General features: G+C 37.4%; 4 protein-coding genes across 6 annotated transcripts; 1 reads left to right on the top strand and 3 right to left on the bottom strand.

Moving 5' to 3' along the window:
• Positions 1 to 4,683: 4,683 nt before the first annotated feature.
• LOC120528711 (transmembrane channel-like protein 2-A) lies at positions 4,684 to 71,694 on the bottom strand. The gene is made up of 21 exons (XM_039752867.1): positions 71,604 to 71,694; positions 71,102 to 71,334; positions 70,592 to 70,633; positions 62,753 to 63,068; positions 57,666 to 57,818; positions 54,416 to 54,506; positions 54,230 to 54,311; positions 52,234 to 52,340; positions 52,025 to 52,123; positions 48,803 to 48,945; positions 37,005 to 37,152; positions 34,624 to 34,812; positions 23,676 to 23,855; positions 21,074 to 21,226; positions 19,384 to 19,512; positions 18,505 to 18,572; positions 13,580 to 13,819; positions 11,079 to 11,204; positions 10,143 to 10,221; positions 7,875 to 7,995; positions 4,684 to 5,666 (listed from the first exon to the last, which is right to left on the bottom strand). Exons 2-21 carry the CDS (start codon positions 71,145 to 71,147, stop codon positions 5,422 to 5,424), a joined length of 2,757 nt encoding a protein of 918 aa, XP_039608801.1. The 5' UTR covers positions 71,148 to 71,334; positions 71,604 to 71,694; the 3' UTR covers positions 4,684 to 5,421.
• A 19,405-nt stretch (positions 71,695 to 91,099) lies between these two features.
• On the bottom strand, positions 91,100 to 205,208 carry LOC120528712 (transmembrane channel-like protein 2-A). The gene is made up of 21 exons (XM_039752868.1): positions 205,108 to 205,208; positions 204,622 to 204,846; positions 203,165 to 203,206; positions 171,807 to 172,203; positions 169,884 to 170,036; positions 167,004 to 167,094; positions 166,822 to 166,903; positions 166,133 to 166,239; positions 165,934 to 166,032; positions 164,447 to 164,589; positions 149,406 to 149,553; positions 144,956 to 145,144; positions 129,297 to 129,476; positions 126,239 to 126,391; positions 122,285 to 122,413; positions 121,544 to 121,611; positions 109,027 to 109,266; positions 105,904 to 106,029; positions 98,219 to 98,297; positions 96,477 to 96,597; positions 91,100 to 91,344 (listed from the first exon to the last, which is right to left on the bottom strand). The coding sequence occupies exons 2-21, from the start codon at positions 204,659 to 204,661 to the stop codon at positions 91,100 to 91,102; spliced, it is 2,832 nt and encodes a 943-aa protein (XP_039608802.1). The 5' UTR covers positions 204,662 to 204,846; positions 205,108 to 205,208.
• Positions 205,209 to 209,231: 4,023 nt separating this feature from the next.
• On the bottom strand, positions 209,232 to 308,106 carry LOC120528713 (transmembrane channel-like protein 1). Its single transcript, XM_039752869.1, has 22 exons — positions 307,626 to 308,106; positions 306,922 to 307,454; positions 306,591 to 306,831; positions 268,638 to 268,700; positions 251,193 to 251,519; positions 249,328 to 249,478; positions 238,017 to 238,107; positions 236,759 to 236,840; positions 235,331 to 235,437; positions 234,945 to 235,043; positions 231,543 to 231,685; positions 225,033 to 225,177; positions 223,380 to 223,574; positions 222,333 to 222,512; positions 221,186 to 221,338; positions 219,292 to 219,420; positions 218,858 to 218,925; positions 217,919 to 218,158; positions 215,886 to 216,011; positions 214,586 to 214,664; positions 212,916 to 213,042; positions 209,232 to 209,467 (listed from the first exon to the last, which is right to left on the bottom strand). The coding sequence occupies exons 1-22, from the start codon at positions 308,104 to 308,106 to the stop codon at positions 209,232 to 209,234; spliced, it is 3,996 nt and encodes a 1,331-aa protein (XP_039608803.1).
• Positions 308,107 to 488,851: 180,745 nt separating this feature from the next.
• Positions 488,852 to 539,561, top strand: LOC120527377 (AN1-type zinc finger protein 5-like). Of its 3 annotated transcripts, XM_039750726.1 has the most exons (7): positions 496,728 to 500,825; positions 503,274 to 503,390; positions 518,055 to 518,236; positions 523,590 to 523,701; positions 525,297 to 525,400; positions 532,314 to 532,442; positions 536,918 to 539,561. In XM_039750726.1, exons 3-7 carry the CDS (start codon positions 518,077 to 518,079, stop codon positions 537,064 to 537,066), a joined length of 654 nt encoding a protein of 217 aa, XP_039606660.1. In that variant the 5' UTR covers positions 496,728 to 500,825; positions 503,274 to 503,390; positions 518,055 to 518,076; the 3' UTR covers positions 537,067 to 539,561. The 3 variants fall into 3 exon arrangements, with proteins under 3 accessions (XP_039606659.1, XP_039606660.1, XP_039606658.1); XM_039750725.1 differs by lacking the exons at positions 496,728 to 500,825; positions 503,274 to 503,390 and adding an exon at positions 488,852 to 489,019; XM_039750724.1 differs by lacking the exon at positions 503,274 to 503,390 and having other exon boundaries at positions 496,729 to 500,825.
• The last annotated feature ends 37,155 nt before the right edge of the window (positions 539,562 to 576,716 follow it).

The raw sequence follows: 576,716 nt of genomic DNA on the forward strand, positions 1-576,716 counted from the left end.
TTTTGCAGGCATTTATAAAATGTTTTAGTGGGCTTTAAAAATTTTTTTGGGTGCAAAACAAGAATACTGCCCTGTCAGCCTCATTCACACTTCTGTATTTACCTGTGTTCTTTTCTGTAGCTCCGTAAATCATGTAATTCATACCACGAGGATAAAATCAATTCTATTTATGCCGCTCATTCACTTCATTGCACAGTAGTACAGTGTATTTTTTTAAAATGTGATATGCCACATATTTTCCAAACTAAGATGCACAATCATGCAGACTACTGTGTTTTCTCTACAGTCAGGAACCAAGAGTACACAGATAATCTCTGTAGCCAAACCACCTCCATTCAATAAAGAGCAATCACCTTTTCCATGTTTCGGATATGCACACTTCTGGTGATTTTTATTTTACTAGAAATCTTTATTTAAATACTAAATGACAGGCGACATATAGAGAATTAATGTATAAAAACAGTTCAATATAGCAAATAAAAACCTTTCTTCTTGTGTGAAGGGAATGAAGTTTTTTTGGAAGTGAAATGTAGTTTGTTTCACAATTTTTGTTGTGCAGCAAAACATTTTGCTGCAAATTCAATTTTGCAGAATCATTTTACCATTAGTACTCTAGTGTATTTATGATTTAACACTGAACTAGTGCTTTAATAAAAAAAATGCATAAGATCCCCTTGTTACTGATCTAAGGTGGGCTGAGCACTTTGATAAGTCATCCATTCTTGAAGCCAAATTGTTCTGTAAGCATACTTTTAATTGTAAATGACTTCAACACTATGCCACAATTAGAGAAATAAATTAGAAAAGATCAAATGAATACAACAAATGTTTTCAATGACAAGCAGAGGCATCATATCATCATTTAAAATTATTCTCAGCAGTGAAACATCAGTTGCATTCCTGATTCAGACCTCTCGTGTGAATGGAACACAAATGAGCACAGGCATCCTGCTGTACACTACACATCCTTTTTAAATAGCAAAAACATGAGCACACTTCAGACTTGTTAATTTAAGAGAACATGCTTAGTAATAGTCCTAGTACATGCCCAATGACAAAAGACTATAGTATGTATGCCTTTAACTCACTGCTGGTTGAAACTTTGAAAGGTATTGGTGATGAACTTCTTTTAGTCAACTACTCAGTCTCTAGAAAAAGTTGTAAAACATGGTTACAGTCACCTTCCTGTATTAGAATGGTTGTAACTATGGACAGAACAAGACAATCCTCAACATATGTAATAAAGGCAAGATGAGTAAAAGAAGATTTCAGGTTATATAACATATGAGTTGTGAAGCAACATAACGTTTGCCTCCATTCTTAATATGCTAGTTTTTCATGACACTGCAGTCATGAAGTTTGCTGTTTTATCAACAAAAAATGTAATTATGTTTCATCTTTACATTAAACATGATTTTATCAAGATCATACTTCTGTCTTTGTCTTGTTAGTATTACGCCTCAAATTAAGGTAAATTAATGTAAAATTAACAGAGTAAAAACTGATGAATTATTATATGTTGGGCCCAGTTACAACACTCTTTGCTGCTCCTGATCAATCAATCAATCAACATTTATTTATATAGCACATATTCATACAAAAAAAATGTAGCTCAAAGTGCTTTACAAAATGAATAGAAAAATAGAAGACACAATAAAAAATAAACATTGAATAAGAGTAAGGTCCGATGGCCAGGGTGGACAGAAAAAACAAAAAAAAAACTCCAAAAGCTGGAGAAAAAAATAAAATCTGTAGGGGTTCCAGACCAAGAGACCACCCAGTCCCCTCTGGGCAATCTACCTAACATTAGTCAAACAGTCCTCTTTGTATTTAGGGTTTTCATGGAAGGACCTGATGATGATGGTCACGTAGACTTCTGGCTTTCAGTCCATCAATGATCACAGCAAGTCTACTGCATTTGCATATTGACGAGTGCAAAAGCTACCAGCATATCACATCAGGCATGAAACTAAAGACCAGTATAAAAATGACATTACAGTTCAGATATCCTTACTGTGCATGGCATAGTAATATATTGTATCTGCATAATGTAAAAGTATCTGTTTAAATTTTATCTGAAATTTACTTTGCAGTCATTGTGGGCCAGTGACTATGACACAGAGCTATAAGCCATGGGCTTCCCAGTTAATTTCTCAACTCTGATTCACTGAGTAACCCTACATGAATCACTGGGTCCCTTTGTAAACTAAATGTAAAATGTACACAAATTCTTTTTCAATTATACAGTACTTTAATTTTAAAGGAAGCAGCACAAAGGAGAGAGAAATAGAATCAGGAGATGGTTGGGTAAAATAAACTAGCTAAAATCAAAAATAGGAAAATAAGAATCGAGTGACAGAGCCAAGAATGTGAGACAAAAAAAAAAATAAATCGGTCAATATTTGAAAAAGAGAATCAAAACTAAGAATTTACACCTAAACTGAGTCAAACTGTAACTCGAATATTGCGATGGTTACAAAGAAAACAGTATTAAGATTAGGATTAAAACACATAAAGCAGTCATTCAATAAGTGAATGTGCCTAAGAGAACAAGTCATTGTTCAAGTCAAGTCAAACTTTATTTATAAATTACATTTACAACAGCAGAAACTGAACCAAGTGCTGTACAAGAAAGGGTAAAAAAAAGCAGTAAAATATACATACATATATATACACATCACAGCACTGCAAACATAACCAGCCATTACATAAAAGATAAACTCAAAATACCCACACCCATGCTTACATATTTATATTGTAATCATGAATGTACATGAGCTAACATACACAAACATACAGTAATGTCAACCTCTTGCAGGGTCAAATGCCAGCAAGATAAGACTTTAACGATGACTTAAAAATGGCCAGTGTTGGAGCAGATCTGATATAATAAGGCAAGGCATTCCAAAGAAAAACGGCAGCTATTGCAAAAGCCCAATCGCCCCATTTGCTTCAACCTCGAACCAGCCACAACTAAGAGAATTTGGCTAGTACACCACAGTGCCCTTCCTGGCTCATACTAGTGAAGAAGTTCTGAGAGGTACAGTTGTGCTTGAAAGTTTGTGAACCCTTTAGAATTTTCTATATTTCTGCATAAAGATGACCTAAAACATCATCAGATTTTCACTCAAGTCCTAAAAGTAGATGAAGAGAAACCAGTTAAACAAATGAGACAAAAATATTATAGTTGGTCATTTATTTATTAAGGAAAATGATCAAATATTACATATTTGTGAGTGGTAAAAGTATGTGAACCTTTGCTTTCAGTATCTGGTATGACCCCCCATCCACCAACCCCCGAGCTTTGCAGCAATAACTGCAACTAAACATTTCTGGTAACTTTTGATCATTCCTGCACAGCGGCTTGGAGGAATTTTAGCCGATTCCTCCGTACAGAACAGCTTCAACTCTGGGATGTTGTTGGGTTTCCTCACATTAACTGCTCGCTTCAGGTCCTTCAACAACATTTCAATTGGATTAAGGTCAGGACTTTGACTTGGCCATTCCAAAACATTAACTTTATTCTTCTTTAACCATTCTTTGGTAGAACAACTTGTGTGCTTAGGGTCGTTGTGCTGCTGCATGATCCAGCTACTCTTGAGATTCAGTTCATGGACAGATGTCCTGACATATTCCTTTAGAATTCTCTGATATAATTCAGAATTCATTGTTCCATCGATGAAGGCAAGCCGTCCTGGCCCAGATGCAGCACAACAGGCCCAAACCATGATACTACCACCACCATGTTTCACAGATGGGATAAGGTTCTTATGCTGGAATGCAGTGTTTTCCTGTCTCCAAACATAACGGTTTTCATTTAAATCAAAAAGTTCCATTTTGGTCTCATTCATCCACAAAACATTCTTCCAATAGCCTTCTGGTTTGTCCATGTGATTTTTTAGCAAACTGCAGACGAGCAGCAATGTTTTTTTGGGAGAGCAGTGGCTTTCTCCTTGCAACCCTGCCATGCAAACCATTGTTGTTCAGTGTTCTCCTGATGGTTTACTCATGAACATGAACATTAGCCAATGTTAGAGAGGCCTTCAGTTGCTTAGAAGTTACCCTGGGGTTCTTTGTGACCTTGCTGACTATTACACACCTTGCGCTTGGAGTGATCTTTGTTGGTTGACCACTCCTGGGGAGGGTGACAATGGTCTTGAATTTCCTCCATTTATACACAATCTGTCTGACTGTGGATTGGTGGGGTCCAAACTCTTTAGAGATGGTTTTGTAACCTTTTCCAGCCTAATGAGCATCAACAACTCTTTTTCTGAGGTCCTCAGAAATCTCCTTTGTTCGTGCCATGATACACTTCCACAAACATGTATTGTGAAGAGCAGACTTTGATAGATTCCTGTTCCTTAAATAACACAGGGTGCCCACTCACACCTGATTGTCAACCCATTGATTGAAAACACCTGACTCTAATTTCACCTTACAACTAACTGCTAATCCTAGAGGTTCGCATACTTTTTCCACTCACAAATATGTAATATTTGATCATTTTCCTCAATAAATAAATGACCAAGGATAATATTTTTGTCTCATTTGTTTAACTGGTTTCTCTTTATCTACTTTTAGGACTTGAGTGAAAATCTGATGATGTTTTAGGTCATATTTATGCAGAAATATAGAAAATTCTAAAGGATTCACAAACTTTCAAGCACAACTGTAAGATGGGCCTGCTCCATTCAAATATTTAAAAACAAGTAACACACATTAAGATGTGTACACTCTCTTACTTCCAGTTGGAGCACAGGCAGTTTAGGTGAGTTACACTATTAAGTGGAAGCAAGAATTGAGCTCGTCACCTTGCAGTTTAAAGTCTGGTGACATAGTCTTTACTTTACAGTGGCTCAATCATGATTGAACAACTGTGAGTGAGCCTCTCAGTCTCACACATTTTGTATTGGACAAAATATAAATCTTACTTCACGGCACCTACATATTTTAGATTTCATATTTTCCTAATACCTTACCTTATATATTATGATTTAGTGACACTCGGCATGTTAATTTATTCATACCTTAAGTGAATAAAAAGGCAAAATGGATGCATTACAGACAGACATATTATAGTTAGACTATGTGGCGCATTAGCAATTGTACTTGAAGTCTGATTAAATATCATAATAACAAGGGCATTGCAGACTTCATTACTATAGTGCTGCTTTCAAATGCTAAAAGAAAACTATGATTCTGGCCACTCCAGACTCCTTCTGTCCGAACTTCAGTTTTTCTGTATAGTACAAAGAGATTAGCTTAAAATGCAACTTTGGTTTTGTCCTTTTCTCTAAAAAGCAACTAAATTTGATCTTCCGGTATCTCAGAAATAATTTTCCCTTGATATAATTTTCTAAATTATATTTGGAATTTGCTTAATATAATGCTGACATGTTACATCCAGGTAACAGAGATGTTTTAATGTCTTGGTTTTCTTCTGCTTTCACTTTTCTGTGATGGTGGTCCTCGACTTGGTTCACCTGGCACTGTTAGGCGTGGGTTTCCAGGCAACGGGCCCGGTGGGCGGGGTCCTGGAGGTCTTGTTACTGCAATGCGAGGATTTTGTGCTGATAATGACACTTCCTTCTCTTGACGTACACTGTTTCCATTTCGGCTTTTTCCCTTAGTAGGTTTGGCTAGATCTTCACCAGTGGTTTGCTGATCTTTAAAAAAAATACAGAAGAAGAAGATACCAGACTTTAAAAAATTCTTCTACCACAATGTAAACCTATAAATAAACTACAATTACCCCAGGATCATTAAAGTAAAGAACCTCTGCTTTAGAAAATAAAACATAATCAGTATGTTAGAATGTACACATTAACACTCCTTCAGTCAAAAGAAAATGTGAAGGAAATGATAAAAAATACAAAAGATCAAAAAAAAGGTGTCTGATGTGATTTTACAAACTTTTTAAAAAAATAACCCTAAATTTGAGTATACAATAGGCCTAAGTGGCAGAACAAAGGCATACCTATTAATATGTCGACAAAGATTGAGTATCTATTACATCAAAAATACTAAGACTAGTATATAAAATATTCATCAAAAGAGCAATACTTTTCCTTAATTATAAATTATCCTGTATATTCAGTGACATTTTAAATAGATAGATAGATAGATAGATAGATAGATAGATAGATAGATAGATAGATAGATAGATAGATAGATAGATAGATAGATAGTGTAACAGAATGCGCTTTATTGGCGCCGACCTGACACAGACTGACACGGAAGCATGTGTAAAAACAACAAAAGATTTATTGTTATTTACCTGTGGGGCACGTCTTCCCTGTGATCCCCACAGGCTCAACACAGTCCCAAGTGCACAAACACCAAATTAAACACACAACAAAGTATTCTTTTTCTTCCTCCACCACTCCTCTCAGGCAACCTCATCCTCCTCCTCCCGATTCTGGCTCCTGAGTGGTGGTCACTACCTCCTTTTATCAGGCAACCAGAAGTGCTCCAGGTGCTTGATTGGTGACACCTGGCTGCACTTCTGGGTGTGACGAAATAACTGCCCAGAAGGGCCCAGCAGCTCCCACTGCAGCACCCCCTGGCAGCGCCTGCGGAACCCAACAGAGCTGCACCAAACTCCAACTCCCATGAAGCCCTGTGGGAGTCCGAGGCACTGCTGCAACCCAGGGAGGCTGCCATCTAGCGCCCAGGAGGAGTTATTGGGTTTCCCATGCCTGCTCCCCCGGAACATATGCTGCAGGGGCATCCTGGTCAGGCATGGGACCCGGCTGCCTGCCACAAAAGAGCTCTTTAAATAAATATATACATACACAAATAGATGGATAAGTAGGTAAATAAATAAATGTACACATTTTAGTAAAAACTAAAATGGACATATATTGTTTTGGAGTTCATAGTGACTTTGAGAATTTTCCAAAGTCCTCTCAGACTATTGTTTAGCAAAGTAGAAAAGATCTTATTTTATTTTCTTTTACTAGCATATCAAAAGAACTCATTTTGAGGTTGACATTAAAGAAACTGAGATTGGCAACCAAAGTTGACAGGACAGCATTAAATTTGAAGTCGAACATAAATGTAGTAAAAACTATAAACAGGGTTTAATTATTTGATCAAGGATCCATCCATCGTTCCAACCAGGTAATTCCAGTTCACACCATTACACAAAGAACCATAGACACTTGAAATAAGCTAACCAAGTAGTGTGGTAGACAGTAAAACATTAGGAACTTTCAAAATTCGACTCAATGTTTTTTTGGAAGAAATAAGTGGATCGGACTCGCGAGCTTTGTTGGGCTGAATGGCTTGTTCTCGTCTAGAGTGTTCATATGTTCTAATTAATAATAATGCATTTATATAGCGCTTTTCTCACTACTCAAAACGCTCAGCAATTGTAGGTTAAGGGCCTTGCTCAAGGGCCCAAACAAAACAGAGTCCCTTTTGTCATTTTTGGGATTCGAACCAGAAACCTTCCAATTGCCAGTGCAGATCACTAGCCTCAGAGCCACCACTCCACCTGCAAAGTAACAAAGTGCAAAGTAACTCCAATTGTATATGAGCACCACTCATTTTTCACATCCACAATCACTCATACTGGGCCAATTAACAGTTAATAATAATCCTAATATGCATGTTTTTTATTATATGGGAAGAAAATTTGAGTACACAGAGAAAACCCAGTCTAACATGAAAAGAATGTGCAACCTACACACAAAACACGGTTTGTGCTGAAATTTGAACTTAGTTCCTTGGAACTGTGAAGAGGCAAAGTTAATGACTGTACCACCATACCGTTCATCAAAATATATTTAAAGAAAATGTAAAAATATGTATATTTCTGAGTAATTTAAAGTAAAGAAATTAATTTCATAATTAAATGAAGTATGAAGTACCTAATGCTGTAGTGGTGTTGTTAACAGCTCCAGAACTGATAGGTAGCAAATCTTCCAAGTCTTTCAGGACAGGGTTGGTTGTGTTCTGGTTGTTTCTTCGGTTTTTCTCTTCATCCCGTTGCTGTTCAGAGATAGCATAAAAAACATGAATATCTGTTTAAAAAGGTACAACAATTTTTCACCTAGCAGTATCAGTCAAGGCTGCAAGGTATCTAATATAGGTTGCTAATTTAAGTAATACTGCTAGAGAATTGCTTTTATATGTGTATGTTTACTGTTTATTCCTTCATTTGTTTTGATTATTTATAATCATTGTTTGCTTAAGCTGAAAAGATTAATCTTCTTTTAACTTAAGTCACAACACATATGATTTAGTTTTGGACTGCATCAAGCAGAAAATCACTAGACATTTTGTAAGGTTGTTGAGTACAAGATGCAGTCATATAATAGACATTTTAAGTATAACCATTGTCAATTTTAAACTTTCCACAGTGTTTTAATTAAGTTCACTTTTTCCTCTTCTTTTTTTTTTTTTTTGCAAATATATGTTTTTAAAAACATATGAATCTGTTAATGGGACCAGGTTTGATGGTGAGCTGCTAATGTTTTGTCATTTGCTCATAGGTTCAACACTGCCACATATGCAGAGTATACTGAAATTCTTAACTTGAATGTGCTAATCAACATACCAGGGTACATCATTGTTAATTGGCAGCAGGTTAAAAAATAGCAATTAAAATGTCAGTTCAACACAATAAGAAGGAATAAAGGATACAGAACCAGTTACTTTTATACAGTTGCTTAAGTGAATTAGATAGTTTAAGAATAACCTTTGTTGAATTTAACTTCTATAATTCTGATATATTATTGGTTCTTTGACACCACAATAGTTTACAAAAAATATTTAATACTATTTAATGAAACTATTTTAATAAGGAATGATTTTGCCAGTTGTATGAAAAGGTTTCATAATTGTACACAATGGAACATGGATGGAACCTCATTTTTAGAAGGATGCTTTGTTATTCAACAGAATCCTTAAATCCTCTGAAGCAGAGGTACTCAATTACAGTCCTGGAGGTCTGCAGGGGCTTCAGGTTTTTACTCCAGCCAGTTTCATAATAAGAGCCCAGGCCTAACAGATAATGAAACTTGGTATTTAATTATATCGCTTGTTAGGGATTTCGTTCTTCCAAGATAAAAATTATATATATCTTTTCTTTTCTGAGAACTTTATGTTTTCATATGTTTTGTGGTCCTTCCCTTCTCTCTCATTTACAGTACTTCAGAACATTTTATTAAAACAGATGCTTCATGATGCTTATATTCAGGTTTAAATGGAGCCAGAGCTGGTGGTTCCTTAATTATTTGCACCTTCTTATTAACTGATGGCTGGTTAAGAAAGCAGCCAACAATAAAAACGTAAATGCAGCTGTTTAAAATTAAAAGAGGAAATTTAAAGTTCTGAATTGTAATGAGCATGTTAACTAATATTAAGCCAAATTTTATTTGTCCTGATTAAGAAACTCATTAAATGGAAAACCTGTAGCCACTGCAGACCTCCAGGACCACTGGACTCTTTGGGAACTTATACAGGATGGGAGGGAAGCAACTAATCAGAGTGATGATAGAGAGAAGAGCTCATGCATACATTCTGAATAATAACCAAAGGCTGAAGAAGGAGAAAGATGTATGTGGGCAATTATACACTATATTTGAAAATTTAAGGATAGATAGATAGATAGATAGATAGATAGATAGATAGATAGATAGATAGATAGATAGATAGATAGATAGATAGATAGATAGATAGATAGAGCATCAGTGTTGACAGTCCAGTCCAATTTATCATCCAGCTGCACTCCTAGGTATTTATAGGTCTGTACCCTCTGCACACAGTCACCTCTGATGGTCACGGGGTCCATGAGGGGCCTGGTCCTTCTAAAATCCACCACCAGCTCCTTGGTCTTGCTGGTGTTCAGGTGTAAGTGTAAGGCGTAAGATGTAAGTGATTTCGCATATAGTAGATGGTAGATAGGATAGGGTAGGTAGTTGTAGGATGTCAAGGTCTGTACATTTTATAATATCAACCTGGTAGCAATTTTTATAGTTGGGAAAATTGTTAATGTTCATATGTAATCACACCAAAAATAAATATTATAGTTGCAAGATTCATACTCCAATTATATTATACCAGCAGGGCTTTATGTCTGTCCTAGCACAATACAATACTTTTATGAAATTCACCCAGTACTGCTCAGTACATACCATTTGCATCTTCTTCTTTAATTCTATGTTTGAATTCTTATATGACTTAGATACAGCATTTAAATAATAAATTGCCAACCTGAAAGAAAATTACATTATAAAACACATAATCAGTATACACAGTGCTTTACTTTAGAGTTATCAAGTGACTGCAGTATATCTTATTGCTAAATATAAGGCACTAGAGATACTTTTAAGCCAAACTGGAGTTGTAAGTCCACCAAACCTGAACAGTTGTGGGGATATGGAAGTAAAACAGGAGTCCCCAAAGGAAAGCCCATACATACTGGCAATGACAGGGACAGTATTTGAACCCTGGACACTGGATTCATGAGGCAGCAGTAGTAAACATTGCACCACAGTAGCATCCTGGTATTCTATATACAGTTAATTCAAAACATGGATGCAAGGATGATAGATAGAACTAAAAAGTACTATATATCTTTAGTTCCTAATATTCAATATTGGCTACAAGTCAGTTTTAAAACTCCTCTTTTGACATTCAAAGCTGAAAATGTTCTGTAATATAAAACTTACTAACCGCTAAAGCTTTGAGTGTACATTGAGATCACAAGATACATGTGTACTCCAAGTTTCCACCTAAAGCGGAGCCTTCACCCACAGGGCCAATGATCTGCGGAATAACCTTTATCATATTGTACACCTCAACAATTATGGGGTGTTCTTTATGGGACTGGGCAGCTACTTGAGTTTGGGGAGGTAAATTCAATTTTGTTTTGTCTTGTTTGTCATTTGGATGCTGAAAGAACTTACTTAATATTACAAAAGTTGCAGATATACTGTATGAACTATAGCAGTAAAAGCTAAATTACATGGAATTTTGTGTTTTCACTTTAACTACAGTTTATAGTGTAGTAAGCTTATAAGTGGAAGTGAACATAATAGACCAAACTCAATGAAATATTCTGTACTTACACCATCAGCAAAACTGCCGGAATGATCAGCCCAGGGTTGGCAGCATAACTGAACAGTTTTCCAACAAAAGCTGGAAAATCCTGTTGGATTGTTTCCATTATAACTTCAAACATGAGTGTTTTTCCACTAATAGCAAAAAAGATATCATAGGGTTACTGTGCTGTTTAAATTTTTAAAATTACTGGATATTTTTATTTAAAAAGAATTCAAAAATAATATATATTAATGCTTTACGTAAATCAAATATAAAATTGCACCATTAATTTTCATCGTAGAATATGTTGGTATGATTCTAGAACAGCAGATACCCATAACAGTTCTTGATAATATACAAAGACAGACCCGCTTTCAGAATAACTAGTTTTGTTCAAACATTTTTAAAAGTAGCAGACATCTTGAAATACAGATCCAATAAACCTGGTAAAGTTCAAATGGCATGTAATTTACAGAAGAACTACAACGACTATTGATTTTTAGATAAAATATGTTGTAAACTAAGTAGCAATTGAAGCTTTTCTTTTAGTTTAAATCACTTAGAAAGATCTGCTTATCTAAGACGACTAGTAATTATAAGTACTTTTTAATTAAATGTAAAATTCAGAATTGTGTTTCATGTCTTCAGTATAGCCTCAATGAGGCTACCATTTTTTTTTGTTAAGTACCTCCTTATAAAGCAGCTTTCACAAGCAGAATAAATACAACATATAATGTGTAAATCTTTAGCGCAATATATAATGTAAAATGTGTTTGGTGCAGCAGCTAAAATTTCTAACCCAGGATCATTCTGTATGTCGGAATATTCCGTGACACCAAACCTGTTGTTGTGGATGGGCCTGAGGGGACCATGCTTGCCCAATCAAACTGCTGTGCCAGTCCAAAGTTTAATAATACAGCTCACTGGTGATATTTATCAAGCAGACAGAATTAATTTTATTAAGTATAGATAATCAGAAAAAGGCTGAAATCACCCTGTTACTTTAACTCCAGAAAAGACGTCAATGGACTATGCAGTTAATGCCTCAGAAGCCTTTCCATCTGTTATTACTGCAGAATGAATTAAAATTGATGGTGACAAAATCTCATTAAAAAGTAGCAGATGCAGTACCACTAGAATTAGTTATGAAGAAGGCCTTAAGTACCAACCCAAATCGCAAGTGCCAAGTTCTTTCATAGTGCATGACTTGCACACTGAAAGTCCCAAATATGTTGCACCAAACAAATACCTAACGAAAATGTATGTCCATATAAAGTTTTCCAGTACCTGGCACAGAAACATCGTTTGACTTGAATACTTGGTGAAACAGGACACGTTTTTTTGGTAAACTTGCAGAACATTCAACAGTTCATCGTCAGAATATTCAGTATCAAACTATTTTCTGACTGGAATCTTTCAGCATAAGTAAATAAGGGGCTTACTAAACATACATCTTCAGAGGAACATCTTATATGTGATGACAAGTGAAAAGAAACTGAGAAATGCAGGGAGATGTCTATACTGATTAATTACAACCACTAGGTACGTAATAGATATTATTTGACAGCCATTACTGATGTGCTTGTGTATCAGCTGAGTTAATCAGTTACCTTTAATGGGAAATATTTGTAGTTTTTCTTAGTATGACCGGGGATGGTTCAGTGGGACCTTTCTTTTTGTTGTTCAAGTATACAATGCACAAATATACAGAAATAGCTAAGATTGCCAAAACAATGTTAGATAGTGCACAATACACCAGGCAGAGCTACATAATGAATTACTTGAGATAATGAGCAACATGATCATGGAGGAAATGGTAAAAAAAATAGTAGATTAGTGGTACACAATAAAAGTTGAAGTGATCCTACAAAGCAGGAGAATATATCCAATTTTGTGTGGTTTATAGGCAAGAATTATGAGGCATCAGAGCATCTGTTGATTATGGCAAATTCAGATAAAGGTGATGTTGAGAAAAATGTAATCATAGATGAAATAAAGAAAGCTTTTGATGCAAATGCTTGTCCTAAGATATGGTTTGGGTGAAGGATCTGTGTGACACCCATGATCCTAAAATGGACTAAACAAGTTTGATGAAGGATAGATTACTAACCCATTTGTTTGTGGTAAAGCTGTGATGGCTATATAGCAATGCTTCACTTTTCGATATAATTCAGTTTTGTTGTCCATATACTATTTTAAATAAATAATAGAACTTTTGTTTATTTGTCTGTCTATCTATTATACACATCTGTCAATCTATATTCTGAACCTACCTCTCCTTCTCAGGTCCATAAGGAACTGTGGTGTTAAATGTAATATAATGGAAGACATTTAGAATAATATTTGTCTCCCTGTCACAATGTATTTATTTCAGTAAATGGATGGATGGATAGATTGAAGGATGAGCTGAGATAGATCAGAATATGCCCCAAAATGTTATCAAAATTATAATTTTAGGAGAGTGAAATTTAAAAATGCAGTACAATGTTAACAAATCACATATCTGATATAATAATTAATATCCTACCTGAAAGGCCCACAGTCAAATGAAGGGGGTATTGTCATAATGGTGTAGACCACTGGAAACAGACTGAGAAATAAAACTAGCAGCAGCAAGCCCATGTAAAAGTTATTGGATTTAGAAGCTTTGAAAACTCTTTCATGGGGAACATTTGAACTCATGACTGCCCATGACTGATAGTACATTGATGTCAATAGACGGAGCACATTTAAACCAACTAGACCTGGGGCATAGAAAGATCCCATCCTAAAAAAAAAACCAAAAAACAGTTAAATCATTAGAATATAATTTGTCTTATCCTAAGAACTCAGAGAACAAAAATGTCATCAACTGTAGTCTCCTTTATTTACTGTTTTATTTCAGTAAAAGTGCTATATATATATACTGTAATATACAGATCTACTACATTGAGGGCGGCATGGTGGCACTGCTGCCTTGCAGTTAGGAGACCTGGGTTCGCTTCCCCGGTCCTCCCTGCGTGGAGTTTGCATGTTCTCCCTGTGTCTGCATGGGTTTCCCCCGGGTGCTCTGGCTTGACATGCAGGTTAGGTGTATTGGCAATTCTAAATTTTCCCTGGTGTGTGTGTGTCCTGTGGTGGGTTGGCACCCTGCCCGGGATTGCTTCCTGCCTTGCGCCCTGTGCTGGCTGGGATTGGCTCCAGAAGACCCCCATGGCCCTGTGTTAGGATATAGCGGGTTGGAAAATGGATGGATAGAAATCTTTATTTAAATACTAAATGACAGGTGACATACAGAGAATTAATGTATAAAAGCAGTTCAATATAGTAAATAAACGCCTTTCTTCTTGTGTGAAGGGAATGACGTTTTTTGGAAGTGAAATGTAGTTTATTTCACAATTTTTTTGGAAATTCAATTTTGCAGAATCGTTTTATTTTAGTAGATAATGCAACATTTATACTTGCATTAACGTGCGTAATGATTGGATTCACTTGGCCACATTAAAAAATCTGGTGTATATGCGCTGGTGATGGAGCAAAGAGACCACATTAGGAAATGGTCAGAAAGAATTATCAATTACATTTAACACAAGTGGAAATGCAAGTGTTTTCTCTCCACATACAACAAACGAGTGTGGCTTTAAAACGTGATCTGAGTGGTAGCAGCAGCATGTGTGAGGCTGAGCTACCATCTTCTACATGATAGTGTCATGTCTTTGGCATTGTGCTAAAACACTAAAGTTCTTTATAGCAGTGTGGCATGTTGCCTTCTTTTTGCTTTTACATGCTGGGCAGTAATCAACAGCCAGTTTTTGTTCCAACTGCAGGTTATTGTGCTGTGCTGCGTAGATAAACGTGAGCGGAAAAGAACAATCTAAATATGAAACACATGTTAAAGGGGTCTTTAAAAATGTCATTGTGGGCCAAATTAAACATATTTCAAATATTGATGAGGGTAGCCCCTTTAAAAATTTCTAAGGCTTGGATTTGGCTCACATGTCTTGAGTTTTATACACTAGATAAATATAATAAAGTTTTCATTGCAGGTACACACTGAGTGACACAAAAGTGTGCATAAATCTGGTCTTTCCAAAATAATTAATAATTAATGACATATTTTGATTTTTAGGCTACCTCATAGAAGGTTGAAAATTTTATTTTAATCAAATATAACATTGGGACATCCCCAAAACAGGGAGCCAGGTATTGAATGACATCTCTCATATGTCCTGGGCACATTTTGATAATCTATATAGTGAGAGATGTGTACCATGTGTAATTCGGAGCTAAATTAAATAAAGTTTCACACACATTCCCAAAGACTATGATATATGGAGTCATTTTATCTTCATTATCAAAAAATGCCTAAGGATACATTATTTTCAAGCTATTGGTGTAATTTTTAGATTCCTTTTTGAAAGTATATTTATCACAGCTGATGACTACAAATGTTTAGGAAAGTTTTCCTTCTGCAAATCTTCTAATTTCTTGTAATAAAAAATCATGCTTTAATGAATGATTGTACTTGAAGGAAATTTGCTTGAAACAAGAACATATACTGGGGATAGTAACTGTCTCTTGCATTCATTAGAGAATGTTGAAACACTGATTTCTTTTAAGTGCTTTTTCTGCATTCCGTAACAACAAGACTTCAGGAAGCCCTAATCTAGATAATGTACAATTTTACGCACAAAAATTTCAGAGTCATCTTCGGCACCCTGGAAAGTATGGCTGCAACTAACAATTATTTTGATAACTAATTAATCTGGTGATTATTTTAATTGATTAGTTGGATTGTAGAGGAAAAAACTTTGTTTGAAACTAAACACATAAAGTGCACTGAATGGAACTTTTCACCAAATAAACAGGATTGTATAATTAGTTTTTTTTTTAAATGAACTACTTGTTTTTTATTGTTTTTTGTTTTTATGCAACATTTTTATAATAATGCATTGAAAATAAATAGTAATAAATATAAATAAAACACTTAGTAGCACTTCTGACTCTGGTTGTACAATGAACACACATACACACACACAAAATGTCCTTAACCCCCAGCAGTTTTCAATAAATTAATTAAACTCACAATATGGCCTATGTATTCAGAATCCAATTAAACCAACACTTCAAAATTAAACATGTAATTTATTTGTTTTTTTTAGTTTCTGTGGAAGAAAAGGTTTACTGACGAAGCATCGTGTAATCTGACCACCACAATATTCCACCACAGAAGAATCTGTTGCACCATCATGACTTTTTTAGTAATGTTTGAAATTAGTTCAGCACAATGTTGAACATTGTTATTAAATGTTGGGAAAATGTCCATACTATTTTTCTGCTGCAGCAAAACAAGGGGTTTCATTTATGTGAAAGTCAGTTCTTCCTTTGCTATGTAATACGACCAGTTTTTTTAACTGAAAGAGAGTAGATGTAGAGGTGGTCCACTCCTACAAGTACATGGGGGTCCATATTAATAACAGGTTGGACTGGTCTTGGAATGCAGAGGAACTGTATAAGAAAGAGCAGAGAAGGTTCTTTTTCCTTAGATGACTGTTTTCCTTTAATGCGGGAAGTGACATCCTCCACATCTTTTATAACTCTGTGATGGCCAGTGTGATCTTGCTTTGCTGAGGTGTGCTGGTCTGGTAACATCACTTTAAGAAAGGTCCACCAAATCAACAGACTAATTAAAAGGACAGACTCAGTTATAGGATGCACTCTGGACCCCATGGAGGTCATAGCAAAGAAGAGGATTAAAACAAAAGTGAGTGCCATTATGAACAAAGCTACACATCTTCTCTGTGACACACTAACACTGAGGACTTTCAGACAATGAATTATTCAGAGGAAGTGTGTCAAGAAATGCTACTAGGGCTCTTTTATACCAAAAGCAATACATCTGCACAATGCCTCACTGGGTCTGTGAGAACCAAGACATAACTTTTCTTTCTTTTGAATTTTCTTGCTTTATAGTAATTCCAGTGTGTGTTAAGAACAAAGTGTGTGTGCATATTTATTTGTTTACTTTTATTTATCTATCTATTTATGTTTTTATTTATTTAAACAGCTTCTGTAAAAAGCCAAATTTCCCCCAGGGGAAAAATAAAGTTCTATTTAATCTAATCTAATGTTATCTATCTCAGGATCATATCTTTTTGCATCATCATTCAATGTTTTATGTGTCTGGAAACTTTTACCACCACAGATTCTTTGGCACGTTCACCAATCTGCACCTTCTCATGCATCCCTCTATAATTTAGGTGTTATATTTGATCAGTCTCTGAGTTTTGATGCTCATGTCAGGTGCCTCAGTGGTTCTTGGTTTTTTTTTTTTCATTTAAGAAACTTATTCCAAGCTCAGATCTGTTGTTTCTGGGGCTGAGATGGAAATGCTTATCTATGATTTTGTCTCATCATGTCTGGATTATTGCAATTTACTTTTTTACCTGTCTGAGTAAAGTTGTCTCGTCTTCAGGCTGTTCAAAATGCAGCTGCTAGGCTTTTAACACATTCATACAAATGGATCAACTGCTCCCAAATTTGATTCCTTCTACACTGGATCCCATTCAAAATTCTAGTACTCACTTACAGAGCTCTGCATGGACAGGCTCCCCAATATATTATGAACCTTCTCCAGCACTACACCTCAGGCCATTCTCTGAGATCTGCTTAGTTAAATCTTCTTTCGGTTCCTTGTACCAGACTAAAGACACATGGAGGTCGTGTATTCCAGTTTATTGCTCCAAGGTTATGGAACAGGATTTGAATGACATTAAGATTAGCAGAATCTACAGTATTGAATTGTTTAATCTGTTTAAACAGGTATTTGGGTAGCTTTACTGTCTGTGGGTGACTTTTATATTGTCATTTTATTTTATGATGTTTTGATATTTAATTTTATTCTGTGTTTTATTGTACACTGCTTTGTGACTTTTGTCTGCAATAGGCGCTTTATAGATACATTTTTACTTTACTTTGTTTCTTTAAGCAATTCAAATTTCTTGATGGTAAGATTGATTATTTCTCAAAAAAATGGTCTGTCGATGGTTGGCTATTAGTGAGTTTTATATGCTGAACTGTGCTATCAGTAAAGTTCATTAGTCAAAAGTTAAGCAACAATGTTAAATGCTGAAACAGCTCTCCTCACATTCCATCTACATGCACACAATGAGTAGGAGAAGAAGTTATTCTTTACAATTTGATTTGGTATTCAATAAGTAGCACACTCATCACTGTAAAATTTTAGTCCCAATTCCATATTGCACAAGTTTTGGGCCAAATCATTGATAATTAAATCATTATTTGTAATAACAATATTACTACTAATAATAGCTATTATTCTATTTTATTAAGGTGTTTTTCTTTATAAAAAACAGTATACTGGTTCCCACTGCAATACTTATCAAGGAATAGCTACAACTGGGATACATTCAACTGAAACAGTACTCAGGCAGATTGTTCTAGAAATATTACCAGATCATTCCTTGATTGAAGACGAGTCCCAGTACATTTCCACTAATGTCAAATTCAGCATATGATGGCTTGGAGATAAGAAACAAAAAACAGGAATATAAATTATTTAAGAATATTGAAATAATATACCTATCATCACCAAAATGAATTGACATATTTTTATTTTATTTTGGTACAACCAAAGAATTAATATAAATATCCACTTTTGATGATGCTAATCTAGTAAATAAAAGAAAAAAAAAATCAAAGTCTTAATAAAATTTCAGAGAACTGTGACTCAGTACATCCATCCATCCATCCATTATCCAACCCGCTATATACTAACTTCAGGGTCACGGGGGTCTGTTGGAGCCAATCCCAGCCAACACAGGGTGCAAGACAGGAAACAAACCCTGGGCAGGGCGCCAGCCCACCGCAGGTCATTCAGTACATTTACTGTTATTTGTATAGCTTAATAACAGTGTCCATGACCGAATGATCACTTAGATTAAAGCTATTGGTATATCAGTAAAGTCACAAGAAAGAAAAAGCAAAAAGTAACAGACGCAAGAACCAGCCTTGGATGGGATGCCAGTCCATCTCAGAGCACATTCACACACACATCTGCACTGTCGTACAGTAGGCCAATTTTGAGTCAACAATTAAATTTATCAGGCACAGCTTAAGGATCAGGAAAAAAATTGAAGTATATGGAGAAAAACAAAGTGACCAAACTTTAGTCAAAAATGGCCAGGCCAGGAATAAATCCTGGGTCTGGAGAGCAATGAGAAACCAGGACAATGCTGTGCTGCCAAGCTATCAAAACCAGTGATTATTTGTCACATAAAATGAACTGGAATTATCATGATGGTTACAGTTACAACATTAAAGTGATCTTACAAATCCAGCTTCCAGGTCCCAACACCAGCAGTAGTTAAGGAATCTTACAATTACAGCCCGTAAGAAATCTCCAATAAGAATTGTAATATAGAAAACTTGGATATCAGAAACGGTAAGCTTGACAAACTCCTGAAAAAACAGAAAACAATAAAAATATTACAAAGATACTTTGTTCCATATGTGTGCATCGATTTGAAATCTTTAGACAGCTAATCAATGTTAGGATTTACAGAGGCAAAAAAATCATATTTCAATGGAGCTTTAAGTCAAATTTAGACTAATGTGAGAGAGAGATGTACAACTGGGCAGGTAGGTTTATATTTTTTTTAATTTCTATTTGGATTGTGTTCTACTGTCTGTATTGTGCTCAAAATAGTATTCTGTGCAAACAAAATTAAAGGAAAAATACTGTATTTTATTACTTTCTCAATGGCTGTTATTATCACCATCACTTAAACCTGTGACGGTGGACTAAAAAGGACATACACACATACAAAATGAGACTTTCAAATTTGTATCACAGGTGTATCTGGAGACATATTACACATTTGCATTATAAGAATATCCTTAAAAAGTGATCAGTAAAATAACAACCTGGATTAAAGTAAAACAAAAAAAAAAAACCAGAGTTGAAAAAATAGGCATACATTTCAGTTGTTTTTCAGCAATGGGTTACTGGTGGCAATGGCCAAGCTGCCAAGTTAACAACAGGCTAAAAACAAAGATGCCCTAATTCAGAGTGGTATGTTGATACCAGGCATTTCCCTCAAGTACTGTGTTTTCTAAGATAAAGTACTGTTATTTTTAGAGTACACCATGCATTATAAAAAAATCTGCAACTCTTACTCTACTGTGTGCTGCATATACATAATGAATGGCAAAAGATGCCTAGCAAGCATACACTGTGGATATTAGTTCTGTTACCTGGTGCAGGCGGGTCAGAAAAAAGACTGAAACTTGTAAAGTAGACAAATTCCTCTTTCAATCAGTGCAACAATTGGGCCAAGAGTAGCTGTTTTGTTTCTTGCCTCAGAATACTTATGAAGGTATATGTACTACTTACTACTACATCATACTATTTTAACATTCAATCTGCTTGAAGAAAAGTAATTCAGCTTCATTACAGTAATCAGCTTGTCAAAGGTAATACAGACACAAAATACCTTAGATACATTGGCTTTTCCTGCTTTAGTAGAACATGTTTTTCTTCAGACCTTTTTTTTGTGATTACTTCAGCCCAACAGCCACATCTAAATTAAGTATTAATGTTTGCCATCTTTGTACAAAATATAGTAAGAACTATTAAAAAGCAGTGATTTACAGGCAACTCTGTGGCTAAGACCTTTGACCTGCAGGTTTCATCCAATCATCAACTGCTTTATTCCTCACACAGTATCTGTGCTCTCAGATTATTTAAGATGCTTTTGTTTGACATTTTTATCTATGCTACCCAATACTTAAAGAGTAACCTCAAACATGGGATGGGGTAATTATTAAATCAAGAGGCAGGGAGACACCCCACAACATAACGCCTTGCCACGTGCTGCTTCTTGACAGTTTCAGACATCAAAAATGAACTGAAAACAACATTTAACACATTAATTAAAGTCTTCTACTTTTGCCACTTTATGAAGTTATTGTATTTAAAATCCTTCTGCTACGGCATATTAATGGTTGAAAATTATCTTACAATTCCCACAGCTGTTTCCCAGCATGGTCCTCTGATCACATCTGCAGGGTCGATTGGCGGAGGAGTAACTTCTGTTCCATTCAGTGTTACATTGGCATAATACATATTTATTGCACTTGTTGTCATATTCATTATACTATGTTCTTCTTCTAGCTGAAAAAAAAAAAATATATATATATATGTATAAATGAATCTGCAATGACATTGAAATAGTTCATCTTGGAAAAAGAAACTAATTAAATAAATACATACGTACACTACACATATTTCAGTGTATTTATATAGAAGAACTATCACCAATGTAGACAATAACATTTTCATAAAGTGTTAATTTTTTGTTTAGCATTTACTTTTTTTCTGTATACTAATCTTTTATAACTAAGTCCATCCACCATAATAAAAGATTAAGTGTCTATGTGTCTGTCTGTGTGTCTGTCCGGTTTCTTTGTCTCTGTCATTCCAACAGATGTTGCATCAAACATTATCAATGATTTTATGATCCCATACCAAATGGCCTATAACTGAAACATATGCATTGCATTTGTCATTCCAAAAGACAGCACATCACAAACATTTGTACCATTGCATTTTTTTACTGCAACTGCTTGTGATGTACTATCTGTTGCAATGACACATTCAATGCATTTTATTACAACATGCATTACAAAATACATTCCAATAACTAGAGCACCACAAACATTAACACTGGTGAATAGTTCCAAAATAATTTCATGAACAATTACTTATTTGCACATTTTTCAAATATCATCAATGTCTTTTCTGCATATTTCATCTGGTATAAACTAGCTATATTTGTATTAAACATGAACAAGACTGGGTAACCGTTGTGTCTGCTTCTAAGAAGCATGTAAAGCTGTTATGTCAAAGGAAGTCCTTCACAAATACTTTCTGCATATATACATACAAAGAGTCTTTTTTGGGGAAATCCTGGAAGTGCAGTAATTATTCTGCTGCTTTGCAATAAGAATACCAGGGTTCAAGCCCCAGGTACTTCCTATGTTGATTTTGAATGCTCTCCCAGTGTCTGCATGGGTCTCCTTCCTACTAAAAAGATTTATGTTAGTGAGTTGGTGTTGCTGAAAATTGGTTATGTGTGTTTTCATGCTGCCCTGTGCCTGATTATTGTGATGATGGGCTTCACCTCTCCTAGATAAGTGGGTTTAGAACATGGGTGGATGTCTTTTTACTTAAAGTTCTGTAATCATGTGACACAGGTTGTCTAAGAGAGGGTTTCCAAGTAACACCTTATAGATGTTTAAGTCTCAGCTAAAACACAGCTAAGGGAAATATGACTTTATAAAGCAAGCCATGTTAATCAAAAAGGCTTGTTCACAGTAAAACATTTTACTGTGTTCTTAAGCTCATCTTATGAGAGTTTGTAGAAAATAATAGAGAAATGGGCTAAACATGAAAGAGACAGAGGTAGGTCAACAAGCACCTGGAGCACTTCCGGGTGCCTTATAAAAGGAGTAAGCAGCCACTACTCGGGAAGCCAGAGTCGGGAGGAGGTAGACGAAGCGTTCCTGGAGAAGTGGAGGAAAAAGAAAGAGAAAGAAGAGACGTTGTGTGAATTGTGCTGTGAACTGTGATGTACCAGTGGGAAACGGGGAAGGTGTTTTCCCAAGGTAAAAAGAAGGAAAAATAAAGAGCGTGTGTGCTTAACTTGTGTCCTGCGTCTGTCTGTGTTGGGTTTGAGTGGCAGGAGCGCCCTCTGCGGGCCATAGATGTCAACTATATTTACAGATTGAATACCAGATCTCCAGATCTTTCTTGTTAATCTGGAAATCTGCTTTTCTCAGACCCCTTCATTTATACTAAAACTACATAAAATAATTCACATGTAGACCAGGAGCTTCAGTCATTTGTTAAAAATAGCAATTAAGTTTGAAAATATATATTTTTGATTATTTTACTATATTGAACCAAGATAACATGGCAGGAGAATATTCCTGAGTAACTGGGAATGTCAATGAAATTTCTGCCTCATGCTATAAGGTGGCATGTGTATCAACTGTGGCATTCACATTTAAATTTGAACATTTTAAAAATCAAAGACAGCAGAACTATACTCTTAAGCCAAACATGGTGTATGCATGTAAGATGGCCAACAAAGTCACACTAAATTGGGACATCAACTACAGAGGAAATACAGTGGGAACGGCTTAAAGGCTGCATTGTTACTATGACAAAATGTACAGCTATATACCAGATATGGGGAAATAATCATGCTAGATAAAGATCATCATGTGCACAACATCACTCAGGGAGAACTCCTCCATGGCCCTTACCTAACAGGACAAATGCAGCAAAAAAGATTAATTTGGTTAGATAAGAAAAAAAGGCTATCATGGGTCTGATTTCTTTTGGTTTGATCATCCTTTCCACATTCAGGTTTCTTTTGTAAAGATTTGCATCAAACTGATACTACTTTGCAAAATTTCTGAGGATGCCCACAATGTATTCCAGTAATATATTGTGACTGACATATAATTCGGCACAACGTGAAGTAACTTCACTAGTAACTTATTGTATTGTATACAGAAATACCTTCTCTTTCAGTGATTTGATAAGTTAGACATACCTTCTGATTAACTTCATCTATAAGGGCAAAAAGAAATGTATATAAATTTCCAAGAAACAGAGCAAAGATTCGTCCCAGCTGCCACTTCAGTGCAATACGTGGGTGATAATCCTCCAGTTCAGCAATGGTCTCAAACAGTGGAGGACAAACCAGTCCAAGCAAGGACATAACTATCTCAACCTACAGAAAAATAATCAAGGAGTCGACATGTCACAAGATACACCACAAAACAATTACTTTAAAATATAACCACATACGGTACACGTTAGTTTATGCTTTTTATGAATGGTCTAATAATGAGTACTCCTCCTGATCATCTTGCTTCACTTATCTTTTTAAATAACTAATTTTGAAGACAAGCAAAATGCAAAATTGGCAGAACATGAGACACACAATTTTGATAGATTTTTCCTGCTATCACTAGTTTAATGAATAAAACAGAGGATGCATAAAACACAATAATTTATAGTTGTAAAATAACGTTTTGTGGCTTGAAAAGAGGTAACCTTAATAAGTGCACTGGTTTTGGTCAGAAGATCATAACAAATAATTTTTCACTTTTGCTATATGTGACAGGCGGTCATGGTCATTACCTGGCCGGGACACCAGCCGAAGGACTAGGAGAGAGAGTATCGGCAGGGCACCATGGATTCCCACAGGGCACACTAGGAGTTGGAGTTTGATGCAGCCCTGTTGGGTCCCGTGGGGGTCACCGGGGGAGCTGCAGCGCCCTTCAGGTGGCTTTCACCACAGCTGGGGGCGATTCCAGGTCTGATTAATGAGCCATCTAGAACACTCCTAGGGTTGGCTGAAAAGGTACTGCCTCACTCCATTCGGAGAGCCAGAGTTGGGTGGAAGAGTTACAAAGCTTGCCAAGTGGAGGAATGAAGGTGGATGACAAGGAGAGAAAAAGAAGGGACTGTGCTATTTTGGTGTTTGCACTGTGCTGCTGTGGGGAGCGAGGGAAAAGCGATTCCCTTGTGAATAAATGTGTGTTGTGTGGCAAACTTATATCTCTGCCTCTCTGTGTCGGGGTTGAGGCAGCTGGAGTGCCCTTGGTTTCCACATATTGTATATAATAATCTGAAGTTTTTCATACCCTACACACTGGCATCATGGTTTTTAAAGATTACAATTCATAAGGTAGAATATAACAGAGTGTAGAAAAACATTAAAGTTATGTCAAAGAATACAAATATTTCTTTAAAAATATTTAAAGGTCAGAACACTACTTAACTGGAATAAAAACCTGCAATCATGGGAGTCCTTACGACTGAGCTTGAAATCCACTATTGTAAACTTATTATTATTATAATTATTTTTTTCAAAGGCTGCTGAAACATACCTGGCATTTATACAATTATTTTCAGTCTATATTGTTAAAAACTTGCATGGTGAAGAAGAAAAATGTTAAGAGTAAAAGGAGTTAATTGTCAGCTGATAATGTGGAGTCAAGAACTGAAATGTGCTATGTGCGCTCATCAAGCGTACACATTCCACTGCACCCCTCATGGGGACAAAGGGGCTTCGTCTCTGACGTCCGGATGAGCCCAAATAAGGGTGAAACACATGTCGCGCACTCTTTGCATTATTTGACAGTAAGCTATGTAACACTCTATGATCTGCTTCTTGCAACTGAAAGGACGTGGCTGATGTTTGCCGACTGGCAGACCAACCACATGCGTTACCTAGTAGGTAACCAGCCATACAATCAGATCAGGACTCAGACTACGGATGCTATGAATATATATATATATATATATATATATATATATATATATATATATATATATATATATATATATATATATATATATATATGTGACAGATAAGGGGTGCTATCGCTCCCTTGAACCCTCAGACTTAACTCCAGACACCAGGTAAAAGTCCAATAATTGACTTTATTTGAACTGCACAGTGCACAAAGCACCCTCCTCTCCAAAATACTCATAAATTCACACAATACAATAATCAATAATCCTTCACACTCCCAGATGCGTTGCTACCCTTCTACCCAGCTCATCTCATCGTCTGGGAGTTCCCAGAGTCCTTTTATAGTTCCTGACCCATCCCATCCTTCAGTCCATGACTCCTTGTCACTTCCGGGTCAGATAAAAAGTCCCTTTCTTCACCCCGGAGCACGTCATTCCCCTTGTCCATTTGACTCGAACGTACTTCTGGGGCATAGGGAAACTATCATTTGCTCCTCCCTGCAGCGTCCTTTAGCAGCCCCCCATGGTATCCAGCAGGACTGTGGATAAAAACTCCATTGTCCAGGATTCCCTGCTGGTCTTCGGGGCACCTCCATGCTGCAGGGAGGGCTCCATCTGGCGGCCTGGGGGTATAGGCCGGGACAAACGACCGCCATATGTCACTTTATATATATATATATATATATATATACACAAGAGGGCTCTGTCCTCTGCTCTCCTTGCTTGCCAATACATATGGAAAAGCAGATGTACAATTTAAACAGATTGTTATTTTCATGGGAATTGTTACAAATGCATACTAGAACAAACTATTTTACGTTACAGTGAGTAATTAACCATAGTAAAAAATAGTAAAATGTATTAAATTGAAAGAAAATTATGTTTCAAGTTGCATTAGAGGTATTCGTTGCATTATACATTTTCGTTCCGTATGGGTTTGAAATTAACACGCAAATACAGTACTTTAAAACTTTTACTGTAAAATTTCAGTTAAAAATAATTTTTTGAATTAACTTTTCATCAATATTGCATTCAATTTTGATTCCGTGTTTGGACTTACATCATGACACTGCACTGCCCATGAGTGAATATCGTTTCTTTCTCTTTACCGTGTTTCCCAGAAAATAAGACCGGGTCTTATATTATTTTTGCTCGAAAAGATGCACTAGGGCTTATTTTCAGGGGATGTCTTATATTTATTCATGTACAAAAATATACATTTATCCAAATAATGATAATATTTAATGATAATAATAATGGCGGCATATTTGAGCCACAGAGAAAAAAATAAGGACATAATGAAAATGTCTATTTTGTGATTAAAGTAAAAATTTAGGCTTTAACCTCTAAATGTCCACTTTAACCTTACAGTTTACTTTATTAAAAAGACCGTCGTAAATGTCATCTTAAAACCGAGCCAGTTGTTAAATCGCTACACACTACTGGGGTTTCCTCCTGACGTGACAGCAGAGGCAAGCAGAATATATCGCCACACAGAACACATTACATTTATAATATTCCAGCTCTCTGCACATTTAGAATTCTTAGATTTATACTTGATATCACTTTCATGATGAAATGCATTAAAATACGTATGTTACATTTTACAGATAAATTGTTAACTTTGTTTAAATAATGAATACTGTTAATAGTTACACATATGGGGTGGCATGGTGGCAGAGCGGTAGTGTTGCTGTCTTGCAGGGAGTCACGCCCCTTGTGATCCCTGCCTGGAGTTTGCATGTTTTCCTGGTTGGTTTCCACGGTATACTCAGTTTTCCTTCCAAAGACATGAAGGTTTGGGGATTTGGTGAAGCTACAATGCCCGTGTATGTGTGTGTGCTTGTGTTCACTTTGTGATGATGGATTTTGTTTCTGTCTTGGGCTGATGCTGCTGGAATGAGCGCAGTCCCGAACTGATGGATGTAATCATTAAACATCCTTTTCAGAGATATTGTAGCAAAGGTGTCCTCAGAATTTAATGGATGTTTCGGGCACACGTGTCGTATCGAGTGAAGTATAAACCTGGCCTTAGGTGCCTTACTTTTCAGCTGACGATCTTGACTAGGGCTTATTTTTGGGGTAGGGCTTATATTACAGAGCAGCATGAAAATCATGCTAGGGCTTATTTTTGGAGTAGGTCTTATTTTTGGGGAAACACGTTAATAAATAAACCAACTGTTTCAAATGTTTGTTCCTGTGATTTGTTAATTGTCATATCAAAAGCTATTCTAACATGAAACTGTAAAAGTTTTAATACCAATGGCATATCAAGATCTCCTTTGGTGTCTAATGTTATCTTGTTGCCTGTTAAAATTTTACATGTCAGAATTGTTCGACCAATTTTGAATACAACTAATTTTGTCCTATTGCATAACCCATCACTCAGACATAAATTGTGTTAACAGCTGTAGATATTCTTCGGGATATTGTAAGTTGATGTAATCATCATCCGCACCATCACCTCCAAGTGTATGAGCATAGTCTATTGATACACATTTAACTACTTTGCCGTGTAACTGATCAACAATTTTCCCGTTAATTCGTTTGACTTCATTGTTTCTCTGTGCTAGGATTGCCCGTGTACTCATTTCTTCTGTTGATAACCCATTGGGATGAAATTCTTCAATAAGATTTGGACATAATACATCTTCTTTAATTTGGGAACTTAAAGTGAGGAAAACGTAAAAATTTATTAGAGCTGAGAGCGCAGGAACTGTTAATCTTTTCTGCTCTGAAGTTAATGTTGTCCTCTTAGTGGCTTCTTAAATATGACTGACCCTCATTTCTAGGCATTGGCTGGACAACATGCTGTCTATTTCATTAAAATGACTAATACCAGAATCTTCTAGCTATATGCAAAATGTGAAAATGGCCCTTTTCAACGTTCTCTCTCTAAATAGCAAACCAGCTTTTATTGTGGACTTCATTGTGGAGCATAATAGTGATGTTTTGTGCTTGATGGAAACCTGGCAACAACCTAATGATTACTTTAGACAAATATGATTGTCTCACCATACTTTTGTTATCTCGTTAAGCCACATACCACTGGCTTTGGGTGTTGTGTTGCAGTTATATATTCCTCTAACTTTAGAATCATGCCAGTTTCTGCTCATGATGTTTCATCATTTATCTGGCATTACTGCTGTCTGGTGCAAAACCTCTGTTGATATTACTTATTTATCATCCTCCCAAACAGCCATCTGCCTTCTTGGCAGAACTCACTGAGTTGCTCACCCTTCTGTGTTCTCTATATCCGGCAGTGCCGGCCTGGTGATTTTAACTTACATGTAGACTCTGTAAATTCTTTATATGTGGCTGATTTTCTTAATGTACTTCAGTGCTTTGATTTTACTCAGCATGTCAGTTTTCCTACACATGCCTGAGGACACACACACACACTTGACCTTGTGTGTACCTTTGGTATTGCCCCTGCTAATTTGTATGGTATTGATTTATCTATCTCTGACCATAAGGCTATTTTGTTTGATATGCTAATCTCTGGTCAGTCACATGGGCAACAATCACCTCATAATATCACCTAAAATATCAGTGTCGCTGCTCTTGTAAGTACATTGAAGCAATGTGCTCCTCCAGCTGGTGTTTCTTTATCACCTGCTACTTTACTAGTCTGGATCATCTTGCTCTGCTCAAAACTGGTAGTGTGACATTTACACTCTCTGCTCCTTGGTTTTCTCCTGAGCTGCCTCACATGAAAGCTTGTGGGCAAAGGCTTGAATGACTTAGTAGAAAAACAAGTTTAGATACCCATGCAAATGCCTAAAAGGAACATGTTACCCTCTACTAGTAGACACTACAGAGAGCTAAGACTGCTTACTATACAAATAGAATTCTATGTGGTCAGCATAATACCCAAATGCTTTTTGCTACTGTGGATAAACAACTTAAGCCTGCAAATAACTTTCCATTGGCTGCATCTTTTGACCTTTGCCAGCAACGTCTGTCCTTTTTTAATAACAAAATTGATCTGATTTATTCTGAAATTCAAAAGATCCATTTGTTTAGTCAAAACTGTGTCCATCCCCTATCTTATCTAGAAGCTATTTATCCACATTCCCCATTGTTTGATGATCCTGCAGTCCATAAGCTTGTTATGACTGCCTGGTCAACTACCTGTATTTTAGATCCCATTGTGGTAAAGTGAGGTCTGCGGTTTTGAAAGTATGGCTTTTATTATATAATCCATTGGCCATGTCAGTCTCCATGGGCACACTCGCACAGCTGTGGGGAACTGGTGAAGTAATTGGGATGAGGCGCACCTGCATGTGAGGGTGTAATCTTTCTGAATTGCTTCATTGGCTTCCTGTGATCCGTGATTGAGATGCTGCGCCCACGGAACTTTATAAGTGCAGACTGGCACAGGAAAGAGGGAACGGAGAGTAAACAAACAGAAAGAGAGAGAGAGAACACAAACAAACGAACGAACGAGTGAGCGAGCGAGACATAAAGCTAGAGAGAGAGAGAGAGGGAGAAAAGGCAGCAGGGTCAGAGGTCCCACAATGGAACAAAGGATCGGCACTCTAGGGATGTATCATCCACACTGAATGTGCAGCGAAATGGGAATGATTAAGGTTGCGCCCTCTTCAGGAATCCGAAGGACGACTGCGTGTGCGAGAAGGATGACAAGAGGACAACTGACCCTGAGCGGTCTGGCAGACACTGACAGAGGCAGCCAAGACAGGGGTCAGGATGGAGATGACCACAGCTGCTGAAGTCTCTGCCAGCTGAGTGAGCAATGGGTGAGCTGGGCAGACTAAGAAGGAGTTGTGCTCGGCTGGTGTGACTCACTGACTGTTGGTTTTTAGCTTTGTTTTTAACCACCATGTTTTTTCACTGCTTTAAAGATTAGTTAATTATGTATTGGAAGCACTACACTTTTGGTCACAAATTGCTTTGTTTTTTTAATTTAATAAAAGCACTTGGAAACTTTGTGTTACGTTATTGATGGTGTCCTGTTCAAGAGCCTCCCAAATATGGAAGACGGAGCTTAGAGCTAGAACGACAACGTCACACTCATGAATTGAATTCTTTTTTGGTTAAGGCTGATTTGCATTTTCTTCTCACTTTTATCACCAATATCATCAACACATCTCTTTATACTGGCTTGGTCCCTGCCAGCCTAAAGATGGCTGTTACATCTGTCCTCAAAAAAACATGGACTTGACCAGGTTTTTGAGCAGGTTGTGGTCTTTTAACCCTAATGATCTTTTTAGACCTCACTGTTGTTTTTGATAAAGTCAATCATTTTTTTTTTCAGAGTTGAGAATGAGTTAAATATTGCTGGAAAAGCTCTTGCATGGTTTAAATCGTATCTTAAGGGCCATTAGAAATATGTTGCTGTCGGTAGGTTTAGGTCTGGCCCATCTTACTTGCTTCAGGGTGTCCTTCAGTGATCAGTTCTTGGCCCTCTGCTTTTTATCATTTATATGCTTCCTCTCGGTGCCATTACAGCACAGTCTATGGTTTCACTGTTACGCTGATGATACAGATTTATCTACCCGCAGTGCTTATACAAACATTACCTCCTACTGCATTGGTTGCCTGTTTGGCCGACATCAAACGCTAGCTGTCCAAAAACTTTCTCAGACTAAATAGTGAAAAAAACTGAAGGTTTAATTATTTCATCTCCAGGAACTTTAAAGAAAATATACAATTCCTCAGTAATAATCCCTGGTTTTATTACTGTACATCCTTGTGTGCACAGTTTAAAAACAGTCTCATTTGATCTTCATATTAATAATATTACCAAGATTGTCTTTTTCCACCTTAAGCAAATTTCAAGTCTGCATCCATTGCTCTCGAAAACTGCAACTGAGATGCTTATTCATGAATTTGTCACATCACGACTTTACTTTCACAAAGCATTGCTGTTTGGTATCTGTACTTTCAGTCTAAATAAATTACAATATGTAAAGAATTCAACAGCTAGAGTGGTTACCCACTTAAAAACCCTGGGAGCAAATCACTCCTACACTTCTAAAACTGCATTGGCTACCCATTCCCTTCTGTATTCAAAATAAACTCCTCCTTTTAGTTTTAAAAGCTCTTCATGGTCTAGCCCCACCTTAATTGTCTTCATTAATCTGTCCTTATACTTCATCACGTTCACTTGGTTCTTCTGACTCCACCATTCTATTATGCAGACTGCGCACTATGGGTGACAGGGCTTTTAGTGTATCAGGGTCACGGCTATGGAATGCCCTCCCTTTGGGGCTCTATGCATGTACCTAATTTTCCATTTTTAAATCTAGACTTAAAACCTATTTTTTTAATATTGCCTTTTGTTGTTCTTAAATTTGTTTGTACATTGGATTGTTTGATTTTAGTCGTATTGTTGTACAGTGGTTTTTGGTACCTTGAAAGGCAATTTTAAATAAAATTTATTATTATTAACATGATGCATTTTTTGTTTTTTGAAAATGAACTTGAAGGTGGCCACAGAAGATAAAAAGATGTTCATATAATTTTATTTAGATTTTCTAACCTGTCAAATTTTATCACCCTGACTTTAAATTATTGTAATTGTCATAACTTCCCTCTAATGAACAGTGATGCCTAAGCAGATTGTAGATTTTTATGTGTAAAATGTGAGACTGACTTTAATAGAACACACAAAGAGGTCAGTGGTAACCCAAATGTACAGTTAGGTCCATAAATATTTGGACAGAGACAACTTTTTTCTAATTTTGGTTTTGTACATTACCATAATGAATTTTAAATGAAACTCAGATGCAGTTGAAGTTTAGACTTTCAGCTTTAATTCAGTGGGTGAACAAAATGATTGCATAAAAATGTGAGGCAACTAAAGCATTTTTTAACACAATCCCTTCATTTCAGGGGCTCAAAAGTAATTGGACAAATTAAATAACTGGAAATAAAATGTTCATTTCTAATACTTGGTTGAAAACCCTTTGCTGGCAATGATAGCTTGAAGTCTTGAACTCATGGACATCACCAGATGCTGGGTTTCCTACTTTTTAATGCTCTGCCAAGCTTTTACTGCAGTGGCTTTCAGTTGCTGTTTGTTTGTGGGCCTTTCTGTCTGAAGTTTAGTCTTCAACAAGTGAAATGCATGTTCAGTTGGGTTAAGGTCAGGTGACTGACTTGGCCATTCAAGAATTTTCCACTTCTTTGCTTTAATAAACTCCTGGGTTGCTTTGGCTGTATGTTTTGGGTCATTGTCCATCTGTATCATGAAATGCCGCCCAATCAATTTGACTGCATTTAGCTGGATTTGAGCAGATAGTATGTCTCTGAACACCTCAGAATTCATTCGCTGCTTCTGTCCTGTGTCACATCATCAATAAACACTAGTGCCCCAGTGCCACTGGCAGCCATGCACGCCCAAGCCATCACTCTGTCTCCACCGTGTTTTACAGATGATATGGTATGCTTTGGATAATGAACTGCTCCACGCCTTCTCCATACTTTTTTCTTGCCATCATTCTGGTAGAGGTTGATCTTGGTTTCATCTGTCCAAAGAATGTTTTTCCAGATCTGTGCTGGCTTTTTTAGATGTTCTTTAGCAAAGTCCAATCTAGCATTTCTATTCTTGAGGCTTATGAGTGGCTTGCACCTTGCAGTGCACCCTCTGTATTTACTTTCATGCAGTCTTCTCTTTATGGTAGACTTGGATATCGATACGCCTACCCCCTGGAGAGTGTTGTTCACTTGGTTGGCTGTTGTGAAGGGGTTTCTCTTCACCATGGAAATGATTCTGTGATCATCCACCACTGTTGTCTTCTGTGGACGTCCAGGTCTTTTTGCGTTGCTGAGTTCACCAGTGCTTGCTTTCTTTCTCATGATGTACCAAACTGTAGATTTTGCCACTTGTAATATTGTAGCAATTTCTCGGATGGTTTTTTCTGTTTTTGCAGCTTAAGGATGGCTTCTTTCACCTGCATGGAGAGCTCCTTTGACTGCATGTTGTCTGTTCACAGCAAAATCTTCCACATGCAAGCACCACACCTCAAATCAACTCCAGGCCTTTTAGCTGCTTAATTGATAATGACATAACAACGGACTTGCTCACACCCGCCCATGAAATAGCCTTTGAGTCAATTGTCCAATTACTTTTGAGCCCCTGAAATGAAGGGATTGTATTAAAAAATGCTTTAGTTGCCTCACATTTTTATGCAATCGTTTTGTTCAACCCACTGAATTAAAGCTGAAAGTCTGCACTTCAACTGCATCTGAGTTGTTTCATTTAAAATTCATTGTGGTAATGTACAGAACCAAAAATAGAAAAAAGTTGTCTCTGTCCAAATGTTTATGGACCTAACTGTATGCTTGTTAGGACCTCTTTAACTTATGCAAGCATCGTATGTTTTTGGCTTTATCTTTATGGCGCCTACCAGTAAAAAATTAATTATTTTAAAAAAATCTTTAGAAAGTTAATTTTCAATGAAAAATACATATTGGTACAATATGTGTGTCATTTAGTTGGAAATTGATGGTTCATTACAAACACTAGTACCAAGAATATGTGGCAATCAAAATGAATGCATTCCATTTTTTTGTAAGTGTAAATACAAAGTGAACATTTGATTTAGGTATCATTGCGCTATTAGAAAAAAGCAGCATTTTTATTTTTTTAGGCAAAACTCGAAATCAAGGATGTTACTTTTACATGATGATGAAGCACAACTGCCACCCAAGAAACCCCTTCCATCTGTCCAGTCTGTAAGCTCTGTGAGGTGAAGGAAAAAGGTCTACCCTCTTAACATTTTACAGTCTAAATTCCTATGATATTATCGATCACCTATGACACAGCATTGAAATGAATTTATGTACCAATTTCAGTGTAACTCATCCTAAACATCAATTATAGCATGAGCGGGTGCTTGAGCTGCTGAGTTTCTGTACTTACACAAAATATCAAATGAACTTGTCCAGTAAATGTGATTCCGGATTACATCTTTTCAAAACGCTTTAAATTATATGGTTTCAGAAACAAAGATAATTCATTTCAGTAGTTATTTAACGCTTCAAAGTATGCAATGTACACAGTTATTGTTATCCTTGATATGCACAATAAGAAACAGACAAAAATAATATAGTACTAATCCTCCTGCAAACATTTTGTTTTTAATAGTTTGCAGTGCTTTTCCTTTTGCAATGACACATGGAAGGCAAAAAGTAAATCATGTTATAAACAAGCAGGAGGATTAAAGATTAAAAGTTTTGCTTCCAAACCAAACCAAGCATTTACTTACTTCATTTTTTTCATACCATCCCAGATTATCCATATTTGCAAACTTCTGTGACCGCCTCACAACAAAATAAATGAGATAACCGCTGCCTCCTAAACCACATAAAATGAGAACATTTGCCAAAACACGCAGAAATCTTCTCAGGTGAATGTTTTCATCCTTCTGGTTTTCCTCTTCATCTACTATTGATTCCTGAAATATAAACATATTTCATTAATTAAAACAAATATTGTTAGTATTATGCATTTTGGGTGTAACTTTGTTTTGAAAATAAAATACAGAATTTTGCTTACTTCAGTTTTAATAGTTAAACACTGTTCTTATAACAGGAGAGAAAACCTTGAACAAAATGTTATACTTTAAAAGATATGAAACCTTAAAACATACATTTAATCATTTTGAAGATGACACTATTTTTTCACAATTGTGGTGTGCTTTCTTTTGCCTCAGAAACTCACTATTTTCGTTAATTAAAAAAAAATCTTTCAAATTACATTTGCAGCGATTGAGCTTAAGACTAAAGGTTAAATAAAACCTTTAAATCTTACCAATTACTTCCAGTTCTAAAACTAAGAATGTTCCTGGCTATTGATTCACTTGTTGAGATGTTCATTTTTGTACGGCTCCAGAATTTTTAATTGACAACTGCCAGCTTTACTTCATTCCTTCACTACTATACATAATAACATTCCTAAGGGAGATGTCTACTTGCAGCTAAATAGCTTTATGGTTACTAAATGTACTTTGATAGACATCTGAGTTATACTGCTTTGTAGATGATTTTTTACATTCCATGCATTTATATAATAACAAGAAGATTATTCCTGCACTGTGTTCCACAAATTCAATGCAACTAAAACCACAAATGGGTTACACAAAAAATATTAGCACACACACAAGTGAATTTGCAAACTCATCTATCTTAAAACTAAGAAACATTCTGTGTGATTTAAACTACAAATTACTTTACTGTTTGAATTTTACCTTGACAGCAGTTACACTAACATGTACATTTTGCATATTTTCCTCTTTTTTCACATTCAACAGCTGCTACTGACAGTGAACAAATCCCCAATACAAGTTCATGAAAATCATCAGACTGCATGCACAAGTAGAACACTACCCACAAATAATGGCTGTTTGTGAGATTGGTTAACGCAGCATGTTGTTTCTTTTTTATGAAACCTTGCCGGCAGCTTGACAGGAAACAAAAGAGAACCAGTACACCAATATTTCAGTCCTCCTAAAGCTTTAGGGCAGTGTCTCTCATGGACCTGCACAGGTCTGTAGATGTTTTTTGCCAATCCACAAAAAAGTCAGGCATGACAAATATATTAACCATGCTATTGTTTATTACTAGTACACGAAAAGCTGGCTATGAATCGTTACCAGTCTGTATAGCTCCAACAGTAGTAAAAATGGAAGCAACCTGCTCCTATATCTATTGTATTATTAATTGACTAAGCTGTTCAGACCGCACAGGGGACCCCTGGTCTTTGAACAAATGAGCAGCTCAAAATACCAAGGAGAACCGACTAGTCCACAGAGATTCACTAACTAAAAATGGACAACTTGTCAAAAAGGTTGAAAACCACTGTAACTTAAAAGATCTTCCTAACTGTATATGATATGTATCAGTTACCCTGTGGGCGTGACTATGTCACCGACACTATAATTTACACACTAAGGTTAGACATTCACAAGAACAGAAGGAAATAATTACAAAACATTTAATTTATTTATTTAGATTATGTTAATTGCCACTTGCAAATTGAAACTACATATGAATAAGGGGTTTATTCTTATTATATTAAAATATTGTGTTTATGCTTATTTGTGTGTATGAGTAAGAGTGGTACCTATGATAGACTAGAGTCCCACCCAGGTTTCTTTTCAGCCTTTTGCCAAGTCCAGGTGGATAGCATCTGGCCACAACAATCCTGAAATGGACTGAAAAGTTCCTAGAACCTACCACCCGAACCCTAGTCCATTAAGGGCTAAATCGCCTGCACAGCGCTCTAATGCACCTTAATGTTATTCCATGTATGCGTTTTCTAAATTATTTATTTTTTACACTGAAACCACATATGTTAAACAGTACCATACAATAAGCCAAAGGTGACAATGGAACCAGTTTCTTTCTAGCTTTAATTTCAGCATTTTGAAATCTCATCACTTGTTTCTACAAAACAGTGCATCCAGAAACATTATAGCATGAGGTCAAAATGACAAGTAACAGTACCACTGTATCCTAATGGATAAGCTATTAGACTGCAGGTATAATATGTGTAGTGACTTATTGAGTACCAGTAAATCATTATACCTGTAGGTTTCCCACATATTGAAGGTCCTCATTATTGTATTGTAAGACTTAAAGTTGTTACCTTGAAGCTAGTTGTAATAGAGGCAAATTTGTTGTCAGCAGTTTCTGAATTGCCAATTAGGTAGTCCCAACTTGTAAACAGTTTCCAGCAGAAATTAAAATCAGTGTCTTCACCATCTCCTCCACTTTCATTGGCATTCTTTGCCATTCTAATTAACAGTATAAAGAAATCATTAATGCAAACATATAACAAGATGGTCCTGAAATGTACAAAACACATATTTGCAGTTTACATACTATAGCACAAACAAACATACAGTATACAAATCTATAAGACATTTTATGATTTTCCACAAATTAAAGAAAGGTTACTGAACTGGCCATGCACTATTATAATGATATTCACACTTTCATTTATATAAAGCAATCTGTGTTAATAGATGGTTAATACATTCATCCATCCATCCATTATCCAACCCGCTATATCCTAACTGCAGGGTCACGGGGGTCTGCTGGAGTCAATCCCAGCCAACACAGGGCGATGGTTAATACATTGTTTTGAAAAAGTATTAAGCCCCCAATCCCTTTTACACATAAATGGGATTTTGATTAATTATACAGGAATTTTAATAGGTAAATCAAACACTCTTTTTCACAGTGCTGCTTAAAAAAGAAATATGTGCATTTTTAAAGCACTAAGGAATTAAATTTCAAAAACTGAAATGTCAACAATTTGTAAGTATTCATCCAGCCCATTCACAAATTTGTTGAACCACCTTTTGCAGCTACAGCGCCTATAATAAGGATTTACTCCCTTGGACATGGATTTCATTTGGCTCTTTTGACAATGGAAATAAATAATTTTCAAATTTCACAATTTTTATTTTTATTTTTTTAGCACATTTTTGAAAAGTCCCTTTTGATTGAAGCATACTTTTTTTGTGGATCAACTGCAAAAATTCTTAATATATTGTAATCTTAGCATCTGAGAGAATAAAATGTGAAAATATCCTGTAATAAAACAACTTCCTGATTCATCTGTATAGTTTTGTATTTTGTGATATTTTGTATATTGCGCAGATCACAGAGTTACTAATGAAAGAGACTTCAGTTGGCTCACACAACCTCCAAGAACAACCAGTTTTGCAAATCTAAAAATGCATTTTTGATAGTGCATGTAATGCATAAATAATGTATAATCTATACTAATAAAAGGCAAAGCCCTCACTGACTGACTGACTGACTCACTCACTCACTCACTGACTCATCACTAATTCTCCAACTTCCTGTGTAGGTAGAAGGCTGAAATTTGGCAGGCTCATTCCTTACAGCTTACTTACAAAAGTTAGGCAGGTTTCATTTCGAAATTCTACGTGTAACGGTCATAACTGGAACCTACTTATGTACATGTATACTGGCCATAGCCTGCAGCTTGGTCGCCGTGTGAGGCGGAGTTGCGTCTCTTATCATCACGCCTCCCACGTAATTGAGTGCCTGCCCATATAAGGCCATTCATCAGCGGCAATCCAATAGAAACACTCTGCCGCTAAATATTTAAGGAAGGATTGTGCTTATCCAGACGAAGATGAGATGGTCAGGGTGGCGTTTGGCACAAACTCAGAGAAACTGCGAGAGAAACTTTTAAGTGCCGGGTCTTAGCTAACATTAAATAAAGCCATGGATATTGCACGAGATAGCACAAGCACAGCTGAGAACCTTCGGTGCATGTACTCTGAGCAGCTCACGTGAACTGACTGTGAACGCAGTACGCAGACAACAAGAAAGAACTCCAAAGAGTGCTGAACAAAAACTCATTATACAATTGAGAAGGCAGCAAAAGAATATGAAGTGAGTGACACATACAAGCATATTCATAAGTGCAGCTACTGCGGAAACAAAGCACATGGTGGAAAAAGTCAATGTCCAGCTAAAGGAAGACAGTGTAAAAATAAGACGAGATATTTATCGATGCAGTAAGAAAGGAATCGATGATTGAAACCTGTTATCTTTACAACGGTTGACAAACATGGAATGTAACTTAAACACAATACATCCTCCAAATATGAACCTGATTGAAAGAAATAATGATAACCAAATCCTTGATGACAGCAACACTCATAACAGTCACAAAACAATTACATTGACAATCATGTTACGTTATTTTTAAAATGTTAACTTCTTTAACACACTACACTTCTCTACTGTGAAGCGTGGGTATTTTGCTATATATATATATATATATATATATATATATATATATATATATATATATATATATATATATATATATATATATATATATATATGAGGGATATCCAGAAAAAAGGTTACAAGTGCCCTGGAAAAAAACTTTTTTTTTTCGAAGGTTGGCATACCTGCATGTAGGGGGGTCCTAACGGTCAAAATAAGCCCAGAACCGCGTCAGTGAGTTGTGAAATGTCATCACAGCAAGCGAGTTCGTCAACCCTTTGCTGAGGCCGTTTGCTCCACCTACTGCCGATGCAAGATTCGTTCGGTCATCAAGTTCCTCACTTTGCGTTGCAAATCCGCGGCCGAGATCCATCATCAGCTTGTAGAAACTTATGGACCTGAGGTAATGTCACGTCAGCATGTTTACAAGTGGGTTAGGTCGTTCAAAGAAGGTCGCACTGACACTCATGAAGAAGAAAGGAGTGGGAGGCCGTCTCTCGTTTCAGAAGAGCTTCTGCAGCAAGTTGATGAAAAAATTTGCACTGATCATCGTGTGACGATTGACACCCTTCATGAAATGTTCCCACACATCTCACGAAGTCTCATGGGTGAAATTGTCTCAGAAAAACTTGATTACAGGAAGCTGAGTGCAAGATGGGTGGCAAAAATGTTGACTCCAGAACATTGCCAAAATCGCGTTTTGGCTGCACGTGAATTTCTTCAGCGTTATGAAATCAAGGGTGAGGCGTTCCTTGGCTCTATTGTAACTGGAGACGAAACTTGGGTATGTCACTATACTCCTGAGTCCAAAAGGCAGTCCCAACAATGGCGCCATACCCATTCCCCATCAGCCAAAAAATTCAAAGTGGAAGATTATGGCATCTGTCTTTTGGGACAGAAAAGGGGTTTTGTTGGTGGATTTCATGGACAAAGGGACCACCATCAATGCTGAAACATGTGAGACCCTAAAAAAATTGAAAAAAAAGATTAAAGACAAAAGGAGGGGAATGCTGACTCGTGGTGTGTCCCTCCTTCACGACAATGCCAGACCCCATACCGCTCGTGTGACTCAGGACCTGCTTGTGTCCTTTGGATGGGATATTGTTACCCACCCACTCTATTCCCCGGACCTTGCGTCCTCAGATTTTCACCTTTTCACCAAACTGAAAGAATTCTTGGGTGGGAAACGTTTTTCCAATGATGAAGAGGTGAAGGAGACAGTGGAGAAGTGGCTTTTGGAGGTGGAGCGGAGTGTATTCGACGAGGGTATAAAAAAGCTGGTGCCCAGGCTGAGGAGTGCATTGAAGTTGACGGCGATTATGTTGAGAAATAAACACATATTTTGGAACATGCCCTGTAAATTTGGTTGAAATATATTCATTTTTTTGATTTTTAACAGCTGTTGTAACCTTTTTTTCTGGATATCTCGTATATATACCCCCATCTACATTTTGTCAAATAAACGAACCACACGCTGTGGCGCAACGCAAGAAGCTTCGCCTCTAGCTCAGACATCCGAGATTCGATTCCCGAGAGGGGGTGCAGTGAGTGTGTACGCCTGATGAGCCCAGATTTAGGGCGAAACACGTGTCGCGTACTCTTTGCATTATTTGACAGTAAAACTATTTCAACCATTCTATGATCTGCTTCTGGCAATTGAAAGAGGGCACCGTGGCGGATGTTAGCCAACTTGCTGACCAACCACAAGCGTTACCTGGTAGGTAACCAACCATACAGTCAGATTGTGATTCAGACTATGAATGCCTTGAATGTAATTACCCGATCTGGATACTATCAAATAAACGAACCACGCTCCGTGGCGCAACGCAAGAGGCTTCGCCTCAAGCGCTGACGTCCGAGGTTCGATTCTTGAGATAGGGTGCAGTGAGTGTGTACGCCTGATGAGCCCAGAATTAGGGAGAAACACGTGTCGCATACTCTTTGCATTATTTGACAGAAAAAATATTTCTCTATATATATATATATATATACACATGCACACATACACATACATACATATATCTATACTAATAAAAGGCAAAGCCCTCACTGACTGACTGACTGACTCACTGACTCATCACTAATTCTCCAAGTTCCCGTGTAGGTAGAAGGCTGAAATTTGGCAGGCTCATTCCTTACAGCTTCCTTACAAAAGTTGGGTAGGTTTCATTTCGAAATTCCATGCGTGATGGTCATAACTGGAAGGTATTTTTCTCCATTTACTGTAATGGAGTTGAGCTCGAAAGCCATGGGGGGCGGAGTTTCATGTGACATCATCACGCCTCCCACGTAATCACGTTAACTGACTTAGGAAGACCTCCGCTGAAGAAAACATGCATTATATAATTGAGAAGGCAGCGAAACAATAAGAAGCGAGCGAGTCACATATAATGTACAAACATATTCATGAGTGCTGCTACTTCGGAAACAAAGCAAGGTGTAAACCTAAAGTTTAAATTAAGTTCATAGACAGGCTGCCGCTGGCGTTTGTCATGCCCACGGGTAATGCGGGATACAAGTTTAATGAGAGGACGCAGGATATAAACGAGTTTTGATCACTTTGTAACTAAGTTAAAATTGCACGTGAAGGGCTGTGCTTATGCAAATTCCGAGAGACTGTGTTTGTGGGGGATTGACAGTTGAGGCGGGTGGGGGAGTCACGTCATCATCTTCCCTCCCATTCACCTCATTTCGCTCTGAGCTGAGCTCCGCAGCTACCGCACGCAGTGTTACGGAAGCAACTTTGTGACGCTGCCACCAAATACTCACAGAAAAATCCACAAGTTAAAACACACGCTGTCTCTACAGTTTCTCCACATTGAATCCTCCAGGCACTACTTACAAAAGGTTACATTGACAATCGTGTTACGTTATTTTTAAAATGTTTCCTTTTCTTAGCACAAGCACAGCTGAGAAGCTTCAATGCATATGCTCCATAACACGTTAAAAAATCACGCATTTAATCATACTTTGCAATACTAGCAAAGGGGAACTTCTGTCAATGCATGATTTCATGGTACACCGATTACATTGATCAGCGCTTCCCGATTCATTTTACCCTCGCACACCCTTGGTTTGAGAAGAAGTATGAAGAAATATGACGTTAACACAGAAAAACTGATCACCAATTGAAGCTTTATGAATAATCGATTCGCCATCAATAATTATTTTGGTAAAGCCATACTCACTGTAATCCTATCCACAAGTTAATACACACGCTCTTTACAGTTTCTCCACACTGAATCCTCCAGGCACTACTTACAAAAGGTTACATTGACAATCGTGTTACGTTATTTTTAAAATGTTTCCTTTTCTTAGCACAAGCACAGCTGAGAAGCTTTGATGCATGTGCTCCATAACGCGTAAAAAAATCACGCAATTTAATCACACTTTGCAATACAAGCAAAGCGGAGCTTCTGTCAATGCATGATTTCCTGGTACACCGATTACATTGATCAGCGCTTCCCGATTCATTTTACCCTCGCACCCCCTTGGTTTGAGAACAAGTATGAAAAAATATGAGGTTAACACAGAAAAACAGATCACCAATTGAAGCTTTATGAATAATTGATTCACCATCAATAATTGTTTTGGTAAAGCCATACTCAGTGTAATCCTCCTTCCATTTTATAATTTTTCCGCCACTAGCCATGATTAAATGAACGGTAAAAAGTAAGAGTGAAGCAAGGGTAACTTATTCAGGCAGGCAGGCGACGGCTCAATAGCTCGAATTTGGATATAAGTAGGTTCTATTTAGTCGCCAGAAATATCTTTGTTAGGAATGGAAGTTGAATTTAGTCTTTAAATTTCTATGGTAAAGAAAAAGTTATGCCATGATGACTAAATTTAACTATATAAAGTCAAAAGTTTTATATGTAAAGTCATTCCAGAATATATAAAGTCAAACCTTGATTATATAAAGTCAGTGTCGGAATAAATAAAGTCAAAACTTGAATATATAAAGTCAGCGTCGGACCTTCCAGTTATGACCATCACACGTAGAATTTCTAAATGAAACCTGCCCAACTTTTGTAAGGAAGCTGTAAGGAATGAGTCTGCCAAATTTCAGCCTTCTACCTACATGGCAACTTGGAGAATTAGTGATGAGTCAGTGAGTGAGTGAGTGAGTCAGTGAGTCAGTCAGCCAGTGAGGGCTTTGCCTTTTATTAGTATAGATATGTATATGTATATATGTAGATATGTATGTATATGTGTATATGTATATATATGGAGATATGTATATATATATGTATATCTATACTAATAAAAGGCAAAGCCCTCACTCACTCACTCACTCACTCACTCACTCACTCACTCACTGACTCATCACTAATTCTCCAACTTCCCGTGTAGGTAGAAGGCTGAAATTTGGCAGGCTTATTCCTTACAGCTTACTTACAAAAGTTGGGCAGGTTTCATTTCGAAATTCTACGCATAAGGGTCATAACTGGAAGCTATTTTTCCCCATATAATGTAATGGAGTCTTGAGTTGGAGATGGCCGCGGGGGGCGGAGTTTCGTGTGACATCATCACGCCTCCTACGTAAGTACGTAGAGAACAAGGAAGAACTCCAAACAGCGATGAGCACAAAACGCCATTTCACAATTGAGAAGGCAGAAAAACATTATGAAGCAAATGATGCATACAAGCATATTCATAAGTACAGCTACTGCGGAAACAAAGCACGGCGTGAACCGTAAGTTTATATTAAATTAAGTTCATAGACAGGCTGCCACTAGCGTTTGTAATTTAGTGCCTGCCCATATAAGGCCGTCCATCAGCGGCAATCCAATACAAACACTGCGGTAAATGTTCACGGGTGAAGGACTGTGCTTATGCAGAGGAAGATGAGATGGTCAGGGTGGTGTTTGGCACAAACTCATTGAAACTGCGAGAGAAACTTTTAAGTGCCGGGTCTTAGCTGACATTACACGAGATGGCACCAGTACAGCTGGGAACCTTCGATGCAAGAACACCAAGCGGCTCCGTGAACTGGCGCAATGCAGACAAAAAGCAACAGTTCCAAAGAGTGCTGAACAAAAACCGAATTACACAATTGAGAAGGCAGCAAAAAAATATGAAGCGTCTTATACATACAATCATATTCATAAGTGCAGCTACTGCGAAACAAAGCACACGGTGGAAAAAGTGAATGTCCTGCTAAAGGAAGACAGTGTAAAAAAAAACCCGTGCATGCAGTTTGTCACATCACAGATAAAGAGGAAGACGAGCTGTTTATTGATGCAGTAAGGAACTAATCGATGAATGAAACCTCTTATCTTTACAGCGATTGACAAACACGGAATGTAACTTGAACACATCCTACAAATACGAGCCTGATTGAAAGAAATAATGATAATCAAATCCTTGATGACAGCAACATTCAATAACACTCACAAAACAATTACTGTATATTGACAATCATGTTACGTTATTTTTAAAATGTTCCCTTTTCTTTTCATAACTTCTACTTCTCCACTGCGATACGGGTATATATATAAATGTATATATATACCCGATCTACAATACATACTTTAGCATAGACAAGCCACCGCTGTGGCTAATTGTAGAGTCTTAAGCCTCTACGCCGACATTAGGTTCGATTCCTGAGAGGGTGTACTGACTATGTACGCGCTACCGATTCATTTTACCTTCGCATCTCCTTGGTTTGGGACGTATGAAAAATATTAGGTTAACGCAGAATCATGTTACGTTATTTTTAAAATTTTCCCTTTCTTAGCACAAGCACAGCTGAGAAGCTTCGATGCATGTACTCCATAACGCGTTAAAAAATAACGCATTTAATCACACTTTCAATTCCAAGCAAGCGGGAACTTTTGTCAATGCATGATTTCCTGGTACATCCATTACACTGATGCACACATCACAGCTACAAAAATGTTAGAGTCGGAATAAAGCGCGTTCCTACGACTGATCATTTCGACTACCCGAGCGAAGCCTTGATAAAAGCATGGTTTTGTGCACACTGAAAAGCAAGCAAAATTAGATGCATTACAGAAAGCGGACTTTGTGGCTCTTACTGGGGATCATTGGACTTCCGTGACCGTTAGTAATTCTAAATACATCTAATTACAAAATGTTCAATGATCACACTGTTTTAGCCTAATGTACAAAATAATTTTGGCTAATGTTACTCAGAGTTTAAAGAGTAAGCTGGTCAAATTACCTTTTATGTTTCTGACTTATTTTTTAAGAAGAAAAACTGCACTTTATGTTGAAATTTTGGTTATTATTATTTAAAGACAATACTATTCTGAAAATGTACTTAAAGTACTTAAACTACCACTTTATTTTTAAGTCTGCCCAATTTTAACCAGGGATGATATTTTTGTTTCTGTTTTGAATTCAAATGCAGTTTAAAAGCTTTTTTTCAGAAATTAAAACAGCTTCAGTTTACAATATTCATGTCCATGTCTATTATTTGATTCTGTCGCCCACTAAAACCGTTTTAAATTAAAAAAAAATTTGCGATTTGGGGCAAATTTACGTGTCGATTACATACGATTAATCAAGATTAATTCTTACACAGCCTCTAATTAATTGGATTAATTTTTTAATCGAGTCCCACCTAATATATATATATGTAGATATATATATGTAGATATGTATATATATAACTGTATATATATATGTGTATAGATGTGTATATATATATATATTTATATATATGTTTATATATATATTTTATATATATGTTTATATGTATATATATGTTTATATATATGTCTGTGTGTGTATATATATATATATATATATATATATATATATATATATATATATATGCCAGCAACACTCATGACAATGACAAAACAATTACATTGTCAATCATGTTACGTTATTATTAAAATGTTTCCTTTTCTTTTTACTTCTCCGCTGCCAATCGCAGGTATTTTGCTATATATATATATATATATATATAATATAAATAGATAGATACAGTATGACAACAACACTCATATCAATGACAAAACAATTACATTAACAATCATCTTACGTTATTTTTAAAATGTTTGCTTTTCTTTTTCATAACTTCTTTAACACACTACTTCTCCGCTGCTAAGCGCTGGTATTCTGCTAGTATGTATATATATGTGGATGTATGTATATATATATATATATATATATATATATATGTATATATGTATGTGTATATATATTGTCGCAGTAGGGGGCAGTATCACTCCCTTGAACTCTCAGGTACCATGCCAAACACCTGGTAAAAGTGCCCCAATTATTCTTTTTATTATAATAATAACGTGCACTAAGCACCCTCCACTCCACACTACTCATAAACAACCACAATACTCCTATAATAAATCAATAAACCAATCCTCCACTCCCAGACGCGTTGCCCTCCTACCACCCAGCTCAGCTCGCTGTCTGGGAGCTCCCACAATCCTTTTATAGTTCCTGACCCAGAAGTGTTTCTCATCCTTCAGTCCATAATTCCCTATCACTTCCGGGTCAGATAAAAGTCCTTTTTTTTCACCCCAGAAGTACATCATCCCTTCCACTCATGTGACTTTGAAGTACTTCCGGGGTATAGGGCAAAAAGAAGTCTTTGGTCCTCCCTGCAGCTCCCTCTTGCGGCCGCTGTGGCATCCAGCAGGGCTGAGGATAAAAACTACAAAGTCCATGACTCCCTGATGGTCTTCGGGGCACCTCCATACTGCAGAGAGGGCTCCATCTGGTGGCTTGGGGGACTTGGCCAGGAAAAACTGCCGGGCACAGTCCACAATATATATGTGTATATGTATATATGTAGATATGTATGTATATGTATATATGTACAGTATATGTGTATATGTATATATATGTTTATATGTGTGTGTGTGTGTATATATATATATATGACAGCAACACTCATAACAGTGACAAAACAATTACATTGACACTACTTATTACGTTCATTTTAGAATTTTTCCTTTTCTTTTTCATTACTTCTTTAACACACTACTTCTCTGCTGCGAAGCGCGAGTATTTTGCTAGTAGTTTATAAAATGATATACCTAGCTGTGTGACCCAGATCTCACCCAAGAAATTTCACAATACAATGTGAGTCAGTTATAGCGCTGTTGGTTAATCAATTGTATGAGATATACTCTGTGTCAAAGTGCTTTGCTTCATACAACATTTGTAGTTTTTTTTTTTTTTTTTCACCAAAGGCTAATATTATTTGTCAGCAGTGTGATAGTTTGTAGTGATTAGGGCCTTCAACTTCAAACTCTGAGGATGTGGGTGCAAATCTAGCTACTGACCATAAGCAACTCACTTCACCTGCCTGTGGTCTGAATAAAGAAACAAAACAAATACAACCAATTGTATCCCAAATGTTGTAAGTCTCCTAGGGTAAAGGCATCAGATAAGTAATAATATTATTAGGTCAGTAGAACCGCTTAGTCTTAAACATATATAAAATATGGAAACATTCCTACATTAGATCCATTCTTGCTTTTCCTAGTGACATGGCTTTTGTTGCTGGTTATTGCAAAGCACAATATGATAGGAAATTATGTTGTTTGATTTTAAATGGGTAATCAGTAGAAATAATTGAAAGTTTGAGTATATTATTATAATTGTTTTGTTTACACTGCCCACTTGAGTAAAATCATTTTTTTTCCTTTTCTTCATTGATTGTAGTACCCCTTTAAAGTGCTTGGAGTGGATATACATAATTTTACACTGATGTATTAATGTGAAGAGCATGAAACATGGAACATTTACATTTTAGAAATTAATGTGCCACCATATAATGCTGGGCACACACTGTGCTTTTCTGGCATGACTTTAAGCCCGATTTGTAGTTGTTGATTAATTTTTTTGAGCCGTCCTGAATTTCAGCTTCAAGTAAAGTAAGAGAGGTTATGCAATGCTCTATTGCATCTTATGAATGAGCTGTCATACTATTAGAAGAATTCATGACCCATTTTTCTGATGTGACTATCAAATTTCACTGTCTTGCCATTGTCATACTCATTTTCACATTTTCTAAATCTAAATGTCATATAGGAACACACACAGAGCTAAATAGCCAATGACACAAGTATCTTAGGAGACATTAATGCAAGAACCCAAAATAAACTCACACAATGGTAAATTACATAGACTATGTACCTCTAATTCTCTGTGTATAATAGACAGAATGGATTGTCTGTGCCACAAACATATGTGTGCCTAGTACTTTTTTTCTTTTCTTTGTAATTTCAGAGCACAGTGTGTGGCAATTGTCAGGAATGCAGCTCTTTTTTTTGTTAACATCTTAAGAAGCCTGTGGCCCTCATGTATTTTTAATGGGTAAAATGCTCCAACGAGAAAAAAAGACTGCCAGTACTGTCTTGGAGTTTGCACCACTGTGAACAAAGAGTGGAGGGTATCGGTTTTCAGCATTACAACCAGGGGCTGGAGGGTGACAGAGAAGAACAGAGAACCACAATGAGAGCTGGTACACAACTAGGAGTGCCAGTAGCCAGCACCAAAAAACTCATTTTCTAACCATTGAGCTTTATATCTTGGAGATAAGTTACAAAACAAAATAAAAAAAACTTCCTCACCTCCAGAGTGTTTTAGACATAATTAAAATTACAGAATACCTTAATACTAATTTACTTTAAGATATGGAGGACACATAAGCTAAAAGCCTACACTTACGTTTGTATAACAACCATCAAGCTGTATCCAAAAGTGCCAATTCCAACCATGAAATAAGCCAAAGGTAATCTGTATTTCAAGAAGCCAATTGTACGTTGATTGTTATAATAGCCATAGAAAAGCACTGAGTACTTAGCATACCCCTGTTCACAAAAACAAAATAAAATTAATATAGATAAATGTATTTGATTCAGTATTAAATGCATACAGTACATAAAAAGTGTAATACACTACACAAATCAAAAATTTGCAATTAAAAGGTACGGAGATTAAAAATTACCAATAAAAACTTATGCATGCAACTGCTTCTACTTTTTTGTAATTAGCATTGAAATTGTAATGAAAGATAATGAAACCCTTTATCCTTAAATTTAACAAAATGCATTTTTTGTAAACAAAAGGAGACAAACCAAATGAAGCTTTAAATATTTAAAGTCATATATGCTAATTGTTAAAAAAGACCAATCTTGTGCATTGTACCTGCCTTTTACACTTATAGTATATTCAAAGCTTACAAAGGTTACTAACTTACTCAACGATATGTACAGTACATGTTTCTATCTTTGGCTGTTTTAATCTGCTATGGCAACTTTTAGATTATTGTGCTCATGTTTATGCATTTCTAAATGCAAGTAACAGTGCTCATGTTGTTTTATAGCACCAATAAATGTAGCTATCTTAAGTAAGACAGACATTAATGTAATAATTTTAATTACCTACCATAGGCTATAATTAAGTTTCAAAACTGTGCAGTAAAAGATCTACAGTACATGGAAATGTATTTTAGGAATTGCAGAGGAATATAAAATCTCTACCTAGTCACTTTATCAAGAAACAATTTCTTTAGTTTATACACTATCTCTGTGTCATTGTGTTTCTGATGTTAAAAACATTAATAAAGTGCATTTAAGGTGGAAAAAAGTAAACACATCTGTTAGAAATGGGTGGTGGGAATACAAAATTAATTTCCCTGTCAAATTCTTGACAGTGACCCTATTATCAACTAATTAATAAAAGCTTTTAGAATGAATGCTTCTCTCTTGCCAATACTGTAAATTTTATGTTTATTTGAACACTCTAGCTAGGGCAATACATTTTATATACAGCAGTACTGATATTTGAACACAGTACCAAGAATATAAATAATAATTGTTACTAAAGTAAAAAGTCCTCATATGTCTACATGTGTATATACAGTGCATCTGGAAAGTATTCATAGCGCATCACTTTTTCCACATTTTGTTATGTTGCAGCCTTATTCCAAAATTGATTAAATTCATTTTTTTCCTCAGAATTCTACACACAACACCCATAATGACAATGTGAAAAAACTTTACTTGAGGTTTAAAAAAACTGAGAAATCACATGTACATAAGTATTCATAGCCTTTGCTCAATACTTTGTTGATGCACCTTTGGCAGCAATTACAGCCTCAAGTCTTTTTGAATATGTTGCCACAAGCTTGGCACACCTATCCTTGGCCAGTTTTGCCCATTCCTCTTTGCAACACCTCTCAAGCACCATCAGGTTGGAAGGGAAGCGTCAGTGCACAGCCATTTTAAGATCTCTCCAGAGATGTTTAATTGGATTCAAGTCTGGGCTCTGGCTGGGCCACTCAGGGACATTCACAGAGTTGTCCTGAAGCCACTCCTTTGATATCTTGGCTGTGTGCTTAGGGTCGTTGTTCTGCTGAAAGATGAACTGTCGCCCCAGTCTGAGGTCAAGAGCGCTCTGGAGCAGGATTTTATCCAGGATGTCTCTGTACATTGCTGCAGTCATCTTTCCCTTTATCCTGACTAGTCTCCCAGTTCCTGCCACTGAAAAACATCCCCACAGCATGATGCTGCCACCACCATGCTTCACTGTAGGGATGGTATTGGCCTGGGCCTGGTGATGAGCGGTGCCTGGTTTCCTCCAAATGTGACGCCTGGCATTCACACCAAAGAGTTCAATCTTTGTCTCATCAGACCAGAGAATTTTGTTTCTCATGGTCTGAGAGTCCTTCGGGTGCCTTTTGGCAAACTCCAGGTGGGCTGCCATGTGCCTTTTACTAAGGAGTGGCTTCCGTCTGGCCACTGTACCATACAGGCCGGATTGCTGCAGAGATGGTTTTCCTTCTGGAAGGTTCTCCTCTCTCCACAGAGGACCTCTAGAGCTCTGACAGAGTGACCGTTGGGTTCTTGGTTACCTCCTTGACTAAGGCCCTTCTCCCCCGATCGCTCAGTTTAGGTGGCCGGCCAGCTCTAGGAAGAGTCCTGGTGGTTTTGAACTTTTTCCACTTACGGATGACAGAGGCCACTGTGCTCATTGGGACCTTCAAAGCAGCAGAAATTTTTCTGTAACCTTCCCCATATTTGTGCCTCGAGACAATCCTGTCTCGGAGGTCTACAGACAATTCCTTTGACTTCATGCTTGGTTTGTGCTCTGACAAGAACTGTCAACTGTGGGACCTTATATAGACAGGTGTGTGCCTTTCCAAATCACGCCAACTGAATTTACCACAGGTGGACTCCAATTAAGCTACAGAAACATCTCAAGGATGATCAGGGGAAACAGGATGCACCTGAACTCAATTTTGAGTTTCATGGCAAAGGCTGGGAATACTTATGTACATGTGATTTCTCAGTTTTTTTATTTTTAATAAATTTGCAAAAATCTCAAGTAAACTTTTTCACGTTGTCATTATGGGGTGTTGTGTGTAGAATTCTGAGGAAAAAAATTAATTTAATCCATTTTGGAATAAGGCTGTAACATAACAAAATGTGAAAAAGTGATGAAGTGCTGTGAATACTTTCCGGATGCACTGTAGAAATTTGCATTTCTATCTTTGATATTTTGCATTTTTATGTTATGTTGTATGTCGTATCTGTGGTGGGCTGGCGCTCTGCCCAGGATTTGTTCCTGCCTTGCGCCCAGTGTTGGCTGGGATTGGCTCCAGCAGACCCCAGTGACCCTGTGTTAGGATACGGTGGGGTGGACAATGACTGACTGTATGTATTATTTACTATGTTGTATATAGTATTTTGTGTCCTTGCTAATGTGTGCTGTGTTCTGGACTTGTGAATGGTAATGTGTTATATAAATCTATTATTATTTAGAAAGAAAATGAACATGATAAAAAACTAAATAACAAAAAGGAAGACAGTTTTCACAAATTACATCAAATATATAATGCAAATTAATCTCCAGCCAATTGTATCTTCATCTTGTAAACCTACTGACATTAAAGTCCCAAAGAGTAGAAAAATCCATTGCTGTGGCTTGCTCATCTCTTGGTACTGTTTTACGGGGAATACTTCCATGAGGTAAACCTAATAGGATCTATAATGAAAAATGTTTTTTTTCAGTACTCAGATTAACATTTAAATTTTCTATTGTTAGAAGTAAATAAAAAATTTAGAACGGTTTTTATCTCCAAAAATATATTTTACCTCTGGAATCACAACAAGCCCAAATGTTAAGCCAAACAGTACCAAGTTCATTCCATACATCCACCTGAGAAATATAAAGTAGGATGCAACTGAAGATCCAAAATGACCTGTAACAGAAATGAAAACAACAAAATGAATTAAACACAGTAAGGAAAATGAGTTAGTCTGCTCCGGAAGGGTTAATGTCCCTTATGAAACAAGAACAAGGGGCTAAAGTCCTCTCAGACAGCATTAAAGTTTCTGACATGGTAAATGTCCATGGCTGCTTTGACTTCTAGGGGTCATAGGTTGAGACTAGGCTTATCCAGTTTCCAACCTGCTGAATCCAAACACAGGGTCACAGGGGTCTGCTGAAGCCAATCCCAGCCAACACAGGAACCAATTCTGGGCAGGGTGCCAACCCACCACAGGACACACACAAACACACACTAGGGCCAATTTAGAATCGCCAATCCACCTAACCAGCATGTATTTGGAGCACCCGGAGGAAACCCACGCAGACACGGGGAGAACATGCAAACTCCACGCAGGGAGGACCCAGGAAGTGAACCCAGGTCTCCTAACTGCAAGGCAGTAGCACTACCACTGTGCCACCGTGCCATCGTTGAGACTAGGCTTAGATGTAGTAAAATAAAAAAAGGAAAAGAGGCTGTGGATGGAGAAACTAAAACAGGATGATAAAATTGGAGTTTATGACCCTTGCAGGAAATTCCAGTTTGGCATAAGTTGGAGGATATCTCTTGTGAAACTTTGTCCACTTTAGCATGTATAATTATAATGGAAAGATGGCAGCAATGGGATATGCAAATGGAGAAAAGGAGGGCTTGAGTTGCTCCTGAACTGGGGTTCTTGTGGTTAAAGTCTCTGAGTACAAGCAAGTAGGGGTCAAAGATGGTGGTTAAAGTCCACTTAGATTAGGGGAGGTTTAAAGTCCCTCAAAATGATTCGCCTTTTTCATAGTACTTTAGAGTATCCAGGGTGTGATAATAATTTAACAATGTATTAAATAATGCCATTTGTGCCCGTATTTAAGTAAGAAAGAGATTATGAATTGCAATTATAAGTTCCTTAAGGTAAGTAGTTACTGTTATAAGGCAACGTCAATTGCACTACGGCACTCTATATCACACATGGATCTCATAGGGTTGAATCAATTGATTGGTGATCCTAATTATTTGCAATATGTGCAAATGTCTTGGGAATCATGACTGGAATAGAATTAAAATGTGTACTTCTCATAATGACCTGTAGTAAAAAAAAAAGCTTAGCCACCTAGGGCAGCTCCTAGGGCACGGGATTTATTTATAATTTATCATTGGACTGACTTGACTAAGAGATTTAATAAGGACATTCATGTTAAGGCATTATAACCTGGCAGTGATAGACAAAGAAAATTCTCAGTTCCAAATTTCTCAATTGGTTTTAAACAGAGCATCAGTAACATAAGAACTGCACACTAAAACAAAAGTTAATGCTGGAAAAAAAGCAAAGCATAACAAAAAAACACAATAGATCCCTTCACTCAAAGAAAGTCAAGAAGGCTGTTGTTTTAGTATCTCAAGCTAATGAATTTGGGATGAGAGGAATTTAATAAGCTTTTAATAACTGGGGATGAAATTTAGAAATATAGCTTGGCCTAGAGTTTATGCAACAGTTGACATAATGGAAGCATATTAATTTCAAGTAGTAAATGCTAGTACTAGAGAGATCATGTGTGATCTATAAGTTGAAGATATCCATAATGATTTCATGCATCAAAAGATCCACATAACTATTATGCTGATTTGTTTTGTCTATTGCTGCCATCAGTCAGGGCAAAGTGGTATGTAAAGCTTTCAACTACCAATTTTCTGTTTCTGTTCAATGGCCCTCTAATCTTTGAAGCTTTGTATCTGAAAAGATGGTGCACATATTGTTTTAATCTCAGCCAAAAATTCCAAAATGAAAAAAAAAGTACAAGTTATTCTAGTAAAAATTATTTTGGAGATATGCTTACTCTCAACCTCTTTAATCTTCATTTCCCAGGGGATGCAAGCAGTTTTAAAATTTTCAAAATCTCTTTTAAACTTGATCCATTTCTTTAAAATATGTCAGAAAACAAAAATACATTATTAAAAAACTATGAATAACTAAAATATTTTAATGAATATTTAAAGTAATGTAACAGACTTTTAAAATGTACCTTTGTCATCATTACTTTGTAAGCATAAAATTTTCTTCCTTTACCTTTACCCAAAGCCCCTTCAAACTTTTCCACAAAGGCCTGGGCTTGTCTAAGATGAAAAATAACATGGAAAGAAAATTTATATATATATATATATATATATATTAGAGATATAAAATAAGAATACAGTATTCTAAAGAAAAACTCAACTCAAATTTCTTGTTTCACTCAAAGAATAAAGCAAAAATCTAAACTAAAAACAACAAAACTACTATATTTTAATATAACTGTTGTCTCTCTATTAAAATAAAAAAATTCTGCGACGAGACAAAACTTTTTGGAAGACAAGACTTTTTGGAAGATTTCTTCATGTCCCGTGAGTTGAGACTTTGGTCACAGAGTCCAAAATAATAATAATAATAATAATAATAATAATAATAATAATACATCTCTCTATTACATAAAAAAAATCCTGCAACTTTTTCAAGTCCCGTGAGACTTTGGCCATGTGATTTTTTCAAGTCACGCCCTCCTTTCAACCATATTCAACCATGCACACAACACTCTCACCTCTCATTCGTGTGAATGCTTTTGACAGATACAGTTCTTGCTTTCTCAGCTCTTATAAATTTTAATATTTTCCTCACTTAAGTTCCTAATTAAAGAAGACATATTATGTCCAAATCTCATTGAAGAATTTTATCATGAAGGGTTATCAACATTAAAAAGGAGTACACGGGCAATCCTAGTAACGAGAAACAATGAAGTCAAATCAATTAATGCCAAAATGATGATCGGTTACACTGCAAATTGGTTAAATGCGTTTCAAGAGACTATACTGAAACAGTTGGTGGTGATTGTGCGGAACACGAAAACTTCAACAATATTCTGAAGAATATCCACCACCGTTAACACCATCCGGTCTTCTTCCGCACGAATTACTTTAGAACAAAGGATGTATCCAAGAAAGGTAATGTAGTACATCTTCAGGGAATAACATTAGACAAGAAAAGAGATCTTGATATGCCATTCATATTAAAACTAACAGTTTCCCATTAGAATAGCTTTTGCAAAGACAATTTACAAATTTCAGAGCCAAACATTCGAAAAAGTTGTTTCATTTAATAGAGAGAAAGAAACAAAATTCAATCAGGGGAACTTATATGTGATGTTGTCACGAAGAAAGTCCAAACACAGAATCACAATTCAATGCGATATTGATGAAAATGAAATTCAAAAAATTATTTTTGCTTAATTTTTACAGTAAAAGTGTAAGTTTAAAGAGTTTTTGCACGTTAGTTTCAAAGCCAAACAGAACAAAATTGTATTATGCAGCGAATAACTCTAACGCAACATGAAACATAATTTACATTCAAATTATTATGTTTTAATATTTTTAATACGGTTAATTCCATCCATCCATCCATTTTCTAACCCGCTGAATCCGAATACCGGGTCACGGGGGTCTGCTGGAGCCAATCCCAGCTAACACAGGGCACAAGGCAGGAACCAATCCAGGGCAGGGTGCCAACCCACCGCAGAATACGGTTAATTACTCGCTGTAATGTAAAATAGTAAATTGTACATCTACATCCCCATACACAAGCAGCAGAACTGCAAAGAGGCTAACAAATAGTGAGAGCATGGGGGTTGGCCCCCTAGTTATTAAAGGTTATGAACTGGTTTTCAAGTTCAGTTGTAGGGGATCCCCATAGCTTTTATTATATAGTTTTTATTTCACCCAATTTCACAGTCAACATTCTTACTTTTATTTGAATTTTACTGTTTAGTCCTCTGCCAAACAAATCCTTCTAAGAAATTCATAATCATTTGCATTATTTGTCCTGACTTTAAATACTAAGATTTATTTTGCCATTTTATTCTTAACTTACTCTTTTCTATAGAGTTTGCTCCCTTAACTGTACCCATGTAACAGTGATTAGCAATAAACAGTGCAAGGGTAGGACCAAACAAAGGGGAACCAGTCAGTCAGTCAGTCATTGTCCAACCTGCTATATCCTAACACAGGGTTATGGGGGTCTGCTGGAGCCAATCCCAGCCAGCACAGGGCACAAGGCATGAACAAATCCCAGGCAGGTTGCCAGCCCACCGCAGACAAAGGGGAATGAAATTCTACAAATGAGCAGACAAGTGAATATGACACTGAAGTAATTTCTTGCCTTGAACTTTTAGTGTTGTCAGCATTTGGATATAATTAATGAAAAAACATTGCAGAAAAAGGTGAATTAAAAAGAAAATGGTAAACAAATCTTTTTCTAAAAATACAAATATTTCAGAATTACTTATAATAAGAGAATTAAAAAGGACAACCAATTAAACAAATGTGTTCATATTTCAAAAATATTTCTCAACTCAACTTGAATATAATGTGATTGACTAAGTTAGTAGACCATGAGTGCTTGATATTGCATAATCTAAAAAACAATCTTTTTTATATATACAATCATTTTTATATACATATGGACAACCATAATTCCTGCCTCACATTGCTCCATCTCTGGAATTTGAATGAAGGTCCTGTCTTCTCTTTGTAGCTGAAAAAGAACACTATCATCTATTGTTTCTAAATAGACTGTTTTTAAATATCCATTTTTGCATTTGACTTCATGTGCTCACTCGTAACTGACTTATATTTTAAAAAAAGAGTGGACAGATTTACAGTCTAGAAAATATGAGATGAATCTAACTTGACAGATTACTCCATTGAGTGAAATATTCACATAAAAAATGCATAAATACATACATCATTTCTTAAACCAGCTTAATGCAGTTCAGGGTTGCAGTGGGGCCAGAACCTCCCGATTCTATTTGGTGCAAAGTGAGAAACAACCCTGGACAGGGAGCCAATCTAATGCAGTCAAATAAAACATTTTATATTTACAGATAAATGAAAGCAATCTGTTTTTTAAAAAGGGGTTCTTTTGGCCAGTTCATCAACCCACATTTCTTCTATACTGTAGTCAGGTATTAAGGGCATCACTACATCAAGTTTACAGTACATTGAATTTGCTTTCTAAGATGAATAGGAGAGCAGAGTAATGAATCAATTTGAATTTGCCACTACATACTGATTCACATCTACAGTATACTACATAATGAGAATCAACATTACACACCTATATGGGTTAAACCAAATTTGGGCCTTCATATATATTGGACATCATTTCAAATACAAAAATATAAAATAGGCAGATTAATTTAAAGCTATGCATGCTGATAAAATAATGTTTTAATTTTAAAATATTACTTCAGAGCATGCAGTCTTCTTTTCATGCGCCAAGGTCTGTTCCTCATGCTTGAAATAACCTTTTTCTTCTCTTCAACTTCTTCCAAGAGCTTTGCCATTTCACCCTCTGACAATGATTCTTCGTCTGAAGAGTTTGAGTCAGAGGAAGAAGAGCTGCAAGAAAAGTAACATTAATAATTATGATAAAAATTATGATAGTAACATTTGCAGGGTGTGCTCTTGAATTTTGGAGTTTATTTTTCTTCATCTTTCCTGTGTGTTAAATTATTTAATAAAACATTTTTTTCCAGTTGAACAAAATGCAGCCTGAGCTAGTCTTGTAACTAGGGAAATCAATGGATGTGACACGTAGAATAACTCCTAAAAAAAGTCAATCAGGGTGTATTAAGAATTCAAGGGAGTCAGAGAACAAATTAAAAATAGATTTCCAGTACAGTCTAAGCTGAAGTCAAAGTAAAATATATGGTCAAGGTGTCTAGTTGTATTCTTCTCAGGTTTGGTGTAAAACTATAACAAAACCATTACAGAAACTCCAAAATGGGAATTAAATCTTTTACATTTCTCAAAACTAAACTTTTTATCTTTAAATTGTTATAGATTTCTAAGAAATATATTACTATAGTTATTGAAATCAGATGCCTCTTCATTTTTCCTGATAGTGAGCAAAGAAAAAAAAATATGAGGAAATCATAGATACTGAAATACCTAAAGGCCTTGTAATGATTTGACATGCTTAATTAAATAGAACATTAAGAAATTCCTGACAAGTTTAAAAAAAATGGATTGATCCATATGAGATCTTTTTTTTTCAATAATAAGTAAACTACAAAATTATTTTCCAATTGTATTACGGTAGGGTTGGGATTCGTCTAGCTGAACAAAGTAAGCACAGTGTAGTGTAAGTTTTCAAAATACTGTAGATTGATCTTTAAGCAGGAATTTCTTGTTTCATGTTAAGTGCAAATAACAGCAGATTAGGGATTATTATGGATTTCTAGCCAGTCTGATAAATGAGCAAATATTTTATTCCAATATTGTCTAAGCAAGGGACATTCCCAGATCATGTGACCTAGGGAAATAAACGGTGATATGGATCACTGATCCAAAGCATTGTTTAATACACAGTGTCACACATGGACGTCGGAGGACTCTGTCAGAGGGGGACATTTTTGTACACTGGGTCCTTCCATTTCTCTCTTAGGAAAAGGAACATGTAAATATTACATTTAAAACCCAGCAGATGAACAGGCAATAGGCACCCATTGTTGGGACTAGGGGTGAGAAGTTAAAAGGCTGTCTGCAGGATGTAAGTATTTGCTGTATTGCAAAGGAGTCACCACTTTGAAGTTTTTACAATACCAAGTTGTGATAACAGAACTGCTACTTCCTTGGAGGATGTCTGTATTTACCTGACTTGGAAATTAACATGTTTGACAATATTGGTTTCTAATCAGCAGATCTGTACTCATTAATGGTTGGAAATTTAGATATGCCATTGTTTAATCTGATTGTCCCGAACTGATAATGGCAGGGACTGAAGGAGATTTAAACTTCTGGGCAGGAGAAGGCAGGGAGAGGGACAGTCCACTGAGAATGCTGCCAAGACACTCGGACAGAGTACAGGGGCTCACAGACAGACAAGGGTATGTGGCTGGCATGATGTGAGGCACAAGGATGGCAACACTTACTTCCAGGGAGGAAGAGAGAGTTCCACAAGGAGACGCAAGTTGTGGGTCCAGCGAGAGAGGGAAGCCACATGAAAGGACCGAGCAAAGCTGACAGATGAGAAATGAGGCGTGCGTGGGTCACAGCAACACAAGGAGCCCAGAGTGGAAAAAAAAAGAAAGACAGGGATTCCACGATTTTGATAAAACTCCTGTTGGGAAATGAGTGTCCGGTGAACAGAGTGCATCAGTGGACAGTTGGAAGATTAGTTGTTGGGGTAACAGTGCGCAAACTGGACTCTGCACCACTAAAAGTTGTATCCTCCAATCCTTGTTTTTAATGGACTTTTAGAGTGTGGACTGTATGCTTTCCTTTCTAAAAAAGGAATTTTGTTCCTAATATTTTTAGATTTTGTTTATGTTCATTTATCTTTTTAATGTACTTAATATTGTTTTGTGTAATAGATGTTAATGTTGCTTTTCCTGAAATTATTGTAGTGTCCTCCATTGTGTGTTTACTCACCACCCAATTTAAAGACCCTATGTGCTATTTTCTGTAAATCTCAAGAGTTCCCAGTCTTTTAATAAAACTGGGTGGCGTAGTCAGATATATTAAAAGTTAGATTTCCTGTGAGTGTGACGGGACACCTGTCACATACTTGTAAAGACTGGGGTTATACTTCACACGACGCAACACAAGCTGCAGCGGACGCTCTTGCTACGCATGCGTTGTACTGTTCATACTTGTGCGCGTACTTTACGTAAATCTGGAGGAATCCACCAGGTGGCAGTGCGAGATATTATCATAATGAGAACAGGTTCGGCTTCGCTGTGTTGTGAATTGCCTGGAACACCCTTTAAATTCCGATGACATCTTACCGCAATATCTCTGAAAAGGATGTTTAATGATTAAATCCACCAGTCCAGGGATTTGTCCATTTCAGCTAGCATTGGGCACAAGACAGAAACAATCACTGGACGAGGCATCAGCTCATCCAAGGTGAATACAAGTACACACATACATCCTGGCGCCATTTTAGTGTAATCAAATCTGCATATCTTTGGAGGTAAACCAGAGCACACTGTGGAAACCCAGCAGGAAAACATATACACTCCAGGCAGGGAATATCAGCGATGTGAATCCCTGCAAGACAGCAGCGCTAACGCTCCACCACCACGTCACCCCATGTGAGTAATTATTAACAGTATTCATTATTTAAACGAAATTACAGATTTATCTGTAAAACATAACATACACACTTCAATGCATTTCATCATGAAAGTGATATCAAGTATAAATCTAAGGATTTTAAATGTGCAGAAAGTTGGAATATCATACATTTAATGTACTCAATGTGGCGATCTATTGCTGTTTGCCGCTGCTGTCAGGACCGGAGGAAGCCCTAGAAAAAAAGACGGCATAGAAGACGGTATGTGAGACTTTTAAAATGTATCGTGTCATTATGATCGGGAGTATGCACCACTTCAATATAAAAGCACCACAAATTCATCTGTATGTTGGCATTTTGTTTCACCGCTTTGAACCATTCATCAAACATCGAAGCATGCACACCGATCTTGTAGGATCCGCAAAACGGGTTTCTGTCTCATGACATGTATATAGTAAACAGAGACTCTGATGTCACATTCCAAGTTTAAGTGCACTGCACCCCGCCCGACTTTTGCTAGTACTGCACCTCATGCACGCGTCGCGATACTTTCTGAGGACCTGCTCAGAGGACACATCAGATGAACGCTGGAAACACGTGGCAGCCATGTTGCGGGTATGCACGCTTTCTGAGTATGAAGTATAAATGAGCCCTAAGGGCCAGGGAAAGGTACACAATAACCCGCTGAGATGAGAAGGTGGGGTTACCATTGACTTTGTCCTGTTGTTCTTCTTCCCTCACAGCTCCAAGAAGCCTCCTGGTAAGGGCACTTAACCCCACTCCTTCCGGAAGTTGCGCTATAAAACAATCGCCAGCAAAGACAGAGGTGTCTTTTGCCGGGAGACCAGATCGAGCCCCACGGCGGTGCACGTGACTCATGAAAGATCCTTTAGAAGAAAGAGATCCTTGATTGGAGTAGCACATTGGCGCTGTTTTCATTGCATTTTCTTTATTTTGCTTATTTCATCTAGTGATGATTAAAAGGTACAACCCGGTTGGCGTCCCAGCATTTCGACTGTTTCCAGTCTGTCCTTCTATTACCCGACCACAACAGTTACAATTTCCAGGCATTATGTTTAGATACTGAGGGCTAAAAAAAAATCTTTATCTTCCCTATTAGTTGCAGAATTAAATAAGATACATTTTACCAATACAATAACTTTATTAACTTATGAGTGGTGACAAAGTAAATTACTTAATCAACTAATATTCCAATTAGTGCAGTGTAACATAATAAATGAATGAAAACCCTTTTCCACTCCATCCTTTCTTTAACCTAAATAGATCTTTAATATTTAAATTTTTCTTCTGTAAGAAAGCCTTTTCTGACTTCAATTGACTGTAAATGAAGTATCCTATTAAGAACTCTCCTTTGTAAAACACTTGAATCATCCACATTGCTTTCTTTGTTATTTTTCCAACAGAGTACCATTATTTGTGTTTTGTTTCTTGCTATTTAGCACTTAGTCACGTTTTTATGAAGCATTGTCAATCTTAAATAGCCACCCATGTGATTACAGATACATTTGACATCCATAAATTTTTCTAAACATTTTCATGTAAATGTAACAATTATTTTTCTCTTTTTGAAAGAATTTAATCACATGAGCAACATCTTTCCCTTTCTGATAAAAGCAAATATCTGTCAAATGTAAATAGTACCAAAACCATAAAAATGAATCACACAAATGCATTTAAACACCCCAAGAAATTGACTTTTTTATCTGCTTACTGTAAAATATTTTTTTTCTCAAAAAAAAAGACAACAAAACAATTGGTAGGTAAACCTTGGACTCAATGTCTCTATTTTATGCAGCTTTTGTTATGTATTTGTTCACCAGAAAGGTAAATATTTTGGCATTTAGGTACCACCTAAGCATTTTTTAGATCAAGAAATCTATTAATACACAAAACATTCTATAATTTCATAGAATTTTTAACTAAGCAGGACATTTTGTATTTTTTAGATCACACACAGGGCATATTCTCCACTTCCACAGAATATTTCATTTTGTAACTGCTTTTTCAATATTTTTGCCCAGGAAAAGGAAGACAAGGTGTACGTATAGATTTCCCACAGCCAGCATTATCCCTGAAACAATTATTTTTTAAAAAAAATGAATTGATATATTGCCTTTAACAGGAAATATTACAAAAGATAAAGAAACCCTACCTGCTGTCATTCTTTTTTTTCTTTTTTTTCTCCCCACCATCATCTTTATTTTTATTGTTTCCTTTTGCATTTTTGTCTGACTGCTTCACTTTAGTGTTTTGTTCCTCCTTCTCTGTTTTGTTAATGACGTTTTTATTGATTTTTTTCTTGGGATGATCATCCTCACTGTCCTCCTCACTGTCTTCCTCTTTGACTACCTTTTTTCTGTTAGCTTTTCTTTGTCTTGGAGCTTTCTCTTCTTCTTCCTCTTCGTCTTCAGATTCCTCACTGTCCGTATTTTTACCCCTTCTGCCATTTCTCACCCGTGTTGCTGCACGGCTATTATTCCTGTTGTTTCTCCTGCTGGCAGGTTTATCAGCTTGTCTTTTGCCAGTTTGTCCAGGTTTTGGTCTATCATCTGTATATAATCAATGGTAAAGAAAACTAATGTCATATCTGTTCATCTTGAATCACCATACTTTTCCAAACAAAATACACAAAATAGTAATTTCATCTAGGCAGGATAAAGCAAAATTGAACACCTTGAAAATATTATGTATGCATAACCCTTAATTAGACACTAAGTCTTCGTACTATGGTATTCATATTTAATGTAACATTAGCAAAGTACTCTCTCGAGGGAGCAATCAGATAGATGGAGATAAAAGCTGGAGTTTTATGCTGTTTTCACTTATCAGAAGAGAAGCATCAATGTGCATGTGCTGAGAAAAAATATGTGAAAAATTTGTATCAATCTGTACAATAAACAGAAGGTTAAAACATAAAAGCATCTTTGGAAACAGAACATGATTTTCTTTTGAGTTTTTCTTGAGGCCCTGTCTTTTTTTAGCATGCTATTCAATGTATGTTACTTTTTGATTTGAATATATAAGTTTGTATGGAAATCTGTCATAACTATTAAGGACAACATTAGCGGTATTAATACAAAATGTTATTTTTTTGTATTAAAAATATTGGGTAAATTGTGTTTATTTTTGTCTCTTGTTAGAAATTTTACAAAAATAGTACAAATCTACTTACAGTTACTTAATAATAATAATAAACATTAAAATAATAATCTGGAATATTTTCCAGAATACAGTAGCAGTGAAGCTACTATAAAATTAGATTTGATTATCATGTGACTTCACACAATATCTAGCCTAATGCATATGAACAGAGTTGGAAAAAAATACTCAGAAATAATAATTAAGTAAAAGAGACTTTCAAAACTAGACTTGATGTTTAGAAGAATTAAATGTAAAGGACTGGTGAGCTTTGTTGGGCCTGTTCTCACCTAGATTGTTCTAATGTTAAATTTTTATTTCACTTTCAATGTAAAAACACTGTAGTAGAAGGAAAAAAGTACTTGCTTTCAAAAGTACTGAAGAACGAAAAATAAAAATACATTGTAAACAATACTCACACAATACTTTGCTACAGAAATGCAGTACAGAATAATGAATCACACAAATGCAATCCTCCCTTTGATCAGTGCATAACTGCAGTTAGTGTCACAATGATGACCTGAGGTGTGGTACTGGTCAGTGTGGCTATGACTTACACTGTGCCACCCCCACTGGGATACCCAGCAGCAGTAAATGAGGCAACCCTACTCCAGAGAGACAAAGACTAAAATTAAATATAGAAATAAGGATAAAGAATGAAAGGAACAGCTCAAAACCCGATCACTTGAATAGATACATAATATAACAAACTGAGTGGAAATCAACACAGATTAGGTTTATTATACTTTACTGAAGTAAAGAATTTAGATTTTAGAAGGGCAATTATTACAATAAATAATAATACAACACTTTCAGAATTGCAGTATATCTTTAATAAGAATTCTCCTTTGAAAGCTGTGGTTTTCTTTTTTCAGTTTGGTTCAAATCTTTATTTAAACTACCCATTCAGGAAATCACATAAACTAAGGAAATGACCACACATAAACTTGGATGTAAACTGGTTGTCTTAATATCAGTTGTTTAATGTATATTCATATTCTAATCCACTCCAATTGCCAAATTCAACAGAATTGCAGTTTCCTACACATACAAGCATTAGGCCAACTTGCATCAATATTACACTACAATTATTCAACTTCATTACAGCATAATAAAATGGCAATTTCAAATCTGAGAGTCAATGTTCTATTAAACAATAGTCTAAACATGGGTCAATTGTGCTAAATTTAAATGCTCTCTCATGAACCATGTAAAAAAATAATAAGGGTAGCATGGAAATAAAATAAGTTGCGCTCTTTGCAATTAAGTAGAATACAGAATAAATAGATGTATAATTGTCCAATAAAAAAATTAAATATTGAGGTGGGCTGGCACCCTGCCCAGAGTTTGTTTCCTGTGTTGCGTTCAGTGTTGGCTGGGATTGGCTCCAGCAGACCCCCGTGACCCTGTAGTTAGGATATAGCGGGTTGGATAATGGATGGATGGATGGAAATATAAAATATTTTTAGAACCAAAGCAAAATATATTGCTGTTCAAAGTTCACCCTTGCACACAAAACTGGAATATTAACTTAATAAGTCACTAGTACATTTATTACTACTCAGATAACAAGGGACCCTCAATCTGTGCATTTGGAGCTCATCTGACCCCTCACAAGACACAACATCTCATTTGAACCCTGAACCCTTATCTTCTCCAGTTAATCATCAACTTTTATAGCCAAGCTCAGTCTAGCTTTTCAGTAACTGGGCTTGTAAGAATTCCAATACTCTTTGCGTACAACATAAGTATATTGCTCGGACAATATAAAACTTGTGATCTCAAGACATTACTTGAGCCCGTACAATCTTGTTTGCAAGAGATTAAAAACATACCACTTTTGGGATATCAGGGGCTCCACATCTGATAGCTTTACAAGAGGGAAATACGCTTAACCTCAATTTTTTTTTAATTTGAAGGGGAATTCTTGAAAGCAGGGACTACTTTAGGTGCTGGCAGGCACAAAAGGCACTGCATTATATATTAATCGCCCTTGCATCTTACATATGTGAACATCATTTTCAAATATAACCATGGGTAAAATGCACATTCAGTTTATTTGTTTTAACAATGAGTGGAGAGAGTATGTGAACAACCTACCAAATGAGCAGTGCACGGCACGCTACAGCCAAATCTAAAGTATAGCAAAAGTTGATAACACAACTAATAGGTCTGTGTAAAGACTAATGAAGTCTTGATAGAAAAAGTGACGAGGTAAAAATTATGCTATTTAACCCAAAAATGTAGTAAAAAGTAAAAGTAGCCCTAAATGAAATTTACTCAAGTAGCATACAAATAGCTGAAAAATGTATTTAAGTAAAGTAAAAAGGGAGCTGTAGTTATTTTACACTTTTGCATATGAAATCTTTGGACAAAATGGCAATACAATCTTCTTCATTAGTTAAAGTATTATTATCTAATTCTGCATTCCAGGGATGCACAAAGCTAGCTACAGAAAATTTCCGTATCAATATTAAAAAAGACCCTCTCTAAAGTTAACCCTAGCCAGTGGAAAAGTAAGAATTCTCTATAATTCTGGATAAACCTTCAATGAAAATTCTGAAATGATAAAAAAAGAAGTTTAATCTGGACATCACAAAATATACATAATTTGTATACTGTATTTGTAAAAATTTTATATATTTATGTAAAAGGCATGTGAAAACGAATGCAGACTCTTTTTCAATTCTGTGGTTTTGCATAACAGGACATAATTAGCTGTCATCGAGTTTTCACCTAAAAACCTAAAATAAGGTAAATCATATCTCCTCTAATCCCAAAGCCTCAGTGAACAAACAAAACATAACAGATTTCATTTTGTCATTATACAACAAAAGATATATAGTCAAATACACAGCCGTAGGGAGCACAAAGTTTCTGTTTGACTAATATGGGGAAGGATTTGAGTGTGACACCACCTGTAACATTTGTTCTGTTTGTTGCCCCTGATCGTAGTCGCACAACTGTGTGACTTCTTTTTTTTTTTAATCTTGGATATGAATATTAAACAGGATATTCTCTGAGACCTCAGCCCTTCTCACATTATCCTTTGTTTACTCATAGTATATTTACACTATATACAAGATGTTTATTTATCCAATATAAAAAGTACTGTATAAATAAATATAAAATGGGTTCCAGCTAGTGTATTCTTATCCCTATGACTGTGATCTTGGCATGGTATGAAGAGACATCTGAGCTTCAATGATTCTTAGAATTCTGTTGTTGGTGATATGAGCTCCTGACTGGATTACACATTAGAAATATCAAGTATGTGTCATGTAAGAGTAGAATTCTTCATTATTGATTATGTTTTAAATATCTTGCTTTGTTTACTATGATGTCTTTATATATTTGAGTTCATGACCATTTCTTCTATGATCTCCTGGGGCCTCATGTATAACGCCGTGCGTAGAACTCGCACTATAACATGGCGTAAGCACAAAAGACAAAATGTGCTTACGCACAGAAAAATCCAGATGCAGGAATCTGTGCGTACTCCAAATTCCACGTTCTTCCGCTACATAAATCCCGATCAGCGTGAAAACTAACGCTCGTGCACGCGCATTATGTAACGCCCCAAATCCTCCCAGAATTACATCTCTTTGAATATGCAAATCAATATAAATCGCCCTTAAGCGCAGCCTTCTGTAAAAAGACAATGGGAAAAGCACGGGGGGAAACATAAGAATTTCAGCGAATACCAAGTGGAGGCAAAGGAAAAACATACTATTTGTTCAAATAAGCTGTGGTATAATCAACAAAAGGAAGTTGATCGAGTGGCATAGCGTGTTGGAGAAACTTGAAAGCTCACATTCACAAAATCACACAGTGCCGGAAATAAAAAAGAAGTCACATATCAAAGTCGCCGTGGAAAGCCGAGTTGTAAGCCCACTGTCTGAGTGTCGTATGAAAGCTTATTAGGGTACAGAGAAAAAAGCCACACGGTGGGGAAAAAGCACAAAATGTCAACTTCAATCTCGACATTTCCACTTTAATCACGTATTTTATTTTGTCATTAAAGTAGAACATCATAAAATTCATCTTAAAATAGTTTAATTAACCAGTTTCTAAAATCATATCGTAATTAAAGTAGCACGTTAAATGCTTTGTTTTGTATTTGATTTTCTATGTGCTCTATGTGTGTGAATCACTACTTGCTTCTTAAACCGGCTCTCTTCCTCCAACTGGACACAGAGTGACATGACATTCGTGATATTACAGCTCTCTGAATAACTAAAATACTGAGATGTATACGTGATGTCATTTTCATGATGATAGGAGTTAAAGCACGTTATTAAACATGTTTCACTTCAATGAAATAATTTATTGCAGCAGTACTCAGGGGTGGCTCTAAGCTTGTGGTGGCACTGGGCAGAGGAAGAATCGGTGGCTCCTTCGCCCGCCAATGTCATGCACGGTGGATGGCCACGTATGTTGCAGACACTGCATAGTCGCCTCGTGCTCATGACACAAGCATTTAACTTTTGCCGAAATTTGTCGCTGCGTTTTTAGCTGTGTTGTTATTTTATCTTTCTGTTTTATATTCAATATATATTGGCGTAGCCGTCACTGCAGTCAGTGCTTTTCTTTCCCCATGTAAGCAGGAGTTCATATCAGGAAATTTCAATAAAGTTAATTGATAGATTGCTTAAGGGAGGAGAAATTTGGTGGGTGGAGTAGAGAGATAAAGATAGAAAAAAACACAGAAGTGGTTTTTGTGTAGCTCAGTGCGGTATGTCCACAGTTGTGTTCTTAAAGAAATAAATATAACTGGCAAATAGTCCACAAAACTGGGGTGACCATCTCTTTGTGCCTTTCCACACATCGAAGACTCAGTCGACTATGCTACCGAGGTCGCCCGCAAGACAAGAAGAACTGACGCCGAATTCTGGTAAGGAGAGTAGCGGATTCTTAACACCCGCTCTTACACCCAAGTAACCGATCGCCATACAATCAGCTCTGTAATAGACGTTAAGCCATCTGTAAGCTTAGCGCCGATTCTTCAAAACGTTTAAAGAACATTGAAATATCTTCGTAGTACATGTTCAATTATTCTATCCTTAAAGACACTCCCAGTGAAGAATATAGATTATTTAAATGAAGTTAAAGTTTTATCTGTATAATTTAATAAACATATTTTGCTACATTTCACCTTAAAAATGATATTGTCATCATATGTAAATACGCGCTTTATAAAGTGGCTCAGGTTGTGAGATATTATAACTATAGTGCAAGTTTACAGTGGGGTGATTGTACTTATAAGTACAAACAGTTCTACAAGGAGCACTTGATTGGCTGCATTTAAAGTTCTTGGGATTAAACTGTTTTGAACCGCGAGGTCCGTACAGGAAAGGCTTTGAAACGTTTTGCCGTGGCTGAGACAGCGTGTCCTTGAAGCTGTATACCGATAATTCTCTTTCCGATCAGCTGCTGCTGTGATTCACACTCAGATACAGTGATATAAATACTCCGAGTGGTGCAGTGAGAGAAATATGGAAAAAGATGATCCGCTGTGGTAACTCCTAACGGGAGGAGCTGAAAGAAGAAGAAGAAGAAGGAGAAGTGAGAGTAACAACGCTAAAGCAGTTATGGCATTTGGAATACTATGGCTGTTCCCTGGACCATTATATTGTTACGAGTTAATTACAATCAGATGCATTACACTAATAAACAATATGCGGTTAGTTTCTGTGTATTTATAAAGCCGCGTCATGAAAATAATGAGTAATCACACAAGAACAGTACCATTGCTTTGACGCTGGGTGCCGCCAGTTTGCAAAACCGAGCGGAGAACTTGCGTATGACAAGGCATGAGGTACCGTGGAAAAGTGCGTGGCTTTACGCCAAGTGTAGGTTTTATACATCGCGATTTGAACGTGGAAAAGTTCTTACGCAACATTTCTGTGCGTACGCACCGTTTATACATGAGGCCCCTGGTTTTTTCACGTTAGGCAATTTCCTGATTATTATTGTAGCCAGCACATGACTATAATTCACCCTATGGTCAATATATTCAGAAATTCTTCAGGCATTCCTTCTCTTTCTCATGAAATTATTACAAAACAAAGCACTAAATTGGTACTGAAGTTCTGTGTGAGTCAGAAAGTTGCCCAATTGAGTACCTTGGGCCAAAGATTAGTGATAAAATTTGTAGTCATGTCATGTGACCTGTGGCAAAATATGCTGGACACTCATGTAAAAACAGGCTCTGTGCTGTAAACTAATCTCCATTTGGGGATGGGCCTGATCAAATGGATTTGATGCCCACTGAATAGACTTGTAGCTTACAAACAAATAGTGACAGTATGATGGAAATGACTAGTTGAATGATCTATTTAGAATGATTTAAAGTTTCAGCGTTAAAAGAACTTATGCATTTCAGGAGAGATCTGAAACATGGAATATAAATGGCCCCTGTCTAAGACCTCATTAATGGAGGTAGATGCTGCACATTAGTGGTGGTTGAAGTGGCTCCCCACTTGCTATTTAAAGAACTTTGAGTACTGAGAAAAGCACTATACGTATGTAAAGAATTATTATTATTATTATTATTATTATTATTATTATTATTATTATTATTATTATTATTATTATTCAGGCATCAAGTACTTATACTTAAATAGCATTATGTGTACATAAATGTTATCATAGTGTTATTAGTTATGTGGGGGAGAGTCATGTGTACAGAATAAATTGTCTATTAAGTATATAATAAGTGAAATCAGATAAATATTTACAATAATTCTAATTATACACAGTATAGTCAAAGTATATTGCATTCAGGATGTTATTTAATGTTAACAGACTACAGTGACAGAGCAGACCATAAAAACTGACAAATAAATAATTAAGAAAAAAAATTTTAAACTATCAAATTCAAGTTAAAATTCAGAACTGGATTCAAACCAACCTTATCAATAAAGACACTCACCCTCACTATCACTTTCCACCTGTCCATCAATTTCAATTCCCACTGGAAAATATCAAAAAAGAATGTGAGGTATTCATGCAGTTATATAAAGTTTCATAACTGTTTTTTATAATTAATATATATGAATATTTACTGTAAGTACAGATAGTTAGATACACTATTCATATAATTATATTTAAATATATATATATACTGTTTATCTAACTGTACTGAGGTCTTATATATCTAACTGAGGTCAACTTGTTTTTACATAAGTTTATCATTATTTTATAATAAATAAGACCTAAAAAGTAAATGAAGTGAAGAATTGGGGTTATTGTTCAGAATGTGGTAATTTATAATTAGCTTCATGCAATATTATAGAACAAATTCCTTTATAAATCTATAGTAACGTTAACTTTTTAAAGTATCACTCAATTAATTTTTATTTATTTATCACTCTTATGTTACTGTATTTCCTAATGGTTGATTAAAGTATACATATAACAAGTAATAACATGGTGACCTCACCATCCTCCATTGTGATCTGTAACTGACTTTTGCCTTTCCTTGGCATGTTTGAAGAGATTTATGATGGTTTATGCTGTTCAATAGCTGTAATTCCTTTATTGCATTTACATCGCAGGCACTTCCTTACAAACAATTGTGCTTTTTTACAGAATAGCTTGTCTGGGTAAGATGATCAACAGCATGCAGCAGCATTCTTACATCTCCATGACAACAGCAAATAGCAGCGCAGAGACCTAAAATAATAAATTGGTTCTTTGAAAACTATTCTCATAAGAAAACCATGTCCATATAAGATAGTAAATAAATACATAGTAAACAGATACATATTGACATTGAACTTTGTATTCTAACATGTACATGTTTGCTTCACATTTGTTATTTTAAAATGAATTTCATATATTTGAAAACACTTCCCCATAGCTGAACTTTTTTTTCCCAAACTCAAATTAAGCATAGTACATTAAAAAACGATACACATATTAGCATTTAACTGTCAACTCACTTTTCTTAATGGAACATGCAGAATGTCAAATGACTCAGCAGACTGAAACTGATGTATCCATCACTGATAAATCCTTTCAGAGGTTGAAGAGAAGATTTTTTATTTTTGGTATTATCTTGAGCATAATCGAGTATTTCTCAAAGTGTTTTGCCTTCACATTTATCTATCTCTGTTAATCTTCACACTATTCTGATGTAAATAATGGTGTAGTCATCTGACACCTAAAGGAAGATGTTAAAGTTTTAATGAAGATTCAAGTTACCTTTCATGTAACATTTCATTTCAGGGGTTTTGATCCCTTAGCTTTACTAATAATTAACAATAGAAATGAAACACACACATACACACACACACACACACACACATATATATATATATATATAAATGCATTTACTAGTCTAACATGCTGTGTATATGACATAAAGTGAACATAATAATTAAGTGAAATTAATAATTTAGTGATACACCAACCTACATGCTTTGTCTCTGTAATTACTCTTTAATAAAGATGCACTGCTCTTTTAAACAATACCACTATAAAAAATATTATAAAAATATTTAAATGTACACCTTCTTTAAAACATTTTTCTAATTGTGATATACCTGTATTGTCATATTAATCACACATTATTTAATTCATTCAAAATTATACAAGGTAAATCATCTGTTTTAGTTACAAAAAATGTTACTTCAAACATGGTTTAATGTTTTAACAACGCTGACAGGTAATACCATTAAGTAATCTTGTTACCAGAGTAATTAGTACATTTGAGAAAACTACTCCCAGACTGAATATATTTAACTGTTAAACTATTTGGGCTATTATGGACGGATGGGTAATTGTAAAAATTGTCTTAAATCCCCTTATTAAAATATTCCAAAATAAAATAGTTGGATGCTACATGTTGTGGTCTATGGCCGGCCAGTCATCCCAGCCAATACCCCTTGGCCGCCAGATGGAGTCATCCCTGCAATGTGGAGATGCCCCGAATTCCAGCAGGGCATCATGGGCTATGGAGTTTTAATACACAGTTCTGCTGGATAACGTCAGGGCCACCAGGGGACGCTGCAGGGAGACACAGGGATGTTTGTTTTTCATACAGCCCGGAAGTACTTACAGGTCACGAGGACAGAAGAAATAAAGTGCTTCTGGGCTGACAAAGAAAAGAAGAGTTTTGATCTGACCGGGAAGTGCTAAGAAGTCACATGGACTGAGGGTTCAGAAGCACTTCTGGGTCACGGACTATAAAAAGGACTGTGGGAGATCCCAGAGTTGAGCTGAGCTGGGTGGAAGGGTGGCAACGCGTCTGGGAGTGGTGGAGTGTATTATTCTGGAGTACTGTATTGTTCAATAAGTATTGTGGAGATGAGGGTGCTTTGTGCACTGTGCATTAATAAAAAGTCATATATTTGGACTTTTACCTGGTGTTTGACGTATTGTCCAAGGGTTAAAGGGAGCGATAGTGCCCCCTATCTGTCACAATGTATAGGACATATTAAAGCAAACATTTTTTAACTTTCACATACTTTGTATATGATTTTGGCTTCACAATCAACAATGAAAATTCTATTCATGTAAACATGTATATACTAAACAACTAATTATGACAGAATACTGCATAATATAAAGAGGCAGTTGAGAAGCTAATAATGTTAATTTTTTTTAACATTTTCATAGAAAATTGTATATTTGAAAGTCAAAGGCACTATAAATAAAACAAGTGCTAGTGAGCTAAAGAGTTTTGAATATTTCAGAAAACACTGTTGTGTGGCTAGTAGAAGAACCCCAACTTCAGTTTACACAATATTGCTTGTAACCTTGTTGGTTTACAAATCTGAATAACTTAAATATATTGTTTTGTGTTTAAAGTAAGTAAACAATTAGCAATTAATATAACATGAAAAAGTGAATGTCTATTGCAACACTTTAAAGCTATTGACATATTCTAGTTATTAATATATTATATATAAATGTCTACGCGTGGAAGTGTGTGTGTCTGTCCAGCCTGGAAGTGACAGGTGGAATCGAGGTAAGGGCTCCACCTCCGAGGAAACAGAAAACTCGCTTAGCTGCTAATAACACAAGCGAGGACAGCATGTCAGCAAAAGAAAACCTCAGAAGAAAGACAAAGTCGTTTAGCCACTAACATTGGCAAACCAGTATCCCTTTTACCTTTCTTCCCGCTGCTAATACACAAGCGAGATGAGCACATCAACAAAATGAATCATCAGAAGAAAGACAAAGTTACTTAGCCGCTAACATCAGTAAAACAGTACCCCTTTTACTTTTCCTCCTACCACTAATGCACAAGCGATGAGAGCATGTCAGCAAAATGAATCCTCCTAGGAGAGAGACGCCCAGAGTAGTTCCTTTCAATTACCTAACATCTCTACATTTCAGTTTTTTTTTTTTCTGACGATTTCAATAGTTTCTGGGACCCCGGGCTTTGTACAGCATGTGCTTATACAGCTAGTAATATAACTGTATAATTGAAGCGTTTCACTTAATTAGCTGCTGTCTCATTGCTACAGGTGCTTTAGTTTGAGTCTGAGTAGTTTGCAAATCCTCTCCATGTCTGTGCAGTTTGCCTCCCAGAGATGAGGAGGTGTCCCTAAAAATGAAAACTGTGAATGAGCTGGTTTTGTGCATTACTGTGCCCCCGTTGAAGTGGTTGAACATTTATAGTTAATTCTTACTTTCTGCCAAATGCTGTTGGGATAGTCTTGAGCTCCATGTGACCCTCAGTAGGACTAATAACAAGGGATGTTAATGTATGCCAAGGGGGGAGACCACTGTTGCTTGAGAGTTTCTGTGATATGGGCTCCACAGGAAGGTGCAGCACTCTAAAATGAAAAAAGCAGGTTCAGAAAATGGATGACAGAGTGCAGAACAAATAAGACACTGGAAGTCGCATATGTAAAGCATTAGAAAATGATTTCTAAAGTGTATTAAAGTGACTTCCCAATCAAAACATGGAAATTCAATTTTAAAATAGACATACATTTTGTTCCTCTTTTTATAACAAGATTAAAAGCTATTGGAAAATGCATTGCTTTGCAAACACTTTTAAAATTATTGTTAGCACTCCGGAATGCATTATTTGCAGCATTCATATTCAGGATGTACACCCAACGTTTCTTTACTAGATAATAAGATTAAGATTTTGGTAACACTTTAATTTAGGTAAGAGCTTAATGTACACTTTTTGGGTGTTCATGACACTTATAAAACATCAGTATAGAGTAGATAAACACTACGTGAAATAAAGAAAAGTAGTTGTTTTTTTCTGATGCAATAAACAGTGACATATTAGTTCCATTTTGTTTCTTTTTTTTTTTAGATATTCTTGACATACAGCAATTTCTTAAGTATTTATTTCCTTTTTGCCTTGTTTGATTAATTTTGTCTGGTGTCTTATGCGAAGAATTCACTAAATTGACTCTTGAGTGTCAGTGCATGAAGCTTCCATTAACCTGAAAAGTAAGTGGATGACTTTCAGGCCTTTGCTTTATTGAGAGGCTATTGAAATAATAATAATTTTTGAGAAGAAGAAGAGGAAGAGGAGGACAAGAAGATTTCCCAGGTACTGGCCACTGTTTCCTAGTGTTAGCTAGGTAAGTTTGGAATTATTTGGATTGTGGCTGTGATGCTTTACATCCTCACAATGAAACACACCAGAGTGCAGTGTCATCTGTTCACTGAGACTTGAATGATACTTTGGTGATTATGACTGGCACCCTCTCAACAACTAGACACTGAAAATTAAAAGAGGAGAGGAACTTGTTGTGGACCTTGAGAGAGCCGCAATCCAATCTGCATTAGTGGAGCACTATAAGAGAATGTAGATTCAGAATTGTTCAGTTATACTGTAAATCTCCAGTAACTAAAGTTATATTGAAGCAGGCACAATGCTTTAATATAGAAAATGACAAAAATCTTGATGGATTTTGAGTGCTTTGCCTAGGCTTTTGCTTCCTGACTGATACATTTTTTCCCTCAATACTCCCATACCAGTATTCTGCTTTGCTGCACCAATGGAGCAGTGCAGCCCCTTGTGCTGGCTCATCACAATTCATTGCCCAAAACCCAGTAGAGTTCTGCACAAGAAAATGAGAACAACAAAAGTAAAACAAACATATCTAATTATTTAAATCCACAGTCCAAAAGAGTGGTCAAAATGAGCAGAAGGTTAACAAGGGATGTGGATGAAAGTCCTAATATAAATGCACAACAACCAGAAAAGATCTTAGATCTGCAAATTCTGATTTGCTTGTTATTCCTAGATCTACGCATATAAGAGCTGGTGAGCAGCATTCTGTTCTTATACACCTAAAATTTGGGATAATTTTACTAATAGAAATATTCATCCATCCATCCATCCATCCACTATGTTATATCCTAACTACATGGTCACGGGGGTCTTCTGGAGCCAATCCTAGCCAACACAGGGTGCAAGGCAGGAAACAAACCCTGGGCAGGGTGCCAGCCCACCGCAGGACACACACACACATTGGGACAATTTAGAATCACCAATGTACCTAACCTGCATGTCTTTGGACTATGCAGGAAACCAGAGCACCCGGAGGAAACCAACACAGACACAGGGACAACATGCAAACTCCATGCAGGGAGGACCCGGGCTACCCAATGTGACATCATGCCGCCCCTAATAGAAATCATAATACTGTATTACATTAAAAATAAACTAAATGTTCAAAGACATTTGAGGTCAGTTCTGTAGGAATAAAAATGTCTGGATTAGCCTAATATATCCTAATTCTGAGTATTTTTAAGAAATGTAATATTATTTCACGAGGTACAAATAGATAATAAACAAGTGTTCCATCAGATATTTGAAATATTACAATGCCTACTTTGATTTAAATGTTTAAAGTCTAGATATTCTTTATAGTAATAGAAATTTGACATTTTCATGCACTAATACAGGTCCATAGAGTGTTAGATTCCTAGTAAAGGATCGAAAAGTCAAAAATAACTTAATAGTCTTAATCATTGACGCTGAAAGAGTTACAATACTCCACGTGTTTATGTTTGAAATCTGAAACCACCAATAAAGAATCAAATACCAAGAATATTATCAAAAGATTAAATTGTTTTATCTTTGGTCGGTTATTTGTTCTTTAAAAACAAAAAAATAAGCCAATAAGAGCATAAGCTTTTTTTGCTAATGATTGTAATTTCATATGCTTACTGGTGTCTATGAAATGTACATAAAACAAAGACCGCACAGGAATGTTTTCATAATTACATTTCTGTCTTTTAACAAGAAACATTACTTTGTAGTCCTCAAATTTGTGTAACATTATTTAAAAGCAAATATCGCCCTCTTGTGGTGATCTGATTGCATGTGTGCCAGTAGCTGAAAAATACAACAGCAGGGCTACTTTCTGAAAATCACAATTCCTGAGATACTGCGCAATACAGTATATGTATTATAAAACATAAAAACAATGCATATACAGTATGTTAGTGAATATATGTATACCTTAATATTTTTTGTAAATACCCTTTATAGACTGCTCTGTATTTACTGGCATTGTCAATTACATTACAAAAGAAACTCAACAAATATTCCCACTTTACCTAAAAAGGCCACAGTCAAATGAAGGTGGGATGGAGAGAGACCTATAAAGATTAAATCTGTATTTTTTATGAAGTTTATAGTGCATGTAACCAATATTTCAGAATGCCCAACTGATAGTTTTAAATATTACTAGAGGGCTTCACCCCTTGCTTGCTTCGCTTGTCAACCCCTACCCACATTCCCCTCCAGTGCCACGTGCCATTGTGAAGAGGGGGGCTGAATGCACCCCATGGAGACTGGAAACAATTATTCCTCTAGAAGCTAAACTTTACATTTCAATACATCTGCATAATTAAAATTCTATGACACTAGATGACACTAGAGGGCAGCCCTCCTGGGCGGTTATGGCACCACGGATTCCTGCCGGGCATGTCGGGAACTGGAGTTTGGTAAAGCCCTGCAGGATTCTTTGTAGGCCGCCGGAGGTAGCTGCAGAGCGCTGTAGAGGACCTCCAGCGCACCTGGGAGTGATTCCAGGTAATAGTGATGAGCTACCTGGAACACTCCCAGGACCTGAATAAGACGAGCTGCCTCACTCCATTGAGGAGCCAGAGTAGGGAGGAAGGAGACAAAGCCTGAGGAGAAGTGGAGGCGGATGGACTTACGGCAAGGAAGGGAATGGACTGTATAATGTGGTGTTGGTAATGTGCATACACTGTAAATAATTACAGGTGTTGAGTGAACCTGTGTCCTGCCTGTCTGTGTCCGGAGGTTAGGGTGGCAGTACGCCCCCTAGTGGCTTACAAAATACACACACATATACACATACATACACACAGACATATATACATATACAAATACACACATACATATACACACATTCACGTAGAAATTGTGGAGGACGGCCGGGATCCATGCCCGGCCAGGACGCCCCTTCTGCTTATGTTCCAGGGGAGCAGCCATGGACTCCTCAGTACCTCCCCCGGGACGCTTGGTGGCAGCCTCCCTGGTTGACGATGATGCCTCAGTTTCCTGCAGGGTTTCATGGGAGATGGAGTTCTCCACAACCCTGTGGGGACCTGGGATGGCCGCCAGGGGGCGTGACAGAGATCGTTGAGCCCAACTGCTCTAATTATCGGCCCCACCCGGGAGTGCGATGGGGAACAGGTGAGAAAGCACCAGGTGCCCTTCTGGGAGAGCCATAAAAGGAGACAGCAACCACCACTCAGGGCCAGAACTGGGAGGAAAAGGATGAGGTTGCCTGAGAGGAGTGGTGGTGCCAGCGGAAGATTGCTCTGTTGACAGTAAGGTACTTTGGGACTGTGTTACACCTGTGGGGTTAACAGGGAAGACGTGCCCACAGTGGAAGAGTGTTTTGAGCTGTGTTTAAGTGCTTGGGACTGTGTTATGCCTGTGGGGTTCACGGGGAAGACGTGGCCCACAGGTGAAGAAAAATAAAAGATTTCTGTTCTATTTACATGTGCCTCAGTATGAATCTGTGCTGGGTCAGATGTTTATATAGCACCTTATTCACAACATATACATACATAATACATATACACACATACACACATACATACATATATACACATACACACTCCTTTTTGTTTCTGCCATGTGTAATGTTGCAGTTTTGCATTTAAGTCTGATTTATTAAGTTCAAAACATGCCAATAATTTTATATATTGAATTTTTGTTAACTTTAAAGCTTCTGCTTCTTCGCGCTACTTCAACTCTGCACTGGCAATTCCATTAAATGCCATCCGCTTCCCATTGCATTGACGTACCGAGTATCTAAATATGCTTGAACGTCATCCTGAAACTGTTCTTTCGATAAAGCTACACATACTCTATCGTGCTTTTTATGAATGTACTTGAAGATGTACTTAATACTCACAACCGATGCACAATACTCCACTTTAATATGACAATGGAATTGTTTGAGCAAATACAAGTTATATGGTACAATCATTGAATTATCAATCATCACAATTTTTCCAGCTTTTTTTCCGTGATAAGTGTATTGTTTGTGAAGATTATCTCTTTGGCAATAATCAGGAAAGCCAGCCTTAGTCTTATCTGTTGATTGAACAAACACTTTTTGAAATTTCTTTTAACACTTTTTCTCTTTGGAGTCCCGACATTCTGAATCTTTTAAATGTGGTCCATGAGACATGTGTTTAATGACTTTGTACCATAATTCAGGATATGTTTCTCTGTTTGGAATTTCAGAACAGACAAACTGATCTACATCATCATCAGTTAATAATTTATTTTGCAAAGTAACCAATAAATGCATGTGAGGTAAACCCTGTTTTTGAAATTCAATCAGGTAAATGTATGCTCTGATTTGACTGAACACCATTTCGATTCTAGGTTGCATCGCTTCTCCGTGATCATAAATATTCACCTGACCAAATTGTGGTTTCTTTGAAATTAATCTTGTCGTAGCTTTAATTATTGTGGGACCACAGATTCTTATAGCATATGGTCCTGAATCATGTAAATCTATGTTTTGAGCATTGAATGATGCAAACGCGAAAAGGTTATCATACACTCGGATATTTTGCCTGTAGTGTTTGTGGATTTCACTTTCAACAAACAACAAATTTTTAAATTCTTGCGGATATGCCTCTTCATTGGGAAGCAGCATTACTTTTCTCTGATGGCAACACGAATTAGACAATCTCTTTAAGTCTCCAACTTAAAGTTTAAAGCCTCACAATATCTACATACTTCTGACATATTACCTGTGTCCATATATTCAATCTCTTTTTGCTGTTCTGTTATTTCAATGAGTAATTATTTCCATTTGTTTGTACTAATGCGATCTTTATTATCTTTTTTTTTGATACTTTCGAATTTTCATACTTTCATATTCTCTAAACTGTTCTACATGTGTATCGCGCCAAAGTTTTTGAACGTCATTATGAAGTCTTTCATTTCTGACCCGGAGTTGACCTACAAGCTTTTCAATTTCACTTGGTCCAGGCTGATTATTACTTTCCTTATTTTCTGAATTTGCACATAGATTATTATTGTTCTCTTATGCATCCTTTTTTGCCTTCTTTTCTCTCCAACGCTTTCGTGCCTCTTATCGACATGCTGCTCTCTTCTTCGCTTAGTCATTCACGTGCCATCTTAGAACATATATTTTTAAGAGCTGAGAGCACATGAAGTGTGTCTACCAAAAGCATTCCAACAATTGCGAAGTTAGATGTCCGTGAACTTGTTTAAAATTGTTTGTAAGTAGGGTGTGATGTGCAAAAGTCACCATCTCACGGGTCTTGCTTCCTAAGGTTGTAGTCTAATCTCAAGTGACGACAAAGTGTCTCTCTGAGATGATCACATCTCGGCCCAAGATTTTTTTACATAATAGATAGATATATTTAAGTAATTCTTTAGAAATGATCATGAGTCATTCATTGGCCTATCATTGCATTAAATAAATATTAACAGAACTGTTTCCTTAGCAAAAATTAAACAATATGCTTTTTCCTCTTGAAATAGTCATAAATCCATATTCCAGATCCCAACACCAACAATAATTAATAAATCTGACAAACAAAACTTGAAGAAAATCTCAGGATTACAGGATAATTATATAAGTGGTCATGGTGTTAGAGACGGTCAGTCTTACAAATTCTTGCCAGTGCAAAATATAGTTATCTTCTTTAACCCATTCAGATTTAATACTTATTTTGACAAGCATAACAAATACATATTTATGCTTATATTGTCATAATATGAAGGAAATCACCCATGAAGAAGGTGCCAATCTATTGCAGGCCATGCTCATGTAGACACACACACCACATTCACTCATACTGCCTCAGTTTTAAGTAGCCAGTAAACCTAGCACAGAGTGTTTGCAAATGAAGGAAAAGGAAACACAAACATGTGGAAAATGTGCAAACTCTGTAGAGGGAGTCCCCAGGCCAGATTCAAATTTAGTTACCCGAAACATGGAAGCATAAGCAGTAACTACTGTATCACCACATTACTATTAGATTTGAATTTCTTAATCTGCTTTAAAATAGATCAGAACACTTTGCTTGGTCATTTAAATGTTATGTAAGTAAAATATAACATATTAATATAATTATCAGTTCAAACCATTTGAGTATGACTAGATTTTCTGTGTGGAAGTATAACAAGTAAGTCATTCTTAATAAAAACACAGTAGACAATTAGAATAATTCAGAATGTTATTCAACCAATAACCAAGCTGCCCAAATTACAGTTTATATACTCATTTATTGTATTGTATAGAAAACAAATAATGCCCCCTGAACAAAAAGCATAAAAGAAAATATAGTTGGGCATTGTATTTATAAAAAGTTACTCTTTTACTTGCTAATTGAATAAACAAAACAATTAAAAATGTCTATTTGTCATTAAAAAACTGTACCTGTCCAACCATTGTCTCCCAGCATGGCCCCCTTGGCACATCAGCAGGTTCAGCTTCAATAGATGGTCTAGTTTAGAGTCAGACAAAAAAGCATGTTACTTTAAACCTACCTTAAAGCTAGTATATCAACAGTTTCTGGACTCCCAATTAAATAATCCTAGCTGGTGAACATTTTCCAACTAAAGTTAAAGCTAGTGTCATCCCCACCACCTTCTTGATTGGCAGTGCTTGCCATTCTTGGGGAAAGCAAAATGAAATATATAATAAAGTGTGCTGCAAAAACAGGTACTGCAAATTGTGAACAAAGTCACCATCCATTGCTTTTCAAATAATTGGAGCATTCATAAAAGTGCAGCCTCTTTGCTAATATAAGCATAAGAACTAAAGAAAATGCTCCATAGCTTCAGACCCTACATTCTTACATAATTTTTCAATTTCTGTTCACCCAAAGTGTCCATAAAGTTATCAACATTTGAAAGTTCCACAGATGTTAATTTAAATAAGGCTACTAGTTAACATGCTCCATATATATATACTGTATATGTTTCTTTTGCAAGTGAATTAAAACTTACCCGCAAAAAGTTTCTGGTTCAGTATTTCCACGTTTCATAGTTAAAGAGTTTATTTTATATTAACAGGTAACTCCTATCTCACAAATTGCACTTTACAAATGTAAAATATTTACTAAATGTCTTCACTTAATCATTTCTTGTTTAAACTTATGATAAAGATATATATCCTTTCATCTTTTCTTGAAAAGTAGTTCATACCCTGGAGATCTGCTGAATGCCTTTTGCTGTTTCTTCAAACATACACTTTTTTATCTGTTTTGTAGAGACTAACAGAGCACCGTTTATCATGGAAGGGACACAAATGCATTTAGGTTAGTATTAGAAGTAGTAATGGTATAGGGATAGAGTAATGTGAAATTCTTATTTGCAAGACAAACAAAAAGTGTTGAAACTATTTGGTGCCTTGATAAACAAGGATAGAATAAGGCATATAATGTTTATTTTAATTAATAGAAAATACTAATCAGCTAATTTATTGTTTCCAGTACATATTAAATACTATGTATTATAACTATACTGTATACCTAAAAATTAGCCTTTAATTCACTGTTGTACACTGTCTAGTTGTGGAAGGTGAGGAGTCATCTTTTAAAGCTCCAGAACTATTATTTTATTAAGGCATTTAAAACCTCTGACACACAACACATACACTGCAGTCTGAATCTCCACCACATGTACTTTAATGAATAGAGCCTCACAAGATACCTTAGCAACAGCTTCCTGAAAGACAAACTAGGTTTTTCCATACATTGAGTCCTTTGAAGGCTTTTTGTTGTGCCCTCATAAATTTTCAGCTTGTAAATTCATCAGGATCTACTCTATCTAAACTCCAGAAATGGTTCCAAGTGATAATTTGGGCTCTTGATGACAATAATGATGTTATGATCTGTTGTTTTGGATTCTCATCTCCTTACCACATTGGTTTTTGCTTATTTTTAACCATTAATTTGTTTTGGCATTTTTTATTGTTACATCTTGATCTTTACTACATCATTTTATGTTATTTTTTTCTATGCCATGACCATATTCTTTATTGTCATTATGGCTTGCCTATATAGGATGGTGACACACACATCTTCAAAAAATACCTTAGGTTTGCATTTTTCTGTTTTGTTTTCCTGACTTTTCCAGTGCTTTACATATTAGGTGTAACTGTGTTTTCCCAAAATTACCAAAGTTCAGCAGCTCTAGCATAAAAAATGTTATTCAACAAAAGCCTGGCACACTGAAATGATTCCACAGACAAAATATCTTTGTTTTTAAAAGTTTTAGTTAAATTTCAAAGTAAAACAGTTCACAAAAAACAGAAAACTGAAATAGCAAAAAAAAAAAAAAAGTTCTATTCAAACCTTGAATCTTGTTACATTTCATATCATTACAAATCACTTCAAACCATTTCAAAACAGTTAGAAAACTGTATGCTTATCCCATTTCTAAGCTAAGTCCCTGTGCATTGGCATCTGTTCTAAACAACTGACACAATTAACACACTGTATCTTAGTTATAGTGAGAAAGTTCTATCTCTTACTAGCTTATAGGGAAAAAAGACTATACCATTGTCTATGACTATAATAGAAAATTATATTCTATTGAAATTAAAAAAACACTAATATGAGTTTAACTCAAAGCTTTCATTTTCTAAGATTGACTCTGCCATTAGGTTTTGGCAAGTGATTTCTTTCTCTTCTTCTCTGTGTACTGCCTGACATCCAACTCTGATTCTTCTATCTTATTCTGTCACTGTCAGCATGTTTACCTCGCAGCTTATTTCTAAAACCGTATAGCAGAGCATCAAAGAGATTTGACCTGAGGCCAAATTCCTGCAGAGCAAATACTTATTGGCAGGGTCTGGACTATGCAGTGTCATATCTTAACTGACTCTGGTTGAAACAGTATCTTTTTAATGATAAAGACCAAGAGATAAACAGAAGATAGTCAGAACAAGTCAAGATCAAAGTCAGAAGTCAGCCTGATTAGAAAGTCAAAACTGAAATCACAAGCCTGAATTCAAAGACCAAAAATAGATTCTAAACACCGGAAAGCCAAACATAAAGGTGATGTGTTATTTCCAGGGTTTATTTGCATTTTCTGTTTTATTAAAGTTTTTGTTGTGTTTGAATTATTGATTTTCATGTAATTTCTGTTATGTCTGTTCATTTCTTTTTTTATTTCACTGCTACTGGATCCTGTCTCTGACTATAAAGGACTGTGAATAGGACAGATCCAGTTGTGGTTCATTGCATTTGGTTGAAGTATGTTTCATGAGTATTGCTATTTCTTTAGATTTCTTGTTTCTTGTGATTTGTTACTGTTTTCTGCATTTGCCATTGGTTTTGCATATTGGGGCTTTTATACGATGCCTTGTTTGCTCTTTTGAGCATTATTTATTGTTTTCTTTATCTAGTTAATTAAATCTTTAATTTATAAAGTTTCATCTTTTGATTTGTCTTTACAAGCCACAATTTTTCACTATTTTTCTCTCTTGTAAAGCATTTCGAATGCAGTTTAACAAACACACACACACACTCATTCACTTCTGGACACTCATGGTTTCATTATTAGTGCATTATAATGATCTCTGATGTTATTATTTATTAGCAAAGCTCCAGACCTGCTCTCCATCGTGATGTACAGCAGCTAAAAAAGTTACCTTGAGATTTCAACACAGAATTTAATCTCTCTGCTGGCTACTTCTTTTAAAAATGTAACATTTAAGAAATTTTAACTACAATTAGTCACAGACCTTCTACAACCAACCACTAACAACCATTGTAGAGGCTCTGCAACTAATTGTAGTCAAAATTTCTTAAACATTACATTTATAAAAGAAGTAGCCAGTAGAGAGTTTAAAGTATCTGTTGAAGTTGAAACTTTTTTTTTTTGTTATTTAATCAGTCAGTCACATTTTTGGAACAACAAGTCATATTCAAGAATAACAGCAACAACAGAATGCAATTACATACAATAGCAGAAATGTATGATTTCTAACAGTACTATGGCATGAAATAAAAAAAATGTACCCCAAACAGTCTTGTGGTGGCTCAAAGGCTTTCATAGACCATAGATTCCAATTCAGGTGATGTAAAAATGATATCAATGTAGCTCCTGTTGTTAGTGAACACAAAGTGGTATATTGCAGACGACCAGTTGACATAAGTTTGTGAAATTTTATGCTTCCTATTCTGCCTTCCTTGTACTTTCTGGATCTGTTTCCAAGGTGGATCTGTTTTCTGACCGAAGCAAGCAGTCATGAGCCTTTGCATACGAATCTGAAAAAAAAAACCAACAAAAAGGGCTTTTCATACCGTGCGATGCTACCAAAATTGTCAACAATTGCACTAAGTTAAGTAGTACTTACCCTAATTGTTGATGTATAGATGCGAATTGCCATCTGTGTTCTGTAGCTAGCTAAGCAATAATAACTGAAAAAGATACACTAATCTTGCTTATATTCTACCACTACGAATGAAGCTTATTTCATTATTTAAGCATCCACTTCCATCTTTTGGCAACATGTGCATTCGCCTCTAAACCCTCTATTGCTGCTACTTGTAGAGCTTCTTTAATGTCAGCTTCTGTAGGTAATGCAGAGTTGTTAATCCTGCCTCATAGTGCCGGAGTCTGAACTATTTTTGAAAGATCTCTGCATGCTTTTATAGATTTATAGTTATTTGTACAAAGCATAATGAAACTCTTATGTGATCCATCTACTATTCTTCGTTCTTTTAAAAAATGAGCTGCTGACTTTAGCAAGCAAGCCTCCTTGATGTACTGTAAACAAAAGCAGCACTCACATCTGCAATTGGTTATTCAAAGTTTCAAACTTTGGCACCAACAAATGGAGCAGCCTAGCTGAATGGTACCTTTTATGAAACAAGCTTCTGAAATAATTTGGTTGGTTGTAAGCATAAAGAGGCATTTCTATGTGCTGAAAATAGTCAGGCACATAACAGGATATCTGTGGCTTTTCTGAGACTTTTGTTGTTGGGTCTAGTCAGGGTTGTCAATCATCCATAAAAGATGTTCATAATTGAAGCATGTCGGTTAAAACATTTGACTGTCCGTAAAGAAAATCGGAAGCCCTACCCATTCAATGCTTGTTGCCAATCAGAAAACTCCACAGTGGAAATACCTTCCACTTCCTACCAGCGTGAAAACTCTATGGGAGTTTTGCTAAGTAGAGCTGGTGTAACATTGTTGCTTTCAGACTATCACTAGATAATCTTGCTTCTCAGTAAAAATACCTGAGTTCTAGAAGTGTTAATTAATTATTAAGAATTAATAAATGCACCAGTTAGATCCTGGTAACTGAATGGTAAAATACAATATTTTAAATTGTAGCTAATCTTTGGTTTTGCTTAACATTTTCAGTAACCCATTTTTTCTGATGAGTTAGTCCAATTTTTAGCCCCTTACCTGCTGTGAAAACAATTTGACTAGCTCATATCAGATTGAAACAAAAATATGAATACTACCTTGTAGGGGTAACATCCTTCTATATAAAAGCGGTCAGGATTGTCCTTCCATCCCGTGAGTGCTACGCAGGAGTGGAGTTTCACACACGCCCCGTCCATGTTGCAATGCATTATGGGATCTGTAGTTTCTTTTTTCCAGGTAAAAGATGATTTTCTACTCCAGACTGTGCGATATCTTCTTCTTCTTTCTTACTATATAAAAGTGGTCGGGATTGTCCTTCCTTCCCGTGAGTGGAAAGCGTAGCGGTATTCCGCTTATCACAGACTTACTACTTGCAGCTTGTGGTACGAAGCGACATGATGTGAGCAGAGTTCTGGTGCTCCCATCGTTCCCTGCTTTTGTGCGCGATGCGCTGGAAAAATAGACAAAATTATGTCTCTGGAAATAATTAATGTTGATGGAGTACAAATGCCTCACCGCATAGTAAATATCAGGGGGGTTCAAAAGGGTGACCTCAATATAGAAAAAAAGTTTAAATTTCATCACAAAATAACAGAACCTATGAGTATTAAAGTAATACCGCTCAATTGCAATACAGTATAACCAAATTAATGAGTTTGTATAAAATATCAAATTGATCTACATATTGAATTGCCTTAAGAAGTGGACAACTTAAAAGTCGGTTGCCTTAAAAGGCGGGTCAGCTGAGTATTAGCCTAAATTGCATAGAGGTTCCTGTTTTTATTTAAAGTAATTTTACAAAACTGTGACCAAATTATTTCTTTAGTTATTTTTTGGTGCATATTCACCTTAGGTAAAATAGGATAAAATTAAGCATAGTACTGCTTGTCTAGGAATAAAGTGGCCAATAATCACTGAACATTTTGTCTGTTGACCATGCAATTAATAAATGCTCCCAGTGGACCACCGCAGGGCCACAATCTTTAATAGTGGTCGGTTAGCCAGCAGAGAAGTGATGTTAACCTGCTGGATGGTTACCACTAGCATTCAAGCAGCTATAAGCCTCTAACAACTGAGTCTTCTTAAATCAACAATGAAGCTGTAAAAACTACAGCACTTTTATCAAATAATAACACAAAGGAACTCAAAATGAACAGGGATAAATGTAAACATTAAAGAAATTACTTCTAATTCTCTGATTCAAAATACAGTTACACCTATAAACCCATAGCACAGTACACTATTATAAATACAGTACAAATGCATCTAAACTTAAAATGAGTAAGAATGCACAAAATGTCGAACACAAAATAGCTATTTAATATATACAGAAATATTATGTATAGTTTATTTAACCACACAAGAGTTTAGAACAGTATGGACATTTAAATTCTAGAATCAGTTTTTAAGGACTGAAACATTTGCAACAAAAACTTCAAACATATGCAGCATTTTCAGACATCTACACAGTACATGTACACATACATTTAAAATGATTTCCACCTTATACATTTAGTATTTTTCAAATCAATTAATATAAGAGGTGCTGCAATACACCATTTCCATTAAAAAAAAAAACGCAATGTATCAGTGGCATTTTTCAGCTTTACTTTTGATTATTGGTAATAGTCAAAATTATTGGGTGTTTATGCCCTCAAATGGGCTGCGTCCCATCCAGGGCTGGTTACTGCCTTCATTTTCACTCCCTGCTGCCAAAATGCACTCTTTCTCTTAGATGCTAAATAACTGATTCATGGAGGTTGAATAAATGAATGGGTAGATGGAGGATTCAAGCATTCAGAGCCATGTAACATGCTAAAAAGGAATGATCATTACAAATAACTGCTGGAATATTAATCCGCCTGCAATGGTTGCTTGCACATACAATGAATATAATGATTCTGGACATTGTCAATTTTCCAAAATCAGTTACACTAATGTAGAAAGTGTGTGACTGCGTGTGTACAGACTTTGTTTCCCAGCAGCACTGCATTCAGAATAGAACCCAGCCTGGACAAGGTGCAAGACCATTGCTGTCCTCACACACATTCTGAACATATTATAGCTGCCAGCTCAGACTGCGCGCCTTTTGGATGTGATCAGCTCTGCCATATCATTTCTCCAGATTTCTCTAACTCGCACATGCACTCTGCATGTATAATTTGCATGTTCTCTCTGTGCGCTTTCTTCAATTTCTCCCTTTTTTAAAAGTTGCCCTTAACTTTATTGTTGACTTTAAACTGATGCCTTGTGAATGCACACGTGTGTCCAGCAATCATTTTGCTTCCTGTCCAGGACTAATCAACATTAATCCCTGGCATGCTGAACCATATTATGTGATCTAATAAAATAAATGTTTGATTAATAACACTACACAATGCTTCATTACCACAGAAAGAGGCACAGTGACTTTGGTCTGAACATTTCCCTAATGAGTCACTAAGGATGGAAGACACAATGAAATTAAGCACCCTAATCATGTAATAATGAACAAACCCTGACCCGCACTTTGATTTTTTTTAGTGTAATTTTATCTTGAGATAATAACTCTTCTTATAAGGTTATATCCTATATGTGACATAGTAACGAGAGATTATCTTGTGTGTACGCTATATTATGTTGCACTTAGGAGACAGGAAGCCGATTTTCCAGTTTCACAACTGTCTTTGATTTTGCAAACTTGCAAATAAATCAAAATTTTACTTGCAATGATTGCACTTCCCATCATTAACACCACACAGATATTGAGATGGCAACAAACTGCAAATATTTGACTGATATTTCAATAAACCAATAGGCTCCATTAAATATTATTAATCTACATTCCACATTCCCCCTGTTGTTGCTAATGCTGCTGATTGGCTCTTTTAAAAAATGATGGAAAATGAAAAGCAACAACTGTCACCTGACAGGTGAAAAATGGATATTGATGAGTGATGGTGTTTCAAATGATAAGTGAGTAGTGATGCAAGATAGGCAACTCATCAGTAGTGATGTATGATGAGTGAGTGATTACTGATACATGATACGGAGTAATAGTGACGTTTAATAAATGACAAGGTTTTAAATGACAACTGATACATGATGTGGAGTAATACTGATGTCTGATGAATGATGAGGTTTTAAATGACTACTGATACATGAGATGCAGAGCAATACTGATGTTTGATGATTGGAGAAGTAAAAAATGACAATGTCCTAAACTGGTCACCATACTGTGACTATGACACAGAGCTACAAGCGACAGGGTTCCCAATAAACTCTTCTTCATTTACACTCTTACTTCTAAAGGCAGCAGCAGTATGGGGAGAGAAAAAGAATCAGGAGATGGTTTTGGTATAATAATCTAGCTAATGTTAAAACCAGGAAAGTAACAATTGAGCAACAGAGTCCAGAATGTCAAACAAAGAAACACAGTCATTATTTGAAAAAAAGACAATCAAACTCAAGAATTTACACATAACTGAGCCAAACTGTAAGTCAAACTAGTGATGGTTACAAAGAAAACAGTATTAAGATTAGGATTAAAACACATAAAACGGTTTTAATAATGCACTCAACCATCTGTTACAATAAATGAATGCACCTAAAAGAACAGTTCATTAAGATGTCAGTACTATCTTACGTCCATCCATCCACTTTCCACAGCGTCTTTTCCATTATGGAATTATGGGAAACAGACGTTTTCAATTTACAAAAAAAATGCATCTTAGTACTTTATTTGTATAGTTAGTTGGAAATGAACCAACTTTACTGAGCCTTTTTAATACCCAATTAGTTCTTGTATGCATTTTTTCATATTCCATGAAACAATATGCTGCCGTTCTGTATAACCGCTATACTCAACACTTGCAGTGCCTTATTATTTGTTACTGCGCTGCACATTTCTCTGATTCTTTTTTTCCAAGGTCAACAGGATACATTACAGCTGCTTACAGATATTGTTCACAGTTGGAGCACAGGCAGGTTAAGCAAGAACTGAGCTTATTTTCTTGTCTGGTTATGCTGTCTTTACATTACAGTGCCTCTATCATGATTGAACAACTGTGAGTGAACCTGTCAGTCTCACACATTTTGTATTGAGTAAACATACATTTTACTTCAGGGCACCTACATATTTTAGATTACATATGTTTCCAATATCTTACCTCATATATCATGTTTTAGTGACACTCAGTGTGCTAATTTATTCATACTGTAAGTGAATAAAAAAGCAAAGTGGACGTATTTCATACATACATAGTATAGCTAGACTATGTGGCCCATTGGCAATTTTACTTGAAGTTTGATTAATTTAAACTGAAATATCATGATAACGAGGACCATTGCAGGCTTCATTATTATAGGGCTTCTTTCGAATGCTAAAAGAACCTGAGACTCTGGCCACTCCAGACTCCTTCTGTCTGAAATTCAGCCTGCTCGTATAGTACAAAGTGCAACTTTGGTTTTGATCTTTTTTCTAAAAAGCAGTTAAATTTATTGATCTACAGTTATCTCAGAAATAACGTTCCCTCAATACAGTTATCTAAATCATATTTGAAATTTGCTTAATACAAAGCTGACAAGTGACATCCAGGTGACAAAGATGCTCTAATGTCTTGGTTGCCCTCTGCCTCCACCTGCCCGTGGTGGTGGTCCTCGACCTGGTTGGCCTGGCACTGCTAGGCGTGGATTTCCAGGCAATGGGCCAGGTGGGCGGGGTCCTGGAGGTCTTGTTACTGCAATGCGAGGATTTTGTGCTGATAATGACACTTCCTTCTCTTGACGAACACTAGTCCCATTTCGATTTCCTCCCTTCATAGGTTTTGTTTGGTCTCCACCATTGGGTTGTTGATCTTTACACAAATACAGAAGAAGAAGATACAAAACTTTAAAAAGTTCTTCAAGAACAACATAAACCTATAAATACACCAAAATTTCACTAAGATCATTAGAGAACCTCTGCTTTAGAAAAGTACATCTAATCCTTACATTAGAGTGAACACATTAACACTCATTTCAATAATGAATGATGGGTAGCAAAAAAATGAAAAAAACAGAAAAGTAGAAAAAGTAGGTGTGTGGTGTGATTTTATGGGTATCATTTGAAGGCGAACAAACTTTTCAAAAGAATAACTGTAAATTTAAGTGTACAACAAGCCCCATGTGGCAGTACAAAGACATACCTATCAATATGTGGACAAAGATTAAGTATCTATCACATCAAAAATACTATGACTAGCATGCAAATTGCTCATCATAACAGCAAACTCTCTTTTTAGATAGATAGATAGATAGATAGATAGATAGATAGATAGATAGATAGATAGATAGATAGATAGATAGATAGATAGATAGATAGATAGATAGATAGATAGATAGATAGATAGATAGATAGACTTCCCCCAGGGGGAAATTTGGTTTTTTACAGAAGCTCTCCAAATAAATAAATATACAAATAGGTAGATAAGTAAGAAAGTCAGTAAATAAATAAATAAATAATTTCTGGCATTTTAGTATAAACTAAAATAGACGTGTATTGTTTTGGAGTTTGTTGTGACTTTGAGAATTTTCCATGAAGTCCTTCCAGGCTATTGTTTAGCAAAGTGATCTTGTTTTATTGTTTTTTTCACTGGCATTTCAAGAGTATTGTCAGATGATGACGAGGTTGGCATCCTAAAAGCAACCAAAGTTGACAAGACAACATTAAATTTGAAGCCAATAATAAATGTAGTCAAAACCATAAACAAAATGTAATTATTTGATCAAGGATCAAATCTTTCGGTAGGTTAAGTCTACCTTTTATATTACACAATGTTCCGATGCCATTAAAATCATAAGCCTACCCATATAAGAGGATTCTTCAAGTTCAGCCCTAGAGAGGTGAAGTGACTGAAAATTTTTGTTCCAGCTTAATTATGTCAGTCCTTGCTTATAATACAGTGTATTATTTATTTTAATTATGCTTCATGAGATACATTCATCTTCCCAACCCTGTAATTCCAACTCGCACTATCAAGTGCAACATAACTCCAAATGTAGATATACACCAGTCCATCAAAAGGCAAATCATGTTCACATCCATAATCATACTGGGCCAATGAAAAGTTAACATACATGTTATTACTGTACTTTAGAACAATCTAGATGAAAACAGGCTATTAAACCCAACAAATCTTGTCAGTCCTATTCACATAAATCTTCTAAAAAAATGTTAACTCTAGCTTTAAAAGTCCCTAAAGTCACTGCTAAAGGTAGCTTATTCCAAATGTCTATGGTTCTCTGTGTAATGAAAAACTTTCTAATGTTTGTTGCAAAATTCACCCTTAACAAGTTTCCAACTGTGTCCCTGTGTTCTTGAACTCATTTTAAAATAACAGTCTTGATTCACTGTACCAATTCCCTTCATAATTTTAAACACTTCCATCATGTCTTCTCTTAATCTTCTTTATCTTAAACTGAAAAGGTTCAGCTCTTTCTTCATAATTAATCTCCTGTAGCCCTGGAATCAGCGTAGTCGCTGTTCTCTGGACTTTTTCTAGTGTTGCTATATCATTTGTAGAAGGAAAATTTTTTATATTAGCACAGAGAATAGCAAATTAACATAAAGAGCCATAAAAAGTAATTAAAAACTTCTAAAACATTAGATTAAGCATAAATTACAATGTTAAGCAAATAAGATAGGTCAAGCAAATAGTTAACTAAAAATCAGTTATATTGCATTATTTTTAAGCTTACAGCAGAAATTACCAGTTTGAGAACGTACAGGAAAAAGAACAGAGATTGACGTACAGAAACCAACTTAGAACAGGATAAGAGTTTGAGAACACCTGTGTCCAAGCCTAGAAAGCTAAGGAAACGATACCTCAGACAGAAGATGGCTCTGGGAGGCACGTAAAGAAACCAGCTGGATTGGGGAATCAGCAGAAAGAAAACAAAAGGCTTTTGCTGTAAGCAAGGTCACACTGATGTAATGCCATGAAGAGAAAGTCTTAGTAAATTCAGGCATTAGCAAAAATATTAGAAGAATATATTAGAAATAAACTTTAGTGTAGAAATTAAGACAAATCAAGCATGCCAAGCAATGATTAAATGAAAACATATACTATATTTCTTTTTAATTAAAGCTTAGCTTTAGGCCACCAATATAGCATAGCATGAAAGGCTAGAAAAGGAAGTGACACCATGAAAGACAAAATATGGAATAAGGAACATCTGCCTAGCTGAAGAACCAATTAAGTATAAGAAAAACAGAAACTGGAGTGAACAATAGGCAGTGAAAATACCAGCCCAGCCAGCTGCAGGGTGAAGTCAGGAGATAATAAGGGTTCCCATGAGAACTCAAGGTATCGGCTGGACAGGAGTAGAGGGGAGTCAGAGAAAATGAGCAAATGAGCTAATATGAGTGAGATTGGAGAAAATATGAAATGGCTATATAAGTTTTGAGTCCGGAACTGCAGGGCTTAATCTCAATCGGCTGAACTGGGTTGAGTCCTTGTTGTTGATTTATTGCAATAAAGTTTTAAAACTCTTTCTGTCTATCCCGAGTCCTAATACCCTTTATTTTTAGGTAAAAAGCCTTCTGATGATGAATTTTTCGCCACAACACATTTTTGTAGCCTGGGGACCAAAACTGTACACCGTACTCCAGATCAGGCCTCACCAGTGCCTTATAAAGTTCACTATAATCTCCTTGGACTTGTACTCTCCACACATCGTGCTATAAAACCTTACATCCTTTTAGCCTTCTTAATGGCTTCTGAACACTGTCTTGAAAGACCAGATAAATAATATCATATGCTCCACTTGCATTGTATCCTTTTGTTGCTTCCTAATGAAATTCTAACATGTAAGTAAAACATGACCTCACTCTTTTGAACCTTTGCTGACTGTTCTTGCCATTTGTTGCTCAATCTTATCCTTAATAATTCCTTCCATTAATTTTCCTATGATGCACATTAAGCTCTACTGGCCTATCCTATAGTTGTTTGGATCTGCCTGATCAGAATTTTTATATAACAGGATAATATTTGCCATTTTCCAGTTCTTTGGAATTCCCACAGTGCAAACTGACTTTCTATTTTCTAATAATTAAAATAATAGTGCCCTGCCTGGGGTTTGTTTCCTGCCTTGCACCCTGTGTTGGCTGGGATTGGCTCCAGCAGACCCCCGTGACCCTGTAGTTTGTATATAGAGGGTTGGATAATGGATGGATGGATAATAATAATAATAATAATAATAATAATAATAATAATAATAGCCATTTTCCACCGAGAGTCCTTTGGAATTTCCCAAGTGCACCGTGACTTCCTAAAAATATGTATCAAGGGGTTATATATGTACTGGGCGGTCTATAGCCTCTTTCCCTAATGCTTTTCCAGGCAAAGCCACATGTCCTTTCTAAGGGTTCATCATCTAACTGAATAGGACTTGTATTTAAATTCTGTTTGACATAAAAAGGAACCCCATCTATTTTTCTGTTCTGTCTATCCTTCCTAAAAATGTGTATCCCTCTTTTATACTCATTCCCATCTTTGTTATTTAGCCAGGTTTCCATTATTGCTATAATATCATAGTTATGCTCCTCTACATACAACTCCAACGCATTTGTTTTATTTTTGATACTTCTAACATTAAGCCAAGCTATTTTTTATGTATTACTCATTTTACTTTTATATTTAATCATTGGGTTAGAACTTACATTATTACACATTTTTATTTGTACACTATTGTTTGTTCCACTATGCACAGTTCTAAACCTGGCCTCTCCTAAATTCCCTGCATCCCATACCCTAGTTTAAACAATTCTCGACTAACCTACTCATACTCCTGCCCAACACATTGGTGCCCCTCCAGTTCAGATGTAACCTGTTGAGACAGAACAGGTCCCATTTGTTCCAAAAGGAGTTCCAACATCCCATAAACTTATACACTTCTATCCTACACAAAATTTGAGCCAAGCGTTAAGCCTTCTAATTTCCCCAGTCCATGCCTCTCTACCCTTCCAGGGAGGTCTCCCACCTGTGCACCTAGAAGGTAACACACTATGCGAGACTCTCTGCCCCTGGAGCAAACCTGGCTTCAATCCCCCTAATGACTGAGTCCCCAACTATTACTACCTCTCTCTATCTGGAAACTGTTTTTTAGACAACCCATTGGGGCTCTTCATGCCTGAATACCACCTCAGAATCTTCAGAGACACCGTCCAACTCTGCAAGGACCAGAAAATGGTTTGATACTTCCAGTTCTGATGTTGAAGACTCTGGACAGTGTGCACCCTTTATCTTCTACCTTGTGACCATGACCCACTTCTCTCTACTTGTCTGGTTTAGAATCTCCTCCTGGGCCACCTTTGGGGTGTACACTATCTCTCTAAAGAACATCTATGCCAGGTCCACAAATTCTCTACTACAACGCAGGCCAACCAATTTCTCCTCCAGTTCAAAGACCCTTAGTTTGAGCTGTTGGATCATCTGGCATCTTCTGTTGATGTAGCCTTCCTCAAAGTCATCATCTAAAAAGTCCAACATTCAACAGGAATTGCATTGCACTGATCTAATTTTTTTTATTAAAATCTGAGTTAGGGTTACTAAAACTGCCTTATCATTTTTTTTATTTTATTAAAACTAAATGACTTAACTTAAATGGTAAAACTAAAAAAACAAAATTAAGCCAAATAAATTAAAGAACTGCTAGAATTATTTTACACCTTATGGTCCCTTAAGCTCCATATTACTGTATATGGGAAGAAAATTTGACTGCACAGAGAAAACTCAGCCTGACATGAAAAGAATGTACCTACATACAAAACACAGTTAGGTCTGAGACTTTTTACTTAGTTTCTTGGAGCTGTAATGAGACAATGTTAATCAATGTACCACCATATCATGCATCAAAATATTTTCATATTAAATGTAAAAATAAGTATATTTCTAAGTAATTGGAAGGAAAGGTGTTAATTCCATTAAGAAAATTAAGTATTAAGTACTTGATGCTGCAGTGGTGTGGTTAACAGCTCCAGAATTGATAGGTAGCAAATCTTCCAAATCTTTCAGGACAGAGTTGGTTGTGCTCTTGTTATTTCTTCGATTCTTCTCTTCATCCCGTTGCTGTTCAGAGACGATATAAAAAAAGACAATTTTTTGCTGAGTTCACATTATAAAATGTACAACGATTGTTCATCTAGCAAAATCAGTCAAGGCTGTAAGGCCACCCTAATGATATGGTGGCCAGCAGGCCACATGAAGCCCAGAAGCAACCTCTGAGTGGCCTAGCCTGTGGTCCCACCACAAACGAATAGATAAACCAAGAAAGACACAGAAATTCCTACATAACTCTAGATCTATCAAGGCCACAAATCAGCAGCTGGAGGCTTTGTTTGCATCAGTGGATAGGTCAGGCCTGCCAGGGAGTTTTAAAGCCTGGATTTATCAGCATTGTATACTTCCCAGGATCTTGTGGCCACTGCTTGGGTATGAGGTTCCACTGTCAAACGTAGAGGGCTTTGAAAGAAGAGTCACCCACCATCTCTGTAAATGGCTGGGCCTCCCATGAACCCTGAGCAGCATCACCTCTGAGCATATGAAAGAAATGTATGCTGAGTTGGAGAAAGAATACTGCTGATGCAGGAGGTGTACATGATTTTTGTCCATAGAGGTGGGCTGCAGAGGTTTTATAGCCCATTCTCTGTGTAAGGCTTACAGTCTTCTGGGCATCACAGGTATGAGTAAGATAAAAGCAATCAAAGTTACAACCAATGTATCAGAAAAAGCCTCTAGATGGCTGTGGATGAAAAACTGTGGTCACTTGCTACTAGGGCACAAGCCAGGAACTGATCACTCCTGGTTAGGTTACCTGGACGAGGGTGTCTGATGTTGAAAGACCCGAAATACCTGATGACCCCAGGTTACATCACTGATGAAGTGTCTAAGTGCATCAATAGATTTATGTTGTAACCTACAGTACATTGCTTTATGCCTGTGAAACATGGACATTGAGAAAGAAAGAAATTTCAGAATTGAATGTATTTGAATGAATTTGCTACAGAAAGATTCTTAATATCATCTGGAGACAAAAGGTGACAAATGAAATAATTCAAACTGATCTTAAATTAGAAAAAAAAAATTCAGAAGTTGTTAAGGAATGTTGGTCTTTTTGAGTATTCATGCATGATGAGAAGGGAGAAGATAATCAGAGTGTATAATCAGAATAAAGATAAGAGAAAAAGAAATTGGTATTGGTAACACTAGCATGTAGATGGACTGATGACATTAAAGAATTGCTGGGAGTAGGAGAATGGATGTCTAAAGAAATAAAATGATTCTGAAAACCACCTGGAAAAATTTAAAAGCACCATCGACCTCCACTGTCCCTTGATGGACTACAGAGGGTCTCTAGATGTGGATATCTCTCATGTACTATTTGAGCTCACACATGCATTCTGAATGATAAACAAAGGCTGTAGAATGACACAGATGGATGTAGCCAATTATACATTATAGTTGATAATTTATGTCTAAATATTTTATAATATCAACCTGGTAGCATTTTTTTAGTAGGGAAGAATTAATAATGTTCATATGTAATCACTCCCAAAAGAGATATTGTAGTTGCAAGACTCATGCAATAGTTACATTATATCAGAAGGGTTTTATGTCTGTCCTAGCACAATACAGCATTTTTATGAAATTCACCCAATACTCAATTTACCTAATACTGCTCAGTACATACCATTTGCATCTTCTTCTTTAATTCCATGTTTGAATTCATATATGACTTAGATACAGCATTTAAATAATAAATCGCCAACCTGAAAGAAAATTATTTTATAAAACACATAATCAGTATAAACGGTGCTTTACTAGTCATCAAGTGCCTGCAATATATTTTATTGCTAAACATAAGGCAATAGAGATACTTTAAAACAGAGTTGAGGCAATGTCAATTGTGCTTGTATTTTATAACTTTAACTGAAATTACAAACATATTGTTCTTTCATAGCATATCATTCTTCATACATACCACCTTAAATTTATAAAATAAATGTAGAATAAGCACAGAACAGCAAGTTTAATTATATATTTCTAAAGTGAAATCTACTGTCTTTTGCATAAATTTTAACTAGATTTAGTTTTATTGACGTACCAACTATTACTATGCATTTAGACTTAAGTGCACTATGCTCACTAAATCCAAAACAGGGCACAGAGCCTATCCGGGTAACACTGGGTGCAAGACAGGAAATTTCCCATTCCATCATACAGCACATTCATCACAGACTTATTTAGCCAAATTAGGGCCAAGTTAGAGTTGTCAATCAGCCAAACCTGAACAGTTATAGGGAGTAAAGCAGAAGTCCCCAAAAGAAAACCAAGGCAAACATGTCCATACCGGCAATGACAGGCATAGTATTTGAACCCTGGACACTGGATTCATGAGGCAGCAGTGCTAAACACTGCACCAAAGTAGCACCCTGGTACTCTACAGTTAATTCAAAGCATGGATGCACAGATGATAGATAGAACTAAATAGTGCAACTACTGTATATAACTTTAGTTCCTAATTTTCAACATTGGCTACAAGTCAGTTTTAAAACACTGATTTTGGAGTTCAAAGCTATAAATGTTTTACTCTTCCTTTTATATTATAGAACTTACTAGCTGTTAAAGCTCAGAGTGTACATTGAGATGACAAGATACAGGCACTCCAAGTTTCCATTTAAAACAGAACCTTTAGCCATAGGGTCAATAAATCAAGGAATGACCTTTATCATATTGTGGACCTGAACCATTATGGGCTGTTCTTTATGGGACTGGGCAGCTGGTTGAGTTAGGGGTGGTAAATTCAATTTTGTTTTGTCTTCTTTGCCATTTGGATGCTGAAAGAGCTTATTTAATTCATATTAATGTTTGTAGCTGTGCACCAGGATTTTTTAATGTACAGCGCCAGCCCTCCACCTTAACATTTAGCGTAAGCTGCAGTCCTGTCTGCACAGCAGTCCACTCTGCATAAGGCGATCCTCAGCTGAATCTCGTCCATCTTATTAGATAGATAGATAGATAGATAGATAGATAGATAGATAGATAGATAGATAGATAGATAGATAGATAGATAGATAGATAGATAGATAGATAGATAGATAGATAGATAGATACTTTATTAATCCCAAGGGGAAATTCACACACTCCAGCAGCAGCATACATAAAGAACAATATTAAATTAAAGAGTGATAAAAATGCAGGTATAACAGAAAATAACTTTGTATAATGTTAATGTTAACTTGGGGTGGAACTGAAGAGTCGCATAGTGTGGGGGAAGGAACGATCTCCTCAGTCTGTCAGTGGAGCAGGATAGTGACAGCAGTCTTTTGCTGAAGCTGCTCTTCTGTCTGGAGATAATCCTGTTCAGCGGATGCAGTGGATTTTTGTAGTATAGCGGTTTCACAGCTCTCGTCAAAGGCCAGTTTTAAGTAAATAATCGCTGTGCTTGCGGCTTAGCGAGGGGGCGTGGTGGTTGTGCGGCTGAAGAGTGTCCCAGGATGATTTGTGGTGTGGGCGTTTCTCACCTAGTGCACAGGTGAGAAATCGTCCATGTCCATGATTGTTCTCGGGGCTACTGATTAGCCACGACTGCCACGTCCTCTTAATTAAATAGAAGCGCAAGGCAGTTAAGGGGAGAGAAAGAAAAGAAAGGAAAAGACGTTGGTTGCTGGGAGGAAGCGAGGAAGCAATGAGGATAAAGCTGGTGTGAGAGAGAGAGCAGGCTCAAGTGCAGTTGGACTGTGGGCCCTAGCGAGGTGTTTATCCAAAACCTAGGGCAGTTGATTGTGGTCACTCCCGCTGAGCATTTTGAGAGGAGCGGAAGTGACCAGTGAAGGGGGTGACTCGGTGAGTCGGGAGACTTAGGAAGATAATCTCCAGCGTGAGAGTCTTGGCCGTTGGAGAGAAGCCAAGTCCCAGTCTGGGTTGAGTGTGCGACCGAAGCCAGGGATCGGGAGGCCTCCAGACCTCTTCTGAAGTGGAAAGAAGGTCAGCTGCAGGTAGAGTGGCTCCTCCTGGATAGGGAGAAGAAGGGGTGTCACTAGTTAGACTAACGCACTTTGCTTTGTGTTTTAAAGAGATTGCTTCCAACGTTTTAACCTCATCATCTTTTAAAGGATTATTATTTTTCTGTTTATTGATTTTTAAACCACCACGTTTGTTTTATGGATTGTTTAATTATTGGAAAGCACTGCACGATTTATTTGAACACTGTTTTCTTCTTCTATTTTTAAATAAAAGCACTTGGCATTTTTGTACACCATCCCCTTGCTCTATTGTTGCCTCACTGCTGTGCTCATCGGTGACATTACCGACGGTGTTGGGATCAAGGGCTCCCGGACAGCAGATGGGAGCATGCAATGAACCCGCATCGTGACAATTCTCCATGATTGACAGGAGCCTGCTCAGCACCCGCCGCTCTGCCACGGATGTCCAGCTGTCCAGCTCCGTTCCTACAATACAGCCTGCCTTCCTCACCAGTTTATCCAGGCGTGAGGCATCCTTCTTCTTTATGCTGCCTCCCCAGCACATCACTGTGTAGAAGAGGGCACTTGTCACAACCGTCTGGTACAACATCTGCAGCATCTTATTGCAGATGTTGAAGGATGCCAGCCTTCTAAGGTATTGTCGGCTCTGACCTTTCTTAAACAGGGCATCAGTATTGGCAGACCAGTCCAATTTATCATCCAGCCTGCGCTCCCAGATATTTATAGGTCTGGTACACAGTCACCTCTGATCACGGAGTCCATGAGGGGCCTGGTCCTCCTAAAATCCACCACCAGCTCCTTGGTTTTGCTGGTGTTCAGGTGTAGGTGGTAATAATTTACAGATAAATCTTAATGCACTAAAATTGATGAAGATTATATATATATATATATATATATATATATAAGTGCAAAATTCTTTTCTTTTTTTTTTTTTTTCCTCTTTTAAAGACTATATTGGTAACAGATATCTCTATCTTTTAACCTTAAAGCGCCACTGCATGGGGGCTTGATGTGCTTTGGACGTGCTCTGTCTCTGGGTATGTCAGAGGACTGGGACTGCATGAAGTGGGTTTTAGCCTCACCTGGGGAGGCAAAAAGGGAGGGTGGGGGTTAAGGGGAAGAGAAAGAGAGCAGGCTTGATCTATATCTAATCTATCATCTCAATCTTTATAATTATAACTATCAACGTAATAATAAGCTGCATGGCAACAACTCTTGGGGGAATAGGAAATTAAGACCTAAACTATTTCACTTCCAGTTAAGACTATAATATGACACCAAAAACTCAGAATCAGTGTCTCCATGATGGGACAGTTAACTTCGTAAGCTGGAATGTTAAAGGCCTGAATCACGAATTAAAGAGAAAGAAAGTACTTTCTCACCTAACAGGTCTAAATGCTAAAATAGTATTTTTACAGGAAACCCACTTACTAAGTAAGGATCAGTTCCGCTGCAAAAGACTGGACTGGCCAAATGTTCCATTCTAGTTTTACAAAGAAAACTAGAGGGGTGGGAATTCTCATACATAGAACAGTACCATTTGTAGCATCAGATGTAGTATTGGATCCTGAAGGGAGATATGTGATGGTCATGGGAGACTTATCTAACTGTAAAATGATTTTGATAAATGTTTATGCACCTAATGTTGATGATAAGGAATTTATACAAAATTTATTTGCATCCATTCCCAATCTGAACACTCATAAACTTATAATGGCTGGGGGCTTTAATTGTGTTCTAAATCCACTTTTAGATAAGACTTCCTCCACAGGGGAACGCAACTAACACCGCAAAGATAATTACAAAGTTTATAACTGATCACAACTTATCAGATCCCTGGAGGTTTTAAACCCAAATTCAAGAACATATTCTTTCTACTCACCAGTACATCATTGCTACTCAAGGATTGATTACTTCTTTATAGATAATAACTTCTTGCCTAAGATTAAATCTTGTAAATACGATGCTATTGTTATTTCAGACCATGCTCCGATGATCTTGGAGCTGAAATTACTAAGCCCCATACACTCACCCCGCAGATGGCGTCTCAATCCGCTTCTATTAGCTGACGAGAATTGTACTGAATTTATATCCAAACAAATTGAATTCTTTCTAGAGACAAATACATCCCCTGAGATCTCTGCAGGAATACTCTGGGAAACTCTTAAGGCCTTCTTAAGAGGACAGATTATCTCATATCTTTCCCACAGAAATAAATCCGCGAAGAAAGTAGCAGAGATAAAAAGAAATTACTAAAATAGATGAAGAACATGCCAGACTACCAAGCAGACTCTACATAAGAGGAGGCAGGCTCTACATTCAGAATTAAACCTCTTGACAACTAAAGAAACCGAACAACTAATTTACAAATCCAGACATCATTATTATGAACATGGAGAGAAAGCTAATAAGCTTTTAGCAACAAATTCACAAGCAAGATGTACGCAACGCAATCTCGTAATTACTAACACTAACGGAGATAAAATCATCGAACACAAAAATATAATGTACACTTTTAGAGACTACTATAAATCCCTATATACTACTGAGTTTAAAGAAGACAATATACAATCTAATGCATTTCTGGATAAATTACAGATACCACAAATTGACGCTTATTAGTGTGGAGGAGCTCGATAAACCTCTGTCATTATCAGAATTACTGGATGCTATAAAGTCACTCCAAGGTGGAAAAGCAGCAGGCCCTGACGGCTACCCTGCAGAGTTTTACAAGAAATTCTCCGCTCAGCTAGCTCCCTCCTATTAGCAACATTTACAGAAGCCAGAGATAACCAATCTCTTCCACAAACCTTTCGCCAAGCACTAATCACTGTCTTTCCAAAACAAAATAAGGACTTATTACAATGTGCATCATACAGACCAATTTCACTTCTGAATAACGACGTTAAAATACTCTCTAAAATCATAGCTAGAAGGATGGAGAAAGTGCTCCCTCAGTAATATCACAAGACCAAACTGGATTTATTAGGGGCCGACACTTATCTTCAAATCTTCGCCTGTTTAATGTAATATACTCACCAACTAAATCAAACACCCCAGAAATATTATTATCATTGGATGCAGAAAAGCATTCGACATGATTGAATGGAAATACCTTTTACTATTTTGGAGAAGTTTGGGTTTGGCCCAACATTTGTGCATGGATTAAATTACTGTATACTAACCCAGAAGCTTCAGTTTGCATCAATAACATTTGCTCAGACTACTTTAAACTAGAACGTGGCACAAGACAAGGATGCCCTTTGTCACCACTGCTGTTTGCAATTGCCATTGAACCACTGGCAATACATTGTCGAAATACTGATCAGATAAAGGGGATTAGCAGAGAAGGACTGGAACAGAAAATCTCATTATATGCAGATGACATGGTACTGTATATATCGGATCCAGAAAATTCTGTGCCTGCAGTCTTAGCAGCACTCACAGAATTTCAAAAGCTCTCTGGTCTCAGAATTAATCTGAATAAAAGTGTACTCTTTCCGTGAATTCAAGCATATAATATTAGATTAGACACCCTTCCTTTTATCATTGCAGAACAGTTTAAATACCTCGGGGTAAACATCACAAGTAAACATAAAGCTCTTTATCAACAAAATTTCGTCGCCTGTATGGAAAAAATTAAACAAGACTTGCATAGATGGTCAACCCTTCATCTCACACTAGCTGGAAGAATTAACACTGTTAAGATGAATATTCTTCCTAAGCTCCTTTTTATTTCAAAACATACCAATATACATTAATAAATCGTTCTTTAAGCAATTAGATTCAACAATAACCTCATTTATTTGGAATTCTAAACATCCACGCATCAAAAGAGCGACCCTACAAAGACAAAAGGCAGAAGGTGGCATGGCTCTACCTAACTTCCAGTTTTATTACTGGGCGCAAATATACAGTCGATAAGAACCTGGACACAAATAGAAGAACATACACAGGCATGGACCGCAATAGAAGTAAAATCCTGCAGTACTTCTTTGTATTCCTTGCTCTGTGCTCCAATAAACACACGTTATCGGCAATACACTAATAACCCAATTGTGCTCCACTCACTTAGAATCTGGAACCAATGTAGAAAGCATTTTAAGACGGAGAAGCTTCTTTCTGTGGCACCCTGCAAAAGAACCACCTCTTTCAACCCTCACAAACATATGCAGTTTTAATATCTGGAAAAATTTGGAATTAACTTGCTTAGAGATCTTTATATAGACAACGTCTTTGCATCCTATGAACAATTACATTCCAAATTTAACATTCCAGCTACAAATTTCTTTCACTATCTTCAAATCAGGAACTTTGTTAAACAGAACCTTCCAGATTTTCCTCATCTTGCACCCTCATCCACGCTGGAAAAATTATTGCTCAATTTCAAGGAGTTAGACTCCATCTCTACAATATATAAAATCCTTTTACAATCCCTTCCTTTCAAAGATCCAAGAGGACACTGGGAAAATGACCTCTCAATTAATATATCAGAAAAGGAGTGGAAAGTAGCAATGCAGAGAATTCACTCAAGCTCCATATGCAAAGCATACAATTATACAACTCAAAATTATATATCGAGCACATCTGTCTCGACTAAAACTCTCCAAAATGTTTCCAGGGCATGATCCAACCTGCGAACTTGCAACCAAGCCCCAGCCTCACTAGGTCACATGTTCTGGGCCTGCTCCAAATTAACATTATTCTGGACAAAAATTTTTAATTACCTCTCAGACAGTCTTGGACTCACAATCCCTCCTAACCCATTAACAGCTGTGTTTGGGGTTCTTCCAGAGGGTCTTAAAGTGGAGAAAGACAAACAAATTGTGATTGCATTCACTACACTGTTGGCACGCAGACTTATTCTGATAAACTGGAAGAACCCAAACTCTCCTCTTTAAGTCAGTGGGAAACTGATGTGTTATATTATTTAAAATTGGAAAAAATCAAATACTCAGTTAGAGGATCTGTGCAGACTTTTTCAAAACATGGCAGGATCTAATCAGTAATATTTTGAAATGATTTTATAAAGCACAGAGAATTTGTTGATTTAGGTATTTTTAAAAGCCTTAAATTTTACACCGTTTGGCTTGCTCTCTCTCTCAAGGGTGGGGATCGATCTGTTCTTAGCATAATTCTTTTTTTTTGTAAAAACTTGATTGCTATGTATGGATTGTAATAAAATTAATAAATAAATAAAAAAAATAAAAATAAATAAATAAATAAATAAATTGTATGATCTATATCAGCACATACTAAATTGTCTTGAATTTTGTGTTGTTTTTTTATTTATTTTTTTGCTTTATTTTAACTACAGTTTATATTGCACTAAGCTTACAAGTGGAAGTGAACATAATAGACCATACTGAATTAAATATACCGTACTTACACCATCAGCAAAACCGCAGGAATAATCAGCCCAGGGTTGGCAGCATAACTGAACAGTTTTCCAACAAAAGCTGGAAAATCCAGTTTGATTGTTTCCATTATAACTTCAAACATGCGTGGTTTTCCACTAATTGCAAAAAAGATATCATAGGGTTACTGTGATATTTCAATTAAAATAAAATACTGGATATTTTTATTTAAAAAGAATAAAAAAATAATATATAATAAATTGTATTAGTGCTTTATTATTTAAATCAAATATAATATGCAGCATTAATTTTCAAAGTAGAATATGCTGGTATGACTATAGAACAGTAGATACCCATAACAGTTCTTGATAATACACAAAGACAGAGTTGCTTTCTAAGCTGTTCTATTTATTCAAACATTTTCTGTTGTGGCTGACTTCATGAAATACAGATCCAATAAACGTGATAAAGTCAGAATGGTAGATGAGACAAACTTATTGTACAACAGTATTGAAGAACTACAACTACTGAGTTTTAGACAAAATATGCTGCAAATTGAGCAGCAATTAATTATATCTCTTAGAGACCTTTGCTTATCTAAGATGTCTAACAAATGCAGAATTGTGTTTTATGTCTTCAGTATAGCTGTAATGAGACTACTATTTCTTTCTCTTTGAGTATCTCTTTATAAAACATCTTTCACGAGCTGGGTTAATACAGCATATAATATGTAAAGTTTTACCTTAATATATAATTAAAAAATATGTCAGATACAGACTTACTGTTATTTCACTAAGAACTTGGTGATGCAGTTGTAACCAAGGAACATTCTGTGTGGAGCCTGTAAGTTCTCCTTCTGTTCACGTGTGATTTCTCTTATGTTCCAAAAGTGTGCCTATTAGTCTGGCAACTCTTAATTGTCCTAATAATTAGGGGGGTGTAAGTGTGCCTTGTGAGGCTGCAGTACCATCTTTAAATGTGGTTCCTTCATTGGGCCTAATGCTGCTAAGATATTCTGTGATACCAAACCTGTTGTTGTGGGTGAACCTGAGGAGGCTATGCATGCCCAATCAGACTGCAGGGCCAGTCTGTTATGCATTTTAAATTTTTTTTAAGTGATAGTGATGAATTGGACAAATAATTAGGCAGTCAATATTTGATTGACAGACAGGTGCCCTAAAATCTTCATGTTTTATAGACTGGTCAATTGGCTCTCGCAATATTTTATGTTTCCAACTGGATTAGGTTAGTTGACAATGGCAGTAACTTACCATTCTATGTATGTCCAAAGATTTTAATGCTGATCCCTGGGGATATTTATAATTTAGAAAAAAAGTATGAATATCAGAAATTAGCTGAAATCAAGACTTGAATACCTCAGCTGCCTCTCTATATAATATTAGGGTAGAAGGAATTAATATTAATGGTGACAAAATCTCACTAACAAGTGCTAAAAGCAGTACCACTAGCATTACCCATGGAGAGGGACCTTAGAAATATTTCTGTTTTTGCTATGGATTTAAATGTTTAACTCTCTTTTCATTAAGTTTTGTCCTTTCTTGGTGCAGTTTGCTCCCTTCATTTGTATCTTAATAAACACAATAAAAAACGAGTAGAGCAGACACCCAGGCAAACGATACTGAATCATGAAAAGCTGCAACTATGTTAGTGTCAGACCCACAAATTAGTAAATAATTGATTAATTAAAATATTGTTAAAAACAAGAAAATACATTATTCCCATATAACTGCTCAGTACATTTTAATATTTTTTTTTAACCACAGTTTTCTAATTTTATATCGTTCCCAAAACATGGAATTTGGGAAATAACAGTTCACTTAATTAGCCCAGGAGTGCAATTAAAAACAAAAGCTGGTTGGAAAAAAAACCTGCAGCCACAGTGGGTTCCCAGGACTGAGTTTGAGAAACCTTGTGCTAAACAAATATCCAACTAAGATGTACGGCAATAAAAAGTTTCCCAGTACAGAAACAATGATTGGTTTGAATATTTAATGAAAATAGACACAGTTTTTGATATCCTTGATCCTCAGACAGAACATTCAGCATGAAAGGATATTCTGACTGAAAGTAAATAAGAGACTTACTAAACATATATGCACAAATGAAGATCTTACCTGTGAGGCCAAATCAAAAGAAATGGAGAAATGCAGGAATGCTGCTACAGAGATTTCTACATGGGTTAATACTGACCAGTTAGCATGTAACCAATACCATTTGGCAGCCATTATTGACATACTTGAGTTTCAGTTGAGTTAATCTTTTAGGGGGTAATATTTGAAGTTTTGCTAGTATGATAGAGGATAGTTCAATGGCTCTTTTCCTGCCATTGTTCATACAATGTACAAAAATTTACATAAATATCCAAGACTGCCAAAATAATGTTAGACAGCTCAAGATACAGTATACCAACCCAGAACTACATAATAAATTACTTGAGATAATGAGCAACACTATTACGGAAGAAATAGTAAAATAAAGAGGAGTTTAGTGAGACACAATGAAGATTGAAGTGATCCTACAGGGCAAGAGAATATATCCAATTTTGTGTAAGAATTATGAGGTATCAAAGCGTTTGTTGACTATGGCAATTTCAGGTGAAATAAAAAAAGCTGGACATACAAATGCTTGTTCTAAAGTTTGGTTTGGGTGACGGGTTTGTGCGATAGCCATGAACCTAAAATGAACTAAACAAGTTTGTAAAGTACAGATTACTAACCCATTTTTTTTTTGGTTATGCTGTAATGGCTATATAACAATGTTTGACCTTTCTGTATGATTCAGAGAGTTTTGTTATCCATATGCTGTTTTCAATAAATAATAGCACTGTCGTTTATCTGTCTGTCCATCTATTATGCACATCTGTCAATCTATCTATATTCTGAACCTGCCTTCTCCATCCCTGGTTCATAAGGTTTTGTAGTGTTAAATGCATTATAATGGAAGATGTTTATAATATTTGTCTGCCCATCATAATGTAGCTGATTCAATGAGCAGACAGATGGATTGGAGGATTAGCTAACATAGATCAGAATGAGCCTAAAAACTCAAAATTGTAATTTTAAAAGAATGGAAAAGGAAAAAAAGCAATACAATGTTTCCAAATCAAATACCTGCTATAAAAATTAATGTCCTACCTGAAAGGCCCACAGTCAAATGAAGGGGGTAATGTCATAATGGTGTAGACCACTGGCAAAAGACTGAGAAATAAAATAAGCAGCAGCAAGCCCATGTAAAAATTGTTAGATTTAGAAGCTTTGAAAACTCTTTCATGGGGAACATTTGAACTCATGACAGCCCATGACTGATAGTACATTGATGTCAATAGACGGAGGACATTTATACCAACTAGTCCTGGAGCATAGAACGCACCCATCCTAGGAAAAAAAAAAAAAAAAGACAAATAATTAGAACATAATTTGGCTAGATACATTTTATCATTGGAACTCGGAGAACAAAATACGATGGCATCTGCCGTGTACTTTATTTACTATATTTCTTTCTTTATTTACTTTATTTCAGTACCAGTAGCCTACTACTCTACTATCTTATGTTGAGTCAGAGTGCCAGTATGGGGCTTCACTTTGTTATTAATAATGATCAATTATATTGTGTAGCAGAGTATAAGAGTGAGGTAAGGTTGTTGTTGTTGTTAGTCCCGCGAGTCAAGCTGCGGATTTGTGAACTAGCTCACGGTCACCTCCTAGGTGCCCATCTGGGAACTGAGAAGACCCTAGAGTAGATTAAATTCTGATTTTATTGGATGGTCTGTCTCTTTTGTGCTTCCTGTCTGGAATGTCAACTGCAACAGATTCCTAGAAAGGGCTGTGCTCCTCCTGTGCCCATCTTGCTCATTGACTTCCCATTTGAGCATAAAGGAGTCAAAAATGTCGGATCCCTTGAACCTTCTGCACATGGTCACAAATATATTTTAGTAGTTATATACTACTCTACTCTGTACCCTGCGGCAATTCCCCTGAGACTTGCCAATTCTAGAAATATTGCATGGGAGTTGGTAGGTGTCTTTGTGCATTTTGATATCCCTAGAGAAGTCCTTACAGACCAATGGACACCCTCAGAAAATTTCAGAGAAGTTGCTAAGTTACTCTGCATAAGCACCTAAAAACTTCAGTGTATCAATCTCAAAGTGATGATTTAGTGGAGTGGTTCAATGAAACACTCAAACAAATGTTTCCTAAGGTGGTCAACAAGGATGGGAGAAACTGGGATCAGCTACTCCCCCTTGTACTTTTTGTTTATTGGGAGGTTCCACAAGCCTCCATAGGCATCTCCCTGTTTGAGTTACTATATGGATGACAACCTCAGGGGCTACTGGACATTTTAAAAAAAGTGCTGGGAAGGAGAGGCACTTCCCTCCATTAATATTTTAGAATATACTGCACAATTACGAGATAGATTTGAAAAAATCCTACCAATCCTAATAGAAAATATGGAGCTTGCACAGTCATCCCAGGCTAGCAGTTATTACAGTGGCACGACACTTCGGGAATTCCACCTGGAGATCAAGTCATGTTCTTGATTCCCACTGCCCACTGCAAATTATTGGCACATTGGCAAGGCCTGTACAAATTTAAGAGAAAGGAAGAGGCCGGTCGACTATTCGGTAAAACAACCAAAACGCTGATCGGCTGAATGAGTATACCATGTGAATCCTCATTCCTACTTCAGTCAAAATAACACCTTTAATTTCATCCTTAATTTGACATCCACTCAGCAACAAGAACTCAAAGCAACCATATTGTCTGTCTCAGAAATGGTGAATTCTGTCACCTTAATCAAGTCCACCAGTTCAATGCCTATCCGATGCTGCAAGTGGATGAACTCCTCAAGTTGACTTGGTAAGGCTCATTATTTGACAACACTTGACAAGATGAAAGGGTACTGCCAAATTCCACTGAGGTAAATAGCGCATTCAGCACCCCTAACAGTCATTGGTAGTATCATGTTCTCCCATTTGGATTACATAGGGCTCCTGCGACGTTCTAGCATCTAGTGGATAGACTGTTGCAGCCTTGCAATAGAGTGCCACCTACTTGGATGACTTTGTCATTTATTTTGCCACCTGGATGGCAGACTTGCATGGTACCCCTGACCCTTAGCAAAGTCGGCCTACTTATCAACCCGAAGAAGTGTTTCTTCAGATTGAGCGAGGCTAAAGATTTAGGCTACTTGGTGGGAAGAAGTACTGTTCATTATCAATGCACCAAAGTAGATGCCATCATGAATTGACCCTGTCCGAAGAAAAAGAAACAGATGGAGGCTTTCTTAGGATTAGCGGGTTACTAATGCCGGTTTGTTCCCTGGTTTTCTGAGAGAGCAGCTCCCTTGTCAGACTTCACAAAAAAGAAAGCTCCTAACAAAGTGGTATGACATGCTTAAACAGAGGCTGCATTCCATGACTTAACACAGGCCCTTACATCAGCACCAGTGTCAATTACTCCTGACTTTTCTTCTTTATTTCACAAACTGACACTTCAGACCCAGGTCTCAATGCCATGCTGAACCAAAGCGTTGATGGTGTTGAACTTGTTTCTTAGCCGGAAATTACTGGATCTGGAGACCACGGGCCTCATGTATAAATGATGCATATGCACGAAAATGTTGCATATGATGTATAAATACTAAACTTGGCATTAAAGCCATGCACATTTTCACAGCAGCCTTGCTCGGCTTTGCAAACTGGCAGCACCCAGCGTCAAAGCAGTGCTGTTTCTGTGTGGTCTCCTTTTATCTTTTAGTGTCACATCCCAGGACACAGGCTCCATTAAATACACCACAATAAACCCCATATCATTGATAAATTTAAGGCGCCTGATTGTAAGCAATCTGTAACAATATAATGGTGCACAGAATGGCCAACCTATTCTAACTACCATGGCTGCTTTAGCGTTGTTAGAGGACATCACAAATGGAAGAATCAGAAGAGAATGCGTTTTCAGAAATCATACTGATTTCTTGGCACATCATGATGACTGGCTGATTTCTATCTAGAGCTATCCTGTTGGAGCTGTGTGCTGAACTGGGGACAGCTTTACAAAGGCAAATTGTGAGGAATTGTGATCTATCTGTTCCTTAGCAAGTTCTGTTCACTGTTGGGTGTTTACCCACAAGAGCTTTTCAGCATGAACTGACTGACCAATCATGCATTTCTCAGTCATGACTGAGTCGTTCAGTGGCAGCTGTATGGAATGGTATTATCTGCTTGTCAAGCAGATATATGATTTCCGTACACTGTGGTTTAACAGGCAAACATCAAAGCACAATTTGCAGCAACATCCAGTTTTCCCAAAGTAATCAGAGCAGTTAACTACACACATGGGTGATAGTAGAACATACTATAGGGGAGCTTAAGGGCTGTTGGTGCTGCCAGGATAAGACTGTTGTAATGCTGCTCCATAGTCCACAGAAAGTCTTGCATCATGCAAGCATATATCGTTCTACATTATGTGGCACACAATTGTGGCTTGCCCGTACCTGAACAGATAAACCAACAAATGATCAGTCACATCGGACAGCATTACAACTTTGACTGAATGTAATTAACAGAATTTAAAAGCAGGTAAGCAGATGCATCATTTATTTTTAACTAACTCATTCAATTTGTGGGCAGTGTTACACAGTACTGCCTTTACATTCCATAGTTCATTGGGTACATCTCTTACTGCATCCACTAATGCATTTCATGATTCCTGAAAAGCATCCGTCACATGTCACACGGCCAGATGATCGCCCAGCGGTTTCCGAGGCAGGGGTGTGTGAGCAGCCAACTCCCAAAGATGTGGTCAGCACAGCAGCAGCACCATTATCACCTGTGGCCACATCCTCAGCATATGGGTCAGCTTTTTTAATATTATCTGGAACTGAATAAACAGTAATTAATGCTACATCTGCTGCCTGATTGTTTGTTTTATTATGCATACAAATTATTTACACGAGTTTGGATAACAGTAAGCAAAAAAGAAATTACAACTCACCGTCACCTGCAGTGATGTCCGAATCTCCCTCCCCCAATGGTAAAATGCCACTATCAAGTGTGCCGCAAATAATTGCAGCAACTCGTTGCTCAAACAACGTGAGCCTTGGGAGTTCGCTACTTCCTCCAATGGTGTTGATTCAGACGGTGGGCTGCAACTCTCCTTTTCACAGCGATGTCTGACCAATTCTTTTTTTATTTTGGGCACAGTGCAATTTTCTGATACTGAACTATTGAGTACATCTGCCATGCTATGCCACTCCATCAATTTCCTTTAATTGCCTATTCCACTGCCTAAGCCACCAAATAGTACAGTTTCCCTGGCAGCTACTTCACTTAGCAGGACCTCCATTCAGCATTCGCTGGACTGGCCATTAGCCCTTGAGCACTTTTCACACACTTCCTCAAGGAACTTCCTCCTGGCTGTCTGCTTGGGTTCAACTCAATGTTGCTACAAAATGTGATGGTGCACGTCAGCTCCATGCTCTCACTTTCATTTTGGGAGTCTCCTGAACCCAACACCATCAATAATGTAACAGGATGAGCCAGGAAAATGAGGACACTCACACACATTGCAAGGGGAAGGTGTAAAGGTGCTAAGTGCTTTTATTTAAAATAATTCAAACAAGCAGTGTTCAAAAGTACAGTGCACAAACTTCAATAAACAAATAACCCATTAAAACCAGGTTAAAACACGGCAGAAAACTGTCCCCAAAAAGATGAGCCTTGGTGCAGTCCTTTAAAATGAACATTTCCTTAGCTTATTTCTTTATGGGATCTTGTAGCCAAGGAGGCGCCTATTCAACAGTTCAGCACTGCCTTCAGCACTGCTCCTGGGTGCTATGACAAATCACCACCCGTGGGATGCCTCTATGAGCCTGTCACTCCACTGCAGCCACGCTGCCTCTATTCGGTGAGTTTGCTCCAACCAAGCAGCTCTTCAGTCACTCCAGCTCCCAGGTAACTCAGATGGAGTGGGCATTAGCCCCCAAGCACTGTATACATGCTCACTCGAGGGACTTCCTCCTGGCTGTCTGCCTTTTCTCTCTCGTCTGCTTACACTGGGTCTCTCCCATAACTGCCTTTCTTTGAATGCCTCCCTATCCTCTGTTCTCTCTTTCCCTTGTTTTCTTTTCCTCCTCATAGTACTCATGCTTTCCTTTTAATATGGGGGTGTGGTACAGTTGTGGCAATCAGCAGCTCCCGGTGACAATTTGGGCCACGGCCGATCCTGCACCTGTGCACCTATGTTCCTGCATCACATATGGTAACCGCTCTTGCCATGCTATCACGCCCATCCAAAGACGTAAGTGCAGCAATTAGATTTATTTTAGTAGAATGCAAACCAGCTACAGACCCCACTTTACCACAGGACCATGCACCTCTACAGTGCATGACACTTCATAAAGAGTCAAATCCTTGTGTGACCAAGTGGTTCTTGGATCTGCAACCATTTTGGTTTAAAGTTATTCATCATTGAGGCTGTCTCCACGTCGATGCTCTGTCTTGAGCTCATGACCTTGTGGTTTGACACACCCATCCCGATGGGGCTGAGCTGAGGGAGGGTTCCTATCACACACATGTGCCTGGGGGACAATTTAAAGGCTTGGATAATTGTAATCTTCCCCCGGAAAGCTAGAGGGTGCTGTCAACTAATGCTTTTTCTCTTCCTCTCTCTGCAGACTGGAAGACTGACAACCATGACACCTCTGACTCCACTTCCAATTTCCACCCACTTAGGACCCACCTCTTTCCTGTCAAGAACCTTTATCACTGAAAGCAACACTATCTTAATCAGTCTATTTTAGAGACTCGCGTTGTTACAATGTTTACTAACTATACTTCACATTTTATTTGACTATTACAGGGTTAGCCTTCAAGATGCCCCAAAGATTTGTTATCGCCTTTTGTCCCTTTATTAGAACATCCATCCATTTTCTAACCCGCTGAATCCGAATACAGGGTCACGGGGGTCTGCTGGAGCCAATCCCAGCCAACACAGGGCACAAGGAACCAATCCTGGGCAGGGTGCCAACCCACCGCAGGACACACACAAACACACCCACACACCAAGCACACACTAGGGCCAATTTAGAATCACCAATCCACCTAACCTGCATGTCTTTGGATTGTGGGAGGAAACCCACGCAGACACGGGGAGAACATGCAAACTCCACGCAGGGAGGACCCGGGAAGCGAACCCAGGTCTCCTAGCTGCGAGGCAGCAGCGCTACCACTGGGCCACCGTGCCGCCCTTATTAGAACATGTAGATTGTTATTTTTTTTTTTTAGTTTCTGTGAAAGAGACAGTTTACTGGGAAAGCATCATGTAAATATCTGACCACCACAATATTCCACCACAGAAGAATATGCTACACCATCTTAATTGTATCAGTAATGTTTATTCTGCACAAAGAACATTGCTGTCATATGTTTTTTAAACTGAAAGTTCATATCTTTTTGCATCATCGTTAATCTTTTTTGTGTCTGGAAACCTTTTACCACTGCAGATTGTTTGGCACATTTGCTTGCAGCCAATACACTATCACAGCCTGCTGCATGTCATTTGTTTTTGGGAGTTTGCTGTAACAGTTTCACGTTTGAAACAGTGTGATCCTGCCATAAAATCTAAACATTATTGCATCTTCCAAAAGATTGTACGAAAGCAAGTTTAAGTCCAATTGCCAAGTAGTCTGGAACGTTTGCTTTTCATCCCCATGTGGTGTTATAGGTCCACAGCTCGCTTAGTAAAGGCCATTTAAATATATTACCAAGCTCGTGGCTTCGTGAGGGAGCGTAGTAGTCGTAGCAAGCCGCAGGGTGATCTGCGGTGTGGGCGTTTCTCACCATGTGCACAGGTGAGGAACTGCCCACATTTGTAATTGTTTCCGTGGCTAATGTGCTGCAGCTGCTATGGCCCCTTGGTGTATAAAAGAAGCGCTAGTCGGTTGAGAAGGGAGGAAAAGGAAAGAAAGAGGGAAAAAAGGAAAAGAGAGGACAGAGGTTACAGGGAGTGAGGAAGCAAGTCAGTGAGAGAGAGAGACAAGGAGCGTGTGGGCGAGCGAACGAGCGCTCGCGGGCAGCTGCGAGGAAGCTGGGTGTTAGGCCGACAGCCAGGCGTTAGAGTTGATGTTGCTTCCGCTGAGTGACCAGGTAGCGGGAGTGACCAGGGAAAGGCGACTGGCCGCTGAAGGCCGGAAAGGCAGCAGGAGTCGGGAGGCTTGGTCGGGGAGTATCCAACGTGCGCGTCCTGGCCGTTGGATTAAACCAAGTCTTGGGACTGGGATGAGTGCCAGACCGAAGCCAGGGATCGGGAGGTCTCCAGTCTCGTGTGAATGGAGGTAGGAGAAAAGGGCAACTGCAGAGAGCGTCTTGCCTGCTGCTAAGCCCAAATGGGAGAAGCAGGTGAGACACTAACCGAAAAGAAGCACGGAGCTTGGCATTGTCGTTTGTTTTAAAGACTGCTTCCTGTTGAACATTTTAACCTGTGGTTTTTAAAGGACTGTTTGTTTTTGTGTGTATTTTAACCTCCATGATTTCTTTTATGGATTATTTATTTATAAGACTTAATAAAAGCACTATGCACCTTTTTATACCATCCCCTTGCTATGTTGCTATGTTGTTGCCTCTACTGTCTAGCTCATCGGTGACATTATCAACGGTGTTGGGTTCAAGAGCTTCGAAATAGCAGATGGGAGCGTGGAGCTGAACCCACATCGTCACACCCCACTCCTATCTTTTTATTCAGAATGAGCAATACGCTTTTCAGTTGTGGTAAATGTGCTGTGGGATTTACTGTTGCAATCTCGCTGAGTTTTTTTTTTTTTGCACATGTGACAAAAAAAAATTTCTGCTGAGACATTTCTTCACAATCATTTTTCATAAACACACACATGTTACATTGTCTGCAAGTGTGTAATTTAGCAGAATGGCCACATCAAAAAAAGTAAAGACACTCAAATATGGCAAGTGAAAATGTGAACATTTACTAGCTAGTGACTAATGACACATATTTTTAGTCAAGTAACATGAAATTCTGCTACATATGCTAGTGTAGAGGGCTGGACAATGACTAGAATTATTTCTCATTTCAAACCGAAAGTCATGTCATTATGGCTAGCCAGGCAAACATTACATTCATATATGCTGAAGTAAGATTCAATTTACTGGGAATAACGCCAAGTCTTCTTATTCCAGTAATGGTAAATTTCTAATTCAAATGTTTGCACCTCTCTGTTGTGCTCTCATGCCACACAAGGTCAGACCTATACATTTAGCGAATCACAACCTTTTTTTATGCATTCAGAGTAAGGTGTCTTTTCTGGCACTTGCTTACCATCTGCCTTTTTTCAAATTTGTTTGCAACTGGAATAAAGCAGTGACACAATTTTGCATCACAATGTACCCAGCCTAATGATGTAATCAACTAATCAATGAAAGTGAATGTTGCTAACATTTTTAATAGTAGATTATTATCGCTTATGATGATTAGTTGTCATAGCCCTACTGGAAAGGAAGCAGTTCCACCATGAGCCAAAAGGGGGCTGCAATGTAATGCATTCTTCTTCCCTATCAACATTCCTGTAGCTTCAGGACTGGAATTGCACTCAGGTCACTTCCACCTGCTCCACCAAGTTTCATCTCTTCTGGCCAATATCACATCACAGAAAAAATATATATATATATATATATATATACTAGCAGAATACCCGTGCTTTGCAGCGGAGAAGTAGTGCGTTAAAGAAGTTATGAAAAAGAAAAGGAAAAATTTTAAAAATAACGTAACATGATTGTTAATGTAATTGTTTTTCAATTGATATGAGTGTTGTTCTCATATCTATCTATATATATATATATATATATATATATATATATATATTGTGAAAGCTGGCCCGGACATATTTACAAGTTTTGTTCACGTGCAACCCCAGTGCCTCTTGCACCGATTCCCCCAAAGTCCAGGGCTCACAGTCCTTGTGCCTTTCCTCTGGCTGCCTCCTGTCCTCTCTCCAGCTCTGCCAACTACCTCCCGACATACACCAATGACTGGAGGGAGGCGGCCCCTCTTATAGGAACCCGGATGGGCTCCAGCTGCTTCCCGGCAATTGATCTTGGCCACACCCCTGTGTGGCAGAAGTGCCGGCTGCGCACCCGTAAGCCATCCGGGTGTCCCCTGTCGTCTTCCCCCCGGCACTTCCTGGTGTGGCGGAAGTGCCGGGCTCCCGGGATAAACCAGCATCGGGGCACCGCCTGCCGGTGGCCACGGGTCCCTACAGGGCTGGGCTTCCAAGCCCTCTACCCGAGGCCCCCAACATAACCAGGACGGACGTCCCCTCGCGGTCTGGAGGAGGCACAAGCCCTCCTCTCGTCCTCCTAGGCGTTTTGTCATTGTCATGAGTGTTGCTGGCATATATATATATATATATATATATATATATACACTCACCTAAAGGATTATTAGGAACACCATACTAATATGATGTTTGACCCCCTTTCTCCTTCAGAACTACCTTAATTCTACGTGACATTGATTCAACAAGGTGCTGAAAGCATTCTTTAGAAATGTTGGGCCATATTGATAGGATAGCATCTTGCAGTTGATGGAGATTTGTGGGATGCACATCCAGGGCACGAATATAAAGTCAAACTTGTTTCTGAATATATAAAGTCAAAAGTTGAATATATAAAGTCATCGCTGGAATATATAAAGTCAAAACCTGAATATATAAAGTCAGCGTCGGAATTTAGAAAGTCATTCCTGATTATATAAAGTCAGTATACTATATAAACTCATTCCTGAATATATAAAGTGAAAGTCAAAATGTATTGATTGAAACGACTCTGAACTGAACTAAGTTAACAAAGACATATTCAGAAAAATAAATTAAAAAAACACTGTTCGGTTAATGTTTTGAAAATGATGCATGTGCCCTGCCCAGGATTGGGTTCTGCCTTGTGCCCAGTGTTGGCTGGGATTGGCTCCAGCAGAACCCCGTGACCCTGTGGTCGGATTCAACGGGTTGGGAAATGGATGGATATTCCAGCGCTTACTTTATATATTCCAACGCTAACTTTATATATTCAAGATTTGACTTTATATATTCCAGCGCTGACTTTATATATTTAAGTTTTGACTTTATATATTCTAGTGCTTACTTTATATATTCCGAAATATTCCAACGCTGCCTTTATTTATTCAAGTTTTGACTTTATATATACCGACGCTGACTTTATATATTCAGGTTTTGACTTTATTTATTCCGACAGTGACTTTATATAATCAAGTTTTGACTTTATATAGTGAAATGTAGTCATCATTGCATAACTTTTTCTTTACCATAGAAATTTAAAGACTAAATTCAACTTCCATTCCTAACAAAGATATTTCTGGCGACTAAATAGAACCTACTTATATCCAAATTCGAGCTATTGAGCTGTCGCCTGCCTGCCTGAATAAGTCACCCTCGCTTCGCTCTTACTTTTTTACCGTTCATTTTATCATGGCTAGTGGCGGAAAAATTATAAAATGGAAGAAGGATTACACTGAGTATGGCTTTACCTAAACAATTATTGATGGCGAATCGATTATTCATAAAGCTTCAATTGGTGATCTGTTTTTCTGTGTTAACGTCATATTTTTTCATACTTCTTCTCAAACCAAGGGTGTGCAAGGGTAAAATGAATCGGGAAGCGTTGATCAATGTAATCGGTGTACCATGAAATCATGCATTGAAATAAGTTCCCCTTTGCTTGTATTACAAAGTGTGATTAAATCCGTGATTTTTTAACGCGTTATGGAGCACATGCATCGAAGCTTCTCAGCTGTGCTTTTGCTAAGAAAAGGAAACATTTTAAAAATAACGTAACACGATTGTCAATGTAACCTTTTGTAAGTAGTGCCTAGAGGATTCAGTGTGGAGAAACTGTAGAGACAGCATGTGTATTAACTTGTGGATTTTTCTGTGAGTATTTGGTGGCAGCGTCACAAAGTCGCTTCCGTAACACTATGTTTGCGTTAGCTGCGGAGCTCAGCTCAGAGCGAAATGAGGTGAATGGGAGGGGAGATGATGACGTGACTCCCCCACCCGCCTTAACTGTCAATCCCCACAAACACAGTCTCGGAATTTGCATAAGCACAGCCCTTCACGTGCAATTTTAACTTAGTTACAAAGTGATCAAAACTCTCGTTTATATCCTGCGTCCTCTCATTAAACTTGTATCCCACATTACCCGTGGGCATGACAAACGCCAGCGGCTGCCTGTCTATGAACTTAATTTAAACTTTAGGTTTACACCTTGCTTTGTTTCCGAAGTAGCAGCACTCATGAATATGGTTGTATATGTCATTCGCTCGCTTCTTATTGTTTCGCTGCCTTCTCAATTGTATAATGCATGTTTTCTTCAGCGCTTTTTGGAGCTCTTCCTGGTCTTCTACGCACTGCATTGACAGTCAGTTCACGTGATTACGTGGGAGGCGTGATGATGTCACACGAAACTCCGCCCCCCCATGGCTTTCGAGCTCAACTCCATTACAGTAAATGGAGAAAAATAGCTTCCAGTTATGACCATTACGCGTAGAATTTCGAAATGAAAACTGACCAACTTTTGTACGGAAGCTGTAAGGAATGAGCCTGCCAAATTTCAGCCTTCTACCTACACGGGAACTTGGAGAATTAGCGATGAGTCAGTGAGTGAATGAGTCAGTCAGTGAGTCAGTCAGTCAGTCAGTGCGGGCTGTGCCTTTTATTAGTATAGATATATATATAGTGGTCCCTGGGGAGACTTGGGCGTACTTCTGGTGTCCTAAAACTGTGGTTTGGGAGCACTTTCCTGTGAAGTTGGAGACCGACAAAGTACGGCTAGCTAGTCCCTTTAGCACCCCTAGCAGTACCCAAGGAACCCAACAGGACTGGGCCAAAGAGCTACAGTTGTCAGTGTACCCTATGAAAAATCTAAAGTGGTGCCATAACCTAAGGGGGCTGCATCTAGCGTGCTGGGGAAGACCATGCCGTGAAGAAATTGTCTTCCCCTGTTCTTCTCTCTCACTGGCAACCCTGCCAGGTGATCCCAGTACAGCTCCAGCAGGGCTACCAGTCCCCACGTGGACTTTGGTAGAATCTTGCCATTGGTGTTTAAAAAAAGAAAAACACTGGCATCCCAACTGACAGAAAAGTTCCATAGTCAACAGGTAAGCAACAATGTTGAATGTTGAAATAGCTGTCATCACATTCCATCTCTAAACCACTGGAGTGTCATCGGTCCCATATAAGGCACAAGATAAGCAATTCTGTGTTCCTGTCTTCAACATGTCATACACAATGAGCAGGAAAAGTAGCTATTCTTTAGCAATTTGATTTGGTGTTCTATAAAAATAATTAGCCCTCTCATCATTGTAAAATTAATTTCCATTTCATATTGCATAATTTTTGGGCCAAATTATTGATAATTATTGTTAATCATTATTAGTAATAGCAATTATATCAATGATAATAATAATAATATCAGAAATAACAATTATGCTATTTTATTAAGTTTGTATTATGTTTTTCTTTATAAAACACAGTATACTGGTTTCCACTGCCATACCTCTCAAACAATAGCCACAACTTGGATACACTGAATTAAAACACTACTCAAGCAGATTGCTTTAGAAATATTACCATATCATTCCTTGGTTGAAGATGAGTCCCAGTACATTTCCACTAATGTCAAATTCACCATATGATGGCTTGGAGATAGGAAACAAAAAGCAGAAACATAAATTATTTAAGAATATTGAAATAATACACCTGTCATCACCATAGCAAATTAACATGTTTTTTGTTTTATTTTTGGTACAACCAAAGAATTATTATAAATATCCAGGATTGCTTATGCTGATCCTAACGTAGTAAATAAAATAAAAATCTAAGTCTTTCAGTGAACTGCTATCCAGTACGTTTACTATCATTTGTATGCCTTAGAGCAACAGTGTAGGAGAGTAGTGATTACTGAAATTTAAATTTACTGGCACATCAGTAAAGATAGTTATAGTATGGTACAGTGGTCCCAAAGAAAAAGCAAAAAATGACAGGAGCAAGAACCAGCCTTGGATGAGATGCCAGTCCATCTCACAGCACACTCACACACACACACATCTACATTTTCCTACAGCAGGCCAGTTTTGAGTCAACAATTAAACTTGTCAAACACAGCTTAAGGATCATGAAGAAAACTGAAGTACATGGAGAAAAACAAACTGACAGAACTTTAGTCAAAAATTACCACACCAGGAATAAATCCTAGGTCTGCAGAGCAGTGAGAAGGCAGGATGCACTGCTGTGCTACCAGTGATTATTTGTCACATAAATTGAAGTGAAATTATCAGGATGGTTACTGTTAAAATATTAAAGTGATCTTACAAATCCAGCTTCCAGGTCCCAACACCAGCAGTAGTTAAGGAATCTTACAATTACAGCCCGTAAAAAATCTCCAACAAGAATTGTAATATATGTCACTTGAATATCAGAAACGGTAAGCTTAACAAACTCCTGAAAAAAATAGAAAACAATAAAAATTTTACAAAGTTACTTTTTACCATATGTGTGCATCAATTTGAAATCTTAAGACATCTAATCAATGTTAGGATTTACAGAGGCAAAATGGCACATTTCAGTGGAGCTTTAAGTCAAATTTAGATTAATGTGAGAGAGAGTGATGTACAACTGGTCAGGTAGGTTTATATTTTTTAATATTCTATTTCGATTGTGTTCTACTGTCTATAATTTGCTCAAAATATAATTCTGTGCAAACAAAATTAAATGGGGCTGTATTTTATATCTTTCTTAATTGATGCTATTACCACCTCACTTAAACCTGTGACAGCGGGGTAAAACGACATAAATACATACAGAATGAGACTTTCAATTTTGTATCACAATTGTATCAGGAGACATATGGCACTTGCACTGTAAGAATATATCAAAAACGTAATCTGTAAAATAACAACCTGGATTGAAGTAACACAAATAAAACAGCTGAAAAGGACAGCATATAATTTCAATGTTTTTCAGCAATGGATTGCTGGTGGCAATGGCCAAGGTGGCAAGTTACCAACAGGCTAAAAACAAAAATACCCTAATTCAGAGTGGTATACTGATACCAGGCATTTCTCTGTGTTTTCTAAGATAAAGCACTGTTATTTTTTGAGTAAGTGTTATCTGCCTCAGGCCTAGGGGAACCTGGGTCAGGTACAAGGCACTTGTAGCCACAGCAATATGGTGCAATGAATAAAAGAAACAGGCAGCAGTCCCGAGTCTCAGACCATACTTCTCTGTTCTCTGGTATTCTGTTGCTAGATCTTCTTGACCATTTGTCGGTTCCACTGCTTCATCAATATTCTCCATTTGGGGTTCAGCAACACTGGTCTCCATTTCCAGTCCTTGTTCTTATGATGTTCCTTGCGAAGGATTTCTGTCAGGTTGCCGTGGTTCTCGTGGTTCAGGGTAGAACTCTCAGGCCTTGGCTCTGAGCCTGGAGCATGACTCATATTCTATGACCTCATATCTGACATGTGCAGGAAAGCATGGCAAGCGACAGGGGCCATATGAGGTTTCTGCTTCCTCATCATAGTTATCAGACACTGAGTCTGGTGTCTCACTATTTGTTCTTGTTGGTCTTTGCATTTTCCTTTTCACTGTGTTCGATTTAGTGTCTCTTTCAATAGGTAAGTCATTGACAGTCCATAGACAGGTGTGTTGCATTGTGGGATCCTCAGTCTGAGAGGATTACTCCTGTTTCCCGATCCCTGCCTCTTGGTACAGCCAACTGCTCTGTTTCTCATCTGACCACAGTGGAAACAGTGGGGGCAAAATTCTTTTCCCTGCTGGACACATCCTCTGCATTTTTGTTTGGGACTACCCCTTGACAACTGAGAGTCCAGTTGTGGAACTGCACAAACATCTCTCCAACTATTGGTATCAGTATATTTCACAATATTTTAAAAATGTTCTGCTAGTTCTGACACTCAAGCTATTAATTGCTTCACAAACCTTTCAAAATTTCTTTCTAGCACAGATACTTGAGCTGTTAGCTGCTCAGTAGTTGTACTTTGAGCTTGAGGTGCACGGATAGCTGTCAGATTATCATTATCGTAGTTTCACAATCGTTTCAAATTTCTTTGCTAGTTCAGACACTTGAGCTGTTAACTATTTAACAGCTGCACTGTCCACTTGCATCCTATCATTTGCCTGACTCAGTTTAGTCTGATCAGCCTGTGTATCGTCTTTTGCCTCCCCTGAATTTACAGTGACTGACCTATGTTTACTCAGTGGGTTGAATCGCTTTATTCTCTCTGCTTCTTCCCTGGTCGATCTAGTTATCTGCTCTAGTATTACAAAATCAGTCACCTTCGGGTCAGTGAGAAATGGTTTTAGGTCTTGTCTGATGTTGTTATTTTTCTCATTCAACCCTTGATAAAGGGTATGAAGAAATATGCCCTGCACTAATCTTCTGTCATAGCTGAATTCAGCTCCATGCTGCTCTGATGCGAGCAGCACATGCTGTCGAAGATCCATTATTCTATATACAAATTCTTCAGGTGCTTCCTTATCTTGTTGCTTCGTATTGCTTAGTTCCTGAAACAGTTCTGTGCTGCTTTTTTCCCTAATGTGTAGCCTAAGAAATCATTTGAGTTCTTCTAATGTGAGATCATCTCTACTCATGAGAAACTTTTTGAAGATACCTGGTTTAACTACTTTTAGTACAGATTTAACAACTTCAAACTCAATAATATCTTATGTAGTCCTACATCTATTTGTTTGCAAAGGTTAATGTACAAAATTTCAGAACCCCCATCATAGATTTGGCCACCATGGACTTTGAACTCCCCGCGAGGCAGAAAAGCAGCAACATCAGTGAGTCTTACCACTTGATCTGAAGTGATATAAGGGAGGCATCCCTTCCCCAAGTCCCCAGAGTTCCTCCTATTTTCAAAGTTTGTGCCAAGATGTTTAGCTAGGCTGTAATGAGTATCTTGATCCAGTCCTGTGGTGATGACACCTGTACAATCCTTACTCCTAGCAGGGGTGAAATCCTTTCCGGTTAGGAGTTGTTAAATTATACCCTGGAGGTGAAGTAGGTGTAACATGCCTTCGTCCTCCAAATTTCTCAGCTTATCACCCTTAACATAATCAAAAAGGAAATAATAAAGTTCTTGTTCATCTAGTTGAGAGAGTTCTACAGTTGCATCCCCTTCTTCATCTTCTATAATTGCAGCCAGAAGGCTGAGTTGATTGTAATCCAGTAATATTAATTTCCTGTGGATATCCCAGATCAGCATCTTGCGTGGTCTGGATGTTGCCATCTCCCTTCTGTACATGAAGCTGGGCTCTCTGGATGACACAATTACAGGAATCTTCCCTGAAGCTTCACAGCAGGAATTCCCAGGCATAGTGATGACTGTCTCCACGACAGGGTGCTGATCCTGGACGACTCCCCAATTGTTACCGGCCTCAGGCCTAGGGGAACCTGGGCCAGGCACAAGCCACAGATGCTACAGGGTGTGGCCACAGCGATATGGTGAAAAGCATTTTCTTCTTACCTCATACTACCTATTGATCCTTACCAAGCATTGGAACTGCTTGAATAAAAGCCATTCAGCTTCACTACAGTAATCAGCTTTCCAATGCTAATACAGAAAGAGAAGACCTTGAATATATTGGATTTTCCTGCTTTAGTAAAACATGTTTTTGGGTTCACAAAAGCTGCTGTCTTGCCATCAGAGCTGCTGTCAGACACATCAGATGTTTTGTTTGGCAGTACTTCACAGATTTGTGAGATCTGTCATTTCATTTGGAACATTGTAAATGAAACACTGCTCAAAATGGTGGTTAACTTTCTTTTGTGATTATATCAATCCAACAGCCATATCTAAATGAAGTATCTATTTATGTTTACTGTCTTTACACAATATACACTAGGTTCTGTTAAAAAGCAATTATTTACAGGCAACCCTTTGACTATAAAATTGTAATCAAGTCCTTTGATCTACAGGTTTTATCAGATCATCAGCTGCTTTATTGCTCAGTATTTGTATTCTACAAAAATGTAAGCTGCTTTTGTTTGACATTTTTATCTATGCTGCCCAATAATTAAAGAGTAAGTCCAAACATTGGACGGTTTAATTATTATATCAAGGGGTAGGAAGACAACCCACAACATAATGACTTGCCACATACTGCCACTTGACAATTTCAGACAGCAAAAATAATCCAAAAACAAAATTTAATACATTTTGGTCTTCTACCTTTGCCACTTTATAAAGTTAAAATAAAATCTTTCTACTACATCATGTCAATGGTTGAAAATGATCTTACAATTCCCACAGTTGTTTCCCAGCATGGTCCTCTGATCACATCTGCAGGGTCAATTGGTGGAGGAGTAGCCTCTGTTCCATTCAGTGTTACATTGGCATAATACAAATTTAAAGCAATTGCTGTCATGTTCTTTATATTTTCTTCCTCTTCTAGCTGAAAAAAATAATAAAAACATATATGTATACTTATACGTGTAATGACACAGAAATAGTTCAACTTGAAAATGAAACTAATTAAATAAATACATATGCACACTAAACTTTAAAAAAATATTTCAGTGCATTTATATACAAGAACTATCACCAATGAAGACCATTAGGTTAAAGTGTTAATTTTTTGCTTAGCATTTTCCTTTGTTACTATATACTAATCTTTCATAACTGAGTCCATCCACCATAATAAAAGATTAAGTGTCTATGTATCTGTCTGTGTGTCCGTCCAGTCACATCACAAATGTTAACACCACTTTTATGAATCCCATACCAAATGGCCTATAACAGATGCATTGCATTTGTCATTTCAGCAGATGGCATATCACAAACATTTGTGGCAATTCATTTTATTGCTGAAAATATTTGTGATGTACCATCTGTTGGAATGACAAATGCGATGCATTTTATTATAACATGCATTACAAAATACATTCCAATAGTTGGTGTACTGCAAATATGAACACTAGCGGAAAGCACAGATAGTTCCAAAATAATTTCATGAACAATTACTTAGTTGCACTTTTTTAACATTTCAGCAGCAATGGCTTTTCTGCATATTCCATCTGATTTAAACTAACTATATTTGCAACGAACATGTAGAAGGTGAACAAGACTGGATAACTGTTGTGTCTGCTTCTAAGAAGCATGTAAAGCTGTCATGTCAATGGACGTTTTTCATAAATACTTTCTGCATACAGTATATACATAAAAAGTCTTTTTAGGGGAGACCCTGGTGGTGCAGTGATAGTTCTGATGATTTGCGATAAGAACACCAGGGTTTACGCTCCAGGTACTTCCTGTGTTGAGTTAGCAAGTTCTCCCTGTGTCTGTATGGGTCTCCTTCCTACTAAAAAGATATAACTTAGTGAATTGGTGTCTCTAAAATTGGTTATGTGTGTTTTCACCCTGCCCTATGCCTGACGATTGAGGTGAATGGGCTTCACTTCTCCTAGATAAGTGGCTTTAGAACATGAGTGGATGTCTTTTTACTCAAAGTTCTGCAATCATGTGATGCAGGTTGTCTAAGAGATGGGTTTCAATTCAATAGATGTTTAAGTCTCAATTTTAATATATTTCAAAATCACAGCTGAGGGAAATACAAATTTATAAGACAAGCCATGTTAATCAAAAGAGGTTGTTCACAGTAAAACATTTTATTGTGCTCTTAACGTCATCTTATGAGAGGTTGTAGAAAATAATAGAGAAATGGGATAAACATGGAATAGATTGAAAGAAGGATGGGGCAAAAAATGAGTGCTATTTCTTACGTTTTTGACAAAAGATGCCAAGATAAAATTTAGGTGAGAAGAGTAATGTTAAGAAAGCAAACTATAACATACAACATTTTTCTTCCATTGCTTTTGTCCACATTATGGCAGTAAAATGTGATAGGGTGGCAAATAATATTGGCACATCTGCATGTATTGGCTAAATGGCAGGAATGTCACTTAGACTATACATGCTAGTAATCTGGTTAATGAGATGGTACTTTGGTTACATAGTACCTAATATTTAATAACTGGTCAGGTTAATTTACTTATTAAAGTAAAACACCTTGATGTAAACATTGCAATCAGTAATGAGTAGCCAGGTTATGGACAATCAAAATTGAATATTAATTAAAATGAAAACAGCATTTTCATCCATCCATCCATTCTTTATCAGGCTTAATTAATCCAGATCTGAGTCACAGGGGCTGAAGCCTAACCTGAGAACATTGGAACACAGCAGTAACCAGTTCTGGGGAATCTACTAGCCCATTACAGAACATACTGCGTTCATACCCACACTTAGCTCTTCTGGTAATATTGATCATAGTACAACAACGTTGGTCTTTTTGAGACTTTATACCAGTTCAAACTAAATTAAATAGATGTATATTTCTTTAATTATTTTGGCTTTGATGTGCATGATCACAAAAGTGTTAATAAAAATGAAATTTGCTATTCAACCCATTTGCTAAATATTCCATTAGAAGTTTACAGAGTCTATATTAACATCATTGGGCACAAGACAGGAAATCAGAAATCATCCCTGAGATTGTGTTAGTCAATCTGTGACAAACTTGCACAAGGCATGGTATTATTTTTCACTTTCAAGTGTGTGCCACTGTTTCTCAGGGTACTAATTATGCCATAGCATTTGTAGAAGCTCAAAACCAGTTCTCCTATATCATATCTACTCATGTTTGACATGTTCTTGCTACTCCAACCTTTGAAATAAAAAAAAAAATCAATAACCCTGCCATTTATTTCACTCTTACACTACTATGATTCTAATATGAAAGGTGTATCAACTGAGGCATTCACATATGAATTTCAACATTTAAAAATGAAAGACACAGACAAGAGAATTACACTGGTAAGTTAAACATAACACATGCATTGGGCTGGTAAAAGAACTGGTGAGTTGGCCAATAAAGTCAAGCTGATTTGGGACATCTACAAGAGCAGAAACACCAGTGGGAAACAGAATCTTCAACAACAGAAAACAATGACAGCTTAAAGGCTTCATTGTGACAAAAATTAGAGCTATATTCCAGACATTGGGAAATTATAGTACTAGATGACGACCATCATGCGCTCAACATCACTCCACGGCCCTACCTTGAACACGATAAAGTCAGCAAAAGTGTTGATTTGAGTAGATGAGGGAAAAAAGGCATGACTTCTGGTTTTTTCATCCTTTCCACATTCAGATTTCTCTTATCAAAATAGCATGAAATTGACAATACTTTGCAATATATCTGAGAATGCCCAGAATGTGTTTTTTAGCCATTTTTAGCAGCTTATTGTAAAGTATACATAAATGCATTGTATTTTAGTGATCTGATAAATTAGACATACCTTCTGATTAACTTCATCTATAAGGGCAAAAAGAAATGTATATAAATTTCCAAGAAACAGAGCAAAGATTCGTCCAAGCTGCCACTTCAGTGCAATACGTGGGTGATAATCCTCCAGTTCAGCAATGCTCTCAAACAGTGGAGGGCAAACCAGTCCAAGCAAGGACATAACTATCTCAACCTACAGAAAAAAAAAATCAAGGCAGCGTCATGTCACAAGATATGCCACAAAACTATAAAATATAACCACATACAGTACGTTGCTTTATGTTTCTTTATGAATGGTCTAATAACGATTACTCTAGCTGATCATCTTACTTTATTTACCTTTTTAAATAGCTGATTTTGAAGACAAGCAAAATGCAAAATTGTCAGAACATGAAATGCAACATTTTGGTAGATCTTTTCCCACTATTACTAGCTTAATGAATAAAACAGAGGACTTAATGAAACACAAGAATTTTTAGTTGTAAAATGAAGTTCTATATGTGACTTGAAGAGAGGTAATCTTAATAAGTAAATAATAATAAATACATGTACTGGACTGGTTTAGGGAAGAATATTATAACAAAATGTGATAATATCTTAATAGAAGGAACATATGTAAACATGACACTGGAAGTAGGAAGAAGGTAACAGTATAATAATAAATATAAAAACATGATTTAGTAGAGTGGGAAAATGTATGTGTGCTATCAGTCTGGTCCCTGAGTCTTATGGCTTGACGGAAGAAACTGTTGCACATTGTAGTAGTAAAGGCCCGAATGCTTCTGTACCTTTCTCAAGTAAGAAAGCAAGAATAGTTTATGTGAGGGGTGTGTGGGGTCCTCTACAGTGCTGATGGCTTTGCGGGTGCAGAGTGTGGTGTCCATGTCTGTGATAGGGGGAAGAGAGATTCCAATGATCTTCCCAGCTGTCCTTATATCTGCTGCATGGTCTTGTGATCTATGACAGTGCAATTCCTGGATCAGACCGTGATGCAGCTGCTCAGGGTGCTCTCAATAGTTCCTCTGTAGAAGGTGGAGAGCATGGTTGCTGGGAGATGGGCTTTCCTTAGCCTTTGCAGGAAGCAAAGAGGCTGCTCAGTTTTCATGGATACAGAGCTGGTGTTAAGGGTCAGGGGCCTCATGTATAAACGGTGCATATGCACAAAAATGTTGCATACACCCGATTCCATGCACACTTTGAGATGTATAAAAACTAAACTTGGCATAAAGCCACACACATTTTCATGGCAGCCTCACACCATGTGTACACAAGTTTCTGCTCGGTTTTGCAACTGGCCGGCACCCAGTGTCAAAGCAGTGATATTTCTTTGTGGTTTCCCTTTCTGTTTCATATTCGCATCCATGATCAAATACACCAAAATTAATTGAACATCACTTACAAATTTAATTCACTTTATTGTAATCATTCTGTAACAATATAATGGCGTACAAAATGGCCAAACTACCATAGCTGTTTTAGTGTTGTTAGAAGAATCAGAAGAGAGTGCATATTTATAGGTGATAATGACTGGCTCCTAAGTCGATTTTGATTTCCAAGAGCTATCCACTTGGAGTTTTGTGCTGAACATTAAAAATGCAGACATTGAGGAATTCTGCTGTACCTGCTTCTTTACAAGTTCTATTCACTTTCTGGTTTTAGCCACAAGAGCTTTTCATGTGAACTTACTGACCAATCGGGTATTTCATAATCATCACTGAGTCATGCCATGCCAGCTGTATGGGATGGTATAATTTGCTTGCCATCCAGATATATAAGATTTTCTTACACTGTGGGTGAACTGTCAAATGTGAAAGTGGAAGTTGCAGCAATATCCATCCATCCACCCATCCATTTTCTAACCCGCTGAATCCGAACAGGGTCACGGGGGTCTGCTGGAGCCAATCCCAGCCAACACAGGGCACAAGGCAGGAACCAATCCTGGGCAGGGTGCCAACCCACCGCAGGACACACACAAACACACCCACACACCAAGCACACACTAGGGCCAATTTAGAATCGCCAATCCACCTAACCTGCATGTCTTTGGATTGTGGGAGGAAACCGGAGCGCCCGGAGGAAACCCACACAGACACGGGAGAACATGCAAACCCACGCAGGGAGGACACGGGAAGCGAACCCGGGTCTCCTAACTGCGAGGCAGCAGCGCTACCACTGCGCCACCGTGCCGCCGCAGCAATATCCCGTTTTCCAAATGTAATTGGAGCGGTCAACTGCATGCACATTGCTAATGCAACGATGCTGGACAAATGACATTAGCCAAGGCTGAATCATCAAAAGAATGAGCTGTATTTACATCATCTCTTATGACATGTGTTTTTTCCAGCTAGTGCAGTAAAAGGCAAGCAGTCCTTTTAAGGTTTGTGAGTCACTGCAAAGAGTCACGTAAAAAGCAGAGAATCTATCCGTTGTGACACACAGCTCCAATGCTACACTGTAAAGAGGCCTTCAGAGAATAAATTTGCTTATGTAAACAGAAGGCATTTCCACTCTATTAATTTGCTGCTCTACAGTCTACAGAAAATGCGTTGCATTGTGCAAGCATGTAGTGAGCTTCATAATGTGGCACACAATCGTGGCTTGCCTGTACCTGAAGAGATATGGTATGATATACATAACTGATGCACCAAATGATCAGCCAAATCAGACAGCATTACAAGTTCATTTGAATGTAATTAGCAGAATGTAAAAACAGGTAATCAGATACAGCATTTATTTTTTTGCCACTTCATTTAATTAGTGTTTAATATCATATAGAACAGCCCTTATATTCCTTAGTTCTTTGGCCACATCTCTTACAGCATCCCCTATTGCATTTTGTGACTCCAGAACATCATTCATCAGCACACAGCCAGATGGTCACCCAACAGTTTCAAAGGCAGAAATGTTTGCGCAGGCAGTGCCTGAAGATTTGCTGGGCACAGCAGCACCATCACTGCCTGTAATATTGTCTGACACAGAATAAACATACGGTTTATAACTATGGTTTATAAGGCTGTGACTCGCCTTTTCATGGCGACTTTGATATCTGACCACTTCTTTTTTATTAAGGTCGCTGTGTGATTTCCTGAAGTTGAATTTTCGTGTGTCTCCATCATTCTGAATCACTTAATCAGTTTCCTTCTGTTGCTTATACCACTGCTTAAGCCAACAAATAGCATGTTTTTCCTTGCCTCCACTTTACTGAAATTCTTCTTTATTCTATGTGCTTTTGCCAATGCCTTTTAGCAAAACACTAAACAGAAGGGGTATTAATATTGATTTGCATACTCAAACATGCTAAATTCTGGGAGGAGTTAGGGTAGGGCTGTAGGCACACTCACGTTTGTTAAATTTCATGTTTATTGCAATTAATAAAGGGGAAGTGCGTAGAACTTGGAGTATGCACAGTTTTATGCATCTGGAATTTTTTTGCGTGTGCACATTTCCACGTTGGTCTGTACGCCTTGTTTTAGAGAGAATTCCTTGCATGTTGTTATACATGAGGCTGCAGGTGAGGATCTCCACCCAGTGAACAATATTCAACTCTTTAAAAATCGAGGCATTTGATGATGAAAGTCCCTCTAAAACGAGAAGTTTTGGGTAGACATTACTGTCTTCGATGAAAATGAAAATCCCACAGTGATTAATCAAAGTGAGTATCTGATATACATTTGGGAAAATTGTCCTGTGTCCACTTCTATTAGTCAGGTTTCTGCTACAGATCCAGAGTATGGAAACAATGGAGTTGCCTTTTATTGGATTAAAAGAAGGCAAAGTGATCCAGATGAGCTTTTTTGAATGGACAACAGATCTGGCCTCTTTAGTCTTACTCTGGACTCATTACTACAAATATCTGGACTATGAGACTCAGTCATACCATGATCTGATAGTTCAATCAATGGATGATGATGCTCCAACAGAGTTTTGCAGTACATTTGTCCTCATCAAAGTGTTAAATGTCATTGACAATGCATCTTCCTCATTGAACTCATGTTTCTAACTGAGTCGGGTGACAGTGAGGTCTCTGAAGGGGCTGTATCAGGGGAATAAGTTGCCAGGATATCAATGTTCAATCCAGATCTTGGTGAACACCAGAAATTTCAGGTGTCATTGGACGGTTGAGTCAGTCAATTTATTTTGAAAACAACACTGGGTTCAATCTACAGTACTATCCATCCATCCATTTTCTAACCCGCTGAATCCAAATACAGGGTCACGGGGGTCTGCTGGAGCCAATCCCAGCCAACACAGGGCACAAGGCAGGAACCAATCCAGGGCAGGGTGCCAACCCACCGCAGATCTACAGTACTATCAATGTATTAATAGAAATTTAGAGAAAGAAACAGCAAGCTTCTGAATATGGGTCCCCAATTCATTGGGAAGAAGAGATATTTCTACTTAAGGTCACTGATGTCAATGATAATCTTCCAGTGTTTGACCACGAAGAGCTTACAGTAAATATATCTGAAGACCCAGGGAACTACATTTCTCCAAGACCATACTAAAAATTCAGATAAAGCAATCAACTCTATTGTTCACTATGCAATTCTGAAGCTTGTTTACATTTTTGTTTTAATGTTAACTCCAAGTCTGGCATGATAACCACAGCCTCTCACTTAGATCATGAGGAAGAATCCATCATTCATTTTGTGGTGGTGGCTACTGATTCTGGACATCCAACCTTGTCATCAACAGCCACCGTTACAGTCGTGGTTGAACACATCAATGACAATGAACCAGTCTTTGAGAGACAAGTTTATAAAGCCTTTGTTAAGGAGCACTCACCAATTGCTGAGTGTTTTATTCAGATTATAGCTTCTGATATGGATATGAATAGTGGTAAGTTTGAAAAACTCACATTCTTTTTGTATGATGGGTTCACTAAGTATGAAAAATTCTCAATGTTTAGAATTGAGCCAGACAATAGAAAAGTCTGTATAGTGCAGAATATTGATAGAGAAAATGGATTATCAAGTTTCAATTCAATTGTCAGTGAAGGTGGATTGAATAGCCAAGCATTTCCTCACATAAACATGAATGATATCAATGACCGTAGACCAGAGTTCAACCCATTAATGTATGGTACAAGTGTAAGCAGCCATACACAGCCTGGAACTGAAATTATCTGTTATCGTTTCTGACAAAGATTCTTGGAATTATAGACAAGAACTTTACAAACTTGTTCCTTGAGATGGGTCATCACTTTTCACAATTGACTCAGAAACAGGTGTCATGTATTTGAAATTTAAACCACCTTGGAAAAACTGTTTTGAAAGTATCTGTGATGGCACAGGATGGAGGTGGTTTCAATGCTTTGCTCAATACCATTATCACAATAAACATCTTGTAAAGTTCTGTTGCTTCTGCAGTATTTGAGAGAAAAAAGTATTTATTTGCTGTTCCTGAAAATGCCAGAATTGGAACACCAGTGGCAAAAGTTCAAGCAAATAACCATTAATATACACCAAGGACCAGGTAGACATTACCTAATCTGTGTGATTGCTCTGTTGGTCCTGATTCATGTCATTGTCTTTTTCATAAAGAGGAACCATGGATGCAAGTATCCAGTAAGAGAAAAGTAGGATCTTCTCTTGTATGCCATAGACCAAAAGGATCAGGATGGATCTTTCAATTACCCTGATGAGGATAACAAGCCTCTGCAGGGCAGCCAGACATCTCTGAATGGAACCATTAAGCAGCCAGACACTGAGGACAGTCTGGTGGACTATGGAGATAGAGGAGACGGACAGTTCAAGGAAAATGGTTCTTTCATTGGCCAGTACGTTGTCAAGAAAGACAAGGAGGAGACGGAAAGCTATGAAAACTCAAAGGTAGCCTCTCCTGTCAATGTCATTAATTCATTAACATAGACTTGCTGTGACATACAGGCAGGTGGAAGGAGGAGAGATGTTTTACATTTTCCCACAGACACCTGAACCAATGTTAAGATGGCAAACAAAACTGAAAACAGAAGGCTATAGTTTAGTTATTACACAGAGTAGAATTCATCTTCAAAGCAGACAGCATCACTAAATTGATAGCTGAAAAATATCATTGTTCTTTTGTAATGATGGGAAACATCCTAATTTTTGCATCTTTTAACAGCTTAATTCTAATATAGGGAGTGATTCCTAAAGTACTAAAAGTAGATTAAGTAGAAGAGAGGCCTTGTTCATGCATGTATGGTTGGTTTTGTAAGTTTGATTTTACTCCTTCTGTTAGAGTACCATGCAAGGTGGGCAGTAAAAGAATTAGCAAAACAGACAACTATATTCACCACTTTTGCACATTTGTACACATTTTGGTGTGTATGACTCCAATCTTTGCACATTGATTATAAATAATTTTTGGTAATTACTTCTGCCAGGTTCAATTTATAGCAAAACGCTTGTGTACCACCATTTCATAATTTAAGCGCAGATTCTCATTGAACTGAGACCAGTGGGTCTCTCATGAGCATTTACCATTTTTAGGTGCTTTCACACATAACGTGCAAAGAACTTATTATTATAGCCATGTGTATCACTCTGTTTTTGTGTGAGTCCACTTGAAATATTGCAAAACATCATAGACTGATTTTGTTTAAATGTGGCAAATTTATTCTTCACGAAAATTTGTAGAATAAATTTGCCACATTTAAACAAAATCAGTCCATGATGTTATTCTTCATGAAAATTTGTCCCCTCCTTGAACTGTCACCTTATCGTGGTGGAGGGGTTTGCGTGTCCCAATGATCCTAGGAACTCTGCTGTCTGGGGCTTTATGCCCCTGGTAAGGCCACCCAAGGCAAACTGGTCCTAAGTGAGGGATGAAACAAAGAGCGGTTCAACAAACCTCCAATGATGAATCGAAACTTTGGACGACGTTTTCCCTTGCCTGGATGCGGGTCACCAGAGCCCCCCTCTGGAGCCAGGCCTGGAGGTAGGCTCGATGGCGAGCGCCTGGTGGCCAGGCCTGCACCCATGGGGCTCGGCCGGGCACAGCCCGAAGAGGTAACGTGGGTCCCCCTTCCCATGGGCTCACCATCTATGGGAGGGGCCAAGGAGGTCGGGTGCAGTGTGAGTTAGGTGGTGGCCGAAGGCGGGGACCTTGGCGGTCTGATCCTTGGCTTCATAAACTGGCTCTTGGGACGTGGAATGTCACCTCTGTGAAGGGGAAGGAGCCCGAGCTAGTGAGTGAGGTCGAGGGGTTCCAGCTAGATATAGTCGGACTCACCTCGACACAAAGCTTGGACTCTGCAACCAATCTCCTTGAGAGGGGCTGGACTCTCTACCACTCTGGAGTTGCCCCCGGTGAGAGGCGTCGAGTGGGTGTGGGCATACTTATTCCCCCCCGACTCGGAGCCTGTTCATTGGGGTTTACCCCAGTGGATGAGAGGGTAGTCTCCCTCCACCTTCGGGTGGGGGGATGGGTCCCAATTGTTGTTTGTGCGTATGCGCCAAACAACAGTTTGGAGTATCCACCCTTTTTGGAGTCCCTGGAGAGGGTGCTAGAGGGCATACCTTCTAGGGACTCCCTCGTTCTGCTGGGAGACTTCAATGCTCACGTGAGTAATGACAGTGAGACCTGGAAGGGCATGATTGGGAGGAATGCCCCCCCCGATCTGAACCCAAGTGGTGTTTTGTTATTGGACTTCTGTGCTCATCACGGATTGCCCATAACGAACACCATATTCAAGCACAGGGGTGTTCATATGGGCACTTGGCACCAGGACACCCTAGGCCTCAGTTCGATGATCGACTTTGTGGTCGTGTTGTCGGACCTGCGGCCACATGTCTTGGACACTCAGGTGAAGAGAGGGACGGAGCTGTCAACTGGTGGGGGAGGATGCCGGTCAGGCCTGGTAGGCCCAAACATGTTGTGAGGGTCTGCTGGGAACATCTGGTAGTCCCCTGTCAGAAGTAGCTTCAACTCCCACCCGAGGGAGGTGGGGGACATTGATTCCGAATGGGCCACGCTCCATGCCTCTATTGTTGAGGCGGCTGACCGGAGCTATGGCGGTAAGGTGGTCGGTGCCTGTCGTGGCGGCAATCCCCGAACCCGCTGGTGGACACCGGGTGAGGGATGCCGTCAAGCTGAAGAAGGAGTCCAACAGGACCTTTTTGTCCTGTGGGACTCTGGAGGCAGCTGATAGGTACCGGCAGGCCAAGCGGAATGCAGCTTTGGTGTTTGCTGAGGCAAAAACGCAGGCGTGGGAGGAGTTTGGGGAGGCCATGGAGAACGACTTTCGGACGGCTTCAAGGAGATTCTGGTCCACCATCCGGCGTCTCAGGAGGGGGAAGCAGTGCAGTGTCAACACTGTATAGAGTATGGTGCACTGCTGACCTCGACTCGGGACGTTGTGGGGGGAGTACTTCGAAGACCTCCTCAATCCCACAACATGCCTTCCAATGAGGAAGCAGAGCCTGGGGACTCGGGGGTGGGCCACCCCATCTCTGGGACTGAGGGCACCAAGGTGGTCAAAAAACTCCTTGGTGGCAGGGGCCCGGGGGTGGATGAGATACGCCCACAATTCCTCAAGGCTCTGGATATTGTAGGACTGTCTTGGTTGACACGCCTCTGCAACATTGCATGGACATCAGGGACAGTGCCTCTGGATTGGCAGACTGGGGTGGTGGTCCCCCTCTTTAAGAAAGGGGGCTGGGGGGTGTGTTCCAAATACAGAGGGATCACACTCCTCAGCCTCCCTGGAAAAGTCTGTTCGGGGGTCCTGGAGAGGAGGGTCCATCAGATAGTCGAACCTTGGATTCAGGAGGAACAGTGTGGTTTTCGTCCTGGTCGTGAAACAGTGGACCAGCTCTTCACCCTTAGCAGGGTGCTGGAGGGTACATGGGAGTTTGCCCAACCAGTCTACATGTGTTTTGTGGACTTGGAAAAGGCGTTCGACCGTGTCCCTCGGGAAATCCTGTGGAGGGTACTCTGAGAGTATGGAGTACCGGACCCCCTGGTAAGGGCTGTTTGGTCCCTGTACGATCGGTGTCAGAGCTTGATCCGCATTGCCGGCAGTAAGTCGAACCCATTTCCAGTGAGAGTTGAATTCCGCCAGGGTTGCCCTTTGTCACAGATTCTGTTAATAACTTTTATGGACAGAATTTCTAGGCGCAGCCAGGGCGTTAAGGGGGTCCGGTTTGGTGGACTCAGGATTGGGTCACTGCTTTTTGCGGATGATGTTGTCCTGTTTGCTTCATCACGCCATGATATTCAGCTCTCTCTGGATCGGTTTGCAGCTGAGTGTGAAGTGGCTGGGATTAGAATCAGCATTTCCAAATCCGAGACCAAAAAAGGGTGGAATGCCATGTCAGGGTTGGGAGTAAGATCCTGCCCAAAGTGGAGGGGTTCAAGTATCTCTGGATCTTGTTCACGAGTGAGGGAAGAATGGAGAATGAGATTGACAGGCGGATCGGTGCGGCATCCGCAGTGATGCGGGCTCTGCATTAGTCTGTTGTGGTAAAAAAGGAGCTGAGCTGCAAGGCAAAGCTCTCAATTTACTGGTCGATCTATGTTCCTACCCTCACCTATGGTCATCAGCTATGGGTAGTGACCGAAAAAACGAGATCGCGAATACAAGCAGCTGAAATGGGTTTCAGCTTCCCTGGTAAGGTGTTCCGGGCATGTCTAACCCAGAAGGAGGCCCTGGGGGGAAGACCCAGGACATGCTGGAGGGACTATGTCTCTCGGCTGGCCTGGGAACGCCTTGGGATTCTCCCGGAAGAGCTAGAAGAAGTGGCCGGGGAGAGGGAAGTCTGGGCATCTCTGCTCAAGCTGCTGCCCCTGCGACCCGATCTCGGATAAGCGGAAGAGGATGGATGGATGGATGGACGAAAATTTGTGGAGACGGTACAAATTTCCCTGGTATATATTGAACAGATTGCACTGTATACAGTTTTATAATTTCAGAATCTCCCATTGAAGAGTATTGAAGAATTTGTGAAGTCTATGCAACTCCATATACAAATCAGTTCACTGTTTCAATTTTACTTTGATGGCTGTTAGACCAACTGGTATATTTTGTATACTTTTCTGTTTTTCTTCTCCGACAGCTGCTAATGTTGGTAAACAGATCCCCAGTACAAGTTAATGAAGAACCAGCAGTCTGCATGCGCAGGCAGCAATTCACCATCACTGGCTGAGCACATGATCCACATGCTGCACACCAATCCTCTATTAGCAAATCGAGCAAGATGTGCACAGAAACCTACGCATCACCACATTTTTGCTGCCTAACACTAGAATCCCTGAAAGCCTACAAAAAACTCATAATACTGGGCCACCTTAAATTCCTTCACACCTCTCCATTAGCGTCTTTTGTCAATCAGTACAAGCAGCAAGCAGCCTACTATCCCATCTCCCCACTGCGGCAGCTCAACTTAGGGAAAAAGTTCTCCTAGCTGAAGTCTTATCTGGGTGTGAGGTGCCTGGAGTTTTACAGGGTAAATAAGATATCGTTATTTGGAACACATGCATTTCATGTGTGTTCCATGTCTATAAAGATCTACGTAAAAGTAGGATGACAGGAAATGTGAGAGATGCAAGAAATGTTAAACACATACCTAAAACAGAAACTTTTTTCATGTTATAGATAGTTATAGTGCTAATGAGAAAATTTTCACATGAAGTGTATAATTTGTGAAGACTGAAGTCCAAATATCAAATAAACACTTTCACAAAAGGTACATATAAATAAAACAAGTACACTTTTATTCAAGAATATAACCGAAAAAAAGAAAGGTACAAAAAGATTAGGGTACAACACTGACATGGCCATTTGGGTGGTGTAGCGGTAAGAACTGCTGACTCATATTCAAGAGGTACTGGGTTAAATTCTGGGTACTTCCCAAAATTACCATTTTGAGTAGTGAGCTGCTCTTATTGTTACTATTGTACAATAAAAACATACATTTGATTTATTAAATTTATGGTACTTATAAAGGTTAGAATTTTTTTTTATTCGGTTTTATTCTCTCAGTCACATTCACGCTTCCCCCATCTGACACTGCAGTTTTCAAATAAGGACGCGGTATAACAGATGTGAACCCAGATGAGGATGAGGGTTCTACATCGGAGAAAGCAAACAGAAGTCCTCCCTGCAAGAATAGTCCACTCACATATAAGAACAATGCAGCCGCACCAGGCGTAAAGGCGAAATATGCCATCATTTGGATACAGCAAGAGGTCAGGTGTCATCATGCCGGTCAGTCTGCCCCACACATGGCATTCAACAAAACAGCAGGGTTTACAGAGCTCTCCAAGGTATTGTACAAAGTTCTGTTTGTGATTATGTTTTGTGATGGTCTTTATATGAAAAATATGTATATGTTACTTCTATAAAAGCCATATCGAATGTTATTTACCTTTATTTATTTACTTATCTTCCTACAACCCTACAAGCCTAACCCTAACCCTACAGCATAAACTCACAAGTAGACTGCAGAGCTTCCTGTGTTTGAGCATCTTACACCTCCTGATGCTTTAATTCAACAAATAAAAATATTTTTTTAACAGTAAAAGTATATAATATAAGCAATGGTTATCTAGATATGAATGAAATATCCTGTGGCATGTAAGGTGTTTTGTGCAGACCAAATACCATCTACTTAGTATTTACTTTACACTAAACCCACCTTACTCACTCTATTATCTACAGATTATAAAGATTCACTATTTCACAGTCATTATAATTTACAATGGTGAACAGACATCCTGGTGATAAAAAACAGTCCCGATTTCAGGGTGTCATACTGTGGTTAAAATTTGTGTTACTGCATCTATTGTCTAATTTTATGCCATTTATTTGTAATGATATCTCTTTCATTTATTATGCGCATTTTTTGTTGTCTGTGGTGGGCTGGCGCCCTGCCCAGGGGTTGTGTCCTGCCTTGTGCCCTGTGTTGGCCCTGTAGTTAGGATATACCGGGTTGGATAATGGATGGATTTTTTGTTGTGTTTATTTGTAAATGAAAAAGACCTAGGTTATGTCCATTGTGCATTGTGGGTTGTTACTCAAAGGGTGAAACCACCTGTCAATCACCGCCAGTAACAGCGCTCCACCCTATTTATGGAAGAGCCTTCTATTGTCCCTGGGGGTTCATTTTGTGCATGCTAGGGAGCAGATTGTTTCTTGTGATTTTCCGTGTCTTTGCTGTTGCCTTGTGATTTTCTGGTATTTCAAACCTGTGCTCTGTTTTTCAGCTATGCCTTTGGATTTTGTATTGAAACTTTGTTTACAGTGGATTGCCTTGCTCTTAAGAGCTTTGTGAATTGCAGAGCCTCTTGGTAAAATAAACAATTTAATTTATAAAGATGTTTCAAGGCCCTTTTGGTATCTTTATTTCCCTCTCTAGTGGACAATTTTTGAAAGCATTTTTGGGACTCCCAAGTTACAAAACACGCTATCCATCCGGATAAATAACTGAAGAATATCAAAATGTCCTGGTTTAAACTTGCTGCCCATTTACTAAAACAGATCTGCTGAAAAAAAAAACATACCCGCAATATATTTAGAACTGTGCATACAAAAGTCCATGAAGGAGCCCGCATATCATCCCTCTCCCTATGACTCATTGTAATATAAATGCATGTAACAGCACAGCCACATCTCTGATGGGGAAAGCATGATTAAGAACCTTGTTAAATCTGAACAGCTTTGAGATGGCAACAAAGAAGCAGACAAAAACAGACAGTAATTTTTTTCTGTGTTAACCACTGTGATCAAACTTATATTTTAATTTGTGAAGGCATTTTTATCTGTGCTCTGATCTAATTCAGATGATGATCAGATAAAGCAGGTATTAAGAAAAAGAGGATGGGCTTTATGCATGAGCATACATGCTCCATAATTGTTCACCCTGAAATTAATCACCAAAATACCACATTTACCTGATATCCATTATGGTCACCTTCTGTAATAAATTTGCCTTTCACTTCTATTATTTGCTAACATTTACCATATTTCATGAAAATTACCATGGCTTCACATGCTCAAGCCAAGAAAGAGTTAATTACAAAAGGTTATATTTGAATATGGGTTATGTGTGTGTGTGTGTGTGTGAGAGCCGCTCCTATGATAAACTACAGTTCTGTTCAGGCCTAATCCTTATTTGTCCTTCACTACCCTGAAATGGATTAAGAAGGTTCTAGAACTGACCTGCTAAACTCAGTCCATTGAGGTCTACAGTGACTGCACAATTCTTAAATGCACCTGAATGTTATGCGATGCATATATTTGCCAAATTGCTCCTCTTGAGTTGCTTTTTGACCATGCTTTGGATCACGTTCCCGTTGAAAAATGTATTTCCTGAACTTTTCAGTTTTTCAGGAAAATTTGCGGGTAGCCTGTTGCATCAAGTTTTGCTTCAGTTGAGGGGCTTATGAAAAGTATCCTCATAGCGTGATGCTACTTCCACCATACTTCATTGTAGGACAATGCATTTCTTAGGGCATAATTACTACACACACTGCTTTGAATGTTAGTCAGAAGATACAGTCTTAATTTTATTTGACCATTAGACATTTTTTGAGATTGTCTAATGATTAGTCAGTGTTTCCCAACCTCGGTCCTGGGGGCACACTGTGGCTGCAGGTTTTTTTTTCCAACCAGCTTCTGTTTTTAATTGGACTTCTGGGCTAATTAAGTGAACTGTTATATGTGAATAATATACTATAATATAATATAATTTTTTTTCTTTTTAACAATATTTTCCTCTTGATATTCATTCTTACCTTTCTAGGTGTTCTAATTGCTTAATTAATACATTATTTACTAATTAGTGGGTCTGATGCTAAAGTACTTGCAGCCAGTGTTGTTTGCCAGTGTGTCTGCTCTGCTCATTTTAATTGGCATTAATAAGATACAATGAAGGTGAAAAACTGCACAGAGAAAAGGCAAAATATAATGAAATCAACAAAAGAGATTTAAGCATTTACATCTATAGCAAACGTAGAAATATTTCTAAATGTCTTATAAATGTAAAAAATCGTGCTGATGTGCTTTTATGAATATAGAATAAAAGAAAATAATAACCAGCTAATTAAATGAGATCAGTGCTATCAGATGTTGTCACTGATTAGGAATCTGGTTGGAACAAAAAACCTGCAGCCAGGACAGTGTGCCCCCAGGACCAAGGTTGGGAAACACTGCCGTAAGTCACTCTGATGCTTTTTGTTATAATCCATTTAGCCCACAAGATGATTCTAGTTGTGTAACAGTTACTTCATTAGGACTCTCCTTTACAAACAACTGTCCTACAGAGCATTCCATACAACCAGCTAATCTTCTGCTGTTAATGTTGTCCTCTCAGTGGCTTCTCTCAAACTATTTGTAGAATATGAATGACCCTCATTTCGAGGCATTGGCTTGGTAACATGATGCATTATTTTGTTTTTTTGAAAATTAACTCAATGGTACCCCCAGAAGATAAAAATATGTTCATATAATTTGTACAGATTTTCTAATCTGTGCATTACTATCACTCTAAGCAGACTGTAGACTTTTATCCATAAAATGTGAGAGTGATTTTAATGGAGCACACAAAGAGATTAGTGGTAACCCAAATAAATCTTGTTAGGACAACACCTCTGATAACTTATGCAAACATCACATCTTCTTTCTTCTTCTTTTGGCTGCTCCCGTTAGGGGTCACCACAGTGGATAATCTATTGTCCGCATATTGATTTGGCAAAATTTTACACCGGATACCCTTCCTAACGTAACCCTCCTCATTTATCCAGGCTTGGGACAGGCACGAAGAAACACACTGGTTTGTGCATCTACTGTGGCTGGGTTATACAGTATGTAAGCCTCACCAGTAAAAAAATAATTGGTTTAAAAAATATTAAGAAAGTTAATTTTCAATCAAAAATACATATTGGTACAAAATTCAATAGATGAAAATTGATGGTTTATTACAAATACTTGTACTATGAATATCTGGCAATTTAATGGATTTATTCCATCTTTTTGCAAGTAAATACAAAGTGAAAATTTGGTCAAGGCATCATAAATGTTTTTCTATAACAGAAAAAAATTTGCATTACTTTTCTAAGCAAAGCTTGACATGAAGGATATATCTTTTACGTGGTGATGAAGCACAACTGCCATTCAAGACACCCCTTCCAACAGGTCAATCTGCAAGCTCTGTGAGGTGAGGGGAAAAGGTCTACCCTCTTAAAATTTTACAGTCTAAATCCCTATGATATTATCGATCACCTATGATACACCATTGAAATGAGTTAATGTCCAAATTTCAGCGCAACTCATCCTAAATATCAATTATAGCATGAGCTGGTACTTGAGCTGCTGAGTTTTACACAAAATATCAACTGAGCTGTTCTTGTCCAGTAAAAATTATTCCAGATTACATTTTTTTAAAACGCTTTATATTATATGGCTTCATGAACCAAAATATTTCAATTAAGTGCCTTTTTAACGCATCAAATCATGAAATGTACACACATACTGTTATCTTTGATAAGCACAATAAGAAATAGACAAAAATAATGTAGTACCAATCCTGCAAACATAACACATTATTGTTTTTATTTTGCTTTTAAATAGTATGCAGTGCTATCTTTTTGCAATGATACATGGAATGCAAAAAGCAAATCATATTATAAAAAGCATGAGGATTAATGATTAAAAGTTTTGCTTCCAAACCAAACAAACAGTTTACTTACTTCATTTTTTTCATACCATCCCAGATCATCCATAGTTGCAAACTTCTGTGAACGCTTAACAACAAAATAAATGAGATAACCACTGCCTCCTAAACCGCATAAAATGAGAACATTTGCCAAAACACGCAGAAATCTTCTCAGGTGAATGTTTTCATCCTTCTGGTTTTCCTCTTCATCTACTATTGATTCCTAAAATAGAAACATTTTTCCACTAATTAAAATAAATATTTTTATTGTTATACATTTGGGTGAAATTAATTTTAAAAATGAAATAAAGAATTTTGTTTCATTTTTATAGTAAAACACTGTTCTTATAACAGGAGTGAATACCTGTTATTCTTTAAAAGATATGCAAACTTAAAAGATACTGTATGTTTAATCGTTTTGAAGATGAAACCTTTTTTTTCACAATTGTAATGTGCTTTCTTTATTCTCAGAAACTCCGTTTTTTTTAAATAAAATAAAAAACTTTTTTTAGCTTACACTTGTGGCGACAGAGCTTAAGACAATATGTAACAACATTCCATCCCAAGGGAGATGCCTACTGGCAGCTAAATAGTTTTATGATTCCTAAATGTACTTTTATAACCATCTGAGATATACTGCTTTTCAGATGATTTTTTTACTTTCAATGCATTTATACAATATATATTATTCCTGCACTGTGTTGCATAAATTCAGCAAAACCAAAACCACAAATGTGTTACAGTATAAATATTGGCACACACACAAGTCTGAAAAGTGTTTTGTTGAGAGTTCTGTGAAAACAGAAAGGAGTGGTGAAGAAGAAAAGGACAACATCATTCTTTAAACTTGTGGTCCACTTTGCACCGTAGAATTTCACTGAGGTATCTCAGACATATTACCCAATATGAAGTTTTTAAATTTTAAATCTCCCATTGAAAAGCATTGGTGAATTTGCAAACTCATCTACAGTGGGATGCAAAAGTTTGGGCCACCTTGTTAATAGTCATTATTTTCCTGTATAAATCGTTGGTTGTTACGATAAAAAATGTCACTTAAATATATCATATAGGAGACACACACAGTGATATTTGAGAAGTGAAATGAAGTTTATTGGATTTACAGAAAGTGTGCAATAATTGTTCGAACAAAATCAGGCAGGTGCATAAATTTGGGCACCACAAAAAAGAAATGAAATCAATATTTAGTAGATCCACCTTTTGCAGAAATTACAGCCTCTAAACGCTTCCTGTAGGTTCCAATGAGAGTCTGGATTGTGGTTGAAGGTATTTTGGACCATTCCTCTTTACAAAACATCTCTAGTTCATTCAGGTTTGATGGCTTCTGAGCATGGACAGCTCTCTTTAACTCACACCACAGATTTTCAATTATATTCAGGTCTGGGGACTGAGATGGCCATTCCAGAACATTGTACTTGTTACTCTGCATGAATGCCTTAGTGGATTTTGAGCAGTGTTTTTGGTCGTTGTCTTGTTGAAAGATCCAGCCCGCGCAGCTTCAGCTTTGTCACTGATTCCTGGTCTCCAGAATCTGCTGATACTGAGTGGAATCCATGCATCCCTCAACTTTGACAAGATTCCCAGTCCCTGCACTGGCCACACAGTCCCACAGCATGATTGTCCAAATGTACTTGAGCATACCTCAAGCGGCTCTGTTTGTGCTGTGGGCGGAGAAAAGGCTTCCTCTGCATCACTCGCATACAGCATCTCCTTGTGTAAATTGCGACGAATGGTTGAACGATGCACAGTGACTCCATCTGCTGCAAGATGATGTTGTAGGTCTTTGGTGCTGGTCTGTGGGTTGACTCTGACTGTTCTCACCATTCGCCGCTTCTGTCTATCCGAAATCTTTCTTGGTCTGCCACTTCGAGCCTTAACTTGAACTGAGCCTGTGGTCTTCCATTTCCTCAATATGTTCCTAACTGTGGAAACAGACAGCTTAAATCACTGGGACAGCTTTCTGTATCCTTCCCCTAAACCATGATGATGAACAATCTTTGTCTTCAGGTCATTTGAGAGTTGTTTAGTGACCCCCATGTTGCTACTCTTCAGAGAAAATTAAAGGAGGAGGGAAATTTACAATTGACCCCCTTAAATACTCTTTCTCATTATAGGATTCACCTGTGTATGTAGGTCAGGGGTCACTGAGCTTACCAAGCTAATTTGAGTTCCAATAATTAGTTCTAAAAGTTTTGGAATCAATAAAATGACAACGGTGCCCAAATTTATGCACCTGCCTGATTTTGTTTGAACAATTATTGCACACTTTCTGTAAATCCAATAAATTTCATTTCACTTCTCAAATATCACTGTGTGTGTCTCCTATATGATATATTTAACTGACATTTTTTATCGTAACAACCAACGATTTATACAGGAAAATAATGACTATTAACAAGGTTGCCCAAACTTTTGCATCCCGCTGTATCTTAAAACAGAGAAACATTCTGTGCGATTTAAACTACAAATTACTTTACTGTTTCCATTTTACCTTGACAGCAGTTACACTAACTTGTATATTTTGCATATTTTCCTCTTTTTCACCTCCAACAGCCTCTACAAATCTTCACTACAAGTTTATGAAACACCAGCAGACTGCATGTGCGAGTAGAGACTTACTCGTAATTATTGGCTGTTTATGCGGGTGGTTAATGAAACACGTTGTTTCTTCTTTATGAAGTCTTGCCAGAAAACTGACTACAAACAAAAGAGAACCAGTGAACCAATATTTCAGTCCTCCCAATGCTTTAAGCCAATGCTTCCCATGAACCTGCACCAGTCTGTAGATGTTTTGTGCTGGTCTGCAAAAAAAGGCAGGCATGGCATGTATATTAACCATGTAAAGTGTATTAACCATGAAAAGCTAGCTATGAATTGTTGGCAATCCACATAGCTCCAATCCTAGTAAACCCAGAAGAAACCTGCTCTTTTATGTATGTATTTATGTATGTATTAATGAATTAATGAATGAATGAATTAATTAATTAGTTAAACCGCTCAAACCACACTGGGGACCCCCGCTCTTTGAACAAATGAGCAGCTCGAAACTCCAAGGAAAACTCACTAGTCCACAAAGAGATTCACTAACTAAAAACGGTATAATTGAAAACTGCTATTTCTTAAAAGCTCTTCCTAACTGTGTATTATATGAATGAAGTACACTGTGGCGTGACTATTTCACTGACACTGCAATTTGCAAGCTAATACCAGACATGCTCAAGCACAGAAGGAAATAATGACAAAAGATTTTATTTCTTTATGTATTGTGACAGGCGGCCGGGATGCCCCTACTGCATATGTTCTGGGGGAGCAGCCATGGACAGCTCAATACCTCCCCTGGGACGCTTGGTGGCAGTCTACCTGGCCGATGGTGATTTCTCAACCCCCCGCAGGGCTCCATGGGAGATGGAGTCCTCCACAGCCTGGTTGGGAGCTGAGGTGGCCGCTAGGAGGAGCTGCCTGGATTCCACAGCCCAGCTGGACTAATCTTCAGCCCCACCCGGAAGTGCAATTGGGACCAGGTGGTCTAGCACCTGGAACACTTCCGAGTGGGCTATAAAAGGGTCCAGCCACCACCACTAAGGAGCCAGAGTCCGGAGGAGGAGGACTAAGTTTGAGGAGGAGGAGTGGTGGTAGAAGAAGAGAGAACTGTGTTGAGGGTCTTTGTTTTGTGCTTTGGGACTGTGTTCGGCTGTGGGATACGGGGAAGACATGACCCACGAAAGAGAAAGAGAAGAGAAAATAAAAAGGTTTTTCATTTTATACGTGCCTCCGTGTCCATCTGTGTCTGGTCAGGCGACTATATAGCGCCTTTTTGTTACAGTATTTAGAAGACATTTATTGCCACTTGCAGATTGTCACTATACAGTATATAAATAAGAGGTATATGTGTGTTTATGTTCTTTTCTGTGTATGAGTAAGAGTGGCCCGATGATAGACTGAAGTCTTACCCAGGCCTCTTTTCAGCCTTTTCCCAAGTCTAGGTGGTTAGCCTCTGGCACCTTCATTTCTGAAACTGACTGAAAACTTTCTAAAACCTTCCTCCTGAACCTCAGTCCATTAAGGGCAAAAAAGCCTGCAGAGCCCTCTAATGCACTTGGATGTTATTCCATACATGGATTTTTTTAATTTGTTACTTATGATTTACACTAAAAACAAATATATGTTAAAAAGTTTCATACAATAACACAAAGGTGACACTGAAACCAGTATTGTTGTAGCCTTCAGTTCAGTATTTTGCCATCACATCACTTGTTTCAACAAAACAGTGCATCCAGAAATACAATAACATGAGGTCAAAATGACAAGTAGTAGGTCAGGACACTATTGTAGCCTAATGGATAAGCTATTAGACTGCAAGTGTAATTTCCATAGTCATTTATTGTGTACCAGTAAATCATTATATCTACAGATTTCCCACATATTAAAGGTTATTGTTATTAGATTGTAAGACTTAAAGTCGTTACCTTGAAGCTAGTTGTAATAGAGGCAAATTTGTTATCAGCAGTTTCTGAATTGCCAATTAGGTAGTCCCAACTTGTAAACATTTTCCAGCAGAAGTTAAAATCATTGTCTTCACCATCTCCTCCAGTTTCATCTGCATTCTTTGCCATTCTAATTAACAGTACAAAAAATATTAATGCAGTAATATGTGAGAAACAAGATGACCTTGAGATGAAAAAAAAAGACACATTTGCAATGCACATACTATAACACATATAAAGTCTACAAATCTACAAAATATAATTTTATATTTTACATGAATTAAAGAAAGGTTACTGAATTATTCATGAACTATTATAATGATATTCTCGCTTATGTTTATATAAACCAAACGGTGTTAACAGTTACTACAGTGCTTTGAAAAAGTATTAAGCTCCCAACCCCTTTCACACATAAACAGGATTCTGATTAATTTGATTGGGAATTATTATTTGCAAATTAAACTCTTTTTCACAGTTCTCCTTAAAAAAGAAGTACTGTACATTTTTAAACCACTAAAAAATTACATTTCAAAAACTGAAATGTCAACAGTTTGTAAGCATTCATCCTGCTTATTCAGAAATTTGTTGAACCACCTCTTGCACCTACAATGCCTACAATACTTACTCACCTCCTTTCAAATTTTCACATCTTACTGTGAGCAATGAATCACAGTGGATTTAATTTGGCTTTTTTGACATTTAAATCTCACAATTTTGAATTTAGGAAATACTTGAAAAGTTTTCAGTTTGTTACTTCTGATTTCACATGATACATACTGTTTTATGGATCAATTGGAAGTATTCATAATATATTGTAAGCTTAACATCTGAGAGAATAAAATTTGAAAATATTTTGTAATAAATCAACTTACTAATTCATCTGTTTAATTTCCTATATTATACTATTTTGTATGTTGCACAGATCACAGAAAGTTACTAATGAAAGAGTCTTCAGTTGACTCTCACAGCCTCCAAGAACATGTAAGCAGTTTTGCAAACCTAAAACTGTATTTTTAATAGTGCATGTAATGCATGAATAATGTATAATCTATACAAATAAAAGGCAAAGCCCTCACTGACTCACTCACTCACTCACTCACTGACTGACTCACTGACTCATCACTAATTCTCCAACTTTCCGTGTAGGTAGAAGGCTGAAATTTGGCAGGCTCATTCCTTACAGCTTACTTACAAATGTTAAGCAGGTTTCATTTCAAAATTCTACGTGTAATGGTCATAACTGGAACCTATTTTTTCATCCATATACTATAATAGACTTCTGGTCAATCGCCGTGGGAGGCGGAGTTACGCCTCCCACGTAATTTAGTGCCTGCCCATATAAGGCCGTCCGTCAGCGGCATTCCAATAGAAACACTGCCGCTAAATATTCACGGCTGAAGGACTGTGCTTATGCAGACGAAGATGAGATGGTCAGGGTGGTGTTTGGCACAAACTCAGCGAAACTGCGAGAGAAACTTTTAAGTGCCGGGTCTTAGCTAACATTAAATACAGCCGTGGACATCGCACGAGATGGCACCAGCACAGCTGGGAACCTTCGATGCATGTACACCGAGCGGCTCACGTGAACTGACGAAGTGCACAGACAAAAAGCAACAGTTCCAAAGACTGCTGAACAAAAACTGAATTACACAATTGAGAAGGCAGCAAAAAAATATGAAGCGTGTGACACATGCAAACATATTCATAAGTGGAACTACTGCGGAAACAAAGCACACGGTGGAAAAAGTCAATGTTCCACTAATGGAAGACAGTGTTAAAAAAAACCCATGCATGCAGTGTGTCACGTCTCAGATAAAGAGGAAGACGAGCTGTTTATTGATGCAGTAAGAAACAAATCGATGAATGAAACCTGTTATCTTTACAACGATTGACAAACACGGAATGTAACTTGAACACAACACATCGTACAAATACGAACACTGTATATTGACAATCATGTTACGTTATTTTTAAAATGTTCCCTTTTCTTTTCATAACTTTTTAACACACTACTTCTCCACTGCGAAGCTGGTATATATATATATATATATATATATATATATATATATATATATATATATATATATATATATATATATATACAGTGATCCTCGCTATATTGCTTTGACTTTCGCGCTTCACTCCATCGCGGATTTTAAATGTAAGCATATCTAAATATATATCACGGATTTTCACTGGTTTTGGATTTCTGGACAATGGGTCTTTTAATTTAAAGTACATGCTTCCTCAGTGTGTTTGCCCAGTTGATTTCATACAAGGGACGCTATTGGCGGATGGCATAGAAGCTACCCAATCAGAGCATGTATTATGTATTAACTAAAACTCCTCAATGATATACGATGTGGTTCCCGAGCGGTGCCTGATTGTTTTTCTTTTCTCGGTCTTTCTCTGACATTCTCTGCGCCTGACGGAGGGCGTGTGAGCAGAGGGGCTGTTTGCCTAGAGGAAATGGACGCAAATGCCGCTTTATCGCAGTGCTTCGGCATACTTAAAAGCCCAAAAGCATGTATTGATTTTTTGATTGTTTGCTTTAATCTCGCGCTCTCTCTCTCTCTGACGTTCTCTGTTCTGACGGAGGAGGTGTGAGCAGAGGGCTGTTTGCACAGAGGCTGTTTGCCTAGAAGATACGGACGCTACTATAAAAAATGCTGAAAGACTACCTTCACATTGCTCCCTTCTTTGCGGCTGCTTTATCGCGGTGCACATACTTAAAAGCCCAACAGCACGTATTGATTTTTTGATTGTTTGTTTTTCTGTCATGCTCTCTCTCTCTCTGACATTCACTGCTCCTGACGACACTCCTTTGAAGAGAACATATGTTTGCATTCTTTTAATTGTGAGAAAGAACTGCCATCTCTGTCTTGTCATGGAGCACAGTTTAAACTTTTGACTAAAGGGTGTTATTTCATGTCTAGAGGGCTCTAATAATGTTAACAGTGTGGGGGAGTTTATAAGGGCTTAAAATATATAAAAAGAACCATACAAACATATGGTTTCTACTTTGCGGATTTTCACCTATCGCGGGGGGTTCTGGAACGCAATCCTCGCGATCGAGGAGGGATTACTGTATATATATATATATATATACCCCGATCTACATACTCTCAAATAGACAAACCACACGCCGACGTCCGAGGTTCAATTCCCGAGAGGGGGTACACTGAGTATGTATGCCTGATGACCCCAAAATTAGGGTGAAACATGTGTCGCGTACTCTTTGCATTATTTGACAGTAACACTATTTGAATATATATATAGGTATATATATACATACAGTATATATACACACACATACTTATATATGAGCACTTCCCAATTCATTTTACCCTCGCATCCCCTTGGTTTGAGACATATGAAATAAGGCGAAATTACTCTTTACATTTCCATGGTGAAGAAAAATTTATGCAATGATGCCTACATTTAACTTACATTCCTACCAAAGATATTTCTGGTCGACTAAATAAAAATTCCTTCTATTTAAAATTTAAATAGAACTTGAACAGATACTGATAGTTCATAATATCCACTCAAACTTGCACGTAAGAGCGGGAGTCATCCGTTTAACAAGCAGCGTATTGCACTGATACGAAATAGCCTGCCCATTTAATTATTTAGGAATGGATAAATAAATTAAGATATTGTACAAATAATGTTTTTCATTTTTCTTCCTTGATGGATTCTGGCACCCCCAGCAACAGTTGCTCGCACCCCAATGAGTGTATATATATATATATATATATATATATATATATATATATATATATATATATATATATATATGTGTGTGTGTATATGTATATGTAGATATGTATGTATACACTCACCTAAAGGATTATTAGGAACACCATACTAATACGGTGTTTGACCCCCTTTCGCCTTCAGAACTGCTTTAATTCTACATGGCATTGATTCAACAAGGTGCTGAAAGCATTCTTTAGAAATGTTGGCCCATATTGATAAGATAGCATCTTGCAGTTGATGGAGATTTGTGGGATGCACATCCAGGGCACGAAGCTCCGCTCCACCACATCCCAAAGATGCTCAATTGGGTTGAGATCTGGTGACTGTGGGGCCATTTTAGTACAGTGAACTCATTGTCATGTTCAAGAAACCAATTTGAAATGATTCGAGCTTTGTGACATGGTGCATTATCCTGCTGGAAGTAGCCATCAGAGGATGGGTACATGGTGGTCATGAAGGGATGGACATGGTCAGAAACAATGCTCAGGTAGCCCGTGGCATTTAAACGATGCCAATTGGCACTAAGGGGCCTAAAGTGTGTCAAGAAAACATCCCCACACGATTACACCACCACCACCAGCCTGCACAGTGGTAACAAGACATGATGGATCCATGTTCTCATTCTGTTTACGCCAAATTCTGACTCTTCCATTTGAATGTCTCAACAGAAATCGAGACTCATCAGACCAGGCAACATTTTTCCAGTCTTCAACTGTCCAATTTTGGTGAGCTTGTGCAAATTGTAGCCTCTTTTTCCTATTTGTAGTGGAGATGAGTGGTACCCGGTGGGGTCTTCTGCTGTTGTAGCCCATCTGCCTCAAGGTTGTGCGTGTTGTGGCTTCACAAATGCTTTGCTGCATACCTGTTGTAACGAGTGGTTATTTCAGTCAAAGTTGCTCTTCTATCAGCTTGAATCAGTCGGCCCATTCTCCTCTGACCTCTAGCAACAACAAGGCATTTTCGCCCACAGGACTGCCGCATACTGGATGTTTTTCCCTTTTCACACCATTCTTTGTAAACCCTAGAAATGGTTGTGCGTGAAAATCAGTAACTGAGCAGATTGTGAAATACTCAGACAGGCCCGTCTGGCACCAACAACCATGCCACGCTCAAAATTGCTTAAATCACCTTTCTTTCCCATTCTGACATTCAGTTTGGAGTTCAGGAGATTGTCTTGACCAGGACCACACCCTAAATGCATTGAAGCAACTGCCATATGATTGCTTGATTAGATAATTGCATTAATGAGAAATTGAACAGGTGTTCCTAATAATCTTTTAGGTGAGTGTATGTATATATATGTTTATATATGTGTGTGTGTGTATGTATATGTATGTGTGTATATGTAGATATGTAATATATATATGTATATATATGTGGATGTATGTGGATGTATGTGTGTACATATATATATATATATATATTTATGTACATATGTGTGTGTGTATATATATATGTATATATATATATGGAGATGTATATATATATATATGTTTATATGTGTGTGTGTGTGTATATATATATATATATATATACGACAGCAACACTCATCACTCACAACAGTGACAAAACAATTACATTGACAATCATGCTACATTATTTTCAAAATGTTTCCTTTTCTTTTTAATTACTTCTTTAACACACTACTTCTCCGCTGCGTAGCGCTGGTATTTTGCTACTATATATATATATATATATATGACAGTAACACTCATAACAGTGACAAAACAATTACATTGACAATCATCTTACATTATTTTTAAAATGTTTCCTTTTCTTTTTCATAACTTCTTTAACACACTACTTCTCTGCTGCAAAGCGCGGGTATTTTGCTAGTAATTTATATACCTAGCTGTGTCATCGGCTCTCGCCCAAGAAATTTCACAAGACAATGGGAGTCAGTTATAGTGCTGTTGCTTAATCGGTTGTATTGAAAATACTATGCATCTAAGTGCTTTTCTGCATAATATTATTGGTTATTAAGTCTTTGGACTTCAAACTCTGAAGTCAGCAAATCTTATCGCTACGCCAAGGAAGCTGTTGTATCATCCTTAAACATTTGTAAAGTGTTTATTTGATCTTTAGACTTCAGGCTTCACACATTGTATAGTTTATACCTACATTTTGTAAAATTTATTACTAAAATATGAAAAAGTTTCTGTTTTAACAATGTGTTTACACAGATTACTGTAGAAACGGAACACACATGAAATGCATGTGTTCCAAATAACGATCTATTATTTCCACTCTAAAACTTCAGCAGTTCACTCACTCCCAGATAATCAAACAAGGCATGAGCTGGGAGAACTTAGTGAACGTTCTGCGACGGTGGGGGGATGGAATAGCAGGCTGCTTGCTGTTTCTCTTAATTGCCACATTTACAGGACAAAAGACGCTGACGGAGAGGTGCGAACAGATTTAAGGTGAGCCGGATTTACAAGTTTTCTCGTAGGCTCTGGTAATTCTAGTGTTAATGTGAAGAGCAAGTAAATTCATGCGCCACTCTCTAATACTGGGCATACACTGTACAATTTTGGCACAAATTTAAGCCTGATTTGTAGTTGTTGACTGATTCTCAGACCTGGCTCGAATTTTAGCTTGAAGTGAAATATGAGAGGGTATGCAATGTCCTATTGCATATTACAACTGGGCTGTCATACAATCAGAAAAACCCATGACCCAATTTTCTGAATTCGCTATCAAATTTCATTATCTTGCCATTGTCATAATCATTTTCACATTTTCTAAATCTAAATATCATATAGCAACACACATACAGCTAAAGAGTCAATGGCACAAGCATCTTAGGAAACAAACTCACACACTGGTAAATTACATAGACTATGTACCTCTAGTTCTCTCTATATAATAGACAGAATGGATTGTCCATTACTCAGCAATTTGCGTGTCCAGTACCTTTATCTTTTCTTTGTAATTTCAGAGCACAGTATGGCAAATGTCAGGAATGCAGCTCTTTTCTTATTGACATCTTAAGAAGCCTGTGGCCATCATGTTTTTTTAATGGGTAAAACGCTCCGTCGAGTGACACAGTGTATGCGTGCCATAAGACCGCCAGTTCTCTCTTGGAGTTTGCACCACTATAAAGAAAAGGCCATGGGCATTGGTTTTCAGTGCAATGACCAGGTGCTGAAGGTTGATGGAGCAGAAAAAATAACTAAAATGAGAGCTGGTACATAACTAAGTCAGCAGCAAAAAATGGCACTTGCCAACTATTGTGCTTTGCTTCTTCCTTGAGCTTTGCCAAACTCATTGTGGTCAAGTCTCTTTTTCTCCTGTTCACAACACCAACCCATCTTCAGTCATCAGTCCATCCTATTGGTTATTGGTGTTATTAGTGTGGCCTATCAATCACTTCTGCTGCATCCTTCATTTACAGAAAGCATGCTTTCAAAGCAGCTGAGAACATGTAAGTTAGCATAATTTTAATAAATATCAAGAAATTAATTTATTGACAAATAAAATACAATGTGTCAACTAATACTCTTTTTTCTATAACATCACCAAATTTCAATCAAATCTGTTAAAGTATTTTTGAGATTTTGGGGTATTTAGTATGTGTATGGTGTAGGGTGGTTACCCCTAAATACTAATATATTGAAATGTCCTTGCTTAGTGGATACCTACTGACTTAGATATACCATCCTGCCAAATTTCAACTTTTTAAATAAGGGAAATAATGTTTTGTTAAACAGTGAGTGAGTGAGTGAGTGAGTGAGTCAGTCAGTCAGTCAGTTGGTCAACTTTGAATTATATACTATATAGCGAAATACCCACGCTTTGCAGCTGAGAAGTACTGTGTTAAAGAAGTAATGAAAAAGAAAAGGAAACATTTTGAAAATAACATGATTGTCAATGTAATTGTTTTGTCATAGTTGTGAGTGATGAGTGTTGCTTTCATATATATATATATATATATATATATATATATATATATATATATATATATATATATATATATATATATATATATATATATATACACACACACACACATATAAACATATATATATACACTAGCAAAATACCAGCTTCAAGGAGAAGTAGTGTGTTAAAGAAGCAATGAAAAGAAAAGGAAACATTTTGAAAATAACGTAACCTGATTGTCAATGTAATTGTTTTGTCACTGTTGTGAGTGATGAGTGTTGTTGTCATATATATATATATTTACACACACACACATAAACATATATATATATATATACATATCTATACATATACACATATATATATATATATATATATACATATATACACACACATATATAAACATATATATACATATACATACATATGTACATATATACACACACAGCTATTCAGATCAGTGCAATACGCTGTTTGTTAAAACGGTTGACTCCGCCTACGTGCAATAACAAATCAAATCATTCAGTTGTCTTTGCTCATATGTCATTTTAGAGCTGGACGCCTGGCATCTTTTTTTGGCCACAAGTTCGTTTCTGTTTGGTGTGAGGTTCTGTGTTGTGGAGATTCTCAGGATGGATTGCAGGTGCTCATCAGTGAGGCGACTTCTGTGTGCTGTTTTGTTAGTCTTTATCACTGAGAAGAGCTTCTCACACAGATATGTGCTACCAAACATGCACAAGGTTCGAGCCGCATGTAGACGGACTTTTTTTGTTCATCAAAGTCACCAAAGCGCCGTGTAAACTCAGTGCGCTGCGCCAGTTTATCAGCAAAGTGCGTATTTGGGAACACCGTAGTGACGACTTGGTTTAACAGTACTTGGCAACAGGGAAAGTGGGGCAAGGTGAACTGGTGCATTTGTGTCTCCCATAAAAGCAGCTTCACTTGAAATCACTTTGTGATTGTGCACGGGTTAAAACGTCCGCTGAAGTGTCAGATTCTTATTTAATTATGCTGTTTTCTGTATCTTCTGAATTGCATTCAGGTTACCCTGATGCAAGGCAGCTGAAGCGCTGCATTATGGGATCTGTAGTTTATTGTGTTACCAGCGCTTCATATACCGGGCTTTAATAACAATAATACAGTATATAAAATGATCTCAGGGGCGGATATAATTACACGCCGGGCGGATGTGGCCCGCGCCCTTGAGTTTGACACATATGGACTGAATAGAACTTGAAAAGATATATTTTTTCAAATGTGATCGCAATTCAGATAGAGTTGACGCGACTACAGCCTGCATGCCTCAATGAGTCATCCTCTCCTCGCTCTTACTTTTTTACCGCTCATCTAATGAATACACTGAGTATGGCTTTACCAAAACAATCATTGATGGCGAATAAAGTATCTATTATTCGAGTATGTAGAGCGGGATATATATATATACATATATATATATATATATACCCGCGTATCGTCGCGAGAAGTAGTGTGTTAAAAAGGTAGAAAAGAAAAGGGAACATTTTAAAAATAACGTAACATGACTGTCAATATACAGTATTTGTTTTGTGAGTGTTACTGAGTGTTGCTGTCATCAAGGATTTGATTATCATTATTTCTTTCAATCAGGTTCGTATTTGTAGGATGTGCTGTGTTCAAGTTACATTCCGTGTTTCTCAATCGTTGTAAAGATGACAGGTTTCATTCATCGATTCGTTTCTTACTGCATCAATAAACAGCTCGTCTTCTTCTTTATCTGAGACCTGACACACTGCATGCACGGGTTTTTTACACTGTCTTCCTTTAGCGGACATTGACTTTTTCCACCGTGTGCTTTGTTTCCGCAGTAGCTGGATTTATGAATATGCTTATCAGACGCTTCATATTTTTTGCTGCCTTTTCAATTGTGTAATTCGGTTTTGTTCAGCTCTTTGGAACTGTTGCCTTTTATCTGTGAACTGCGCCAGTTCACGTGAGCCGCTCGGTGTACATGCATCGAAGGTTCCCAGCTGTGCTGGTGCCATCTCGCGCTATGTCCGTGGCTGTATTTAATGTTACCTTAGTCCTGGCACTTAAAACTTTCTGTCGCAGTTTCGCTGAGTTTGTGTCAAACACCACCCTGACCATCTCATCTTCCTCTCCATAAGCACAGTCCTTCACCCGTGAATATTTAACCATGGCAGTTTGCTATTGGATTGCCGCTGACGGACGGCCTTATATGGGCAGGCACTAAATTACAAACGCCAGCGGCAGCCTGTCTATGAACTTAATTTAAAGTGTAGGTTTACATCGTGCTTTGTTTCCGAAGTAGCAGAACTCATGAATATGGTTGTATATGTCACTCGCCGCTTCTTATTGTTTCGCTGCCTTCTCAATTATATAATGCATGTTTTCTTAAGCGCTTTTGAGCTCTTCCTGGTTTTCTATGTACTGCGTGATTACGTGGGAGGCGTGATGATGTCACACGAACCTCCCCCCCGGCGTTGAAGCTCATCTCCATTACAGTAAATGGAGAAAAACTGCTTCCAGTTATGACCATTACGCGTAGAATTTCGATATAAAACCTGCCCAACTTTTGTAAGGAAGCTGTAAGGAATGAACCTGCCAAATTTCAGCCTTCCACCCACACGGGAAGTTGGAGAATTAGTGATGAGTCAGTGAGTGAGTCAGTGAGTCAGTGAGTGAGTGAGTGAGTGAGTGAGTGAGGGCTTTGCCTTTTATTAGTATAGATATCCATACATATATACATATACACATATATATACACACACACATATATACATAATACATATATATATATTTATATACATACACACATATATATATAAACATATATATATATACATACAGTACATGTCTACATATATACATATACACACACACACACATATATATATATATACACACACATATATACAGTCTTAGGGTGCGAGCAACTGTTGCTGGGGTGCCAGAATCCATGAAGGAAGAAAAATGAAAACATTATTTGTACAAAATCTTAATTTATTTATCCATTCCTAAATAATTAAATGGGCAGGCTATTTCAGTATCAGTGCAATATGCTGTTTGTTAAAACGGATGACTCCCGCTCATCCGTGCAAGTCTGCGTGGATATTATGAACTATCGTTTCTGTTCAAGTTCTATTTAAATTTTAAATAGAAGGAATTTTTATTTAGTCGACAGAATAGTATTCCGGAATAAATCAACTCAAACCTTAAATAACTTATAATATTTTGCTCTCCATAAAAATATATCCTGTCTAAATTATACAAGTTAGAAATAAACATTAAAAGAACAAACATTCTAATTTCTTTACTCTTATGTAATTTTATATAAAAAATAAACTTAAATTTTACATATCCCAAAAGATTTTGCTCTCCATAAAAATATATCCTGTCAAAATTATACAAATTCAAATATGAACATGGTGCATAACAAAACCTGGAAATATAAATAAAATTTATTCTTTTCAGCAATAACAAATCAAATCATTCAGTTGTCTTTGCTCATATGTCATTTTATCAGAGCTGGACGCCTGGCATCTTTTTTTGGCAAGAATTTCATTTATGTTTGGTGTGAAGTTCTTTGTTGTGGAGATTCTCAGGATGGACTGCAGGTGCTCATCAGTGAGCCAACTCCTGTGTGCTGTTTTGTTAGTCTTCATGACTGAGAAGAGCTTCTCACACAGATATGTGCTACCAAACATGCACAAGGTTCGAGCCGCATGTAGACGGAGCTGGAGCATTTGTGCGGGAATGGAGTGAATAAACTGTGCGGGTCCTGCAGTATCGTACTTTGCCTTCAGTGTGCCATTACACTGCAGCTCAATCACCTCCATCTGAATCTGCACAGGTGCAGTTTCCACATTGACGGCAAATGGGTTGCGAAACAACTCAAAATTCTTTTTTTGTTCTTCAAAGTCACCAAAGCGCCATGCGAACTCAGTGCGCAGTGCACTCAGTTTATCAGCAAAATGAGTATTTGGGAACAGTGTTGTGCCGACTTGGTTCAACATTACTTGGCAACAGGGAAAGTGGGGCAAGTTGCACTGGTGCATTTGTGTCTCCCATAAAAGTAGCTTCACTTGAAATCACTTTGTGATTTTGCACGGGTAAAAATGTCTGCTGAAGTGTCAGATTCTTCTTTAACTCTTCTGCTTTCTGTATCTTGTGCATTGCATTCAGGTCTTTCAGGTTATCCTGATGTTTTGTCTCATAGTGCCGTCTTAGATTAAATTCTGTAATTACAGCCACATTAGCACGAAAATGAGACACATGGGTTTACCAGCAATGTCAGTAAACATATACTCAACCTCCCATCGGTTTTTAAAGGCTCTATGTTCAGAATCACCTTTTCTCTTCGGCATCGTGTGGGCTAGCTTCGCAATAACTTGCAGCATCATAAGCTAGACTTGATTAATGCGTAAGTGTTGCAAGGCAGCTGAAGCGCTGCATTATGGGATCTGTAGTTTATTGTGTTACCAGCACTTCATATCCCCGGGCCATTAATAACAATAATACAGTATATAAAATGATCTCGCGGGCCGGATTTAATTACACGCCGGGCCGGATGTGGCCTGTGGGCCTTGAGTTTGACACATATGGACTAAATAGAACTTGAAAAGATATATTTTTTCGAATGTGATCGCGCAATTCAGATCGAGTTGGCGCAAGCACTACAGTACATCGAGCCCGCGTGCTATTGTGGTTTTGCCTGCGTGCCTCAATAAGTTACCCTCCCCTCGCTCTTACTTTTTTACCGTTCATCTAATGAATACACTGAGTATGGCTTTACCAAAACAATCATTGATTGCAAATAAAGTATCCATTATTCATAAAGCTTCAATTGGTGATCTGTCTTTTTGCGTTAAATGCATATTTTTTCATACGTCTCAAACCAAGGGTATGCGAAGGTAAAATGAATAAAAATGCGTGCGTACATACTCAGTGCATCCCGTCTCGGGAATCAAACCTCGGACGTCAGCGCTAGAGGCGAAGCCTCTACTATTGCGCCACGGCCTGTGGTTTATCTATTCGAGCGTAGCAATATAATTCGTTTTTTGTTCAGCACTCTTTGGAACTGTTGCTTTTTGTCTGCGCACTGCGTCAGTTCACGTGAGCCGCTGAATATGGTTTTATATGTCACTCGCTCGCTTCTAATTGTTTCGCTGCCTTCGTAATTATATAATGCATGTTTTCTTAAGCGCTTTTTGGAGCTCTTCCTGGTTTTCTACGTACTGCGTAATTACGGGGAGGCGTGATGATGTCACACGAAACTCCGCCCCCCACGGCTTTCGAGCTCAACTCCATTACAGTAAATGGAGAAAATAGCTTCTAGTTATGACCATTATGCGTAGAATTTCGAAATGAAACCTGCCCAACTTTTGTAAGGAAGCTGTAAGGAATGAGCCTGCCAAATTTCAGCCTTCTACCTACACGGCAAGTTGGAGAATTAGTGATGAGTCAGTGAGTGAGTCAGTCAGTCAGTCAGTCAGTGAGTGAGGGCTTTGCCTTTTATTAGTATAGATATATACAACACCAAATCAGAAAAAGCTGGCCCTGTACGGAAAATGCAAATAAAAAATGCAGTGATTCTTAAATTTAATTTGACTTTTATTTTATTCAACACACTATAAACCCAAAATATTCCATGTTTTGCCAGGTCAACTTCATTTCATTTGTTAATATACATCCATTCCTGTATTTCAGGCCTGTAGAACATTACAAAAAAAGATGGGATGGGGACATATTAGGGCCAGTAATGAGGTAAGAAAATAAATAATGATGTGATTTCAGCTGGTGATGTTAGCAAGTGATTGTAATAACGATTTGATACAAAAGCATTTTTCACGAAAAGCTGAGTCTCAGAGAAGCAAAGATGGGATTTGACAACAAATATGTTAGAAAATTATTGAAATACTTAAAAGCAATGTTCCTTAAAGAAAGATTGGAAGGGATTTGCATATTTCTCCCTCTACAGCGCAGTAATATCATTAAACAAGTCAAGGACTCTGGAGGAATTTCAGAGTACACCCATGACCTCCGATCTCTCAGAGAGCACTACATCAAGAGCCTTCACTTTTCAATTGATAGTATAACCACATGGGCAGGGGATTGTTTACTTTTGTCAAACACAACAATACGGAGTTGCATTCACAAATGCTACTTAAAACTTTAATATGCAACAAAGAAGCATTATATTAATCAAGTTTAGAAGCGGTGTCAACTTCTCTGGGCTCACAGGCATCTGGGGTGGACCATCACACAGAGGAAAAGTGTAGAGTGGTCAGACGGATCAGTATTCCAGAACTTTTTGGAAGAAATGGACACTGTGTGATCCTAACCAGAGACAAAAAGAACCATCCAAACTGTTATCAGCAACAAGTCCAAAAGCCAGGGTCAGTCATGGCATGGGGTTGTGTCAGTGTCAGGTTCTGTGATGGCATTAATGAAGAAAAGTACATTAAGATTTCAGAGTAACATATGCTGTTTCAAGACAAGGTTTTTTCCAGGGACATCCATGCATTTTTCAACAAAACAATAATAAAACACATTCTGCACACATTACAAAGGCATGGCTGAGGAAGAAGAGAGTACAGGTACTGGACTGGCCTGCCTGCAGTCCTGAACTGTCTCCAATAAAGAATGTATGGAGAATTTTGAAACAAAAAATGAGACAACAATCCCGTAGTGTTTCACACCTTAAAATGCCCCTTTGCAGGAAGAATGGGACAAAATAACCCATGAAACACTATCGCTTCCCTAGTGCCAAAACATTGTTTAAGTGTTGTAAGAAGAAATGGCGACATTACAAATAAGTACATGCTTTATCGTCACCACTTATTTGGAGGCCTAAAAACCAGGAATGTATGTATATTAACAAATCAATTGAAGTGGACCAGACAAGACATGAAATATCTTGGGTTCATACAGTCTGCAATGAAAAAACAAGTAAATTTAAAAATCAGTTCATTTTTTATTTGTTTTAAACTTGCATTTTCAATACTGTCCCAACATTTTCTGATTTGGAGTTGTAGATTACAAATATTTGTAAAATATAAGCTACACATTAATATGTGCAATCTACATATTAAATAATATTCTCTATTAAAGTAAATGATTTGATCATTTATGTTTTACATTTCACATTTCTAAAGGTTTTACATTTTCATAATGCCATACAAACTTACCACTATTGCATAGCCTGGGTGTTTCATTTAATGCGAAATAAAATGTTGAAAATGACTTGGAGAGTAAAAAAATAACTTCCTCACCCCCAGAGGTGTTTTAGGCATAATTAACATAAAAGAATATCTTAATACAAATTTACTTTAAGAGGTGTCATATGGCGGACACATAAGCTAAAAACCAACACTTACGTTTGTATAACAACCATCAAACTATATCCAAAAGTGCCAATTCCAACCATGAAATAAGCCAAAGGTAATCTGTATTTCAAGAAGCCAATTGTACGTTGATTGTTATAATAGCCATAGAAAAGCACTGAGTATTTAGCATACCCCTGTTCACAAAAAGAAAGTAAAATCAATATAGATAAATGTATTTGATTCAATGTTCAATGCATACAAAACAAGTGTAATACACTACACAAATCAACATTTAAATACAATAGAAAACTGTTTTCCACAATTTTTGCAATTAAAAGGTGCACAGAATATAAATTACCAATAAAAAATTATATATGCAACTTTAATGAAAGATAATGAAACTCTTTATCTTTAAACACAAAAAAATTATTTTTGTAGAAGGAGACTACCAAATTAAGCCTTCGAAATATTTAAATATTTAAAACCGTATATGCTAGTCATTAAAACAGACCAGTGTGCATTGTACCTGGTACCTTACTCTTATAATGTATTCATAGCTTGTATACCACAGTTGCTAACTTGCACAACCAAATCTACGTTACATATTTTTATCTTTGGCTGTTTTAACCTGCTATGGCGACTTTTAGACGATTTTTTCATGTTTATGCATTTCCAAATGCAAGTAACAGTAATGTTGTTTTTATACCAGCAATAGATGTAAATGTCTTCCACAAGATATACATGAATTTTACAACGTTAATCACCTTCCATAGGCTGTAATTAAGGTTCAAGACAGTAAAAGGTCTACATGGAAATACATTTTACGAATGGCCGAAAAATATAAAATATGACAATCTCTACCAAGGCACTTTAACAAGAGACAATTTCTTCAGTTTCCTAGGAGTCTCCTTGACTTGGTATTCCTTATGTTTAAAGCATTAATAAAGTGTATTTAACATGGAAAAAAGAAAGAACTTCTGTAAGAAATAGGTGGTGGGACTACAGAATGAATTTCCTTGTCAAATTCTTCACAGTGACCCTATAATTATAAAGAAACAACTGTGTAAGAGATTACATAATTTATCCACTAATTATTAGAAGCTTTTAGTCTGAATGGTTTCCTCTTGCCAATACTTTAAATGTAATAATTATCTGAAGACTCTAAATAGAATAATTATGTGAAATTTGAAAAACATGACCAAGAACAGATATACAGTATTAACTGTTAGTAAAGTAAAAAGCCTTCATATGTTTACATACTGTATGTATATAGAATGTTGCATTTCTATCTATGACATTCTGCATTTTTATGTTATGTTGTATGTAGTATCTTTTATGTTGAATGTAGTATTTTGTGTCTTTATAAATGTGTGCTGCTTTCTGGACTTGTAAAAGTTAGTGTGTTATATAAATTTAAATATCATTATTTAGAAGGAATAAGGACATAATAAAAACCTAAATACTACATAAGGAAATGTATAACAATTTTCTCAAAAGTAATCTCCACAGTTGTATTTGCATCTTGTAGACCTACTGACATTAAAGTCCCAAAGGGTAGAAAAATCCATTGCTGTGTCTTGCTCATCTCTTGGCACTGTTTTACGGGCAATACTTCCATAAGGCAAACCCATCAGAATCTGTAATAAAAATTCATTTTTTTTACTATACAGAGATTAACACTGAAATGTTCTGTTATTAGAATTACAACAGGTTTTTACATCCAAAAGTATATTTTACCTCTGGAATCACAACAAGTCCAAATGTTAAACCAAAAAGAACCAAGTTCATTCCATACATCCACCTGAGAAATATAAAGTAGGATGCAACCGAAGATCCAAAATGACCTAAAACAGAAATCACAACAATAAAATTATTCAAACCAAGCAAGGAAGAGGAGTTAAAGTCTCCTCCGGAAGGGTTAAAGTTCCTTCTGAAACAAGGACAAGGGGCTAAAGTCCTATCTGACGGAGTTGGCGTTTCTGAAATGGTAAAAGTCCATGGTTGCTTTGACTCCTGGGGGGGTCATAGGTTGACACTAGGCTTATAAGTAGGAAGAAAAAAAAGGATAAAGAGGCTGTGGGCAGAGAAAGTGAAACATGATTTTCAAGACCCCATGCTAGTACTAGAGGGATTATGTGTGATTTTTTTTTTTTTTTACAAATCAAAAATGTAGACAATAACAACTTCATACATCAAAACAACCATATCAATACTATACTGATCAGTCAGGACAAAATGATATGTAAAGCTTTCAACCACCCATTTTCTGCTGAACAGTAATGGCCCACTACTCTTGAAACGCTATATTTGAAAAGATGGAACACATATTGTTTTAATCTCAGTGCCACAATTACCAATATATACTGTATTAACAAAAATCATTTTACAAGTTATTCTAGTAAAAATTATTTTGGAGATATGCTTACTTTCAACCTCTTTTATTTTCATTTCCCAAGGGATGCAAGCAGTTTTAAAATTTTCAAAATCTCTTTTAAACTTGATCCATTTCTTTAAAATACATCAGAAAACAAAAATAGATTAAAATCTAGGAACAACTAACATCTTTAAATGAATATATAAAGTAATGTAACAGTCTTTTAAAATGTACCTTTGTCATCATTACTTTGTAAGCATAAAATTTTCTTCCTTTACCTTTACCCAAAGCCCCTTCAAACTTTTCCACAAATGCCTGGGCTTCTCTAAAATAAAAGTTAATATGGAAAGAAAAAAATATGTATATATTAGAGATATAAAATAAGAATTCTGCATGCTGAAGGAAATTTCAACTCTAATTTCTTGTTTCACCCAAAGAACAAAGCAAAAATCCAAAATAAAAACAACAAAACTACTATATTTTAATATAACTGTCATTATTAAAGGTTATGAACTGGTTTTCAAGTTCAGTCCTAGGGGACCCCATAGTTTTTATTTCTTCCAATTACACAGTCATCATTCTTATTCTCTTTTATTGTTTAGCTTTCTGGCGTTGAAATATTCCTAAGAAATTCATAATTATTTAATTATTTGTCCTGACTTTAAATACTTTCATTTCTTTTGTCATTTTTTTTTAATGTATTCTTTTCTATAGAGTTTGCTCCTTAACTGTACCCATGTAACAGTGATTAGCAATAAACAGTGCAAGCGCAGGACCAAACAAAAGGGAACCAAATCCTACAAATGAGCAGAAGTTAATATGACACTGAAATAATTGCTTGCCTTGAACGTTCAGTGTTGTCAGCATTTGGATATGATTAACGGAAAAACTCTACAGAAAATGGTGAATTAAAATGAAAACGGCAAAGAAAATGTATTTCTTAAAAAATACAAATATTTCAGAACTTCTTATAAGAAGAGAATTAAAAAGGACAACCAATTAAACAAAATGTTTTGACATCTCAAAAATATTCCTCAACTCAACATGGATATAATGTAATTGACTAAGTTAGTAGACCATGAGTGCTTGATTTTCCATAAACCTTCTCTTAGGCTTTCCTCTTTTTCTCTTGCATGGCAGCTCTATCCTTAGCATCCTTCTCCCAGTATACTCAGCATCTCTCCTCTGCACATGACCAAACCAATGCAATTTCGCCTCTCTGACTTTGTCCCCCAACCCTCCACACCCAATGCAAATCTTAGCATCTTTAACTCTGCCACCTCCAGCTCCGTCTTTTGCTTTCTGGTCAGTTCCACCACCTTGTGGTATAGCGGGTCCACAGCTCACGTCAAGAGGCCAGTTTTAACTAAATAATCACCGCACTTGCAGCTTAGCGAGGGAGTGTGGTGACGTGTGGCTGAAATGGTTCCTGGGGTGATTTGCGGTGTGGGCGTTTCTCACCTAAGTGCACAGGTGAGAAGCGGTCCGCATCCGTAATTGTTCCCAGCTGCTGCTGATTGCCACAGCTGCCACGTCCTCTTCATAAATAGAAGTGCGAGGCAGCTAAGGGGAAAAAGAAAGAAGGAAGGAAAGAAAAGAAATGGAGGTTGCAGGAAGCAATGAAGAGAGAGAGAGCGCGTTGGTGTGGGTGGGCGAGCAAGCGAGCAAAGGCTCGCAGGCAGGCAGCTGGACAGTGAGCCCTAGCAGGGGTGTTTAGCCAACACCTAGGTCAGTGGGAAGGGTCGTTTCCTCTGAGAATTTTAGGAAGGAACGGGAGTGACCAGCAGTAGGACGGCTGGCCGCGTAAGGCCGAGAAGGCAGCGGGAGTCGGGAGGCTTGGCCAGTGAATTCCCTGAGGTGAGTGTCCTGGTCGTCAAGGTAACCATGTCTCAGTCTGGAGTGTGTGCGACCGAAGCCAGGGATTGGGAGGCCTCCAGACCAGAGGAGTGGAAAGAAGGTCAGCTGCAGAAGGGCGACTCTCCTGTTGCAGGGCCCAGATGGGAGACGAAGGAGAGCTGCCAGGTAAAAAGTCACCGGGCTTTGTGTTTTCAAAGGATTGCTTCCAGCATTGTTTTAACCTTGTTGTTTTTAAAGGACTGTTTTCTATTGGAATTTAACTTCCACTTCACAACTGCTTTTATAGATTATTTATTTAAAGAAGATGATTTGAATCACTGCACTATTTATTTGAACACTTTCTTTTTGTTGTTGTTTTTAAATAAAAGCACTTTGCACTTTTACACCATCCCCTTGCTCCATTTGTTGTGCCTCACAGCTGAGCTCATCGGTGACATTACCGACGGTGTTGGGTTCAAGGGCTCCCAGACAGACGATGGGAGCATACAGCGAACCCGCATTGTCACACAGCTCCAACCCATATAACATAGCTGGTCTCACTACCATCCTGTAGACTTTCCCTGTCACTCTTGCTGATATCAGTCTGTCTAAATAAACTATTTTTAATATCCATTCAAGCCTTTGACTTCATTGTCTCACTTGTAACTGACTTATATTTTTAAAAACAGACAGATTTGCAATCTAGAAAATATGGGATCAATCAATTTTGACAGATTACTCAGTTGAGCGAAATATTCACATAAAAAATGCATAAATACATACATCATTTCTTAAACCAGCTTAATCCAGTTCAGGGTTGCAGCGGGGCCAGAACCTCCCAATCGTATTTGGTGCAAAGTGAGAAACAACCCTGGACAGGGAGCCAGTCTACTGCAGTCAAATAAAATATTTTACATTTAATGATAAATGACATCAATCTGTTTTTTATTAAGGTTTTTTGCCAGTTCATGAACCCACATTTCTGCTATTGTCAGGTAATAAGGGCATCACTACATCAAGTTTACAGTGCATTTAATCTACTTTCTGAGATGAACAGAAGAGCAGAGTAATGAATCAATTTCAATTAGCCACTACATACTGATTTACATCTACAATATACTACTTATTGAGAATCAACATTCCACCCCTATATGGGGTAAACCAAACTTAGGTCATCATATATACTAAATATTATTTCAGATTCAAAGATAAAAAATAGGCAGTTTAATGTGAAGCTATGCACACTGATAAAATAATATTTTAAGTTTAAAACATTACCTCAGAGCATGCAGTCTTCTTTTCATACGCCAAGGTTTGTTCCTCATGTTTGAAATAAGCTTTTTCTTTTCTTCAACTTCTTCCATGAGCTTTGCCATTTCACCCTCTGATAATGATTCTTCATCTGAAGAGTTGGAGTCAGAGGCAGAAGAGCTGCAATAAAAGTAACATTAATAATTATGATAAAAATTATGATAGAAACATTTGCAGGGCTTGTTTTTTGAGCTTTGGAATTCATTTTTCTTCATCTTTCCCGTGTGTTAAATTATTCAATTAAACATTTTTTCCATTTGAACAAAATTCAGCTTGAGCTAGTCTTGTAACAAGGGAAATCACACAAGACTGATCATAGAGGCGACATGTAGGATAACTCCTAAAAGAACAAAAAGTCGATAAGGGTCTAGTAAGACTTCAAGGGAGCCAGACAGCAAATTAAAAATAGATTTTCAGTAAAGTCTAAGTCAAAGGCAAAATACATCGTCAAGGTGTCTAGTTGTATTCTTCACAGGTTTGGTGTATAACTATAACAAAACCATAACAGAAATTCCAAAATGGGAACCGAATCTTTTACATTTTTCAAAACTAACCTTTTTATCTTTAAATTATTTTATTTATATCAGTGTTTCATTGCCATGCATATGAAGTACAGATTTCTAAAATATATATTATAATACGTATTCACCTCACAGTGAACAAGGAAACAAAAATTTAATCTGAGGTAATCATAGATACTGAGGTACTGAAATATCTAAAAGGCTAGCAAATGGTTTGCTTGCATAATTGAAGAGAAATTCCTGACAAGGTAAAAAAATTGGATTGATCTGGTGAATTAATTTTTCTTTTCCAATATTAAGTAAACTAGGAAATTCTTTTCCTACTGTTTTACAGTAGGGTTGGGATTTTCAGTGATATTGTAAGTGTTCATTAAAAATTCTTCATTAAGCAGGAATTTCTTATTAAGCATTAACTGCAAATAAAGCTGTTAGCGGATTGAGGATTATTATGATTTCTAGACAGTCTGATAAATAAGTAAATATTTTATTCCAGTATTGTCTAAGCAAGGGACATTCCTAGATTATGTGAGCTACGGAAGCAAATGATGATTTGGATCAGTGATTGAGAAATGTCATCCCAAAGCATGGTTTAACACACAGTTAAAATCGCTGTTTAGACCTCACTCGCGTTGTCAATCTTAAATAGTCACCCATGTGATTATGGATACATTTGACATCCATTAATTTTTCTAAACATTTTCTGGTAAATGTAACAATTATCTTTCTATCTTTGAAAGAAATTTATCACATGAGGAACATCTTTCCCTTTATGACAGAAGCAAATATCGGTCAAAAATCCTTTATAAAAGACAGCACCCATAACAAAGAAACACCATTAGCACATTATGCAAATAGCCTCAAAACCATAAACAGAAACACTTTTTATCTGCTTACTGTAAAATATTTGTTTCTCTCAAAACAAAAAAGACAACAAAACAATTGGTAGGTAAACCTTGGACACGATATATCTATTCTATGCAATTTTTGTTATGTATTTGTTCACCAGAAAGACAAATATTTTGATATTTAGGTAATAGCTAAGCAATTTTTAGATCATCAAATCTATTTATACGCAAAACATTCTATAATTTCACAGAATTTTTAATCAAGCAGGAAGATTTGCACCTATAAGCATTTTTTGATAAAAAATTATTTATACACACACAGATTATATAACCTGTAATTCCATAGAATATTTAATTTTGTAACTGCTTATCAATATATTTTTCCCCCAGGAAAAGGAAGACAAGGTATACGTATAGATTTCCCGCAAACAAAACCAGCATTAGCCCCAAAACAAAAAAAATTTAAATATGAATTGGTACATTGCCTTTAACAGGGAATATTACAAAAGATGAAGAAGCCCTACCTGCTGTCATTCTTTTTTTTCTTTTTTTTCTCTCCACCATCATCTTTATTTTTATTCTTTCCTTTTCCATTTTTGTCTGACTGCTTTGCTTTAGTGTTTTGTTCCTCCTTCTCTGCTTTGTTGTTGCCTTTTTTATTGGCTTTTTTCTTCGGCTGATCATCTTCACTGTCCTCCTCACTGTCTTCATATTTGGCTACCTTTTTTCTGTTAGCTCTTCTTTGTCTTGGAGCTTTCTCTTCTTCTTCCTCTTCGTCTTCATCTTCGTCTTCCTCACTGTCCATATTTTTACCTCTTCTGCCATTTCTCACTCGTGTTGCTGCGCGGCTATTATTCCTGTTGTTCCTCCCGCTGGCAGATTTATCAGCTTGTCTTCTTTTTCCAGATTTTGGTCCATCATCTGTATATAATCAATGATAAAGAAATGTAATGTCATATCTGTTCATCTTGAACCACCATACGTTTTCCAAGCAAAAGACACAAAATAGTAACTGAATCGAGGAAGGACAAAGCAAAAGTGAACACCTTGAAAATATTATATATGCGTGGCAATAAACACAATAGTTTTTTTATTAATGTAATAAATCACTGAAAATGATGCTATTTGGGAAACAGTGGGTTCCTGTTAGAGTAGACCGTGAAAACGGGCTGTGGAATGGAGTGGTAATCAGTACGAACGTGTTTCACACTGAAGTGGTTCCGTCAGGGTTGCATTAAAGGAGTGCAACTTGTACAACGAACTGAAAGTGGTGTGCTCTCATTGTTGCTCCACATTACATATTCCACAGATAGAAGACATCAGGGCTAAGATCCAGATTACATCACCATTGAGGGCCGGTGGAGTTCAGTTCCTGATCTGGTTAACGTAGCTCATCTTCTGGTGAAGGCGAAGTTCGCATACACTTTGGGATTTGTTACTTTTGTCATTTTTGTTGCTGTGGCCTGCTTGTGGGGCCCGTAACATATGCATAACCCTTAATTGGACACTAAGTCTTTGTACTATGGTATTAATATTTAATGTAACATTAGCAAATTACTCTCTCTAAGGAGCTATCAGACAGATGGAGATAAAAGCTAGAGTGTTATGATGTTTTCACTTATCAGGAGAGCTGCATTAATGTGCATGTGCTGAGAACAAATATGTGGAAAATGAGTATCTATACAATTACATTTACAATTTACTGATAATATACATTAAAAACTATTAATCTGGAATATTTTCCAGACATGCAGTAGCAGTGAAACTACTATAAAATTTGATTTAATTATCATGTGGGTTCACACAAATATCTAGCCTAATGTATATGAACAGAGTTGGAAAAATGACTCAGAAATAATACTTGAGTAAAAGCAGAAGTACTTCACCAAATTTTTATTTTCATTGAAGTATTATTTCAGTTTAAAAATGCTTTAGTAGAAGTAACAAAAAGTATCTGCTTTCAAAAGTACTCAAGAACAAAAAATAAAAGTACATTTTACAGTAATGAGAACATGCAAGGATTTGTCTAGAGAACACAATACATTTTTTTTACTTAATTTAATTTTTAAACAATTCTCACAAATATTTAACTATAGAAATTCAATACAGAATAAACAGTCATGCAGGTGCAATCCTCCCTTTGATCAGTGCATAACTGCAGTTAGTGTCACAGTGATGACCTGAGGTGTTGTACTGGTTAGTGTGGCAGCAGTAAATAAGGCAACCCTACTCCAGAGAGAAGAAGACTAAAATTAAATATAAAAATAAGAATAAAAAATTAAGGAACAGGTCAAAACCTTATCACTTGAATAGATATACAATATAAAAAACTGAGTGAAAATCAGCACAGATTGGGTTTATTATACTTTACTGAAGTAAAGAATTTAGATTATATAAGGACAGTTACTACAATAAGTAATATTAAATAATATTAAATTTTAGAATTGCACATATCTTTTACAAGAATTCCCTGAAGAAAGCTGTGTTTTTCTTTTTTCAGTTTGGCTCAATTTTATATTTAAATTACCCTTTGCAGCGCTCATTTAAACTAAGTCAAAAACCACAAATAAACTTAACGAATTTTACTAAATCTTCAGCATAACCATATGTATACTAGTTGTCTAAATATCAGTTGTTTAAAATATATTCTTATTCTAATGAGCAGCAACTGACAAATTCAACAGAATTTCAGTTTCCTACTATAGAAAAATGATTTTGATCTTACTCTAGTAGTTTATTTTGCCTTTAAAGTAGAATGATGTAAACTTCATCTTAAAATCGATGTTTAATTTACTAGAATTTCTCAAACCTAATCGTAACTAAAGTAGCATGGTAAATGCATTGTATTCTAAATGTTCCCTGACCCAATTGTTAATTGCTACGTGTTTCTTAAATGGGCTTCCTCTTACACTGATAGGAGCACTCAGGCAGTGATCGCCACACAGAATATATTACTTTCATGATATTACAGCTCTCTTAACATTTTAGAATACTAAGATGACGCTAGATTGATGCTACTAGTGTATATGTTAGCTCGTATTTACCCTGTGATGAGCTGGTGCCTGATCCAGGGATTGTTCCTGAGGGAAATGAGGCTTAAGCCTAGGGTATTCAAATATAAAGCCGACTGTGTGACTGCATGCCTATGTAATAGAAAGCCAACTGTGTGACAGTGTGACTGAGTCTGTGTGCGTGTCTGAACAAAGAAGCGGAAACTTGAGTTTTGAGATTTGACAGACACTGTCTTGTCCAGTGAGATGAGAGGCTAAATTGGCCAGTTAAAATCCTGTGTATATCGGCTTGGCGTGACAACAGTAAGCAGTTACATTGGTAGGCATAAAACCCTGAAGCATCGCTTTTACCGTGTTGGGACGTTCTTCTCGTGCATTGGCCAATTTAGTGCAGGAGGTTGTAAAGACTTGTTGTGCTTGGGCTGATTTAGTGCAGGCGGCTGCAAGGAGTTGCACAGAATAGAACAAGCCAGGAATTACACTTGTAGAGAAGTATTTAGAATTCTAGACATTGAACTAATTACAGTTAAAAGGCTATTTTGGAGGAAGTATTGCTAAGGATTTTTCCATATCTGGGGTATGAAATAAATGTCAGAGGGGACATTTTTGTACACTATGTCATTCCATTTCTCTCTTAGGAAAAGAAACATGTCAATATTACATTTAAAACCCAGCAGATGAACAAGCAATAGGCACCCATTGTTGGCACTGGGGATGAGAAGTTAAAAGGCTGTTTGCAGATTGTAGGTATTTGCTGTATTGCAAAGGAATCACCACTTTGAAGGTTTTGGCTGGTTCAGATTACAAACAATACAAACTTGTGTAATAAGTGGAGACCAGAGGCGGAAAGGTTTGGGGCAGCCACCCGTTTATTACGGTTTCCCGGCTGCAAAAGTCTTTGAGGCATTGCAATAGTTGTTTACACAACAGAGTCCAAAACAGAACTGCCTGCCTAAGCAAAGGCAGTGAGCTTTATAGCACAGAGGGCGGAAATGATGTCGTCCTCTGGGCGGAACTGGAAGTGACATCATCCTTGGGGCGGAACCGAAGTGACCTCATTCTTGGGGCGGAACCGGAAGTGATGTGTCCTTCCTGGAAATGGCGGTCCTGGTGGGATTTCCGGGTAAGACCTGCAGAGAACTCAGAAAGAGCGTCAGTGCACCCGCCCCTGGGCAGATGTATAAACAGTATTTCCTAAGCCCTTCAGCTGCTTCCCATGCACACGTGTGTGACAAGACTCCCCTCAGCCCAGACCCGTGGGTGGGCGACCTGCACCGAGAGGTCGTGGGCCGGGAGAGGGCATCGGCGTTGGCATGAAGAGACCCCTGTCGATGAGCGGCGTATACTTGTACTGCTGCAGGTCAAGAAACCACCTCGTGACCCGTGGATTCGACTCCTGTGAAGGGCCATCCACTTCAGAGGTGCATGATCCGTCACCAGAGTGAACACGCGACCCAAGAGGTAGTACCGCAGCTGAGTTACTGCCCATTTGATCGCCAGAGCCTCTTTCTCCACCGCGCGTACCTGGTCTCCCTGTCCAACAGTTTCCGGCTCAGGTACATAACGGGGTGTTCAACACCGTCGACGCTTTGGCTCAACACGGCACCCAAGCCTGTGTCCGAAGCGTCCGTCTGGAGGATAAAAGGGAGAGAGAAGTTAGGGGAGATCAAGATAGGTGCTGAAGTCAGAGCCCTTTTTAAGTCACTGAATGCAGCCCCCGCTTTATCAGACCATACCACCGTATTAGGAGCTCTTTTCTTTGTCAAGTCGGTCAAGGCGCGCTCTCGGAGAAGCGAGGCACAAACCGGCGGTAGTACCCGGCCAAACCGAGAAAGGATTGGACTTGCCGCTTGGTTTGGGGACGGGGCCAGGCCCTTATGGCTTGCAACTTGGAACACTGTGGCCTCACAGTACCCGGCCCACTAGGTAGCCCAAATATTTGGCTTCCCTCAATCCAAAGAAACATTTCTTGGGGTTGATTCGAGCCCGCCTCTCCCAGTGTCCGTAATACTGCTGTGACCTGCTGTATGTGTTCCTTCCAGGTGCTGGAATAGATGACGCGTCATCCAGATAGGCAGCACAGAGCGAGTTATGGGGCGGAGCACTTTGTCCACCAGGCGCTGAAAAGTCGCAGGCCCGTGTAACCCGAATGGAAGGACACGATACTGCCAGTGTCCGCTAGGAGTGCTAAGCGCGTTTTTCCTTCGGACTCCGTTAAAGGAACCTGCCAGTACCCCTTTGTCATGTCAAGTGTAGTCAAGAATTTGGCTGGTCCCAGTCTCGAGGAGGTCATCCACGCGAGGCATGGGATAAGCATCAATCTGGAAACTTGGTTAAGCCGGCGGAAGTCATTGCAAAACCTCCAACTGCCGTCAGGCTTAGCAATCAAGGCGATGGGACTGGACCAGGGACTACTACTTTCCTCGATTACTCCTAGTGCCAGCATTCGCTTGATTTCCAGTTCCACTTCTACTTTCTTTGCCTCCGGAGTCTGTAGGGTCGCTCACGGACGATCACCCCCGGGTCAGTCAATATGTCATGCGCAATCAGAGAGGTCCGACCGGGTTTTCACTTACCACCTCTGGGACAGAGCGGATAGCTGCTTGAGCTCTTGTTTCTGCCTGGGGATAGCTGCTCGCGAAATTAAGGGAACTTACTTCCGCGAAGAGAGCAGGGCTGTCGGAGGAGGGATCGGGACCCTCTCCTTCCACGGTTTCAGCAGGTTTACATGATATATTCGCTCAGCTGGTGGCGATTGGGCTGTTTCACCAAATAGTCAACCAATCCCTTCCTTTCCTTAATTTCGTAGGGGCCTAGCCAATGGGCGAGCAGTTTAGAGTGAGAAGTTGGTACCAATACCATGACGCGATCCCCGGTTGGAACTCCGGAGAGTCGTGCCACGGTCATAAAGGCGGGCCTGTGCTGATTGCGCCTCTTCTATATGACTTTTTAGAATCGGTCTTATTGCATCAAATCTACGCGCAATTGGGCGATATATTCCAAAATATTAGTGGAGGGCTGTGCCTCCCCTTCCCAGCCCTCTTTTAAAATATCCAATAAACCCGGGGTTGTCTTCCGTACAGTAATTCAAATGGAGAGAACCCGTAGAGGCTGAGGAACTTCCGATATGCAAAGAGGACAAGGGGGAGGAGTTGGTCCCAATCCCTCCCATCCTTGCTGACTACCTTACGTAGCATTTGCTTGAGAGTTTGATTAAATCTCTCCACTAGGCCATCGGTTTGAGGATGATACACGAGGTCTTTAAATGCTTTATTTTCAGTAACTTGGCAGTCTCCTTGAGCGTTTCCGAGGTAAAAGGCGTTCCTTGGTCCGTCAGGACTTCTCTAGGAATGCCTACTCGAAAAGACTCCTACTAGTTCCGTGCAATATTTTTGTGGTAGCCGCGCAACGGAACGGCTTCAGGGAATCGGGTAGCATAATCCACGAGGGCGAGTATATATTTATATCCTCGGGCTGAGGGTTCTAGGGTCCCTACTATGTCAACCCCAATCCTATCAAAGGGAACGTCAATAAGGGGAAGGGGAACCAGAGGAGCACGGTCCTCCTAGGAATTTGCCGCAGTTGACATTCCGGACAGGAAACGCAAAAGCGGCGAACCTCCTCATTAATCCCCGGCCAGAAAAAACGGAGCTTAATTCGCTCTAATGTTTTATCGGGCGAGATGGCCTCCAAGAAGGTGGGAGTGTGCTAACTTCGCAAACCTGCCGCCGGTAGGTCAGCGGGATTAGCAACAACTTCGGACCTTCCCCTCATGTTCAGCGACCCGATACAACAATCATTATCAACGACAAAGTGAGGTCCCTGTGGCATGGGCAAATCGTGCGTTGGCGTTAACGAGAACCACTGCATTCTTTATGTGTTTCAGAGAGTCGTCATTCCACTGTTCTCTCTTGAAAGAAGCAGGCGTCGCTCTAAACTGAAAGTGCAACTCAGAGAGCGGGTCGGTCTGACCTCAAGGGGCGGAGATTCCTCCCTCGCTGCGGGCGCTAGTGGATGGCGTAGTAGCCAGCGACGGTCCGGGAGTGTCTTCGTCACTCTCTTGGCCTACCGCCCCACTCCCTGTCGGCTGATTACGGTGTGGAAGCAACTTGAGATGAATCGTTGTCATCTATAACGAGGCCATAAGTTTTGGGAATGCTTTCTAAACTACGCCGTTACTATCAGACCAGTCTCGCCGAGGATTACGGAAACGGAGGATCGGATGCACCGCCACGGTAAGCTGTCGAAGGGTTCCTCCGAGACATACGTAACACCGGGCGGTATTGTATGCGGATATCTCCGTGTATACATTTTAGACTGGTCTTCTTTTAATCCACTGTTGCGGCAGAATAAAGCGGCGAGCAACGACAGACCGTTACTGCGGGAATCGAACAGCGCTGTTATCTTATGTCCATTAATAAGAAGCTCCCCGTATGTTTATCCGCCAGGGGATTGCTAAGGGCACACAAACAACCCGCCATTGTCCCCTACGGTCCGCCTTGTTCCCGACAGGTCGCAAGCCAGACGGCCCGGCGACTTCGGAACAAGCTCTGGAATGCGTGGAAGGGACTGCTTTAGTGGGTCATAGCTCCCGGGTAGTCCACAGAGCGGCTGTTCTGCCCTCCCAGGTTTCACAGCCGGCCTCTGGGTTTGCAAGAGCTGCAGCAGCTCGTCCATAGAATGGAATTAGCCCCAGGCGGCTGGGCAAATTCCTGGGGTAGTTTTTCAGCAGCAGAAAACAGGCCACTTGCTGCACTATTTGTAAGGGGTTAACTCGAATGGCGTAGCCACTCACCCACCTGTTGCCAGAGAGCCATAGCCTGCTCTGACAGCCCTTTGCTTGGGTTAAACTCCCAGTTTATGATTTCCTTCACCTGCCGGCCTGGGGACAACCCATCGTTAACTGGGACCTTGGTCCCGATGGGCAGCTCGGCTTTCCTGCCAAGGAGAGCATACTGAGCCACTCGTGTGTGTTCCCCAGAAGCCAGCCCACGCCTGTGGGTCCCCTCTACGTTCTCCACGAGATGGGTGGTCCCCACCGAGTTATGCTCATGGAGCAGAGCCTGCACCGCGTCCTTCCTGACCCTCTGGCGCACTCCCCGCCCTGAAACTTCGGCCCGGTACTCACCCACCTGGTTCCGTGATAGTTCGTGTCCCGGGTTCATCGGGGACACCATCCTGCCGACTACGCCACTGTAATAAGTGGAGACCAGAGGCGCGAAAGGTTTGGGGCAGCCACCCGTTTATTACGGTTTCCCGGCTGCAAAAGTCTTTGAGGCATTGCAATAGTTGTTTACACAACAGAGTCCAAAACAGACCTGCCTGCCTAAGCAAGGCAGTGAGCTTTATAGCACAGAGGGCGGAAATGATGTCGTCCTCTGGGCGGAACTGGAAGTGACATCATCCTTGGGGCGGAACCGGAAGTGACCTCATTCTTGGGGCCGGAACCGGAAGTGATGTGTCCTTCCTGGAAATGGCGGTTCCTGGTGGGATTTCCGGGTAAGACCTGCAGAGAACTCAGAAAGAGCGTCAGTGCACCCGCCCCTGGGCAGATGTATAAACAGTATTTCCTAAGCCCTTCAGCTGCTTCCCATGCACACGTGTGTGACACTTGTGATAACAGAACTGCTCCTTCCTTGGAGGATTTCTGTATTTACCTGACTTGGCAATTAACATGTTTGACAATATTGGTTTCTAAACAGCAGATCTGTACTCATTAATGGTTGGTAACAATACATTTTGTTAACTTGTGTTTCCATTATTTGTTAAACCCAGGAAATTTAGATGTGCCATTGTTTAATCTGGTTGTTTAGAACTGATAATTGCAGGGACTGAAGGAGATTTAATCTCTGGCCAGGAGAAGGCAGGGGGGACAGTCCACTGAGAACACAGCCAAGACACTCGGACAGAGCACAGGGGTTCGCAGGCTGACAAGGGTACGTGGCTGGCACGACGTGAGGCACAAGGACGGCAATACTTCCAGGGAGGAAGAGACAGCTCTACAAGGAGACGCCGGTTGTGGGTCCAGCGAGAGAGGGAAGCCGCATGAAAGGACCGAGCAAAGCTGGCAGACAAGAAATAAGGCATGCCTAATTCACAGCAATGCAAGGAGCCCAGGGTGGAAAAAAAGGAACAACGAAGAGACGCCGACAGGGATTCCACGATTGTGACAAAACTTCTCTTGGGAAACGAGTGTCCGGTGAACAGAGTGCATTCGTGGACAGTTGAACAATTAAGTGTTGGGGTAACACTGAGAATAAACTGGACTTTGCACCACTACAGGTTGTATCATCCAATTCTGTTTTTAATGGACTTTTAGAGTGTGGACTGTGTGCTTTCCTTTCTAAAAAAGAAATTTTCTTCATGATACTGTTAGATTTGGTTTATGTTCATTTATCTTTTTAATGTACTTTATATTATATTGTGTAATAGAAGTTACTGTTGCTTTTCCTGAAATTACTGTTGTGTCTTTCTTTCATTGTGTGTTTACTCACCGCCCAATTTAAAGAAACCTGTGTGCTATTATTGGTAAATTTCAGGAGTTCCCAGTCTCTTGATAAAACTGGGTGGCGTAGTCGGATATTTAAATGGTGTCTAAGTTAGATTACCAGTTAAGTGTGACCAGACACCTATTATAGAAAGAATTGGGATAAATATAATTGAAGGCAGGACCCGACATAGAATAAGGATTATAGAAGTTTACCCATAAATGCGTGTTTGTTGTGATGAACCCAACCTCACATTTTTATGGAAATGAAGGAATTCAGATAGTTGCATGACAGGGATAGCAATAAGAAAATTAAAAGTGGTAGAAGAGCAGTTAAGGAAAGTAGCAGGCTCAGTAGAACAGTATTCTGGAAAAGTACTGTGTAAATGTTGAAAGGCTGAAATGACAAAATTCTAGATCAAATACATATGGGAGACAATAAATTGCAAGAAGGCTAAACAGGGGATTTATGGAACAGAATATACAAAGAGCACAGATTATTGAAAGATAAGAAATGCAAAGCATGGTGTAAATACTCATTTCTGGAAGGAACATTTTTATGAAGACCTACTATCACATACTCATAGACTGACAGAGCAATTACAGAAATTACCAACCTTAGTGAGACACAAGAAGAGTGGCCATATATAGATTGAGATATGGTGATTGCCAGAAATTTGAAAGTAAGAAAGTTGCTACAGGAACTGGTAGAATCGGAAAAGCTCCATTTCATTGTAATACCATTTGAAGGGTATCTGCAGGCTTATTTGAAAGAGGGTATAAACTTTGACTTTGAGAATTACAGGAAAGGTGTTAAGAGATCCTGGAGCTGAGCTCAGTATAATTTTGAGGCAGGTGAACTGGTACCCCTGGACAGGGGCAGGGAGACCTACATTACCCAGAATCGCAATATGGAAAATTCTTTGCAACATAGAACCAAACTTGAGCAGAAATCTAAATTTGAAGCTTGCAGTTGGAAGCCTGAGATTGCATGTAATCGCAATGGCAGAAAACAAAGTGCCTGTACAGATTTTGGGACTTTGCACAAAATGTTTACTAAGGAACTGTCAGAGAAGTGGCACAAAAGGACAAAAGGCCATAACACTCACTGGCCTAGTCTAGCTTTGTTTAATACAGCACTATGTGAAGACATGAAAGTGCACATACGAGATTACAAGTCAAAAGACACAAGCGAGAAGACTGAAAAGAAGAGAAAGGTGCAAATGGAAATAATACAGATGTTTATAGGTGAAACCATGAAAACAGAAACAGTAGTGAACACAGTTATCAGTATTTTAAGTAGGAAAAGGTAGGGAAGAATTACAAGGAAGTAGGACACAATCAGCCCCACCAACAGATGCAGTGCATGAGTGCCCACTGAAAGAAAGGAAAATAAATATTACAAGGCAAATAGAACTGGAAAGTAAGAAAGAAGGTGCCAGTAAACATGATAGCGAGTACAGCCATTTGGGAGCTAAAGAGTTCTCTTTAGCACTGAAGTGACACTGGGGGATAGTGGCTGGATGACTTTAAAACAGAATAGATTTAATAAATGACCGTTTCCAAGGTTAGGTTACAAAAAATAAAGAAGGACTGAGAGAGGAATTAGTGAGCAAAAATGCGGATTATGAATATATGACAAAGAGGGGTTAGCAAAGGATGGAAAAGATAAGGTCAGGGTTGGAGGATGTGAGCAAGGTATTAAGAAATTATCAGAGTCCTGAATGAATACTGATAGACTGTAAAAAATATTGTAAAACAATATGGAGAGAAGGAAGTAAAGTTATAGAAGCTCCAGAAGAAACAGGAAAGTAGAGATGAGGATCAGAAAGGACACAAATTGGAAAGGAGAAAGCAGGAAGTAAGCTCAGTCTGAGAGCACTATGAAAAGATGAATACAAATGAATTAAACGTTATGAAAAACAAAACATAGAAACTGTAATGACATTGAGACGAGGGAAGAGGAAGGGGAGCTGGGAGAGGCTGACAAAGATACAGTAGAATGTCTAGGTGAATGGGAAGAAGTGGATGAAATTAAAATAACTGATGAAATAGAAGGTAATGAGAGTGTTGAGGAACAGTAGGATGACCCACCAAAACAGATGGTAAAAAGGAAGGTTAGGGAAGGAGGAACGCAATAGCAGTATCTCCTGCAAGTACATCATTAAGAGAATAGCTAATAAAAGCAATATCAAAGAGGATTAAATAAAGTGAACTGCATCACCAGAGACCTCCCATAGATGATTTGCTTAGAGAAGAGTTGAAAAGTACAAGGAGGAGTATAGGGAATTTAAGCATGGAAGGTTTTGAGCAAGAAAGTAAAGAAAGAGAACGTGGCATGGACACCCACAACCTTTGTGGCAATTACACGTGTAAGCTACGAGACAAGCTATGAAACAAAAGGCAAGACCACCACAAAGTTAGTGAATGTCAGATTCCAGTATTGATTAAAGGAGATAAAGCCCAGTATCCTCCATGGAGGATACAGGACTTAGAAGGCCTGGTGGCTGGCTTCCCTAGCATACATGAAAGTGGAGGAAAATGGATTAGGGCATTTGAAGACAAAATGATGGGAAAGCTGCTGGCGTTGCGAGATGTGCAAGCACTGCTGCTGAAAAAACGGGGCACTTGTCAAATTGAGTACTGTCAGGGATGCCAGGGGCGACGACCCGACCGGGACGCCTTGAGGGACCGGAGGAGGGCATGCGCCCATCTGGGATCACGTGGGGGCCACCACCCTGGTTGCTTTGTGCGCCACGGGTTGAGGGCTTGGAAGCCCAACCCTGTAGGGGCCTGTGGTCACCGCCAGGGGTGTCCCGATGCCTTGGGAACCATGGACCTCAGCACTTCCGCCACACCAGGAAGTGCTGGGGGGAAGAAAAGCAGGGACACTCGGAGAGCTTCCGGGAGTACAGCTGGCACTTCCGCCACACAGGGGCGTGTCGGCGGGTGATTGTCGGAACCCACCTGGAGCACATCCGGATGTTAATAAAAGGGGCCGCCTCCCTTCATTCGAGGCTGGAGTCGGGTGGAAGCAGGACGAAGCAGAGGAGAGTGTGGAGGCGGCCCGAAGAAAGGTGTTGTGTGGCCAGGACTTTTGTAAATATTGTAAAATAAACGTGTGGTGGTGACTTTGCAACATGTCTGCCTGTCTGTGTCTGGGCCACGTCCACATCTGGCGTAGCCAGCAGGATGCTCCGTCTGGTGCAAGACGGGGGCCTGGCATTCAAAATCTTGTTGTGGACGCCCCGTTGCAGCAGGGGACCGCACCCACGTGCCGCAGAAGCGGCGTGCACACAGCCTCACTGGGGAAAAGTACCCCACGGACTGCCATGGGTCCGCAGGAGAGCCGTTTTTCCCTGAGGCGGATCGAAGGCATGTGGAGTGGGGCTGCAGCAGGCTCCTGTGGGTGCGCCGCTGCTGGAGGTGTCCGGGACGGCATCGCGTCTAGGAAAGCCACGCCAAGGACGTCTCCTCGGTTAGACGGGACCTGGGAGGTGAGTTCCCTGCCTATCGGTAGCCGGCCCTAGGGGGCCGAGCGTGTGTTCTTTCTTGCAGGCAGGGACCGCCCGGATCAATGTCAGTGGCAGACGCATGCTGGTCGCAGGGGCTTCGACGGTGTGGCGGCGCCTGCGGGAGTCATGGAAAAGGAGCCGCTGCAGCACGAAAAACAGCGAGGCTGCAACCAAGCACATCGCCGCCGCAGGAGGGGAGCCAAAATAGCCGCAGACCAGAAGTCCCTCCCCATGTCAGACACGCGATTAGATGGTGTGTCTTGCGTGCCTGCCGATGACTGGAGAGAGGTGGGACGAAGGAATGTCCATCACGTGCCAGGGGGAGACCTGATTGGGCCGGAGGAAGAGGCCCACACGAAGTTGCCAGCGTCTGGGGCTGACGGACAGGTAGGCTCCGCGTCGGTTAACTTCCTGTCTTTGCCGGCTGCTCTGTTGGAGCTGGAGGCGTGCCTTCAGCCCGCGGAGCAGCATTTGTCGCAGGTGCTACGTGCCCTCCGGGCGGATTTGCGGTTCCTGGAGATGAAGGCGGTTGCGTTTATTCAAGAGCTACTGATGGCAATTAAACGGCGCAACGCTGGATTCTTCAGTCGGAGGTGTACGGCGGGGAAGATGAGTACAGCCGTCCCCGTACAGGACAAGGGAGGGCTTGCTGAAAATGACTGTGATAACAAAGATCAGCAACAAGTAGGCAGTCCTCCGACAGTGGATGCGGCGCAGGGGGCTATGCGCGCGGTGAGGGGAGAGACAGCGAGAGGGCTGGCAGGACCCGGGCTGTTGAGTGCCCCAGGTCCTAGCGCCCTCCGCCCCGAGTCGGCGGCAGTCTCGCACCGCTCTACAGGGACACAGACAGGAAGGAGTCTCTTTTTATGCAGTAAGGAGACTCAGACCGTCAGGGCGTCCCAGAGTGACAGGAGGAATCGAAGGGTGGATGCCGGTTCCTCCAATAGGATGGGACGTGGTGCTAGGAGCACCTGTCCGAGTGTTGGCCGCCCTCTGCGGGGGCAGAGGGAACCCATGACGTCAGCAGAGAGGAAAGGACTGTAGGCGGTCCCATCTGTTACACTGACAGGAGAGACACGGAACCCACGGAGGGGGTGCCGAACAGGCAAGTGCTGGATGGAGGGGGGAACGCTGCCAGTGCGGGGCACAGAGGGATGCCAGGGATGGGTGTCCAGGCAGCGGTTCTGCCCCTTTGTTTCTGTTAGTTTTAGGACCGGACCGTTGGGAACCTGCCCTCAGGAGACAGGCCGTCTGCTTGAAGGACTCTTTGCTGGTGAGGGGGTGCCGCCACGGCTGACGGAGACTAGGAGGGTGCGAGTGGCTCCAACCAAAGTGGCACGGCATCCTCGGAGGGGGTGCCGAAGGAGCAGGGCCCAGGGTGGCGAGTTGGACCCCGGTGGCTCAGAAGCAGGACCCACTTCGGGGATAAGTTGCTCTCGTGGGAAGTGCTGTTCCTCCCGAGTGGTCTTCGCTGGCTGTGGGGCAGTGTCAGGGATGCCAGGGGTGACGACCTGGCCATGATGCCTTGAGGGACTGGAAGAGGGTGTACGCCCATCTGGGATCACGTGGGGGCTGCCACCCTGGTTGCTTTGGGGGCCACGGGTTGAAGGGCTTGGAAGCCCAACCCTGTAGGGGCCTGTGGTCACCGCCAGGGGGCGTCCCAATGCCTTGGGAACCCTGGACCTCAGCACTTCTGCCACACCAGGAAGTGCTGGGGGAAAGAAAAGCAGGGACACCCGGAGAGCTTCCGGGAGTACAGCCGGCACTTCCGCCACACAGGGGCGTGTTGGTGGGTGATTGCCGGAACCCACCTGGAGCACATCTGGGTGCTAATAAAAGGGGCCGCCTCCCTTCATTCGAGGCTGGAGTTGGGTGGAAATAGGACGAAGCAGAGGAGAGTGTGGAGAAGGCCTGAAGAAAGGTGTTGTGTGGCCAGGACTTTGGGGGGTTTGTGTGCACTTGACTTTTGTAAATATTGTAAAATAAATGTGTGGTGGTGACTTTGCAACATGTCTGCCTGTCTGTGTCCGGGCCACGTCCACAGTACATATTGGGAAAAGCTAACCTCTTGGCGATTATGGGTACTTCCTTGTTTGATGCAAATGTCTTTGACCCTTATTAATCTGACCTCTGGAAGGTCCTTAGAGAGGAATACCCTAAAGTATTAAAGGGAGAGCTAATTGGGGACTCAGAGAATCCTTGTTGGTTTTGTAGAAAGGCAGTTGAGAAAGTAGAAACTGGAGAAAGAAAAGGACTCAGAAGGGGATCCTATGATGACTGCACTGTTCAGAAGGGGCGTGACAAGTGCATTACCTGAACCAGTCAAAGGCAGGCTGGAAGACATAGTAGGATTAGAAACTAAATCCTACAGAGAATTAATTCTGTGATCATGTGTCCATGCCGTTGAAACGTGACCAGAGAAAAAGAGGTCCAGAGAAAACTGGCTCAAATGCAGCTAGGGGAACTGACACAAAAAAATAAAAATAAAACACAAGCTCTGGTGATCTGTGTACATGAGATGAGTGCAGTGGAGGAGAATAAGGTAATGGCACCAGGACACATTATCAAAAATTGTCAAATAAACCCAGCTAAACTGGAGTTAGCAGCAACTTGCTTCAGGACATGGAAATTCATAGCTAGGGTTTAATCAGGAAATTTAGGGGTACCCAGAGAATCCTACTTGGGAAGGTCAGTACCCAATATTAAAAGGGTATGATTATTGAAATTGAAGGGAAAAGCATCCTTGTAATGATTGATACTGGAGCCACTTATACCTGTGTTAAAAAGAAACATGCAGCACACCCTCCCCGTGTCTGGTAAACATGTTAAGATGGTAGAATTCTCAGGAAAAACACAATTCCTTTGCACCTTTTTGTACAAGGCATAATGACTAAAATTACTGATCTCTGATCATTCATCCATAAATTTGTTAGAAATAGATTTGTGTAAATTGAATATGACCATTTGGCATACTCTGGACAGGGTATTCATTGATCCAAGGGGGCATTAAGGCACAGATGACCTTATAAACCACATTAGCCACAGTTTACATGATAGGAGACATCTCATTCCATTACTCAGGCAGTATCTGAACTTTGGCAAAAATGAGGAGTGTTTATTGCAGCTCATTTGCCAGGAGCTAGGAAGCCTGGAATAGAATATCATTGTACAATGATTTACGACGCAGAATGCGATAATCAATTAGAACAGAGATGGCATTCTGAAACTGATTCTCAACAGTTCTCTTCAATTCACAATATATAATAATTGGGAGGCAGGGAGCTGCTATGCAAATAGACCAAAATGAACTTATTAGATAGAGAGATAGATAGATAGATAGATAGATAGATAGATAGATAGATAGATAGATAGATAGATAGATAGATAGATAGATAGATAGATAGATAGATAGATAGATAGAATACCTAGGCCCCGTGATAAAAAATGCAGAATAAGTGGGAAAGGACAAGTAACCTGTTAGTCAACCAATCTGAGGGTACAAAATACATAAAGATACTGTTTTCAGTATACATGAAAGTGGTACCAAAGATTGAGGAAGTCCCAGCATCCAGACAATTAGATGTTACTTAGACCAAACAGGTAAGGTAGAGGTGGGAAATGGAAGGTCTCAAGTGAGTTCTGGCCCACTCACAATATGGATGTAGGCCTAGTAAAAAAAGATAATCCTATAGAAATTAGGGTTAAACCAGGGTGCAAACATCCTAGGATGATGTAATATCCTCTTAAGCAACAGGCAGAGAGGGAATGCAATAATACAGTGCAATATTACAATAGTACAATAATAGTAATAGTATTTCTAGAGGCAGTAATGTTGAAAGGAGGGTTTGCTTAAAAGCAGACAAATCAAAATGGAGACTGGTACACGATTTGAGAGCAGTAAATTACACAGTACAAGACTGGCCAGCGTAAATTCCTAATCTGCATACACTATTCACCAATATTCCTGAAGGCGTAGAGTATTTTACTGTCATTAACTTATGTTCAGCCTTCTTTAGTATACCATTGGCTGAGGCATGCCAACTATTGTTTGCCTTTACATATAAGTGAAAACTATATACCTATACCAGGATGCCTTAGGGCTTAAAGCACGCACCTCATGTTTAATTAGACTTTGAGAACAGATTTGGAAGATTTGATTTTTGGACAGCACTCTGATTCAGTATGTGGAAGACTTATTGCTTTGCTCTTCCTTGATAGAACAATGCCATAAGGATTAAATGAAAGTACTTGAGAAATTAGAACAGGGAGGGTATAAGCTTTCAAAGGTTAAGTTACAGTACTGTAAAACCTGAAGTTGAGTACCTAAGAAGGATCATAATGCAAGGAAGGAAGGTGATATCTCCATCACAGCTGGAAGGGATTAGCAGAGCACCTAAACCTACAACAGTAAGACAGATGAGGGCGTTTTTAGGAATGACTGGATTTAGTTCAGATTGGATACCAGACTATGCTTTGAAAATTGATCCTTTGAGAAATATGATGAGAACTGCAGGACTGCAAAATTTATAAAACCATTTGGATTGGAAAATAGATGCTAATGTGGTGTTTGACTCCATTAAACAAGAAATGCAATCCGCACCTGCATTAGCTTTATCTAACTATGGTAAACCCTTTTTGTTGTATGCTGGAAATACATACTCAGGGCATGTTACAGCAGTTTTAATCCAAGAAATGCATAGTAGTAGGAGACATCAACCCATTTCATATTAAAGTTCTAAGTTGGATAATGTGGTACAGGGATATCCACCATGTTTCCATGTATATGACAAGGCATCACTCATTACGATGGGATATCCAGTAATTATTTATACTCATCACAAAATTGTTGAATTTATCAAAAAAGGAAGATATGTTTTGACATCAGCTAGGCTGACATCTGCCCTTCTGTTATTCCATCCATCCATTCATTATCCAACCCGCTATATATCCTAACTACATGGTCATGGGTGTCTGCTGGAGCCAATCCCAGCCAACACAGTGTGCGAGGCAGGAAACAAACCCTGGGCAGGGCGCCAGCCCACCGCACCATTCTGTTATTGACCTATCTTTATGTGATAATTCAAAGGTGTGATACACTTAATGTTGCAAAATGTGTTCCAGTAGAAGAAGAACCACATTAATGTATAGTGGAATCAATGGTTTTCATTAGGCTGTGTCCACACTTGGAATCTTTACACCTTCCAGTTGCAGACCATACATATTTTTGTACAGGAAATCATGCAGGTTTGGAATTGTGGAATATGAAAATGGAGATTCTTAAGTGATCATTTCACAAAGGTGTGAAGAGCCATGTTTTGTCCAGCTAGCATGTAAACTAGGAAAAGACAAAACTTTGAACATTTTCACAGGCTCAGCTTACACTCATGATATGTACCATTTATTCAGAGCAGTCTGGAAACAAAGGGTATTTAAGAAAAAGGATGTTTTTTGCTATACAGTGTCATGAACAGATTCAGTAATTAACCATGGCTATGCTGCTACCAAAAAGGCTGGCTGTAATCAAAAGTCAGGCCCACAGTAAGGGCAATGACTGTGAGGTAAAAGGAAATAATTTGGCAGATGAGGCAGCCAAAACCACATCTAAAACATATGTAGCTGTATTAGAACTACTTGTAATTACTGAATTCAGAGTCACTGAAAGAGATATAATTGAAATGCAGAACAAAGCAGAATTGTATGAAAAATTACCATGGGACCAAAGAGGAGCTAAAAGAGACGCTCAAGGTTTATGGCATTCTACTGAAGGCCTGATTGTTGCTCCTTCTGTGCTCTTAAACCTGTTTACATATTAAGTACAAGTAGGAAAGTATTTCGAGAAATTAAAAATCAAGGAGACTGGTCATTTGCAAGCTACAGTTGACTAATTCCTGTTGGAATGTGAGATTTGTGTAAAAACAATGCAAGCAAAGGAATCACCACCCCTTTAGGACACACATAAACACTTGAGGGTCCATTCAAGCACCTATTGATAGATTATGTGGACATGCTAAGGAAGGTACAAAATAAAAGGTACATGTTGGTGTAATTGACAGATTTAGCAGATGGGTGGAGGCAACTCCATCACCGGATCAAGGAGCAAAAACTGCAATTAAATTTCTGACGAGAAGATAAACCAAGATTTGGTATCCCAACAGAGATAATCTCAGATAATGGTTCAGCTCTTATTCAGAAGGCAGTGAAACAAGTTGTACAGATATTGGGTATTGAGCAGAGACTTGATTGTGTGTATCATCCGCAGTCTCAAGGAGTAAAAGTGAATGGGACATTAAAAGCACAACTAAATAAAATTAGTGCTGCAGCAAAAATGAATTGGTTGGATGCTTTGCAGCTTGCCTTAATGAGGGTCCATACTGTATATTGTTGTGTGAGTTACCCCAACAGCTGTCCAATTAGAATGAAGCACAGCTTGATGTCACCTGAACCATAGTCCCAGGCCTGGGAGTCCAGCATGAGGACAACCTGTACCCGACAATGAGGATCCAACAAGTGGAGAATTGACTATTAATGCTGTATCTAGCAATGCTATGCCTAGTAATGCTGGTACTATCAGGACTAATGATGGTCCAGCGAGTCCAGGGCAAGGTACATCAAGAGGATTCCCAACAATCAGCTTTTCAGATCTTCAATGGCATATATGAAAGCGATAACTGGCATATGGACAATAGGGTAAAAAGCGCAGTAGGTTTGAAGAATAATAATAATTTTGGACTGAGAATTAAGAAAAGTAGCATGATTGAATGAGTAATAAAAATTAAAATAATGAGACCATGAAATTATGGGAAAAGGCTCAGAAAAATAACTAGTATAAATGGGCAGTTTACATAGAAGGAACAAAGAAGGAGTGTTGCTTATGTGCAAAGGCGAAAAACACCAAAATGAGTTAGTTTCATTTCCATACTCATCAAAAACATGCCATTAGCATGAAGGACAAGGTATGCTGCCCCTATTAGTGTATCCTCATGAAGGAATCATGAAATTTCTCTAGTGAGGGACTTAAATGGTTACATTGAAAATATGCTGGAATCTGGTCAAGCAATAAGAATCTAGACTGGATTAATTATATATACTATAATCAGCAGAGGTTTATTAATTAAACAGATTCTACTCTGACAGCTTTAGGAGAGCAGGTGAAAGTTACTGCCACATGACCAGGCAGAACAGGCAGGTATTGGATTAGATATTGGCTGAATAAGGTTGAGTTTGTCAAATATTTGGAGATGAGTGTTGCTTATATACTGTATCTCAAATAATACAGCACCTAGGGGATCTTTCACTCAAGTAATTAATAAGCTTAGGGCACTTAGTGAAGTGGTCCACGATAATTCTGGAAGAGATCAGCATTTTTGGAGTCATCTTTGTGATTGTATTTTTATGTCTTGGACTGTTATTTTGCAGTGTCTTTCCCTCTCTAGTGTGCAAAGTACCTGGGTTGAAGAGAATTGACTCAAAACGTAATCATTTGAGAGGTTTACCTGAATTGGTAAGACTCAAAAATGGACTATATTATGTTATTATATTAAGATTTGTCTGCTCTTATTATGTTATATAATGTGCTACTAATTGCTTAAGTTGATCTACATTGATTTCTAATTAATTACACTCTATTATATCTATTATGCTACCTGCAAATTATTGCTACTGATTATACAGTACTGTACTGTGTAACTTGTATACTACTGATTAATACAGTTCTTCTCCTAAATTGGATGACCAGTGATCTTTTAATCCTTCATAGTCAGAGAAAATGAGAGAGATGTTTGGTTTCTATGCTACCAGGAGGAGAGAACGGTGACCAGGAAGGTTATGAAGAGCATCAGTCGCCTGGAATTCAGGAGACACAGAAGACTAAAGTTTGATTCCCCTTCTCTTCTCCTGGGTGTAAAAGTAGTAGGACTTTAGGAAGTTCCAAAGCAGGGAATTATATAGAAATTAAAACTATGAGTAATGTCATAATTAAACTAAAAGTTAAATCATATACTGCGGTGGGTTGGCACCCTGCCCAGGATTGGTTCCTGCCTTGTGCCCTGTGTTGGCTGGGATTGGCTCCAGCAGACCCCCGTGACCCTGTATTCGGTTTCAGCGGGTTAGAAAATGGATGGATGGATGGGTTAAATCACATATTGCAATAGATACTTTCAGCTTGTAAATAGTTAAATATTAAAGGGCTAGACATTTATTTTTATTCTTTACGTTATCAGGGATACCCCCAATATTTACAAGCCAATGGTTAAGAACATGACCAGTAATTAAGACTGGATCACAAGGTAATGGTGGCAGGAGATGGGCAGACAGTAATCATGTCCATTAGGCAATTATTTATGCCCTGTAAGCACAAGAAAATACTGATAATACTTACAACCAAGGTTAAAAATGTGACAGGTAATGATGGCATGTAATGGTTAGAAGGCACTCATGTCCATTACAAAAGTTATTAATGCCCATTAAACATGACAATTGCATCCAATATCCATTAAGCATTAGGGATTATTTGTGGCATAAGCAGACACAGAAGAATGTAGGACTTTGGGTACCAGTTGTCAGATTATGATAAAATATATGCAGAGCAAGGTAATCTTGAAAAAATATATAAATTGAGATAATTTAGTGTTAAGAAATTATAATAAATATGAGGTACCGCCAGACCAATGATGCCCACTTCACTGAACTGAGTTGACTTTGTATTTTATGCAAAACGTATTCTGATTGCTCATATACAGAAACTCTGCATGTTTTTTTCAAGCAAGATCAAGTTTTTTTTCCACAACACTACACATACAAGCATTACACCAACTTGCATTAATATTACACTACAATAATTTAATACAACATAAGAAAATGGCTTTTCAAATCTGTTCTATTAAACAACACTCTAAATATGGGTCACTTCTGTTAAATTTAAATGCTCCCTCATGATCCATGTAAAGAAATAATAAAGGCAGCTTGGAAATAATACAGTATACAGTAAGTCACATTCTTTGCAATTCACTGGAATATAGAATATAAGATGTACAGTAATTCTCCAATAATTTACCAAGACAAAATATATTGCTGCTCAAAGTTCACCCTTGCACATAAAGCTGGAATTCTAACTTAATAAGTCACCAGTACATTTATTAGCACTCAGATAACAAGGGGCCCTCAATCTATACCTTTGGAGCTTTGAACAATATAAAACTTGTGATCTCAAAACATTACTTTTTTACAACACTTTTTGGGATGTCAGGGGCTCCACATCTGAAAGCTTTTCAAAAGGTAAACACGCTTACTTGCCTCAACATGATTCTTTAAATTTGAAGGCAAATTTTTGAAAGCAGTTACTACTTTAGGTGCTGGCAGCCAAAATGCACTGCATTATATATGAATTACCTTTGCATCTTACAAATTTGAACATAGTGTTCAAATATAACGTTTTTTCATAGACATGACTACTAAACAGGGTATTCTCCCAAACCCCAGCCCTTCTCACGTTCTCCTTTGTTTACTCATAGTATATGTACAAGATATTTATTTATGCAAGGTCCTGGTGACTGGATGAGCCATGTTGTAAGCACCCAGGGTTGACTTACTGTAGCTGTAATACCATATATGTGACAGTCAAGAGTAAGATTCATCATTATTGATTTTGTTTTAAATCTTTTGCTTTGTTTATTATGGTTATGTCTTTGCTTTATATATTGGAGTTTATGATAATTTCTTTTTTGATCTCCTGGTATTTTCACCTTAGGCCATTTTCTGACTATTATTTTAGCCAGCTCCTTAGTATAATTCATCCCATAGTCATCATAGTCAGAAACCCTTCAAGAATTCATTTATTTTCTCATTAGGTCATTACAAAACAAAGTAGTGAATTGGTCCTTAAGTGCTGTGTGAGTCAGAAAGTTTCCCAATTGAGTACCTTGGACCATTGATCAAGGATAAAATTTGTAGTCATATCATCTGACCTGTGGCACAAATATGCTGGACACTCATGTAAAAAGAGGCTCTGAGCCATAAACTGATCTCCATTTGGGGGCGAGCCGGCTCAAATGGATTTGATGCCCACTGAATAGACATGTAGTATACAAACCAATAATGATATTATGCAGGGCCATCTTAATGTATTGCTACAATGGGAACTGGCCTGGGGCTCACAATGTTTCTGATGCCTTTGTATGTTTCTGTTTTGCTTTCAAAACAGGGGCCCCAGTGCTATTTTGCCCAGGGGTCTATGATGCTGTTAAGATGGCTCCGACAGTATGCTAGGAATGATTTAAACTTTCATTTTTGAAAGAACATCTTACACCTTTCACAAGAGATCTGAAACATGGTATGTTAATGGCCCCTGTTTAAGACCTTAGTATTGGAGGCAGCAGCAGGTTGTTGGCACATGTAAAGGTGGCAACTCTTATTATATGCTGGTGATCACCAGCAGTAAGGGAGGTTGTCAATGGACTGGATTTTACTATTTGTGTGTCTTTCATCAGGCCAGAAAAGTGGCCATTACTGGTGGCCAAAGTTAAGGCCAAAGTGAGGGTGCAGCTCGATGAGGCTATGAGGAGTTGCTTTCAGACAGACTCAAAGACATATTGACAAACCATTTAAAAATTAGAAAGGGTGGGCAGGTGTTGCCTAGGCTGTTGTCATCAATGGTGGGAAATGTTGACCTTAAATTGGGCTATTTTTGAGAGGAGGAATGCACATTTTGAGGAACTAACCTTGGTGGCTATGCCCTTTTCAGAGAAGGCACAACCTGAAGCTTTGGTTTGTGTTGTTTCCAGTACTTTTGTGGTGATTGAAATGCTTGTTATTAGCAAGGCTGCAGGGGTGGATGAGATGTAATAGGAAATGCTGAAAGAACACAAAATTATGGGTCTGTTTTAGCTAACATACCTCTTCAGTATTGCATGGAAGACAAGTGCAGTGTTTTCAGACTGGCACTCTTTTGTTCTGGTTCCAGTTTTCTTATAAAGAGGAACAATTGGGTGTGTTTTGATAATTAAGGGATCACACTCCTCAGTCTCCTCTGGATAAACCTGTGAAGGGCTACTGAAACTGGGTCTCCAGCAGTTTAAAGTCAGATCCAGTACAAGCAATGTGGATTCTGTCCAGTCTGTGGAACAGTGGATCAACTCTTTGTCCAATCTCAGTCCTACATGCATGTGCTTTGTGGGCTTCTAAAACGTTTATAGCCAAGAACACTGCAGCATCTTTTGAAAAATGCCTCAACAGCATGGTTTTGCTGAATTTGTAGGGTGAGCAAGTACTCTGGGTAAATTTAACTTAATTTTAAATGACAACGACCAGGGGATGGAAGGATCAAATAACATCAGCAGAAATAAAGTCTAATAAACAGGCAGGGTTCTAAATACTAAGAACAGCAAACCAAAGCAAATGTCAAAGGCTTAGAGAAAATAAGTTGTAGTCAAAGAAAGATGCAAATTTTCTAACATGTAATTGTTTTCCTTAATCCTGCCTGCACTAATTCAATATTTTGTTTAGAATACTTTCTTGAGGCTAGTCCAATACACAGATAACAAGCAGCAGTGTGCTGTCATTTTATATAGGCAGAGTGTAATGATGTGGTGTATCACATAATCTCTATGTGCAATCTGTACATAATTCAAACATACTGAATAATCTGTTTAGCCCTTATTTTTTATTCCCCATTTAGATTTTTGTTTTAATTTGTTTTCAAGACTTGGTACTATTATATTTTGGTTTAGTGAATAGTAGTGATGAGTGAACCCACTGAATTTGCTTCACCTCAAGTTTGGTCAAATCGTTGAATTGTTCAGGAACTTTGCCAACTTCAGCAAAATGCATTGAAGTGAAAGGGGAAAGAGGAACTGGACTAGTTTTGAGTGGTCTTTTAAGTGTCACTGAGAGCTAGGCAAACGTCTGCCAGCTATGCTGGACCCAGTATGGTGGCCAATAATATGGTCGTAACTATGAGAAATCGGTGCTAAGCACTGTGCCACCATGCATCTTTCAGATAAAATGAATAGAATTAAATATCAGAACAGTAAAATTTCTTGCAGACAGGAAGTATGAATTCACTGTGGTTTCACCTCACAGATTCAATAGCTGGTACTCACAACTGTCAAACCGGAAAGTGTAGTTTTATTTTTTCCCTGATGCTTTTGCTCATTCACTGAAACTGCTACCAAATGCAAAACATGCAACTATATCCTTCACTCCATCCTGTTTGCATCAACTTCACAGCACCCTGGTTAATACTCTGAAAGGGTTAGGCTTACGTATTACACACAAGTTACATGCAAGTCCACACAAAAGACTTTACCCTTAAGACACAAATACTCTGACACATTTTCTGTTTAAATGTATTTGGAAAATTTCTACTCATTTTTAGCCCACTACCAGGATCAGTGTTATATACTTTGAGACTGTCTCATCCAGCATTGGCTGCTACAGCTCTTTGATGTCATGGTGGCCTCACAAAGCATCATGGGGTGTTAAGTAAAAGCTGGCTGCAAGGCTTATTCCCTGTAAAATATTTTTCACCAGCGAACATGACATATTCAGTATGGAAAATGCTTTGGTGAATTTCGATGACCTTCACTAGTGAATAGTCATGCCTCCAATTCACTGATTTGATGATCTGTTCATATTTAAAAATATACAAATGCATGTAACTAAATTCTTTGAAAAATATACAGTATGTTAATTGAAGCCACAACTGAATAAAAAATGAGCAGTTGAAGATAAATATGTTCTAATTACAATTTTATAATAACATCCACAAAAAAGTAAAAATGCAATAATATGCATAAATAAAATGTTTTATTAGCAAGAAAAAGCACCAAGGTCTGCACTTTAATTAAGAGTGTTTTTATCTGTTGTCATTGTAAATACAGAACCTGATTAAGGATGAAAATACTTCATTTCTGTTTACAGATTTAGGTTTAAAGATGGAAAATTAAACTTTTCAAAGCAGACATTAGGTGCTTTACTGTAAACAGACAAATAACTAGGTGACAGCATCTTCTTTCATTGTGAGATTGCTGGAGAAATAGACTGTATTGCTGTTCAACTCTCAGTCATACATTTCTTCATACTAAAGACATTAGATAGACTTTACCAAACCATACAGTGGCAGGCAGCAATCCCAAATTGGAATGTTCTTTGTACAGTATGTTTCTTTAAATTACACTTTCTGTAGTATAAATATAGCATTAGTTAAATTTACTTGTAACTCATTTCTGTTGTATTAGAAGTCTTGAATGAAACATATGGCCACCTCATTTGGTACAATGACAAGAAAGGAAATATGTCTCCTGTATACCCTTGATTAGGTTGTTTAGGAGACCTTGGTCTCAACAAGATGTCAAAAACTGGTACAGAGATACTGCCTATTAATAATTACAGTGTCTTTCTTAGTTGTTTCACATTTACTGTTAGTGGATGTGTTCTCCAACTAGTTCCTTTCACTTCATCTCATATGCAGTATATTCATTTAGACTGAAATTTGGTGAAAGGTAAAGTGACTGCATTCAGCTGAATTTGTTGTTTTTTTTCTTCTGTACCTTTCCAGGATTAGTGTTTTGGTCGAGCTACTACTAGTAAAGGGACAGACTATAAAAATGTATCTTGACAATGATGTTCACGTATTATACACTCACCTAAAGGATTATTAGGAACACCATACTAATACGGTGTTTGACCCCCTTTCGCCTTCAGAACTGCCTTAATTCTACGTGGCATTGATTCAACAAGGTGCTGAAAGCATTCTTTAGAAATGTTGGCACATATTGATAGGATAGCATCTTGCAGTTGATGGAGATTTGTGGGATGCACATCCAGGGCACGAAGCTCCCGTTCCGCCACATCCCAAAGATGCTCTATTGGGTTGAGATCTGGTGACTGTGGGGGCCATTTTAGTACAGTGAACTCATTGTCATGTTCAAGAAACCAATTTGAAATGATTCGAGCTTTGTGACATGGTACATTATCCTGCTGGAAGTAGCCATCAGAGGTAGGGTACATGGTGGTCTTGAAGGGATGGACATGGTCAGAAACAATGCTCAGGTAGCCCGTGGCATTTAAACGATGCCCAATTGGCACTCTGGGGCCTAAAGTGTGCCAAGAAAACATCCCCCACACCATTACACCACCACCACCAGCCTGCACAGTGGTAACAAGGCATGATGGATCCATGTTCTCATTCTGTTTGCGCCAAATTCTGACTCTACCATTTGAATGTCTCAACAGAAATCGAGACTCATCAGACCAGGCAACATTTTTCCAGTCTTCAAATGTCCAATTTTGGTGAGCTTGTGCAAATTGTAGCCTCTTTTACCTATTTGTAGTGGAGATGAGTGGTACCTGTTGGGGTCTTCTGCTGTTGTAGCCCATCCGCCCCAAGGTTGTGCGTGTTGTGGATTCACAAATGCTTTGCTGCATACCTCGGTTGTAACGAGTGGTTATTTCAGTCAAAGTTGCTCTTCAATCAGCTTGAATCAGTCGGCCCATTTTCCTCTGACCTCTAGCATCAACAAGGCATTTTCGCCCACAGGACTGCCGCATACTGGATGTTTTTCCCTTTTCACACCATTCTTTGTAAACCCTAGAAATGGTTGTGCGTGAAAATCCCAGTAACTGAGCAGATTGTGAAATACTCAGACCGGACCGTCTGGCACCAACAACCATGCCACGCTCAAAATTGCTTAAATCACCTTTCTTTCCCATTCTGACATTCACTTTGGAGTTCAGGAGATTGTCTTGACCAGGACCACACCCCTAAATGCATTGAAGCGACTGCCATGTGATTGGTTGATTAGATAATTGCATTAATGAGAAGTTGAACAGGTGTTCCTAATAATCCTTTAGGTGAGTGTATATATTGTCAGGGATGCCAGGGGCAACGTCCCGGCTGGGACGCCTTGAGGGACCGGAAGAGGGTCTACGCCCACCCTGGATCACGTGGGGGCCACCATCCTGGTTGCTTTGGGGGCCATGGGTAGAGGGCTTGGAAGCCCAACCTTGTAGGGGCCCGTGGTCACCGCCAGGGAGCGCCCCAATGCCTTGGGGACCCTGGGAAAGAAGAGAAGGGACACCCGGAGAGCTTCTGGGAGATCAGCTGGCATTTCCGCCACACTGGGGCGTGTCCATGGAGGAATGCCTGGAAACACCTGGAGCTCTTCCAGGATGATATAAAAAGGGCTGTCTCCCTTAATTCGAGGCTGGAGTCGGGTGGAAGCAGGACAAAGTAGGAGAGAGTGTGGAGACGGCCCGAAGAAGAAGGCATTGTGTGGCCAGGACCGTGTTTGGGGTTTGTGTGCACTTGACTTTCAATTGTAAATATTAGTTGTAAAATAAACGTGTGGTGGTGGATTACAACATGTCTGCCTGTCTGTGTCTGGGCCGCGTTCACAATATATATATATATATATATATATATATATATATATAAAGCAGTATATGTAGCAGCCTTTCCACCTGAAGCTAAGCAAGTTTGGTTCCACCTGGTACTTGGATTAGAGACCTTTTAGGAGAAGGTTGAGTTGCTGCTAGAAGAGATGTTAGTGAGATCTGAATTTGGATATCAATCCCCCAGTGCAAGGATGGGGACACTGTGCGGATGAGACTTATAATTGAGGTCTTGAAAAATTGAGGTCATAAAAATATCCCAGGTCATCTTTCATAAAGAGTAGGGTGTACCCAAATATCCTGGCTAAATTGCCAACCACACCCTTGTCACTCTAAGGCCCTAATCATCTCCTCCTTTAATTGACTAACTATCTCTCACCCCTTCACCACCTAATAGCTAATCTATGGTGAGTGTACTGGCGCAAAATGGCTGCCATCACATCATCCAGATGGATGCTGCACATTAGTTTTGGTTGCAGTGGCTCCCCACTTGCTATTCAAAGAGCTATATGAATGTAAAGAATTCAGGCATCAAGTACTTAGTGTTTTGCCATAAATCACACCTCATGCAATCACACTATCCTCCTCCTTCTTGGATAATTGATAAACGGTAGTACAATCCTTAGTCCATAGTTATCCGTGCGTATAATTCACACTAAAACATGGCATACGGACAAAAGTGGAAATGTTCATATGCACAAAAAAAATCCAGATGCATAAATCTGTGTGTTTGCCAACTTCCACGTTCTTCCGCTCCATAAGTCCCAGTCAGCGTGAAAAGTAACACACGTGCATGCGCCTGCTGCCACTCCCCAAACTCACAGAATTAAGCCTCTTTGAATACGGAAATCAATATAAATACCTCTTAAGCTCAGCGTTCTGTGAAAAGACAATGGCAAAAGCACAGGGGAAAATATAAGAATTTCAGCGAATGCCAAGTGGAGGCAAGGAAAAATGTACTATTTGTTGGTTTAAACAGTGGTATAAACAACAAAAGGAAGTTGATTGAGTGACAGAGTGTCAGAAAAACTCAAAAGCTCAAGTTCACAAAGTCGCACAGTGCCCGAAATAAAAAAGAAGTTGCCAGATATCATAGTGGCCATGAAAAAGTGAGTCGTAGCCCATCGTCTGAGTGTCATAAGAAAGCTTATTAGGGTACAGAGAAAAGAAAAAAAAAAATAGGGACACAGTGGGAAAAAAGCTCAAAATCTCAACCTTAATCTCGAAATGTCTACTTTAATCATGTAATTTATTTCGTCAATAAAGTAGAACATCATAAACTTCATCTTAAAATCATTTATTTGACTAGTTTTTCAAATTCCATTGTAACTAAAGTAGCACATTAAATGCTTTGATTTGTATGTGTTCTTCTACGTGTGTGACCCACTATGTGCTTTTTAAATGAGCTTTCTCTTCCTCGGACAGGACACAGAATCCATTACATTCATGATATGTAGCTCTGAATAATTTAAATACTGAGATGTATACTTAATATCATTTTCATGATGATAGGAATTAAAGCATGTATTAAACATGGGAACACAGTGGCGCAGTGATTGTTCATGCCTCATACAAGATGCTTGCTGCGCTGTGTGTGACCTTCGATAAAATAATTTATTGCAGCAGCACTGTCTTTTTCAAACGTACTACCCCCAATTCCTGTCCTTCCTTTTCTTTCTCCAAATACCCAATCAACACACAATCAGCTCTGTAATAGATATTAATCCATCTGTAAGCTGAGAACGGCAATTCTTCAAAGCTTTTAAGGAATATTGAAATATCTTCGTAGTACATGTTTAATTATTCTATCCATCTATGCTTCCAATGTCGCACCAGCCCCAGCAAGAATAAAGCGTGAGGCAGGAACTATCCGTGAACTGAGTGCCAGCTCCTTGGTAGCACTGTGACACTGTGTCCTCACATGTTTAATTATTAACAATATAGATTATTTAAATGAAGTTAAAGTTTTATCTGTATAATATAATAAACATATTTTGCTGCATTTCATCTTAAAAATTATATAATCATCATATGTATATACATGCTTTATAAAGTGGCTCAAGTTGTGCAATATTATAACTGTATCTCCAGTTAAAAGTGAGGTAATTGTACTTATAAGTACAAACAGTTCTACAAGGAGCACTTGATGAACTGATTGATTTCGTTTATAGTTCTTGGGATGAAACTGTTTCTGAACCGCAGGGTCAGTACAGGAAAGGCTCTGAAGTGTTTGTTGCATGAGAGCAGTTCAAATAGGCAGCATGGCTGAGGCAGATTGTGCTTGATGCTGTATACTGATAATTCTCTTTCTGATCAGCTGCTGCAGAGCTGTGATTCCACACTCAGATACAGTGATATAAATACTCTAAATGATGCAGTGAGAATAATATGGAAAAAGATGATCCGCTGTGGCAATCCCTAACAGGAGTAGCTGAAAGAAGAAGAAGAAGAAGAAGGTGCAGTGAGAGTAACAACACTAAAGCAGCTATGGTATTTGGAATAGTTTGGCTATTCTGTGGACCATTACATTGTTACGGGTTAATTACAATCGGATGCCTTAAACTAATAAACAATATGCAGTTAATTTCAGTGTATATGATTAAGCCGCATCAGGAATGTGGATCTAAAATAGAAAGGGAAACCACACTGGAACAGTAGCACTGCTTTGACGCTGGGTGCCGCCAGTTTGCAAAACTGAGCCGAGGACTTGTGTACACCAGGGTTTGAGCTACCATGAAAATGTGCGTGGCTTTACGGCAAGTTTAGGTTTTATACATTGTGATTTGAGCATGGAAACGGAAGTATGCAACATTTTTGTGCGTGTGCAACGTTTATACATGAGGCCCCTGGCCTTCCAAACAGCTTTATTGAGCAGGAACCAAGAGACATTTTTTTCCATTTTTCAGTGTTTTATTTGATTTAACTCCTTGTGTCAGTGTTTCTCAACCACTGGGTCATGACCCAACCACATCATACATGGGAAAAATAGGCTGTAGAACCAGAAAGGCTGAGAAACTGCACTAAGTTACACCATTATGTTTGTCACTGGCAGAAGGAGAAGCTGTTTATCTTGTTATGCCCACCATCTCGTCCGAACCACACACACAAAGACAGTTCTTTGGCACACAAGGACCACAATTAAATAGCATTATTTGCACATAAATGTTGTCACAGTATTGTTAGTTATGTGGAAGAGAGACATGTGAACATAATAAATTGTCTATTCAGCATAAACTAATTGAAAATAGTTCAATATTTGTAAGGATTCTAATGATATATATTCAAAATGCATTACATGCAAAAACTGTAGAATGCTATTTATAATGTTAACAGAGTACAGTAACAGAGCAGACCATAAAAATTGACAAATAAGAATATTGTAAAATAAAAAAAAGTTAAAAGCCTATCAAATTCAACTTAAAATTCAGAACCAGGTTTAAACTGATATTTTCCAAGCAACCCTTACCAATAAAGACACTCACCCTCACTATCACTGTCCACCTGTCCATCAATCTCAATTCCCACTGGAAAATATCAAAAATGATAAAAGAATGTGAGGCAATTTAAGTTTAATAACTGTTTTTTATAATTAATAGATATGAATATGTAGAGTATATACAGATAGCTTGATATACAGTATATTAATAAATATATATATATATACATACTGTATGTCTATTTTATATATATATATATATATACTGTACTGTTATAAAAAAATCCTGCGACGAAGAGGAGATGAGATGTTTACAAGTCACGCCCTCCTCTCAACCATAGAAAACCACGCCGACGGTACTCTCACCTCTCATTCGTGTGAATGCTTTTGAAAGACACAGTTCTTGCTCTCTCAGCTCTTATGAATTTTAAAGTTTTCTTCACTTTAAGTTCCCAATTAAAGAAGACAGATTATATCCAAATCTTATTAAAGAATTTCAACACGAAGGGTTATCAACAGTAAAAATTAGTACACCAAGAAACGATCAAGTCAAACGAATTAATGCCAAAAATAATGATTGTGGTTACACTACAAATTAGTTAAATGCATTTCAATAGACTATGCTGAAACAGTAAACACCGTCTGGTCTTCCTCTGCACGAATTACTGTAGAAAGAATGATGTATCCAAGAAAGGTAATGTAGTACATCTTCAGGTGATAACATTAGACAACAAAGGAGATCTTGATATGCCATTCGTATTAAAATGTTAACAGTTTCCCGTTAGAATAGCTTTTGCAAAGACAATTTACAAATCTCAGAGGAAAACTTCGAAAAAGTAAGAGAAAGAAACGAAATTCAAACATGTGCAGTTATATGTGGCGTTATCACAATGAAAGTCCAAACACAGAATCACAATTCAATGCAATATTGACGAAAATTTATTTCAAAAAATGTTTTTTACTTAAGTTTTACAGTAAAAGTTTTAAAAGTTTTTGTGTTTTAATTTCAAAGACAAATAGAACAAAATTGTATTACACAACAAATAACTGTAACGCAACATGAAACAATTTACATTCAGATTATTACATTTTAATATTTTTGAATATATTTAATTACTTGCTGTAATGTAAAATAATTAGTAAATTGTACATCTGAATCCGCATACGTGAGCGGCAGAACCACAAAGAGGCTAGCGTGTAGTGCAAGCACAGGGTTTGGCAAGCGAATTATATGTAATTTTTCTGCACCATTTAGTTGAATTTTTAAATAAGTTTACCATTATTATATAATAAAAAAAAGTAAATGAGGTGCAGAATTGGGGTTATTGCTCATTGTTTTAATTTATATTCCGTTTTTTGCAAAATTATAGAAAAGATTAATTTACAAATGCATTGTAATTTTCAGTTTTTAAAGTATCACTCGATTTTTATTTATTACTCTTATGTTACTGTATTTCCTAATGTTTGACTAAAATATAACAAGTAATAACAAGTTGACCTCACCATCCTCCATTGTGATCTGTAACTGACTTTTCCTTGGCATGTTTGAAGAGTTTTATGATGGTTTATGCTGTTTGATAGCTGTAATTCCTTTAATGCATTTACTTCACAGGCACTTGGTTACAAAGAATTGTTTTCTCATAGGATAGCCTGTCTGGGTAAGATGACCAACAGCCTGCAGTGGCATTCTTGCATTTCCATGACAATGGCAAATAGCAGTACAGAGTCCTAAAATACAGCAATAAATTGGTTCTTTTAAATCTATTTATTCTCAGAAGTCCATATAAGGTACAGTAAATAGACATGTTCAAAAATATGTATTGACATTGTACTTTTTATTCTAACATGTACATGTTTGTTTAACATTCATTATTTTAAAATTCATTTCATATGTTTGTATTTAAAAATAATTACCCATAGCAGTATTTTTTCCCCAAATTAAGTACATTAAAAGATGAGAGACACATTAACATGTAACTGTCAACTCACTCAGGTTAATGGAACATGCAGAATGTCAAATGACTCAGCAGAGTGAAACTGGTGTATCCATCACTGAAGTATCCTTTCACAGGTTAAAGAGAATTTTTTTTTCTTTCGTTATTGTCTTGAGTATAATCCAGTATTGTTCAAACTGTTATGCCTTCACATTTGTCTGTCTCTGTTAATCTTCACAATAGTCTGATTTAAATAATGGTCTAGTCATTGGACACCTAAAACAACACCTGAAGGAAGATGCTGAAGGTTTAATGAAGATTCAAGTTACCTGTCGTGTAATGTTTCATTATGCATTTACTGGTCTAAAATGGTATGTATATGACATAACAGTTTTAAAATAGCTCTTAATAGCTAGAGAAAGTGAAATTAATAATTTAGGAATTCACCAACCTACATACTTTTAAATGCTAAGTGAAGCATTTTCTTCTGTTGTTAAAGTTTAATAAAGAAGTACTGATCTATATAAAACAATATCAATATAATAAATAGTATAAAAACATTTAAATGTACACCTTGTTTAAAACATTTTGATAATTGTGATATACCTGTATTGTCTTATTACTCACTCATTATTTCATTTATTCTGTATTGTAGAAGGTAAACAAACTGTCTTTGGATACAAAACATGTTGCTTTAAACTAATTTTAATGTTTTTGAAACAATATAGTAGATTAAATAATCTAGTATATACTTAACTGTTAAATTATCTGAGCTATTATGGATGGATGGTTAATTGTAAAAATTGTCTTACATTTTTTTATTAAATAATTCCAAAATAAAATAGTTTGATTCTATCTCTATAGCACATTTTTGAAATAATCATTTTTTAACTTGCACGCACATGATTTTGGCTTTAAAATCAACCCTGATAATTCTATGACACCAGTTAGTAAACACATATATATAATAAACAATTTATCATGAAGGACTCAAGTGGCAGAAGTAAATTATTTAATGTGTCTAGAGCTTACATTTTACATAGCTCATTAAAAATTAAGGTATTGTTTCTTATCCAGAATACTGCATAATAAAAAGAGTCAGTTGTGAAGCTTATGACATTATATTTTTTCAAAATTTTCATGGAAAAATTTCATAATAGAAAGTCAATAACACTATAAATAAAATAAGTGCTAGAGAGAGCTAGAGGGTTCTGAATACCTCAGAAAACACTGCTGTATGGCTACTAAAAGAATGCCATTTTAACTTTACACAATATTGGTTGTAACCTTGCTGGTTTACATATCTAAACAACTTAAATATATTGTTTTGTGTTTACAGTAAGTAAACAGTTATCAATTAGGATAACATGAAAAGGGTAATGTGCATTGCAACACTTTAAAGCTATTGATATATTTTGGTTATTACCGATAAATTAATACAAAATTGAAGAGTTTGACTTCATGCGCTGCTGTCTCATTGCTACAGGGCTTTAGGTCGAGTCTGAGTGGAATTTGCAAATCCTCCCCATGTCTGTGCAGGTTGCTTTTCAGAAATAAAGGAGTCTTGCATTAACTTGTGTCTCTAAAATGTAAAACTGTGTGAATTAACCTGGTTATGTGCATTAGTGTGCCCACGTTGGACTGGCTAAGCATTTGTCAATAATTCCTGCTTTGTATGCAGTGCTGTTGGAATTTTTTTGAGCTCCATGTGACCCTCAATAGGACATAAAAAGGAATTTTAATGTATGCCACAGGAGAGAGCGCTGTTGCCTGAGAATTTCTGTTATATGGGCGCAGCACTCTGGAATGGAAAAAGCAGGATCAGAAAATGGACAATGGAGTGCAGAACAAATAAGACCCTGGAAGTCCCATATGCAAAGCATTAGAAAATTGCAGCTACAGCGTATTAAAGTGGCCAACATGGAAAATCAATTTTAAAATATACATATTTCTTTCTCTTTTTATACAAGAATTAAAATCCACTGTAAAATAGCACTTGCACATGCATTATTTACAACATTCATATCCAGGATGTACACCCATCTTTCTTTATCTTCTATATATATATAAAAGCCAAATACCACTGACTCACTCATCACAAGATCTCCCGAACCATGAGGACTTGAAATTTGAAATGTAGGTTACCCTTGGCCCATAGGTGCTTGCTAAGAAACGGTTTTAAAAATTTCGTGGTCCAAGCACAAAATTTCTTATAGTATTTTTTAGACCTGTTTGTATGTCTGTCCGCTTTTCATGAGAGAACTACTTAACGGATTTAGATTGGGTTTTTTTTCTATAATTTGCTTGAACATTCTGTTGATTTTGCGACTTTCTCATCGTGCTAAGTATCATAGTCCGCTTGCGGTAATGATTTATTAGCATGAATCCAAGAGCAACTCATTGGGCTGCGGGGCCCTCCTCAGTCACGTGTCTGCCTTGGGGCGTAACCTTAACTTTGCTTAGTTAGAGAACGAGAGAACTACTTACTGATTTAGATCTTTTTCTCTATAATTTACTTGAACATTCTGGTTGATTTTGCGACTTCTCTCATTGCTGTAAGAATCATAGTTTGCTTGCAGGATCGATATATTCGCGCTAATCCAAGACAGAGGATGCGGGCCAAGGGGAGGGGGAAGAGTGACATCAGGAGTAAGAGAGGCCCTCCTCACTGTCCTGTTTCATTAATACATGAGCGAAGCCGCAGGGGATGGCTAGTTAGATAATAAAATTTAAGATATTGGTAACACTTTAGTTTAGGTGCTGCAAAAATGCATCTATTATTCATTTACTGTTATGTAATAAGACCTTAAAGGCTTTTTTGGTCTTCATAACATTTACAAAACATTAGTAGACAGGTTATTCATCTCTGTGCAGTATGGCATTTTGGCATGATGGTAAAATTGCTTGTTAATACGAAGGATTCACAGGTTTTATACAAAATATTTAACATCAAGAGTAATGTGGCTCAGTTAATCCACCTCAGACCACTCCAAATTGAAGTTCTGTTAGTTGATCACATTGCAGAGATGAATAAACAATTTACTGACACTTTTGTTAGTGTTATGGAGACCCACAAAAGTGTATGTATGTTAAGGTCTTGTTACAATGTTATAATAATAAATGAACAATAGATGCATTTTTTTGCAGTACCTAAAGTGTTACCAAGATTTTTGTAATACATAACCTTCAATTCACCATATTCCTGATATTTAATGTACTGGCCTATTGACTTAATACAATATGCAATTTCTATTTACATTTATTAGGTAAAAATATCATTCATCTTTCTTTTTTCTGAGCTTACCTTCCTTTCAAGTTGCAGGAATCACAGCCTATGTAGGCAGACATGTGTACCAAGCTTTAAACAACAACGAATTAGATGGCAGTTCATTGTAAGGTACAATCATACAAGTCCTCACACTCACATTTGTTATAGCTTTGTGACAGTGGTTTCAATGAAATACGCAGTACAAATGAATCATTATTAATAGGTTTATCAGAAATATAATAAGAAAATGCTCTAAACAGTCATCATTTGCCCAGGAAAGGCATGGAGTAAAGTGCTTTCTCTTTAGGGAGTCTGCATTAATATATTAATACTTTTAATAGAAATGTTGAATACTTTGAAATCAGGCTGATACCTATATTTTTATATCAGATGCCTTAATAACACTATTTTATATTTAAATGTGAATTTCTAAAATAACACTTCAGTTTGACCTAGATACATATTCTTTGAAAATGACTTTGTGACAGTGATGTTTGTATGGCTTTCTTTAATTCAATGGCCCTGTGTAAATGTAATCTTTATGTCTGAAAATAGTACGACAATACTTTGATTTACTAGATATTACACAATGAAGAAGAATGATGGCCAAACACTTAAAAACTTTTTGAATGCATTATTTCACGAGGGTGAATCTGATGTTTCTGAAATATCAACTAAAAGTTTTTATAGAGTACTTCTTTACATCACATTGCTGCTATAAATGTTATTACTCAATGCTATCTTTTACAAACTACTGGCTAAAGTGTCTCTAACATCAGTGTTTTAAAAGTCAATACACTTGAGAAATTATTGTTCAATAATTCTGATTTGCAGATATAAAATGACCCGTAAGTGTCTTTAAACCTAAATAAAACACAATTTATGTTTGACAAGGGATGAAAATGAATAGTTCAGATTCCCTGTCTATACTGAGGATGAAGTTGTGATGTTCTTGGTCCATGGTGGTGAGGATTTCCTGGCAAATATCCATGCATTCCAGGCTCTCTTCTTCCTGGGGGAGAAGTCACAGCAATATGTGGAGGATGAAGATTCCCAGGCCGCACACCTCTCTCCCTAGGGGAATAGAAATTTCCACCATTCTGTCCTAGATGGTTCCTTTCAAAGTCTTTGTTGCCTGATCTTTGACCTGTTACAATGAAAAGAAAAAAAAAAAACGCTACATTCTTATATGGGTGAAATAAACAATGTTTTTGGGTTTTTTTCTCTGATGCAATAAACAATCACATATTAGTTCCATTTAGCTTTCTTTTTTTTCAAGATTTCCTTGACATACAGCAGTTGCTCAAGTATTTATTACTTTTTCATGTTATTTGTTCAATTTTGTGTCCGGTCTCTTATGCAAAGAATTCACAAATTTGATGTCTGAGTGTCAGAGCCAGAAGCTTGCATTTAGCTACATTTTAGTTTTATCCCTATTACACCACATGGATATTAAATTATCATTTTTCTCTGGGTTCTGCAATTCCTTACTAATCTGTACTACTCTCTACTGTCTTTTCCAGTCTGCAACCACTTTTTGGTCTTGGAACCCCTGCTGATTTTGTTTTTTTTTTCTCCAGCCTAACTGTTTATTTTTTTTTTTTCTGTAGTTTTTTTAAGTCCTCCTGGCCATTCGACCTTACCTTTTTCTTTGTTACATACTGTATAATATTATTGCCTAATCTTGTTTGTTTACATTTTATATTAACTTCCTTTTATATAATTTTGTATAGCAGTTTGTGCTACATTGTTTGTATAAAAAATGCTATATAAATAAATGTTGTTATTTGAAAAGCAAGCTAATGGCTTTCAGACTTTTTCATTAATGACAGGCTATTGAAATGGTAGTGAACATATTGAGAAGATGAAGAGGAGAAAGACAAGAAGACATCACAGTTACAGACCATTGCTTTCAAGTGTTCTCTTGGTAAGTTTGGAATTATTTGGATTGTGGCTGTAATGCTTTACATCCTCACAACGGAATGACAGAGTGCTGAGTCTTCTGTTCACTGAGATTTAAATTATACTTTGGTTCTTCTGAGTGGTATCTTTTCAACAACTAGACACTAAAAATTAAAGAAGCAGAGGAACGTGTTGTGGACCTTGAGAGAGCTGCAATCCAATCTGCATCAATGGAACACTATATGAGACTTACAGGCTGGTTCAGAATTTTTCTATTATGCTGAAAATCTCTAGCAACCTGAACTGATCCATGTCACTAAAGTTATAATGAAATAGGCACACAGCTTTAACATATAGAATGAAGAAAATCTTGAGGATTTTGTGTGCTTTGCCTAGACTTTTGCAGCATGACTGGTGAAATCTGTCCTTCAGTACTCTTATACCATTCCTCTGCTTTGTTGCACCCATGGAGCATTGCAGCCCCTCGTGCTGGCTCATCAAAACTCACTGCCTAAAACTCAGTTAGAGTCCTGCACAAGAAAACGAGAATAACAATAGTAAACAAACATATATAATTATTTAAAATCCACAGTCCAAAAGAGTGGTCAAAATGAGCAGAAGGTCAACAAGGGAAGCTGACATGAAAAGTCCTGATAAAAATGTACAACAAGAAGAAAATACAGATACATTTAAAGACATGAGAATTGGGCAAGTTTATCACTGATATAAGGCACCAAAATGTACAGTCTTGACCAACACATCTTGAGTTTTCTATTTTTATTTCCTTATATGCCCCCAAAATGTAAGTCCACGCTAATTCTTGACACAGATGAAACATAAATGTACACTATTATTTAAAAACATAATATAAACAAGAGAAGACCCTTCAGTTCATTAAATGTATTTCTTAGTTCTTGCTTTTAAGCTGTAGAACAAGCCCACTTGACCATCCAAACTCTTAGTCTATTGATTTTCATTTGCACCTGGAAGATGAAGCCCTTAATAGAGCAATCTAAGTCTGCTAAAACCTTTTGTACCCATCCATCCTCTGGATTGTAATGCCCCTGTGAACCACTTTTAATATTTGTTTGCTAATTTGTCATCATTTAACCATAACATTACTTGCAGTGTTCAACTATTGTGTACAACTCTGATTTGTTTCCCAGTTGCCTGCTATGTACTCTCTTGCCAAACAGTAGAATATACTGCATGTACATTTGATTTTTAATGTCACCTTACATAATGTCATTCCCTAAATATATCAACAATAATAATGATACTTTGCATTTTGCACCCATCGATCAGAAGCCTTGAGGTAGTAGCAGTCTGATCTGTGCTCATAAGTTTCTTACAGCAAAGTGATAAGCAAACAAAGTGACATGGCTGAAAGAAAAAGAAAATAAGCAACATCTGCTGAGTGCTGAGAAAAGAAGAGTAGCAAAATCTGCAGAGGACACAGTGCAAGAATGAGGAAGACAGGGAAATGCATGACATTGTGTTCAACATATAACTACCAAGGCTCGAACTTAGATTTTTGACTTGATCAAAAACATATGACATCATATGTTCTGAAAATTAAAAAAATTTCAGGTGGCAGCAACCTCAACAAACTGACCTGCACTCCTGGGTTTATTACAGCAAAGTGATCGTCAAATGTAGTAACATGACTTAAAGTAAAAGAAGACCAACAACAACTTCTGAGCGGCAAGCAAATCATTGAATCCACTAAAATTAAGCTGAACACCATAACAGGAAGAGGAAAAAGAAGAGCAGCATCATCTGCTGAGTGTTAAGCACATTACAGAGGGTGATTAAGTGACATTGAACAAGAAAGAACAGATAGACAAGATACTGACATTCACACACAAGCAAGAAGTATATTGCTTTATATGTTCTGGAGATTTAAAAAACTTTAGGTTGCAGCTACCTGCTGGCCACTTTACTGGTGGACAGAAGAATTTGCAGTCCTCGCGCAAACTCCATCTACTAATAATCCTCCAGGACATGGTACATATGGGTTCAGAATTCAAGCATTTGTATATTAACAAGTATATTTCAAGCATTGTGTTTATTAATCATGAAATGTTACAAACAACTTGGCCACAAGCATGAAGAACATCACAGAAGGCACTTAAGATAAAGCAACTGACCAGCAGGCATATACAAGGCTCATTGGCATGCAAGGCATAATTCAAGATACATAATGCAAAAATGAGAACAAGTGAGAAGTGTATGCTGACAAAGGTGTGCTACTTAGTAAAGTTACATCACCCAATGTGATAACTATAAAGCCGTATTTTTTCATGGTGAACAGCAAAAGAATGTGCTGCCAAAATGGAAAAGTTAACAATATCTACAGAGCATGAAGAACATCACAGAGGGCACTTAAGATAAAGCAATTGACCAGCAGGTATATAAAAGGCTCATTGGAATGCACAACAAAATTCAGGATATAGAATGCAAAAACGAAAACGAGAGAAATGCATTCCAACTAAGGAGCACTACTTAATAAAGTTAAATCACCCAATGTGATTACTATGAAGTTGTAGTTTTTTCATGATGAAAAACTAAAGAATGTGCTGCCAAAATAGAAAAAATCAGCTTGCTCTGTATAAGCCCTTTATTTTAGGAGCAAAGGTCTGTGTGTTTCACTAGTATTTACTTATTTTCCTTCAATGCTCAAGTGAGCCTACCTTGAAATCCATTTTGTACTGCTAAGCTCTCCTGTCTTGCTTGGGCAGCAAGATTCTTGGCTTCTTCTAACTCGCTGGCTGCTTTCAGAGCTGCAGTTTTGTTCTTCCTTTTATTTTCCTCATTTTGCTAAGTGTAAATACAAATATGAAATATATCACACAGAATAACATACAAATGAACGTTTCTGCATGTACAGTGCTGCCTTATAATGCTAGGTTGAACAGTGGAGTATCTGGTCACAGATAATGGAGAGGGCTGATGCTTAAACAAACAACAGCTTAAAATAAATATCCAGATAATCCGTTTTCAACTCATACATTGAAATGCCTCCAAGTTATTTTATTATCACCTATTTACATAAGCAAAACACATCTCTCCAGTTTTGATGTGACTACACTGGTTACCTGTGTCATTAAGGATTGACTTTAAAATTCTGCTTATGGTTTATAAAGCCTTAATAATCTCGCTCCATCTTATATATCGGAATGTCTGACACCTTATATTCCAAACCGTAACCTTAGATCCTCAAATGAGTGTCTCCTTAGAATTCCAAGAACAAAACTTAAAAGAAGTGGTGAGGCGGCCTTCTGCTGTTATGCACCTAAAATCTGGAATAGCCTGCCAATAGGAATTCGCCAGGCTAGTACAGTAGAGCAGTTTAAAACACTGCTGAAAACACATTACTTTAACATGACCTTCTCATAACTTCACTTTAACTTAATACTGATACTCTGTATGTTCAATTCATCATAATAACTATTCATAGTGGCTCTAAAATCCGTACTGACCCCTACTCTCTCTTCTGTTTCTTTTTCCGGTTTCTTTGTGGTGGCGGCCTGCGCTACCACCACCTACTCAAAGCATCATGTTGCTCCAACATTGATGGATTGAAATCATGATGATCACCATCATCATCAAGTCCTTCCATGAGAACCCTAAATACAAAGAGAACTGTTTCATTTATGTTAGGTAGATTGCCCAGAGGGGACTGGACGGTCTAATGTTCTGGAATCCCTGCAGATTAAATTTTTTTTCTCCAGCCGTCTGGAGTTTTTTTTTCTGTCCACCCTGGCCATCGGACCTTACTTATTCTATATTAATTAATGTTGACTTATTTTTATTTTTTATTGGGTCTTCTATTTTTCTATTCTTCATTTTGTAAAGCACTTTGAGCTACATTTTTTTGTATGAAAATGTGCTATATAAATAAATGTTGTTGTTGTTGTATTGGTCATTGAAGGGGTAGATTGCTGTTAGGGTTGTCTGTATTTGACCTGAAATAGAAAGTCAGTATCAGGTCAGGCACTTTAATAATATATAAACGTTTCCATTATTCTATTCATACTCTAGGTCCAGGTAAAAAGGATAATATCCCAGGAGTATTAAGGACAAAAGTGGTAAGAACTAAGAAATGTACCTCCATATTAACTCACACAGTGTAATCCTAACATGAAAACTGTTGGAATGGAGGATGAAACTGGGATTGGTAAAGGAACCCACAGGGGGAAAGTGCAGCCTCCACACAGGCACCTCCAGGACAGAAACTAACCTCACTATCTTGATAAACTGTGGCAGTAGTAACAATGCAATATTTTGCCCTTCCTAAATATTTTCAAATATATTTACAAGCATTACAATGTTATCAAAATTAAAATATAGATTAACTTACATTTTGAAGTTTCTTTTTTAATTCAATATTAGCTGCTTTATAGGCTTTTGAAGTAGACTGCAGGTAATATATTCCTAAACTGAAATGAAAAACAATCTTGCTTAAAGTGCACAGTACACAGAAGAAGGCATAGAATATAATGCAAATTTACCTTGAAATTCCATAGCCTTATTTGGTTCAAAGACTATCATATACAACAATGTAATGTAGAATCGATATATGTGGCTCAATTTAATGGTTACAGTTTATAAAATTATGTAGCTAGAAATCCACAAAGGGAGTCACATATCTTAAAATGTTTTTTTTTTTCCATGATTCCTTTATGTCTAATCATTTTCCACTGATGATGGCACCTGTTAGGGGTTGAAAGCTTAGGAAAAAATATATATACTTTTAGATACATGACCCAACTTCTTCTTACAAATATGCAAACTGTATCACAGACTTTTGCTCCTATAGCAATATGTGTAGTTTAAGCATGTTTCAGGTGGTCTTTAGTATTTGGAATTATTTTGTAAACTTTAAAGCAGTTCAGTCAAATATCCTGCTGTCCTAGAAGGAATGGACCTTGCTTTGACTATTTGATATGCCTTTTCAGTGGACTCCACACTACAATACGTTACGGTTCTAACTCTCGCTGCAAGTAATCGACCATCTCCTCCAATCAACAAACTGACAGAATAAAACTAGAAAAGGATACCAACAATTGCAATACAGCAACAAATCACAATAAATTTATATATATCTTGTATCGGTTTGAAATTTAGCAGACCAAGTGTTGTAATGACAGTAACTATTTCTTTGAAAAGTTGTGACCAATTACTACTCCTCACGCCTTCCCCATTTTCAACGAAAATTGGAAGTGTGGAAACTTTTTGAACGTCCCTTGTAGATGCATGGCAGACGCCACACTAGATGGGTTGCCAGTCCTTCACAGGGTATGCTTAAATATATACTTGTAGGAGAAAATTTTGGGTTCCCAAGGTAAACTGAAAATCATGTAGACATGAAGAGAATGTGCAGTCTCCACACTAAGACACATTTTCAACTTTAGAAGACAAAGGAAACTTGCCAGGAATGTTTCGATAAAATGAAAATCCCTGAAATACAAAATATTACAGAATTATCCACCGCTGGCCTTGTGCTGAGCTGTAATTTTGACTAGGCCTGCTCCTTATACAATTGCAGGCAGGACAGGCTCTGCCTCTTGTAAAATATCATTTGAAAAGGAATGCGAATATATGTATTTAAATAAAATAATTTTAACAGAAAGGATGATGTAAATAGATTTTACGCTTACACCATGAGCAATATGAAAGGAAGAATTAATCCAGGATTTGAAGCATAACTGAAGACTTTTCCAAACCAGGCAGGAAAATCGTTCTCTAGGGTTTCTTGGATAACATCATACATTCGGTTTTTCCCACTAAAAAAGAAAAACAAAAAAAACCTGCAATATATTCTAAAAGAGTTTTAATGATATATTACAGTAAAAATAAGCAAAGTCTACAAAGACATTTCTAGTTTGTTACTTAAAATGAATTTTGAGGTCAGATGTGTAGGAATGAAAAATTCCTTTCTAATTTGGTGAGTCTATAAGAATTGCTATGCTTATTTCATGAGGATGAAGTAGATAATAAATAAATACAGTAAGTAAACTTCCATCAGATATTTGAAATATTATAATTTCTGCCTCAATTTAAATGCTTAAACTCTAAATATTCTTGATTGTAAGAGAAATTTGCTATTTTCACATACCAATATAAGTCCATAGAGTGTTACATTTGTAGAAAAGCATTGAAATTCAAAAATAACTTAATAATCGTAATCAGTGACCTTGAAATAGTCTAAAATGATACTCCACATGTTTATGTTTTGAAATCTGAGACCACCAGTAAAGAATGAAACGTCAAGAATATTATTAAATTTAAGATCAGCAACCTCAAAAATGGCATAAAGCACCATTCCCATTGCCTTTATTCCCAATTTTTTTGAAGTTTTGAGAAAAGGATTAACTTTTACCCCTTTGCATAGTATCGTCTGATGTGGCGTACACAGCTTCATCTGTTTCTGATCACTTCTGCTAAAGACAACTGTTGGTTTACTCTTTATCATAAAAGTATAATGTCTTGCAAAAAATTTGTTCCAAAATGGCCTACAAATGAGGGTTTTCAGGGCACAAGGGACAAAAATAGGGGAGAACCTCAAAAAACTTGATGTCTTGAATAAGCAGATATCAAGAATCATTGAACGGTATAACATATGTTGGGGTGTTCTAACCTAGTCAGCCAGGAAAGAAAATCTTAATATGTGAAAGAATCAAAATAGGTTTTTGTTTTTATTCTTAAAATGTATTTATGAGCAAAAGATTGAATTGTTTTATCTTTAGTTAGTTATTTATTTTTTTAAAAACAAAGCAATACGCCAATAAAACAGCATAAGCTTTTTTTGCCAGTGGTTGTAATTCAAAATGCTTAGTGGTGTCTATGAAACATAAATGACACAGAGACTGCACAGGAAAGTTTTCATAATCACATTTCTGTCTTTTAACAATGTAGTGAGAAGTCCAGCAAAATGACACCTTTTATTGGACTTGCCTGAAGAAGGGGCCTGAGTTGCCTCCAAAGCTTCTAATCTTTTTAGTTAGCCAATTAAAGGTGTCATTTTTGCTTGACTTCTTACTACATTTATAATGGATAACACAGTAAAACACTCTACTGTCTTTTAAAAAGAAACATTACATTATATCAGCGTTTCTCAACCTTTAAGTATTTGAGTTTTCATAACGGTTTTAATCGCGCCCCTCCTAACATTTTTTTGAAATGTAGATGAATATATTTTATTATATCTACTTAACTTTTATCGACATTTATCTAACTCTATATTTATTGTTTTAGTATCAGAATGTAGTTTAAGTTCATTTGTTTTTGTTTCAACAGATTTTTTTTTCATATTTTTGATTCTTGTTTTCTTTTTTTCACATCTTCGCACCCCCCTTTTTGTTACTTCGGCCGCCCCACAGGCTGAGAACCATTGCTTTATAGTCTTCATCTTTGAATAACACCATTTGCATGTATATGTCTCCCTCTTGTGGTGATCTGATTGCATGTCTGCCTGTAGCTGACAAATATCACAGCAGGGCTGCATTCTGAGAATCAAAATCCCTGAGACACTATGCAATATGTGTATAATAAAACATAAAAACAAACAAAATATGTTGCTGAATATGTATATTTTAATATTTTTTGTAAATACTCTTTATTGACTGCTATGTATTTACTGGGACTGTCATTTTCATTACAAATGAAACACAACAAATATTGCCACCTTTACCTAAAAGGGCCACAGTCAAATGAAGGCGGGATGGAGACAATCGTATAAACTGCAGGTAACGTCGACAGGAAAAGGATAAACAACAACATTGCCATGTAGAAGTTATTAGATCTGGAGGCCTTAAATACTCTTTCATGTGGAACGTTGCAGCACATGACTGCCCAGCACTGAAGATACATGGATGCATGGAGTCGTAGCACATTGATGGCCGGAAGGCAAGGTGCATAAAATGCCCCCATCCTGAGGATAAAAAATGACAAAACTTTAAAGGCTTTGCACTTGCACTGACCTTCTGAATTACAGTATAGATACACATACAGTATATCATAGAATGTAAAGTATGTATCAGTTGTATTTTCATTGTGTAGTTCCTTAAAATTTTATTAAGTTACAGTTCATCCATCCATTCTCTAACCCGCTGAATCCGAATACAGGGTCACGGGGGTCTGCTGGAGCCAATCCCAGCCAACACAGGGCACAAGGCAGGAACCAATCCACCGCAGTAAGTTACAGTTGTCTATGTTAATTTTTATACATATTTTTTTTGAAATTTATTTCTATAAATTTGCAGGTGATTACAATTAGATCCAATAATTGCAGCATCAGGTGCAATTTACACTAATTTACTTTTATCTAATGACTGTGGACTGAAATAGAGTACCTGGTGTGGCTAAATGCAGAGAATGCTCAAGACAGCGGAGGCGTTAAGAGTCCAGTGCTCTCTGTGTTAGGGATGAAAAGTGTAGAAACAGAGCAGGACTGAAATTTGGAAGATATATTTTGGAAAATTGACACCGTATGTGTATTTTTAAGAGCATTTCATATTTTGGATTTTATAATTGATATCAAAGAAACAAATAGAACAAACATAACCATTTAAAGACAATTAATAGAACGAAGATAACCATTTAAAGACAATTAAACATATAAATGTCTCACCATATCATTCCTTGGTTAAAGATCAGACCCAGCACATTTCCACTGATATCAAATTCTGCATAAGATGGCTGGGAACAAAAGTAAATAAGAAAATGTTCTGTTCAAGAAACCTGCAGCAGTCACGCCTCAGGTTCTTATCATTTAATCTTTTTTATGCATAATATCATAGCTCCATTCTGTATCAATATTTAAACTAGTTTTTAAAACATTATAAAGATTAACATTAATTTTAAAACATAAAGATTAAATCTGTATGTAACCAATATTTCATAATGCACAACTATTAATTTTAAATATATTTAAATAATGCTTTACAAATGATCATGAGTCATTATTTGGCCCATCATTCCATTAAATAAACATTAACTGAAATGTTGTTTCAGCGAAAGTAGCTAAAATTAAGCCGTATTCTTTTTTCCCCTTGAAATACTCACAAATCCATATTCCAGATCCCAACACCAACAATAGTTAATAAATCTGACAAACAAAGCTCGAAGAAAATCTCCAATCAGGATAGTTATATAGGTGGTCATGGTGTCAGAGATGGTCAGTCTTACAAATTCCTGCCAATACAGAATACATCTTATTTAACTCATTCTGATTTTATACTTATTTTTCCAAGCATAATAAATACAGTGGTATTTATATTTATGCTTATACTCTCATAATATGAAGGGTGCATAGCTAAAATAAATAAAAAGCAGTCCATGAATTTAAAATATACAATGCTACTATAAAAATTGATTTTGCAGAAGTACTATTGAAAATTAAAGAAAGCAGTTAATTAAATGGTATATTCATTCTGTGTTTACTATATGAAGAACTCTTGTCTCCTTCTTTGTAGTTTCAATGTTTTGAGATCTAGTCAGCTCAGCAAAGATATATAGCTCAAAAAAACCAAAGCAAGCAATTTACTTCTACTTGACTTAGTTGTTTCAATGATGTTATTCATTAATCTGTTCTTACATTCCATGAGATAAATACATATTTCATCAGAATTGGGCATGAATTAAAAATAAGCTATGAACTAGGTGCCAGTCTATTGCCGGCCACGTTCATGTAGACACTGTGGTGGACGGCCGGCTGCTCAACCTGACTGTGACGCTCAAAGACAAGACAGATGGGGAAAAGCAGCTACTGATGGACACTGCCTCCCACAGGATGCCAGAGGGTGATGTCCCAGCAGCATAGCGGTACTCCAGATTCCAGCAGGGCACCATGGGATTTGGAGTTCGGCTTCACAGCTCTGCTGGGTACCGTGGGTGCTGCCAGGAGACGCTGCAGGTAAACCTGGGAGTCTTTACTTTCCATATAGCCCGGAAGTACTCCCAAGTCATTGGAACGGAAGCCCCAAAGTACTTCTGGGCTGAAGAAAAAGCAAGTTCTCCATCTGACACAGAAGTGCTTGCAAGTCACATGAACGGAAGAGAACAAGCACTTCCGGGTCAAAGGACTATATAAAGGACTTCTGGAGACCCAGCAAGTGCGCTGGAGTTGGGAGGTAGAGGACAGAGCTTGCTGGGAGGTGTGGAGGAGAGATTTCTGTGGATTTATTGTGGTAATAATTATTGTTACTTGCCTGTTTATGGTGGAGGAGGTGCTTATGGGCACTATAAAAACAAGAAGAAATACCTTCTTTGTGATTTTACCCTGTGTTCAGTGTGTCTGTCTATTGGGTTGAAAGAGGCAACAGTGACCTCTAGCGTCTTACAACACATACACCATATTCACTCATACTGGCTCAGTTTTCAGTAGCAAATAAACCCAAGCACAGAATGTTCGCAAAAAAAAAAAAAAGGTAACACAAACATGTGGAGAATGTGCAAACTCCGCAGAGGGAGTCCCCAGGCCAGATTCATTATAGCTATCCGAAGCTGGGAAACATTAAGCACTAACTACTGAATCACCATATTTCTATTAGATTTGAATTCCTTAATCTGATTTAAAGAAGATCAGAACACTTTATTTGGTCATTGATGCATTATGTCAGTAAAATATAATGTATTAATATAATTACCAGTTCAAACCATTTGAGTATGACTATATTTTGTGTGCAAGTATAACAAGTAAGCTACTTTTAATAACACACAGTAGACAATCAGAATAATTCAGAATGTTATGTAACCAATAACCAAGCTGTCCAAATTACAGTTTACAGACCCACTCATTTGATTTATTGTATTGTATAGACAACAAATAATTCCCCTTGAACAAAAACCATAAAAGAAAATGAAGTTGGGAATAGTATTTATAAATAGTTACTCTTTTACTTACTAATTGAATACACAAAACAATTTAAAATGTTTATTTGTCATTAAAAAGCTGTACCTGTCCAACCATTGTCTCCCAGCACGGCCCCCTTGGCACATCAGCAGGGTCAACTTCAATAGGTGGTCTAGTGGAATTTTCTGACAAAGTTCCATTATAAAGATTGGCCTCCCAGATTGTCATATTATACTTAACTACTGCTTCTTCTTCCAGCTATAAAAATAATAAGTTGTACTATATTATATATCTACGATATATTGCCACTTTCAAAAGTAACAATATTTTGACCAATGCATGTATGGGTAATAGAGGCCATATACACCAGTGTTTTTACATAAATGCATGTTGGGATCCACTGCTCTTCATTAAATCAGAAAAAAATGTTTTATGAAAAAATAAAACAAACTACTGACTGCATAAGAAATATACAAAACATTTCTGACAATAAATATAGAGTACATATATACTGCCTGCGGTGGGCTGGAGCCCTGCCTGGGGTTTGTTCCTTCCTTGTGCCCTGTGTTGGCTGGGATTGGCTCCAGCAGACCCCCATGACCCTGTGTTAGGATATAGAGGGTTGGGTAATGGATGGATGGATATACAGTATACTGTGACGGATGGTCGGGGAAGCTGCCATTTGAGGCTCATTATGTTCCCTGGAACTCTTGGTGGAAGCCCTACTGGGTGGTATCAGGGCCACAATCGTAGAACACCAGAGCTCATGCCTTTTGGGCTCTGTGGCCACTGCCAGGGGGAGCTGAACGACTTAACGAGCCCATCTGGGCTGTGATGCAGCCACACCCAGAAGTGTAGCCTAATTAGGCTAATTACCACCTGGAGCACTCCCGGGTGGGCTATAAGAGGAGCCTGCAGCCACCACTGAAGAAGCCAGAGTCGGGAGGAGGGGGACGAAGCTGCCAAGAGGAGTGCAGGAAGGGAAGAGTGTTTTTGTGGTGGTGTTTTGTTTGGTGTGTCTTTTGGGACTGTGTTATGCCTGTGGGACACGGGGAAGACGTGCCCCACAGGTGAAGAAAATAAAAAGTTTATTTATTTTACGTGTGCCTCACGGTGTCAGTCTGTGTTGGGTCGGCCCCCATATAGCACCTTTTCACAATACATAAAATACTCAAAAATATCCACAATTATTTGTCCATACTGCTCTGTACTAGTAAATATGTACCATTAGAGAATTTAATGATCATCTAACCTTCAGGTTTATTTCATCCATAAGAGCAATAATAAAAGTATAAAGATTTCCTAAGAACAATGCAAATATTCGTCCAAGCTGCCATCTAAGGGCAATGCGTGGGTGGTAATTTTCCAAAGCACTGATCACATCAAATAAAGTTGGGCAAAACATTCCCAACAAAGACATCACCATGTTCACCTAGGAAAGATAAAGATGTATGTTTATGTTCATATTTCAAAATGAATTAAAAAATATCATAAAATAATGTACAATTAAGGAGGAGGAGGAAGGTGGGAGTAAGAACAGGAAAAAAAAAAACATCCATGAAATGCAATAGCCACAAACTAAAAATTTGGCATAAAATAGGTCAACAAGAATTAAGCACATTAAATAAATTATAATCATTAAGGGCATTTATGCGTTACATTCTGTCAATAAGGAAGAAATTGTTTCGTTTCATAATATGTTTTAGTACTTATTAGCTAAAAATGAACCTCCATGGTGCACCATAAACAAAAACTTGCAGCATATATAGAAGTTTAACTTAGATACAGCATGTGCCAAGGAACTAGACATTCCACCTGTCAAAAACAGGTAATTGAATAATTTAAAAACTATTTGCTGTCTCTTGCCCTATGTGAACCTTCAGCACCTGTCCTCTGTATCTGTGTGTGTCTAAACTCCTCTTGACCAGCGCTCACTCTCTTGAGCGCATTCCCATGAATCCTGCTTTTCAGACTCTGTCATTATTTGCAAGGCTCCTTACTTGCCTAACGTCTGGTTGTCTACTTTCTGTTTCTGAAGGGACTCTCAGCGTGCTTCATATGCTTTTACTCCTCCTTGTGTGTCTCACACTCACACTTCCTCTTTCGATCGCATCACCAAAGCCAAACTGACCAATCAGATTGCTCTGAGGGACTGGACACACAAACACACACACAGTCCTTAATGTTTTATTATATAGTAGATTGTGATTTAATTTTTAATTACATTGGGTACTAAATAATTCATAAGAAAATTAACCTTTTGTCTCTTCATATTTTAAAATATCTTGCATATACTCACCTCATTTCTCTCCCACCAGCCATAGTTTTCTAGTCCTTCCAGTGCAAACTTTTGAGAGCGTCGCACAACAAAATAAATTAGGTATCCACTCCCAGCAAGACAGCAAAGTACTAAGAAGTTAGCCAGCACACGCAGGAACCGTGTCAAGTGAATATTTTCCTCTTTACGATTTTCTTGCTCTTCCACTATTGATTCCTATACAGAGAAACTAAAGAGATTTAGAGTAAAAACAAACAAACAAACAAAAATTCTTTAGTGAGACTTTCTGAAAATCTAAAGTATCTGCTTTGGCATGGGTTATAGCTTTTGTACTTAAAAACAGACTGAATGTGTTAAAAAGCTAGCATCATTTATTCTCTGAATACAGGCTCATTCAAAAAACCATACATGAAATTCAGTAAATTAACATTATTTATAGAAGATATTCCTTATTAATAATATGCACATATTTTTTGAATGATGTGTTGAAAAAATGCTTTCTTTGTTTATCTTCCCCAATCAAAAGTTGTATTTGCTCCAAAAATAATTTCAGGTTAACAATTTGCCATAGTTCACTATGGTTCTTTAAGTTGCCAAACACATTAATCTAAATGTAATTCACCCATGTATGATTATTGCTTTGAAAATTGTTTTTCAGCAGTTATCCACCATTAAAGCTATTACACTAAGTGATAACTTAATCAGGTACATCTAGGCTTTCCTAATAAATTAGTAAGTTTTTCTATGACGGCATCATATTTGTGACAGTTGTATTTAGGAAGTATGGGAATCCTCTAAAAATTCCATTTCGAGATTTTGATGAATCAGGACATTTTAGACCTCCCTAAGTCCAAAAATACCTTTTTTGGAATTATGGCTGTGTGTGTGTGTGTGTGTATTTAAACATGATAACTTGAGTATGCTTTCACTTAGGTCAACCAAATTTTGCATACACGTATAAGGTACAAAACAGATTTCTATCAACCTTTGGGCTATTTCCGTTAACCGGAAGTGGTACTTCACCTTATATTCAGGCAGCTGCAGAGTCTGATTTATTCAACTTTACTTTTATAATTGTTCAGTATATTATTAATTTGATATGACTTGTTATTGATGGTTCTTTAATGTACATAATATAAAAATATAATCCTTGCCTTGTGTTTTACTCTTCAAATATCCATTCCCATATCTGAGTATTTGAGAAAGTCTGTTTATAGAAATGTATTTAAGGAGAACTATATAAGAATTCAATGAAATGTAATATGGTCTCACATTCTTAAAACACACATTAGTGACATTAGTACATTAACATACACAGATTGGTATGTTATATTGCACACATTTTTGACCTTCCATTATAACATTACCACATGTCTTAACAAAACTAATATGGATTTTAATGCAGCTGTTTAGCCATGGTTTTATCACAGCTATAACATTCAACATATTCAGAATCCCATGCATTTTCAGTTTCCACTGTACTACATCACTTAAGGTTTGAAGCATGCACATCAAAAATTAAAAGGCAAAAATTGCCTTAATTCATTGTACTCTAACACCCCATGCATACTTATCATTACTGCACATTTGTTAGTCATAAGCAGAGTAACTACAGTAGAAAGCTCTCACTATTGCTTACTGCTAGACAAAAAAAACATGTTACTTTAAACCTACCTTAAAGCTAGTGGTAATTGAAGCAAACTTGTTATCAGCGGTTTCTGGATTCCCAATTAAATAATCCCAGCTGGTGAACATTTTCCAACTAAAGTTAAAGCTAGTGTCATCCCCACCACCTTCTTGATTGGCATTGCTTGCCATTCTAGGGGAAGGCAAAATGAAATATATAATAAAAATGTGCTGTAAAAACAGGTACTACAAAATGTGAACAAAGTCATAGTCCATTGATTTACAAATAAATGGAGCATAACAGTGTTAAGATGCCTACTTAAATGAGGCTACTAGTTAACATCCATCCATCCATTATCCAACCCGCTATATCCTAACTTCAGGGTCACGGGGGTCTGCTGGAGCCAATCCCAGCCAACACATCGCGCAAGGCAGGAAACAAACACCAGGCAGGGCACTAGCCCACCACAGGGCGTACACACACACACCAAGCACACATTAGGGACAATTTAGGATCACCGATGCACCTAACCTGCATGTCTTTGAACTGAGGGAGGAAACCGGAGCACCTGAAGGAAACCCACGCAGACACAGGGAGAACATGCAGACTCCACACAGGAAGGACCCTGGACGCGAACCCGGGTCTCCTAACTGCGAGGCAGCAGCGCTACCATACATATACCATTATTTTCAAATGAATAAAAACTTATCCATATCTGCTTTCCATCAGTATATCCACATTTCATAGTTGAACAGTGTGACACCTGCTGTATCTCAGAAATTGCCCATTTTAAATATTTACTAAATGTCATCACTTAATCTCTCCTTTTTTAAGATCATTTATAAATCTTAAGTTTTCTTGTAAAGTAGTTCATACACTGGAGATCTGCAGTACGTCTTATGGCCGTTCTTCAGATATGCTATTTTTTTCTGTTTTCTAGAAGCTAACAGAGCACAATTTTTCATGGGAAGGATACAAAAGCATTATTTATATAATAAATATTATTATATACTAGCAGAATACCCGCGCTTCGCAGCGGAGAAGTAGTGTGTTAAAGAAGTTATGAAAAAGAAAAGGAAAAATTTTAATAATAACGTAACATGATTGACAATGCAATTGTTTTGTTATTGTCATGAGTGTTGCTGGCATATATATATATAACTTGTATCCCGCATTACCCGTGGGCATGACAAACGCCAGCGGCAGCCTGTCTATGAACTTAATTTAAACTTTAGGTTTACACCGTGCTTTGTTTCTGAAGTAGCAGCACTCATGAATATGGTTGTATATGTCACTCACTCGCTTCTTATTGTTTCGCTGCCTTCTCAATTATATAATGCATGCTTTCTTCAGCGCTTTTTGGAGCTCTTCCTGGTTTTCTACACACTGCGTTGACAGTCAGTTCACGTGATTACGTGAGAGGCGTGATGATGTCACACGAAACTCTGCCCCCCACGGCTTTCGCGCTCAACTCCATTACAGTAAATGGAGAAAAATAGCTTCCATTTATGACCATTACGCATAGAATTTCAAAATGAAACCTGCCCAACTTTTGTAAGTAAGCTTTAAGAAATGAGCCTGCCAAATTTCAGCCTTCCACCCACACGGGAAGTTGGAGAATTAGTGATGAGTCAGTCAGTGAAGGCTTTTTATTAGTATAGATTTATATAATAATATTATTATTTATATTAGTAGTAGAAGTAGTAATGCCATATGGACAGAGTAATGTGAAATTCTTATTTGCAAACCAAACAGAAATGTACCGTGTTGACATTGTTTGGTTCCTTGATAAACAAGAATGGGGTATTGCATAAAACATTTATTTTAATTAACAGAAAATACTAATCAGCTAGTTTATTGTTTCCATTCCATGTACAGTGTATATAACTACATACTAAATACTATATATTGTAAATATAAATTTTGTAAATTAGCATTTAATTCACTGTCATACGTCTAGTTGTGGAAGGTGAGGAGTCATCTTTTAAAGCTACAGAACCATTATTTGATAACTGCATTTAATAGCTCTGACTTAAAACTTTCACATAGCAGTCTGAAACTCCACCATATGCAGTTTGGTGGATAGATCTTCACAAGATATCTTAGCAATGTCTTCCTGAAAGCCAAAATAGGTTGTTCAATACACACAGCCCTGTGAAGGCTTTTGTTGAACCCTCATACATTTCCAGCTTGTAAATTCATTAGGATCTTCTCTATCTAAACCCCAGAAATGGTTTCAAGTGCAGTGTAGAGGAGCATGCTGAGGAATTGGTAGGAAACAGTCTTCATTTCTGGGCTGAGCAGAAACCCTAACTATAGGTTAGATACTTTGGGCTCTTGATGACAATAATGGCATTATGATCTGCCTTTCTGGATTCTCCATCCCCTACTACATTTGTTTTTGCAGATTATTAACCATTAATTTTTATCATCACATTACCATCTTCACTACATCATTTTGTGCTAGTTTTTCAATGCCATTGCCATATTCTTTATTATTTTTATGCCCATTGCCATTCGCAAGACTTGGAAGTAAGATGGGGTATTATGTTATTATGGCTTGTTTATATGGGATGGTGGAACACATATCTACAAAGAATACCTTAGTTTTGTATTTTTTATTTGTTTTTTCTGACTTTGTCTTTGCTTTATATTTTAAGTTTTGGTAAGTGATTTCTTAGTCTTTTTCTCTGTGTACTCACCTTCTGTCTGACTTGCAACTCTGATTCTATCTTATTCTGTCAGCATGTTTATCTCCCAGCTCAGTTCTAAAACGGTATAGCAGAACATAAAACACATTTGACCTGAGGCCAAATTCCTACAAAGGAAATACTTTTTGGCATGGTCTGGACTAGGCTCTTTCATATCTTAACTGACTCTGGTTGAAACAGTATCTTTTTAATGATAAGGATCAAGAGATAAACATAGTCAGTACAAGCCAAGGTCAAAGTCAGAAGTCAGCCTGATCAAAAGGTCAAAACTGAAATCACAAACCTGAACTCAAAAAGACAAAAACAGAATCTTAGATTTTAACACAAGAAAGACAAAAGTAAAGGCGCTGTGTTACTTCCAGGGTTTATGTTAATTTCCTGTTTAATTAATGTTTTTTTGTTGTGTTTAAATTATTATTTTGCATATAATTTCTGTTATGTTTGTTAAATGTTTGCTTATTTCTTTTTTTATATCACTGCTACTGGATTCTTTCTCCGGCCATACAGGACAGATCCAGATTGCATTTGGCTGACGTATGTTTCATGAGTATTGCTATTTCTTCAGAATTCTTGGTTTTTGTCATTTATTTGTTACTCTTTTCTGTATTTGCCATTAGTGTTGCATATTGGGGCTTGTTTGCTTTAGTCCATCTTTAATAAAACTCCTTTCTTGGTCTTTTGAGCATTATTTATTCTTTTTTTTCTTTATTCTCTTCTAGTTAATTAAATTTTTAATTTATAAAGTTTAAAAAAAAAATGTCAATTTTCGTAAAGTGTTCGACTCAGTTGATTGAGCTGCCCTGTGGGACATCCTGAGGGTTCGCGAGATCCCCTCAAGGTTTTTAGATATCATGGCCGGCCGGTACACTGGTACTGTGAGTGCTGTGCAGAGTGGAGGCAGGTCCTCTGTGTTTTTCCCAGTTGATTCTGGGGTTCGTCAGGGGTGTGTTCTTGCTCCTGCTCTGTTCAATGCTTGTATGGACAGGGTGTTGGGCAAGGTTGTGGGGTCCAGCGGCTGTGGGGCATCTGTTGGTGAAGAAAAAAACACGGATCTTGACTTTGCTGATGATGCTGTGATCTTCGCGGAGTCAATGGAGGCTCTGATCAGGGAGCTCGAGAGACTGAGTGAGGAGTCTGAGTGTCTGGGCTTGCGAGTGTCCTGGATAAAAACCAAAATCCAAGCCTTTAACAACCTCTTGGGCACAGCCATCAGCAGTGTGTCTGTTTGTGCAGAGAGAGTGTCAACCTTGTCGAGAGGTTTACTTACCTTGGCAGTGACATTCATGTCTCTGGTGATTCTTCCTGTGAAGTCAGTAGACGGATTGGTAGAGCATGGGGGGGTCATGAGGTCTCTGGAAAGGGGTGTGTGGCACTCCCAATATCTATGCAAAAGGACGAAGGTCTAAGTCTTTAGAGTCCTGGTGCTTCCTGTCTTGCTATATGATTGTGAGACATGGACTCAATTCAGTGACCTGAGATGAAGACTGGACTTCTTTGGTACTGTGTCTCTCCGGAAAATCCTTGGGTACCGATGGTTTGACTTTGTGTCGAATGAGCGGTAGCTCATGGAGTGCCAAATGAGGCACATTACCTGCATTGTGAGGGAGCATCAGTTACGGTACTACGGCCATGTGGCGCCTTTCCCCGAGGGTGACCCAACTTGTAAGATCCGCATTGTTGGTGACCCAAGTGGCTGGACCAGGCTAAGGGGTTGCCCACGTAACACCTGGCTGCGGAAGATAGAGGGTTATTTCCGGAGGGAGGGACAGGACCACATGTCTGCCTGTTGGGTTGCCAACTGGGATCTCGAGTTGTTTCGTCGTATAGTGGGTGCGGCAACACACTGTACCAGTGCATGGTCCCCAACTTGACTTGACCTGAGTTGACTTATAAAGTTTCACCTTTTGGTGTGTCTTTATAATCCAGAGCTTTTCACTGCTTTTTTCTCTTGTAAAGTATTTATTTTTAGCATTTAGAGGCTGTGAAGTACTTCTTCAAGCCTAAATTGGGAACTGACTGGGTTGGGTTGAACTTCTTCTTGACTGGCCTGCTTTTTGGGCACTTCCACCATGTTCCTGACTCGTGCTTACAATAAAAAACTTGTAATGTCTGCATTTTAGGTTTTTAATGATCAGCCCTGAATACTGTGTGCCAACTTAAATAGGGTTGCAGTGATAATGTCACATATGTCACACTACTCGGAGAACTTTGGGAAGCGAAAGCCAGGACACAACTGACAATAACACTACAAAATGGTGATGTTAATAACAAGTTCATGAAAGTTCTCGGGGTATCAGTAATAATTTTGAACTTATTCAATTCACCATTAATTGGGACACATGTTATATTTGAAATACCTGAACTTAAAACCCCCAAACAGTGTATACTTATATATACATGCAATGTAAACCTCAAAAAATGAAGAAAAAAAAACAGGTAACAGTAACAGCACTCTGAAAACACCCCCCATTAAACATGGACAAATACACACCACACACAATTTAACAAACACACACATGCTCACTCACTCCCACACTCATGGTTGCATCATAAGTGCATATTTTTTTGATGTTATAATTTATCAACAAAGCCCCAGACCATCATCATGATCCACAGCAGGCAACAATTTTACCTTGAATTTTCAACAGAGATTGATTTATTGGGTGCTTCTTTTAAAAATGTATTTTTTACCTACAATTACCTACAATTAGTCACAGTCTCTCTACAACCAACCATTAACAATAGGATATAAATTGATATTTTTACATTACTTGAATTGGAATCTGCTGTCTATGAAAGCTATTGAGGTTCCCCAAGCCTGTTTGGGGTACATTTTTAATTTCATGACATTGTAAAATACTGTTACCAATCATACATTTAATAAAGTCTACTAATGCATATAATTGCATTCTGTTGTTGCTGCTATCCTTGAATATGACGTGTTGTTACAAAAATGTGATGACTGACTCTTAACAGCAGGAAAAAATAACAACATAAAACCGAAATGCTTCAACTTTCAAATCAGCTAAGTCTCTGAATGCATCTGAAGGTTACATCATGCACACACATTCTAATTTGTTTTGTCTGATTATCTAACCAGATTTTAGATGCCTAAAATAAAACTAATAGAGACTGAATTATTCTCAGACTGCCTGGTCTGTTTTCTGTTTTTCTGTATTATAACTACAATAACAACAACATTTATTTCTATAGCACATTTTTATACAAACAATGTAGCTCAAAGTACTTTACATGATGAAGAAAGAGGAAAAAGACAAAATAAATAATTAAAATTAGGGAAAACTAATTATACCACCATTTGGTCTGTCTCTGTTTAAAGTCTAGAAACCAATCCTTTAAGAGAATAGACTAAAAATGCTAGCTGCAAAATATTTTCAATCAGATTCAACTCCTCTTCTTCTGCCCTGTCATTAATAAGCAATGTATGATTGTTTTTGCAAATGTTTTTTAAAATTATATTACAAGGTAGAATGTTTTTTGTAGCAGCACCACCACAGTCAGAGAAGATACTGAGGAGCAGTTAGTCCACCACAATAACAAAATATGTCCTCTGTTGACAGTGAGCAGGATTCCCCCTTATACGTTCCTCTGCAGAATAGTTTCTTATGCACTAACCCATATAATGTATGCAGACAACTATAATTAATATGAAACAATTACTTTATTTTTTTCATAAAACATAAATGTCCTAATCAAAATGGAGTTTTTAGTCTTTTTGATTAAAACAAAAAACAACAGTACTGACAATCCAATTTTCTAATACAAATTCCAATTTCTTAGATTATTGCTATTCTCAAGATATTACTTTTTTAAGTAGATACTTACGTTCTGATAACCACCATGAAGCTATAAGCAATAGTTCCAACTCCAACCAAAAAATAGGAGAGTGGTAAACGAAACTTAAGCCACCCAATGGCACGTTGATTGTTGTAGTATCCATAAAACAGCACTGAGTATTGTGCATAACCCTAGAAGAAAAAATGAAAAGTGACCGAACTATAATTTGGGGAGCTTTTCTTTAAATGACATTACATGTTTTAGTTCAGATCTGTTCAAAATTAATAACTGCGCCCCTTTTTTTACCGCTCATGTTTATAAATGCTTGCATATACTGTAATAGAACTTCCTCGAGTTGGGTAAATACAGGATACCTCGGGATAATAAAAAAAAAAGAGAAAAATTAACGTTACTGCTAACGGAATTCCACTTCAGACGTTCTTTTCCCATAACGGACAAGACCAAAATTAATACCTACCCTGTTTCTTGTATAAAACAGCACTTTCTTGGCTCTACTGTCATATATTTAAATAAAAAATTAAACCTGAATGTAGTTAGCTGATGATTTTAGGAATTATATAACTGTCAGAATTTAGAAGCACAATGGCACAGTAGATTAAGGTTTATTTGGGAATGTTAGTCTGCATTAGTTTTTCTCCAGCTGCTCCTGTGTGCCCCAGTATTCCTAACAACAGGCATGTTAGGCTAATTAGACTCTAAATTCTCACAGTATGACTCATTTCAAGTTTGCTCTAAAACGAATTAGCACCCTGTCCAGGAGTGGTTCCCGTCTTATGCATAGTGTTGTCAGGATGGCCATTAGCTCGCCACTGTCACTTTAAGATGTAGGGGTATAATTTTGTATAAACTGTATAAATGTACTTAGCTTTCTTCAAAAAACATCATGCTAATGAAAGGAAAATAAAATGGACCATCTGAGATTCCAATTCAACACCCACTCTGGAAAAAGCAATTTTTGCATGTTTATTTTCTTGGAAACATGGGTCCAGAACAACATCCCTGACTCAGCTATTCAGCCTCAAGTACTTAAACCATTTTATGCAGACAAAGACATCACTGTCCCCAATAAGACTCCAGGGGCTTCATGCATAGAATTCTGAGAAAGCCGAGATGTGCTTACGCACAAAAAAATCCACATGCAGGAATCTGTGCGTTCGCCAACTTCCGCGTTCTTCCGCTACATAAATCCCGGTCAGCATGAAAAGTAACATTGGTGCACGTGCGTGCTGTCCCGCCCCAACTCCTCCCAGAATTACGCCTCTTTGAATATGCAAATCAATATAAATAGCCCTTAAGTTCAGCCTACTGTGAAAAGATAATGGGAAAAGCACGGGGGAAAATATAAAAATTTCAGTGAATACCAAGTGGAGGCAAAGGAAAAACATACTATTTGTTCAAGTAAACCGTGGTATAATCAACAAAAGGAAGTTGATCGAGTGACATAGCGTGTTGGAGAAACTTAAAAGCTCAAGTTCACAAAGTTGGAAAGTGCCAAAATAAAAAAGAAGTCACATATCAAAGTCGCCGTAGAAAGGCGAGTCATAGCCCACTGTCTGAGTGTCATATGAAAGCTTATTAGGGTAACTCCATTGAGACTGGACACTTTACTAATTTCTGACTATTTACTGTGTCTCTTTCTACAGTGTTGATGAAGATGTGAGACTTTCTTCCTGAAAATCATTTTTTTAGACATGGTCCAGGCTATTGAAAGTTTCATTCATTTTCAGTTATTTTAACTGACAGAATTTTAACTGACAGCTTCTGTGGAACATTAGCAGGCTAGGGAAGATAAAATGGATACCCTTACCAATTGTAAATGAATGTATCTTTACCTAATTGATTAATTTTAGGTCAAAGAACTGTACTAAATTCTAAATTATTTGAACATTTTTTGTTGAAATGAATACCATTGGCGATCCTAAATTGTCCCTATTGTGTGCTTGGTGTGTGGATGTGTGTGTGTGTGTGGGTGTCCTGTGGTGTGTTGGTGCCCTGCCCGGGAGTTGTTCCTGCATTGCACCCTGTGTTGGCTGGGATTGGCTCCAGCAGACCCCCATGACCCTGTGTTAGGATATAGCGGGTTGGATAATGACTGACTGACAGACTGAATAGAATTTTCTCCATGATCTTTTTTGATTATATTTATTGTGCTCATAAGAATTACTACGTACTGCTTTGTAGTCAGAAGTCAAGCAAAGTGACACTTTTTTATTGACTAACTAAAAAGATTACAATATGCAAGCTTTCGAGGCATTTCCGGGGCCAGAGTTGCTTCGACAGCTTGCATAGTGTAATAAAAAGGTGTCATTTTGCTTAACTTCTCACTACATTCATAATGGCTAACACAGTAAAACACCCTAGTACTAATTACCGCTTTGAAATCATGTCTGTTTTTTTGTACTGCATCTCCTAACTCACCAGCACAAGAAACCTTTTCACATCAACATTGACATCTGACCACATCTTTTTTATTTCGGGCGCTGTGCAACTTTAAAATTATTACATTTTTTTCCTTGCCTCCACCTCATTGAGTAAGACCTCCACTCTACATTCAGTGAAATTCTTCTTTTTTAGACATGCTTTTTCCATTGTCTTTTAAAAGAAAACTGAGCAATTTGTACCGATTTGCATATTCAAATAGTTAAATTCATAGTGGAGTCAGGTGGGACTGTAGGCGCGTGCATGTGCGTTAAAATTAATGTTGATTGGGATGTATAAAGGGGAAATGTGTGGAACTTTGCTTTTGCACAATTTTAAGCATCTCAATTTTTTTCTGCATATGCACATTTCTGCTTTTGTCCCTACGCCACAATTTAATGTGAGTTCTACCCATAACGTTATCCACAAGGCCCTTGAAGTTGTGCATACCGCATCAGCTGACACCAGGGTTTCACCATTCTTTCCATGTGGGTGTTAAAAAGTTATCCATATGAATTTTTTACTGACTATGAAATAAACTTAGGTCTGTGCACTTCAGATATCTGTTCACCTTACAGCATGGCATCATATCCTGGCCATGCTCTGACGTGGCAAGCAGGCTAACCAAATGACATTTTTCCGCCTTTGTCAAAATAAGAAATACAAGCCAGTCTATATACTGTAGTTTGTAGCAAAAAACAGAAAAGATAGTGTAGGCCATGCCACAATATTACAAGGGCAGGAATTTGGTTGCTTTGAACGGTGTTAAAATGATGTATTAAGTGTATAGAGTGTTCATACATTTTCAGACATTTGTATTTTGCACAATAAATACATTTTGACATATTTCACATAAAGTGAGTTTTTCCAAAAAACAATTCAGTCTGAAAAGAGTTAAACAAATCATTTCTTAAGCAACAGTTTATTTTCTGAAAACCTATAATAATATGCACTATATCATCCATAGAGAAAAATATGAAACAAAAAAACAATTTAATTAACAGAACTCACTCCAAAATCCCACAGAGTTGCAAAGTCCATAGCTGTTGAAGATTCACTTCTTGGTACAGTTTTTCTTGGCATACTGCCATAGGGTTTTCCCATCAGTGCCTACAAATTTTATAAAAAGTTACACAGGATTGACTTCAGTAGATCTCACTTTGAGGTAGGCATTAAATCCTTTAAAGGATCTTCATTGATTAACACATTACTAAGATACACAAAGAAGCTAAAAATGCAAAAAATGATCAAACTAGCAAAAACAAACATGACAGAGAGCCTGTAGATCTTGACTTCTTTAAAAATAACCAAGAATACTATTCCACTTGACAAGGAGGATACCAATTGTTTGTTTTGTGTCACAAAAATAAGCGCACAAAAGAATAAAATTTCCATACCTCAGGAACCATGACAAGGCCAAAAGTGAGACCAAACAAAACCATGTTAATCCCGTACATCCATCTCAGAAAAATGAAGTACGAAGCCACAGAGGACCCAAAATGACCTATGGATAATTAGAAAGCTGTTCAACATTCCTACTGTTTGATTATAGATAGTCATAATAAAGGAAGGGTTAATTAAGAAACTATCGATTTATACATTGTAGTCATATCCGTATAAGAAAGTTTAGTACAAACAGCTTTTTAGATACTGAAAAGTGATGCTACATAAAAACACTTTTTTACTTAGTGTAGTAAAATGAAATGTTGCTCATTGATAAAATATTGAAAGCTTCAGTTCTGTTATAGAGTTCTCTCTATAGACACTATATTCTATATAGCAAATGTACTATCTTTGTATCTGCTGACAACCTGGCAGGTTAAGTGAAGGAAATGAACCTGCTAATTTATGATTTAATACCTTTACCAACAGGCAAACAACACTCTTGCTTATACAACCATCTGTTAGACAAACACTGTATGTTAAAACGATGAATCAAAAATAGAAAATATTTTATATGTGTTATTGTTTGTATGTTTTTGGATAACACCATACTATCATGTAAGAGGTCAATCTACACCAGGGGTCCCCAGGTTTTCATTCTAACCCTTTTCTTAATTAATCAGCTGTTTTTTGCTGCTAATTAACTTCTTTTTTTAATTAATTTTATTTGACTTGCTCTTGAAGACTCAGACCCCTTAATTGTTTCTTTCTCCTTAATTAGCAGCAAAACAATAATGAGATACAAAATTAACCAAAATGCGACCAGCAAACTGTGTCTATCATACAATATCTGTTAATAAAGAAAGATGAAGATCTCAGGAATGATCTGCTCAGGTCCCCAAAACATTTTAACAGTGCTCTTAGGAAAAAGAAAATCAGTAATTTCAGAAATGTATGCTGTTGCACAATGAGAGAAACAACAAGTCAACGAATTAAGGAACAGGTTTAATTAACAACAAGAATCAGCAACTGGTTGGAGTTTGAGGCCCTGACTTAGTTGGTCTGCTGTTGGCTGTAAGGAAAGAAATGATGCAATGCAGAGGAACAAATCTTAAAAAAACAAGTCAATTAAAATTAATTCAAAAGAAGTTAATTAGCAGCAAGAACAGTGCACTAATTAAGAAAAGGGTTACAATGAAAACCTGCAGCTACAGGGGCCCTGCAGGACTAGAGTTGGGGACCCCTAATCTACACTCTTTGTTTCACAAAAGGAGCAAAACATCAATTCACTTAAGATTGTCTGGTTATTGACGTACCAGAGGACACTGAGATAAAGAAAACATAGTTATAGTCTTCAAAACATTGTTCTCAATGTTAATGAGGAAATTAAATTAAATTTGACAACTAAGCATGTATTACACAGATATTTTCTTGTTACTTACTTTCTATTTCCTTTATTTTCATTTCCCATGGTATACAGGCAGTTTTGAAATTTTCAAAATCCCGCTTAAACTTCATCCATTTCTAAAATAAACAAGAAATAGTCTTAATAGTTTTCTTGACACAAGTGAAGGGAACTTCATAGTAAATGGCATATTTTGTAATGGCGGGTGATGTAGTGGGTTAGTGCTCTTGCCTCACCATCCCAAAACAGATATGTGCTCTGATTCTCTAAAGTCACTACTTTGTTGTAATTGACATATTTTCCAGTGTGACTGCGGGTAAACCAGTTTTGGTGCACATCCTAAAATGACAGTATATGGTTGCAGATCCAAGTATGTACTGTGAAGGAATGGCACACCATGTGCCTAATTGTGCCAGAGTAAGCTCAACTGACTACAAGTCTAAAATACAAAACATTACATAAAACAAAAATACCAGAAGAGTTTTGCATTCAAATGTTAAATATTTTTGGTCTCAAAGTTCTCACTGTGCTCCAGACAAGTGTGATTTTAATTATACAGCAAGCAAGATGACTTCAGAAACTAAAACTGAATTTGTGCTCTCATGTCTCAATGGAAAATATGCAGTAGATTATCTTGGAGATTATAGTAAAAACTAATAAAGGAATGTTTCAAAATTTATATATTTTAATACTTTCAAAATCCAGAATAGAAAGTATATTAAATGTTATAAGGTACAGTGCTTTGTGATTTGCATGAAATGGTATATGTAAGTAGTTTATAAATATATTTCATATCATGTAGCAGTGCAGATATTAACAACTGAAATCTCATGCTTAGCAATAATGTTTTAAGACCAAGACAGATGTATGTTTATTGTTTAAAAGATGAAAAATGATTTAATTAATAACTAATTTATCTGTAAAATTGATGACAACTAACAAACTTTGTGAAAGGCAGCAATAAAAAGTTATTTTCAAATTGTCCAAAAAAGTGATTAAATAATACAATAGACTGGGAAAAATGTAAATCACTTCATAAAAATATAAACATAAGCATTGCCTACAGTAGTGATCATGAATAATCAACTTAAGCAAAAAAGAAGGTAACTGTATTTTAAAGATTTACAAGACCATCAGCTTAATGAAATTTTAAACACAGTTAAGGAAATTGTTTTCAACATACAGTATATTCATTGTAATGACTTTATCTTAATTTCATTTGCAAAAAAATGAATTAAAGTGAGTAACAGTAATGCAAATAATAAAAACTAAAGTAAATTGAAATTAAAACATACCTTGAGCATCATCACCTTATATGCATAAAACTTTCTTCCTTTGCCCTTTCCAAGGGCACCTTCAAATTTCTCTATAAATTCCTGGGCTTCTCTTAAAAAATTAAGGAAAAAATCTAATTAATTCTGACTTACTGATTCTTCTTGTTATTAATATAATGTATCTGTAACAATGATATAGAACCAGTTTAGTCATTGAAATCTAAGTTTTTGATGTCCTGTTTTATGTATGTTTCTTTTTTTTTACTGATTTTAAATGAAGAAAATTAATTCCATATGATCTTGTCTAACTTACACAACTAAGAAAGTACCATTACATGCAGTCAAATAAAATGTAACAAACCAGAATTCAACCCCCATCTGAGAGAAAGAAAGGATAGCCAACAACAGAGCAAATCTATAAAAACAACAAAGAAGGGAGAATGTCCTTTTCCTTGAACATAAATGTTTATTCTAAAAATTTTATTAATTAGATCTTGTCATATGTATAAAAAGTTTAACATTTTTCCAAATTTTAAACAGTGTAAAACATCACTTACCCACTGAGTTATAACAGATGGGCTGGGATTCCTCCAGTTGAGCAAGATAATTCTACATGCTAGTAGTGTGGAACAGGCAATTACAATCAATTTGTCCATCACCACTTTAAGCTCATTTGGGAGCACACCAAGCTGTTAGTGGATTAGGAATGATTGTGACACCAAGGCTGGCTGATAGGCATTTAAAGATTTTGGTCCAGAATGATGTTAATTTGGTGCATGCTCAAAACATATGGCCCAGTGAGGCTGGAGCTCGATTGCAATATTCAAAGGTTGAGACTTGGCCTGAATACATTTTGGACAATTTAAAATGAAATAATAGTGATCGATAAAAGATTTTAAGTTGAATGACTGTGCATATGAAGCTAGAGTGTATTCTATGCACAGCTGCCTTCCACACCTTTTTTGAAATGTTAAGTGAAAGATCCTTTCCCACCATACCGTAGGACAGTGATGGCAAACCTATGACACACATGTCAAAGGTGACACAACGTTTTGGGTGACATGCCAGCGTTCACCAAGACCCAAGGTACCAAAGAAAGTGAATAAACAAAATATTAGAAATAACAAAAATATAAGACCTTGCATCATCTAGAGCTTAAAATGGATTCTCACCATCCATATCAGCACATCATTTATATCAGCACATCATTTGTCATCACAGCAGTCGCACAGTTGACTTCTAACTGCAGCACTGCAAGCTCATTTTCATGGCACAAGTGCAATACAACTGCAGGCTTCAAAACGAGTGCACTTTTGTCAGCATTTGTGTGAAAATCTGCTTTTACATTTGTTGCTCATGTGAAGTGCATTGAATTATTTTATGCCAGCAGCCAGTTCTACAAGTACGGAAGCTCTGAATCGCACAATGAAGAAAAAAAAAATGATGGGATAACCCTTTTCTTGTTTCATTTTGTCTGAAATATTCCTCCATATTGATTGGGCTATATTTTTTATTATAAATTAATATATAAAGAATTGTTTATCTTCTTTTTAGCGGGGGCGACACACCAGCATGGTCAACAGCTGCCCTAGGATCTTTGAAGGAATGGTACTTTAAAAATGTTTTTATTTGTTATAGAGATGTTGTCTGAGTCTAAAAGACTGAACAGTATTTTTTTGGAATACAAATGGGGGGGGGGATGTGTGGGAGGGGAATTGGGTAGTTCCTTTGAGCAAAAAGTTTCTCATTTGAAAGTAGTGGAAAAGATTGTGTTGATGGGAAGTTAAATTTAAGGCATAATTGTCCATAAGATGCAAAGACATCTGCATACAGTTCTCTGAGTGTTTTAATCCCAGATGTTTTCCATAGGTCAAATACTCGGTAGGTTTGAGAGAGTAGAGAAAGGTCATTATCACGTAGAAGTGCAATAGATAAAAGCTACACTTCCTTAAAGTGCTTCCTGCATTGGTTCCAAATTCCAAGTGATTGATGGACAATTGGATTATTGGTATATTAGTGACAATTTGTATTTACTGGGATCAAAATCACTTTAGATTTAAATAAATTATCCATCACCATGAGATGCTGCCCTTCAGGATCGAATACTACGTCTGACACTAGAAATGAGATTGTTTTATGTGTTAAGACTCCCACACCTCTAGTTTTATTTGTATAGCTGGAGTGAAAGATTTGGGCAGTCCAATATCTGTGCAACTAAAATTGGTCCTTACTTATTAAGTGAGTCTCCTGTAAAAATACTATCTTGTATTACTAGGCCTTTTGGTTGAGAAAATATTTTTATTCTCTTTAGATCTTAATTAAGACCTTTGACATTCCAGATTTTTCCTTGTAACTGTTTTTATTTAGCTATTTTCTTATTGTGATCAGTTATTGAATTATTGAATCTACCAATCATGAATATACAAAAAAAAAAAAAAATCAAAGAACACATAGTAATAATAAAAAGAAAACAAAAAAAAAAATAAAAGCAGATTAATAATGTATGTTTTAACATATTAAACACCCATCACAGTCTATGAGAATGAATCAAGGAACACATCTAACTTCTCCCCAATATGGATGATTTTCACAGATGCTTTACTAATACACACTGTTCTAAAAGAATAAGATTATAACATAAGGTCAGTCATAGCCAAAAACTGGCATTAACAAATTCAGATGATTTCCAACTAGACACTATCAGTATTTTAGTCACAATAACTATTTCACAGGGAGGGAAAGGGATCAAACTAGGATACTATGGACAATGCCCAATGATAATTTAATTAAGAACAATACTGTATGTATAGTGGTTAATTTCAGTTTGCCATGTGTATTGTAAATGTTGTGAAATGTTTATTGTTTATTGTACATTTTTTTCCACCCCTGGCTGCATCCGAAACAAGTTGTTTTTAGGCAAGAAGTTTATTTGCAGGCATACATTAGTTCCTCATCATCAGATTTGTTGAAACAGACACCTACAGTCATCATGTCATTAGGTCGGGGTACTCCAGCTTTTAAAGGTGATTTAAAATTTGAATATCCCTGTCAAGAGTGAGCACAGAATGTTCAAGTCAAGGTTTCTTAACTGCCCAGATCTAGCGAATCAAAAATCTGTCATCTGACCTTAGAGCCATATTAAAAAGTTGGTGGAAGGAGGAATCAGTGAAGTGATGAAATTAAAATGACAAACTGTTTCAATTTTAATAGTAGTTTTACCAAGTTTGAAAGTACATATTAAACTTAAACACCTCACACAGAGAATTCATTACCTATGCAAATATATGACAGTTGTTTGTACTAGCAATCATGTTCAATCACGATGAATAACCCATCTCAGTCCTGAGATATCTAAAATTCTTAGTAGTTAGAATAGTAAGAGGAAAACTGAAAGACTGACAAGAGCTGAAGTGGCTAGTTAATCCGATACCTGGACAACTTTTTAAATTTTAAAAGATTGAAGACACTAGACAGATCTGAATATGCATCACCCATATACAAATGAATATTCTCAATATACAGTACAACAAAATATGATGGTGACATTTATTAATAGTAATAAGGGAAACATTATCTGAATCCCCAAATAGCACTGGCCAGCAGCTCTAGTGGTCATACAAATAAAAGTGGTGGTAACTGGTTGCCCTGTCTAGTATCTCTCTTTATCAGAAATAGGGAAGATGTTATTATTTGGTGAATACTACTGTAGAAGTGGAGGAATATAATGTTTAATCACTCCAATAAATCATAAACCAAATCCCATTCAATGATATTCTATGCAAAATACTCCAGAAATATAACAAATACTGAATATCAAATGCTTTTTCAGCATTAAGGCATAAAACTGCAGTTGATATGATATAAAGAAAACACATCAGTAATACACAACAAAGAACACACAGTGTCTAAAACAAAACAAATTTTGGGAAACTCACTTTTGTCTGGGTGGCAAATTTAAGATAACCAGTTGTAGCCTAAGGGCAACAATTTTATTTATTGTTTATTATCTGTAATTAGGGCAAAGGACAATAACCATAACACAGATGGTAGTATTGTCATATTTGAGTAAAAGGATCATAACTGCAATGTTTAAGTTACAGAAGGGTAATTGGCAATCAGGAGCATTTAGAAATGAGAAAGTTTAGAGAAAAATTCAGCACATTTTCCAACATTCCCCAGTGCCTCACTAGTATTCATATGCCAAGGAGCCTTCTCAGTTTCAGGTAATGTAATTGGAATATTTACATTGCCACAAAAGTTTTAGGAAGTTTACAAAGATTTAATTTCCCTAGAAATTGTTCAATAGCAGTCTCAGAGGAAGCAAGTTTATCAGAGAATATTTATGAATAAAACTTTTGAAACTCTGTATTGACTGGATAACGTGCATTTTATTTTTAAAGAATTGTTAGAGGTAAATGCCTAGTTTCTTTAAAAATGTAAAGCAAAGTCTGCAAGGAACTGCCTCAGATAATAACAAGTAAAAACTTGGTGAACCTGGAATTCAGTTGCTGTACACAAATGGCATTAAGCTCTGCTTTTACTATGGTAGTCTGTTCTTAATGGTATTCTGTATTTCATTTACAAGATCTTACATTATTTTTAACCTAGAACAGGAAATATGGGAAACATAGCCCATCAAATTATTCCTGACAAAACTTTTAAAAGGTAACTAAAGAATAGCTAGATCAGCAATGCCGGCATTATTAAAGGACAAATCAACTAGCATTGAAACAGAAAAATGGTTGCAGAACTATTTTTTTGTTCAATAAAGAGGTATTTAATTGCCCCCTAGTGGCACGCTTCTTGTGTGTCAGCCTTTTCAGCTATAATAAATCCATTGTGGTCAGACAATGTGATAGTTTTCAAGGCTGTGCCAGTCAATTCAGGTACCAAATCATGCCAGGGAAGATTGTCTTTCTAAGGGATTCAAAACTGGAAAGCTGTCTGAATGTCATAAATCTGAATAAAACATCTGGAGAGCTAGGAGAGGGGACGCTTGACATTTTATTTGTCATAATGGAAGAAAAATCTAATGAACAAATGATAGTTTCAAAATACAATAACTTTAACCATATTTTCAAATTAGAAGTCCAGTTTAAAGGTGGTGGATGACCTACTTCCAATTATAAAAAAACAATGACATACTAAATCATCTCAATCTTTTGTTTGTAATTTAATATTAATCGGAATCAGGGGATTAAGCAGAGGATGCCAACAGAACTCTACAGTGTTACTACTGCACCAAATTACATCAGTTACTTTAGGTTGTGTTTCTTGAAGACTGCTGCATTCAGTTTATTGAGGTGAAGAAAATAAAAGCATGTAGCTTGACAAACAGGCAAGTTCAGATGTTTAACGTCTCATGAAATAATATTCAGACCATCCATTTTCCATAGAAAGGAAGATCAAAAGTAAATACATAGTAAAGGACTGTGACGATGTGGGTTCGGCTCCACACTCCCATCTGCTGCTCGTAAGCCCTTGAACCCAACACCGTCGATAATGTCACCAAGATGAGCTAGACAGTTGAGGCAATAACAATTGAGCAAGGGGTTGTGCAAATGTGCTTTTATTAAAAACAGTCAACAAATCAAAAACAGTGTTCCAAGTAAAGTGCAGTGCTTTCAAAAAAGAGTCATTAAATAAATAAACCTATAAAAGAAAAATGTGGGGGTTAAAATCAATAGAAAAAACAATCCTTAAAACCAGAGGTTAAAATGTTCTTACGGAAGCAGTGTTTAAAATCAACAACAAGTCCGGTGTCTTCTTTTAACTGGTGACTCCCCTGCTTCTCCCTGTCCAGGCTTCGCAACAGGGGAGCCACTCTACCTGCAGCTGACCTTCCTTCCACTACTGATCTGGAGGCGTCCCGATCCCTGGCTTCGGTTCCGCTCCCTCCAGACCGCGACTTGGGAATTCCTCTCACAGGCAAGGCTCTCACATGGAGGACACCACATCCCAAATCCTGACTCCCGCTGCCATCCACAGCCCCATGCGGAGTCACACGTCTCCCAGTCACTCCCGTACTTCCTGCAACAAATTCTACGGGAGCGACAACAACTACTACGCCCTGGGTGTCGGCCTAACACCCAGGCTGTCTGCTTGCTCCCTGCTGCACTGACTAGCTCTCTCGCTTCCTGTAACCTCCGTCTCTGTCTCCTCTTTTCGTTTTTCTGATTCTGATCTTTTTGTTCTTTTCTTTCTGTCCTCTCGCGCTTCTTTTTATATTGCGAGGGGCCATAGCAGCTGCAGCACATTAGCCACGGGAACAATCACGGATGTGGGCAGTCCCTCACCTGTGCACTAGGTGAGAAACGCCCACATCGCAGATCGCCCGCAGCTTGCTGCGATTACTACGCACCCTCACGAAGCTGCGAGCGCGGTGATTATTTATTTAAAAACTGGACATTGCTGAGAGCACTGTGGACCCGCTATACCACATTCCACCCTGCCTCATAAGACTCCAGTTGCATGGGAAACCTCCACGCCACTGCCAACCCAGTGCAACTGGAGCTCAGGTCCACAGCTTGGCCACTCTGCACTGCACTAAAACAATAAAAGCACTAAAACAAATAACCCCACAATAAAACAAACCCAAGCCCCCTTCATAAAAAACAGGACATTAAAAGAATAAAAACCTTAAAAGACAATTAAAAACCAGCAATAAATAAATGTCCTTAAAAAGCTCAGTCCATTAAAATGTCCTCCTCTGGCTTAGGAACGTGGGTTCTTCAAAGGCCAGTCACCAATTCCACTTGCTGCTCTGTCTCCTCTTCTAGCCCCACTGCTAGCTCGAGATGAGCTAGACAGTTGAGGCAATAACAATTGAGCAAGGGATTGGTAAAGATGTGCAAAAGTGCTTTTATTAAAAACAGTCAACAAATCAAAAACAGTGTTCCAAGTAAAGTGCAGTGCTTTCAAAAAAGAGTGATTAAATAAATAATCCAATAAAAGAAAAACGTGGAGGTTAAATAAATAGAAAAAACAATCCTTAAAACCAGAGGTTTAAACGTTCTTACGGAAGCAGTGTTTAAAATCAACAACAAGTCTTCTTTTAACTGGTGACTCTCCTGCTTCTCCCTGTCCAGGCTTCGCAACAGGGGACAGCCACTCCACCTGCAGCTGACCTTCTTTCCACTACTGATATGGAGGCGTCCCGATCCCTGGCTTCAGTTCCACTCCCTCCAGACCGCAACTTGGGAATTCCTCTCACGGGCAAGGCTCTCACATGGAGGACACCACATCCCAAATCCTGACTCCCGCTGCCATCCGCGGCCCCATGCGGAGTCACACGTCTCCCAGTCACTCCCGTACTTCCTGTAACAAATTCTACGGGAGTGACAACAACTACTACACCCTGGGTGTCGTCTCAGTTATAACTATCAACGGTGTTGGGTTCAAGGGCTCCTGAACAGCGATGGGAGCATGGAGTCGAACCCGCATCGTCACAAGGACATAAACAGGAATAAATGAGTTTGACCACAGTTCTCATAACATTAATATCTATTTTACAGGACTTAATAACACACCCATATATCCATGAAACACATGCATGTGAAAAGCAACAGCCATAAACCTCAAATCACCTGGGGCCTCATGTATAAACGGTGCGTACGCACAGAAATGTTGCGTAAGAACTTTTCCACGTTCAAATCGCGATGTATAAAACCTACACTTGGCGTAAAGCCATGCACTTTTCCACGGTACCTCATGCCTTGTCGTACGCAAGTTCTCCGCTCGGTTTTGCAAACTGGCGGCACCCAGCGTCAAAGCAGTGCTACTGTTCTTGTGTGATTACTCATTATTTTCATGACGCGGCTTTATAAATACACAGAAACTAACCGCATATTGTTTATTAGTGTAACGCATCTGATTGTAATTAACTCGTAACAATATAATGGTCCAGGGAACAGCCATAGTATTCCAAATACCATAACTGCTTTAGCGTTGTTACTCTCACTTCTTCTTCTTCTTCTTCTTCTTCTTCTTTCAGCTCCTCCCATTAGGAGTTGCCACAGCGGATCATCTTTTTCCATATTACTCTCACTGCACGACTCGGAGTATTTATATCACTGTATCTGAGTGTGAATCACAGCAGCAGCTGATCGGAAAGAGAATTATCGGTATACAGCATTAAGGACACGCTACCTCAGCCACTGCAAAATGTTTTAAAGCCTTTCCTGTACGGACCTCGCGGTTCAGAAACAGTTTAATCCCAAGAACTTTAAATGCACTCAATCAATTGCTCCCCACTGTAAACTTGCACTACAGTTATAATATCTCACAACCTGGGCCACTTTATAAAGCGCGTATTTACATATGATGACGATATCATTTTTAAGGTGAAATGCAGCAAAATATGTTTGTTAAATTATACACATAAAACTTTAACTTCATTTAAATAATCTATATTCTTCACTGGGAGTGTCGTGAAGGATAGAATAATTAAACATGTACTACGAAGATATTTCAATGTTCTTTAAACGTTTTGAAGACTCGGCGCTAAGCTTACAGATGGCTTAACTTCTATTACAGAGCTGATTGTGTGGCGATCGGTTACTTGAGGAAAGAAAAGTAAGGACTCTTGGGGCTACCAATATATATTGAATATAAAACAGAAAGAGAAAATAACAACACAGCTAAAAGCAGCGACAAATTTCGACAAAAGATAATGCTTGTCATGAGCACGAGGCTCATGAAACACATGTTTAATAATGTGCTTTAGCTCCTATCATCATGAAAATGACATCACATATACATCTCAGTATTTTAGTTATTCAGAGAGCTGTAATATCACAAATGTAATGGACTCTGTGTCCAGTTGGAGGAAGAGAGCCAGTTTAAGAAGCAAGTAGTGATTCACACACATAGATCACATACGAGTAGAAGATCAAATACAAAACAAAGCATTTAACGTGCTACTTTAATTACGATGTAATTTTGAGAAACTGGTTAATTAAATGATTTTAAGATGAAATTTATAATGTTCTACTAAATGACAAAATAAACTACGTGATTAAAGTGGAAAATTCGAGATTAAAGTTGACATTTCGTGCTTTTTCCCCACCGTGTGCCTTTTTTCTCTGAACCCTAATAAGCTTTCATATGACACTCAGACAGTGGGCTTACAACTCTTCTTTTCACGGCAACTTTGATATGTGACTTCTTTTTTATTTCCGGCACTGTGCGATTTTGTGAATGTGAGCTTTCAAGTTTCTCCAACACGTTATGTCACTCGATCAACTTCCTTTTGTTGATTATACTACGGTTTATTTGAACAAATAGTATGTTTTTCCTTTGCCTCCACTTGGTATTCGCTGAAATTCTTATATTTTCCCCGTGCTTTTCCCATTGTCTTTTCACAGAAGGCTGCGCTTAAGGGCGATTTATATTGATTTGCATATTCAAATAGGCGTAATTCTGGGAGGATTTGGGGCGTTACAAAATGCGCGTGCACGAGCGTTAGTTTTCACGCTGATCGGGATTTATGTAACGAAAGAACGTGGAAGTTGGAGTACGCACAGTTTCCTGCATCTGGATTTTTCTGTGCGTAAGCACATTTCGGCTTTTGTGCTTACGCCATGTTATAGTGCGAGTTCTACGCACGGCGTTATACATGAGGCCCCTGTTCACTACAAAATGCCAATAGTAACAATGTGTAATTCAACTGGAGATGAAAGTGAATGCCCCACGTTACATAAAAAACAGAAAGAGTGTAAAGAAAGGGTGTAATGATCATTTGACAATCCATGAACAATGTCATACCCTCCACCCCAACCAACTTAAAACAACTTAGTAACCCCAGAGAGTTACATAGCTTTACCTTCTACTATAATAATATAAACATCATGAGAAAAGTACAGTATGCTAAAACATTTCACCAAGAAAATCTGTCTCAGTTTGAGTAACAATACGCAATTTCTAAAGTTGGGTGTTTTCTAGATGGAATGAAGTCATCCACTATCTCCATCACTTTCTAAGGTGATTCAAACACATGCTGAACTTGGCCACACAACAATCCTGTAGACATCTAGCACATTTTGCCTTTTTTGAAGAACTGGAGAATTAATATGTATGGCTTTGTGTCAGAAGATCAAGAGGCACAGTCCCAATGCACATCCCTTCCTGTTCACAAGGAGTAAGGAATGGGTACAACTGGATCGGTATTATTGCAATGTTCAAGCAAAACCTTTCGTGCAAAATTAAAACTCAAAACTTAAACTCTCTTACTTGTCTACCATCTCTAATTTCAAGGATAAAAACTCTTTTTGAGCACTGAGCATAACACAATCACATAACCTGATCTCCCACTGGAGGACATTCAACACACTGGTACTCTAAGCATTCTTGAGAAGGAAGGACACCAAAAGCTCTATGACAATGTTAAAGTAACTAGCTTATGGTACATTATATGACTCCAAAGACTTACGGTTAAGCAAAACACGGCATATGTACCATCTCCCTTTTTTTAGTACTGTGTTCTTCACTGATACTGGTTGAATTGTCATCAAACTGGAATATAGTATGTTTACCCTTCACATCATGGTTGACATTTTTCCTACTGCCCATCTTGTAATTTGTAGCTGTTGTAACCTATGCTGCCATTGTGCACTGGTAGGTGTGTTCCAGTCTCAATATGAAACACTCCTGCAGTCATTTTCTATTTATAGGCTCAAATAGACTTCTTTATATGAGTTAGAGGGGAGTAAACATAATTCAGGACATGTCCTTTAGTGTTTGTGCTATTCCCTCTTGTACACTGAGACTTAAAGATCATCATTGCAGTCAAACAGGAACGTTTCAACTTTTATACTTCTTTACATCAAATTTTACAGCCTTCAGTGGCAGAAACAATACACAAGATAAGTGGTCTTCACAACAAAGGGATGAAATTAAATTATTCAAAAAATTTTCAAATAACATCTCATTTACAATTTGCCAAAAGACAAATGAGAGATTCTGACACCAAATGAAAATTCTGTTATCTGATGATACATTTTTTAACCTAAATATTAACAATGCGTTTTGTGCATGTATTAGATTTCACTCCATCCAAAAAATTCCAACCTCTGTCTTGAAGTGTGGTGGCAGAGCTATACAGTTTTATACAGATGTCAAGATAATTATTTATGCATAAATCTCTTTCTATCAGTGTTGTCTCAGCTACAAAAGAACACACCAGTCCAGTTGCTTCTCCAAACTCCAATCTTTTACTACTCCTGTTTTCTTTCAGTGCGCATCCTCCAACTGTCACAGGAGCAAATCAACAACCAATCCCCTCTGTGTATTTTAATGACCCTCCCAATATCACAATCAGTCCACATTCACTTACTTTAGTGTTTCCAGTTTCTTTTTCATACGCCATGGCTGATTTCGTAAGGTTGTAATTGACTTCTTTTTCTCTTCAACTGCTTCTTTAAGCTTTGCCAATTCTTCTTCAGTTATTACATCTTCGTCTTCTTCTGACGACGAACTTCCTGACTCTGAACTGAGGAAAAGTGTATCACTGTGGGTTCAGCACACTTTATTGACTTTTGGAAACTTTTGTTAAAATTATCTGATGAAAGGTTTTAGCTATACATTGCTACCTATAAATCCAACTAAACAGCTGCTAATCCAGCTCTAATCTGACACAAAATAGAAACCTTTTTGCTTTTAGGATTCCATTGCAGGGCATATTATTTCATACAACCACATACACTCATAGAATACACTTATCTACAAGACTGTAGAAGAAAATAGAGATATTGACTTTGTAAAAACTAATACAAATTTGAGAGACACAAGAACCCAAACGGTGGCTGTCACAGCTCACTGAAATTGATTCCTTGCTTTAATCTCACCTAAAAAATATGCACATTCTTACTACTTATAAGGGATTTTATGGTAATTCCAATTTGCACCCACAGCCCATAGACATGCTGTCAACCTTAAATTGTGCAATATAAAATTGAAGTGCTCAATGAAATGGCATGGACTCTCATTAAAGGGTGATCCCTGCCTTGCACCCTATGCTGACTGAATAGGCTCCAGTTTCCTGAGGATCTGCACTAAAAATCAGGTTCAGGTGCATGAATAAATTATTTGAAAATGTGACATGTACCTCCATATATAAGACAACTGATACACAAAAGAATTTGTCATGGCATAATTCTATAGCACATCAACAATAATAACATTTATTTATATAGCACATTTTCATACAAAAAGTAGCTCAAAGTGCTTTACATAATGAAGAAAGGAAAAATAAAAGACAGAATAAGAAATTGTGGTTGTTTTGGAGTCATGAAGGGCAGGATAACGCTCTGCCCTCTTACAGATTTATTGAGTGTGCAGCGCAGCATTTTGCTGTTAGTAGTGCTACACAACCGAGAAGATTTTTACGGTGACAAATGATGTTAAGGGAGGAATTTGCAGCTTTTCTTGCCAACTACAATTCACGTTCATGTGCAAGGTGAGAATAAAAACCTGTTTTTAACTCAAAAGATATTGAATGAAATGAGAATTGCACTATCTGACTTGTCACATCATTGACGTCATGTCTGTTTTCCGTGCCCGGGCACGTTTAGTGATGACACTGTTCCTGAATGCTACTGAACCGCGCTCAGGATCACCTCTTCCAAGCTAGTAAGGTAATGTTTGACCCGACACAGAGTGATCACACTAGCCAAATGAACTAGACTTTGCGGGGTTACATGCAAACAAATGTGCTTGGGCACAGAACAAATTGTCAATGCAAGTACACTGTAAGTATTGGTCAAAACCCAAAGTTTTAGGTAAAAAAATGGCCTTTACATTAAATATTTGTTTAATAAAAGCTTCATTAATCTACTAAAACCTGTGATCACAAAGTCAGCAAGTGAAGGTATGACTAGATGCACTTTACAGTTGGCAGCTGACTCTAGGGAAATAGATGAGGTAATGACCATAGCACTCAAAATTAGAAACTTTAAAAATTCAGTGTTTAAATAATAATGACTTAACTGTTTAAAGTTTAACAATGAAAGTGTTGCACAATGGAGAGAAAATTTGCATACAATAAACATGTAAACAACTTTCAACCATAAAAATACAATGCTTACCTTGAAACATGTTTCTTTTTACTTTTTTTAATACTTTTATCATTCTTTTTTCTAGTTTCATTTTTGTCCTTTCTTTTCCTTTTGGGTTCTTCCTCTTCCTCCTCCTCCTCCTCACTAACTTTTTTCTTCCCATGTTTGCCTTTATGCTTGTGCTTAGGCTGTTCTTCCTCTTCATCTTCATCTTCCTCCTCTTCAGATTTGTTTTTTGTTTTTTCATTTCTTCTGTTCTTTTTATTTTTTGTAGTGTCTACTTTTAGCTTATCCTCCTTATTTTTACTCCTTCCATGTTCACTTTCTTCTTTGCTCCTTTTACCTGTTTTTTTGGCCACACTGTGTGAGTCTTCCTCAGCATCCTTTATGTGTCTTTTTACTGTAGTTGTGTTTTTTGTAGACTTACTGGGTTTTACTTCTTCTTCTTCTTCCTCTTCATCACTATCCACATCTTAAAAAGGTGACATATTAGGTTAGTAACCATGCATACGACATTACATTTCACAGTTCACTGCAACATATATTTGGAAAAGGGCCTTCTGGGATAGTAGATCTTAAACTATTTAGCCATACATACTGTCTTTTAAGCCATGTGTAAGGCTCACTTAAGAATTTCAATCAAGGAAAATATATGCAAGTGTTGACTTCTAGAAACGTGTCGACTTTTGAAGTAAATACAACTTTGACAGCAAACAAAACCAACAGCATTTTTTTATGAAAATGCTAATGTACAGTTACGATTTATTTGATAAAATGTAAAAATTGAAAAGATTGGGCATCCTACTAACTCAGTATTTAGCAGATGTCTCCATACTTTTCCATGGAACTGTATATGTATCCATATTATATATATATATATATATATATATATATATAGTGGCGAGTTGCTGGGGCTGCGACCCGGCCGGGACACCTGGAAGGACCCGAAGGTGGCATATACGTCCTCTGGGCCATGAGGGGGCAACCGCCCTGGATCAGAGGAGGACCACAGGAGAAGAACAACGAGGCTTATGCCTATTGGGACCTGTGGCCACCTCCAGGGGGCACCCTGAGTCTCAGAGGGCCGGGGACTGATGTACTTCCGCCACACCCGGGAAGATGGAGGAGGGAGCACCTGGAGCACATCCGGGTGAGAATAAAAGGGCCCGCCTTTCTACAGTCTGAGAGTTGGAGTCGGGAGTGAGAGCGGGACAAGGCTCCCGTGGAGAGAGGAAAGGCAGTCCAGGGACAGTGAGAGAAAAGCCCAGGGAAAAGGTGATTGGGGCAAGAAGCACTGTGTATTGTGCGGGACAGAGTTGTGTTGTGTTGGGAGAAAATAATACAAGACTTTTATAAGGATGCGGTCTCTGTCTGATTATGTTTGGGCATGTCTCACTGTATATATATATATATATATATATATACTAGCAGAATACCCGTGCTTTACAGCGGAGAAGTAGTGTGTTAAAGAAGTTATGAAAAAGAAAAGGAAAAATGTAAAAAATAACGTAACATTATTGTTAATGTAATTGTTTTGTCATTGATATGAGTGTTGTTCTCATATCTATCTATATATATATATATATATATATATATATATATATATATATATATATATATATATATATATATATATGTATATATATATATCAAAATACCACGCTTGCCAGCGAGAAGTAAAAGAAAAGGAAACATTTTAATAATAACGTAACACGATTGACAATGTAATTGTTTTGTCATTGTCATGAGTGTTGCTGGCAAATATATATATATATATATATATATATATATATATATATATATATACATTGTGGCATCCGGCCAGGGCTGGAGCCCGGCCGGGACGCCCAGGAGGACCGGAGAAGGGCTTGTGTTGGGGGCCTCGGGTAAAGGGCTTGGAAGCCCAGCCCTGTAGGGACCCGTGGCCACCACCAGGCGGCGCCCCGGTACCTGAATATCCCTGGAGCCCAGCACTTCCGCCACACCAGGAAGTGCTGGGGGGAAGACGACAGGGGACACCCAGACGGCTTTCGGGTGCACAGCCGGCACTTCCGCCACACTGGGGCGTGTCTACGGAGGAGTGCCGGGAAACAGCTGGAGCCCATCCGGGTTCCTATTTAAGGGGCCTCCTCCCTTCAGTCGAAAGTGGAAGTCGGGTGGAAGAGGACAGAGCTAGAGAGAGGACGGGAGGCGGCCAAGAGAGAGGCACAAAGACTGTGAGGCCTGGGCATTGGGGGAATGGTGCCGGAGGCACTGGGGTTTGGGGGCACATTTAAAAACTGTAAATAGTAGTGTATAATAAACAGTGTGTGGTGGAATAACGATGTCCATCTGTGTGTGTCCGGGTTCAAGTCCACAATATATACTGTATATATATATATATATATATATATATATATATATATATATATATACATACATGTGTACATATATACACACACACATATACTATGGGGTGCCAAACAGGCAAATACATTGATTTTATGAATATATAAAGTCAGCGGCAGAATATATAAAGTCAAAACTTGAATATATAAAGTCACTGTCGGAATATATAAAGTCAAAACCTGAATATATAAAGTCAGCGTCGGAATTTATAAAGTCATTCCTGATTATATAAAGTCAACATCGGAGTATATAAACTCACCCCTGAATATATAAAGTGAAAGTCAAAATCTATTGATTGAAACGACTCTGAACTGAACTAAGTTAACAAAAACGTATTCAGAAAAATAAATTTAAAAAACACTGTTCGGTTAATGTTTTGAAAATGATGCATGTGCCCTGCCCAGGATTGGTTCCTGCCTTGCGCCCAGTGTTGGCTGGGATTGGCTCCAGCAGACCCCTGTGACCCTGTGGTCGGATTCAATGGGTTGGGAAATGGATGGATATTCCAGCGCTTACTTTATATATTCCGACGCTGACTTTATATATTTAAGTTTTGACTTTATATATTCCAGTGCTTACTTTATATATTCAGAAATATTCCAACGTCGTCTTTATATACTCAGGTTTTGACTTTATATATTTGGGAATGACTTTATATATTCAAGTTTTGACTTTATGTATTCCAGCGCTGACTTTATATAATCAAGTTTTGACTTTATATATTCGGGAATGACTTTATATATAAAAGTTTTGACTTTATATAGTTAAATTTAGTCATCATTGCATAACTTTTTCTTTACCATAGAAATTTAAAGACTAAATTCAACTTCCATTCCTAACAAAGATATTTCTGGTGACTAAATAAAACCCACTTATATCCAAATTCAAGCTATTAAGCTGTCGCCTGCCTGCCTGAATAAGTCACCCTCGCTTCGCTCTTACTTTTTTACTGTTCATTTAATCATGGCTAGTGGCGGAAAAATTATAAAATGGAAGGAGTATGGCTTTACCAAAACAATTATTGATGGTGAATCGATTATTCATAAAGCTTCAATTGGTGATCTGTTTTTCTGTGTTAACGTCATATTTTTTCATACTTCTTCTCAAACCAAGGGGGTGCGTGGGTAAAATGAATCGGGAAGCGCTGATCAATGTAATCAGCGTACCATGAAATCATGCATTGACATAAGTTCCCCTTTGCTTTTATTGCAAAGTGTGATTAAATGTGTGATTTTTTAACGCGTTATGGAGCACATGCATCAAAGCTTCTCAGCTGTGCTTTTGCTAAGAAAAGGAAACATTTTAAAAATAACGTAACACGATTGTCAATGTAACCTTTTGTAAGTAGTGCCTGGAGGATTCAATGTGGAGAAACTGTAGAGACAGCGTGTGTATTAACTTGTGGATTTTTCTGTGAGTATTTGGTGGCAGCGTCACAAACTTGCTTCCGTAACACTGCGTTAGCTGCGGAGTTCAGCTCAGAGTGAAATGAGGTGAATGGGAGGGGAGATGATGACGTGACTCCCCCACCCGCTTTAACTGTCAATCCCCCACAAACACAGTCTCTCAGAATTTGCATAAGCACAGCCCCTCACCTGCAATTTTAACTTAGTTACAAAGTGATCAAAACTCTCGTTTATATCCTGCGTCCTCTCATTGAACTTGTATCCCGCATTACCCGTGGGCATCACAAACGCCAGCGGCAGCCTGTCTATGAACTTAATTTAAACTTTAGGTTTACACCGTGCTTTGTTTCCGAAGTAGCAGCACTCATGAATATGGTTGTATGTCACTCGCTCGCTTCTTATTGTTTCGCTGCCTTCTCAATTATATAATGCATGTTTTCTTCAGCGCTTTTTGGAGCTCTTCCTGGTTTTCTACGTACTGCGTTGACAGTCAGTTCACGTGATTACATGGGAGGCGTGATGATGTCACACGAAACCCCGCCGCCTACGGCTTTCAAGCTCAACTCCATTACAGTAAATGGAGAAAAATAGCTTCCAGTTATGACCATTACTCGTAGAATTTCGAAATGAAACCTGCCCAACTTTTGTAAGTAAGCTGTAAGGAATGAGCCTGCCAAATTTCAGCCTTCTACCTACACGGGAACTTGGAGAATTAGTGATGTCAGTGAGTGAGTGAGTGAGTGAGTGAGTTATTAGTATAGATATATATTATTGTGACCATTAGGGGGCGTTTCAGCACCCTAAACCCCAGCCACAACTACATGGCCACAAGTTCTGTGAGCAAATACAAGGAATATTAATAACAATACTTTACAATTTCTTCTCGTTCTTTGTATAAACACAAGCATTCACTTTTTTCTCCTTCTCCCTCTGTCTCTTTCTCTTTCATTCTTTCCTCCACTATTCCCAAATGAGCTTTGTCCTTCTGCCAGCTGCTTCCAACTTATCTGGGTGAGGCAGAGTGGCTCCTTTCATCTGAGACCAAGGAGTACTTCTGTTGCCAGGGCATAGTCCGCTGGAAGTAGTTCCGGTACAAATGGAAGTCCCTGGTAGCCACCAGGAGCTCAACTGGGCTTGTCCCATGGGACATCAGGTTCCAGCATGCCTTGACAGTGTCCAAGTGGAAATCCTAACCCAAGGATGCTACCATGTAGCAAACTGGGAGAATAAATAGTCTAAGCAGGATAAAACCCCTCATTCTATCACTGTGTTGGCCTCCCAGCCAGGTAAGGACCCTGTCCCGCCAGTGTAACTAGTTGTTTTTCCTCCTGGCCAGGCAATGGAACCTATCCCGTGCTTGTTCTGTGATTAATATATACACACAAAGGTATATCAACAATTATCTGCACCTTTATGATAATTTTGTTAGGGTTGGATCTGCAGCTTTCCCCCCACACGTGTGAAAGCATGGTGGTTGTTGTACTGTAGGAGTAAACATGGCCACACCACTCTCCATTAGCAACAAAGTAGAGCAGTGAGCAATGATCTGCTTTTTATGGGCTGAAGATGTACCGGAGCTTTAATTAATAGAAGACTTTCTGCATAATGTGGACATAGTATGTTACAATGGAAGAGTGTTAATGAATGGATTGAAAAGTTCAGAAATGGTTAGAGACAGGTGTCAAGCACGAAAAAGGAGAAGTATGCCCGTCCACGTCCACTACAGTCAATACTACCGAGAAAATCAGTGCCATGATTCTGAGGTATCCAGGAGGATTTCGGCACCTGTTACACCTTCAGGCTAAAAAAAGTAGATCACTGCTCACTACTCTTTTTTTGGTGCTAACAGAGTGTGGCAAAACATCCTAACATACATCTCTTTTGGATATGGGTGAGGATGGCAGGTAACTCAGATGTTCTCATATGATTCTGCACTAATAGGGTGTATTGATAAATGGGATGAGACAGAGTATAGGAATCAGGTGGAAAATGATGTTTCTTGGTGTGAAGGAAGTGTCTACATTAGAGAAACAAGGAAATGGTTATTGACTTTCACTGCACCAAAGAGACTCAACATCAGGTCACTTTTCGGAGAGTGGATATGGGGCAGTGCACTGCTACATGTACTTAGGGGTCCATATGAATGGCAGGCTAGACTCGTCACACAGAGGAACTTTTAAGAATGGACAGAGTAGGTTCTTTTTTATTTTTCAGGAGACTGTGCTGTTCTGTGGTTGGCTGCTGATATAACTTTAAGGGAGGTGAGCCAAATGAACAAGATAATTAAGACGGGCTCAGCTACTGTATGGAATGACTCATTGGAGGTTGGAGAGGAGGAAAGAATGAAGACAAAACTGAGTGTCATTATAAGCAATGCTGCATATGCTCCCTCTCATACACTAGCATTAAGTACTTAAAGCTAACAAATAATTCAGAAGTACATTAAGTAATGCTACTGGGGCTCCTTTCTACCAACAAAAATATGCCTTTATAATGTGTCACCATGATTGTGACTAGTCTTTTTATCATTGCCAAGTCAGAAGGTTTTCATTCATTTTAGTAATACTGATGTGTATTTGGGGGAGGAAAGTTGGATAATTTATGTTTGTTATAATATTTATTTACTGAGCTTTTGTAAAAAATTTAGTTTTCCCATTGGGATAAGTACAGTGCTCTTTAATTTGAAGAAAACCATGGCAGACATTGATGACTGTGAGGGATGTGCAAATTAAGCAAAGACAGTGAGTGGGAGAAGATTTGATCCTACATCATTAAAGCTATGAGGTGGCAAAGCAAAACACAGTGCTCCCATGACATAGTATCATTATTTTAAGTGAAATGACAAACTCTGTAACATTTGATATTAACGTTTTTAACAAAGCAATAAAATTTTAACTGCAGTTTGATCAGATTACACTTAAACAAAACACAAGCAAATCCTTACGGATGGCAGGATGAGTGACAACATCCTGGCTGCTGTTAATAAATGACACAATGAGTCTCAAGTACCCAAAGACAAAAGATTGGCTTGTCACTCACTTGAGAAAGGTCAAGACAGAGACTTTCAATTATTCCAAATAAAACACAAACATGAGAAGGGGGATTGATTTCCCTAAGTCTGTTAAGTAGATGGAATGTCTAGTATGCTATTGTGTCATCCATCAAACTAATTTTGCAAAAGTATCAAGCACTGCAGGCTATTTATTTGTAAGAAAACGTGCCACTTTCCATCATCAATTACATAAAAAACTAACTGAAACTTGATGTATACTGCAAAAATACAGTAATTGTACATATGTAGGCTACAGCTCTCCACTACCCTGTACAGCATTAAAGGATTTGAAAAATTGATAACCTCTGTAACTGTGATTCTGATGTGAAAAATTAAAACAAATATGTTCTCAAAGTGCATAATTTTAACATTTGTACACTGTAGTCCCTTGTCCACTAACAGTTCAGATTTCTATAACCTCTCTAGATTATGTTACTTCATTATCTAAGAATTAAACAAAGCACACAATCTCCTGTAAGGTGCTTCTTCTAGATAGTATCATTCATGGCTTTCTGTTCTTGTTACCAGGCCAAAGGAGATTAACCTTTAATCACTTTACAAGCTACCAAGTCTTCATGGAATTCCAGAACTTAAAGATCAGATTTCCTTCCTTTCTTTTCTCTCTCTCCCTTCACTGTACTACTTTGCCACACCTTCTTTGTTCTCCTTCACTCCCACTGCACAAGTCCAAACAGCTTGAGTCGGGAAGGTTATGTATTTCTAAACTTTGTTCCCTCAACACAACTAAGAAACAAATATCCTGGATAAACAGTATTGATTTCTGTTTACACTCCACTTTTTGTTACTTTGTGATTTGGACTTAGTTTTTAATTTTGAGTTTTTAGACTTGGTTTTTAATTTTGAGTTTTTTAGGCTTATAGGTGAAATGCTACATATGGATTCCTGTGCATTTCCTTCTCTGTAAATCAACTTTTTCTGTTTCTTTAGCACTTCATTACATATTGAGCTGTAGCCACAGGTACTTTTGAGCTTTGGGTTCCAAAAACTTTCTCTTTTGTTGTGTGCTGGGCAACCATGTAGCACCATAGCAACCAGAAACACAAAAGACTGTCACTACTGAAAAATTATTTTTAAAATTGTTAACATACTAATGACACTAAAATCAATTACAAATCATTAATAAACAAAACAAAAATAGAGCATTTACGTACTCTCAACAGAATTTATCTCCTAAGGCAGTGGCACTAAACACACCTATTAAGTTCTGAATGAGTTACAGAACATGGCCTTTTTGAAAAGTAAAGATCTACACTGAATCTAGGAAGCAAGGCCTAGAATCTGCCAGAATTTCTGGGAGTGGAATGGAAAGAGGGAAACAGGAGAAAGAACGCAGTATATAGGTGCTCTGACTGGCATACGCTTTAATCAGATTTTTAATTGTGGGGCAGAGAGATTTAGAGATGGTATAGCACCAAAATAAGTCCTGGCTGAAACATTCAAGATCAGTATATCACTAACATTCTTTTATTTTTCAACTATGTTTGGACTCTATTTAATTTGTGCAGTTGTCTCTTATGGCATAAACTTCAATGTTTTACATGTCACATGACATATGCATTGCATGCTTAGCAGCCACGTAGCATCACAGCAACCTGATAAACAGAATGGTGGTGCCCATGAAGACCAAAATCACAAAGTGGCAGCACCAATGAAAAAAGAAATGTTCTAAATAATGATAAAATGATAGCAGTTATATAACAGAAAAACATGCCATCTAATTCTCTACATACAGAATGCAGAATTTTCAGCATAGCAGAGTAATGGCATGAAGAGAAAATGCTCAATTTCTGAAATGAAGATAATTTATTATGAGTGTGATCAATCTTTCCTGGAAAAGGTATACATGTGTTTAGGATTTTTATACCAATGAACATTTCTGGCTTCTCATTTTGAACCTTTAAGAAAATAGTATTTTTGTTTTGCTAGTATTTTCACGCTACCACAACAGCAATTTTTTTTTTATGGATGCAGTGTCATCATTAGGATTTTGCTCCCAGTGGATGATGGGCTTGGCTTTGAAAGTTGAATCTGCTACCACTGATGTAATTTCTTAAATACTGGAAAGACAGGTAATTTGCTATCTGTGATTAAGGTTATACACAAAGAGCTTTTGTGCATTGTTTTTTTGAACTCTGCATTTTTATACCACTTCGAGCAAAAAGTTGGTCAGCATGTTGCCCTTATCTCTATTTTAGAAACGTACATTATAATGACTTTTTTTTTTGTGGCTGCCTGTTATACAGTATCAGTTACCCTAATTATCTGACGACTTACTTGAACTGCCAAACTCTACCACTAAAATTTTTTACTTTGCAGCATTTTCCTCAGAATACTGTTTCCAGTCTGATGATCAGAATTGAAATACCATTTTTCTTACCCCAACCTTCAGTGTTGTTACTTTTACTTCCAATGACGTCAGTTAAACATAAACAGTTGCCGTAAACAATGTTTGCAAACTACTTTGTATAGTTCTTGCTGTTAATTGTATGCCTCATTGTTGATTAAAGTCATTAATGTCATCTTCGTCAATGAAAAAGTGCAAGATTGCTGACGAAAAATGATTATTTCCAGGATAAATGGAAAAATGTATATTTTGTCACAGAGGTCAGAGACAGAGCCCAGTGTCTCATTTGTTTGCAGTTTTTCTCGGTGTTTAAGGAGTACAATGTGCGTTGACATTACAATATACTGGCATCGAGAACATTATGGTGCATTGTGTGGCAAACTGCGGGAGGAAAAGATTCAACAACTGAAAGCATCAATTACTAACAATCGAGAAAAAGTTTTGCTGCTTTGTAGTCAAGCGAAGATTGTGTAAAAGTGAGTTTTATCCTCTGTAATATGATAGCAAAATCTTCATGACCGTTCACTGAAGGCCATTTCATAAAAAAATGTTTATAAAGGCATGTAAAATTATTTGTCTGGACAAAAAGAAACTGTTTGAAGGCATAAGTTTGTCCACAAATACTATTGCTATCAGAATCACTGAATCAGCTAGTAACATTCATCAGCAACTGATTACAGCAGCACAAGGTTTTGAAGCATATTCCATACCACTTGACGAGAGTACTGGTGTAACAGATACTGCATACTGTGATGTGTTCATTTGTGGGGTTGATGAAAACCTAAACGTAACCAAAGAGTTATTAGATTTATTACCTATGAAAGGCACAACAATTAGTCACGGCTTTTTTCAAGAATTGGAAGGTTGTATTAACAGAGCAGGACTGCCATGAGATAAACTCGTGTCCTTGGCAACAGACAGTACACCAGCAATGTGTTCTTAAAATGTTGGTGATGTAGGATTATTGAAAGCAAATAGAAACCAGCTTTCTTTGTCGGGTCCTTTTCTTACCGTACACTGCATTCTGCATCAGGAAGCGCTGTGTGGCAAAAGTCTACAAATGAAAGAAGTTATGGACGTTGTTAAGACAGTTAATTTTATACGAGCCAGAGATCTCAGCCAGAGGTAGTTCAATTCATTCTTGTCTGATATGGACACTGACTATGGAGAGTTGCTGTATCATGCTGAAGTCAGATGGCTGAGTCGTGGAAACTTGTTAAAGTCATTTTTTGCTTTAAGGCAGGAGATAGTGCTTTTTATGGCATTGAAAGATAAAGATGTTTTCCAACTTTCTGATCCGTCTTTTCTATCAGATTTATTGTTTCTTACAGATGTTACAGAACACCTCAACACACTCAACTTGAGACTCCAGGGTCCAAAGCAGGTGATTGCAATGATGAACGACATTGTCAAATCATTCAGATGAAAGCTGTCTTTCTGGGCCAAAAAACGGCAGCCTGGCAATTTGGCTCATTTCTCAGCTATGCAGTTGTTGGTACGTGTCAAATCAGAATGCTTGAAATATTACTCAGATATCATTTCTCAATTACTTGAAGAATTTGGTCGATGTTGTGAGGAGTTCCGGGCTCTTGAACCTCAATTTGCTCTCTTTGCGACTGTTTGTGGTGGATGTTGCTTGCGTTTCAGAAGATTTGGAGATGGAGATTGTGCACTTACAGTGCGACACTGTGCTTAAACAAGTATATAGATATTGGCATTCAACAATTCTACAAGTTTGTGTCACGCGAAAGATTTCCAAAACTTGTTAACGCCATTGCCAGAATCATGGCCATATTTGGCAGTACACATGTATGCAAACAGTTCCTCTTATCAATGATTAACAAATCAGCATTACATTCAACACTTACAGATGAGCATCTGTGTGCAACATTGCGATTGGCTACTACACATAACATCAAGCCCAATCTTGATGTTCATGTGTCTGCCAAACACTGACAACTGAGCAGCCAGACTGCATTTAATGACATTTGAACTGGAAAACTGGATTTTATAATAAGCACGTCGAGTAAACTCGTAAACCTAGCTGTATTCTTGTAGTAATTCAGTATTGTAGTTCAAATAATTGATTAACAATAATATTGTATTGTTTTTGTATTGTTTAGAAATGAATGTTACTCATCGAGTAGCACTTTTTTCTATATGCGGCCCATATATCCTGCTGATTTTGAGACCCCTGCCCTAAGCACTTTAATTTAAACTGTGTAGACCTAAAATACAAAAGTGTTAAAGTTGAACTTAAAAATTGCATCCATCAATGATTAGATTTTGGTTAAAATGCTTTCATATTTTTTGTATTCTTTTGTATTCCTCAAATAAGACATGCTATTGAAAAGTAGAGTAAAAATACATTTCAAGGACATGAGCAAAGACAGGGCATGGAGGAAAACTAGAGGCTACTTGAAACTGACTGGTGAATTGCCAAAAATAATAGATGGAAAGGCATACATTTTACAGATCAGCTTAGTATTAAGGTCCCCCCTGGAATTTCTTGTCATGAATGTTAATTTTTGGAAGTTTATCAATACAAGGTTAAATTAAGTATTTCTTCATATTCAGCATAACAGAGAAACAGAATGTTTAGGAGATTCAGTGTATTTTTGGGAGGAATGTTCATTATTCTATCCATTAAAAAAGGGTTGATTTTATTTTTCAACTGAAATATTTTCTCACCATTGAAGCTTGTGTTTCATTTAGAAATCCCAATAAAGTAGTTTGTTGAAAAATATAAAATTAGTTGTCCACTGAAAATGTATTATTTCAATACCTTTGGGCTTTTCATTAGCCTTCCCTGTTCACAATTCATGAAAGAGCTGTGACCCGACGACAAATGCCAATCAGATACAGTACATCTCCTAACTGTTTTTTTAATTTTTTCATATACTTTATTAATCTCTAAGTGATTTTCGGGAAAATGTGAAAGTAATAGAGCAAGTAAAGCTAAATTTCCTTAAATAAAGAGAAAGATGGAATAGCAGATTCATCTATTTCTTTATGAAGGTTACATCATTTCACAACATGAATATTGCATGAATTAGATTTAAGGCAGCATTCAGCATATGTATAGAATATGTGTTAATCTAGATAAGAAAGACATTATCTAGCTCTGAAGAGAACATTTTAGGATAAATCATTAACACGGTTTCACAAAAATGGATATTATAGAAAAACAAAATATACACCTAATAAAAAGCAGGCAAAAGGTGATCAATTTTAAACTCTATATTACATCAAGACAAAAAATAAAATATACTTAAAAGACTACTGGAAATAAGATTCCTAACAAGTAAGGACACCAAGAAGGCAACCAAGAGCAGTGCTGTTAACTGGTATAAAAGGAAGGGACTCATACTGGAAGTGAACACAAAGTAGGGAGACACAGACTGAGAAAACCTGAGAAAGTGGATATCATTTGAGCATATTTTAAAGATAAAACCCAAATACAAAACAACATTTATTCACTGAAAAACACTTGTAAATGCCATTAAACAGTACTGTGAAGATATTCCATTGTAATGTATCTTAACTATTACGTAATTGCATTGTAATGATGAACACTCTTCATGTACATGTGCTGCATTTTTGGTTCATTTTGTCGTCTCTACTATTTTAAAGAATATACTTATCAGAAGACACTCATGTCTTTACTAGATAAATTTATCAAATTACTGTAGTGATTAAAATAATAAAATGCACTTTAGCCATTGAGTAAAAGCACCTGTGAAAAACTATTTAGTAGTGCATCAATACTGTATATAAACTGACCTCAAAGAAAAATGTTGTGTTTTTGTTGCACTTCCAAGACATGAGATAAAAATTTGGAGATACTGTGAGAAATGTAAACTTAAACCTGGAGACAATATACCATATATATATCAGTTTAGCCATATAACTATTATGTGTCTCTGAAAGAAGTTTTATATACATAGGCTCCTCTCAAAACAATCATGATGAAATCAAAAAGAAACTCACCATGGATTCCTATAGAACACTAATTCTTAAATTGGAAATTAAAATTGCAGGTCTGAAATCAAGAAACATAATTACAGACTTGTTGGACAGCAAGAAATGACAGTGTTATAAGTAAAAAAGCTGTTTTATGACCTGTTCCAAATTCTACTCAATAAAATTTGATGAAAATAGAATTAAGCCTTCAGTACTATTTAGAAGAGCTGCTAATTTGAAACATTGGAAATCTGACCAGCTATGGAAAATTTTTACAAACATTAGCAACACAGATTTTTAGAATTCGTTAAATGATGATGACATAAGATTCCAGATTTCACATCTTGAGAGTTTAGTTCTACAGTCCCACACTTTATATCTCCTTGTGCACATGTAATTTTAACTTCATAATAAAACAGGAAATCAAACTTTAATTTCTAAAATAATACCTTCTTAATCTCCCTTAGATGCAATCTCAGCCAAACTAGCAATAACTTCAGTTATCAAATCAATAAATCTCTACCAATTTACACCATTCAACAAATTAAATGACTCCACTAGGAAGCAGCAGTATGGAGAGAGAAGTGTAATCAGCTTGCAGTTACGGTTAAATAAACTACCTAAGGTCAAAACTGGACAAGTGAGAATCAAGCAAAAGCCCAGAATATGAGACAAAAATTGTAGTCAATATTTTAAAAAAAAGGGAGAGTCAAATGCAAGAATTTACACGTAAACTATTGTCTCAAACGCACATAGAAAAGTTTGTGACCAGAATTTAAACTAAGAATTAAAGAAAGTAATAATAGGCTTTTTAGACTCTATCCACAAACTTGGACAGACTAGGAGGTGTCCAATGACCTTGTTGACCCTGTGATGTCATGCATCGCACACTTCCTGTTGACTTTGCATAACAACTGCCTAGAACGACAGACAACAAAGGGCACAAAATGACAGCATCCACAGCAAAAACAAAATGTCACAACTGGTGAAAACAATTCAGATTAAAATATGCACGAAATACTATATTCATTGACCTCTAAAATGCTCAAGGCAATAACTTAAAAATGTTTTGAAGCCAATAAACTACTATAAAAAACACAAAAAAAATCCAGGTCATGATACTAAAAGTGTCTATTTTCAAATTATGATTGAAAAAATTAGACATCAATGTAATTACAGACCAGTTTCAAAACTGTATTTCTTAAAGAACAGTACTGGAAAAATAGTGGCAAAACTACAGTATTAAATAGGCTTAAAATGTATCTGGACTATGAGGTACTGCGCTTTTGAGACTTACAACAACAACAACATACTTTATATTTGTATAGCACATTTTCATACAAATGATGTAGGTCATAGTGCTTTACAAGATGAAGAAAGAAAAATATAAAAATAAGATTAGTCAATGCTAAGCAACAAAGAATGAAGTAAGGTCTGATGACCAGGAGGACAGAAAACTTTAGTTAATAGTATTCCATTACTGCACTCTGAAATTATATATTGTATCCTTATGGGATGAGGTCTTAAAACAATATTTACTTCCCCTACTGCCGCTGAAAGATATACTTAGAAAATAGCATCTTAGTAAAGATATTATAAACTGTATATTTGTTTCAAACCAGTTGCACCATCCTATGTTTTGACACACAGATTACCAAGTCATTCAAAACCTGCTTTTTCCAAAGAGACATTTTGGAAAAGTATGTTTTTTATGCATACAGGACAGAGATAGTTTAATTAATCCTTTTATTTCTACTGTAATGTGTTGTTTTACATGTTGCCATGACACATTACTACACTGTCAAAACCTGCTCTTTCACTATTAAAATAAAGGGAAGTTACAAAATGTTTTATATGCTCAGGATGCAAATTCATGTATTTATCTATAGCAGAATAGATTACTGTAATATGTTATTTATCGGCCTCTCAAAGTATTCAACTTATAACTTTCATTTCATCCAAAATGCAGCTGCAAGCATCATTAGTAAGACTGGAGAGTACTGTATGACCATATACTGTAACTTCAGATTTTTAGACTTTAAATGTTGTCTGAAACCAGGGTTGCTGATTAGGCTCTTCATATTGTGTTAGGCATTTGCTGAGGAATAAAAGCTAGCTAATCATTATGACCTGTTATTGACCCTTCTCTATTTTGTTTCTCTTCTCGGTATCCTGCTGGCTGAGGAAAATGACACCAGAGATATTGGGAGCCAAGGATTCACTCTGGTTCTCAGTAGAATGTTTAGCTTTCACTTACAGTGTTGTAAAATGTCCAAGAACTGTGACTTTGTCTATCTAATCAACTATGGACCCACTGGGAGTATACTTTCTCTCTTCATCAACTCATCATATTTCAGTTATATTACAGTATATTTTTATGATTTGCTTATTTTCTTATTAGTGACATTAATTTTTTTTACCGTGTCCTTAATATAATGTGTCTGTTTATGTATATACAGCAAATGTTGTATGCAATTTACTGAAAGTGTACAGAATTTAACTTGTAATATGTTTCAGCATGCAGAGTGTGTCCTTACAGAAGAGTGTCTTACAAAAAAGAATTGAAGATTTTCATCAACTTCCTCTGAGTAATCCATTATACTTATAAAGTTGATTGCCAATACAAATTGGCCATATATGAGTCTACTGCCTGTATGGTGTTAAAATATGTTCAAAGTTCTTCTTCTGATGGGCATATCTGTTAATTTCAACATCTCAGATTTACTGTCATCGTTACCTGTAATTTATAAACCTACTGATCAACTGAAATCGTATGAAACCAATAGCCTTCTCACAATTCCATCCTTCCATCCATCCATCCATTAACCAACCCGCTCTATCCTAACTACAGGGTCACAGGGGTCTGCTGGAGCCAATCCCAGCCAACACAGGACGCAAGGCAGGAAACAAACCCCAGACAGGGTGCCAGCCCACCTCAATAATTCCATAAACCTGTTTGCAACTCTTACTGAGCATTAACTTTCAGAGCTCAGAATTTTGAAATCTCATTTAAGCATGTATTTCAATCAGATTGATTATAATTGTATTTTTATTCCTTCTATAATTACTGTAATCATCCATAGCGCAGGTTTGTCATTTTACTTCTTAGTACTATTCTGTTTGTACTTTGCTTAGGCACACTGTCGCGCATGTGCATCTGAGAACCATCCTGACTCTGATGAATGTAAGCAATACCACCCTGGAATTAGAGGGGTCCTGGCACTAACCTTATCTTCTCCTTCTTCTTCCGCAGCCAAGAATCAATTGCCCAAGAGGCATGGCTGGCCCCGCAACCATCCAAAAAGCTTCACCCCTTCCGTCTCTCATAATATATAGCTGGCTCATTCCTGGAAGGTGTCGTCAGATGTTAAGCTGGCTATTCCAGAGAACAGTTTGCCTACTGCAAACCGCTGCAAGAGAAATTAACCATTTAATGCTTTTTTGTTTGAGAAGTTTGTTGCTATCTTCTTAGTTATTATTAAATGGGGGCTACCAGGGTGGTACCCTAACCTTTCTTGGCTTCTCAGAGTAGGCTGCCTGCCCAGTCACTTCTTACAACTCTTTAGCCTTTAATAGCAGTATTATTGAAAGCTATTGCATTTACATTTTACCTTGAAATGTTCCATTGGTTGCTTTGTAAAATGCCTTGTAATTACACATTCAATGACGCACACCTTAAATAAAAATTAATTGATTGATTGGTTTAACACCACTATACTATACTAACTATATTAAGATTTTTATACCTACTTGTATGTAATTGAAGCCTGTAAATGTTTTACCATGTAGGATTGTTGTTATTATTAAATATTGCTTTTTCCTGCCTTGGACACAGACATGTTGCCATTTTTATGGGTATCCAGTGACTATTTGTGATTTACAAATGATATAACTATATAATCTATATATATATATATAAAAGCCAAATACCACTGACTCACTCATCATGAAATCTCCTAAACCATGAGGACTTAGGACTTGAAATTTGGAATTTAGGTTACCTTTGGCCCATAGGTGCTCGATAAGAAATGGTTTTAAAAATTTTGTGGTCCAAGCGCGAAATTTCTTATAGATTTTTACACCTGTTTGTATGTCTGTCTGCTTTTCATGAGAGAACTACTTAACGGTTTTAGATTAGGTTTTTTTCCATAATTTGCTTGAACATTCCATTGATTTTGTGACTTTCTCATCACGCTAAGTATCATAGTTCGATTGCGGTACCGATTTATTAGCGTGAATCCCAGAGAGATTCATTGGGCTCATTGTGAATGCAGGAAAATTTGATGCCTATTTTAACTTAATGAAATCATACTTAGATTGTTGATTATCTTGTATATTACAGAAAATATTACTATTTAACTAAAACTAAGACTCCACCCTCCATTATAAATAAAATTAAAAGAAAGGAACAGTTACCTGTTTCATCCTCTTCACTGCCATCTGAACTGACGTCATCTTGATTGTCGACTTCTATGCTGACTGTTTAAACAAAAATGAATCAATTAAATGGTTCCTAAATTATATATAAAAACACTAATTTCAATACCATTATCAGAAAATAATATACTATACACAGACAAAAGTTAAAAATATGTTTTATTTTTTTACACCATGAAAAATTTCTTCATTGAACATCTTTGTATTTTTAAGCAAAAATGTGCTTTTGTCTTGTACAGAATAAAGATTATGGTCAGTGTGGATCATTAAAGATTCTGATCTGAACCTAGGCTTTTATGCTGTCATCGAGCTTCTAAAAAGTCTTAATATCCACGTGGGGATGAATAAAGTACTATCTATCTATCTATCTATCTATCTATCTATCTATCTATCTATCTATCTATCTATCTATCTATCGTGTTTTTTCCTGAAAATAGGACCTACTCCAAAAATAAGCCCTAGTCAAGATCGTCAGCTGAAAAGTAAGGCGCCTTAGGCCAGGTTTATACTCCACGCAATGCGATGCGTGTGCCCGAAACATCCATTAAATTTCGAGGACACCCTGCCACAATATCTCTGAAAAGGATGTTTAATGCATATATCCATCAATTCGGGGATGCGCCCATTCCAGCAGCATCGGCGCAAGACAAAAACAAAATCTCTGGATGGGGCATCAGCTCATCACAAGGTGAACATCAACACACACACACACTCTGGCATCATTGTAGTTTCACCTAATCCCCAAACCTTCATGTCCTTGGATGGAAAACTGAGCACACTCTGGAAACCCACCAGGAAAACATGCAAACTACAGGCAGGGATCACAAGGGACGTCACTCCCTGCAAGACAGCAGCGCTACCGCATTGCCACCATACCACCCCATATGTGTAAATATTTCCAGTATTCATTATTTAAACAAAGTTAACGATTTATCTGTAAAATGTAAAATACATATTTTTAATGCATTTCATCATGAAATGATATCAAGTATAAATCTAAGAATTCTAAATGTGCAGAGAGCTGGAATATTATAAATGTAATGTGTTCTGTGTGGCGATGCTGCTTGCCGCTGCTGTCAACAACTGGGTCGGTTTTAAGATGACATTTACGATGGTCTGCTTTAATGAAAATGTAAACTACAAGGTTAAAGCCAAAATTTCTGCTTTAATTACAAAAATAGACATTTTTATTATGTCCTTATTTTTTTCTCTGTGGCTGAAATATGCTGCCATACATTCTGATGGTATTGTAAAGGTGCAAAAAAAAAAGACGGCACAGAAGATGGTATGTCAGACTTTTAAAATGTATTGTGTCATTACAATTGGAAATAAGCAATGCTTGAATATCAAAGCACAATGAATGCATTTCTTTGTCGGCATTTTGCTTGACCACATGGAACCATTCATCACACATCGAAGCACACACCTCGACCCTGGAGGAACCTAAAAGCGGCTGGAGTAGCAAGAAATTCAGGCTGAAATTCAGGGTTTGAATGTGGAGAGTTCTGACGATATTCCAGAAGAAGATGACATGATTGTAACTGAATAAATGTATATTGTTGTACATGAGTAAATATAAGATATCCATGTAAAAATAATCCCTAGTGCATCTTTTGGAGTAAAAATTAATGTAAGACCCTGCCTTATTTTCGGGGAAACATGGTATCTATCTATCTATCTATCTATCTATCTATCTATCTATCTGATTATGGAAGAAATCAGAATGAAATTAACTCATAAAAGCCTGGGTAGCTATAGAATGGAAATCCTACATCACCTCTTCCCCACATACTCTGCTTGGTGTACCAGATACTATTAATTGAACTCAACTAAGCAGAAATCTTGTAGTTCGTCGCATACTTAGAAAATTGTACCAGTTCAGGAGAAATTTGAGAAGGCTGTAATATTACTTTCATTAACACCCTTTCAAGGCTGTCCCAAAGTTCCACCACCCCTAAAATGAATAACATTTAATATATGGTATTTATTCCTGTACTGTATATGTACCCTCAGAGTACAGTAGATATATTTACCATTGACAATGGTTAAATTATTTCTTAGTTTAATTAAAATTAGAAAAAAGTGTAATTCACTTTAAAAGGAACAACTCAAAACATTGAAGAAGTTGTCAAGAATTGATCAGTGTTGTCCTTAAAGGAACACTCAATCCAAAAGTGTTCATTTTTGTGTTATTTATCCCCATTGTTTGTAGTGATGGCCAATAAACTTTTTAACCCATGTTACAATGGAGAACCAAGGTCATAAAATTTTTGATATTGTGGGCTTCAATTAAAATCCATGCTGAATAAGAGCAAACAATTACAAAATGTTTATGAACATAAAACACAAAAAAATCCTATATCATATAATGCAAAGGTCAGATATCTAGTGATATGTTCCCAGTGTCCCAAACAAAGGTATTTTGAATAACATATTGTTAAATAAACCACTTTCACAAAATGCTTTCATGCACAAGAGAGACGCAATGTCTAAACAGGACTGAGCTTCTGAACTCAAGACACATCTCTCTCCACTTTAAGAGAAAAATTCAACTGAAGTTCAATTTTCCAGTATTGTTAAGTGCGTATAATACTTTGAAAACCTGTATGTTTCACACAAACTATTAACAGTAGCACAATACCAACAACAGTCAGCAAACAATCAATACAGCACAGTCAACACAACACCGTACATTAAATGCTACATCAGGTTACATGCAATACCATATATAAAAGAAACAGTTGGAATTATCAGTATAAGTAGCCCTATGACTTATGGATAAAAACTGTCCTTGAATACAGTCGTGGAGGTGCTAGTGGTCCTGTACTGTTTACCTGAATAGGGTAGGGAGATATCTATCCTTTAATGGCAACATGTTTCATACAGTATTTGTCCTGAACATAACAGAGGTAGTGCTTGGTGATCCTGACTGCTCTGTGTACACAAAGAAGTTGGGGAACTTTGTACAGTCTCCTGAAGAAGTAGAAGAATTGATGCATAAGCAATGTGACTGCATGTTTTCTTTTTAGAAGCCATTTACTGTTTCTAATGGAAGTTCAATTTTGTGTTGCCATATAATTGAATAAAGTAACATGTATCACTAACAGCAAGAAATTGATTGTAATAATAGGCCTGGATGAAGTAAAAACCTGAAGCCATTGTGGCCACCTGGAAATAAAGTTTGAGACCCGTGATTTACACATTGTTTGATTTCTGTTCAAAAGTATTTAAAGTTAAAATTATTATATTTTGAAACCCTTGCATTAGAGCTTGGCAATGCATATATTCTAACACATAAGATATTATTGTCTTCTTTTGTTGAGAACATCATCACCTGAATTACTTATTTAGGACTTTAATGGAAAAAAATGGAATTTAGGTTTCAGAATGTTAAAAAGTGACTCAGATAAAATGAAATGTGACACACACAATGAAGTATGTTTGGTTAGCAGCAGCAATTGTCTTTGAATGAAAATTGCATTTACTGTGGCCCACCAGTAACTGGGTTTGACTCCCCGGTGTTGACTGATGGCACAGTGGGGAGATCTCAGTGAGAAATAACTTCTAACACTTTTGTGACTTCTTTTATTTTTATTTCACGGGGTTTGAATGTGAACTCCTAAGCCTTATTATCAGAGGGAAATTATATAGATGCCCATTCATATTATATTAAGAAAAAGGAAAAAAGCAATTAAAAGCCTCTTAAGTTAAAAGACTATTCAAAATGTGAGATGAGAAGGGTCCCCATGCTACACATTAAATAATAAATAGCTGTTTACAGACATAGCATTTGTCACTTTGTGTAACCAGATCAGCATCATTACATGGGGTATAACATTTTACAAAGGAAACAAAGAGGTTCTTTTAATGAAATTCCTTTCATGAAAGTTTATCCTATATAAGTAGGGGAAGACGTTATGTCAAAAAACATTGGTATGTGCTTTATCTGCTTGTCACATTGGCTAAGGTTACATGTACTGATGCTACAATATATCAGCTCTTCTGAGTAAACCTCATAAAATAGCAGGAGCATTGCTCTCACAAATTTAATTTCCCTGTGCCAAACCCAAGTGTAAAGATAATGTTTTGTTTTTAAATAAATTTAATTTAGACCTCGTATTCAAAATAACATAACACAGTAGCTGAGTGAACAACTGGCAATTACAGAATCATACAGATATCACAAAGAAAAACCTGAAAATAGCATAGAAAATGTTTAACTGTAAGAACATTTTTGAATTTGGGATTGAAAGAGGATTCCAACAGAGTTTTATGAACTAATTATAAAGAAAGACTTGTAGGATGTCCACTTCAAAACTGAGTAAGCAAACAATGTGGACAGTAGATCAGGTATTTAAAAAAATGTTATTAACTGCATGGATGTACACAGTCTAATTAGACATACAAGAATCAAAGGCAATATATACAGTGGGATGCAAAAGTTTGGGCAACCTTGTTAATAGTCATTATTTTCCTGTATAAATCGTTGGTTGTTACGATAAAAAATGTCAGTTAAATATATCATATAGGAGACACACACAGTGATATTTTCAGAAGTGAAATGAAGTTTTTTTTTGTATCAGTATACTGCTGCTGGATTATGTGAATTTCCCCTTGGGATTAATAAAGTATCTATCTATCTATCTATCTATCTATCTATCTATCTATCTATCTATCTATCTATCTATCTATCTATCTATCTATCTATCTATCTATCTACGTTTATTGGATTTATAGAAAGTGTGCAATAATTGTTCAAACAAAATCAGGCAGGTATATAAATTTGGGCACCGTTGTCATTTTATTGATTCCAAAACTTTTAGAACTAATTATTGGAACTCAAATTGGCTTGGTAAGCTCAGTGACCCCTGACCTACATACACAGGTGAATCCTATAATGAGAAAGAGTATTTAAGGGGGTCAATTGTAAGTTTCCCTCCTCCTTTAATTTTCTCTGAAGAGTAGCAACATGGGGGTCACAAAACAACTCTCAAATGACCTGAAGACAAAGATTGTTCACCATCATGGTTTAGGGGAAGGATACAGAAAGCTGTCCCAGAGATTTAAGCTGTCTGTTTCCACAGTTAGGAACATATTGAGGAAATGGAAGACCACAGGCTCAGTTCAAGTTAAGGCTCGAAGTGGCAGACCAAGAAAGATTTCGGATAGACAGAAGCGACGAATGGTGAGAACAGTCAGAGTCAACCCACAGACCAGCACCAAAGACCTGCAACATCAACTTGCAGCAGATGGAGTCACTGTGCATCGTTCAACCTTTCGGCGCACTTTACACAAGGAGATGCCGTATGCGAGAGTGATGCAGAGGAAGCCTTTTCTCCGCCCACAGCACAAACAGAGCCGCTTGAGGTATGCTCAAGCACATTTGGACAAGCCGGCTTCATTTTGGAATAAGGTGCTGTGGACTGATGAAACAAAACTGAGTTATTTGGGCATAACAAGGGGCATTATGCATGGAGGAAAAAGAACACAGCATTCCAAGAAAAACACCTGCTACCTACAGTAAAATATGGTGGTGGTTCCATCATGCTGTGGGGCTGTGTGGCCAGTGCAGGGACTGGGAATCTTGTCAAAGTTGAGGGACGCATGGATTCCACTCAGTATCAGCAGATTCTGGAGACCAATGTCCAGGAATCAGTGACAAAGCTGAAGCTGCGCCGGGGCTGGATCTTTCAACAAGACAACGACCCGAAACACTGCTCAAAATCCACTAAGGCATTCATGCAGAGGAACCAGTACAACATTCTGGAATGGCCATTTTAGTCCCCAGACCTGAATATAATTGAAAATCTGTGGTATGAGTTAAAGAGAGCTGTCCATGCTTGGAAGCCATCAAACCTGAATGAACTAGAGATGTTTTGTAAAGAGGAATGGTCCAAAATACCTTCAACCACAATCCAGACTCTCATTGGAACCTACAGGAAGCGTTTAGAGGCTGTAATTGCTGCAAAAGGCGGATCTACTAAATATTGATTTCATTTCTTTTTTGTGGTGCCCAAATTTATGCACCTGCCTGATTTTGTTTGAACAATTATTGCACACTTTCTGTAAATCCAATAAACTTCATTTCACTTCTCAAATATCACTGTGTGTGTCTCCTATATGATATATTTAACTGCCTTTTTTTATCGTAACAACCAACGATTTATACAGGAAAATAATGACTATTAACAAGGTTGCCCAAACTTTTGCATCCCACTGTAGTAGGTGAAGGGTGGGGTTGGAGGGGGAGGTTATAAGGCTTTGGAACATTTTCTCCTCCACACCAACGCTTCTATTTTTATTTAATTTTATTTTTATTATATTTTTATTTTTATTTATTTCTATTTTTGATCCCTGTATACACCTGTTAGGTTGTAAAGCTTAGGAATAAAAAACTTTGTAACGTCAAAACTATTTTATATTGTGACTCATTTTCTCCCTTTGTGGATCTCTAGCCACAAATATGCAAACCATATCACAGACCTCGCTTCTACAGTTTAATTAGCATAGAAAAGCCATCTGGGATGTTTTTATTTCTTTTTTAGCGCTTTTATTTGAACACAAATCATTATAATTGAATACAACTCAATTTAACAAATATAAATAATATAACAAGTACAATTAAATTCATAATTCAAGCTCCATCTGAAGATCTGTTTTATTTCAAGGTTCTAAAAACTATAAGCTATGTATTACACATTCAAGAGCTGCGTGAAATGGACTGGAAGCCATTGTTGATTATGTTGATTCTTCTGTTTTAATGTTAACTATAACTGGTCAGTTGTCCCTAAAACAATCTGGTGTGTTGAAAACAGAAGATATCTGTGAGCTTCAGTAAAAACAAAAAACTGCTTCACTAATGTTTTATTAATATGTGGTACATTTGTTAAGTAGAACTGTTGCAAGCAACCCTCAATTCATTAAGCATGCAGTGAAAACTTCAATTTTAAAAAATGTGCTCGTTCAGTTCCGTAAGGGTGCCGTTCAAAATACCCTTACTTCCTCTGAAACGGCTGGTTTAGTAATACGTTTACCAAATATAACACAAGCCACTTGAAAAACAAAAAATACAGTATGCTTAAAAGAGCAATTCACTCCAGTAATAGAGACAACTCAGGTCAGGAAATATGTAAAGAGTGTGATGAAAGACCCCATTCACCTGGGATGGCAACTTTTTCATCTATTAATATCGGTAACACATTTGTTATAATAGGTGCCTTAGAACAAGATACAATTGTGATTTCTATTCCTGTTGATCAGAAGATTTCAAAAACTGTTGTTGCTCATAGGTCCAGAATCTTTCCGTCTAATTTTATCTTTAACTTTATTAACTGGGCAAGGTAATTTATGATATTGATCATGCATAATGCATTGCCTTTTGTTGTTGTTTCACATATTGTTGTGGTGGTTTTAGACAATGCCAGTAGTCATTTTTCAATTACATTTAATAATTACAAGTATTTTTTTTTTTCCGTCAGAGAGAATTTTGCTGCTGATTTATGGGAAAGTTTGCTATTTTTCATTAATGCAATTGAGCTTTAAGCAAAACTGCTTAGTAAGCTTATCTTTCCTTCAGTAGATCTAAGTAAAGCTCATCTAACTGAGCCAAACACAGATGAACTGTAGAAGATCTTTTTGCCCTAATTGTCTTATGTCTTATATATGTTTAATCAGGCTCTCAGTCAGTGCTCTCAAATGACCCCAATCTTCTTCTCAAATATCTCTTTTACTGTCGCACAATGATTTTTTGAAGGAAATAAAAGAAAGAGTACTGTAAAGAATGGCACTGGCTTCCTATGACCCCAAACTGGATAAGCGAATTAGAAAATGGATGGATTGTAATGAAACCATTAGACTTCTCTAGCTTGTGCAAGATGCCTGGTAAATTATTTTAGTTTAATTAGAGGTTTTAAAATAACATTTAGTAAACTATACTGAGAGAGAAAATGGAAAATTAGGTAATAAATATTACAAATGCAAACATTCTGACTGTTTTTTGCATAAATCTCATTAGGTTTACTTTTACACCTACACATTCATATGTGATGGTCTTTTTTTCTTAAGCCTTATCACTTCTCATAATGTTGTTGGATGAAGAATAATTAAATTGTGTCCATGAATATTAACTAACCATTAATATCTTGTTTAGTTGAATATTATTAGAGCAACCTAGATTAACTAAGCCTGTGTTATAAAGACAAATTCTGTGAAGAAACATCCAGAATAGCACTAAGTTAAAACTATAATAAGAAGGTTATACTCTATTTTCAATACCACATCTAGTTTTAGACTGCACTTGGACATTTATTTTATAATTAATTATATTAAACAGATTGTTGCGTTTTGCTTTAGAAGGCTAAAGACTAGTGAGACTGAGGAAGTGTCCATGGATTATTTTTCTTCAAAATGAAAGCAAAATTCAATTTCTTTTATTTTACCTGATTTCCATCTTTTTGTCGTAAGGCAGATGCCTAAATTAAGCTTCAGTTTCCAAATGTATTGCCAATTTAAAATTAGAAATATGAAAAGTCTGCGACAGTGTGACTATATGAAATCAATTTAATAACAGCTTTAGAAAGAACAGACTGCCTTATTGTGATTAAGTGCCATCTACAATACAACTGGTGAAAATAATGACACACTTTAGCTCCCTCCTAGAAGTGAAGCTTGTAATAAATTACACAGTAAGCAATTAACCAGAATCAAGGTATAATGGAAAAAAAAATTAATTTGATGTAATACTGTACAGTATGTAGTGTTGCTTGTAAGAGCAAGGTATTAAAATAAATATTGAGTTAAATTGAAATAAAATAAAAGTTTGAGGGATGCTTTAAACAAGATAAATTACCAAGGGAGACCGTTTGGTCATTTTCCACAATAGAGACTTCTGGAGACCGTTACAATCCCTTAATGATCAAATGAGTCAACCAACTCTGAAAAGGTTAACTTATTGCTAGACTTGCATGATTTTTAAAAACTTGCTAATGAATGCAACTGTGCTACTGTTAGTTTAAATGAGTAGATTAAGGAATGATCTGGCCATATTTCCATCCATCCATTATCCAACCCGCTATATCCTAACTACAAGGTCACAGGGGTTTGCTGGAGCCAATCTCAGCCAGGACTGGGCGCAGGGCAGATAACAAACCCTGGGCAGGATGCCAGCCCACCAGAGTATAGCTTATTTCATGCCTCTGTATTTATTCTTGCCATTTATGAAATAATACTTCTTGTTAATACAAGACAGAAAAATGTTGATTGTTCTGCCTAAATTGTAGCTTTAAGGTCAGTTGAACTTATTTTAAATTCAAAATAAAAACATATTCTTAGCACATTGCTCTCTGTGCAGAAGAGCAATGAATAAAGGATTTTCGCAGAAGGCACCATACAATCCGCAAAACATTGCTAGAAACTGCAAAGATGAGTTATTCTGCTATTTCAGACACACATTTACATGTTCAATACCTGCTTGATTTTTCTTAGTGCTTCTAAAAATTTTATATCTATTTTGGGCACAGTTTCCTATCTATAAAGCTAATTTCAATCTTTCTCATACAGCAAGTCACAATATTTCAAAAACCAGCACAGTACGTGCTTTACTTTAGATAACTTTAGGTAAGATATGCCCACGTGGAACTGCAGCTTCCCTTCTAATATCTAAAGACAGTTTCTGTCCACTCAGTGAAAAAGCTGAATTTCTTTTCAAAGAGATACTGAAATCTTGTTTGCAGATTGCAAAATGTAAAATTTGTAAGAGTTTAATTTTAGCCTATTAATTAATGTAAGATGAAGAACCATGTAGATGGCCCAGAGAGTAGAATTCCATCCATCCATCCATTATCCAACCCGCTATATCCTAACTACAGGGTCACGGGGGTCTGCTGGAGCCAATCCCAGTCAACACAGGGCGCAAGGCAGGAAACAAACCCCAGTCAGGGCGCCAGCCCACCGCAGGAGAGTAGAATTCATGAGTATGACAACATGGAATAGAAATCCCCAAGTATTATACTTTAAAATTGGTAGCAATTTATTTTTTTTAAACAGAAGCTATTGATTTTTTGTATCCTTCAAGTTCAAAAAGAAAGTACTGTAATTGTTTACTTAAATTGATAAATTATCTTTTATAATATGAAAATATACTCTCTGATAGCTTGTTGAAAAAGTCAACAGCTTAATTTAATACTCTATATAACAATCTTTTACTTACTGTACACTAATTTATTGATTAGTGTAAATATTTAATTTGTTTTAGTAGTATTATGTTTTTTTTATTAATAGTGCAATACAAATACATGAGATCAGACACTGACTTCAGCTTTGTCATGTTAATTCAATTACCTGTGGGGATTGTTCTTACCTAACTTCTCTGCATTAGCCAACAGTTACTACACCTTGAAACACTCAAATATTTTGCTATATTGATTTTGGCAAGTCTCCCACTCTGTATTTTTCAAGGCCTTTGTATATTTTATATTCCTATATAACTACTCTATTCAGAGAAGAATATGTGATTTGGTGTTTTCTTCAGGTAATGTTTGTTTTTTCCTTAGTTTGTTTCAGTATTTTGATTTATGTTGGGTTTACTCTGTAAAAAAATATTGCTCTTGGCTGACAAATCATGCATGTCAAACAGGATTTACAGTAAAATTTTTTTAGAAAACAATCTAAAAACACTCTTGTGGATAGAACACTTGGAAAAAGAAAACAGAGTTTTCACGTTTATCTGTGTTAGTATAGGCTAAGCCTTGAAAGAAACATTGGCGATTAGCGTATATATTTACTTTAATTCAAACCCGTTAAAAGCTCTGGTATCCTCTACATATTATATACAGTGATCCCTGGCTATATTGCGCTTCGACTTTCGCGGCTTCACAACATCGCGGATTTTAAATGTAAGCATATCTAAATATATATCACAGATTTTTCGCTGGTTCACGGGTTTCTGCAGACAATGGGTCTTTAAATTTATGGTACATGCTTCCTCAGTTGGTTTCCCCAGTTGATTTCATACAAGGGACGTTATTGGCGGATGGCTTAGAAGCTACCCAATCAGAGCATGTATTACGTATTAAATAAAACTTCTCAATGATATAGGATATGCTTCCAGTGCGGTGCTTGATTGTTTGCTTTTCTCTGTCTCTCTCACTCTCTCTGACATTCTCTGCGAGCAGAGGGGCTGTTTGCACAGAGGCTGTTTGCCTAGAGGATATGGACGCTCCTCTAAAAAAATGACGCTTTATCGCGGTGCTTCGGCATACTTAAAAGCCCAAAAGCACGTATTGATTTTTTGATTGTTTGCTTTTCTCTCGCGCTCTCTCCCTCTTTCTGACATTCTCTGCTCCTGACACGCATTCTTTGAAGAGGAAGATACGTTTGCATTCTTTTAATTGTGAGAAAGAACTGTCATCTCTGTCTTGTCATGGAGCACAGTTTAAACTTTTGACTAAAGGGTGTTATTTCATGTCTAGAGAGCTCTAATAATGTTAACAGAGTGGGAGAGTTTATAAGGGCTTAAAATACAGTATATAAATATAACCATACAAACATATGGTTTCTACTTCGCGGATTTTCATCTATCGCGGGGGGTTCTGGAACGCAACCACTGTGATCGAGGAGGGATTACTGTAAGTAATATATATGTTAGATTAGATTAGATAAAATTTATTAATCCCAAAAGGAAATTCAGATGCATACAGCAATAGAAACATAAAAAACAAGGATACAGACTCACGGGACAGATAATACAGCCAATCAATCAATCAATCAATCAATCTATAAGTAAGTAAATAAATAAATAAAAATAAACCTACAAGTACATCAGGCGGAAGCACTGAATTGTCTGATAGCTGTGGACATGAAAAGATTCCCAGAGTGACTTCTTAGACACTGTGGTGTAATGAGCCTGTGCCTAAAATTGCTTTAAGTGAGTCCCTTCTGGACGAAATGGAGGAGATTTTTCATAATGAAAAATTATCATTTCTGGCGCCGCAGCGAGTGGCAGCCATTCCAGCACCTCCGTGTATGACTTTATCTTTTTACCTTTTTTTTCTATTTTTTTCTATTTCACTGATCACTTCTATCACTTTCTTTTATGTGGAATTGCTCCTGGACACTTTTTACTATTTTTACTACTTGACATGGATTTTAACACGCCGAAACTCACCTAGTCAAATAGTCAACTTAAAGCACTGAGAAAAAATGTACACGCTGGTGTGGTTCCCTATTTACCTGATGAGGTAAGAATACGATATCGGGGCAGCTGAGCCGGCGCAAAGATAAAAGATAAGATAAAAGCCAAGCAGCTTGAGAGAAAATGGCGTTATAAACCGTCGGTGCCTTCTGTGATCCTGGGAAATGTGAACTCACTACCAAATATAGATCGACGAAATGGCTGAGCTGGTGAAAAATGTCGGACCCTACAGAGAATGAAGCTTGCTGTGTTTTAGTGAAACATGGCTAACAACTACCATCCCAGATGCTAACGTAGAGCTACCCGGGTTTAGCACAGTTAGAGCGGACAGAGACGCAAATACCAGTAGGAAGAAGAAAGGAGGAGGACTCACTCTCTATGTCAATACAAGGTGGTGCAACTCAGGACATGTAAACATTAAAATCTCCACTTGCTGCAGGGACATCGAACTGTTGGCCGTAAGTCTGCATCCCTATTACTTGCCCAGAGAGTTTGGACACGTGATTGTTGTTATTATTTACATCCCCCCTCAAGCGAACACGGAGATAGCAGGTGACATCATCCATTCCGCAGTTGCTAAGTTACAAACGCAGTACCCTGAGGCGCTTGTGCTAATCGCTGGAGACTTTAACCATGTAACGCTGGATAAAACATTACCTGCCTTCTTCCAGTATGTGGACTGTAACAACCGGGGAAATTGGACTATCGACCTACTGTATGCAAACGTTAAAGACGCATACAGCGCCACCCCGCTGCCTGCGCTTGGGAAAGCAGATCATAAATTTGGTTCTGCTTCAGCCTCACTACAAACCAAGAGTGAAGGCACTACCTACAACCACACGATCATTCAGGAAGTGGTCCCCTGAGGCAGAGCAGGCTCTGAGAGACTGCTTTGAACTACAGACTGGGATATCCTGCTGGGGTCACATAGTGAGAACATTGAAGAGGCTGTTGAATGCACAACTGATTACAACTTCTGTATGGACATTGTAGTCCCAGTAAGAATAGTACGCTGCTATGCTAACAACAACCAATGGATTATAAGTGACATCAAATGCCTTTTGAACCAGAAGAAAAGGGCTTTTAAAGACGGTGATCAGCATGAGCTCAAGCGCATGCAGAAGGAACTCCAAGTCCGGCTCAGGGCGGAAAAAGAGCAGTACAGGAGAAAGCTGGAGCAGAAGTTGTAGAATAACAGCATGAAGGAAGTGTGGGATGGGATGAAGATTATCACTGGCTGCAGCTCGAAGCGGGGTGCCACCATCGAGAAAGACGTGGAGAGAGCAAACCAAATGAACAGTTTCTTTAATAGGTTTGACCACCCTAACCCACTCTCACCTCGAATTACTGCATCCTCCAACCATCCTTCTACTGATACCAGCATAGGTGAGACATCCCCACCCACAATTACAGCAGCCCAGGTGAGCAGAGAGCTGAGGAGACTTCGTGCCAGCAAAGCAGCGGGTCCAGATGCTGTATCGCCACGACTGCTGAAGGCCTGTGCGGTGAAACTGGAGAGTCCTCTACAGCGTATCTTCAACCTGAGCCTGGAACAGGGGAGAGTCCCAAGGCTTTGGAAAACATCTTGTATCACCCCAGTCCCAAAGGTATCACGTCCTAGTAAGTTGAATGACTTCCGGCCTGTTGCTTTGACGTCACATGTGATGAAGACCATGGAGCGGCTGCTGCTTCACCACCTGAGGCCACAGGTCCGCCACGCCCTCGACCCTCTGCAGTTTGCATACCAGGAAAAGGTGGGAGCGGAGGATGTCATCATCTATATGCTACACCGATCTCTCTCCCACTTGGACAGAGGCAGTGGTGCTGTAAGAATTATGTTTTTGGACTTCTCTAGCGCCTTCAACATCATCCAACCTCTGCTCCTTAGGGACAAGCTGACTGAGATGGGAGTAGACTCACACCTGGTGGCATGGATCGTGGACTATCTTACAGACAGACCTCAATATGTGCGTCTTGGGAACTGCAGGTCTGACATTGTGGTCAGCAACACAAGAGCGCCGTAGGGGACTGTACTTTCTCCGGTCCTGTTCAGCCTATATACATCAGACTTCCAATGCGACTCGGAGTCCTGCCACGTGCAAAGGTTCGCTGATGACACTGCTATTGTGGGCTTCATCAGGAGTGGGCAGGAGGAGGAGTACAGGAAGCTAATCAAAGACTTTGTTAAATGGTGCGACTCAAACCACTTACACCTGAACACCAGTAAGACCAAGGAACTGGTGGTGGATTTTAGGAGGCCCAGGCCCCTCACGGACCCCGTGATCATCAGAGGACTGCCAATACTGATGCCGACTATACTTTCTTAGAAGGTTGGCGTCCTTCAACATCTGCAATCGTAAGATGCTGCAGATGTTCTACCAGACGGTTGTGGCGAGTGTCCTCTTCTATGAGGTGGTGTGCTGGGGAGTAAATGCTAACATTACTCAAAGTTATTGTCTGCTTTTACATGCATTTTTATTACTATTTAATTTAATATCGTTTTTTGTATCAGTATACTGCTGCTGGATTATGTGAATTTTCCCTTGGGATTAATAAAGTATCTATCTATCTATCTATCTATCTATCTATCTATCTATCTATCTATCTATCTATCTATCTATCTATCTATCTTATGGCATCCAATGATGTCATTATCCTCTTTACTGCAACGGCTTCCAGTGTGTCAAGGGTTTGATCTGTGATGGAGCAAGCTTTCCTGATAAGTTTGTTCTGTCATTGTGCTTCTTTTGTGCTCAGGTTGCTTCCACATGAGACTGCAGCATAGAAAACCACACTAGCTACTATGGACTGATAGAACATTTCCAACAGCCTGCTGCACACATTAAAAGACCTGAGTCTCCTAAGCAAGTGCAGTCTGCACTGGCCTTTCTTGAACAGCAATACTGTGTTGTCAAACCAGTCCAGTTTGTTGTTTATGTGAAGCCACAGGTACTTGGTGCCTGGTCTCAGAGGTTATATATATGCATTTACTTTATATAGTGACGCATGGAACAGTAAATGCAACCCATTGTTTTTTACAGCTGGATTGGCTATAGAGAAAACAAGCTTTACACAATCAGTAATTAAAGAAAAGCTCAATCAGCTGCTACCTCCACACACTAGACTAATAAATCACAATGATATAACTTTTTATAAGTGATCAATCCCCTAATGTAATTGATTTTACCTGTCTCAGGTGCTTAACTCTTGGAGGGCATCGTGCAGCTCTGCCCCATGGCAGGGAGACAGCTCTCAAGAGGATGCCTTCGAATTCTTCCATTTCAGGAAGTTACAGAAGAAGTTGAATTACTTAGAAAATTAATCAAGTTCGATCTTTGACTGTTTCTACAACTTTAACTTTGACATGGACCAAATTGTGATGGTTAAATGACTAGGTCAGAGCATATCCAAAATGGCAGGTCTTGTGGGGTGTTACTGCCTACCAAAAAGGCTCCAAGGAAGGACAAATGCTTTCAAAGTCAATGCAATATACTATATAGAAGCATGTCTTGGTCGGTCCCCAAGATGGACAAAGCCATGGGACCATCCTACTAGAGGTCCACACAGTAGTCCCAGGTTTTTCTGGGATGTCTGTTAAGACAACGATTCCCAGACTGCCCTGCAGGAGTTTGTAACACATCAGCATACAAAGGCTATTGCTATTCACTACCTGGTTGATTTCTAAAGCCAGTGTCTAAATTTATTCATTACAATACTATCCCACTTGCCATTCATACGTTCACCAGATTTCCCTTTACACATTAGTTACAATTTGCATGTAAGTACACAGACAAAAGATTCAAAAATGAAGTATTAACATGTAGGATTTCCTAAATGCCATTATGCAAGCTTTAAGGAACAAAAAACATTGCTCTCAGAATTAATTTTGACAAGAGTTTTCATTTCATATACACATTTTTAGTCATTTGTGTTGCATTCAATTACTTCTATTAGCTAATATGACAGGAAAATTGAAGTTTTCATTATATCATGCTATTTAAACACTTTTAAAGTATTGATCACTGGGACAAAAATAGTAATGATCTAGAATTTCCAAAAAATCCCCAATGGGTGAAAAAAAACCTTTAACATGCAGAGTTTTTCCTGTGAATGATTTCCATTTAGAAAACTTGAAAGGAATTTTATATTATCCAAAGAATGTGAAGCATGTTGCTGTTATTAATTTTTACACATTTTTAGTTACAAAATGGGAGAAATTGATTTTAGATTATTGATCTTTTTTGTTTATTGAAAATATTCATATATGTAATGTTACATTTGTAATATACTTGTTACAGGTAACAGAATATTCAAAGAATATAATAACTGATGCATGAAATACTAGCAAGCTGACACATATTTGCATTCATTTTTATTTTTTTTGAGAGATTAAACTTTAAACTACTGTTATATCTTTGGTTTAATTCTTTAAACTGTATGATAAGGAACATAACACATATGCACTTTAAAACATTTGATATTAAAATGACTGCAATGTAGTAATTATGATTGATGTATTATATTAAAATTTATATTGTAATAATAATAAATAATACTCTCAGATATTTTACTCATTTACTATTTATTTGATCAAGATTATTACTAATAACATTTACTGATGAAAAAACATATAAATCTCCACTAATACTATTACTAAAGGTAATTGTTATAGAATAACGAATATTTACCATCACTTTCACTGGTGATGAGCTTTTTATGTCGTGGCATCTGAGATTCTGCAAGGTTTCCTGGCTCCCTTCTCACAGGTCAGGCTTGGAATGGAGTTTCGATGGGTTTAGGTGCTTTTCTTTGGATGATTAGCGTTTCACTTGAGCTGTTCACTTTTACCTGCCATTCACTGATGTGATGCTAGACCACCATCTGAAACTTTAGAAGCAAAGAATTTCACTACTGATAAATGTTTAATGAAGGTTTAGCTTACTTTTTGGGGTTTATAAAATAAGAGCAAAAAGAATAATACTTTTCGTGCATGTGTGTGTAATTCTAATCAATTGCAATTCAACTCTCAGGCAGAATCATTCTTTTGATCAAGACAGAAATAAGATATTTATTCATAAAAAAATCATAAATATGCATGTTTAAATGAAAATGTTCATAATAGCATTGCTGTATGTCTAGTCTTATTGTAAAGAAATGATCTCAGCTTATCTACTATCAACCATTAAGGCTGGGATTAATGTGGGCACAAAATGTGGAAAGTTGGGTAGGATTCTTTTCACAAAATGTGTCTTAATCCATAAGTTAAACACTGTGTAGGTGTGAGAAAGTTAAAAAAGATGATTATCATGTATAGGAGCAACCAATAAGAGCTTTTCTACTTTGAAATGCATCCTGCATTGGTTCCATATTTTAAGTACACACATTTCTGCATGTTTCCAAGATTTTATTGTGAATACATTTGCTGCCCAATAGTAAAATGGAATGTGATATAGTGCCATACCACCTTCTGAATGTGTGGCCATTTTGAATTCCAGGTGAGCAATACTATGATAAGTCTAATTTCTTAAAGAATAATTTGTTTATGTATATAGGGATACTCTGTAATAGATATAGAAGTTTAGGGAGGATGTTTGTTTTGACAGTATTAATGTTACCTGCTATGGTAAGATAGATGGTGGACCATCTGCTAGCATCTTGTTTGATTTTATCCATGGTACTTTAAATATTGTATCAGAAAAGAGCTTTATATTTACTTGTGATGGTTATCTCCAGATATATATAAACTGTATCAATATTATAAATGGTTAGCTATACAATCTAGTATGCTGTGCTAAAGAATTCACTGGGAAAATTTTACATTTTTAAATCTGAAAATTTAATTAAATTCTTCTACAACAGTATTAATAAAATTAATCCACCAGAGTTGTTCCATTTGATTATTTTTAAGATTCCAGCAATTTTCATTGGAACCTGGAGCAAAATGCCCAGTTACATAGTTGAAGCAGAGATCATGAAAAGATTTAAAATATATCTGTATGAGATAGTGAGACAGCTTAACAATTAACTGGGCTATCTCTGCAAATAACGGAGTGCAAGAGCAGGAGTTTACCGTTCACCCATATTTTTAGGAAGTACCTGCACACAAGGGAAATTCCAAAGAATTGGAAACTGGTAACTATAATCCTGTTATATAAAATGGGTGACCAGGCAGATAAAAAGTAACTATAGGCCAGTAAACTTCATGTGTTTCACCAGTAAATTATTGGGAGGAATTATTAAGTATAAGATTGAGCAACACATGGCAAGAACAGTTTTACTTAACTTTCGTTATGAGTACAAACAAAAGAATATGATCAAAGCAGTACAAACAATATTATTTATCTTTACTTTCAGAAAGCATTTCATGCGGTCCCACATAGAAGGTTGGGCATCAAATTAAAACAGGAGGGAGTTCAGGGTGTACTGTGTAGATAAGTACAGCATTTATCTGTTCTCATCCTCTTAGATCTGAGTGCTGCATTTGACACCATTGATCATAATATTCTTAGAAATCACCTTAGTCAATGGGTGGGCCTCTCTGGCAGTGTCTTAAATTGGTTTGAATCCTACATGGCAGGGAGAAAATTCTTTGTTAGTTGTGGTAATTACAACTCAAAGACACATGATATCCAATATGGTGTTCCACAAGGCTCTATCCTGGGTCCGCTGCTCTTCTCAATCTATATGCTTCCGTTAGGTCAGATTATCTCAGGGCACAATGTGAGCTACCACAGCTATGCTGATGACACACAGCTGTACTTATCAATAGCACCTGATGACCCCGATTCTCTTGATTCACTAGCACAATGTCAGACTTGTATCTCAGAATGGATGAATAGTAACTTTCTCAAGTTAAATAAAGAGAAAACTGACATCTTAGTGATTGGCAATAATGGATACAATAAGGCTATTAGAAATAAACTGGATACATTAGAATTAAAAGTCAAGACGGAGGTAAAAAGCTTAGGGGTAACTGTTGACTGTAATCTAAATTTTAAATCGCATATTAATCAGATCACTAGGACAGCATTTTTCACTTAAGAAACACAGCTAAAGTTAGACCTCTTATATCACTGAAAGATGCTGAGAAATTAGTTCACGCGTTTGTTTTCAGTCGACTAGATTACTGTAATGCACTCCTCTCAGGACTACCCAAAAAAGACATAAATCATTTGCAACTAGTGCAGAATTCAGCTGCTAGAATCCTAATTAGGAAAAGAAAATCCGAGCACATTTCTCCAGTTTTAATGTCACTACACTGGTTACCTGTGTCATTCAGGATTGACTTTAAAATTCTGCTTATGGTTTATAGAGCCTTAAATAATCTGCTCCATCTTATATATTGGAATGTCTGACACCTTTTATTCCAAATCGTAACTTTAGATCCTCAAATGAGTGTCTCCTTAGAATTCCAAGAACAAAACTTACACACCTAAAATCTGGAATAGCCTGCCAATAGGAATTCGCCAGGCTAATACAGTGGAGCACTTTAAAACACTGCTGAAAACACATTACTTTAACATGGCCTTTTTATAACTTCAATTTAACTTAATCCTGATACTCTGTATGTTCAATTCATCATAATAACTATTCATGGTGGCTCTAAAATCTGTACTGACCTCTACTCTCTCTTCTGCGCCACCACTACCTACTCAAAGCATCATGATGCTCCAACAATGATGGATGGATTAAAAGCCAGAAGTCTACGTGACCATCATCATCAAGTCCTTCCGTGAGAAACCTAAATCCAAAGAGGACTGTTTCATTTATGTTAGGTAGATTGCCCAGAGGGGACTGGGCAGTCTAATGGTCTGGAATCCCTACAGATTTTATTTTTTTCTCTAGCTGTCTGGAGTTTTTTTTTGTTTTTTCTGCCCACCCTGGCCATTGGACCTTACTCTTATTCTATGTTAATTAATGTTGACTTATTTTATTTTCTTACTGTGTCTTTTATTTTTCTATTCTTCATTATGTAAAGCACTTTGAGCTACTTTTTGTATGAAAATGTGCTATATACAGTGGTGTGAAAAACTATTTGCCCCCTTCCTGATTTCTTATTCTTTTGCATGTTTGTCACACAAAACGTTTCTGATCATCAAACACATTTAACCATTAGTCAAATATAACACAAGTAAACACAAAATGCAGTTTTTAAATGATGGTTTTTATTATTTAGGGAGAAAAAAAATCCAAACCTACATGGCCCTGTGTGAAAAAGTAATTACCCCCTTGTTAAAAATAACCTAACTGTGGTGTATCACACCTGAGTTCAATTTCCGTAGCCACCCCCAGGCCTGATTACTGCCACACCTGTTTTAATCAAGAAATCACTTAATAAGGAGCTGCCTGACACAGAGAAGTAGACCAAAGGCACCTCAAAAGCTAGACATCATGCCAAGATCCAAAGAAATTCAGGAACAAATGAGAACAGAAGTAATTGAGATCTGTCAGTCTGGTAAAGGTTATAAAGCCATTTCTAAAGCTTTGGGACTCCAGCGAACCACAGTGAGAGCCATTATCCACAAATGGCAAAACATGGAACAGTGGTGAACCTTCCCAGGAGTGGCCGGCCGACCAAAATTACCCCAAGAGCGCAGAGACGACTCATCCGAGAGGTCACAAAAGACCCCAGGACAACGTCTAAAGAACTGCAGGCCTCACTTGCCTCAATTAAGGCCAGTGTTCACGACTCCACCATAAGAAAGAGACTGGGAAAAAAAGGCCTGCATGGCAGATTTCCAAGACGCAAACCACTGTTAAGCAAAAGAACATTAGGGCTCGTCTCAATTTTGCTAAGAAACATCTCAATGATTGCCAAGACTTTTGGGAAAATACCTTGTGGACTGATGAGACAAAAGTTGAACTTTTTGGAAGGCAAATGTCCCGTTACATCTGGCGTAAAAGGAACACAGCATTTCAGAAAAAGAACATCATACCAACAGTAAAAATGGTGGTGGAAGTGTGATGGTCTGGGGTTGTTTTGCTGCTTCAGGACCTGGAAGGCTTGCTGTGATAGATGGAACCATGAATTCTACTGTCTACCAAAAAATCCTAAAGGAGAATGTCCGGCCATCTGTTCGTCAACTCAAGCTGAAGCGATCTTGGGTGCTGCAACAGGACAATGACGCAAAACACACCAGCAAATCCACCTCTGAATGGCTGAAGAAAAACAAAATGAAGACTTTGGAGTGGCCTAGTCAAAGTCCTGACCTGAATCCAATTGAGATGCTATGGCATGACCTTAAAAGGCGGTTCATGCTAGAAAACCCTCAAATAAAGCTGAATTACAACAATTCTGCAAAGATGAGTGGGCCAAAATTCCTCCAGAGCACTGTAATAGACTCATTGCAAGTTATCGCAAACACTTGATTGCAGTTATTGCTGCTACGGGTTGCCCAACCAGTTATTAGGTTCGGGGGCAATTACTTTTTCACACAGGGCCATGTAGGTTTGGATTTTTTTTTCTTCCTGAATAATAAAAACCATCATTTAAAAACTGCATTTTGTGTTTACTTGTGTTATATTTGACTAATAGTTAAATGTGTTTGATGATCAGAAACATTTTGTGTGACAAACATGCAAAAGAATAAGAAATAAGGGGGCAAATAGTTTTTCACATCACTGTAAATAAATGTTGTTGTTGTATTGACTAAAAAACAGAAAGCAGTGGATGATGGTGCGAGGAACCTTATTAGAATCGGGTAAGGTTAACAGTGGCGTCCCACATGATTCAGTGCTACTATTTTTAATAAATGATTTGGATAGGAATATAAATAACAAGCTAGTTAAGGTTGCAGATGATACCAAGCTAGGAGGATTGGAAGATAGGCTAGGAAGTGTTGAATCATTACAGAAAAACTTGAGCAGCATACAGGCTTGGGCAGATTTGTGGCAGGTAAAATGTACGTAAACATAAAGTATTACACATACAAAGTAAAAATATCAGGTTTAAATAGACAGTCGGAGGTCTAAAATTTGAAAGTACATCTTATGAGAAGGATTCATGAGTTGTAGAGGACTTGATACTATCAACTCCAGACAGTGTTCAGAAGTCATTAAGAAGGACATTATGCTTAAACTTTATAACACACCTCATCAAATGCATTGAAGTTCTAGAAAAAGTTCAGAGAAGAGCAACTCGGATGATTCCAGGACTACAGGGAATGATTTATGTAGAAAGATTAAAACAACTGAGCTTTTTCAGTCTAAGCAGAAGGAGATTAAAAGGTGACATGATTAAAGTGTTTAAAATTATTAAAGAAATTAGTACAGCAGATTGATACTGATACTGTAAAAAGTGTTCAACAAGAACACAGGGACACAGGAAATTTGTTAAAAAAATCTTTAGTTATTCTTACATGATATCAATTACTTAACAAATTAGGGAACAAACATGCTACAAATACAAGCACTTGGTATGAACTCTTTCTTCATTTAGTCTGGCTATATTCCCATCATATTATCAGGGCCACGAGAAACACACCATGTAGAAAGAAAGAGTCTTTTGAAAAAAAAATACAATTGGTTATTAATATGTTTCATTCCTTTGTCCTATTTACAGATGCAGTAACTAAGTAGAGTATATCCCAGAAGAGTATTTTAATTAACTAATACAAATAATTATCATTTTTTCAGGGACTAACACAGACAGCTGGCTTTAACTCATGTCAAAGTTACGTAACCCAACCTATAATAAAACATGAACAGTGCATGTTTCAATGAGAACTAAATAATACGATAATACTTAAATAGTACTTTAACTGACAATCCATAAGATGGTTTTAATTTTTTTGTTATGGGTATTAATGAAACTCTGTCATGTCTGCATTGTCTTTAAAAAGTGAAGTCAAAGTCAGGTGCATTTTGTTGTATTTCTTTCATACTAGAAATGTGATCATATACAGCATGTGTAATAATGCAGAATATAAACTATGAAAAGTTCTAGCATGTTGTGTAGAATCCCTACAGATTTTATTTTTTTCTCCAGCCGTCTGGAGGTTTTTTTTTGTTTTTTCTGCCTACCCTGGCCACTGGACCTTACTCTTATTCTATGTTACTAATGTTGACTTATTTTGTTTTCTTACTGTGTCTTTTATTTTTCTGTTCTACATTATGTAAAGCACTTTGAGCTACTTTTTGTATGAAAATGTGCTATATAAATAAATGTTGTTGTTGGTGTTGTTACATATATGTTTTCTATCAATTACATAACTATCATAGAGCAGAAGCACACCAAACATGTTAAGAAGGTGGAAAAATATAATACTGAAAATGCAAGACCCAAAAAACAATCTGCATGTGACGTCCATTTAAATTTCACTTCCTTAAACTGTAGTGGAAATCCAGTGAAGACCTTAGTCAGCACTGGTCATAGTCATCTGACACTTGTTGCACATTCAGGAGTGACAAGTCTTCTATTCTGACTTTTGTAATGGTACATTGGGGAAGTCGCAATAGGGTGGAACTCTGGTTCACTCAGTCTCTGTTTCCCCCTCTAGAATGAAGGAACACCAACCAGGATAAGCTTTTCATCATTTCTGGCGCACCTTCAACTATAAATCTTCCTCCCAACTGTAATGAAAGCGCCAACTGAACAGTATACAGGGTGGTCCAGGTCTAATTATGCAGATCCAGAGCGTCTGGATGACTTTGATTTATGCAGAGATGATTCCAGTTCGGGCCCAAAGGTGATTCTTCATGTCGTCAGTTCGCACACTTCTCAATGGTACGGGATTTTTCGGGTGACTGTCTATGTAATAAACTTAATAAGTTATAGCGTAATGAAAATTGCATCATTAGATGTGGACCAGGCGGCATGGTGGCGCCGTGGTAGCGCTGCTGCCTCACAGTTAGGAGACATGGGTTCGCTTCCCGGGTCCTCCCTGCGTGGAGTTTGCATGTTCTCCCCATGTCTGCGTGGGTTTCCTCCAGGCGCTCCGGTTTCTGCACACAGTCCAAAGACATGCAGGTTAGGTGGATTGGTGATTCTACATTGGCCCTAGTGTGTGCTTGGTGTGTGGGTGTGTTTGTGTGTGTCCTGCAGTGGGTTGGCACCCTGCCTGGGATTGATTCCTGCCTTGTGCCCTGTGTTGGCTGGGATTGGCTCCAGCAGACCCCCGTGACCCTATGTTCAGATTCAGCAGGTTGGAAAATGGATGGATAGATGTGGACCACCCTATATTTACATACTTATTTTTTAAATATCACATATAATTAATTCGTCTTAATTTTGACCCTGTATTTATTTCATTCATTTTAGTAAGCAAGTTCAGTACTAGTATTAGTTGATTTTCTTAGTATTAGTAGTAGTAGTATTTTATGTGTTATTATTAATAGTAGTAGTAGTTGTATTTTTATTATTATGATTATTATTAGTAGTAGTAGTAGCAGTATTAAAATTGTTTTTGTTATTGTATCACATGTCACAAGTTATACTGTTAGCTACATCAAGTAACAAACAGTAATAGTACATTGATACCCGGGATTATTATTATTATTATTATTACTCTGGCCTTCATTTATAAAGGAAACAAATGAAATAGTATATCAATGCCATTAAATACCATTGAAATCTAAATGTAAGGGTTGCCCAAAAGATTGCAGCAACCCTCCCAGTTATCAGTTTTTCAAAATTTAAGCTTATTAAGAAATACTTGAGGCCATCCATGGCACAACAATATATAAGCAGCTTAGCTATCTTCAGCATCAACTCATACCTTGTGCAGAAGCTGTTGTGTGATGACCTAATAGATAACTTTGCCTGAAAAAATGTAGACTTTGTGCTGTTGTGATATGCAACAAAGAGACAAAAAAAACCCTAAATATTCACTTTCAAGTTTTGATTAGGTAAAAAAAAAATATTTTGTATTGGATGTTAAAATTATAGTTAGGTTTGTGATGTGTGCTTCCTCATTTATTTATTATTTATTTGTATCTTAATTGTTCCAATTAAAGTTGTTACAGAAAATGTTAATGCGGTGGATTCAGACAAGAACGCGGTGGGGGCCGGCCCAATAATATTTCACATTTGGCCCAGTTTGGCTAAGGGCAGCACTGAATGCATTTGTGACATAAGCGGCAGTTACAATTTAAATATGGCTTTGGTTCCATGTTTTGGTATCCCTCTATTGGATAAACTTCAAAAATATTTAGTGATAGTTAAGTTTGCAATTCAAGTAGTCCAAGTGCTAGTGTTTTTTTTTTTACTTTTGGTTTTGATTTGCACCTATTCTGTGCTCCTTTATATTTCTTTTTGTTCTTTTGTGTTCAAACTGGCTTGGCCCTAACAATGATCATCATGCTGGTCTGTCCCAGTCTTTTCTTATCTTTTAGTAATGTATGGAGATGTTGTCTGTCAATAAAATATGTCATTTTTTAGGTAAAGTGTTATAGCAAAAAACATTCCCGTGGCTTTTGTCAATAATTATTTGTATTTACTATGATTGTATATAGTGTTTCACAATCAAATAAAAAACCCAATACCCAGATACTATATCTAGCTTTAAAAAAAACTTTCTTGGGTGATGTAAAACTTTTGCACAGTTCTATTCATTGAATACATTCTGTAAACACACAGTCCGTCAGAAACTCCAGTCGTCTAATGAATGGAAAAATATAATGTAAGTCACATTTACTCGTCCTTGAATCCTCACCATATAAAGAGCAAGAAGGCTTGGTAGAACAGGGGGAATACAGATTCAGATCCAAAGATCACAAACTAGAAAAATAAAAATGGACGGTAATTGTTTAACGTTCATTAGATATAAGTAGACGTGCAGGAGTGTACATTTATGAACAAAAATATTTTACCCCATTTCATATTATAGCAAAATACTAAGTCTGAAGTTCTGAACTGAGGACATTGAACTATTGCCACTCTTGCTAGTGTCTCAAGTCAGTTCTTGCATATGTATGAATGTAAATTTAATGATCACACATTTTAGTTACTTTGAATAATGACTTGAGTGGGAGCATCAGAAGCAGAGAAGCACAAATATTCTGCAAGTAGGAGTTTTTTAATGGATGCTTTCAAGAAAATTCTGTATGGCCAAAGAACACCCACAGTCCACATAAAATGAAGCTTTTCATATGCAGCGTTCCTTGGGTTTCCATCTCTTGAAATTCCAAAATGAGAATCAGCCAACTACCAAAGATACAGTTTTGCAGATAAGCAGTGGTAAATTAATTAAATCATGAAATGTGAATGTCATAAGAACAGGCAATATAATTAAAGAGGTGTGTTTTTTATTTTCTAATAATTTTGCATTCAGAAAGAAAATTAGACCTTTTCTGCATCTTTGATGAGTATCTGTTGTTTTCCCTTTTATCTTCTACTCCTTTAATTTCATAAATATTTATCAAAATTATTTAATCATACCTTTGGATTGGCACGCCATTCTCAGAGAGCATTAAACTGGTGTTTACTGTTACAATGGAACCTCTTCCAACATTTTCAGAACCTCATTAATGTAGTTGTACCACATTAAAGACAATGACTAGAAACATGGAAATTATATGAACAGATAACAGCATAACAGGTACAATTAAAGTGGAAATTTATGATCATGAAGGTTTCTTATGATGCCCCACAGATGCTGTGATCTTCGCGGAGTCAATGGAGGCTCTGATCAGGGCGCACAAGAGACTGAGTGAGGAGTCTGAGTGTCTGGGCTTGCGAGTGTCCTGGATAAAAACCAAGATCCAGGCCTTTAATGACCTCTTGGGCACAGCCATCACCAGTGTGCCTATTTACGGAGAGAGTGTTGACCTTGCAGAGAGGTTTACTTACCTCAGCAGTGACATTCATGTCTCTGGTGACTCCTCCTATGAAGTCAATAGGTGGAATGGGAGAGCATGGAGGGTCATGAGGTCGCTGGAAAGGGGTGTGTGGCGATGCCGATATCTATGCAAAAGGACGAAGGTCCAAATCTTTAGATTCCTGGTGCTTCCTGTCTTGCTATATAATTGCGAGACATGGATGGTATCCAGGGACCTGAGACAAAGACTGGACTCCTTTGATACGGTGACTCTCCGGAAAATCCTTGGGTATCGCTGGTTTGACTTTGTGTCGAATGAGCAGTTGCTCATGGAGTTCCAAATGAGGCACATTTCTTGCATTGTGAGGGAGCGTCAGTTACGGCACTACGGCCATGTGGCGCATTTCCCTGAGGGTGATCAGGCTCATAAGATCCTCATTGTTGGGGACCCAAGTGGCTGGACCAGGCCAAGGGGTCGCCCACGTAACACCTGGCTGTGGCAGATAGAGGGTCATTTGCGGAGGGTGGGACTGGACCAGGGGGGTTGCAAACCGGGATCCTGATTGTTTCGCCGTGTGGTGGATGCAGCAACGCATTGTACCAGTGCATGCTCTCCAACTTGACTTGACTGGAAGGTTTCTTAATTCCAGTTGATTGCAATAGTTGAATTCACAGAGGTTAAAAAAATGAATATGTGGATTACATTTGAAGAAAGGTACTGGATGTTTTAGTAAATCAAATAAAATATCTATGATAACTGAACTGTCATACATTTTTACAAAATTATGCTAGTTCAAAATGAAAGTTTAAAAGATTCATTTTCCTTGGAGGGTGTTAAGGTGGTCCAGTGGGTAACACAACCACTTTATAGTTCCAACATTTGGAATCCCACGACCAGATTTTGTCCGTGTATGTTCTCTCTTTAACTGTGTGGATTTTCCACCCACCTTTCCTTTGAATTATAATTCCTTTGTACTTGTTGGATGGTATGTTGGCACAGTGGTTTATGTTATGCTGTGTACTTGCCTTTTGGAAGTAAAACTGCAACTTGAACTGGATTTTAAATATTCATTTTCATTGCATATGAATAGATCTGAAATCTATGCATGTGTTTGTTTATTTTATTAAATGTCCCTTGGAATAAATAGGTATAGTGCACAATGTAAATTATTGGAGTTTCATTGATGAACAAAAAGCAGATGGGCAGCTTCCAGCTTAAATCGCTTTTTATACTGAGGGCAGCATGTACTGTAGTGCTCAGTATGAGTCACCTAAAAACGTAGGTGTAAGTTGAAAGACTCCACTTGAATGGTGAGTACATCTCAGCCACAATAAATTGTTCACGCTGAAAATATAAACAGAAACAAGTAGATCAATTAATTAAGGAGTTCACTGCAGTAATTAGCCTTTGCTTAAGAAATTAGACAAAAGAAAATGTCGCCTATCTGAAACATGGCACAATTGATTTATTCATTCACTTTAAGACACATCACAGTTTTAACGGTTTAGAAGTCCTGACTTGCATCTGAACACATTATGAAAGATTTAACATAAACACACATCCTGGTAGAGTAAGCCTCAAAGAGAAGGACTTACAGTAAGAGCAACATATTTATACACAGTTGCATGCAAAAGTATTCAATCCTCTTGAAAGTCATCATAATGTTCTGCATGGCAAAAGATTTGTACACATATTTAATCATTCAGTATTTTTAATGTGAACTCTTATGCTTTTAAGCTGTGACAATACATTTCCTAAGCCAAAATAAATTATTTTCTGCAGAAATTTAACTGAAGAATAAAAAAAAAACTCAAAAGTTAGCATGCTTGGGAAGATCCAGGTTTATACAAATGACAAATTAATCACAAAATGACACAAAGGTGACAGTCATGTGACCGTAATTAAACATAATTAGGTACTACTTACGAGTCCTTTATAAAAAGCAACCTTTGTAAGGGCCATAGTCTTTTTTCGTGCATTTAATGCAAAAATGAAGATGAAGGACCATTCCGGTGATGTGAGAAACAAAGTAATTGAAATGCACAAGGTAGGAAATGGCTACAAAAAAACTGAAGAATTTAAATGTCCTGTTAAGCATTGTTGGATCCATCATCAGAAAGTGGAAGGTTCATCACAACACCCAGGCTCTTGCTAGAATAAGCCATCCCTCAAAAATAAACATCAGAACAGGACATCAACTGGTGTGAGAGGCTACTTAAAATCCAACCATCACTCTCAAGTCTGCAGCGCTCTTTGGCTGAAACTGGAGGGAAGGTACATGGGTCCACAATTTCAAGTGCTCTCCATAAAACAGGCCTAGCAAGAAAGAAGCCACTCCTGAAGAAGGTCCACATAAAATCATACATGGCATTTGCTAAAAAGCATGAGAAAGACCCAGTTAAGATGTGGGAGAAAGTTTAATGGTCAGGTGAGACCTAAAAGGAACTTTTGTCAAAACATCAAACAGGTATGTGTGGCATTAAAATTAACACTGCCCATGCCTTAAGAAACACCATACCTAACGTGACTCATGTTGGAGGCAGCATCATGCTACGGGTAACCTTTTCACATTCTGGGAGTGGGAATCTTGTCAGAGTTTAAGGGACAAATGATGGATACAAATACTGCACAATATTACAGGTCTGCTATGAGCCAAGAACTCGGGAGACGATTCATCTTTCAATATAACAATGACCCTAAACATAAGGCTAAAGTGACACTAGAAAAACGGAAAGGTGATTATTTTGGAATGGCCAAGTCAAAGCCTTGACCTTAACCCTATTGAGAAACCGTGGCTCTATTTTAAAAAATGGTATCCAGAGGCGGCATCCCACCAACCTAGAGGACAATTCTGCAAATACAAATGGTGAAGAACCACTCCTGAACAATGTGTAAAACTGGTACATGCTTACCTTAAAATAATTAAGACTGTTATTGCAGCAAAAGGGATCTCAACAAAGTATTAATATGTAGGGCTTGAAAACTTATGCAAACACTAACTTTTGAGTTTTTCTTCTTCAATTAAATATCTACAGAAAATTGATCATTTTGACTTTGGAAATATATTGTTACAGCAAAAGAGATCACATTAAAAATACTGAATGGATAAATATGTGTACAAATCTTGTGTCATGCAGAAAATTATGATGAGTTTCAAAGGGATTGAACAATTTTGTATGCCACTGTATATATGAATATTTTATATATTTATAATAAGTATGTTATCATTTATTTTCTGTTTCCCTTTTTGTTTCCTTTTTATACTGACTAAGCATCAGGACCAAATTCTACCTTGAAATATTCAGATTATCTTTAAATATCAACAAATGCAAATGAATAAGCACCTACATTTAGAAGAAATGGTTCAGTGTCTACTGCCACCCAATAACTGTGTTCTTTTTCACTTCCCTGTTTTGCGTAGCTCAGATATACACCACATGGATAAAGTGCATTGCTGATCATTGCCTGAGATTAACTCTTAACACCCAAATGAGACCATTACTTGAGCCTTTGGTACTATGTGGCCATTAGGATTTCCAGTGGCTGATGAAAGTTGGTATAATATCATATTTAGATCCAGTTGTAACAAAGTTCTGTAACAAAGAAGCTGTAAAGGTCAATATAAGAAAAGTGAATAAGCTACCAAAATGGCAAAATGTCATTGAGGAATAAGTCACAAAAGTCAAACAACACAAGAAGCAAGAAATTAAGCAGTCAAACACCCAGGGACAAGTCTATTTTAATTATTTTCTTTTAATCTAATTTAATTTTTACGTTTTTTAAATATAACCCATGATGAGTGCTATGAACTGAGATGTTTATGTCATTTAAGGACCAAATTTATGGCATACCTTAAATGCACACACACCCATCTGACATTATATGTATATAGCCAAATAATTTATTCAACTAATTTATCTAAGAAATAAAGCAGCTGAAATGTAAACATTACATGTCATGATGTATTTTATATATATGTTCAGTTTAATACCACAAAATGCAAGCTGAAATTTATCTACAATATAGCTTTATTGAATGGACATATTCAGTAACAATGTAATGCCTTGTTTGCAAGTAGTAGGCAGACTTCCTGTTAATGAGTATATAAGTATATAATTACTGAACAATCCTTAAGTGTGTAGGTTGTAAATTGTTATTCTGTAAATGTAGATATTATTACAATTTTAATTTTGACCATTTATATTGCTGCTGATTGCAAGGCATTTTCAAATAATGCGAGTTTGTGAATCTTAATGTTAATAAGAGAATATGTTCACATTTCTAGTAAAACACTATTAGCATAGTTTTTTGTCACTTTCCTAAATGCCTTTAATTATGTATTTATTTTTATTGATTTTAAGGATTATAATGAATAAATTACATATCAGTAACACATATGATAGTAAATCTTACTCAGTTCAGATGCCTCCTCTCCTAACCATCAACAGAGGAAAAAAAAGATTTAACATAAAATAATCACTCAGATACTGAAATATTCAAATCTTAGCAATGGCTCAACACATTCATTTCACAGAGTATAATATTAATTAATGACTGATAGATTCTGATCGACTTTTGAGTTGTTGTATAGTGAATTTAACCTTTTCACATTTTTTGTATAATACAGTGATACTTTGATAGATAAAACACCAATCCAAATTGGACAATTTTACTTCAAATGACTCAATTAGGAGGTGGCACGGTGGCGCAGTGGGTAGTTAGGTAGTTAGCCTCGCAGTTAGGAGACCGGGGTTCGCTTCTCGGGTCCTCCTTGCGTGAAGTTTGCATGTTCTCCCCGTGTCTGTGTGGGTTTCCTCCGGGTACTCCGATTTTCTCCCACAGTCCAAAGACATGCAGGTTAGGTGCATTGGCGATTCTAAATTGTCCCTAGTGTGTGCTTGGTGTGTGTGTAGTTGCGTGTGGGATTGGCTCAAGCAGACCCCTGTGACCCTGTAGTTAGGATATAGCGGGTTGGATAATGGATGGATGACTCAATTGGTGATTAGTAAATTGACTGTCTCAAATAATGATCTTTTTTTCATTATCTGCCTTTTTAAACTTTACTGTCATTTAGTTACAGTATTCCTTTACATAACATTTTACAGTACTTGAGGAAACATTTGGGTGTTTTGCTGCAAGAATTTCCTGTAAACAGGGAGCAGTCAGGCAGTTTAGGAGAGAGAAAATACCCAAATATTGGCTTTTATATTAAGGAAAGTGAAGTCATAAACTGAGAACAGGGAATCCGAGGAGTCCCACTTTGCATGGAGAGACACAATAAATTTATTGTCCAGCTGGACTTGGTGGAAGGAGCCCTTGTACCAGAGAGGCATGTCTTTGGCAAAAATTAAAAGGAAAACTGCCTTAATGAGTTCAGACCATTACATTTTGCCCTTTAATTAAAAATGGACAACCCTTTCTGAGTGTGGGCAGCAGCAGTTCACATTGTGAATTAGGAAGAGATAAAAAAGATTAAGAGAAATCTGCACTTGCTGCTTAGTAAATAATAGGCCTGTTAGCTTAAGAGCTAAATTTCTCCATTTTCCTTGGGAACTCGTTAAACATGTTAGTCTTACATCTTCTTGTTAAACATATTAACATTATATTAAAATTGTGGCTTGCAATTATTATTTTCATTTTTTGTATGTTTTTTTTTATAATTATGTATGACGTTAGGGGTCGATGTTGCCCCTTTAAGCCCAACAGACAGACAAACAGGGCACAGGTTAAAAGCATGAAGAAGTATTTTAAATTCTTCTCTTCTCTCAAGCACCACAGCCACAGTAAACAGGCAAGTAAATAAGTACAATTCTTAATAATAATAATAATAATAATAATTCTCTCCTTCACACTTCCCAGCAAGCTCTGTCCTACACCTCTTCAGCAGTTCTTTAAGTAGTCCTTGACCTGGAAGTGCTTCTGGTCTTCCATCCACGTGACTTCTTAGCACTTCCGGGTCAGACAGAGAATTAAAGTTCTTTAATCAGCCTGGAAGTACCTTGGGGGTCACATCCTTGTTACTTTCTAGTACTTCTGGGCTGTAAGGGAAGCATGACTCCCCCGATCCTTCCACAGTACCCTCTGGCGGCATCCATGACACCCAACAGGGCTGATATAGTGAACTCCAAGTTCCAGGATGCCCAGGGCACCGCTATACTCCAGAGGAGCTGCCATCTAGTGTCTTGGGGGAGGCAGTATCCTACAAAAGCTGTCTTCCCCCATCCTTTCATCTCAGGGGAGTCCCGGCCCGGTTGAGCTGCAGGCCGTCTCTTACAATTATTATTTTTTTATGCCATATGTATTATGGATAAGAATGTTTAATAAGGGGATTTTATCTATGTTATCTACACATATAAAAGGCAAAGCCCTCACTGACTCATCACTAATTCTCCCACTTTCCATATATGTGGGAAGCTGAAATTTTGTGTGCTCATTCCTTGCAGTGTACTTATAAAAGTTAGGTATGTTTCATGTCCTATTACAATACCCATGGGGGGGAAACAAGTGTACCCCCTAAACTGTATATATAGATAGGGGAAACCCCTCCTCACTATTTCTGCTACTTCCAATTTTCCCATGCTCATCCTTTACACTGTACATGTACTTACAAACGTTAAATATGTTTCATTTTGCGTTGTGCCCTGTTATGAACTTTTGAAAATATCATCTTCTTTTTGACAGTTCTCACAATTACGCCATAAGGAAGTTTAGGAACTGACCTCTCCTTTTGGCAGTTTCATTCCTTATTTCCATTAAAAGAGGATTTATTTCACGCTCAAGGGCCGCCCCCGGATCCCCTTCCTTTTTCCACATGGCTGCTGTCCACACACCTACCATGTGGTGGGCTCCCTGCCTATATACATTAATGACATCCCGTGCTCATGTGCCTCCTCACTCGCTTCCTTACTCTCTTCAGCTGCTCCCTTCTTCTTTACTCCACCGCTTCCAGCCTGTTATTGTTCGTCTTGCTTCACGTCTGCCTGCTGGTGACTCCTGCCTTTTCATTTACTCCACCGCTTTACTACGAAACTTACAACCACCAAAACTTTGTAATGGCACCAAGCTTTAGATCATATCTCTGCACAAGAACCTCATTGAGGCAACTGTCTTCACTGAAACAGGCTCAGGGAAGACTGTATTTATTCCTCGCATCCCTCTCATACCCTCTGACCTCCCATTCCAATTCAAACGCCTCCAATTTCCAGTAAGGGTCTGCTTCGCTATGACAATAAATGAGTCACAGGGCCAGACTGTAAAAAAGGTCGGCATTGACTTGACACAAGATTGCTTCTCACATGGCCAACTGTACGTTGCCTGCTCAAGAGTAAGCTCAGTAGACATTTTACAGCCTAACGGCAGAACTGTAATCGTTGTTTACAATTAGATCCTAAAAATGTGTATTTCTCATACACAACATTTACAATCATAAATTAAACACTTTATAATAATCAGATTCATTCTCAATACTAAAATAAGCCTATGACAATTACATTGACAATCACGTTACATTATTTTTAAAATGTTACCGCTGCGAAGTGCGGGTATTTTGCTAGTATATATATTTTAATAGCATTTGTGGTATATTTCAACAATGCAAACGAAAATGAGCTTTGCTAAAAGTGTGCTTAATAAGAATTTTGTGTTGTCTGCATACACAAATTAATTGTGCATTTAGAACTCTGATAGACTTTTTAACAACTGCATTTCCTACTCTCATAGTGCCTTGCAGGTACATACTGTACAACCCAGGCAGGTTAAGTAATATGGTGAAGGTCACACAGTGAGTCAGTGTAGGTGTGATTGTTTGCATTAGTGTGGCCTTCGATAGACTGGCTTTGATTCAAGAGTTATTTTCTAACTAACAGCATGTCCAAAACTGTCCAAAACAGAGACTTTGGTTTTCTGTAGTTATAGGAGTATTATTATCATGTGTACACAGCAAAGGGACATTTTTGTTTGCATGTTTAACCAGTATGAAAAACATCACCACTCTCTGGTCCCATAATAAAGGAGAATGTATTGGGACACTGTATGGAATAACCCCTGTTAAAAACGTATAGAAAAAATGATTACAGGGACATTTTGAAATTCTGTTTGAAAACAATGTTGATATTCTAAGACTTTGCCTCATTATTTAAAACCTCAGTGTAGCTTTTAAATATTTATCATTGGTTTGAGTAGTTTATTCTATAATCACATCAACTTTAAGATTTGTAGCTTGTAGAGTTGCACTCTTTTTAGGAAATGTCAGAGTAAAGAATAGCTGAATAATATACCATATTATATATGCTAAACTTGTCAACATGTACTACTGTGTTTATTTAGGGGAAATGTATAATTAAGATCACAAGAATGATGTGACAACTTTAATGCTACATATACTGGTAAAATGGAAATCAAGTAAGCAAATAAATTGTTCAGATAGTATAATTTATTTTCAGAAATAGACCACCCCTTTATTTTACAAGACACACAAATGTTTTAATTTTCATTTTCAGTTAACAACCAATGGTTAGATATCAAAGCTCAGATAACAAGATTCTCAGTGGGTGACAGGTTATTTTAAAGGCTAATATTATTGTGAACGATAAAAGAACTAGATCATTTATTGTAAATTAAAGATCTACTGTAACAGACCTACAGTAATTAATAATAGATGTATTCCATTAGAAACAAAATGTTCTCTGATTCTGAGAACATCTGGCAGCTCTCAGATTGTTTTGTCTAACATTTTGTCTCACTTCTTATAATTAGAGACTTTGTTTCAAAATTCTATAAGCTTCACAAAATGCCTTAAGGCCTGTCTGATTAATGAAAGTGCTCTGATTATTGCACCTTGGTCTGCCTTATTCAGGAAGGAATTAAACAGACTTGGAAATATTGCATGTTGTATCCATCCCTTTTTGTCATGTATCTTCATTGCCAGATCCTTCCCTTTACCTTATAGTACTTTATAATATAAATATATGAGAACAAATGCCATAATAGCAGGGCCCACAAACTTCAAATCATGTACTTGCCTATATTAAAAATGCCTCTTTGGTATTAGTGCTTAAATCAAAACTGAATATTGCTATAACTATCTTAGTATTGTGTGTGCTGTCTTGAGCAACTGCTGAGAGTGAGATTGCTTATATTGCCTTTTAAAAATTCAGGTTGTTACTAAGCCTTTCCAGTTCTCTTTCTCATTTGAGACTATGGTGAGGACAATTAATATCACTGCTATCTTGATTGCATTATCTCACCTGACCTTGGAAGAAGCCCTTAGAATGGATGTTTCATCACCAATAACTGACATAACACCAGATTACACTGTAATTTACCAGAATCACTATGTGTATATTTATTAACTGTTGTGTAGATTTTGTGTCTTTCTGTTGTAGTTTGGAATTGGTTTATTATACTCTCTGTTTATAGATTACTGTTTAAGTGCTTCAAGAAACTAACTTTAGAAAATGATATTGATTTACAGATACAGTACATGCATGATCTATGTAACCCAGGGTGTACACTGTGATCTCAGTATACAGGCCCATTTAAAATTCCAAAGATAAATAAAATAAATGTGCAGGAGGCAAAGTCTTTAGCTTTAGGGCATCCAAGCTTTAGAAAAATCTACCTGCTGGTATTAGAAGAGCTCCTCTGCATTTAAATCAAAGCTGTATCCTCATCATTTTATTGTAGCTGCTGAGGCTGTACATATTTCTTTCTCAAATAGACCTTTAATTGTTTGTAGTTGTTTTAATTGGCCATTACCTGGCCTTTACCATTTTCTTTCTCTTCTCTGCCACTTTAGTAATAATATTAAATAATAATAATACATTTTATTTAGAGTGCCTTTCAAAAAACTCAAGGTCACTGTACAATCAGGTTAAAAAAAATAAAAACATTCAATGACTAGAAAATTTAAAACCCAAATAAAACATCAGATAAAACACCAATAACAGTTACAGTGAATAACAAATGAGTTTTGAGATTAGCCTGAAATTGGTGAAGGGTAGTCATGTTCCTAAAGTAAGCAGGTAATAAGTTCCATAAGGAAGGTGCAGATCTGCTAAATGCTTGGTATCCCATCGTGACAAGACGTGCTGGTGGATTATTTAAGTTGATGGAAGAAGAGGATCTGAGCATGCGAGAGGGTTTAGTGACTTGTAGGAGCTCAGAGAGATATGTGGGGGCAAGATTATGAATGGCCTTATATGTAAGGACTAAAATTTTGTAGTTGACTCTAAACTTTATTGGCAGCCAATGAAGCTGCTGAATAACGGGTGTAATTTGATCAGAGTAGGGTGTTTTAGTAATTATACGAGCAGCCTAATTTTGAACAAGTTGAAGTTTATGTAGTAACTTTTGGGGCAAATCAAAGACAAGTGAGTTGCAATAGTCCAGGCGGGAGGTGCCCAAACTGTTGACTAAAATGGCAGTAGAGTGATTTGACAGAAATGGACGCAAGCGATTAATGTTTCGCAGGTGGAAGTAAGCTGCTCGAGTAACAGAACTGATGTGAGACTGGAAAGACAACGTGCTGTCCAGAATTATACCAAGGCTTTTTATCTGATCTGTACAGGTAACAAATGTGTTGTCTTTTAATACTGAGATCTATGATGCCTTCGCTATTGCAGATTTCGTGCCCATAAAAAGCACCTCAGTTTTATTGGAGTTCAACTGCAAGAAGTTAAAAGAGAACCAGGACTTAATCTCAGCAAGGCAATCAGTAAGTGAGGCTGGTGGAAGCGATGCAGATGGTGAAGTTGAGATATATAACTGGGTGTCGTCTGCGTAACAATGAAAGTTTATCTTCCATTTCCGAAAAATGACACCCAAAGGAAGCAGATAAATGATAAACAGCAGGGGGCCAGGGACAGAACCTTGAGGAACCCCAGATACTACAAGAGTGGGAGTGGAGGTACATGTGTCCAGCTGAATGAATTGAGTTCTGTCTGTAAGATATGACTTAAACCAGTTTAACGAAATGTGAGAAATACCTAGCGCAGATAACCTTTTTAGTAAGGTGAAGTGACAGACAGTGTCAAATGCAGCACTGAGGTCAAGAAGAACAAGGATTGTGATTAGGCCTGAGTCTGCAGCCACTAAGAGATCATTAGTAATCTTAATTAGTGCCGTCTCAGTGCTGTGAAAACATCGGAAGCCTGACTGGAATGGTTTGTATAAACTGTTAGCAGATAAATGCTGATGTAGTTGGGAAGCCACAGTTTTTTTAAGAACCTTTGAAATAAAAGGAAGATTAGAAATTGGTCAGAAATTATTGAAGTCAGTAGGGTCAACCCCAGGTTTTTTCAGTAAGGGGTGAATCACTGCAGTTTTCATAGACTGGTGAACAATTCCGGTAGAAAGTGACGAGTGAATAATTGAAACAACGAGAGGAGCTAGTGAGGGAAGGCAGGCTTTAACCAATGCAGTGGGAATTGGATCCAGGTGACAGGTTGAAGGCTTAGAGCTATTGATGAGATCCATGATTTCTGAGGTGGAGGGAAGCTCAAACATGGAAAATGAATGAGTAGGAGGAGGAAAATCATCAGTGGTGGTGTCAGTAGCAGCAGAGCCTAAATTATAATGTATTGCCTGGATTTTATCATTAAAAAATGTCATTAAGGTGTTACAGAATTCGTTAGAAAGGCAGTGCAAGGAAAGAGAGTCTGGGGGACTTGTTAGCGATCTGAGCAGGGAAAAAAGTGTTCCAGAGTTCTCCTTATTGGAAGAGATTAAGGCAGTAAAATAGGCAGCTTTAGCATGCCGTATGCTGTCCCTGTAGTGATGCATATGGCTGGAATACATTTCTTTATGAACATTAAGACCTGTCTTCTTGTACAGCCGTTCTAATTGCCGACCTTTAGATTTTAAAATGTGCAAAGTTGGTGTAAACCATGGGGCAGTGTGTGTAAATTAAACTGATCGGGTTTTGAGTGGGGCTACCGAATTCAAAATGTCAAGAAGTCCTTCGTTATAAAAGTTAACTAAATCTGGCAGAAAAATGGTTTGTAATGATTCCACAATCATACCTAATTGAAAATTGTCCATGTTGATATTTTTAAGATTCCTAAAAGCTATTACATGAAGAGGTTTGATGGTGTAGACAGTAAGACTCATATTGAATGTAAGGAGAAAATGATCTGAAGAGGGAAATTCTTCCGCAGTACAGTCATTCGGAGTGAGTCCAGTACAGCAGATTAAATCCAAGATATGTCCTTTGGAATGTGTTGGGGTTTCCATAAACGGCTGAAAGTCAAAGTTATCAAGACAAGAGATAAAATCTCTGGTCGCCAAGGACTTACTGTTATCCAAATGAATGTTAAAATCACTCATTATTATTATGTTCGAAGATAACGAGGACAAATAAGCTAAAAAAGCAGAAAAGTCATTCAGAAACTCTTTGTTGAATTTAGGGGGACGGTAAATAGTTGCAACAATGGTGGGAATAGAGCCAGCTAGTTGACAGACAAGAGACTCAAATGAACCATAGGAAGAAACTGTCAGCGGCATAACTCACATTGTCTCGCGGTAGAGTATCGCGAGACCTCCTCCACAACCAGAGTTGCGAGGTTAACAAACAAACCCGGAAGGTTGTAACGGTCAACTGAAATATGTGTATGTACCTGTAAGTTTGTACCTTTTCCCTTACTTGTTTTTGTGGTACACCTTTATGTTTACGGCTGGCCTTTATACAGAGGGAGGGGAGCACCTGGCTTGCAGGGCCAACAGACTGTACGGGGAGGAGCTATCCGAATGTAAATAGGTGGCGGGAAAAAGGGAAAGAAGAAAAAGCTAGGAGAGAGAAGGATGCCATAACAGAAAAAGGCACGAAGGAAAGGATTAACACCTCTTGGATATCGTCAGGTGAACCCGGGTTCATTTCCAATCAAATTATTTTTTCTTTCGGGAGGAAGGAATACGGGAGAGGACTTGATGGGCCAATACAAGGAACAGTTAATCAGTATATTTCCTGGAACAAGAGATATGGTCGGCGTCTCATTCCCCACTACAGACTGAGCTCAATGCTCCATACAGATAAGATTTAAAAAGACTATAAATCCATTGTTTTTTTTTTTTTTGTTGTGTTTCCATTTACTCAAGTCTTTATTAGTGATGTATGTTTTCAAGTGTTTATGTCATGATCTGTGTAGGGAGGGGAAGCGCTGCAGCTCGATAGTATGTGTATAAGGTTTTTTATTGTTGTTGTTACAGTGATCCTATGTATTGTCTTCTAATAATCATTTTTGCTTGACCCTGCTTTCACTGATGTATCTTTATAATTGAAGTGGTGAAGTAGGAAAGTAGTGTTGGTCACTCACACCCCGGATTATTTGTTTTCTTTTTCTTTTTGCTGTCTCTCAAATAGGGCAGCGCGTATTATAATCGTGCCGGATCTGAGAGCAGTACAAGGTGTTGCTTCATTGAGCAAAGTAAAGTCCTGGGGTTGCTGCCACGACTCATTTAGAGAGAGGATGTCGATGTTAAGATCCGTGAAAAGAACCTGAATGAGATGGGTCTTTCCTATGAGGGAACGGATGTTGAGATGAGCAAAGTTGATGGTATCCTTGCTGAGATGAGCAGGAGTGCTAGCCACCGTAGCTAGGCTGGTTAACACACTCGGATCCGAAGCTCTGCCAGATGGCCTCAGCGATGGACGAGAAGTGGACCAGTAAGAGGTTATTGGAGCTCGCGTATCCTGTTGAAAATTCCGGCAGGAGCCTCTGTGGATATATGTCCGTCGTGGCTGAAAAAAAATGTCTGGGAAGGTTAACTAACTTATTATAGTTAACTAACTATTTATAAAAAAAATCTGATTTAAATCCGTTAAGTAGCTCTCTTGTGAAAAGTGGACAGACAGACAGACAGACATTGGATTTTATCTCTCTATTATAAAAAAAAGAAATCTTGGAAGGAGACGAGATGTGATTTTCTTGGAGAGACACTTATATGTCCTGTGAGACAAGCCCATGCCCGAGGCTGGAAATAAAGGACAAAGAGTAGATGACAAAGTAGAAAGTCGTAAAGATTTTTAACATGAGATTCTTTCAAGTCACACCCTACTTACAACTATTTTCAAACAAGACCACAATCATCTAATCTCAGTCGTGTGAGAAGCACAGGGGAAAGAATAACAATTATGCACAATCACTAACCAGGTTTCTGTTTTCCTTCTTAGAGAGGAAGGGAACACCTCAGAACACCAATGATGTCACCTTGCAAGCCCTGCCTCTTTTGTCTCCTCTTCCATATATCTGTTCATCTTGGGACCTGCTTCTAAAAGAGACAGAGCTCCTTAATGAGGGGCATTTTTTCTGCTCTTGAATAGCTTTTGATGTCAGAAGTCTAACACAGAATTGTTTGTCCTTTTTCAAAACCTATGGACATTAAACGAGGCCTCCTTCTGGACCCACAATCCACCTTTTCGTGTTTCATTCACAATATATTGATATACTGGCCATGGGACATGAGAGGTAATAGAGTAATTTAAAAATATTTGCTATCTCTTGTTCTTCGTGTACCTTCAGTGCCTTTCCTCTGTATTTGTTTGTGTGTGAACCTCCCTACACCAGCGCTTACTCTGTCAAATGCAGTCCCATAAAGCCTGCTTCTCAAGCTGTATCATTCTTTTTCGGTACCTTTTTCACCTCTTGTCAGGTTTTATACTTGCCTTCATTTAATGGCGATGTTCTCAGCATGCCTCGTACAGCTTTACTCCTCCTCATGTGCCTCACGTTTGCTATTCCTCTTTTTCGATTGCATCATCAAAGCCAAACTGATTATGCACACCAAAGCCAAACTGACCAATCAGATTGCTCAGAGGGACTGCACACTCAGACATTAGTGGTTTATTATATAGCAGATAATACATATTACCATATTGTAAATATTTTTTGTGTATTTACAGTATCTTTATTTACTTCAATTTATTATATGTATGTATATGTAGAGGGACTAAATTGAAGGATGCAAAAGGAGATGTGGCTATGGATTCTAGCACTTGTGACTAACATGCTGCATTGTGCATGTGCAGTATTTGGCCCTATCTATACTAATAAAAGGCAAAGCCCTCACTCACTCACTCACTCACTCACTCACTCACTCACTCACTCACTGACTCATCACTAATTCTCCAACTTCCCGTGTGGGTGGAAGGCTGAAATTTGGCAGGTTCATTCCTTACAGCTTCCTTACAAAAGTTGGGCAGGTTTTATATCAAAATTCTACGCGTAATGGTCATAACTGGAAGCCGTTTTCTCCATTTACTGTAATGGAGATGAGCTTGAACGCCGTGGGGGCGGAGTTTCGTGTGACATCATCACGCCTTCACGTAATCACGCAGTACATAGAAAACCAGGAAGACCTCCAAAAAGCGCTGAAGAAAACATGCATTATATAATTGAGAAGGCAGCAAAACAATAAGAAGCGAGCGAGTGACATAAACAACCATATTTATGAGTTCTGCTACTTCGGAAACAAAGCACGATGTAAACCTACACTTTAAATTAAGTTCATAGACAGGCTGCGCTGGCGTTTGTAATTTAGTGCCTGCCCATATAAGGCCGTCCGTCAGCGGCAATCCAATAGCAAACTCCCACTAAATATTCACGGGTGAAGGACTGTGTTTATGGAGAGGAAGATGAGATGGTCAGGGTGGTGTTTGACACAAACTCAGCGAAACTGCGAGAGAAAGTTTTAAGTGCCAGGACTAAGGTAACATTAAATACAGCCATGGACATAGCACGACATGGCACCAGCACAGCTGGGAACCTTCGATGCATGTACACCGAGCGGCTCACGTGAACTGACGCAGTGCACAGATAAAAAGCAACAGTTCCAAAGAGGCTGAACAAAAACCGAATTACACAATTGAAAAGGCAGCAAAAATATGAAGCGCCTGATACATACAAGCATATTCATAAATCCAGCTACTGCGGAAACAAAGCACACGTTGGAAAAGTCAATGTCCCGCTAAAGGAAGACAGTGTAAAAAAACGTGCATGCAGTGTGTCAGGTCTCAGATAAAGAAGAAGACGAGCTGTTTATTGATGCAGTAAGAAACGAATCGATGAAAGAAACCTGTCATCTTTACAACGATTGACAAACACGGAATGTAACTTGAACACAACACATCCTACAAATACGAACCTGATTGAAAGAAATAATGATAATCAAATCCTTGATGACAGCAACACTCAGTAACACTCACAAAACAAATACTGTATATTGACAGTCATGTTACGTTATTTTTAAAATGTTCCCTTTTCTTTTCTAGCTTTTTAACACACTACTTCTCGCTGCGATACGCGGTATATATATATGTATATATATATCCCGATCTACATACTCGAATAATGGATACTTTATTCGCCATCAATGATTGTTTTGGTAAAGCCATACTCAGTGTATTCATTAGATGAACGGTAAAAAGTAAGAGCGAGGGGAGGATGACTTATTGAGGCATGGAGGCTGTAGTGCGTGTCAACTCTATCTGAATTGCGCGATCACATTTGAAAAATATATCTTTTCAAGTTCTATTTAGTCCATATGTGTCAAACTCAAGGGCCAGGGCCACATCCGCCCGGCGTGTAATTATATCCGCCCGCAGATCATTTTATATACTGTATTATTGTTATTAATGGCCTGGGTATATGAAGCGCTGGTAACACAATAAACTACAGATCCCATAATGCAGCGCTTCAGCTGCCTTGCCGAACACTTACGCGTTAATCAAGTCTAGCTTATGATGCTGCAAGTTATTGCGAAGCTAGCCACACGATGCTGGAGAGAAAAGTTGATTCTGAAAATAGAGCCTTTAAAAACCGATGGGAGGCTGAGTATATGTTTACTGAACCCGTGTGTCTCATTTGTGGAGCTAATGTGGCTGTAATTACAGAATTTAATCTAAGATGGCACTATGAGACAAAACATCAGGGTAACCTGAATGCAATGCAGAAGATACAGAAAGCAGAATAATTAAATAAGAATCTGACACTTCAGCGGACGTTTTACCGTGCACAATCACAAAGTGATTTCAAGTGAAGCTGCTTTTATGGGAGACACAAATGCACCAGTGCACCTTGCCCCACTTTCCCTGTTGCCAAGTAATGTTAAACCAAGTCGTCACTACGGTGTTCCCAAATCGCACTTTGCTGATAAACTGAGCGCACTGCGCACTGAGTTTGCACGGCGCTTTGGTGACTTTGAAGAACAAAAAAAGTCCGTCTACATGCGGCTCGAACCTTGTGCATGTTTGGTAGCACATATCTGTGTGAGAAGCTCTTCTCAGTGATAAAGACTAACAAAACAGCACACAGGAGTCGCCTCACTGATGAGCACCTGCAATCCATCCTGAGAATCTCCACAACACAGAACCTCACACCAAACATAAACGAACCTGTTGCCAAAAAGATGCCAGGCGTCCAGCTCTAAAATGACATATGAGCAAAGACAACTGAATGATTTGATTTGTTATTGCTGAAAGGAACACATTTTATTTATATTTCCAGGTTTTGTTATGCAGCATGTTCATATTTGAATTTGTATAATTTTGACAGGATATATTTTTATGGAGAGCAAAATCTTTTGGGATATTTAAAATCTAAGTTTATTTTTATATAAAATTACATAAGAGTAAAGAAATTTGAATGTTTGTTCTTTTAACGTTTACTTTATTTCTAACTTGTATAATTTAGACAGGATATATTTTTATGGAGAGCAAAATATTATAAGTTGTTTAAGGTTTGAGTTGATTTATTCACGAATAATATTCCTGTCTGTTTTTACCATTCCTACCAAAGATATTTCTGTCGACTAAATAAAAATTCCTTCTATTTAAAATTTAAATAGAACTTGAACAAATACGATAGTTCATAATATCCACGCAGACTTGCACGTAAGAGCGGGAGTCATCCGTTTTAACAAACAGCGTATTGCACTGATACGAAATAGCTGTGTGTGTATATATGTAGATATGTATGTATATGTATATATATGTTTATATATGTGTGTGTGTATATATGTGTGTGTATGTATGTATGTGTGTATGCATATGTATGTGTATATATGTAGATATATATACTGTATATGTATGTATATATGTGTATATATATGTGTATATGTATAGATATGTATATATATATGTTTATGTGTGTGTGTGTAAATATATATATATATATATATATGACAACAACACTCATCACTCACAACAGTGACAAAACAATTACATTGACAATCATGTTACGTTATTTTCAAAATGTTTCCTTTTCTTTTTCATTGCTTCTTTAACACACTACTTCTCCGCTGCGAAGCGCGGGTATTTTGCTAGTGCTAAAATAAAGGGGCTAACAATATGTATGAACAGGACTGAATTGAAATGAAAAGTTATTGAGTGCAGGATTTTATGGATTATTTTTTATAACATATTACTGTGAATTGTTTTTCTTGGATTAAAGAGTTTTGCTAATTTGGTTTGTCCTTAAAACTAAATTAAATTAAATTAAATTGATGGGACAGTTAACTTTGTAAGATGGAATGTTAAAGGCCTGAATCACGAATTAAAGAGAAAGAAAGTACCCTCTCACCTAACAGGTCTAAATGCTAACATAGTATTTTTACAGGAAACCCACTTACTAAGCAAGGATCAGTTCGGCTGCAAAAGACTGGACTGGCCAAATGTTCCATTCTAGTTTTACGAAGAAAACTAGAGGTGTGGGAATTCTCATACATAGAACAGTACCATTTGTAGCATCAGATGTAGTATTGGATCCTGAAGGGAGATATGTAATGGTCATGGGAGACTTATCTAACTGTAAAATGATCTTGATAAATGTTTATGCACCTAATGTTGATGATAAGGAATTTATACAAAATTTATTTGCATCCATTCCCAATCTGAACACTCATAAAGTTATAATGGCTGGGGACTTTAATTGTGTTCTAAATCCACTTTTAGATAGGACTTCCTCCACAGGGGGAACGCCATCTAATACTGCAAAAATAATTACAAAGTTTATAACTGATCACAACTTATCAGATCCCTGGAGGTTTTTAAACCCAAATTCAAGAACATATTCTTTCTACTCACCAGTACATCATTGCTACTCAAGGATTGATTACTTCTTTATAGACAATAACTTCTTGCCTAAGATTAAATCTTGCAAATACGATGCTATTGTTATTTCTGACCATGCACCTATGATCTTGGAGCTAAAATTACTAAGCCCCATGCACTCACCCGCAGATGGCCCCTCAACCCGCTTCTATTAGCTGACGAGAATTGTACTGAATTTATATCCAAACAAATCAAATTCTTTCTAGAGACAAATACATCCCCAGAGATCTCTGCAGGAATACTCTGGGAAACTCTTAAGGCCTTCTTAAGAGGACAGATTATCTCATATCTTTCCACAGAAATAAATCCGAGCCAAGAAAGTAGCAGAGATAAAAAGCTAAATTACTAAAATAGATGAAGAACATGCCAGACTACCAAGCGAGACTCTACATAGGAGAGGCAGGCTCTACATTCAGAATTAAACCTCTTGACAACTAAAGAAACTGAACAACTAATTTACAAATCCAGACATCATTACTATGAACATGGAGAAAGCTAATAAGCTTTTAGCTCAACAAATTCACAAGCAGGAAGTGCGTAACGCAATCTCGGTAATCACTAACACGAACGGAGATAAAATCGTCGAACACAAAAATATAATGCACACTTTCAGAGACTACTATAAATCCCTATATACTACTGAGTTTAAAGAAGACAATACACAATCTAATGCATTTCTGGATACATTACAGATACCACAAATAGACGCTTTAGTGTGGAGGAACTTGATAAACCTCTGGCGTTATCAGAATTACTAGATGCTATAAAGTCACTCCAAGGCAACAGGCCGTGATGGCTACCCTGCAGAATGTTACAAGAAATTCTTTGCTCAGCTAGTTCCCTCCTATTAGCAACATTTACAGAAGCCAGAGATAACCAATCTCTTCCACAAACCTTTCGCCAAGCACTAATCACTGTCTTTCCAAAACAAAATAAGGACTTATTACAATGTGCATCATACAGACCAATTTCACTTCTGAATAACGACGTTAAAATACTCTCTAAAATCATAGCTAGAAGGATGGAGAAAGTGCTCCCCTCGTAATATCACAAGACCAAACTGGATTTATTAGGGGCCAGCACTTATCTTCAAATCTTCGACGCCTGTTTAATGTAATATACTCACCAACTAAATCAAACACCCCAGAAATATTATTATCTTTGGATGCAGAAAAGCATTGACATGATTGAATGGAAATACCTTTTACTATATTGGAGAAGTTTGGGTTAACATTTGTGCATGGATTAAATTACTGTATACTAACCCAGAAGCTTCAGTTTGCATCAACAACATTTGCTCAGACTACTTTAAACTAGAACGTGGCACTAGACAAGGATGCCCTTGTCACCGCTGCTGTTTGCATTGCCATTGAACCACTGGCAATACATTGTCGAAATACTGATCAGATAAAGGGGATTAGCAGAGAAGGACTGGAACAGAAAATCTCATTATATGCAGATGATATGGTACTGTATATATCAGACCCAGAAAATTCTGTGCCTGCAGTCTTAGCAGCACTCACAGAATTTCAAAAGATCTCTGGTCTCAGAATTAATCTGAATAAAAGTGTACTCTTTCCAGTGAATTCTCAAGCATATAATATTAGATTAGATACCCTACCTTTTATCATTGCAGAACAGTTTAAATACCTAGGGTAAACATCACAAGTAAACATAAAGCTCTATATCAGCAAAATTTCTCCGTCTGCATGGAAAAAATTAAACAAGACTTGCATAGATGGTCAACCCTTCATCTCACACTAGCTGGAAGAATTAACACTGTTAAGATGAATATTCTTCCTAAGCTCCTTTTTTATTTCAAAACATCCCAATATACATTAATAAATCATTTTTAGGCAATTAGATTCAACAATAACCTCATTTATTTGGAATTCAAAACATCCACACATCAAAAGAGCGATCCTACAAAGACAAAAGGCAGAAGGCGGCATGGCTCTACCTAACTTCCAGTTTTATTACTGGGCAGCAAATATACAGGCGATAAGAACCTGGACACAAATAGAAGAACATACACAGGCTTGGACCGCAATAGAAGTAAAATCCTGCAGTACTTCTTTGTATTCCTTGCTCTGTGCTCCAATAAACACACATTATGGCAATATACTAATAACCCAATTGTGCTCCACTCACTTAGAATCTGGAACCAATGTAGAAAGCATTTTAAGACGGAGAAGCTTCTATCTGTGGCACCCTGCAAGAGAACCACCTCTTTCAACCTTCACAAACATATGCAGTTTTAATATCTGGAAAAATTTGGAATTAACTTGCTTAGAGATCTTTATATAGACAACGTCTTTGCATCCTATGAACAATTACATTCCAAATTTAACATTCCAGCTACACATTTCTTTCACTATCTTCAAATCAGGAACTTTGTTAAACAGAACCTTCCAGATTTTCCTCATCTTGCACCCTCATCCATGCTGGAAAAATATTGCTCAATCTCAAGGACTTAGACTCCATCTCTACAATATATAAAATCATTTTACAATCCCTCCCTTTCAAAGATCCAAGAGGACACTGGGAAGAAGATCTTTCAATTAATATATCAGAAAAGGAGTGGAAAGTAGCAATGCAGAGAATTCACTGAGCTCCATATGCGCAAAGCATACAATTATACAACTCAAAATTATATATCGAGCACATCTGTCTCGACTAAAACTCTCCAAAATGTTTCCAGGGCATGATCCAACCTGCGAACGTTGCAACCAAGTCCCAGCCTCACTAGGTCACATGTTCTGGGCCTGCACCAAATTAACATTATTCTGGACAAACTTTTTAATTACCTTCAGACAGCCTTGGACTCACAATCCCTCCTAACCCATTAACAGCTGTGTTTGGGGTTCTTCCAGAGGGTTTAAAGTGGAGAAAGACAAACAAATTGTGATTGCATTCACTACACTTTTGGCACGCAGACTTATTCTCATAAACTGGAAGAACCCAAACTCTCCTCTTTTTTTGTTTTTGTGAATTTCCCCTTGGGATTAATAAAGTATCTATCTATCTATCTATCTATCTATCTATCTATCTATCTATCTATCTATCTATCTATCTATCTATTGTCACACATGTGCGATTAGGAGGCAGTCAAAGAGCCTAAAGGTGAGTGAAACATCGCGAGATAGAGGGTTTTTGGGTATTTACCCAAATCTCTTTTGATCAACAGAAAACCTGAAGAAAAATAATCCTCCACTTCAGGGTTCCAAAACGGCCACGACGACGTCACTTCCAGTCAACCATGATGACGTCACTTCCGGCTCCATCAATTCACCTCACTTCCGTCCAATCATAATGACGTTTCCGGTTCCTGTTTTCAACGCCACTTCCTGCCAACCATTTCCTGTACCATAATCCTTTTCTGTATAAAGCCGCCATTTTGGTTAAAGAAAACTGGTCACTGTTTTATTTTTGAGACTCTGAATCATTTACATTCATTATTGTCTGGGCGACAATATATGGGGACGGTCCCCAAAACTTTGTTTTTGTTTGTGCTGTATTCTTTGGGGAAGAATAATCACCACAATTGGCGTAGTCGACAAGGATTGTTTTCGTCTGTTTAAAGATGTCGGAGGAACAGGACCTGAACACCGTTCTCAACACTATTATGGGTGACCTTCAAACCCTGAAATTACAGATGGGCGAAACAAGAACCCAAGTAGCAGAAGCCAACACTCGTGCTGCTGCTGCAGGAGTACGGACGAAGGTTGCTTGTCCACCTCCTATTGCCATAACTACACTCACGGAGTCGGACGACATCGAAACATATTTTTTGATCTTTGAGCGTACCGCTAAGCGGAACGCATGGCCGAGGTCGGAATGGGCGTACCTACTGGCTCCCTACCTGAAGGGAACGGCGCAGAGAGCCTATTATGATCTAACTGAGGAGCAGGCCGCTGATTGTGACGCTCTAAAAAAAGAGGTGTTCAAGCGCTATGGCGTATCCGCGGAACAGCAGGCGAGAGAATGGAGGGAGTGGCAGCTCGATCCGGAGAGACAGATCAGAACCCAGGGCTTTGAAGCCTGGGGGAAAGTATGTCGCTGGCTATGGCCCGACATTAATAATTCGCACAAGATGGCCGAGCTTCTAGCGTGTGAAACCTTTGTGCATGCCCTCCCTGACCATATCGCCCAGCAAGTACGCAAACAAAACTTTGAAGACATGGACACCTTAATCCAAATCACAGAGCGCCACTGGGCGGCTTGCAAATCAGGGAAATCAGAACGGTTCTCACGCCGAACCCAACAGGCACGTGGGGCAGCTCCTGAGCCCACCCGACAAGCTCCCGAGCCTGCCGTCCGTAAACGGGACAGAGGTGCTAATCTTCCCCGCTGTTTCAAGTGTGGGGAGATCGGACATCTGTCCCCCAACTGTTCCTTTGAGCCCATGGATTGCTCATTAGTTAGGGGAGAAAGGTATTGTGCCACTGTGACTAATCCTTTATCTCTTCCATATACAGGTGCAGTTATTATAAATGGCAGGAAGGTAAGAGCAATGTTTGATTCTGGGAGTAACATTTCCATTGTTGCTACCCGTTTCGTTTTACCGCAACAGTGGACTAGGATAAAAAATAGTCTAAAATGTATTCATGGGGATATCCGGTATTATAAAACTGCCAGATGTGTATTCGGTAAATCATCATCTAACGAGCATGGCCATGGCTGTATTACCGGATCTCCCTTTTCCAGTTATACTGTGTAGAGACTGGAATAAAATTACCAGCGGTAATAACGTAACTGTACCTGAAAAACATTTAGGCTTAGTAATGGAGAATACAGCTCCGACTGCCTCCACGCCATGTCCCACAGTAGCACGGACCCATACGGGTACCCAATGTGAAGAATTTGATGTCCCATCGAACTCTGCGGGAACTAGTACAGTTAACGTAGAGGACGTGGTGACCGAAACCACACCCCTTGAGGTCGCACAAGACCCAATACAAGATTTAACTGCCCAATTTCTATTAACACCATCGTCTTTTAAAAGAGAACAATGGAACGATGATTCCTTAAAAAATATTAGGAATGCAATAGTATCTACCGAGGGTTATACAACCCTGGATCCCATGCCACCGATGCCGTTCTTTGTACTTAAAAACGAATTATTATATAGAGTGGCAGAACATGAGGGAGAAGTGTGAGCTGTTGTTGATTCCACGCACTTTTCGGCGAAAGGTGTGTGAATTAGCACACGCTCACCTTCTAGGAGCCCACTTAGGCTCTGAAAAAACATTAGAGAGAATAAAACTCCGATTCTATTGGCCGGAATTAACGAGGAGGTCCAGCGATTTTGCACTTCATGTCCAGAGTGTCAACTTCGCCAGATTCCAAGAAGGACGTGAGCTCCTCTCGCTCCCTTCCCCTTATTGATATCCCTTTTGAATGAGTCGGTGTTGATCTCGTAGGACCGCTGGAACCCTCATTAAAAGGCTTTAAATATATTTTGGTGCTAGTAGATTATGCCACTCGTTTTCCGAAGCTGTTCCGCTGCGCCAGCTAATACGAAAAACATCGCACGGGAATTAGTAGGGATATTCGCCCGTGTTGGGATCCCCAAAGAGGTTTTAACGGACCAAGGGACTCCTTTCACGTCGGAGACGTTCAGGGAAGTAGCCAAATTACTCCGAATAAAACATCTGAAAACGTCTGTCTATCATCCCCAAACTGACGGGTTGGTGGAGCGTTTTAATCAAACTTTGAAACAGATGTTACGCAAGGTAGTTAACGAGGATGGAAGAAACTGGGATCAGTTGCTTCCTCTCGTTTTGTTTGCTTATCGGGAAGTCCCTCAGACCTCCACTGGTTTCTCTCCTTTTGAATTATTATATGGAAGACAACCCAGAGGGCTTTTGGATATGTTAAAAGAAGGATGGGAAGAGGAGGTCCTCCCAACTTCAAATATTCTTGAATATATCGCAATTACGCGATAGACTAGAGAAAATCAGACCTATTCTAAAAGAACATTTGGAAAAGGCACAAGCGGCGCAGTCCCGTTATTATAACCGAAACACCACCATTCGAGAATTTGTCCCGAGTGATCGTGTGATGGTGCTCGTCCCAACTTCTCATTCAAAGTTGTTAGCACATTGGCAAGGCCCTTATGAAATTAAAGAAAGAAAAGGTCTCGTTGATTATTTGGTTAAACAACCTAATCGGCGACCGACTGAACGAGTGTATCATATTAATTTGCTGAAACCATGGAAGGACAGGGACCCTGATCCCTGTCCAATCAGCCTCGTTCTTTTTATGTCATGTGCCCACCTTAATTTTGGCCCCGATTTGACATTTAAACAACGACAAGATCTCGAGACGGCTATCTTGTCTGTCCCTAAAGTTGTGGACGAGATACCTGGACGTACTGCGTTGATTGTTCATGACATTATTACTAACCCTGGAGTGATTGTCAGAGAGAGACCTTATAGGCTCCCGGAGGCAAAGAAAGCGGAAGTAGAGTTGGAAATTAGACGAATGCTAAAATTGGGGGTTATTGAGGCAAGCTATAGCCCTTGGTCTAGTCCAATTGTCTTAGTTTCTAAACCTGATGGGTCGTGGAGGTTCTGTAATGACTTTCGTCGACTTAATCAGATGCGTATCCCATGCCGCTAGTAGATGATTTACTTGATCAGTTAGGCAACGCTCAATTCCTAACTACTCTTGACATGACCAAAGGGTATTGGCAAATTCCCTTAACGGACTCCGCCAAAGAAAAAAACGCTTTTAGTACTCCCAGTGGACATTGGCAATACAGGGTCCTTCCTTTTGGCTTGCACGGGCACCAGCTACCTTCCAACGTCTGGTAGACACACTGCTACGGCCCCACAATTCATATAGTGCTGCCTACCTAGATGATGTTGTAATTTATTCCAGCACGTGGAAGGATCATGTATGGCAGGTTAAAACAATACTCTCCAAGCTAGCGTCTGCTGTTTTTTTGGATTAAGAGAAGCCAAATATTTAGGCTACCTAGTAGGAGGGGGTGTTGTTAAACCACAATGTTCTAAAATTGATGCCATTTTGAATTGGCCCCGTCCGATGAATAAGCAGCAAGTACAAGCATTTTTGGAATTGGCAGGTTACTATCGCCGTTTTGTACCTCATTTCTCAGAAATTGCTGCGCCCTTATCTAATTTAACAAGGAAACGCGCACCTTTAAAAGTGGTATGGGACATTTCGTTGATAAAGCATTCAGTGACTTAAAATTGGCCCTTACTTCAGCACCTGTTTTAAGTTCTCCTGATTTTTCTGTTCCTTTCACCCTCCAGACCGACGCATCGGTCACAGGTTTGGGTGCTGTGCTGAGCCAATGCGTTGATGGTGCTGAACACCCTGTTATGTACCTGAGCGGAAACTGCTGGACCGGAGACCAAGTATGCTGCGGAGGAGCGAGAGCCTTGGCGATTAAGTGGGCTGTCACGTCTTTGAGGTACTACCTATTGGGGCATGAGTTTACTCTGGTGACGGATCATGCTGCTTTACAATGGATGTCCCTTCATCGGGAGTCTAACCCTCGCATCACTAGGTGGTTTTTGAATCTTCAACCTTATCGTTTCAATGTCATTTATCATAAAGGTTCCTTGCAGGCCAACGCAGATGCTCTTTCTCGTGTCCACGACCTCTCTGTGTAGGTCGCCCAACCCGATGGGTCTGGGCTGAGGGGGGGGTCATGTCACACATGTGCGATTAGGAGGCAGTCAAAGAGCCTAAAGGTGAGTGAAACATCGCGAGATAGAGGGTTGTCACGTGGTACTTACCCAAATCTCTTTTGATCAACAGAAAACCTGAAGAAAAATAATCCTCCACTTCAGGGTTCCAAAATGGCCGCGATGACGCCACTTCCGGCCAACCATGATGACGTCACTTCCGGCTCCATCAATTCACCTCACTTCCGTCCAATCATAATGATGTTGTTTCCGGTTCCTGTTTTCAATGCCACTTCCTGCCAACCATTTCCTGTACCATAATCCTTTTCTGTATAAAGCTGCCATTTTGGTTAAAGAAAACTGTTCACTGTTTAATTTTTGAGACTCTGAATCATTTACATTCATTATTGTCTGGGCGACAATATATGGGGACGGTCCCCAAAACTTTGTTTTTGTTTGTGCTGTATTCTTTGGGGAAGAATAATCACCACACTATCTATCTATCTCTTTTAAGTCAGTGGGAAACCGATGTGTTATATTATTTGAAGTTGGAAAAAATCAAATACTCAGAAGTTCCGTATAGACTTTTTTCAAAACATGGCAGGATCTAATCAGTAATATTTTAAAATAAGTTCATAAAGCACAGAGAATTTATTAATTTAGGTATGTTTACAAGCCTTAAATTTAACGCCGTTTGGCTTGCTCTCTCTCTCAGGGTGGGGATCGATCTGTTCTTAACTTAATTTTTCTCTTTGTAAAAACTTGATTGCTTTGTATGGATTGTAATAAAATTAATAAAAAATAAATAAAATAAATAAATAAATACATTTTAAAAAAGAAATGGTTCTTTTCGTTTCCCACTGCTGGCTGGCAACCATTTGACAGCAAATACACCAATTACAGTCACAGGTTCTTTACCTGTATCTTTACGTAGATAGGCAGCAACGGTTTGGTAATTTTACTTGGCAGAATTACTTAAAAGCCCCAAAATTTCTATGAGATCAAATGTACCCCTTTAATTTCCTATCTTCCGAAACCTCAGTGTCATTATGTTGAAATTAGAGTCGATGGGTCATCCTTTACTTTAAATTGTTGTGAATGCTTAAAATGGCCACCAGGTGGCAGCTAAATCTTCTGTAAGACTATGTAACCCACTACTGAACTCTCAGCCTGGCTCCAAATACTGTACAGGTATGTTTAAAGTTTGCCACCTTTGTTATTAGCTATTACTTTTTAATTTAATCTTTTATACATTTCATGACATCCTTTGCAATATGCCATTTTTTTGTTTCAGTACTATTGTTTTAATGTTAAAAAAAGTGAACTCACAATAAATAAATGCATAAATAAATAAGTGAATAAATAAATAAGTGAATACAGTACATAAGAAACTTCACTGAAAATGCAACATAGTTGAATAGATAGCACGCTAGTTGTATTACTGTAGAGTTTTTTTTTTGTTTTTTTTTTAGCCAATAAACTAAAAATCTTCTGATCCCACAGACATGAGCATTAAGTAGGAATATTCTTGAAAAACAGAAGGTAGAATCGTGTTCTTTCATTTTTTGAGTAACATTTCTGTTTTTTGAATTTATGCTATATGACATATCTATGTGTTCTTTCATTTTAAGATTGTTTTTAATTTTTTTCATGTCTTCTTACACAATTCAGAAACATAGTATTTCATTTATTTGTGAATCCAAAGTGCATGGCTTGAATGTGTCCGGGCCATGCTTCTTGGCAACTGCCTGCTTCAGCGATATTACAAAATTCATACCTCCCTTTAACAGTCTACCATGATCAAACTATACAATGAGGTTTATTTAATAACTTTGTAGGTTGTTGTTGGATGGAATCCAATTCCACTTGATATGTACTGCAGAATTGCTACACTTGTACAGTAAGTTTAGAAACGTTTCCCAGATCAAGACTGGATGGCAGTGGCAAGAAATAGTTAAAGTTAATTTGCTATGATTTTGTCTTTAAGGTGTAAAGATAAGATAAAATGTCTCTCTGTTGTGCAAAGTAAGTTCAAGTTCCACATCCAAAGGATGTTTGTGTAGAGTCTCTCCATGTCTGCATGTTTTCCTCCGGGTTCTCCAGTTTTCCTTCCATGTGTGAGAATGAGTGATGGTGTGTCTGTGAGTGGATGATGAAATGGACTGGCATCCTAGTTTCCTGCCTTGTGCTTAGTACTGCCTGGATAGGCTTCAGTCCATGGCAAATCTGAATTGAATTAAGAGGGTGTGAAAACGACAATGAGAAGGCACCACATAAAGGTGTTATTTTGTTGCCTGCAACCCATGCAACTGACTGTAAAACTACTTCATTAAACCTCCTATCTACTGATTATATAATTAATGAAAATGAGTAACTGCAGTGGGCTGGCGCCCTGCTCGGGGATTTGTTTCTGCCTTGCGCCCTGTGTTGGCTGGGATTGGCTCCAGAAGACCCCCGTGATTCTGTGTTAGATTATAGTGGGTGGACAATGACTGACTGACTGACTGAAAACAATAAAGGAAAAAAAATGCCCCTCTGGGCGTCCGCATGAAATTTTCTGTGAACTAAAAAATGAAGGAACATTGATGAGGGCAAACAGTACTAAAAGGAAAAAGAGGTAAATTTAAAAAATATATTTAGCTGTTTGATGTTAAACAGTATTTTTTTGCAGTAAGTGTGTCAATTAGTCACATTATATACTTATTAACTGTGTGATAAAAGAGAGGAGAAGACAACTAAGGGTTGGAAAGCCAACCTGGTGCACTGGATACCATATAGTAACTGAACATCGTAAAGCAAAGGTTTATGCTCCCCAGACAGCATTCAGTCCAAAAAAAGCACCTTAGAGTACTAAACTACTTAACGCTAATTGTGACTGGCAGGGCTATCATTCTCTGAGGAAAAATGGCTGGGCTCCTGGGAGGCTTATTGGAGCTGATTAACAGTCATTGCCAATGAAAATGGATGGGGAGCGATGAAGCAAGCATCTAACTATCTTGTGGCAGAATTAGAGGATGAGATACTATACATTTAGAGAATTTGGTGACTAATGATTGAATGGAGTTGAGTGTGCTTTCGGTAGCCATAGAGCTCTGGTTCGACTACTACAGGTTGCTATTGGGACCACAAGAAAAGCTAAGCTCCTGGTTGTGGATATCTGAAGATATAGGATATTCATTGCTGAGATTCATTCTTTAATGGCCATATCCACAGATTCCCTGGGCTGTGCAGACCAAGTATGTCTGTCTTGTATGCTCTGCCACATTTGAACAGGCACTAAGTGAAGTAATTGAATGAGAACTTATGCTATCTAAGATACCTGTGTAATCTGAATCTTCAATGAGGATGGTGCCTCCTTCAATCTGCATACAGTGAAACCAACAACCTCAAAACACTGAAACTGAGATCAGACCTCACTCTCCTGGAGAGGATGTTGCCACTCTGCCATCTTTGAACAAGCAGTTGCATAGACCAACTCCATATGCTTGGTACTGCTGTTTCTGCCTGGGTCACACACTGAGTTTCTGCCTTTAATTTGAAAGAACCTGGCCTGGAACAGACAGAAACATCCAGGCACTTGAAATGAGTGGGTCAATGCTGGACGCTCTGACAATCCGAAGAGTTTTTCAGAATGACTTAGAGCAGACACAAATAACCATGAGACAATAGGGGGGTATTGTTATCTTCGCAAATAGATTTCTGGAAAAATTAATGTTTAAATCATGTAGCTGACTTTCACAAGAACATGTTTTTCCAACCAAGCTGGAGTGGTTGGACCCATTTTTGAGAGTTGGTTGTCACTCTTCACATTGGAAATCAATACTGGACACAAAGAGTTTGGGTAACATACATCAAATACCTTGGCATACTGGGGATGAAGGTTTTACAAAAAGCTAGAGTTCAAGTGGACTTTGGCTAGAGTGCAATCATTCCAAGTAGTGCTGTCCATCAGCTGTTAGGGCATAAGAAACATATGGAGCCACATTTTTATAATAAGATTTGGGCAATCTCCACCCCCCTGCAACCGCCACTGATTGTTTCACCTGCGTGGAACAAAATACTAAAGTCATGGTAGACATCATTTGTGAGGGACTGACTGTATCTCACAGACAAAAGCTGTGGTACGTTCTGCTCAGATACCATGATAGGCTTACCACTTCTCCAGTGAACATGGGATGGACCTACAGTATCTAGCACAAATTGAGGTTGAAACATGCAACTCTTCTCCCATCAAGTAGTGTCTTCACAATATTCCTCTGTCTCATAAGGCAACAGCTGATTAGATGATTAAAGAAATCTTGATATCTGGAATTATGAGCCCTTACAGTCACCTTGGTACTTACCAATCATTCTAGTTAAAAAAAAGGAATGGTAACTGGTGATTTTGCCATTAAACTTAACAATACCTACCCACTACTGTGAATAGATGAGTACTTAGACCTAGTTTTGGCATCAAGTTGTTTTTTTTTAGCTCTGACTCACAAGTGACACAAATTCAATGACAGCTTTCACTACAGGAAACGGGCTCTGGTATTCATGTATTATGAAATGTTATGAAATGCACTGCCACATTTGAAAGTTCAAGGACATACTGTAGCAACTGGCAAAGGCATAAAATTATGCTGCACTACTGCAGGCTGCTGACTTCATTGTGATAAAGATCTGTTTAAAACTGTGCTGAAAATGTATTATGTACTCATGTAATCTGTCATTCCCTGCAATTCCTAGTCTTAAATGAAAATGGCAGTGTCATTGCAGACCAAGAGTTAGAAAATGACTGACACCCTCAGAAGCAATGAAATTCAGCAACAGACCTGCTCTCCAACTTGAACTCATCTGGTGTCATGCCACCCAACTGTCCCTTTCTAATTAAACCTAGTCTGTTTCTAAAAACATGTCTGATGGTGAATTTCTGGATAGTGGCAACTTATATTTCAGTGTTTTCAATAGGAAAAATAATGAGTTCCTAGGAAATCTGAAATGTAAAAAAGAGTTTTCCAAAATATCAGAAAGACATTCTTAAATGTCTATTTAATCATTCACCAATAATTTCTTCCTCTCCACTTTCTTATAGAAATTTTTACTTAATAATGAGGCAAACATTATAGTGAACATGAAAAACAGAACATAATAGTGTGAGCACGAAACACAGTTTTATAAACAGCTGAAACATGACAGTCGTGAACTCTTCATCCTTTTTAGTATTAGCTGTTTTTGATTGTCATTTGCAGAAAAAAATGGGCTTTTGCGGGTTGTGTTTTTTTGGGCTACTTTTTTAAAAACAATGTGTTATTTTGTGCTATTTTTCAAAATCGCATTTTTACCATATGTTTCATCCATCTGGCAACCTTTCTCCTGTTACTTGAAATTGTATATTTTCATTACCATTGTAAGATCTCCTAGGGAAACATCCCATTGTGTGATGGTATATACCTATTCTATCATTCTGAAATATTTCTGGCTTGGAAGGTAGGTATCTAACCCTCTCATTCTGACACCATCTCCTGCTTTCTGGTGTCTCATTTTGCCTACTTAAGCTATTGGTCCATTTTTTGGTCAAATGTGCTATTTTTAAGCTGTTTTTAAAGACTTGGCAACAATGATTATTTCCCTAGACTGGCATGTAACTTAAATGACTTCATTGGTGTGTGAGTGGTTAGAAATTTGTTTGGGTGTAAATTTGGAATGTATGGTTTTAACGTGGATCTTAATACAAATTTTCAAGATTTCTAACAGCGAATATCAGACAGATTACAAATAGTGAAAGGATGATATTGTCACACATGTGCAATTAGGAGGAAGCTGAGTGGACCAAGTGGAGGCAATTATCCACCAGGCCAGGAGGTGGCGGGGTATGCTAAACCTTATTCTGTTATCTCTGGAGGCCAAATATAGGAAAACCTGCCTGATTTAACAACAATGTCACTTCCGGTTCCGGCACCAAGAAAGACCTCACTTCCGGTTTCCAGCTTCAGATGGCATCACTTCTGGCCTCACTATTTAAAACTGCCATCTTCTCCACCACCAGATCAGTTCAGTCTGGAACTTAATCCATGCATATCAATGCTTCAAAACCCTTTTTTCAGCCAGTGACAATATATGGGTGGCTGCCCCAAACCTTTCCAGTGTTGAGACTCTTTCTTTTACAATATATAGTGTATTAATAATACAACACAGACATCATAAATATTTGGGGCAGCCACCCGTATATTGTTTTCCTGGCTACAAAAGTTTAAGTTTTTTTAAGCACGATGTGCATAGAACAGAGTCCACAGCAGAACTGATTACACTAGACCAAGATGGAGGCTTTAACACTAGAATTACCAGAGCCTACGAAAAAACTTGTAAATCCGTCCCACCTTAAATCGCTTCTTAAAATCGTTCACAGCTCTCCACCAGCGTCTTTTGTCATCTAAATGTGCTGATAAAAATCAGGCTGCAAGCAGCCGGCTATTCCATCCCCCCACCGACTTAGAACGTGCACAAACTTCTCCCAGCTCATGCCTTGATTGATTTTCTGGGAGTGAAGTGGAGTTTTAGAGTGAAAATAATAGATATAATTATGACTGCCTCCGTGGCGCAATAGAGTCAGCTGCCGACTGGGAATCAAATGGTCGCGAGTTTGATCCTGAACCACTCCGTTTTGAGAAGTAAACTGCTCTTAGTCTTACTCTTATGCTCAAAAAATACATGTGTAATGCCACAAAAAGTGCCTGCTGACACGTTAGTATGCAAGCAATGGTATGTACATTCTTGCTTCAATGTAGAAGGGAGCTGAGTTTATCTCTATTACAGCACGTCTATGTGAAAACATCAGTGTCACATACATTTGATTTCAGTCTGTAACAGCCGGTGTAATTTATGATACTTGTAAAGGTTAGCTTTGTTTTTTTTTTTTTTAGTCAGTTTTATTATCTCGGCCGTGTTCACGAGCCCAAACACACCCCACCCCCGCATCTGATACTGCTGTTTTCACATAGACGCGCTGTAATAGATTCGACGTTTTGAAGAAATCATTTTATGACACGATTTACCTTTATTTATTTACTTACTTCCTAAAGCCCAAAGTCACAAGTAGTGTGTAGAGGGCATGCTCAAAAATGTGTGTAATGCCACAAAAAGTGCCTGCTGACACTTTAGTATGCAAGCAATGGTATATGCATTCTTGCTCCGATGTAGAAGGGAGCTGAGTTTACCTCTGTTACAGCGCGTCTATGTGAAAACAGCAGTATCAGATGCGGGGGAGTGGTGTGTTTGGGCTCGTGAATGCAGCCAAGATAATAAAACTGACTAAAAAAACAAAAAAACAAAGCTAACCTTTACAAGTATCATAAATGACACTGGCTGTTACAGACTGAAATCAAATGTATGTTTTTATTATAAAATAGTAAGACTAAGAGCAGTTTACTTCTCAAAACGGTGTGGTGCAGGATCGAACTCGCAACCTTTTGATTCCCAGTCAGCAGCTGACTCTATTGCACCACGGAGGCAGTCATAACAAACAGGTGTCAATGTCGCATGTTAAGGCGGCTTTTTGTTTCTGCAGTTATATTTTTGAATAAAAGCACAATTGTTGTGTTAGATTTGTATCTTTTGTGAAAGTATTTCTTTGATACTTCAGGCTTCATACATTATATAGTTTATGCCTACATTTTGTCATCTACTAGTAGAATATAAAAAACGTTTCTGTTTTAACAATGTGTTTACACAGATTACTGTAGAAACGGAACAGACATGAAATGCGTGTGTTCCAAACAACGATCTATTATTTCCACTCTAAAACTCCACTTCACTCCCAGAAAATCAATCAAGGCATGAGCTGGGAGAAGTTTGTGCACGTTCTAAGTCGGTGGGGGGATGGAATAGCCGGCTGCTTGCAGCCTGATTTTTATCAGCACATTTAGATGACAAAAGACGCTGGTGGAGAGCTGTGAACGATTTTAAGAAGCGATTTAAGGTGGGACGGATTTACAAGTTTTTTCGTAGGCTCTGATATTTTTAGTGTTAAAGCCTCCATCTTGGTCTAGTGTAATCAGTTCTGCTGTGGACTCTGTTCTATGCACATCGTGCTTAAAAAAACTTAAACTTTTGTAGCCAGGAAAACAATATACAGGTGGCTGCCCAAAATCTTTATGATCTTTATGTCAACAAAGGGGCCGGATTCGGAAGTGACGTCAGCAAAGGGGCCAGCTCCAGAAGTGATGTCTTCTGAGGTGCCGGAACCTTTCAAGATTTTCCCAAGAAAGGTCTGTAGGGAACTGAGAAAGACAGCCAGCGCACTCCACTGCCCCCTGTTCAAATGTTTTATTACAATTACTCAGACCCTTTAGCTGCCTCCTACTCGGACATGTGTGACAATAGTTAACAATTAATAGCCAAAATGCAACTGGAATATGGCTATAAGCATGTAAAATGTTTCAAAACAACAGTAGAAAAGTTGAAAATGCAATATAATTAACAGTTTTGCCGCTGTAATTCTAGTCCAAATCCTGTTGAACAAAGACAACAATACTAAAAAAGCAACATAACTTGGTTTTCCAGGACTGGGGGCATTTGCTTCTCTTGTCCAAATACTCCACACCCCATGGACACCCATCTTGCTCTCATATCAGCTGGTTGTTTATGGAAATTCATAGGATGCTTGCTTACTAAAGTAACATGCTTATTTCTGAGATAGGTACAATTTATTCCTTTAGTAAATGGATTAAAAGCCAGAAGTCTGTATGACCATCAACATCAAGTGACTCCGTGAGAAGGCTAACTACAAAGAGGACTATTTCATTTATGTTAGGTAGAATAACCAGAGGGGACTTGGAGTTCCCGTGGCCTGGAACCCCTGCAGATTTTTTTTTTTTTTCTCCAGCCATCTGGGGTTTTTTTTTTTAATTTTCTGTCCACCCTGGCCATCGGACCTTACTCCTTTTCTATGTTAACAAATGTTGTCTTATTTTAATTTCTTATTTTGTCTTTTATTTTTCTTTTTTTCATTATGTAATGAAAATGTGCTATATAAATAAATGTTGTTGTTGTTGTTGTTGAATGACTTCATTTTTGTTTAACATTCACTAGAATAAATCTAAATGAATGACCAAGTTTCAGTTGGTTTTCAAAGTACATTTGAGCATTGTACGAACCTACGTTATTAAAATTTATTATAAATAAGTATAACCAAACCTTTCACAATGAGCGTGAATTTAAAAAAACCAAAACAGTTCTAGAATATTTTCACGTATTTACTTTGTTTAAGCATTTGCATACTGTATGTAGATGATTATTTTCAGCACTTTATTTTTTGCACTTACCTGTTCCTTTGCAGTGTCTCAGTCAGTTTTAACCTGTTTCAGCAAGATCTGCTTTAAGGCAGGAAACAAAGAAACATCACTGAGCACACAGAAACAAACACCCACTCGCACTCATACAGAGGATTTCTTCATCACAACCTTATAACTGTATGTTCCATTCCATTAAAAAATTAATAATGTGCCTTTGCAATAGGTGCAGTTATTATATTTCTAGGTAACTCTTTCATATTGTAAAGTGATGCTTGTCAGGTAAGAGGTTGATGAGGCAAGGGCCTCAGCAGCCAAACATCCCTTACAAGGCTTTAGGACAGCAAGAGAGCCATTCTAATAGCAGAAGCCTTGTCAGGTGGGAAATGGAGAAGCCCAAGTAGAACAATAGCATCAATATTAGTAAGAGAAAGAAGTGTAGTATGCCATATTCACTCAAGACAATAGAGGGCAAGTGACCTAGCAATTTCCAAATAGTCTAACTCTTCAGAGAGAGAAGATGAAAGAGAGAAAGACCAGGGAAGGCAGAAAATATGACATGCGACTGTCCAGAAAGATGAAAGCACAGGGTGTCTGGAACCTACAGCACAGGCAATGGGGTGCCAGGAGAAGACTGTGATGAATCCAGGACTCTTCTGCCCATCAGGGAACGAAAGAGTAAGAAGATGGAAGTCTGTTATGGTGTCTCTGAAGCAAAAAGTAGGGAAGCAACCAATTCTGAAAATGATTCTTGCACTTGTCTAGAAGTGACCCAGGTTTAAAGATGCCTCACGACCAGAGATTAATTAATTCTGAAGATCGGAGGAGAGTTTGATGAGAATGGGAAAGGACAGGCTCAAAAAAAATTAAAATAAAATAAAACAAAATTAAAATACAGTAAAATAGTGTGCAAATTGTCAGACCATTCCATCTAATACAATGAGGCACAATAGCCTTTCAGTGTGGCTACAGTTGCTATGGAACTGGTGTTTTACAATCTTTATTTGTGTTTTGTGTTTATCCATCTCATTATATCTTGAGTTTACTATGTTGTATCTTTAGAATTATTCTTTATTATAATTTACATTCCATATGAGGTTAATATATGAAAATATGTAAACAAATGATGACTTTAGTTATATAGTACCTTTTATATAACTAGCCACTACCCTAATGCAATTACTTTACCATTACAGAGATATAGTAAATTCATTAAACAGAGTTTTGCAGTAGTGCTTTAGAGGTGCAGTTCAGTACACTGAACTGGATCAAGCAATTTAAGAAATATATGTATTGTGAAAATAATCAACCTTGACACACTGAAAAAAGTTTGGGGCAGCCACTAATAATATACTTAATCCCTGGCTGCAAAAGGGCAAATATAGGTAAACTTGTGAACAGGTTTGACTCCAACACAGAACTGAATACATGTGGAGGTTATCTTGCTTTTAAAGCAGTTCGGCGGAAGTGACGTCACCTTAGGGCTGGGACCAGAAGTGAGATCTTGGGACCAGAAGCAGAAGTAAGGTTTTTGTAGTTGAAACCGGAAGTGACGTCTTCAGGGCCGGACTCAGGCAGAATTTTGCATATTTGATCTGTAGGAATATCAGATGAATGATTAGTATACTCCGCCTGGCGTGGAATTATCTTTGATTGGTCCTTCTAGCTGTCTCCCATTTGCATGTATGTGACGGTATGTATCTGGTAAAATACTGAAGTTTTTGAATTTTTAACTAATATTTACTCCTTTCCCTGTGTTGCTGTTTGTCATGTAATCAGTGCTGTTGGGACAGACCACTGAATTGAACAAAGAAACCACATATGTGCATGGATAGATTTCCACTTCTGCACATACACAATCAGCACATTTTTTTTAATTTAAAACGTCACTTTAAAGGAGAAACATTAAACAGTAGGACCCGTCAGTAATGCAAGGGTTCAGTTGTACTAGGCCCATACTTTGATGAAATTCTGAGCAGAGTGAATTGTACTTTATTAACACCCCTTCCCCAACTGCATAAACCCAAACCATCATGATTATTGCATTTGCAGACAAACTACAGAAAGTACTTCTCTCAAATAAATATGATCCCTTGGGAGAAAAATGCAGTTTTGCATCCGTGACCACAATTTACAAGCATCAGATCTGATCTCTGCATAACATGATTACTGTATGAATTTCCAGCATAAAAGTCCATAGTTATTTCTGTATCATTCTTGAATACACACCTGTCACTTTGCTACACAAACAGATAAAAAAATATATGTAGACCTTGGTGAGTCATTCAGCAGTCAGCCATTAATTTTCTGAGTGGGCTTTTACAGTGAAATAAATATTAATTAATCCTCAGGATTTCTGAACTATTTTTTGTTGTTGTGTGCTTCACAGAAGACCTTATGGATGTAAACGTGTCTATATATATATCAAGGTTAAAAAGTATTTGCCCATCTTATTTTCTCAATTATTGTATTTTTTTACAGTGGAGCGATTTATCGTGTTATCATACTACACTATTTTTTCGTGATCTTCATCTGCTATCTGTATCTTTTAGAATAGATTTTAAAATTCTTTTATTCACATGCACAGCACTTAATAGCCTAGCACCTTCATATATTACTGATCTTTTAATTATTTACACTCTCCCTTGTTCTCTATGATCCCACTATTTTAAGGTTTTCCATATACCCATAGTTAACAAGAAATATAGTAGGGAGGCAGCATTAAGTCATTATGCACCAAAACTGTGGAATACACTACCTATAGCAGTGGTTCCCAAACTCGGTCCTGGGTCCCACTGTGGCTGCAGATTTTTGTTCCAACCAGCTTTTGTTTTTAATTGGACTCCTGGGCTAATTAAGTGAACTGTTATTTCCCAATATCTGTGTTTTGGGAACAATATAGAAATTAGAAAACTAAGTTTGGTAAAAAAAAAAAAATGTACCCAGCAGTATTATGTGAATAATGTTTTTTTTTTTCTTTTTAATAATTTTTTCTTATTGATTTTCATTCTACTTTTCCAGGTAATTAATCCATTATTTACTAATTAATTGGTCTGACACTAAAGTAGTTGCAGCCTTTGATTATTCAGTGTTGTTTGCCTGAATGTCTGCTCTGCTCATTTTTAATTGTCATTAATAAGATGCAATGATGGGGCGGCACGGTGGTGCAGTGGTAGCTCTGCTGCCTCACAGTTAGGACACCTGAGTTCACTTCCTTGGTCCTCCCTGCGTGGGGTTTACATGTTCTCCCCGTGTCTGTGTGGGTTTCCTTCGGGTGGTCAGGTTTCCACCCACAGTCCAAAGACATGCAGGTTAGGTGCAATGGCGATTCTAAATTATCCCCAGTGTGTGCTTGGTGTGTGTGCTCTGCGGTGGGCTGTCACTCTGCCTGGGGTTTGTTTCCTGCCTTGCGCCCTGTGTTGGCTGGGATTGGCTCCAGCTGCTGTCACAAAAGCAGACCACAGACATAAAAAGGTTAGGGGCAGCCACCCATATATTGTGCCTTGGCTTGATAGAAATTGATTGTGATGTTCACAGGTTTGAGTCCAATATAGAACTGAATGTAATAGGAAAAGATGGTGGCTTTAAAACCTGAGACCATAAGTGACGTCATCGGGACCAAACTGGAAGTGATGTCTTCTGGACCGGAAGTGATATCGTTCATGGTGGCGGGACCAGAAGTGACGTGATCACCGGCGTCAGGACCTAGCGAGATTTCCCGTGGATGGTCTGCAGAAGATTGAGAAAGAAAGTTAGTGCAGCTCAACACCCCCTGGCCTGGCGTGGTAGTACTGTTCTTAAGGCCTTTCAGTCATCTCCAAATCGTACGTGTGTGACACTGCTTATAAGTGAAGTGTTACCAGTAATGCTTGTTGCATTATCTCAGCAGTGGCATAAAACTAGAAGTGCTTCAGTATCAGGGAATTGAAGTATAATCTGCTTCAAAAATGAAACAATGAACCTAGGTACAATCTGCACTTCAGATTTGTCCACCATTACACATATTAAATTTTTTCACAATTTTTCCATTTGCAGAATATTGCTTACAATAGGTCCTATCTTCATCAAGAGCTGAAAGACTAATGTATACCTTTATGTTTAGAATCACTGTAACAGACTATTCTGTGGTATTTCTGACAGAATAATATTTTATAAAACAGGAACAATATTCGTCCCTGTCTGGTTGTCTCACCCTTGACCCTCCTGCTGATTGGATGTGGCACCCATTAGCAGTCTCTATATTAGCACCAGTGTAGTTTTTTTAATGGCCTTTGCACCACTGGCAACACCTTCTGGATCAGACAAACATCTTCACTAGTCAGAGTTTGTAGTTTTTTTTTTTCTCTGAAAGTATCGTCAGTGCTGTAAGAGATTTCCGCTTCTCTTGTTGTACCTTGCATTTACAGTATTTCGTAAGTGTTAAAACTGCTAGCTTTTGTGAAATTCAGAGCTGCTATTTGCCTGGAGGGATTCTACTCATTCTGCTGGAATTAACCTTGAAGTACAGTCAGCATTAATCACAGGTGCGGATTTCTCTTGAAAAAATACATTAAAAAAAAAGTTTAGTTGAAACAGAGAAAAGCGGTGCCATAGTTAGTAATCTTCTTGTAATAGAGACTTGTCTTTTTACTAAGGGAGATAACTACTGGTTATCACAGAAGGCACATCAGCATTTTAATAGCACTACTCATTAGCAATGGAAAAGCAGAGGAAGTGTGCCTTTATCCTTCTGCTCATTTTGTATTTCACTCCTTTTTACATTAGCTAAGAAATATATAAGGCAGAATAAAAAGAACTGATAAAATGGAAATATATAAATGCTGTAGCATACACACAAGTCAACATGCCTAACAGGTTCTTTTACTATTACCTTTGTGAATATTAACAATGATACATATGATAAACCTAAGGTGCAGCATTAAATTTGTACAGAAGTACACGTGTGTGATTTAAGCACTGGCAACCAGGTGTAAAAATAGGAAAAGACTTGGACAAAGTTTGTATTATGATAGAGGGACCCATTATGAAAGCATAAGTCACTTCTAAATGGCTCTGTATCTTTATGCTTAAAAAGTGTCCTAGAAGTAATCAACCCGCAGGAATGTCATTATGTGGAAGGTCATTGGAGATGAGCAGAAGGCCAGGGGACTTCTTCATTGCACTTTGGAGGCTGCAGAGAACTTCTGTATAGGACAGGTTGGGTCCTGCAAGGTACATCTGAGGACATGTAGTATTTGGGCCTCCAAACATGTCAGAGCAAACTTGAAACTTGCGGCCGCAACAGTTTCAAAACATTCAGTAGGTCTTTTCTTACCTTGGATGAGTTATGACAACAATGGAAAAAGTTACTAAAAACTACAGGAGCGTTTATTTTAAAGGGAATAAGGCCAGGAAATTAAGGGTTTAGATGTTATTTACAAAAATAGTCATTGGCCAGTATATCAGTACACTGAAAGATAATAGAAAATAAGCTCTAAACAAATGTCAGAAAGTCGGTGGGGTTGAAGAAAGCGGTTGCTCCAGCTGAGCGATCACGGAGCTTGAGTGACCGGTATTGAAGATGACTGGCTGTCAAAAGGCAGCAGCAGTCGTGGAGGCTTTGGGCTGGTTTAGCCCCAGCGTGAGTGCCCTGGCCGCTGGGGAAAGAACCCAAGTCTCGGTCCTGATGGAGCCCAACGTAGCCAGGGATTGGAGGGCTACCGGACTAGTGTGGAAGGCAGCTGCACCTGCAGGTAGGGCGACTCCCCTGTTGCGAAGCCCGATGATGGGTAGAAAGAAGAAGGCACCGTGCTTTGGATTTTAAGAGACCACTTCCAGCCATTGTTTTAACAATAATAATGGATTATTTATTTAAAGTAGACTTTTGGTACACTGCACTTTATTTTATTTGAACACTGTTTTGTTGTTTGCTGGTTTTAAAATACCTCTCACCTTCCAGGAAAGAAGGAAGTGCATACATATAATATAAAGAAGAACTCAGGATTAAAAAAATAAATGATTTTATTTTAACAGGCCGATTAATCTGTCGGCTGGTTAATCTGAGGCCAGTTAAGAGGAATTGTACTGTATTATATTATATTATATTATATTGCATATATAAAATCCTAAGCCTAATAATGCAACAATTTTATGTGACGTTTTTATGCCACTTTTTTGTCATGCTTTAAATCATCTTATTTTAAAACCTACTTATATATGTTTGGTAACATTCTTTTCAGAATTTATTAAACTTTAATGTGATGTTGTTAGATTTTCAGATCCTTATTCTGTTTTTAAATTATAAACTAAAAAATATCAATAACTCATCTCCCGTGACACTAGACTTTGTGCAAACAGATTTAACCATGACCGGGGCCAGAAATAATAGGCAAAGAGTAGGACAGCTGCTGTACAGGCTTTTAAATGTTCGAAGCACAGTGCGAGATGCAGATTACAGCTGATCCGATGCAGCTGATTGAGCAAAGAGGAGGTAAAAAAAAAGTGTATTTGTTTCTCGTATCACCGTTTAAGAGAGGGTTTCGGAGGAGCGACCGTGTCTCTTTGGGGTGCGTTCAGCCCCCCTGTTCACAACACAAGCGACAGAGACGTGAAGTGGCTGGTATGTACAGTAGAGCAGGCCAGGGAGGTTGGCGAGCGAAGCATGCAGGGGGAATCCCCTAGTATTATATTATATTATATTATCCATCCATCCATTATCCAACCTGCTAAATCCTAACACAGGGTCATGGGGGTCTGGGATATTATATTATATTATTATTTAACATAATGCTCACATGTCAGCTTTAATAAGCCTGTATGAATATATATTTTGAATGTGAATCACTATTATTCCAATGAATACAGTGTGTCTTCTTTCTAGCACACAAACAAATAACAGAACTAACAAAATAAAATTTTTACATGGGCTTTTTGCTAACTTCACCAGACTGTATTTACTGCTGCTTAAACCAGGATGTAACTTTTTACTACATGTGGGGCTATATTTACATGTGCCTCCCTGTATATCAATATACATAAAATGCAAAGGGTTGCATCTGTCTGTCACACGACTATGCACACACAACTGGGAATACAGACTTAATCCTGGTCTTAATCGAAAGCTTATGATGTGATACACACTGGTGAAGCAAAAACTATAGCTAGTGGAAACCTCTGTTTGTATCTTTTTTAATCAAACTGCACAGGCAAACTAATTGTGAAGGTGACATGACAGAAGGAAAAGGAAAAGCAGCAACTTCAGTTAAATGTGAGCCAAACTGAAGAGGCCGATTACTTCACAGGAAGAAAAAGAGTGAATGCTTCAGGCACATGCGATACAGTAACCTGCTAGTACTTGCAAACTGGTGGGGCTAAAACCTTGATCTTTTTTTATTACTTTTCCTAATTTAATAAAATATACAAAGCACATGAAACAGAATTTCTATATTAAGTCAACTTGTATTGTCAAAAAATTGGAAACAATATAAAGATATACTAGACTGATGAATATAGTCTTGCAAATACATATGAATAAAAAAAACAAGAGAATCAATATTCAGTCACTTTGTACTGGCATGATGGCAGAAAAAAATGTAGAAATAGTGAGAAGATTGATAACAGCAAACATAATATTTCTAGTGTATTGTAAAAGAATTTAAGGCTGAGCATATTTGCAATAAAAAGATAATAATATAACCAAGTCAAACATTAGTGAAGAATCTAATACCATAGGATTCCTCTAATATTAACACCAGCAAACTTGGAGTATAAACAAAAGAATAATCCGATGGTAACATAGGCTTTAAACAAATATATAATAGCCAGTCTGTACTAAAAATAACTACAAGCCATGAAAGTGGAGGATGTATCAAATTCCTTTTTTAACGGCATGGGAAAATCAGCGTCTTGTGCACAATAATCTAGTGGTTATGCAAATTCTTTAGACAACCATTACATTTCAAGTGAAATCTCTTTGTCAGGGCTTTGATGTACTTATAAACAAAATAAATCATTAATTCTATAGAAAATACTCATAAAGGAAATGTGTATAAAGAATATTAAAGGCATGCATACATTTAACAGAAAAAATGTATGTGAAGTGCATATGAGACAACAGTAGTCTTACTATTCCCAATGTTATGCACAATTCTGGCTTTGTTTCATGAGATTTCTGCTTATATTTTTTCAAGTGCATATATAAATCAATAACACATCCAAAACTTTTATTAAATGTTTATTTTTGTTAACCTCCTTTGAATTTCTGATGCAGAATACATACATCAGATCAACACTGTATTCATCCATTTCCTAGCTGAAATCAGATTTTGATATACTACCTCAAAAAGATTTTTATCTGATAAGTATTTTTTCTCAGTACATCTGTACAAAAGGCAATTTTATGGCCTCACTGGGGGAAAGACAAGTCTGACATTTTAGTTAATACATAATACCATATTGCCATACCAACACTGAATTTGACTTTGTGGAGCTCAAAAATAAAATATCCATACATATTTACAATATTTGGATATCAGTAATCATAATTTCCCAGTAGCTTCCAAATAACCTACATGGAATTGAGCAAGAACCTTTAATGAATGTCAAAGCTTGTAGTAAACACTGGTATGACTGTCTTAATCTTTGCAAACCCTCTATTTACCAGATGGCATGAAGTACACTACTGGACAAAAGTTTTAGAACACCTCAGTTTTTCCAGTTTGTCATTCAATTTAATCATTTCAAATGCAATGAATGACCTAAAATGGTGAAAAAGTAAGCAGTAAACTGCCAGGGGTTTAAATTTAAAGTTTAAGTTAGCAAAAACTGAAAAAAGGAAATTTCAGAATATTACAAATGGGCTTTCTTCATTGAATAACTAATAGATTATAACCTAAAGATGTTCTGCAGCAATTAAAGTAAATAATTTGTACAGTTGTCCCAATGCCTGTTGATTACTTATATTCCCTCTGTCTGTCTTAAAGCAGAGATGAAACAGACTGTTTTTCTACACCCTCTAAAGTACTACTTGGACAATATTACACTGATAATGGCAAGAAAACAACAATTAACAAATGAAATGAGACAGTGTTTTTACCCTTAGAAGTGAAAAAAAAGAAGTGTAGGCCTTTCATTGAGAGAAACTGCAAAAAAAAATCAAAGTGTCAGTGAGTACAACGGTGTCCTGCACAATACAAAATCAATTGGAAACTGGAAGAAACTCTTATAGGAAGAGACTGGCAGATCCAAAGTCACCACCCAATCAGAAGACACATTTCTGAGGGTCACCAGTTTGCGTGATAAGCACCTCACAGCACAACAGTTTTAAGCTCAGTTTAACATTTGATGAAAAAAGCAAGTTTCAGTTTCTACTGTGAAGAAGAGACTTTGTGCTACAGGTTTGATAGCGTGAGTGGCAATAAGAAAGCCAATCCTTAAGGGACAAAATAAAACCTTGAAATACCAGCTGTGGACTACTGCAGACTGATGAATCAAAATTTGGAATCTTCAGTTCATCATGCATGGTGTTTATATGCCGTCAAGGTGGTGAAAGGACGGCTCCTCAGTGTGAGACACCAACTGTCAAACATAGAGAAGGAAGTGTGATGGTCTGGGCTTCTTTTGCTGGACTCAGAGTTGGTGACTTGCACAGAATGACTGGCATTGTGAATCAAAAGTGTTACCACAGTTTGGCTGTTATATCAGCAAAAGGTGGCTAGTTTGATGAGTCAAAATTTGAATAAAATTTTGTACACTTTATGATTCCTTGAGTTATTTTTTATTTGCCACTGTTTATTTGTTCTATGCCTTGATTTCATGAAACATTAAGACATTAAACTGCGTGCATTTCCATAAAAACTGTTGATAAGTAGTGTAAACAGTGGAATTTGTAGTTTAATGTGTAAAATAAGATTTTTAAGCAGGTTCTATTGTAGGAGTAAAGTTGGACAGTTTAACATCTGTAGCAGAGCGACGGGCATTAAGCAAACTCCTGTCAATCATGAAGAATCCACTGCATCCACTGAACAGTGTCATCTCCAGGCAGAGGAGTATCTATCTATCTATCTATCTATCTATCTATCTATCTATCTATCTATCTATCTATCTATCTATCTATCTATCTAAAAGTGCATGTCTGCTCTGGGACAGGGTTAGGGTAAGGGTAAAGAATTATTTCTTCTTAATATACAGTTTTAATCAAAGCAATTGTTTTAAGTAGCAAAGACTGATTAAGAAAGTAAGGGTCCTATGACTTCACATCTAAGGTGGTATTTCTTGAAAGTCTGATTCTTGGATCTGTTGTCTTGCTTCTCATTAGTTTGAAAACAAATGTTCAGAGGGTAAGTAACAGACTTCTAATGAGAAACATTGTTATATATGAGATCATTTGTGTAGCCCTTAAACTGCACTGACTCTATAAAGAATGACCTCTAATTAAGCTCTCATTCTCATTTAAGTACCATTTTCAATACTCCTCTGGGCTTCTATCTATCAGTTGCCTTCTTGAGTCCTCTCAATTACTCTTTCTAAATGAAACCCCCATCTGAGCACACTATGATCTTGATTAGCCCTATACCTTCTCACTTCTCCTTAGTGTAAGCCCTGAGTTACTATTAAGGAGCTAAAAGGTCCCCTGAATGAGAAAAAGAGAGTATTCAAATCTGGGGCAAAGAGGCTGTGAAGGACTTGCAGCAAGTGCTGAAGAAGATTACAAAGCTAACACAGAAAATAAACTTACTTATTATAGCATGAACGATTTATGGAATGGACTGGGCAAAATTACTAGTTTCACTCAATCCAGATTTAAGGTGCTAAAAGGGGATGTGAACAAAGCTAACACCCTGAACCAATTTTTAATAAAATTTTCCTCCTACTGTCGCCTTCTTCAAATCACCCGTCCCCCCAAACTATCCCTACTACATTAACAACTCCTACCATGTCAGCTGGACTGTGCAGTGACAAATCCACCTCTGACCATCAGTATGACCTGTCTGTAACTGAAGACCAAACGAGGAAACAACTGTGGAAGTTACACACAGAAAAAGCCAAGGAACCATATGGAGTCAGTCTTTGAGTTCTTAAGGCCTGCACTGGCCAACTTAGTGGTATTATTTGTCTGTCCATAAGGTCCAAAAAAGAGACACTGATGTGGAAAACATCCTGCATTTTTCCTGTTCCAAAGAAGGCAGGCACCTCCTCAACTAATGACTACAGTCTGGTGGCACTTGTGTCTCACCTCATGAAGACCTTTGAGGGACTGGCCCTGGACTATAGGAGACATCTTGTTGTAGACTACCTGGACCACTACAGTTTGCCCATCAGACAAAGATTGAAGTAGAAGATGCAATTATCTGTCTTCTCAAAAAGGCTTATTCTCACCTGGACAAAACTGGCAGCATTGTGTGGATTTCTTAAGTACTTTCAATATCATCCAGCCATGCCTGTTAAGGGATGAGCTCAGAGATAAGCAGGTGGAAAAGCTTATGGTATCCTGGATAATGGACTATCTATCTATCTATCTATCTATCTATCTATCTATCTATCTATCTATCTATCTATCTATCTATCTGTTTATTTAATGAACTTCCCTAAAAATTTTAATTTCTCCCTGGGGAGAAATAAAGTTCAGTCTGTCTATTGCAGTTACAGTAAACCATTTACATCTGCCTATTAGCTGCTGTCTGGTAGGGTTCTGTTTTTGGCTGGTGAAAGACAATCTATAGAATCTATGGCTGCATTGATTTTTTGCCCTTAACTAAGCTGTTTCCCAAACTCATTGCCTGTCAAGTGTTTAACACAATAAAGGTGTGTTTTAATGCTTATTCTGTACACAATTCCCAAAATGACAGAATTACAGTGTTATTTTTGTCACATTAAATGAATATAAAACATTTAAGCTCAGAAAATAAATACATCACTATAAACCTATAAATGAGGAGGAATAAAACTTTTTTTTTCCTTTTTTCCTTTGTGTTTGTTCTATTTTGATATTGTTGTTTCTGGTAGAAAGTAATTATTAAGATGGTAAAATCCTATTAGGGATTGGTGGTGCAGTGGCTAGCATTGCTGCCTCTGTGCTAGTGTTATGCATTTAAATCCGGTGTCTAGTTGTTGTCTATGTTGAGTTTGAAGGTTTCCTCTGTATCTACATCAGATTTCATCTCACAGCCCCCAAATATGTGAATGTTACTTTAATCTAAATAAGCTGTTGACTAGAGATGGTTCCTGCATTGTGCTCGATGCTGTAGGAATAGGCTTCACACAGCCTTGAACTGGATATTACAGGAGTGAGAATGGTATATTATCTCTGAAAGGAGAATGACAAACATATTAATTAAACTAAATGTCTGCTTAGCTAAAACACACAGTAGGAATGACTCAGTTGAGTGTCATCAGAAAGAGTCATAGACTTCTTTGAAGGAATCCTGTATATTTTCTTTACAAATGACTCACCGTTTAGAGCTTCTGAGACAGTGCTGTCATAAAGCAGAACTAACTGTGACATTGCCTTGTTCCAGTTGTGTTTGTTTTGAACCCTTGTTCCTTAAGGGACACTGAAGCTATATTATGATTATATTCAAAGCCTTCCTACATGTTTGACTACTGTAAGTGTCTTTTGAGAGATTGATAATTATGTAATAATACACCTGTTGTACTAAAAAAGTTATTTTATTATTTTTGTTATTATTTGTAATTTAGGTTTGCTTTGTTCTCTAGCAATTTTGAGATCATTATGACTGAGCATCTGTGGTTGTGACTTGCATTTGTTTTCATCCATCCATCCAGTATCCAACCTGCTGTATACTAACTTACAGGGTCACAGGGGTCTGCTGTAGCTAAACCCAGACAACACAGGGTGCAAGGCAGGAAACAAACCCTGGGCAGGGCGCACAAGCACACACTAGGGACAATTTAGAATCGCCAATGCACCTAACCTGCATGTCTTTGGACTGTGGGAGGAAACCAGAGCACCCGGAGGAAACCCACACAGACACGGGGAGAACATACACTTGTTCACTTTCAGTTCATTTGTATTTTTCTGTATCTGCTTTTTCCATGGAAATGTGACCAAGTACATGCAGATAGAACTGGAATTTAAATATAGTCTATCAGAATGGTGAGAAAGATACCCATTATACTATGATAGAATCTTTTTCTAAGCTATTTGACTAAACGTTGGGTAAATATAATGTATATATTTAGGGTAGTTTCATGTTTAACTCTGATTTGCCCCCATATGATTAATTGTGGTGGGGTGTGTGCCTGTGATTAACAGATGCCAGAAACAGCTAAACATCCAGCAGGGTTCCACCCTCCAGCAACACTGAATTGGATTAAAAGACTTTTGGAAAAAAGATGGACGATGCTGTCAATATTTTAATGTTCAACTCAAAAATGGCTCACTGCACCATCCAACTAACTTATAATACAGGATTTAAGGGTGAGAGTTATTATTACCCTAAAAGCATGTGCTTGAGATAAGGATCATACATCAGGCAAACAGAAGACTTATTAAGTGGCAAACTTAATTTAAAATGGCCTGGCATGTTGGCACTGTGGTTGCCTCTTTTGAAAACAGCATCTTAAAGCCCTTTGAGTTCTCAGCCAGGTTACAGTCAATATAGATTTCATACTTCATTTTCAGATTTTATTCTACACTGTCATTGCAGATTATTGCTGACTCACTGTTGCACTAAATTGGAATAAGGAAAATGAATACATCAATAATCTGAATTGTCCTTTTATGGGCATTTTCTTGTTTAATATTTCAGTGCTTGTATCATGTGAACTTTGGGGGGTTTAGACCCAAGTGATGGCCGGACAACCACAAAGAAACTAAGGGACAGCTGCAGGCTGGACAAAATTTACTCACTCAGGAAGGTAAAAACAATAAAAAGATTGAGGCTATTTCTACACTAGTATATTTTTATAAAAAAAAAACTTGCTGTCCCTGGCAGCTCCACCCACATAGTAGTGAAACAGGACAAACATTAAAAATCAATAAAAAAACGGGTATCACTAGGTAAGCGGAGGCAAAGTATGCTCCAACATATTACGAGAGGTAGACTGAGTCGAATGGAGGCTAGCATGTGAGTTAGAAGGGCCCTGCCCAGCTCCCCACTCCTGACGTCACGCTTTACCCTTCCCTTGGCCTGCAGCCTCTGTCTCGGATTCACACGAATAAATCAATCCTGCAAGCGAACTATTATAATGAGAGAAGTTGCAAAATCAACCAGAATGTTCAAGAAAATTATTGAAAAAAACGCAATCTAAATCTGTTAAGTAGTTCTACCGTGAAAAGGGGACAGACCTACATACAGACAGACGTTGGATTTTATATACAGTCAACCCTCGTTTATCGCGGTTAATCCGTTCCAGACTCTGCCGCGATAAATGAATTTCCGCGAAGTACGATTCTTTATTTATAAATCGAATATTTTCGCAGTTAGAGCATAGAAAACCTGTTTACGACCTTCTAAATACAGTATAGATATAGACAACTGTCCCCCACAACTCCGCCCACGTAGTATTGAAACAGGACAAACTTTAAAAATCAATAAAAAAATAAAAAGAAATGTAATTCTGGCCTAGCGGAAGGTACGTACACTCCAACATCAAACACTGGCACTGTATCTGATCGTGTTCAGCTCTGATGGAAGAGTGTCCCCCACATGGGGAGAAAAGCATGTGGCCATGATACCTCTGCCAATCAGCAGCAACCCTCTAAAAAACACATAGCTCTGATCTCTCTCTCAAAAATGTCAAACGTTACAATCTGTAGATGATAATGTCTGCTGAACAAACACGTATCGCTAGCTAAGCAAAGGCAAGGTGCGCTTCCACACGTGGCGAGAGGTACACCAACTCGAACGGAGGTTGGCGTGTGAGTGAGAAAGGCCCTGCCCAGCTCCCCACTCCTGATTTCACGATTCCCTCTCCCCTCATCCCACAGCCTCTGTCTCGATTTAGCGCGAATAAACCGCTGCTGCAAGCAAAATATGATACTTCGCACAAAAGAAGTTGCAAAATCAAGCAAATTATAAAAAAAAATTCAATCTAAATAGTTCTCTCATGAAAGTGGACAGACATACAGACAGTCAGATAGACAGTCAAACGTTGGATTATATATAGAGAGAGATGGTGTTTTTGAAAAAAGGCAAGCTTTGTCCAAATTAGCATTTTTATGTCCTTTACGAAAGCAGCTCTGCCCAATCAAATGAAAAGACATATGATATAGACTCTCACCTATAATAGGCATCACGCATCTGTGAAAAAAAATCCTTGAAGAGACAGTAATGCCACCAGCCATGAGATTTATTGTAAAACTGCAGCAACTGGTACATTTTTTGCCTGTTGTGCATGTATGCAGCTTTCAGACTGTACAAAATGTAATTTAGATTCATACGGGTGAACAACACTAGCACCATTTAATAGAACTCCACTGTGTTGAAATATGTTATTCTCCCATGAATGGTGGCCAATCAGGTACATTGTCAAGACTTTGTAATGAGCAGGATCCAATTAGGGAAAGGCTACATTATAAGTAGAAACCAATCAAAAAGAGATTTTTCCCATCATCGTCACAACACTAAGGTTGTGTTTTCAGAAGTATCCTGCTCGGAAAAGGATTTTCAAAACTATCCATTTTCATGGCTTGAAAATGCTGGGGTAGTGTGGATGACATTTTGCATTTTTAAACGAAAGCATAGTAGTGCAGATGGGGCCTAAGAAAGTCGTAGATAAACTGACACAAATGTGTAGTGTAGATAAAGGGAACAAAACTATTTAGTTCTCCTACTGCGACTTGTTTGATCAATTAACAAGCAGCATATTGGTCAAATGCCTACTATGAAAAGTCATCTATCAAAATTCAGAATACAAACAAGAAAGAGAATAGGACACCATTGGCAGAACAATAAGCACCTTGAAAGATCTACAGAGTTCATTGGCTGAGAGTGGAGTAAACATGCATCAGTCCACTATCTCCAGAATTAAATAAAAACTGATGGGAAGGTGGCATAGGGAAAAAGAGGAACTCAAAAAGAGTTATTTAATGTCCAAAAAGGTTTATAGTAAACCAGCTATGCCTGAGAAATTACCTTGTAGACCCTGAGCTGTTTTGCCAAATTTTAAAAGCCTTCCCTCCAAAAGGTGAGGAATGGGGACATTAGTATGATACTATAGAGATGCTTCCCATCAAAAGGAACTGTATGATGTGTTACTTTGAAAAGAAAACAGATGGAGATTAATACTGGAAAATATTGCAAAGGAATTTGTTCCAGTGTACTAAAAAAATGGAGCTTGGAAGACATATTTGCTGTTCATCAGCTCAATGATCGCTATATGATGAAGGAAACATATTGGATTGATATTAAAAAAGATAGAAACCGGGATATGAGACTATTTTTAATTGAAGCAGAAGTCAAGTTAAGAGAGCAATTAATAAGAGAAAAAACATGATTGAAACCGTGCCATCCGGGACAGTCACTGAGCTTCTCTGATAAAGATCCTTAATATAAAAAGCTTTTTATGGTTGAAAATAACAAGATGTGTTATTCAGTAAACTACTTAAAAAGATTAAATAATGACATTTTTAGCATCCCATATGTTTCTTCTCTTATCTAACTGCAGTTGTTTGAAGTCAGTGTGAACACAAGGACGCAGTGTTTTATAGGTTGTGTGGACCAGATGTGTGCTTTTTTAACTTTGAGTGTTTTCCATGAAAAAGGTCTTTGCATGGCCATGACAAAAGAGAGCAGGCTGAGCCTGTCAGGACGGAACATTGAACTAATAATGTTGCCCTTGTACTCTCTAGCAGTCTGGTTTTGAGCGCAGTGTCTTCTGTTGGGTATTTTTTGACTCCTTAGTGTGAAAAGTCTTCAATTATGACCACAGTTGGCCTGTACACCTTAATGTTGACATTGTCATTAATTATAAGTACTCATGCAGTATGTGCAGAAAGTATGTTTTGGAGCTGTGTATACTGAATTTCATTAGCACTGCCTGAAGGCAGCCACATATTTCTTTAATATGGAAGGCTATGGGCTCACTTGGAGTCAGATTCAACAGCCTAATATGTTTGTGTTGCTTTTGTGTCTTTTGTTATGGATCATTATTATATTTGGTTTATGGTTATCTCCTCTAATTTTCTCATTTTCAAAATGGCCACTTCAGGTCTGTTCAGAGTCTGTGCCATCTATTTGTTTCTTCATGTGCAGAAATCACCCAAAGAAAATATACACTTATTTCAGTTGAACTTAAATTATTCTTTGTATCTTAGTAGCTCAGAGTAGGTAGCTTTTTAGTTGTGGTTGACAAAAAGTGTTCCAGTTTCCAGATTAAGGAAAAGTAAAAGTGCAAAGCAAAATTTAAGGCAGAAGAAAATAGAGAAGGAGAAAGAGAGACCACTTGAGCAATGCACTCTGCTGCTGCATATCCTGATCACACAGTAACAGTTTCAGAGTAAACTTTTCTTAATTATGAATTTTTACTACACACCTTTCAAAATAATGTCAGTAAACCTACAAAAACATAAACCACATACTAGAAAACCCAAGGTGCTTTTTTGTGTGCCTGCACTTTCATTATTTTGTCAAGAAATGACAAGGGCTCCTAAAAATCATATATTGTGGCGCTAGGGAAATACAAATCTATTGCAAAACTACTACATTCCACTGATGTGTATTATCATGAAAAGGTACATCATTTACTCTCTCATACATGTGCACAAATCTTAGTAGACATGTTACCCAGTTCTGTCACGTATTGTTTTAAACAGTACAATCACCACATTGCTTCTTGTCATATCTTACCAATATCAAACTCACCTATCTGCCAGATCTGAAAAAGAATAACAATGAAAAGGGGGTTGGACTTTTTCTACCAATTGGAAACACACTTTAAAAATTATTAATCTGGTAAATCTTGTCAAAATGCTTATTCTTTTCATTTTATCGATCTTATGACTTTTCACAAAAAAAATTGCATTCTGTATCAGTGAACATTTATTGACAAACATATGTGTTTGATTTAATCAGATTATGTTATTGGTTTACATATTTTACTTTTTTCATTTATATACCTAGAAATGTATGTGATGCTCAGTGTCCAAACAAAAAAAGCAATTGATCTTTGGACTCAGTAACAGGCTATGTCACTTTTGCTGTTATTAACTGCAACCAGAAAACTATTGAAGATATTTTCAGCTATTCACTTTTTAATATCTAATACTTTTTAAATATTTTTAATACTTTTTAAATATTTCTTTTATAATCCAATACTTTTTGAAGAATTGTATGAGCTTAGTGACATTTGGTACACTCATTTCCTGACACTTCCTCTCAATGGAGTTTATATCTGGATTTTCACTTGGCCCCTCCAAGACTTTACATTTCCTTTATTCAGCCATTCCAATGTATACCAAATTATGTGTTTTGAAATAATCTTCTTGTTGAATGATCTATCTAAGCTTAATTCACAGGGGCTTGCCATTGTCCTAAAAAGCCTACCTTATTCTCTTTTTTTGTAACGTTTATATTGCTTATTGAAAAGTGTTCATCCCCTTAGAGGGTTTCACATTCAATTGTTACACAGCATGGAATCATAATGGATTTAATTTGGCATTCTTGATACTAAATCAACAGAAAAGGACTCTTATGTTAATGTGATATAAATTAAATATAAATATATGCATGATGTGCATAGGATTGCATATATACCTAATTATGCAGGGTCACTAACAAACTATATAACACAATTCTTATTTTATCCTCTTAGAGTGTGAGGTATACAATAAAATTTGAGATTCATATATGTAACACATGAAGACATTTTGTTGGTCCCTTTTAACAAGCAAGTCAGAGAACATGTAAAGAAGACAGAGATATGGTGAAAGGTTTTAAAGGGGCATAGATGTTGTGACGAATGGTACTGAGTGAGTCAATTGTGTATATATATATATATATATATATATAGATATATATATATATATATATATATAGACTGCTCCTCCAGATCTGGACCAGGGCATCACTGAGCTCCTGGACAGTCTGAGGTGCAACCTGGTGGCATTGGATGGACCAAAGCATAATGTCCCAGAGGTGTTCTATTGGATTTAGGTCAGGAAAGTGTGGTGACCAGTCAATGGTATCAATTACTTCATCTTCCAGGAACTGCCTGCATACTCTCACCACATGAGGCCAGGAATTGTCGTGCACCAGGAGCCACTGTACCAGCATAGGGTCTGACAATGGGTCCAAGGATTTCATCCTGATACATAATGGCAGCCAAGGTGCCTTTGTCAAGCCTGTAGCGGTCTGTGTGACCCTCCATGGATATGCCTCCCCAGACAATCATTAACCCACCACCAAACTACTCATGCTGAATGATGTTACAGGCAGCATAATGTTCTCCATGGCTTCTCCAGACCCTTTCACTTCTGTCACGTGCTCAGGGTGAACCTGCTCTCATCTGTAAAAAGCACAGGGCACCAATGGTGCATCTGCCAGTTCTGGTATTCTATGGCGAATGCCAATCGAGCTGCATGCTGCTGGGCAGTGAGCTCAGGGCCCATTAGAGGACATGGGGCCCTTGGGTCACCCTCATGAAGTCTTTCTGGTTGTTTGGTCAGAGACATTCACACCAGTGGCCTGCTGGAGGTCATTTTGTAGGGCTCTGGCAGTGCTCATCCTGTTCCTCCTTGCCCAAAGGAGCAGATACTGGTCCTGCTGATGGGTTATGGACCTTCTATGGCCCTCTCCAGCTCTCCTAGAGTAACTTCTTGTCTCCTAGAATCTCCTCCATGCCCTTGAGACTGTGCAGGGAGACACAGCAAACCTTCTGGCAATGACACGTATTGATGTGCCATCCTGGAGAAGTTGGACTACCTGTGCAACCTCTGTAGGGTCCAGGTATCGCCTCATGCTACCAGTAGTGACACTGACTGTAGCCAAATGCAAAACTAGTGAAGAAACAGTCAGAAAAGATGAGGAGGGAAAAATGTCAGTGGCCTCCACCTGTTAAACCATTCTTGTTTTGGGGGTCATCTCATTGTTGCCCCTTTAGTGCATCTGTTGTTAATTTCATTAACACCACAGCAGCTGAAACTGATTAACAACCCCCTCTGCTACTTAACTGACCAGATTAATATCCCATAAGTTTCATTGACTTTATGCTATACTCTGATTAAAAAGTGTTCCTTTAATTCTTTTGAGCAGTATATATATAAAAGAAAAGAGGAAAAGAGTAAGTTGGTGTAGTGTGCTTGTGTCAAGAAGGAAGGTTTCAGTTCCATGAGTCCTTATTGAATGAGCTGTGGACCACAACATTATTAGTTCAGACAAGGGATTGGAGTACCAGTTGTACTTCCAGAAGTATCTTTAGAGTCTGTGTGGGAAGGATTAATTATTTCTTCATTTGTTAGGAGAAAAGAAGGTTACATGTGTTGTTTACAGAAGTAGCTGAAAACACATAAAGATATGAACAAGAATGATGCAAAAATCACAATAAAAAGTAAAATATGCATAAATTGTAACAACAACATTTATTTCAATAGCACATTTTCATAATCAAAGTGCTTTACAAGATTTCTAATAAATAATAATAAGCAAAGAAAAAACAAATTAAAATTAGATTAGAAAAGAATAAATAAAAAAAATAAATAATGTACACTTACATGTAATAGATACATAATTAACAGAGAAGTACAGTCATTAAAATAGAAATAATTTTTAATCCTCTAAAGATGAGCCCAGTGATAAAGTCAGATGGCCGGGTACATCATGAATAATAATAAAAAAAAAAACTCCAGTTAAGCTGGAGGGAAAAAAACAAAATCTGCAGTGGTTCCAAAGCAAAAAGGCTGCCCCCACTTTTTATGTTCCTAAACATATCCTTATTATTTTTTTGTTTTTTAGGTTTTATCTTAGAGGATTTAATACAGTGAGTCTCGTGGGAAGTTGGAGCATTTGCTTTTATTAAGAAATCACAAGCAACTAAACAGTACTTTGAGCAGGTGGCGGCAGCAGAGAAGTCAGAAAACAGAGAAAAGTAAATGATTGCAAATTCATTGAAGAGTATGATAATTTGATGCATATCTAGTTTATTAAGAGTAGAACTAAAATGTAGCTATGAAAAATCCAAAATTAAAATGTGAGCTTCAAGAAGTTTTTTGAAATGATCCACAATATAAGCCAGGTATATCTCTATTGATAAAGTATTTCGGATTTTAAGTGCATAACAGCAAAAGGCTGCCTCCCCACTTTTATGCTTAGCTCTTGGAATAAGAAGTAGACCACTATAGACGGTCTAAGGCCTCAACTTGGAACATAGGGGACAGGCACTCCAAAATATATGGAGGAGCAAGATAATTTAAGGCCTTATTTACCACAAGTAGTATTTTAAAGTCAGTTCTGAAAGACAAAGGTAACTAATATAGCAACACTAAAACTTGTGAGATGTGCTCATATTTTTTTCTGGTTAACATTCTTGCTGCTGCATTCTGAGCGATTGACGTCCGGTTAGGATTGCATTACAGTAATCTAGTCATCTAAAACAAAGACATTAATTCATTTCTCTGCATCTTGCAATGTTATAAGGAGTCTGACTTTTGCAATGGTCCTTAAAACATGCAGTCCTAATAATATGATTTATATATGATTTTAAGTTTACTTCAGAGTCTTCTGCCTTGACTTTTAATGCAAAGAGATCAAGGTTATTTCTAATACTCTGATTATTTTAATTATTACAAAGAACTGAAATTCTTTTCCTGATTTAGCTTAAAGAACTTATTACTCATCCAATCAATCAATCAATCAACATTTATTTATATAGCACATATTCATACAAAAAATGTAGCTCAAAGTGCTTTACAAAATGAATAGAAAAATAGAAGACACAATAAAAAATAAACATAAGTCAACATTAATTAACATAGAATAAGTAAGGTCCGATGGCCAGGGTGGACAGAAAAAACAAACAAAAAAAAAACTTCAAAGGCTGGAGAAAAAAATAAAATCTGTAGGGGTTCCAGACCACGAGACCGCCCAGTCCCCTCTGGGCAATCTACCTAACATACAGTAAGTCAAACAGTCCTCTTTGTATTTAGGGTTTTCATGGAAGGACCTGATGATGATGGTCACGTAGACTTCTGGCTTTCAGTCCATCAATGTTGGTGCATCATGATGCTTTGAGTAGGTGGTGGTTGCGCAGGCCGCCACCACAAAGAAACCAGAAAAAGAAATACATTCAGAAATACAAGACAGACATTGGATCAGAGAGCCCAGAGTGTCAGGGTCATCAGGTATTATATAGTAGATAAGTAAAGCTCCATGTCAGCTGCTTAGCTGAGTAGTTAACCTTGTTGGGTCGATATAATCTGGCCTAACGGGAAAATGTAGATTAAAAAATAACAGCGAGCCCAAAATAGATTTTTGCTGTACGCCATATACAATATCATGGACACCTGAACTACAATTAACACAACTAACAAAGAATTTTCTGCCTGTTCAATAACAATGAAGCCAATTTAAGACACAGCCAGAAAGACCCACCCATTGACTAGGATGACTGATAAGAATACTGTGGTCTATAATGTCAAATGCCGTGCCCAGGTCTAGCAGAAAACTAACCGCTATGTGGTCTGTATCAGAATTAACCTGCAAGTCGTTTATTACTTTAAACAATGCTGTTTCTGTACTATAATTTGCACTAAAATCTGACTGAAACTTATTGAAAGTGCTTTTTCTAGAATTTTATTTAAAAATTACAGGTTAGAAATAGGTCTAAAACCATTACATAACATATATTCCCTTTTAAGGTGTGGCTTTCAGACACCCCTATCTACAACAAAAAAACATAATTTCCAAAATCCCACAACATATGCCAAAAGTCCATAATCACAAAACAGGTTAACATTAGACCAGGGTGACCAGGTATGAAGACTTTGGATTGGCCTGGCTGGGCTAACGACACAAGAATACTTTGGCCTAACAGGGATGAGTGGACAGCAAACAGACCACTTCACGGCAATGATGACTAGACTGCGGGAAGACCAGCTCCTGGCATTGGCGATGAAATGAGAAGAACACCTCCCAGTGGTGAAGCTGGACGACAGTGACCTCCTAGCAGCACTCGGGCAACAAAAAAGGAAGCAGCTCAGGACAATCACCTCCATGGGATGCAGTAGAGTCAGGCAGAACACAAAAAGCATGACCATCAGGCCCAGGTATGGCAAAAGAGACATAAGTTTAAGACACGGGCAAATTGTCTGAGAACAAAACTTGGGGTTCAGGCTGCAAGGCTCTTACAGGCCTGAGTGCAGCAATCACTAAATTACTTGGCAAAAGCGTAAGGTGAATGTTTCACTATACCAGCCAACAGTGTAGGAATGGGTGGATTGAAAAAGTTAAAGCAGATATTGGAGATGGTGGTTCGAAGATATTGGCAAATGGTACAGGTGGTGAGAATTCATATTACTCTTTTTGCTCTTCTTATAAGAAGCTGTAAAAGGAAGAGAGGACTATTAAAAGTATGTTCTGAGTTAGACTTAATCAACTTTGACTTGTTAAAGTTGTAAGGGCCTTCTGGAGAAAGAAAAAAGAGGATTTAAAAATAGTTTGGACTGGCAGGAGAAATCTTTAAAACATTTTCTCATTGTTATTCTGTATTTTCATTACTAGGCCTGATTATTTTTTTATTAACATTATTTTGGAAATGTTACTGAGTGGGAGTGTTCCTAAGATAATGGCATTTCAATATTCAATGTTAACATTGGTAGAGAGTAATGACATGAGGATAAGTAATGTCTTAAAAAACGGTTGATAAAAAACTGATATTTATTTACTTATTGATCTCAATATCTGGTTTAAGCTCTGGACTTAGTTCTTTCTCAGCTCATACTGTACACACATTTAGACAAGCTTCGAAACTGTAGTTATTTTGCACAGTCACATATAGCAAAAATATTTCACTGCAGTTTTTTTAGTTCTTTGTCTAGGAAGGCAAAATGATAGAGTGGCTAACTCTGCTGCCTAACATCTCTGTTGAACTTTCTACAGTCTTCACAGTTGGTGTGGAGTTTGCACTTTCCTGCACTTTCCAGTTTCCACTATGATCATAAAGATCTGTATGTTTGGGTAAATTGCATAAATAATTGTGCCCTGTGATGGGCTGACTTGATATCCAGAATTGGCTTCTGAATTACGCTTGAATGTTTGCTGGATGACATCTGTTTATGACCCAAAAAAGCAGCTTCAGAAAATGGATTGGTGGATTTGTGAGTGTTAGCTTCTTCTGTCATATATAAAATATGATTCAATGATATTACTGTTGTGTATTTCTAAGCAAAGCTGTCATTTTTCATTTTAATGTAATCTTTTCTGCTGCTATGGGGCATATAAATTATAAAGCTTTCAACAGAAACAAAAGTAGTGAAATTCAGGCAAAGTGTCACAAAAGAAAAAAAAAAAAACTTTGGCATTTGAACCTATTTTAGCAATGTGGGATGCAAACCCAGGATTCCACTGTGAATACTGGCACCAATGTGATGCTTAATTAACTCACTTGATAAAAAATGAACACAAAGAACACCCATTAATCATTTCACATTAAAGGAGGACATATTCATTTTAGGACTGCTTGTCTAAATGAGTAAATTACACTGTCATTGATTGCATTTTCGCACACAGAAGCTGCAGCATTGTAACAGCCTACATCAGCCCTTACACAGATGATTGACCTTCATTAAAGATAGTTAGCTAAATTACTTTCATTAAGAAAATAAGTGATTACTGTCCACAAAACTTAATTAATGAGCTGGCTATTTATACTCCCTGGTACGGGCAAACATAGCAAGAATGAAAATTTACATTTTAACCTACACACAGAATGTTTATTTTTTATTTTTGGAATTAACTGCATATAATTACATTAATGTCTATTGTATATGCGACAAACTGTTTCTCACATTAAGCCATAACATACCATAATAATTCAGGTCTGAGTAGCCAGTGATAAATAATACATTTTATTTTCTTGTGTGTGTTGAACACAAAGGAAAGTGGGAAAATACAAGCAAACAAAAATTCAGCCCCCAACTGTCTTACTCAGACAAATGTTGCACTCTGTGTTTGTCTGATGATGTAGCATGACCACTCCACTTGTTCACCATCCATCAACACTTCCCACCTGCTTACATCCGAAACTCCCACATTTCCTGCTTCTCCTATTTAGTACCTGACAGAAAGCTATCATACTCATTAACTTACCAGCCAGTCCACACTAAAGTCATTGTATTGCAGCCCTTTTAATTTTTCTCAAAAGAATTAGATGAATGTGATGTACAGGCAAAATAGGGTACCGGGTTACTCGAAAATAACTGACTCTATATTAGGGATGGGATGATATCAAAATGTCACATCATGATTACAGTGATCAAAATTATACACTGTTTCTGGCATAATCAGTGGTATTTTTAAAATGTCATCATTTTAAAAAGGAACACTAATACATATTAACATATTTCACCAAATTTTAGATTGAAATAATATAAACTGTTGTCATCTAAAAAAAACCAAAATTTTTCAAATCAGTTGTTTTAATATCAGATGCTATAAATAGAAACGTACCATAAATAACTTACATGAACAGTATTTATGTCCAGTTTGCAAGTAACAAATCAGGCACAATTGTAATAAAGTAATTTTTAAAAGCCATTGAATATTCTTGCAACAACCAAGAAAATTTGTTTACTATATAAATTTGTGCAGGCGATTTGTACACAGAAATTTAAATTTGTGGGAAGTATTTAATCTAGCCCTGTAAATGCAGCTGTAAAATTACTAGAAATGTAGCATGTATCACTAATGAGCAAGTTAAACAAAAATTATTATTAATTCAAGATTTCCTTGAATTTGTGGTAAAGCAGAAGGTGATGGTCTTGAAAATGAGTCATTAAATTTGATGTGTTCCCCCCTTTCACTGCAAATTTCTTTCTGTATGTCCTACAGATTGGGAAGTTATCTTCAATTAATTAATGGTAGATTCACAATTTGCATGCTACGCATGCATGATTACGTCATTTTTAATGAATGTGGCATTCATTTTAAAAACACAGTAACTGACAACAGTTATATTAATAAGTAAAATATTACATGGTGTAATAACTATTAGGAGTTTCCCCACAGTATATTGTAAAAACTCTCTCCACTGAATCAGCACCTTAACATGGTGGTGTGGTTTGCATGATCAATAGTCTCCTGAGCAATGCCATTGTGAGTTTTGTACTCCTGGTAATGCCACCCACGGCGGCAAGGTCAGAGGTGAGTCCTGACTAACACTGATTCAAACACCAAGTCTCACCAAGGGTCCATCCAAATTGGTGCAACTTCCTGCAGTATATCATCGTCTTGCACTTTCCTTGCCTTGCCCTATGAGTTCTACAATGTTATCAAAGGAATTTATGATCCTTCTCAACGTAACATAGCTCCAGTCCAGACCGCAAATGGTACAACATTCCTCAAAGACAAGCAACAAATCTTGGATCGTTGAGCAGTGCACTTTCGAAAACTAAATGAAACCAATGAATCCTTGAATCCCTGAGAAAAACCCCACACTCCCCCAGGTTCCTGAACTAAATGAGTGTCCAGCTCTCCACAAAGTCCAAACTGCCTTCCAAACTCTCAAGAACTAGAAGGCTCCTGGCGAAGACACCATACCTGCTGCAATATGTAAATACCAGTAACGGCGTACTGCACAATAACGTGCAGTGAATACACTTGACTTATAGTTTTAATCCTCTTTCTCTGTACGTTTAGCATTCCTTTGCTCAGAGGTTGATGCACTTGCTGCTTCCTGAGCAGCTCTTGTTTTTGTCACTCTAGCGGCCTTTCTTCACTTTGGTATCTTTTTGTGTTAAAATTGATTGTGTTGCAATTACTTGCTGGCACTCAAGTCTTCAATCTGCCTCAAAAATGATTTAAGATATGAAGAGGTAGAGGAAGTGTCAGTGAAGGTGGTATGGATGAGAACGGTGCCACAGCCAAGAGTTGTTTCTACAATAAAATAAAATAAAATAAAAATAAAAAGAAGAATAACCTTGGAGGTTAATCATCACCCCAAAAGCAGACAGTAGGCGTCATGTAGTATGTGTGTACCAAATTTCAGGTCAATAGTTCAAATGGTTTGTGAGATACAGGAGATTTAAAATCCTGGAGAGACAAACAGCCAAGGTAGTGTACTATATAAGAAGATGAGGGACTTAATGTTCTTGTTGACTGATTTCTTTACTCTGTCTTGGAATCTTGTCAAAATTCCACACTCTTGGAAACATGCTACCCTCATCGCCATGTACAAGAAGAAGAGGGACCAATCGGACTGTGGCAACAACTATGGTATTTCACTGCTGCATGTTGCTGGGAAAATCCTTGGCCATTTCATGCTTCTCTAGCTACTTTGTCATGGTGCAGAAGGGAATACTTCAAAAGCAGCAAGCTAGCTTTTATCCCAAATACAGCACAACTGATGTGATCTTTGTCATCTGCCAATGTTGTGGTATATCATGTGGTATGTACTGTATATCAGCACTTCTTTATAGATGCGAGTCCTGGATTCCTTACCGAAAGCAAATCTGCACACTAGAAGCCTTCCATGTTTGCTGCCTTCAAAAGATTCTGGGCATCACTTGGGAGAACAGGGTTCCATACTCTAAAATTTTATAACGCTTCCCACTCTAAGGGTGTTTGGCTATTTATGGTATTTAATTAATAAGAGAAAATGTTATGCGTATGATAATAGAGGACCATTTCATAACTATACATGGATTCTTGTCTAAGCCCTATCTTGCAAATTTGTACGAACTAGTAACAATATATTAATTTTTCCCTTAGTTTTCTTTACTTAGTTACAATGCTTTGTTCTACTTTTTTCATATACAGCAGCTTATTTGGCTCATTTGTTTGCACGGCTGATTCACAAAATCACAATCCTGGGTGCAAATTCCATGTCTGACCATTTTCTTTGTGTAATCTCCATGATTTGTATAGAGACTATGACTTCCTTCCAAAGACCTCAGTCAATTCATCCAGTTTCTTAATCCACTTAGTCTAATACAGAGATTGCCCTGTCAGAAAATGACAGACCAAAAAATGACAATGAACAGAAAATTTAATGTGCTTAACTCTAAAAGCTATAATAAAATATTTTGAAAAAAGATAAAAATAAGACCCATTCAGAATTTAGTGATGCTATTCGATTTAAGCAGGAATGAAAGTCTAGCAACCTTTGTGCTATATTTACAAACAAAAATTGAGTATATACGGTATTTACAAATCTGTCCTTTCCAGCAAAGTTTGTATACCAAGGTATTAATCAATACTACTGAGTAGAATTAAAAACATTTAGTACTCCAAATAATAAAGAAATATGTTGTTTAACATACTATTCCAGGGACAGCTTATTCAATCAATCAATCAATCAATCAACATTTATTTATATAGCACATATTCATACAAAAATGTAGCTCAAAGTGCTTTACAAAATGAATAGAAAAATAGAAGACACAATAAAAAAATAAACATAAGTCAACATTAATTAACATAGAATAAGAGTAAGGTCTGATGGCCAGGGTGGACAGAAAAAACAAAAATAAATCCAAAGGCTGGAGAAAAAAATAATTATAAATAATATATAATATATATAAATAATTATTCCTACGATTGCATAATTTTATATAAATAAAACAACATAAGTTTTTATTTTTACAATCAAAAATGTTTTAGCTATTCTAACTATGTCCCTCTAAGAACCACAGCCTGTATTTCATGATGTCAAGACCAGATTGAAATTTGCTCCTCACTCTTCTGTTTGCCTGTCTTTTGTCTGAAAACGCCCACCTGGGCCTCTCCTTGCTTAATTATTTGTTTTCTTCTTTGTTTTCCATTTTTTCACATTTTGTGTTGTTTACAGGATTTATAAATTGTCCAATCTGTGAGCTCTTCAATTCTAGTTACTGATTTCTTGCCTGTGCTTTATAATTACCCTTCTTTGAATTTACCCTTATTAGATTTGGCTACTAATTCTGCCTATGATCCTATGATTAACCTCCAAGGTTTTTTTTTGTTCTCTTGCCTTCTCAACCTTCAAACCACTGCCTTTGTTTTTGGATTCTATTTTTCAATCACAGACTTGCATTCATTAAATTTTCTTAATTTTACTAAGATGTTAGTTTTTCTTTGCTCCTTCTGATCTTCATTATTACAGAGTGGTACTGTGTACAGCATCCTGTTGGCCCACTGTAAGAACACTGACCTGATGTGCAACTGACACACAGGAATATGATTAACTATATCTGGGCTTCATTTTAAACATCAGTAATGTAAAAAGAGTGGCTCATATGCGGTACCAAAAATGTGCCTCAAGGCATTGCCTCAAGAAATTATTATTTTTAATAAAGCATTCAATAGTCACATTTTTAAGTCAAAATATAGATTCTGAAAATGTAAAATGACAAAATATGGTGATATTAAGCAACCTGAGCTCTGAATGCAAATATTCTTCTTCTTATTCTTTCAGCTGCTCCCGTTAGGGGTTGCCACAGCAGATCATCTTCTTCCATATATTTCTGTCCTCTTCATCTTGTTCTGTTACACCCATCACCTGCATGTACTCAGTATCTCTCCTCTGCACATGTCCAAACCAATGCAATCTCGCCTCTCTGACTGTCTCCCAACCGTCCAACTTGAGCTGACCCTCTAATGTACTCATTTTTAATCCTATCCATCCTTGTCACACCCAATGCAAATCTTAACATCTTTAACTCTGCCACCTCCAGCTCTGTCTCCTGCTTTCTGGTCAATGCCACCGTCTCCAACCCATATAACATAGCTAGTATTACTAGCATCCTGTAGACCTTACCTTTTACTCTTGCTGATACCCATCTGTCACAAATTACTCCTGTGACTCTTCACCACCCATTCCATCCTTCCTGCACTCTCCTTTTCACCTCTTTTCCACAATCTCCATTACTCTCTACTGTTGATCCCAAGTATTTAAACTCATCCACCTTTGCCAACTCTACTCCTTGCATCCACACCATTCCACTGATCTCCCTCTCATTTACATACATATATTCTGTCCTGTTCCTACTGACCTTCATTCCTCTCCTCTCTAGAGCAGATCTCCACCTCTCCAGGGTCTCTTCAACCTGCTCCCTTCTATTGCTACTGATCAGAGTGTCATTGGAAAACATCATAGTCCACAGGGACTCCTGTCTAATCTTGTCTGTCAACCTGTCCATCACCATTGCAAATAAGAAAGGGCTCAGAGCCGTTCCCTGATATAATCACACCTTCACCTTGAATTCATCTGTCACTCCTACCATAAACCTCACCACTGTCACACTTCCCTCATACATATCCTGTACAAATCTTACATACTTCTCTGCCACTCCCGACTTCCTCACAACTCCTCTCGAGGCACCCTGTCATATGCTTTCTCCAGGTCCACAAAGACGCAATGCAACTCCTTCTGGCCTACTCTAAACTTCTCCATCAACATCCTCAGCGCAAACAACACATCTATGGTGCTCTTTCTTGGCATGAAACCATACTGCTGCTCACTAATCATCACTTCACTTCTTAACCTAGCTCCCACAACTCTTTCCCATAACTTCATGCTGTGGCTCATCAATTTTATCCCCCTGTAGTTACTACAGTCCTGCACACCCACTTATTCTTAAATATTAGCACCAGTAAACTTTCTCCACACCTCAGGCATCCTCTCACTTTCCAAGATTTTATTAAACAATCTGGTTAAAAACTCCACTGCCATCTCTCCTAAACACCTCCATGTTTCCACAGCTATGTCATCTGGACCAACGGCCCTTCCATTTTTCATCCTCTTCATAGTTGTCCGTACTTCCATCTTGCTGATCCGTTGCACATCCTGATTCACTATCTCCACATCATCCAACCTCTTCTCTCTCTCGTTCTTTTCATTCATCAGCCTCTCAAAGTACACTTTCCATCTGCTCAACACACTCTCTTCGCTTGTGAGTATGTTTCCATCTTTATCCTTTATCACCCTAACCTGCTGCACATCTTTCCCAGCTCGGTCCCTCTGTCTAGCCAATTGGTATAGGTCGTTTTCTCCCTCCTTAGTGTCCCACCTTTCATACAACTCATCAAACGCCTTTTCTTTAGCCCTCGCCACCTCTCTCTTCACTTTGTGCCTTATATCCTTGTACTCTTGTCTGCTTTCTGCATCTCCCTGACTATCCCACTTCTTCTTTGCCATCCCCTTCCTCTGTATACTCTCATGTTCTTTCCCATTCCACCACCAAGTTTCCTTTTCCTCCTTTCTCTGTCCAGATGTCACGTCAGGCACTCTTCTTGCTGTCACCTTTACTACTTCTGCTGTAGTTTCCCAACTGTCTGGTAACTCTTTGGTCCTTGGCTCTGCCCTCACTCTCTTCCTATTCTTGATCTCCAATATCATCCTACAGATCACCATCCTATGCTGCTTAACTACACTTTCCCCTGCCACCACTCTGCAGTCTTTAATCTCCTTCAGATTGACTCTTCTGCATAGGATGTAATCTACCTGTGTGCATCTTCCTCCACTCTTGTACATAACTCTATGTTCCTCCCTTTTCTTAAAATACAATCACCACAGCCATGTCCGTCCTTTTGGTAAAATCCACTATCATCTGACCTTCTTCAGTCCTCTCCTTGACACAATACCTACCCATCACCTTCTTGCCTCCTCTGTTCCCTTCGCCAACATGTCCATTGAAGTCCACTCCAATCACCACTTTCTGTCCCTTGGGTACACTGTTCATCACTTCAACCAACTCACTCCAAAAATCTTCTTTCTCCTCCATCACACACCCAACTTGTGGTTCATATGCTCTAACAACATTCATCATCACACCTCCAATTTCCAGCTTCATAATCATTACTCTGTCTGACACTCTTTTCACCTCCAAAACACTCTTGAAATATTGATTTGGCAAAGTTTTACACCCGATGCCCTTTCTGATGTAACCCTCCCCATTTATCCGGGCTTGGGACCGGCACAAAGAAATACACTGGTTTGTGCATCCCCTGTGGCTTGGTTTTCTGAATGCAAATGTTGCACAGCAAAAATTAAACTTAAACAACACACTGTAAAATGGCATAAAGTTTTAGTTCACATTATTACTCAATTAAGTAGAATTATAACAGAGAGATGTTGAAGTGTTGAGGATCAACTGGAACCCCATTTAATGCAAAAGAACTAAATGAAAATAAATGTCTAACAAGAACTCTTGGATGTCAGGCATCCTTCAGTGGCTCTCTCAGGTTAAATCAAGCTGGTCTCTGCTACAGAGCTCCATTCTTTTTCGTTTCTGGTTTGGGAATAAATACAAACTTCTGGTAGAAGAGGCGGGTCCAGAACCATAAGTCATTTCAGTGTTCGTCATTGGTCAAGGTCTGTGGGTGAAAAAGAGAATGTTATCGACTGGTGCTGGTGCTTCCAAGCTTACTTTAATATTTTTGTACGGATGCTCTTAACATGCTTGCATGGAACATGGTAACACATCCTGTCATGGTAACTTGATAATAATACTTGGTCGATATTGTTGTGTATTTTATGTTTTATAGTCACTTCTGAATTATTTTTCACACCTTATTGTTTCTGCTATGTTTACATGTATGTACTGTGTCTTTAAATGCGAAGATGTTCCATGTACTTTGTGGCTGGAGCCTCAGGAGGCGGGGCCACCCTGTCATCACTACTTCTTGCTCCTCTTTCTGTTTTTAACTAGAGTGATAGAACCAGCCAACAGATCATTGTGAGTTGTTGCTTGCAGAATTTGTAAGTATTGCCTTATTTTGATATTTCCTGGTTCTGGATTTTTGCTTCTGGTATTGGAATTTGCCTGTGCATTTCATAGTGGGGGCTTGTTTACCTTGGATTGCCTTTGTAGGCAAATCCATTTTGCCTCTTTTGAGCATTTTCTTATATATTTGTAATAAATAATTTCCCTTATAAAGATTATTTCTGGAACTTGTCTCTATTAGTCTGAGTTTTTACATTTTCTCTTTCTAGAGAAGTATTTTTTGTATTTTTTTGGGACGTCTATAATCTTTTTGAACTTTTAAAGCCAGTTTCCCTTTTTGGGGCCTGCTAGGCCCGAAGCCAGCAGAAAGTTTTCTGGGACAAGCTGGTGTGAAACAAGCCTCTTCAGTGCTCAACAGGGAAGACTCCTGATGCACTTTATGGTAATTGTGGAGGCCTCAAGCCCCCTTTTGTTATGTTTGTATCTCCTTTTCACAAGTGGTCATATCTATGATTTTTGATTGTTGTTTTGACTTATTGAACTCAAAATAACAAAAAAGATTTAGAAAGTAGTGTCATTGAAAGCAACACATTTTACATCTCAACTTGGTATTATTATGCAACTAGCTGTGTAAGCCTGGGCTCCTAGAAACTATTGAAATCGTTAAAAAATGGAAATGCAGTGTCGATGGTTTTGTTTTGCCAACGTACTCACCCCCTTGTTCTTCAGCAGCTAAGTGAGTTTCTTTCCCTCCTCGTAGATTTTATTTTGCCGATGTGCTGGCCTTGCTTGTGTACTGGCGGCTAAATGAGTTTGTCTTTCCTCGGTGATTTCACTTTGGTGACAGAGTCCCTTTCTTTCAACTTCTTGCTGTAGCCTCGCACTTCTTTCTTCTTCCCACTCGTTAACTTGGAGCCACCTTGCCGGCTCTTTGAGCTTCATGCTGTAGCCTCGCACTTCCGGGCTGTGCAGACAGACACACACACTTCCACACGTAGACGTTTATAGTAAGTAAGTAGCCACTGACAAGTTTCATTGGGATTAATAGCCTGATCTCTTTCAAAACTGTTGTTGGGTTAATTGAGCAGTCTTGATTAAGATATTTCAGAACTTCAATATAAATAATTATGTTTCTGTCTAATTTTGTTTGAATTATTTGCACTTGCTATAAAGGAACTATTATTGTTATCTATTTACATTTTATAGTTTGTGAACTTTGACCCGGACACACACAGACGGACATCTTAAATTCACCACACACTGTTTATTTACAATATTTACACAAATATGTCACGTGCACAAACCCCAGTGCCTCCTACACCGATCCCCCAATTGTCCAGGCCACACAGTCCTTTGTGCCTTTTCCTCCTGGCCGCCTCCAGTCCTCACTCCAGCTCCGTCCTCTTCCACCCGACTTCCACTAATGACTGGAGGGAGGCGGCCCCTTTTATAGGAACCCGGATGGGCGCCAGCTGCTTCCCGGCAATCTCCCACGGACACACCCCCGTGTGGCGGAAGTGCCAGCTGCGCAACCGGAAGCCGTCCAGGTGTCCCCTGTCGTCCCCTCGGCACTTCCTGGTATGGCGGAAGTGCCGGGCTCCCGGGATAATAAGGTACTGGGCGCCGCCTGGCGGTGGCCACGGGTCCCTACAGGGCTGGGCTTCCAAGCCCTTTACCCGAGGCCCCGAACATATCCAGGACGGACGCCCCCTCGCGGTCTGGAGGAGGCACAAGCCCTCCTCTCATCCTTCTGGGCGTCCCAGCCGGGGACCACAGGTTGAATGTCACTTGTTTTTGTCTTCCTCAGTTTTTTCTGCTCAGTGTTACCATTACTGTAACTCTGTATCATTTCCATGTGGGCAACCACAAATGCAAAAACAATGTGGCCATTTATTAAAGACTGCATGTTAAAAAGACTGTCAGAACCTAATTCAAAGAAACTAATGATTCTAACCAGCAAATATCTTTTCCAATTCTTACTTACTTAAAGTAACTGTTGAATTTTCCATCCAATTTTAGCGACTTTAAGCTTGGAATCACCATTTAAACAAAGACACTTGCGCCTGACACTGTAGTATGTAGACTCACACTCTTGCTGTCTTCTCTTAAAATCGTTTCCTCTTTAAAATGAATCTCTATTATTAAAAACTCTATTGGCTGCCTTCTTTGCACTGAAGAAATTAAATGTTCACAATCACGAGTGGTACAATTTTGCTTGATACTAAAAAAGTAAGTTTTCTAATGGTTCTATCTTATGAAGGTTAAAACAATTAGTCACTCAGGAATTTATTGGCTCTGAAACAACTAGGAATTTGAATATTTTCCACCTGGCTATAAAAATAATGTAATTATTTATTATAGAAAAATAAAGAATCAAAAGACAAGATATTAGTGGCAATTCAAATGCTAATATCATTCAGTTACACACATATCAGTTTGTCTATCTAAGGGATACGTTTCGAGGTCATTTCATTTAAGGTAATCCGCAGTGCATGAGATCATTTTAGAATATCTTTAGCTTATTCAACATAAACCATTGATTGATAGATGTTAAAGAGATGTAAATAAGTAAAATAAGTTTTACAAAGGGGATAATATTTACTCTATTAAAACAATAACTTTGTCACCCTAAATGTTACCTCCATCAGTTTCTTGCTATTTTAATCATAACAATGTATTCATAAAGCAACAATCATAAACCTTATTATATTTCCATTTTTAAGAGTTCACCATAGAATAGGTGCTGGATTTGTAACCAAATCCAAACAGACAAAAGCATATGAATTTTAGAGAGTTAAATAGCATACATTTGCACATGAGAAATGTAAATATTTGCTCTAGGAAGATAATAACCTGAAGAAGATTTTCAATTTTGTAATATTTTTGGTGGCATTCATTGGCTCAGATAATGTAATTGTACTGTAAATCCATGCACACTATGCTATCAGAAACATAAAGTACTATTGTCAGCATCAACAAATATCAGACAGCTTCAGCCTCAAAGAAGGACATTGTGTTCTGAGTACAGTAAATTTTGGAAAAGAAATAAATTCTTACATTGAAAGAAAGAACAACCTTGAATTTTTGCTTTTCTGGCCATAACAGATACTTTTGACAAAACTCAGTTCTTGAAATATTTGTGCTTAAAAGAACATAGTCTTGAATTTCCATATAAATGGAATTGTAAAGCTACAGATTCTTTATTTATGCTCATTGATGCTCATTTTGCTATTAAATGTTATTGCCATTAATATAGTATTCCTTTTAATTGTTTCTGAAATAGCGAACATAATCCTTTACATTCATTTTTCATTCATTTTCTTTTGTGGTATGCTATTAGCATAAGTGGTCAGCAGTAAGCATAAAATTAAATGCAATTTGATATGCCAGAAATGTTATAATAATTAAGACCTGATGCAGGAATTTACCTCTATGATATTTAAACATTTTTTATGAAAATGTAACTCACATATATTTAAAAATGCATTGCTTAATTCCAGCCTAGCTAATACCAACCGAGATTTGCTTCCATGTTCAGGTGGAACTCTGAATTGTGTTAATAAAATTAGACAAATTAACAGGAGGAGTACAAACTGGGGTGGGATAATAATGCTACTGTCAGATGGCCATCAATTCCAAACTACTCTGACCCCCAACCATTTATACATGAGCTTCATGATGAAGGGACAGAGCAATCACAGGTGGCTGTTGCAAAGTCCAGTATGTTGATTATTGCTGACTTTGCTTTCATCAATCATATGGGGGTGTGGAAAATGTGAACAGTATGTAATCCTATTTCCATAAGAGGGTAATTCACATGAAAAACATTCCTCTTATTTTAAGAGGTCCCCCATTTTATATTTTGTCCCCCTTTAATTCTCCCAATGAAAATATTCCCTCCACTTTTCCCCCAAGGCCCAATTTGCCAGAAATAGGGTGGGATTCTCCATGACCTGATACCCAGAATCAGATTATTGTTAACATCAATCAGTGTTCAGAAAGAACAAAGCAGAGTGCAGTTTCTGAAGGTTAAGTACTTGTGACTTTAAGTTTGAAATTTATGGGATGCATGATGTATTAAGGGATAGCCTGGAAAAGTTTAGAGTTTGAATTGCTATAAAACAGAAAAACGTGTAACAGAGACAGTGGTGGTCTTTTCAGCAGTTGATCAAGAAACAATAGTTAATCTATAAAAACATAAAAAAAAATAAATGTGTCTGCTATTAAGAAAGCAAGAGTTGCTGCATGGCAATCCATAGCAGACCAATGTTGACATGCATTACAGTTCTGAATTTGTGCATTGAATAATTAAATATTATTCAGATTTTTATTTAAATTACCTTTGAATTGCACAGTTGGATTGCAAATATACTGGTTTATGAACATCATACTTCAAACACTTAAAACAAATAAGTGTTCAATAGCAATAAGAAGTGCATTTGACAGTAATTGAAAATTATATACAACAGCATACCTTACTTCAGAATTACTGTACATTTAGTATATACAAATGCATATTGCACATTTAGCAACCAAAAAAGAATGAAAACAGAAAAAAAGGAAGCTGCAACTTCTGCCAATGATGCTCTGCTCCAATGTCACTCTTGCTGAACGAGTTTGCCTTCATCAGAATGTCTGTTTGCACAATTCAACTGGTCAATGTCATTTAAAAGGACTGACCTGTGCATCGATGCTATGAATGATTTGTATTTTACAGAGTCAGGCTCTAATGAACTTGGCACTGCCATTACTCACATGAAGGTGCAGTCTATTGAACCTGTGACATTTGGGAAGTCTAAATAACAATATCTGGTGTCACTGATATGATTTTTGATAAAAGCATTTAACAGAGACTCAGTTAGCACACTTCATATTTTATGCATTGAATGTAGCTACAAACATCTGTATGAAAATCACCATCATGATTACCAGACCAGACTTGGCAATTTTTATGATGAGGGTGACTTTTTTAATGGAGTATGCTCAATTACAAAACATTTTGTGTTTTTTAATATCTTACTAGTAAAATATAAAAACAATCTGGATAATTATAAAAATAATAAGAATGTCAAGTTGATCCAATTATTGAGGTGTGCAATTGAATCTATTTAATATATGTTACTCTTTATTAGTTTACAATGTACATACAAATACTGTCATGATTGATATCACAGAGGGCTTTCTTTCTATTCATTATTTTGGCTGGTGGTTTATAAGTTCTTTGGAATACATGACGACAGGATCACACCAGGGCTGATTCCAGATGGTCTTGTAGTGTGGCATGTTTTCTTGTACGTTACTATAAACATCTTTGCACTACTTTAGTGTTAGACATTTCCAACTTAGAATTATAACTGACCAGTAATGGCAAACTGCATGATAATGTGCAGTGAATACACCTGACTTGAGCTTTCATAATTTTCATCCTCTTTCTCTGTACATTTAGCATTCATTTGCTCAGAGGTTGATGTGCTTGCTGCTTCCTGAGCAGCTTTTCTTTTCTCCACCCTAGAGGCCCGCTTCTCTTCTTTCATTGGCATCTTTTCGTGTTAAAACTGATTAAGTCAGTGTTTGTTTTGCAACTACTTAGTATGTTTTCTTAAATTTTTCACTGGCACATATTCTTCAATCTGCCTCAAGTATGATTTAAGATATGAAGAGGTAGGGGAAGTGATGCGCTGCATGGCCACTGCCAAGAGTTGATTCTACAATAAAATAAAATAAAAATAAAAAGAGGAATAACCTTGGAGGTCAATCATCACCCTGGAAGTGGATAGTAGACGTCATGTAGTATTTGTGTACCAAATTCCAGGTCAATTGGTCAAACGGTTCGTGAGCTACACGTGATTTAATATCCTGAACAGACAAACGGACAGCCACCGTAGCGTATTATATATCAAGAGGATTTTAACATTATGGAACACCCACCTTTTAACCTATTATTTTATTAACATTTTTTCTTTTAGTTATTTGCTGACTAAAAAGAACAATGGGGGATAGGTGACATAATAATTAAAATGTGATATACTGTATTATTAATTTTTGTCATATTTCAATAAACAGTATAGCTTTTAATGTTTATATCACCTTGTAACTAACATTAGATTAATTTAATTTAGTGTAACTAAGAATGCATCAACATTAAATACACTCGAAAACACTGTCACTGATAAAAGAGGTGGAAATGAATGACAGTATTTAAATATTGTTTATTTTTAACGGCTAATTTACGTTATCATGCCTTATCATTTTGTAATGAACATGTAAGATAAATTTAAATGAAAACTCAGCAACAATAGACATCCTAAAAAAAAATCCCCTGAACCTTTCTCCGAAGTTGTGTTTCTCTTCGAATTATAGTTTTGTGAGCCCTCAATCCACAGCACTCTCCTAAGCTTCATCTTTAGCCTGATGCTGAGAAGGGTCAAGACTTGACGTTTAGTTGCCTCAATAACCAATCGCGACTTGTCCTAATCCTGTTTTGTGGAACCAAATCTGGCACAGATAAGCCCAACATCTCGATTTAAATAAGGCTTACTTGCTAAGCATGCTTCGTGGAATACCCCCTAGTTCGACATTGGAGCTTGAAGACTACTGTCCTGTTTGAAGTGACATATTGGCTGATATTTTTAAAGATGTAATTTAAAGGGTGTGTAAATTTGCACAGCTTGCTGTTTTAGAATAGTTGTCACTAGTATGTACAATGAGGTGTAGCACTTTATCTATTGAACAAGAATTGCAAATTTATGAAAATTCATCTGCATTTCTGCTTTCAGTGTTGAGTATTTGATGTTGATATTCAGATATCTTTTAATATGGTCCTTTAGTGGTTGTAAAATATTACAATATATTGAAAGAGCATGGAAAAGGCGCTATATAAATAAAATGTATTATTATACAGTATTATTATTATGTATAATTTTGTATGGAATTATTTGGCTGACAAGTTAAATGCTGTTGTTAGCAGCCAAATAGTTCGTGAAACACAATGCCTCAGCCTCATTTCCTTGCATGAGGTTTACTGGAGGTCATCTCCTTCCTCGGCAGCCCTCCAATGGCACTGCCTCCACACCAATCTTCCATGAAAAACTTTACCTTGACTGATGAAGTAAGTGGTACACACTCCATACCTTAATAATGACCTATTGCTGGGCTGATTCAAGCTCAATAAATGTGTATTCCCTTACTTTCTCCATTTTGATTCATTATTATTTTTATTTAGCTGTTTTTCAAAACCCAAACTTTTCATGTGGATGTCAGGCAGAGATGCCTGGCAACATTATATTTTATCCTAGTTTTTAGATATGACATATTTCAATTGTAGAATGTTTTCCTATAGTACAGAGCACATAATGCTTCCCAGTAGAAGTTGTATAAGACCAGCCTGAACTGAAGCGATAAAGGTAAATGTACGTAATGGGAGATTCTGAAATTACTAAAGCAGGATATATTCAGAATATTGCAATGAAAACTGGACTTTCGTCGAACTTTTCCTTGAATAAGTGTGCCAGATTTCAATAAAATCTGTCCACTGGGAGCCACTTTCTTTTATTGGTCAGATAGATGGACAGACAGCTATGGTGATTGCAGTAGGTGCTTTTTGCACTATAAGTGAATGCTTCTTAAAATGCATTTGGAGCCAAAGTTACCAAACACAAAAAAATAAGTAGGATATTTAAGAAACATGGTAAGATATTTATAGAATTAAAGGAAAATGATGGATTAACCAAAGATTCTTCTAATAAATAGAAATACCTAACTCAAAGCAACAATATTTACTTCTACCACACATTTTCATACAAACTATGTAAATCAAAGTGCTAGTTACTATACAAGCAAAGAAAAAGCAAATTAAAATTAGCTAAAAAAAGAATATATAACATACAAAACAATAACAAACACTTACATATGACAGATATAGAATTAATAGAGATTAATAAATAGTAGAGTCCTTATTTGTAGAAATCAGTTTTTAAGTCTCTAAAGATGAGTCCAATAATAAGGACAGATGGACTGAAAAAATGACCTGATGAAAACTGTTAAACACAAAGTTATTAACTGACCATGTCTTCATCTTATATTAGCTGGAGTAATTAATGCTTATTAAAATTCTTATTTAAAAAATTGGACACAACTGCAATTTTTCCTGGATAAAAAAAGAAATATATATATATATTCTTCACAGTTCTCAAGCAGAGGGGCACATGATATTACATGTCAGTTCTACCACAAAGCTCCATAAAGATGCTTTATTGGAAGGAACCAGAAAGAAATTACCACAGCCATGGAAAGGACATTCTGTCCTGATTTCTCCCTGTATGCTCTGTTTAGTGCACCAGTTACCATTTAGACTAAGATGAATTCTGGTAGTTAAACACTCACCATTTAGATGTTGCTGCCAATTACACTTTTACAAGAAAATCATATGTTACCATCATTCCTAAAGTGCATGGTATTTAAATATACAATACACTGAGTAATTGCACCTTTAGAGCTTTAGATATTTACAGTATATTTGCATCTCTTGAACACATTATGTTTGAAATGTAACCATTCATTAAAACATTTCTATATTGTACATTCAGTCTAGTGACCTTGCATAAACAAATAACCATGTTTTCTATTCTTCATATTCTATTGCAATTGAGACAGTGCTGGGAAAGGGACAGTTCAGTTAAATTTCCAGGCAATGACTGGGTATTCAGTCCTCAATTAAAATACATAATTCCTAAATTTGTGCAGAACATGATCAAACTCGACTCATAACTGGACATCCCACATATATTTGTTGACTTGTCCTGATTTTTGATTCACAGTAATCTCTCATCCTGTAATATATGTGCTAGGGAAAATATGCAATGTGGTATTACTGCTCAATGAAAAATATGCTGTATTGTCATAACACACACTGCATTTATCTTGGCCACCTTCCATAACACAATGTGCAAAGAATACCCTGTCTTTAACACAAAGTTAGAAATGATTACATTCAGTTTACTAGGAACCATTCAATAGTCGTTTAGACTCCAGCATTTATTGGTGTTTCCCACAAATAATGAACCCTTGCCGAACCTTTGTCAACCTTTTGAACATTTCAGAATCTTTTAATGATTACTTCAAACGAAATTTTTGGTTGCTCAAATTGGATCTGATTTGAGAAAATTTCTATTTCTCTTGCTTCTTTTAAGCTTCTCATTGTAATGCAATCAATAAATTCAATAACAGAAACAACATATTGTTAAACAGAAAACCATGAAGGCATAGCTGTAAAAAAGTCACATGTCATGCTTACCTTAGACAGGGTGTAGTAAATGTAATTGGAATTTACTAATGGTTCTTGAAATATTACTAAAGAAAAAAAAAAAAAAAAATATTCCTTTTGTGAATCTGGTTATTTCATGACATGATCACAGGGAGCAAAAGCCTGTTGTCAGAAGAATGACAAAAAGACATCAAAACAAAGTTTGGGGCAGTCACCCATATAATATTCCCTGGCTGCAAATGGGTAAATAATTGTGAGATGTTCACAAGTGAGGGTCCAAAATAGAAATGATACTAGTTAACAAAGATGGTGGGTTTATGGGCCGATACCGGAAGTGGCGTCATCAAGGGGTGGAAATGGAAGTGATGTCATCAGATTCCCCCCAACCCCTCCTATCCTAGCCCACAACTGGAAGTGATGTAATCGGAAGCCTTTTTAAAAAAAAAAACTCCCATGCCCCCCTGGCACCGGAAGTGATGTCAACAGAGGAGCCAGAACCTTACGGAATTTCACATGGATGGTTTGCAAGGGATTGAAAAAGAAAGTCAGTGCACCTCATTGCCCCCTGGTCTGGCGTTGGCGTGGAATTATTATTATTATTGCTATTAATATTATTACTATTACTATTATTCAGGCCTTTTATGCTATTTCCCAATCGCATTTGTATGACACTATACTAGGAGCATCAGGCATAAGACAAGATGAACAAAACACAAGTATGTATGCTTTTATAAAAATTAATCTTAAGTGGATCCTGGATTGGATGCCAGTCTATCACATGCCACTCTAATGTACATACTGTCACGCATGCATGTTGGAGGACCTCCTGATGGGTTCAATCGAGGCATGTGATATCCCATTGTGGTGACAGGGGTTGCTGTCGCTAAGATTCTCTTCACCTTCTCTCCCCACAGCTCAAAGAAATTGCCCAGTAAGGGCATTTAGACCCACCCCTTCTGGCATATGTATTATAAAGATGCCTTTCTGGCTGCCTGGAAGGACTCATAATTCTCTCCTTAGAGCAAACCTTAGGACAAAGCTCCCAAGAATCAACCCTTACTTTGAAACCTGAGAGCTTATTTTGTATTTTGTGCCCAAGTGGCTGTTTTCCTTTTCACCTTAAGGAGTATTTTGAGTTGAACTTACAATAATTAAACGGGACCACCAGTTTGGTGTCACAGCTTTTCAATGTTGTGCATCTTGTCATTCTCAAACACGGCCACAATACATTACACCAGTCTTAAGATACCAGTAAGCCTCACATGCAACTATTTCAAGAAAAAAAAAAAAAGGAGCACCAGAGCAAAGTCTTATGTAGTTTAGGAAAATGTCCAAACTACACACTCAAATTTAGAATACAAGTTCACCATAGTGTCATACAGGGGGGAAAAAGTAAATCTTTTTTTAAGCTGGGAACAGATTGTTTAACAAATTGACAGGTCTGAGCCACCTAATTCATGGGTGGTCTATGGCATCACATTATGCATTAATCACTAAATAATAACTGTAATTAATATAATAAATGACCATAATGCTTACACATGGCTGACAGTTTAATTTATCTTTATCTATGCATGACTTTATTATTAGTGCACCTATGCTCAGCTTGCTGACATTGAGCAAAAAGGCAGAACCCACATAAAGCTACAGGAGGAAGCAAAGTCCATCCTTCAATGCAAGAATGTTTACCTTAAAATATGTAATTTGTTACTTGAAATCTCATGTTCATTTTCTGTGTAATCAGTTAAAAATGCACATGTACACACAACATTCCTTGATCTGTTTTGCCCTATTGCGTTCATACAGTGGCGCTTGAAAGTTTGTGAACCCTTTAGAATTTTCTATATTTCTGCATAAATATGACCTTAAACATCATCAGATTTTCACTCAAGTCCTAAAAGTAGATAAAGAGAAACCAGTTAAACAAATGGGACAAAAATATTATACTTGGTCATTTATGTATTGACAAAAATGATTGAATCTATACTAATAAAAGGCAAAGCCCTCACTCACTCACTCACTCACTCACTCACTCATCACTAATTCTCCAACTTGCGGTGTAGGCAGAAGGCTGACATTTGGCAGGCTTATTCCTTACAGCTTACTTACAAAAGTTGGGCAGGTTTCATTTCGAAATTCTACGCGTAAGGGTCATAACTGGAAGCTATTTTTCTCCATATAATGTAATGGAGTTGAGTTGGAGATGGCGTGGGGGAGAGTTTCGTGTGACATCATCACGCCTCCTACGTAAGTCGTAGAGAACAAGGAAGAACTCCAAACAGCGATGAGCACAAAACGCCATTTCACAATTGAGAAGGCAGAAAAACATTATGAAGCAAATGATGCATACAAGCATATTCATAAGTACAGCTACTGCGGAAACAAAGCACGGCGTGAACCGTAAGTTTATATTAAATTAAGTTCATAGACAGGCTGCCACTAGCGTTTGTAATTTAGTGCCTGCCCATATAAGGCCGTCCATCAGCGGCAATCCAATACAAACACTGCCGGTAAATGTTCACGGGTGAAGGACTGTGCTTATGCAGAGGAAGATGAGATGGTCAGGGTGGTGTTTGGCACAAACTCATTGAAACTGCGAGAGAAACTTTTAAGTGCCGGGTCTTAGCTGACATTACACGAGATGGCACCAGCACAGCTGGGAACCTTCGATGCAAGAACACCAAGCGGCTCACGTGAACTGACGCAGTGCACAGACAAAAGCAACAGTTCCAAAGAGTGCTGAACAAAAAACGAATTACACAATTGAGAAGGCAGCAAAAAAATATGAAGCGTCTGTTACATACAATCATATTCATAAGTGCAGCTACTGCGAAACAAAGCACACGGTGGAAAAAGTGAATGTCCTGCTAAAGGAAGACAGTGTAAAAAAAAAAAAACCCGTGCATGCAGTTTGTCACATCTCAGATAAAGAGGAAGACGAGCTGTTTATTGATGCAGTAAGAAACTAATCGATGAATGAAACCTCTTATCTTTACAACGATTGACAAACACGGAATGTAACTTGAACACAACACATCCTACAAATACGACCCTGATTGAAACAAATAATGATAATCAAATCCTTGATGACAGCAACATTCAATAACACTCACAAAACAATTACTGTATATTGACAATCATGTTACGTTATTTTTAAAATGTTCCCTTTTCTTTTTCATAACTTCTACTTCTCCACTGCGATACACGGGTATATATATAAATGTATATATATACCCGATCTACATACATACTCTGCATAGACAAGCCACACGCTGTGGCTAATTGTAGAGTCTTAAGCCTCTAACGCCGACATTCGAGGTTCGATTCCCAGAGGGGATGCACTGAGTATGTACGCTACCGATTCATTTTACCTTCACATCTCCTTGGTTTGGGACGTATGAAAAATATTAGGTTAACGCAGAATCATGTTACGCTATTTTTAAAATGTTTCCTTTTCTTAGCACAAGCACAGCTGAGAAGCTTCGATGCATGTACTCCATAACGCGTTAAAAATAACGATTTAATCACACTTTCAATTCCAAGCAAACGGGAACTTTTGTCAATGCATGATTTCCTGGTACATCCATTACACTGATGCACACATCACAGCTACAAAAATGTTAGAGTCGGAATAAAGCGTTCCTACGACTGATCATTTTGACTACCCGAAAGCCTTGATAAAAGCATGGTTTTGTGCACACTGAAAAGCAAGCAAAATTAGATGCATTACAGAAAGCGGACTTTGTGGCTCTTACTGGGGATCATTGGACTTCCGTGACCGTTAGTAATTCTAATTACATCTAATTACAAAATGTTCAATGATCACACTGTTTTAGCCTAATGTACAAAATAATTTTGGCTAATGTTACTCAGAGTTTAAAGAGTAAGCTGGTCAAATTACCTTTTATGTTTCTGACTTATTTTTTAAGAAGAAAAACTGCACTTTATGTTGAAATTTTGGTTCTTATTATTTAAAGACAATACTATTCTGAAAATGTACTTAAAGTACTTAAACTACCACTTTATTTTTAAGTCTGCCCAATTTTAACCAGGGATGATATTTTTGTTTCTGTTTTGAATTCAAATGCAGTTTAAAAGCTTTTTTTTCAGAAATTAAAACAGCTTCAGTTTACAATATTCATGTCCATGTCTATTATTTGATTCTGTCGCCACTAAAACCCTTTTAAATTAAAAAAAAAACATTTGCGATTTGGGGCAAATTTACATGTGATTACATACGATTAATCAAGATTAATTCTTACACAGCCTCTAATTAATTGGATTAATTTTTTAATCGAGTCCCACCTAATATATATATATATATATGTAGATTTGTATATATATGTGTATATACAGTATATATGTAGATATGTATATGTGTATATACAGTATGTATATATGTGTGTGTGTGTATATGTATATATATATATAACTGTGTATATATATGTGTATAGATGTATATATATATATATATATTTATATATATGTATATATATTTTTATATATGTGTTTGTGTGTGTGTTTGTATATATATATATATATATATATATATATATATATATATATATATATATATATATACCACCAACACTCATGACAATGACAAAACAATTACATTGTCAATCATGTTACGTTATTATTAAAATGTTTCCTTTTCTTTTTACTTCTCCGCTGCAATCGCAGGTATTTTGTATTTATTTTATTTTATTTTATATTTTATTTTATTTATTTATTTTTTATATATGTGTATATACAGTATATATGTAGATATGTATATGTGTATATACAGTATGTATATATGTGTGTTTGTGTATATGTATATATATATATATAACTGTGTATATATATGTGTATAGATATATATATACAGATATATATAAATATATATATATATATAAATAGATAGATATGACAACAACACTCATATCAATGACAAAACAATTACATTAACAATCATCTTACGTTTTTTTTAAAATGTTTGCTTTTCTTTTTCATAACTTCTTTAAAACACTACTCCGCTGCGAAGCATGGGTATTCTGCTAGTATTACATATTTGTGAGTGACAGAAGTATGTGAACCTTTGCTTTCAGTATCTGGTGTGACCCCCCTTTGCAGCAATAACTGCAACTAAACGTTTCCGGTAACTTTTGATCATTCCTGCACACCAGCTAGGAGGAATTTTAGCCCATTCCTCCATACAGAACAGCTTTAACTCTGGGATGTTGTTGGGTTTCCTCAGATGAACTGCTCGCTTCAGGTCCTTCCACAACATTTCGATTGGATTAAGATCAGGACTTTGACTTGGCCATTCCAAAACATTAACTTTATTCTTCTTTAACCATTCTTTGGTAGAATGACTTGTGTGCTTAGGGTTGTTGTCTTGCTGCATGACCCACCTTCTCTTGAGACTCAGTTCATGGGCAGATGTCCTGACATTTTCCTTTTTAATTCTCTGATATAATTCAGAATTCATTGTTCCATCAATGAAGGCAAGCCGTCCTGGCCCAGATGCAGCAAAACAGGCCAAAACCATGATACTACCACCACCATGTTTCACAGACGGGATAAGGTTCTTATGCTGGAATGCAGTGTTTTCCTTTCTCCAAACATAACGCTTTTCATTTAAACCAAAAAGTTCTATTTTGGTCCTATCCGTCCACAAAACATTCTTCCAATAGCCTTCTGGTTTGTTCACGTGATTTTTAGCAAACTGCAGACGAGTAGTAATTTTTTTGGGATAGAAGTGGCTTTCTCCATGCAACCCTGCCATGCACACCATTGTTGTTCAGTGTTCTCCTGATGGTGGACTCATGAACATGAACATTAGCCAATGTGAGAGAGGCCTTCAGTTGCTTAGAAGTTACCCTGGGGTACTTTGTGACCTCACCGACTATTACACACCTTGCTCTTGGAGTGATCTTTGTTGGTCGACCACTTCTGGGGAGGGTAACAATGGTCTTGAATTTCCTCCATTTGTACACAATCTGTCTGACTGTGGATTGGTGGAGTCCAAACTACTTAGAGATGGTTTTGTAACCTTTTCCAGCCTGATGAGCATCAACAACTCTTTTTCTGAGATCCTCAGAAATCTCCTTTGTTCGTGCCATGATACACTTCCAAAAACGTGTTGTGAAGAGCAGACTTTGGTAGATTCCTGTTCTTTAAATAACACAGGGTGCCCACTCACACCTGATTGTCATCCCATTAATTGAAAACACCTGACTCTAATTTCACCTTCAAACTAACTGCTAATCCTAGAGGTTCACATCCTTTTGACACACAGAAATATGTAATATTCGATCATTTTCCTCAATAAATAAATGACCAAGTATAATATTTTTGTCTCATTTGTTTAACTGGTTCCTCTTTATCTGCTTTTAGGACTTGAGTAAAAATCTGATGATGTTTTAGGTCATATTTATGCAGAAGTATAGAAAATTCTAAAGAGTTCACAAACTTTCAAGAACAACTGTACTTTATATCATGTTATCACTTCTTTCCTGAAAAGATTTTATTGTCCTCTTTTCCCACTGTTTCAGACTAGAGGCTACCTCAGATTAATTTCAAATTAGTCTCTTATCAAGAAAATTATGCAGTGTATTATTTTGTGGTTAAATAAATTAAGATAACTATTTGATAGAGTAGCATAAAAATGTAACATTATAGATTGTGGCTTCACAGTAGTTGCCATTGCTGCCTCAGAGCCAAGAGTCATGGGTTGAAATGGTGCCCTGGGCATTGTCTGTGTGGAATATACAGATTCTTCCCAAGTATTTGTGAGTTTTTTCCTTGCTAGATACTATGGGTTTCCTTACAAAACCACACCTTTAATTTAAGGTGGTATCTCTAAATTTGCACTGTGTAAGAACACATGAAATGTTTTGAGAAAAAGAGGCCTAGTTCATCACCTACCTCTTTCAAAAACTATTCTATCAAAATTTCAGTGTTCCGAAAGTCCTACTGTCTACCACACTGGTTGGAAACAGATCTCATATCTACAGTTCTCTGTGCAAAGAAAGCTGGGTGTGTTTCACCTTCTTGTGTCTTTTTTGAGGCTGACTCTGGTGAAGCTATTGATTATGATTTAATGCATTTGACTCAATGGTTAGATGCTATGGCATTTTGATTATCTTCTATTTGACCCAGCCAGCTTTATTATTTCATATTGTGGGTAATTCTATTGTGAAAAGAAGGCCATCGTTTTCTTCTCTTTGTCTGACCATCTGTGTTATGAAAGGCTGAAACAAAAGTGTCCCGTATTATTAAGTTGATTCATAATATTTCACCCATCAGCAGATAAGAGGAACTTTACTTAAACCAAGAGTTCCCAAACTTTTTTCAGCTGCAGACCCCTTTACCAAAAACTTTTAAATCCGTCGACCCCCTAGTCACATGCAACAGTTTTTCCTGTCCACACCTGCTTTGATACGTTTAATAAGACAATGCACAGACATATTTGTGCTCCATGTATTTTCATGCATTCTTACGCGTGACTCTTTTAATGACACATTTTACCTTTCCGTTCGCAAGTTTGGTATGTAATGTTTTTTTGTATCAAAAAAGTGTTTTTTTTTAATTATTTTACTCCTTAATTAGGTACCTATTGGAAGTAACAAACAAATAGCAGCCGTAAGGGGGTCTATTTTTGCTGTTGTTGACCCCCAATTTTTTTATTTAAACTATCAACCCCTAGAAAGTTCAAATCGACCCCAGGGGGTCCATATCGACCACTTTGGGAACTCTTGACTTAAACTAATGTTGTTAGTTAAATCTTCTACCAATACAGGTTATTTTCCTCTGAATGTCACTACTTACTTTAGCAAGAGTTAAAAGCAGTGCCATGACAAGTAACATTTGACACAGAGTAGCTATGAATCAGAGGTGACTCAGAGTTTTGGTTATAGGTTTGCAATTGAAAAAAACATTACAATTGAACAGTTGTTTAGGACATGTAGCACCCATTTTAAATCTAAAGTAATATCTACATTTGCATTTTTTTAATTGCTATTTGCTTACTTTTATATTACAGTATAATACAAGCAACAACATACCAAGATACAGAGTAAAGATGAATGTCACTCATTATGTATTGTGTTGTGTATGTTGTCTTTTTATAATAATAGTTTGATTTTTATGTGTGTTGTATAAAACATTCTTAAGTCTTGAAAATCACTACAAAACAATAATTATGATTTAACTCAAGCTTAATTACGAGTGTTACCTAACCTGAACCACAAATGATTCATTCAGTTTTCATGTGCATCCACTGAGCATTTTAGCAAACACTACATTTTTAATATGCTCTTTCTAGCAAGAGATCCAAAGCCATTGAAAGCAAATGCTTTCCCAGGGGTTAGGTTTAGGAAATTCTTTGGAAATTTGCCAATTAACAATCTGTCTTTGTTCACATCTACTTTGGCCTTTTACTCAAAAAAACAAATTCCTAAAAAGCAGTACAGTTAATTGGTTGTGCCTACATGGCCACCAATTCCAACCACTTTTAGAAACAGTCCCTTCAGTTCCTATATTCAATTTATCCATTTATGCTTACACTCAATACTAAGAATTATACCAACTTAGACTGCATTTTAATGAAAGGAAAATAAAATTAAAAAATATTAATGAGTTGTCCTTTATTACCAGTTCTCCTTCTTCTTATGGGGTGCTGAAACCTGCACTCTAACCATCAAAGGTCATGCAAAAAGAGAGAATTAACAAAGTATATCAAATCAAATAAAAAATCATGTACTTTCACATCTGGAATAATAAAATGTCATATCATGAATCAGAATAACTGTGGATTTGAATTATAGTTAAAACTAAAAAAGGATAAATAGAAAGAATGCTAAGAATTCAGGGAAGGTCCTACCAGTTGGGGTGCGCTGGTTCCTAGCACTGTACTGGTCCCCATCTAATCCGGTTGGTTTCTGGATTGTGTGATGTGTGGTGCCCCCATTTGATCATGTAGATTTATGGTTACTTGCCAGCCTAACCCTGGGATTTCTGTTAAATTTAGAAGAGTCATGAACCCTTGGCATCTTCTGGGATACCTGTTCTTTAGCACAGGGGTTGCCAACTCCAGTCCTGGAGGACCAACATGGCTGTAAGTTTTCATTCTTACCCTTTTCTTAATGAGTGACCTGTTTTTGCTGATAATTAACATCTTTTGAACTAATTTTAATTGAAGACTCAGAACCCTTAATTGTTTCTTTTTCCTTAATTAGAAGCCAAACAATAATGCGATACAAAATGAGCCAAAACAACTGGTGTCCATCATACAATATCTGAAAATAAAGAAAGATGAAGCTCTCAGGAATGTTGATCTCCTCAGGTCCCCAAAACATTTTAACAGCGCTCTTTGAAAGAGAAAATCAACAATTTCAGAAATGTCTGCCAATGCACAATGAGAGCAGCAAAAAGCCACAAAATTAAATAATGGGCTTAATTAACAAGAAGAATTGGCACCTCATTAAGCAGCTGGTTGGAGTGAAATTGGTTGGAATTTGAGACCCTGACTAAGTTGCTCTTCTATTGGCTCACTCACTTCACATTTCATTTCTGTTTGGGAGCCATTTAAAGAAAGAAAAGAAGCAATAAAGAGGAATGATTAAGAAATTCAGGGGAGCAAATCTTAAAAAAACAATTCAATTAAAATGAATTCACTAGAAGTTAATTAGCAGCATAAACAGGGCACTCATTAAAAAAAGGGTTAGAATGAAAACCTACAGCCACAGTGGTCCTCCAGGACCGGACTTTGCAACCCATGCAGCAGCTTCTGAGAACATTGTATGGATACACCTTTCTTTTTTCTCCTATATGACTTAATTTTCAAAGCACAATATGTATAAATGAGAATGCAGACAGATGCCTTTTTGTGTTACTGTAAATCTTTCTTTTTTGTTATAGTGTCACAGAAAAACAAAGCATGTCTGGACAGCAGTGATCACAAGCCTTAAACCATCACTGCATAGGAAATCAGTCCATAATAGTTTACGAGCTCAATTTATGACCACCAATTAAATTAAAATCTTTCATTGCTACTGACAGAGGAGGATCATGTCATAAAATCATAACCCACTTATTTTCTCAATTAAGATACTGTATACACCAGATTGAGTAACAAAACAATTTCACTGTTTTTCACGATTTCAAATGAAAATAATTCATATTTTATGTTTGCATAGTCAGGATCTGGATTTCATTTACAGATCTCACAGATTAAAGGAGCCAAATCTTAGACCACATTCACAATCAGGGGTGTTAATATGTGGAATCTTAAAGTTGTAGTTGTACTGCAGATAAAGAGTAGGAACCATGAGGTATAATTAATTGAAGAGTCAAAAACAAACTTTTGACAAAATCTGCAGTCAGGCCGTCATTACTATGCTGTCAGAGACTTGTTTAAAAGCCTTAAAGTATAAAGAGGGCTTGTGCAGAAAAAATGGATCTATGCCAGAGGGATGCCTTGAGATATCACCAATTTCATGATGGCAAAAGGCTTATGAAAACAAAAAAATACCCTTGACATGTGAACATACAGAGCACTTTGTACTAAATGATTACTGAATTCTTAACCCAGAAAAATAAAAACAAATGGCTGTCCTTGTTTTGCAACACAATTCATCATCATCTAAGCCAGGAGTTGGCAAACCTTTTTGGTGGCAGGCTTAATTGTCAATAATGTCTCATACAGTGAGCTGTATAAAATGTAGGCCATGTGTTAGTGACAATCGTTCATTTTAAGAAATAGTTTATATTTTTTTATTAAGAGAGATGCTCAAACATCAATAAAAGCAAATTTAAAGTAAAGTGATTTCACTATCACTTGCTTTCACTTGCTTCTGCATAAAGTTTTAATATGTTGATGCAACAGTTCATTTATTGCAAATATTTTTATCTTTTAGTTTGCTTCTGTGATTGCTTTTAGTAATTTTCATTTGTGAAAAAACCTGCTCACAATTGTGGGGCCTAATAAATAAGGATGCCACATGTACAACACGTTTGCAAGACCTACAAAACAAATCTGTATTAATGTAGTCTGTAGAAATCATGCAAAGAAACTTATTTTAATGTTCACAATTGCACAGGCGTTCAGTTACTTTCAGTTTTAGTACTTATGGAGCATTGTCAAAATTAAAAGCAAAAGGAGTGAAAAAACTGCAGAATCTGTCTCATTACACCTAAGCAAGACTCAGATTCATAATAAATGATGACAGCTTCAGCTGCATGTGTGTTAAAGTCCTCTTTCTAAATAATAATTCTTAAGAAAAGGAACATCAGTGGATTTTGCTGATGTTGCTGATTTGTTGTAGTCGACTCAGCGCTAGCAACACTACACCAAAAAGCATGAAGCCCACCTGGAAAGTTGTTAACTGTCTTCCTCATCTGACTCTGTCATGAAGAGTCTGAAAAACCAAATTGTGTGAAAGCACAGTCAGGATGCCAATTTAGTAAGCATTTTGTGAATTAATTTTATTTCTTGTGTATACTGCACAAAAAGGCAGATATTTATTCACTGTTCACAGACGGACTTTTTATAAACTCAAGAACTTCAGATGTTTCTTTTCTTGCCTCTAGATTAATAGATATAGCACAACATTTCCATATGAATGTGTCATACTGAAATGTTTTAGGAGTGTGTGATGGGATGACACAATCAGTAACTGTAGCTTCTTTTTCACCCTTTGAATGGAGTGGAAGGCAACCAACAACCAAGGACATCATCTACTCTCAGCTCCCGGAAGTCCCTATCCTTCCAATCTGCCCACTAGTTAAATAAACCTGCAACCCGATGTCTGTGTTCTTTGCTGGACCTGCCTCAGAAGAAGACAGACCTGTGAAATTTTGGGGCATTATTCTCAACCTGTGCATCTCAGGCTTATTTCAGTCTGCAAACCTTTCTTTTTTATGCAGATACCTGTGTATGTTAAACAGGTGATCTCATTCTGTACCTCAACGCTTCATCTCTTCTGTTTTGTTACAAACATTACATTCTTCTTCTGTTAATAAAAACAATAAGAATTTTGTAGTATTTATCCTAAAAAAACAATCTTTATTTAAGAACACTTACATCATGTGATGAGTTGATTAACTGGCAAATTGTTAACAGGGAGGAGGGCATTGGCATAGGACAGGGTTAGGGATAGGCACTTGCTGCTTTTCTGAAAGTGGCTTCATACTGGTAAGTTCACACTTGTTGTGACTGCAGCCCAAGAAATGGCAAACATGGCCAAAAAGCAGGTCAGACTCCTACTAGTCTGCGGGGACAAGGATCATTCCAAGGAAGCCTGACAGCTTACTCCAAAGGCTGGCTTCAGCCTACACCAGGCCAAATACACTTTGAATTTAAAGGTTAAAAAATACATATATGAAGTTCCAAATATAATCAAAATGCCCTCACATGGAAGGAAAGTAGGTGTTGAATGGAAGACACACCATTTTTGATTTATTTTAGGGTAGAGGAATCTGCATTAGTATCTGGTGTGATGCCAGTTCGAATCCCTGTTACTGCCAAAAGAGATCCTAATCTGCTGGACCCTTGAGTAAGACCCTTAACCTGCAATTACTCCAGGGGTGCTGTACAATAGCAGACCCTGTGCTCTGGGCCTAAGGTGTATGCAAAAACTAACAAATTTCTAATACAAATGCAAAAACTAACAAATTTCTAATACAATGGCTTGTAGAGAGATGGGACACAAAAGAATCTTTAAAAAACGAGATGTATTAATATAAATCAGAAAATATAACAGGAATTATCAAAACAGATATCCAAAAGCAAACAAATCCCAAGACAAAATCTTTAATTGAAATCTTTAAACAGAGTTAAAAAAGTCTAATAGAAACCAGTAAATCCAAATATACAAAGCAATACTCATAGGAAACTACACCCCAAAAAAGCATATTTAGTGAACCACGGGGACTGCTCTTCCTGTTCATCCATTTATGGAGCTAGGGCCAGTGATGCAAGTGGTGGTCCCATCTCTTGAGGATCCTCCCCCAAACACAATGAACATAATGATATTTAAAGGAGCAGTACACAACTATTCTTAAACTTAACAAAAACCGTAATACATTGAAGCATATCAGATTAATTATAAATGAAAACAGAATAATAAAAGAAATGTAATAAATAATCCAAACTGAAAAAATTAACGAAAAAGACAAGGGAAAGGAAGATAAACATAAACTAGGGAAAGAACCTTTACTAAAACATGTCAAACCTGTGTTCAGGCATTTTGTTATTAAGTATGTTAAGACCTGTTAATAATAACATTTAATAAAAGAGAATGATACGATCACAATATCTAATCTTAGTAACACACAGGATGCAATGAGGTCCTTGCTTATTGCTGAATTATCCAGTTAACTTAAAGACACACATATCTTTACACAGTAGTCCAATGGAGCAAATTATGACTCACACACAAAGCATTTAAAAAAGAGCCATCTCATTCAATACTAAACAACTGCCCCTGAAAATGGACTCTGTTAAGTGGTTTTCATTGTTTTTTAAGGGTTTCAACTATTAGTTGACAGTAAATAATAAAACTATACATAATACAGTATGTCATTGTATTACTTTATTAAACCATTTTCTTAATTGCATTATTAACAGCATTTCAGTGATTGAGTGGTCACATTGTCACAATTACTAAGCTTTTGAGTTAATCTTTTTAGTTTAGACTGCTCTGGTCACTTAATTGCTCCACCCTTGGTAATATTCAGAATGGGGTGCCCCCTCAGCAAAGCTTTCGTATTTGTTCCTTTATTCTATATGGTTAGCCATCAACATGGATGGATATCTGTAAGCAACAGTGAAACATAATGGAGGTTTGTTACAGGTTTGTGGCTGCACTCCACAAATGGAGCTGGTGATCTTATTAGAATTTATTGCCCTCTCACTGCTGAGACGTCCAAACAGATTCTTGTCCAAACAGATTCTTATTCATCCTGCAGTTTCATCAGGAAGACATCTAATCATTCTCATCTTTATTTTGAATCATGAAAATTACCCCAACCACATAGAAAATATCATAAACAGTTACTGACAACAAAAAAGAAATAAGTATGGCTCCAAAAGAGCCCTGATCTCAACATTTTCAAGCAAGTCTGTGATTACTTGTAGAGACCAAAGCAGTAAGTCAACCAAAGACTGCAGTGGAACTGTGGCAAGTTCTCTAAGAGGGTTGGAACAACTAACCATGCTAGTGACTTCAGAAACTGCCTGCAAGTGCACCTAAGAGAATTGCTGCTGTTTAAGGCAGAGGGTGGTCACACTAAATATTGATTTCATTTATGAAGATTTTTTTTTTCGGAGACACTACAGAGAAAGAAGCTAATACCTGGCTTGTAAATGGAAGCTGGGAACTTAGGGATAAAATGAGGTACATATATTATCTGGTGCATCTGAAAACACTGGTCAAGTAAGACAGAGAGAATTATAATAGATAAGTTATAGTTTGTTGTTGTGGTTTTGTAAATCATTAAGTTTACTTCTCTGTTGTGTATGCTAAGAATACAGTCTATGTTAAACCTGAAAGTGCAAGAAGCTGCTACAGTATGTTAGTTTATAATATAATAATCTTGCCAATGATGTTGTAAAACATTAGACTTAATTTTAAGGCACTATGATGCTACATGACTGTTCTAATATTTAACACTGAATTTTATTTCTTTTTAAGAAAATTCATGTCTGAGATTGTAAATATGCCTTGATTTAAAATTAGACAGCATAGACCATGGCAATCTAATGATAATAATAATATGTGCCTGGAGGTAAAATAAAATGTCAGCTAAGTTTTTGCAGATCCCCACAGAAACTTAAAGGCAGCATTATTAGGCAAATATTTCATAGTCCTAATGCATTTTCTCCTTGTCTCCTCTTACAAGTCCATCATTATTCTAATGACTTGGATAAAAGTTAAATATATTACATTAAACTGTGGCTTTTCTGTAGAAATTAAATTTAAGATAATGAACAAAATGATGTTGCATATGGGTCTTTTTAATAAAGCTGCAGAAAGAAAACAAATATTTCAGTTTATTTCTGTGAAAAGTGTCTCCAGTTTCCAATTACTTAAAAAGTTTAGTTTTGTTACTTAGACAACTATTCACTGGAGAATTTTAAATAAAATGTGCACGGGTTTGTTTCTGAAACTAGCATTGAATAGGTGTTAAAACCGACTCATTTGTTTTCCAAAAACACTTTTATTTCTGAGTGTTATTGTAACATAGTTTGTGTAGGGTGGATTCCCATCTGTGGTCTTCACACTTATTTTTCCACTGGTGAATTTATGTTATGCAGATATAATCCCTCAAGTGACTCTTCCCAGTGGGCTGTGTCTCTACTGTAAGACTGCTGCTCTACTGAGCATCATCATTAGCTGACAATTCCACCTTAACATGCTATTTCAGTCTCCGTTTTTTCCCTGAGTCTTCCAGGGCTATCAGGCTTCCTGCTTAATCACAAAGAGAGACCGTTGCTTATCTGCAAAGGAATCATACAGTTTTAAGTTGTGTCTGCCTATTACATCAATCCAATAGTTCACATTTATGACCTAATTAAAAGATATGAACTTACTGTAGATTCACTTTTAAAGTAAGAACAGTGGCAAAGGACTTTGATTCTCACTTGACACCACATACCAAACTGTTTCACAACTCCCTTTATCCTCACTCATGAACAAGACCCTAAGCTACTCCTCTGCATAGATCCAGAGCCACTCCTTTCTATACGCACTTCATGCACTGTGTGTGGGGCTTGTGATCAAAGGACCAAAAGGGGTAGTGGTCCACCTAGTGGTGTTATTGCTGTTTCGTGAATTGTCAAATTAACATCATTGACAGTCACCTGTTGTGATATTGTGCAGAGAGATGGCTTCAAGTCAACACCAGTCAGGAGCACAGAAAATCAAAAAGCAAAGCATGAATTAGCAGCTCATGCTGCACCTGGCTTTCTTAAGTAAAAATCTAAAGAAGGCAGTCATTATGCAGCTAAATGACCACCTCAATAAACATGCTATTCTTGATAAGTTTCAGTCGGGTTTCAGAATAAATCACAACACAGAAACTGCACTCGTTAAAGTAGTAAATGACTTGCGGGTAAATGCAGACAGAGGCCATTTATCTGTAGTCATCCTCTTAGATCTGAGTGCCGCATGTGATACCATTGATCACAATATTCTTATAAATCGCCTTAGTCAATGGGTGGGCCTCTCTGGCATTGTCTTAAATTGGTTTGAATCCTACCTGGCAGGTAGAAAATTCTTTGTCAGTTGTGGTAATTATAACTCAAAGATACATGATATTCTATATGGTGTTCCACAAGGCTCTATCCTGGGTCCGCTGCTCTTTTCGATTTACATGCTTCCGTTAGGTCGGATTATCTTGGGGCATAACGTGAGCTACCACAGCTATGCTGATGACACGCAGCTGTATTTATCAATAGCATCTGATGACCCCAACTCTGTTGTTTCACTAACACAATGTCTCACTTGCATTTCTAAATGGATGAGTAGTAATTTTTAAATAAAGAAAAAACAGAACTTTTAGTGATTGGCAATGGATATAATGAGGTTATTAGAAATAAACTTGATGCATTAAGATGAAAAGTCAAGACGGAGGTAAAGAATTTAGGGGTAACTGTTGACTGTGACCTGAATTTTAAATTGCATATTAATCAGATCACTAGGACAGCATTTTTTTCACTTAAGAAATACAGCAAAAGGTAGGCCACTAATATCATTGAAAGATGCTGAGAAATTAGTTCACGCTTTTGTTTTCAGTCGATTAGATTATTGTAACGCTCTCCTCTCAGGACTACCTAAAAAAGACATAAATCGTTTGCAACTAGTGCAGAATGCAGCTGCTAGAATCCTAATTAGACAAAGAAAATCTGTGCACATTTCTCCAGTTTTGATGTCACTACACTGGTTACATGTGTCATTCAGAATTGACTTTAAAATACTGCTTAATGTTTACAAAGCCTTAAATAATCTCGCTCCATCTCATATATCGGAATGTCTTGACACCTTATATTCCAAATCATAACCTTAGATCTTCAAATGAGTGTCTGCTTAGAATTCCAAGAGCTAAACTTAAAAGAAGTGGTGAGGCAGCCTTCTGCTGTTACGCACCTAAAATCTGGAATAGCCTGCCAATAGGAATTCGCCAGGCTATTACAGTGGAGCACTTTAAAACACTGCTGAAAACACATTACTTTAACATGGCTTTTTCATAGCTTTGTCTTAGTTTAATCCTGATGCTCTATATATTCAATTAATTATCATTACTATTCATGGTGGCTCCAAAATCCATACTAACCCCTAACTCTCTCTTCTGCTCTTTTTCCGCGTGACCGTCATCAACAAGTCCTTCCATGAGAACCCTGAATACAAAGGGCTGATCATTTATGTTAAGTAGAATGCCCAGAGGGGGCTGGGCGGTCTCATGGCCTGAAACCCCTGCAGATTATTTTTTCTCCAGCTGTCTGGAGTTTTTTTTGTTTTTTCTGTCCTCCCTGGCCATCGGACCTTACTTTTATTCTATGTTAATTAGTGTTCTCTTATTTTAATTCTTACTTTGTCTTCTTTTTTCTCTTTCTTCATCATGTAAAGCACTTTGAGCTACATTATCCATTCATCCATTTTCCAACCCGATGAATCTGAACACAGGGTCACGGGGGTCTGCTGGAGCCAATCCCAGCCAACACAGGGCACAAGGCAGGAAACAATCCCAGGCAGGGTGCCAATCCACCGCAGGACACACACAAACACACCCGCACACCAAGCACACACTATCGCCAATCCACCTAACCTGCATGTCTTTGGACTGTGGGAGGAAACCAGACATGCAAACTCCATGCAGGGAGGACCTGAGCTACATTATTGGTAGGCCCTTGGGACCTATACACATTGTTAAAGGCTACTAATGTTAGTTGGCATATTAAGTGCTCTGAGTGTTGTTGCCTCGAGGACCTTTGTACATTTCACCAACACACAGGCTCTCTTGCTTACTAGTTATTTATTGACTGAATTGTGGAATAGCACCATGCAAGCAACTTTGACTTAAAAAAGAGAAATTAGCTCAGATTAACTTCAGTTGTTGGTAAATTTTACTGGTAGCTAACGTTAATGGTTTAGTTAAAGCCTTATTGCTATCTGCTGTCAATGGAAGGACAAAATGAAGTTTAGTTAAATTCATAAGTGTAGGTGATATATTCACATGTTTGTTTTTTAAATATCTAACTATTCAGCTTCATTTTAATGAAATAATAATATATTTGTACTTTTCTTAGTACTCAAAGAGCTTCCATGCAGGGTGGACCCTGGACACAAACCCATTATCCCCTTATTGCGAGGCAGCAACGCTACCACTGTACCATCTGCATAACCCTGTATTTACTGCATTAAGTAAGTTTATTGTGGACTTGGAAAAGGCGTTCGGACCGTGTCCCTCTGGGAATCCTGTGTGGGGTGCTCCGGGAGTATGGAGTACCGGACCCCCTGATAAGGGCTGTTCGGTCCCTGTACAGCCGGTGTCAGAGCTTGGTCTGCATTGCCAGCAATATGTCAAACCCATTTCCAGTGAGAGTTGCACTCTGCCAGGGCTGCCCTTTGTCATCGATTCTGTTCATAACCTTTATGGACAGAATTTCTAGCCGCAGCCAGGGTGTTGAGGGGGTCCGGTTTGGTGGACTCAGGATTAGGTCACTGCTTTTTTCAGATGATGTTATCCTGTTTGCTTCATCAGGCCGTGATCTTCAGCTGTCTCGGAATCGGTTCACAGCTGAGTGAGAAGCGGCTGGGATAGGAATCAGCACCTCCAAATCCGAGACCATGGTCCTCAGCCGGAAAAGGGTAGAGTGCCCTCTCAGGGTTGGAGGCGAGATCCTGTCCCAAGTGGAGGAGTTCAAGTATCTTGGGGGCTTCTTCACAAGTGAGGAAAGAATGGAGTGTGAGATCGACAGGCGAATCGGTGCGGCATCTGCAATGGTGCGGGCTCTGCATTGGTCTGTCGTGGTGAAAAAGGAGCTGAGCCATAAGGCAAAGCTCTCAATTAACCAGTCGATCTACGTTCCTACCCTCATCTATGGTCAAGAGCTATGGGTAGTGACCGAAAGAACAAGATCGTGAATACAAGTTTCCTCCACAGGGTGTCTGGGCTTTTCCTTAAAGATAGGGTGAGAAGCTCAGTCATCCGGGAGGGGCTCGGATTAGAGCCACTGCTCCTCTGCATCGAGTCAGATGAGGTGGCTCGGGCATCTGATCAGGATGCCCCCTGGACACCTCCTTGGTGAGGTGTTCTGGGCATGTTCAACCGGGAGGAGGCCCCGGGGAAGACCCAGGACACGCTGGAGGGACTATGTCTCCTGGCTGGCCCGGGAACACCATGGGATTCTCTCGGAAGAGCTAGAAGAAGTGGCCGGGGAAAGGGAAGTCTGGGCCTCTCTGCTCTAGCCGCTGCCCCCACGACCCAACCTCGGATAAGTGGAAGAAGATGGATGAAGTAAATTTATGTGACTATAAACTGGGCAGATTAAATTTACCCGTCAGCTCATGCAGGATTAAGTGTCAATTTATAACGTTCTTAATTCTTGATTCCACACTAACTGCATGCTTAACCTCTCCCTCACTAGCTTTCACTAGATGGCTGGATCTTGCAATATCTTTGTGAAATAACACAAATTCTTTTGTAAAATAAACAATGCATTTGCAAAATAATGCATTAAACCTTGTATTTGAGTAGCAGGAATAACAAATTAACATAGTAAATACTCAGTAGAAAATAAGCATAACAAAAATTATCCATACATTACCAAACCAAATTCTTTAAACCAAGAGAAAAGAATCCAATAACAAAAGTCAAAAGCCAAAGTAACAATCAAAGAAGGTCTAGAACCAACATAACTCAGAAGGTGAACAGGTGAAAGAGAGAAACACAAAAAGAGGAGCCAAACAACAAATGCAATGCATTGCTAATATCTCAGTACCTGCCTCAGGCATGCTAATGCCTCAAATATACCCTAGATAAGCTGTCCAGCTGCTGTGTCAGGTGGCCCTTCCCCCTTGGGCTCAAAATATACACTAAAGAAAACAGAAACTAAATTAAAATTGTTAACTATTACATAATTCTTCAAAGACACTATCACTTAATGAAAAGCAAAATATGAAATAAATTAACTTAAAAATATTTACCTATGAAAATTTCACAAAATAATCAACAAAAAAGTAAATAAACAAACTAAAATAAAGAAAGCTGAGACAAGGAATAGAATTCTATTACAACCATGGCAGGTGAAGCTTAACCTCCCTTGACTTGTACTCTACACCATTGGGCTATATAACTTAACATCCTATTAGCCATCTTATTCCCTTCTATACACTGTCTGGATGTAGATAGTGATGAGTCCACTACAGCCCCTAGGTCCTTCTCAAAATATGTACTTTTAAGTTGCTCACTATGCATTTACATCTAAACTTTTACAATTTGCATGTGCACTATTTTACATTTATTTACACCAATTTTCATTTGTCATAGATTTGTCCCCAAGTCTGAATTCTTTCCAAGTCTATCCATATTAATTCAGCTAATTCAGTATTATCTGTTGTGGACTAAGCCCCAGACACAGACAGGCAGACATGTTGTAAAGCACCACCACACGTTTATTTACAGCAATATTTACACAGTCCAAGTAAGTGCACACAAACCCCAAGACTTCCCCAAAGTACAGGCCTCTCTCACACTCTGCCTTTCTCCTTCTTCGGGCCGCCTCCACTCTATCTTCTCCTGCTTCATCCTCTCCTCACCCGACTCCAGCCTTGAATGAAGGGAGGCGGCCCCTTTTATACAAGCCCGGATGGGCTCCAGGTGCTTCACGACACTCCTCCACGGACACTCCCCTGTGTGGCGGAAGTGCCAGCTCTGCACCTGGAAGCACTCCTGGTGTCCCAAGTCTTCTTCCCCCCAGCACCTCCGAGTGTGGTGGAAGTGCTGAGGTCCAGGGCTCCGAAGGCAGTGGGTCGCCCCTGGCGGCAACCACGGGCCCTTACAGGTTTGAGTTTCCAAGCTCCCTACCTGTGGTCCCCAAAGCAACCAGGGTGGTCACCCCTACGTGATCTGGGGAAGGCGCAAGCCCTCCTCCGGTCCTCCTGGGTGTCCCAGCCGGGTCCCCTCCCCAGCCATCTCTGACATTGTCATTATGAAAAACTTTGATTTGTTATTTATATTCTTCTCAAAACTATTTACATTGTTATTCAAATTATTTACATTATTATAAAAACCGAATCCCCAGCAATGTTACCCTTCTGATAGTGCTGGGTGGTATACCGGTTCATACCAAAAAATGTTTTTTATTTTTGTTCTGATATGGATTTTTCTTATACTGCAACATCGGTTTAAATAGCCTAAACAGCGTTCAGAACGTGGCACAGCAGGAAACTGTTTAAGGGGGGACCTTTTTCACTGCTGCACCACTAAACACGCATACAAGGGAGGTATTGAACGGTGAAAATGGATAGAGAACATTCCGAAACTGAAGCTGCAGCAGGCGATAAAGTTGAACATGATGACACACAAGTACTTTTGCAAAAAAAAGGAGCTGTGCCTGTTGTCTGGAAATACTTTGGTTTTAAAAGGTCGGATGTGGACCTTTATGTTCAAATGTGTGCATACTGTTTCTATACTACTGGATATTACTGCAAGCCAAGTTATACTTGTTTTATTTTTTTTCAGTACTGTGTAATGTACTTGGGTACTGTGTAATAGTGTGACGACTTGTTGACTTTATTCTAGACGTTTCCACTTTAATCTTGACACTTATGACGAGAATAAAGTTGACATATTGACTTTATTTTTGACATTTATACTTTATTCTCGCCGCTTATGTCGAGAGTAAAGTCGACATGTTGACTTTATTCTCGTAATTTGTCATTAAAGTAGAACATCGTAAACTAAACTTCATCTTAAAATGAATATTTAATTTACTAGATTTTCTCAAACCCTGTCATAAGTTATATAGCACATTAAATGCTTTGTGTAAAGTGTACCCCGAGCCATGTTAATCACTATGTGCTTCTTAAACTGACTTCCTCTTGCACTAAAAGGAGGTGCAGGCAGCAGTCACCACACAGAATAAATTAATTTAATGATATTCCTGCTCCCTGAACATTTAGAATGCTAAGATAAATACTTGATATAATTTTCATAATGAAATGCATTAAAGCATGTATTAATCATGTGGGGGCATGGTGGCGTGAGGGTTGGCGCTCTGCCTCGCAGCAAGGGGGTCCCGGGTGTTCCCTGCCTTGAATTTTCATGCTTTTCTTGCTGGTTTACTTGGCATGCTTCAGTTTCCTTTCAAAGTCATTTGGGATGTGGGGTTTTGTTATGCTATATTGACCCTGCTAGTGTATGTGTTGCTTGTATTCACCCTGCAATGTGCTCCTGCCTTGCACACAATGCTTGCTGGGATGGGCACAACCCTGAATGGATGGCATAATTAAACATGTATAACAAAGATTTTTTTAAAGTTCTGAATGCTCCGTGGTCTAAGTTTATAACTAGTTTTAATTTCACAGACATTTATCATGTAGTGATTGGTTATGTGGAGAAAGGAAAAGGAAGGATAGGAACTGGGGGTTTGGTACGTCAGACAGAGACAGCACGCATGCAATAAAGAAAGCCCGCTCGGAAGAACATCCATTGAATTCTGTGTTCGTGTCTCCGACCACCAGATCACGAACCCAACATTTACACAATATTTTAGTTAAACCAGTGCGATTCCCATTCATACATCCAGTTTTTTGGAGCCTCGTCACACCTGCCATAAAGTTCTCTACACTGAACGTACACCTGGGGACCCCTTACTGCGAGGGAGCAGTACTACCGCCTCACTACTGTGCATGTTCAATACCTGCTTTAATGCATTTCATCATGAAAATGATATCAAGTATTGATCTTAGTATTCTAAATTTTCAGAGAGCAGGAATATCATGAAGTGAATGTATTCTGTTTGGCGATCCCTGCTTGCGCCTCCTCTTAGTGCAGAGGAAGCCAGTTTAAGTAGCACGTAGCGATTAATAACTGGGTTGGGGAACACTTAACACAAAGCATTTGATGTGCTACATTAACTTATGATGGGGTTGGAGAAAATCTAGTAGATTAAACATTGATTTTAGGATGAAGATTAGTTTACGACATTCTACTTTAATGACAAAATAAACTATAAGAATAAAGTGGAAATGTTGACTTTAATCTTGACATAAGTGCCAAGATTAAAGTGAAAATGTCGAGAATAAAGTCAACATGTCGACTTTATTCTCGACATATAGTTTTTTTTTGCCACTAATAGCATTATAAGTGCAAGTTGCAGTTTTATTATTTATGTATATAGCTTAGCTTGAAGCAAGGTCTATACTAATGCAGTTTGCCTTAATGATGGTTCAGTTGGTAAAGATGTCTCACCAAGTTGCACTTGTTTTATTTTATTTTATTTTTGTTTGGTGAATACTGTGTAATGCACCTAGGCTTGAAGTCTTGACATAATAGTATTATTACTGGAAGTTGCACTATTAATTTTATTGTTGTTATTTATTAGTTTAACTATTATGCAGTTTAATGATGATAAAGTTGTTTAAAAAGTCACTTTAATGTGTCAGTGAACAGAGATTGTTAACATTAACAGAAAGTGTAGCTGGTTTACAAAAAATCTATACTATTTATTCCTTTTCTAAGACATGTTCAGTGCAATACAACGTTTGACAAGCACCTCTGGATATTTTACTAAGTCTAAATTCCTCTTTGGATGATTGAAAATATGTTGTCAAAATTTTAGTTTAAGTTGTTTGCAAAATTTGTTTAATAAAAAGGTTCTATATTTTGACTGCAACTGTCATGCAATGTGATTCCTTCTCTTCATTATTGCCAACCCCTTGAAAACTATCACTTTATGGGGCCATGCAAACCTGTATTAATACTTATGAGCACATTAAAATGTTTTTTGTACAATGCTCATGACAGTGAAATAGGTTATTCTTAGCCAGTCTAGTGCAGTAATTTCAGTGGAAAATGTGGTTAACATCCACTCATGCATGGGAAAAAAATACTGTTGTGTTTTATCTTGGTAGAGTAATATATATATTGCTCTACTTTCCTCTATTGTATTATTAATATGTAGCCATAGAATGCCTAATCTCACAGACTTTCCACTGTTTATAAGGTATTATTGTATATAACTTATCCCCACCTTCCCTTCTATATCTATAACCTCAGGCAATTAGATGTAGTAAAAAGACAAGCAGGAGTTAAGTTAAACACAAAATAATGTATTACTGATAATATTCATAAATAATAACAAAATGCAAAGTACATTTGAATATTGGCAACCATACAACCTAATTAAAAGGTGATGTGTAGCTCAGGTGGCACACAGACTTGTAGTTACTTTAGTTAATGCATTATTGGTGCTCAGCTTTCTTCAGAACAGGCCTCAAGCCTGTTCAATATGGCTGAAGCAGTGCTCTTCATTGTGTTGTCTTCAGTTCATGGTGTGATGGTCTTGTTCAGTTGTTAGCAAGAGAGAGAGTGAGATAAAGCAAGCAAATTTATGGGTTTTCTGTCCCACCCTTACAGCCAATAGGACATCATGGTACGTAGAGGCCTCTGAGACAAGCCAATTTCAAACAGCCATACCTCAGACCAATGGGGGAATAGAACATCTTAACACCTGCCATAAAGACCATATGTTAAGCTAACCTGACATCCTTGCGGGGGGTTGAAAGACTTTAGCAGAGAAATACTTGCCAAACTGGTTTAAGACACATCCTCTCCCAACTGTGTCGTAAAATGCAAAGAGACTCAGTCGTTAAAGGGTTAGGGAATAAACACTAAATTACATTGCTTTGTCTAAATTACAAATAAAGACATACAAAATATTTATCAAGTTATATGTAAAACCTCACATCACAACACCGTAAAACCGGTATAATTTTGAAAAATACTGTGATATACATACAGCCACACATGCAAGTTGAGAAAACAACTTACTGGCTTTGGGCAGGTAAGCACAATGGGGAAGGATGAAGGTGAAACCCAGTTCTTTTCAGCTCCTGTTTTCTTTCCTTTGGACAGGAGGAAGATTTGCAGGTGGCCATACTTCCACCCCATGGATCGATGCACTGCCCCTTCCACCCAGGACCCTATGCAAGCTGAAGTTAAACCAGAAGCCTGTGCTCATTTTGGACCCAGGTCATACTGAAGACAAATGGTTGCTTGGAAAATGCTAAAACAAAATGCAGGAGTTGACTGACCTGTGTTGTAATAGAAAATTGGTGGACATGGCCCAGGTGTCCTTTAGAGAGATAGTGTGCACCCCCAAGGTGGCGCAGAAGGAGATTCCAGACCAGACAGGTTGGAATAGGTGGGTCACGGTCACAAAGCATAAGGTAAAGGGTGCACACTGTCCAGGGGTATCAACCCCAGAGTTAGAAGTGTCTAACCGTTATCATGTCCTTACTGAGCTGGACGGTGACTCTGATAATTCTGAGGTGGTAGGCAGGTTTAGGGAGCCCCAATGGGCCACCTCAAAACCAGTTCCCAAAAAGAGAGATGTAGTGATAGTTGGGGACTTAATCATTAGGGGGATTGAAGCGCAGGTGTGCTCCAGAGAGAGAGAGTCTCGCACGATGTGTTGCCTTCTGGGAGCACAGGTGGGAGACCTCCCTGGAAGGGTGGATAGGCTCTTGGCCAGAGCGGGGGTGGATCCAGTTGTCATTGTCCACGTTGGAACAAATGACATACATAAGGGTAGTCTGTCAGTTCTGTGATCCAAATTCAAAGAGTTAGGTACCAAGCTGAGGAGCAGAACTGACAAGCTAGTCTTCTCCAAAGTTCTGCCTGTGCCACGCCAGTCCAGGTAAGATTGAGGAGATTAGAAGGCTTAATGCGTGGCTCAAATCTTGGTGCAGGGTAGAAGGGTATAGGTTTATGGGGCATTGGGACTCCTTTTGGAACAGATGGGACCTGTTCCACTGTGGACGGGTTACATCTGAACGGAGGGGCACCAATGTATTGGGGAGGCGTATGTGTAGGCTAGTCAGGATTGTTTAAACTAGGGAATGTGGGGGCAGGGAGTTTAGGACAGGCCAGATTTAGATCTATACATGGAAGAACAAACAATGGTGTAGAAATAAAAATGCATAGTAATGTAAATTTTAAGCAAACACGTAAATGTAGAAGGATTAACACATTAAAATAGCTTGCCTTAATGCTAGAAGTATCAAAAATAAGGTAAGTGAGTTGGAGTTGTATGTAGCAGAGCATAATTATGATATTATAGCAATAACGGAAACCTGGCTAAATAACAAAGATGGGGATGAGTGTAACATAGAGGGATACACATTTTTAGGAAGGATAGACAGAACAGAAAAGGAGGTGGGGTTGCTGTTTATGCCAAACAGGATTTAAATGTAAGTCATCTTCAGTTGGATGATGAGCCCCATCTTAGTGAGGACATGTGGCTTCGCCTGGAAAATATTAGGGAAAAGGTCTTATTTTAGGAGTGTGTTATAGACCACCCAATTCAGACAGTAATTTCAACACACATTTTTAGTAATATCAAAAGGCAAGTTTACAGGGGATATTATAGTCATGGGGGACTTTAATTATCCAAATATTAACTGGGATAACCTTACAGATGGAGGAGCACAAGAGCAGGAGTTTTAGAAGTAATCAGTGACTGTTTTTTTAACACAGCATGTTAAAGCACTAACTGGGTGAAGCCTGTCTGGATTTAGTATTCTGTAATAATCAGGATAGAATTGAGGGTGTAGAGGTGATTGAACCACTAGGGTCAAGTGACCATAATGTAATACAATTCTCAGTATTTTGTAAGAGTACAGATGCAAAGACTAAAATTGTTAAGTTGAACTTTGTAGGGCTAATTTTGAGCAGATGACAAAGTCTAAGTAGGATAGACTGGGATAAGCTTTTAAATGTGGAGACAGTCGAGGAGCAGTGGAACAGGTTTAAAATGTTTTACATGTAATGCAGGACAGATACATACCTAAATTTGGAAGTAATAGGAAACTAAAAAACTCCATGTGATTAATAAAGATTTATAAAAGAAGTTGCAAAGGAAAAAACTGCTGTATAAGGCATATAAGACTAATGACTGCAAAGAGAATCGTAGAGCGTATGAGAACATGAGGGCAACCATTAAGAAGGATATCAGGAGGCTAAAAGACAGTTGGAGAGGAATATAGCAGATAAGGCAAAGAAGACCCCAAGAGAGTCTTTCAGTATTTTAGTAGTAAAAGAACAGTTAAGGAGGAGGTCAAGTTCATCAGGAATAGTAAAGGGGAATTAAAAGATACAGACAGTGAAATAGCAGATGCCCTAACCTTACATTTTTCTGAGGTGTTTACAAGTGAACAAGTGGATAACCTCCCAGAGGTAAACGCGACTACTAAGGAGGTACTGAGGGATTTGGAAATTGTAGAGGGAGAAGTGCTGCTCAGATTAAATAAGATGTAATCAAACAAATCACCAGGACCAGATAATATTTATCCTCGTGTTCTTAAGGAGGCTAGTGAGTACATATATAAACCCTTGACACATATTTTTAGGAAGTCACTGCGCACTGGGGAGATTCCGAAGGACTGGAAAAGGGCAAATATCATCCCATTATATAAAAAGGGTGACAGGGCAGATCCAAGAAGAGGGAAGTCTTGTTTTACTAACATGCTGGAATTCTATGAGGAGGCAACAAAAGGATACGATCAAAGTGGAGCTTATGATGTGATTTATCTGGACTTTCAGAAAGCATTTGATAAGATGCCACATGAGAGGTTGAGCATCAAGTTAAAAGAAGTGGGAGTTCAGGGTGATGTTTTTAGATGGGTGCAGAATTGGCTCAGACACAGGAAGCAGAGGGTGAGGGTGCGAGGAACCTCATCAGAACTGGCCGATGTTAAGAGTGGTGTTCCACAGGGGTCAGTGCTAGGGCCGCTGCTATTTTTTTAATATACTGTATATAAATGATTTAGATAGTAATATAAGTAACAAGCTGGTTAAGTTTGCAGATGATACCAAGATAGGTGGATTAGCAGATAATTTGGAATCCATTATATCATTACAGAAGGACTTGGATAGCATACAGGTTTGGGCAGATTTGTGGCAGATTAAATTTAATGTCAGTAAATGTAAAGTATTACACATGGGAAGTAAAAATGTTAGGTTTGAATACACAATGGGCAGTCGGAAAATCGAGAGTACACCTTATTAGAAGGATTTAGGGATCATAGTGGACTCTAAGCTATCAACTTCGCGACAGTGTTCAGAAGCAATTAAGAAGGCTAACAGAATGATAGGTTAAATATGGCACGATCTGTGGAGTACTAGTCCAAGGAGGTTATGCTCGACCTTTATAATGCACTGGTGAGGCCTCATCTTGAGTACTGTGTGCAGTTTTGGTCTCCAGGCTACAAAAAGCACTAGAAAAGGTCCAGAGAAGAGCAACTAGGTTGATTCCAGGGCTACAGGGGTTGGATTATGAGGAAAGATTAAAAGAGCTGAGCCTTTACAGTTTAAGCAAAAGAAGATTAAGAGGTGACATGTTTGAAGTGTTTAAACTTATGAAGGTAATTAGTACAGTGAATCGAGACTTGTATTTTAAAATGAGTTCATCAAGAAAACGGGGACGTAGTTGGAAACTTGTTAAGGGTAAATTTTGCACAAACATTAGGAAATTTTTTTTTACACAAAGAACGATAGACACTTGGAATAAGCTACCAAGTAGTGTGATAGACAGTAAGACGTTAGGGACTTTCAAAACTCAACTTAATGTTTTCTTGGAGGAAATAAGTGGATAGGACTTGCGAGCTTTGTTGAGCTGAATGGACTGTTCTCGTCTAGAGTGTTCTAATGTATGTGTGTGAAACGTATTGTCAAAGGCTTATCACCAAGTACTTTGTTTTTGCACTTGCAACTAAATTTCCTTTGATGCAATGAATGGGGTTTAAATGATAGTGCTCCAACATCCTGATGCTCTCTCTGGTCACTCATTTTCAATATATATTTTCATCGATGCTACATATTGTTTTGAGGGCTCTACTAAGTCAAGTTTCCGGGGGATGGAGAAGGGTGCTACACAGCTACTGTATTAATGCTGTCATGCATGAGCGCATAAGGAGCCGTTTAAAGACCCAGAGAGCACTGTGGCATATCGTACCAGGGGACAAAAACGGGGTACTAACCTTTCTTTCTTTATTTCCACAAAAAGAATGAAGCACCACCACCGTGAAATCATCCGGACTCGCTAAGAGAACCCAGCCACTTCCGGGTCCCTTCCTTCCCTCTGGTCCCCTTCTGATGACATCATTACTCCCATCTACCACCACGGTTCCTTCCCAGCATTCCGTTTGCCTACTTCTGGTCCCACCCCATAAATTGTCCGCCTGTCACTTCCACCATTGTCTGTTGTAACTCTTGTAAAAACACTGACCAAGATTACTTTACAATATACGGGGCTGGAAACCCCAAACCTTTATGAGCGTTTTGTTCTCTTTATTACAATGCCTTTTTCCCCTTTGCCTTCAGAATGGAGGAAGCTACAGCTGAGGATATTTGACATCACTTCTGTCTCTGGACATCCCACTGGTCTGCTCAGAGTACTATATAAGAGCAAGTAAAGCAGAATTTGAGATTCATTCTTTTACCTGCATCTATACTACTGTATCCTTGGAAACTCTTTCACAACTTTATCATGGACCATTTACAATTATATATCTGGTTTGAATGGTGGTGTTCTATTTTCACTGCTGCCATAAACATTTAGCATGGTCTGGGCTTTATTCCAGGTCCTTCATTTTTCCTCCCACATGTGAAAGACGTGCATGTTGGGGTTGTAGAAGATGCTAAATTGTCTCTGTGTGAACACTGCAAAAGAAGGACAACCCCACTTCAAGGTTTGCATAGGCTCTGGCCTCCTGGGACATGCAAATAGATTAAGCGGGTTGGAGAATATTATGTTATTCTATATCCATATTTATTTAAACATGCTTTAAACACTTGTGAAACCACTAAGAACAGATGGTGGCCCTCAAATATGTATATTGTTTATCCTGAGTAGACACACATTTCTGTCTTTCCTGAATGGATATGACATTCAGTACTTCACTATTTACAGTGAATTTGGTTTGCAGTGATGCTTTTTCTTACAGGAAAATGATGATAAAATGTGACTTAAGTTCTGCAGAAATATTAATGTATTAAATGTTTCTTGTGCTGGTCAGTGCTGGCAAGCATAATATTGTGCTCCTGTTTTCAGCAAACTGCTATTTTCAGCATTATCCTGTAATCCCACCCACTCAGAACACACAAGTGCCTTACATCACTTACAGCAGTCGATATTAGTGGCATTCCCCTTGGACTGCTTGCAGGAGACAGGTCTCCTCTGAGATCATTTTATTCTTCTCTCTCTCTTGCATACTGTATATATAAAGGGAACAAAAGTGCTCATGTTCCTACACTCCATGATAACAACGCCTCCACTTTGCACTAAAAATATCATAATGCCCGAGTTAAAATGAAAAATACTTTGTCAGATCTGCCATCCAAACACTTTAGTTACAGAAGGCTGCTTGACACTAATAAAAATGTAGCTCATTTTACTTTGTAGCATGATTTATTTTTAACATACTGACACATTCATTTGATGTTATGCTCATACTTTTTTGATAAATCAGTAATGTACTGTTTCTGTTTATAGCTAATGATACTGCAAAATTAAATACAGAATTATTTTTTATTTTGTAAAAAAGTAATGATAATAATATATTTATATATGATTTAGACACATATGACCCGAGGTAGTGATCTTAGCATGTTTTCTTTATACATACAGTGAAGAGTATGAGATACACAGCAAAATTTAAACAACAGTTACAATCTTAAAGTAATCCTTGAAAGTATACATCAGGGAAGAGTATTTTTATATATACTTTTGAAGTTTTCATTTAACACTGCTGATTTTATTGCACTATGCTTTTTATGGAGCTAATCACATACACAAAATCAAAAATCAAAGTTTTTTAATAATAAAATAAACATAAGAGAAATGTCATTTAAACAGAGACATTTATAGATTATTCAAGGTGTAAATCTGTAATAATGCAAGTGGATACTGACAGAAAAATAATGAAATCAAACATTCCTATTCCAGAATATTTGAGTATATATACATTACATACGTTATCACACACATATGCCTAGGGAACAGCTTAAAGGCTCTAGTGGTGGCAATTCAATGCCAATCCACAAAGTGGAGGAGTATACTACCGTCTCTTCTCTTCCTCCCTCCACAGACCAGATAATTGACAGCCAAACCACCTCAAACGTCACTTCCGATGACTGTTCCCCTGGACCTGCATCTTTCTGTCTGGCCTGAACTTAACAGGAAGTGTTATCATCTTTGTCAGTCTAGTCTGAGACTTGTGTCCTATAGGCCATTATTTTGCTGAAACGCCTTTCTTATTTTGCATTTATAACATACGGGGTCACAGTGTCACCCCAACTCTTTTTCTTTAGTCTTTGTCATCTTTTACAACATGTTGTATATATTATGTATGTATTTATGTAATCTATACTAATAAAAGGCAAAGCCCTCACTGACTGACTCATCACTTATTCTCGAACTTCCCGTGTAGGTAGAAGGCTGAAATTTGACAGGTTCATTCCTTACAGCTTACTTACAAAAGTTAAGCAGGTTTCATTTTGAAATTCTACGTGTAACGGTCATAACTGAATCCTACTTACATACATATATACGTCCATAGCCTGCAGCTCGGTTGCAGTGTGAGGCAGAGTTGTGTCACCCATCACCACCCCTCCCACGTAGTTGGCTGCCTGCCCATATTGCGTCCCCAATACCCACGCCTCCCACGTAATCGAGTGCCTGCCCATATAAGGCCATCTGTCAGCAGAAATCCAATAGACACACTGTCGCTACGAGGCGTTTGTCATGCCTAAGACGAATACGATTTTCTCAAGATACAAGTTTAGTGAGAAGACACAAGGTATAAACGAGACTTTTGATCACTTTGTAACAGAGTTAAAATTGCTGGTGAAGGACTGTGATTATGCAAACGAAGATGAGATGGTCAGAGATAGAATAGTGTTTGGCACAAACTCAGCAAGTGCGAGAGAAACTTTTAAGTGCCGGGTCTGAGCTAACATTAAATAAAGCCGTGGACATCGCTAGATCGCACTAGATAGCAAACTTTCGATGCATGTACTCCGAGCGGCTCACGTGAAATGACTGTGAACTCAGTATGCAGACAACAAGCAAAAGCTCCAAAGAGCGCTGAACAATAAACGCATTACACAATTGAGAAGGCAACAAAAGAATATGAAGCGAGTGACGCATACAAGCATATCCATAAGTGCAGCTACTGCGGAAACAAAGCACACAGTGGAAAAAGTCAATGTCCAGCTAAAGGAAGACAGTGCAAACGAAGATGAGATGGTCAGGGATAGAATAGTGTTTGGCACAAACTCAGCAAAAGTGCGTGAGAAAATTTTAAGTGCCAACTTTCCCAGGTCTAATATATTTGTATATGTATATATATATGTTGTGGACATTCTAGCCCAGATCACAGACAGATGCAAATGACACCAGTACTAAAGCACACGTGATTTTTATTTACAGTGTCCCCAACAGCCCAAACACACTCTTTCTTTACTCTTTATCTTTGTCTCTCACTCTCTTTTCTTTCTTTTATCCTTCAGTCCATCTTTCTCCTTCACTCCTCCTCAGCAAGCGTTGTCATCGTCGTTGTCATCATACTTCTCCTCCTCCCAACTCTGGCTCCTGGAATACTGCTTGCTGGCCCCTTATATAGGTCACCAAGAAGTGCTCCAGGTGGTCGTTGACCTACTTCGGCAGCACTTCCGGGTGTGGTGGAAGAGCTTCTCTCCAGGGCTCAGCACCACTTCTCTCAGCTGCAGCACTTCCTGGTGGCGCCCATGAATCCCAAAAGGGCAGCACCAAACTGCCACTCTCATGAAGCCCTGCCGGAGTACAAACCACTGCTGCAACCCAGTGGGGCTGCCATCTAGCGTTCCGAGGGAGGTAACGTTCTGGCCGCTCCCCGAGTCCTTCCAGCATTGAGGCGTCTAGATCAGAGGTGGTTTTGTTACCTGGGTGGGAGGCCAGTGTGGTGATGCAAGCAAATCGGCCAGCGGATCGGAGAATTAACTTAGTGTTTGGTTGACATGAAATAATGGAAGGACTAGTGGAAGCTGAGATTCAAGAGCTGTTTTATCCCCATACACCAAGTGACGGTGATTCTTATATGGCAACCCGCAGGACTTCTTGGGAATTGGAGTCTGGAGGTGCAGCCTTATCGGGGTCCCTTGGACTCATTAGAGGGTGCTGTTGGGGGTCCTTCCTACTTTCTTTATGGCCTGGAAGTAGTTCCTGAAAGACATGGAGTGGCACTGGAAGCAGTCATGGAGTGGCACTGGAAGCATTCTCAGGTCTGACATCGGGGAGTCAGAGTCGGGAGGCAGCGGGCAACACTTAATGGAGGTAGAGAGGAGAAAGAATTGTATGATTTATGTTTAATTTATTGTGATTTTGTGGCAAATCATTGGAGAGATGAAGTGACTTGTGAATATCTTATTATATTCATATAACGTCTGGTGTTATACTGTGTCTTGGTTTTGGGGCTCTCTAGTGCCCTTATATAGTATATTACCCTTCTGTTATGAAGAGTAAGAATCCCAGCTATCCATTACTATATCTATACTAATAAAAGGCAAAGCCCTCACTCACTCACTCACTCACTCACTCACTCACTCACTCACTCACTCACTCACTCACTCACTCACTCCCCCTGACTCATCACTAATTCTCCAACTTCTCGTGTAGGTAGAAGGCTGAAATTTGGCAGGCTCATTCCTTACAGCTTACTTACAAAAGTTGGGCAGGTTTCATTTCGAAATTCTACGCCTAATGGTCATAACTGGAAGGTATTTTTCTCCATTAACTGTAATGGAGTTGAGCTGGAATGACGTGGGGGGGGGCGAGTTTCATGTGACATCATCACGCCTCCCACATAATCACGTGAACTGACTGTCAACGCAGTGCGTAGAAAACCAGGAAGACCTCCAAAAAGCGCTTAAGAAAACATGCATTATATAATTGAGAAGGCAGTGAAACAATAAGAAGCGAGCGAGTGACATATACTACCATATTCATGAGTGCTGCTACCTCGGAAAGAAAGCAAGGTGTAAACCTAAACTTTAAATTAAGTTCATAGACAGGCTACCGCTGGCGTTTCACATGCCCACAGGTAATGCGGGATACAAGTTTAATGGGAGGACGAGGATATAAACGAGTTTTGATCACTTTGTAACTAAGTTAAAATTGTAGGTGAAGGGGTGTGCTTATGCAAATTCCGAGACTGTGTTTGTGGGGGATTGACAGTTAAAGCGGGTGGGGGAGTCACGTCATCATCTCCCCTCCCATTCATTTCATTTGCTCTGAGCTGAGCTCAGCTTAACGCCGTCTTCGAAGCAACTTGTCAGACTGCCACCAAATACTCACAGAAAAATCCACAAGTTAATACACACGCGGTCTCTAGAGTTTCTCCACACTGAATCCTCCAGGCACTACTTACAAAAGGTTACATTGACAATCGTGTTACGTTATTTTTAAAATCTTTCCTTTTCTTAGCACAAGCACAGCTGAGAAGCTTGATGCATGTGCTCCATAACGCTTAAAAATAATGCATTTAATCACACTTTGCATTACAAGCAAAGGGGAGCTTTGTCAATGCATGATTTCCTGGTACACCGATTACATTGATCAGCGCATCCCGATTCATTTTACCCTCGCACCACCTTAGTTTGAGAAGAAGTATGAAAAAATATGAGGTTAACACAGAAAAACAGATCACCAATTCAAGCTTTATGAATAATCGATTCGCCATCAATAATTGTTTTGGTAAAGCCATCCTCCTTCCATTTTATAATTTTTCCGCCATTAGCCATGATTAAATGAACGGTAAATAAAGTAAGAGCAAAGCGAGGGTGACTTATTTAGGCAGGCATATATATGACAGCAACACTCATGACAATGTCAATCATGTTACGTTATTATTAAAATGTTTCCTTTTCTTTTCATTACTTCTTTAACACACTACTTCTCCGCTGTAGCGGGTATTTTGATATATATATATATATATAATATATGAATGACCTCCAAAGAGCGCTGAGACTTTTGATATCATGAACGTGTCTGCAAAACTGTGGTCTCCGTGCCCTGCATAAGTCGAGCAGCCAGCGCGTGCATAGCTGTGCCGGCCTTTGAGACGCTGACTGCGCTTCTGCCTTAAGTCAAAGTGAGCACTTTTAAATTTTTTTCATCCTCCCCCTGCGCTATAGCCCAGACAAGTGCAAACACGGGACCCCTTTTCTACACCATGGCAAAATAATATTAAGGCGATTCACACTTTCTTTTGCACATATACGATTATAAGGTCCTCACCTCGGATTATGAAGACACGCACAGGAGTGGAGGACTGACAGTGCCATCACAGCCGATTAATGGCGGGGACGTCTCACCAGTCTACACAAGACCCACGCGACTGTCCCCAAAAGGCGATCATAACGTCCAGCGAACACATCTCTCTATACTATATAAAAGAAAAAGGCAACTTTCCTTTCTTTACACCTTTTTTCCTTTTATCCCAAACCAAAGCCTTTCTCTCTTATCACTGCAGAGGACACAAAACTAATTTTCTTCAAATGCCGGTAAGGCACATTACCAGAGGCACAAATTTGAACGTTCACATAGAAAATGTAATTTCTATACCACAGCCGTCGTGTAGCGCCTTTCAAAAGGGATCTACTACCGAGAGATGATCCATATATATTTTAGCTGGTGTTAGTTACTTACCTGTTGTGTTACACAGTCTTTAAAATGTAGTTTACCTGCAACCACTCGAGTAGTGCTCAATGTACCTGTACTTCTTAAAACGTTAATGTTTTACTGTTTAATAACTTATAGACTATATTTTATTATTTTTCCCTTGCACTCAGTGACCAAAGCTATACACACACATATAAGAATTAAAGGAACACTTTTTAATCAGAGTATAGCATAAAGTCAGTGAAACTTATGGGATATTAATCTAGTCAGTTAAGTAGCAGAGGGGGTTGTTAATCAGTTTCAGCTGCTGTGGTGTTAATGAAATTAACAACAGATGCACTAGAGGGGCAACAATGAGATGACCCCCAAAACAGGAATGGTTTAACAGGTGGAGGCCACTGACATTTTTCCCTCCTCATCTTTTCTGACTGTTTCTTCACTAGTTTTGCATTTGGCTACAGTCAGTGTCACTACTGGTAGCATGAGGCGATACCTGGACCCTACAGAGGTTGCACAGGTAGTCCAACTTCTCCAGGATGGCACATCAACACGTGTCATTGCCAGACGGTTTGCTGTGTCTCCCTGCACAGTCTCAAGGGCATGGAGGAGATTCTAGGAGACAAGGAGTTACTCTAGGAGAGCTGGAGAGGGCCATAGAAGGTCCATAACCCATCAGCAGGACCAGTATCTGCTCCTTTGGGCAAGGAGGAACAGGATGAGCACTGCCAGAGCCCTACAAAATGACCTCCAGCAGGCCACTGGTGTGAATGTCTCTGACCAAACAACCAGAAAGACTTCATGAGGGTGACCCAAGGGCCCCATGTCCTCTAATGGGCCCTGAGCTCACTGCCCAGCAGCATGCAGCTCGATTGGCATTCGCCATAGCATACCAGAATTGGCAGATGCACCACTGGTGCCCTGTGCTTTTTACAGATGAGAGCAGGTTCACCCTGAGCACATGACAGAAGTGAAAGGGTCTGGAGAAGCCATGGAGAACATTATGCTGCCTGTAACATCATTCAGCATGAGCAGTTTGGTGGTGGGTTAATGATTGTCTGGGGAGGCATATCCATGGAGGGTCACACAGACCGCTACAGGCTTGACAAAGGCACCTTGGCTGCCATTAGGTATCAGGATGAAATCCTTGGACCCATTGTCAGACCCTATGCTGGTACAGTGGCTCCTGGTGCACGACAATTCCTGGCCTCATGTGGTGAGAGTATGCAGGCAGTTCCTGGAGGATGAAGGAATTGATACCATTGACTGGCCACCACACTTTCCTGACCTAAATCCAATAGAACACCTCTGGGACATTATGTTTTGGTCCATCCAATGCCACCAGGTTGCACCTCAGACTGTCCAGGAGCTCAGTGATGCCCTGGTCCAGATCTGGGAGGAGATCCCCCACAACACCATCTGTCATCTCATTAGAAGCATGCACCGATGTTGCCAGGCATGTATACAAGAACACAGGGGCCATACAAAGTGCTGCGTACAATTTTGAGTTGCTGCAATTAAATTTTGGCAAAATGGACTAGCCTGCCACACAATTTTTTCACTCTGATTTTTGGGGCGTCTTTGAATTCAGGGCTCTGTAGGTTGATCATTTTCATTTCCATCAAACGATGTGGCATCCTTTTGTTCCTAACACTTTACCCAGTCTATATCAGTATAGATATCCAGGAGGATTTCTTTTTCCCATTGAGATCTGATGTGTTCTCAAAGTGTTCCTTTAATTTTTTTGAGCAGTTTATATATATGTGTGTGTGCGTGTGTGTACAGTGGAACCTCGGTTTGCGATTAACTTGGTTTACGAGTGTTTTGCAAGACGAGCTAAATTTTTTAATAAATTTTGACTTGATAAACGAGCGATGTCTTGCAATACGAATAGTATGGATACACTTTGTCTGCTGAGCGTCATGTGATCACAACTAAGCTGATGGTTCTTCTCTCTCCTTATCTCTCTCGCTCGCGCGCACGTCTCTCTCTCTCCTTATCTTGCTCGCTCGCGTGCGTCTATCTCATGCCTCTCTGTCTCTCTCTGGCTCTCTTCTCTTGAGGGCAATCGTCTCCTATTCTCCATCTGAGTCTGCATGCCTCACTCATATAGTCAACATCCGTACGAGCGTATACTGTTTACTACAGCATTGTGACTGTGTGTGTGTGCCCTGTGAAGTGCGAGTCCCCATCTTGCGCCCCAAAACACGAAGCCGAGTCTCAGTACTTTAACAACACCAGCTTTATTCAACTTGAAACAGCAACAGCGTGGTTATTTATTGTAGCGGGATCTTTATAATGTTCCTTGTATCACCCATCGACGGCAGGCACTTATAGCATGTCCGCGATCTTTTTGGATATGCTTATACGGTGAACTGCTACAGTGCTGGGAGACTGCGATTGCTTTGGGACCCTCTTCCGCGTGTCATCCCGTTGGGTGGAATCCCACAAGAGTTTAGAAACTCACTCACACCAGCCATGATTCTTTTTAAAGGTAAAGTGCAGGTTAATTTGTTTCATGTATTTTTACTTTATATTTTGTATTAATCATTTTTATATGAATAATTTTGGGTTGTGGAACGAATCATCTGAGTTTCCATTATTTCTTATGGGGAAATTCACTTTGATATACGAGTGCTTTGGACTGCGAGCACGTTTCCGGAACGAATTATGCTCGCAAACCTAGGTTCCACTGTATATATATATATTTTTTTTTTTCATATCCAATTTACCTCTTAAAATCAACAATGAATGTTGTAAGGGCTCAATCAAAGCAAAGTATCAGATGGCATTTCCCCACTGTGCCTAGACTTACTTATTTGGTACTGCACAGTGATAGTTAAATGCAACAAATATTTTATTACAATGTATTTTTAATTTTACTTTTTTTCTAAATTGGATGTCTATGAAGAGTATCTGCGTCTGTTTAATGTCACAAAAAATTCACCGAGCTACAGATACAAAATAAAACAACTTCAGAAGCTACATAATTAACATTATTTCACAGACAAAACAAGTATCTAGCTAGGCCTGACTGGTTAAGCACTAAAACTGAAATGTATTGAGCAATCTGGTGTGGAATCTAGTGACAAATTAACAGTGTAGTGTTTAGTAAACATGAAAAAGTTTATATGTCAAAAAAAATTATAAAATGTGTGTTTACTGTATAATTTGAATTGTAAGAATGCTCTTGTGGCAGATTTAAGTACAGTAAACCTGTTATGACAATCACACTTACATGAAAGTAATTCTTCTTTGGTTCAACTGACTGAGACCTTGATTTTTTGGCCCCTGTTCAGAGAGGCAGGGGAAAAGACCATGCCCTGGTTTCAAAGTTGGAACATCTTACCATGATATTGTCATTCATACAAATTGATAATTAATACAGTAAACTACAGTAGTATTACTAACTTGGTTTGATCATAGGAACTCACACTCATGACAGGTACTGAAATGAGCAAACTCCACACAGGTTAATGATTAGGCCAGACTAGAAAATCCTCTTAGATGCATTTTTTATTTTAATTATTTTCTGCTCCAATTTAATGTGGTATTCTCTGTGAAAGATTCCATCTAATGTACCGATTGAATATTGTATATTCCTCTTTAATGTGTCTCTTTACATAGCTTTGGTGAAATAACTGAAAACTTAAACAGAGTAACTGATTGAATTTTTATTTTTGTCTATTTAGAATTTTCCTTAGAATATGTTTTTAGTAGGGCGGCACGGTGGCGCAGTGGTAGTGCTGCTGCCACGCAGTTAGGAGACCCGGGTTCGCTTCCCGGGTCCTCCCTGCGTGGAGTTTGCATGTTCTCCCGTGTCTGCGTGGGTTTCCTCCGGGCGCTCCGGTTTCCATCCAAAAGACATGCAGGTTAGGTGGATTGGCGATTCTAAATTGGCCCTAGTGTGTGCTTGGTGTGTTTGTGTGTGTCCTGCGGTGGGTTGGCACCCTGCCCTGGATTGGTTCCTGCCTTGTGCCCTGTGTTGGCTGGGATTGGCTCCAGCAGACCCCCGTGACCCTGTATTTGGATTCAGCGGGTTAGAAAATGGATGGATGGATGGATGTTTTTAGTATGGCTACACAGGAACTTTTCTTTTGAAGTTGTTCTCTGTTGAATCAATAGATTTATCTACAATGCTTTATTGCTCAGAACCATGGCCAGTAATGATTACAAAAATTTAAAATCTTGAAGCAGCACATCACAGATGGCAAAGGTTTGATATCCTACATGTGACATGAAGAGACAAGATTGCTAATGAGAAGGTGCAAGAGTGGAAGAGGATGGCAAGGCTTGAAGACATCAGGAAGATGGTTGTGCTATGTCCCTCATCAGGGGGAAGAAAAGAATGTGGTCACCCAATAATGAGCTAGAAAGCCATCAACAACAAGGATCTAGAAATTATGCAGCTGACCTTGCAAGGGACTAAATGTAGTGGAAAAGTTGTGTTGCCCTATGCACCTGAATCGCCGTGGGATGGACCAAGAAACAAAGAAATCAAGTAACCAAGTAACACAGGTATTTTTCTTTTCAAGTTTTAATCTATAAAATCAGTAGACTGTGAATGAACAACAGTATATCCTTCCTTTAAAAAAATGAAAGAATAATATATACAATGTGAAACCACTAGGAGACACCACTGAGCACCAAACCACACACATGATAAAACTGAAACACACTTTAAGCTCAAATAAAGAGTTTTAATTGATCCCCAACAAGAATAACACCAAAAAAATACACAGTACAATTCGTCCTCTATGACTGTACCCCACTGCCTCCTGACCCTGACTCAAATAAAATGAGGCAGCTGGGTTTCTTTTAAGCTTGACCTGGGAACTGCTTGCAGTCTTTTGTCCCAATCATCTGGAGCACTTCCAGTTCATGCAGAAACCAGGGCAGCGCTCTCCAGGCAGTGCTCTTTAGCGGTCCCCAAAGACCTCAACATGGCTGCGTTTCTGGACTCCATTTCCCATGCAACCCTGCAGGTGTCCTAATTGGGTTTATCCCTGAGGTAGATTGCCACCTGCCTTGTGCGGTAATGACCTGGGGCCTCATGCATAACGCCGTGCGTAGAATTCGCACTATAACATGACGTAAGCACAAAAGCCGAAATGTGCTTATGCACAGAAAATTCTAGATGCAGGAATCTGTGCGTACTCCAACTTCTGCGTTCTTCCGCTTCATAAATCCCAGTCAGCGTGAAAACTAACGCACATGCGTGTGCCTTCTGTTCCGCCCCATCTCCTCCCAGAATTACACCTCTTTGAATATGCAAATCAATATAAATAGACCTTAAGCTCCGTTTTCACTGAAAAGGCAATGGGAAAAACAAGAGGGAAAATAGAAGAATTTCAGTGAATACCAAGTGGAGGCAAAGAAAAACATACTATTTGTTGGTTTATACAGTGGAATAAACAAGAAAAGGAATTTGATCGAGTGACATAGCATGTCGGGAGAAACAAGCTCAAGTTCACAATGTCGCACAGTGCCCGACATAAAAAAGAAGTTGTCAGATATCAAAGTCGCTGTGAAAAGGCGAGACGTAGCCCACCGTCTGAGTGTCATATGGAAGCTTATTAGGGTACAGTGAGAAAAAAAGGCACAGAGTGGGAAAAAAGCACGAAATGTTAACTTCAATCTTGAAAAATCCACCTTAATCACGTAGTTTGTTTTGTCATTAAAGTAGAACATCATAAACTTCATCTTAAATTCATTTAATTTACTAGTTTCTCAAATCTCATCGTAACTAAAGTAGCACGTTAAATGCTTTGTTTTGTATTTGATCTTCTATGTGCTCTGTGTCTGAATCACTACGTGGTTCTTAAACGTTCTTCCTCTTTCTCCGACAGGACACAGAATCCATTACATTTGCGATATTACAGCTCTCTGAATAATTAAAATACTGAGATGTATACGTGATATCATTTTCGTGATAATTGGAATGAAAGCATGTTATTAAGAACACGACGGCGCAGTGATTGTTCATGTCTCATACAAGATGCTGCTGCACGATGCGCGACCTTCGATGAAATACTTTATTGTAGCAGTCCTGTCTCTTTCAAATGTACTAACCTCCAATTCCTGTTCTCACTTTTCTTTCCCCAAATACCCAATCGCCACACAATCAGCTCTGTAATAGACGTTAAGCCATCTGTAAGCTTACAACGACGATTCTTCAAAACGTTTAAGGAACATTGAAATATCTTCATAGTAAGTGTTTAATTATTCTATTCATCTATCCTTCCAGTGTCACGCCAGCCTCAGCAAATATACAGCGCGAGGCAGGAACAATATGTGAACTTGCTAGCGCTGCAGCACCGTGTCCTCACATGTTTAATTATTAACAATACAGATTATTTAAATGAAGTTAAAGTTTTATCTGTAAAATATAATAAACATTTTGCTGCATTTCATCTTACAAATGATATCGTCATCATATGTAAATACGCGTTTTATAAAGTGCAATATTATAATTGTAGTGCAAGTTTACAGTGAGGTAATTGTACTTATAAGTACAAACAGTTCTACAAGGAGCAATTGATTAAGCGCGTTTATAGTTCTTGGGATGAAACTGTTTCTGAACCGCGAGGTCCGTACAGGAAAGACTTTGAAACGTTTTGCCTTGGCTGAGGCATCATTGGCTTGATGCTGTATACCGATAATTCTCTTTCCGATCAGCTGCTGCTGTGATTCCTCACTCAGATACAGTGATATAAATACTCTGAGTGGTGCAGTGAGAGTAATATGGAAAAAGATGATCCACTGTGGCAACCCTTAAAGGGAGCAGAAAAAGAAGAAGGTGCAGTGAGAGTAACACTGCTAAAGCAGTTATGGTATTTGGAATACTATGGCTATTCCCTGGACCATTATATTGTGACAAGTTAATTACAATCAGATGCATTACACTAATAAACAATATGTGTTTAGTTTCAGTGTATTTATAAAGCCACGTCAGGAAAATAAAAGAGTAGCCACACAGGAACAGCAGCACTGCTTTGACGCTGGGTGCCGCCAGTCTGCAAACCTGAGCAGAAAACTTGCGTACGACAAGGTATGAGGTACCGTGGAAAAGTGCGTGGCTTTACGCCAAGTTTAGGTTTTATACATCGCGATTTGAATGTGGGAAAGTTCTTACGCAAAATTTCTGTGCGTACGCACCGTTTATACATGAGGCCCCTGCTCCTGGTAAGCCCATTCTTCCAGTCCTACCATTATGGCCTCCTTGTTAGGTATGAAACCTTATGTATTCCCGGCCTGGATGCCTGTTCTTCCCACTGAGCAGCCACAATGCTAAATATCTACACAAATACTGGGGCCATGCCATCCATTCCTTGTATGCTTCTAATATATCCATCTATTTTCTGAGCTCACCTTTTCTGTTGCAGGAAAGTTGGATCTTATCCTGGAAGAACAGAGTAAAAGGCAGGAAACCAAACAGAAAGTTCATAGTCTAACACAGGGTTGCTTTTTCAGGTTTCAGTGGTTACTTATAAATGAGTGGAGATGTGTCAAAGATTTGTGTTATCTTATGGGTTAGAGTCTCCTTTCAATTGTAAAAATATCCATAAAGTTTCAGAAGGATAAGCAGTCTCGATATTTATTCTGTAGAGGGTTTGCATTGCTATCTGAGAAGCAATTGTGCTGAGTGAAAGATGTTGACAGTGTAAAGTAGTTACTCAAGGGGAATTTCCAAAAGGGATATCAGACAAGCCAGGTTAGAAAATATTAAGTCATCATAGCTGCTACAGTCAAAGAAGTGAGTAGCAGAAAGCAAAGATTTAAAATGGGCAAAAGTTCCTAACCAGAAAACAAAATTAAAAAAAAAACACAATTGAGAAGCTTGTCCTGAGCTGACATATCCATACTGGATCCCTAGCAAATTGCAGTGTTAAGGAAAACAATACACAAAATGAAATGAGGAATGATACTCACTGACAGAATCCATCCAATTGGAAATAAAATAAAAAATAAAGTATCAAATTACTTAATTATGAAAAGTCCAAGTAATAAAACATATTGGTGGCCTAGATTATAAGAGTACAGTGGACCCAAACTCTTTAGCTATTTGGGAATCATGTAAAGCATTACTTGATTCATTAGGAGATATTGTTCTCTAATGGGAAATGGAGTTTTAAACGAATCCGAAAAAATTGATACAGTGCTACATTAAGCCAGGAATGTACAATTTATACAAATCTCATTGAGATTTTTGTATTGCGCCTACCATTTCCCGGAAACGGTTGATATATCACTTATTCAAGCCCCTACCTTTCTCAAGAATAATTACAGACAAACAGTAAACACCAAACCTATCAAAGCAAAATCACTTCTCTTATATGCATGATGTAACTATTGTGAGATAAGACAAGAATGTTAGACCGTATAGTAAAGCATATGAAAACATTCTGCAGCAAGTAGACTACATAATCTGAAATACGAAAAGAGAAATTTCAGTATGGAAAAGACAAACGTTTCGACAAAGATGAGATAAACATTAATTTTATTATATAAAGAAGTAGAAAAAAATTAGTCGTAGCAATAGTAGACGAAGAAGTAATGGTAACAGTATTTGAAAAACTATATTTCTGTGAAAAAGGGTTAGGTAAACACGTTTTCTCAATGGAATGGCAAATGTTATAGTCATGCCTGTGAAAAGCAATGTCGTTGCTGTAGTTTTAACTGTCAAAGAGATATGTTAAATTATTTAGGGGTGATATAGTCTGCCAGACAATATTTATTTATACATCTTAAATAAGATGAAAATACTGTATATCCACTGTGGTTGTTAGCCATTTGATTGCTTTACAAAAGTATATAAAATTAAAGACTTTAAATCAAACTTTACAGAGAACAAAAATCATGGATTTAAAGTATTCATAGAATCAATTACCTGGTGTCACAATTCAAAGCACCGCACTATAGGCTTTTAAGTCTTAGATCAATATTGTATCACCAGACAAAAAGAAAACTGAGAAGCAGAATAGTCTTAAATTGACTGTTCTTTTTTTAAATAAGCTAAAAGCAACAGGAATTTCAATGATTTTAAAGGTAGTTACCAGAAAGGTTTATGCAAAATTCTTTCACTTTATGTTTCCTTCTAATTACCTACCAGCTAAACTTTCCATCTACATAACTCTGCTACTTTTTTATATTTCAGCCACACTTCCTACTAATAAGAGAGCTGTTGTCTTACTTTTCTCACCTCTGAATGTGTTCCATCAGCACGGACAATTAAATTTAAATTTTGGACCACCTGCATTTGCCAACAGACTACAAGGCCAAATTGCATTTTCTCTGAGATTTTCTTCATCCGCCTAATGTCTTGGGAGGCACAACTTGTTCTTGTTTGAACCTCACCATTATAAAATATCTCCTGTTTTTAGTTTTCTTGGGTATAGACTAAGCAATAAGGGCCATTCACAGCAGCAATGTGCTAATAGGAAAGGTCCCCTCTCAGGGTGTGAAGCATGGCAATAAGCAGGTATTTACTAGCAGTGAAGATATGGAATTCTTATATACGTAGAATACCTCATTTTTCTTTCATTTACTTGCAGACATCAATATATCCATATATTTTATGAAATCATTGATCCCAATTTATGTTCTTGGAGAAGCAAAGTGTGTCTTGACAACACTGGGGTACCATAGGAACAAACTCTTGAACTCTCTCTTCCAAGTTATTTTCACCTTTCCCTAACACTACTTCTTGGCTATCAGTCTCTTGCTGGTATTTGGTGTTTAGATTTACCTCCTACTTTGGCTGCATTCTGGAGCAACCCAACTCCAAAGAGACCTGATCCAGAAGCAGTGGGGCCACTAATGGCCTCTCATTATGCATGATTAGTGCCTTGACCAGAATGACTTGGGCCCCCACTCAGCGCCAAGGAAAGTGGTCTACTGTATGCCACATCTCCCTCACCTGGGCATGGTTCTTCATTGTTAGTCTTAGTATTAGTCTTAAATTCAGCATGTCTCACATATGACCTCTTGTCCTTGATACTGTTTCATCACAGGAGACACAAATCCACATTCATGTAGGGTAAATTTACTATTTAATTATTCAATTATTACAAATTAATGTGCAGTGTACGAGGTGTGATCAAAAAACACTGTCAATGTTTAAATAAAAAAATTATTACAGTTAAAAACACTTTGCCATTAATTCCCCTCACTTCAAACACACTAATCTTTGTTATTGGCACTTTCTGAAGCAGTTCTGGAAGTCCTCTTTCTTGAGTGTCTTTAGTTGCGCTTTCATCGTGGCCTCAATGTCCTGAATCAATTCAAAACATGTAGCTTCCCTTGTTATTTTGACTTTGGAGAAGAGCAATAGGTCACACTGTCCTGGATCCCGTGAATATGGTGGATGAGGACACATTGTAATGTTTTTATTTGAAGAGAAATTGTTATTCCAGAAGCAATGTGTAACACAAAGTGTTGTGATGGAACCGTTTGCCCATTTCCCAGATCATTTTCTACGCACATCATTTCTTAAACACTCTAATAAACCCTTAAAATATTCAGAGTTCACTGTAGTGTTGCTGGGTACAAACTCAGCTCGGACAATTCTATCAAGGTCAAAAAACACAATCATCAGTATGTTGATGTTGGATCTTGATTGATGTGCAGGATTTCAAGGTAGCCACAACAGTACAACTAAAGGCACTCACGAAAGAGGACTTCCAGAACTGCTTCAGAAAGTAGCAAGAACAATGGGGTAAGTGTGATTGAAGCAAGGAGGAGTATTCTGAGGGAGGTTAATGGCATTGTGTTGTTTACTATAATACTTTTCTTTTATTTAAACATTCACTGTATTTTTGATCACACCTCCTGTTTTTATGGCATGCAGAAGGAAACCAAATACTCAAGAGCCAACTCCAATAAGAAAACTGGCAAAGTTCATCCCAGCCAGGAATTCAAATCCAATTTTCTATAGCTGTGAGGCAATAGTACAAAGCACAGAGATACCCCCCATTAAGGCTATTCCAACACGGAAACATGAAGAGCTGGAATCTAAAACAGAGCAAAGGGTTGCAACAAGAACAGATTCAAGTAAATATCTGCAAACAAAAAATGAAAGTATTGTTAGGTTCTCTGCAAACACTGATAAGGCAAGGATTAAGATCGCTGTCTTTTGTGTGTAACTATTCATTATTTGTGGCTCTGAATATTAGTCTCTAGTGGAAAATGGCAAGAAATTCAAAATGGCATTGTGGGGGTACGCAAAAATACTATAACAATAATAAAACATCATTAAAACAGCTAAATTAATAAAATTAAATGAATTCTGCGTCCTTGAAAACTGTAAGGAAAATAAAAGGTTTACATAAACAATTACCAATCATGGCAAAACTAAATATGGATGACACGTCAAATATTGTTGATAGGCAAAATTCACTACAGCCAATATGTTGTTTTTCTGGTGACATTTTTGCCATATATTTTCATGAAAATTCACCATGTGGCCTGCTTAGGTGAACATTTTTTCCCATGGTGCTTTGTGAGGCCAGTGTAATATCTCAGGGCTATAGCAGCCATGCATAGATCTTTCATGAGTACAGTAAGGCTGCTGCCTAATCTGCTTCACACATGCATGACATCATGATCCAGTTCGGACAGAACTGCACCTTGCATTTGGCCAGGGAACATTAGCTGACTCCATTGAGAATATTATGAGCATTGTCACAGGATATTTAACACTGATTTACGTGCACTTGCTCAGTCACTCACAGCCATGCAATACCACTTAGTAATAGCCACATGTCACAGCTACAAGTGAAAACAAGCCTTAAAAGCCCTCCGCCTCCCTGTGGCAGAAAACATATGATATCCTGTGAAATAATAATAACAACAACAAATGTATTACTATTTACAAAGTGCAAAGAACATGGACAGATAGATCAGAAACAAACAACACATTCCAGCTGTGCTTGTAGCTGCGACTTTGGTAATGAAAAGAGCCAATCCCACCCTGCCGCATTGTGCCACAGTCAATGTATTCCCCAAGACTAAATCTCTGTGAGTACAATAATACATTTTTTTACTTATTCCTACTTTTTGGCCATTTGTTGTATTTTGGTTATCATTCCAACTGCATCTTTGTTGTTTGAGGTACGATGGTACTGTGGTTAGCACTGCTGCCTCACAGCTCAGATCACATGTTTGGCCACAACAGTTGGTCCACCATAGTTGGCAGACACTTTCCTAGCCCTCAAAGACACTTAAAAGACCATTGCACCAGAATAATCCACTCAAAATTAGCTCAGATCCTCCTTCCCCATTGACTTTAACTGCATTTAGTAGATATCTGTAAAGTTCCTGAATATTTCTATAATTTCGCAAAACTTAAAACAAAGTGAACTCAAAGGGGTTTACACTAATGTCAAACCATCACAGTACATATTCACAAATACACACAAAAATAAACTATTACGTGCATGAGAATGAGATGAAAGAAGGAAACTGGAAAAAAAACAATTTAGAGACACAGACAAATGTACAAGACAATTACTAGTCCAGGATTTAAATGATATGAGGTAGCACTATGAAACTGGCATAATTAAATTGTGAATATTTTATTTTTACTTCAGCCAAATTTCAAAATTGAAATGGATTTGAAAAATTCTGCACATTCAATGGGAATGCTTTACTTTAATGTATCCAACTTTTGATGTAACTTTGAAAATAAATGCTGATATGGGAAGAATGTGCAAACTTTACAGAGACAATGATTGACTATTGGATTTAAACCCAGTGTGCTGGAGCTGTGATGCTGTGAGGCTGTGCCACAGTGCCATCTACCCTTATACCTTGTCTATAAAAAGCAGTTGCTGGAAAAAGATGGAGAAATGAATGATATAGGAAGTGTTAAAAAAGAATTAAAAGACAGACACTGAGAATTAACATGGAGTATCTCTCAAATAAGTTCAATTAATTAAGAATTACTTTTGTATATCTGTGTTTATTCCTGCATATTATCTTCTAACTTGTATATGAGTCAAAACAGTATAAGCACCACATCCCAAGTACCCCTCTGCCTAAATAAGATATACATCACATAATTGATGAAATGTAATCTGTTGGTTTAGATTCTATTTTTTTTTTCATTTTTCTACCATAAGACTTTTTGTACATTGCAGCATAAACACATACACACACATATACAGTATATAGATACAAAGAACTTGTTGTATTCTCTCTTTTTCTGCCACAGTAAGGTACATATTTAACCAAACACCCTTTTTCATTTTGCTCTCACATTTGTGCTAACACTTGTGTTACTCAGTCACTGTGAGTGTTCACACCTGCCCAGACAGAAGGCTCTTCAAAGGTAAGCAGTTTGCATCTGTTCTGCGCTAACTGTAATCCTCGGAGAACAGCTGTTCTAGGAAACAAGAGAAAGCAAAATAACATTTTTTTAGGAGATGCATGTGACATCTTGACTGTTGATAAAACAGTACTATTTAACGTGGTGTTAAAGGTTTATAGAAGCAGCAGTATGGACTGACCTAGCTTGCTAGAATACTTCAACACAGGCAAGTAAACAGATGAATAACTATTACAAGTAGCAAGTGCAATAAGAGGAAACACCAGAGACTTCTCCTCACAAGCAATACAGTTAATAAGGAAGTAAAATAAAATTTGGCAGTGATCACTGAATCTAGAGTGCTTTATCATTCTACCATAAGTGACACCTTATGAGACAGAAAATACAGATCCCACATTTTTTCTCTTTACAGAACTTCCTTAATTATCAACCTCCTCCCTCGGGCACAAATTCTAAGCATCTGACAGCATAAAGCCTATTCTTATTTCCTAAACAGGGAAAGAACAATCACAAGAAAATTTAGACTGCAGCAACGCTGATATTGAACAGTGTTTACAAAGCTGAATAAAGCACCATAAAATGGATTAACATTGATAATGTTCAAAATTGAATAATCAGAAATTAACAAAATTGCATAACAGTTTTTCTTTTCAAGAAATGTACTGAATTCATGAATGATTTGTATATCTTCCTTTGGAATTCCCATATAGTATTGTCACAACTTATCCAAAGAAATGACATACTTTTATGCTTTAAGGTGGAGAACAAGAAACTTCTAAACAAAGTGTGACAGATAGGGCGTGCTGTTGTCCACTTGAACCCTCGTGTATTAGACGCCAGACACCAGATAAAAGTCCAAATATTTGTTTTATTTAGACAAATAAGTGCATAAAGCACCCTCCACTCCACAATACTCATATATCAATAACAAATCCACAATACAATAAATAATCCTCCACTCTCCCAGATCTGTTGTTGCCTGCTACCCGACTCAACTCATCTGTCTGGGAGTTCCCATAGTCCTTTATAGTCCATGACCAAGAAGTGCTTCTGAACCCTCAGTCCGTGTGACTTTTTACCACTTCCAGGTCAGATCAAAACTCTTCTTTTTATCTCGGAAGTACGTCATTTCCTCTGTCCCTGTGACCAGGACGTACTTCCAGGTTATAGGGCAAATAAAAGTCTCTGAGCCTCCCTGCAGCGGCCCCTTGCAGCCCCCGTGGTATCCAGCAGGGCTGTGAGGGAAAACTCCAATGTCTATGATGCCCTGCTGGAATTCGGGGCACCTTCATGTTGCCGGAAGGGCTCCATCTAGCGGCATGGGGGTATTGGCCGTGATGAACGACCGGCCATATCTCACAAAAGCTAATTTAAGTTTCAATAAGGGATAACTTCATAGTATAAATTTGCACTTTTAGTTATAGATTTTGGAAAGAACTGTTAAAATTCAAATTATGAAGCAGACTACACTGTAAGTGTTGGTCATAAACCCGACCACACATCATAATAATGCTGTATGTGAAGATTCAGGCAGCACATAAACTTGTAGTTCATTCAATTCTTTTTGGTCAGCTTTCTTTAGAACATCATCTTGTCTGCTCTCTTCAGGAAGGAAAAATAACACAGAGAGCATGTCTTTGCAGGTCTCTTCTTATTGTCCACTTGCAATTCCTGAAACACACCTCCCTGGACACTTCCTGAGGCCATTCACCACCAGAATATCGCATGCCCAACCTCATTCCCAGTTCAGCTACTTTATAGTGTGAGTGTAGCATTCACTAATGAAACAGCTCACACAAACTCAACCCTTCAGTCTAGCACTTTCTGTAGTTCTAAATAAACATGAAAGAAAGGAAACAATTAAATCATAAAACTGTCCAAGGTGGTGTTTTCCTTATCAATAAAGTTCTGGGGGTCGAAAGCTGTTTTGTCCAGGTTTCACACTCTTTGACATTACAAATAAAGACACATAATATTTTTCAACTTATATGCTAGATATCACAGGTGGCGCAGTAGTAGTTTTGCTGCTTTGCAGCAAGGAGACTATGGAAGATTGTGGGTTCGCTTCCCGGTTCCTCCATGTGTGGATAGCGCTTTGAGTACTGAGAAAAGCGCTATACAAATGTAATGAATTTATTTATTTATTTATTTTTTTATTTATTTTACACCTCACCACATTGACTTATAGGGGATTGAAATTCTTCAATGTTGTTTTGGCTTTGAATTTAGAATTATGAATGCAAGTGAAAGATACAGTATATGAACCATTTTGGTTTTCAGTCTAGCAATCGTTTAACAAACTATGTCTGTCTAGTTATTAGGATTTTATGCCAGGATTTTAGTTGTCCTAGTTTTGACGTCTGCTTTGTTAATTCTATTTATGTGTTCATCTCCTAATCCCTGCCTCATCAGTACAGATGCCAGCAGTAAAAAATACAATGGACAAAGTCATAAATAACAATAAAAGAGCAAACAAAAAACATAGTGAAGGGACAGGAAAGAGGTCAAAATACCAGGAAATTCAAATCAAACCAGTTAGTAAAGTAAAAAAAAATTACTTTCAGAAATCAAAGTCAAAAACTGAAGCAAACAGTTCCAATCCTGCCTAATAACTTTAAATCTCAGTTGTTTTATAGGAGTTTTTAAACTAAATGCAAAAACTACAATTCCACCATTTTAAATACCATCTGCATTGCAATATTATGTGTAACGGCACAATTACTGCTTGACTGCAGAGTAACATGCATCATAAACATAAACAATATGAGCATGACCATTAAACAATTAAAATGGTGACCGAAAATGGTTGATGATGTCATTAGACTCATCACAAATAGCATATGTTGTTGTCCCATGTATGTCACACATGCCATTTTTCATGTAAACCATTGTCGGTTGATTATTATTGGTTGATTAAAAAGATAATGTTTAAAAAAAAAAAATGTTATGTTGGAAAAACAGATAACGGAACACTTACGGAAATGAAGTCTAAGAAACGCGAGAGACTTCAAATGATCGACAAGGAAATACGCGTCTGTCTTTCGAAAATTGATCCTTGCATCAATCTCATATGTGCTGAAAAATCTCTCAACATTCACATTAATTAAATTTAAGATATATCTTTTGATTCCTTTATTAATAAAATGTCTTTCAAACTTGTAAAATTAACTTTTTGTTGACAATTGTCCACAGACTAACAAAAAGCAAGGCGACTTATCAGATTATTTTTTAGTGGTTCTGCCTTAGCCCTTGTTTTGTATAAGTTCCTCTGGGGGTAGAAAGCTGTTTTGTTTATTATGTGGACAGTCTGTCTAGTACCTACTGCTTACAAATTTAGTAACAATCTAAAAACCTTTAAAGTAAGTTTCTGATTATTTTTAATACTTAAGTAAATAAAATAAAGAAACGTTCCTTCAGCATGAATTTTTAATGAAAGGACTAATGTAACCGTACATAAAAGACTCATGATCTTTGTTAAATATGTGTACAGTAGTTTACTGTTTTGTCTTTTCATCCATCCATCCATTATCCAACCTGCTATATCACACACACACACACCCACACACCAAGCACACACTAGGGGCAATTTAATAATTCTTTGCATTTATATAGTGCTTTTTTCACTACTCAAAGAGCTCAGCAATTGCAGGTTAAGGGCCTTGCTCAAGGGCCCAACAGAGCAGAGTTCGTTTTAGAATCACCAATGCACCTAACCTGCATGTTTTTGGACTGTGGGAGGAAACCGGAGTACCCATATTTGAGAAAATATATTATTCAGCCTTAACAGTGTACACGCTAAGTACATATCTGACTTGTTCACATGTGACAGAGAAACAGACCTTCATTGACCTTTTCCTCCTCATTAGCCTCATGGTCTGAGTCCACACTGGAGAGACACTCAGCAACTAAGGCTATGTCCACACAACTGTGTTTTTATTTAAAAAACAGTGTGTTTAAATGAAAATGATCACTGTCTGCACAAGCGTTTTCACATTATTTATAAAAGTATCTCCATCCACACTAAAACAACCGACAAGGGATATGATATAGGCACTTGCTAACACTGGGCATGCACGCATGGGGGAAAAATCCTTGAAGGGACGGCAATGCCACCAGCCATGGCATTTATTGCAAAACTGTAATGACCAGTACATTATTTGCTTTTGTACAAGTATACAGCACTCAAGCTGTACAAAATGCAATTTTGAGGCAAACAGATAAGCAGTACATTAAATGCCACAGAAAACAAACTCTCTATGTCTGCTATTTTTGACTTTTTTTTTTTTGTAAAAAGTGACTGATCAGGGAATGGGACTTTGTAATTAGCAAGATCCAATCATTGAAGGTCAATGTGATAAGCACCAACAAATGTGTTTTTGAAAGTCCACGTTGTTACCCTTCCAAATTGTAACACTAAGCAACTGCTCTCAGAAATGTATGCCTCTGGTGTGCATTAACAAAAGTCTTCATTTTCAGGGGTTAAAAACTCTGGGTTAGTATGGACGAAAGGTGAAAACAGATACTAATATCTGCATTTTTAAATGAAATTTTAGTGCTGTGGATGTATCTATAACTATCTATGTTAACAAGCCATCCAGACCATGAGCTCCAATTTTACCTCTTTTTCATTTAACAAAAACCATAAAGAGACTTAATTTTGCTACCTACACTACCTGTCAAAAGTTTTAGAACACCTTGGTTTTAATTCAAATTCAATCTGTTGAAATGCAATGAATGACCTCAAAATGGTGAAAAGATAAGCAGTAAACTACCAGAGGTTTAAATTTAAAGTTTAGGTTATCAAAAACTGAAAAAAATGACATTTCAGAATAATACAAAAGGGCCTTCTTCATGGAACAACAATATTACAACCTACAGATGCTGTGCAGCAATTAAAGTAAATTAAGCCATGCAAGTTGAAGCAAACAATTTTCACAGGCGTCCCAGCTTCTGTTGATTACTTAAAAAGCCCTGTCTCTCGGTCTCTGCCTCTCTGTCTTAAAGCAGTACTACTTGGACAATATTACTCTGTAGAAAGTTGTAAATTCCAGTGATAATGGCAAGAGAACGGCAATTAACAAATAAAATGAGGCCGAGCATTATTGCCCTCGGACGTGTAGGCCTTTCATTTAGAGAAATTGCAAAAATAAATCAAAGTGTCAGTGAGTTTGGTGTCCTACAGAATTGGAAACTGGAAGAAAGTCTGATAGGAAGAGATCTGGTAGACCCAAAGTCACAACCCAGTCAGAAGAAGAAGTTTATGAGGGTCACCAGCTTGTGTGATAGACACCTCTCAGCACAACAGCTTCATGCACAGCTGAACAGTGGTCAATTAAAGCAAATCTCCTTATTTACTGTGAAGAGAAGACTTTGTGCTTTAGGCTTGCTGCTAGCCATTCCTTAAAGAACAAAACAGGACCTTAAAATACCGACTGTGGACTACTGCAGACTGGAAGTCTTATGAACCAAAGAACCTAAATTTGAAATCTTAGGTTCATCATGCAGGGGATTTGTATGCCATCAAGTTGGTGAAAGGATGGTTCCTCAGTGTGTAACACTGTCAAACATGGAGGAGGAAGTGTGATGGTCTGGGGTTCTCTTGCCTGGAGCAGAGTTGGTGACTGCCATTCTGATTCAAAAGAGTTACAACAGTTTGGCTGTTATATTAGCAAAAGGTGGCTAGTTTGATGAATCAAAAAATTTGAATAACATTTTGTACAATTAATGATTCATTGACTTATTTTTTTTATTAGCCATTGTTTATTTAAGACATTAAACTTTGTGAATATCCATAAAAACTAAAAAAACTGGGGTGTTCTAAAACGTTTGACCAGTAGTATAGGTGGCAGTGAAAGATGACTTTACCTTTTTGTGGAAGAAGAATCTGTTCATACCAGAAATGTAAAGCCCTATATTAGTTGATAGTGTCATTAAAGCTTACTGTATGGTGAACACCTTCAAAAGAGAGATGTATTTTTGTAATTAAACAATAGATTTCTTTGGATTTTGTATGTGTAACTCTTGCCAAAGACAAACTGTGTAGTCAATGTTTTTTGTAGTAATCCTACATTAAGGCAAATGAGAATACAAAATGGAATAACTACTGTAAATAATAATCATTTGAGCTGAGAAAGCAATTCTCTAAAGCTTCATTTACCTGAGCACTGTCTAAAAGAAAATAAAGTAAGAAAAACTTTGGGGTGTGACATCATCATTGGAGAGTCGTGATAGGCAGTGATGAAACTTCTCCTGGAATGAGGGATGAGACAGATGGAAATGGTGGAGCAAGCCAGCAATCTCAGCATACATTCTGAGAAACACTGCAGTCCTGAGGCATAGGGCCAATGAGACAGTCAGTGAGACATCTGGCCATGGCAGTCTCTAAGTGGCATCAAAGAGAAAATTTGAAAGAGTGGTAGTGGCTAAATTGCATATCTACATGAGGTATGAATGTAACAGATGCACTATCTCTCTCCTTATTGAAGTTTAAAATGGGAATCTATTGGTGTACATTAATATCAGTTCTGTGATTCCAATACTGCGGTGACATTTAGAGCCTATTCATAGAAATATTTAGAAATAAGAAAATGCGTTTTTTTTTATTTTTAACATTCATAAATTAAATGTCTGAACTAATTAAGGAAACACTGGTCATGCATGTTTTGTCAAAAAAGCAAAAAAAAATCCTATATGAGCTGTGCATGGGGACTTAGTCAGGGCAGGATTACAGGATATCCCTGCCTGTTCCATAATCAAACAACAATATAGTAGTTGAAAGCATGAAGTGCATTGTGTTGAATTTGTCTTACTCCTGCTATCCATTTTAATGGATGGGCAACTAAATGGTGGTCAATAATGTTTTGGTCCCTTGAGCCTAATATCTGCTCTGCAGTTGCAGGGACACCAGTAGTCACTTGGTAAAACTAATAGGCTGGTATACCTGGTCCAATTAGAAAGCTGTCCATAACCCAAATGTAACTTTAGAGGTGTTGTGACATGGAAGATGTTGAGGATTATTGTTAGCAGAAGGACTCGGGATACAACTATGTTTTCATTTGAAAACACAGACATTAGTTTCCATTTTCCATCTTTTGTCTACGCTATTACAGCCATTTTAAAACCACAGAAACGAAGACTTTTGAAAATGTTCTTCAGAGCCGTATGTTTCTGAAATGTCAGTTCAACGTTGCAATGTGGTTGGTGAAAATGGGGAGTTTTGAAAGCACAGACTCTTATTTGTGCTCTGATTGCTTAGTGCGTATTATGTGTCCCTTCACTGTTTGTGTCTACAAATGCACTGACATGACTCCCAGGCTGTATTCTCAGACACTTTGCTTGTCTTATACTCGAGTAGTTAATAACGATTCCACTTCATGAACAGTCCAAACAAAACAATCCTTTTTGTTGTTGTTTTGTAATCACCATTGCTGCCTTCTCTGTGTAAATGCAAACTACAGTTGAATGTCAAAGCAAGCATAACTAATTCAGGTTATGTCATATGCATTTTCGATCATTTTAGTATGGGTGGGAATACTTTCATAAATGATATGAAAAGGGTATTGTAGAAAGAGATTGTTTGCATTTAAAAACATTGTTTTTGAATGAAAACGTAGTAGTGTGGACAAATACTGGGATATGACATGTGAGACAAACATCATAGTCAAATATGGAAGGCCAACGTTAAAAATACTATGAAGCAAAATGAAATTAGCAATCTAAACTAAAGGGACAAGGCAATAATTGAGAATATAAGAGTAAAGAGTTCAAAACCTGAAGACCAAAATAACACAAGGTCCTACTTATTTTGAAGCTAACTACTACAGATAATGAAAAGAATTGTTTATACTACCAAGGGACCACCTGAATGCTCAGTCACCACCATATTTATATGTAGCATGGCTTGATGTCACATGTAAGGTGACCAGTACCAAGGCACTGCATAAATAATGACAATCAAGATGGTAAAAATGATCACTTATTAATTTCAATATACAACATAAAAACAAAAGTAAAAATTTTTTTTTACATCCAAAAAGCCCTATCGTATGCAACAATACACCCATAGAATTGTATGCATACTATAAGAGTGACCAGCAGCGGATACAAGGTAAATTTTAAAAGCTTCTCTAGTTAACAACATTTGTTTATACTGTACTAGCAAAATACCCGCGCTTTGCAGCGGAGAAGTACTGTGTTAAAGAAGTTATGAAAAAGAAAAGGAAACATTTTAAAAATAACATAACATGATTGTCAATGTAATTGTTTTGTCACTGTTATGAGTGTTGCTTTCATCAAGGATTTGACTATCATTCTTTCTTTCAATCAGGTTCGTATTTGGAGGACGTGTTGTGTTCAAGTTACATTCCGTGTTTGTCAACCGTTGTAAAGATAGCAGGTTTCATTCATTGAAGTGTTCACTACCCAAATCGCTACTCATGAATCTAAAATGTTTAACAGGAATTCCCGTTATTAAGTTGTGGATTTGCCTATTAATATTTAGCGGCAGCGTCTCTATGAACTTGTGGATTTGCCTGCAGTATTTAGCGACAGCATGTCTATGAACTTGTGGATTTGCCTGCAAGTATTTAGCAACAGCGTGTCTATGAACTTGTGGATTTCCTGCGAGTATTTGGCGGCAGCGTCACAAAGTTGTTTCCGTCTAGCTGCATCAGAAAATCTACCACGACTTCTGACATGCCTTTTTACTGTTTTCTCACAGCTTGGATTGCTGCTGTCATAATCAGTTTGAGTTTCGGTAAGTGACAGTTCTTTAATCGATGGTGATCACCTCGATAGACATGTTAATGGGGTACGGTTGGAACGGTAAAAGAAATGAGTACCTGAACAGTAAACTAAGTCTAAAATACCTACACAATAACTATAATCGTAATAAACGAAATATAAAACAGTGGAGAAGCCGTGGATTAAATAAAATGGCTGCAGTTATCAGCAGGGAGACATGAATACCGTGGCAAAGCAAGGAAGGGAATGAAGAGACCGGAGCGACGGACGGCCTTATATGGGCAGGCAGCCAAATATGTGGGAGGCGTTGGGATGGGGGAGGACGTAATGCTGCCTCACACGGCGACCGAGCTGCAGGCTATGGATGTATATACATGTATATACGTAAGTAGGATTCAGTTATGACTGTTACGTGTAGAATTTCAAAATGAAACCTGCCTAACTTTTGTAAGTAACCTGTAAGGAATGAGCCTGCCAAATTTCAGCCTTCTACCTACATGGGAAGTTGGAGAATTAGTGATGAGTGAGTCAGTGAGGGCTTTGCCTTTTATTAATATAGATAATGCATTATGTTTAGCTTAAAGTGGTTTACAAATGATAAAATGACAAGTTTTAACTGGTAGCCATTGCTAAAAGGTTTAGAAGTGTGACTAGGAAGGGTTTATTATGTATGAAAAGGTGAGTTAATAAGTTAGGTACTTATTGGACAAAAGGGTTCAAAGTCTGTTGCTTATTCAGGCCCAGTGGAACAGTCAGAATTTCTGCTCCTAATAACACACAAAGATTTACAAATAGTTTTATCCTGTTGCCCTGATCTATGACTCAACAAAATTAGATCACGGAGATCTACAGAGAGTTCTATGAGTTCTTCATTGCTAGTTTTTTGTTGTGATATGAAGAGAAACAATTGTGAGACCTCATATACAATGGTGTGTGCTTTTCTAAATGGTGTCCAATCTAATCAATTGCCACAATTGCCAATCACAATCTAAATACACCTCAATTAAAGAAACCTGAGGACAATTTGGAGTGCCACAGCAAATGATTGAATGTAAATCAGAGATTTCACTTTTATTTATTTTTAATAAATTTGCAAAGATTTCTGTAACCGTTCTGGGTGGTTCTTCTGCCTCACCTGGAAATATAGCTATAAATAGGTCATCAAACACCTGGAGCACTTCCGGGTGGGCTATAAAAGGAGCCAGCAGCCACCACTCCATGAGCCAGAGTCGGAAGGAGGAAGACGAAACTTCTTTGAGGGAGAGTGGAGGAGAAAAGAAAGTAAGAAGAAAAATAATTATTAGTATTGTGCTTGTGTGCTTGTGGGACTGTGTTGTGCCTGTGGGGAATGGGGAAGGCGTTGCCCACAGGCGAAGAAAAAGAAATAACAACATTTATTTGTTTTTATATAAGTGTGCCTCCCGCGTCTGTCTGTGTCAGGTTAAGCGCTGGTATAGTGGCATTGTCTCCCAGGGCAGCTTTGTCCTCCCCCCCCCCTCTGGTGCCCTGAGTAGTGGCTGCAGGCTCCCTTTATAGCCCACTCGGAAGCGATTCAGGTGGTAATTAACCTAAATTAGTCTGCACTTCTGGATGTGGCTGCGTTACCGCTCACAGGGGCTCAGGAGGCCTTGCAGCTTCCCATGGTGGTGGCCACGGAGCCCAACCAGGATGACCTCTGGTGTTCCATAATACAGGCCCCGATGCAACCCAGGGGGGCTGCTACCAAGTGATCTGGGGAACGTAGCGTGCATTCCATGGCTGCTTCACCGGATTCAGTGTTGAAGGGGCGTCCCGGCCAGGCAGGGGTCCCAGCCCTCCGCCACAATATATATATATACTAGGGGGCTTTGCCCCCTGCTCGCTTCACTCACGGACCCCCTCGGCTTGCACTAGGCGCCACTGCGTGTCTCTGCCACTCGTGTATGTGGATTTGACTTTCACCAAACAACAAATCTTTTAATTCTCACGGATACGCCTCTTCTTTGGGAAGAAACACTACTTTTCCCTGATGGTAACATGAATTAGCTGATCTACAAGTCTCCGTCTTAAAGTTTAAATATATACATACAATATGTTCGATCTCTTTTCTGTTCCGTTATTTCATCAAGTAATAATTTCCGTTGCTTTGTGCTGATGCAATCTTTACTATCATTATTTTTAAGCTTTCGAATTTTAGTACTTTCATTATCTTTAACCTGCTCTCTATGTGTATCATGCCAACGTTTTTGAATTCTTTACATCGTTCTACTTTGTCATCTACTCTTTGTCTTTTATTTCCGACCATGGCCTTGGTTAAATCTCTTGGCACAAAGTCTCTTCTAGCAGGATGTGAAAGTATCTCTCTGAAAAAGTCCCATCTTGTCCCAGGATTTTTTTTATTATAATAGATATATATATATAAGGTTTCAACACCTTTGTAGATAGATCCAGAGTGACAGTAATGTTTCACTTTTTAGTTATTTTGTCTGTTTCTTTATTTGCCTGCTCATTGTGCATTACTTTTTTAATAAAAACATTATCTTTACAAATTTGGCATCCTTGCTGTTATCCTGGATGTAAAATACACCATCATTTGATAACATTCTCCAAATGTTTTCTAGTTAATAAAGAAACATTAGATTTTTTCTAATAAAAGCGATATCAAATAAAGTATATTTAATTTTTAATATAAACTTAAGCATTAGGAAATCCAAAATGGCTTGCAGTTTAAATACAATTTTCACTGGCATTTTTTCATGCAGATTGGTATATTTCTAGGTATTTAATTCACTATGTACTAATTTTTCCTTCCACATTTATATGCAAGATTAATAATAATTACCTTCAGCTGTGAAATAAGTCACTTGCCTGCAATTGTTATATGTGGGACACGCTCTTCACACTCAGTCTTTGAATTTGTCAGACACTTCATACAATTCTATGATTATAAAACTCAAGGGCATATTTCAAGACCTCTTTGAAAGCACCTTACATTTGCTCTTTAAACTCTGATAACTAAAAACACAATATTTAAACTAAAAAATAAGCTTTTTTGCCTTGTGACCCCAAACAGGAGGAAATGGATACAGAAAATGGCCAGCAGAATAAGAAATCACACATTTGTATGTTTCTGGTGAGAACTGTACAACTCCAAGGCTGCTGTAAGACAGTTCATTTGCACTAATGTGAGAAAAGTTTTGGTATAAATCTAAAATCCAAAATGTTGCTGTCAGGGGAGTGAGGTTTTGTGTTTACAAAAACATGGACACCAGTGTGCCTGTTCACAGAGGTAACAAGGATGTTTTATTCAAATTCTAAACTTTGAAAATAATATTTAAATAAGCAAAGACACATTGTACAATCCAGAATGATCTAATAAATTTAGCCATAGTACGTATTTGAAATAACAAAAGCCGAAAGAGTGTTGAGTATGGGAAGTGTCCTGTGCTGAACAAGGCCAGTGCATGCCATTCTTTAATTGTAGGCAAAACACAATTGTGCTTCCCATTTGAATTAGCAAGATCACAACCAAAAGGTATTAATAAATAAAGAGTAAATATTGTAGTACCATGACACTTCCACTTTAAAAGCTAGTTACTGTATGTGTGTTATTGGAAAATTGAGCTTTATAAGATTTCTGAAGCTTTAATGACAGTTCAGAGCACTTATACTGCACCAGTTAAAATCATGCATAAACGGACACAAACTGGAAGTCTTCAGAGAAAAATTTCTGCACAAACTCGACTGACAGCATACTTAACTAAAGAAGGATTGTTACATTAATGATATTAATACATTAATTAAGCATCCGTTTTACAAGTGGTATTATTTCACTGTTCTTTCTTTGTGGACTTTGCAGCCATTGACATCAAAATATTTATGCTTAGAGGTTAGTTTCAAACGCTAGCATTATTTGGTTTCGGGATCTTCAACATTTCTTTATGGATGAAGCTATCAGTAATTTCATATGCTATTGTTGTGCTATTTATGTGGCTATTTTGATTTTTGTTTATTTAATTATTTTATCTTGTGATTTCACAATGCCTTTTGTAGTCAGTTTTCTCATGAGTGACACCATGTTCTATGTCATTTTCATTTTCTGTTGCCAGTCATTTATCTATATGGCATAACAGTGTGAATGTTAAGGAACAAATATAATGTTCAGGGATTATTGTGACTACCAAAAGACCGGAAGATCCATCCATCCATTATCCGACCCACTATATCCTAACTACAGGGTCACGGGGGGTCTGCTGGAACCAATCCCAGCCAACACAGGGTGCAAGCCAGGAACAAACCCCGGGCAGGGTGCCAGCCCACCGCAGGACACACACACACACCAAGCATAATTTAGGATCTCCAATGCACCTAACCTGCATGTCTTTGGACTGCGGGAGGAAACTGGAGCACCCGAAGGAAACCCACACAGACATGGGGAGAACATGCAAACTCCACACAGAGAGGACCCAGGAAGCGAGGCAGCTGCGCTACCCATTGTGCCACCATGCCACCCAGACCGGAAGATGATAAAGAAAACAAGACATTGTCCGGGGCAATAAAGAAAGTCACAGTGAGGATGTAATAAATGGGCCAAGAATATACAAGCCAAGAGGCAAGGCGAAAACCAAAAGTCAAGGACATAAGCGAGAAACTAAAAAGCAGCTTAGCACTACAGCCTACTTGGATATACTTGTAAGCTAAAAAGGTTAAACTGAATGTTCTTTCATCAACTGAGGGATAGTGAATACTGAATCTGTTACGCATTTATAATGTTACCACCACAACACAATTAATTTAATAATCAAGGTCACATAATCCTTCCAACTAATTTGCCTAAATAGTAATAACAAGACAGTAGCCAAAATCATCTTTTCAAAGCAAGACCAAAATAAAAAATAAAACAACTGAATTGTGATCTGTAGGTCCAAAATATACAAAAACACCTGCTTAAAAATTAATATTACTACAGAGTGATGGTATCACTTTTAAAAAATATAGCAGTATGTGCAGATTATTGTCCAGGCTTGGATCTGTTGTTAAATAAACAATGGATTTGTTATAGCTGAAAAAGAAAAGACAGTAGTACAGAGTTAGGACTTTTGTCTGTGTTATTTGAATTTGAATGGCTTGATAACTAACATTTCATCCTGACTATGAGACTCAACCACTTCAGGATTTCATTTCAGTTCACATCCCATTTTTATGTGATCAATGAAATTGATTTAAGATCATATTTTTTAAGTGTAACTCTATTAATCAAATGTATATTTAAAATTATCACTATAAGAGAGAAAGGGAATGTGGACAAATTCTGAATGTCATTTTGTGAGTGTTAATTAGATGAATTAATTTTATGGTCAAGATGGAAAAATAACAAGTCTTGAGAGCTCAAATTTTATTTAGTTTAAGAACAGGAAATCAAGTGCTTTCTTTTAGGTGCAATTTGAAAAGTGAGTATTCAGGCAGGGGAAAATTGAACTTCAACATTTGTCATTTTTCTTTCTTTGCCATAACATGAATTCATTCTTTTAGAATATTTCCATATTTTCTGCTCTCTTATAGTCATAGCTTTTAATATGCATTAGATTAAAAAGAGTTCTACTTTAAAAAGTGTGATTGTTACTTAATTTAATTTATCACATAAATAGAGTGGTGAAGTAGGATGTGAACTAAAATGAAATCCTGAAGTAGGTTAGTCTCACAGGGGCATGCATCACATAAAATGGCACTTTAACAATTCCTGTTATTTGTCAGGATAAAGGGTAAGGTAGTGAGCCATTCAACAAATGCGTACACTTGAAGAGCATTGGCAGTGCGTGGGTGGCTATGTCTTAGAAAATACTGTCAAGGGAATTAATTTCTAACTACTGTAATTATTTTATATAGATCACCAGATTTTTGGTGGAAACCTAACTCACGGCCTTTACATATGGATAGCAATGCAAGATCACAGAAATGAAGCTACGTACTTTAATTAAATGGATGAGTAATAGTTAATTTACTCAAATGTAAGTTGCATAGTCCATCAGTGACTCTGACATCCCAGACACATTTTTGCAGCAAAAAAGTTAATTTACAGTAACGATAATTATATAGTGAGATGTACAGTAATTTAACTTATAAAAGGGAAGTGGAGGATTTAAAGGAAACTAAAAAAACAACAAATGCTGCAACCAGCTACTGAACAACTAAAAATGTTAAAATAGACACAGGAACTGTTACTATCTTAAATTTAATTTCCCAGTACTTCAACTTTCTAATTGTCACAAATGTAACCTTTTAATGAAAATCTTTTTCTTTCAGGTATGAAACAAAATTGAAAATGGTAGCAATCTGTGGGCTGACGATGGGGTAACCCTGACATTTTTTTTTGGTAGTGCTCATTTTAAAAATTCTGAAAAAAATTCACACCACTTACAAGAAGAGTGTTTTTCTGTGAATTTCTAACAATTTTTTTGCATCTATTTAATTTGCCGGTAATGCTATAACAATTTGTTTGTTTTACTCTGGGAAACTTGGGATTTCACCTCATGATAGAAATGATCTTCTATACATTTACAAAATCAAGGTTTACATAATATCTTGGAAAAAATTATAACTATTGATTATTGACCGTTATATACTCAACGGGATTTACAGTAATAATTTAAACAAATGTGATACTATTTAAAAATTTGAATGAAGGTAGATAATTAAAACATTTTAATTGCTGGTAATGTTTTGTTATTGTATTATTAATAAGTGTTTTTATTATTAATGTTAAATAACAATCCCTCTTAATCCAGTGTAGGGTTATGGGAGACAGGGTCATGTCCGTCCCTCATCTTAAGGATTTGCATGACTGAAGTAATGAGCAATAAGTTGATCTTTTGTATTTGAGTTTGGATGTATGCATGTATAGGTCCTGCAGTAGACTGGAGCCTTCTCCAGAGCTGGGTCCTGCGTTGCACCGGACACTGCCAGAGGCTCCACTCCTCTATGGTTCTAGAGTTGATTGTGAAGGTTTTAAAATGCAGTGTTTTTGGGATGTGGGAGAAAAGCAGAGTAATCTGAGGGAAACCAAAACCAACACAGGAGAACAAGTAAAGTCCATATAGACATTAGTAAGTTTTAGACAGCAGTTATATTCAATGTGCCACCAGGCCACCATTAATTAGTTTGTTTTTACCATTTGTGTTGCCTTATGAAGTAAGTTTGGAATAATAATAATAATAATAATCTCTCTATTATTATAAAAATCTCGCAATGATATGAGACTTTTTTCCTGCAACGAGACGTGATCTTTTGAAGAGAGACACTTTCATATTACTCTGTGAAATAACGGATCAGCGAAAAGAGATCAAATAGTGTTTGAGGATGTCTGGGGGAGAAGAGAGACAAGGCAGTGAGACACGCTTTTAAACGTTTGAAGCGCCACACGAAATACAGATCATGCGGCACAGCAGCAGCAGCAAGGTAGCAGCTGCTCAAGCAAAGAGGAGGTAAAAAAAAACTATTTGTTTCCCATTGTATCACCATTTAAGAGGGTTTCGGAGTAGCGGCCACGTCTCCTTGGGGTGTGTTCAGCCCCCCTCTTCACAATGGTGCGTAGCGCTGGCGGGGAGAAGAAAGGGGTTGGCGAGCGAAGCGAGTAGGGGGCGAAGCTCCCTAGTATTTTATTAATATAAAGTTAAATAAAATGCCTTATTATTCATATTTTTGAATAGATGATTAATTAGTTTAGACTTAGAATGCATCACTTTCAGGAAGCTATTCTAACTATGGGTGGCAAAGTATCTGCTTCATAGTTCCAGTGTCCTGGATCCAGATCATTTGTCCGGTCATTTTCTGTGTGAAGTTTGTACATTCTTCTTGTGTCTGTTCATATTTTCTTCCAGGTACTCTGGTTTAACTGCCCAAACACCAAAAAGTGCAGGTTCAGTTGACTGGCAATTCCAAACAGTCCCTATGGCACCCTGTCCAATACTGTTTCCTAACTCTTTTGCATCCAATACTACCAGAATTTAGTGAGTATTGGAATGGTATGTTACTTTATTCACATGGTATTATTTGGCACTAAACAAAGTCACATTATGAATGTAGTAAATGATAAGCTTTGGGCAGGTGTAAAAGGATGTGCCTTTTGCACAATTCTTTAAATCAGCAATGATTAAGAAACACATGGTACAGAGTAGGATCAGGGTTCACTGTTCTGAAGATGTGTCATGCACTGGACACTGGAGTCAAAGTATTGTGGGAGTTACAGGCATTGTAAACAACTATACTGTGGATGATTCAGAAGTCTGAATCACCTCTCACCATGCATAGATGTGTCATTTATATAGTTAAGAGCACACATAATAAATTGTTATATATGCAACATTTTAGTATTGCCATAATGTGGTATTTCCTTCGACATTGTGACTGCTCTTTATGTTAGCATTCGACATTGTGACTGCTCTTTATGTTACACATTCTTTGAATAGAGAGGTTCTCTAATTTTGTGGTGTAATGATAGAGACATCACCACCAATGTTATATTATCCTCTTTATCCCTTAGGGAAAATACCTTTCAGCGCTCATTTTTGGTAATGTATACAGTAATAGAGAGAGAGAGAGAGAGAGAGAGAGAGAGAGAAATGACACAAAGAATGTACAGGCACCCTGACTAGGATGGAGAGCAATGCCTTACCCACCTGGGAGGCTATAGTGGAAGGATATCATGGATGGGTTTGCAGCCCAGCCAGAATGGTTCTCAGTTCTTATCACAGCTGGGATGAATGAATGATGAATGGACTGAGGGAAACCATACACCAGGGACAGTTGGGTGGCACTCAACCCCCTGTTGAGATCCTTGGGTGCCACTTAGGGGCACTACCAGGAGAAAACTCCTCTACTTTATAGAACTTCCAGATGTCACAAAACTCCCAGGTCCAGCATAAAAGAAGCCTTCTCACCTTAATCTGAGTTTTATAGTTGGGAAGAGGTGAACAAGGCTTACATGGGAAGGAGAGGAAAAAAAGAGATCTATTATTTTTTAAAGTGTCCTGGATAAAGGAACATGTGATAAGTACATTGCAGATAAAAATCTTTTTCTCTTGAACCGAGCTGCTATTGTGTGTGACATTTGGGAGTTCAGTATCGTCTCCAAGAAGCTCCTGAGCAGCTCTTCTTTTCTCCACCCTAGCGGCCTGCTTCTTCTCTTCTTTCATCAGGATCTTTTCTTTTTAGAACTGATTAAGTCAGTGTTTGTGTTGCAATTGCTTAGTATGTTTTCTTTAATTTTTCACTTAAGCTGGCACTTAAGTCTTCAATCTGCATCAAGAATGATTTAAGATATGAACAGGTATGGGGAAGTGACAGCAAAGGTGGTAGGGAATGAGAACAGCGCCCATACGCATGTGCTGCACGGCTGCCCTGCTGGTTTATTCTACAATAAAATAAAATAAAAATAAAAAGAGGAACAACATTGGAGGTCAATCATCACCCCGAAAGCGGATAGTAGGTGTCACGTACTTTATGTGTACCAAATTTCAGGTCAATAGTTCAAACGGTTTGCGAGCTACAGGTGATTTAAAATCCTGGACAGACAAATGGACAGCCATGGAAGCATATTATATTTAAAGATACGAATACCAGCCAACACAGGGAGCAATGCAAGAACAAACCCTGGGCAAGGCGCCATTCCACCGCAGGGCACACACACACACCCCCAAACACCAAACACACACTAGGGACAATTTAGGATCACCAATGCACCTAATCTGCATGTCTTTGGACTGTGGGAGGAAACCCACGCAGACACGGGGAGAACATGCAAACTCCACGCAGGGGACCCGGAAAGCAAATCCAGGTCTCTTTACTGTGAAGCAGCAATGCTACCACTGCACCACCATGCCACCCTCATTATTATTATTATTATTATTATTATTATTATTATTATTATTATTATTATTATTATTATTATTATTATCTAAGGCTTTGGGTAGATGCATCACAGTCTTAAATAAGTGGTATTCTGCTGGAGATGGTTTAAAAGAAGTATATGCTATCTTGTTTGAACTGTAATAATTCCCTTCAACATGTCTTTAGACAAATCTTCGAGCCCTTAATGTGTAAATCGCTTACATAAGCAACACATATTATACTGATCATCTGCCAAATGTAGAAGGAGCTTTCTGTTTTAGACATGGTATCCTGGAAGGCAATGTCAGGCAAAATGTCTTGGGCACTCAAATACATAACAGATTGAGCAGAATGGATTGAATAATGCAAATCTGAAAGGAAATCTGAATAAACAATAAGTGTTATACACCACATTAACATTGAGTAAACTAATAGAACAGGGTCCGTCTGAGAAAAGAGGAAACTGCCTTTTGAATATAGTATTCTGGAATAAAAGCAGATGTAGAATTAGAGGTGACAGGTTTTTTAAAATTTTGAAAGGAATTAGTACAGTAGGTCTAAGCTATTACTTTAAAATGAGTTCAACAAAAACATGGAGAGACAATTGGAAACTTGTTAAGGGCAAATTTTGCACAAATGTTAGAAGGTTTTTCTTCACATAGAGAACCAAACACATTTGAAATAAATACCCAAGTAGTGCAGTAGAGAGTAGGACTTTAGGAACCTTTCCCTACCAATCAGTTTATCTCCTGCCATTCACATTCCTATTTTCTCTATACTGAACAAAATTCTTTTTTATTGTCTACTGGCTCTCTATTCAAAACCTACTTCTGCCGCACCTTCCTTTTTCTCCTAACTTCTCCTATCACTCATATCCTAACAGATGTGTCAGCCCCTTACAAAACAGAAGCCCTTCACCCAGTCCCATTATTTACAGCATTCATTCCACCATTTCTGCTCCCCAAAAGCACATCACAAGCTGCCTGCATGTCACAATATATTAACAAAACATAATATAACAGAATTTTAAAAAGAAAATTACAATACAGGAAAATATTAACATTAATACAATAACATTACTGTAAGTGGTTTCCATTTTCAACACATTGTTCAATTTTGTCAGCATCCCGCTTTATATCATTTACTGTTGTTCTTTTTGAAGCAATACTCGACACACTTTTGCCGTTTTGTAAACGTTTAATAATTTCAGTTTTATGTGATAATTCCAACACCACATGCTTATGTTTGTCAGCCATAACAATGTATAGTAGAGTAATTTTAATAAAAGAGAAAAGCTACAAAACGCTGTTAAAACTGAAGGTATGTAATTGACACTGTGATTTAAAAATGCAGCCTGACATGTGGTGCTGGGGAAGAACAGTACACTCCAGCAGATTCGAGAGATGTTCCAATGTGCAGAACTCGTGGCAGTAGTAGTACAGTAGGTGCTGACGGTTAACAGAGACTGATGGTTAATTGAGTGACAGGTTTTACTGTATTTTGGAGAAATTATGTTCATAGCATTGGCAAGCTTTGTTATGCTAATGGTCAAAGAAATAAGCTGTTATGGATCAATAGCATGATCTTCAAAGTTCAGAATATTATTGTTGCCAATTGACTCAGAGCAGAGACTGTGTCACACAATCATGCTGTGCCACATGAATAAGGAAGAGTGAAAAAAGACTTTCATGTGCAAGAGAGTGAGAACAAGGTAGATGTATCACTTGTCTCAAAAACAGCCTGTAATAAGGAAACCAAAAATCTATGACAAACTATAAAGAACTGGGAAATTCCAATTCTAATACTGTTAAACTAGAATAGTGTAGGCTGCATCATCAACACTACTAGTCAAAGCATTACTGAACAGATAGCAGCTTTTAAGGGATTGCTTTCACATTAATGCTTGATTCTCCTTGTGTATTGCTGCTACTGGGTCTAGTGAATCATCATAACAACAACAACAACAACAACATTTATTTATATAGCACATTTTCATACAAATAATGTAGTTCAAAGTGCTTTACATGATGATGAAAGAGAAAAAAGACAAAGTAAGAATTAAAATCAGAGAACACTAATTAACATAGAATAAAAGTAAGGTCCGATGGCAGGGAGGACAGAAAAACAAAAAAACTCCAGACGGCTGAAGAAAAAATAAAATCTGCAGGGGTTCCAAGGCCATGAGTCCGCCCAGCCCCCTTTAGGCATTCTACCTAACATAAATGATCAGTCCTAATTGTATTCAGGGTTCTTATGGAAGTACTTGATGATGACAGTCACGTGGACTTCTGGCCTTTAATCCATCAATGTAGGGACATCATGGTGCTTTAATTAGGTGGTGGTGGCACAGGTCGCCACCACAGAAAACCAGAAAAAGAACAGAAGAGAGAGTAGGGGTTAGTAAGGATTTTGGAGCCACCATAAATAGTAATGATAATTAATTGAATATGCAGAGCATCAGGATTAAATTAAAATGAAGTTATGAGAAAGCCATGTTAATATAATGTGTTTTTAGCAGTTTTTTAAAGTGCTCCACCGTATCAGCCTGGCGAATTCCTATTGGCAGGCTATTCCAGATTTTAGGTACATAACAGAAGAAGGCTGCCTCAACACTTCTTTTAAGTTTAGCTCTTGGAATTCTAAGCAGAAACTCATTTGAAGGTCTAAGGTTACGATTTTGAATATAAGATGTCAGACACTCCAATATATAAGATGGAGCGAGATTATTTAAGGCTTTGTAAACCATACGCAGTATAAGTGAACAAATGACCAATCATTCTATCACATAAATAATTCTGTGGAACCTTTTACTGCAATTATGTTCTACTACTACTATTACAATATGTATTTTGAACTTGAAATGGTTTTAAATACTGTCCTACATCTACACTTCTGATGCCCCAGATACTGTCACATGAGATACTGATCTCCAAAATGGAGCAAAACAATGTGAGACTTTTGACAATTAAGAGTTTCCAACAGTACAAAAAGACTGAATTCCCCTGATGAATCACTGAGGAGTAGAGCCAATCAGAGAGACCCTTTCTTTAATATCTTAGAATATCACAACACTCAAGTTGAAAACGTAAAGCTTCTATCTTAACTATTCATAAGTTCCAAACTATGATTAGTCCTCTCAAGGATGACTCAGCGGCTTCAGAACCAGCTCATTAGACAGAAGGAAACACAAGACTGCAAAAAGGAGAAATGCTTATTTCGAATAAGCCAGCCAAATAACCTAAAGAAATGCAATAAAAAGTCAGACAAACCACATTCACAGCTGACAGAAGCGGAAACAATTAGAATTTGGAAACAAGCAGATGTCTACGTCATCTGATACCGAATGATTTACCATGTGTGCATTGCAGGGCAGGTGTACTGCAAACATCATTGCCATTGCTCAATACAAATGACACAAGCTGTGCTGTGTACTCTGACTGTAAGAGACAAGTTAATATTAGCACATGCCTACTAAACCATTTATTTAAGAATAGTCAAGTGGCAAAGACAACAATGAAACAATAAATTAAATAATGATGAAAGAGAAACCCAGAATTATGCTGGACCTCAGCATTTACAAGGGCTCCAGCAGACCCCGTGACCCTCTGTTAGGATATAACGGGTTGAACAATGACTGACTGAAGTGTCATGTAAAATATGCACTGTACGTCTGAAGGACTTTCACCGTTCAGGGACAGTGAAAGTGCCAGAGTTTAAAAACAGCTGTACTGTTGATGATTTTGTATGTAAATCAGGAACCGGTAATTTAGCAGTATGAAAGAAACAGGCATCAACAGATGTTCCTTGTATATAGTTAAGATGGTGTTCAATAAATAGATCTGTGTGCAACATTTTACTAGTCAAAAGGTTATTATTTGCAAACAATATACAAAACAGAAAGACCTGAATTTTTCACACACCACTCATTTTCTACATCTTAACTGTTTTTTAAACGTATCACTTTCTTGACAATCAATTCAGTTTATGACATCCCCTACCTTCCTCAGTGTCCTCTGCCTTCCAACTGTTAACTCGATTTGTTTGGCAGAAGGAAGCTATTTTAACAGCATTTTACTTTCTGGCATTACTCAGAATAAATTTTGTGGTGTTGGGATGCTATTCCCCCAGGTCATGAGATCTTCTGGTAGCTAATGGAGCCCTTATATCTGTGCCCTGACATCCATTTAAAAGCTTATTCTCCCTGAATGGATCTTGGTGAGCTTATAGTTGGCAGGAAATAGCAGGGACAGTACAGGGACAAAAAAACCAAAAGTTGGATCCAAAATGGCCGACTTCCAAATGGCCATCATAGTCACCACCCATCTTGAAAAGTTTCCCCCCTCACATATACTAATGTGCCACAAACAGGAAGTTAATATCACCAACCATTCCCATTTTATTAAGGTGTATCCATATAAATGGCCCACCCTGTAGTTACCTTTAGATAGTCTCTGGTTAAACATGGTGACAATGAGGAAATTGAAGGACTTGCTTGAGATCCAAAAAGGCCACACATTGTGCTGTGTCAACAAATTTTACAGTATTTGGCCCAAAAGGCATAGGCCCACTTGCATTACTCATTGGCTGTTTTGTAACTTACGTTTTATTTGTTTCTTTACATACATGTATTTTAATATGCATCTTCCATAATTAAAATATTGAAGGGTGTACTGAAACAGGAGAGACACAGACATACACCATGCAGGACAAGCAGGTCTGACCTTTTAGGCAGCTGGGTGTATTTATTATTTTACTTGAACAAAAAGAATCAGCAAATCGCTAAACCCCTAGCATGCCTAAGCAAATGTCCACGTTGTTACAGGAAAGTTATGTCTCAACTCTTCTTTTTCCTACTCCATACACATTTGCATTCATAGGCCATACTCCATTATGCACCTGGTGACCTGTGGCCACCTCATCATGATCCTCTCTGTCTCTCCTCAACATGTAAATATTCAGAAGTTGCAAGCCCTGCTTTCTTGCCAACTGTTTTGCATGCATTACTTCAGTGTTCTTCCTCACCACACCATCAGTCAGCCAGGTAACAGACAGAATTTCAAAATCTTGCAGAGTCTGATATTGGGTTTGAAAATTTTACTGGAACAGCTAGTGAAAGTAGCAACTGCTAGCAGTACTACTACTGGGTATACTGAAAGATTTAAGAATGCTCCATCAACAGATGTTGGAGGATGGTCAGAGGTTATTGATTTATCTACTATGAATGAGCCAATAACTCCACAGGCTGATTTTTCTGACTTTTACTGCTAAAAACATAAACATAAAATATTCAGGTGTAACTGGCAGAAGTTTAAAGCTTGGAATGTGTAGTTTTAAATGTGCAGCAGGAGTTCTCCTTTGTACATGATGTTTTTTTTTTTTTCAAGTTGCTGATTCTTCTACTTGTTTGTTGTTTATTGCAAATTGTAAAAAGGAATGTTAAAGTTCTGCGGTGAACATTATTAAATTAGAAAAGACCCATTTATGTAACTCAGAGAATGGCAGTTCTTAGCGTACCATACACATGCTCGCCTCCCTTAACATCAAACCGCAGTAAGTGAGCAACCAATGTGAGAGAAGGCTACACTGGGGATAAACTAACTCAGGACCGATTCACTCACGAATTCAGAAGTTGGAAGGGCATGACGTACATGAGGATCATTCAAGAGGAAGCAAGAAGTTTATTTTCATGAAGCAGTCATTTGTACATATATGGAATAAAATTGGAGAAAGAAAAATGTTTCTATACTGGATGCCACCACAACAATAAAGATGTCCCAATTTAAGTCAATATAAGTGGATTTAAAAAAAAATTTTTAAAATAGCAAATGACATTGAATAAAAAAGGAATGAAAAGGCTAGCATAAACCTAATATTTGCGAAATACTACTCACAATACAACACAAATGAATCAACTTATATAATTTGCTTTAATATATCTTTTTTTGTGTGTAAAAAACGGATATTTATTATTTTAAATGGAAAATGTTGCTGACTTCAAAGGAGTACCTCAAAGTACCCAATGATTACGTAAAGCCTAAATAAAAAATACTATTCCTTACTCTAGTTTTCATAGAGCAGTTTCATAAACCCTTCATAAGCCAATTTTAATTGGAATCTATAGGTTACATGTTTTCCAAGTTAAGACGGAAGTAAAAAACTTAGGGGTAACTGTGGACTGTAACCTGAATTTTAAATCGCATATTCATCAGACCACTAGGACAGCATTTTTCACTTAAGAAACATAGCAAAAGTTAGACCTCTTATATCATTGAAAGATGCTGAGAAATTAATTCACGCTTTTGTTTTCAGTCGCCTAGATTACTGTAACGCACTCCTCTCAGGACTACCTAAAAAAGACATAAATCATTTGCAACGAGAGCAGAATGCAGCTGCTAGAATCCTAACTAGGAAAAGAAAATCCGAACACATCTCTCCAGTTTTGATGTCACTACACTGGTTACCTGTGTCTTTCAGAATTGACTTTAAAATTCTGCTTTTGGTTTATAAAGCCTTAAGTAATCTCGCTCCATCTTATATATCGGAATGTCTGACACGTTATATTCCATATCGTAACCTTAGATCCTAAAATGAGTGTCTCCTTAGAATTCCAAAAGTTAAACTTAAAAGAAGTGGTGAGGTGGCCTTCTGCTGTTATGCACCTAAAATCTGGAATAGCCTGCCAATAGGAATTCGCCAGGCTAATACAGTGGAGCACTTTAAAACACTGCTGAAAACACATTACTTTAACATGGCCTTCTCATAACTTCACTTTAACTTAATCCTGATACTCTGTATGTTCAATTTCCTCATAATAACTGTTCATGGTGGCTCTAAAATCCGTACTGACCCCTACTCTCACTTCTGTTTCTTTTTCCGGTTCTGTGCCACCACCACCTACTCAAAGCATCATGATGCTCCAACATTGATGGACTAAAAGTCTACGTGATCATCATCATCAAGTCGTGAGAACCCTAAATCCAAAGAGGACTGTTTCATTTATGTTAGGTAGAATGCCCAGAGGGGGCTGGGTGGTCTCATGGTCTGGAATCCCTGCAGATTTTATTTTTTTCTCCAGCCGTCTGGAGTTTTTTTGTTTTTTGTTTTTTTCTGTCCACCCTGGCCATCGGACCTCACTTATATACTATGTTAATTAATGTTGACTTATTTTATTTTCTTACTGTGTCTTTTATTTTTCTATTCTTCATTATGTAAAGCACTTTGAGCAACATTTTTTGTATGAAAATGTGCTATATCAATAAATGTTGTTGTTGTTGTTCTATGAGGGTCGGAAAGTAGTACAATTAATAAGGCATGGATAAGGAGTAATCAGAATGAGTGCAGACTGAGCAGCAATGCAACAGCTAAGGTATAAATAAAACACTACAAAAAAGAAGAATGCTGATAGAATGCTCATTTACCATCCCCACTTATGGCCCACCACTGCAGAACAGGCACAACTAGCTTCCTCAATGCAAAAAAATCAGAAGTCTATGATTTATTTTATTTTGTTTATGTCTGTCATTTTCTGATGGGTATTTTACAAACACATAGGCCTTTAGTGTGATCTAAATGTAAAAATAAGTTACTGGGATGGCCTATGTGTGCTGTAGCTAGAGTGTTCCAAGGGACTAAAAAATGACAGAATACTGCATTATTCAAAAAACTGACAAGAAATGGATGGAAGAAAAGAAAGAGATAAATTGTTGTTTATACATAATCTATTACATATCTCTCAAAGCATATCATTTTACTTTAAACAGTCTCCACTCATGCTGATTGCGGCTTATCTCGGTCTTGTTCTCAATGCCGGTATCAAGCACTTCATTGATGATGTTTTATGCAAAGTAGACATCTGCTTTTTTAACATCCATATCCAAGGCTAGGTAATCATTGCTGAGAACACCAGAAACTACACATGAGATTGTAAAAGAGTTAATACAAGACCACGGCAACAACAAAAACTAGACATAAAAAAGATAAAATGAAAAAAAAAAAACAAATAAGCCACCGGGCACTTCATTTAGTTGTTTAATTGGGTTCCTACTTCTTTTCAATAGTTCTTCCACTTTCTTTAAATCTTAACTACATTAAGCTAGGAGGAAATTTTTGACAGAAAAAATAAAATCTGTCAATTGTCGATTTTTTGTAGCTTTCTTCATATTTATCTTAATTACCAGAAAAAAAAAATAGCATTTGTGGTTATTTTTTTCCTTTAAGTTTATTTCTTGACTTAAGTATTTTTAAGATGTGTTAGGTTGTTGTTTTAATCATATGAAGTATAAAATAAAAAAATGATACAATGATTAAAGAACAAAAGTTTCATGCAACACATGTACATATATAAAACAACAAAACAGTCCGTGCGTGGGTGTAATGTCTTTTGATGTCCGCAAGATAGCTTCGATGTCCGATGAAGAAAGGCAACAAGAGGCACAAAGGAAGAGGAATGTAAGAACTAGTTTGGCAGGAAAATAGAGGTTCCTAAATGCACAAGATGATCGAAACAGACTTACCATTGTACCCATTTTAATAAATGTGTATTTCACTATGCTTGTTTGAACATATCAAGCTGCATTTTGTTCCATATTAGCATATTTAAGGAAATCCTTCGTAAAGAATTGCAATGGCTGCTTCTTGACAAAACCACAGTTAAAGTTTGGTAATTAAACTAGTAAACTAGTGCATAATTTTCAATGACATAATCAAAGGAAGTTAAAACTTTAATCAGCATGAGACAAGATTAAAGGAAGAATAGTGGGGCTTCTGCATTCCTGATTAAGAATTGCAGAACAATTATCAGTTCCCATCCAGCACATGACACTGCTGAAAAAATGTCTGGTTTGGTGGTGTACTCTGTGTAGTTATAATGTATGCAGTGTGCTAAAAGACAATTCAGAACATGAAGCCCATAATTCTTTTGTTCATTTGAGTAAGGTTTTAATTAATTTTTAAATCATGTCAAAATGTTACAAAAAAGATTAATGAGATTTTCTCATAGAATATCTCATAGCTGATTACTTCACTGGAAGGGAATATGATTATGATCAGAGGAACTCTTTCAATTACAGAACTTTTTTTTTTTGAAGATACAGAAAAAAGTAATAGGTTTTAAAATGAACAAAGTGTCATTTGAAAGAAATACCTATGTCATATTTCTTTTTTGTGATTAAGTAAAATAACCCTCTCTTCATTGTTCTTAGGACAGTCCTATTTTTCTAATTAAATGGTGTTTTTGGATCTCTTGCGTATTCTGTAAATGTTTTTTTTACTAATACAAATAGATTGCATATTAAATGAAAGTAACTCAGAAAAGATGTATTTTCTCTAGAGGTGCTGCTGACTACAGTTTTTGTTTTCTGTGCATTCCCCCATTGTCAACCGGTCATAGCTTAATGATAATGTTAATGGACAGATATTGTTAGTTTTTCTTTACATTAATATGTATGGAACTGCTGAATTGCTTTGTTTTACTGTGTGTTTAGACAAATAAGTGTATTCATGTATAAGCATTATGTAAATACAGTAATCCTTCCTCGATCGCGGAGGTTGCATTCCAGAACCCCCCGCGATAGATGAAAATCCGCAAAGTAGAAACCATATGTTTGTATGGTTATTTTTATATATTTTAAGCCCTTGAAAACTCTCCCACACTGTTAACATTATTAGAGCCCTCTAGACATGAAATAACACCCTTTAGTCAAAAGTTTAAACTGTGCTCCATGACAAGACAGAGATGGCAGTTCTTTCTCACAATTAAAAGAATGCAATTATATCTTCTCTTCAAAGGAATGCGTGTCAGGAGCAGAGAATGTCAGAGAGAGAGAGAGAGAGAGAGCGCGAGAGAAAAGCAAACAATCAAAAAATCAATACGTGCTTTGCGGCTTTTAAGTATGCCAAAGCACCGCGATAAAGCGGCATTATTTTGAGGAGCGTCCATATCCTCTAGGCAAACAGTCTCTGTGCAAACAGCCCCTCTGCTCACACCCCCTCCGTCAAGCGCAGAGAATGTCAGAGAAAGACAGAGAAAAGCAAACAATCCGCTCGGGGAAGCACATCGTATATCATTGAGGAGTTTTAGTTAATATGTAATACGTGCTCTGATTGGGTAGCTTCTTAGCCATCTGCCAATAGCGTCCCTTGTATGAAATCAACTGGGAAAACAAACTGAGGAAGCATGTACCATAAATTAAAAGACCCACTGTCCGCAGAAATCCACGAACCAGTGAAAAATCCGTGATATATATTTAGATATGCTTACATTTAAAATCTGCGATGGAGTGAAGCCGAAAGTCGAAGCGATATAGCGAGGGATCACTGTAGTAATTTGTAAAGTTGTAATTTTTATGTATGAATTTGTTACAGCACTCAGTGAGCACTGTACAAAAATAAATAGAACTGAAATTATGTTGTATATGCTGAAATATATGACCAGGTGAATAAAACAGAAATTGAAAATAGAAAAGATGAGAAGAGAAGTAAGGTTTTGATTACAGAAAACCAACATTTTGCAAAATTTGCAGTGGCGCTAGAATCTATGCTTGTTTTCAAAAGCATAAAAAGTAACAAACTGCAAGTACTGAAATTAAGAGCATGTTAAAGTGATACGATATTAAATTTCCCCCAAAGCATTAGGGAATGTATTCCTTAGGTCTTCGTCACAATACATGGTCAGAGAGCATGTCCTAAAATTACTGCAGTTGCTGGATGCTTCCTGATTACACAGCTAGACAATGGGGATAACAGAATATACTGTATGACTACCTTGTGACTTTTCAACTCAGTTTTAGATTTTATATTGTACTGGGTAAAGAAAGGTCAACTTCTTTTTTCACTCTGAACGTATAGTTTGAAATTTCTTGACTTTTAGAATCAAACACTCTTTTTTTGGCATTAGCAGACGTTACATTAAATTTGGTCGTCTCTCTAGAAGGCATGCCATTTGAAATAATTAAAAAAGGAAAGAGAAGTAGCAAAACATACTGAATATATTCCATAGAATGTGAACTGCTAGATCCAAAAGGGTGTGCCTGCAAAGAAAATGTTTAACTGTTGAAGTCCACAGGTTTGGCCCTGGTTCGTTACCAAGTATTAAGGTAATGTTTACACTGCTTTTTTAAGTAGTTAAGTAGTCATTATGCAGTACATGTTCCCCAAGCTTTGCAAAATGTAACAAGATAACAATCAACTTTCTAAATGGTGGTGCCTATGAAATGCAGATGTGCAAAGTTGGAACTGCCATGAGAAACACAAATGCACAAAATCATTGCAAACATGGCATTACCAAAGAAACGGTATAAATGCAAATCAACAAATAAAAAATGGAGCATCAGTTTTGCAACTGTGATATCTGTGAGATCATTTATTTCTGGATGCATCCTCAAAAAATGAACACATTGGTGCTGTTATTTTACGATTAACAGATTCTGAATAAAAACATTAATTGCAAAGTGAAAGTGCTAAATTAAGGAAAATCAAAATCAAGAATTTCAAAATCTGTTAAAGCACAGTTGTATGACTTTAAAAAATAAAAAAACAACAACTTGCAGAGCACACAGTAATCAGAGAGCAGCATGAGGTTTCTAAAGAACCCACTTAAGATACAGTAGAGTCTCGCTTATCCAACCTTCGCTTATCCAACATTCTGTATTATCCGACGTCCCACTGCAAAATGTTCAGAGACGGTTGTGAACCGAGCCGCTGTATTAGGTTCAGAATGTGTAAAATTATAACATAGTTTGACATTTAATAGGCTTTTTCTTAACACCTCTCATTATCCGACATTTTCGCTTATCTGACGTTCTGCCGGCCCATTTACAGTATGTCGGATAAGCGAGACTCTGCTGTACTAGATCTTCTGGTAGATATTATCCTGAAGAAAAGGCAAAACAAGGTGGGCAGAAAATATGCAGCATGGCACCATCTTTCAAAATACACTGTGCTCCATCATGGTGATTTGAATGGGGGGGGGGTCACATAATATAATTGATTTTACAGGTGTGCTGTCTATTACTGTCTGTTTCATACTTTCTCTCAGTCACTGCCTGTCTTGGTGGAGTTTTCATATTTCCCCCATGGTCGTGTGCCATTTCACCAAGCACTGCAGTTTCCTCTAATAACTAAAGACATGCATTTTAGGTTGATTGACAACACTTATTTGTCTATAATGTAGTGCATGTCTGTATGCCTTGCAATGAGCTTAATGGTTGCTCTCTACTTTGCACACAGTTCTACTAGAACAGACTGCAGTGGGTTCATTATAGAGATGAATGGACTTTATATCTTAATGTACATTGAATAAAATCCAGGCAGAGAATTTCTGCCTCGTTAGACTATTTCCAAAATGTAATGTAATGATCCAGCTGTTTTCTTAGGCATTCAATTGGGGGGTTTGGGTGAATGATTTGCTTACCAAGATATTTTGATGACAGCTCAAACTTAGGAGGTCTTATCTGATAGGGAAATCAGTTTTGACCTACATTTGACATGTTATTTCTGATTTGCTTTATGCCTTTGGTGCTTTGACTTATTGATGCTACGTATTACTAACCCAAGCTATGACTGAATATTCTTCCAATTTCCTTAAAGGCTTGTATATGCATCTCTGACACTAATAGTAATATACAAATCTTGTCAAATAATGATAATATAATCCACTATGAATATAACACAGTATATACATATTTACTTATTGAGTGGTGGTGTATATATAATTCTGCAAAAAAATGTTATCATAATCTTGACATTTTTCTGTTTACATACAGCAAAAGAATAAAATTATAAAAGTGACATACCAGGCCTAGTAAGTTGGCAGCCTTAGAGAAAGGGTCCACCACTGCCAAAACCATTGTAAACCAACAAGATGGTGAGACGTTTGTGATTAAATCTGTGCTTCGTGGGTATTGACAAGTAGTAGATAATGTCTCTCAAGGTTTTCTTCCTTTTTTTCCAAAAATTAGAGGTGGCTCATCTTGCACAAAACAGAGATCTGACAATATTGGAGACAATGAAGGTTTACTTTTCTGGGTCAAGGATCAATTTATAGGAGAAGACAAAATAATAGATATTGATGGATATTCATCCTTGAAACTGACTGGAAGATTATTCAAAAATATAATCCTATCCTGGGAATATTAAGAAGGTCTGCATTTCCTAGGTGTGCATTAATGAGTTCTGCAAAGTATCAGAGGCCCTATATTTAATTGGCAGCCAATCTAGTGATTTATAACTGCTGTTATACTGCTGTACTTCTTCACTGCAGCTGTACACATTGGTATCTGCTTTGTTGCAGTGTTTTAATTAACAGTAGACTGATGATAGAAAAATTTGAATAACCTAACAGTGTTAATTGTACTTGTAAGAAATGAATGAACCATATATCCTGCCATAATAAGGGACTGATATAATGTTGCTATATTACTAAACTAGAGAAGCCAACATTTATTTAGTGAATAAATATGAATACTGAAGATTAGATCAGTGTCAGACATAACACCTATATATCATGTGGAATGAGACAAACTAAACTTCATCACTTCAAATTAGGAGTGATACTATTTGTAGACTTACAGCAATCACTTCCTACTAAAATTGTGTTTTTGCTGAGGTCAATGATAGCAAGGGCTGAGGCTAATTCTAAAAGCATAATGCATGTAGCACTTCCAGCATAAAAGGACATTAGAATATCATTAACAAGAAAAACTAAGCCTCTCTCTGTACTGTAACTGGGATAAATCAGAGAGTGAAATTTGCAAAGGTTATATTTTTTAAGACTGGAAGTGCAATGCTACGCTTTTGTTCTTTTCAAGTACCTTTTACCTGGTTTACCTGAATTAATTTTATAGTCTTTAAAAAAATGGAGTCAAATGAAATTTTCTTTTGTGAAGCTTTTTTTTTTTAATTTTATTGGTTTTATTGAAATCACACAACATTCCATACAAATAGATCAATTTTACAAGAATAGTATTGAAAACAAGTCAACCCCCAGCCATGAGAAAGAGAGCATGGGCAGCAGAATAAAATTTAAACCTAGTAAAAATAAGTAAATAGATAAATTAATAAGTAAATATAGATAAAAGGAGAAGAAAAAGAAAAAAAAAAGAATAGCGAGAGAACCTGCTTCCTCAGTGCTTTAAAAGCTTATTCTAGAATGTTATTGATTAGATTCTGCCAGGTTTTGAAAACTTTCTGCACAGATCCTCTTAGTGAGAATTTGATTTTTTCCAATTTCAAATAGTATATAATATAAGTTACCCACTGACTTAAAAAGGGAGAGTTGGGATTCTTCCAGTACACCAAGGATGTCTGAAAGGCATTTAAAAATTTTGGTCAAGAATGATGTTAATTTGGTGCAGGCCCAAAACATGTGACCCAGTGAGGCTGGAACTTGATTGCAACATTTGCAGGTTGGATCTTTCCCTGGAAACATTTTGGACAATTTTGAGCAAGGCAGATGTGCTCGATATATAATTTTGAGTTGAATAATTGTATGCTTTGTGCATATGGAGCTCGAGTAAATTCTCTGCATTGCTACCTTTCACTCCTTTTCTGATATGTTGAGGGAGAGATCCTTTTCCCATTGTCCTCTTGGATCTTTGAAAGGGAGGGACTGTAAAATGTTTTTTTTTTTAAATTACAGAGATGCTGTCTAAGTCCTTGAAACTGATCAATATATTTTCCCTCATAGAGGGAGGTGGGAGGTGAGGATAATTTTGCAGGTTCTGTTTAACAAAGTTTCTAATTTGAAGATAATGAAAGAAATGTGTTGCTGGAAAGTTAAATTTAGAATGTAATTGTTCATAGGATGCAAAGACGTTGTCTATGTACAGATCTCTAAGTGATTTAATCCCAAATGTTTTCCAGACATTAAAAACTGCATATGTTTGCGAGGGTTGAAAAAGATGGTTCTCGTGCAGATGTGCCACCAGTAAAAATTCTCTGTCTTAAAATGCTTCCTACACTGGTTCCATATTCTGAGTGAGTGAAGCACAATTGGGTTATTAGTACATTGGCGATAATTTGCCTCTCTCTGTACTGTAACTGGGATAAATCAGAGACTGAAATTTGCAAAGGTTATATGTTTTAAGATTGGAAGTGCAATATTACTCTTTGTTCTTTTCAAGTACATTTTACCTCATTTACCTGAATTAATTTTATAGTCTAAAAAAATTGGATTCAAATGAATTTTTCTTTTGTGAAGCTCTTTTAAGCAATCAATTTGAAACATTTACAGTATGGACAATGCGGGTCAGTACACACACATTCATTGTATTCATAAAGGGCTATGCAACTGCCTCAAAAAAATTTTCAAACTGGATGTAATTGATAGATGGTTGCTTTTATTTAAGGAATCCATTTTAAAATGTTCTGTACTGTTATTCACCTAAATTTAGTAAAGTGATACATGCAAAAAGTAACTTGTTATAATGAGTGGCTGTGGTTAAAGAACATGTTAACGGACAGATATTGTAAAGTTTCGTTTATGTCAGTTTGGAACTGCTTTTTTTACTGTTTATTTAAACAAATCTGTATTTTTATGTGTTTGCTTTATGTAATTAGTAATTTGGAAAATGGTAATTGCATTTTACTTGTGAACATCTTACAATGCTCTGATCCTTCAATCAGTAAAAGTGCCATACAAAAATGAAATAAACTGAATTATATTGAAATAGGAGTAGTATTAAATCTAGAAGTTAGCTGTTCAATCACCAGACATCATCTAGTTTATCATTCAATATCATATCATATGTTTAAAAAAAATTTTGCATATGTGGAATTGCAGTGAATATTTATTATGACATATTGATTAGCTTAGCTGTTGTTCTAATTAAAGCTCAACCTTTTCTTATAACGTCATCCATTATTTTTGTAGCAGTAGTACTTGTATTTTCACACAGACTAATGCTCTATTTTTTGCCATTCCAATTTAAAAGGTTGTGTGATACCATTAAACCATGATGAGTTCCTTTTCAGTTTAATTAACTTTATTTGGAGTGGAGCTACTTTGTGTTAGGCTTGTTTTATCTACACACTGTATTTTCTATAAACAAATTTTCTTTTAATTTCATAGCTTAGGTTTCAGGTTCTGAGAATATTAATACAATTTGTAATGTTTTAAATTATGTAAGGATGTCATAGTTCCGGTTCTTCTGTGTAAAATTGCTGCAGTGGGCAAAAACAAATTAATTAGAGTTAAAATTATCAGAAATGATTTCATTACCTTGAGAGAGAATTACGCTTTTAATAATACTATGAGTGATTATTTAATCTAAGGCATTGTTATAAGAGTAGGAAATAAACATCCTGGGCATGTGAAGTTAAAAAAAAATAGTAATAAATGATACATCAATAAGTAATACATTAAACAACAAAACATTTAATTCAAAAGCTCTCTTACTCCAATTTAGGGCTGAAGAGAGTCAAAGCCCATCCTGGTAGCATGGGGTACAAGGCAGAAATCACCCATGGGCAGGGATCCAGTCTGTCACAGGCATCCACTTGTACATGTGACAAGTTTAATATGGCCAGTTAACTTAGCACATCATGATTTTGGTCTTCAGATATTCCCAGCATACCTCTTCTCTCATCTTGCAATAGCTGTTGTCATCTCCTTCACAGGTCCCACTTCTGTTTTTGGCACATGTTGGAGCCAAAGGGGAAATGGACCCTGGATGTCTTCTCCACATACATCTATCCTAAGACATTGGAGTTTATGAAACTTCACCCTCAAATGATGGACTTTAGCCTAAACATCTGGACAATGCAGAACATTGTTTAGCAGCAGGAAGCAACAAATTAAACATGCGGTGTACAATAAAGAAATGCAAAATTACTGAAAAAAACATAGAGATATATGCAGATAAAATACTTCTTAGTATATAAAGGTTAAATATAGGAAGGAGCACAAAAATGCAGCCTCACACAATTGTAAGAAGCCTTGACCTGGTTATATCAGCAGCAAATGTACTCAGATGCAGGACTGCCTGTAAGCATTGTCTTTTGCTAATTCTATTACTGTATCTTTGCTTGCTGGAGATAAAACAGGTCATGTTCACTCACACTCCATGTTTCAGCTGAGGAACTGTTATACTGACACATGAGTGATTTGTGGAGAAGTACCTTATTTATTTGGTTGAGAAAAATGCATAAGTCAGTAGTTGGTGATAAAGTGGCATAATACTAGTTCTTTGAGCAATTCACCAAAAAACCGGGAAACCTTTCCATTGCATCCCAGGAATGTATAGAAAGAAATTTTCATAAGCTAATGTGGCAATCATAACAAGCTGAAACTTGTTTTCATAAACATTTTATGCAATAAGGAAATTTACACAAACGCAACTGGAGACCATTTTGATCACAACGTTTAAAATGACCAGTAACATTTTTAATAATAATAATAATACAATGTAATATAAAATTTGCTATTTTTTTTACTAGTAAGATTATTAATGACACTAAGACTGGGATATGTCATACACCACCTTGTATAAAAAAAGTGCTAATCAAGCAAAATAAACTACTGTATAACTCCCTACTCTAACAGAACCTGCCTAAAATATAAAAGGATGCTGACAAAAGGAATATTTGCTGAGTGTTTTCTATACAATTTTTAAATACTTTCAACATTAACAGTTTAGCATTATTCATTAGGTGATGTTCTTTCAAGATTAGATAATAAATCATTTAGAAACTTTAAAATAGTCTGCTTATAGTGTACTTCCTACATTTGCCTAAAATTAAGCAAGGTTTCCCATAGTATTCAGAGTTTGGATCAATGGTATTTTCTTTTTGTATTTAAATGTTCTGAAAAATCATTCTGAGACACAGCATTCATTTTTTTATTTTGACTTGATGAAGTAATTATCTGTGAAACCTAATTACATGTCTCTTTTTTGTCCTTTATTAACAACCTTAAAAGATAAAAAAAAGATATAAAATTGGGTGGATGAATAGAAATTACTTGTCTTGGATACAACATTCATTCATTAATTTTCTGAATCCACTTATTCTAATACTGTGTGAACAGGTAAGGATTATTAATCAATGCTGATGGAGTAAAGTCAAATTTAAACCTCAGAAATTGTTCAGATTTGGGGAATTACCTTTGACTCTTATGTAAATGTTAGCTGCATAATAATTCATTAGAAAATATTTCTGGTTTTTTTGTTAAGCATTCAAAGATTTTTGTTCAAAAGTATGTTAATTTGGTGCACTTCCAAAACATGTGGCCCAGTGAGACTTGCACTCTCTTGCCTTGGATACATTTTGGACAAGTTTAAATAAGATAGATATGATTGCTGAAAGATTTTAAGTTGAAAGCTTTGTACATATAGAGCTAGAGAGCATTCTACGCATGGCTGACCTCCACTCCTTTTCTGAGATATTAATTGAAAGATCTTTTTCCCACCGTACTCTAGGATCTTGGAAGGGAAGAAACATTGACATGTTTTTATATATTGCTGAGATGCTGTCTGAGTCTTGTCAAGGTGCATTTGAAGCATAATTGTTCATAGGATGCAAAAACATTAACTATATAAAGTTCCCTAAGTGTTTTAATTCTTATTTATTTTCCAAATAATGTAAACTTTCTCTAACCACATTGGAATATAAACTTAAATAAACTCCAGTTTTGAGGTCTTTAAAAAGGAAAATATTTTTGTTTTGAGCTGATTTCAACATTCATGTTTTGACTTATTAAAACCATGAAAGGTTCAGCTTTTACCTTACTGAACTTATTACTGCTTACACATTGCTTTTTTATTTAGAAATGCAACAGAATGTCTAAAGTAGGCCCTTCAATAATCACTCCTCAATATAAATTAATAAAAGATATGAAAAAAAGGATACTGAGAGAAGACTTTCAAGGCATTGAGAAAGACTTTCACTTCCAAGAATCATCAGCAACCGAGGAAAGCAATGGCAAATTTTGTGTCAATCATAGCTTTGTGGCCTTCAGATTCATCATGTGCCTACTCAGATGAAGCATAGGGCCATGTCCTAGGTGCAAAAAAAAAATAAAATTGTCCTGATTGAGCTTCAGCATCGCCATGGGAATATCTCTTATCGCTCCATCCATTGAGGCAGGATAGAGTTGTATGCCAAGAAATTTAATTGGTTAAAGTTTTTTTTCCTTCTCACCAAACTAGCTAATACACTTACTGTCCTAGCCAGTGAAATAGCTATTTGGTACAGCTCTGTCTGTGCTGTTAAAAACAGATGAGTTCTCAGTTCTCAGCTGAAGGTACTGCATTATTTGTTTTATTCATGTCTGTATAGTAGTTCTAAAAGTGACACAAATTGCACTTTTCTGAATGGAAGGTTATATTCGAAAGCAGAGGTACAACCTAAATATTATATACATGCTTGCCTTCCAAGATGGGGCTTACTACTCCATGCTGAAACTTGTTATGCTAACACAGGTTAAAGGCCTTTTAATGCAAATTTATTTTTTTAAGATATGCTGAAGCATTATTAAGCAGTTGGCTTAATAATTAAATCAGTACCCAGACAGCAACACAAAGGCCTTCTTATAGTACTTCAGTCCTTCTTAAATCAGATTTTTCTATTTTATTGTTTGATTCCCAGTTAGGTCACTGTTTTATCCATATTTGCATTGTTCTTCCACAGGTATTCCAGTTTCTGCGCTATCCCAAAGGCATGTGTTTTGCTTTGATTGGTCTCCCTAAATTAGGAATGACTATGGACAATTAAATCAGTGTGCCCCATTATGGACTACAATTCCATCCAGTGCTAATTTTTTCCTTGCATTCATTGCTGCCAAGATTGACTCCGAATTACCACATTGCTTTAAAAGGAAGTGGGTTTGGAAACTAGATTGCATTTTTGGATGAATGAACATTGAGTCAGAAGGTTCAGCTTAAAAACAAATTAAAAACATTTTGGAAGTCAACAATCATGTCCTTTTTACACAACTTCCAAGGTACCTTTCTCCTTATGTCTGTCCATACTTGGGACTGTCAACTATGCATGCTACTGACCTAAGTAATTAATCATTTATCCCTAAAAATTTGAACAAGTGAATCCCAGTGATCTACTACACTAGTTAAATTTGATAATGTATCCATTTCAACATATTTGTCAAAATGAAACAAAAAAGGAGTGAACAATTACAAAATGCTGGATCCCTCCACCAGTAATCAATTCTGAAAATATCAAATGATTTTATGTGAGATGCAGCCTAGCTAAGTTGTAGAATTCATCACAATAAGGAGTTGATTTTTTCTCTTCACTCTAATACCACCAAATAAATGAATCTATAAAATTGTAGAAATAAGAAAGCAAGTGCTAGTTACATCAGTAAAAAGAATAACTGATTATTTTTATGAAACACTGTTAAACAATGATAAATAGTTCTCTTGGGTATTAGATACTGTAGCATCTTAAAATAAATATTTTTGTTTGTGCAGTAGTAGTCTGTTCAGGAGTATGAAAGTGATTTTCTTTGAGCCATAAATGAAAATGCCAGATGTAAATGGTTGCTTTCATTATCCGTCTTTAAAAGCTAATGGGTACTGACTAGTATTAATTTACCCAACAGAACCTACAAGATCAAGATAGGCTACTCCTGTTTACAGATATTTTTCTACAGTTGGGGCACAGAAAGTTTAAGTGATTTGCTTGGTTGGGTCACACAGTAAATCTGAGGTGAGAACTGAACCAGCAAAGTTGTGTTTTAAACTGCAGTGCTTTAGCCATTTAGAGAACCAAATTTCAGTAAGTCAGTCAGTGAACACTGAATTATATACTTGAGACCAGAAAGAGTGTGGCTCTGGGTGCAAGGGAAATTACCTCATTGGTCTTATGTGATTTATCTTCCTCCATTCTAAAGAAATAGATGGAGCAAATGTTATTGACGGCGGCACGGTGGCGCAGTGGTAGCGCTGCTGCCTCGCAGTTAGGAGACCCGGGTTCACTTCCCGGGTTCTCCCTGCGTGGAGTTTGCATGTTCTCCCCGTGTCTGCGTGGGTTTCCTCCGGGCGCTCCGGTTTCCTCCCACAATCCAAAAAGGTTAGGTGGATTGGCGATTCTAAATTGGCCCTAGTGGGTGTTTGTGTGTGTCCTGCGGTGGGTTGGCACCCTGCCTGGGATTGGTTCCTGCCTTGTGCCCTGTGTTGCTGGGATTGGCTCCAGCAGACCCCCGTGACCCTGTATTTGGATTCAGCGGGTTAGAAAATGGATGGATGTTATTGACAATGTCACACTCTTTTCCTTACCTGTATTATTCCAGCACAAACCCATAAAATGCTTCCTACGCCCAAGTGTCTAACAACATTAGCAAATCCTCATGGTTTGCTTATCCGCTTCTAATATGAGTGAAACCCATTTTGCAACACCTACAGGCTACTCAGCCCTATTCACAGTCATGCACAGTAGAGAAAAAATCCTGGAAAACCTATTGTGCAGCAGCTACAAGTGAGATTGAGCAATAACAGGTCTGTGATGACCTTGGATGTCCAAGGCTATACACACGCTACACTGAATGGATCAACTCATGTGTACCCGGCTCCAAGAGGCATGGGTAAGCTGTTGAACCCCATGGCTTGCACTTGTTCCCGATGAATTAGGTATTCCCAGTAAGTGCACATGATAAGCTTGCACTGATTAATTTCCTGTCCTCTGTACACATCATTTATCGCTACTAGATGATTTAATGAGGCTCTCAATTCAGCCTGCTGTGGTCACTCACAACCTTGGGTGGAGCACTGAGAAGATGATTGAACTTGGCAATTGAGTAAGCAATGAGGAAGTTACTGAGCCACGTGTGGCAAGAGTGGAGGGCCAACGCATCCACCTGACCACATCTCCCCTGCCAGTCTTCCTCCACCAATGCAGCGGGTCTTCCCTGCTACCTGTGCCTGACCCTGTGAGTCCTGCCTACTTGTTCCATGTAAGCCAGAAAGTATCCTTCAATTTACTTCAGTTTTGGCTGCAGGGGACCAAGTACCTACCTGTCGGTTTTGGCAATGCAGTTTTATGATTCTATTCTTGTATCTTCTGTCATGTTAACAAGACTTTATTCTTTGATAATATTTCCATATGCTGTCAGTGTGTTATGCTGTTTTTCAGATACATTTAATGCATTTCAACAATGGCACCAAAACACAGTGCTAATGAAAGTGTTTTGCCAGGTGCTCCTAAGTGCAAATGTGTTGTGATGAGCTTAGTTGATTTTTGATATACAAAATGATGTGTTAATAGTAATGGGCAGCAAAAATGTATAGTGAATAGGGTTTGACTGAACCTAACCCCATTTTTCTCAAAGGATCAATGCTTCACATAGCCACAGTTTCTATTTGTGTGGGATTTTTCAGGAATGTAACACCTTTATATATGAATACATATGTGTGTGTGTCTATATATCACACGTCACTTCAAATAAAGAAGTGGGAAAGACAGAGAAAATGTAATTTATGGGACATCCTGAAAGACAAAAACCATTCCAAATGAGTCCAAATAAAGGAAGAGGCAAGGCAAAATATGATCAAGTGTCTCTTAAAGGTTTTGTTTATTATGAGGGGCTGAAGGTTCAGAAATTTCTGGTGCCTTGTTTCCAATCATAGTTTTTAAGAGTTCGAGTTTATATGAAGGCAGAGGCTGTGGGACTAAGTAAGCAGATACTACAGTTATTTTCACAGAGGTTATTTTACCAGAAGCATCAGTTGTTTTTGCAGAGGCTGTCTTTTCAGAATCTTTTCTCTCTGGCTGTTCATCCTCCCCAAGTGAAACAGGCATGTGTTTACATTTTTGATTACTTTATATAAAATGTATAGCATCATTTAATTAAGGATACTTTTATCTTTTTCATATGCTAAACATTGTAAACTATTATATATTCTGGACTGTATATGTGCCCTAGAGTTGAACACACAGTACATCTAAATTAAGCCTCATGAAATAAAAACATATACTTCTGAAAAAAATAGTATATATTTATTTCCTGTGATGGCAGACCATCTGTGTGTGAATCTCAATGCTTCAGTGCAGTGATGGGGACACTGCTGCAAAACAGTGCAGCTGTTGCTGTCCCTCAGATGAGACATAAAACCAAGATTTTGACTCTCCGTGGTCATAGAAGATCCCTGGACATCTTTTGAAAAAAGTAGGGTGTCCCCTTGACTAAACTGCCCATCAATGCCTTATCTTTTTTGGCCCCCAGTCATGCCCTGTCCCTAATTGGCTATTTCTTTCACCTATTCACCCCCTAATAGCTAATGTGCTGAGACCACACTTGCAAAATGATGTCTTCCACCATATCATTCAGTTGGATGCTGCACATCGGTTGTGGTCAAGCTGACTCCCCATGGTCTATATAAACTGCTTTGAGTAATTAGAAAGGCACTACATTCATGTAATTAATTAATTATTTGATTGATTAATTAATTAATATTGGTAGTGGTAGTACATTGCTGTTACAACAATAAGATATTCAATAATCATTCAAAGTTTATATATGCAGCATTATTAAATCAAAAACACATACTCGGACAGAAAATATTATAATACATTGAATCGACCTTCATACAAGTATGCTTCAATTAAAATGTAATTATGAACAAACTCAGTACACCAGATTTGGTTTATACAAGAGGGTCATAAACATGTTGTTTATGTGTTAATCTAATTTGGCTACATTTATATCATAAAAATTAATCATATGCTTTAAAAGATGACAAAATGTCCATAGTACAATACATTTAATTTCAGAAACAGTACACTGTGCTCTGATTCTAAGTATAAACTACATGAGAGTACACTGATATGCACAATTTAGCAAAGATGCTCCGACAAAAAATCAGTGATAGATATAAAAAATAATTGGTATTTTTTCAGGTGGATATCAATGAGTACCACCTTATACTCAATTGTGATTTCTTATTTTTGGTAGGGAGTATATAGTCACACATAAAAATAAATGCATCCTACATATTTTTAAAATAAAGCTGTAGCTTTATTATTTACAGAATATTGCCTTTGATAGGGAAAATGATTAAACTTCAGGTAATGTTAACAGGCGCCTTTTAAATCCGGTGACACTTCTACAGCATTCAACTTATTTTAGCACCACAGTTTTTATTTTCTGTATTCCTTTTTCTGTTGTTCTAACTCTTTTGCTAAATATGAGTGCTTCTGTTTTATTACTATGAATAGCAGTTGTTGAACAACTGACTAACTCTTTGTGCTACAAATGGCATCTGTTTGACAAATCTAAGTACAGCAAAAGACTGCAAAACGCCGACCATCTGGTACTAAAATCTTGCACCTGCTATGTATTACTTATTGTAAATCCAAGACTGCCTCTCATCACTGCTGCTCACATGAGAATTAGACAAATAGCCTAACACCATTCTTCCTAGAGAAGCTCTTAAGGCATATCAGAACCTACAGTAGAGGAGAAGATCAGCCAGTGGTGAAATAAGAAATACTGTCCTGCATGACAATCGTTTTATGTGCATGTGCACAAAAGTACAATATGTGGAGCTATGAACTTCATAAGCCCACAAGCATTCAATATTTCGAGGTCTGGTGCTTCTGGTAGTGAAGTGCCTATAACCAAATTCTGACTTGGCCAAGAGAAATATTAAGAGAACAGTGGGCTAAAAATATTAGCCATCTTTCCAAGTCTCTTACCCCAAATCTGTTTAATAAAAACAATATGTCATTCTAAAATAATTAGCAAGATTTGTAGACTGGCAAGGCAGACAGTGAGACAACATTTAAAACAAGTTCACGGACATCTAACCTAGCAGTTTTTGGTATGCTTTTAACAGACACATTTCATGTGCTCCCAGCTCTTAAAACAATGACAAGCGACAAGCAGAATACGCAGCTCACCAGCAGCAGCAGCAAGCCAGCAGATGAACTGACCGCTTCTCCTTAGCATGCGTTCAGCCAACACCCCACCCCCCCATGCCCACAATGCGAGTGGGAGATACACAAAGTGGCAAAAGGACAGCTGCTGTACAGGCTTTTAAATGATAGACACGCAGCACAACAAGCAGAATACGCAGCTCACCAGCAGCAGCAACAAGCCAGCACATGATCTAACCATTTCTCCTTAGCGTGCGTTCAGCTGTCCCCCCTTCACGACGCGAGCAGCGTTATATGTCCTGCGAGAAAGAGATTTAACCATGCCCGGGGCTGGAAATAAAGGACAAGTACAGTATTGTTTTTACAAAAGTTTTAAAGTAAAAATGAAAATAATGCATATGTAGCAATTTCCATGAAAATAACTCTCTAATATCTCTTTAAATTGTATATCCGGTACACCAAACCCAATGGTGGGCGAGTGAAGCCTCCTAGTATATATACAGTATACAGTGGAACCTCGAGATACGAGTTTAATTCGTTCCAGCACTGAGCTCGTATAGCAAATTTCTCATATCTAGAACAAACTTCCCCATTGAAAATAATGGAAATCCAGTTAATCCGTTCCGCACCCCCAAAAATAACATAAAAATCAATTTTCCTAACAAATAACACTGATAAATAATATATACAAGTGGAACCTCAGTTTGCAAGTAAATTGGTTTACGAATGTTTTGCAAGACGAGCTAAATTTTTAATTAATTTTGACTTGATAAAACAAGCGATGTCTTGCAATACGAGTAGTATGGATACACTTTGTCTGCTGAGCATCATGTGATCATAACTGAGCTGATGGTTCTTCTCTCTCGTGTGCGTCTCTCTCTTCTTATCTCTCTCGCTCGCTCACGCGCGCCTCTCTCTCTCCTTATCTCTCTCGATTGCTCGCTCGCACGCGTGCATCTCTCTCTCTCTGTCTCTCTCTCTCTCCTATTGAGGGCAATTGTTTCCTATTCTCTGTCTGCATGTCCACGATATTTTTGGATACGCTTATACGGTGAACTGCTACAGCGAAACAATGAAATCACAAGCGCACAAACGCGTAGATCCTCACGCTACGGGAGAACAAGGAACACTGAGTGAGCTGACGGGCTGGCAGCGTCAGCTGGGTGAATCCCCGAGTCAAGGTGGATCGGGAAACGCATCACGCATACCCACAGCCTGGCTCGTGGCTCTTTACGCGAGCCAATGCTCGTATTTAGATCCGAATTTTTCGCTCATACTTTCCTCTTATCTTGAATTTCTCGTATACAGAGGTGATCGTATCTCGAGGTTCCACTGTATATATATATAGTAAAAGAAACACAACCAAGCATAAAGGTTTGGGGTTTTTCTGGCTCAGTATACTGTAAGTTCTTGGTCAGTTTTGCTTTTCATAAAGCACAACAATAGACAAACATGAAATGTGTACAGGGACAATTTATGGGATGGGACTGGAAACAGGCAGATGGAAAGGAACCATGGTGTTGGATGGAAGTCATGATGTCATCAGAAGGGGACCAGAGGGAAGGAAGGAATGCGGAAGTGGTTGCACGTTGTTAGGCAGTCCAGGTAAATTAAAGGCAGTGGTGCTTCGGTCTTTCTGTGGAAATAAAGAAAGAGAGGTTAGTACCCCACCATTGTCCCCTGGCACAATATACTACGTTGCTCGTTGGGTCGTTAAGTGGCTCCCTATGCCCGTGCGTGACAATATATATATATATATATATATATATATATATATATATATATATATATATATATATATATATATATATATTTAGATATATATATATGTATATATCTACTCTATATACAGTATATAAAATCGTACGCCTAAAAGTGCATAGATTTTATGTGACATTTTTATGTCACATTTCTTGTCATGCTTTAAATCGCTCTTATTTTAAAAACTACATATATATGTTTGGTATCATTCCTTTCAGAATTTATCAAGCTTTAATGTGATGTTGTTATATTTTCAGATTCTTATTCCATTTTTAAATTATAAACTAAAAAATATCAAGAACTCACGTCCCATGGGACAAGACTCTGTTCCAAGAGATTTAACTACGCCCGGGGCCGGAAATAAAAGATAAAAAGTAGGACCAGCTTCTGTACAGGCTTTTAAATGTTCAAGCGCTGCATGAGATTCAGATCACGCAGCACGGCAGCAGCAGCAAGCCAGCAGCTGATCAAGCAAAGAGGAGGTTAAAAAAAAACTATTTGTTTCCCCTCAAATTACCGTTTAAGAGGGGGTTTCAGAGGAGCGACTGCATCTCCTTTCGGTGTGTTCAGCCCCTCTCTTCACAATGCCAGTGGCAGAGACGTAAAGTGGCCTGCGTGTAGCACAGGCCAGGGATGTTATGCAGCAGGGGCTAACCCCTAGTATATATACTATATATATATATATATATATACATATATTTAAATACATACATATATTTAAATATATTAGGACTGGGAATAGATTAAAAAATGAACTAATTAATGTATGTAATAAAATGTAAATAAATGCAAGTAATTAATCACGATTAATCGCATCTAACATTAAAACGTAATTATAAAATTAATTCACAAATAAAATATTCATACTCGTACAGTAAATTAATTCAACTAATGCATAAATCATGCAGAAAACACACACTGAATAATAAAATTAATGTAGAATCAACAAAAAGGAATTAAAAAATAATGGCATAGTTAAACCTGAACTTTTAACAAAATACTACTTGAACAAGTATAACCTGAATGTGAATGCCTTCCTAAAAGAAGGCAATAAGAAAAACAAGGCCAATTCTAAAATTTGTATAGCATATGAGACACAGACGTGTTAAAGTAAAAAATTATTGAAATGACTGTTGACTTTGATTGCATTGCTAAAGACTGATTTAATTGAAAGAATATGCCATCTCTTAAATGGGCATACATTAAAAGTTGTGTTAAAACTCTGTAAATACCATCCTCAATTGTTTATCACCATCAACAACTTGATAATAATACTCTACACAAGTGTTTTTCAACTGGTGCACCTTGTAAATAACAGTGTGGTTCCCCCAGCTCCAGATCTGAGAGAGACTTGCTCTTTAGGTGGTCAAGACCTGTCCAAGGAGTCTGAGACTACCTGGAGAAGGTGATATAAAAGCAGCTCCGTGATCATCATTTTACACACACACCACTAAGAGAGCACTTTATCAGCCAGGAGACGTGTCAGGGGACATTCTGGCTGAGTGTGTGTTCATCAGCACCACTCTCATAGCTGAGGGCCAGTGGGCATGTGAGTTGCCTCTAATCCTGGGTCAGTGGAGTGAGGCAGAGAAAGGACCGTCTGTATGAGTGGGCAAAGGAACGAAGCAGTTGGGAAATGCGTCCAAAGTGCTCACTAAGTGCTATGTCTGTGAATGTCAATCTCCGAGCTGCTATTTCTGCTACCCTACTGTCCTGCCATTTTGGATAGTTTAGCATATCTAAGAAGTTTAATGCTTTTTTGGTTGTTAGAATCATTGTGTGCCTTGGGTTTTTTGAATTACAAAAAGTGTGCCACCACAGAAGAATGGTTAACTCACTTAAAAACTTTGATGGTTATGATGCGTTCTTTCCATAAATTAGTCAAGATACTGCAAACTGGAATAATGATGAGGGATAATCATTACACTTCTATTTCGTAGAATTTTGTCATTATATTAGGGCAGTCTAGCAAGTTAAATACAGAGGTACTAGAGACTTATTTTGAGTTTTAATGCCACTTAAGGATAAATTATTTAGCACTTATGTGATATGACATTAATTTGACCTTCTTGCAGAAACATGAAATACAAAAAAACAAACAGCGTGATTTTTTACATTCACAAATTTTCTCTAACATTGCACCAGGACTGCCAAAAATTCTCCCACCATACCCACTTTCCTTTCATCTCCTGCACCTATGTATGTATACTGTAAATCAAAATGAACAGGAGTGCTAAGTAGTGACATGTGGCATATCGTTATGAACCGCGTAATACAAAAATGTAAACATTTGAATGAAAATTTTATTTCATAAATTTTTTAAAGGTACTATATAAACATAGGACTGGATACATATGTAATTCTTTAGTGACACACTTAACTCTTCTGTAAATTTGTTACATTTAAAAAAATTATTAAAATGCTTTTGAAAATATTTTTTACCATGTTAAACAGGCCACATTAATCGAGAAAATTGATGTGTTAACTTTTCCAGGCCAAATTATGCAGTATATATATACTGTATCTCCTATGTCCATTTAATCGATCTCTATTCGCCTTTTCATTATTTCTTAGAGTAATTTTTCTTTGCGCTGTTGCGATGTTTTATTTTCTTTGTTTTGACACTGTCTTTTTTTCTGCTTTTATATTCTGTATCTTGCTCTGCATGTGTTTAGCGCCTATGTTTTTTTTGAGTCTTTTGAATTCCAGTTTTCATTATCTCTAACATGTTCTGCATGTGTTTGGCCCCCTTGTTTTTTAACCTCTTTATAACGTTTTACTTTGTTTTCTACTCTGTCTTTTATTTCTGACCTTGCTTTGTCCTGATTGTTTTTCAATGACACCTGGGGCCTCATGTATAAACGGTGCGTACGCACAGAAATGTTGCGTAAGAACTTTTCAACGTTCAAATCGCGATGTATAAAACCTACAAAGCCACGCACTTTTCCACGGTACCTCATGCCTTGTCGTACGCAAGTTCTCCACTCGGTTTTGCAGACTGGCGGCACCCAGTGTCAAAGCAATGGTACTGTTCCTGTGGTTACTCATTATTTTCCTGACGCGGCTTTATAAATACACTGAAACTAACCGCATATTGTTTATTAGTGTAACGCATCTGATTGTAATTAACTTGTAACAATATAATGGTCCAGGGAACAGCCATAGTATTCCAAATACCATAACTGCTTTAGCGTTGTTACTCTCACTTCTTCTTTTTCTTCTTCTTCTTCTTTCAGCTCCTCCCGTTAGGAGTTGCCACAGCGGATCATCTTTTTCCATATTACTCTCACTGCATCACTCGGAGTATTTATATCACTGTATCTGAGTGTGAATCACAGCAGCAGCTGATCAGAAAGAGAATTATCGGTATACAGTTTCATGGACACGCTGTCTCAGCCACTGCAAAACGTTTTAAAGCCTTTCCTGTACAGACCTCGCGGTTCAGAAACAGTTTCATCCCAAGAACTTTAAATGCACTCAATCAATTGCACCTTGTAGAACTGTTTGTACTTCTAAGTACAATCACCTCACTGTAAACTTGCACTACAGTTATAATATCGCACAACCTGAGCCACTTTATAAAGCGCGTATTTACATATGATGACGATATCATTTTAAGGTGAAATGCAGCAAAATATGTTTATTAAATTATACAGATAAAACTTTAACTTCATTTAAATAATCTATATTCTTCACTGGGAGTGTCGTTAAGGATAGAATAATTAAACATGTACTACGAAGATATTTCAATGTTCTTTAAACGTTTTGAAGAATCGGCGCTAAGCTTACAGATGGCTTAACTTCTATTACAGAGCTGATTGTGTGGCGATCGGTTAATTGGGGAAAGAAAAGCACTGACTGCAGTGTCGGCTACGCCAATATACTGTATATTGAATATAACACAGAAAGAGAAAATAACACAGCTAAAAACGCAGCGACAAATTTCGGCAAAAGTTAAATGCTTGTGTCATGATCACGAGGCGGCTATGCAGTGTCTGCAACGGACGTGGCCATCCGCCGTGCATAAGCTACCTTACTGACGGGCAGGCGAAGGAGCCACCGATTCTTCCTCTGCCCAGTGCCACTCCAAGCCTAGAGCCGCCCCTGAGTACTGCTGCAATAAATTATTTCATCGAAGTGAAACACATGTTTAATAATGTGCTTTAACTCCTATCATCATGAAAATGATATCACCTATACATCTCAGTATTTTAGCTATTCAGAGAGCTGTAATATCACGAATGTAATGGATTCTGTGTCCAGTTGGAGGAAGAGAGACGGTTTAAGAAGCAAGTAGTGATTCACACACATAGGCACATAGAAGATCAAATACAAAACAAAGCATTTAACGTGCTACTTTAATTACGATGTGATTTGAGAAATTGGTTAATTAAACGATTTTAAGATGAAGTTTATGATGTTCTACTTTAATGACAAAATAAACTACGTGATTAAAGTGGAAATGTCGAGATTGAAGTTGACATTTCGTGCTTTTTCCCCACTGTGTGCCTTTTTTTTTTCTCTGTACCCTAATAAGCTTTCATATGACACTCAGACAGTGGGCTACAACTCGGCTTTTCACGGCGACTTTGATATGTGACTTCTTTTTTATTTCCGGCACTGTGCAATTTTATGAACGTGAGCTTTCAAGTTTCTCCAACACGCTATGTCACTCGATCAACTTCCTTTTGTTGATTATACCACGGTTTATTTGAACAAATAGTATGTTTTTCCTTGGCCTCCACTTGGCATTCGATGAAATTCTTATATTTTCCCCCGTGCTTTTCCCATTGTCTTTTCACAGAAGGTTGAGCTTAAGGGCGATTTATATTGATTTGCATATTTAAAGAGGCGTAATTCTTGGAGGAGTTGGGTCGTTACATAAAGCGCGTGCACGAGCGTTAGTTTTCACGCTGATCGAGATTTATGCAGCAGAAGAATGTGGAAGTTGGGGTACGCACAGATTCCTGCATCTGGATTTTTCTGTGCATAAGCACATTTCGGCTTTTGTGCTTATGCCATGTTATAGTGCAAGTTCTACGCACGGCGTTATACATGATGCTCCTGGTCCGTGGTGATTATTTTCCCTTTGTCCTGCCAACCATTTCCTATACCATAATCCTGTTCTGTATAAAGCCGCCATTTTTGTCAAAGAAAGTTGTTCCCTGTTTTACTTTTGGAAACTCTGAATCATTTACATTCTTTATTGTCTGGACGACAATATATGGGGACGGTCCCCAAAACTTTGTTTTTGTTTGTGCTGTCTTCTTTGGGGAAGAATAAACACCACAATTGGCGTAGTCGGCTAGGATTGTTTTTCGTCTGCTTCAAGATGTCGGAGGAACCGGACCTGAATACCGTTCTCAACACCATCATGGGCGATCTTCAAACCCTGAAATTACAGATGGGCGAAACAAGGACCCAAGTAGCAGAAGCCAATGCTCGTGCTGCTGCTGCAGGAGTACAGACGGAGGTCTCTTGGCCACCTCCTATTGCCATAACTACACTCACGAAGTCGGACGATATAGAAACATATTTTTTGATCTTCGAGCGTACCGCTAAGCGGAACGCATGGCCGAGATTGGAATGGGCGTACCTACTGGCTCCCTACCTGAAGGGAACGGCGCAGAGAGCATATTATGATCTAACTGAGGAGCAGGCTGCTGATTATGACGCTCTAAAGAAGGAGGTGTTCAAGCGCTATGGCGTATCTGCGGAACAGCAGGCGAGAGAATGGAGGGAGTGGCAGTTCGATCCGGAGAGACCGATAAGAACCCAGGGCTTTGAAGCCTGGGGGAAAGTATGTCGCTGGCTACGGCCCGACATTAATAATTCGCACAAGATGGCCGAGCTTATAGCATGTGAAACCTTTGTGCATGCCCTCCCTGACCATATCGCCCAGCAAGTCCGCAAACAAAACTTCGAGGACATGGACACCTTAATACAAATCACAAAGTGCCACTGGGCGGCTTGCAAAAGAGCCTGCCGTCCGTAAACGGAACAGAGGTGCTAATCTTCCCCGCTGTTTCAAATATGGGGAGATTGGACATCTGTCCCCCAACTGTTCCTTTGAGCCCATGGATTGCTCATTAGTTAAGGGAGAAGGGTATTGTGCCACTGTGACTAATCCTTTATCTCTTCCATATACAGGTGCAGTTATTATAAATGGCAGGAAGGTAAGAGCAATGTTTGATTCCGGGAGTAACATTTCCATTGTTGCTACCTGTTTCGTTTTACCGCAACAGTGGACTAGAATAAAAACTAGTCTAAAATGTATTCATGGGGATATCCGGTATTATAAAACTGCCAGATGTGTGGTATCGGTAAATCATCACCTTACGAGCATGGCCATGGCTGTATTACCGGATCCCCCTTTTCCAGTTATACTGGGTAGAGACTGGAATAAAATTACCAGCGGTAATAATGTAACTGTACCTAAAAAACATTTAGGCTTAGTAATGGAGAATACTGCTCCGACTGCCTCCACGATATGTCCCACAGTAGCACGGACCCATACGGGTACCCAATGCGAAGGAATTGATGTCCCATCGACCTCTGCGGGAACTAGTACAGTTAACGTAGAGGACGTGGTGACTGAAACCACACCCCTTGAGGTCGCACAAGATCCAATACAAGACTTAACTGCCCAATTTCTATTAACACCATCGTCTTTTAAAAGAGAACAATGGAACGATGATTCCTTAAAAAATATTAGGAATGCAATAGTATCTACCGAGGGTTATACAACCCTGGATCCCATGCACCGATTCTTTGTACTTAAAAACGAATTATTATATAGAGTGGCAGAACATGAGGGAGAAGTGCGAGCGCTGTTGTTGATTCCACGCACTTTTCGGCGAAAGGTGTGTGAATTAGCACACGCTTACCTTCTAGGAGCCCACTTAGGCTCCGAAAAAACATTAGAGAGAATAAAACTCCGATTCTATTGGCCGGAAATTAACGAGGAGGTCCGGCGATTTTGCACTTCATGTCCAGAGTGTCAACTTCGCCAGATTCCAAGAAGGACGTGAGCTCCTCTCGTTCCCCTTCCCCTTATTGATATCCCTTTGAACGAGTCGGTGTCGATCTTGTAGGACCACTGGAACCCTCATTAAAAGGCTTTAAATATATTTTGGTGCTAGTAGATTATGCCACTCGTTTTCCGGAAGCTGTTCCGTTGCGCAGCTAATACAAAAACATGCACGGAATTAGTAGGGATATTCGCCGTGTTGGGATCCCCAAAGAGGTTTTAACGGACCAGGACTCCTTTCACTTCGGAGACGTTCAGGGAAGTAGCCAAATTACTCCGAATAAAACATCTGAAAACGTCTGTCTATCATCCCCAAACTGACGGGTTGGTGGAGCGTTTTAATCAAACTTTAAAACAGATGTTACGCAAGGTAGTTAACGAGGATGGAAGAAACTGGGATCAGTTGCTTCCTCTCTTTGTTTGCTTATCGGAAGTCCTCAGACCTCCACTGGTTTCTCTCCTTTGAATTATTATATGGAAGACAACCCAGGGGGCTTTTGGATATGTTAAAAGAAGGATGGGAAGAGGAGGTCCTCCCTACTTCAAATATTCTTGAATATATTAATTAATTAATTATGCGATAGATTAGAGAAAATCAGACCTATTCTAAAAGAAAATTTGGAAAAGGCACAAGCAGCGCAGTCCCGTTATTATAACCGAAACACCACCATTCGAGAATTTGTCCCGGGTGATGGTGTAATGGTGCTCGTCCCAACTTCTCATTCAAAGTTGTTAGCACATTGGCAAGGCCCTTATGAAATTAAAGAAAGAAAAGGTCTGTTGATTATTTGGTTAAACAACCTAATGGCGACCGACTGAACGAGTGTATCATATTAATTTGCTGAAACCATGGAAGGACAGGGACCTGATCCCTCGTCCAATCAGCCTCGTTCTTTTTATGTCATGTGCCCACCTTAATTTTGGCCCCGATTTGACATTTAAACAACGACAAGATCTCGAGACGGCTATCTTGTCTGTCCCTAAAGTTGTGGACGAGTTACCTGGACGTACTGCGGATTGTTCACGACATTATTACTGACCCTGGAGTGATTGTCAGAGAGAGACCTTATAGGCTCCCGGAGGCAAAGAAAGCAGAAGTAGAGTTGGAAATTAGACGAATGCTGGAATTGGGGTTATTGAAGCGAGCTATAGCCCTTGGTCTAGTCCAATTGTCTTAGTTTCTAAACCTGATGGGTCGTGGAGGTTCTGTAATGACTTTCGTCGACTTAATCAGGTCTCTAAATTTGATGTGTATCCCATGCCGCGAGTAGATGATTTACTTGATCGGTTAGGGAACGCTCAATTCCTAACTACTCTTGACATGACCAAAGGGTATTGGCAAATTCCCTTAACGGACTCCAAAGAAAAACGCTTTTAGTACTCCCAGTGGACATTGGCAATACAGGGTCCTTCCTTTTGGCTTGCACGGGCACCAGCTACCTTCCAACGCCTGGTAGACACACTGCTACGGCCCCACAATTCATATAGTGCTGCCTACCTAGATGATGTTGTCATTTATTCCAGCACGTGGAAGGATCATGTATGGCAGGTTCAAACAATACTCTCCACGCTAGCGTCTGCTGGTCTTCGAATTAATCCGAAGAAATGTTTTTTTGGGTTAAGAGAAGCCAAATATTTAGGCTACCTAGTAGGAGGGGGTGTTGTTAAACCACAATGTTCTAAAATTGATGCCATTTTGAATTGGCCCCATCCGATGAATAAGAGGCAAGTTCAAGCATTTTTGGGATTGGTAGGTTACTATCGCTGTTTTGTACCGCATTTCTCAGAAATTGCTGCGCCCTTATATGATTTAACAAGGAAACGCGCACCTTTAAAAGTGGTATGGGACATTTCGGTTGATAAAGCATTCAGTGACTTAAACTTGGCCCTTACTTCAGCACCTGTTTTAAGTTCTCCTGATTTTTCTGTTCCTTTCATCCTCCAGACCGACGCGCGGCCACAGGTTTGGGTGCCGTGCTGAGCCAATGCGTTGATGGTGCTGAACACCCTGTTATGTACCTGAGCCGGAAACTGCTGGACCGGGAGACCAAGTATGCTGCGGTGGAGCGAGAAGCCTTGGCGATTAAGTGGGCTGTCACGTCTTTGAGGTACTACCTATTGGGGCATGAGTTTACTCTGGTGACGGATCATGCTGCTTTACAGTGGATGTACCTTCATCGGGAGTCTAACCCTTGCATCACTAGGTGGTTTTTGGATCTTCAACCTTCGTTTCAGTGTCATTTATCGTAAAGGTTCCTTGCAAGCCAACGCAGATGCTCTCTCGTGTCCACGACCTCTCGGTGCAGGTCGCCCGACACGATGGGTCTAGGCTGAGGGGGGGGTCATGTCACACATGTGCGATTAGGAGGCAGTCAAAGAGCCTAAAGGTGAGTGAAACATTGCGAGATAGAAGGTTATTACGTGGTACTTACCCAAATCTCTTTTGGTCAACAGAACACCTGAAGAAAAATAGTTCCTCCACTTCCAGGTTCCAAAATGGCCGTGACGACGTCACTTCCGGCTCCATCAATCCACCTCACTTCCGTCCAATCATGATGACGTTGTTTCCGGTTCGTGTTTCCAACTTCACTTCCTGCCAACCATTTCCTGTACCATAATCCTGTTCTGTATAAAGCCGCCATTTTTGTCAAAGAAAGTTGTTCACTGTTTTACTTTTGGAAACTCTGAATCATTTACATTCTTTATTGTCTGGACGACAATATATGGGGACGGTCCCCAAAACTTTGTTTTTGTTTGTGCTGTCTTCTTTGGGGAAGAATAAACACCACAATATATATATATATATATATATACAGTATATTGTCATACATGTGCGCATGGAAGGCAGCTACAGGGCTCAAAAAAGGGTAATTCCACATCAGACCAGCGGGTGGCGGAGTGGCACTTCCTCTGCCTTGCTTTAAAACTGCCATCTTTACCTCATCCAGCCAGTTGTTTTGGACACCTGTCTGTAAAACTACTAGTGTACACTAGTAGTGTTTGCAGTCGGGTTCAAGTACACAGGAGACTGCCCCAGACCATTTTTTGTCTCTTTTGTCATTCTTTTAAAAATGCATGGAGGACCTTCCTTGAGACAAGCAGTTACTCTAGGAGAGCTGGACAAGGCCGTAGAAGGTTATTAACCTATCAGTAGGACGGTATCTGCTCCTTTGGACAAGGAGGAACTGGATGAGCACTGCCAGAGCCCGACAAAATGACCTCCAGCAGGCCACTAGTGTGAATGTCTCAGACCAAACAATCAGAAACAGACTTCATGAGGGTGGCCTGATGGCCCGACATTCTCTATTGGTCCCTGTGCTCACTGCCCGGTACCGTGGAGCTTGATCAGCATTTGCCATAGAATACCAGAATTGGCAGGTCCACTGCTGAGAGCAGGTTCACCCTGAGCACATGTTACAGATGTGAAAAAGTCTGGAGAAGCCTTGGACAACGTTATGCTGCCTGTAAGACCGTTCAGCATGACTGGTTTGGTGGTGGCTCAGTGATGGTCTAGGTAGGCATATCCATGGAGGGACACACAGACTTCTACAGTCTAGACAATGGCACCTTGAGAGCCATTAGGTATCGGGATAAAATCCTTGGACCCATTGTCAGACCCTATGCTGGTGCAGTGGGTCCTGGGTTCCTCCTGGTGCAAGACAATTCCCGGCTTCAATTGGTGAGAGTATGCAGGCAGTTCCTGGGGGATGAACGAACTGATTCAATTGACTGGCCCCCACACTCTAAATAAATACCTAAAATCCAATAAAAGACCTAAATTCAGTAGAACTCCTCTGGGACATTACGTTTCGGTCTATCTCACGCCGCCAGGTTGCACCTCAGACTGTCCAGGATTTCAGTGATGTCCTGGTCCAGATCTAGGAGGAGATCCCTCAGGACACCATCCGTTGTCTCATTAGGAGCATGCCCCGACGTTGTCAGACATGCATACAAGCACGTGGGGGCCATACAAACTATGATTATGGTTTTGAATTGCTGCAAGTAAATTTCAGCAAAATGGACTAGCCTGCCACATCATTTTTTCTCTTTCATTTTCGGGGTGTCTTTGAATTCAGCCCTCTGTAGGTTGATCATTTTCATTTCCATCAAACAATGTGGCATCCTTTTATTCCTAACACATTATCCAGTCCATATCAGTATAAATATTCAGCATGATTTTTTTCGCATTGAGATGTGATGTGTTTTCAAAGTGTTCCTTTAATTTTTTTGAGCAGTTTATATAGCTACACATGTATACTTTGAAAGAAAACTTCAATGCTTGTCATATGGTAATTCTACTTAGGATCAAAGACTGACAGATGAATGTCTATAATGTTACTTTGGCATTTTGACCTCCTGAATCTGCCTAATCCACCTGTCATGCCTGATAACTTGCCCCACTGCCATCTTGCATCAACCAAGTGAAGACTTGCATCTGAAAAAAGTCTCTGCAGTTATTGGGTATTCATCTCTTTTCTACCTTTTTTCCAAATATATGGGGGTTCACCTTCGGGTGCCCCAACCCTTCACGATTACTCTGTATTTTGATTTACAGTAGCACAGGAACTACACCAGAATGATGAAAGAAGTGCTACTAGTGCTAGTTTTAACTGTGCGGGCATTGCAGGTTCAAGTAGGAAATAAGCAAACAAAGTTCACTAAGGCAGATTCTTGCAATCAAGCCAGGGCAGTTCTCTGGGAAAAACAAGCTTTTGAACTTATGCACCTTCGTGCTAAATATGACATTGAAATGTATCTTTTAAATTTTTGAGTATACAGCCACACAACATCACTGGGATTATGGTGATCGTTCACATATACTGTTGCCATTCCTGATGGGAGAGGCTCAACAGGCTTACTATGACCATGACAAGCAGATTATGAGTGTCATTGAGAAGCTCAAGGTTAAGACATTAGCCAGGTATGGAGTGACAATAGAAAAGCAGGCGAGGCAGTGTAAGGATTGGTATTTCGAACCTAGAGGGGCTGGACTATAGTTGTGTGTAACTAAATAGTAAAGGCCTTACCCAAGTCTTTTGTCCAGCAGGTCCGTCAGCATATCTGCTTGAAACCTTGGAGCGACATAGGGAGGCGACATACTGTAGGGAGGCTATGCAAACTGAATAGTCAGAAATGCTCGATGATTGCTCCAAACCTCAGATAGGATGTGCACAAAAAATACAAACCCAGTTACCGGAAAGTGGAGTCTGCAGCATGACCAAAGGAAAAGTCCCCTCCTCCCCTTTTATGTTTCAAGTACGGGGAGGTGAGTCACATCATCTCAAAATGCCCTTGCCTTGACTAGCCAATGGACTGTTACACTTACCTTGGCGACATTAGCAAATGTTGCTTACCAACTTCTAAATGCTAACTGCAGCGTTAGTGTTTTTTAATCTAAGATATGTGGACTGAACATAATTATTAGTTAAGCTACAAAGGCCTGCCTACATACAGTTAGGTCCATAAATATTTGGACAGAGACAACTTTTTTCTAATTTTGGTTCTGTACATTACCACAATGAATTTTAAATGAAACAACTCAGATGCAGTTGAAGTGCAGACTTTCAGCTTTAATTCAGTGGGGTGAACAAAACGATTGCATAAAAATGTGACGCAACTAAAGTATTTTTTTAACACAATCCCTTCATTTCAGGGGCTCAAAAGTAATTGGAGAATTGACTCAAAGGCTATTTCATGGGCAGGTGTGGGCAGGTCCGTCGTTATGTCATTATCAATTAAGCAGCTAAAAGGCCTGGAGTTGATTTGAGGTGTGGTGCTTGTATGTGGAAGATTTTGCTGTGAACAGACAACATGCAGTCAAAGGAGCTCTCCATGCAGGTGAAAGAAGCCATCCTTAAGCTGCAAAAACAGAAAAAAAACATCCGAGAAATTGCTACAATATTACAAGTGGCAAAATCTACAGTGTGGTACATCCTGAAAAAGAAAGCAACCACTGGTGAACTCAGCAACGCAAAAGACCTGGACGTCCACAGAAGACAACAGTGGTGGATGATCGCAGAATCATTAACATGGTGAAGAGAAACCCCTTCACAACAGCCAACCAAGTGAACAACACTCTCCAGGGGGTAGGCATATCGATATCCAAGTCTACCATAAAGAGAAGACTGCATGAAAGTAAATACAGAGGGTGCATTGCAAGGTGCAAGCCACTCATAAGCCTCAAGAATAGAAACGCTAGATTGGACTTTGCTAAAGAACATCTAAAAAAGCCAGCACAGTTCTGGAAAAAACATTCTTTGGACAGATGAAACCAAGATCAAACTCTACCAGAATGATGGCAAGAAAAAAGTATGGAGAATGTGTGGAGCAGTTCATTATCCAAAGCATACCACGTCATCTGTAAAACACGGTGGAAACAGAGTGATGGCTTGGGCGTGCATGGCTGCCAGTGGCACTGGGGCACTATTGTTTATTGATGATGTGACACAGGACAGAAGCAGCCGAATGAATTCTGAGGTGTTCACAGACATACTATCTGCTCAAATCCAGCTAAATGCAGTCAAACTGATTGGGCAGCGTTTCATGATACAGATGGACAATGACCCAAAACATACAGCCAAAGCAACCCAGGAGTTAATTAAAGCAAAGAAGTGGAAAATTCTTGAATGGCCAAGTCAGTCACCTGACCTTAACCCAACTGAGCATGCATTTCACTTGTTGAAGACTAAACTTCAGACAGAAAGGCCCACAAATAAACAGCAACTGAAAGCCACTGCAGTAAAGGCTTGGCAGAGCATTAAAAAGTAGGAAACCCAGCATCTGGTGATGTCCATGAGTTCAAGACTTCAGGCTGTCATTGCCAGCAAAGGGTTTTCAACCAAGTATTAGAAATGAACATTTTATTTCCAGTTATTTAATTTGTCCAATTACTTTTGAGCCCTGAAATAAAGGGATTGTGTTAAAAATGCTTTAGTTCCCTCACATTTTTATGCAATCTTTTTGTTCAACCCACTGAATTAAAGCTGAAAGTCTGCACTTCAACTGCATCTGAGTTGTTTCAGTTAAAATTCATTGTGGTATTGTACAGAACCAAAATTAGAAAAAAGTTGTCTCTGTCCAAATATTTATGGACCTAACTGTATGCCTCCAGCATAGTTAGTGTGATGTAGTAACTAAGACATTGCACTTTAAAACCCAAAGCTGCTGGTTCACTAGCTTCTTCTTTACCAATGTGTAACACTCAACAACCAATTTAACCTGCCTAATGCTCCAATAGTAAAAAATACCTGTAAATGATTTTAGTGTATGACCTTGTATGCTGTCTTGAATTAAGGTTTCTACCACTTTCATAATAACAGCACCTCTGAGATTCTTCCAAAAGTGGTAAGAGATGTATGAAAAGGGAGGCAGCAGCCATATCACTGTGCTTCCTGTATTCATGTGTTGACAGACTGCAGACACTTCACATTAATAAAAGATAAAATACAAAGCAACCAGTTCCTTTTATTTATCCTACACTCTATTTTTTTTTTCAAAACCAGAGTGCTTCTGCACTTTTGTATTCAGAATAAAGTATCTGGCATGAGACAGGATCGCTGGTATAAGAGCCACACCTGACACAATATCAGATCCTGAAAAATTCCCTAAATCCTTTTGTGCTACCATAGAACAAATACATACAGAAATAAATACAAAATTTGATACACATCTCTTCAGAACAGGAACCCTGCTTAATTATTTTCTTTTCTTGGTTACTGCTGATGTTTCAGTGCAGCATCATTTGGTTTCCTATTTATAATGATGTTTTATACTGACTAAACAATAGAGTGACTGTCATAGCATTTGGCTCTGGACAATTTCTGGCATGTTAATTTATAGATTAAATAATTTTTCAAACAACATTTGACAAAGTGAACTTTTACCAACTATTGTTTCTTTTATTGTGCCTGCTAGAAAGCGGTTCTGGATGGATCCTATTCAGATCCACATGCAAACAGGTACTGCCAAGTGACAATATTGAGCAGTGAATCATTATGGAATATGGCTATGAGTGTTCATCTATATGGCAAGGGTTATATTCTTTCTAATTGTATTTTCTTTTTCTTATACAGTATTAGTACAGATTGTCAGTTTCTACAGGGAAACGCCATAGGCTAGGCTTCATCCCATTGTTTTACCTCTTGAGAAACTTTATTTGGTGACTGCTCCTCAGCATTATTAGGGAAGTCTCCCAGGAAGCATATTTGGGACTTGGTACACAGTAGGCATGCAAAGTTGATTCCCAAAGTGGTCAATTACGTTTGGTTTTGGGACAAATTTAGAGAAATCCAAACACTGCTGCTAACAAAATTAATTCAGCAACACGGTCAAGTATGGCAGTATCATATTCTGGGGCTGCTTTCTGGTTGGCAGATCTGTACAATTTGTTGTCCCTAAGGGAACCTTCTCTGTCCACTACTTTTCCAATTTTTCACCAGTTTCATTTAAATTTATTAAATATCTGGCCTGTAAGATAAGACCTACTTCCTACTAGTATTTGTGTACTAGACCTCATCCCCACCACACTTCTCAAATCCTGCCTTCATACTATAATTCTGACTGTTACGACAAAAATAAATACTTTTCTTTTCACTGTCTCTGTGCTGTGTATTAAAATAAAAATAGCATATGTAACCCCTCCATTAAAAAGTCTGGTCTTGATACTGACAGTCTCAATAAAATTTGGCCCATCTCTCACATACCTTTTCCATCTAAAATTCTGAAGTGTGCTGAGGCCAGCCAACTCATCAGTTACTTAACTTGTAATGGGTTGATGGGACCCTTTCAGCCCAGTTTCAGAGCACAGCATGGCTGTGAAACTGCTCTGCTTTAAGTAGCTAATGATTTTCTATTGCTGCAGCCTCTAAGTGAACCAACATATTAATTCTGTTAGACCTTAGTGTAGCATTTGGTACTGTCAAACATGATAATCTACTATCAAGAATGGATAACTTTCTGTGTATCTCTGGCAGTGCCCTTCAGTGCTTTAAGTCCTTTTTAACTGATAGACAACAGTTTGCAACAGTCTTTGCAACAGCAGGTCCCGCTTAGTGCCAGTCACACAAGGAGTTCTGCAAGGTTCTGTCGTGGACCCTATGATCTTCTGTATCTACATGCTTCCTCTTGGCCATTTTATTTGTAGCATTGGACTTGGTTATCATTTATATGTGGCGGATACCAGGGCCGTCTTAACGCATGGACACACTTGGCAGTGCTAATCTATGTATGTTGTGACTTGCTGAATGGTTATCTAGGTAGGGGCCCCAGTGCACTGCTTTGCTCGGGGGCCTATAATGCTGTTAAGGCGGCCCTGGTGGTTACTCAGATCCATTTCAATGTTAAAAATGAATGTTCATCATGGATTTCTTAGCTCACAACTTGCCTCAGTTTAAATTATAACTAGGATGGAATATAACTCTTTAAAATTAAACAGTAACAAAAGCGAAGTCATGCTAATTGGAGCTAAAGCTCAGTGTTGAAATAAAACAAAAGCTCTTCCTCAATCATCCTTGGTGATGATGTCATCACCCCCTGTTCTTCTGCTAGGTAATCTTGGTGTTATTTTTAATTTCTACCTTTTCTATTTTACATAAATTTATCACATAAAGAAATTTTCTTACTTGCACTGCCACAATGTATACCACGTTCACTCATTCCTTTCCTTTTCTAATGCCGAGAAAATTGTCTATGCTTTTATCACATCCCGCATCAACTACTGTAACACACTAGTGGCAGGTGCCCCTTCTAATCTGTTTTCACAGTTCAGTCCAGTTGGTTTAGAACCCTTCTGCAAGAGTTCTTACACTGACCCAGAATAGAGAGCACATAACACTCATCTTGCTCTGTCTTCACTGGGTCCCTGAGTCTTACAGGATACAGTATAAAATTCTATTAATAACCTATAAAGATTTGAATGGTCTTATACGCCATATTAAACCAGTAACCTCTTCCACCACTATGCTCCTGTCTGTCCAATAAGGTCCAATGATTTTGACAACTTACCCTGACCTACTGATCCTTCTTTCAGTTTACCCACCCTGTCTAGATGCCCAGGAAGATTTGTGTTTATACCACAAAATGTTATTTGTTCAGGTTTTTCTTGTAGTGTTTTGTATTTTATTCTATTTTATTACCTATTATTCTATTTCAGTGCTTCATATAACCTGTATTTTAACTTTATTTAGTGTTTCATGAAGGTATTATTTGTATCTAATGTTGTATATGTCCTGTTGTTCTTTCTGAATTTCTGTGAAGCACGTTGAGAAAGGTTCAATATAAATAAAACTAGGGGGCCTTGCCCCCTGTTCGCTTCGCTCGCCAAACCCCAGGCCTGCACTATGGTTCTGCCGCTCACGCATTGGGATGTGGATGTACAATTTAAACAGATTTTTAATTTCATGGGAATTGTTACATACTGTATGCACAATAGAACTATTTTACATTACAGTGAGTAATTAACCATATTAAAAAATAGTAAAACATAATAATTTGAAAGTAAATTATGTTTGATGTTGTGTTAGAGTTATTCATTAAGTAATACAATTTCGCTCTATTTGGCTTTGAAATTAACAAGCAAATACTTTTTAAACTGACACTTTTACTGTAAAACTTCAGTAAAAACAATTTTTTGAATTTCATTTTTGTCAATATTGCATTTAATTTTGATTCTCTGTTTGGACTTTCATCTTGACAACGCGACGTATAACTGCCTGTGATTGAATTTCGTTTCTTTCTCTCTATTAAATAATTTTACTTTTTCGAATGTTTGGCTCTGAGATTTGTTAATTGTCTTTGCAAAATCTATAATAATGGGAAACTGTTAACATTTTTTTAATACGAATGGCATATCAAGATCTCCTTTGTTGTCTAATGTTTACCACGGAAGATTTACTACATTCCCCTTCTTGGATACAATCCTTCTTTCTACAGTTTTTTGTGCGTTGGAAGACCGGACGTTGTTAACGGTTGTAGATATTCTTCAGATATTGTAAGTTGATGTTTTCATGTTCCGCACATTCACCACCAACTGTTTCAGCATAGTCTATTGATATGCACTTAACCAATTTGCTATGTAAACGATCTGCATTTTTGGTGTTAATTCATTTGACTTTATCATTTCTTGGTGCTAGGATTGACTTTATATTGATTGATTTTTTTATATAATGGTGAGATGTATTATTATTATTATTATTATTATTATTATTATTTTGGACTCTGGAGTCTTACCAAATGTCCTGGAAGGATGATGTCATGTTATCTCTTTGTGAGTTTTAACTGGGCTCAACATGGGTCCTCCAATATGACAATGATCCTAACATCAAATATATAGAAATCTACTTTTTTGAGTTGGAATGGCAACAAACAAAGTTCAAATGTAAATCCAATAGAAATGTTGTTTCAAAACCTATACAGACTGTTTATGCAAGACACTAGGGGAATTTGAAGTAGTTTAAAGTTTCATAGGGAAGAATTTTGAAAGTATGTATAAGATGCTAAGTAATAATAATAAAAAGTCTGATTATTGTTATACTGTAGCTGCTAGACAATTTGTCATTTCTTACTGAATTAAAAATACATTGCTATCATTGAATTACTGTTAAATATGCATGACCTATTTAATAAATAAATAATAAACGTCTTATCTTTTTTGGCTAATTTCTTTAAATATTCATAACACTATATACATTCTCAGCATTGCTAAATCCAAAATCCAGGGTCACTGGGGATACCATCCATCGAATACAAGGCAGCAACTAACAAAGAATGGTGCCCTAGTCCATCAAGAAGTTCACTCACATACACACCCATGCTTACACTTGCATACAAGTTCCAAATTGCTAGTTAAACTAATATGAACATTTTTTGCATGGGTTCACCTCCAGTATAGTGCATCTATGAGGTAAATAGAATTAGCCCTAATCACCATGATTTTTTCAATTAATTATTCAGGATTAAATCATATAAATTGCATTTTAGATGCTTTATCTAAAACATAAAAATGAAGACTTCACATTTTAAAAGCGGAGGTGTAAATGAGGTCCAAACAGCATATATTACTCTTTCTTTTTCTGTTAGTGATTTGTGTGTGAGACCAACACTAATACTATAAGGTTCAAAGAGCACAATTTGGGATAGGCTATACTATGGGATGCTTTTGTTTTCAAAAATATGCATACCATTTTCACGTGGGTTTAAATGTCAAAAGGACCCCAGTCATTAACTGTAATAACTGCTTTAAGTGTCAATATGGTGCAGTAGTTAGGGATGTTTCTTTCTTCTTCTTCTTTCGGCTGCTCCCGTTAGGGGTTGCCACAGCGGATCATCTTTTTCCACATCTTTCTGTCCTTTGCATCTTGTTCTGTTACACTCATCACCTGCATGTCCTCTCTCACCACATCCATAAACCTTCGCTTAGGCCTTCCTCTTTTCCTCTTCCCTGGCAACTCTATCCTTAGCATCCTTCTCCCAATATACCCAATATACCCAGCATCTCTCCTCTGCACATGTCCAAACCAATTGAATCTCGTCTCTCTGACTTTGTCTCCCAGCCGTCCAACTTGAGCTGACCCTCTAATGTACTCATTTCTAATCCTATCCATCCTCGTCACACCCAGTGCAAATCTTAGCATCTTTAACTCTGCTACCTCCAGCTCCGTCTCCTGCTTTCTGGTCAGTGCCACCGTCTCCAACCCATATAACATAGCTGGTCTCACTACCGTCCTGTAGACCTTCCCTTTCACTCTTGCTGATACCCCTCTGTCACAAATTACTCCTGACACTCTTCTCCACCCATTCCTCCCTGCCTGCACTCTGTTTTTCACCTCTGTTCCACAATCTCCATTACTCTGTACTGTTGATCCCAAGTATTTAAACAAATCCACCTTCGCCAACTCTACTCCCTGCATCCTCACCATTCCACTGACCTCCCTCTCATTTAAACACGTATTCTGTCTTGTTAGGGATGTTTCTTTAAATCTCTTAAATCCTAATATAAAATCCAAGTACAGGCACCATCTGTAAATTTCGTTCGTACTCTCAAACCATGTTAGTAAAATGGCATCAATAAACTGGCCCAATGTGGCATAGTAGGTGCTGAGATGCCTGGCAGCCCATCCAAGAATGATTGGTTCCTCGAACTGTCGAAATTCGTTCCATGGCGACCATGTGGTTGGGTGCAAAGTGAGTTAAACACTATTCGCACAATCCGCAGAGCTATTGTATAATCGTGAAAAGCTATACAGTATATTAATAAATGCTCCTTACAAACAAAATACAAGCAGTTGTAATGCACTGAAACAGACAATTAGATTTGAAGAACTACTTCGCAAGTGCTTAATAGTAAAAATGATGAGTCGACGGTTATTTCGCAACCCACGCGTGACTCCTTATATTAGTTTGGTCCTTGTCGTGCTGAGTGAAACCCGACACTTATTTATCAACTCAGTTTGACTTCATGATGTCATCACCTGACCTACAATTTCTCAATCCAACGATTGCTTAGTCTCGGTGTACAGGGTGTACCGTCTTTTTCCCCGAAGGAGAGCAACGCGTCTGAGATCTGCTGGATGGACAGTAGTCGAGCAGCAGCTCCTGTTTAGTCAGCGTCATCATCCAATCAGAAAAGTGCATACGGTTTCGGTGACGCAGACGCCACGCCCCTTACTAAAGAAGGAAACAAACAGACGTTGAATTAATATTATAGCAACCAGAGGCTGGGGAGAAGAGGTGTTGGGTACATTGAAGTGGAGCAGAGGAGGATACAAAAATAAAAAAGGAGACAATCATCCATTTTCAAACTCTCCAAGGAAATTAAATCTATCAGTTATTATTACATCATCTTTAATTTAACAGGTAAGATGAAGACGTAGCGGGAAAACGATTTTTGTTACCCTATTGTTTGATCGTGATTTATGAAAGCGTGGACTATAAACGAAAAGAAGAGAGGAACGTTCAAATCAGACTGTATAAAAATATTCTTCGTAACAAAAAGGGGGAAACGACGGATTATATCTTCCTGCTTTTTTTCAGAAGTAAAACTGACCATGGATTGCTGTATTTTTAAGAGGATTCATTTCGGTTGTTTTGCAAACCACCAGAAAAATGGGGAAACAATCATAATCGATTCGATCTAATTGTTTTAAATGACCGCGCGGTATTTCCAGGCTGATAGTTTTGTATTAAGGCGAATACTTATTTTGAGAGTTATCAGTTGCTGGGATAGGAGAACTCATGGGAGAGATTTGTTGTTTGCTTATGTATGTTTTAACAAAGAGTCACAGTTTTCCTTGCTGGCCGATCAGCCCATGAGCTATTACAAAACCAAAATCTGACAAGAGAATCCGTCGATTTCGGGCGACCTCGATCCCGGCAGAAGGTCATGCCTCGTGTTAACGGTGGCTTTCCCGAATCGTTTTGCTGTGTCCTGTCAAAACAGGAAGAGGCGAAGAAACAAAGAACATACAGCTCAAGACAAAGCGACCAAGACCCCCGCCCGCCCCGTTTTCACCACCGTTTAGAAAGGAACACCACAAATTCAGAGAAATGAATTAGGGATGATGTGCGTTGAAATTGAAGCTTTGAAAGACCAAAAAATACCTTATCCGTTTGATTTTATTCATATTTGACGTTTTAGTAGTACGAGCAGCGGAGTGTACAGCCGCCTGGATGCATGACTCAGTGATTTTGAAGGAGAGGCTTGACAAAATGCGGCCTCCCCTTATCTGAAGCTTATTCTAGCGAACTGGTTTGGTATCGTCACACTACGTCACTTTATTATTACTAGTATTATACGTTGTTACAACCTAATTTTATTATCTTTAATCTTACGGTTGCATCCTAATTATCTGATTATTATTGATACACTAGCATATCCCACTGTAACACAAAAGCTTTGCTTGTCGAATATAATTGTGTAGGCACACGTTGGTTCGGTTTTTAATGTAGATAGAAAAAAATAGGGACTTTTAAAATGGATGTTCAGCTCGCATACTCACCCACTTTTATACACACACCTTCCTCGGGCCAAACAGATCAAAACCTGGGATGACTTCGTGCTGATTGCACTTAAGAAAACATAAAGAATTAGAGAATCGTCTGACACAAGTCACTTGGATTTAGATATTGATGGGCCTCTATCCTTTCTTAGTCCGGTTAATTTTTTTACACTTTAAACTTTAACCGCCGTCCCCTGCCATTTGACTCTGGCATCAACGTTCATCAATTATTTATGAAGAGAAATAACGCAGATTTCTGATTATTGTATTGGGATTTTCTTAGTTTCATCAATTCTTTTAAAGAAAAACGATGAGCTAAAATGAAACAATCCACATATACGTAACTGTTAAGCCTATGTGCGCATTGAGGGAGATCTTTAAGTCACCATTGCCAGAAAGAAATGATGTCTGTATTTCTGTAGTTAGAAAGAACATTGGCATGCATAGATCATGCTGTGGGTGAGTCAGACGTAGGGGGCTGAAGTAAACTTGAGCGTTATAAGCACATTGCCTGCACACGTCATCTCGTAGAAACACTATTAGAAAAAGTACCTTTTTATACATAACGGCCAATACAAACAAAAAAAGTTATATTGTTTATCCTTGTTGTTGTGATGTTGAATAAGTAGTAAATGATACATTTGTATTTCCTCAATCATGTAGAAAAAGTACCTTTTTATACATAACGGCCAATACAAACAAAAAAAGTTATATTGTTTATCCTTGTTGTTGTGATGTTGAATAAGAAGTAAATGATACATTTGTATTTCCTCAATCATGTCTAGAAAAAAATCACATAGCGATGCGATTCTTGGCCATTTATTAGTTTGGGACACTGGATAAGTGTTTTTTTCTCTTGCTCTAAAACTGTTATCCTGTCTCTATAATTAACGCGTTAACTCCGATCGAAATAGCTGGCATATATACATAAAAGAATGGACAAGGACAAACGGGTGACAATAATTTCCATGCATGTATAGATTCGTAACGTGTTAAGGGCTCTTTCAGGCAATGGCTCGTATATATGGTAGCCAGGCGAGATAAAAATAGCAAGTGATTTCAGAGCTCCTTTTTTGATGAGGTTTCACGCAACACATCCGAGACTCCGGATGAGAGCGTCAGTCGGTCACATTGCAGCCTTGTGACAGGCGGAGGACTTGCCCGAGCAGGCCACGTGACCGGCGAAGCTCCGCGGCCATGTGACGCAGTCCCCCAGCTGCTGACTGAGCGGCAGAAGCAGCGGTGTGGCGGGCGGACACGAGGCTGTTATGCATTTAGCTGAAGGAAGTATTTTTTGTTAAGCACCTATTGTGATATTAAAACGAAATCCACATGAAAACAAAGGGAATCCGGTATGTGTGAAAAATGAAAGACATTTGGTATGACGACACAAAGTGGTTTCTCTTCTTACAGAGTTGACCTCGTATAGTCAGATTATATGTGGGTGAAAAGTGAATTCATGCAGTTTCTTTTGCACATTGTAGCAAAGATCTGTTATTCTGATTTTTCAGTGAAAGTAATTCAACATCTTTTTTAATCACTTAAGGAGATGGAACTTCACATTTTAAAGGGAGGCTTAGAGAAATGTGACTGGAATTGCATTCAAAGTAAATCTTTAAATGCAGTTGATCAGTTATAATTTGCGCGTTGTGTTTTTTTCTAGCGATTATGAATTAATCATTTTTTGAAGTTTTAAAATGTTGTTTATAGATACATTTAGCCACCGTTGTTAGATTATGAAAGATCAATTTATTAGAAATGTAAAAAAAAGCCCATTTAGTGTCAGATCAGTGCATAACACAAAAGTTGTTTTGTGGGTCATTGCTTTACAATTTCACCTTTGGTTGGCATCATGAATCCATTTTTTCTTTTAATCTTTCCTTCACAGAAATCAGGTAACCTTTTTGTGTACTAAGTAACTTCATATTTTGAATTGTTTTCTTGATTGTGAGAGCAGAATTCAGTTGTTTATTAGTTTACACGGGGGACTCAGTTTAACTATGTAATACCATAAACTTTTCTATATATTTTCTGCACCTGTTTAATCCAGCTCAGCATCACAGCAAGCCAGTATCTGTCTCAGCAGAGTTGAGTGCAAGGCAGGAACCAGTCCTAGACTTCTGTGTTTTGTATATTACAGGGCAACACTCTTTCAAGGACCCACTCTTGCCTATACTGGGCAAGTTTAGTATAGTCAGTTGGGCTAATTGGCACATTTTTCAGATGTGGGGATTTAAACCAAAGGATGAGACAAAACCTACATTGTGAAATCCAACTACCAGCCACCTTGATCATAGAAGTCTTCAGTCAGTTTTTTGTTAATGTAGCATTTAAAGTCAATGGCAAGTAAGTTTGCATACATTGATTTTACAATATTTAATCTGTCTAGCAGACTGAGACAGCATTCTCATAAAATAACAAAATGATTTGTGCTAAGGTGTAACATGTCTCTGTACATTACTTGCTTTGGCTAGATTTTGGTGTTGAGTTCTTGCAGATATGCAGGTTTAAATTAAGTGTCATCACTGCTGTAGCTTTCGACATTTTTAGGTGTTTTGGAGCTAATCATTTTATGTTTCTTTATAATTTATACAGCCTTTTTTGTAGTTGCTTTTTATACATTTTTTTTTTTTGCCTTGTAGTAGATTTTTTTGTTATTTTATAATTCATTACACATTACAAATGCATTGTTAGATAATAGGCTGTTATTAATTTGATTGTATTTGCATTAATTATGACTGTTAGCCTGGGATTTGTTCCTGCCTTGCTCCCTATGTTGGCTGGGATTGGCTCCAGCAGACACCCGTGACCCTGTGTTATGATATCTGTGTTGGATAATGACTGACAGTAAGTAAATTGCAGACTGCTTACTGTCTGTTTGGTACAAATGTTCATTTTTGTGGTGCAGAACATTTTCACTACCAAAGTGTTTTAAGACTTTACACCTTGATGTATAATTAGTGCTTAATTGAGACTGAAATATTCTGCAAGTTTTTTAAAGCTGTTCACTGGCAATAGATAGGATATACTGCAAACATTGTCCAAACAGCGTAGACTAAAAGATTAATGAATTATCCCCCAAAACAAAGTGCAGAGATTTGAGCCTGATTTTAAGGTTACCACATCTGGGTAACATTGGTTGCACTCAAATGTTAGTAAAATTGGATTATACATATGCAAGCCTGGTTCTGTGGATGATCATGTCTCTTGTAAGGAAATTTGCACCATCATTGTTTTCAAATCATTTTCTCCAAATTATGTTTTCTACCATTATCTCATTGATGTTTTCAGTGTCATTGGTAATTAATTGCAGATTGTGTAATAAACATTTGTTATTTGCACTCAGCCATATATTTACTTAAGACACTAAGTCTAATACAGGCTTGCCGATAAGCCAGTACAAACTTACTAAGTAAATTTGTTGTTATTAGTAAATAAATAAATTCATATATATATATTTGTATATATATATTAAACTCATCAGCTTTGAGCAAAATGGAGGATATCCTGTCATTTTAGCTTGTTTGTGATTTCAGATCCCTTCATTCAGAGTTGTCATTCAGTAAAATACAATAAGGTTATGAAAACAAGTTACAAGCCGGATGTGACAGGAGCGTATAGGATTTAGGAGCTAGAGCTTTAAAAGTGACTGCTTTTTTGGTATTTCATATGCTAATGTAACAGCTGATTGCTTTTTGGAAAATTTTCATTTAAATTACGAATGCATGGATCAATGATGTCAAAAACTCAGATCCTGCAGGGTTGCAGTTGCTACAAGTTTTAGTTCCATCCGCTTTTCCAATTCCTAATCTGTTACTGCTGCTCATGGATTGGGCTTCCTTTGTCTTAATTTTAATTGACTATCTTTTTAAGATTCATTACCCTCAGTTGTTTATTTTTTCCTTAACCAGTATCCCAACAATAACTGTTGAGATACAAAGCAAGCCAAAAAAAGACCAATCCAATTGCAACTGTGCCTCCATCATACTATATGTGTTCTAGTACAATATTTGAAAAGAAAATGGTGAAGATTTGAGAAATACTAAACTGCTGTGGTTCACAAAACATTTTGATGGTGATCTAAGAAAAAGAAAATTAACAGATTTGGAAATGTCTGGTATAACAGAATGAGAACACTAACAAGCTGCAGAATTAAACATGGTGTTTCATTAACAACATGGCTCGACATTTAATTAAGAATTTGGTTGGTATGCAAGCAGTGTCCCATCAAGAACTGGGTTTGAGAGTATCCACTTCCCATTTTGTTATTTAGCAGCTTGTTAAGGGCTTTGAGTCTTAAAAATCAAGTCAGTTAAAATTAAGAACAAAAGAAGTATGTTTTGTTAGCAGCAGTAATTGCTTTCTAATGAGGAAAGTGCCTAGGTCAAAACCCTGCAGCTACTGTGGCCTTCCAGGATCTGTGTTTGACATCTCTGGCATAAATCATAAACATATTTAAAGTTTATTTTAACCAAATAAAAACTTTCTCCGGCCATATTACTGTTTTTTAGTATGTTTGTTTTTTCCCTCCACTGTCTGCACTTCTAAAGTGACAGTACACATTATTGGTGCAAGTTATGTTTACCAAGGAGCTACTGAATGCTGTTTTCAGATGTGGATGGCATAGGTATGAATTTCAATGATAATATAGACAAGGACAAATGTTTTTGTCTCTTGAAGGCTTGATGCATGATAATTTAGGAGAGTACTAACAAATATTAGACAATAGACCTTTTGGTTTTTTGAGATAAATGTGAGCAGTTTTATCCATCTGGACGAGCTTTAGTGATTTAATACTAAAACATCAACATTTAAAACTTGTAAACCTGGGAAACTTAATTTTTCAGTATGTTGTTTAAATTCTTTTATACTAAAAGAGTTGATATTAAGTGAAATAATTAGCTTCTAGGAAAGAATTAGTACATGTGTCATTCATGTTTTAAGCTCCATTTTTTGCTAAACGTTCAGATAATCAGGATTCAGGGTTTTCCTCAAGTCATGTTATGCAATCATGGTTCCTGCTGAAGAGGATGGTATGTGATCATCACTCCATTTACTAAGCTCTACTAGATTGTATTATGGTGAGACACAGACATTTACAGAATAATGGCCCAAAGTTACTTTTACTGAAATATTATTTGTACAATGTTTGTAAAGAAAAATAACTTTACATAGTTTTCCTCAGCTGATAGGTTTGCCCATGATACTGTTGAAAAATGTGTTTGCTTTTGTGATATAGAATCTGTATTTTTCAAGGTGACTAAGGAATCTGTTGACCTGATTGTATATCAATGAAGGTATTTTTTTTTTGTTAATGTAATTTGCTGAAATATTGAAAAGTTAAAACTGATTATTCAAACACTTACTCCATTTCAGCTAGCCTGCAGAAAATGTTAACAGCAGTTCAGAAAAGCCATGTGGTGATGTGGGATGTGGTATTGGGTTACAGCATTAAGATCTGGCATAAAACCAGTATTTTATCTTAATGGGAAGTTTGTGTTCATGCTTGTTCTGCTTTGAACCCCAGAGGACAAATAAAAGTAAAGAAAAGAAGAAATCTGTTATGTTAAAAATAAGTACAGATGAAAATAAAGCAAAGAAGAAATGTTTCAAGAATAATACATTTTCTTCTATGATAGGACTATTTTCCCTGCCTATTTAATATTTTTCCCATTTGTTTCCATACTCACTGAAGGAGATCATTTTATCATGAAGACTACTTTTTTCATAGTTTTTTTTTCTTGTTATTTTGAATATCCACCCAAGTTTTTTTGCCATCTCAGTCACTGAAGCATAAGAATTATTGTGGGCATTTTTTAAGAGTGATTGGCTAGTAATTTAAATATTGGTTTATAAACAACTAATTAATGTAACTTCTCAAACCCTCCTAGTCCAGGGTCATGCCAGAGCCTATTCCAGCAGCTTTAGGAGCAAAGCAGAAAACATAGTTGGAATCCTAAGTGAATCTGACCTGAATGTCTTTGGAAATGTGTCAGGGATAAATGAATATCTACAGAAAAACCTAAGCAGACAGGGAGAAAATGTGGAAACTATACATGCACAACAAATGGGTACAGGTTTTGAACCCAGAACATTGGTTTCATGAGGTAGCAGATCTACCATGTACATCCCTTTGTCATGCAGCAATTGTAAATAAAGTGGACTGGATGCCAATGTAATGGAAGTTCATGCCTAATGTAGTATTTTGGCTAGAGTAGCTCTCTGCAACCATAAAATTTTCTTAAGAAGGTTTAATAGGATGACGGATAGATTGATAAATTATGTTGTTTGCATTGTGCCCAGAGGTGTTACTAACATTGCTTTATTGCCACTGTGATTGTATAATGAAAAAGGTAAGTTTGGAAAATGGATAGTAATTATATACGAGTTTGCTGCATATGTTTGGGCAGGCAGGAAAATCAGAACAGACTGTGCTTTTTTAACTTTATGAAATCATGGTTGTGGTTTGTACACAAGTTAGTGAATCCAGACTTTCTTTGTTTTCAGTGTAGCTTCTACAGTGTAACATTTGACAGTAATGAAGAGCTCTAATCAGTTATAGAACTGCAGGTAGCAGAATCTGCAGACCTATGCTTATGCTTTATCTGCCTTATTCCTCTTTACCTAGGGTGGGCACATGATGAAGTATATTCTGCTTGATAGTGTCTTATTAAATGTGCAATTTGGCTGCTTATAACAATTGCACTCACCTGATTGAACATTGCACTTCAAAGTAATTTGGCCTCATGTCTTGTAAAAATAAATCTAAATGTATTCACAATACACAGAATAAAGCATTTTGCTATTTCAGTGTTTAGTGGCATTGTTGCATAACAGTATATATTTGGAAATTTTAAATGTACCTCAGCAGTTCAATTATAATCTTTAAAATAAATAATCGGGTAAAGTATCCTGAATAAAATCAATCAGGTGAGTGGCATGCTTTGAACATGCATAATCAATATCTTGCTGACTGACACCTGATCTGCGGCTGATTTGCAGACATGTTGCCAGCAATGAAACAGATAATGAAAAATTGTAACATTTAGCCATAACAATTAGCCTTTCACCATAAAACCTGAATTTTGTCAGCAGAAGTATTGCCCCTCCTGGTATAAAAGAAAGCAAAATTAGACTGTACTATTAAAGGAGTATGGTTGATTGTGCATTCAGAATTGTTAAATGAAGGAAGGCATTGAGGAAAATGAAGATATCATTTAAATTGTAATATTTGGCACTTAATTAACCTGACAAGCTCCATTAAACTGCAAAGCTGCTGTTAACTTTTTGCTATTTATATAGAATAGCCCCATTCTGCCCCATGTAGTTGTTCATGTTTACAGATAACAATTACATTTGTTACTATTGTAACCAAAAGCTCTGCATGTTTAAAAATTTTGTATGGTAATCCCTGTAAGAGGAGAATGAGAAGGCTTCAGGAAAATAGCACATTTTTTAATGTTGGCAGGTTTCTACATTTATACTTTGATTTCTCTTTCCTGCAAAGGCTTCTCACACAAAGAATTTACTTCCAACTTGGTATGTCCATTGTTATGGAGCGCAACCTTTTGTAACATACTTTACATAGAATAACCAGCAAGTGTGAAATCAATAATTTAAGACATTTATTAGATGCCGGACATATAGAATTAAAGCGGTTACCATTACCGAAGTGGACGCTCAAGTAATATGTCATGGTAGTATATAAGTGAGTGCCATGCAATGATGGAGATAGATTGCATGAAAAAGTAAAGGGAAAAAGCAATCACTATAACTAAACAGAATTCAAACAAAGTGCTTTGTAGTATTTTATATTAATTTGCTGTTGACTGTGGCCATTGAGTAAATCATTTAGGAGCACAGGGATTGAGCAGCATCTTGAATTTTAGAAATGTATAAATATATAAATGTATAACTATGCTTACTTGAGAGGAGTTTAAACTGACAGTTCTATGTTGTGTCAGAGGAAACAGGTTAAATTAAATCCTAAAAGCTGATTATTAAAAAGCATTGACTAAAACTGTACTGAGAGCTGTAATGTACAAATGTCAAAGCATAATTAATAAAATGTATTAACAGACAAAATGACATAGAAAGAGAACAGTAAAAATTGCAGTATTTAAGATGTGGAACAGTAAGCATATATAGTATTAAGTACAAACTAGACTTAGTCCACAGTACAGTACTATTAGTAAATTTGAACAAACTTTCCATGCTAGAATTTTCAAATCATTTTCTATAGGTTTGTTGACTACAATGAAGAAGAACAAATGCATTATTCTTGTCAATTGGACATGTGCCGTTTATCAGCTAAGTGCACTGTTTGCTTACAGAGCAGACCTAAAGTTAACTGAAATGCCAGAAGAAGAGGGAAAATATAAAAATGACTTTGTTGTCTGGACAGACAATGAAATACAACTGCTTTTAAAAGTTACAAGCAAATATACAAGTGAGAATAAAGTTGTCATAGCCTTGGAAAATGTTGACTGGGATCCTTGACAGAATAAATACAGCTAAATATTCAAGTATTTCAAGGCACAATACCAGTTTGCTGATGCAAAGTAGTTAGGGAATGAATTGTATGAATAAACTGAAACTGGTGGCTGATCAAATGACAATTCTAAGTAAGTGTTTTCAAAGTTTCATTTTTCAAATCCACACTGCTATGTGAGGCCCAGTGTTTTACATATACACACTTAGAAAAGAGTTTTAACAGGATATGTTTTCAGTAGCCGAAAAACCCATTTCAGTGTGGATGGAAGGTCAAAACCAAATAAATGAAAGAATGTGGTTTCTATTTTATCAGTGTTAGTGTGTACAAGGTGTCAGAGCATTTTTTTGTCACTTTGCTTAAGTACAATGGTTTTCACCTTGATGAACCACTTGTTTCACTCAACCACATTTTGGGACAAGGCAAACTTCATCATTCATCTGCATTTTAAGCCATGCTGATGTTGCATCACTCAGGAGTTCATATGCTAAACTTAGAAGAGGCAGGAGTTGGTTTTTATTATGATCAAAATAGTCTGAAATATTTCAAGCTATTGGCAAGTTTGTATGGTAAAATGGGTTACATAACAGCTTATTCTACAGGATACTATATGTTAATCAATGTGGTCTTGGGAACATTTCATAAGTAAAGTATTTAGTGGACACTGGAGTTTGCCGAAGTGCCATAATAACTACATATAATACAGTATCTGTGTACTTCATTTTGCTAAAGTGGAGTAGAATGAATTTTATTAATGAACAAGGTAGTAGGGTACAGCAGTACATGCTATATATTTATCCAGAAACAATCCAAAAGAATTACTAATGCAACTGTCTTATATAATAAATCCATAGCTGGTTCTGTTAAATTAAAACATTTCAATCACTGTGCAAACCATGTTTTGTGATAAAACCATTTAAGGTTTAGTCAGGCACTAGCTCAGATACAGCAATCACTGCCCAGACCTCTAATTATTTTATGATGATTTCTGAATTAGAAAATAGAACAGGAATCTACTATTAGAAGTAGAATACACATGGACATTGTATGTTTAAATAGAATTAATCATTTGTACCTTTAAACTCACCTTGCTGAGATAACTGCAACACTGATGACCCTGGTAAAGGGAAGTGTGCTGATTGCTACACAGATACACAAAAGATTTTATAATTGTTACATGGATCTTTTTTTTTCCTGTTTATTAGTCCTCAACTTTAAGAAGTACACTGAAACACGGTGTATGAAAGTTAAAATTTCCAATATCAATGTGTATGTCCTTATTACATATCTCCTTTCTCATTCACATTTTCAAGGTCTGTCCCAGAAAGAATGAAAAAGAAGCAATGCTTATTTCAGTATAGGCCTGTATTAGAAGTGTTTGTCATGTTACTTATGGTGGCCATATTATCCATCAGCAGGTGTTAGGTGTAATCAGATCAGTTGTTTTGAATGTAAATTAAAATAACATCTTGCAAAATATAATCGATTGTTTCTTTTGCTGTACTACAGGTACATATAATAGACTTCTCAGAAAAGTTGCAGTATTCCATTATTATATAGTTCTCTAGCAGTTTTTGGATTTTTCAGTAAAACTTTTTTGAACTCTTACTTTTCTAAGCATGACCCACATAATAATTTGAGTATTTCTGAAAAGGCACTGAATGTATTGTAAATTTTCAAGATAAGGTTAATCCTTAGGGAAGGAATTATATTTATATTCTTAAATTAAGCAAAACTTTGTATATCCTGAACAAGATGAGAAATCCTCTCTGTCAAAAAAGAACATATGAAGTGAAGAATACAAAACCTGGATGTTTTTAAGGCTATGAGAGGGCAGGACTCCATAATCCAGACTAAACAATTGATTCCCCATTTTTTGTGACATTGGAGCATATACCTGAGATGAAGTCATGATGGATTTATTGGATCTTCAGCATAATGCACTATCAGGAAGGAAGCCTTCTTCATACGTATATTCAAACTGTATGGCTTACTGCACTGAAAATATGTATGGATACCATTCATTTTATTGTTTTATTGATATCTGGGATTTCTAATATCAGTTATATTAAAATGAGTGTCTTCAAAAAAATCTGGTGACCTGATGTTGATGTCTTTGAGACCAAGCAGATGGCAGATTTTGAAAGGGAAGCCCAACAGCTGTACCTGAAAAGTAAGAATCCTAGGTTGTTGTATTTTTCACCATTCAATAATTAATATAAAAATTTTATATTATTCATGCTAAGCCACCTTTTCATAGAGAATTTTAATATACTGTGATAATTTTTTTACAAAATGACACTGTTTTTACTAATATAATTTACTCCTTTCTTAGAGTATATCACTGATGAACTTAAAAGTTGAGACTTGAGATTTGTCAAAAACAATGTATCTTTTCACAATTGTTAAGGGAATTAAAGCAACATGAAGCAACTACAAAATACAAATTCGATTTCAAATAGATTAACAAAGCATACGACCTATTAATATATATGTTTAGAAATGCAATAGTATTTTAGAGTCTGTGATTGCTGGTTTAGTGCAACTGTGTGTATTAACACTACACACAGGTGAGTACAATTATTCATATTGTTAAAATAGATAGTAACATGAAGATTTCCGTTAGATTTTGGTATATTTTTAATATGCATGTTCTGTAGTGCATACATTTTATTTACATTATTTTTTTAGTGTTTTAATGAACATGTGTTTCTTTTAAAATAAATATATATCATCAGTGTAAGTAAAGAAAAATTAAAACATAACACTGTTAAATGACTTTTGCTTTATTGTACTTTTTAGCATACTTATTTATAGTTTTCCTTGAGTTCTTATATATACTGTTTGCTGCTATAATTTGGTAGCTTCCTGTTTTAGATGTCTATGCATGTTTTCATTGTGTGAGCTGTTTGCATTTTGTAAAAATAATGTTTTTAGATAATAGCCTTGTACATGCTATATTTTTTAAAGGTTATTGAATCATTTCCTGGATTGAAAATACAAGTGAAAATATATTTATTGAATTGTTTATGGCATATCATTTTTGTAATTTCAGAGCTTTGTCTGATATGCCCAGATTTTTGAGACTTAAACATAATTGTACAATTGGTTTATTTCATAAAGGCATGTGATTTTCAATTCTAAATTGTCAATTTTCTGTTAAGAGATTACATATGTTAAACTCAGTTGTCTTCATTAGCAAATAACAGATGTTTTTCCTAGAACGTTTAGTGCTGTATTAAATCCTTGATTCCATGTTTAATGTCTCTTTATATTCTCTAGTTAACTTCCATTGTGATTGCTTTATAATAATGTAATAATACATTACAATACAATTAAAGATTTTTACTATGATTCTACCTTAAGTAAAGGTGACCTGGAGTAGGCAGTAGCAGCTTTATAAAAATTGAGAGTTGTTCATTTGTAGAGAAATCTGAGTTTTACTTGATGATTAACAAGGCACATTTCTAGAGAAGTTAAAATATTTTTAAAAAGTATAACTTAAAGTGAAACATATTTAGAGAATTTATGTTCTGTTTCAAATTAATGAATAATAAGATTATTAAAAAATACCAGCTATATTGAAGGCCTATATTTCCCACAAGTCCATTTTGAGGTCTGTGCCATTTTGTTTACTTGCAGTGATTTAACTGGGAAGAGTACAGCACCAACCTGTAAAAAAGGGACTTAATGTACTGTTTTAGCATTTAGAAAATTAGGTTAAGTGCTTCCTGGAAATACTGTACTAGCTTACTATTCTATTATGTGCTCAAAATAAAACTATTTTGATCTTGCTTTGGATTGCACATAGGGATGTGTGTTCTATGCAGTATACAGACTGCCACTTGGATGCTTGATTAGTCATGAAAAGTGTTGTCAGGGACACTAGCATTTGTCTTAAAACTACCCTACACCCTCTCAGAATCAAAAGAATAGAATATGTGCATTTTTCCTACTGAAATTCAGGTTAATGTTCAGAGGGTGATGTATTCCTATAAATGCGGTTTATTTATTTCCTATAAATAAGTACACACCTTTATTGACCTGTTTTTATGTTGCATGCTTTATTATCAAAGGACACTACTACCTGAATTTTCTGCTGCTTGACAAGAAAAATGTTTAATTAAATGAATGAAAAGACTAATGTTTGTCAGAAAGCTATGTGTTGTATTTGTTAGGTTTATTTAAGCAGTAGACACGCCCTGAATTTCATCTTCTTCACAGATGGTTATACACCCCCATGTTAAAGCAAATGGGAATTTTGTAAACTTTGGAGGTGTGACACAAGTTTATGTGATCCTTACGGATTATTTCATATATCTTGCACATATAATATATATTGCACGTGCCAAATTTATTAATTAATTTTTTGTTTTCAATAATTACACAATGCTTAATAAAATATTGTTAAATTGTAGTATCAGTACCACAAACTTAGTAACACCAAGATTTAAAATCGAAAATTGTCCATGTCACCTTGTCAAGTATCTGACTTTGCTGTTTTATAATTGTACACATTAAGAAAACATTTCTGAGTAATAACATTTATAAAAAATGATCACTGCTTTACTATCCAGAATTTCAGAATTCCTATATAAACAAGTTTTTATTTTTTGTTTAGCTTTCAAGTTATAATTTAACACCTGACAAAAGAGGATGTTGTGGTTTTGAGAATGTAATGTTTTCAGAGCCGAATCTAGACACTCTGCTGTGATACTGACCTGGAAAAATTAATCAGGTTTGTTGTTTCTCCTTATTATACAGGAAAGTATTCAGTAATATCTTCGGTGTTAGCCTGAAGTAAGCACATACATTTAATTAAAAAGTAATTAATTTACATTTTATGGATGAATTCTGTGAAATATGTAAACATACAAATACCTTAGAGTCAGAGTCTCATTTATGTAATAAATTATAGTGAGTTGACATTTAATATGAACCCTGACACTTCTGTATGTAAACAATGCATTTAATTGTGATGTGTACACAGTTACGCATACTGTATATGAGTTTAAATATATAACACATATTGAGTTTACAGTTTGTTCATATCAGCATAGACTGTATACATTTTAAAAGAATGAACTGTGTCCTAAACGGCATCCTATATCAATTTACTAACTGTAGACTGTGTCTCAGTCGTGCCATTACTATTTCTATATGGTGTGAGCTATATGAATTTAGAAACCTAATAAACATCATGAATTTAGTGTCGATTTGCATTTTAGAAGGCCAAAGTGCACATATTTACAAAATGTAGTGTAATTAACATGTATTTTTATTAGACAGATCTATATCTCTATCTACCTTGTTTTTCCCTTTCAAAGCAGCTTTGTGTACTGAGTCATGTGAGTATCCTGCTAAATCTGAACTTTTGAAAACCAATACTAATAATTTGTTTCTTTTGGATTGGTACATAGCAAAGCTTATTTCACCACAATTGTAGTCTGAGATTAGCAGTTTGAAATTTGTCTTACTTTTTGCATGCCATATCAGGTAGCTCCATTACACTCTGGAAAAATGTAAAGATTCCTTATTAGAGTTATGTGCAGTGTTCTTTTTACCCAGTGATCCATCTCACCATCATTTTGAATTCTTTCATTCATCCTAATAAGGTACTAAAAGTTAAAACATTAAGCACTATGATCAACTGGTCACAGAGCAAGCATTAAGTATACTTTTGTTTCTGAACTTGCACTGTAATAAAATGAAATTAAAAATAATTCAAGCTTTTATTGATTTTTTCCCCACTTTATATAGTTCAACTATAATATATTTTTGTTTTGTAAAATAATCCAGCAATGGACTGGTGCCCTGTCTAGAGACTGTTAGGCTTGTAGCATCCCTGTGACCCTGCTCAGGAAAAAGCGGGTTTGGAAAATGCAGGGATAAATTTCTAAATAACATACATCATTGTTACAATCTTAAATGGACATCATTCCCTTTTTATTACTACCTGATTTGTATTTTATTGTTTTAGAATCTTAGTATATATTCCTTAATAAATATTATTGTAAAATATATTGTGTATTTTACTGAATCTTATTACTATGGATCTTAGTGATATACTTTCTGAAAAATACTATATACAAAATATATTTTAATAGCTGTTTACTTGCTTGCTTTTACAGATTATCACATAACCATCTTTATAATTGTAAACATTTAATTTTGTATGCTTTTAATGTAGTTAACAGTGAAATCACATCTTCATTTGCTTTTGGGACATGGACATCTAGCATCTAAATGATGCAAATGCTTAATTTGAAATTGTGGCATTTTTTTAATATTATGCAATGTAAAACCTTGTAATATTTTTGTAATTTAAGTATATTCCATCAGTGTTTAATTTTTTTTTGAGAATATGGCTGTTTAATTGTTTTATTTATAAATGCTTGGTTTATTTTTGTGTAATATATCTTGGATGTAAACATTGTCATAATGATAAGATTCACCTAAATTTGTTGTTTTTTGGTTATTTTAGCTTGTCATAGTATATGAACTGTTATATAACTAATGTGTAGAAAGTGCAGATTTGTCTTTGATTTAAACTTGTTTCCGAAGGTACCTTTCATGGCCTAGACATCTTTGCATGTTTTAGGTGCGCATTGTGTGTTTTTGTTCCTTTTTCATTGAAAAAGTTACAGAAAGACTAGAGGGCAAAGATGGCAATTCAGTTCAGAAATTAATAAAGTACTATTTAGCTATATACAGTTTCCATCTTTTTAGCTGGCTATCCATCTTTCTTGTTAGTCACCTAAGGTGGCTTCATGAAACCGAATACAGTTGTAGTAGGAAACAAACATCTTTGTTATATTTTAATATTTTTAGTCCTGATTTATTACAAAATCTGTGGTCAACACTGAGACGTAGACTTGTAGAATTGTCATGTATGCAGACTACTGTTATTACAGTTTGAAAAGGCACTTTTGCATTTAATCTATTGTTGTGTTTGTGTTTCTATTCTTTTTTTAAAACATTTTATGGAATTTATTAAAATTAAACAACATTCCATATTAGCAAGTCAAATTTTACAAGACTGGGTTGAAGTCAAGTCAGCCCCCACTCATAAGAAAGAGAGCTAGGCCAAGAGAGTAAAACTTTAATAGCAGAAAAAATAAGTAAGTAAATAAACAGAATACAAAGGAGAAGAGAATCCCCTTCCTCAATTTAAATGCTTATTCAAAAATATTATAATTTTTCCTATTTTTTTCTGCAAAAAACCTTGTAACAGGGATCATCATCCTTTAAGAAATCATCTTGTAAAAATATTTTCATACCTTTTTTCTCCGATTTTGCTATCTTCTACTCTTCATTGTAGTTCCTCTACCCCTGGGTCACAGTGGCAACATGCCAAACTGGACTGGCCACTCTAAACTGTCTTCAGCATCTTTTTTTTTTTTTTTTTTGATGATCATATGCCAGCTAAATCATAAAGAATTAAATCCAGTAAACCAGCCTATTTTGGCTGCTTATACTAACAATGTTATTTTTTCAGTAACTTTCCAGAACTTGTGACAGTAGTTGAGGATGCAGATACAGTTTGGTAAATCAAAAGCTTAGGAGTTGGCACATGCTTTTTCAGCAGTGTCCGTAAGAGCAAGCTCCATTTTTTCATATAATTTTTTATTAATGTTTACATTGGAAGTTCCCTTAAAATATTAATTGAAGTACAAATTATATTCACGTGTACTTGTGGTCACTTTCTCTTTGCACTGCTTGCTTCATTTTCTTCGGGGAATTTGGGCCACATATTGAATAGGGTGGATGGTGTATTTTTCCCATACAGTAAGCTAATGACTAGTATTGTACTATAAATCATCACCCCCTCCCAAAAAATACTAAATGGACAGGAGTTAAATGAAAAGGCTTATGGAGGCCAGGTGAACTTGTGGATTTTAATTTCAACTGAATAGTTATTTCCTTAGCTGAAGAAAATACCCCAATATAGACAGTAAACCAAAACAGCTGCATCAACAGTTGACAAGGCATCTTCAATAAAAAATAAAATGTTTTTTCAATAAAAAATAGCTCACCGTCTTGGAATGCATTTATTTGTAATAAATGCTTATTCACACAGTAAAAACATAGATTATATTAAGTAAGTAATTATTTATATTTATGTTTTTTGTTAAAAAATGGTAAACTGATAGTAAGCTTTCAGATAGGGTCATCTGTTTTCAATGTAAATTTTGTTTTTATTGCATGTTTGAGTTAGATGTGCTGCTGTTTGGCAAATTAATATACAAGATTAGAGGCTCTACACCAGAAAAAAACAAAACAATGTTCTATACTGGATTAGAAACATTATGTTTTGCTGTTGAGTTTTCATCAGGGCAGTGACTGAAGTGCTGATAGTATTTCTGATGTAATGATGTGACTGTAGGGTATCTGAGTAGAGTATAGGTGTGTGGGGATTGTTAAAACCAGAGGAGATAAGAAATGTAGTAGGCTACATACAAAGAACATGAATACAATTGTGACTATATCTACCCTTGTTGATTCTCAAAACTATTAAATATTAATACATGTTATTATTTATGTGAACTGGTAAATTAAAAATATTAAGCTAAGATTCAGGTTTTAACAAGGAAGATATATAAATTATATATATAGAAATATACATTAAATTCCTTTCTATGCTCATTACTAAGAAAAGTGTTTAGATCCACAATCCCTGGGATAAAAAGTAGGTCAAGATTTGCATGACTCTGGTCAAGTAGTTACTTACTGTTTCTTATCTCTCAGTTTGTAGCATTGTTTTCAGGATACTTTTATTCTGATGGAATAATAATGTCATTAATGATTACACAGATATTTTGTTCTCCCAGTTCAAGGTTATTTTGTAAAAATGGAAGCAACACTAGTTGCCACTACAGCACAGATGAAAAGGACCAGAGAGCAAAGAGATGGTAACAGCCAATTACAACAACTGCAAAATTTATTAAAAGCAATACAGCCAGCCTTACCAGAACTTTGTTAACAACTAAGTTGGTTAAATTATCATATATCATAGTAAATTTCATAAATTAGTAAATATTGTAATACCATACCTTTCAGCTATAGATTGATATATGTGAAATAAAATTTAGCATAAAATATTTGCGCAACTTTCCTCACAGGAAATTTTGAAAAATAGTGACATCTGAAGCTAGAATGGTCAGATTACAGGGCTTGAATCACAGTACGACATTGAAAGTAAATAATTGTAAAAATCCCACATGGTTTTTATTAATAAATTGAAGAAATTATGTTGTACGTCCAAGGCATACCATTAAAAATGTTTTGTTATCACCACTCTTGAGCCATTTTACAATTAGATGAAAAATAAAATCATATGATATGTGCATTCTTTGAGAGTGCAGTGATGTAATTATTCACTTTTAGATGCAGTACCTCACACAACCGTGATATTGATTTTTCTGACATACCTGGCTTTTGTGTATTGTGTATTGTTACAAGAATTTTTGTAAGTAAAAAAATCCTAAATTATCTCAGTATTAAGTAACGTGATATAATGTTTGAGTTTTATTTTTACCAAAGATTTTTAAGCAGTACAGTGGTACCTTGGTTCACGACCATAATTCCTTCCAAAACTCTGGTCGTAAACCGATTTGGTCGTGAACCGAAGTAATTTCCCCCATAGGATTGTATGTAAATACAATTAATCCGTTCCAGACCGTACAAACTGTATGTAAATATTTTTTTAAAAGATTTTTAAGCACAAATATAGTTACTTTTATCATAGAATGCACAGCATAATAGTAAACTAAATGTAAAAACATTAAGTAACACTGAGAAAACCTTGAACAACAGAGAAAACTAACACTGCAAGAGTTTGTGCTATAGCGCTACGAACCGCTCGTTAAAAACACTTTTATTAATGAGTTTTAAGCACAGGGAAAAAAAATAACATTTGAAAAATCCATAATTTAATAAACCACCAAGACACACTACGAACCGATCGCTGTAAACAGAAGTGAAGTGGAGGTTAAAATCCAATAGAAAAAAAGTCTTAATTAAATACGAGTTTAAAACAATGCTCGGATCTGTCTCTTTAAAAACAAGCCTGGTCCATTCTTTAACTGCCTTCTCGGCCTTATGCATCCAGCCATCTCTCTCTCTCGCGGGCATGTGTGTGTGTCTGTGTGTCTCTCTCGCACATGTGTCTGTGTGTCTCTCTCGTGCGAGTGTCTGTCTGTGTGTGTCTCTCTCTCGCTCGCTGCACAGGGAATGCACAGGGAGAGGCTGAACACGTGCGGAAATCATTGGCGCGCACAAACCGAAAGGGAAACTGGCTTGTTCGTATATCGAGTGTGTGGTCGTGAACAGATGCAAAAGCTTGGCGAAGTTTTGGTCGTAAACCAATTTGTACGTGTTCCGAGACGTTCGTGAACCGAGGTTCTACTGTATTTATTTTTACAGTTACTGAAGGTAAAAAATGCCAGTGAATAAATTTGGTAAATGCACTAGTTAAGAAAAATCAGGTATTCCATGTTTATCATATCATTTTTAATACACCTTAGGCTAAACCCATCCATTTTGTATTACACTCTACCCCTGGGGGTGATCCCAGGCTCAGTAGGGTTTGTGGACAATGTTGAGAACAAGTGAAAGTGTTTACACTTTTGAATGGACATAAATCGGAGTACACCAAACAAATAAAAAATTTAAGCTGATTGTAAAAATGCCAGTATATGGATATGATTGTATCCAAAAGCAGTAGCACAATGTTTTTTTTGTTTTTTTTCGTTAGTGACAGAAGTGTTTTGTAAGAGCAGCATAAGTATGCTCATTCTGCCTATGTTCAGACTGCAGCTAAAATTGGATTTTGTTCACTCTCAAGTGACTTAGATGTTATCATGTTAGAGAAGTATGAACAGCAAAAATACATGGAATCAGAATATTGCAGATTAGGTTAGACCACATATTTCTGTCTGTATGCACTAAATGTACAACTTAAATGTGACCTGTGTTTGAATGCTTTAATCACGATTGTTTGGAAATTAACATGCCCTAACTAATTTTACTGTTATTTATATCTCCTTTGTTATTTATACACATTGGATTTCAAGATAGGTGGCTGTAGTGATTTAGCATCCCAATGGAAAGAAAGGGAAGTAGTAGACTTGATAAGAATTTGGGGTAACTGTTGCCAGCCATACTACCCATTTGCTATGTGATTTCTGATGGAAATGGCACTTGTCAATGAGTCTTGCAGATATATGCTGACATAAGTAGTCAAACATGTACTTTAATGTGCTGAAGTTTTCAAACCACTCTTTTGTATGAAAACATTCTATATCTCACACTCACCATCCCTGGCTCTTCTCACTTGTTGCTGCATACTGAAATGGCTGTACTAATTGCACTCAGAGCAACTACTATGATCCTTCACTTTGTGTTTTCCTTCCTTGCCATCATGAGCGGATGTGTTTACAAAACTCCTTCAGTTAAAAAATATTCTGTAGTAGCTATTTCACTTTGCAGCGAACAAATCTGCAAAACCCCCTAGTCCTATAATAAAACAAAGTTAAAAAGATATGTTTATAATTGACTCGCTTAAAATATCTCTTTGCCACTTTCCGTTTTGTTAGAAAAACTGATAAAATCTGCTTTAGTGGTTGATCATAAAATTAATTGTCATGGATATCAAGAATGACAGTGCTTCTTTAATGGCTGTTCCATACTAAGCAACTTGTAAAAAGCATAGCCTGCATTGTGGTCTTCACATGTTACTATAATTCAGTATATTTATGTAGCACTTGCTGAATTAGAAAATCTAAAAACATATAGGAACAATGCCACTGAGAAATGTTTTAGTTGTCAAGCAAGATGCTACTCCTGTAATATGATTAATTATTTTTAACCAAAATGATTATGAAGAACAAGTGTACACTGAATGAACTAGACTTGAGTATACTGTAGTCATGTTCTTATATGTAGAATTCTTGTGCACAAAATTCTTGCTAAAACTGTGATCAGAATATTCTGAGGTGGCCATTTCATGCACAGGATTATTTCAGGGGTGGCTAACTCCGATCATGGAGAGCCACAGTGGCTGCAGGTTTTTGTTCCAACCCAGTTACTTAATGAAAAGCCAATCCTCACCAATAACAGATTATAGGATGTACTCACACTGGCAATTCATTCTGTGCCCATCCACGTTTGTTTGCATGTAAACCCTGCAAAGTCTAGTTCGTTTGACTAGTGAGATTGGTCCGTGCCGGGCCAACCATACTAGGCCCTGGCCCGCTTGGAAGAGGTGGGCCTGAGCACGGTTCAGCAGCATTCAGGAACGGTGTGGTCACTAAACTTACCAGAGCACGGAAAACAGAAATGACGTCAATGATGCAACAAGTCAGATGGTGCAATTCTCATTTCATTCAATATTTTCTGAGTTAAAAACAGTTTTTTATGATCACCTTACAAGTGAATGTGAATTGTAGTTGGCAAGAAAAGCTACAATTCCTCCCTTAACTTCATTTCTCACCATAACAATCTTCTCGTACTGTATGTGCAGCTCGATTAACAGCAAAACAATGTGCTGCACACTCAACAAATCTGTAAGAGGGTAGAATGTTATCGTGCCCTACATACCTCCAATACAATCACAAAATAAGTAAAATCATTTTGACATGCTGTCACTCCATGTTCAGATGTTTTAGCTTTACACGAAGTCACATGGTCATGACGAAAGCATGTTAAGCGCAGTGTTGAATGCAGGCCAGTAGAGAGTGGGGACAATTGCGTGGTACGGAACAAATGTCTCTAGAGTAATTACACCCTTATTTAATTTAATGGCTTGTAAGTGTTGTTTAACTCTACCATGTCAGGTCATTCGTAAATCATAGATTTCTTTTTCCTTTTTAATGATGCATGTATCATCCAAGTGATTTTCAATTAGTTTCCTTCTGAGTACTTAATTAAACCAAATAGTGAATGATAAATACACATGGGTGGAAATGGAGACAAACTAAATGTAGAACTGTCATTTGTACCTTATGGCTAATAAGGAGCAGTTAAAAAATTTAATATCGCTGTTTGAGACTAAAATAAGCAATTAATGGTTCAAAATCTTTAAAAGCGAGACAACTAAAATGAAGCAGAAAAATTTTACTTAAACAATAAGTGCTTCATCAGCAGTGAATGATTTCTCGTCAAGCAGTTGGGTTGGAACAAAAACCTGAAACCATTGCAGCTCTCGAGGTCCGACACTGCTATACCTTAATTTAAAGGGTCTCAGTCTTAAATAGCAAATAAAAGTTAATTAGTAGCAAAAACTAGTCACTAATTGAGAAAATAGTTAGAATGCAAACCTGTAGCCACTGTGGCTCTCGGAATGTATTATTTGGTAAGTTGTATCTTGTGCATTTTCTTACTTGTTACAGAGGCTGTAAATGGTGAATTATTGTCTTTTTATAGCAGCATTTATCATTTTCAATTTAAATGTATTAAACAACAATTCTTTGTAAATATATTTTTTAAATTAAGCATTATATGTAAATATATATGTATATCTGAGGTTATGGCACTGTTTATGATTTGTCCAACTGAATTTAGAAGAAATATCATGTGTATAACATGTGAAATTATTCTAAAATTGAGTTTCTCTGCCTTTAAAACTTAACTGCCAAAAGTTGTATTACTCCTTTGAGTAATTACTAAGGAAGTGAGCAACAATGAGATCAGTGTGTTACAGAAAGACTGAAACAACTTAACAGTAAATAAGCTGGTCATAATCACATTAAAAAAGTAGTAGTTTCAGATATGAAGGCAGTAGTATGGGAGTTTTCTTTGGATGGAAAAAGGCTGGTGCATAGTTTCTTATTAGTTGGTAAAATAACGATTTGGGCATTTTTGAGTTTTAAAATGTGCATTTACTTTCAGGAAAATGCCAGATATTTAGTCGAAAATTTGTAAAATGTACTCTTTACTTTCTATAACTGTAAAATAATTAATGTTCCAAATAATGTAGCATGCGTATACCCTTTGGAAAGCTGTGGTCCAGGAATTAGTGATATCATAGTTTTATTGAGAGATCAGTAAAGCCAAGAATGCAAATGATTAGATTTGCTTATCTGTTTTACTCACATTTTTTCATAGAGCTGCAGATCAGCTGAACACAAAATGTAATGACACTACAGAACTTTGGAATGTTTGTTGGTTTATTGACTTATATGAACTAAATTATTGGTATGCGTGGTGCTCAGTAGTCAGCCCAACAAAATGAAGCACATGTTTAAAATGTGGCAGTGAGCAGGTGGAAATAATGATCACAAAAAAAGCCTATGCAGTTATTAGAAAGGTTTTGAAAAGACAGGAGGCAGAATACCACAGGAGAACTCGAAAATCACAAACTAGGGTTTTTTTTTAACTCTAATTGTCAATACTTGAAGCATTTACTGATATATGGTTCTCTGCAGAGGTCCCCACACATTCCTATGCCTTGGCCAATCAATTTGTAGATATTGGGACTCTTTTCATGGTGTCCATGGCAACATCTGCCATTGAATGTCTGATATTGGCAACTCTTCTGTGCTAGCATCTCATTCTAGCAGCCAGTACTACTTTGTATCTAATGACCACTAGATATATACAGAGATTATGTGGACAGCAGTGTAACCCATGTGGCATTCTCAGACATTAAAACAGGTGTCTCTGTGTGTGGAACCATTGGTTAAATAGATTTCTGGTCTATTTGTAAGTGGTAGCCTAATCATACAAACAAGTGAATCTCATTGTATCATTTTTCATTGATGGTCTGCATGGTGCAGTTTTCCAGTAGAATAATGTCCAAACACACATGGCTGTCATCTCTTGAGAATGCTTATATGATGTTAGCATGGTTCCCACACCTGTAATTTCTCTTTGATTGTTAGAACAAATGTTGAATAGCCTGTGATATTTTGAGAGATCTGCCCTGCACCCTACATAAACCTACATAAATTCCATGCCATGTCACTTCAGTTGACTACATTGCCTACTATCTGACATAACTGAATAACCTGGCACAGCACTGTTTTTAATTGAATATTTATTCAGGATTTTTAAAATAATTTCTATCTTACATATTAAAAAAAAGTGTGCCTATAGTTACCATTCAGTTTTTGAAGCTGCATGGTTATTGTTCATATTCAGATTCTCAGGCTCACAAAATTCAACAACTGTATTCAAAATCAGCATTACTCCAAAGTGAAGAAGCTGGCTTTTTCAGCCTGCACAGGCTCAACAAAGCAGTAAAGACTTTTATCAGAAAAACTCAAAAAAGAAAAAGAACAAACCTCTGGCCCTAAATAACCAAAAGGTTCTTTGAAAAGTGAGAGAATTAATGTGCAAAAAGTATTTTCTAAACAAGAACACAGCAAAAAGGCAAAAAAGAAATGCCTGAAAGGGCAAGACTTGAAAAATAAACAAAGTCAGTCCACAATCTAGTAATCATATTCCAGACAACATAAGCAAAGCCAGAAAAACCCAGAAAGTATTTACAATAATTAATCAACCAAACAAAGAGAATGTCAGTGCTGAAAAAGTGGATTTTAGCCACCCTGCCCAAAGGCTGTGGAAGGTCCCTAAGCTGCTGTATAAAAGGGACTTTCTCCCTAAGGCTCCACCTATAGGAACATGAGACACAACATATAAATATGTTACTAACATAATAAAGAAGAAAATATATACAACAGAATTCAATACATAAGCTAACGTAAAGAAAACAAAAACTTAACACATTTTTACAAAACAACAAAAAGTTTACTTATAAAGAGAAAACACTTTGGTCAGGGATGAGACCCAAGTGGAAACATAAAATGTCAGTTGAGCTTTCAACTTTCTACATGCATTTGTGTACACCATAAATAAGGTGGAAAAGTACAGGAGCTTGTCTTGGCAGCATTAGGCACAGAATATGAGAAATTATACTATCTAGACTTTTAAGTATTAAACTTTAATCTGATAATTAGTTATGCTTGTAGTGTCTGTAGGTAAGCTGTTTTAGTTGACAGAAAATGTCAACAGCAGACGTTAGTGCTAGTATACTGTTAACATTTTGTTGTAGCAGATTGTTTGTAGGATGAGTATTATTTAAACCATTTATGCTTATAAAGAATCAGTAGTTCATTATTTATTTCTGTGCAGTGTGGTATTTGATATGCTGGTAAAATTACTTATGCATATGAAGGATTCACAGTTTGTATATTGAAGTATGCAATATCAAGAGAAATGTGTCTCAAGTAAACCATTTCTGACTATTCCAAAGTGAAGCTATTTTATGTGACCATCTTGCACAAGTGAATAGGCACCTTAATGATGCTTTCTAAGTGTTATTAACACCAAAGAAGCCTTAAATAAGGTCTTGTTACAAATGAGTAAACGAGTAATAGATGTATTTTTGCAGTACCTAAACTAAAGTGTTACCAGAACATGTAGAATTTTAGTCCTTTCTTAAAAAGCAACTGCTTGAAATGGCATTTTTACATCTAAAACTGCACTTCTTTATTTTAAAGTTTTAAAAACATTTAACGCTAATGCCGTCACATTGTTAGTTGCTTTGACTATCTGTGGACCCCAAGGGAGAAACTGATAACTATGTATAACTTCATTATCTGATTTTAAACCTGATGTATTCTGTTGTGAATTGTTTTGTTTTAGCATATTAGTATTTAGGCAAAACAAAGTGATAGTATTCCTTCAATTAATCCTTTTTCTTTCTTGTGATCCTTACACCTTCCTTCCACTACTGAGACTTTGTCACAGCTCTCCCCTTGCTAACTCTAAACCGATTAATCTTTTGAGCTGAATCACCATTTAAAACCTAGCCTAGTGTCTGTTCAATGCCAATCTCTAGAAGCATTGCTTAGTTTGGGATGACCCAGGTTCAAACTCCTATGTCTTTACACCCCCAGACAGTGACTAGTCTATCAAGATCATTTCTCTTGGCCACTTTCTAAGCTGCCAGCTCTCTTAATAAGAACACACTATTACCTCTTTTCAAACCCGAGTTAGCCACCATCTGATACCTGCTCCTCTTTCCTGGTCTTACTGTTGAAAGTGGTAACACAGTCCCAGGCATTTACCAATGCTACCACTTATTGACCAGGTGGAATTATGGATTTGTGGCAGGTCTAGCTGGAGTGAGGGTATTGCCTACAATTTTGGATTTTTTGGGAGATACTGAAAGACTCTAGGTAATGGTACCTAGTGAGTTTTTTTTTTCCACAATGCATCACTCATGCTGATAGAGTCTGCATGCAGTGTGGGAGCACACTTTCTCAGTGGGCCAAGAGTAAGTTGGTCAGCATAGTTGGGGCCTAGGAGGCATGCATTCTAGGAGGAAATAGAGACATGTATACAGTATGAAAGAGCAACCCCGCAGATCTTTATGTATGCATTGCTAAAGATGTGCTTTAGATGTATTTTAAAACAACCTGCTGATATAACCTGTAATGAACTATATCGTACCATCTGCTGACAGTAACTATTTAATGTAAAGTGACAGACCTCATCTTATTTATACTTACTGAATTTGTCAACATTCCAAGAATGTAGATTATGTTCAATTGTATAGTAAAATAAAATGGGGGAAAAATCATCCAGTTACAAACTGATGTGGTTGATTGCACATTAGGAAAACAAATTGTGTTTTTCTCATCTCTGGTTGATTAATTTGAGTGCCCCATTAACATGCTCGACACCTGCATTTATACAGATTGCCAAAAATGATTTTATTCATTTAAAAAAAAATCAGCAGAGCATATATTCTGCATTATTAATTCCCAAAGTCTGGTCCTTAAATGTGCACCTTCATTTAATTTTCATTTGAAGTTATAGTTTTGTTATTGTAAAAATAATTTTTAAAAATTATTTGTTAAATGTGTACATTAATGAGGTTGCAATTTATTGTGTGTTGGTATTACCCCTGAAGTTTAGTAAATGAAACCCTGGAAAGCCTTAATTGGGAAGTTTCATTAATGTAAACAATATGGATAGGCATTTTAAAATGTATTATTTGTTTACTTTAAAAGAGTATTTAAGCAAATAGTACATGCAATATGATCCACCTCTAATAGCATCAGAAAATTGAGCAATAAAACTGCTAGATCTGTAACCTCCTTGTAATCAATGTATGTAGTTTGCATAATAAAGCTGTTAGTTTTTGGTCTGCTGTTATGAATACCTGTTATGAATACACTTTTTAACTATAGGAATACTTCACTTTCTCCATCATCAACACATTTTCATGTCTTGGCAGTTTGTCCTTTTGTCCTGTAGGTCATAATTAAAGAAATGAGTTTTGTAGGCATTCCTAGAATGTATGCTATTAGTGAATAACATGTCCAGTAATAAAATAATAACATAATTCTAATTCTACAGGGCCATTGCTGTTTTTTATTGCATTTTGATAGTAATTTCAAAACTGAGTTAAAAACCTTTACTCTACAGGTCATCTGTATTTTTTCTTTAGTTGGCATGTCCAGTTTTCTTTTATATGTTTGTGGGGGTTATTCATTCTATTGGATTTTTAATTTTGTACAGATCATATTTGTGCAGTAACAGTGAGCCATTTTTGTCTTTTAGAATGCAAATGTTACATAATTTCCAGCAGTCTCAGGGGTCAGTGTCACTTGTTTCAAGTTGGGTTATGACATTGTCACACATCCATAGCTAAGTGTAAGGCATTGAAATAGTGTAAATGTATGTTCTAAGAAGGCAGATCTGTTTATGGCCTCATATTATTATGAGGTATTTTGTAGATAAAACATTTTTTTCACCATTGTAGGAAAATGTACAGTAATTGTTTCTTACTGATGCTCCGCATTTGATTGTCAGTTTTGGGTATTTTTCATATCTTTTATAAAACTAAGCAGAAAGTAAAATTAAAATGAGAGAAATATGAACTTCATGTGAAACATATTTCATGACAGTAAGCAACAGAGGCATTGTGGTATAGTGTAAAGAAAGAGGGCCCAGGCTCAAATTGCTCTTTTGATTGGTGCCACTTGATACATTTTCTGATACATGTCACTCTCAAATCTTTTTTATGTGTTCTAGATGGTGGTATTTAGTATGGTGTAGTTCAGAAAGTGAATGGATGAAAAAAGAAGCAAAGGAACTTAATGTAACAAATGAGAAGATTTTGTGCCTGAATAGTTTTCAATTTTTAATGAACATTAAATTTGTCAAGTCTGCTAAAGAGTCATTTTTCTTTGTAATGCATCTCTTGCTGTTACTGTGTGACATGCTTCCTGTAGATGAAGCAGTACCTCATCTGTAGACATGGCATTTCAAAAATAGAGATACAACATAATCAGTTTTTCTCTGCAGTAGATAGCTTCACTTACTGGATTATTTTACAGTCTCATAATTGATTCTGGGTCTATTATAGAATCTTAATTTATTTTTTCAGGTTGCATTTACAGCATATAGATATGGCCCAAGAGACAAACCAGAGTCCAGTGCCGATGCTGTGTGCCACAGGTTGTGGCTTTTATGGGAATCCAAGGACAAACGGAATGTGCTCAGTGTGCTATAAGGAATACCTTCAAAGGCAGCAGAGCAGTGGAAGAATGAGTCCTATGAGCCCGATGGGTAAGTATTAATTATAGTCTTGATTCTGCAACGTTGTGCTTATTTATTTTTTTCTGCAAGTTGGCTAACTGTTAGTAGAGTGCAGTGAAAGTAAAATTACACAATATGTGCTCTCGTCATACCTTACTGACTGTTGAGCTAAATTATGAGTCTATTGCAAGTGTCACAAATCTTTCTATTTATGTTCAATCTGTGCCCCTCTATTAGGATTGGGTGATGATTCAGATGTTCCCAATAATGGAATCATCCGTGCCAATAATATTAGATATAAGGGTGGGGTACACACTCAATTGCAAATCGACTACTTTGGAACTTGGGTGTGGGGGGTATTTATTTATTTATTTGCTCAAAAAAGGTCAACAATGCCTAGTTTTGCATGTTAACCTTGAAGCACGTGTTCAGTAAAAAGGCTGTTACTAGCATCTTCCTTGCTTTGCTCTTCTGGTAGAAGACTTGCTTGAAAAATGGAATGAATTTAGTATAGGCCTGTATCCCAGGAGGAAAAAGTTGCATCAAGTAGTTGATGAGTCTCAGGACTTCATACAGAAAAGATTTTATTGGTTTGGTTAGAACAGCTGTTGCTCTAGGAACATACAAAATCATCATTTGAACTTATGCCAGTATACTTTCTGAAACATCAAACATTAGAAACTATCTAGTAAATATTAGGCATAAGGTGCAGGCAGGCTAAAGCTGTAGCCCTTCATATTATTATTTTTGCTATCTTGAATTTCTGCCTACTAGAAGTACTTTTTTTCCAAATATAATGAGGAGTTTTCATTCATCCACTTTTTAACGTCAATAAAGGAATGTATTAATAAAGCAATAGGTGAAGTTGGTATGGTGAATGTCATTGGTATATGTAAACAGTTTGTCTTAATGTCAATTCAATGAACAAAAATATAATTAATCCCAGCACTGAACCCTAAAGAACACCAACCCTTTCTCCTTTGAGCATAATAGAGTTTGCCACATGCTGAAAATCTGATAAGTAGGAAGTAACTCACAAAAATAGTGTATTCCAAATACATTCTCAGACTACTATAATAGAATGCTTAACACTAGAATTACCAGAGCCTACGAGAAAACTGGGAAAAAGTGGGAATCAAACCGGTGGCCCCTTGATTACAAGTCAGCCAATTTTACTGCTACGCCACAGAAGCCATTGTATTGTCCTTGAACCTTTTGTAAAAATGTTTATTTGATCTTTGGACTTCAGGCTTCACACATTCTATAGTTTATGCCTACATTTTGTAACATTTATTACTAAAATATGAAAAAGTTTCTGTTTTAACAAGGTGTTTACACAGATTACTGTAGAAACGGAACACACATGAAATGCATGTGTTGAAAATAACAATCTATTATTTCCACTCAAAAACTCCAGCAGTTCACTCACTCCTAGATAATCAAACAAGGCACGAGCTGGGAGAACTTAGTGAACGTTCTGTGACGGTGGGGGATGGAATAGCCGGCTGCTTGCTGCTTGTCTTAATCGGCACATTTGCAGGACAAAGACGCTTACGGAGAGGTGCGAACGGATTTAAGGTGGGCCGGATGTACGAGTTTTTCTCGTAGGCTCTGGTAATTCTAGTGTTAAATCAATTCTGACACAAATCTGAATTTAAGTCTGATTCATTATAACTGCATTATATCATTTATAGGAGGATGTTAAAATATCAGCAACGGACAGTTGTTTTCCAGCAACTCTCAGTGGGTGCAGTATTAAAAATATTAACAAACCTAGCCCGATTCTTGATAACTGACATATGTAGTGTAGCTTCTTTCCCTTTTTTCCCTTCTTTTTATTAAAGCCTGGATATTAGATCGTCACAGTTCTCAGTGGCAGTTAAAAACAATATTCCCTTCAAAATAGTGTGCAGCTGATGTGAGATTAATCTTAAATTAATCAAGTAGGCTGGCTTGAACCTCAAAATTTTCCCCACGCACTAATCCTGCATGAAGACATTTGTCTACAAAATTTAAGTACATAAAGATAGATGAATATATAGAACTGTGGATAGTGGAATTAATTCATTTTAGGGTTATAAGTGGCATATGTTTATAGCCTCAAGTGCAATGCAGGAGCCAGCCCTGAAGAGAGCGCCAGCCAATGGAGAATCAGAGAATAATCCAAGCAGACACTGGGAAAATGTGAATACAGAGTGTCTATGCAGTGTCTTCATACTTCTACAGTCCAATGTTGTTTCAAAGTTTTCGCTTGTGTTTCTGTTTGAGTTGTCTTTCAAATGTCTCAGTATTTGATAGGGATGCTTCTTTCAGGTTTCTTGAGGGCCGATACCGATCACCGATTTTAACATTATTAGAACTGTCTGATTCTGCTACCAATTCAGATTCCAATTTGCTCTATCTATTATAATGTATTTACACTAAGTTCCTGTATAACCAGCCATGTAGAACCTTGTGTTATTTATTAAAGCAGTATTTATATAATTAAACTGCAGACCATAGTTGTTACAATATGAAATTCTGTAAAATTATTAATTAGTGACCATAAAAATACTAAAATAAAATTTCCTTCAAAGTATTTTAAAACTAATTAAAACATGTACAAAAATCTGTTTATAATACACTTACCTTTAAAGAAAATAAATAATGTTCTAATAAATTCTTCATGTTTACTAAAAAGATACAAAACTAACACGTTTAACATGTTTATATATAAAATAGACACATTTGACCCTTAACTTAAAAAGGTGAAAAAACAGTGAGGGCAATATTTTTTATTTTTTTATTTTTCTAATTAAAAATATGAGCTTCATGCAACACTTGATCTTGCACTCAAATGGGATGAAACTTTTGAACTGAAGGTCTTTCATCCCATGTCATTCAATGATCCAGTAGTTCTGTCTTTAATTTGATAGTTCAATCCCATCTGAATACACTTGACAATGGTGCACTGGCTTGATTTTTTGAAGGCTTGAGAATTTCATGTTTTCTTCACATTGAGTTAATATGTTAGCCCAAAGTCTGACAAAGCAAAGCAAAAATAAACATTGAATATAGACGTGGCTACTGAGTTACGAACGAGTTCTATTCCTGTCAATAACCGTGACTTGATTTTGCATATGAACTGAAACTTGCACTAAATATGTCTACTAATGGAAATATTGGCTACAGTGTGCAATGCTTTGGTAATTATTTTACAAAAAAATCCAGAGTAATAAAATGACAGCAAAGCAATATTACTGTATTTTAAATCACATAACACAATAATTTAAACTAAAATGCACAGTTATAATATATTGACCATATTATTAACACTTAACACTAGAATCCCTGAAGCTTATGAATTTTTAGCTCGTAGCTCCTTATCACTGCGCTAATGGCCCGCTTTTGTTTTGCAAATGTGTGGATTAGCAGAATGCAGCCTGCTACACCCTAACCCCCTATTAAGTCAAATGAAGGCATCATCCTGCTGCAATTATCACAGTTCAACTCTGAAGAAATGATTAAGCTGCGTTTGTGTGTCTGCTTTTATCCCTTCAGCGCTATCTTTTACAAGTACCATACATTTACACAGAATGTTACAGACTCGCATCAAATGTATGTTTTTATTATATGATAATAATAGCTGTTCCCTACTCAATGAGCTAAATGCTGAGACGACGCAGGATTCAAACCTATTACCTTCAGGTTACTAAGTGGTAACTTATCCACTGCACCATCTGCGCATATCTGTAACAGAGCAGCGTTACTAATGTGACAACTGGTAGAAAATTAAACGTGCAAACACACACATATGATAACATTTTTTACTTTGTACCAGCTGGTAGTTGGGCTTCAGTAACATGTAAATTGAGCAATTTCTTTTTCTTCAGTTTTATTCTTGAATAAAATCATACTTGTTTTGTTATACCTTTGGTGATTTATTTGATATTTGGGCTTCAGTTACACTTCACATGAAAATGATGTTGTTATCACTATAACATATGAAAACATTTTCTGTTTTAGCCATGTGTTCAGCATTTCTTGCCTTGCATTTCGTCATTCTATATTTATACAGATCGTTGTACACACAGAACACACATGAAGTGTATGTATTTCAAATCACAGTATTTAATTACCTATATGATTCCTTACAAACACATTGCCAAATAAACATTTCAACACAGACTTGTACTTTGAGGATTGCAGCAGGGTGATGCCGTCACCTGACTGAATGGGGGATGGGGGGGGGGTTTATAGCAGGCTGCGTTCTGCTAATTTACACATTTTCAAAACAAAAGTGGGCAGAGCTGGGAAAGGTACTTTGGACAAAGCTGCCTGCACTTTACAGATTTCAGATTACAGATACTTTTCAGACTGAAACAGGCAAGCCTGTTTTCTATCAAAACAGTTGTTAACAATATGGAACTTAACACAGATTATTGTAGAAACAGTTCCAAGTAATGATCTATTATTTCCACTCTAAAACTCCAGCACTTCACTTCCAGATAAACAAGGCTGGTACTGGGAGAACTTTTGTGTCTGTTCTGCGGTGGTGGGGGGATGGAATAGTAGGCTGCTTGCTGCTTGTCTTGATTGGCACAGTTACAAGACAAGAGATGCTGATGAAGAGGTGCGAAGGGATTTAATGTGGGCTGGATTAACAAGTTTGTTCGTAGGCTTTGGTAATTCTAGTGTTAAATGGACTCAATGGTAGGTATTCGTCTTTGTTGAACCAACAAAAGTACAGCTCCTTTCTTTCTCAGTCATACTGCCACTAAGCTAACACTGTACTATCTAATCATATTGAACTGAACAACTGTTGTATTATTAATGGGTTATTTTCACTTATTTCAAACATTTCATATACAAGTCCATGTACAAAGACATTACGTTTAAGATGCTAATACACAAATATTAAATAATACTTCCCCAACTTCCACTTTCTTTTCCATACACAGATTTGTATGTTTTGAGATAGAACAAGTTAACATCTCTGTAAATGTTTCTTTACTTTATAGCATACTAAGAAAATGGGTAATGGTGCAGTTTTGATGCTGTGTTTATTCTAGCGTACCGTAATTTTTTGTTTCAGTCATATATTTTAGTAATGTGCCTTCTTTATAAAGGATGCACTAGTTTCAGTTACTTCATGTTGTTTGTTTGTCTTAAAGCTTTTACTTAAAGGCAGATGTGTGCAAGCGTAAAAAGGCATACAACATTATCGTTGATTTTCCCCAAATATTTTTATCATGAAAATTGACTTAATTCTGTTTATCTTTAAGCTTACTTTTAATGAACCTTGAAACATTGTGTCAATGATAGTAATTAGTTAATAATAAACAATCAGTAGTAATAAAAATCTGTACTTTCAACAAATTTCCTTTTTTTCCCTCTTTATTAGGTACAAATAGTGTATCCAGTAGTCCTACAACAGAAGTCTGTGCAATCCAGAGAATAGAAGCAAGTTTAAACAGTTCAGAATCCACTTCATCCAGCGTATTGGATACATCCAGGTGAGTTCATTAGATAGTGTTTTTATAGATTAAATTAATTTTATTTTTTTACATTAGACTTTTCAGTTATTCCAAGTAGATTATGTAGAGTTTTCTAATTTTGCTTTTCTTTTTCAATTCTTTATCAGCTGTAGAGTCACTGGCTCTGTTTTATTTTATTTTTTTTGCTGCAGACTTGTTTTTTGTAAAATCTTTTCAATTGATGTTTTGTTTTTGCACCATGCATTAAGTACAGTAGATCAGGTGAAAAGAAAAAAACAACCTGCAATATAGTGATTAGCTATGCCAATAAAAATCATTTTTATCTGTTGTGGTGTATTCAAAAGTCTTATGTTGCACTATCTTCACAATTTTACTGTACTTTGTGCATGTGTTTAATACAACCACTACTAATAAGTTATATAATAATATAAATATTTGTAGTTTTTGAGTAGTTTGAATAAGGTTTACATACTTTGTGACAACAAAACTTATAATATAAAAATGGTTCTGTCAAAATTAAACTATAGTTTCTACATAGATTTATTTATAATTCATGTTTCTCCCTACCATGAGTTTTTTTAAGTTAGTCATTCTAATTCAACAGTGGTGTATTAGGACAATTTTTATCCTGACACTTTTTATTTGGGCACAGATACTGAGTGGTGCAGATTCAGTTGTTTACTTTTCAGTGTATCACCCTTGTCTTCTCTGCCATATTTCCTTATTGCATACTATTGCTTATTGGACAGCCCAATATGCATTCAAGTAAAAAATATATTCATATCTAATAAATACATTGATGTTGTAGGACAGTGGTAGTGCTTCTACCTCTAAACACTGAGGCTTCTTGTATAGAGTTTGCATGTTGTTCCCTGTGCTCCTCTATGCTCTGGCTTCCTCCTGCAGTCCAAAGGACATGTGGGTTATTTGGACTTACAATGCGGAATTGCCCCTGGTGTGTGTGTGTTCACCCTGTGATGGGAATTCACCCTGTCCAGGAATTGCTCCTGTCTTGTGCCTGATGTTTGCTGAAATGTTTTATGTCTAGCAGTAGCTGCAGCAGTTTTAGCTGTTCTTTATATTGAAAATAAACTGCTTTTATGAAAATGTCAGTTTTAACAAATAATTTTGTTTGGTTCATTCAAAATGCTAGGAAAGTTAAATAATGAACACGTCTTACACAGGAAGACAAACACTAATATTGTTTTGACAAGTATTACAAAATTTATACTGATGTGCAATATCTTACAAAAATACAAGCTGCATATTCTTTAAAACCACAGATCATTTCAGGGCAAATTTCCTTATCGAAGAGGTTAAGTAATGCTTATCTTGATAAATAATTGGCAAAGGGTGTCTTTAAAAATCTTTAAAAGTATGGTTCTTCAACCATGGTCCTATAAAGCCTACATCTGGCAGAAGCATTGCATTTCTTTATATCTTGCAGTTCAGAAATATTTCAAAAATTTACATTCTAATAATGAATCTTTTCTTAGCAGATTAATTGTCAGTTGTTAAGATACAGGTAATTTTTGTAACTTGCTGGATGGGAGCTGTCTGAGACCAGAGTGGGAATTCTGCCTAGCTTATATAACTCTTTGTGTGTTCAACAGGGGCACACCAGCATCGTCTTTGCCAGTAACGCAACAAATGACAGAAATGAGCATTTCAAATGAAGACAAGGTCACAACACCAAAAACTGAAGCTACCGAACCAGGTACATTTAAGAAAAATATTCTTAGATGTCAGTAGCTTTTAATGAGTACTTTTAGTAAACTGTAAGGAGGCAGTAAAGAAAGTCATAAAAGCAAACTGCAGCAGAAACCAACATTTTATTTCTTTTCGAATTTCTCTTTAGTACACCAGTATTATTAAGTACAGTTTTTGGTGCAAGGAGTACAATCAAAATTATATTTTTTATAAGGTTCACCAGAGGTATAGACAAAGCCAGATTATTGGTCACTCTGTCATAAAAAATTCATACTAAGCCTGACTAAAGTTGACAAAATATTTATGGTGTGTAAATTGTGTTTTATTTTTGTTTTTACTGTTTTTTTGTCACCTATTTTCCTTGTTTGTAGGCCGTAATGAAGTGCACAATTTATATTTGAAAGTTGATGTTTATGATTTTTCTTATTGACATATGATAACAAAGGTTTGTGTGCCATATTTTGGCTAATTAAACAGAATCTATTATGAAACTGTGTTCAGCATTTATAATGCAGCTATTGCACTCACTTCCCAGATTACAATGACGGTATTTGCCCCAAGTAACAGATATTTACTTTAGCTTGCTGGTTAACTTTTCTGTCCAGACTGCCTGTAGTCTTTGAATAAAGAAAAATCAGTGTGATCCCATGAGAGGGATAAGCAGTAGCAGGTGTGAATTTCAATTTGCAGCTCTGTTAGAGATAGTCATGCTCATTGCAGAGAGATATAAATGAAAATATGGGAGAAAATAATAATGTTTAATCTGCAAGTTTGTTACAGTGAAACAGTAACACCACCCTCGTTGATAATAACAATGTCTCCCACCCCAGTTCTAGATCTTTTTTAATTCCTCCCACTCAAGGAGTTTAAAAACATAAAATTATAAAAATAACACCAGTTATGCTGTATAAACATTGTCTTTATTTAACTGTTACATTTTAAATATCAAAACAAGACTATGGGAATATTTAATCTTTAATTCCTAGATCAATAATCATGTGTCTCTTCTAAAATTACTTACTAAGTATCATTTTCATATTCTTGGTAAATTATAAAAGTAGTCCTTTCCTTATACTGTACTGTGTATATTTTATTTTAATATATTTACATATTACAGATTCATTTAACTTGTCTGGAAGCTACCAGGCTTTTACTACATGCTGGATACTGCAGGCTAAAAGAGTCTTGGGCTTAGTTTTAATTAATAAGCATTTTTATTTAGTTTTGAAGTGACAATTTAGTTGATGGCCATTCATTCTCCCATTTTCTAAACCGATCATTTCAAGTTTGGACCATAGAGAGATCAAGCCTGTTGCAATAGCATTAGTCAAAAAGTAAGAACTAACCCAGGATGTAATGCCAAAAGTCCAGAGAAAAGCGCTATATAAATGTAATGAATTTATTTTAAAGTCCCTACTGACGCACTCAAAACCAGACTTGCAATACCAAGTCTACCTAAAGTTGTTTTTAAAATGTGGGGAAACACAGTGTCTTCACATAGACTGTGTAACTAAACCATTGTAATGTATATGCACAAAATCAGACATCTTAAAATAGTGCACATTTTCCTGTCAGGTGGTAGGAATTGAGCCAGCTACTGCCTGTTTATTAACTTTGCATGTAAGATCGGTTTAACAAAATGTTTTCAGACTTAAGGATTTAAAGAGCAATTTAATATAAGGTCACATATATATACCATGTGTTTGGGTAATACAAAATTTGATGAGTCTGCCAAAGAATAACACAGAAACTACATTTCAATTGTTTGCAAGTCTTAGATATTTTCAAATCCATTTCTTGTGATTTTGCATTTGTGTGCCCATTTCATTGGGCTGCCATCCCATCCAGGTGATTCACTGCTGTTACTCTATATAATCTTAATACCTGTATACATTAGTACTCCTGTACTGCAAACCCAATTACTAACTGATATAAGATGTGCATTCTTTTTTGCATTTTTTTATGAAAACGGATTTATCTTCATATTACAGATATATTGTGTATACTCCAAAAGAATAACTTGCAAGTGGTATTATTATCTTTGGCAATATTTTCAAGAGAGACATTTTTATCCACTTAACTAGATAGAACGTCAGCACTAATTTCCAAAGAAAAATTATGATTTAAAATTGCATTAATAAGTGAGAAATTATTTTGTGCAGAGTATAATTTAGATATATTCATAAACAATTTTAAATTAATTTCTTCATGTTTAATGTAACAATCTAAAGCAAAAATCTTTACTAATCTTAATCTTATCAATATAAAATGATAAAATGTCTGGTTTCTGTTTCCAGGCGTAATGTTGTTCAGCATCCAGCTGCAAAGTGAACAAAACCAATTAAAAGCAAAATGAAAGAAGGACATAACAGCTAGAATATTTGATTAATAAAAGCAACAAGATGTACAAAGAAGGATGGATGTAAGGGCTAGCATATTTGCAATGTGATCGAAACAGACAGACTTACAATTGACCATTATGCCCTAATTAATAAAAGGGCATTTTGCTACACTAGTAAAACATATGGCAATATAAAGTTTTAACAGATTCTCACAGAAAAATCACAGCATGTAGCAAAATATAATGCCTTTGGTATGTGTAGGTCCAATGGCAAGATTATTTTTAATTTGTTAGCTCAATGTGATAACACATTACTTATAAGCTTTTGAAAGAAGACTGCTCACAAGGCTCACTGTGTGGATTTAATATTGGCTCTTTTTCCACAACAAAATATCAGTGTGTAGATTATGTTCAGCAGATATCTTGCATGAGTAGGATGAACTGTGTTGCCAGATCATCAGTACAAAATGATTAGTTTTCATTTTAAACAATTATGAACTACTATTAAGAATTACTTATGGAACGTATTTTGCTTTTATTTATTTTGTTCCTTAAACAAAGTTAAACACTAGCATAATGTTTATCTCATTTATAGAGTCAGTGTGCATTTAAGACATAACTTTCTTTAAATTTGTGTATGAACAAAATCCAGAATAAAAATATGGGAAATAATACATATTGGTAGCATGACATCTGAAATAGGTAAAGAATTTTCAAGGATGGTCAAGAATCGGAGTATTAGTGCATCTCTATTCATTGTGTTACTTTGTAACTTTTAATGTATCACTTAGTCACTTAATCTGTCTGGGCCATGGGCTATAATTGTAAAAGCTTATGTAAACAATTACATATTTGTATGGTATTTCTTTATAGTAAGGTTTCTTAGAACTTGCCTTAGTGATGAAAATAAATGTTGGTTAGTAGTTTGTTACTACAGGTGCAGTGTAAAACTAAAAATGAGCTCAGATTGAAGATACTTCTTTTGAAATTAATAAGCATGTGTAATTTATGTAATTTATATAAAGGTAAAATTACCTTTACAATGAACTGCCAGGGACCTAAAAAATATTTAATTGTAATGAAAATTTCGTAGTAATGAGATTCTGTAGTTGTCCCTATAGTGCTTTCTTTATCTTGCCTCCAAGCTTTTGCAATCATTTTAATAGCTTCTTTCACGTTAATTTTAATCTCCTCCTGTCTACAAGTTATGCTGACGAGAATTTTTCTCAGCATTTCCTTTGCGATAATACCCTTTCAGGGTGTGAATGATGCCCAGATCCAATGGCTGAAGCACTGCTGTGCAATTGGGTGTGAGGAATTCAACGCGAACATTATCTACGTAAATGTGGAAGCATGTAGTGGGTAGCACAGTTATCAATCAGAAGCCGAATCATCCTTTTCTTAATCATATTGTGAGGTTTCTGAACTCTTTTTGGTACCCACCCCCCACCCAACAGGACAACAAGCTGAAGTGCATCCAGCCCAGAAGCGCGATTGCCGCATCTGTGGAAATTGTTTGTCCGTTGCCAGGGCAGAGCAACAGCAGGCTCACAGCGCTGCAGTGAAGCACCACAGAAGCAGATCCTAAAATATCGTGGTCACGCTGTAAGTCCCCGTCTTGCACCCCAAAACATGAGACTGAGTCTCAGTACTTTAGCAAAACCAGCTTTAATCAGCTTCATACAGGAACGTCAGGGTTTTTTATTGTAGCATGATCTATCACCCTCCTATACACATACTGCTCCCTGTATTTACAATGTTTCCTGCATCACCCATCAAGATCTTTTCTGTTTGCTTTGGTGGCAAGCCACAGCAGAGCTGTGAGCCTGCTGTTGCCTCTGCAATGGATAAACAGTCTTCCACAGATGCGGTGTTTGCACTTCGGGACACTCTTCAGCGTATTGTCCAGTTGGGAAAGGTCCCAAGAGAGTTTAGAAACCTCACATTTTCTTGAATGAGTGCCGCATTAATAGGAATGTTTCTTGAACGAGCATCACTGAACCACATAAAAAACGCTTTTTCGACATCTTCAAATGCAGTAGTTCGCATACGTTTGCAACCCAAGATTGGTCTTTAAAGAAAGTTGACAGTGTCAATGGTGAAATTCTGAATTCACTGGCAAAGTCTGTTTTCTTTTTGCTGGAAACAAGAGCTGCAAAACTTAAAAGTTTTTTATTTCTCTAATATGAACTATTATCGTTTTTTCGTGTCTGCCATTTCTGTAGGAGGGTAAAGAGTTAAATTCCAATGGATGTTTTTCAAATGTTGACAAGCAATAAGCAAAAGGTATCACTGAAAACCATAGAAAACAAAAACAGCAAAATGACAGTACAAGAAAAGTTAAAAGAAAGAAAAAAAATTACAATGTTTCCGTTTGGGGATCGTTGTGCACAACTGAGCTGCGACCACAGAACTAACTGCTCTGTGGATGATTCATTCAGGCATTTTGAGGTCTTTTGGGCACTTTGTTGTAATGAGAGTATCTGCTGAATGTATTTCGTAGTAACGAGATTTCTATAGACTCGTGTCATATGGGGATCTGTCGGGACCATAAAAATACTTAGTTATAATGAAAATTTCATTTGTTAAGAAATCTGTTGTTAAAGAATTTTACCTGTATCATTTACAAAGGTTTATTAGGAAGGCAAAAGTAAAATAGTAAATGCATTACTAAACCATCAATATGCCAATGTTTGTACTGTTATTAAAATTGTCATGTGCCTAAACTTCCAAATGTTTCAAATATGACTGGTGATAATATTTGGACTGATAAAAATGATTAATAAAAGAGCATCGATAATTTCTTTAAACAACTTTGTAACAGACAAAATCTACAACAATTTTATGAAAGTAACTATGTATCTTCAGTCTTACACCTTTGTTTTAAAGGTAACCAAGTGCAAAGGTGGGGTGTGTTATGGGGTTAATAGTTTATGATTAGTAAAATAAATTTATTTCTATAATGTAGTTTTTCTTAATGTAAAGATATGACACCCAATTTTCACTATACAAGACCTTTTTGACATGATTGGAGCATTGTCAATGAAATACAATTTCACAGTGCCACAGTTTTCAAATCATTTTATATTATAAATTTGTTATTTAACTAGTCCTAATTTTTTGCATTTATTTTGTCTTAAATAATTACACCAATAGATCTTCAAGAAGGTTATTATGTTTAAAAAGTGAAGTTAAATAAAGGCAAATGCTATACTTTTTACTTCAACAGAAACTAATAGCTAAAGGAAGAGCATAATTTGGTTTGTTTCCTAAACTTATCTAGTAGTTATTCAGTGCTAACCCAAATTACTGCTTTGACACTGCGAAATGCCATAACCCGAGAGGATTTGCTAATTAATGAAACAAGTGTTTTACTGTATATGAGTGTAAAGAAAAAAAAAACTTTCTTGATGAGAGGCCAGATAATCTTTATTCTCCTGTCTGGCTGTCTTAGTATACTATGCTTTCATTTTAAAACTGCATTTGTAAACAAAAACAATCTCCATCCATACTAGTGTTTTTACCTTGTTTGCGAAAGCATCTCCATCCATGCTTAAATAATCGAAAATGCGTATGATGTAAACGGTCACCTACACTACATTGCAGGTCATGAGATTTACCATAATACTGTAGCAATCAGTGCATTTTTTGCCTTTTCTGCATGTATGCAGCCTTCATACTGTACAAAACACAATTTAGTTGCATACATATAAGCAACAATAGTGGAGCGGCTATGTAATAAGCATGAACAAATCAGAGTATGATTAGTGTCTGCATTTTCGAAAACTTACGTTTTTGCCCGTCAACATTACAACAGTGAGGCTGCATTTTCAAGAGAATACTGCACTGGAAAGAGTTTTGAGAAGTCTCCATTTTCAGGGTTGAGATGAAACACAGAAATGAATACTAATGTCTGATTTTTTAAACAAAAACATAATAATGTGGATGGGGCCTTAGAGCTCAGAATTTCTGTGAAAAAATATACATTAGCTGTAGTGTTTTTAAAATATATATGGACCCTAACTTGTTAGATAACTTATTTGATTTTTTATTTATTTTTTTGGTATTTTCATTTTAAAAGAACATACAATTGATCATATAGTCACTGAAATAAAACTGCAGTTATTCCTTTTTTCTGTAGAGGGATACCGTTTTCTACATATGTGCAATGCATACTTGTAGATGACCAGGTGGTACTCTTAGAAAAAAATGTTATAAAATTTGTGTTCCATATTCTCCATCAGTATGTCTGTGATTCTCTAAATCTTTGAGTTGCAGCTTGCCTTAAAGCCTGAGCCATCCTGCTAAGAGATGATGCTTAAAGCAATCTTGTCTGATTTAAAATTCTGAAACAGAGCTACATTTTGTCTTTTTTTGTAACTTTGCTCTTTTGTGTTCTCAATAAAAGTAAAATTCATGTTATTTATCATAAATGAAATAAACATTATAGTGTCAGTTTTATTTAAAGAAAGTGACCATGCATGTTCATAGTTAAAATCAAAGTTACAGAAAAATAAGGTGGAATTAATTCTAATTTTCATATGAATTGTTTTCATATGTTGTGGTCTTTTTATTTTAGTTGTTACTCAGCCAACGGCATCAACTTCACATCCCTGTGCATCAGGCAGTGAAGAACCCAAAGCCCCTGAACTCCCCAAAACAAAGAAAAATCGATGTTTTATGTGCAGGAAAAAGGTTGGACTAACAGGTAGGCATTTTAATAACCAGTGCCTCTGGACATTGTATTTTAATACCAATGATTCACTGGGTATGGTTTTGTTAAGTGCATGTACTTTGCTTTGGCAAGCTTAGAAATCACAGAAACTAACAGTTTTTTTTTAATGCAAATTTTTTTAACAGTTAAGGTAAATGTCACTACTTTGTTTGAAAAAATTTAAGACAACATATAAACAGTTATACAGGCTCCTCAGGTGTGTGTTTTTTACATATAAAAAATACAAACCAGGAAATTAAGTTTAGTTCCACCAGTAACTTACGGTTACACACAGCACCATTACAGAAAAAAAGAATCAAATATGCGATGGTGGGCAGAAGTAGTTTTAAACTTATGAGTAAGCAAAGCTAGCAATTTGAGCACTTACGAAATTGTACCTAAGTGCACAGTGTCATTGTGACATTCTTTTTAGTTAATAAAGCTGTTGAGTTATTAAAGCTATTGTAATAATCATACCTGCATGTCTTTATCCATACAAACAGTTATAAACCTCCTTTTGTCCAGCTCTGTATGTGGGCAGTGTCATATATATATATATATATATATATATATATATATATATATATATACTGTGATAAGAATGAGTCGGAGACATCATAAAGATTTGGGGGCAGCCACCCGTATAATTGAATCGGCTGCAAAAGTAGTTGTAAATAGCAACTACTTAGTTCAGAGTCCAGAACAGCCTGTACTGAGGCAAGATGGCAGTTTTAAAGGGCTGGAAGGGAAGTGCCGTCATCTATGCCGGAACTGGGAGTGGTGTCCTTGTGCCCGGAAGTGACATCATCCTTGGGGCCGGCAACAGGCGGATTTCCGGAAAGGTCTGCAAGGGACTGAGAGAGAAAGTCAGTACACTCCGCCACCCCTGGCCTGGCGTAGAATTACTAGTGTTTAGGCCCTTCAGCTGGTTCCCATGCGCGTGTGTGACTATATATATATATATATATATATATATATATATATATATATATATATATAGTCTTAGGATAATTCTTCTAGCTTTTATAACCTGAAATGTATGTTTTCACTGACCTTTTCATCTTTAGACTGTGAGGAGGACATACTTATACTTTTGGGGTTCAATAATATGACTCGCCATGAGCTGATTATCAATCCACCTTGTAGGACGCTCACCTAAACCTCAGCTAAATATTTAACAAAGATTATCTTTCTTTTTATTCAGAATTACTGTTTTTGTTAGTGAATTCCACATTAAATTTTTCCCTTTAAACACCAAGTAATTTGAACTGCCGAGTGCTGAAGTTGTATAGAATAGTTACCCTCTAAAATGTCCTAGATCTCTCTGTACGAAAGTCAGATCTACTGTATTCATAAAAGACCTCTTTAAATAGTTGCTATTCAAATAAGTAAATGAATAAGACTTGAATAATTATCTTGCTAAACATACTTACATATGACCTAAATTCTCAATCCATGAACTTTTATTTTCTGTAGTAGTATTGCACTCAGGTCCAAATGAGAATTTTCCATCTTTTTCAGAGCTTAGCTCCCCTATTTATGTTGTGGACAGCCCTGTCCTCAGTGCTTCCTGCATGAAAGTTTTGTTGCACCACAGAAAATGTTTCCTGTGGGTAAAAGTTTTGACTGTCTCTCTTCAATGTTATTCCCTCCTTGGTTAAGGCTTTGGACTTAAAACCTTGACCCTGTGACCCTGAGAATGTTACTTCACCTGCCTGTGCCCCAATTGGAAAAAAGAAATGTAACCAATTGTATCTCAAATGTTGTAAGTCACTTTGGATAAAGGCTTTTAGTGTGGCTTACCAAGAAACTTGTTGCAACTCCTCATACCTTACCTCATTCTAGACTTTGTTGGTTACTGCAGGAAAGGATATTTATTTGGTTTAAATCATTAATAATATTTTTGCTGCCACATTTGTAAATGTGATAGTAATCTCAATACTTTTAGCACAAAATATTAAACTTAAAAAAGTTTAGTTTATTAAACTAAAAAAGCACACATGATAAAATCTAGCTCTCAATTTGTTTATTAAAATATTATGCCAAAGTGTTACAGCTATCTTCAGTTGCAGCAATTCCGCAGAAATGAACAAGCACATACCCCCCAGTTTTTTTCTCCTGAATGTCAGTTAATTTTAATATAGTAACTTCATTTTTTTTCTTACAGAAACAAAAAATAAAAACTAACTTTGATACAGCTCTCACTGACAGTGTGGAATAGTACTGCTCACTACAGACTTTGTCACTATTTTTAATTACTTTGTGTTTTCATGCTGAATATAACCAGCAGCACACACAAGTCATCTCAGACATACATGTAGATGAGCAGCTCAATTGATATATAGCCTTGGGAAGGTGGTAGGTGACACTCCATAATCCCTAATCAGGTGTCACTAAATGTAACCAGCAGCAGCAATAGCAGTCCAAAAAGCTCTGTCACAGGTAAGCAGCTGTCCTTTTAGCTGAGGAGAGGTATAATCTGCTGTGTAACTTCAGGGAGCACAGCTGCTGCTGGGAGCAAGTGACAGTCCTAGAGATCTGTCTTCAAAGCACACATCTCTGCTGAGCACCATAACATATACAGCAGGTGTAATCTCCCAGCATTTAATGAAGATAACTCTAACAAGACACACATATACAGTACATATATATAAATATACAATATTGTTTTACCTGTCAAATAATGAAGAATGTTTATTCCCAGCTTGAATTGATTGTTAATATTAGTTGTACTTTCTGTCTAGATTTGATAATGGGTATGTGTTTTTAGACATTTCTTGTGTGATATATTTTCATTTCACGGTGTGGTCAGGTTTAATCCGGATCTGCTGTAGCTGAGCGGAGACCATCAGCATCATTCTCTTCTGTATTTAGTTAATACATTCCTCATCATGTCAAGCCCAATGGATTTTAGAGTCTATTAGAATGTGTCCTCCTTACTCTTCTGCTCACATGCTAACTTGACTCATAGCAGCCAGCAATAAAAGACAAATGTAACTCCTGTGGTGCAGCAAGATGTTGCGATTTCACTTTGGTAATGTAAAGGGTGAAGTTGTACTTCATATTCTGGCAAAGTGTGCACTACAGACTAAAGGGTACAAGAAAATGTATTAAGTGAGAAGTGACCATTACTCTTGGGTAAATCCACAGAACTTCCTGTTTTGGTATGTTAAATACCTGATCTCATATATTGGAGCTGAAAGGTATCCATACTGAAGAAGACATTTGTTTAGTTGATTATTACATTAGGGCAGCACTATGGCACAGTAGTTAATGCAGTTTTCTCACATATTTAACATTGCAGGTCCATATCTGGACTTTAGCCACTGTCTGTGGGGAGTTTGCATTCTCTTCATTTTATTTCTAGTTACTCCTTTTTATCCAGCATCCCTGAATAGATGCGCTGTCAGGTTAATTGGTGATTATAAATTGGTCATCTGTGTATACAAGTATTGTGTATGCATGAGTGGGCCCTGTATTGAACTGCTACTATGTCCAGGGTTATTTCCCACCTTGCACCCAGTGCTGTCAGCATATGTTCCAGTCCCTGTAACCCTAAATTTTCTTAGGAGTTTGTATTTGTATAGTATGTATGTTGGTGGTGCAGTGGTAGCGCTGCTGCCTCGCCGTTAGGAGACCCGGGTTCGCTTCCCGGGTCCTCCCTATGTGGAGTTTGCATGTTCTCCCCATGTCTGTGTGGGTTTCCTCCAGGCACTCCGGTTTCCTCCCACAGTCCAAAGACATGCTGGTTAGGTGGATTGGTGATTCTAAATTAGCCCTAGTGTGTGGGTGTGTTTGTGAGTGTGCTGTGGTGGGTTGGCATCCTGCCCAGGATTGGTTCCTGCTTTGTGCCCTGTGTTGGCTGGGATTGGCTCCAGCAGACACCTGTGACCCAGTGTTTGGATTCAGCAGGTTGGAAAATGGATGGATGGGATAGTATGTATGTTAAAGGTTAAAGGGCAAAGGAGTGTAGAAGTAATAGTTTATTTAATTGGTGCCTAGTTGTTCAACTTTGTGGCAGGTTCTAACATCTTGCATCTTCTTCTTAACAGTAGTGGCTTCAGTGATTTGACTCTCTAAAACAAATTTGTCTGAATTTACAGGCCGCTACTCAACTGTAAAAAATATCATTGATTTATACAGTATGTGCTATCTTTAAAGTAATACAGTATTTATGCTATTGTTTTAATTTGCTTCTGATTGTTGTCTGAAGACTTCAAATAAAGATGATGTTTTCTTCATCCAAGTAATAAAGCAGTGCATTAGAAAGTATTTAAATGTTGAAAGTTAATGCAAACTTAGAAGTTTTTTTAAATAGATTTGAATGTAATTAAGCTTTTGTTTTAATCCAAAATAAATTGAGCATATGAGGTCTATTTTAAATACGGTTAATTATTGTGAATATTTACTTTTGTTAAAAGACAGATTATTTTAAGCAACTGTTAATTCTTCTTTCTTTTGTGTGGCAGGTTTTGATTGTCGCTGTGGAAATTTGTTCTGTGGGCTCCATCGTTACTCTGACAAGCACAACTGCCCCTATGATTACAAAGCAGAAGCAGCAGCAAAGATAAGGAAAGAAAACCCTGTCGTCGTAGCTGACAAGATTCAGAGAATATAAGGCAGACACTTTTTTCTTTCTGTTGAACACTGTTAAGAGTGAAGAAAGGACAATTTCTTTTTTTTTAAGATCTCAAAACTCATATACTGAGCACATGCATGAATGATCACTTTTTCTTTTTTTTTCTTTTTTTCTTTTTTTTTAAGATTATTCAGCATTTTACTTTATTCCCGTTGTGTATCGTTCCTCTTGGCTTAGGGAAATAATGCAGTCCCGGGCATCATTTCAGGAAATCTTACGTACTGTCAGCCAACCTTTTATTCAAAGGCGATAGATGATCTTCTTTAAAGCCGGCATATTCTTTTTGTGCCAAAATTTGGAAGGAATTCTCATGGCTTTGGGTTTTTCTTGTCAAGCAAAGCATTGATTTCAGTGCTAATGGTGACTTAGAAAGGTGCGTCTGCATGCTTGCCTACTTCTTTTGGGCCGATGAGCAGATTAAACACTTGCATTATATTTTGTCCCTTGTTTATGTCTTCAGGTTCTTTTGTGATCTGTTGAAGGTGAAATTCACATCTTTAATACAAAACTTGCCTGGATGTTCTTAGTGTTCTTGGACAAGATATGTGACTGTGTTTGGTATCAACCCCCTGTCACTCCCTGCCCCTCAACCACATTTTGTTTTAATCGCTTTCTGATGAAGTTGTTAACCTGATGCTGCTTTTCCAGGAAATGCATATCCTGTCATGAAGTTATTGCAAGTTATATTGTGCCATATGCGATAGCATGTGTGGGAAACTTGCTGAAATCAACGTAATGTCTTTTATAAGCTGCCTGTTAAAAAAGTAATTTAAAAAATAATTGTAACGATTCAGTGTTGAAAAAGGATATGCTCAGAAGAGCAGGTGTGCATTGTAAACCAGTAGAATGCTGTGTGCCATTAGTTAAAATGGTTCAGTTCTGTCCATCTTTTGAAACAAGTTCTGCAGAGTTTTATGAGATAGTGAGTTTATAGGCTTACAATGAACTCTTCAAAGCAGTGATAGTAATCTGATGCCTGAAACCATGCCCAGTAGTCTGCTTCTCAAATTTACTTGGGTGTAGGAGTGTAATTTTGGGTGTATTGCATGGGTTGCTTATCTACAGTGTAAAATATCTGAAATGTAGAAATGGCAATATACTTCACTAATGCTTGTTCAGTATTTCCACTTCTGTTCATAATGGAAGGTTCTTGGGACATCCTAGAGATTGTGCTGATATTTACATATATAATGTGTATGTTTACATAGCAGATCTGTGAATTGCATGCATATGTACACATACACATATCTACATATATACAGGATTCAGTGGTTGGAGCTAAGGAGGAAATAAAAGCAAAGTTGAATTAAAAGGGTTGATTTTGCTGGTGCTAGGATTTTATTCAAACCAGTGTGTTTTATCTAAAAGCTTGAACAGTAGTGTAATAAAATGTGTGTATGTATATTTTTATGTTGCATATATATTTAAAATGTACTTATACCCAAATAGCCATCCATTCTAAATACTGTATGATTCTAATATGACAATTTATTGACAAAATACCTCTGTCGTTTAAAGGAATAGTCCTCCCAAACTTCATGGCTTAATATTTTTTCTCTTGAAAAGTATCTATTCAGATAAGAGGAAACACTGATATTCACCACAGTTAAGCTGTTGTTCAGAATTTAGGAAAGGAGTTTATATGATGAAAAATGAAAGGCCGAATTATCCACAGAGCATCTTTAAAGCCGTGATAAGGAACATAAAGCATTCAGAACCATAGAAATAAATGAAAACGGTATTCAGGTTATTTTGAATGTACTCTTCTGCCATTTTTCTCACTGCTAACGGATGGAAATTCCACTTACAAATAAAAATAAATGAATTTGTTTCATGTGTTGTTTTCAAGAGGAACAATTCTGTTTATGCCATCAGCCTCCATGACATTGTGAATGTCTTTGGCACTGAAGATGCTTGGTGGAGATTTTGCTTTCTATTTACTGTCTTTTCACTGTTCGAAGACAAGACCACGGACAAGACAGGATCATCAGCCGCCTACACAATATTGAAGAACTGTTTAACCAGAATGCAAAATGGTTTCCCCTTGGCTAAATATATTTTTCAGGAAAATTTGGGCTCAGTATTCCTTTAAAGGTTTACCTTTTAGATTTAAATGCAAGTTGAACAATCTGCTTTGGCTCCTGTATATGTGTATAACTATATAGTCTACATTAGCAGTGTGGTAACATATATTCTTGTAAATAGATTCCTTGTCGGGATATTGCTTCATATCCATTTTCCTAGTTATGTATTTTATTTGGTTATCCAATGCTCTTCTCATATAGGAATGTGAGATTTTTGCTTTTGAAACTAATGTATTATTTTCACTTTTTTCTTTTCAACTTCATTTTAGTTATTCAAACTTGTTCAAGAGGGATAGGTGTGTTCATATTTATGTATTGCATATAATCTTGCTATTGAGCATTAATGCTAAACTGTATTATGTAAATAAAATTATGTACAGAGAGATTATACCAGACTGGCAGTGGTGTGCATTTTTGAGATTCCAATATTTCCTAAAATATAATCTGTGATCCAAAAACATTAATAATAATAATATTATTTGGGTTTAATTTTAATTCATCTAGTCAGCTTTTCTATGTAACAATTAAATGGAAAAGTAGTATGATGTGAAACTAATACACATGCACTAAGGGCAAGCACGCATGCAAGAAAAAGAATATTCTCGTAAAGAGAAACTATTCATAATTTGTCTATTGCACTTGGACTAACGTGTTTAAATGAAATATAGTGAATACTCTGTGTTGTATGGAAATGAAACCTGGCAGAACCACCCTTGAAGCTGTGGCTGTTTTTATAGGTTATGCAGATTTTTTTTTTGCTGAAGCATGAGGTAGAGTCTTCAATAAAATGCCATTTCTTCAAGGAGTCTTCTTGCAGGTGCTCATGCTAGTCTTTAAGAACTGGCATACTGTATGTATGGCCTTCCATAAAGCCATCACTGGGATCAGTGAGGTGTTTCTTTTGATTAGACATACTCTGCAGAGTCCAAAGTATACGTTCAAACGGTATTTTTATGAGGGCCCTGAAGAGTCCTCGTCTCTTTAACACAAAGTAAAAAATTTTCAGAATGTAAAAATAAAACGTGGAGTCAGTCTTTATTAAAGGTGTACCTAGGTAATTAAAAGAGTAATTAAAAATGGTTGCTGTGAAATATGTACAAAGTACAAATCTGACCATTCATTGGGAGGAGGAATGAGGAATTCCTTGATCTAATGGTTGCACTCAGATTTTGTTTGGTAGATGTGCAAGGACAGTCATAAGATGAATGAGGCTGATGAAATAATTCAAAATGCTGTTGCCAGTATACTGAAGGACCCCACAGAAGACACGTTTCTCAAAAATGCTTCAAGAGGTACGGAGACCAATATGTAGCCATTTTTATAAGACAACTCCCATTACTGTCAATCTAAATTTCATGGTAGACCTTGTATGTGTCATAAATATTGAAAAAAAAGATATAATAAATCTTGCATTGCTTTTCTGCTTATTTTTCTCCATCTGTGAGCACCTAATAGACAGCTGGTATTAAATGCTGCTAAATCTTTCCATCTTTCCCTTATGCATTCTTCAGGTTGACAGTCTTGCTGTAGGGCATTCTTTTAAACAGGCACGTTTTTGAATCAGCCCCCAACTTTAAATTATTATGTGACTAAGAGACTAAGTAATGCAATCTTATGGCAACCTTTAATTGTAAAAATATATGAGGAAATATGAAATGGGACAGGAACATTGTAGACATCTTGGCCAGACATGTTTGTTAAATTAATAACTGTAGTTAACTGAAAACAAGTCACCTTGGTTAAGAGGATGCCTTGACTTAATAAATATTTCCTAACTGAATAAATATTTATTTTCCTGTTTAAATATCAGAGTGATGTACAATACACAGAACATGTAACATTTTGCAGAGGAAGAGTGTGTTAAGACATTATATGATGAAACTGCATATTTCCATATACAATCAAAAGACACTTTTACAATAAAAAAACTAGTGGGCTCCATCCCCTGCTCACTTTGCTCGCCAACCCCCTGCTGGCACTATGTGCTAGTCATTTTGCAGCTTTACCACTCGCGTATGGTTAAGCGGATGCATAATTTAAACAGATTGTTATTTTCATGGGAATTGTTACATATGCATAATAGAACTAACTATTTTACATTACAGCAAGTACATAGTTAAAAATAGTAAAACGTAGTAAATTGAAAGAAAATTATGTTTTATGTTGCGTTATATGTATTTGTTGCTTTATATGTTTTTGTTCTGTTTGGCTTTGAAATTAACACACAAATACTTTTTAAACTTACTCTTTTACTGTAAAACTTAAGTAAAAACATTATTTGGAATTAACTTTCTTCGATATCGCATTGAATTTTTATTCTGTGCTTGGACTTGGATCGTGACAACGCAACGCATAACTGCCCGTGAGTGAATATCGTTTCTTTCTCTCTAATAAACCAGTTTTTTTGAATGTTTGTCCCTGTGATTTGTTGATTGTCATAGCAAAAGCTATTCTAACAGGAAACTGTAAATATTTTAATATGAATGGCATATCAAGATCGCCTTTGGTGTCTAATGTTGTCCATGGAAGATGTACTACATTACCTTTCTTGTTGCCTGTTAAAATTTTACATGTCAGAATTGTTTGACCAATTTTGAATACAACTAATCTTGTCCTATTACATAGCACATCACTCATGTATAAATTATGCAATAACATTACTATACATCCTTCTTTCAACAGTAATTCAGCCGGTGCAAGACCTTAACGTTTGTAGATATTCTACGGGATTTTGTAAGTTGATGTTTTCATCTTCCGCAACATCACCACCAACTGTTTTCAGCATAGTTTACTGATACGTATTTAACCAATATGTCACGTAACCGAGTGACTATTTTCACGTTAATTTGTTTGACTTCATCGTTTCTCAGTGCTAGGATTGCCCGTGTACTCATTTCTTCTGTTGATAACCCTTCGGGATGAAATTTGGACATAATAAGTCTCCTTTAATTGGGAACTTAAAATGAGGAAAACATAAAAATTTATAAGAGCTGAGAGTGCAGGAACTGTGTCTGACAAAAGCGTTCACAAGAAACCCCAAACCTTTATGATTGTATTCTTCTCTTTATTACAGTGGCGTAGTCGGCAGGATACAAGCCCGAAGAATGTTTTTGACCATGATGATAAATGAGCTCCAATCCATGAAGCTGGAGCAGGCAGCCACAAAAGCGGAGCTGGCAGAGACCAAGACGCGGCTGGCGGCAGCTGAAGCGGTAAAGCCGAGGCCCGCATGGCCTCCACTGCCTCCAATCATCCCGCTGTCCGAGTTGGATGATATAGAGTCATATTTAATGATCTTCGAGAGGACTGCCTCTCGAAATCAGTGGCTGAGGTCGGAATGGGCATCCATACTGGTGCTGTACTTGAATGGCATTGCACAGCGGTCTTATCACGATCTCCCCGATGAGGAAGCCGCTAATTATGACCTCCTGAGGGCCGAGATACTCAACCGTTAACGGCGTAACCTCGGGCCAGCAGGCGAGGGAATGGCGGCACTGGAAATTTGACCCCGATTGCCCAGGCATTCAAATTCTGGGGCAAGCTGGGGTGTGACCTCACCACTGTCACACTTCCCTTGTACATATCTAGTACAACTCTTACATACTTCTCTTCCTCATACAATACCACAACTCCTCTCGAGGCACCCTGTGATATGCTCGCATCTCTTTGTGCTCTTTCCCAGCATGAAACCATACTACCACTCACTAATCATCACCTCATGTCTCATCCTAGCTTCCAATACTCCTCCAATAACTTCATGCTGTGGTTGATTAATTTTATCCCTCTGTAGTTACTACAGCTCTGCATATCAATCACCCTTATTCTTAAAAATCGGTGCCAATACACTTCTACTCCACTCCTCAGGCATCCTCTCACTTTCCAAGATTCAATTAAACAATCTGCTTAAAAACTCTACTGCCATCTCTTCTAAACACCTCCATGCTTCCACAGGTATGTCATCTGGACCAACAGCCTTCCCATTCTTCATCCTTATCATTGCTCTCCTTAGTTCCTCCTTGCAAATCCATTGTACTTCCTGGTTCACTATCTCCACATCATCCAACCTTCTCTCTCTCTCATTCTCTTCATTCATCAACGTCTCAAAGTACTATTTCCATCTGCTCAAGACACTCTCCTTGCTTGTGAGAATGTTTCCATCTTTATCCTTTATCACCCTAACCTGCTGCTGATCTTTCCCAGCTTGGTTCATCTGTCTAGCCAATCGGTAAAGGTCCTTTTCTCCCTCCTCAGAGGTGTCCAACCTCTGATACAACTCATCATCTACTTTATCTTTAGCCTTCTGCACCTCTCTCTTCACCTTACATCTTTTCTCCTTGTACTCTTGTCTACTTTCTTCATCTGTCTGACTATTACACTTCTACTTCGCCATCCTCTTCCTCTGTATACTCTCCTGTGCTTCCCCGTTCCATCACCAGGTTCTTTGTCCTGCTTCCTCTGTTCAGATGTCACACCAAGCACCATTCTAGCTGTCTCCCTTACCACCTCTGCTGTAGTCACCCAGCTGTCTGGTAACCCTTCACTGCCACCCAGTTCCTGTCTGACCTCATCCCTGAACTCCACCCTACAGTCTTCCTTTTTCAACTTCCCCATTTGATCCTTTTCTTGATCTCCAACGTCATCTATAAACCACCATCCTATGCTGCCTAACTATGCTTTCCCATGCCACCACTTTGAAGTCTCCAATATCCTTCTGAGTGACCCTCCTGCATAGGATATAATCCACCTACTTTATGTGCATTTTCCACCACTCGTGTATGTCACATTGTATTCCTCCCACTCCTTAAAATGCATATTCACTGCAGCTATGACCATCCTTTTTGCAAAAATCCACTATCATCTGACCTTCCGCATTTGTCTCCTTGACACCATACCTACGAATAATCTCCTAATCCCCTTTGTTCCCTTCACCAACTTGTTCATTGAAATCCGCTCCAATCACCACTCTCTCTCCCTTGGTTACACTCTCCATTACTTAATCCAACTCACCCCAGAAATATTCTTTCTCATCCATTGCACACCCAAGTTGCATATGATCATATGCACTAATAACATCATCACACCTTCAATTTTCAGCTTCATAATCAACACTCTGTCTGACACTCTTTTCACCTCCAAAACACTCTTGTCATACTGTTCCTTCAGGATCACCCATACCACATTTCTCCTCCCATCCACACAATGGTAGAACAAGATGAAGCCATCTCCAATACACCTGTGCATACTCACTTTCCATATGCAATTGTCCGCCTATCACTTCCACCATCGTCTATTGTAAATGATTATAAAAAAAACTGACCAACTCTACTTTACAGTATACTGGGCCGGAAACCCCAAACCTTTATGATTGTGTTCTTCTCTTTACTACAATCTATAGATACACAAACATAGTGTATAATATGTGATATACCTTACATATTAATATGTAATATACCTTTGGGACACATAAAGTACTATCTATCTTTATTTTAGAGCCAGTGTATAATATGTAGCTGTGTAGTTGCTAAAATTCTGCAGCTTCAGCTTACGTCATAGAATGATTCAGGTTTAAATAATAATTCCACAGTCCAAGTATCTTCCTTTTAAAGGTTTTAATAAAATTCAAAGCAAAGCAGGTCACACACAAATACAGAGAAAAAAATTCATATTACAAAAAGGCAAAGTTTTTGTTTAAAGAAAGTTTTGTTCTAGTCTTACTTCACTTGTTTAATTTGTTTCTGTATGGTCATACAGTCATACTTCAAATGCTTATATGTTTATGTGTTTAAAACTGTATGCCAATGTTCTACCTGTAAGAGAGACAATTCCTAACTGATTTAATTAACACTCTGATTTTACCAGTATTGCTAAGAAAGTTCTATTAAGTGCTAGCTTACAGGGAGTAAAAGACCTTTACTTAGATAATATCTAAGTAAATATGTGAAACTAATATTCTATTCAGATTAACAAACACTTATGTGAATTTAACATTAACATGAACTTTGTAATATTGGCTCTTACATAATATTTATTAATAAAACACAAGAGATATGAAAAAAGAGTTGGATGCCATGGACTACCCCTTTTTTCTGTTTTGTTTAATTTTTATTGATTTTAGTTAGAAACAGATAATATCCCACATAGTCAAGTCAAATTTAACAAATCAAAGCAAAATTCGACCCCCACCCAAGAGAAAGAGAAAGGAGCCAGCAACTGAAGCTACTCGATAAAAGGAGCAAGAAAAGGAGGGTATCCATCCATCCGTTATCCAACCCGCTATATCCTAACACAGGGTCACGGGGGTCGGCATCCTTTTCCCCAAAATGAAAGCTTATACTAAAATGTTATTGATTAGATACTGCCAAATTTTGAAAAGTTTTGAACAGACCTTTTAAGTGAAAATTAGATTTTTTCCAGTTTCAAGTAGCTTATACTACCCCATTTAATGCTGTTATTCAACTGAAGAGAAAAAATGTTAGTTAGGAGCAAGAATGTCTTGGAGCAAGAAGGTGGAGTTGATCTTCAAGAGGTTCAGATTCACTGAGGCTGTGGTATGAAGAGAAAAATTGGAAAGCTGCTGTGAAAACATGAAATCCTCCACCTGTAGACCTTTCAAATGTGAGCCTGTAGGAGACAAACAAAACTCAGACATGTGGGACTATACAGTAAACCCTCGTTTATCGCAGGTAATCCATTCCAGACTCTACCGCGATAAATGAATTTCCGCAAAGTGGGATTCTTTATTTATAAATCTGATATTTTCGCAGTTAGAGCATAGAAAACCTGTTTACAGCCTTCTAAATACGTTTTTTAACATTATTAGAGCCCTCTAGATATGAAATAACACCCTTTAGTCAAAAGTTTAAACTGTGCTCCATGACAAGACAGAGATGGCAGTTCTTTCTCACTATTAAAAGATTGCAAACATATCTTCCACATACGGCTCACTCACTCTCTCTTACACACACACACAAACTATAATGTGCCAATATGGAATAACTGATTAACTTAATACAAGGATCTTTGGGATGTGGCAGTGAAATTCATGTACTCACAAGATAATATGGCATTTATTTTTAATTCTGAACTGTTAATTCGGTAGCTGTCAATTGCCTTCATTTGAATCATGGGAACTGCTGACCTCATTATGGGCTTAACAGGGGGTGTAAGCAGGGAGACTTTGGCAATTGAAGATGAACAGGAAAACATGGACAAACTAGCAGAAGGCAGTTTAGGTTTTCTCAGGCATGCGAGTACATTACACCCTAATATGTAAAACGTTCTGAGATTTTTCAGCTAGGGTAGACTGAAGTTTCAAGATAAGATCAAGACCAATCATGGTGCTGGAGAGTGGTTGATTAGGCTTGCAAATCAGAAATTCACTGCACACATGACACGTGAGTGAGTGTGCCACATCCAGTCTTCTGCCTTGACCCAGAGGCTGCTGGAATAGGCTCAGATCCGCCTCAAACCTACATTGAAGTGGTGAACACTGTACAGAAATTAATGGATATGTGGAGGTACATAAATATGAAAGAAAGATGCTGTAGTGTGTGGGTGTTCTTAGCAGTGTGTTTGTCCACGTTTGATCAATACCTTGGAAACCTCTTAGCACATTTAGCTCCTTTGAACCCAAAGTTTTAGAAAAAAGAAAAACAAAAGAATAATTAATAGACATTTTGAAAAGGCATACGATTGAATTACAGATATGATTTTATAGTCAAAATCACTGACAATGGGAATAGTATGCTACCCTCTATGTCTTCTACCTTACAATTTTTCTTTATTTTGCTTCCCAGTTTCAGTTAGCTGTCATCTATTTACATGCCCACACTATTTTTGTTAGTACTGTTTTCTTGTTTCCACCAACCTGCCCTTTCTTCTGATGTGGCTCTCCCAAGTGCTGGCTTTAGTGTGGGTGGCATGTACTCCCCACGGGCATTTTGGTGCATTCCCTACAGCCATCGAGCTCACATCCAACAATTCCTTACTCTTCGCATTACAGCAATCTGAAAAGCGCAGCTCTGTAGCTCTTTGTGAATTTGTTTTCTTTGTATGGTGTGTTACATCTGGCATAAATTAGCAGACAAGTATGATTCACACGTTCGTTTGGACAAGACCGACATTTTGCTGATCAGCTGCAAGTGTGAAGGCAGCCATAAACTTTCTAGGTCATTAGTCTGACTTGTCTTGAATAGAAGCTCTTGTTGCTTGCTAAATCGGTATTTTTTCATTGCTTACGTCATGCATTTAGTCCCTTACTTAATTCATCAAATCACAAAGATCTGGTAAGCTTGTCATTACTTTTATCTTATAATACTGTTTTTATTCTTGTATAAATAAGTTCTAACATTTGCAGTAAAATCTTTTTCTGAACATCTTTACTATAGGGTGGTCCTGATCTAATTACGCAATTTTCATTACGCTGTACCTTATTAAGTTTATTTCATAGAGATTTCACAAAAAAATCTTTTTGTTGCCGATAGATGGCAGCACCTGCCCTGCATTCCAAAATGTCGGGGTAGCCGGTTGTCAGTCGAACAGCGGGTGCGATGCGTTCGCCTTTTCATAATTGCATAATTAGATCTGGACCACCCTGTATAAGGGAGAACATTCATGGAGACACAGAAACAACATGTCAGCTTCATCTAGTGACCATCTCAAGACTGAAGCCTTGTCAGATAACAGCACTAACTTGTTATAAATTTCTCTATTAGTGGAACTGACAAGATTCTATCACAGGTCTTTGCTCAGAGGCTCCCAGGGAGCATAGAAAAATGTTTAGCAGTGTGTGTCAATCCACCAGCTGTGCCAGTTGAACAAGTATTGTCAGAATGCATCATGCAGGGGTATATGAGCCAAAGTCAGCATTATAATGTTCCTAATGGTCAATCCTATGTGAAGAAGGTCACACAACAAACATGATGGAGATGCATTCTAGGAATTCTGAAAAATATTAAGCTGCCCATCTAGTTAATTTAAATGTGAAAAAAAGATGAATTGATGGATGACAAGATGTGAAATGTGAGAAATATTTTGCTCACCTCAGTCTCCCAAGAACATGGCTGGATGCGAGAATGAAGGCTCCAATTAACAGATGAATCACAGATCTGGGAGAAAAGATGTGGGTTCTGTCTCAGCTGTAAAACTGTTGACCAATCCTGAGTATTTGGAAAAAGCTTATAACCATGACTTAAGTCTTACATCATAAAGACCTTTGAGAGTTTGGTCCTGGAATATCTGGGTAATGGTAGACCACCTGGACCCCCTGCAGTTTGCCTATCGGATAAAGAAAGGAGTAGAGGATGCAACCATCCATTTACTCCACAAGACTTATGCTCACTTGGACATAGCTGTGAGGACTGTAACTTGATTTCTCCAGTGCCTTCAATATCTTCCAGCCATCCCTGTTAAGGAGTAAACTTAGAGATCTGCTGGTGGATGAGCCTATGGTGGATAATCTGGCAGGCAGACCGCGGTTTGTGAGACTCGAGGACTATGTCTCTGATAAAGATGGGAGTAACACTTGAGCACCATAAGGAACAGTCCTATCTCCTTTTTTATTCACACTGTACATAACACTAGGTCATGTCAGTTGCAGAAATTCTCAGATAACTCGGCAGTTATGGGGTGTATTAATAAAGGGGGATAAGACAGAGCATAGGAGTCAAGTGTAGAACTTTGTCTCTTGGTGTTGGAAGAACAACTGGCATCATAACATCAGCAAAACCAATAAACTGGTTATTGACTTTCATCATGCCAAAGAGGAGGTCACTATTCAGGGACTAGATGTGGAGGTAATACATTCCTACATGTACTTGGGGGTCCACATCAATAAAAACGTTGGACTGGTCTCATAACACAGAATAACTATATTAAAATGTTGATGTAGGCTCTTTTTTCTTAAGAAACTACATTTCTTTAATGTGGGAAGTAACATCTTTCACATCTTCTACAACTTTGTGATGGTCAATGCACCATAACTTCAAGAGAGGCCCACCGAATTAAAACTGATTAAAAGAGCAGGCTCAGTTATGGGACACAATCTGGACTCCCTGAAGTTTGCAGTGAAGGAGAGAATGAAAACAAAACTGAGTGCCATTATGAACAATGCTACACATCCTCTCTGACACTAACAATGAAGACTTTCAGCCAACAAATTATTCAGCAGAAGTGTGTCAAGAAATGCTACTTGGGCTCCTTTAAACCAACAGCAATATGACTGTATAATGCCTCACAGAGACTGTGAGAGTCAAGTCAGGAGTTTTCTTTCTTTACAGTTTTCTACCCTTTTAGCCATTCTCTTGTGCATTCAGACTATAGTGTATATATATCAATAATATCAATATCAAGAAGATATTTTTGAATATGTTACTTATCTCATATGATTTGTACTGATGGCTGAGAAAAAAATGTAATGTCATGTTTTTATGATGAATGGAGAAAACAAAGCTTATGAGAGAATGGACAACAGCATAAACATCCATAAAGTAATCTCACTTTACTTGTGTTGCATAATCCATGTATCATCTCATCCACTTGAATGTAGCTAGTGTGCAAAGTGCAGACATTTCTGCAGAAATATTGTTAAATAAATACTTCTGGAAAACCAGAGCAGTGCATGAAGAAGTAAATACACTTTTATTAACATTGTTGGCTTCTCAATATGTTTGGTTAAATTTCTCAAAGCTTGTACAGAGTTTGGTGACATCAGGCTCCTTTCATTCCACAGTCTTTCCATTAAATTTCCACTACCTTTGCTTTTGTTTTTTTTTTACAGCTAAGGTTAGCCATTAAAACATGCAGCATCTCTCTTATCTTATCTCATCCCTTTTTGTTTTAACAACCAGCTTTAAGTGGAATTCCATCTTAAGTGGAATTCAGATCTAGACTCCTAACTTTAAAGAAGTCAAAAACTGCTCCAAAAATTCAAATCACCAGTTTATTCAATATAAAATTTTACATATTCAATATTAAATTGCCCACGTATTGGTACAATCTCTTTAAAATTATGTTTAATTGGCTTAGCCCCTGATCCAATTTGTAACTTATGCTCTCTTATGTTACTTTTTTCATGTCTCGCTCCTGCCTTCCTATTGCATCTTTGTGACACTCCATTTCTACGTCTCTTTCAACCGTTCTGGATGTTTTTATTCCTTGATCTCTTTAGCTGTTCTTACTTCTTGATTTTTCATTATACTCCCTTTCATGCATTAATAAGAAATTAATTTCAGTAAAATTCTCTTGGCATTTTGCTGAAAAAAATTACACCAATGTTTAATAATTGCCTGGAGGACCTTATTTTATCGCTTATTTCTTTTAGAACTGCTGCTCGTAATAATTTCTCTTGTCCACATCCTTCCTCTATCATCTTTAGAAAAAGGAATTGCACTTGTTACATATCTTGTATTTTGTTCTAATAAAGATGTGTGCCATGCTGCCAGCCATCTGCAATTTGGGGGAGGGTTTGGGTTTGGGTGGCCTAGGGGCTTTTAATTTATTTATTTAGTTATTGTACTTTTTTATTTGGTTATACTTTGGGTTTTTATTCTTCTTAAAAACAGTAAACAGTTGTTTACAAAAAAAAAAAAAAAAGAGTTTGATGACATCAGATTCGGCATCTCCAACACGGTTTGTGTGGCAATACTGATTTTTTTGAGTATAATTATTATGTTACTTTTCATGTGGCTTTACAACTTTGGTTGCACACAATTTGTGTAATTAAATTAGCTGTACTCTTTTATGAAGTCTATGATTCCACAACCAAATGAAATTAAATGTGCTTATTTGCAGTAAAACTCATGTGTCTCCCCTTGCAGTTCCTAAATTTGCTGTTGTACAGGACAAATGACATAAACCAGAGCCATTGCCTGGGGCGATGGCATAATTGACAAAAAGCACATGGAGGACAGTGCTTCAGCCCTGGTGTAGTGAATAAATGGTCTTAAAAAATAGGAAGCACAGTAGAGTAGGGTTTTTAAGGTCAAGCAGATGCAATTTCTTGTCTGGAAACTTTCACATTAGAACAACAATCTAATAATGAATCGCCTGAACTGTGTATCAAGTCAAAAATGACTTTTGACAATACTTGCAATCTGCACAGAAAATGACAAGGTTTTTCAGGGTAAGATTGAACTGCTTTACACCTGCTTTCAACATAAGCTATGTATTTGAAGAATTTAAATTTTAATTCCAGATATACTTAAAAAACACATTTCCTTTTTTTAATAACTTTTATTGAATTTATTTGAAGCATGTAACATTCCATACAATCAAAACAAACTTAACAAAACTAAATTTAATTCAACACCCACCCATGAGAAAGAGAACAGGGACAACAGCCAGAGTAAAACTTTGAGAGTACAGTAGAGTCTCGCTTATCCAACCTTCGCTTATCCAACATTCTGTATTATCCGACGTCCCACCACAAAAAAAACAAAAAAAAAAACGCATCAATCGGCAACAAGAACTGTTGCTAAGTTCATTTTTTCAGTTACATTTTTCTGTTTTGTTGTAAAACATGATTACAGTGGATTATGTGACCAGCCCTCTCTGGCATGTGTGCATGTGTGCGCCTGTGTCTCTCTCGCGTGCGTGTGTGTGTGTGTGCGCGCCTGTGTCTCTCTTGTGCGCGTGTGTGTGTGCGGCTGTCTCTCTCTCTCTCTCTCGTGTGCGTGCGTGCATGCGTGCACCTGCCTGTGTCTCTCTCGCATGTGTGTGTGTGCGTGTGCCTTACTGTGTCTCTCTCACGTGTTGATGCGTACGTGCATGTGTGCGCCTGTGTCTCTCTTGCGTGTGTGTGTGTGTGCGTGTGCATGTGCCTTACTGTGTCTCTCTCACGCTTTGATGCGTACATGCATGCGTGCACGTGTGTTTGCGTGCGCCTATGTCTCTCTCGCGTGCGTGTGTGTGCGTGTGCCTGTGTCTCTCTCGCGTGCATGCGTCTCTCTTTCTCTCTCACGCGTGTGTGTGTGTGTCTGTCTGTCTGTCTGTGTCTCTCTCTCTCCTGCTCTTTCTTTTTTGCTGCGCAGGGAATGCACAGGGAGAGACTGAACACGTGCGGAAATCATCGGCGTGCACAAACCGAAAGGGAAACTGGCTTGTTCGTATACCTAGTGTGTGGTCGTGATCTGATGCAAAAGTTTCGCGAACTTTTTGGTCATAACCTGATTTGTACGTGTTCAGAGACGTTCATGAACCGAGGTTCCACTGTATTAGGTTCGTAATGTGTAAATTATAACATAGTTTGACGTTTAATAGGCTTTTTCTTAACACCTCCCATTATCCGACATAAGCGAGACTCTACTGTAGTAAAGAGGGAAAGGAGTCCTTCTCCCTAGTATAAGTGTTTATTCTAAAATATTATTGATTAGATGCGACCAGGTTTTTAAAAAGTTTTGAACAGCTATTGTCCTGGGTGGCTATTGGTTTAGTGATCATTGCTATTCATAGGTAACACTTTCTGATGACCAAATCAGATAGTTTCGTGTGTATTGATCTCTGATGTTGATTCCCATGTCATCCTCTTGTTGTTGTTTTTCTTCTTCCTTTTTGGTTCTTCAGACGAACCATACTTATGCTAAAATGCACACGTATATAATTCATTACTCATTACTTATTGTGGTGACTGTCAAGCAACACATACATACAAGAGCATTACTGAGGCTTAATCAGAAGCTTTATATATTGCATATATATCTTAATTGTTAAAGCTTTATATTATCTCATATTCGTTTAATTCCATTTTATTTTAGACAGTAAATTATAAACCAGTAATTCCAAGTATTGTAGCTCATAAACAGTGCATACTTTCAGGCATGTTTAGTGACAGCACCATGTCCATAATGTTATATTTAAGGACCAAATAAAATCATATTCATTGTAATCAGAATTAATGTTCATTGCAACTTGTTTTCTAAATTATTCTCATATACTAGTACGTTATTTTTAGTTAATATTTGCATTATTATTATAGTAACTTGTTAAATGAATGCTTTCTTTTCTTTCTGTTTCCTTAAAGGAATCCATGCGCAGATCACATAATCATGACCATTCATCTTATACTTCATTCATCTGATATTAATAATTTTGCATGTCTAGGAGCCTGACATCTTGAAAATAATGGAATTTCTGGGGTTATGAGTGGCTTGGATCTCTATTTTCAATAAAATGTATAATTTATATATTTCTAAACTGTTCTTGCCGGACAACTTGTGGCAATTGCAGATTCATAAACAACTGCAACTAAGGATTTAGAGCGGTCTCACGTTTGAACGTAATTATTCAACACCTCCACAATACACACAATATATTTATATGCTGTATACTCATATGAAGGGACTTAGAACAAAGCAGAATAGCTGCTGAAAACAATCATGGATGTATCAAGAATCAAAAATATACCATTACTAAGGAACTTGGAAATCACAGACAGAAGATCAGTCCTGCACCTTTAACAGTCCTACCCATAATTGCTTTTATCTGGAAAAATAAGAAAGTGAAATATAAATAGTATTATGCCTTGCAAAAAACAAAGGCATGTCCTTAAAAGTAGAAATGCAAATGGGCCAGGAGATAAATATATATACCTCTATAACTCTAAAGAGAACGGTCAACAAAAATAGTAGGAGTTGTATACCAGAAAGTCAAATAGAATAACAATCATCAATACCAAATCATTTTCCAAAAATCAGCCTCAAAAAGTACTCAAACTAAAGTGCTCTGACAGAGATGGAAAAAGGCATAGAAGCAATGAATCAGTAGATCAGGAGATGGACAATCCTTGATCATTAATGACAAATGTACCAAAATAAAAAGGCCATATTGCTCAAAAGTCTAAAAATACACACTAATTTCAGAATCTTAATAACATCCACACTATAATGCCACAAACTATTCTGTGCTTGAAATCCAATATCTTGGATAACCACTAAATGAGACACATTGGCTTTTATAAGGTTGCAACAGTGGTGTCGTAAGTCACAAATTCTGATTATCCCTGTGGTAGTAACCATGCTAGAAATAATAAGGGGCCTCATGTATAAAGCTGTGTGTAGAATTCGCACTATAACATGGAGTAAGCACAAAAGCCGAAATGTGCTTACGCACAGAAAAATCCAGATGCAGGAATCTGTGCGTACTCCAACTTCCACGTTCTTCCGCTACATAAATCCCAATCAGCGTGAAAAGTAACGCTTGTGCACGCGCTTTATGTAACGCCCCAACTCCTCCCAGAATTATGCCTCTTTGAATATGCAAATCAATATAAATCGCCTTTAAGCGCAGCCTTCTGTGAAAAGACAACGGGAAAAGCATGGGGGAAAATATAAGAATTTCAGCGAATACCAAGTGGAGGCAAAGGAGGCATACTATTTGTTTAATTAAACCGTGGTATAATCAACAAAAGGAAGGTGATCGAGTGACATAGTGTGTTGGAGAAACTTGAAAGCTCACGTTCACAAAATTGTACAGTGCCGGAAATAAAAAAAAATTTGTCAGATATCAAAGTCGCCGTGAAAAGGCGAGTTGTAGCCCACTGTCTGAGTGTCATATGAAAGCTTATTAGGGTACAGAGAAAAAAAAGGCAAACGAAATGTCAACTTCAATCTCGAAATTTCCACTTTAATCACGTTGTTTATTTTGTCATTAAAATAGAACATCATAAACTTCATCTTAAAATCGTTTAATTAACCAGTTTCTCAAATCACATCGTAATTAAAGTATAGCACGTTAAATGCTTTGTTTTGTATGTGATCTTCTATGTGCTCTTTGTGTGTGAATCACTACTTGCTTCTTAAACCGGCTCTCTTCCTCCGACTGGACACAGAATCCATTACATTCGTGATATTACAGCTCTCTGAATAACTAAAATACTGAGATGTATACGTGATATTATTTTCATGATGATAGGAGTTAAAGCACGTTATTAAACATGGGTTTCACGGCGCAGTGATTGTGTGCGACCTTCGATGAAATTATTTATTGCAGCAATACTCATGGGTGGCTCTATGTCCAATAGAGAAAGTCCAATGTCAATATGGTATCTTATGCACGGTGGATGGCCACATCCGTTGCGGACACTGCATAGCCGCCTCGTGCTCATGACACAAGCGTTTAACTTATGTCGAAATTTGTCACTGCGTTTTTAGCTGTGTCGTTATTTTCTCTTTCTGTTTTATATTCAATATACTGTATATTGGCCTGGCCGCCCCTGCAGTCCTTGCTTTTCTTTCTCCAAGTAACCGATCCCCACACAATCAGCTCTGTAATATACGTTAAGCCATCTGTAAGCTTAGAGCGCCGATTCTTCAGATCGTTTAAGGAACATTGAAATATCTTCGTAGTACATGTTTAATTATTCTATCCTTCACGCCAGTCCCAGTGAAGAATATAGATTATTTAAATGAAGTTAGTTTTATCTGTATAATATAATAAACATATTTTGCTGTATTTCATCTTAAAAATGATATCGTCATCATATGTGAATATGCGCTTTATAAAGTGGCACAGGTTGTGTAATATTATAACTGTAGTGCAAATTTACAATGAGGAAATTGTACTTATAAGTACTAACAGTTCTACAAGGAGCACTTGATTGAGTGCGTTTAAAGTTCTTGGGATAAAACTGTTTCTGAACTGCGAGGTCCGTACAGGAAAGGCTTTGAAATGTTTTGTCGTGGCTGAGACAGTGTGTTCTTGAAGCTGTATACCGATAATTCTCTTTCCGATCAGCTGCTGCTGTGATTCCCCACTCAGATACAGTGATATAAATACTCCGAATGCTGCAGTGAGAGTAATATGGAAAAAGATGATCCGCTGTGGCAACTCCTAATGTGAGCAGCTGAAAGAAGAAGAAGGTGCAGTTAGAGTAACAACGCTAAAGCAGTTATGGTATTTGGAATACTATGGCTATTCCCTGGACCATTATATTGTTACAAGTTAATTACAATCAGATGCATTACACTAATAAACAATATGCGGTTAGTTTCTGTGTATTTATACAGCCGTGTCAGGAAAACAAAGAGTAACCACACAGGAACAGTAGCACTGCTTTGACGCTGGGTGCCGCCAGTCTGCAAAACCGAGCGGAGAACTTGCGTATGACAAGGTATGAGGTACCGTGGAAAAGTGCGTGGCTTTACGCCAAGTGTAGGTTTTATACATCGCGATTTGAATGTGGAAAAGTTCTTATGCAACATTTCTGTGCGTACGCACCGTTTATACATGAGGCCCTAACAAACAGTGCTGGAAAATGGTGGTACCCATAAGAAACATAAAATAACAGCATACCAAGACATACAAAATATTAAGTATCTTAAAATAATTTCAACACTGAAAACTAATTAAAGAGATTCACCACATAACAAAATTTCAGAAAAGAAAAAAGAACTGAGAAAATAAATATAAGCAGAGAAATTTTTAAAGTTTCCCAATATCAGGACAAAGAGATCAAAACTCATTGAATTCCCTAAACAGAAAAAAGAACTAAGAAAATATGTCAAATATAAGCAGAGAATATTTTAAAGTTTCCCAATATCAGGACATGGTGATGAAAATGGTCACTAATCATAGCATTTTCTAAATAGCATGTAAAGTGAAAGCAATTACTTGTTTCGAACTTTAACAAAAATTGGAAACATCACAATGTCTTGTGTGAAGGAACACACAATCATACACTGTAAATGTCAACAATAAAACACATGGTGTTGCCCAATAAAAACACAAATCACACATGTGTCAACTGTACAGATTTAGTAAACAACGTGGTTTCCTCCTCTTCGTGGGGTTCAAATTCATGTTTTTCATTTTGCCTATGTGCTCAACAAAGCTTCACTGTGATTGGAATTCTTTTTGTGAAGAGTAAATCCTTGCTTATTTGAATATTTGCTGCTTGCCCTTATTAGTAGCTGGGGTTTGAAGGTGATTTCCCCCTCTAGTGGGTATCATTAGAAGTGTTTAAGACTATGTGCTTTGGAACAATTTAGTGTTTGGAACTCTTGATTCATAACACAATGCTTAAAATTAGCGAAACAGTATTTTCTGATGTCTTTTTTAACCTAAATGTGTTTTTGGTGACTCCAGTTGAAAGTCTTGTGTATTGTGTTGAAAACCAGGAAGTAGTTCAGTTATGTTTTATGGTGCATGAGCTCCATAAAATCCACTGCAATCCTTCATTATTGCACTTAATAAAGCAAAGGCTGCAAGTCAGTTTAATTTGTTATATATGTTTATTATATGTTGAAGATTATGTTGCAATTTACAATTTTCAAAACAATTTACAAACCTTTTTATATAGATTATGGAAAAGTATTAGAATTGTAAAGTTTGTGCAGTACTGTGAAAGATATAGTTAGTAATTGCTTAATATTCTTTTACTTTTGTAGTTTCACTCCAATTCATAATTCTTTTGATGATATCAGCTAAACAAGAAGGTAGGATGCTATTACCTAAATATCAAGCATACACACATGTACAGAGGACAGACTACAGCATATAAAGATACAAACTTAATATAACAGAAATATACAAAAACAGAGATACAGATAATAATATTTAAGATTTAAATGTAAGTAACAGAAGTCAATAAATGGGATATTACAGTGTTGAAAGTAGGCAGGTTATTATCCCAGAGGGAAATTTGCTTACAGAAGGAAAGTACAAAACATAAGGTATTATCACACGGATAGAAGAAAATAAGCAAAGAAACAAGAACTGACAATCATTGTCATTATAAGTACCCACACTCAAGATGAGTACAAAGAAGAATAATTACCTTTAACAAAACACAAAATAAAACTTCAGAATATAGCACCATCCCTACAAGTAACAGAATTCAAAGCTTATAGCACTAGGAAAAAAAGAGCTTTTAAATCATTTGCTCTTTACATTTGGAAACCTAAATCTGCATTGTGATGGCATCAACTGAAATTCAGAGAAAAGACAATGGCTACTGTCTGACTGAATCAAGTTGGCCTTCTTTCTAACCATTTGTAATGCATCTCAGTGACAGACGTCTGCTGCAAACTAATAATTTTATTGTTCATTTTTACCATGTTGTTAGGATGAAGTTGCAGACCAATACATGAAAGCAAATGTAACAATAGATTCAATAAAGGACCTATAAAAAGGTGTGATTTGGTCTTACCCCTTTAAGATATTTGAGTGTTTTAAGAAAGAGCAGCCATGTCTTTCCCTTCTTACAAATGTTTCTGTCTTCTGTGTTAAGATCAAAGTTTAACTTGTTATCAATGATTGTCCAAAGATATTTGTAGTGCTCTACTATTTACAAACTCTCCCCTTCCATTATTGTTGAGGAAGTGGAAGGTTGGGAGCACCTAGGATCTACAGTCATGTTCTTGGTCTTACAAATATTTAACTATAAAAATGAACAATCACACCATTGAATAAACTTAACCACAAAAGGCCTGTGGCTGCTCATGTCATGTTTATTTGTATTCTTTGTTTTTCATTTTGACTGTGTATCAACACCTGTTTATGTTCCATGTATTTTGTGGGTGCTCCCCCAGGAGGCGGGGCCACCTAACAGTCACCACCAGGAACGGCCCTAAAAATCCAGAAAGCCTAAAATAGTTCCTGGCACTTCATTTTGAATGCACTCTGGGAGTGGTGAGTTAATTGGATTTTAATGTTCCTTTTGCAGATGTGTGTTATTTTTGAATGTTTTACTTTGTTTATTCGACTTTATGTAGGATATGGTATTGGGGCTTTGAATTGTCTTTTCTTTTTAGCCAATTCCATTTTACCTTTGTGCTCTGTGAAGCTTGCTTTTGTTCTCACAGCAGTTTTGTTAAGAACAAATCTTTATATTTTATAAAGATTCTTTTGTTTTTAGTTGGGGTTGTGAGGGTAATCCCCCCTAGTGCGCAATTTTGTAAGTGTTAGTGGGACTTAGGTGCTTTTGTGACTTCCAGTTCACCATAGTTTACTTCTGATAATACACATAAAGTCCGAATGGAACCCAAGCTACTTCATCAATGAAATGCAATTTAATTCAGAAAAACCTGCAGCGTAAAAGCGACAATCCAGTGGATTAGGAGTAATCAAATGTTTGTGTTTTACAAAGAGCTGTTCATATGCTTTGTGGATTTTAGCTAATGTTTACTCAAAACAAAGTGGAAAACCTTAATTGAAATTCTCATTGTCTTGAGAATAAAATTGTCATTTTTTGAAACTGCAAACTGTTTATAGTAAGTATTAATTTTGCTCAAATGAACCATAATGAACTTTGAAGGAATTTACAGGGTCCTTAAGGCAATTTAATTAACTAATGCACAAGGGCAATTTAAATTGAAAGCATCCTCTCTTGTGGACTAATACCTTACGATACCCAAATATATTTGTACATTCTTCCAGTATTGTACCAGTAATTTATAACTTTAATACATTTGTTTTTTAACCAAGAAAATCATGCTTTTTACAACTTAATGGTAAAGGAAAACAGAGACATTTTACAGAAACCAGATCAAAGCTTTTGTACAGATCCATCAATCACCAGGGGCCTCATGTATAACGCCGTGCGTAGAACTCGCACTATAACATGGCGTAAGCACAAAAGCCGAAATGTGCTTACGCACAGAAAAATCCAGATGCAGGAATCAGTGCGTACTCCAACTTCCACGTTCTTCCGTTACATAAATCCCGATCAGCGTGAAAACTAACGCTCGTGCACGCGCATTATGTAATGCCCCAAATCCTCCCAGAATTACGCCTATTTGAATATGCAAATCAATATAAATCGCCCTTAAGCACAGCCTTCTGTGAAAAGACAATGGGAAAAGCACGGGGAAAATATAAGAATTTCAGCGAATACCAAGTGGAGGCAAAGGAAAAACATACTATTTGTTCAAATAAACCGTGGTATAATCAACAAAATGAAGTTGATCGAGTGACATAGCGTGTTGGAGAAACTTGAAAGCTTAAATTCACAAAATCGCACAGTGCCGGAAATAAAAAAGAAGTCACATATCAAAGTTGCCGTGAAAAGAAGAGTTGAAAGCCCACTGTCTGAGTGTCATATGAAAGTTTATTAGGGTACAGAGAAAAAAGGCACACGGTGGGGAAAAAGCACGAAATGTCAACTTCAATCTCGACATTTCCACTTTAATCACGTAGTTTATTTTGTAATTTAGTAGAACATCATAAACTTCATCTTAAAATCGTTTAATTAACCAGTTTCTCAAATCACATCGTAATTAAAGTAGCACGTTAAATGCTTTGTTTTGTATTTGATCTTCTACTCGTATGTGCTCTATGTGTGTGAATCACTACTTGCTTCTTAAACTGGCTCTCTTCCTCCAACTGGACACAGAGTCCATTACATTCGTGATATTACAGCTCTCTGAATAACTAAAATACTGAGATGTATACGTGATGTCATTTTCATGATGATAGGAGTTAAAGCACGTTATTAAACATGTGTTTCACTTCGATGAAATAATTTATTGTCGAAATTTGTCGCTGCGTTTTTAGCTGTGTTGTTATTTTATCTTTCTGTTTTATATTCAATATATATTGGCGTAGCCATCACTGCAGTCAGTGCTTTTCTTTCCCCAAGTAACCGATCGCCATACAATCAGCTCTGTAATAGACGTTAAGCCATCTGTAAGCTTAGCACTGACTCTTCAAAACGTTTAAAGAACATTGAAATATCTTCGTAGTACATGTTTAATTTTTCTATCCTTCACGACACTCCCAGTGAAGAATATTGATTATTTAAATGAAGTTAAAGTTTTATGAGTATAATTTAACAAACATATTTTGCTGCATTTCACCTTAAAAATGATATCGTCATCATATGTAAATACGCGCTTTATAAAGTGGCTCAGGTTGTGAGATATTATAACTGTAGTGCAAGTTTACAGTGGGGTGATTGTACTTATAAGTACAAACCGTTCTACAAGGAGCAATTGATTGAGTGCATTTAAAGTTCTTGGGATGAAACTGTTTCTGAACCGCGAGGTCCGTACAGGAAAGGCTTTAAAACGTTTTGCAGTGGCTGAGACAGCGTGTACTTGAAGCTGTATACCGATAATTCTCTTTCCGATCAGCTGCTGCTGTGATTCACACTCAGATACAGTGATATAAATACTCAGAGTCGTGCAGTGAGAGTAATATGGAAAAAGATGATCCGCTGTGGCAACTCCTAACGGGAGGAGCTGAAAGAAGAAGAAGAAGAAGGAGAAGAAGGAGAAGTGAGAGTAACAACGCTAAAGCAGTTATGGTATTTGGAATACTATGGCTGTTCCCAGAACCATTATATTGTTACGAGTTAATTACAATCAGATGCATTACACTAATAAACAATATGCGGTTAGTTTCTGTGTATTTATAAAGCCGCGTCATGAAAATAATGAGTAATCACACAAGAACAGTACCATTGCTTTGACGCTGGGTGCCGCCAGTTTGCAAAACCGAGCGGAGAACTTGCATACGACAAGGCATGAGGTACCGTGGAAAAGTGCGTGGCTTTACGCCAAGTGTAGGTTTTATATATCGCGATTTGAACGTGGAAAAGTTCTTACGCAACATTTCTGTGCGTACGCACCGTTTATACATGAGGCCCCAGGATAGCTAGCCAATAACATGTGTGTAACGTCACATGGTCCAGAACCCCACATGTGATTTCAGCATAAATAATGGTTTGTCTTAAGGACAAAGAAGAATGACATAGGAAGTGACATCAAAGACCAAGACCCATTACATTTGGATGTTGGAGAACATAAACCTATGTATCATGTCCATTGCTAAATCAAAAAGCTGCCCAGGACAACATCCACACTTGACATTGCTAAAATTTAGCAAGCTTTTATAAGACTATACTCAGATTTTTGCTATCTATTTCATTTTCTTCCGCTTTCTAGGATTATAATATTTTAAAGAACACCATATTGCTTTGTCATTTCTATACTTTGTCTTCATATCTTGAGTGATTGAAGTAATAAATATTAGGGCACCTGGTGCAGGAGAGAGCGCCATATTCTCATCCTTGCAGGGTTTTATCAAGGCTAAGAGGTCACAATTCAATTGGGAGAACAAGTGTTGTAGAAGTAAGACACTGTTGGTCTGTAATATGACCAAAAGGTCTACAAACCTTCATGTGCCTCAGGGACTCCTGTACTTTTGTTAGTGCCAGTAACTGTGAATTAATGAGGAGTAATGGGCATTAGGCATAACTGTTACGTACTTATTGGGTGGGATCCAATGTGGAACATTACAGAGAGAGGCCTGCAGTTATGCATCATTCATACATACAGTAGTTGTACAGTATGTGTGTATCTGTGTGTGTCAATCTTAAGGTGAAAGAGTAGGCCCATCTAGTAAAGAATGTGTTGAGTCTCACTCATCACTTTATAATGCACCCATAGAAACAGAAGGGGATCTGGGGAGCCAGACTGTTCATAAATATTCATACACTGTCAATACAAAAGGACCTATTGATTGAGACAAAAAGGAAGGAAAGTAAGACAATGAAAGTAGGTGAAAGTGAAAGAAAGTAGGATAATTTGCAGACAAACAATGCCAAAGTATGCAGTAAAGGATACATCGAAGAAATATGACAAGATGTTTGTAGAAAAGCTTTTGGAATATATATATATATGAAGGAAAAAAACAAAATAACTCATCACAGTGGAAGGAGAAAAAAGGGAAGCAGGAGACGTTGTACTTAGGGCCAAATATTTTCAATAAGAAAGGTATGCACCATTAAATTAAGAGTACACTCTTCGGATTTGCAAATCAAATAAATAATCAGATCGTGTGAACCTTAAGCAAAGAGGGAAGGCTACTGGAAAATATCTGGATAGAAAAATGATCTTCAAAATGCCTCATGGATCCAATGTCCTAGACTTGAATGCTTGTGCTAGGACATTGCTTTGTGGTGTTTAATGTTCTATTCTTCTTTATTTGGAAATTTCTTTAGACACTCTGGTTGTCCTCCTACATTCTAGAAGTGCGTATCAGATTAATTGGTAATTCTAAATTGTGTGTTTATGGGCTTTGTTGTTTCTGCCTACTGTCCAATGCTGCCAGGACAGGCTAAAGTACTCAACTGGGATGAAAATGTTCAAGAAAGTTATGTCTATATTATGTTACATTCTAATAATTCTTCTACTTGAAATTTAATTAAATGGGTTTGAAAACAAAAGGATGGATATTCTGTGACAAAGACTCCATCACCCTACAATCTTAAACTTATAATGAGCATGTTTAGAAAATGAATAACTAATCAAAAAGGATACAGACTAATAAGCGAGAGGGAGAGATATACAGGCAAATTTGGTGGAAAAGATGACAGGGGGATTGTCACTTGCTTGCTTACATCCTCAAGAATGTATTTGAAATTATTTCATATTTGATATAAAAAGAGGATTCTTGTAAAGAAACTGTTTCCATAGATACTCTGCCCAGGACTAATATGCAGGACCAAACCTGTCGTTTCAATACAGGCCATAATAGGCAGCTCTCCTCGGATGCAAATTAAACTGTAATCATCTTGCCTGTGCATTGCATTTTGAGTGACTGAGATGTGACTCGTCTTGACACCAAAATAATTAAATGGTATGCTAGCTGCCTAATTAGAATTCTGAAGGCCAATTTGCATAATTTAATTAGTTATGAAAATTCAGAATAAAGAGATATTGCTAGAATAATAAAAAATGATGAATTTAAAAATAAAAATCTACTCCAAATAAAATTTCCCAATTTCTCCATTAGAAATTAATCCAGATAAAAAGTTTAATACAGGCTTAAATTTGTATGACTCATAAACCATTAAATAGGTTGTGAATGAATCAATGCAAGTGATGTCATCTATTCTCCAGATGCACCCTTGAAGAACAAATTACATTAAAGCATTGATTCCCAATAAACAATTATGAAATTATTGCCTGAAACTCTGACTTGCTGGGAATTAAAGCCTTTTAATTGTATCAGCCTCATGCAAAGCTGTTTGGCGTGAGTGGCCTGGTGTTTTTGTATGTTTGTCTTTTTTTTTTCTTTTTCCTAAATATCTTTCTAATTTGTGTATTAAATTTCAAAATCTAATTGATTAATCTACAGCAAGCAAGTACCTTTACATAACCTTGTCAAGGATTTGCTGCATCTTACTTCTGTAATGAATCTTTACTTCTGCAATAGGCTAATATTTCACAACAGTTTTTTGGAATGCAGATAGTTTATCACACAATAATGAAAAAATTCATTTAAAAATGTTGTGAAGTTCAAGTTTAAGGTTAGGTACTTGAAAAGAGGGCATTGTTGAGGTGAGGGTGAGCAAACAGGCAAAATGTATGTGCTGGTATTGTCATTTAGTGTATATCAAGGGCCCAAATATCAATTGAAAATGGTTTGCACATTTGAAGAAACTGATTATTAGAGTTTGATAGTGTCTCATATTCCATACAGACCCAACGTGGGTTGTCATGGGTCATTTACTGGGGTACAGCTGGTTACCCTGCAATAATGGATACTGAGCCTCTAATGTAGGGGAGTCAAACTCTCTTCACTGAGCTCTACAATGTGTGATATTCATCCCGGCCAACACCCCCAAGCCACCAGGTGGATCCCTCCCTGCAGCTTGGAGGTGCCCCAAATGCCAGCAGGGCATAATGGACATTGGAGTGTTTATTCACAACCCTGCTGGATACCATGGGGGCCACTAGAAGACGCTGCAGGGACGAAAAAATGAGTATTTTCCTTGCACCCCGGAAGTACGTCTGAGTCACATGGACAAGAGGAATGACGTGCTTCCGTGTTGAAGAAGAAGTATTTTTATCTGACCCGAAAGTGTTCCTAGTCATGTGGACAGAGAGAGTGAAACACTTCCGGGTCAAGGACTATAAAGGACTGTGGGAAATCCCCAGACAATGAGCTGAGCTGGGTGGAAGGGTGGCAACGCGTCTGGGAGAGGAGGATTGATTATTGAATAGTGCATTATTGTGGAATTATATGAGTATTATGGAGAGGAGGGTGCTTTGTGCACTGTTATCTACAGTATAGTAATAAAAGGAAAAGCCCTCACTGACTGACTGACTGACTGACTCACTCACTCACTCACTCACTCACTAATTCTCCAACTTCCCGTGTAGGTAGAAGGCTGAAATTTGACAGGCTTATTCCTTACAGCTTACTTACAAAAGTTAAGCAGGTTTCATTTCGAAATTCTACGTGTAACGGTCATAACTGGAACCTACTTATGTACATATATATACGGCCATAGCCTGCAGCTTGGTCGCCGTGTGAGGCGGAGTTGCGTCCCGCATCATCACGCCTCCCACATAATTGAGTTCCTGCCCATATAAGGCCGTCCGTCAGCAGCAATCCAATAGACACGCTGCAGCTAAATATTCGCAGGTGAAGGACTGTGCTTATGCAAATGAAGATGAGATGGTCAGGGATAGACTAGTGTTTGGCACAAACTCAGCGAAAGTGCGAGAGAAACTTTTAAGTGCCGGGTCTTAGATAACATTAAATAAAGCCATGGACATCTCAAGATCGCACAAGATAGCACAAGCACAGATGAGAATCTTTGATGCATGTACTCCGAGCGGCTCACGTGAACTGACTGTGAACGCAGTACGCAGACAAGAAGCAAGAGCTCCAAAGATCGCTGAACAAAAAACGCATTACACAATTGAGAAGGCAGCAAAAGAATATGAAGCGAGTGACGCATACAAGCATATTCATAAGTGCAGCTACTGTGTAAACAAAGCACACGGTGGAAAAAGTCAATGTCCAACTAAAGGAAGACAGTGTAAAAAATGTGGTAAATTGAACCAATTCGCTATAGTTTGCAGGACTGGGAAAGGTAAACCCGCGCATGCAGTTTGTGATGTCTCAGATAAAGGGGAAGACGAGCTGTTTATTGATGCAGTAAGAGAGGAACAACCCTCTGAAGCTGAACATGCCTTTGTAGAAATATCTATAGGAAAGCAAGGTGTAAAGCTTAAGTTTAAATTAAGTTCATAGACATGCTGCCGCTAAATATTTGCAGGCACAACTTAATACCGGGAATGCCTGTTAAACAACTTAGATTCACGAGTACCGATTTGGGTAGTGATCACTTCGATGAATGAAACCTGTTACGTTTACAACGGTTGACATAGAAGATGAGATGGTCAGGGATATTACGTTATTTTTAAAATGTTTCCTTTTCTTTTTCATAACTTCTTTAACACACTACTTCTCCGCTGTGAAGCACGGGTATTTTGCTAGTTAATAATAAAGTGAACTTGTTGGACTTTTATCTGGTGTCTGGCGCATTGTCTGAGGGTTCAAGGGAGCGATAGCGCCCCCTATCTGTCACAAGTGGCACAAGGTTTTCATTCCAATCATTTTTAAATTAGACCAGTTACTGTTGCTAATAGAATTTATTATTGTGCCAATAATATTATTTGACTTGCATTTAAATTGTTTCCTTTTCATTCAACCAGCAGCCAAACAATAATGAGATGCAAAGTGAGCCAACAGTTAGCCAGACTAACTTGATCAATTTGGTACCTCTGTAACTATCATACGATATCAGTCTCTGTAAAATATTTGAAAACAAAAAAATCAAGATCTGAGAATAACTGATCAGCTCTTGGCAAGAAAATATGTGACGGTGCTCTTAAAAAAAAATGGAAATTGGAAATGTCTGGTGAGACAGATTGAGATCACTAACTAGCTGTAGAATTAAATGGGTTTTATTAACAGGCCAAAAGGAAATTGATTTGAGCAAAAATGGTGGCCCTCTTCGAACTGAGCTTGAAACCCTCAGGTAGCCATGTCATCTTTTGGCTTGTTTTTCATCTTTTGCTTGTTTAGGTGCTGGTTAAGGAAAAGAGAAACTATTGCATTCATAAAAATTGCTTTGGAAATCAAATCTGTTCTGAGTCACCAGTTACAAGAAATCCTCCAAATATACAGTTTGACTCATCTTAATATGTAGTTATGCAAGATATTGAGTTCTTTGGGGTCGCCCCCTCCATTTCTGTCCCTGTAAATCCAAAAACCATCATTTTAGGGCCATTTTTTTAAATCAATTTCTTAATGGAAATTATATCTTTATTATAACAGAGTAAACCAATAGGCGTTTTCAGCAGAAATCATCAGAAGACTTGAAGTGCTGAATGCCACATCAAATGACCCCTGGGGTTCACACTCTAATGGATAATGAGGGGTCAAAGTCACTCCAAAGTCACTCAACTGCGATCAGCTCGGATTTGTTTCTCCAGCACTTAGCTGCGGCACTGTGTGACAAGCAATCTTCCACAGACATGGCAATCACGCTTTGGAAGGCACTTCGAGTCACGATATGAAGAATAAGAAAAGGTAGATTCTGCTTCTGATTGATAACTGTGCTGCTCAAAGCATGCTTCTACATTTAGATAATGTTCGAGTTGAGTTCCTCCCACCCAATTGCACGATAGTGCTTCAGCCATTCAATTTGGGCATCATTCGCACCCTGAAAATGTATTATCGCAAAGGAAATGCTGAGAAAAATTCTCATCAGCATAACTTGTAGACAGGAGGAGATGAAAATTAACGTCAAAGAAGCTATTGAAATGATTGCAAATGCCTGGACACAAGTTAAAGAAAGCACTATAGCGACAAATACAGAATCTCATTACTATGAAATTTTCATTACAAGGAAATATTTTTTAGATCCCTGGCACTTTGTTGTAACGGAATTTGACCTACAGTATATTGTATTTAATAGATGTAAACTATAGTAGGCTTGTGAAGTACATCACTCAGGACAGTGCTTACAGGCTTTATTACATGTCACAATATAAATTACTTATTTAATTTACATGCAAACTTTTTCTTTTAGACACAACATCCAGTGTTGCTGTTCAGCTGCGTTGAAGAACAGGCCTATTCACTTGCATTTTTAACCTCAGATGTTTCTGCTACATAAAAACCTTGAAATAGGATCAGGAGGTGGATCTTAATGCAACAAAAACAAAACACTAAGCAAATCTAAAGATTAATAAAAATCTTTAACCATACATCAGCCAGAGAACACCAGTTCATAATCCTGGATGCTAGTAGATGTGTTGCAATCTGTTGCGCTAATAAAGTGTTACTTCAATGATTCCACTTGATACAGCAAATGGAACCTCACCTCATAGCAACTGAGATTTGCATCCTAATAATGAGACCATCAAAATGGCAGCACCCATAAACAAAATAAAATAGTGTTACAGTAACACAAAAATATAATAATATGAAAATATACTAAATTCCTGGTGAACCAAAATGATAAAACAGAAGCAGCCCAGAAAAATGTATTAACTACATAAGGTGACACAAGAAAGGTTGGACATCAAACTAAAAGAAGTGGAAGTTCAGGGTGTTGCATGTAAACAGCTGCAAAATTGGTGCAGGCAAAGGTAGCAAAGGGTTATGGTGCGTGGAACCCTATCAGAATTGGCTGATGTTAACAACAGTGTTCTACAGGGTCAATGCTAGTGCTGCTATTGTTAATATACTGTATATAAATGTTTGGATAGCAATATAAGTAACAAGCTGATTAAGTTTGATGCCAAGCTAGAGGTATTGGAAGATAATCTACATTTTATTTTATCATTGCAGAGGGACTTGGACAGCATACAGGCTTGGGTAGGTATGTGGCAGATGAAATTTAATGTAAATAAATGTAAAGAATTACAAGTAGGAAGTAAAAAAATATTAGGTTTGAATACACAATAGGAGGACTGAAAATCGAAAGTACACCTCATGAGAAGGATGTTGGAGTTGTAGTGGACTCAGCACTATCTACTTCCCGACAGTGTCCAGCAGAAGCCATTAAGAAGATTGACAGAATGTTAGGTTATATGACACGATGTATGGAGTACAAGTCCAAGGAGGTTCTGCTCAACCTTTATAATGCATTAGTGAGGCCTCATCTGGAGTACTGTGATCGGTTTTGGCCTCCAGGCTACAAAAAGGACATAGCAGCACTAGAAAAGGTCCATAGAAAAGCGACTAGGGTGATTCTAGGGCAACAGGGGATGAATTATGAGGAAAGATTATAAGAGCTGAGCCTTTTTAGTTTAAGCAAAAGAAGATTAAGAGGAGACATGGAATGAGGCTGAAACATTTTAAATTATGAAGGGAATTATTATAGTGGATTGAGACTTTTATTTTAAAATGAGTTCAAGATGAAGCTGGAGATACAGTTTGAAACTTGTTAAAGGTGAATTTCACACAAAAGTTAGAAAGTTTTTCTTCAAATAGAGAACCACTGACACTTGGAATAAGCTACCATATAGTGTGGTAGACAGTTGGACTTTAGGGACTTTCAAAACTAGACTTGATGTCATTTTGGAAGAATTAAGTGGATAGGACCAGCACGCTTTGTTGAGATGAATGACCTGTTCTTGTTTAGACTGTTCTGATGTTCTAATGTTCTAATAAATTTTTAGCATTGTCTCACTCGTAACAGCTGTGATGATTTCATTATCTTTGGAAATGTACATTAAAGTGACCTCATAATGGCATTTTGGCAAATGTTTCTCAGGTGGATGACTACACAGCTGTGTCATTCATCGTCGGTCACCCTGCATCCAGTTGTTCTTTGAGTGCAAATACACTGATGGCTGGAGACAGGACATTAGGTGGTTGTGATTGTGTTTTTCTTTATCATTTTATTGTAAATCAATTAAAAATTGTTACTTGTAATAATTTGTACAGCAGATTCTTGAAGCAACCTAATAATATAAACATCAGGGTGTGTACAACCTTCATAAAGTGTGTTTTCTCTGATGTTCACTGTTGTTACACATAGTAGTATACAGCTTTCCAACACTCCATTTTCATATTTTTCCACTTTCTCTTTAATCTGTTCTGTTGTGATCTGTGTATCCTCTTCACTTAAATGCCTATCTGTTATGTCACCAGTGAAAAGTGTATACCTGCCCACACACTACTTTGCCTTGACGAAGGTGCAGTTATTTAACTGCTAGAAAGTATGCAAAATGTATGTTGTGAGAATAATCATTTTTAAAGTGATGGAGTGTACACCCACTTAGACTGACCTGTGTATGCTACCTTGTTGTTTGGTGCTTACTCCAGTATCTCTGTAATACTGTATTTTTCAAACATGATGATAAAAAACAATAAAGAAAGATCAAAGAGATATTTTTTGTTTGTGTACTATACTTTTTAGTGTAGATAAGCATGCTTATTTGTTAATTATCCATGTCATACTGTATATATAATGAGGGGGTTATCAGTCTGGAGGGGTAATGAAAAATTTTGCAGCCTTATGTGATCTGATGTGTACCACCTACAATTATATCATATAAAATCAATATGTATTGAATATGTAAGAATTAGAGTTTTGACAGATGGATGTACACAAATTTAATATTATAACATTTGCATCAGCTCACAATGTAATAAATATTTGTGCAAAAGTAACTAAGTGAGATCAAGACATATCCTAAATGTGTCTGTTATGGCAGACAATGACAAGCAAAGAAATACACTGTTCAGATACAAAAAGCACATTTTAATTAGCAGTGTTAACACTGCCATTCCTAGAGCAGGTAATGTGTGTGCGGAGATTGCATATTCACCTGTTATCTTCAAAGCTTTTATTTCTAGTTACTTCATTTCCTTCCACATAACAAAGCTGTGTGTTAATTGAGGTCTGAGGTTAAATGATAACTCTAAATTGGATGTGGATGTGTGAATGTGTAGATGAGTGAGGCTTATAGTGGACAACATGTCTGTCAGAGTTAGTCCTTCCCTTGTGTCCTTAATCTGCATTAAGCAGGATAATGGATAGATATACTGTATGTCAATGCAATGTCAGATAGAATTTAAACTGGAAAGAGACTACCATTATGCACATATATACTTTACTTAAAGCTTTTTGAATACAGTTCACATAATATACTAATCATTTATCTATCTATTTTTCCTAACCTTCTTAGCTCAATAAAATAGTTACAGAAAGGCAGAGTCCACTTCTCAACCATAGGTTGAAGGAAGGAACCTGTTCAGGAAAGGATATCAGTATATTGCAAGGTAAAACCTATACAATGACCCCCATTTAATTATACCCTGATATATTTGCAGCTACTAATCAAACAAACGTGCATCTCTTTATGTAGATTCTACTTGAGCATACACCCCTGATTTCAAACAAACTAGGATCATAAATGTCTCCTGGAAATGTGAATCAACAATGTTAAATTACTGTGCTACTCAACAGTACTTAACAAAGAAGAATTGAGAAATGAAGTATACATATAAATTTTATATACAATTTAAAATTAATTTGAGATAATGAACTGGTCTTGTGTTGAGCGGTGGCGCAGTGGTAGCACTGCTGCCTCACAGTTAGGAGACCTGGGTTCACTTCCCGGGTCCTTCCTGCATGGAGTTTGCATATTCTCCCCGTACATGTCCCCCTTCAGTTTCCTCTGTTTTAAATTGTCTCTAGTGTGTGCTTGGGGTGTGTGTGTGTGTGTGTGTGCCCTGAGGTGGGCTGGCACCATGCCCGGGGTTTGTTTCCTGCCCTATGTTGGCTGGGGTCGGCTCCAGCAGACCCCCGTGACTCTGTAGTTAGGATACAGTGGGTTGCATAATGGATGGATGGAACTGGTCTTGTGCAAAAGGGCCCTCTGCTGGTCAAGTTTGGTTCCCAGTACTGTCAGGATAAGACTGCATTCTGCCAGTTTCCTGAAATGGATTTGGCAGCTTTAAAAAATACAGATTTTAAAAACATATATAACAAATAGTATAATAATAAAATCATTACCTACAGTATAGTCACCTTTAAATGGCAGTAAATTCTTAAATTACAGCCAGAGTAAATGTTACTTTTTAAAAAGTGTTTAGAAATAGTATTATTAAAAACCTTGCATTTAGACTGATTTGTAATTATTACTTATACATGTACCATTTCTCTATAAATTTGTCGTATTTCATTAAACTGCTTGGCCCCGGTCAATGTTCCTTGGCAGTTTTCTAGTTTGAACATTGTTACGTTTGTTATATTGTTTTGTCTCCAGGTACTTGCAGTGTCTTCTTTTTACAGATGCTATTTTGTTCTGTATAATTTTGGCGCTCTAAGGTAGTTTCACCTCTGCTTTATTTAGAGCTGTCAGTCTCTGCAGAGCAGATTGATCTTTTCTTTACTGTCTGCCAAGGTCTGTCTGAGTTCAGATGCTATTTCTGAAGCAAAGCCAGACAGTGAACTTAATTAGAGTCAAGCCATGATAAGATCACCTATGTTCTCATCCGTCCAAACATGACTAAAGCGCTGCCAAGGTTACGTCTGGACACGTGAACTGTTAAGAGTTACATCCTTTTCTCTAAGCCTTATTTCAAACAGTGTTGACTAAGAACACTGTGAGGACTGAGCTCTCAAAATAGTGTCATCATCTCCTGTTTTCTTTTTCAGATGCCATCATGTCTGTGAGACTTTCCTTAGATGGTCCTGAATATAATGTACTATTGACTAGTGCAGAAAGAAAAGATTAAGGAGCATATTATATATTAATTAGAATACATTAATATTAATCATTAATTGCAAAAAGACACATATAGTATATCATCTTGCATTGTAAAATGTATTTTCCACTATTGACCATCCTTAATTTCATTTTATTATGTCATTATTTGATTAAAAGTCAAACATTGTTACAATAATAATATTTATGTAATCAAAACCTATTTAAGCAATTAAGATTTATAGCGATTTTTTGTTCTTACCTTCCTTAGCTTTATTATTTTTAAGAAAGAAAATGGATTGGTCCATGTTTATTTTATATAGAAATGTTCACATTGAGCCACTATAATTTAATGCTTTAATTAGCAATTAGTAGTGACTAAGCTAAAGCAAATACAAAAACAATGCAAATAATATCTATGGAGCATTCAGAAATCTGAGTAAACATTCAATAGAGTTTAATGTAATGGCATATTTAAAATGTGTCATTTAAGTCTTTTTTTTCTAGATTAAATAACACATTTGCCTGTTAAATTCAAATGTCCCTTATCTGTACTTTCATCAGTACATACACGTAATGTACTCGAGTGGCTAAGGCTGCTTAGTCAGTCCCTTTCACTAACACAGTGTGATTGTGAGCCAGTCACTTACCGGCCAGAATTCATATAAAGAAATATGCAAAAAATTATGCACTTATGATAACCTAACTTCTTTTGAATAAAAAGCATCAGTTAAAAAAATAAATGTATGGGAAGAATAAGATAAGTATTTATATCAATTTATATATATATACGAAAGAATGATACCTTCAACTTTGTGAATCATCATATTATTTTCCCAAAAACTAAAATAAAATTGTTGCTCAGTGTGCTTTTATTTAGTGTACTAGTACAAAGTGTACCATATTGTAACCTCTATACGATTCACAATGATGTGAATATATACCATAACCGCAAAGGAGAGTGACAGCATTCCCCAAACCCTGAAAAAACACAGTCCCGGATTCAAACATGTACATTCATTTTACAAAGTACCTTTAACAGGCTCCTATGTTCACAGCAAAGTAAAGAAAAGCAAGGCCCTGATCTCTTTCTCATAACAATTTTATCATGGAGGTCGACAGAGAGTTCCATGGACTTTGTAGCTTGGTTTTTGTCTTGAAATGCAGTATGAATTGTGTGTCTTTTACATACACACAGGTGTGTGTCTTTCTTAATAATGTCCATTCAATTCATTTAGCCGTAGGTGGACTCCAATGTAGTTCTAGACACATTCCAAGGATAATTAAACCAAACAGGATGCACCTGACCACAATTTGGTGTCACAGCAAAGGGTCTAAATAACTATATAAATGAGAGATTTCAGTTTTTGATTTTTTATACATTTGTAAACCTTTCTGAAAATATGTTTTCATTTTGCCATTATGGATTATTGAGTATAGATTAATGGGCAAAAATAACAAATGTATAATTTATTTTATGTGGATTCAACACAATGAAGTGTGCAGATAGGGAAGGAGTCTGAATACTTTCTGAATCCACTGTAAGTTGTCATGTTGATGACATTACTCTGCACAAGTTCTGAAATAACCCACACGTTTGTCGCTAGCTACAAGTGCTCAAAATGATGGCTCCCATAATAAAAACAATATGGCAACTCTGCACGTCACTTCAACTACCAGTGCTTCAACTGGAAAAACAAAGATAATGTAACCAATTGCATCTCAGATGTTTTAAGTTTCCTTGGATATAGGCATCAGCCAAATAATAAGTAACAATAAGCAATAAATCCAAAAATATATGATAATTAATTTCTATAAGGAACCAAATATCCAGAATCATCATATTTAAAAAAAATAGAAAACAGATGTGTATGTTAATAAGAAGCATTTCTATAGCTTGGAAAAATGATCAAAGTCACATAATCATAACAGAGCGGTGAGCATATAAATGCATTGCATATAAAATGGAAGAGCTCAGTACAACGGACAATGCTGTTCTTGAAAACGTTTTATTTTTCTTCTTCTTCTTCTTTGCATTAGTTTCAGTCTCATCTCCCTTGATGATGCCTTACCACCACCTACTGTGAGGCAGGTGTAGCAAATTCACATTCTCTCACCCAGACCTGTTTTGACTACAAATTTAATCGTTGCACTTGATACAGTACCTTATTTGACCATGTTTTTCTCCTAGACTCTCTTTCACTACAAATCATTTTAGGTGTTCTGTTATTTTCTTAAACATTTTTACTTCTAATACTCTATTTGGGTTAAACCATCATAAAATATTCTACACACATACCAGTATCTTGTTTCAAAATGATTACTAATGATGAATTTAAACCAATATGTCCAAATCACAGCCTTGTTGGCCACACTTCTTGCATTCTGTTTCTACACATCAGATGTTATTCCTGCACAGATTCATACAATCGATGATATCACCTATTCCTCATACTTTTATCCCATATCTTCTGCCATTTCCTAATTCCAACCACTCTTAAAATAGTCTTTCCTTCACTTCACTCTTAATTGCTATATCCACCACCAGAATTTTAACACTTTTTAGCAAGATTAACCACCTTTTATTTACTAAAAACCCCAGCTTGTGTTATGGAGAACCTGTTTCTCTGCGAAGAACATATAGGCAAAGTGCAGTTCTATAGCCTCGTGGTGGCCCTGCTCCTGAGCCTCTAGATAAAGGGAACTGGGTCTATAACTAAATACATTAAAACATAAATACACATTGTCACACACGTGCGAATGGGAAACAGCTAAAGGGCCTACAAAATGGTAATTATACGCCAGACCAGGGGGAGGCAGAGTGTGCTAACTGTCTCTCTCAGTCTCTTGCAGACCATTCGCGGGAAATCCTGCTTGGTTTCAGCGCCGACAATGATGTCACCTCTGGTCAAGAAAATGTCACTTCTGGCTCCTGCGCTGTCGATGATGTCACTTCCGGTCACATAGAAGTCATTTCTGCTCATGAAGACATCACTTCCAATTCCGGCACCGATGACGTAATTTACAATTTTATCAGTTAAAACCGCCATCATTTCTCCATGCAGTCAGTTCTGTTCTGTGCTACTTTAAATCAACTTTTGCAGCCGGGAAAACAATATATGGGTGGCTGCCCCAAACCTTTATGATGTCTTTGACTCTTTCTTATCACAACATATACACAAAATAATTAATATACAAAACAATATTCGAAAATATAACTCGTGGGCTAGGAATCCCAGGCACTACAAACAAAAAGCCAGCTTCGGAGAGCACAAAAGGCAAAAAGGAGTGAATAAAGTCCCAATACAAAATCCAAAGATGTAATCAAAGGCAACAAAGCAGAAGGTCAAAAACTCCATAAATCACACACAAGTAAACTTGAAATTCCTAGGTAGGTTTGAAATGAACTGCCAGGAACTGAAGGAGTTGTAATCCTTTTGGTTCATAAGAATCATGGTATGAATTTGCTCAGTGCTGTAGTCTTTAGTGGATATGGATGGATGCCCCTTTCCTTCTTCCCATTTAACACTTGTCCCACCATTTTTGAACTTCTCAATCCATTTATTAGCAGTTCGCCATGGTAAGACACTGTCACCATATTGTGAAGAAAGTCTTGTATACTGTAGATTTTGGCCCCTGATAAACCTTCTGCCCATAGAAAGAGGATTATGCTCAACATTTTTCTTTAGTGCAAACAGAGAGTGGAGCGACCATGTTTACTCCTAGAAAACAACAACAGAAAGTGACTGATCAAGGCTGAATGTTTAACTCTGTTGTGACGCGTGAGTCGGTGTCTTGCACCCCAAAGATGTGGCTGAGTCTCAGTACTTTAGCAAAAACGTCTTTATTCATTTCAAAACAGGAACAGCAAGGTTATTTATTATAGCGGGATCTACCATTCTACTATACATAGACAGCAAACAGGCAGGGTCGGGGCCAGGTCAGTGGCCAAGTTATAATGTGCCCTGCATCACCTATTGCACGACTGGTGCCTGGCGCATGGCAGCGGTCAGCTTGTAGTTGTTTCTTTTGTGCCTCGAATCTGCGGTTGCCTTGGTGATGAACAAGCAACCCTCAACAG

Source organism: Polypterus senegalus, chromosome 4 (genome assembly GCF_016835505.1).
Source record: "Polypterus senegalus isolate Bchr_013 chromosome 4, ASM1683550v1, whole genome shotgun sequence".
Taxonomy (NCBI): domain Eukaryota; kingdom Metazoa; phylum Chordata; class Cladistia; order Polypteriformes; family Polypteridae; genus Polypterus; species Polypterus senegalus.

Bases quoted from the DNA above. Each gene is read 5' to 3' on its own strand.
- LOC120528713 (XM_039752869.1), bottom strand. From the start codon at position 308,106: ATGCCGCTGACAGTTTCTTCCTATGGTTCATTTGAGTCTCTTGTCTGT. The intron at 235,044-235,330 runs GTATGGAAATTT...TAAAATTTGTAG, and splicing joins GCCTTGTCATGGTTCCTGAG to GCACTGATGGGAAAACCCTA. The intron at 219,421-221,185 runs GTACAGCTTTTT...CTGTATTGGCAG, and splicing joins GGGAGACAATGGTTGGACAG to GAATTTGTAAGACTGACCAT.
- LOC120528711 (XM_039752867.1), bottom strand. From the start codon at position 71,147: ATGCCAAGGAAAGGCAAAAGTCAGTTACAGATCACAATGGAGGATG. The intron at 57,819-62,752 runs GTCAGACAAAAA...CTTTTCTTGCAG, and splicing joins CAAAACACTAAAGTGAAGCA to CTCTTCTTCCTCTGACTCAA. The intron at 11,205-13,579 runs GTAGGATATTAA...TTTTGCTATTAG, and splicing joins TTTGACTGTGGGCCTTTCAG to TGGAAAAACACTCATGTTTG.
- LOC120527377 (XM_039750725.1), top strand. From the start codon at position 518,077: ATGGCCCAAGAGACAAACCAGAGTCCAGTGCCGATGCTGTGTGCCACA. The intron at 518,237-523,589 runs GTAAGTATTAAT...CCTCTTTATTAG, and splicing joins GAGTCCTATGAGCCCGATGG to GTACAAATAGTGTATCCAGT. The intron at 532,443-536,917 runs GTAGGCATTTTA...TTTGTGTGGCAG, and splicing joins GAAAAAGGTTGGACTAACAG to GTTTTGATTGTCGCTGTGGA.
- LOC120528712 (XM_039752868.1), bottom strand. From the start codon at position 204,661: ATGCCAAGGAAAAGTCAGTTACAGATCACAATGGAGGATG. The intron at 129,477-144,955 runs GTAAGTAAACTG...TTTTTTCTGTAG, and splicing joins GATGGTATGAAAAAAATGAA to GTTGAGATAGTTATGTCCTT. The intron at 109,267-121,543 runs GTAATATTTCTA...TTTTTTTCCTAG, and splicing joins TTCAACCAAGGAATGATATG to GATGGGTGCGTTCTATGCTC.